A 576,716-nucleotide genomic window follows, 5' to 3' on the forward strand; every position below is an offset into this window, starting at 1 on the left:
AGGGTGGGGTGAGTTATGGGTCGGTGGCTGGTGAGATGTTGTATTCTCTTCACTTATTATTTCCTTTATCATTATTATTATTATTGGTAGTAGCAGTAGTGATTTGTGTTATACCTTAGTTATTAAACTGTTCTTATCTCAACCCATGGGAGCTACATTCTTTGGATTCTCCTTCCCAACTCTCCGGGGGTTGGGAGAGAAAGGGGGGGAGTGAGTGAACAAGCTGTGGGGCTTGGTTTAAACCACGACACCATGAAATGTTAGTGGTATGGTAAGCCAATCAATCAACCAACTAACAAAGCAAATTAGTAAGATTTGCCAGGATGTAAACCAATAGAGCTGTTTTTTATAGTCAACACTAAATGGGTCCAGTTAATCCAAAAGGTGAATTTGTCTAACCTTTAAAAAATATTTTGGTTATTCTGGACTTAGAAAACAGAACACAATGGGTTTTCCTTTATCTGATCCTATTCTATTTCTTTTGCCCTGCAAGAAAGGAAATTAAGGATGGAAAGTTTTCAGTAACCATTTTTAATCAGAATAAGCTCCAATCACATAATCCTTGTGAGAGTTTCTCATGTATGATAAAGGCAGGAAGGAATATTGTTAGAGTATGCTGAAGTTCAGTAATTTTTACCTGCCAGATGATCTGTGGAGCCTGGTGTTACCTGACTTGTTCAGAAACGTGTCTTAATTTATTGCAACTTGAGCCAGTAACTAGAAGAGAGTCACAGCCCAAATACTTCCCTGTTGGTCCTCTATAGTACCTGTCAGAAACTTAGCATAGGAGCTAATCTTTCCTAGGTAAATTTAGTAGTTTCTTGATTTTCCAAGTGCTTTTTGCCATCAAATATTCCACTGAGCTTACAGTATTTCCATTATAGGTATCTAAATGTAAAATATGTTTGCTTTAGTTGTGTTACCAGAGAATAAGAAAAGAAAATTGAAACATAATTATTTCATCATTTAATAAGAAAAGAATATATATTCAAATCTATTCTTAATGAAACTTCTGTAGCACTGCATTCTTAATGAATACTGTAGACATAAATAGAGAAGTTGTACAAATTGCTTGCAGGAACTAATTTGATGGCGATATTCTCTCTCTGATGGAGCAGACACAGGTAGTGAAATCATTATTGGTTGCCTAATGAGAAGATCCTACTGTGAAAATAAACAGCTGTCCACTATAGAGAAATTGTTTACAAGAAACCATTACATGTGAGACACTTTATTCCCTTGAGAAAGGAGTGAAGGCATCGAACACTGAGCAGCTGGAAATTTTTTTTTGTGATGTTTATTTCAAACAAATATGTTTGGATGTTTTTTCATAACTTTAGTTTTAGACTCTACAAGCAGCATCCTTATTGTGTTACCACTTTATTTGGCTTGGAAGACTAACTACTTTTAGGTTTTGGTTTTGGTTTTTGAGATTTCTGCATATTACAGATGTTCCCTAGCTGGTTATAACTGTATGCACACACTGTAGCTGGAGAAGTTTTTAGTAGCCCTGTCTAGTGGGGCATATAACAGCCCTGCCTGCTTTCAAGAATATCTTCCAATAAATTTTCATTCCAAGAATGCCACTACTAGTCAGTTTGATGCTTCACTGGTGGGGCTGTACCTAAGAGCAAAACGTAATGTTCTATGACCTATCATTGAGAAGCGTCAACAAGAAGTCTTTCCTATGGGAGGACCAAAGTCCTGCTCATATAACTTGATTGCTCTGTTACTCTCTTCCACATGTTTAAAGTGTGGGTAAACTAAGATGAGAAGAATACCAACAAGGCATTGAAATGGAATGAAATGGTGGGCAGAAAACTTACCATCAGCCCCAGTCTGTATTTCTCACTATCTGCTCTTTAAGTTACTCCTGCATTTGTAAGACTTCCTGATTTCACTTGCAAGGCTTTCAAGTGCTAAATAGCTGAAGAGCAACTGGGCTTAAACACAGCCACACAGGCTTCACAGTGGAAGAACGTCAACAGAAAGGCAGAGACTGATGAAATATCAGGGAGTTTGTTTCCTCTGTTAGGTTTAGCTGTTTGTCAGAGACAATTGTTCTGTTTGTTTCTCACACCAGTAAATAAATAACTGCTCTAAGTACACTTAGCTAGACTCATGTGGAACATTTCTCCCTTTAGAACTTATTTCTTAGCTTCCTAGATGATGCCTATATTACTACCTGTATTACGACATGTCTCAGCAGTATTATAGTCCCTAGTTTGGTGTCTCCACAAACAGAGTACGGAGCTCTCTCAAAGCAAGCCTCTGATTCCTCAGTCAGGGGTGTTCATTGATAATTATCTATTGATGAATCTGTCCACAGAATAAAATAAGGTAATATTTCATATTCTGGACTAAAAGAGTATGAGACTCAGCTCCTATCACTCATATTTAGCCTTCATCCCCACTCTGAACAGTGTTACAGGTAGACACCAGTTCAGACAGGGAAGCATGAGACATTTAAGTTCTTCTGTGTCAGGGATGTTATTATGACGATTCACCTGAAGTTCCTTTCTAAGGCTATATAAAAAATTGTTTGATTCATCGTATTAACAAACATGTATTACTTTCTGAAAGATACGAATTCAGATCTGGTATTTCTCTGCACACTTGTGATGATTCAGGAAGAGCACATCTCTGTGTTAAAACTCCAGACCTAAAGGACTGGCAGTTTTGATGACATATTTTTCCAAAAATTTGGAATTGTTTCTGAAACAGGGAGGGTTCACTCTGTCAGATGTTAGGTAACACCTGAGGTTATCTATGTCTGTCAAGCTGCCGTATGAACTTCTGTTTACATTTTCACTAAGTTTTTAACAGCATTGCTGAAACATTCCATCCTGATACTTGCCTTAGAAGAACAGTTTGCTGATCTGTATTTGAATAGAAGTTACAACCTCATCCAGATATGTAGTGTTTCTACAGGGAGTATTTCTCAGACTCATCCACGCAATGAAAATATCTGTTACGTTGGAAAGGCCATAAGTTTACATTCTTACAACAATTCATCTTTATCCTATGTTATCTACATTAATTGTAATTGGGCATTTCCTTCCCTTTGATACCTGTTACATTTCCAATAATTCTTTCAGGCTAATAGGACCAAGGAGGAGAAGCTTCTAGTATTACTTACACAAGAGACATTTGTGACTTTTGCATATGAAGGACCTTGTGTTCCTGCAGAAGCCGGTTAGGCAAAACTTCTCCAGCTTATAGCACTGGAGTTGCTTTTGTCTATTCTGAGTTTGGGTTTTTCTAGAGTGGATTTGCCCACAGAGTGAAAGCATGTGTTGGAGATCCATCTCAATTACAAATAAATATGCTTTCTTTTGTGAACTCTGCAGGCTGTCAGTTTTGTCCCACAGACACAAGATGAGAATGTAATCATTGTCTGAATACAGAGCTGCAGGTATTACAGCATACTTAGGAATGTGATCCATAAAAAAAGGTACACACAGGCAATGACATTTTCCCCAGAATCAGAACTAAAGCATTTCTTTGATAACACAATTCAAAAGGCAGGAAGTAATGTGGAGCTTTTGGCCTCCTGATAAGTCATTCTGGTGCTTGTTTTCCATCACAACTGGGTAGTTATGCCTTATTTCATAGACCTCTCTATCCTCTGACCTGATTTTCACTAATTTAAGTTTATATTGTTCTAACAACATTAAAGGCATTTAGAGAAGGTAAGAATGGTATTTTAAATCCCTTTAATTGTCCTTCACAGTGCCATAAAGTGGCAAGTGCATCACAAATTTTGTCCAAACAGCAGTTTCCTATGTACATGTAGGTATGTAGATATTTTTAAGCAAGCTCTAGGTTATCTAGCTGAGATACTGCTAGAAAAGCAGCTACTGCAGTGCAGAGCTGTGTGGAGGATGTGAATTTCATCTGAGAAGCTGAGTATATTTTCATGTAATTGATCTTTGCTAATCAGTTATATGGCTCCCAGTATCCAGGAAAGTTGATAGTGATGGTTAGCGTGCTCTAAGTCAACTGTGTGTTTATATAACTTGTTGAACTGTGTTGTATGTGTTAGGATTTTCCAGGATGAGGTGTGAGGCGCGTTATAAAGCTCCCTTTCAAATCACCCCTGCTATAGTGATAGTACTTGGATTGGCAATCCGTAATTCAGGTTAATGAAAGTAAAAGATATGTGTTTGGTTTGTGCCTCATTTTATTTACGTATTAAGAGAGTGCTGTATCCTGCCTTAACATAGAGTGAATGTATAAGCTGACAAAGTAAGTGTAGGTATACCATATATTCCTCATCAGATACATTTAAATTATAATAGGTTTTGTAAGTTGAAAGTGTTCTGAGTAGTGTTCTGTTTTCAAAATATTTTTTTTCTTATTTTTAAATGTATGAAGTATTTGTAAGTTCACATAAATGCTATTTTTATTCACAGATAATGCACCTCAGGTAGCAATTACTGCACCAGGATCTGGTAACCATAGAAACAGCTCTACAGGCCCAACACCTGACTGCTCTCCTCCATCACCAGACACTGCACTTGAAAACATAGTAAAAGTTATACGTCCTCAGGTAGGTGCTCATCATAAGCATCATCTTATTAGTTCTGTTTTTCATTTTAGAAGGAGGCTATCGTGCATGTGTTCTAAGAGGACATTATCACTATGCGCATTTGAATAGGTCAGAGGCAGATAAACAGAACACAAATTATGTTTTTTGTACTTGGGATGCAGTCTTGATAGCAGTAGACTATTTTATGAACAAGCCCAGCAATGTACAGCTATGAGTACATGTTTCATACTAGCCCAGCAATGTACAGCTACCAGTACATGTTTCATATAGCACTAACACATTAAGTCTTTATGTAATATTTTGTATTTTTTTATGTACTATTAGTTTTCTCCTGAGTTTATATTTGTATTTATCAGTATTAATTCCCTGTTACTTTTTTGGCTTCTCCTTCCTTTTTCTGTATCTCCATTTACATGGCCCCATAATGTTTCATATCTTCTTTAGTTACCTTATGGTATAGTTTCTCAACTTTTATCCTTCCTACCTACATCTTTTTCTAATAATGTTTGGTGAACAAGATACTTAATATATGTAAAATTTGAGTGCCCTTTTTTATTCTTTAAGAAGTACAGCCTTTTAAAATAAAAGCTGTAAAGTAAATAAATCTTAGAATTCAAGTTAGTGGTGAAAGTAGAGGTAATCAGCATAGAGGAGTTTATTTTGGGGTCATAGGGCAACATAGGTCAGAAGAAGTCTCAGAAGTTCCCCACTTAAAAAGGCATGACATTAGGTGTGTTAAAGCTAGCTGACAACTACACACAGAACTGACTGTGAGACTTTTCTGTGTGAACCGGCAGAAATCCTGTTCCTCTCCTACCAATTATTGGGTTCAAATGCAGCCATCTATTCTTCATTGCTGAGCTGATCTCTGCCACTGAGTCACTTTGGTGCTAGTGGATGCAGGTTTTGTATCATCAGTAGGTTGCTGGCATTTGTTTTGCTTGACAAGTAAGCTGATGGATACATGGTATTTTGGTAAGATTTCTATAGGACAGATTGTATTGGTGCCATGCTTGTGAGCATGTCACAGTGATAAAAGTGAATCTTCCTTTCAGAACTCATTGGAGCACACATTTTAGGAGGTCTTGCAGACTTAAAGGTAATTTCTAGGGGCCCCTGCCATTTTTATCAAGGAGCCACTGGTTTCCTATGGCTAACACTGTCAATGCACGATAATGCTAATGACTGGCTGCAAACCATCCCTCTGACACTACAGTACCTTGGGTTCCATATCCTTGTTTAAATCTAGATTGCAGAAAGTCTAAAATAACTACTTTGTCTCTTTTTGTCTTTTTATAGTTGTTTCTCATTTTGCCAGTTCCTGTAGTCTCTGTCCCTCCTACCCTACATTAGTATAGTACTGAAATGCCTCTTTCCCTCTAAGCTGTTTTTTTATAGTAGGTGGTAAGCAAACAGAAAGGTATTGGAATATTGTTGGGAACAAGCTGTTGTGTGATAGCTTATTGAAAATAGCATTTAAAAAGCCGTTTCCATGATGATATTGCCAACAGATGGGCTCAGTACACTGAATGGTGATGTTCTCCTGCTAGTTAACTCTGAATGGATTCAGCAGATTCTGGGGAACTATTTTCAAATTTAAATCATACCATTTACTGACTCCCAGTATTCTCATCATTCTGCAGAACTAAAGCTAGTTGTGTGATATATATGGTCAGAACTTTACCACATTTGCTAAAATGTCTCTCATGTGGCCCTACATGTGGCATACTTCCTATGCAGAAAATAACAGCAGAAAGGCACATGTAGGCTTATGCTTAACATATGTTGTAAATCTATGCACTAATACATGAAAACTTGAATATGCTATAGCATTCAGATCCCATTATGCTTCTTTCTCCATGTGTCTTATGCACATTCCTTCAATGTTCTTCCTTTTCTTTGTTTTTCTTGCTTACCTAATCACCTACCCCCAAGATCTTAACCCAAGAATTTAGGCAACAAAGCTGTATATATTTGTAATATAATGTTAGCAAATCATTAATGTTAATTCTGCCTGCATATTTAATTCCTTTATCTAATGCCTGCTGCATTCAATTACATGGCAAGCTCTTTGAAGGTGAACACAATGGGATTCTATTCTTGACTGACCTCTTACCACTCATGTAAAACTAATGAATAGTGTTATACAATGCATGTAAAATAATTAATTATCTCTTGTCTTCCAGGGCCTCTTCACACTTTTCTAGCAAAATAAACAGATTTTAAACAGATAGAAGGCAGGGATCATATAAATTTCCAAACTAGCTGTCATTCCTCTTTTTATGCATCTTGTGCATGTAGCACAGAAAGGTGCCAGTAAAAGGCAGAATGGGGAATTTTCAGCAGGTGGTTTTGCATTAGACAGGCTCTGGTAACTTGGATGAAACTGCCAGGGAAGGCTGGCCTTTCAACTCATGTTGTTATTTCCATTTATAGCCTTCCTTATCTTTCCTGGAGGGTTGTGCATATAACAGTTCACCTGCAGTAAGGAGAAACACTGTATTTCTGTATAAGCAGCAGCAGAAGGGATCAAAGATTCCTTTCTCTCACCAGTCTGGTGAGAGCAGGCAGTGCAGAGAGTGGAAAAGGAGAACCCTGGTGAGCTGTTAGAAGGCAGAGGTGGGAGTCATTCCTCCTGTTTTATTTGGCCTTTTCTTTTGGAGACTGCATGTCAGCTCACATGGTGGCAGTGCATATACATGCTTCAACACCCAACAGATTTTTAAGATGTTTGTATGAATGTGAGGTTAAGCACAGCACAGTGGCCTTTCCCCTGTTCCAGAGGCTCCCATATCAAATGCAGCTGGTGGGGAAACCTGTCGCCTACACCTGCTACATGGGGTTCCTGAAGAGGAGAGAGGCTGTGATGCTGCACTGCCAGCACACAGGGTGAAAGTACCACAGCTGGCAAGTATGAGACAGGAACAATCTCATACACAATGTGAATCCTGAGGGGACTGGCATGGTCAGTTAAGAGATTGGTTCCTCAGAGTACATTCAAAACTTGCTTTTTCCTTCTGTCTCTTAATCTGGTCCTAATTATTCTCCATCTTATATTAAAAACATGCCATCATAAAACCTGGCTAGGATTATGTATTTCCCCACCAAACTTTCACTCACATTTCTGGAAATTCATCTTTTGTTCAATGACGAATTTTGAAGTGATAAACCTTAAGGTTGTTGACCTAATGCTCGTCTCTTATGAGATGCTCTCTAAAATCTACCTAAACTTGTCTTTGGATGTGTCTCAACTATTCCATTCAGTGTACTGTTACTAAAGCTAAAGCCTATTTTAACTGAAATGATGTATCTCCCTGGCACAGTGCATCACTCTGGAGAGATGCTAACTCAGATCTCAGAAGTAGTACTAAGTTCAGTGCCACAGTGCCACCCACCTCTAGTGCTTCCAGCACTGAAGTGAGCACACTTAACAGTAATTCAGGGATCTGTATGCTTTTTTATCTGTTCATCTTAGCTATGATCTAGCATTTTGCAAATACATGAGTTGTTTTCAGATTTTCACAGGGCCAACCTCTGAAAAAGAGGGATTATTGAGAAGTTGTATATATGCCGATAAGAAACAAATAGAGTTGAATTTAGTTCACGGTTTGAATCACTTATCTTTTTTTTTTCTGGATTGTCAGACAAGTCTTAGTAAGTTTTTAATTCATGAATTGCAAATTCATGAAGACTTTAAGAAAGTGGTACTGCTTCAACTTAAAGACATACGCCTCTGTGAAGTATGGTAACAGCACATAGAAGAAAAAATGAGGTGTTGTAGAAGACCAAGTAGATTAATGAGTTAAGTGAAGTCCTCTGAAATGTTAGTCTCTCTTTCAAATTTTACCTAGTTACATTAGTACATGTAGTAAAATATAACTTACCTTATCAGACTTGAATTTTAGAAAGTGGTAGTAAAATTGAGCTTGTTCTACGACAATTCCTATAGCTCTCTTTCTAGATGAAACTTAGACAAAAATGAGCTGCATGTGATGTTTCATGTATATTTTTGTATTAGCCACTCAATTTAATAAGAATCTTTACTTTTTTTGTTCAGGTCTGCTTCAAAAAAATGAACTATATACATAGAGGGAGAAGGTGCACCTTTTTATCCTAAGAGACTGATTCTTTTGCCAGTGCTATTCACTGGTTGGTGAATTGGGGGGTCTAATTGTCATAAAATTGAATTCTGACTTCTCACCTTTTAAATTCTTTATGAAATGTAATCTAGCATTTGCGTATTCTCTTGTCGTCTTTTTAAGATATGTTTCAAATGGCTCACTATAGGTACAACTTTTCATGTCTAAGTGTGGGTTATTTAAAAGTAACTTTGATTGTATCTAGCATGAATTAGTATTTTCTCCATTTTATGTGAATAACCCAACTCACTAAGAGTGTTGTTTCAGTGATATAAAGAGGGCTTCTGACAGAAGGACAAAGGAAGAGAGAAATTCAGTATGTCTGACATAATAAAATCTCATAATCTTCCTGGTTTTATTACTAAGATCTGCAATAATCTATTCATTATAATACCCTTTTATTTTTCTTATGAGTTTGGACATGTTGTCTTTACATTAGTCAACATTTTTTTCTGTTTATCTTTTTTAACCTCTTTAAACAAAGTTACAATTTACAAAGTTCATTATTCCTCTGGCTAAGACATTTATCAATATAATAGAAGGTAATAGTTTAAACATTAGAGGACAAAAGAAATTGTCTCATTTTTCTGCAAGCAGTAATAGAATGCTGTAGGACATCTATAGCCTCTGTTAGGCTCTGCTGCACTTCTTTTGGGCTACCAGGTGTGCCTTGCGTAAGGTAGAATGACTTTCTGCACATACAGTGAGCCTGGCATACCAATGCAGATGTAGTTCATCTAGGCATAAGGAGGGACAGGGACCATGACATTTCATCTCCTGTAATAGCCTGGGCATTAATGGACAGAGTGACTGTAGGAGATACATGCTGCAGAATCTCTCACATTGACCTAAAACATGATAGTAACTGACATTCAAGGAAATTATACCTCATCCTTTTTTGCAGTTAGGTGCAGGTATTACATTGAACAAAACCAAACAAAATCATCTTAGAAGCAGCTCTGAAAAATCACAGTTCCAGAAAATAAACTTTCAGAATCAATTGTTCCATAAACAGGATTTTTAAGTGGATTAATATCACTAATTTCCCATGATGAAATAATGCTAGTTCCTTCCCTGTGCCACCACCCTCTGCAGTACCCTTAGCTCTTCCCAAATGAAACGCATCTCATGTCACAGTTAGCTGGAGTTGGCATATGACTGTTTCTGCAAACTTAGTGAAACCTTCACTGCAGGTTGTCATACCAGTGCATGAATGCACAAGGCACTCTGTAAGGCATCTACTAAGCTTGTTTTGCAACACAAAAAATCTGCTTTATTACATTTTTTTGTCATGAAAAGGAGTGCCGAAAAACACTGTTATGCAATAAATTCTCACCACTCTCTTTCTGAATGAGGTCACAGGACAACTGGAGTGTAAAGACCTTCTTTCTCCCATGAACTGCTTTCTGTGGTCAGCTCAAGTTACAACATGCTCAGTCAGGAAAGGAGTAACTAGGAAAATCCCCATGGGGAACTACTGTGCAGGCACCCTATGCTTCCTACTCAGTTACACACTTCTTTTTCTGGTATTTTTTGGTGCTAGACTTTGTGCAACTCTGTGCAGTGTCCATGCTTAGCACAAGAGGCAAATAAAATTTATTATGATATGATTATGAGTTATGATTCTGTGGGAGATCAAACCCATCATGTCCAAGGTAAAAGCTACCATTGTGTACATGATTTTATGAAGTTCTGGAAGGTGCAGAGCATTTGAAAGGTGCTGAGCATTCCTAAAGCCTGCTAAAATAAGGATGTATTCTGTGGTCCACAGATGATTAGATTTAGTTCTCATCGTCAGTGTGCTGGTTCTGGATTGTTCCTCTGCATTATGTAGTGTTTCCAAGGTTGCATTAGGGCTGAAAGAACTTTAAGGAAGTTGATAGCAGTCAGTGATCTTGATTCTGGGTATGAAGATATATTTCAGAAAATTTTCTATAGATTTTCTTTGTAAACCTTTAAAGCATCTATGCAAATCTACTGCTCACAGTTTGATACCTTCTCATTCTAATGATGTTGAAATGAACAAACAAATAAATAAATGGACAAACAAAGGTCCTAACTAGGACTTTAAAAAAAATAAAACAAATAATTAAATGATATACTGTCAGTGTCATTAAGAGGCGGTTATCAGTTCATCAATGCATGACTTGAAAATAGGACAGATATTATGAAAATCTGTTGTTCTGAAATACTGAGTACGAATTACAAGAAAAAAGGTCTATGATTGGAATTGTCTCACAGGACAGGTTTCTTTTTCTGCCCTGTATTGCCACAGAATTAATGGTAGGAGACCTGTAACAAGTCCAGAGGAGGATCTTTAAAAAAAGAAATTTCCTTAGAGTATAATGGATGCTCTGTGAATACTTAATAGCAACATTAACCAAAATATTTTTATAGAGATGCATTGTAAAAGATCTCCTTTGACAAGTAACTATAAAACATAGTTCTATTTAGATTATTTTAAATAGAGCTAATATGAAAACATAAACACATCTACCCAATACACAGTACTAATGAAAACAGCAAACAGTATATGTGAGTGCATTTAATTATAATTCAACAGGATGCTAAAGCAAAAGTGCAAGTTAAAGCGGAACACTTTTTATTGTCAAGAGTGTTTTGTTTTAGAATATTACTTCTACATGCATCTTTTTTGCTTGGTTGAAGTTGGTTGCTTAGCTGGAGAGATTCTCTAGCTTGTGTTTCCTGATTCAATATAAGCACAAATTTTACAGAAAGAATAGAATATTTTTAATATCTGAACTTGTTACAGCCTGTCGTGGTTTAAACCAAGTCCCCCAACTCCCGGAGAGTTAGGAAGGAGAATCCAAAGAATGTAGCCCCCACGGATTGAGATAAGAACGGTTTAATTGCTAAGGCATAACACAAAACCCCTACTGCCATTCACTACTACAAATAATAATGATACAGCAAACAGCAAGTGAAAAGAATACAACACCCCACCAGCCACCCACCCATAACTCACTCCACCCTGCCCGGCCGAGCACCATGTGCTCCTTCCTCCATTTTCCTCCACAGCTCTCTCCCTCCCGCTTTCTTTTTCCCAGTATGCATCCTGGGCATCACGTGCTATGGTATGGAATACCTCATTGACTAGCCTGGGTCAGGTGTCCTGTCTCTCCTTCCTCCCGGACTCCCCCTGGCTGGAAAAAACCTTGAACAAAAACACCCTCAAAACATGCTCAAACCATGACACAGCCCAAATTGTTGAAATACTGAGCATAAAGATAATTCAGACACTGAAAGGTAGGCATGTACATCTACACTAGCAAAACAAGCTTCTGAGCACTGAAAGGTTGCATTTATACTGTTGAATTTTTAACACAGTCCTGGGTATAATTTTGGTCCTATACTATTCTCTCTCTCCGGAAGTATCCACTGTCAGGCCTGATTTGGAATTTAGATGGGCCAGGGATCATTCCTGGTAGGTAATTCTGCTTTGAATACCCGGCTCTGAAGACTAATGAAGTTTAATAGTAGGGGCGTGAACCAATCCATGACAACTGCCCTACCCTAGGATATATAATGCTTGGAAACAGCAACACACTGAGAATATGGAAGATTAAAGCTTTTCTGTAGTGCTTTGATGGGTATCTCACCCAATTCCTTGCATTTTCCTTTGTTTCTATGTAGCACTCAATGGTTTTGAGCTCCTCAGGTACTGAGTAATCCTGTATCATCATCCAAAAATGCATCATCATCCAAAAATGCACCAAATTTTCATACATTCATACATGCAGCATAGAAATCAGTCATCACCTTGACCCTTCAAAATTGGTAATATATAAATGTAATGATATGAGCAATTTTCATAATCTGTAGGTCAAAATGGGATGTTGCTAACAGTTGGAAGATGAGATTTTTTTTTTCAAGAAAATAGCCTTACATCCATTTTCCAACTGTTTCAGTGAAAATAACACTGTTTTTTAATATTTGATAGTTAGATTTTTTTTTATAGCTAAGGTATAAGACATTCCTCTTATTTATCAAATTTATCTCTTGCAATTTGAAGCTCATTTCAAGCAATGTTTTCCCAGGACAGGAATAATGGTGTATCTTCAAAATCTAGTCACATCTGTCAAAGAGGAAAACTGCTTCAAAGTTATTACATTTTTTAGCATTCAGAACTGCTATACTTCACAACCCACAGCTGCCTTATTGTTCCAATTAAAGTGAAAGTAGAAACCAAGGAAAATGGAAACTGGACGATCTCTTTTTTCCCCCCTTATTTATTTCCAGTCTGGTTTGCCATCTGAGACAAGACCAGAGGTGGAAGATGGAAGGGGGCAGCAACCTCTGACCTTTAATTACATATTCCAATGGAGGACTTGTAAAGGAGAAGTTAATATAACACGCACAGAGGAAAACAGAACCACAGGAACAGAAAGTACTGTGGCTATATGGTACCTAGAATCACACTGTGTGACTTCCTGACCATAGGCTACAGGAAAGAATGATCTATCTGTGCCATCCTTGAGCATGTCACTGGCAGTGAAGTGATCGAAGTATGCCAGTGTGCCATGAGATTACTGTGAAGAAGTAGGAACTTGCTGCTCATGCAGGATGCAAGATATGTCTTTCTTTAAATTAAAGATCCGTCAAACAGAAATTTCGAGGCTGTTGGCACTATGATGTCATTTTTTTTTTAAAATGCACTATGCTTTTAGTAATGAAAAGTATATACAGTTAAAAACCAGATAAACCATTATATATATATATATATATATATATTTGTTTACTTATTAAATTTCCATGATCTTGTAAGGTCTCTGTTGTGGCTGCTTGGGCTGTATTTGTTGCCAGCCACTGTGTAATATCTGCCTTCTGCTTTTAAATTAAATTAAGATGCTGGGAAGTAAAAACAAGAATGTCAAGATGAGTGCTGAAACTGCCTCTATTTTATTTTTTATTGTAGTCATAATTTAAGTATCTATAAAATGAAAAAAAGAAAATTGTATTACCTTATTAAGACACAACATCTCTTCAACTCATGTAACATGGAATTTTGAGGCTTGACAGAATAATTAATTCAGGAGTCTAGTAATAGTTCAGTGCAGTCTTTCACTTCTAGGTAACATAGATGAATCAAACCTATATCCGGTGTAATCTCCAGGTTTTGCAGTTTCAAGGCTACTTGATCATCTTAGTTCAAATCCTTTTATTTGGATAACTTCTGGCAGCAGCATTGACTAACGAAAATGTATCAGGCCTGCTGCTTTCTGCAAAACAAACCTGAGGTACTGGATAGAAGAGTAAGTGAAGAAGCCTGTTTTTTTACAGGCTGTGTTTTACCAAGGAAATTATGAATGTTATGGGATTTTATATAAGTGCACATGAGCAAAAGAGACAAAGATAGAGATGGTATGTTGGAATGTTGAGGCAGAGGATAGAAGATTGCGAAACCATAAAAGTGATGTGAAAGTTGTTTGAAAGGCATGACAGAGGTTAAAATCAAATTCATTAAAGGACAATGAGAGGGTTGTAGTGACTGATAAAGCTGGTGGGAGATAAGACTGTTACGGAGTACGTTTGAGAGACCGTGATGACAAAACCACAGAGAAAGCAGAGAAACAAGTTTTGGAAGAAGTGGAATCAGCTAGGATACTATCAGGAGTGGTTTAGAGTGTAAAACAAGTTGTTTTCAAGGGAATATAACAATACATAGGAGAAAACTGAGAAAAAGCAAGAGGTAGAAGGGAAAATGAGTATGTACAATTAGAATGGGATCTTAAGAAAGAAGGAAGCTGGAGAAAGGAAAATTTCTGAAGTAGGAGTGAATTGATCAGGGAATGAGAAGAATGGATTCATCTGGGCTGGTACCAAAATGAGGGATTTATGCGGGCACATGGCTATACCCATATGATGTTGTATATGTGAGGTGAGCCTGAGAAAGGGGCTACAGAATTTTACTTTCTTTGTTTAATCTGCATTTTATGTAATAGCTAGAATTTGAGATTGCGAGTTCAGTTCTTAATACGATTGTACATTTTCTGCATGGTATGACACAGCTGAAACCAGTTTTTATGTTATGCAGGATAGCTGGGATTTGTCAGGATTTACCAAAATGCAGAATTTCCTCAGGCTCATTGGGTCTTAGTGGTTTAATGAGCCACATATCTGTCCATTGGGAGAGCTCTATACCCTAGTTCAGCATCTCTGTAAAATGGGGCTAATAGTTCTGCCATAATACAGAGGAGTGTTGTGAGAATTAATTCTTTAAAGACTGTGATGGTGCTGTGTACATAAATCCCAAAGATAAATGAAGGCAGAGTCACAAGCTTATATTGCAGTACTTCAAAGCTGGAAAAATATCTTTAAGTTAACTGAAGAAAAGAATTTTGCCCTACGGCCTCTGCTATATGTTATGAGAAATATTTCAATAGTCCCATGTGTGCTTGCAGTGTTACATGGGAGTCACGGTAGCATTACAGAATTTACGTGTAACTTCCATTCATGGGAACACTGTAAGTCATTACTTGCCTCTGACAGTGTGTGCATTTTGATGCCTTTCCTGTTTTGCAGTATTCAAAGTGGTATCTTTCATTGATATATGTTCATTACTGATTTAACATGCAAACATTTTTATTAGATATTATTTGAAAGTTATTTAAAATGTGTTATGACAATATCTTTCAAAATTTTTCTTGGTATATTTTTGCTTTTGCATTGAAATGTTTCTTCATTAGCCTGATTCGGTATGCTGGTTTAGTGTTTTTCTGGGTCAGTATTATGACAAGTGAATAGTCATGAAGAAACATTTTAAGCAAAATCAGTCATTAAGGAGGTTCTCACATAACAAGTAAATTAAATACATGAATGTAATGAATAAAGCATATCTACTTAAAGAAAAATCTGCATGTGCCTATGTAGCATATACGTACTGGGGTGAAATTAAGCCATAAAAATGCTACAGTTGCACAAGGGTTGTCTAAGTGTGTTCAGGTGTTTTGGTTAGTACAAGGAAGACATGTAGCGGACAAAGCTGGTTTTGGTATAAAGAATGAAAGAAACATCATCTCTTTGGGACAGAGTTTTGTGTTTATACAATCTCCACAGCTATAGAACCCTGGCTACGTTTCCTGGACATTACAGTATTCCATATAGTAAATAATCTTAGAATTATTCAGGACCTATCAGGAGTGATCTTAGTCAATGTAATTTAGAAATGGCTTTGGCAGGTACAATTCAGGAACCAAGGTATGGGACTCCAGGAAATGACTTGTTAATTACTGGCTGCACATTCTGCCAATAAGGCTGGAATTTGACTCCATATTCTAATACATGAAGTGTTAGAGTGTGTCTGTGTGTGAGCTACAGGTGGGATTCAGTCTGGGACTGAAACACGTATGCTTTTGACTCTGTATATAAGAATCTCTGTCTAATTTGCATTATAAGCTCCCATCATGCTCAGGAGAGATGTAAGATTCAATTTTCCCCCCAAAATGGCAGCTGGAGGCCAGGTGGGGTGCCCCAGGGATTCTTCAGTGATGGCAGATACCTGAGCTAAGGGCAGTGAACTGATACCAAGGTGACTAGGGTGAGGTGAGCTGTTCTCTGGACTCTATTGACTGTATTGACTAGATTTCAATTGACTGTAATGGAAGCTTAAATATTTAGTGGAGATGTAAATAGCTATGCTGTAAATTTAGTTGTTTAAATCCGGAACTGAATTTAATCCTAACTACAGAAAAAGATCTCTTTTTTCTACAGTTTTTGTGTAAACTGTACTTTAGAGAGACACGAGCAGAGGGATGCAGTCAACACAAACTGGTTTACTGCATCTCTTTTAGCATATATTATGTGAACAATTAACATACTTTAACAACATAACATTTTACAGGACCAAGCAAAGGTGCAAAAGGCTTCTTTGCTATCTACAAAAGCTCAGATGCTAGATTCTTGTGTAGTTATGTGGAAAAATTATTGGCACATGTTGACAGATGGACCTTGTTAACTCCAGAGAATGCAGCAGAAGTGTTTTGCTGTAGAGTACTACAGGCTGCGTGAGGTTCTGTACAGAATCATTAGATTGGAAAGACACGAAACTGAGATATGCTTCTCTGAATTAATAATGTCAAAGCCCAAAATAATATAGGAAGTATTTTATATCACCCAGGTCAGCAGATGGTTGCATATTATCATGAACAAACAGAAAACATGTTTCTAGCTTTCCATAATCAGGTTTGAAAACCACTTTAGGCTTATTTTATATCACTGACCCATGTCATCAGAACAAATTGTAGCTATTTATTGATGGACACATTTTTGGAATCCGTGAGCATTTGTAAACTAAACTGATCTGTAAAAGAAGCTTCAGAACAGTCTGAGGTGGGGTTTTTTTGATTGTTTTTCCCTTCATCCTCCTTCCCAAGACCTTGCAGACGGCTTTATGAAAGTAGCTTTGTGATATAGCCGGTGACCTTTAAGTTAGTAAAAGGCTATATGATGTATCAGATACTTCTGGGCCATCCCAGCTGCCTTTTGTGATAGAGAGTGTCTCAATTTAAGAATAACTGGAGATTTCACACATTGTGTTACTTTAAGTGTCACCTTTTCAACTCAGAAGCTGAAGTCCTGCAAAACCACAAAAAAAAACATTGCTTGGGAAAGGGGCCAGAAACATGTTTCTAAAAGAGTGGAGTTCTTTTCCAGTTTTAGAAATAATTAGGTCATTGATTAATTTGTTGTCCAGCAAAAACATGCAGTTTAGGTTTAATTAATACACATGAATATTTTTGGTCTGACGAGAGAGTTATTTTGGCTCAGGTCCCAACCAATGGCTTTTAACCAAACTGCTTGATGTTGGAGTCTGTCCCTTTTTATTGAACTCTCCTGTGAAATCACTAGACCTAGGAATCAGTCTTTCAAAGCAGAAGCTTCTTTTAGTTATTAAAGTAAGTAAATCCCCTCAATAGACCATAGATGAGTTCCAGATGAATGCTTGAATTTACTCTTCACAATTTTTCTTAGTTTTAACAGGACATGGTTAAATCACTTGATGCCCAACACAACCTTAACAAACAGCCAACATTATACAGACCTAAACCTATTCATTTTTTTGTTTGACATTCCATTAAAAAGAGTGAGAGCAGTCTGGTTCTGTATTTTTAACACAAACATTATGGACTCATAGCATAAGGACTCAAAACCTAAAAATGAAATAGACCACAAACAAAATTGAAAATCACTCCACTGGGATAGATTGTATTTTAACAGGTAGTTCTAAGTAAGGGATGGTGAACAGTTTCATGGTCCAAAGAAGATCTCATTGCTCCCAAGACAACAATTTGACACTAATTATGCTAATAAGTAGCAAATTCTTGACCTTCATAAATATTCTGACCTGTTAGGCCTGGCATGCTAATAAGAGTTAAAGCACCCTTTACTCTCTTTTTCTATTTACTTTTCCTACCTTTATTTATATAAGACAGTCATTCCTGAGATGTTTATCACTGTCATGACATAAAAATACTGACAGCTATAAACGTGGAAGCAGGGCCTATTTTGGAGGAGATATTTATTGTTTTAGGTCATTAGTGTTGAACCATTAAGGAGTATGGTTGGTGTTAGGATATTCTGAGTATGGAACTATATGGCTCCTGCAACAGACTAGCATGACATTGCAAACTTTCAGTGGTCTGTGTCTTATAGTCCATGACATCAAACACTAAGGTTATGCCTGTATTAATAAGTAGTGCAGTGCAATAGGAACAGATTTATGTAGTGAAAAACATTGTTGCTGACCTGACGGTTACGCTATATAGATTTAATTGGTTTTTGATTTGGACTAGCTTTAGTGTGATCCTATGGTCAAAAAACCATGAAGACTTGGAGCACATTTTGTACAATCCTGGAAAGTACTTTGGAATGGACTTCTCATGCTCTGAAGCTGCTCTGCAGTCCAAAACAGTCATTCAGTGGGGTCAATTCGGAGGTTCACTTTGAAAGTGAATAATACAAATTTTGAAAGTGAATAATACAATTGATACAAGCTATTACAAAGTTTTTCATTATTCCATGAAAACTCATGAAGAAACTTTGATTTTCATGTATGTTTTTAAAGCTGACATTTTTCCCCTCAGCTTTTAGAAATTTCAGTCTTTGAATATTTAAGGAAGCCCTTTGTAAACAGATTAAACAACAGAAAGCTTTCAAGAGATGAGTGCTTGTTATTATTTTGTAAATTCCATTAAACAGGCATCAGCGGTCTAATTGTTTTGCAAGATGTGCCCAGCAATGCAGCTGGTGAAGAGCTCCCTTTCTTATCGAAAGATTACAATTATTATATGCAAGGCTGTAAAACACCACTTTATTTTGAACTAAATTGATTAGAATGGAGACCTGCATTTTTTCTGACAAAGATTAACCCAGATTTTTGAAGGAAATGATCTCTCTACATCACAGCTTGGCATATGAAATGATTTTTGCAAGTATAACCTTTGAACCAAATAAAAACAGTAACAGGAGAGAAACCCTAGTTAAATTTATTACCTGTCAAGTAATGAAAACTATGCAAGAAGTCTGTATTTTTCACTTTTTACTTCTGTTTTTCTTGTAGCCCAAGCAGCGCACATCAATAGTATCTTCTCTGGAATTTCACCGAACGAATCACAGCCACAATTATTTTGAAATCAACACATCCATTGGCTGTACAAGTTTTATTTCTACTCCTGCAATCAGTCCAGCTAATTATTCCTTTGGATCTTTGGAATGCAGTGTTGAAGAGAAAGAACTTCCAGGTATAGAAAAAAAAGCTTACTTTGCCTGTCAGCAAGGCTTTGCAAAACTATAGATATTTGAGCTTATGCTGGAATTACTGTTGTCTTTGGTAGTGAAATACATTTATCATAAATACACAAAGTTATTCCTTATATTTTTCCTGCTGCTTAACAAAGATTCTCATATTCTGTGACCAATGTTATTAAAATATACTTTTCCCTGAATATCTTGAATAAACCAAACTTTGTTCCACAGAAATGCCATGAACTTAGGTATTGTAGTTTTTGAAATTACAATGATTCAGGTAGATATCTACTGTCATCATTGTGTGGCCAGCATAATTGAATATGAATTTCAAGTTGAGAAAATATAATTAGAAATCATGATGTAACTATCAGTAAAGATTAGGAAGGGAAGATTTCTAAGTAACCTGACATTGTTCCTGCAAGTAGTAATTATTGAATAGTTAGGGACATGCTTCAGTAAAGCAGAACTTTGATATATTTACTCTGATGATGAGTATAATAATAGTGTGATTGTAACTGTGAAGGTTTTATCCATATATAGAAGTTTACATAATGAAAATGCTTTAAAAAAGGATTCGAATAGTTTATTCTTCACAGACCAAAACTTCAAGAGCAAGGAATTGTTTGTAAACTATGCATTTAGCTACTTCTTTGCCTTCAAATTTCATATGCAAGTTTATTTAGGCTAAACTTGTAGCAGAAGAGTGTAGTATTTGAGAAAGCTGATGTATGGAAACAAATGTCTTTTGGTAGCTAGTTTATGTAATCTGCAGACAGAATTATTTCTTTTAAAGGTACACTGTATTTAAGGAATAAATAGATTAATATAAAAATAGAAATATTGAAATTCAGTGCATACTTATCAACTGGCTTCTGGAGCGTTGGTACTTAAATGAGATGAATCCTCTACATTCCTGGTTGGTAGGCTTTGAAAATTCTGAAAACTGTTGTTTTTAAAGGATAAAAAAAATGTAGTTTCCTAGCTACATCAAAGGAAAACTATATCGTTAAAGAACTTTCATGAAAGAAGTTGTGTGAGAAATCCTGTTATTGTGAAGAAAAATTTAAAATTATCAACAATTATTCATATTATTTTTCTTGGCCTTTTTGTTGGATTTTTCTTGTCTTTGAAACTAAAGAATGTGCTTATATTCATGGATATAGCAAATCTTTTCAAGTCTAACTGGAAATAATTAATTTGAATGATATCTTTTATTCCTAGGTCAGGTGTAATTTTATTTTTCAGGGTTTTGGGTGGGTTTGTTATTGTTTTTTCTACTGTAAATTCTATGCAGAACAATATCACAATTTTATTCTGAGTAGTTGAATGACACTGAATATGTCTTGATATTTAAAAGAAAATATAAGAAAACAGAAAGAACATTCACTGGAGTTATATAATGAAATTCTCAAGACTTCTGATGTTGCATGGTTCTGGTTAAATTCTGCATAATATCTGGATTTGTTTTACTTTTATCTTTGGTTAAATTTACAACAGACTGCACTCAGTAACTTTTAATAACTGCATTGGATTTGGTCCGAAATCGGAACTATAATCTTACGCTTACTAGAACTGTACATTTTTAACTTGTGGATGATTTGATTTATTGATATAGGGGAAGCTCAATTTCCTCTTGTCTCTGCCTAGAAAGCTAAGAAAAAATAACAAAGGCAAAATGACTGAAGTTCTAGTCATCTTCTACAAGTTTTTCAAGAGTATGGCTTACCAGAAGTAAATTGTTAGTTTGCTATCTTTAAGTGACATAATTATAATAGAAGTGGAAACTGGTTTCTACCCTAGAATTATTTAAGTAAAATATAGGATCACAGATGAGACACAATCTGAGACTGAATAAAAAAAAAAATCATTTTATTTTTCTCATTAAGGTCCTTTTGACTCCTTAAAAAAGGTTGGTGAGTTGTAGTTCTGCAAGGGACAAAGAATACTAATGTGTAAAGAGAAGAGCAAAATCCAAACAGAACAGATCAAAACTGACTTTTCTTTAAAACGTCTCTGATTCTTGTTGCTTACCTGGATTGTTAAAAGCTGAATTTTCAATAGTAAAGGTGAGCAAGGAGTAGCAGAAGCAGTGTTCTGCTACAGCTTTTTTTCTGCTTTAGCTAGCTGTTGTTTCACTGAAAGGTTCCTTGTTCCTTTTGCAGATCTACGGTGAAAACAAATACAATTCATCATATATCTTGATTATAATCCTCTGAATTGCCAACTTGTTCTGAAAATTCAGGGAAGGCCTGCACCTTAGAAGAATGTCTAATTCATTTATAATTGAGGATCTTAAGGTCCTTTCCAACCCTAACTATTCTATGATTAGCAGAGGGATTGGACTAGGTGATTTCCAGCAGTCCCTTACAAATCTGATGATTCTGTGATTTGTGTGAATTTGAGTGTTTCATGTTATATTTTATTCTTTGACATTTAAGTGTCTCATGTTTATTTTAAAAGCTGTCATCAGCAAAAAGCAATTACTTATTTTGTCATGCCTATTTAGATCAAGGGTCTTCTGGTTGACCAGAAAGAAATAATATACAGAAAGAGCCCCTTTTCATCGTAACTGCAGCTAGTAGTTTTCTGTTGCCTTCTTTGAAACAATCAAAATGAATTTACAGGATTTCTAAATCAGGAACTGCCATCTAAATAAGGCATTAGTATTTCCCTACTCAATTTCAGTGTTTTTCATGTTTTCTTTTGGGAAACTTGTAATGATTCATTGTCATTTACGCAAGAGTGGGAGATGAATACAGCAAAATAATTATTCTGATTCTAAAAATCTTCGTAATTCTACCTCTACCTCAAAAGTCTGCTACCAAAGAAGAATCAATCTCTTGTAACTCTCGGTGGATTAGAGAAAACTCCTTTTTATATTTGGGGATCACAGTTCTACTCTTAGTGTTTGCTAACTCCCTACATTCCCTGATTTGAAACAGGGATCCTGATTTTCAAGGAGTGTATTTCTGTCAAGTAGAAAAACACTGACCTCTGCCACAGTGCTATATTATCTGACTGACAGCATATGACAACATTTTCTGATTAATTAGCTGCAGAGCTGTCCACATACAATGGTAAGTACGTGCTTTAGCTTTGGCATTGGATGGCCTTGCTATGTAAACAAAACTACGTGTGTTGCTTGCATGGATAGTAGAAAGCATCTTAGTATCAGGTTGCCTGCAAGCAAAATATAGACTGTGTTAGTTTTGAACTTTAACTGGTGGGAGAACCAGCAAGTTGATGGAAACTCTTCTCTCACTCTAGTATACGCAGGGCAGACTGTGAATGCAGCTTTGGTGTGGCCTATTTTCACAGCTTTATTTGAAGCAAGAACATGGACTTCATAGAAGTATTCTCAAATTCAGAGTGAAAGATTATCCTTTTATAGCATTGTATTTGAAGTCAAGTTGGAGATCGGTGGATCCAAATAATAACAGCTGCTACCATTAAACTTTCTATACTAAAAATGAATCCATTCCATAGGACAGGGAAATCATTACTGAGTGTAAGTCTGTCATGGCAAGATGGTAGTAATTTTCTTGGTCATCTGAATGCATGTTTAGTAGGTGGTTTTTGTGATAACAAAAATGAAAAATTAAAAACCTCATAATCAGTTGATGGTTTCGTATGTGAGATGCTCCTCATATAACTTTGACCATGACCAGTAGATGTGCAAGATCATTAACTCCAGAAGAGGGCAGTCTGGGCTTTCAGGAAGATGCCTCTTTAATATCACAGCTCTATGCCTTGTTATAAACATCCCTGAAGTTTTTTTGAAACTGTAAATTTCAAAGATTAAAGGCAGCAAAATTGTGGCCATCTTGGTAACATCAGCTTGGCACAATCAACACTTGCAGTTGAAATTGTCATTCTGGATTATGTTATTTTTCATTTCTGCATGATCAATCAGAATAATGGATCTTTCTCTAACCCATATTAACTTCATTATGTCTTGTTGTACTGAGTATAATTGGGCTGTGATAATGAAAAGACATTTCCGTGGGTATTCTTGTTCTGTTTCAGGTCAGGAAATAGATCTGTACTCAGATGAATATATGCAGCAAAAATGACAGTTGTCTGTAGGTAATCTCATTGCAATCTTTACTTTCAGTACATTAATATCTTTGAATTTTCACTAAATTCTGTATGCCATTAATTTTAAGAGAGAATACTGGTACCTAAAAGTATTTACTGAGTTTATTGCTTAGTTATAAAGTCTGTAGGACCTTAATGGAGCTCTTAATCTCTTTACATGTCTTCTTTTCTTACTATGAGTGAAAGCTATATCATTCCTTAAAACAACACAGAATGTACAATAATTCTGTCTTTCATATATGGACTTTTTTTCAATATTTCAGTCACACCTTAGGATTGTTCTAGAGGTGTCTTCAGATCTTTCTTTAAAGTAAATATTTGATCAAATTACTTTGTCTCACAAGCCATATTTTTCCAATTTTTCTTAAGCAAAAGCAGCCCTACACTTAAAGATAAGCTTGCAGTTTTATCTGTTCTGAGAGGATCAATATATTCAGCATATTAGAATTAGACACTTTGTTCAGAGGTTCCTGGCTAGGCAGAATTCCTAGATAGGGTTGAAATTTATTCAGCTTCAGGAGCATTCCTTTATGTGACGTTAGTGAAGCTGAAGTAGGTCACATATTTGTCAACATTACTTTCTTATACAAATATCTCATTTATTAAGATCTGATGTGAAAAGATCAAACTGTGATGTTTACGTAGACTCTTCAAGTCTTGTTTCTTCAATTATAAAAAGTTTTGAAATTAATAGAAATGAAATACAAAATGAGAAGAATGCAAAGAGAAAATGTCTTTTTTTGCTAGAGGGTATTCTTAGATGTGTGATCTGTTCATAGTAGACTTTATCTGTTAATAATTCTTTACCAACTGCCAAAAGAACACATGGTTTTCCAGTGACAGAGAAAGGAGAAAAGACTGGCATTTAATTAAATAAGTATAATTAACAATGGTAAATAAAGCATTCCTATCTCCTGCATATGGATACCTAGACCTCCAGTGAGGGACTATCTAAAAAAGTGGTTCTAAGCCTATGCCAGCCTATCAGTGACTGAGAAATCTATACCACATGAAATGTCTGAGAAGGTCAAATTAAAGCCTTGTTTTCTCTGTTTTTAATTTTCTTCATCTTCTTCACAACAACACAAGGCATTCTTTAAATCAGGTTCATTTGAGCCTTTTCATTTTGAAGATTATCTGGTTTTTCCCTTCAATTTATAGTCAAGTTCAGCTGAGTACAGTTAGTAAGATGTAGTCAAGCTATTCCAGGAACTGCTACTGGGGACCATACTCAGCACTGTCTCAAACAATTTCTTTTTTGTTCTAATTAAGTTGTCCAGCAGATGTAGCATGCTAAGGTCTCCTTATGTTGCTCTTCTTTTTGCTGCTTCTAATTTCAGCCTTTGCACAGTTATCCAAGGTAAAGATACAGTCTGTCCCAAAGGAACAGAGAAATTTAGGGTTAGTTAATATTATAAACTTCAGTTTCCTAACTGCTATTGTCTTAACATCTTCCAGTTTAAAATAACATACTTCATGAAGCTCATTGTAATTATGTCTCACTGTTACAAATATGTCAACATGCAGTGTATAAACACTGTCCAAAAATCTGACAGCAGAAAGATCAAGTGAGGTGATGCCTGGAAAGCTGTAGATGAAACTCATTCCTGTGCTTCCTTTCAAAAGCAACATATCTTTTTGCAAGAAACTGATCTTCTGTACTAGTGCTTTCATAAAATATTACCTGTGGTAAACCCTAAATCCCATGCCACCTGAATTTAAAAGTAGTCTTGTTGGAGATAGTTATATTTTTTTCCAACCTCATGACAGTGTTACCTAGCTCTTCAGTAATGCCTATATATTGTTATATTTCAGTCTTTTCTCAGGCTTAAATGAATTATCTGGACTAAACTCACTTAGTAGCTGTTAGTATGAACCTGCTTTCCAAACACACTATCTCACATGTCACTAACTGTGGATATTCTGAGTGCTAAGTCAATAGTAAATATGAAAATAAACCAATTTGAAGCATTTTTCTGCATATTGAAAGAGTAGAACTGCACATGGGTCTCTATTCCTGCTGTCAGATGTAGCATTGGATGTGTTAATAAAACAAGAAGTGACATGAACAGCTAATCTCTTTTCAAATTAAATTCTGAATCATCTGACCACATGTGGATAGGCATGTGTTGAGCAATGTGCTAGCTATCTTTTATTCAGATGGCTTTTCTTGAGGATTTACTGTTTTCCTCCATATTACTTGCTTACTCTGAATCAATGAGTAATTGTTGACAATACAGTGGAAAAAAAAAAATCCCATGTAATACATAAAATGCATTCACTATTTTTGAAAGCCTGTATTCTTAGCCCTCCGTCTAAGGCAAGCAGGAAGTTAGGAAATAGAGTAATCCTGTGATGATGCTGGAGATGAGAATTTTTTAGAGACTTCCCTTTTGGATTTCCCTTAGAGGGATCCTTAGGAATACTACACCTTACATTACAATCAGCTCCAGGTATTAGCTATTTCTTTGACATTTTTTTCCACTTGAAGTAAACACAAAGTCAGGTATGCATGTTTGTATACATGTCTATTTGCACTATTAAAATCTGTTAAGCTTCATTTAGTTGCCCGGTCCTCCTATTTGTGAGATAATGGAAAAGATACGTAACAGTGGTTCATCACACTGTAAAATGTTTTCCTGAAGGAACATCAGATATTACAACAGTAATCCTATAAAGATATGTAAAGAGCTGCTTTGGAAGAGCAGGTTACAAATGCAATTGTTAGAAGCAATATAATTGACGGTTTTAATTACATATATCTGATGTGCATTTTTCCAGTTACAATAATTATCCTGACAAGGTCAAAAGAAAAAGTATTTTCTGTAATGTTGAATTTACAATTCCTGGCTATTTCTAGAAGCACAGTAACTACAGGAAATACTAATTTATCTGCGTGTCATCTTAGTCAATTCTTTGCTTTGCTGTTTTTTGTTTGTTTTCAGTTGGTTTTTTCTTTTTTTTTTTTTACCAAACTGCAAATAAAGTAAGTTCTTAACTTGTAGTAGGACCATTTGCAGAGACAGATCATTTTAGTCTTTAGACTGTCGGGATGTCTTGTTTTGTTCCCTTATATTGCTTTGGACATTTTCTAAATATGTGAACAGACCAAGCTGTGGAGGGGTTCTCATGAAAACTTCAGTCTGAATTATCATTGCAAGATGAAGGCCATTACAAAGAAACATTAGGATGTTTCAGTTTATATAGCATTGTTTGTGGTACAGTTTTCTTTCACTTTGTAAATGCATTTGAACTGATTGTAGCATTATTCAGAATATTCAGTCTTACATTTCAATCTACTTTTCTTTTCTTGTTATCATGTCCTGTTATTCTTATTTAATTAGTTTTCTTCTTCTTCTCCTTACCAGGATGTATGTATCTTTTAGAAAAGTTTCCAGTTACCAGCTAGATTTGTAGGTCCTATGTAGGAGTATTAGAACTGAAGGAAATGGTAGAAAATGCCTGTTTTTTAAAAAAGAACTTACAGTCTTCAGAGCATACTTAGTGCCCTCCAGTTAAGAAACAGCCAACCAACCATCCAAACAAACAAAACCTCTCTGTATTACATACCAACAAATAACAAAGAATTTTATCTGTTTTCCTTTCACCCAAGGTCATCCTAAAATAAAAACAATTTTTATTTCTTTCCTATTCTTTTTGCATGTAAATAAACAACATCTTTCTCTGCTGTTCTTTGCTGTCATATTGTAATGCTACTGTCATTTGCTGTAATAAATCTCTCTTTTTATGTTGTTCTACACTGTATAACAAAAATGGCCTATATGGGTCTGAAAACAAGTCTTCTGTGCCTTTGGTGAATATCTACCACTAGGGAAGAGTCAGTCTTACTCATTAGCTAATTAACTAGGTATTTTATAACCAGCTTTAATTGAACAATGTAGAAGATACCTATCAGAATACACTGGAGGTGGTAGTATCATTGCAGAAAAAGGAAGTTTGATGCCATTTAGTGAAAGGAGAAAACTGAACCCAGATCTCCCCTATTCTGGAATAGCCACTATAATTTTGTCTAAAATGGAGATGATGCCATGTTTTCCATAATTTTAATTCTAGCCATGAGCACTTTTTTTTTCAGCAGTAATTATTCAAGAAATCTGAGACACTTTCACAAATGGTTTGAGAGTGACTAAACAGACCTTATTATAAAGCAAGTTGAAATACTTAAGTCCTCTAAAACCATTTAACTCTGATTCTTCTTTTTTTTCTATGTTATTGAATAATTTTTATACAATAGCTAGTTTGGTAGTTTGTAATTAGATAAGGATTCAAAATGGTACTGGCAAGTTTGTAAAAAAATTAAAAATATTCCTTTCAGGAGCATTTCTATGCTTTGGTAGAGAAAAATAATTGCACAGCATAGAATAAATAATATAAGTTGAAAATGTGAAGAGGTTTCTTTGAAAATCTGTAGAAATACTCAATGTTATACCTAATTTGGTCTTGGTCATACGTGTTCTGTATATGAGTGGTCACTCTGTAGCTCTAATTGTAAAGTTGTGTAAAGTAAAATGATTATTTCCCCCCTCCCCCATTTCTAAGTTTTAGAGTGAGAGACTCATCTTCTTAGAGTTATGCAGAGGATTCATTAAGAGTTTAGACTGACTTAGATGAAGAAGATAGAGGCAGATGGCCATGTCTGGGGAAGACACAAAGCTCTACTCTGAAAATACGTCAGAACTGTCAGAGACCCAAAATTAATAAATTCTCAAAAGTTTAACAAGACCAGAATAATATAAAATAAAAAGCATTAGAAAGTTTGTCCTGAGTAAGAGTGAAGTTTTATCTACCCTGTATCATATTTGACAATGAACAAATATGAATGCCTTTGGGAAGTGTGTAATTGAAAGAAAGAAAAAATAAACCAAAACATTGTTGCACCTCTTCAGAATGTTATTACAGCCTTCACCTAGTTGCAAGCCAAGGTCCTCCTAAGCCCAGGGTCCTCCTGGATATTTCCCATGTGTCCTGAAACCTTAGCAGATTTATGTTCTATGGATTTATCCATTCTTCTTTAAGCCCACATAATTTTTGTACCCACAAAATATTTTCACCATTAGTTCCACACTTAGCCAAATATCTAAGGCCCATGAGGAGGTTGCACCTTTTGTTCCAGTCATATAAAATTCAAGAGGCTGTAAAGAGGGTCTGTGCTTATGTTTTAGAGCTTTCATTCTTGTGACTTGCACTCAACAGACTATGACACCAGCTGATGCAATTTTTCTGTATTTCAGCAGCACTATTCGTAAAATTAAGATTCTTAGTTCCTGAAACATAGAATAATTTTCTTTTGAATCATGGCTTTTTTTTTTATAGTTACAGATATTTTATATCAAGAGAAGACCTTTGTTGAATCATTTGAAAGAAAAGTCTTATTCCCAGTGTTGCCGGTGTTTCATAGAGCTCATTAGTGGCTGTTTACTATTTGTACATTTACAGGACTGAAAGTATTGAAGACTTAGCAGCAGCATTATTTATGTATGTTATTAATATTTAATTCATACTGAAGTATCCTGTTAAGAAAAAACTCTCAGTTGATCTTGTACCGCTCACAAGCAATAATATTACTCATCTCCTGTATTTTTTATTTTTTTTAAGAAATCATTTAGGCATTGCTGTCTCCAGACATATCTCATAGGAATGCCAGTATTCCCTGTAATCCTTCATCTCCACAATCTATATTTGCAACAGTAGAAGCAGCACACATCACGTGTCATCTTCTATATGGTCTTACCAAGCAGTTTATGTCATACTTGTAGTGATCAATAATTCACAATGCTATCTGCAGTCTCTTTCTTAATGTATCAAGTAGATTGTAGCTTGGATAATAAGATCCATGCTTCTGGTATCAGTGAGGCTTTACATGGCCACAGACAATTATGCCCTTGCACAAATATTTGCAAGATTCTTACTTGTGAAGAAAGAAAAATCCCCACGCAAAACCTCAAGCTATATGTGAAAACCCAAACACATGCAAAACCAATTTCATCGTAGTATTTTCAGTACCATTTTAATTAAAATCTAGTTTAGTTTAAATTCACCTTAGTTGAATTCTCAGGGGCCCAGTATGCTTGCTTTTTTAAAATTTCAATTTAAATTTTTCTTAGAATATAATACTCCCTAGCAGCTTTTCATTTGTCAAGCTATCAAGGTGTCAGATATATATACATATTTTTATGCTTAAGACCTTATTGCTGTTATGTTTAGCTTACAAGAGCTGTAATCAGGAGAAAGGCAGATGTAGGTATATTCAGTTTTAATGTTCACTGGATTCCACAGAATACTATAACTCAATACCATAATTTAAGAATAATTCAATAACAAATGATTTCAAGTTATTTTGCTTTCTGTTACTAGCTTTGGTGTCTCCAATAGCAGGATAGTGAGTTTGTTGTTGGGGACTTTTATTTGTGACAAATGGATTTAAATTATAAAAAGTCTACATTTACCCATGCAACAGGCCACTAGGAGACAGTTTAATATTGTTCTTACTAAGGTAGAAGTATAAACCAGGTATCCTTCAGATGTATCCTGTATATCATATACTTCCTGGATCTTAAATTATTGTCTTAAAATGTTTAGTGGCACCTTAAAAATGGTGGAAGAACAAATAATGTGTATTTTCTATTAAAAAGTCAGCAAAATTATAGCACTCATATTGAAACCCATCTTCCCATTTAATTTCGTTGGGAAGGAATACAGTTCATGCACTCTGAGATTGCTCCAGGATGTTAACCAAAACACCATAAATGGGAACTGTCAAGAGATTTCACAGCCAGACTATAAAACTAATGGTAGCTGTAAGCCTTCAGTATAAATCAGCTCCTATTAACTGTAAAAGAATCAGAAGAAAGAAAACAATGAGAAGGGAGAGATTTTGTATAAATCAGCTCCTATTAACCATGAAAGAAGCAGAAGAAATTGGACAATGAGAAAGGAGAGATTTTTAATAGGTTGGTTATAGAAAATGGTCCAATTTTCCTTTTACTGTGTCAGATATCAGAAAGAGTTATGACATAAAAAGAAACTTATTGTTTTGTTTTTTTGAGACAAATTCCATGAAAGCGAATTGTTAAAACCATGAATATTCAATTATTTGAATCACTTGCTGTTTATTCAAGTAACTCAAATAACCCTTTCCTGCTTGCTAGATTGCTTGCATCCATCTGAAAAAGTGAGATGACACTCATAAATGTTCATCTCTCTCCTCCTGTAGAAGGTGTCCTATGACATCTTCATAGGCAAGAAAAAGGCGGCAATGAAAGAGAAAGAAATTGGATAACAAAAGAAAAAAATCTACTAAAAATAAAGGTTGAGGGAATGGGCAAGACTCTTCCCCCTGTATTACAAAGGTGAAAACATATATTATTTCTCTTGATCAACATGAACTGCAGGGGCTATAATACCTCCAGCTTTTTCACAGCTTAGGAAGTAGGTTTGTATCATGACCACAGAATAATGTTCACAATTTGTTTTTTTTTATATTATAAAATTATATATTGTCTGTCTATCTGTTCTTTTCCTTTTTGAATAATGTACCTCCTTCAGAGCTTACCGAACTGTAATAACTCCTATAGGCAAAAAAAGCCTCTGATGATACCATTTAAAGCCAGTGGACTTGATAACCCATATCTGCTTACATGGAGTGTCTTAATGTTGTCAGAGGAAGTTCTCCTTGGACAGTACAGCTCTTATTCAGAAGTACTCAGAGAATTTAGGCAAGCAGCTATATTTGGTGGTTTAACAAGTATCTGATCCTTACCTCATCTGCTGTAACCTCACATCTTTACTTGACAGTAAATGTTGAATTAATCCACTTCACAGTTAAAGCTGGAGCACAGTACCTTACCATCCATGCAGGAGCGCTAAGAGTGAATTTGTGGCCAGTTACTACAAAAGCATTGATGATCAAGTGACACATTGCCCTTTATCATGTAACCATACTTCGAAAAAGAATGGAGAAATGTAAATATCATTAATCTCAGTTAAAGATAAGGTGAGCAGCATCAAAGTACCAAGTACCTTGCTTAATTTTGAAGAAAAAAATTGGAATAGACCTTTTTCAAGTTCCAGTCAAGTGTCATAATCAAATTTAGGATTATTTCAGGATTTCAGAAAATTCTGAACTGGTAGACTTTTTCTCTCAAAGGCATTCTTCCACAGTATAGCAGCAATTGAAACATCGCCTATAGCAACAGTAGCCATGGGGAAACATTTTTTTCTCCAGCAGTGAAAAAGCAAGCCACTGTATGCACGCTTAGGACTTAGAAACCAAGCCTGATTACTGGATATGCACATTCCTTCTGTTCTGTTCTTTTGCATCGCAAACAGTAAGACCACCCATGCTACTAAACACTATATTCATATACTGGTACTGAGCTACAATAATTTTGACAAACAAACATCAGTCAATGTATAATTAAGTGCTGCTTCAACAAATCTTGTATGATTAGCATCCTATCTCTAAGCAGATTAAGCTTAAAGAATTGATTACTAAGTGCAGTCATTAAAGTAAGATAAATACTAGGAAAATACACAAAATAGTAAAAGGAAATTACTTATATTTCACAGCTGTTAGTCGTCTTAGTCATAAATCTGATAACCTAAGGATAATACTGATAAAACAGAAAAAAAGAAATGTTTCTGAGCAAATAATTTTTTATATTATAGAAATGTATTTCTTAGCATTCATTGTACCCCTCATTTATTCCCTGGAAACTTGTGGGCTAAGCTTGAAATAAACTAATGATATGGCAGGAAATCCAGTGATTCTCCTAAGTAAATGTCAGTGATGTGATTATAGTAAATCTGATGAGAAATCAAAAAGTATTTTGTATCCTGATTTAGGAATACTGTCATCTGTCAAAAATGTGTGAGGAACAGAATAAGAAAAATTAGATGGGTTAAAAAAAGAAAAGAGAAAGCTAGGATAGGATAGGTTAGGATAGCAACAGCTTGGTTGAGATATTTATCTGTGCTTTAAAATACTTCTTTCAACTACATGGGCTCATCAGGAATTCAAACCTTTGTCTTCCATATCACAAATTAATAACTCAAATTCCTGGTATTGTGGGTTTATACAGTCTCTAGTTTCATCTATGCTTTCTTTTCTGGAGCTGAGAAACCTTTTGCCAGAAAAACATTAAGGAAACCCACAACTACAGTTCATTAATCTTATATTAGATAATTTAACGTTTTCCACCAAGAAGAGAGGGAAAATATGTAGAAAAGTACTAAATTGTCCTTTTCTGTAAAATCAAATAAATGCATGTGCATTATCTTATATGTACCTAATAAGTAATAATAATTTAATAATGATTTAAAATAATAAAAAATAATTATTTATTACAGGTAAAATAAGCTGCAACTTTTTTTATAAATATAGCGTATTGTTCTACATGCTACTACTTATTCATTCACAATCTGAAAAACAATTTAATTTTTTTAAAAGGAATTTTAATGACATACCGTAGTTATATGTTCAATAATATCCTTTTAAGTCACTGTATAGAGCAAAAAGTGCAAACAGACTTTGCAAAATAGAATATTTGGTAAGATATCTATGGTTATGACTATCTTCAGAAGGTGTCATAGAATATTTGATACTGACAATATATGCAGTTCAGTAAGAAAATGCCTTTAAAATGCTTGATTACTAGTTAAAATTCTCTAGTGGCCTGATCCAAAGCTTATTGGTATTAGTGGAAATATTCATACTGAGTTCTGCAGATTTCAGATAGAATCAGACTCCAACATATTAAAAATTACCAGTGTGGAAGAGCTTTTTCTTTCTAAAAACACTGGAGGCAGATATGTTGTTCAAAACCAGTGGGATACCATTCCAAACTGAAATCTATAATTCCAAAGTAGAATAAGTGCATGATTGGTCTGAACAGTGATTTAAAACAGATTTGAGTTAGCCTGGCACACTTAACTGACAAGATTTGGGATTATTCTGTGCTCTAAAAAAGCGTTTGAATCTGCATGCTTCCTGTTTTTCTGAGGCTAGAGATCAATTCGGGGCATTTTAGCACAGTACATCACTTATTTCTGTTTCAGATTCTAAAAATTGCTTTGAAGTATATGCCAGAAGCAAAATTATTTCTGCCCATATATGAAAGAACTTATTCTCTGTGGCTTCCTCAGACGTGGAGTCAATTTCTGCTAAGGAAAAATATCATTTTTAAAAATAGAATAAAATGTAACTCGTAATTTCAAGTTTAGCATTAGAAAACATTATGGGCTAAATTGTCACAAGCTCTTCTGACAGAGGTACATCAAAGATGATCTGTTTCATTTGGGTACAGTCATCTCTGGGAAATAAGAGAAAGAGGAGGGTTTTTTGTCCATTGCATGTTATGCCAATGAAGAAATTTACTTGAATCCTTCTGGATAGGTGGTTATTAAAAAATCATGGGGGTGTTAGAGAAATGTGTTCCATTTTCAGTATTTTTGACCCTTTCTTAAGAGTGCAAGTTTATGCAAAATTGTTTGAGCCTGTTACCTCTTTCCCTGGAATTCTCAGTTATGTAATGTACAATGTGTCAAAAGAAAAGAGGATTGGTTTATCCCTTCAGTCAGCATGAAAAATGTTCAAGGAGAGTTGCTGTCTGCTATTCTTGAACAGCTGTCTTGCTAGCTGATGTAAGGTCTTATGGCAGGATTTCACACATACACAGAGCAATACACAGTCTGGCCCTGTGTAGATTCAGAGCAATATATAAATAGACAATTTAGAGTTATGTTGCATTTGAAGGAGACATGCAGTTCAGACCATCACATCTATTATCATGTTACTACTATCTGGTTTTCAGAACATTTTGTTAACAAATTTCTGCATAACTCTGAATTCCAAAGTATTACATTACAATGAAACATCATGTCACTATGTCTGTTGCTGAGACTCAGGGTCAATTATATCTCCCTATGATAGTACGGACTATAAGGAGTTTTCATATGAAGTGAAGGCAGAACACGTTATCACTAAGGATAGGATCTGTGAATCATGTTGCACACAGTTGTAGAGTTGTCCAGGTTACCAAAAGGATTTAATCAGTGGCTGAAGTGGATCTTTGAAGATCTTAATTTTGCTACCATCTTTTCACAACCTTTCTGGATCACACAGTTCCTTCCTGGCTTGAGGTTGGGAGGACATATTTTCTTTTAATGACCTATCATTGGAGAATTTCTCTGCATAAAACATTAGTGAATTTGGTTTTTGATACAAAATCTTAAGTACAGCTGATAATAAACATATTAAACATGTGGAAATTAATCTGACATTCTCTCCTAAGAATCCAGATTTCTGGAATAAGTGAGCTGGATGTACTGATAAATGCTTTAGAATACCATGTATGAGAGCGTTGTTGTCGTGGTTTAAACCAAGTCCCCTAACTCCCGGAGAGTTAGGAAGGAGAATCCAAAGAATGTAGCCCCCACGGATTGAGATAAGAACGGTTTAATTGCTAAGGCATAACACAAAACCCCTACTGCCATTTACTACTACAAATAATAATGATACAGCAAACAGCAAGTGAAAAGAATACAACACCCCACCAGCCACCGACCCATAACTCACTCCACCCTGCCCGGCCGAGCACCATGTGCTCCCTCCTCCATTTTCCTCTCCAGCTCCAGCACTCCAGCTTTCTCTTTCCCAGTATGCATCCTGGGCATCACGTGCTATGGTATGGAATACCTCTTTGGCTAGCCTGGGTCAGGTGTCCTGTCTCTCCTTCCTCCCGGCCTCCCCTCCTCCACCTGGCTGGAAAAAACCTTGAACAAAAAACACCCTCAGAACATGCTCAAACCATGACAGTTGTTAATAAGGTAGAAGATGATTAATCAAAATTAGAAAGGTGTTTGCATTTTTGAATGGTATGCGGTGTAATGTTTGCAAAATAAAAGCATATAGAATATTATTTTATGATATTATCTTCTGGTGATTTTGAAACTTTGTCCAGGCCCAGAAATGCATAATAAATGTGAAGGCTCTTTTGGAAAGTGCACTTAACAATAGAAATTTACCTTTCCAATGAGGTATTTACTAAATCTGTTTGAAGCTCAAAGCCTGAATAAGCAAAACAGTCACAAAAGTTGTCCCATTTACAGTTGAAGTGTGATTCTGCATATTTTCTTTATAATTAGATAGCATATTGGAATTATAGGATTGTGATAAAGAAAGATTTGGTGAAAACTGTGCTGCCCTGATATTTTGCAAAGAGTTACTGAAAATAAGTTAAGTGTGAAGCATTTCCCAGATGGTAAAAATTCACTCCAATGAATTTAAATTGATACTCAAAATGTTGCTGTGTTCTTTAAGCTCCTTTTGCATCTTTAAAAAGAAAATTGCAATGCACTCTAATCACTGCCAATTGCACTGTAATTTATTACAGGGAAAATTAAATGAACACAGAAATTGCAGGTAGAAATCTGATTTCTTCCTGCACTAAAATGTTGCAGTATAGCATCCTCATCTTTCAAGTTTTGACCTATTTTTGCTATATTATCATGAAACTGAGCTTTCTTCAGGGAAATATCAGTAAAGCATCATGCCCTTATGAGACAGCTGTCAGTGTTTATTTAGTTACAGAAACATTTCCTTCAGTGTAAGATTTCTTGCAATCTCTTTACATAGTTTCTAAAAAATACCTTTAATCAAAGATTTCATTATTGTGTTTGAAGTATTTGAGTCTGTTTAGGATAACAATGTAATATCAACCTTACTTCAAATTACTTAACATTGCAGTAGTCTTTCTGGTTTAAATTGGTTTCCTGTCTTAAATGCTGAATTTTCTTTTTTCAAAATTATGCATATAATTTTGTTATCTAACATTTGATATGTGCTTTATGTAAACAGTATCAATGCAAGTAATGTTTACTTGATTAAAGAACAGAAACATACAGATTTAATTTGGCGTTATCAGCATAATAATCAGATCTAATTCATATAATAAATGACACATTCTTTGTCAAATGTGACTTACATTGATAAAACAAAATTATGTACCTCCAAAGCATAAATATCTATAAAGTCAATGCAGAGAAATACTCTTCTAAGTTAAGAAAGTACTTGTATGTGCTCCTGCATAAACATGTTTTCTCGGGATTTCCAACACAGATCTTAAGTGGTTCATGAAAAACAAAGAGCAAAAGGACTTCAGCTGTGACAGATCCTAATTCTGTCTTTGCTCATGCATCATTCAGAAGCAGATCACAGGTTCACCCATCTAGGTCACAATAGTTTGTCTATCTAACATGCTAAACAAGGGAAGTATATTTTTTCATTTCTGTAGCAGAAAAATACATGATGCTGCTCATAAATCTGCTGAATAGTTTCTATTGTGTTCTTCACAGGTTAGTGGTAGTTACAGCTAGGTAGGTAGCCTGTTAGTGGTAGTTACAACATGTTTCATATTTGGATCAAAGCAGTTGCATGAGTGACTGTGCATCTACTTATTAATTTATCTCTGTACATTTTGCAAGGAGAATTACTGCATACATTTCCATGTAGAGATAGTACAGCAATATAAGCCTTTCAGTTTGCAATACTGATAAATGAAGGTGCTTGTTTAAGATTGTTCTGAGTTTGCTTTTTTCAAGTTGATTGTAAAATACTAAAGGAAAACCTGAAAAATTGAGAGATCAATCCAATTCATTTTATAAAGCAACCAAATGAGGTTCTCAGAGTAACCATATTTTTAAATAAAAAATAATAATGCACAAGCTTTAATTTCTATTTCTCTTAAAAGCCATAATAGGGATCCAGACTTCTTGAGCATTTATACTAAAAGCAAGACAGGTATATATGCAACAGTAGATAAATATATCTGCCTGTAAATAAACTTTGACACACCAGTAGACTAATAATTGTTTCCTCTTTAAAGAGGCATAAACTCAAAAGCTCCATAAAATATGAAATGCAGCCACTATATTAGGTGACATATTTATTGTAAGATTTCTTATTAGTGGAAATCATACATATAAAATGAAGTATGTATCTTTAGCATGTAGCTGAGAAACTGGGTTAAATGCCAATTCTTAGGATTTTACATTTAAACTAAGATATGAAAAGAACAGCTTCAATATCTAATATTTGCCTCTTTGCTGTGATTTAGATTCTTCTGTGTTTGATGTTTTGGAAATGATTTATTCTAAGACATAGTTGCTGGGGATTAATCACTGTTTTTCTGACATCTTTATCACTGATCTTTTTGTCTTTAGATGGAATCTCTCCCTTTCTAAAGCACAAGGAACAACCATGCATCTGCTATTTTTCTAATTCAACTGGACATGCTAAATTCTGAGCTCTTCGCTATGAACCTGCATTGACTCTTTGTCATGGGTTCAGCTGTGGCAGTCATGTTTCTCCTTCTTGTAGCTGGTGCAGTGCTGTGTTTTGACTTCTGGGCTGGGAGTGGTTGCTTGGTGGTGGGCATGTTTTGGGGGTGTTTTTGTTCAGGGCCTTTTCTGAGCATGTGCTCCAGCCAGGTGGAGGAGGGGAGGCTGGGAGGAAGGAGAGACAGGACACCTGACCCAGGCTAGCCAATGGGGTATTCCATACCATAGCACGTGATGCCCAGGAGGCATACTGGGAAAGAGAAAGCTGGAGTGCTGGAGCTGGAGAGGAAAATGGAGGAGAGAGCGCATGGTGCTCGGCCGGGCAGGGTGGAGTGAGTTATGGGTCGGTGGCTGGTGGGGTGTTGTATTCTTTTCGCTTGTTATTGGCTGTATCATTATTATTGTGTTATGCCTTAGCAATTAAACCGTTCTTATGTCAATCCGTGGGGGCTACATTCCTTGGATTCTCCTTCCTAACTCTCCAGGAGTTGGGGGAGTTGGTTTAAACCACGACACTCTTCAATTGCTTGTATTATCTTTCTAGCTTAACATGCGCTGACTGTATTTCCTTCTGTGTTAAATGATATTAATTTACTCAAATGATATTCGGAGTATCTAAGACTACACTCTCTACTCTTTCAGATACAGCTATAGAATGATTGCTAAAATTAGAGCTAGCTTTATTGTAAATAGTACTTTTAGAATACTATGGGGAAGTAATATTTATGCTACAGTTAATATTCTGTTACTAATGCATATTTAAATAGTGCAAGCATAGACTTCTAGAAATCTTTTTGGTGACACATCATCAGAACCACATCAGCAAAAATGAAAGGTGGTACCAGGACACTGCTATGACTAGTCCAGTAGTACTGGTGTTTAGGTTGCAATGATTTTATAAAGCCTATGCTTTGTTGCTCAGGACATCAGCTGGGTAATTTAGCTCGAGAAGAGCTTATCCTTTATGTCTTACTGACATAAAGCTTGTGAAATTAGTAAGAGGATGGCTTCCAGGAATCTTTCATATATGTCATAGAAACTAATCCAGAATATTTTAATACTTTGCCTATTAAGATGATGTTGCTAAATATGAGGGAATATTTTTGTCTGAACAGTGAGTTTAAAATTCAGCTTCCTTAATGGTTCAGTGCATTTTGGAAATAATGTAAGTTGTTGATATCAGTTCTTTTCCAATTTTGCTGGTGTAAATATGCTTCAAAACCAGACAGTTTTGTAAAAGTGTTCTACTTCATAAACTGGATACTGATTCTGAATTGAGTGGATTCCCATTCAGTGCAATTACTTTTTCCACGTTTCATTTCATTGCAGCGGCGCTGGGTTGCCTAAGCAACCAGTAAAATACCAGGACCATGATGTGGCTGATGCTTTCTTCCTTGCTTCTAGCCTGAATAGAGTCAGTGCTGTGCAGAGCTCCCAGTCTTGTGTGCCCATGTAAAGAGCACTGCTCATCACACTTTACAAAGCATGAAGTGAATAAACTGCCCTGGGCTAGACAAAACCTGTTCTGTTTCATAGTGAGGGCTCTCCTAGGAAATATGAAGCTGGAGCTGTTGCATTGGATGAGGTCAGTTCTCATAGCTATGTTTTCATAGGGGAAGATATCAAGGAGAAAGCAAAAGTACCAAGAAGTGGGGAGACACACACAGAATATGTAAAACGAAGAGATGTACAGACAATCACAAACTCTTGTTAGAGCTTCATGTTCTCTGCATGCACATCAAGTCTTTCCCAAAAATATGTGTAAATCTTCAAAGCAGTGTTCCTGGGTAGGACATTTTTAGGAGTCCCGTTGGTCATCTTCGCATTTTGGCTATTGTGGATGAAGAGACTCTTAGCTTCTCCTTGTTTGGGATTAAACAGAAAGTGAAGTATTAAACAAGACTCCAACAAAATTTGTTTTGCTGCAAATTGAAAATATCAGATGGTTTGAAGTAAGTCTCCTACCTCTGTTTAATTTGCAGCAAAATTTCGTTGGTAGATTATATTGAAAAATGTGGAAAATCAGAAATAGCTATGATTAACATAACACGCAAAAACATGATTAACATAACCAAGTTAACATTCTTAACTTGTTCTTAAATATATTGATTAGACTGAGTACTCTTCAGATCAGATGCTGTAATATGAAAACCAGGGAAATGATGTATCAAAAGATTTGAGGGTTCTGAGTTTATTCAATGAGAAAAGTTGAAATTCTTACTAAAGTTGCCTTTCCTGGCTTTAAGTACTTGATATCTCACATCTATTTTTTAAGCAATTTTTGTCATGCAATTTTATTTTTTTAAGTGTTTCTTAATATTTTCCACAGAGATGAAATATCAGATGTTCTGTACTTCTTTTTCAGTAAAAAGTGAGGCAATGAGAAGGTATTTTAGGAAGATGCTTTTATACAGTGAAAGGAAAATTGAAAACTTTTATTCCTTTTTTATTCCTTTTAGTTTTGAAGAAAATAAAACATGAATTTAGCAGAAATTAATGGAGCGCAACTTCCCTGCCCATGTGGATGATGAACTCTGATGCTTTTAGCTCAGTTCTTTGGGTGCATTGTTCTGGTACCTGGAGGGAGAGATGATGGGTTTGGGGGCTCCATTTTTCCTTTCCTTGTGTTCCATAAGCAATGAATCATAATAATCCATAGTGTAAAAGAGAGGATTTTGCTGGCCCTAAAGCATTAAAAAACTGTGAGAGGGGCTCTTGACAAGTTTTTCTTAGGCTGGGTGTGAGTCTGAAAAAGCTATGTCTCTGTTCAACATAACTCTGTTACCAAAGAAAACTGTGTACAAAGATGATTTATTATTTGAAAACAGCCTTTTTGCTAAAGTAGGTGATGATTTTGCCTTTTGCTTGTATAAACTGTCTCTTCTTTATGGATGGGTGAGGGAATGTCTTATAAAATACTTAAAGCTGAACTGAAAATCCAAACCTGTGGCTATTTAAGTATCAGGAAAGACTCTAGAGAGACACCAATCCATGTAACAGTTCCATATAGAGATGGCTTTGCTCTCATACATGTAAGTTGAAATCAGCTGGTCAGCTCAAATGAATGATGTTATGAAGAAGGCATGCTTAGGTATAAACCTGGTCTTTTTCAAGAAAAAAATTCAAAATACTTTGCTTTTCTTGGGGAAGAAAAAAAAATTTCCACAATTTATTTTTTTAAACCACTACCAGTTAACATAAGAAAAGTCCAGCCTGTTTAATTCGTAACTGCCAGGATATAGAATTGACAGCAAAATTAGTTCTCTTAGTAGTTTATCATATTATTAGCCATATCTACATTCAGATTGAATAGATCTGTTTTATGCTCCTGATTGCTGATGCTGATTAATCACTTAGAATAGAATCATAGAATAGTTTGGGTTGGAAAGGACCTCAAGATCATCTAGTTCCAACCCCCCTGCCATGGGCAGGGACACCTCACACTAAACCATGTCACCCAAGTCTCTGTCCAACCTGGCCTTGAACACTGCCAGGGATGGAGCATTCACAACTTCCCCGGGCAACCCATTCCAGTGCCTCACCACCCTTATAATAAAGAATATCTTCCTTATATCCAATCTAAACCTCTGCTGTTTAAGTTTCAACCCCTTACCGTATCACTACAGTCCCTAATGAATAGCCCCTCACCAGCATCCCTGTAGTCCCCCTTCAGATACTGGAAGGCTGCTCTGAGGTCTCCACGCAGCCTTCTCCTCTCCAGGCTGAACAGCCCCAACTTTCTCAGCCTGTCTTCATATGGGAGATGCTCCAGTCCCCTGATCATCCTCGTGGCCCTCCTCTGGACTTGTTCCAACAGTTCCAGACCCCTCTGAAAAAGAAATCTCTACTCAAATGTAAATGCCAAACCAAATTGGGTTTGTGGCTTTATTTAGTTTTCAACATTTGAAAGCTTAGTAAAACGCATTTAAGCCATGTACATGTATGTATTCTGTTTCTGAACAGTTTCATTATACAGTTTGGTTTTGAAAGGCTTGTGTATCTTCACAGTATGACATAAGTAAACGTAATAAATAAACAGCTTTGCATCCTGGTAAAACTCTACATATTAGCAATGTGAACACAATAGAAAAACGCAGCTTAATATAATACTAGGATTCCAAAATAAAGAGTTAGATTGCTACACATCCATTGCTGAAAAATGCCAGAGAATTTTGTCAATTACAGTTGGTTATTGCTAGGAAAAAATGTGTTGCTTTTAAAAGTACTTTGAAAACCTATTTTATTTACTAGCTGTTCATTAAAGACACAAATTTTAATTGTAATAAAAATTACTAGAACTAAAACATAAAAAACCCATAAATCAAATGTTTATATTAAGAAGTACAGTTCTTAAATTTGTTCTGAGGCAACATCATATATTCATTTACTTCAGTAGGTGTTGCACAAGGCCTCACATGCTGAAGGTAATGGCAGTTTATCACCATTTTAGGTTTTCTCAGAAGCAGAATTATCACTAAATAAAATCACTATTTTTTTAGCCATTCATGCTATCTGTGAAAAATTTTGTGAGAATCTGTGAGAAATGTGAGAAAGTGACAGATGTTAATACAATATGGGTTAGTCAAGAGCTATTGTAACAGGTTCATGAATGATAGATATATCAGAGGATCCTCTGGATCTTTTCACCCAAGGGATTCTGTGGGGAAGAAAGAGCCAATAGCATCTGAAGTATTCTTGATCTCTCTTGCCAGTCACTGCAGTGTAAGCTCTGGATTTTGTATTGTGTGTGTTAAATTCTTTTGAGAAGCTGTTTTGGGACCTGTAGTTCATGGCATGTCTGCAAATGGTCTCTGAACTCTTCAGTACTGATGTTCTGCAGCACCAGTGCCTGTTCTTACAAATGGATAGATTCAGTGACCCTATGCTGGGTTCGTTTGTGCAGCCTTTAATTATAGTATTCCTCCATCAGTGTCACATCATCCTCTTGGAATTGAAGTTAGTGGATGGTAGTTAATACAAATGATACGTTTGTCAAAAGCACAAACATCTTATCTGTGAAGTTTTAGATGCTATTGGGATAAGGAAAAATGAGTCCAGGAAACCCAGAAGACAAAGACCTGCAAATAAAGTGCCATCACTCTGAGTTAATGTAAACGTCCTTTTCCTCTTGATCCAAAGACAGACAGATGGTGCTTAGTAAAGAAAGGGCTTGTAAGATAGTTTTATAATCTTTAACACTAATGCTAGTAGTAAAGCAATATCTAGTTCTTAGACATGTATTTGTATTAATTATTTCTTATATTAAATATTTCTTATACCATCTTACAAGGGTCAGTATTGTCTCCATTTTACAATATTTCTGTATTGGAGGGATGAGGGAAGACTGCACAGCGCAGGGTTGATACCGAGTTTGGGAAGCTGGAACTGTGCAGTGCAATGATTAAGAACAGTGTTTTAGATGGAAGCTTCACAGATGCATTGATAATGTCTTGACTCTCATATATTTTAAGGTTGGCTCTCATAACAAAGGCGAGTATAAATTCTCAAGTGATGTGACTTTTCATATGGAATTAAATTCTTTAGGTCCTTCATGTGACCTTACATTGCATCAGGCTCTAGGCAACAAGCTGAGTTACTGCTTAGTTGCCTAGACATGTATATAAAGGATTCTAATGTTGTAAGATAGCTTCTCAAAGATGTCTCTTCTAAGTAAATACTGCTTTGTTTTTTAGAAAGCTGTCTTGTCAGTACTCAGCTTTGTCATAGCTCATTAGTGAGCCAGCCACAGCTTCTGAAATAAGGTCATATCTGCTGACATAATTTGGGGATTTTCAGGAGGACTCGGTTGCCAGCATTAAAGATGAATACTGTTTTTATTAGAAAAAAAAGATGATGAATAGAAGTCTAAAAGCTAAATGGATTGCTGTGGGAAAGATCATAAATGGGTCAGGCATTTAATTGAACTCGGCAATTGTGACAGCATTGCAGGCTCCTGATACACTTTTTCTGTATGTGGCTGCTGCAAGCACAGTATATAAATTTTTAAATGAAAACTGTATTTCTAGTTTCCCTTCCAGTAAAAAATGCTTTCAAGGATCCTAGAGAGCCTGTTTGTCTTAAACAGACCAAAACAGTGGATTATCAGATATACCAGTCTTCTCAGTTGTAAGAATACTAGGTACCATCTGCCTTATTTAAATTTGTTGTATCATGCTGTGTGAGAAGTCATGTCTTGCAAAATAATATTTAATAATTTAAATCTTTTAAATCTTTCTAATTAATTCCATTAGAATTAAAACATAATCCTGAAACCTCACATTTTCTTTTGAAGTATATGTGGCAAGAAGTAGCACATTATTATTATAGCCAGAGGGCTTTAATAAAACATTCCTATTTCTTCAATTTGCTATAGACATAATAACACTTTGTATACTCTGTAGTTTAATTTGTCTTCTCATGTATTCAGTTCCTTTCGTGTTACAGAAGGCTCCTAAAAACGTTAGCAGAGATGTATAAAAATACAGTACAAGAATTTTTAAAGGACTTCTGAAAATTTCAGGATTTGTGGTGAAGTCCTTTAAATATCTTAAAAGATGCTGATAGTATTTAGCTCATATATAACATTTTTTTTTCATTTGCAGGTCTAAAAGCCCTTTGAAAGGACTGGTATAATTGCAGCCAAGGAAATTCAGGCAAACTTAATACCAAACTGTTTTTCCCAAGTCACCTGGTAAACTGAAAAGACTAGGAGTGACTCCTGAGTCACAGTATATCAGTTTTTACTTCAGACTACAGTGTCTTCTTCTGCATTTTCATTTGCTTTAGTTAGACAGTATTCTGTTAAGGGAAGCAGATTGCTTTTAATAATTTCTAACATTGTTCTTGTGGATTTTTAGATATAAAATAAGAAGCCTGGTATTTTTCAAAGAATCTGAGCAAGCTAGGCAAATTGAGGCAAAAACAAACTCACTTTTTCTTGGCAACAACAGTATTTTACTTAAATTGTAGAGGATATTAAAAAAAAAAACTAGCGATTTTTATGCCATCTTTAAACTGCCTCGAGCTTGAGAGTTGTATTAAAATATAGCATAGGATAGGTTAATTTGCTCTGGGGTTTGGAGCAAGCCTGTTCTGTGCACTGCAATGATACGAAGAGATTCCTGTTACTATGTAGGGGTTTTTTTAGAGCTGTCTTGGTTTGTACAGTGTACTGTAGTTACTGTTGTGGATGCAGTGTGGCCACATCTCCTATCCCCTTAAGCAGTTTTTGATTCTTTTCCTTTCTGCTGATTTTTCATGTCACCTGTTTCTTTTCTCCCCTCATGATTCAGCTGCGATGTTAAATAGTAATGAGAGAACTTGATACAAACAAAGGTGTTCATTTGAAGTTACAATAAAGTGATTTTTCTAGATTTTCTGTAGGCATGCAGGTGTGCAGCCATTAAACAAGAAAGTGTTGAAGTATTTATGCCTGCAGAGTTTATTTCTAGTGTACGCTTGTATAAATACTTAGAACAGAGGGACATTTTACAGAAGTTCAATACATGCTCCTATTTACATCAAATTAGTTTTCATCCCTTTCACTTTTTCCACCACCTAGAGAGTCTTTCAGACAAGACATAAATTTGACATTAAACTAGGTAATGAAAACATTGTGTATCATAAACAAGGTTTTGTATCTTCTTTTGTATTTGGAAAGAGTTATGTGGAACCTTATTTTCCCTTAGTGGAAGGGAAATTGCTACTTCAGGTAGCTCAGATTTTTCACTGGATACCATAACTTCCATTTGGAAAGGTCACTCTCTTAACAGAATACTTTCCATGAACAGCTGGTGCACAGTAACATTTTATATCATTACAGCTGTCTTCAAAGTGATTTTTCAAATCAGCTTTAGCTGATACCAAGACTAGAAGCTGAAATTATGTTCAATTTTTCTCCCTTCATACTTCAAAAAATGTTTTCTTCAGAAATAAATGACCTATATCTTAATCTCTTGATTTACATAATTCTTGACAGTGTGTAAAATTCTAATAAATAGTTGCTCTCTTTCAAGAAAATCAATTCCTCTCCAGTGGCATATGTAAAAATCAAGCTTTTTTCTAAACATATAAAATCTTTATTCAAGTGTTGATTTGGTAGGTTTTGGATATTTTACTGTGAAAAAAAATCAACTGGACAGTATCTTTATTCCAAACCAAAAGGACTTTATATTGATGAATATAGTGCCATTATTCTTGTTGTTACTGTTATTATACAGCTAATCAGTGTCATATGTGCAAAGATATCTTTCAGGAAAACAGAGACATCTAATGTCAATATCTTGATCAAATGAGCTTCCTGATAGGAGGCACAGATGTAGCAAGAAGATCAAAAGCACTTACAGAGTAGGGCAGTTCTGTTAAGATGCAATAGTTCCCTGGAATTATAATTCAGATTTTCCCTTAGCTTCCACTTCTGTGTTTTCCCACTCTCCTTTTCTGATTCACTACTCTTGATTTTTTTTTTTTTTAATTTCTCAGGCATTTTAGCTTTTCTTTAAGCGCTTTCTTGTTTTTCTTTTTTTTCCCCAAAAAATCTTCAATCAGCTTTTTTGCATATTTCACTTAGAAGGCAGTGTGAAATAGAAATTAGATGAGATCATAGGGGCTTTGCCTTTTACAAAAACTTCAATAAACATAAATTTATGAAAGACTGATCCTACGATTAAAACTGAAAAAATATTTACATATTTAGTGTCCTTGGAGTGAGGTCACTAACTGATCTGTACTATGCCTAAGAACTGGGTTCATCGTCTTTATGAACTCCTTTGGGTCTGCTGTTGGGTGTGCATATTGTTCAAGGAGATCAAAATCCTTATTCTATTGTCTCCTATGCAGGACAGGTACAAATGGTACTTTCTGACCTTAATTTTATAATTTTGTGTGTATATTAATTTTTGAGACATTGTACCTTCAGGAGAAGATGGGCTACCATTGCATTAAACTCTAGTCCACTTTAACCAGCCAAGAGCCTTTGTCTGATGCCTACCTTTAAAATCCATAGTCATAGAATGTTTTGGGTTAGAAGGGATCTTTAAAGGCCATCTAGTCCAACCCCACAGCAATGAGCAGGGACATCTTCAACTAGGTCGGGTTGCTCAGAACCACATGCATTCTGACATCGAACATTTTCAGGGATGGGGTATCTATAACCTCTCTGGGAAACCTGTGCCAGTGTTTCACCACCCTCATAATAAAAAATTTCTTCCTTATATCCAGTCTGATTTATTTATTTATTTATCTTTTTTTTTGTTTGTTTCAAAATAGTACTCCTTATCCTATTGCAATAGGCCCTACTAAGACGTCTGTTCCTATCTGCCCCGCTGTGTTGAAAGGCTGCAATAACGTCTCCCCAGATCCTTTTTTTCTTCACACTAAACAACTCCAACTCTCACAGCCTTTCCTCGTAGAAGTGCTCCATTCATCTGATCATTTTTGTGGCCCTCCTGTGGACCCTCTCCAAGGGGACCATATCTTTCCTATAGTGAGGATCCAGAGCAGTACTCCAAGTGGGCTCTCACCAGAGTGGAGTACAGGGGCAGAATCACCTCCCCACTATACACCTCTCACATCTTGGTGTACCATGGTACTTCCACACCCACAATAAAGACAAAATACTTTTACTTGCTCTGAGTCAGTCTCTCTAACTGTCAAGATAAATTAAGGAGAACTCATACCATGAAAGGCTTAGAGTTCTTACTTTTCAATGGGAATTCTTAGAGGGTTATTCATGTAGGAAAAAAATAGTACTGCTCTACAACTCTTCACTTGAGAATTGCAAAGTAAAGTTGTACAAGTGTGATAGTTTTTCTTTTATAATAGTCTTTATCAAAAGCTGGCAAAAAATATCAGACCTTAGAAATTACTGATTTATGCTCAATATTTGTCTTTCATGTGGTAAAAACATTGCTGTTTGCTTTAGTATAAACTATGGTTTAGCTGAAATGGAAGATGCCAGTTTTAAGAAGCAGGCAGTTAATTTGATTCAGACTTGTGTACTTCTCTATGGTGATTACTGCATGCCTTGGGCTGCTATAAAATGACAAAACCAATAAAACTTCAGATTAGAAATATTTTGAAGGCACTTGCAATTAGAGATTTTAGAATTTATATTGATAGAATGACTCTGAGGTTAGGTGCACTTAAATGAAGTTTCACTTAAAATTTCCTTTTAAACTTCATCAGTTGTCAGATCTGTGGTGTTAATTTTGGTTTGAAAACACATAACATATTTCTTCATATATTTTTAGGTGGTTGTTTTAAAAAAGGTTGACAAACTTTATATATATATTTATATATTTATAATAAATATCCACAAGGAAGGCTGGAAGAAAGAAAGGCTTTCAAAAAAAGAGCCTGTATGTATCTTCTCTCTGCATATTCATTCTTTGTTTACCAGTACTGTAGCTATCCCAGTTACTCTGAATTTTGGCTCACCCTTTATTCTCTGGAATGAATTCTGTTGTCATTCTCCTTGGAAATACTTTATGTGTGCACATAGGCAGAATAATTAAATAACATAAGCTGGAGTGCTAATGATACTATAATCTTCAAGATAACCTATTCTGGAAGTGACCATCTCAACTCTTTTTGACTGTGTTTCTTTACACTAGGTGTTTACATAAAAATGCTTTCAAGATACATGTGTTGGCTAAATAGTTGGCATTTCATCCTTGTTTCTGCATGAGATTTTTGAAAACTAATTAAAAAATCATAACAGCACTTTGCACATTAAAAAGTCCTTTTCAGGACCAATTGTAATTTAAAAATCTCATCAGAAGTGTCTCGGTTTAGAATCTTTGGTCTTCAGGATGCTCCTTTCTTTTCCTGTTACTATCTTCTCTCTTCCTTCTCCCTTTTTTCTTTCCTAGTATTACAATAGGAGAGCAATATCATATTTGCCCACTTTTAAACAGAAAAATGATAAAAATGTTTTCATTGTCGTTTCTCATTATTTTAAAAATAAAGGTGGTTTTGGTTGTTTTTTTTTTAAAAAAAGAAGGAAAAGAAAACATCTGGCAGGTTTTTGTTCTGGTATCTGTTACAGTGCTGTTTGATATGTTGAACTGCTAGTGATGCTTGTTTGCTTATTTGAAGAGAACAAAAAGTGACTTGTGTGAGTTTCTCAGGAGACTGTGATCATTTGATTTCCAGTTTATTCCAAATGAGGAATATGCTAATTAAAACAATTGTAATATTGTTTCTGCAATTATTTGTTAATTATGATTGACTTAATGAACTACTTCTGCATACTCAGTTCTCTTCAGTGGTTTTGGTAGGTCAGACAATTTGCCGAAGCAGAACTTCATCAAAGAAAACACTGGAAGAATCAGTGTTACTTCAAAGCAAGTCAATTCTGAACCTATACCAGTCTGTGTAGCATGAGCAGCAGTGGGCTTGAGGCAGTGCCAAGAACCATCTTTTTCAGAAACATAAGGTATACCAATGTTAATTTTTTTACAGCTGTCAATGTGGTTGAAATATACTACATTGTATATTTCAATGGGATTTTATACAATCCCTTTGAATCATGAAATATTAGAACAATTAAATTCTTCTATGTGACTTCTCAGCAGATATAAGAATAGTGCAACAGTAATAATGGGGCTTTGCTAGCACATGAAAACCAGGAATTGATTATTTGATGACTTTGAAGATTTATTAAGACAAAAATTGCATGCCAAAAATTGCCTTAAAATTAACAGCGAGAGCGCAAGCATGTAACATGCTCAGCACAATGGACCAAGAAGGTGACTTTTGTAGAAGAGTTCTTGAATGGGTCAAAAGCAGGGGCCTGAAGTTCAATAAATACAAGAGAATGGCTTGAGTAACAACTTTAAGCTGAACAGGTAGAGGGCATGTTTTAGAAATACAGGGAGAAGTGTTGAGGCTTAAACAGTATGAAATCTATGGAAGTAAGAGACAACTTAGCACCCAAGTTACAGAACAATATATGTGAGAAAATAGTAGGTTTGGTCTTTCTTCATGTGTTTGTATGTCAGACTGATGAAGGACTTAGCCACTCTGTCAGTTTTAATAACTTCTCTATTCGTAGGGTGTAAGAGAAGGGGGGGAGTGAGTGGAGAGGTGGAAGAAAGGAGTGTGTGTAAAAAAGCTGAGTCCAAGAGCTCAGACCTTTCTTCTGTAGTGACTGAAAACAAATATAGAGTACACAGTTTGAAGCAAGCCACTCTTACCCAATTTAATATATACATGCTGAAAGTGAGTCCTTTTCCAAGGCTGAAACAGAAAGAGATATCCTGAAACCTCAAAGGACAAATATGAAGTGTTTGGCATCCAATACTGAAGAAGTGTTTAAAATCATCATCTGGGAGATACTTCTATTATGAAAACTACTGAGGTTTGGAAGTTTCTTGTCATGTGAAATAAAAAGTAATGTTTCTAAGTATTCCGTGAGAAATGCTGAAAGAAATGTAGCACATTCTTTCACCTTACCCATTCAAAGCTTACCGTCAGGAACCATCTATTTCCTGACTGACCACAGTGACCAGACCCAGAAGAATGGGGGACTGTTATACCTCAAAGAGAAATAGTGGCTCGGATACTTTCATAGGCAGCATTTGACATGTACATAACTGGTGTGGCCAATAGACAAATCTGTTGCTGTAAGCAAAACTTCATTGCTTGTTGTTTTCAGTACAAAGGAAGTCCAGGAATCTCCCATAGACCTCCCACTACAGGAAGGTCTTAATGATCCACTGGATTAGGAATAAAATGATGGGTCCAAAGAGGTCAAATAGATTGTGTTCTATCCCATAAAAAACAAACAAAACAAAACAAAAAAAAAAAACAACGTTTCTGGCATTTTCACTCTCAGGTCCCCAATCTTTCAAGGAAACAGGTGAGCTAACCTCATAGTTTAAATGTAAGCCTTCTAACTGTTGGTTTATTCCACAAAGATTTTGAAGGGATTCTTCTAAAGGAGATAAAAAAGTTAGATGATAGTGATCCTCTAATTTCTCTGTGTTCATACAAGCATCCACTTCATAGTATCCTGCCTGAGTAGCATTTATTGCTGTACAAAGTTTTTAGGAAATCTGTACTACTTTTCTACTTTTTTGACTCTCCTCTGTCTCTGCCATCTTAGATATACATATACGATACGAAGATTAGATGTGACTGATCTGAATCCTTAGTTTACAGGTAAACATAATAGTTGATGTTTGTTCATCAGTGTTCCTCATACTGAGTGAAATATAAGTAGGAGCAGAACAAAGCAGAACAAAGCAACTAGGCCTGTCTTGCTTCAGATATTTCTGGTTTAAGGACCTGAGGAACTTGTTATAACCCTTTATTTTACATTATTACTTACAAAAACATTGATTCCATTCTTGCTGGCTTTGAAACATAAGATGAAACAGAACATAAATGAGCTTGTGTGTAGAATAAGGAGAGGCAAACTACCTTGAATCACATCTAAAGTATCTTAGAAATACTGGTCGGATCAGAAATATGTTCTTTACCAAGGTTAGAAAAGACAGAGATGTGTGATCAGTGCAAATGTCAAAATATATATTTTGTATACTTTCTGCTTTTGTCTCATGCTTGGGGAAATTCAATTGTTACTTAGACAAATTTTTCCTTCTAAATACAAGTGTTGAAATTGATGAGAAATACCTCTTTTTAGAAACATCATTCTAAAACTCATACATTATTTTTCTGGTCTCTTTTGCCTTGACAGTTAATATGTTTTGTTCCCAGTTGGTGGAGGACTTTGTCATTCCTACTTTGCATTTGAGGTGTGAAATATCAGAAGTGGAACAATTAACAAGGTTTCACTGAAGTCATCAACAAAACAATATGGTTTCAAGATTTCATCTGTCATATTCCTATTGCTTTGCACTGATTTTGGATATTAAGTGCCACCAAATTTTTCTCTTCTATTACTCTTCCTGCTGTACTACATTTTCAAATTAACATGTACTTTCTGATCACAGCCACAGCCCACTCAACTGCTAGCTTTCTCCTGCAAGAGACTACGTATTCTCAATTCAATTTCTCAATGCAATTATAGGTGAACTTTCTGCAAAATTACCTTTTGCATCAATTTCCATTCATTTCTCAGAATTTCTTATGAAAGATTGCTTGAATGTTACAAAGATACTTTTTTTTTTTTTGGCTGCATAGTAACATTGGAATTTTCTTGCAAAATTTTAACTTAAACACATGTGTGTAGAATTAGTCCAGTGTTTCACCTGGGAGATGCTGAACATTATCTGCCTGAAATTTTTAGTCCATAAACATGTTGACATGTTAGTTTTCTGAAGGATTCTTATTTTGATGAGCACATATAAGGCAGATTCTCGTGCTGTGAAATGTGATGGTTCATGAGAGGCTGACTGTCATTAAGACGTCTAGGAACCATGCCTTATATAGTCACACAGAAAGAAATTCTCATGGAAACGGCATGGAGGTGGCAGCTGCAGCTCTATATTTTTTTCTAGGTTTAATTTTGCAGTTAAAGATTAACCCTTTATGATCTCTATAAAAATTACATTTATGTCCCCCTGAAAAACAGAATATATGACTATCAAAACAAATTTCTGAAAATGTACAGGAGAGTCGCTACATCTCTGTGGAACTTAGAATTAATTCTGTTTGCACCAGATTACACTGCTATTGTTGAAATTTTGGGCAAGAACTATATTTGTGTATTGCAATGTGGCTAGAATTATCATTAATTACCAACTAATATTTTTTCTCACTGAAAGCTTTTTTCTTCATTAGGGGCTGGCAAGCAATGTTCAGAAAACTCTATACAGAGCTATCCCCCACTATCTTGCTCATATTTCACAGTTCATGATGGGACATTGTGAAACAGATGGGTAAAATGTGGACAGTGAAACTACCAAGGTAGCAATAGTGAGGCATTAAAATAGTACATAGTCAAGTGGAGACTGTGATGTCAAGTGGTTGAATTGGCTGTTATAAGTAAGAACAAACACACAATCCACAGAGACTTTTAATTTGATTTCTAAGGCACTGTATGACTTTGAGAAGCTGGTAATGTTGGAAACTGAGCACAAAGCCTGAAGACTGCAAACACTAACCTTGCAAGCCACCTTCTTGTGGTTTCTTTAGATTTAGGAACAGCAATCTGTCTGGAGACTGTTGCTGCTTTTCTGTGTTCTTGCTGGTGACAGTAGCCCACATTCTCCATTAGTTGCTTAGTAATTGTGTTGTTATATCTCCCACACAGGTCCATGGTACCTTGCTATAACATTTACTAGAGTGAGAAAAATACTGCATTGCCTCATCAAAGATATCTGCAGCTAACATGCTCCCATCAGAGAGCTGGAGCTTCATCAGAGCACCTTGATATGTGCTGTGTGAGATAATAGCTTCCTGAGTATTGCTCCTTAAGTTTTTAAATACTATTAATTTTCTGTCTTACATCTCTTTTTGCTCATAATCCCATTTTATGATATAACTTTGGCAATACAACCAATAATGTAGCAATACCATTCAAAGTTGACTTCTAAAAGAAGGTACTCTCCAAATACTATTCAGCTGTGACTGATAGTTTTATCTATCAACAGTGTGTGTGGAGAAGGGAGTTGAGAATATAGTTTGGGGCAGATATAACATGTGCAGAGTGTGCAGCTGAAAACACCTTTCTGTATCAAATGAAAACAGAACTTCAATGGATTAATTATGCGGGTGTCACAATACAATTGTTACCATAGCTATAGAACAGATTTCTAGTGGATTTTTATTTTACATTAGAAACTTGTGCCATGGCAACAGCAGTGCCTTTTAAAGATGTGATTCTGTCATAATTTATCTATTACAGCTCTTTTCATTATTACTAACAGCTGTTATTCTTCTGAATGTGCTTTAGTTTTAAACATGGAATCTTGTGAGATATAAATGTCTATAAACTGATTTCAAACTTTACATAAGTGCAAAATTAACAGTATTTAGTATGCTTCTGGTTTTCTTAAGATGCTCTGCAGTCCTGGAGTCACATTCAGAAAATAAATATGTGAGTTTGATGAGGCATCTGTAAATTATAACTCAAATACTAAAAGTGAGAAATGGTATTCCACAGAGTTCTATATATGTATCACAAGCAACTGTGCTGGGGTGCACCAGTGTTTAAATAAATAGCTCATTGAATTGCAGTCTGCTGTCTAAATACCAGTTTGGTTTTATATAAACTGGTGATAATAGCAATATGTATTTGTGGCTTTGAGATTATGGCAGAATTTAATTTATTTGTAGTTCCAAATATAAACGTTTTCCGTGCAACACAGATATGGCAGTATTGCAGCTATTTTCAGAAGTAATCCACTCGGGTAAGCTGTACGTGCACTTGTAATAACACTAATAATTGGTAGAAATGACATGTGTTTATGTTTTGGTATTCAGGATACTATTTGCAAGTAAAAAGATAAGATGGTAAGAAAGGTAATATCTGGTGAGGAAGTAAGATCTATGTTGGTTTGTTTTTTTTTAAAGATTACTAAAATAAATTTAAAAAAAATATTATCATAAGCAGAAAACTTTTCTCTATTGGGATTTAATTAAAGATCTTGAACTTCTCCACCTATTATTCTTTCTCTTTGGTATTCCCATGCTCTTTCTGCTCAGAAGACTTCACACAAGCCTATGAGAAAGAAAACCTAGTATTGACTTGCTGTTCACTGAGTATAGACCTATGCAATATAATTGTGTATCATACCATTTCTTAGTCCCAGTTAAGCTGGTTGAAAAAATAAATATAAAGCATCTAGTAAAAAGGCTCAAAAGTATATGATAAAGTTAGGGGGTAGAACACAGTAGAAATGGAGAGTGAATTTTTCAGAAATATCAGTAGATTTAAGATTAGTTCTAATCACACAGAGTATCAATCATTAGTATAGACATCTCTATTAAAGGATTTTTTTTCAATACACAGCAGTATTCAAAAGAACAAGAATAATTTTGATCTGTTTAAAACCAGACAGAAAATAATACATAAAACACATCACCACTAAGCCTCAGAAGAAATACTGAATTCAGTATTAGTTGTCTTAAAATTAATGGCAGAAATATGCAACAATAAAAAACACAAATCTTGCATATGGGTAATTATTAAAAGCTCAGGAAGACTTTTTGTTGTTTTTTATTTTCTTCAATAAAGTTACCAATTTTAGCAAGGATACAGTAGAAATATTGTACGATCCTGTCTGGACTTTCTCATACTTCAAGTTCTTGAGACTGAGATGTTGGGAATTTACATAAGCAATGAAGACAAGTAGTTTCAGTGCTAGATATGGTGGAGTTTGAAAAGGTTATTCGATATCTCTCATGCTTCAGGACTTAGGTCAAAAAATACTCTTGAAATAAGACAGAAAGCGAGTAGTTTTATCACTGTCTATTTCATGGATTATTTCTTTCCTCCTGTGGTTTCTTTGGAACAATACAGTGATTAGTAGGCTACTATACTATTTAGAGCACAGATTTGGTCCATCTCTGTACTCTCACTATTCCCAGGACATTAAAGTATTAAGCAGTAACAGCATTATGAAGCTAAAATAATAACACAAATCTATGTTAAAAGAGCATTAGATTTTTTTTTTCCTGACAAATCCAGTCTTTTTCATTGTTCATCATAGATGTGGTTTGCATTGCTCAAAATCATGTGGGGAAGAAGGCATAGCTATGACATCTTTGCTTCCTTTGCCTTAAAATTAACAAAGCTCTTAGTTAAAGCAAAAAGTAAAAAAGTATCAAGGAAAAGAACTGACAGCTAAGGTAGCTGACCACCACAGAAAGAATGCTCAATCTCTGACAGAGCTTTTGTTATGCTGATCAAGACAGACCAAACTTTATCCAGATAGTCATTAAAAGTATTCCTTTGGGTTTTGGCAGCTGAATTTGAGACATTAGGTGTCTGACTTACCTACTGAGGTCAATAGTAATTGTGCTATGTTCAGTGTTCTACAATGTTAATTACTCTGAACAAGACAAATTGAAAACTCAGATTGAATGCCCCAAATTTGTAGACATTTTCAGCATTATATCCTTGTTCCTTATTTCCCATTTATGAAACTAGGATGTTATCACGCTACAACCGTAACCTGTAAAGATATAAGTTCATAATTGTGAACCCATTGGATAATGGGCATCACAACAAATCTAAGGAATTTGATATTCAAAGAAGAATTTGAATGTTGTGCAATAAATAGGCAACAGGACCATCCTTTTTGAACAAAGAGAATATAAAGTATTGAAGTGATTCTCCATCACTGAGAGAACTTCATTTTGAACACAAAATGGGCAGTTGGTTTGCTGGTTTTTTTTTTTAAGTAGTAGGTGATGATATAAGAAGTGAAGTACAGCGCTGCTAGTGCATAAGAAAACCAGAGGTTACACAGACAACCTTCATTTTCATCTTTCCTGACTTTCTTAAAGTGCTTATATGTGTATTTTAAAGATGAAAGTTATACCTACAGTAGCATATGTATATACTTACATGCGCACAATAAAATAACTGTACTGGTCTGCCACAACGTATGGTGAGTAGCTTTACTCTCTAGGATCCTTTGGCTATCAATCTGATCTCTGGTGAGAGTTTACTTACTTCTTATCCATGTAGACATGTAAAATAAGGTACATCAATCTGGAGCAGGATCCCAGCTACTGAGTTTTTCATGTGAAGGAAAAACACCAAAGTCAATCATTATTTGCATAATTTATTTTTAATTTTAAGTTCACCTTCAAAATTGCAGACATACAATTAATTAAGCAACTTTCAGAAATCGAAGAAAGTGGGAATGTCCCATGTCCTTTCCCCCAAAAAGAGCTTTTCTGGCATTATTGGTTCCTTAAGCTCTATCAAGTTCCCCATACAAACTTTTGCCATAACAGCCCACATCATTTTAGTTGCTAAATTTCTTAAGACTATATTCTAGTCAGTTTTTTCCCAAAGAAAAGTAGGTTTTCTTAGGTTGCACTCATAATCTTGGTTAGAATTTTATCAGGATATTTTACCAAATAAGAAAAACTAATGTTACGTTTTTAAGCAGTTGACTAGTAAAAGAGCTGATGATGTTTTGAAGTACACACCAAAATCTTTCTTTCAGTCATGTAATCAAATACTGCCTTCTTTTAGAAGATTTTGAGATTTTGGGCATTTGGTTTTGGTTTGGAATTTTTTTTTTTTTTGCAAGCAGGTATTTCAGCAAATAAGAGAAAACTGCTTCATTTCTTTGCAAATTATTGCATAATGCTATGTTTGATTTCTTCTCATAGCTAGTGCTATGCATACAGTCCTACAGTTAGAATCTACATATGTGCATACAAGTTCTAGGAAGAATAAGATGAATGTATTTATCTGATGCAACTGTTAGTAGGGACACAGTTATTCTGAATAGAATATGTTAATGCCATGTGGATAGAGTTACGTTATCCATACCAGTACTGTAAATGAGGTAGTACAGACCGAAAAAGGTCTCTTTTACCCCCCCCTTTTTTTTTCTCCTCCTAGTCCTTACAGCAACAGGCATAAAAAGAGCTATAAATCTTTAATAATCCACTCTGTGCCAAAAAGTGCATTTTTCTGTAGTTTATTTTATGTATTTGTACTAAATTGCATATAAAACTTGATTCAGAAAGACTTGATTTCCTGGTTTGTTTTTTTTAATGGTTATTATTACTCTGAGTCTATTTGCAAAAGTTCCCAGAAATAAAAACAACACTCAGATCTATTCTTTAGAGACCGGCAGTAAAAAGGCATCATAGTGTAAATTCACTATTATTCTAATGACTATAAGAACTAAAATTACTAACAATACTCCTGACAATAATGGTTCTTGATGTGTTTTACTACCTACAAACTAACTAGCTAATTCATAATAATAAACTGTATAATTTCTGCACATTTCAACTTAATAACAAATTAAATGAGGCAACCATTAGCTTGATGCCATAGCAATGGAATTTTGTCTTATAAATTTGTTTTTACATGGAATGTATGTGTAGCACTGACTGGTTTTGGCTGGTTTTCAGACAAGATAAAATAGTTAAGTCTAAGGAGAGAATTGTTTTTTTAAGAGACTAATAAATCAATTCATGGCATAAGTATCTTTTGTTTCTGTACATAAGAAATAACCAAGCAGCACACAAAAGTCACTTTGCAGAGAGTAAGGGTTTTGTTGTTTGCAGTATTTTAGCACCCTGTTTTTTTACAAGGTAATCTCTCATTTCAGAGCGTCTTTGCCAGGGAGAAGCATCCGCTGAAAGTGAGCTTCCTGAAGGACACCCCGCTGAACAGTTTGCAGGTTTACTCCATGGATCATCGCCTGCCTGTGACCCACCTGATAATCCATTCCAGCTGTACAGCAAAGTAAACCAGTGCAGTGGTCCACTAGAGAAAAGCATTTTGAGCAAGAGCACAGTTCAGCAAATACAGCTGCAGAAAGCAAGCAACACTGATCCACCTGTTAAGAAAAAAAAGCCACCAGTTGTTAACAGAACCATATTTCATACTAAAACGAAACCAGTAGAAAATCATACGTTGGTTGGCACATCAACCAGGATAAGCGAACAATGGGTTATCACCACTGGGGGATTTGTTGAGCGAGCATGCACGCTCGGGAGAATACGATCTTTTCCAAAGACTTTGCTTGAAATGCATTTGTGCAAAAACGTGTCAAAATCTGATTCTAATCTTATCACCAATCCACCAAATGACAAAAAAGCAAGAAGCAACTGGAGTGAACCCACACCAAACCAGCAATGCTCCAAAGGGAATTCAGAGAGAACACCTTCCTTCACATCAGAATGGGAAGAAGTAAGTTATATTTACTTCTAAGAACAAGAAAATATATGGTATTGTGAAAATGCTGTTATTGTTTGAAATAAAAAATCATCCTCCACACTGCAAATCTTTAGAGACTATGTCTTAGTGTAGTTCATAGTAGTTTGACAGCTGTAACAAAATGCAGTGCATTTCTGTTCAAGTGCTGCACTCTTAATGAAGAATATTGTGTCCATGGGGAATGAAGTTAACCAGAAGTAATTCTACAATTCATTGTGACATTGAAATTATTTTCTACTAAAGCCTCACCACCAATGCTAATTAAATTAGTGAAGTTCTTTGTAGCTATGTCCATATTTAGATACTTGATAATTATTTCCCACTGTGGCAATGGCCACCAGCAAGAGACAAGAGAAGATGACAGGAATGGAACTAAGACTAAGATTTTTAGGTTGATTATACTTTCTACAAACTCTCCCTATATATCATGTTATCTAACTAGTATGTAATCTGTACAGAATGCTTGGCAAATGCCTTACTCTTTTGTGAATTGGGAATACACGTATGGCTATGGTGAATTCAGGACTGTTAAAAGAAATGTCTACACTGAGTTTGTAGTGCACATGCTTGCTCCTACGAGAGTGTTTATTTTAGTTTTATAACTAGATTTAAAACAAATTTTAAACACTTCTTTTTTCCTCCTGTGTTAAATTTCAAGGATGCAAATGGTTCTTCATAGACACAAAACTTTCCATCTTACTGAGGTAAATTAAAAGTGGGAAACATTTAAAACTTACTGCTATTACAGAGAAGCAATCTTTTCTCTTTGAAATGACTGCTACAGAAAATCTATATATCTCCAGAGTGCTATTTTATTTCAGAAAGAACCCAGAGCTTGTGTTTGGCTATTTTTCTAGAAAAAAAGGTTTCCAGCTCATCTAAATGTCTGTTTTGAGAGGGCATCTGAAGGTAGTTTTTGTTGTAAAAGAACTACTTTCTCAATGACATGTTCTTAAGATCAGGTTTTGATCTTAATAATTTGGATACATTGTTATGAAATCCTGATATGAGTCAGGCCCAAGTTTACCTTTTTAGGGAGACATCAAGTTTTGTTTGTTCTTAAGAGTAAGAAAAAATGTAGTTTATTTTAAAAACAAAAGGTATGAATTCTAAACCTGCAGATTCTGACATAATTTCCAGATTGTCCTGATTTCTCATATCACCAGTGACAAATACATAGTTTTTTAAATGGAGGATAATGTTTTTCTAATAGTCCTAATATTAATCTTAGTAAAACCTCATACTCTGTGTCTGCCTTCTTAGACAACACCAGCTTTTGATTCACTTTTTGTTTTGTCTTGTTCTTAAAGAAAAAAAAGTAGGTATAATATTTTTGACATAGTAAGTTCAGTGTGATTTAGAAATGCACAAATGAGTTTTGGGATCAGTGTAAGGCTGTTTCATGAACAATATCATTCTGTGGTATGGGGGGACACATCTATGTTTCATGCCTATTTGTGGCTTTGGGGCAGATGGAAAAAAGGAGCATAGGAAATTATCTGGAAATCTTCAATGAACAATTGCTTTAGTACTTCATAACACACAAAACAATATTCTTATGCATTAATATTACTGCTTAAATAGATTTCTGCTGGGTATGCCAACATGACCATAATCATAAGTATGAACTGTAGAAAAAGAAATACTAGTCTTAAGCTTTAGCTTTTGCTAGTTTACAAATGTTGCAAAATAAAAATCAAGGTGGAGAAATTGTCTACCTTTGATTTTTTGCATATTGCAATCTTGATTGTTGTTTAACTATGTAACAGTGCCAGAAATTTATGCATGAAAAATCAAAATGAAGTGACAAAGATGGGGCCCATCAATTGTTTTCCCTGTTTTCTCTTTTGTAGATTGATAAAATCATGAGTTCTATAGATGCTGGAATTAATACTGGACTGGGGGAGATGAGTGATCACACTACAAGTAAGGAAAAACAACTGTGTTTCATTTTGACTTAACCGTCAATAGGAAAACCATGGATGAGATATTGCTAAATAACCCACTGTGTTGAAATCATTTGTAGGTATTTGAATAACCATGAACAGAATCAGTGTTGTTTACTGTTGGAGGTGCATTAGGTCCAGTATCCTGGAGCTGATACTTTAAATAGCACATTGGAGTCATTAATGTCGTTTTGAAATCTTACCAGAAAAAAATATTCCATTAGTGTCTACTTACTGAGGCCTTCCTGCTAGGGGGATATTTTCCAATCCTTTTCAGCTGAGTTTTTGTTTGGAACAATGGCACCCTGGGTATATCTAATACAATTGCTGCTGACGCTTTTTAAATCATCATGCTACCTAATACCGCTTCGATCAAATATTTGGCACAGGGCTGAAAATGTTGCTGACAGCCAGTGACTAGCGTTAGCAATGTAGGGAAAATTTACAAACCTTTCCTATCATGGTGACTTCTAAGAACTCTGCGTCATGCCTAGCCTTCTGGTGTGTCAGTATAAACCTGTGCAACAGTACTGATAAGAATTTGAAAGTATTTTACTATATCCTTCCTAACTCATGGAAAGAAAACTGACTTGTACGTCTGAATAATTTGGTCTTCAGGCAAAGCTATGTTAATTCACCTGTACTGGTACATTCCTGTTAGCAATTCCAATTACTGGGTTTATCTATTGGACAGGAGACTATGTACCTTATTGCTTAAAATTAAAAAAAAAAAAAAAGAAAGGAAAAGTATATTTAAGAACAGTCAGTTTCATAGAGCATTATATCTATACAGGATAAAACTGTGTCATCAATTAAATAGACGTGACACAGCTATTTTAACAGCAGCTGAACAGTGAGAAGGAAATCTAAGAAAAAGAGAAAAAACTGATTTGAATACAAATGTAATTGCAGATAAAACAAGCAAATTCAGATTATGATTGTTCTAAAAGAGTAAGGGGCAATGTCATGAAAAGTGGTAGGCATGTTGTCCTGGCAGGCTGTTTTTGATTCCTGAAACTTGCAGTGTTGGAAGGGAGAATTATTCATAGAGAAACTCTTGGTTAGGAGATAATTAATAATTTCTGAATTTGCTAAAAGCAATTCAGGATTTGCTGAATTTGACATGGAGTTAATTTCCTCCATAGCACCCTTCATAGTCCTGTGCTTTGTACTGGTAGCTGGAAAGGTGTTGGTAACACCACCAGTGTTTTAGCTACTGCCGAGCAGTTCTCATGTGGCACCAAGGCTGTCTCTCCAACATCCCCCTTTACCAGTAGTCTGTGTGGGCAAGATGTTGGGAGGGAATATATCTAGGGCAGCTAACCAAAACTGACCAAAGGGACATTCCAAGCTGTATCACATCTGCTCAGATTTACTAGGCATGAAGAGCTTTTTATACTGCACAGTATCTCATTCTCAGGGAAAAATATTTGAGAGGAAATGTGTCATACACTGATAATTTAATAGCTATATTTAAATTAGACAATGATGACATCTTGTGATGAAATCCTTGAATGGATTTGCAGGAACCTTGGACTATATTTTCCTACTAGTGAAATCTGGAAAGACTTAATTTAGCTCTCAAGGCGAATCTCTTAAGAAGTGATTAGAGGAGCAATGAAAGGGAAAAATCAAAACTGGCTTATGTGGTCATGAGGACTTCATCCACAGCGTGCATTCAGAAACAAAAATATTAAAGCAGAGATTTCAGTTTGGTAGTGGTAGAGGTAATGGAGGAGTAAACTAGAAACTGTGGAGGGAGAGATGGCTGCTGGTGTCCTTTAAGGGCATGGGACATTCAACATCTGAATAGCTTACCACTGACAAAACCAGGAGTGCTGACTAGAGAGCAAGAGCTAATCTCAGCGATAACAGACAAGAAAAACACTATCCCAAGCAGTACTAAACCCCTACTGTTGAGTGAAAATAAAAGAATGTGCTGGCTACTGACTCCACTCATGATAGTGTGGAGACATCTGTAACACCGGGCATTTATGGCTGTTGTATTTCTTTACCAGAGTCCGAATTTGCCAGGTTGCAAAAGATTCTTCCAATCACTAGCATGTGATGAAGAATACTCATGATCCTCCCAGGAATGATCAAAATTGAAAGTGATTATAAGGCTTTGTGGCAATGAATAAAAACGACGATTCAAGTGATATTATTGTATCTCCTCTCACATCTAAGTCAAGCATCAATTAGATACACCCTAAATATAATTACAGGGCTTCTATTCTGAGAGAACTTTAAATTAAGAGCCATATGGCGAGGACACAAATCTCCATCTTAAATAATTGAAATTTGACATAGGTGAACCCCTGAGAAAGACAGGATTACTTAAAACAAGATTAAAGAATTGACTAGAAAAAGTCATGGGTCACTTTGCCAGCTGTTTGCATGCTAATGGTAGAAGAAAGGGGAACAGAGAAGAATTAACTGAGGAATTAATGAGCAATAGACAAGAATAAATTGAAGATTATGGCAAAATTGGCATTGTAGAGAATTTGTCATATATATTACAGTGGTAGTGTAGAGGGAAGAAGAAATGTTGGCTTGTCTTTCAAAAATATTATGGACTTGATAGTAATGGGAGATTTTTGTTGCCACAGCACTTGTTGGGAAAGAATTTTCATTGACAGAATGCCCAGGTAAAAAGTCTCAAGGAGGCAAACACCAATACATTCAGCCAATTTATTTTAAAAAATCACTAGGGTTCAAGTTAAATAGAAATCTGTGGGCTCTTCAACAGAATACTGCTAAAGGCCATAATACAAGCTTCACCAATATGAAGGAAAGAAAGTGTAAAAGACCAGCTTAGACAAATTGTCATTTTTCTTTCACTTTAGATAAAATGGAGAAAAAGTCTCTCTTTACTGACCTTTGTAGAATAGTGCATGCAGGTAGAGACAAATCAGAAGTGCCAAAGCACTCAGTGAGATGCAACTAGCAAGAGAAACGAAGATTTAATATAACATAATTACATTAGTGCATTAATGGGGAGAAGAATAAAGAAATCTTTGGCACGTAATAGAGGTACTGCAGGAAAGGAAAAGCTGCTCATAGTAGGTGCAGAGAAGGTAAAAACATACAATGAGTTTTTACTGAAAAGGTCATTGTGGAGCATATGACATACACATCTATCCTTAGAGTGTAACCTCAATTGTAAGTAAGGAAATAGGTTATATAGGGTAGGTATCTTAAAATTGATTTAATGAACTTCATTTTGTGCTACATAACTGTCTGAAAAACTTAAACCTGTTAGTGGGTTTTTGTGAGAATTCTTGGAGAATGGATGAGGTACCAACACACTATAAGAGAATGATGTAGAGTTTATCTTTAAAAAAAGGAAAGAAAGGAGAATCTTTTCAATTCATAGAAAAGTCAATTAACAGATAAACTACTTAAAATAGCTAAAAAAATAATGAAGAAATAAGTAAGAGGCAACATAGATTTGCCAAGAACAAACCTATTAAAGCAATCTAATTCCCTACTAGGAGCAGATATCAGATTTTTGTAGGTGAGGGAAGAGCAGTAGATGCCCGGTATTTGGACTTCAGTTAAGTTTTTGACATTGTGTTTTTCTAGTTAGCAAATTAAGGAAACATGGGCTTAATTAAAATAATGGTAGGTCAGATGGAAGAAGCTTACTCTTAATGTCAAAATTCAGACTAAATTCAGCATGGACTGCATTGAGTACATCCAAGCCACAGAGTTAGATAAGCAGGCACTTCTTTGGTATTGTTCATTACATTTAAGTGGCACTAAAAATACCTACAAAGATAGCCTAGAGGACATTCTCAGATGTAGTGGTCTAAAACTAGCTTACACGAATCTCCCCCTTCTCTCCCCATAACAAAATTAAAAAGACAATATACTGAAGCATCCAAATATATTATTAGCGAGATTATAACCTCTGCAACATTCAGCAACACCTTCAAGACTTCTGGATATTTACTAGAGTTAAAAAGGATAATGGTTGGAGTATACCTGATTTTGGCTTGTCAGTTGAATAGATCAGATTACTGTTTTAAATTACTTTGAGTCTATGCTGAAATGATTCTGTGACTACTGGAATAACATGATTTAGATGGAACCTGTCTACAAGGTAAAGTAAAATGAAGAAATACTTCGATTTCTATTTTTTTATTTGCCTGTTTTTCAAGGCACGCATAGTAGTATTTCTGTGTTAGTTGAAGCCCAATAGCTGTTCAGAGATGTGTGGTTCACAGTTTACTTACATTTGCAAGTCACTTGAAAGGAGATAATGAAGAAATAATCTACTTCAGAAAAAAAGTTGGTTTTTTTAACATGGGTAATTGGGTATCATGTCATCATCATGATTAAAACAAGGGTTGTTTCAAGTCAAAGCAATTAAAATAATGACAAGGAAAATAATTGTTAAAGGTCATTCAATATCAAAATAATCTACAATCAGTTTAGGATTGTGCTGGGCTTTTGAGAAAACCCCTTCTGTCAAATATGTTCTAGCACATAGCAGGTTATATACAATTTTATAATTCTGCTGATCATGAATTCTTTTTTGGGTGCTAGCCAAAACTTTGCTATCCTGTTGCTATGTTCATGCAAGTACACTGTAGTAAGGATTTCTTTGGTTAGCTGAGCAAGTGCCCTGATTGTTCCACCTAGATGCATACAGAGTGCAGTTTACCAAATTATCTTCAGTTTCATGATCTACAATTTGAGCTTGGAACATAAGTTACTGGCAAGCCTTTTCTTACAACTGAAATAAGCAAATTTCTTACTACATTTAGCAAGTTTGGGTTTTACAAAGCTTATTTGTTGCCCTTTTCTGAGAATAGCGGCTAGGCTTGAACATAATCCTAGCATCACATTCAGCATCTATATCTAAACATCAGTATCAAAGCTCCAAACTTTGCTCAGTGAGGCTTTCTGAGTGAGTGCCTTTCAAGGATTAATGTGATTTGTTACTAGAAGAGGTGTATGTATGCAACAGAATTTTACCAAATTGAAAAAAAAAAAAAAATTAAAAATTCAGGACGTTAGCAAATCTCCTAAAATACTTACTTTAGCAGTGTGTATTAGCATGTCAACAACCAGACCCATGAGTTGACTCTTCTAGAACTACTTTGTAACCAGCTCACTCTGGAACACTGGCAGCTATGCCTGAGTTGACTCCCTATGAGCTGTACATCCTTTGAATGTAGCAGAGCTGCAGTGGGTCGTGCTGTATTCAGAATAAACCCTACAGCTCCACTTTACATGAAGTTTTTCCACAAACAAGACTTTAATGGTTCTGGATATGCCTACTACATGTGTGTGTTTCTGTCATGTAATACATATTTAATGCCAGTAGTAGGTCATGGAACACTGTATTAAAATGCATTTTGTGTTTAAGGAATGAATGAACATACACAGCCAGAAAAGCAGAATGAGAGGAGTAAGAATTCACATTGTGCACCTGTCATTACAGTACCGCTGTAATGTAAGTGGAATTGTGCAGACCTTTGACTACCAGGAGATACATGCCCAGTTTCCTCTTTCTTCCATCTGTTCCACTGCCACTATGCAGACATGAGGCCTTCATCCTCTATACTATAGTTCTGCCTGTGAAAGCAAAAATTTCACTCCGAAGTAGTCAAACTTTCTTCTAACAAATGAGGCCTTGCTAGGCTGGCCCTTTTTCTGTTTGCTGCCATATGGTTGTGATTTTGGCAAAATGGTCTTCCTCCAAAGCTGTTAATATCCTCCCTCCTCCAAGGGCAGAAAACACATAAAATATAAGTATTTAATTAAGGCAGAATTTTAATAAGATATGTGTAGGCATGTTGGCATAAGGCAGTTTTTTCAGTGGTAAATTACATACTTGAAAGTATGTACTTTAATTGTTATTTAGTGTCTGTTTTGCAGCAGTTACTTCCCCTTTTTAAATCTCTGTGTTGGTTAAACTAAGCACTTTGATGAAGTGGATTTAATTCATAGATTTTAATAAATGGAGCCATGCACCCTCTCACAAAGTGGGAGACCTTTGAAGCTCACAATTTTGAACGGTCAACTCTAATTTTGCAACAGCCAACACCACCAGACTGTAAAATAAGAATACCATCACTTCCCTCCTAACTCCACTTTCCCATCGAAGCTGATACACTGTGCAAAAAGACCAAAATATCTGTAGCATCATAAAGTGAAAAAAAAAAAGAAAAGGCAGAGGGAACATGGCTCTGTAACTGGTAGAAGAGGGACCCAATGATAGGAGACAGCTCCAGCAGCTGTTCTCTGCTCCCAGTGCTGTTTGATGACTCCTTAATAGGAAATGAATATGCAGTTTGAGATTTTTAAACTGCATCTATGAACTCTTTAGCATCAAATATAGGACAGCACTGCAGGGAAGAAGGCCACACAATTGGGTTTGATTCTGCACTTGTATTTTATTAACAACTGTAAAGCAAATGTGGAATTTTAAATGGCAGTGGCAGAATTGCTGGAGCAAATTTGTCTAAGCCAAGCCAGTATGAGATGTTATGGAAGGCAAAGCTGGTTCTTGTTTCAGGCAAAACCGGTTTTAGTCATTCATTTTCTCTTATGAATGTCACTCACTCTCACACTCTTTACCCAGAAAATAAGCATGCATGCATAGCCAAGTTGCCTGTTCATGGCCACTTGTGTGTAATAACAGCAAACTATTTTTTCTGATAGATCTTTAGAAGTCAACAGTTCCTATGGTGTGGTCCTCTTGATCCGAAATTTTGTATACTTGAGTGGTTCTCACTGTTTTGGCTTTCTTATCTTGGATATTTTAGGGCTAGAATCTATCTTGCTTTTGGAATTACAGGAAAGTGAATGTCACATACAATGTGCTATGAGGTTGTTGCTGTCCTCTTGTGTAGTGTGTATTGTAGAGTCTTCTGCTGACAAATGATCTATGCTGTTCCTTTATCGGAGCAAGCTTCTTGTCTTGACAGAAACAAATTCCCAAGTGTTTTACTGCTGTCAGCTGAGCCCTTGGTTATCAATACAGACTATACCTTTAACCCTTTGTAGCACTGTTTCCTCTCATGCTTACACACATGCATTTCTACTGATGTATTATTCATACGAGTCTTCATATTTATTATAAAAATCTCTGGAATTATTTGAATGGAAATTTCAGTGTATGTAATCGCCTAGATTATAGAACAGTGGAGAACAGAAGCCATATTGCTGTAAAATAAATGGAAGAAATTTTGGACATTTATTTACTGGGAACATGTTAGTCAGAATGCATCGCATGCTACTGGGCTTACCCAAAGATCACATAAATTCTCCAAAGAAATAACAAATAATTGGATTAATATTTTGTTGACTTCTACTTTGTAAAAACCTAAACAAGAGATAAGGATGCATCTGTTTTAATCATCCACTGAATCCCAAAACAAACCTTACAGAAGACTTGGCAAACTACAGGATAATTGTAGAGCTTTTAGCTATGTTTTAAAATAAACACAATGGCAGCTGGATACAAGAAGCAGCAAGCATTTCTTTTATTTTCTGTTATCCATGTATTCATATTTTATTGGCAATTTTGACCTGTAGTGTCATAAATGTAATATTTGTCTGTATGCTCTTCATACATCAATTAATTACAGCTGTTTGAAACAGCTTGCTAAAAATGAAGGCAGACTAAATTGAAAATACAGTAAAAATGTAAGTCATCACACCATATTTACCCATGTAGTCTCTAACTGATGCGTTTTCTATTTGCATGTGCACTCTCTCTACAAGTGTCTATCAGCATATACCTTTTATTTGTGTCAGTGCTTTTTGTGTCCTAAGTTAGGCTTCTTTTTTCAAAACTGTTTGCACAGCAATTCAATCATTATATTCACAGACTTGAATAAGTGTTTTCTGGCATATGTCTTCTGGAAGGAATAGAGATGATTGACAGCAAACAGAGAAACTGAAGAAAATGGGGCTATAATATCATAAATCTTGACATTCATCACTGAGTAAATAACCTAATTTTTGTTGATTTTATTTGTAGTCTACTTGTGACCGTCAGATCTTGACATGTTAAATTTAGATACTGTGCAACAGGACTCCCTGAGCAAAGGAATCTTCTACAAAATCTTTTAATTGGAGGATTAACATCTAATTTTGACTGACTGATGTACTGAGACTTTTGAGTGGTATTTTCCCACATTGGGTGTAAGGTTTTAGTGAAATAGCAGAGGTTCAGACCCCATTCTGGTGTTTGTATTTTCTCCATTGGAAAAACTTTAAACCTTGGCACTCTGGGCAGTTGTAGCATTATTTATGAGTAACCAAACATTTATTTTATTTTTTTTTTCCTTCTCACAAAATTAATGCAAAGGATGTATTCTTCCTTAGAGAACATATACTAAAATATTTGCAGGCATAAAGAAATCTCTTTTTTATTTTGTAGAAAAAGACTTAATCTCAGAAAGAAGAGTAATGCAAACTGCATTCCTACCATCTCTTACTTCATTTTTTTATTAACCTAATATCTGTTCCTTACATTCTACTGTTAAATTTGGTTAGAATACAAGTCTATGTGACCACAAACACGAGCAATTTATGTGCAGTGTGAATATACTACTCAAACCTATGAAAAGTCAGTGTACTTACCACTGTTCTTAGAGCTTTGTTCAGTATTTTTAAAATCATCTCACATTAAATAGTTCCCCTTTAGAAGAAGTGAGAGATATTGAGTTATAAAGACATGCATGTTGATAGGCAAAAATGGAATGAAGTGATCCTACACCATATTCATATACACCCATAATATTTGTTTTGAGAGGGTTCAGAATGGTATGAATACACAGATTGCAAAACTCATAAAAGTAGATTTTCATTGACTTGCAAGGGCATGAGGTTAGAAATACTGACAAATAATAGTAAAATGAAGAGTTAAGTAATATGATGTTTAACAATTTCTGGAGACAATGTTAACAAGTGTATACATTACTGTACAGAAAATTAAATTAAGTAAATAAAAGTTATTCTGACTTTAAAATTTTGGATATACCTGTCTATGGCCTAGCCTTACAAAATTGTGCTGATACAAACAAAACCAGCCAGAGCTCAAATAATTGGTTGTGAAAGGTGCTTCAAAAATAATGTTACTCACATTACTTCCTGGATTCTGTTGGTAGTAAATAAGACCCTAATTCTAAAGTGGATTTGAAAACATTTCTGCGGATGATAATGTTACTGCTGCAATCTACTCTCCTTGGTCGGTTCTCTCCTCTGTCAGACTTCCTGTGAAATCACTGAGCCCTACATACTGTAGCTTTTTACACTATGGGGCTGAATATTGCTGAGCTATGTCCATCTAGGTAGGTGATAAAAGGACAAAAAAAAGGTAGATTGCAGACTTCAGAACTTGAAAAAGTGTATGAAGACATTTTTCAAAGTTATTGCCAGTAGAACTGAGGTCTTGCCTGTTTCTTCACTGGACCATGGCAATCCAGGGGGAGCACTATTAATCTGTGTCATCTCCTCAAGGACAGTTTAGCTGGATTTCACAAAGTTAATGGCAGAGTGTTTGTTGGTGTGCCTAAAAAGTGACAAGGTAATGGTGCCCTCATTCTATAATGCTCCCATAATCATCCTGCTGTAATTCCAGAGGTTAAGACATATTTTCTTCAAGCCATGATAAATGACATGAAAAGAATGAGCAGATTACTCAAAAATTTTACAGGTCACTTGCTTAGGTTAGGCTTTATCCTTGCAGTTTAATCTGAAATTTGCAACTGTGTAATCATTTACATCCATATATATTAATAATATACTCAATTGATGTCACTGAATTGAACAGCATTTATTCTTTGAAGCAGAATCAAGTTCAACACCAGGATAAAAAATGTTTGCAGAATAGGAATTAAAACGTCAGTGGAGTTAAAAGTATCTGATGAAAGCTGAGGCTTTCACAACCTGTGGCTAGGAAATACATCAAAGACAATAGAATATTTTTAACTTCTAAAATAGACTGTATGGAAACCACAAAGTGATTAGTGAGGGCAAATATGTAAAACTTGGTTCAATATTCTTTGGTGGTCTTTTGAATGAGATGACATGAGTATTACTCTTCTAAATGTGTTAGGCTATCTTTCAAGTTTATATTTCATAAATTATAGACAGATCTAAGTCTACTAAGACTGAATTAATAAGTTTCTTGAAAGTTCAGGTGATTCACTGTTTGCTTCTTAATCTAGAAGTCTTTAGATTGAAATAAATATGAATTCTTGGAAGCTCGCATTTCTAGTAATCACAAGAACATCACAGGCTTAGTTAAAAATCTTTGGCTTCTAATAGAATTTACAGCACACAGAATTGTTTCTAGTTTTAGTTCCACCTACAGAAAATGAAGTGATATAGAATATTGAACTAACTAAAGTGTATTCATTTGCTTTCTAAGCCAGACCTTTAACTTGAGTTCAAGATCATAACACTAGAACCAGTATTTTCTTGTTTCATGGCCCTGTATTTGGGACGATATTGTACTTGAACACTTTCAAATCCTTCCAAAATTATTTGCTATTTACTATTTACCACCCCTACTTCATAAACAATGATACCAGGAACTTCCCAAAACTTTTTTTCTACTTTTATACACAGCTGCCTTTAGCTGAGGTTAAATTGATGACTGCTAATAGAAATTTACATTAACTGTTTATAATAGCACTTGTTGTAAAGTTATTAATTGTTCTTGTATCTATTCCTGAAGTATATTGATTATTCATTACTTCATGCATGACTTCAGATAAAGAAATTTTTATGAACTCTGCAATTTGGCTGTTTTTCTATTTGTTGGATGAGAGGGACCATCTCAGTTACTTAGTGCTATTCTGTGTTCTGGTAGGCTATTTGAAATGTTTTACAGAGCATAATTCCAAAGAATGAATTATCTCGTCAGTACACAAAATCCCCTATTTGCATACGAATATGGAGTTCACGTAGAGACTGGCCATTCTCAAATTTATGCAAGACAAAATCCATGAAATTTTCAGTTGGATAGCAAGGAATATGGTTAAACAGCCCTAGACCAGAATTTAAGAGAATAACTGCAGGTATTGATTTTGCTTATTAAATCAGCTCTCCTTTTGATCTTGTTTGTAGTATGGGAAATAATCATTATCTCACTAACATTATATCTCACACAACATTAATGATGCTAGTGAAACTAGTCTGACATGTTTTCAGCTAACCTCTAGAACCATTTGACCTCTTCCTGAGATCCATTAATCTTGACAAAGGAATGGTGGAAGGAATGGTGCCCAGAGTACAGTTTGTCAGTTTTGTCTGGAAAATTACATTTTTATCACTCCAGTTCCTAGAGCAAAAAGGCATGCAGGACTACAATGGCATGAGAGCTGTTTGCACTGTCTGTAAGCATCAGCACAGATCTCTGAAGCAGGATCCTAGGCTCCATCTGTGGGTAGGTGAGGGGCCAGATCAGAGTTCCTACTCCAGAGGTGGGAGAGTGAGAGTCGAGCAGTCAGCATGAGGGAGCTCACAGACAGGATGAATGCGGTTTATATAACCTCATCCATATGCAAACAGTCCAGTGAGTTGCCAGAGCAGTGCCAGCATGCCACCCACTCAAGTAACATCTTCATTATTCATTGAAAGGTGCCGCAGTTTTCTTCTTTGTGTTTGCACAGACTGTGTTAGTAGAGGATAAATATTACAGAAGGTGGTTATAGAGTTTTTATGTAATAAAGCAAGTTTCTATTGAGAACCTGCCTTTTTTGTAAGGGAACAGAGACAGTTGTTCCCTAGCAGCAGTGAGCTGTGCCCTCACCCATGGGGTGCCAGGAGGTTACCAGGTACTGGTAACATGCTCCACTTACTACCCCAGACAGGACCCTAAGAGATGACTCAGGTTCATGGTCTGTCAAGGGAGCCTCACCAAGAGTAAAAGAAGATGAGCTCAGAGATAAGAATGGAGGAAAGCTCTAAAATGGGTTCATAGTCTATGCAGGAGTCAGGGCTGAAGACAGGACTGCAAAAAAGTCAGTATAGATGTCTGAGGGGTCCATCGAGGAGACAAACTACCTACACTGTAGGTCCAGAATCCATCCAGTAGTTAGGACCAGAGGCAGGCCCAGAGACTGGCACTGTTGCAGCATTATTGGGGCAGGGACTGACAGTCCCAGCCTGATCTCAAATGGGATCCTGGGCCATAGGCAGGGTGAGGGAGGCTGGGGAGATGCTGGGTGTGAACAGCAAGGCCCACTGGTGCCCTCAGAACCCTGACACCTCTGGTTTTATTCTGTGTTTCCACAGACCCTTGCAGCAGTTACCGAATCTATGAAATTACTGTTGCCATTTATTTAATGGCTGTATTTAGCTTCTTGAGTTATCTCTGTTCCGTGAGTGTTCTTTCAAACCTTTTGTGAACAGTTTCTTCAAATATTTTTGTTACCCACTCCTGCTTGATTTGCTCAAATTTGAAATGACATATATTTGTTTTCATGCTGCCAGGAATTATAGCATAAAAGTTTGGGCTTATATAGCATTTTTAGCAAGACTACATAGTATGCCTTTTTTATAGATACAGCCTTAGTATATTAGCTTTTAAGAGTAGTCTAAAATCTTTACATCAGTTAAAGTATTTCAATTGGTCATGGTGTCATGTAAATTTTCAAGTTTGGTGGGGTTTTTTTCTTGCAGATGATAAGAGTGAAAATGATTACTCATAGGTGGTGAATGTAGTGTTACTATTATCCTGTAAAAGTTCCTGAAGCAAGCACAGAAACTGCTCTAAGAAAATAACTCATTTTTTACAGAAAATGTTACTAAGTTTCACTGAAGCCAGAATAAGGATGTACACGTTTACCCCTTGCATGTGAATATGATTCCTGCAAAAAATGCCAGGCAACTGAAAGCTCCTTGTCCTACCAAAGGAATTTGCATAAGGTAGAATAACTTCATAAAATAGTGTGACCCCTGAGATCTGCATTCATACCACCTGCTCAGCACTGCCTCCAGCAGTAGGAGCTCCTCCAGTGTCTGTGAAAAGGGGAAAAAAAAGCAGCTGAATTCTAATTGCATCTTAACTGTATCTTTCCTAAATGCAATACAAAGAGACAGTAACCTCTTACCCTTTTGGTGACATCTATAATCTAAAGAGACATTCCCTCCATTTCCCATAGAAAAGAGTTACAGAAGGAGGGTAGAAGACAAATCCAGTTCTCCCTGCAACCCTCTTTCTCCCAGCATATTTCATCAACAACCAAATTGACAGGCACTATTTCAGGAAGGCATTGAGCTACAAATTGCTGGATACTGGGAAAATGCTAGGAAAGGATCACTGTATGTCCATCTGACACTTTCTTATACTAGCCACTGAATGAAGCTGGTGAATGGCTAAAGCTAGGTGAAGCTAGGTTAAGCTGTGGTGTGATCCAGTGCAGCTCCTCCTGTGGTCTCAAAGTGAAACATCCATCTGTTCTTAACTAATTCTTGCAATTCAGTAGGTTGCATCTAGTATATCTGTTCTATAGGCCAAGGAAATCTTGGCTATTGCATTTCTACATAATATAGTTTGATTTTTCTGTTGTCTTTAACCATAAATTATCCTTAAAATTTATTCATTTAAAATAGGAAATCAGAATCTCAAAAGACTAACTTTAGCTCAAGAAATCTTGCTGCATAGTGATATATGTTATCATACACCATATATATTGCTCAGCATCATAGTAGTGGCAGTCCTGAATAGAACAAGTTGTCCTGAGACCTAGTCTGGTGGCTGTGCTCTAGAAAACAGGTCTTTGATTTTTCTAGCAAGAACTGTCCCTTATTCACTGAACAGGATGGGTTCTGAAGGAGACTAAATTGAAGTTGCCAAAGCAATTGACTATATACAAAAAATACCCTAACTTTGAAGTGTCATAAGAACCATGAAGAGCCCTGGTTTCCCAGTGCTGCAATAAAGCACCTCATATAACCATTCCGGTGGTTATGTGTGCATTCTTACGCTAACAATGGGGATGATTTTCCTAGCCAGTGAAGGTTGTTCCATTAGCTTGCACTAGCTGTGGTCTGAGAGTTATTTTTATGTGTTCTGGGCCCACACATAAGCAATGGAATGTAACCTTTAGATTATAGATACTAGACAGTGTTATTTATATTCAAGCTGTTTCTATTGATTTTGGTTTGGTTTTGCATATGCCAGTAAAACTGTCTCTAAAAGTACTTAAAGGCACATATTCAGCATCACCAAACATGATCGTACAAAGTGGCATTGTCATCCAAAGAGCTGGGCTGCTGACAGAAATTACAGATTTTATGTAAGGCATCCAGGTTTTTCAGAGTTTTATGAAAAAGATAATTTCAAATCTAGTCATTTTGAGTAGCCTAGTAATATAGCTGAAATGCATGAAGTAAAGCAGAGCCTTGCATACACTTCTTGGAAACTACTATATTTCTTTCATAATAAACTTTTTTTAATGGTATTTGTCTGCTAGATGTTAGACATAGTTTTTCTCATACAACATACTGTTCCTACCTATTCTTGTCACCTCTCCAGGAATACGTTTAGATTAGTTTATTCCCTAGAATGTGCAGTCATTCTAACTCTGCTTCTCAAGTTCTCTCACAGTGTTGAGATAACTTTTTTATCTGGATGAAATTGTAAGTACAAAGAGGAAAATTATATTCCATTTAGTGCTGGACAAAGCTGAAAACTTTAATTAAAGAAAAATGTTTATAGTACTCTAGCATCAATTTCTTCAGCTCTGCTAAACTTGATGCCAGTGTACTTAAAAGATTCTTTTCATATTGTGCTATAGTCTCTACTCAGAAATGTATTTGTCAATAGCTACAAAAATTCTTTCATGTTTGACTCCTTAACATCAGAAGTGTTTAGCGATGTTTGACACGTATTGACCTATCTAAGAAATTGGTTTATAATAAGTTTTTCACGATGACTGGGGGAACACCTCCTCTACAAAAAAAAAAAAAAAATCACTGCATTTCTTTCTTTCCCTCACTTGAAAACTAAACAAAAAAAAATCCACATTATTAACAGACAGTAAAATAAAGTTCTTAAATTCCTTATCATTTAGAACAAATCTGCCTTTCAACATGTTTGAAATCATGAGATCTTTGATGTCACAGATTCAGTCATTTCCAAACCCCACAATATTCTGAATCTCACTGGGAATGAGACATCTTGTAGAATTTACCATATAGCATACCAGATGGCATTTTTCTTGGAGACATTAATTCTATGTGCTGCTTCTTTTGCCTTGGAGAAGCAAGAACCAAGTATCCCTGCTATCCTTGACTTATGTGTCAATTTTCCCATGCAAGAATAAGTGCAGCTTTTTTTATTATGGTATTGGTATAATAGAAGGATTATAATGGGATTTATGTTCTTTGAAATCATAGGAAAGCACAGGAATATATGAATATGTTGCAGGTGAGAACATCTTACACAGCCTGCACAACGTTTTTCAGTATCAGGACCGTTTTTAGGCATAGCCAAAGTAGGTACTGCCTGCAGCAGCACACTGGTGGGGCTGGCACTGAATCATAGACTGGCAAAATGAGGAGATAGCCTTCTAGTCTCAAAGCAACAGCATCTACTTCAGTTTCTGCTTGAACTGGCTCATAAAAACTGTCCTGGACTGGCAAAGAAGAAGGAGATATGAAGAGCTGCATTTTCCCATGATGAAAGATTTGTCTCTAATCTAATCTAGATTAATCTACTCTAAGTCTCTGTGCCTTCCTTTGTCTTTGCCTTACTAGTACCTTTGGTAGAACAAGGAGGGAAAAAAAGTCTTGCAGGTAACAGGATACTTTAGCAATGACATGGCAGTCAAGGATGAGGACAAGGCAGCAAGTTGACTGTGTTTCTCCTTGTTTTCTTTCCCCTTTCTGAGCAACCTTATGTTGTCTTGATGGGTTCAGACATGTAGTTATACTGGCAGAGGACAGAATTGGAGGAGAGTATGCTGTGGGCCCAGCAGTGCTATAATAATCCAGTGCTGGGGCCATGGATAGAGAGAGATGCAGTACCAACAGCTACATGAGGAAATGTGTCTGGGGAGCCACTCAAAAACTGAATTTTGCCTACACTGTTGCTAGGCATTGAGCCAAACACTTCGCATTACTGGCAGCATAACTTCCATGCTGTTTATAGTAAGGTAAGGATGAAGCATTTGACCATGAAACTGGTATATTGAATATTGGCTGTGTCTTGTGAGCAGAACATTTTTGTGGATTGGGAACACAAGATGCAGAGACATTTGTGTCTATACATGCAGGGGAAATAAAGTGCCTATCATGCATAATTCTTTCAAAGAGCAGGATTATGTTTCATTGGGTTTCTTTCCAATATCAATTCTTCTGCTTAAGGGGGAAAGAGGAAGAGAAATCCAGGCATCTTTTTCAAAGAAATTAATGATTTCTCAGCCAACTAAGAAAAATCAACAAAGATTTAATTCTCAGTTTAAGATAATTTTGTTCTCAATTTGTTCCCTGAAGACCTTGCCCAGCCTTTCAAATTTGCTTACTTAAGGGAAGTCCACTCTATTTCATCACAACATAGCCTACCCTCCTCCTTACAGCCTTGCTACATACTGGGCTCAACCCTGAAGGGATTATGCTCCATCTGTGTACAAATATATGACTCACAGTGAAAAAAACTCTGCAAAATAGGGAAGATTTACAGACATATGTGAACAAATACATTTGTATCTCCATGAGACCTAGATTTCTATCAATTTGGTATAGCTCCTTTCTCTGAGAAAAAAATGAATTATCCATTAATCTGTTTGAAATACATTTAGCTATTTGTGCAAGATGTAGACAAATGGTCTATATTGCATATATTCACATGATAATGTTATTAAATACTTGAGAAAACTCCTAAATGCCTCTTAAGTAACTACAGGTTTACCTGTGCCAGAGAAGCCTTCAGCATTTTTTTGATAGGCCTAATGAACCTTTCACATTTCATGTGGTAATGTAGCAAATGAATAAGAACTGGAGTAATGTAAGATATCCTATAGATCTATCTTGGGCAACTTTCCAACCTCATGAAAGAATTTTTATGGCTCAACCAAAATTATTCTACAAATTCATTATGGACCTCAGAAATGCTCTACAAATCCAAGCAACAATACCAGAACAAAAGATTACTAGTCAGGCTGGAGTTGAAACTCTTTTAATATTGTTAATTTTAAATATCCAGCCAAGTTTAAAGTCTGTTCTGCAACTGCTTAGGGAGCCTCTGCATATCACTTGCAAAGACTTTGCATTATACCTTATCAGTCAGGCTGTAGGTCTGGATTTCAGTGAAAGAGTTTTCTGCCATAGTATCATCAATCCCAAATGATGTCCTTGACAGGTATCTATAGTTTCCTTATGCCTGGAATTCAGTGCACAATGGACCCTGAATATATCAATTTTCTGCCTTATTTTTTTTTTCAAGTCCTTTAATCCAGTTATGAAAAGCAAAAGTTTACTAAACATTCCCCTTAGAACAAAGGTGTAAAGTATTTCCAGCCTTAGACAAACTGCCTAAAAAATGTAGCGTTGATAGAGAATACATTGTGAGGTATTTGGCTTCTTGTGCAGAAAATGAACTTCACTTTCATTTTATTTCTTTTCCTGTTATAGTTGATAAAATATGCTTCCTCCCCAGAAATCATGCAAATCTTATATGTCTGCCTACTATCATTCACATTTTTGTATGAAAATTCCATAAACTTAAAATTTTATTTAGTAAAAATATTCTAGTTATTCATTTGAAATTGTGACCTTTTCAAATTGAATTATGGTATGTTGGCTTGAAGGTTTTCATATTTTATGGTTGAAGAAATCATGCAGATAATCTAATTACTTTGACTAAAATTGTTGTGCCGTTTATGTCTTTTGCTGTACTATAGGAGAGAAGCTGTGAAATGTATTCATTATCGATTCATCAAAAGGGGTTTGCTATTACATAAACAGAGAAGCAGACCACTACCTATCTTGTATTAAAAGGGGGAAGGGGAAGGCATAGTAAACCACGCCATTGGCTATGATTTATGTATTGCAGTTCTTAATGTCTTGTAAAACGTAAAAATCTACAACAAACAGATATGTAAAGCGTAACTGGTAATGAAAATTCTATTCAGATTTAAGTGCTCTAGGTTGCTTTTGAGACTCGCTATTTTCTGCATTTGTTTTGACTGCTCTCATCATTCAAGATTGACGCTTGGATGGGTGTGTAGGAGGAAGCAGCAGCAGCAGGCTTACAGCTTGCAGACAAAAAAAAAATCTGCCTTATCTGATGGCTATTATTGAAAATGCGAGGTGTAGCCTAGGCTGGGTAATGATGGGGAGTGAGCGAGGGGGAGCAAGAATCATGGAGCTGCATACTGATGAGTGTAGGAGTACTTGATAAAAAGAATTCTTGCTGCTGGCAGTGCATTGCTCATTGTGGAGTATTGCAACAATCACATATAACGGAGAACAGCTTCGCTGACAGCTTGATGTGCCTTTTTTTTTTTTTTTCTTTCCTGCTGTATGACGTACTGGTCTGTAGTAAAGATTAATAACTAAGAAATGTAGAGCTAGGATCAGATCTTATGCTATATACTGCCCTGTAAACTATGTTTTACTTCTGACTTTTCTGCTTGCTGAAAACGTTAATCTGTCAAGCTGGCGGGCTCCTTTGATACCAACTTTTCCAGGAACACGATGTGGCAATGCCACCTCTCAGCCCAGGACTACCGCTATTATCCAGTGGATGGTTATTCATTGCTTAAACGCCTCCCTCTTCACCCTCCTACAGGACCCCGATGCCCTGTCCAGACAGTGGGACAATGGTTGGAAAATATTGGGCTACCTCAGTATGAAAACCACTTGCTGGCTAATGGATTTGACAATGTGCAATTTATGGTAAGAAATTGTCTGTGCATATCTGTGTATATACACTGTAGCTGCCTTTTTTGTCTGTGTCTTGTGTGCTCATAAAAACCTTAAGAGTCATTCTGCATTGCACTAGGAAGATCTGTATAGTGTTTCACTTTTCTATGTCTAGCTAAATTAATAATATATAGACTGTCCTTGTATAAACTTCCTAATTGTAGATGTTACAAAATATTCTATCCAGAAATATGGTAAAAGAAAAACTGCATATTAAGGTTTTTTTCTCCCTCTCACCAATTTTCAGATTAAAAAAAAAAAATACACAGTTCTTTTAATCTATTGCAGGATTTTCACAGCATGTAAAATCTGTAAACACCCCTATCTTTAATACATCACAGTTCTACTTTTATTTAAACATTAAGATCATTGTAATAATAATAAAGTAACATGCAATGCTGTTCTTGCATTGAGAGGTAGTTAGATAATAGAAATTTAATGAAGTGAGCTGTCTATGCAAGTGATTCTTGATGTCTTAGCTAAATGTTTTTTCATCTTCAAAAATCAGGCTATGGGATTCACTTGTTGAAACTTATGCCCTGTGTGGAAAAGTAGTGCATTCCTTTTAATAGCTCCATTCTCATGTTTTAACTCTAGACATTTATCAGGAACATATGAATGAAATAAAATTTTATGTACTTCAGGATATACAGTATTACCATGTGGTGCAAAGTAACAGACCTGTCATGCACAAACTTCCCATTGAAATTAATATTGACAGTAGAGAAACTCACTTGTATGGTTGTTATATAATCACTTTTCTACCTGCTTCATTACTCCTAGTACTTGAACCTCTTGCAAAAATCCTGACTCCATTTCCTATAAAGTATCAGAGCTTTAAATAATATTAATGAGTCCCTTTTAAGATATTTTTAGTAACCTTGTATATCTTGGAGCAGTTCTAACTCTGCATAACTTACACCTAGCATATAAGAAATAAGTGAAATAGCGAGAATATTACAACTGTAAAATCATCATGAGTTGTGTTTTCCTATTTAATTTCTTTGGCCAACATCATTATGTGCCTTTGAGTTACTGATCGGAAAATTAAGGCACAGATCTCTGCCATTTCCACATTATAATAGTGTAGAGGTTTCTTCCTGTTTTTACATGGCTGCCATGTGATCTTCTGCTTATATCAGTAAAAGTCAACAGAATCTTCACCTTTAAATAGTCTTGAAAGCAAAGCTGGAAGGGTGTGCTGTCAGTGCAGCAGTGTAAAAAATAAAAACCAAAATGTCTTTCAAGCTGCAGTTTTCCAAATTGGAACTACAGATTCTTATATGTGTTGTAGCATTAGTTACATAAGCAGATGACCATTTAGTCTTAAAAAGATTACAGAAGGAAATTGTTCACAAGAGGCTGTAGGTGGCATAACAAATGCAGAGGGGTACACCTACCACAGGTAAATTATGAGCACCAGAGGAGCCAAATAAACTGCCCTAGGGAGGGCTTTATTGTTGTCCCCTGGCTCTGGAGGAGCCTGAACCATGTTGCAGGGGAATTGATAAGACTTTAATTTCCTGTGTCTCTTATTGGCATACTTATGTAAACATACAAATTATATACGAGATTCTGTGACATAGTACCCAGATCAAACTTTTCAGGTATGAGACAGATTTAGTTATGCCTGCATACATGTGTGTTAGATGTTTTCTGCTTTTTTTTAATTTAAGCCTTTTCTGAAGTGCTTGGTTTTCAAAAATATATTGCAGGTAAAATACAGAATAAATTTTAATACTAGTTGGGGTAGTGTACACCTGTGAGTGGAAGGTTAGACTCTTACATCCAATGATTAAGTAAAAAGCTGGAAAAACCCTAAAAATAAAATGTTTATATTTTCAGTATGTAATAATTCCTGATTTATTGATGTCAAGCTGTTCATCTTGCTGTTATATATTTCAAGTTTTGTTTGTATCAGAATTAGAATAGTTCTCATATTTTATTAGAAACAAAAATGATCAGAGATCATCAACTTTTTAAAATAATATTCTTTTGAATGTAACAGCATTATGTAAGGAAAGCTTCTTCTGAAAATTTAAATTAGTGTTTTTTGAAAGTATTTTCCATTCTAGCCAAAATGTTGAAGAGAAAATTAAACTTGCAAAGTATATAGGAAAATGACAGAATAAAGACCTGCTATGCTAGGATTAAAAATCAGATTATTCCAAACTTAAATGTGTTGTAGCCTTCCTTAATATGAGAAAACTGCTTTGCCTTTATTAAAGTGGTTTGTATATTAAGTTATATTTTGCAATCTTATTAAGTGTTTCAGATAGGTTAGCTACTTCACACTGAAGAACTCTTAATACTTCAATGCAGTAAAAATCATTTAGACATATTTCTTCTATATTCAGAACCATATTCCTGCTTTTGTTTTTCTGGAAGCACATTCTGACCTGCATTTATTCATTCTGTTGCCTAAGCAACAACCATCACACTCCTTTTAAGTATGATTTAGTAGTACATGTCTTACTAGATGTTCAGAACAGGAGAGAGAATATCACAATGTTATAATTAATGTATATCACAATGTTATAATTAATGTCTATGGAATAATATACATATGAGAACAAATATAGCCTATTTATACTACTCTCAAAGCAAAATACTATTAATTAAATTAGCATTCTAATAAAAAGGAGGTTTTCAGATAAAAAGATTTAATGGTTAGTCATTCATTAGATCATAGAAATTAACTCTTTATTTTTAGTCCCTCTTGGGCATTAGGAAAGTTATTCACTAGACTGGAAAGTTATTCACTAAACTGTACTTTGAAATAGGATAGGAAGGTTTGTTTGTTAACTGAAGTGTGTGGACTTTATAGTAAGAAACAGCCTGTTTCTTTATCCTTGCAGTATAAATATTTTTCCATTGTTCATCAGTATATATGTTTTTAAAATATCTTGAAATACAGTATTACCAATTAAGTTGTGTTTTCACAAACTATTTCTACACATATTTGCCACATAGCAAGTGCAATTCCTTCCTACTATTAGTGATGTGCATGAATAACACTTGCACAACATTTAGTAGGCCCAAGACAGATTCAATCCCAAAACTTGGTTCATGTGTGCTTGAAGGAGTAGAATGATACCTGAATGTATATATATAAGCAGTCATTATTAACTGATAATTTGTTGTGTAATAGGCTGCAGAGTCCTTCAAATGTAAACATTTGCAGTGACTTTGTGCAGAGATTTTCTATATTTGAAGATGCAGATGATATTGCAGTTTCATAATATGAAGGCAGTTTTGCAGTCAAATTAATTCTAAAGCACAAGAAACAATTAAGTCAGTCGTAAGTTGCAGTACATAAGCTACATATAAAAAATAAGGAAACCTAATGAATCAGTGAACATCTTTTTGATGCGTAGGTCCCATGGATATCTCTGGGATAAGGCATAATCTTTATGCAGACTCTCAGGCCTACATAACTTAGTATGGCTGAGAAAAGAAGTTAAATTGCAGAGAAATATGAAAATATACAAGTGTATGAGGTTGCTAGATACTTGCATGCAGCTTTATACAACTCTGGAGCTTCATCAAAGACTCCATTCTGGATTCACAAAGATAAAAGAAGTTCAATCAAATCACTGCCCAGTGGGGACTAGTTCTGATTAAGGGCATCATATTTATAGGTTGTTCTAATCATTTAAGATTATTCTGAAATTTTATCACTTGCTTAATATTGCAATTTAGTGAAGATAATATCTCTTTAAAAGATTCATAAAACACTGTATGAAAGAAATAGGGACCAAGCAACTGAAATGACTAAACAGAAAAATATGACGCATTTTATTATAATTTTTGACATTCCAAAATATTGTTCATTAATGACAGTTAATAACTTGAATTGGCTTAAGACATTTGACTTTCATGGCAGCTATGAATTTAGACATGCACCTGTACCCCTTCAAGTAGTCAGATGGCTTGTATTGCCTGATGATGTAAGCATTGCCTAAGTATTTTTCCAAATTCTTTTTTTTTCACTGTTGGGAAACTGAGGGATAGAGTGACTGCAGCATGGAATTCGAAGCTGCCTATACATTTGAGATAAATGGCACTAGTTCCTACAATATCTACTAACCTACTGTTTAGCAGATTAATTACTTACTTAAACGTAAGTATCTAGTACCAATTGAGATACTGGATACTGGAGTACCAATTGTATAGGAAATACAGAAGATCCAGACAGGGCTGACAGATATTACTGAAGACCAGAGAAAGTCAAACACTTCAGGATCAGCAGCTGACAGTCAGACACTTCACGATCAGCAACCAGAGTCCAGGTGGGATGCCGCTGAGCACCTCAGATGGCTCTAGGGTCCTCATGCTTACGCAGCTGAAATGAATCTTAAATGTTGTAGGTCCTGCAGAGCTTGAGAATATATATGACTTGAGTTTCCACCTGCTGTCTTAGTTGCATATGCATTCTTATCCTTCTAATAATTTTCTGTAATTCCTGTGAACTTACCTGCACAAGTGTTTACCTGGTTTCACAGTGCTAGACATGGCTACCTTCTCAACTCCCTTTAGCTGCTTGTTTTGGATTTAGTTTGAGTTAACTTTGACTTTTCTTTCTCCTTTCCTCTCTCTCTTTCTTTTTTTGTTTCTTTCCATTCATTTTTTTCACTAGATCTGGAGGTTTATTAAATCAACTGAAGTTTATCTGGAGACTGTCCTCTCTCAGGTGTCATTCCTGGGATTTACTGTCCTGGAATACCCAGTAATTCTTCTTGCCTTTAATCTCTCTGGAAGATCTTAAACTCTGCATCAAGTACAAAGGACAGAAACAATTTTGCTTCTTTAGAGTGAAATGCACCTGAAAGAGTTTCTCTGTGTGCATTAGCTTCAAGTCCTGAAGTTGCAGAGACCACTTTTATCCAAAATAATCCACTTTTATCCAAAAATACCTGGTGCAGAGAAAGGCGATTTGGACATCAGATGAAAGCACGAAAGAGCAAGTCAGTCTGCCAACACCTTTCTTAAATAGGCCATGCTGCAAATGATGAAAAGGAAGACAGTGTTTGACAAGGGTTCTAGTCTGTAGTGACTTTAGTGACTTTCAGAAACCAACACCTAATATGCTTAAAGCATACTAGAGAAAACCATTTAACACAACCTTAAAACTGTTTGCGAGTAATATCCAGGTCCCACTGATGCTGGAATAAACTGTGGTTTAAGATTTTCTGTACCTCAAGTAAAATCTTAGAATATATGCCTAGAACTATTGAGTTTCAACCCACTTATCTGAACATCACTGTCAAACCCCAGAACTTGCTTGTAGTTTTGTTGCAGATATGCAAAACTTGACACTAAAACTGTGGAACTCTTCTCAGTGCCTGTGCAGCTGTGGCTTTGTCCCTGAGAAAAACGGCTCTTTGTTACTCTTTGTTGCTCTTCCGAGCCTTCCTGTCCTTCACCGCAGTAAACCTTTGCAGCTCCTGAGGCAGGCTGATTCTTGCAATAGTCCAGCATGTTAGCAGATCATAGAGTGGGGGAGAATTAAAGTTAAAATGTGTACCAGGCTGTAGATCTTTAGGACTCATTTCAGTTGTCCACATATTGGAAATCACTTTATATGTCTGAGACATCTGTGTAGGCCTATAATATAGGATACGGGATCCATGGAAAACCCATACCCATCTGGAGCTTTAGCTGGATTCCAGGCAATGTACATTTGCACATCCCAAATGACTAAATTAGTATCTGTGGGCAACTAGGTGAAGCACCTTACCAGCCATTAAAGCAAATGGAGCGTAGGATGCAATTTAGCTGACTGGTGAAGTAACTGTTAGGGTACCTATTTAGGATAAATTAAAGTAGATTCATCTGGTCAGCTGAATCATTGTCTAGGCTGTATTGCTTTTTTTACTAGGTCTCCTTAAGCTCTCATGTAGACACAAAAATTTTGATGCCTCAACTTGGGCTAGAATACATCCAGGTTTCACCAAAAGGAAGCACAAAGTATTTTTATTAAAGCTATTTCTCCTCTCTCAGAATATCCAGCTCTGAGGCTTCAAGATCTTTCTCATTCTAGTAAGGATTCTTAGTATAAAATCTGAGATAGGCTTGTCTACCTGTCTGCTAGGTTCTGCTAAGTTAGCCTTTAGGTGAGGGTTTCTCTAGTTCTTCTGGAATATTTGGTCATCTCTATTTAAATGCCTCATACAAGGTTGTACATGCAAAGCACACAGACAGGACTTCCAGGCTGTACATTTGGTAGACAATCCAAGTGCCTGTATATGCAGTGGAATGTCCTTCCACTTACCTCTGCTATTCATGTTAGTGACATCTAGAGTATATGGGCCTCTTTGGGAAGCTCACTCTGCAGTAGTCTGAGAGGAAGAGCTTGTCCAATGTACATATCAAGGTACTGGGCTCAGTCTTACACTCACTAAGAACAGAGGGCCATATCCAGATGTTGAAAACCATCGCATGTACAATCACCACTAGATTTCATGGTACATATCTGTGAGTATGATACTTGAGGACTGGAATTAGTCCCATCTGTTCTATAAATATGTTAAATGTTAACGTTCAGTGTTGTGCTTGACCTAAAAGCCTGCTTAGCTCTTTGAAAATCTGACATGTAAAGGTCATTAAAAATCACAGAAACTTTAAAGGTTAGGGAAGGCAAAAGTTATGAAAGTTTTTACTCCTCAGAGTGAAAAACTGAAGATGCAAAGGACAATCAATTGATAATTCTGTCTACATTGTGGGTAAATAAGGGAAAGCTTTGCAATGGAAGGCAATGGTAGACTTGAAACTAGTGGCCTGGATGTAATAGAAGGTTGCAGCTTATTTTTAGTTATTTCATATGGGAATATTTCTTAATAAAAAAAAATCATAAAAGGATTTTAAAAGGAACACAGTATATAGTTGTTTCTATTACTGTTTTAGAACAACACTGTCTGACAAGAAGCAATTAAATGAAATGTGGTAAATTAATCTCAAACAATGACAGACTTCCCTGACTAAGTTAAAGATGTTTGAAGGGCAAAGCAGTAGAGAGGAGCTTGATTACAGATAATTACAGTGTGGGATTCTGAAGGAGTTATCAGGTAAAGATTATGGGTACTAAGAGATAACTGGAAATAAACATAAGATTCTTGAACATGTTACCTTTTATGAAGGAAGACTGGGCGATGTAAGAGAAACTTGGGTAGATATATGAAAAAGTATTAATGCAGATTAAAAAACATTGAAAAAATATAAAATAGAGAATACATCATGAAAGAATAGATAAATAACCAAAATTGAGGCAGGAAAAAGAACTGGAGAAAAATGACATTTCATTAAGTATGTGAGCAAAATACACAGAAGAAAGGTTTTGTCAGTATGCTGTAGCTAAAGAGGATATTAAGAAAGTTATGACCACTACTAGAAGACAGAGAAAACTCAGTTTTAGCATAAGGAACAAAGTACAAGAATTAGTGAAATGCTGTGTTAAATGAAGGCCACTGAGATATTGGGAGGGGGTGGGGGAAGAGAAACTGCTATCAGGCTGCAAGCAGATAAAAGAGTACTTGGTTAATTACAGTATCTGAATCATCTAGGTTAGGTGATGTTTGATGAAGAGTCTTAAGAAACTGAAGAGGAAATATGAGATCCTTTAGCAATCATCTTTGAGAACTCCTGGAGAATTAATAAATTATTAGAAGACAAATAAAATACAAATATACTACCAATATATATTTCCAATTACAGGATTGATCCTCAGCATAGATTTCCAGTGTCCTGACCAGCCTTTCACCTTAGAACTGATGCCTTATTCAAAAAGGAAACGGATGGTGTTGCTGGTAGCAACAGATAGTTACTGTCACCAGTACTGAGTCTGGTGGGGAGAAGATGGGGGAGTGAAGAGAATGTCACAATGGAAAGTAATGGGAAGAGAATAAAGCTAAATGAAGTAACTGCATTTCAGTATTTAAGAAAAACCAGTAAAGAAACAGATGTATTATAAAACACATTGTGCCTCTCATCACGTAGATGAGAAGCTTTCCTTCCATCAAAAGCAATTAAGTTTCAACAAGGGAGACAAGCTTAATTTTGCTGGTAAAACTGCAGCTACCTTTTAATACCAGAACTGCCATGCAAGTAAACCATTTCTGGTACAGAATGTTTGACTACCTCTAAATTTCCTCAGCAGTTCAACTTTCCTTCTGTTTCGAGATTTTATTTCCTACATGTTGGGGAAAAAGTTTCCTTCTCCCATACAACATGCCAATACATTTTTGTGGTACCAACACCCCAGCATCAGTTTTAACCTTTGTAATAAAAAAGCTTTGAAATCCATAAGGCTTTTATCCATATGATGTCCATTCTGCTTGCCCATCACAACATGCTGTCCATTCTGCCTACTCGTGTGCACAAGCATACACAAATTCCACAAAAAAGAAATTCATCAAGATGGTCAGAAGAATTGGAGAGTTACAGTACCTGCAAAACCTCAGTTCATCTCTCACATTCATATGCATTATGATACAGTCTTTAATCACAGGTTTCTATCCTAATTTTTTCCCTCCAAATCCTTCCTCATTCAGTGTACTGAGATCTGAGTGTGCAGAAGCACATACTTCAAAGAACTAGCAGTTAAAATAAGACTTTATTTTTCTAAAGTTACATTGCTTGATGATTTTACAACCTTAGCCCAATGGTTATTTAAAACAGTTGTGGGACCTCTAATCTCTTCTCATTCAGCAGTAATTCACAGTTGTCTAGTATTGTTAATCTGGAATATTAGAATTGTCTTATCACTCTAAAGGATTTATACATCCAAACAGGCTTCTTGTTTGCATTTGGATTTTAGAAACTGAGTTATAAAGAGTTTGTTAGAAAAGATAAAAGAATAACGCTTCAGATGATAACTTTAGATAATTAAAAATTAATATATTCTGTTAGAAACTCTTTTCTCATAATTCTTTAGCTGAACACTGTGCATCAGTGGTCACCCCCAAAAACTTTGCCTGAGTGTTTTACATGGGTCTAAGCACAGATTCAGTTCTAAGAAAGTCTGATGTTCTTGACTTTCAACGGGAAAAAAAAAAAGATACATTCTTCAACTGCTGAAAATAGTAAAGGCCCAATGCAGACAAGTAAACTACCTTGTCTTAACTATGATTTTATTCCAAATAAGAATAACTAATTGAATTAACATAAGCTTTTATTAATTGTAAATCCTGTGTCACACAAAAAAAATTCACACCTGGTCTCTAGTCTTGTTCCTAGTCCTCTCCTGACTGAAATATATTTTCAGGAAAACAGGTAATACAAATACTACTTTACTCCCCAATTAATTAACTTCTGTAGATTTTAAAACACTACATTAAACATTTCAAACATTTTACTCACTATGGAACGTATTATATTCTGTATCTTTTGCTGTCCCTCATTAAGCTCCAATTACTGTGTATATGGGATAAAATCTCCATGCAACAATGCACTATATTTGTTTTAGGCTGGTTAGTAGTGATGAAACTGAGGGTATATACACATGTTGTGCATACAGTGCATGACTTAGCTGAAATCTCATGTTTCAGATGGTTATTAGTGTTATACAGTGTTTTTTTTAATTAATTGAAACTGAATTATTTAATAACTTTGCTGGTGGGAACAGCAATAAGTTAAATTTGTGAGATGTACCATCCCTGCTCTAGTTTGTGTTGAATGTCTTTGAGTGTATGATAATTCTTTGAAAACTTTGTGATCCAAAGACTAGATCTAGATGGTAGTTTTGAAACATAAAAGCCAAAGTATTTGCCCAGGTGGGAGATGTGGAGGGATAAGGTTACTGTGGATACAAATGCTAACATTCAGTTTAAATGTTAAAACCTGTAATATCATGAATAAAAGTATACTGGATGAACACCTATCAAATGACCTTTCCAATATAATTCCTAAACAGTATTTTTTCTGACTGGCTTGTTAGCAGCCATGAATTGGTAGAGTGGTCCTCTGTGCACAACTCCCTTTTGTAATTACTGAGGGTTGGAAAAATCTGCATCTTATTCACTGGAATCTTGCAGTTCATGCTAAAAACAAATACATGTACAGCTGGTTACAGCTCTTAAAATCTCACAAATGATTGATAAAGTCAGTAGTCACACTATTTAACAGCTTTTACAGTGCTTCAGGTCTGATCTCTCCAAACAGCTCCCCTTTTAATCACATAGAAAGCCCAATTCTTGAAGTAAGTTAAGATGACGTTTATAGAGTAATAATAATTCTTAGCTGCTCTACTTCATTAAGATAAAAGATTGCACAATACTGAGTTAGTTTTTAGCCTTGGTCCATTTTTAAATATAGTATGAATATTATAGCTCTGTTAGCTTCTCTGAACTCCCTAGGCATCCCTCTTGTTGCCAGAAAGGAATTATAAATTGACAATGCAAGTTATTTTATTTCATTTTCCATCTCTCTTGGAATTTGAAAATGTGTCTTTTCTGTCCGTGAGCTTTTTATTTCTTGATGTTCTGATTTTTAAGTACTTGTTTTATTGCCGTTAGAAATAGTAGATCTTCACTTTCTGTCCAGAAAAATAACTTCATGCAGCAAGAGTGGAATATTATGCTAAAGAACCCAGATACAGACAAATCTTTGGTTCCTTGTAACGTCAGGCTTTTTGTCAGCAAATTCTGTTGTTCCTACTTGTATTGTTTGATTGTCTCTTATCTCTTCTATGTATATAATAGCATTTTCCTTCATACATGTATATGTTTAAAACACATGCTGATTTCCTTCCTTCTTGAACAATAAAAAATGGAGAGCTGGGAAAGGAGAAAATAAACACTTGCTAGCATGTGCAGAAGAAACCAGGTCTATGGAGAATGCGCAGGACAATGTATCTAAGGGTCTTTTCTGAGGTTAGCCATTGATTTGGATTATGAGCTTGGGGAAAAACTCTGTTCACTTAATTATCTGGCTAGGAGCTTATCACAGAATCCCAAGGGTTGGAAGGGACCTTGAAAGATCATCTAGTCCAACCCCCCTGCAAGAGCAGGGTAGCCTAGAGTACATCACACAGGAACTTGTCCAGGCGGGCCTTGAATATCTCCAACATAGGAGACTCCACAACCTCCCTGGGCAACCTGTTCCAGTGCTCTGTCACTTTTACAGTAAAGAAGTTCTTCCTGATGTTAACATGGAACCTCCTATGCTCCAGTTTACACCCATTGTCCCTTGTCCTGTCACTGGATATCACTGAAAAAAGCCTAGCTCCATCATCCTGACACCCACCCTTTACATATTTGTAAACACTGATGAGGTCACCCCTCAGTCTCCTCCAAGCTAAAGAGACCCAGCTCCCTCAGCCTCTCCTCATAAGGGAGGTGTTCCACTCCCTTCATCATCTTTGTGGCTCTGCGCTGGACTCTTTCAAGCATTTCCCTGTCCTTCTTGAACTGGGGGGCCCAGAACTGGACACAATATTCCAGATGCAGCCTCACCAAGGCAGAGTTGAGGGGGAGAAGAACCTCTCTTGCCCTACTAACCACACCCTTTCTAATGCATCCTAGGATGCCATTTGCCTTCTTGGCCACAAGGGCACACTGCTGGCTCATGGTCATCCTCCCATCCACCAGGACCCCCAGGTCCCTTTCCCCTTCACTCCTTTCCAGCAGGTCAACCCCCAACCTGTACTGGTACATGGGGTTGTTCTTCCCCAGGTGCAAGACTCTACACTTGCCCTTGTTGAATTTCATCAAGTTTCTCCCAGCCCAACTCTCCAGCCTGTCCAGGTCTCGCTGAATGGCAACACAGCCTTCTGGTGTGTCAGCCACTCCTCCCAATTTAGTGTCATCAGCGAACTTGCTGAGGGTACACTCAGTTCCCTCATCCAGGTCGTTGATGAAAATATTAAACAGCACTGGTCCCAGCACTGACCCCTGAGGAGCTCCACTAGTCACAGACCTCCAGCTAGATTCTGCCCCATTGACCACAACTCTCTGCCTTCTTCCTTTCAACCAGTTCTTGATCTGATGTATATTCCTGACCCACATACATGAAATCAAGAGAGGATCCTGGAATAAGAATATTTGTGTATTAAGAGATATCTTGTGGCCAATTATCTGCTTGTGTCTATTCTTTGATAATACAGGTTTCTAAGTACCTGTAGCTGGAAAGCACAGTTTCTCATCTGGGAGTCAAGAGGTAGCCAGATTGCTTGAGGAATCCATTGGGTATCTTCTGTTAATTTCTGAATAAATTCAGTGGCAAGGATTGAACCTAAGCTAAAAATAGTGCAGAAAACCAAAACAAGTATTTAATACTCATTAATATTTTTATGTCCCAAACCAAATGAATCAGGAACATTTTCTATGTATGAGCTAGCTATATGTAATTTATTGTTACTTTGATCTTCAAATCATGCATTTTATTACTTCTCATGGCAGAAACTGTTTCTTAGGATTCCTCTTGTCTCTCCTGTATCTACTCAGGTACCACTATTCCTTTCTTTTTAGTCCTGAGATTCAATGTGACTGTCTGTCTTCCCTCAAATGCATTTGTGTTTCTGAGCTCTCTCGATGCCTCACCATCCCTGCAGGCTGGCCTTTTCTTCTGTTCTCCATGTCTCCTTTTCTCCATTTACTATTTCCTCAGTGTACTGTCTTAAAACATTTTAGGGAGTCCTAAAAAAAGCAGAGAGACATTTAACATGGTAGTCTTCACAAAGATATTCTTATCACTCTTTGGGAGGCAGCTCTGGCCTAACAGAGCTGGTGCCAAGTGAGAGCTAGTTTGCTTGGCTGAGCTTAAGCTGACTTCTTGCAGAAAGCTATCTCTCTGGTATGCTTTGCAGTACTATATTATTCAGATTTTTCTATTTTCCAGTGTGTCTCAGGCTTTTGATTTACCTGGACAGCTAGCTACAAGTTGCCACATTTTTTTCTGATGAAAGTGATGCACTGAAAACCCTTTGATACACATGTGCAAGAAAAGGACAGAACTGGATTTGCTGAAGTGTGAGTGCTCACAGCTGAAACAGAATTTGACTACAGTTTTCCTTTGAATACATATGTACATAGATACAAAGTGCTTATTGAAATGGAAGAGAACAATCACTGCATTTAGGCACTGAGAACTAATAGATTTTCTTATTATTATTCTAATTAGTCCTACTTTAACTCTTTATCAGTACAATGGGTATAAAAATGCCACCTTGCCTTGAAGAAATTTTATAAAACATATTAATTCCTGTTTTGGAGATGTCTAATATTATTTCACATCTAAAAAAAGTCTGAAATGAGTCATTCTTACTGGTGAGGTCTTCAATGGGAAACTATATATAAGACATGGACCTACACAGAGCATGATAAAGACTAAAAAAAGAAATACCAGATATCTTATTTTGTAAGCACCATCCATCCTGCTGCACTGAAATAATGAATTATTCAGAAATGTAATTATACTGCACGTATGATGCCATGTAGAATATGGATCCTGGGTTGTAGGGTGGTTAGCCAGTGCTGAGCAGTCTTCATTCTGGTATTTTGTAGCTTTGTGACTTTGCAACATTCCTTTAACATGTAATGGGGATCAACAGCTCATATTTTCGCTGGTTTTTTCATTTCAGTAACTTTTCCTTTTAAGAATGTGTACCAAAATCTAGAAATTATATCATAGAATTATAGAATCAATTAGGTTGAAAAAGACCTTTAAGATCAAGTTCAACCATTACCCCAGTACTGCCACTGAACCATGTTACTAAGGGCCTCACCTACACATTTTTGAACAGTCTCCTACAATCTTGTGTCACTGGATCAGGAGCATAGTTTTATTAGCTGATTTGTTTGGACCTGATATTAGAGGCAGGAGAGACTCACAATTGTTCACCAGGACCCTCAAGAAAATTTATCACAAAGTTAATTTAGAAAAAGCATGCTCACAAGAAATCTGCAAAGTATCAGTAAAAGAACTGCTTGAATTTGGACAGAGGGAGGCTGCTAAATGTTACTTGTCAAGCAGAGTATCCTTGTATAGCAAAAGGATTAGTGGTAAAACTCATTACAGTAGCATCAGGAAAAAGGGTGCCAGGTGACAAGGTGGACTGATTTGCATGAAGTCTTCCCTGTGACTGAGGGAAATGGTGTACTAGAGTGTCAGCTTACTGGACTCTGACAGTACATATCCCAACATGCATACTTGGAATATCAACTGTCTAGCAAAAATGCAGAATCCTACCATAGTGTTTTGGGACTGGATCAGTCTGCATATGGGCAGTGCTACCTTAAGAATATATCAACTTGTCCTCTCTTTAATTTTGATCTTGTTAATTCAGATTGTTAAGAAAATGCATTATGTTTATGGGGATAATCAGCACCTCAGACAAAAAAACAAGTTTATCTTTATACAGGAGATTATTGAAACCATATCCTGTTTACTTGGCAAGATGCATAGTTCAAAGTGCTATATAAGTATGCTAGAACTGCCTGTATGAGACCAATACATGACTTTAAATTTCACAGTTAATACTTGTTTTGGCTGCAGACAAGTTACATAGTTCAGTTTTTGAGAACACCCTTCTTCAAATGCATGGATTTTTTTTCTTATATTCACTGGTAATAAAAGATTATGCCTGCCATTATGTATGCAAGTGATTTATGAATTGGTATAAAAATGCCATCTTGTATGAGTATTTGTAACATCTAAAAAGTCAGTTATGGGTAGAAAATACAGAATTATGATGGACTAATTACTGCTTTTGTGTTGTATCCAAGATAAATGATAAAAGAATATTTGCAAAAGAATAAAAAATGTCTAAATAAAGCAGAGAATGTGAACAAAAACAAAGGTCACAATATTAGAACTGTATCTGAATAAAATATGGGGATTTGGAATAAGTTTCACAGGGAGAAAAAACAGAGACGAAGAGAAGAAGGGAACAGAAAGTAGTTTACTATCTGGCTTAAACAGCCAGGAATCTGATTTTGCATTTGTTTATTTATTTATTGGATGTGTTTGTTTATTTTTACACTTCACTATAAATATTGTTGCTTAATGACAAGATACTTAAAAATTGTAAGCAAATTATTTTGATATCTATGGTAATTAATATTTTTTATGAGATCCAGTCGATAGCTACACACGTCATTTTAATACATTCTGGTTGACAGTTACTGTATTATTGGTGACATAGCTAGACTATGCTACATGAAATGCTGCTGTTTAGTATTAAAAATATGTTGTCGTAGCTTGAGAATGTGTTGTTTAAAAATGCAGTGATCAGTGAATCACTCCACAGTGCATTTCTTGGGTATCAGTGGCTACCCAGTTGTTTTCCAAGATGGAACCTTCAATTTTTAGATAAAGTTAGCAGAAACTGAATGGTTTTCCCTCTTTTTCGTCTTTGGACTCATTGGTCATTTACATGTTGTTGAAGTGTTCTAGGGATCAGTAAAGGACAGTGAAGCATCCCTTTTATGCATAGAAGGGATGCCACCCAGAGGGACCTTGACAAGCTTGAGAAGTGGGCACGTGTGAACCTCATGCAGTTCAACAAGGCCAATTGTAAGGTCCTGCGCCTGCGTCAAGGCAATCTCCAATATCAGTACAGACTTGATAATGAAATTATTAGGAGCAGCCCTGCAGAGGACTTGGGGACACTGGTGAATGCACCAGCAATGTACACTGCAGCCCAGAAGACAGTCATACCCTAAAGCATTAAAAGAAATGTTGCCAGCAGGTCAAGGGAAGTGATTCTCCCCCTTTACTGCACTCTGGTGAGACCCCACCTTGGGTATCACATATAGCTGTGGGGACACCAGCACAAAGGAAGACATGGACTTCTCAGAGCAGAAGATGACCATAAAAATGGCTGTAACATCTCTCCTATTAGGAAAAGCTGAGAGAATTTGGGATGTTCAAGCTGGAGAAAAGAAGGCTGCAATGAGACCTTATTGCAGCCTTCCCATATATATAAAGGGGTCTTATCGGAAAGAGGAGAGAGATTTTTTACCAAGGTACATTGTGACAGTACAAGGGGCAGTGGCTTTAAATTAAAACAGGGTAAATTCATAATGGACATAGGGGAGAACTTTTTGTATGACGAGGGTGGTGGGACACTGAACAGGGCTGCCCAAAGAAGTTGTAGATGATATCCCTGGAAGTGTTCAAGGCCAAGTCTGATGGGTTTTGAGCAACATAAATGATGTCCCTGCCTATGACAGGGAGGTTGGGCTAGATATTCTTTGAAGATCCCTTCTGATCCAAACCATTCTGTCATTCTGATTCTATAGAATTATTTAGGTTGGAAAAGATCTTTAAGATTATTGAGTCCAACCTTTAACCTACCACTGCCAAGTCCACTACTGAACTGTACCAGTGCTGAGTACAGTGCTGTGTCCCTAAGTGCCACATCTGCATGTCTTTTAAATACCTCCAGGAATAGTGATTCAACCGCTTTCCTGTTCCAGTGCTTTCCAACCTATTCAGTGAATAAATTTTTCCTAATATTCTGTCTAAACTTCCCCTGGTGCAACTTGTGGACATTTCTTCTTGTCCTATTGCTTATTATTTGGGAAAAGAGATCAATACCCACCTGTCTATAGCTTCCTTTCAGGCAGCGGTAGAGAGCGATAAGGTCCCCCCAAGCCTTCTCTTCTCCAGACTAAACAACCCCAGTTCCATCAGCTGTTCCTCATCAGACTTGTGCTCCAGCCCCTTCACCAGCTTTGTTGCCCTTGTCTGGACCCTCTCCAGCAACTCAATGTCTTTCTGGTAGTGAGGGGCCCAGAACTGAACACGGGATTCAAGGTGCCACCTCACCAGTGCTGAGTACAGGGGGATGATTCTAAGGTATCCTTTCTTCCATCTGCTCTGCAGGTTTGGGCCTGTCATCATAATACAGTTTTGAAGGGACTGTTCTTATTTTGATTCTTGTGGAGTATATCATCCCAAAGTTAATTTGCAAGAAGTCTTCTCCCTTCTCTGCAACAAACGAAAAGAAATAAGCTCTGCAGTGCAGGGATGATTTGCTGCAATCTAGAAAACGGATGGTGAATTAGCTTACTCTAAATGCTAAAGATCAGCTGAGTCTTATGTATCCACTGAAATCTATGGTGGATTTGTGTTTAGCAAAATCAGGTCTTCTGCCTGCTGTACATCCAGCACTCAGTCTGTAGTGTAGTTAAATGCCCATCTGTGTCACTTTAAATTAGAGCAAAGGTGAGAATGAAAAAATTATGTAAGAATAATTATTTATATATTTTGCTTTTCTGGGCAGTTTTAACTGCTAGCAGAGACACTATAAACCAATGAGTTAGAGAAACCTTTGATCTCACCTAATATGATCATACCAATGATTCTTTTGAACTACAGCCTTGATTTGGATTCTCTGGCATGTTTTGAAGAGCAGTGTTTGCTTAGTGCTGAACATAGGCTTCATGGTGCAGACCAAACATTCTTAAAGTCACTACATGTGAAGTGAAATGCATCCTGATATGATGCTGTTGTCCACGCATGACACACAGGATGACCAATGGAACAATAATTAATCCTGCTTTATGAGAATAGGGAAACACATCTCCCCCATCGTTACTGAAGAACAATAGCACCATGTAGTGACATAAAGCACATGGGATCACATCACAGCGATATGCTGGTTGCCGTGGTGACGGGAGTGGGCCCGCAAAGCCAGGCGCCTGGCTGCTGAATTGGAAGGGATAAGAAAAACACAGCCCACTTCCCCTGCAAAATGAATTACAAGAACAAGCAAAGGAAGAAAAGAAAATTGTCAACCCTTAATCAAATGTTCTCTTATTTTTAGAAAGGGTTTGAATAAAATGGAGGCCATCTCCGTTTACCTCTTGGGCTTCAGGGATCTGGCTAGTAATATCTCTGTATATACTGTGAAAATAAATGACACAGTTTGTGCAAGACAAGTCACATGTAACAGAAATCTCATCTATGTGCAGTGGGCGATGACAATACCATATTCAACCCTGCTATTCATTGTGCCTGCCTTAGGAAACAAAATCTGTAGGAATATGTTAAAATTGGTCTCACCAAACCAACTGTATTTAGCAGGCAAGCCTGACTATATATTTTCCCTGCACCCTTTTAATTTTCACCTAGAGGAAGTTAGTATGTAACAGTTCCTTATTAACTTGCAGAGCTCTCTTGCCTTTTACCCTTGCTTCTGCAGAACAGGTCAAAAGCAGCATGGTGGAAAGTGAAACGAATTTAAACATAGCAAATCGGTGACGCATAAAAAACACTGTTATTTCCTGTATCTGTTATTTTCAGGAGCTGTCTTATATTTCATTCCATTTAGCAGTATTAAGCAAAACAGCAAGTTCAGTTGACCTAACAGCCTCCAATTAGTAGCAGCTAGGTTCTGAAAATCGTTTGGGCACCTGAAATTTAGGCAGTGTCTTCATTTTGCAGCACACAGAGTGGACTCCGAACAGCCAGGTGGGGCCTCCAAGATCACATTAAAAATGCAGTTAGGTGAAGAAATGGTGAGCATCAAGCCATGTTTGACTCCACAGCTCCTGTGTCTGGGAGTGGGATCGCTACAATTGAATTAGGCACACAAAGCTTAATAGGAAGAGAAAGGCAGTTAAGAAGGGGGTTTGCAATGCTAAACAGAGGAGCATGTAGGATGCTTCAAAGCAGGAGTTACATCTGAAGGTTATGCATCCCTTTGCAGCCCTGCATTAGACACCATTTGGAGGCTGGATTTCTTGTGCTACTCACTGAGTCTTGATGTGCAAGTCATCCCTTTGGATGAGGACAGCTGGCTCACTGTTTTCTTCCAAATTACAGTATGCACCGGTAGCATGAGTCTGTAGCTCACAAGTTAGGATACTTGGCTGAAACAAACAGAAAGTCCTGAATTTTTAGCTTTTTATCTGCTTTTATATTTAGCAAAATAAACCAGAAACATTTCTAGGAACAGCACAAGATTAATTTACCACAGCCAGCTGTCACTGGTCTAAAGGGTACTATCCCTTTCTGGCTTGCTCACTAAACTTCACAGCAATTTAGTTTCAGCAGGACAAGTGAAAGACTCCTTCTCAGTCCCAGAGTGTCCTTTCCTATCAGTTGTTGCATAGCTTGTGCTCTTAGGAAACCCAGGTTAGAGAAAGACACATATATTTGGTCTCCTGCCTTCTGTAAGAATACATTGATAGCTGGGCTGTGCTATGTTTTTTAAGAAAGAAAGCAGCTGCCAGTTCATACTGTTGCTCCTGTGTTTCTGCCTTGAGCATGCTCTGAGACTCTACCAGATCAAGCTCTGATGGTATCTAAGAGGAGATGCCAGTTTTCTAGACTCAGCTGGAAGGACTGACGTGGTTTCCAGGTCTGCTTAGAACAGAGAGACTGAACACCAGGCAGCTTAAAGGTAAAGCTGCTGGTGTAAGTGGGGTTCAACACCAGACAGGAGATGAGCAAGTGCTTCCAAGACCTCAGTCATAACGTTAGGGTCTAAATGTGTGAAAGCTTACATATTTTCTTGAGTATCTGCTTTCCCTGCTGCTATTTTACAGAACATTCCTGTGAATAACCTGTTTTTAAGACATAGATACTGCCCAGAATTTTACAGTCAAAACCTCTGCATTTTGTACTCTCCAGGCTGATTTGGGTAGCTCAAATGTTAAGCATGGCTAAGATTGATAAAAATGTGAGGAAGGAAATATTCCTGTGAGGGAGATAAATTGAGTTTTTACATTTGTTACAAAACCACCAGTGGTACCTCCAAGGTTAAACAAGTACTCTGTGTTACATGCAGAACAGGTATTCAGCATTTCTGTTATGCCTGAAAATACCATGTTTGCCACTTCCTGCACTCCCTACATTTGCACACTTATTGGAGAAAGGAATATTTTTCTGAGAATTTACAAGTCTGTTAATTAGCTCACAGTAATATTGTTTTAAAGTGGGTCCTCTGAAAAATTTAGCATCTAGGCTAACTAGCATTTATCTCAAGTAATCTGAATAATGGTACAATATAGACTCTGGAATTTTCATTACTCAAAGTGAAATTATCTTCACAATATATGTTCAAGACGTTAGGATGTCATTAGGTAAGTATTAATAATTATTTTATTGAATTGTTATGACTATATAGGCAGACAGAGTTGGGTCAACTGTGTGAGTAATTAAGTGGGCCAAGTGCAACATCAAAGGTAATATTTTAAATTGCCACCTTATCTGTACAGGTAATTCACATGTGATGGTTGTATTGGTTGTAATGAATCAGTGTTAGAAGGAGAAGGGGGTAAAAATAGCAGAAATTCTTCTTACAAGAATCCTTGTCCCAGCTATTGGCATTGTGTAATTATCATTAACTATTACTGTTGTGTGAAAGGTCTGTGACTATATGCTCATGTAATATGAATATTTGAAAAGCTTTTGATGGCACTGTTACTTCAGGTTCACTTCGGGAAGAGATGAATGTGAACCAAAGAGAGGTTTTTCTTTAAAACTTAGGTAAAGTGGGACTCGGATCTGTTGAGACATCACCTTCTATCTTTATGCATAGTTTGCAAATAAGGCTCTGAATTGCTATCACCACACTCATTATCAATAAGTGAAATGGCCTTTTTTAGTTAACATTTCAGTAGTAGTTTATTATTACTTGCTGACAAAATTACAGCAGTATGGAAAACTGTCTTCCAGTTTTTCTTTTTGTGGGGGTTTTTATTACTAAGAAATTAATAAATAAAGAGACTAACAATAGAGCAACTTGAGGATTGAGAAGGAGTATCAGTAATTTAAAAGCAAATTAATTTTGGAAGAAAGTTATCAAAAATTGTTTTGCAACATGCTCAGTCCTTTATTCCTAACATTTCATAATCAATCTCTTTCCCTCAAGGCAAAATTTCATGCTTTTGCAGGGGGATTTCTAAGATATTCCTGTCAGGTTTTAGGTGAAATAACAATTTCTGCAGTATCTCCAGGAATCTGATAATTTTTTTCTGACCTGAAAGTACAAGTTAGGCATTTCACTCAATAATCATTCCTACAGATCTTGTTTTCATGTTAGCAGTGGCAATTCTAGTGAGAGGCAACCTTTTCACTCATGGTGAAGCCTGCTAAATTCTTTTTGCCAGTTCTTGTCTGGAAATAAAACATGACACATTGCCTGAAATTTTTGCACTAGCAGGAGGCAGTTTTCATTTCTGCTAGTAATTTCTTGCAAATCTCTAAGAAATAAACTCTTTTACCTTGTTGAAAAGATGTGTTGTGATGAAAATGTATAAATCTTCTGACATGATTTAGACAATGAAAAAGAAAAGTCCTGGATATTCAGTGTGTCCATAACTACATTGTGAGATGTCACTAATTTGTTCCCAGCCAGAGGACAGTTTAGATACCAGCTTTTTCAAAGGGATGTTGTTTGGAAGAATATGAGGATTAGGCGGGTAAGAAGCAAAGCAATTCAGACAGAGGAGGAAACTGTTTTTCAGCAAGCTGTTGAGGATGTGCTTCACAACATTCCCTCTTCCTGTTGGTACCAGATGCTGGCTCCCTTCCTTTGCAGTTATGCAATTGGGGTGGAAGGGGTAAAAAGGCATACAGCTCTTTAGTGCGATTGGTCTCAGTTTTCTATCTCTGACTTCAGTCTCCAAGCATGTATAATGGAAGAATTCCCATCTGCTCCTGTCCTGCTCCCACCTCTCTTATCTGAGTGGCAGGAATGAAGATGCTCTTTGATACTTCAGCTAAGTGTGCCACCTCCCATATTATCTTTTTTCCTTTCTGTGGCAAATCATATTTCCAAAGCCCTGTAAGCTCAAGTATGAGGACTGTTGCCCCCACTCCATTCAGCCCCCCATTCTGTGCAGCGTCAAGTCCTGGTGACCTCAGGTAAGATTCAGTGCAGTACGCATTGGTAGAGAAATTAGCAAGGCACTTTTACTTTTAACACCTACCAGGCCTTGCCTGTAATATGGATACACCACGATCTTACCCATTGCTATGCGTTAGGTGCCATCTGTACCAGCTCTTCAGAGTTCCTGCTGATCTTATCTTATTATGTTGATGGTGCAGCCCACTACTACATGGGTGGCGGGAGACGGCAAAGGAGAGCATTGAGTGCTTTGCACTTGATGGGAGTGATGCAAGCATCAGTGCTGTCCCATCAACAGTGTACTAAGAAGTCGTCTTTCACTAACCCACACCAACCGTGTTCTTGGGCAAACCAATTTCCAGTACACCAAAAGCATAGAAAAGTTATGGAATTTGCTGCCATTTCCAGTAACACTTGTCACCTCCAGCTGAACTTGGTCTCAGTAATGGCTACACAGCAAATGAATTCCACTCAGCCTCATAAGTAGCAGCTCTTACACAGCTTCAGCACCAGATCTGCTACTTTTCCTCTTCTAGCTGATATAGCTGAGCATAGAAAAAGCTGGTTTAGTTGGCATTGCCAGCCTATAGTCAGAACTCTTCTAAATCTTGCACAACAGGTTTTTCTTTTGTAAGCAGGAAAAAAGCCTTAAAATCAAAATTAACTTGTTCTTTCTCTTTTCTTTTTTCCATCAGTTTTTACTTCATTTACATAAAGTAGTGCATATGCATTTACCGACCCATTGAGGTTTTTCCCAGAACTTTACAACGAAAATCTATGAAATGTGTCTCTCACCTTTATCAGGTTGTCAACCCATCAGCCAAAGTGAAGCGCAATAAGACCAAAAAGCATATTCAGGTAGTTTGCTCCCTGCAGCCCACCCCTTCCAACTTCAGTATCTGAATTTTCAGATAGGTGCAGTCTATCTGCCACCTGTTTTAAAGCCCCTGTACCATTTTACTTAGGCAGCAGAACCAGACACCTGAAAATATGTGAAGAGTGAAAACAGAGGTACAAAAGAAGAGTAATGAGAAACATCCAATCATGCCTTCCATCCCAATACGTTCTTCTAATAACCATGTTTTATTACCTTCAGGGACAAAGTGCTTCTGTTCATGCAGGATATAAAATAGGTATTGGTATTTTTATTTTTTTTTTAAGAATCTTGAAAGTTGTTCTCTTTTGACAGTAAATGAAGTTGCCTACAAGTTTATAAATCTTTTAAATTGGATTTTAGAGACTCTTTGAGCTGATTAATATATTGGAGTTGTTCTGGTTTTAATAAAAACAGTAATTTTTGTTTTGTTATAAATCTGACATATTCCAATTTAAATTATTTTCTAAAGATTATTTACAGAAATATCTGTACTTACATACATTTGGAATATGACATAAAGGTCTAATCCAGCATTTTGAGGAAAGTCCGTATTAACTTCATCTCTTCAGTGCCAGAGATGATTTTGTGTGGAACAACCCAAATAAATGCCAGTAAAATCTTTATCTCATAGTGTACCATTATGTATTTTGTTCTGAACTTATTTATAGGAACTATCTCAGATTTTGGCAAAATTTCTTAGGTTTTTAAACTGTGTTGTTTTTCATATGCCTCCAGTCTCCCATATGCAGAGTCGTTTTTCCTTCCTTCTTGAGCCCAACTGTTCTGTGAAACCACTGCCTTCTTACTCAGAAGATTGGCTTCCTCTATGTGCTTACAGGGAAAAAGATGATATTCCTGAGAGCTGTGCAGATCCTGGGGTGCGGGGGGACGGAGGTGGGCAGTCAGATATACTCTTTCCTAACTGGAACTTTAGAATCAGGATCCTTCCAATTCATAAGTAAGACTAAATGTTATGCATTAACAGGACAGGAATTCCAACAGTGTAAGCTGAAGGGAATGAGATCTGAATCTGTCCTAGTATAAGAAATTTTGATATATTCTTATTGTTTTAATTCTGAGAAGTTTTCCTTCCAAATTTTCCTATAGACTTAAGAAACTGCAATATCACAAAGCTTCTTATACTTTTATTACATAATAAAAGCATAATAACCCTAGTAGAGATTGCTGTCCTGTATTTCCTGTTATAAGAACCTGTTTTGTATATAAGCATATCAAAGTTAAATCTTTGGATTCAGATTCTCTAGGTGTCTTCCAGAATAATTTTTTTTTTGGTGAATGTTTCAGCTAATGTAGCTCAGCTATTTTTAAGGCTAAAATGATGTGAAAAGACACTCTTGCATTCATATTCATTTGAATTCCACTTACCATGTCATCTCTGTAAAGTTAATAAAGGTTAAATTAGAACCAGTTTATAATAAATGTGTGCCTGGCGGCTAAGAACAGGGAGAGAATTTCTCCTCTCGTCTCTCATCTGCCACATAAGGAAGTTAGGTTTTCCTCACTCTTAACATAGGAGACTATGGAAGGAGACTGGAGGAGTGCAAGAGTAATCAGGCAAAAAAAAAGAAAGCTCTGGCATTAAGGAGAGAATGGGAGTAGACAACAGGGAAAAAGAAATATGGGGCACTGTTTTTTACTCTTCACAGGCATATCTGCAAAGCAGACAGCAGCTTTCTACTACTGTCAGTTTAGTCCTGTGTGTTAAGCAGTAGTGGATAATTCTGAGTATGTAAAGTTTCCTGGTTTGCTGTTGTGGAAAGATGAAAATCTGGTTTGGCTCCATGGCAGGATACAATGAAGTCTAATTCTACAGGACAGATGAGTGTCTGCTACTGTTGACACTAATGGTCATACACAACAGAAGCTCCAGAACCTGAACACATTGAAAGATGAGGTTGTTGCCTTCTTAGACTGAGGACAAGGAGGCCACATGAATTCCAGGCTTTTTACAGTTTTAAATATTCGATTTTGTTGTATTGAAATGCTTTAAAAATATATATATATAATACCAGCTGGAAAGAAATAAAAGGTACAAACTAACATATATGGAAAAATAATAATAATGAATTAATAAAATACTGCTTTCTCTGCTATGCAGTATCTATGTGTGAATAGATGGGTTTTTTTCTGTGCCTAAGTATTAGTTGGATTAAGTTTTAAACATTGCAGGATTTGAAGCTGGATGACAAGGTTGCTGACACACAGTAAATAGTGTGTAGTAGCTCAGTGATGAGTACTCCATGATTGTACGTAAACATCATACAGCAATGACAGGTGAAATATGAAAAACAGTGAAATGAAGTGAAAGCAATAGCTGTAAACAAAATATCTGCATTTATTGAAATGAATGAAAATGCACAGCCTTTGTTTTGAACTGGATCCTCAGTTGGCTCAGTTTCTTAAAGCCATTTATGCTATCTCCAGCAGCTGGAGAATCCAGCCCACCAAAATGGAAGTTTTCTTCCCCACTTCTTCCCATGAGTTTGGAGCCTCCTTCAGGTTTCTCCTGAAGGAGAAAGGAAGAAAGGGGAAATTATATTTTGTATGTGTTTACCACAGAGATGGAGGGGATGTTAACCCCACCTCATCACTATTGCTGTTTGCACAGCCTGTGCTGCATGTACTCTGTCGCCATGTGATCTACTTAAATCTGCATGATTTCAGAGTTTCTCCCTTTAAGAGCAGGTCTCTGTCTGCTTCTGTTCTGAATGCTGCACACAAAGTTTTTCAGGATATGATTTGCAGACTTGAGTCTTAAATCATACCACTTACTGTGAAATATAATTTTAAATGTAATAGCTTTGCAAAGTTTCCATGATTGCCTTAAAAAGTCATCCCCTGGTTTTTGCAGGATACTCTGCAGAGTAGCACTTGAGAGTCCTCAAGAGTACATCTGTAAACTAATCAGTCCGTTTGAAAAGGGTGAAGATTTAGCAGCTGAACAGGGTGAAGTATTGTGTATTCTAGTGTGCTTTTTGAAATAAAGTCATGTAGCTGTGGGACATGAGATTTGATATTCAGAAAGAATTCATATCCGTTATTAAGCCCTGATTCAGCAAAGTATTTAAGCATGTTCTGTTATGCACCTTTTAGCTTTTCATTTTTGCTGCTGCTTAAGAGTCCTACTGAGTCAGAAGCAGCAAGTCTAATGGAAAGGTAGAGATGAAGTTTTTATGGTTTTGCTCACATAAATCCTGTTTCATGATGTTAAATGAGTACAAATAATAATTCTTGTTTCTAACAAATTGGTGTCATAAGACTCCGACAGGGGTAGGAGTTCAAGACAAGTTCTCTCTTTTATTGCAGGTTTTGTTTTCAACTTCAATAGTTAGAAGCTTTTAAAAATAAAATACATGTTTTTAAAAGCTGAAGTTTAGTCTGAACTGAGGTAGTCTAAAAAAAGGAATACAAGATTGCCGGCCTACTTCAAACAATCTTGATTTTATCCCTGGCTGCAGTTCTCTTTTTTGAGCTACCGTTTTGACTCCTGTGATTCCAAATAGTCACTGCCAGCTGATCAAATACCTTAACCTTCAAATGCTCAACTGACTATCTAGGTGGTGTCACACTCTTTGAACGTAGGATATTATCCTGTCTGTGTAGCTATAGGTCCTCTCCCTAGTGCTAGCAACTCCTAAGAATAAAAGCTTGAGTTATGGAGGCTTATTTTATGGACTTCTGGGGCAATTATTTTATGTATTCTTTGAACAGATAAACTGTTTCAGCTGTTTGCATGTTAGGAATTATTTGATCTGCCCGCAAGCAGGGTGAGAAGAACAGTGACAGGTAAAGCTAGGATTGCACTAGGACAGTGAAATTTGGAGAATAGAGACTGTATGGGGTGTGTTGATACCACTCTCTTCACTATTTTTCTAACGAGGAGTTTTATCCTCATCCACTCTGCTCATTTTATTCTGTGTTAATTATTTTCCAGTCTGGAGAAATATTACCATCATGTATAGCTGGATGAGAAAGGAGGGGAATTGAAAAATAGTGAATTTCTGAACTTTTCTGTAGTCATGTCCTTGGTTCTAGTCAAACGAAAGAAGATTTGCATCTGGTATATGGCTGGAGTGAAAGCTACAATTTCTCCACTGCAATGCTGCCAGCACTGAAGTAATTGTCCATGAGTTCAAGCACCTTCCACCATACTTTTGTCATTGTGAAAATGAATGCAGTGATCAGTAATTTATGATTCTTGTCAGATACTGTAAGTTAAGCAAAGTGTTCTTTCTCAAATGAAACAGAAGGGCTTGTTTCAGGCTACTGAAGACATCTGTTGTTTTTTCACTTGTATTCCACCTTTTTTTTTCTTTTTCCCCCCCATTTTTAGGGAAGCAACGTAATGGAGGACCAGGATCTCTTGGAAATAGGAATCCTTAACTCTGGGCACAGACAGAGAATACTCCAAGCAATCCAGCTTCTCCCAAAGGTATAGTTACTGTTATTATCCAAGTGAGGAACCTAACACCTACAGCTTTCACATTATTTAAAACACTTTTTCGAACAGAGATAAAGATAATGCTCTACTGCTTTTATAGACATGATTTTGCATATGCAAACATGGCATAAAGTAATGTCTTTGCATTGGGCTCACTTTGTACAGATATAATTGGCAAACAAAGCAAAGGAGAATAAAATCTGTAATTTGAAGTGATGACTATTTAGAATTTATTTTATTTATTTTTGCCTTTTCAGTCTGTTTATGGACTGTCATTACGTATGTGCAAATAAACCTGTCAATCTTTACATAGCAGTTGGCCTTGAAATACTGTGCCCCTTAAGTATACTTAAAAGCCATGTATGAAACCTTATTTTCCTAATATCTGCCTTTCCTGTATGCTGTGGAGACTTCCTGGAGGCTTCATATTTGATTTTCTGCTGTATACATGAATTTTGCTTCTTGGCTGTGGACAGAATGGCATGCAGTCTTTTTACCAATTATTTTTGGTGCTAGCTGATTTAAACTATAGATTTTAAAATCTGCGATAGAAAGAGATTGCTCTTATATTTTGTATGCCAAAATATGTCAGTGGAGGCTTTTACTACCATTCTAAACAAGAGAGATAGTGCACCTAGCATGGTAACTTACTATTCGATTTTAGAAATCTGTATAAGAAGGATGAATTAGGAGATGTAGACCCCAGTAAGTGTCAGAAGTCTTCCATATGTGATGCAGATACTTGGTATAAAATACTAGGACTAGAATAAAACATAGTGTAATGTGCGTGGAGTGTTCTGGGAGCAGCATGTGTAGAATAATTGAGGTAAAAAGAGATTAGTCTGCTTGCAATTTAGTACTAGCAGAGAATGAGGAGTTGTTAAAGGACTTTTTAGTCTAGACAAGAGTTTGACATTGCTGGAATAGGCTTTTTGATGCATCAGGGCTTACTAGATGAATCACTTGTAAAAGAGACAAGAGCTTCTTTTGTATGGGAAAAATTAGAAGTTGTGAACAATTTCTGTATCTGAATGTATTAGTCAAGCCATATATACTACAACATGGGCCTGTGCACTGAAACATCAAAGATTATTAAAGGAAATAGTATTCCACATATAGTGTTAGACAAATGAATTAAATGATACAAATACTAAGGTGTAGAAAAGTAGCATTTGATTACTTAAAATAGATATTTAAGGTTTAACTATTAATTTGTGAATTTTTCAGCAATGCTATCATTCAAACAAAATTTTGTAATCTTAATCCTTTCTCTTAACTGATTATCTATTTTTTCTGGTTTTCATACTTCTTAGCAAGATCAGCTTTCTTGTATTATTGTTGAAAGTTTTTGAAACTGATGAGTGGATTATTAATATATGATAATTTTAGTGCTCTCTGCACTAAGTAACCCATGTTCATGAAGACATTGTTAATACTGTCTGCTTTTGGAAAGTATTATAGTGCCGAGACCAGATTCTGTCATAAAACTCCAAACTGAGGTCTTTTTAAAATATGCTTAATGTGAGAAAGGAGGACAGAGTCAAGATCTAGAGATATTCTGGAAACCAACTGAGAACAAGATGGTTATGCAGTTACGTGGAAGAATTAACATCTTCTGAACCAAAGATAATTGAGAGAATGTCTTGAAGCATGGACTGAATAATGGGAGAGGTAGATTTTAGCAGCTTCCCTGTTGAGCCGTGGTTTTAGTATCTTTGCTGCAAGAATGTTACACCAAACCACAGTCAAACGCTGAAGCTGTGCATCAGATGTCTTCACTTAAGTGACTCAACAATACAAGAGAGCTTAGTAAAAATACATCATTTCCAATTCAAAACTGGGTTCTTTTGAAGGCACAGCTGTCAGAATAGCCATGGGGCCCAAAAACTGGGATCATGCTAAGTTTTATCTGATGTAACCCACCCTTGCTGCATTCATAACAGCATGCTAAAGGTTTTTTAAAATATCATATTCTGCAAGGAACTTTGAAATATTTCAGTATATCTGTTTGTTTGTTGATAAGTTCAGCTCTGTCATCATGCATTCAAAATAGTGCATACCATCTAAATATTTTAAGATCTCAAGCCATAATTGAAGCTTCACTAATTTGAATCTCATTAGATAAAAATTCTTTTAGTTTGTTTGTTTTGAAAATGTACCTCTTTTCTGTTCCTCATTTAATTTAAAACTTGATGACTCCTTGTGTTTTAGTACTTAATGACATTGCTGATGATGATATTTTTAGATTTACTATTAATGTTTCATGTCTTGTGATACTTTTTAACTCAAATTTTGAGGTGGATGTTAAGTGCTTTAAAAACCATCTGAAACAGGACTGCATATACACAGGCAGTATTGAATAAGCTTAGAGGGTAAAAATCAAGCAAAAAAGCTATTGTCAAGGTTTTAAAATACTCCTTTTTAAAGCTCTTTTTGTTATTCTCTTCTCATCAATATTAATCTCTGCAGTCTGAAAATGCAACAGGCATTTAATGACTGAAAAGAAAGACTGTCTTTTTACTCATAATTCCTGGCTTCCTAAGTAGTGATGAATTTCTACACTTCAAACACCAGTAGCCTGTTTAGAAACCACCTTCTAGAGTTTAAAGTGGTTTTAAATGAGAAAAAATCCCCACATATCTGTACAAAAATAGATGACTTAATTATTGTAGGTTTTTATGCAGTGTTTAACCAGTATAAAAAGGTATGCTTACCCAGATTTCTCAAAATATTTTTCTCTGCTCATTTGTATTTGGTATGGTTGTAATAGGTAGAGTTGAAATCTTTCAGTTAGATTTCTGATTTTCAAAATACCTTTTATTTTTGTTGGATTAGAGCTAGTAGCCCAGCATTTCCTCTCACACTTAAGTTATTCAAGTTTCACATTAATAATAACTAGATCTCTTTATGGCTTATTATTATTAAATAAGGTTATGACACTCCAGTAAAACTCTGATTTGTAAAGTTAATTCCTGAAATGGAAATATTTTATACCTGACATCAGTCTTAAAGCAAATTTCGCAGCAGAGTTTGATACTGCATTTAATATTGCTTCTTTTAAAAAGAATGAAATCAAGAAATATTTGGAGAATGATTTTAGAGGTAGAAGATTTTAGGTAGAAATAATATCCAAAAAGATACTTGTCCTGGTTTGAGCAGTAGCAGTCATTTTTCTCCTTCTTGGTAGCTGGTGCACTGCTGTGTTTTGACTTTCGGGCTGAGAACAGTTGCTGATAGCATGTATGTTTTGAGTTACTGCTCAAATGTTTGGTTTTATCCAAGGCCTTTTCTGAGCTCATGCTCTGCCAGGGAGGAGGGGAGGCCAGGAGGAAGGAGAGACAGGACACCTGACCCAGGCTAGCCAAAGAGGTATTCCATACCATAGCACGTCATAACCAGGAGGTAACCGGGAGAAACCCGGAAGGGCTGGAGCTCTGGGGGGATGGAGGAGGTATCGCTCGGTGCTTGGTTGGGCAGGGTGGGGTGAGTTATGGGTCGGTGGCTGGTGAGGTGTTTTATTCTCTTCACTTGTTATTGGCTGTATCATTATTATTTGTAGTAGTAATGGCAGTAGTGATTTGTGTTATAGCTATTAAACCATTCTTATCTCTATCTGTTGGGGCTACATTCTTTGGATTCTCCTTCCTAACTCTCCGGGAGTTGGGGGAGCAAGGGGGGGAGTGAGTGAGCGAACTGTGCGGATTTGGTTTAAACCACGACAATACTGAAGCTGCAAGTACAGGACTTGAGAAAAATAAAATAAAACTGGGAAATAAACCATGTGCAGGATATGCCTAATTGACTAAGAAAATCGCAGCAGTCATGGGAAACTAAAGAGCATTCTCAGGTTATTTCAGCATTCCAAACCTATGTGCAAGTGACTTCTCAATAGGTTCCTCAAAAGATAAAAATGTTTTTGAAAATAAGAATTATCCTAGCTTATCTGAGAACTTAGATAAGGAGAAGGATTGTTTTTGTGTGGGATGCTCAGTGTATGGCTCCTTCTCCTAGTGTGTAATGGGAACACATTCTCTCATTTGACAGATGGAAGAAAGATGTTAGCTGAAAGCAGCTTTCTCCTGGCTTCAGAGTTATTCTTAAAGTATGCAGCTTGTTCTTTCCTGTACAGAGTGGTCTCAGCACAAAGCAAGTTTGGAAATCTTGAAGCAGGCAGCCAGCCTCTTTTCTGGGTGCTTTGCAGAACCAGACAAGAAGTAGGATATGAGCACATGAGCAGTAAAGCTATGCTTCCAAAAAAATGCTGGATCTATTACTCATATGTAACATTCTTTTGTGCAAGCATAGTAAGTCTGTCATTTAGGAAAACAGAATTTCTGTGCATTTGCACATTAACTATGTTGTGTATGTAACAGGAAAAGACCACATCGTACGTTTGAACTGCTATATTGCTATTGGCTTTGACATCCCAGAGTTTAGCAAGCTGATTTAATCCTGGAGATTAATTCTCTTCCATTTAGCACAGCTAAAAAGTAGATCATTACAATTTCCATTCCTAAAGACAGTGCTCAAACTAGGAGATGCTGCAAGTGGTGCCATAGCGTTTATGACCTTTCTGGCCATGACTCCTTGCTTCTGGTCTTGTGGAAGTGAAGATGAAAAACATGATTCAAAGAAAGTGCTTTCTACCCTGATGTTTTTCCTCTTTCTAATGCCTCTGAGAATTTCTTTTCCAGCTAAAAACAGGAAGAGCTACAACTCTATGCACTAACGTACCAATAAATATCCACAGGACTGCTCTTAGAAATTATACTCATAGATACTCATGAGATCAAAGGCCATAGATTCCTCCTACTCCACAATTTCCAGATTTAGGTCCTCTTAAGATTAATATGCAACAACAAGCTCCTACACTGTTGTGTGTATCATCCTCAATAGCGCTGAATGAGACTGATCTTCCCTTGTCCCAGACATAGTGTCTGATGAAGAGCTAGAAAGTCTTTTCAATCTTCTGGATGTGGACCTGTCTGAATTTGCCATTGGGGCAGGATCCTGAATTAGGCAGCACTGTGAAATGAACAAGCCTGTACCCTTTTTATAGTAAGTTCCACGGGAAGATGGAAGGCTTTCAGTTTGCAGAAAGGGAAGTCAAACGTTAATAGAACACAGGTTTGGACAGTTAATTTTTTAAACATATGTCAAAGTAGACAGACTAGAAAACCAATAGGTTTATACACAGCTTTTCCTCACACACTAGATCTTTGCAGGCAGGTCCCTGTTTTCACTCAGTGCCTTTCTCAACAGCTGCAAATGCAGTCTTCTCAGGTCCTGACTGCAGGCTCAACTTCTGCAGAGGCACCAGCTCCATGTGGTAGCCCTGTGCCATCCACACCCTTTGGTCTTTAGAAATATCACTCTCGCAAGCCTTTACTTTCACTCCTCTAGAGGAGGAATGATCTCTTCTTCCAACATGAGTTCAACTGATTGTGTTTGTAAAGAACGTAATGCATGCTAAGTATCTCATGCAAACAGGAGAAAAAAAGAGCTGATGCTTCCTCCATTTCTATCAGCTAGAATTACTAAGATTTGTAGTTGATAGTTTCATAAAAGTTCCCAAAAGTGCGTATGTGATTACTTTGAAGCTCTTTTTATTTGGCTATGCTTCAGAGGCAAAAACTCAGGTACCTCCTATCCTAATGATAAATACTCTATAGATTTAGCAGTGATGCACCTGTAAAAAGTCTGATGTACACCGGTCTCTTGTAAAGGATTTCTCAACCCACTAGGATGCTACTTAACATTACTATTTTATTCTGAGTAACAGCTCTTTCTGACTTCTGCTTTCTATTCATTTCAAGGAAGCAATACCAGTGGTAGATCAATATGACCTGGGAGAGAAATCTCCTGTGGTTTGTGTCTTCCATGCTTTGTTTATATGATATTTTCTTATTTTTTTTATTTTTTTCTTTACTCTAAATCCTAGGGGCTTATTTCTAGCCTTTTCAATAGTTGGCATGCTAAAATCATCTGCAGTGAAACAGCTAACAGAGATACTGTTCTTTAAAAATAACAACTGAATGAGCAAGTAGCACTGTCTGCAGAAGAACAATACTGCCCCTTTTCATGAGCAGTTAATATTTGAAAGGCTTTCATGCCTTGAAGCTTAAAGGTTTTATATTGCTCTGAGTCAAGAAGTATGCACATAACTGCTTAGATGTTTGACACCACTGGTGCATGTGTTGTAGCTGGTGTGAAATGATTGAAATAGTATACATGGAAATATAGTCAGTAGATAGGAGGAGTTTCTTCTTTCAGAAACAGAAATCAGTCAGCAAATGGCATCAGCAAGGAAGTGCATGATCGGTGAAAGGACTCTTAAGATCATGGTGCAGTATAGGAAAAAATATAAACAGTCCAAGAGCCATGACCTGTTAATTAGCACTGGGATAAGATGCAGCTAAACTGGAGCTCTAATAAAGAAAGGGGGCAGCTCTTCCAGGCAGATATTTCCAAGTGTTTTTTTAAAGCTACATAACATTTTATAAGAAAAGCAGATGCTATTAATGATACTGTCACATCTAGATAACTGATCTGTCTGTCAATGTGAAAGGCAAACATTCAGCCTGCTATGTATGACAGTTAATAAGCTGGTTGTTGTTATTGACAGAACAGAACTTTCCATACAAGAGGACAGATACTGAAATTTTATTGATATTCATGTATTAGGCACATTTTAGAAAATCTGTTTTAGATAAGGAAGTAGTTCTTGGTTCATGACAAAACAAAATACTGTTTTTGTGTGGAAACTGCTAGCAAATATTCTAGTTCTGAGGTTTACTTTCTGCAGTAAGAGCAGCAGTAGGGGCCTGTCCTGCCAGGGCAGGTGCACTGGGAGCAGAGAGGGGACAGTGGGCAGGCAGGGAGCACTGGCAGAGGGGCAGGGATGATAACAGTGACCATGAACAGTCACCTTCCAGGGCAAATCCATAGGGATGAGGATGGGACAAGGTCGATTTAGGAGGGGAAGGATCAGCAAGGTGTATGGCAGGGCACAGATGTGCCTAAGGCATAGCCTGGGTGAATGTCAGGGATGTGGACCAGAGCTCAGATGCAGCTCCTGCAGAAGGTGGGCTGGCTCCAACAAGGCCTCTCACTGCTTTTTCTCTCATGGGTCTGATCCAAGGTTATTCAGTGGCACTATCCCCTATATGACCTTGAACACAGGCAGCCAAATCTCTGGGACAGGGAGAAAGAAAATGTTCGCAGAGCCTGCTGCTGCTCAGTGTATTTTCATGTAGGCTGTTGAGTGACCCAGTGACGATTTTATCTGTTGACACCAAGTCCAGAGAATGAAATTGTCACATTTCAGTTGTTCTCAACCTCTTGCTTATTGGATTGTTCACCTGTTTTTGCTTGCCTGCAGTTTTTTGCAACACACCATAGTAGAGTGATATCTATTTTAACAACCCTTTTGATCACCAGTGGGAATTGAGAATTCAAGAAACTTCCCATGCTGTTTGCTTTTCATAGAGGCTGATGGGTTACCAGAATTATGGACCAGACTGCATGAGGTTTCTCAATAAGCAGGTCAGAAAAAAAAAAAGGAAACCAAAACCAGAAAAACCCCAACTTGCTAAAATCAGGATTTATTAAACATGCAGATCAAACAGTAATAAAAAAAAAAGGTTTAATTCGCATAACATGCCCCATCTGGATATGTTGAAAATTGTTTCAAAGGTGCTTCACTTTTCTTTGTTACAGAAAGGAAACAAATACTTTTTAAGTTTCAAAAGTCATGTGCTCCCTGTACATCTTCTTTATGTCTTCTCTTGTATTAGATTTTTCTTCCTCAAGTGTCAGTTTTTTAAGAATACCTTTTTTCAAATTTTGAAATAAGCTTCCCAGGAGTCAGAGTTCCTGGGATCCTCCAATGTTTCTGCAGTCTGCTAGATCATCAGTCTAAGATTTGAAGGGAGTCTGAATGACAGTAAAAGAAGAATTTGCCATGCTTTTGACATCTAAGAATTTAATTATAAATTAGGATGACGCTAAATTCCAAAATGTCAAGTTCAACAGCAAAACTGAACTCTGAATTCCTAACAACTTGTTAAAGAAGTGACCTGAAAGGCTGATACCCATTGTCAATTTATGTGATTTCTTGTCTCTCTTTTATGATTTAACATAATGATTTCACTACATCATTTAAATACTTCCATTAATATGTTATATCCAACTTCTGTAACAAAGACCAAAGAGTAAACTATCATATCCATTGATGCAGTCTGCCTGCATCACTCTTCTCTGGTGCTACAGGAAACTAAGATCAAGATCATGACATGCTGGCTTTCTGCATTTGAACAAATAGATTGATGAACACTACCATGGCTTTCAGATGCAGATACTAATTTTTTTCTGCTTTGAATTCAAATTGTATTTCAAATAAACTGGGGGAAATAAGTTGGTTCAGGCAAGATACTAAGATCAGAATTTTCTCCTTGTTAAATTACTTTGTCACTCACTTCAAAATTAAGCTCAAAGCATTATGTTTCTGTCACATTTCCCCTGTTTCTTAGAAAGTAGGAATATACATAAGCAGGCAGAAATGGGAAACTGTCTCTCACCGTGCAGTGTAACCCTTGCATAGTCAGGAGAACTTATGCAAAGCACAAGGTTTCAAAACATCTAAAGCTTCTTAGCAGTTTACCATTTCAGTGTATCATCATGTTAGCAATAGTTACACTTCTATAGAAAGATGATATGCATATAATACTGTAGAAAATTGATGCTATTGCACATTTTCTTTCTACTTCATTCTACCTCTGACACTATGGCAAATTACTTTAAAGTTCATAAAACAATATAGCATAACAAGCTGCACAGGTAGAGGCTTTATATGTTTTTACCTTTAATGGCTAGCTTGAAAATCTTGACTTGTGTCACTGAGAGGCAATTGTGAAGGCAGAAATGCAGCTTTTTGCTTTCTAGTAGCTCAACAGTCTTCAAAAAAATAAAAGGCCAGTGGTATTTCTTTGTTATGAAAATAAGATTTATGTGATTATGCTTCCTGTGACTGTGTTGCTATATGGTGTGCTTCTGTGTGTGTTATTCTCTCAGTTCCATTCCAGTAATACTTGTTTCAATTGTCCAATCTCAAGCAACTTTACAGACAGAGAGAGCTATCTAAAATATGTTAAATTCCCAGAAGTTCCATGAAAAATTGACCAGGTAGAGGAAAGAATCTCTTTTAAACCTCCCCCGAGGGTGGAAAAATACAGTGTGTCTTCAACCATTATAAAATATTAGATAAACTAGTAGGAAAGATAAGTTAACAATAATATAACCAAAGCAGAATGTTTCATTTGCAGTGTGATACCAAATATTCCTCGGAATTATTTCTTTCCCTTCTATGAAATCTTAGGTGCAAATCTGACATTTTTGTCAAGTCAGGATATTAATAATTTCTCTTTCACCTTTTTGCCTTCTCTCACTTGTGTGTTCTATTGTATCTACTAAGAACTGAACTCCAGCTCCAGTCTTGGTATAGTCTGGTTTAAAAGGCAAACCATTATAAGATAAAGATACATTGAAAACCAAGGTTTTTTAGTGCTTTTGCTCACAAAATTGTTTCACGTTGTACTAATCATTAAAAAAATGCTGATCGAAGAATAAGGTAACTCTGTGAGGAAACTAATACACATAAACTGCTGTTCTGAAAGATGTTTAATGAATATCATCAGTAATTCTTACTCATTCTTGGTTTTCAGATGAAGCAGATTGGTCATGATGGCTACAACCCCGCCTCTGTAGCTGAATGGCTGGATTCCATTGAACTGGGTGACTATACCAAATCCTTTCTAATTAATGGCTATACATCGATGGACCTTGTGAAAAAAATCTGGGATATTGAATTAATTAATGTAAGTTGATCAATTTATAGCAGTAATAGTTCCTCCTAAATACGTTATAATGCTTGTCTTATTTACCAAAGAGAAAGCACAGAAGCAAATTGCACTACAAATACTGCCATCAAGTACTGTTAATGATTATAGATTTCGTGCCTATACCTGAGTTGACTGTACCCTTTGCTTCCATTTGCTTTGCCATTTTCTTTCACATGGTGTTCAGTCAGTATGGTTGTGTCTGCTTTCAGGATACTGAATGACATTTAAAAATATATTTTGGTAGTTTATAGCTACAAAGCATAAGGCTTTTCTTTTAGAGTGCCTAGCAACAGTGCTTCCTGTAAAGATGGTTAGAGTTTAATTTTTCCATGTGCTCTGGCTAAATTAAACATAAAATAAGGAAACCTTAAACATAGCAAATATGTTATGCTAAAGGAAAAAATATTTTATTTAATTATCGCTTTCATTTGAAACTTTATTTACATGAGTCAGTTAAATTAGATACCCATAGATAGGCAACCATGAACTTTAATTTGGACTGCACTGCAAAGTAATTGAAATGAGATGAAACTTACACAGCGGAGACATTGGCAATAGAGCTTTGCCAATGAAATTTTCATGTAAGTTATGTGACTGAAACTGAGTTTTATTCCTTTTATAAAAGACATGATTATAGCTTTGGATTCACTATGGCTTTTGAAATCAACTGTATTGTCAGTTTATCTGAACTTTAGCGCAATCTCAGCATGGAGAAAAAACCCGAGATAGTATTTTAGTGGCTCTTCAAAAACAAAAGACCATGCTCTTCCTTCCAATATAGAAGATACTGCATCTCTGCCCCTAATCCAATAAACATAGGCAATCAAGCATAAGACAAAGCAGCTGTAAAGCCATGTTTCAACATAGTAACTGGTGCATGAGCCACAAGCAGATACAGTCCAAGACCAGCATCTAAAGAAAAGAAAAGGAATAAAAAAAAAAGAAAGAAAAAAAGAGGTATTTTATTAACTGAAAGACAAAGCCATTGCATGTTATTTTTTTTTTTTCTTGCTGTCACATTACAGTTAATATTAGCTAGCACAAAAACGTAGCGTAAGAGTATGGACCAAACTCTTTCTAACATGGTATGGCTGTTGCATTCTATGTATGTTCTAGGTGTATAATTGAAGTCAGGGTATGATTGATGCTATTATGGGTGTCTGCTGCTAAGCTGTTTATAATTGTTATTCTTTTTTGTATATGTGGCTTTAATTTTAATAAGAGCTGGGGACCCTTTGTTCCAGAAGATAATATAGATTAACAGCCAGCACTGAGTTCAAGGAAGTGGATGACTCTGCTCTTAATTTTGCATTCCAAACATTTAGCCATAATCAGTTTGGAAACAAATTACCCTTTAGCTCCCCCAAGTGGATCATTAAAACCTCATTAAAGGCTTGTGGTTTGGTTCCAAACTTGTTTTAAATGATTGAAAGGGAAGTACCTGCACTGAAATTAATATGAATACATTCCTGTAAAATTATTATAAACCAGACCAGTATATATCCCTCTAATTTTAAAGGTTAACATCATGCTCTTTTTGAAGGCCTGCAGTTCTTGGGCAAACACTCCCTTTTGCCATGAGTTGCAAGAAACAGCTGTTAAACTGTTGTTTAAGTGTTTGTATAGATGCGGATACCTACAGAGATAAATATTTCTCCCACCTGATATGAGATTAGATTGTGTTGTTCAGGAGCATAGTAAATAAAACAGTTCTACATTCTCAAAACTTCAGGTTTAGTCCAGTCAGTATATATTTGATTCCCACCCATCAGTAGTAGCTAACTATAATGATAGGGTGTTCACTAAGAAAATCTGTAGCTTAGAAAAGTTGTTACTATTATTTTTCTGTTTCAATTGAGGGGAATCTTTCAGAAATGGACAAGAAATTGGCTTCAAGCATTGTGCAGTCTGGCAGAACAAGATATTTATCTCTGACCAGCAGGCCTGCTGTCTGAAATTGAATTCAAAGGTCCCACTTCCCATTCAGGCAAAGGCAAACAAGAGCTTGTAACATAAAGATTTTCATAAAGGAATGTATAAAGGTCAAAGCCACTAACTCTGGAATAGGACTCCTGATATGAGTAGGTTAGAATCCAGACACTTGAAAAATTTGAGAAAAAAAGAGAGTCTTGAAAATAACTGAGTACCATTGGTTTGGTGGCTTTTGGTGCTCAGGCTGTAGATGGAGCAAGAAGCTTCATCTGCATTTATGCTACATAAGTGATAAAGATGTATTGAGGACTACAGATACAATTATTTCTTAATTTTAGCCATCAGTTTAAACAGTTGCAGTGCCTGAATTTGACATAAACCCCATTTTTAATTTGGTGCAATGAATCCCTTAGTTCATACTTGGGAAGCCACTGGGAAATGCTCCATGACTTCTGGTGGTGTAGAAACAGATTTGAACATAGAGATAATATCATCTGCTAGGTAAACTAGCATAGTTGAAAGAACAGAGGAGAGAATGGGAGTGAATGGGACATTTAATTTTTCACAAGCCCTTCTTTACATCTTAAAATAAAAGAGAAAAAATAAGTTTTTATTACTTTCTTTCTACACTTTTTGTGATCATGAATTCACATGTCTATGAGTGAAGTTCATTAAGTTTTAGTTCCTAGATTTTTGAAGATTGCAACCCCATGCAACGCTACAGGCTTGGGGAAGAGTGGCTGGAAAGCTGCCCAGCAGAAAAGGACCTGGGAGTGTCAGTCAACAGCCAGCTGAACATGAGCCAGTTTGTGCCCAGGCAGCCAAGAACGCCAAGAGTATCCTAGCTTGTATCAGACTTAGCATGGCCAGCAGAACCAGGGCAGTGATCACCCCTGTGTACTCAGCACTGGTGAGACTGCACCTCAAGCATTGTGCTCAGTTCTGGCCCCTCACTAGGAGAAAGACACTGAGGTGCTGGAGTGGGTCCAAAGAACAGCAATAAGGCTGGTAAAGGGTCCAGAGACCAAGATCTGTGAGGAGTGGCTGAAGGAACTGGGGTTGTTTAGCTTAGAGGAAAGGAAGCTCAGGGGATATCTTATCACTCTCTACAGCTACCTGAAAGAAGGTTGTAGTGAGACAAGTGGCAATCTCTTCTCCCAAGTAACAAGTGGTAGGGTAAGAGGAAACAGACTCAAGCTGTGCCAAGGGAGCTTTAGACTGGATATTAGGAAAAGTTTCTTCACCACAAAAGGTTGTCAACCATTGGAACAGGCTGCCCAGACAAGTGGTTGAGTCACCATCCCTGGAGGTATGTAAAACATGTAGTCATGACATGTAGAGCTTTGTTTAGTGGTGGACTTAGCAGTGTTAGTTTTATGGTTGGGCTTGATGACCTTAAGGTTTTTTCCAATCTAAATGATTCTATGATTCTATGATTAAAGTTAACCTTTGTGAGTTACCCCTTACTCCCATAAAATGCTGGAATGATCAGAGCTTTGAATCTTGTTATCTTCCTAAAAATAACAGTTCTTGCTCTATTTCGAACATTGTCTTATCATCCTTGGAATTTGCCATCTAGACAAGTACATTTAAAAAAAAATCTGAGAGGAGAATGCCAAGCATATGAGAGAGGTACAAGGTCTGAGACACCACTGGTAAAGGCCATTTTCGCTCAGCTTCTCTGGTCCTCCAACTTCCTCACTGGCATTAAGACACAAATCTAATATGCAGCTTCCTACACTTTATTGCAAGTTAATGTCTGCTCTAACCCAAGTGCTGGTTTCTTTCAGGCTTTTATATTATACATACATAGTGCGTGTGTTTCTTCAGGCAGTCAAGCAGCAATTACTTAAAGCATTTAAATCAAAAGAATAATTTAAAGTTATTTATTTGTGGTTTTTGTGAGCTCCCTCCAGCATTCTGTTCTTTTTCAACAAGCCAGACTTTGAAATTTAGAATCTGTTTTACTAATTTACTTGTCATTTAGATCAAGAGTTTTCCCAGGTCTGTTTGCTTCATTATTTTTCTCAGGTATGTGCTTCCTGGGAAGCATTGTTCTAATTTTCTCATCGTGGGATTGGAAGTATTCAGAACGCCTTCTCCCAGCACTAGCTTTCCCAGCACTTCTGGTTTTGTCTCCCAGGTTTCTTGGCTCATTACAGAGATCAGGTTCTGTACCCAGATTCAGTTATAATTTATTTGATGCTGTAGCTACATGGATCTTTTCTGAAATTTTCATTGGCTGAAAAAATAGTCCAGTATGTTCTGAAATCCCCTAACCCATCTAAACTGTGCACCTGTGCTTTAAAGTATAAATGCTCTTCAACATGACTAATCATATTATTCTTGTCTGTTATTCTGGATTAGTTACGTAACCCTCCCCCTCAGGGAGTCACTCTCTTCAGGGAACTTTTACCAAAGAGATTCTTCAGGCAGGGTATAAACAGCTTAAAAGCATAAAGCAAGTTATTTATTGTCTAGCACACATGATGCATTTTAGGACTAACGAACTAGGCCCCACGAACGAACTAGGACTAATGAAATCAGCCCCACCACATGAGTCACTAAGTCTAATGGGCAAGTAATCATTACTCAGGTAGGGGAGGGGTGGCCTCTTTTGCTCCCTGGAACAGGCTGGTCTATGATGCTGAGTTGTTGTCTCCTGATTTTCCTTTTTTATCTCAGGATTTTATACCTTTCATGTGAGTGGTGTTGTGCTTGAACCCTTGAAGTTTCCCCTGTCCTAACAATCTTATTATGTCTGCAACTTTACCTTTCTACTCTTGCATGCTTCAGCCTGTGCACTCCCTCAGAGCTCCTTCTCACACCCTAGCAATTTTCTCAGAAGAAAACTGAGAACTGTTGCAGAACTGTGCTGTAGTGAAAGTAGGCCCTGGATCACAGCTAGCTGAACTTCTGGGAGGAGGGTTACATGTAAGTGACCTGGTTTACATTTCTTCTCAATTAGTTTATCCTGCACTATAAGCTTCTATTTTCATACATGCGTCTTTCACATGGATGATTCAGTCTTTGTCTTCTGTAAAATTAATGTTTTCCAAGTGGTTTCCTAAACTCAATTCCTGTCCAGATTTTGAGCTTTTGGGGAACTGTTATTGATGATCCTCTCTCATGAACTGCGTTCCTGTTTTACATTAGGTATAATGATTACTGTTGAGGATCAGATCAAAGATACTAGAGAGAGGAAATAGTTACCAATGAACTGCTCTCCATTAGCTAAATATCTTGGACCCTCCACAGCATCAGCAACACGTTCCAAAATTTAATTTTATTTTGTACTGTGTAAAAAGGTGATTCTTTAGCATTATCTAAAGCTGTTACATGATCATTTCATTGCAGCCCACTAAGTTTTGTATTGTAGGAATGAAAAACCATGAAAATGGCCATACTGAAACAGATCAGAGGCTCTACCTAAACTAATGTTCTGTCTATAAAAATGTCCATAAACAAATGACCAGGGAAGCCTACTTGAATAGGACAAGCACATTATAAATTATCTGCACAGTTGCCTTCTTCATCATTAATAATTTTCAGTTCATGGACTTCTGGAATTGGGCTAGTTCTTCCCAACTGGTCCTTGTCTTTTTTATCTTGAATGAGTTATCATCATCATTAAGTTTCATGATCTTACTTCTAGTCTTCTTTCCTATGGAATTTATAAATACTTTGTACAGCAATGTCACGGATTTCTGCAGTAATTCACTAAGAACCTTCTTCCACTCTGAAAACTGAATTTTGTGCTACTGTTTCTTGGTTTAACCAGTTATTTATCTATGAAATAACCTCTTACAGGTTAATGCCATGACTGGTTTGTTGTGTTGGGGTTTTTCTGATTTTTTTTCTTAGAAGTTTTTTAAGAGTGGTTTCATCAAAAGACTAGAAATCCAGACAAACAAAAGATCATCAACTTTCTTTCTATTATTTTTGACTGTTTAAAAGAATACCAAATAGACTTCTGAAGTAAGAGGTGCCTTTACATGCAGTCACTTTAACTCTTCATGGTTATATACTTCCATGTGTCCACTACTAGTATGCATTACTAAAATCCTACTGATTGACCTGGGTAAGGCTTAGAAGACAGTACTTCCATGAATTTTTTGTGACACTCTTCAAAAATTGGCATCAATATCTAAGGATATCCAGACCTCAGATAACAAGAAGGTTTTAAGGGAAAATTTGCACATCATTGCTAAAAAATCAGCCAGTTCATCCTTGAATTCCCCCTCTATTCATGTTTTCTATGCTGTAGTTCATTTTATGCACTTCTATAATTTCTCCTATGCAGACTAACTAACCTTAGTCCATTTAGTCTTTCCATACTTCCAGAAATCCTTGTTCTGTATCTTTCTAGTGCTTTTCTGTACACCTCAAATAGGCAGACTGCCAGGTATACCTTTCTGTTTTCAAAGTGAGAATTACTTTATATGTATTTACTTGAGCCTATAGCTCAAAGTAATAGAAACCACTGTACTGAACTCAGTTCTCAAAGCTTTCATGCGGCCTTTGCCAATAAATGCACCTACAATGTCAGTACAACTTATAGTCTCTGCTTAAAGACCTTAAAAATGGACCACATACTGCATTCAGGTTCTTTGACCAGGCTAGTGTCTTGCTTAGCAGCCTGCCTGTCTACTCCAGCAAAGCAGACTCCACAGCTTGGCTGGGTAATATACACCAAATGGATAGATGTTTGTACAGTCCTCACTTGACAGCTTAATTTCCCATGCTCTATAGCATAAAAAGGTGCCTTTTTCTTAGGAGGACTGTTTTTCAGACTTTGTTTGGTAAGTTACTCTGTGGTTCTTCTCTTGTTACTCATTTCCCATGTGTGCCACTTCTTTTTGTACAAGTACACGGTTTTTGAAGAGGAATGAAACATTACATCTCAATAGTATATTCTCAGACATTGTAATGGCAGTTTACAAATCCTCTTCCTTTTTCTCTCTACCTCGGAGCCCTGTGGTAGATTTCAGATAACTGAAAAGAATCACGAGTGCTTGGAACCAAAGTCTTTTCTGATCTGCCAGAGACACTGCTGATAAAGATGCTCGTAGCTCTTCCTATGGTTGCTTTCTAACTGGCTCCAACAATTTGATAATAGGAAAAGTTTTCAAAACTATGAATCTGCCTTAGCAGTAGGCTGTGGGATATCAAGTTTTTAGGTATTTTGTTATTAAAAATAACTTCTGTGATTGATGAGTTTAGAAAATTCTCTGTATGACTTTTTTGTTGTTTTCTCAAACATTCAGGAGCATATTGCTGGTGTACTTGCTTAAGAAAATACTTTAAATTAATCTATGTGAACCAGTAATTTTAAAAAAGCTATGCACAGACACATATATGTGTGTGTGTTTATATATAAATGCATATAGTTGAAAGAATTCTCCAGCAAGCTAAATGATGGAGTATCACAGTTCAAATGGAAATGCTGCTTCTGTAGAGACAGCCATGTTTGATATACTGGTGTAAAATCAGATGCCTTGTATTTTAAAGTTTCTACGTAGCATAAAATGCTTGAGAATGTCTCTGACATCCTGAAAAAACAAACGGGCCTGTTATACTGAGGAACAGATATTTCTAGCCTTTAAAAATTTATGGGAATCTTTAAAATTCTTTGCCAGGCAGATGGAACTTTGGGTTTTCTCATACATAGTAGACTATGTATAAGATGAATTAAAATATTTAATAAAACATTTTCTACTACATTTGTGGTGGTTTTAATGTTAAATAACTACTAATATGAAGGAAACTTTCTATATCCATTCAAATTCTTTGGCTCTTCTGTTTGTAAAACTGTCCTAATTAGTATCAATAATAGGACTAAATGTTAAGCATTTTTTGACAACAGGATAGTTGCATATATTTCAAATCAAATACTCTGAAGATAGGTTTGGAACTGAATAGCTTTCAATGTGATGCATTATTTCTTTATGAGGGAAGACATGTATGTGGATTTGCTCAGTTGCTCCAACATTAGTAGAACAATGCTACAAATGAGATTACATTAATGTGTTAGCTGCTACAGTTGTAAATCCAGAGGATAACTGTATAAATTACTCTCTTTGAAATTGGACCGGTACATTCATTTAATGTACAAAAAATGTTATGAGATACTATACAAATAGTATTTTTTTCATCCATACAAAATAGGTGTGCTGATTTGATCCATCCAGGACACCAGCAGAGGTTTCAAAAGCGTTTTAATAATGCACATCTTTGTTTCTTTAGCAAGAATGAAATATTTTCCAATCACAATCATATAGTAAATTTGTTCAGCTGGATCTTACATTTGAAAATGATTCTTTCTGCAGTCAGATTTCATCTGCTTTAAATACTAGTAGCAGCTCCATCAATTATTTCCTAAATGCCTGTGGATGTTACTGATCATTTAGAAATTATTATGTTGTAGTATTGCAGTGGCTGTTTCTAGAAATTTAGCTGGAAGCTCTTTATCAACAAATCCATGTGGTAGTATTGTAACTTCATGGCATGCTTAATTTTTATGTACAGTTTCTGCATGTAACATTTTGCATAGGCAGTGATCTCATAGCCTTTGATGTGAAAACTTCTATCTAATCCTCATGGTGATGCAAACATTTTGAAATACATTATCCTCTTTCTTCTTACTTGCAAAAGATCAGGAGATGAAATAAACCTTGGCAATTTCTTCAAACCATGCACTGTTTACCTCTTCCCACTACCACCTTGGATCATATCATTGCTCAGGAGAAGTGGGAGGAAAAGCATTTCTTTTAGTTCTAATGCAGTGCTTTATTCAGTTTACAACACGGTAAAGGAAGAAGGAGAAAGCATTTGCACTGTGAACATTTCCACAGCATTTTTTTTTTGGTAGTGTAAGGATTCTTTTGTAATTCATCTGGTGTCATTTTGCACTAGAGGTATTTAAGTAGAAGGCAATATAAATATTGTTTTCTGATTAAAAAGTAACAGTAAAATAACCATATTTGATCAGTGAATCTAGCCATTGATATTTGCAGATTTTTTAAATGTTCTCCAGTTCCTGCATTTATTTTTAAATATAAGGATTTTATTCATATCAAAATAGTATAATTTTTTTATTAATCACATTTTACCTCTTATCTGAGGTAAATCTTTGTTCCTATATTGGAATTCTTTAAGTTAGAGCTTTTTTTCCCTTTTGTTCTCTTTTTCTTCCTCTCTTCCACGCTCTCTTCAAAACAAATTATAATCAGGTAGTGATTGGCAGCAATTTTTAGCAGTAATAATCAAAGCTGAGCAATTTTAGTACCTATTGTGTTCCACCTGCAGGATCATTTTCTTGTCCTGTAATACACTAGGTAGCACAAATGATTGATTTAATAAAAAAATTATTGTGCATTATGAAGTAACCTACTCTGCTTAGTGCCAGAGGGGGTACCATCTCTAAAGAATCCTAACAAAATCTCCCTCCATTCAGACAACAAATAAATTGCCTTATCAACTGATTTTCTGTCTAAAATCTTAGAAATCTGTAAGAAGATTTATATTTCAAGTTTCAGAATGTAACCTCCTTTCCAGGGATTACAGCAGAAGCAGCCCAACCCAAGACTTCTTATTCCATTTTAAAAAGCTAGAAAACAAGCTCTCTTCCCAGCCCACAAGTTCTCTATAAAAACAGATAAAGTAAATCGTCACTAAATATTTTGTTGTCCTAGGCAACAACTTGTTCTGCCTTCAGCAGCTTAGAAGAGCCTTGGATAGGGTTATATTTTACAGCCTTAACCTTTTCAGTGTTGTTTCAGGAAGAAAATTGGATTTCTATTTTGAAATAATGTCCTTTTCAGATCCTTTAATCTAATACAAATTTAGAAATTGTAGACACATCCTATTTTGAATTTGTTCTGCCAAACATGCAGCCTTAGGATAGCATCCTTCATTACAATAATTGTAAATTGTAGTAAAAGGTGGTTCCTCTAAAGTAATTTCTTTATGAGTATTCATTTTTTCCTTTCTAGACAATATTTGTGCTCATTTTGCCAGAATTGCTTGTCCTAAATGTTTTAATTTGCTGCCCCCAAAATCTACCTCTCATAGTCCTAGTTTATAGCATTTTGAAGCAAATTGTTTTTACTGGAGGTGAGTAGAAAATACTTGAAGTTAGCGGTAGATAAAAGCAAACAAGAACACAAGGTTGTTGATGTTGTAAAGCAATATTTCTGCCTTTATAGAAATTCAGAGTGATAAGAATCATGAACAAGTATCCCCTGTTTGCAAAGAAATAAATCTGCAGAATTCATTACATAATGATTTCAAGGACTGCAGTACTATTTTGATGCTTAAAGAAGAATACTGTGGGGTTTGTAACTCTACTGTTCAGCAGTGTGCAAAGAAGAAATGATTCCTCTTTGAAATATTTTTTAAACTTTCTTTTCTGCTTCTTCATTGCTTTGTAGGATATTATGAGGAGTTGATATTTACAATAAGAATTCTCAAGAGAGTATCAGATCTTGCCTAGCATCATTTGTCTTCTGTTCATGACTGGTATTAATGATTAAAGGTAAAGAACACTGAATGGCAGTCCTATTAGCTGTAAGGAAGCTGAAGATCAGCAACATTTTAGAAACATTTTCCTTGTACAGCAGGTTTTGTTAACATACTCAGGTGTAAAAGCAAATGCTGTGCTGTGCCATATAGACCTATCAGCGTGATTAATGTGCCACAAATAGGACAGCAGCATTATCCCTAGTCTTCTGCTTGATTCTGCCTTTTCACATTGTTCAGAGATGGCTTGGACAATCCACTGTATTAGTATCATACAGACACAGTCATGGCCTTCAAAAAAGATTGAAAAATGTTTTACCAAGATTATTAATAGAAGTAAGGTCAGAATTTTTCAACACAATAAGGATGACGGGAAGGAAAGTATTCACTTAGCTATAAAAAGTTCTATTGCAGCCTACAGACAAGAAGGTTTGATTCCTTAAAGTCATCTTCAAGGATTTTGTCCTTCATTGTTTTAACTTTCAAGGGAATAAGGTTTCAGTCACCTTCCATAATAGACAATTCCAAATTCTAATAGCTGGTGGTGCCAAGAAACCTTTTATATTTTCTGTATTATTTCAAAATTACATACCATTATCTCCAGTTATCAAAAGCAGGATTTCCTACATCTGTAGAAAACTGGATTTTTTGACAGCCCCAGCTTTTATCACCCTGAAAATAAAATAATTCACTGACAGGTTATTTGTGACCCTTTTCATAATGATCAGGTCATTGCAAGGTTACATAAATTTGACTTCTGATTAATGTTCCTACTTCAGTTTGTACTTTTTCTTATTCATCACTTATCATCTTATTCATCACTTCTTCATATCATATAGAGATCTTAAAACTGCAGTATTCACCCAAAAGTAGCATACAAGGTTGATCAGGGGACTGGAGCACCTCCCGTACGAAGACAGGCTGAGAAAGTTGGGGCTGTTCAGCCTGGAGAAGAGAAGGCTGCGTGGAGACCTCATAACAGCCTTCCAGTATCTGAAGGGGGGCTATAGGGATGCTGGTGAGGGACTCTTCATTAGGGACTGTAGAGATAGGACAAGGGGTAACAGGTTCAAACTTACACAGGGAAAGTTTAGGTTAGATATAACGAAGAAATTCTTTACTGTGAGGTTGGTGAAGCACTGGGAATGGGTTGCCTGAGGAAGTTGTGAATGCTCCATCCCTGTTGGTGTTCAAGGCCAGGTTGGACAGAGCCTTGGGTGATATGGTTTAGTGTGAGGTGTCCCTGCCCATGGCAGGAAGGTTGCAACTTGATGATCTTAAGGTCCTCTCCAATCCTAACTGTTCTATGATTCTATTATTGTATGGATTTTAATTCACTGCCATAATTTGAAAAAAATTTTGAGGAAATGCAGTTAAGCATGCTTTTAAGTGCAATAATATTCAAAATGGTATTCTGATAACAAATTACAATATAGCTGTTGCGAATCTGTTACTCTGCTAACATAAAATGAGAGATCTTTCTAGTTCTGTTCGGTTCAAAACAGTTTCAAAATCTTTTACAGTGCTTTACTTGTGTTTTTCATCAATGAATTAAGCACCTGGTTCAGGTGCACTAATGACAGAAGCTACTGGGAAAAAGAAAAAGATATAGTTGGACCTTACTTAACACTTTAGTCAGAGTGAGAGTCTGGTTATGTAAAAACACTCATCAGGAGAGGGCATACATCAGTTTTCCAAATAGCAATTTTTATAATTCTGGATGAGTAAGCCCAAGCTCCTGACCACCCTGATTTTTTCAGGGTCTAGACTCCATGCTGTCATTTCAAGGAACAAATTCAATAATAATGACAGGTAGTTGTAGATGAGCTACTAATGATGATTTGCAGTTTCTGTCATCAAAAAGGTTTTCTCATCAACCCCATCTCCCACATGTATCATCTACTTGAAGATGGAAAACACAGTCATAATGCCTTCCTTTAAAATACCCCTCCAGTAAGCCATAAAGAAATGCATATGCACTCACGTGCACACATAAAGCAAAAGAACAAGTATTATGCAGAGCTAAGTATTTTAAACATTTGTGTTCCCCCATGCAATATGTTTCTCCTGTGCTTTCAGTGAACATAACCAAACACAAGGTAGTTTGTGGTTCCTGTCTTATGAGTTAAATTTATATAAGATTTATATAAATGATAGGTAAGCATCAAAGCCGGGGAGGATAGATGGCAAAACCCTGGTATAGTTCATAAATTTACATTACTAAAAGGTAGTGATAGATCCATGCTGCTGCTTCTGATGAAGCTGAGCAACAACTTGCAAGCACAAATAATTATTCTTACCTGCTTTTAATGGAAAAGTATACAGTAGCACTAGTACATGACATCCACCAGGAAAACTCATTATCTTGGGTTATCTGCTCTGATCTGTGAACATTTTTTTTACTTAATTTGTGCCTCTCTGGGAAGCAAAAGCATAAGATGTGACTTAATGTGAGAGGAAAAGAAATGACATGAGTTTAATTTGCCTCTAAGCCTATGGAGTGGTTGGCTTTGGAAATTCACTCGAACTGAGGCATGGGGAAAAAGAAACTGAGAATTGAGGAGAGTTAGTAGTACATGAGGGAGTTATATGCAAGGATGAGACATCAAGAGTGAGAAACAACTACATTAGATGCTAATAGGCTTAGCAAGAAAGACTAGAAAAATAGCATACACAGACCATATTAAGTATCATATAAACCAGACACAGATTAACTTAAAGTCCTTACTTTATGTCTACCTAAAATGTAAACAAAGGACTAGACAGATACAGAAAGAGTTTCAAATATTCAAAATTATTTTCACAATTGGTTTTCTGTTTTCCCTTACTCTTCAGATTAGCTTGCATGCTCTTTGGGGCAGGGAATCATCTTCACGCACTGACAGTGAGTTCCTAGAACGTTCTCTACAATATGAACTAAAATTTCTCACAGTACTTTTACTACTCTATTAATAAACAATTGCAGGATATCAAAATCATGATTTACAGAAAATGTGAAATATGACCATGTTATTATAGAAGGAAAAAAAAAACATTAGCTACTGTTTCAGATCAGATTTGTGTCAAGAATACCTTGATGTGAGAGAGTTTAAAAAAAATTCTTTGATAAACTTTAATTTAAGCTAAGGTTCTGGGCAAGATATTTTCCGGTGGATTTTGGTATAACGTTCTTTAGCTATTCACCATAAGATTTCTAGTGATCTCTGGAGTTCAGATAAGGAAGAGAAGCAAACTGGCTGATATCTTTTCTGCATTTCCCTGGGGATTTAGCACACATTTTTCCAATGTGTCAAGGATAAAACCACCTCACTGTTTTGCAGGAGGTGCTGTTAAACAAAATGGTTGAGATTTTGTGTTTATTGCTGACAATTTGTTGTATTTCCATAAGCAACAGCATTTTAGCACTCTGCTTGTTTTTGTTCTAATACATACATATTTATGTGTAAGTATACAATGAGGTACTGTATTTTTTCTTCTGAGAATGAAGGAAGATATTCCTTATAATTCAATACAGATGCATTAATAGGGCGGTGAAGAATCTGGTCCTGAAACTCACTTATTTCTTTTGATTGTTCATATAACAACTACCAAGACAGTAAATATACTTAGAGGGTCTGAAATATAAATCTTCTGATGGGAAAATGTCAAGGTAAGTTTAAATGAATTACAGAGTCAGAAATGTGTTTACTGATACTGAAAGAATCTGTCATCAGAATCACAACAGACATAATTCTGAGTATTGGAAAACCTGTACTGAGATTAAATTTTTGTCATGTCCTACTGGTATCTTGAAAATTGCAAAGTTATTAAAAAATAATTCCCAATTATCTGTCAAAATGAGTATAGGATGATGTGGCAAAGGAGCTATCTCTATATAACATCATTTTACTGAATTGTAAATGAGATGAGTATTACTGATAATACCCAGTCAGAATTTACCTGCAAGTAGTAAAATAATGATAAGAATGTAGCATGTCTTCTTTATTTCAGAAGCTAGCTGATACTTGGCTTTGAAACATACTATGTGGAATCACTTCTTTTTATTGTTGCTTGTTTTGTTTTCTGCTTCATCTTTTTTATCTCAAGGGCAATTTCCATGAAAATGTTTTGGAGCTTTGTTGGCTCTCACTGTGAGTTTCCCACCTGAGTTGCTAATCCTGTTTAGCTGACATGCTGAAAGTTGTCACAGTACATAAAAAACAAACACTGGTCAGTACAATGTACATTCTGGTATGTACTGGAGGTTTTGTACCTCTGACAATCTCATCAAAGCAGTCTTGCAAGCAGCTGAAAACTTGGCTTGACAGGACATATGTCATGGTGCATGTGTGCCTGTGTGTATGTGAAGTTCTGGAGTTCTTCCGTATTTCCTATTAAGATTTATTGACATTTTAGTATCCCAGCCTGTTTATTCAGTGTATTGTTTACCATGAGGCTCTTGAGAATATTTAATGTATGGGCTGAAGTGATTTTTGCAGTAAAGTACCGTGAAGTGTTTAGATGATACGTAATGCTGTATACACAGTACTATAAAAAAAGAAGCATTTTACAATCCTTTATTAGGGTGATATAATTTAATATATACTTATCCAGTCTGTTTCTTGTGTTATGTTTAACTTGCTTATGTCCTCCATCCCCTGGCTTTTCTTTTTAAGACTTTTTCTTTGCCAGCCTTCAGACTGTATGATAGCACAAACAATAAAAAGAAAGACCAATAATATTCTCAGAGTGTTTTGACCCAACCAGTCTCTCTCTTCTCATGGATGAAGAGAAGGAACCTCAGTTGTGGTGTTCACTAGTTTTGAGTGCATCATCTAATCAGCCATTATCATAATGCTTCATGTTTCAAAAAAGGGATTTAAAGAACATCTTCACTGAATTACGTCCAAAAAAGCCAATGTTAGACAAAATTCATAACTGTCTTTCATTTGTATGTTGTATTAATTAGTCATTGTACATATTCCACTCGTCAAGTGGGTGGAAGTGTAGCAAGCATTGTTGGAAAAGCCTATGCTTTTCATATACATGTATTGCTTTTAAAGTTTCTTGCAATGGTTGGTGCTACATTACTCAATCATGGACATACCAGAAACTTTCCAGATGATTTTATTTCTGCTAAAACAAATTGGCTTAAGAAACAGTGATTTTCATAATGGTATCACAGTTCTGGAAAGAAAATTTTGAAATTTATTCTTGAATTTTTTTTTAATTTAGAAAATTAACATATACAGATTTTTTTAAATTACATTTGAAAATCTAAAGTGTAAAAAATATCATCTTGAAAACATATTTCATGTAGGTTGGTGATTACTTGACATTTCAGACAATTTGAAAGAAGTTATTAGTTTGGGGGTTTTTACCTGTATTGAACATGCCGTGTCATGTTTTACTTTAAGCAAAAGAGGGGCTTATGAAGGGATAAAATTATGGTTGCTAGCTATATCAGTGAAATTCATATTTACGACTCATATATAGCCATAGGAGTTACATGTCTAGTTTCTTGCTATAATCATTGAAGATATGCAGCCTGATATGATTCATCTAGTCCAAAAGCAAATGCTTAAGTTACATCAAATGAGTCATTCCTTAAAGATGACTATTTGTCTCTGTTAATTAAAGGGACCCTTATCAAGTCTCTATTGTGTATATTTTACTTTCTATGACATGAGTACTGTTCTTATTTTGAATATGGCTTCATACACAAGAAAATACAATAGAAATTATTGACTAAAAATGTGATGTCCAGAAAATAAGCTATAGTAAAAAAAAAATAGTCCCAGTATTGAAACTTCTGAGATGAAAGCTGTTTCCCCTAGAAACCTGTTTCTTAATTGTGGAAACATACTGGGAAGTCTTGTCATGTTCTGAGAAAGCTGTTGTAGCACACCATCACATACCAAAACATTTTCTCATTACCAACCCCTGGATGTACCAGACTGCTAAATAATGCCTACATATTAGGAACGTTGTATATCTCACATCTGCTTTTTTTGTTTGTATTTTTTCAATCCTGCCACTGTATACCTCATTTACTTCTATGACATTTGTATTAGAAAACAGCACATTTACCATATTTTTTTAAACCCACACTTTTAGTTCTACATTGAAAAAGTAGCCAAAGTAAATAATCTTGGTTTTCTGACATGACTTTTTTTCTGAAAAAAAAAATCTATAATAATCCCATATAAATCAGATTTTCAGATTCTGTTTTTAAATTCCTATGTTTTATCCAGGACCTGTGTTTCTTATTCAGGCAAGAAAAATACCATTCAAATAGTGCTGACCCTGACTTTCTATGGGCTGTGCTCTTCACAGCTATGCCTACAGATTTGAACCTCTGTGTACTTCCTACAAGAATAAGTTTTATGTAAGATAATACTTCGTAAACTTCATTGCAAGATAATAAAAATCCATTCTGTGTTTGGCAGTTAAATCAAGCTCTGGCTGATAGCTGTATAGCTCTGAATGTCTCCCAGGTTCAACCAATATACCTGCTTTACATTTGAGATGTAGAAAACTTTTTCAAACATTTCCCTAGTGTTCTGTTAGAAAGTGTGTGTATATATATGGCAAAGAAGGAATTAAATTCGAGTATGCTTTCCTACTCAGTGAAAACATGCAGAATCACCAGCTCCAGCCCATATTCCTTAGAATGGTTTAGAATACAAAAAAGTTTGAGTATCTTCTTACAGCTATAGAAAGACATGTTACAAAAACATATTTTAAATTGCACTTGATATCTGTGTGCATCACTTTTGTACAGATTTGCATATATCAGAAGCAAGATGCTTAAGATATGCTTCTGGGAATTGAGAGAAGAATCAAAAAGCTCATCAGATAGTTGTCAAAGCAAAGTTAGAAGATAGAGTAAAAGAATTTAATACAACACTGATTCTGAGCACAGAATCTTTATATGTGTCAGATCTTTATATGTTTGAAGTGTAAAACCAGAATTAAAATAGAGTTTAAATAAAAAAAAATAGATAACAAAACCCCTTTAAAATGAATTTAAGGAGAAAAATGCTTATGACGTCTGAAAAGTTAGGAAACTGCCTCTTGGAATGGGCAGTGTAGACATTACCCTTTGATACATTTAAAGTAGGTGAAAAACAGTAAGTAATAGCCCTGTATGACAGGAAGACAGGTCAGAAGCCTGTAGGAGTCTCTGCAGCCCTCACTTCTGTGATTCAGTGGTAATACCGCCTATCAGCTTCCCGGTAGAGAAGCACTTATTGCTATACTGCTTAGACGACGGCATTGTAGAATCATTGTAATAAATGAAAATTCCACTAGGTGGTTCTGGTGCTCTGCTAACAAGGACTGAGAATGTTGGTGTGCCGCAGTTCTGTTCTTTTTTTTTTTTGCTGTATTGTTTTCCTACCCTGAGTATGTCAGCGCCGAAACATTTAGTCGTATTCTGAATAATAGTATTACTAATACATTTCTTGATTATAGATAAAATACTCTTGGTCAATAAAGGCCAACATATGAGACTTTAATAATGTGAAATTACACTGGTAAGTGGTTAATATTTGTCAGTGGTGCGTGACAACGGAACACGAACCGTGCAATCATGGGAGCTTTCTTTTTGTATGGGCCATTGCTTAAGGTAGGATATTGATTTATATACACCCCTGCTTTAGAGCTCTGCTATAGCCCTGTGCAGCCAGTCTTGCGTTTTTATTAAAATCAGCTTCTACTTACCAACTTTTCCCTTTGCAATTCCTCTGTTTCACAAATACCAACTACTTTATCTCTCAGATGGCCTGAGATATGCAACTTGAGATACGCAGCTTGCATATTCTCAGCTTCTATTCATCTTTAAAGGCTGCTGTTTCTATTTTAGACCTGAAGAAAGGCCTTTGTGCCCAAATGCCTCTATCTCCCAAATGTGTCAGTCTGGGCTAGTACAAATCTTGCCCTTTTGAGTAGGTTTAGAGTGTGTTGCTGGTTCTACAAAAGGGTATGAAACGTTTTCCTGTCTTTTTTTACCATTTTTGGTCTTACACAGTAGCTATTTTTGCTACAGTGGTACAAGTTATTAATATTAGGTAACTACTCCAAATATTTCCACAAAAAGAATACAGAACTCAGTTTTCTTTAGTTGTGTTTGCATTTTCTTAGTATATTAATGAATGGGTTTCATAGTGTTCATGGGAGAAGTTTACAGAATACAGAACAGATATGATAAATTCCAAGTCTGCACACCAGAAAACCAATTCTGATAATTAATGAGTTTTAAACTACTTCAGTATATGTCTTTTTTTTTTTTTTTTTTTTTCTGGTGGACATGTAGGCCTATATGCAGCAAATAAAAGCTTATTGATGGTAGCTGTGCTGAGCCACCAGAAATCACTGACAGACCCACAGAACTCCACTATAAGCTCCCATCAGGCCAGAAAGGAGAGCTCATATCATGTACTACAGTTACAATACATCTGCCATTAGTCTTCCAATTTACATATTGAGTACTCAAAATAATTATTTCAGAAAGCCCCTGGATCAGATTTCACAAAAAGTAGAAAGCAAAAGACATTTCATAAATTCTTTCCGTTCTTCTGCCCTTTCCGTGTCTTGAACCTAACTTTAGGAAGGGATTGTCCATTTTACAAACAGTTTGCGTAACACAGTCACTGCTAGTTTGTGCTTGGGCCATGCTTTTCTGAGGTCATGTTTGTGCTGGTTTGTATTTAGGGTTTAATAGCACTCCTGTAATCAACATGATAAGAATCTCTAGAACTTGTGTGTACTTTCTACAGGTGATGTTTTTATTTCTTTAACCCACTGTAAAGAAAGCTGTTAAAATCAGGCTGTGCATTTGCTATGAAACATAAAACTTTCAGAACATCTACTCATCCTCTGTATTCATCTGATGCCATGCCATGCAACTTATGCAGAGAATTTAAACTGGATTGGTACCCCACTTTATCAGAATAACCTCCTTCTTTTCTGTGGTAGATGTAGAACGGAGATCAGTCATGGAACAAGACTAGAACTAGATGTATTTCCCTGTACACAAGGGTTTCAAAAGATTACAACAGCAAACACATCCAAAAAACTTCCATCAGGAAGAGTAAGCCAGCCTGAAAGGTATTATGTATGACATCTTTGAAAACACTCTGCTTTGGCTGATAGACACAGAATACTCCATCTTTCTATACAAAGGGAGAAGTCATCTTAGGAAAATAACAGAAAAAGTGCATGTTCATTCTTTCATCTTGCTATGGCCGACCATCCAAATCAGAAAGATTTTAAAGCTTGTAAATGCTTTCTAAGCTCTAGAAAACTCACCTAAAAATGCCACAGGAATAAAAGATCAAATGTGCAACAGATTCTAATTTATATGTTGAAATACCTTTGTGACCTGTGTTATTCTAGAAAGACCTAAGACCACTTGGAACTAAATATTACAACACAGAAATGCATAGATGGAGAGAAATTAATTCTCTTTATTAGACAAGCGTTTAGTGTAATGTTATTTAGCACTCAGTAGCTAGTCTGGGTGCAGAAATGTGTGGATTTGCAACATTTATTTCTGCCAGAGTTTGTTAGTGAAGTTTTAACAGACATGCCTTTGAAATACAAAAAAAAAAACCAAACAAAGACTTAGTTTTATGATTAAAACTCAGAATCTCATGACTTAACAGAGAGTGGGGGTTTACTTTTCAAATATTTTGTCTACTGTTTCTTGACCTATCCAGGTACTATCCCGGTAACCAATACTTACACATTTGTGGGTGTGAAGAACTAGCAAAGAGTATTCAGGGTTTTGGTTGGGTTTTTTTTCAAAGCAGTACAATAGGTGAAGCAACAGTACCATACTTCAGTGCTGTCCACAAGCCCTACCTTAAACAAAGGAATGTCGTTATTCATGATCTATAAAATTTATGTGTTACATGAAAACAAAATCATTTTCTGGCAACTTTTGGACATTTCGAGTGTGCCTTACTCCTCAAGATAAAAAACACAGAGGTGAGTTATGTTGGCATGAACAGCATTTTTGTGTGGTTCGTAATTGATATTGCCAGAATTGACCACAAGCTCAGAAGAAACTGTATTTCTTTTCTCTTATTTCAAAATGAGATTTCTATTTTATCTTAAATGGAGTTTGTCACTGTGTGCTTTATTTCTAGAGCTGCATCTTATGGTACATTGTTTCTCGGAACACATAAAATGGCACAGAACAGCCTGGCAGATTTTAAATTGTCATGGTGGTTTGTAACACACCAAGATATCTTAACACACCACTAGAGTCAGAAAACATTGAAGAATGGTTTGTGTTTTTTTTAGAATTCTGATTTTGAGCATGTTTTGCTAAGCCATGATTGCATGCATTTCCATCAGGACTACCCAGAATATGTATGCTTCTGTTATTCCTAATGGATTTGTATTTGCTGCAGCAACAAGCAAGCAACATAGCCTTTCTGGCCTATGATACATTACCAAATTAGTTGTGACTTTAGAACAATTAATTCCCCAGTAATGCCTGTATTAGTAAACTAAATGATGTTCAGAAAGCTTCTCCAGGCACTAGAGCACACATTCAGAAGGCTCCAGGTATCTTTTTGGTATATACCAACTACCATTCTCCCCAGAAATTCCCAGACACAGATCTGGAGCTAGGATGTTTTAGAGGCCATACCCAACAGGCATGCTATGCTGTCCCTCAGCTTTGCAGAGTCAGAGTTTACTAATACAAGTGCAAACCATTTCATAGAATCATAGAATAGTTAGGATTGGAAAGGACCTCAAGATCATCTAGTTCCAACCCCCCTGCCATGGGCAGGGACACCTCACACTACACCATATCACCCAAGGCTTCATCCAACCTGGCCTTGAACACTGCCAGGGATGGAGCATTCACTACCTCCCTGGGCAACCCATTCCAGTACCTCACCACCCTAACAGTAAAGAATTTCTTCCTTATATCCAGTCTAAACCTCTGCTGTTTAAGTTTCAACCTGTTACCCCTTGTCCTATCACTATAGTCCCTAATGAATAGTCCCTCCCCAGCATCACTGTAGGCCCCCTTCAATTTCAAACGATTTTGCCTTAAGGCCCAGGAATGTTCTTGGGCAGCACATTTATTGCTATGGCTATAGATCTATACTTCAAACTCAGAGAATATCTCAACTCTGACAATATTACAAACTTACATAGGCACTATCAACCTGATAATTACATTTTCCAATATTGTCCTTTTTTAGTTTATTTGACTGTAATTTTTTATTCTCATGCTATCTCATTTTGTAACAGTTTGCTAAATTTTCTTAGACCACCATAGAGACCCCAAAATAAACAAGTGCCAGTAATTTATTAGAAAAAGTCAACAATGATACGTAAGAACTGCACTTTTTACAGTCCTTTCACGTCTACTTCTGAGAATATTTTTAAGAAGACCTGCTTGAAAAAATTAGGATCCTTTTTTGCTTCTTCCTCTATTTTTCCACTTATAGCATTGTATCCTAGGATTCCAGAAAAGACAGAAGCATTTGTGCCCTAAGTATGATTTTTATCCTGGTATCATAAACTATATACAGACGTTGAACCACCTTAAAAATCTCCTGTGCGATCTACAGTGGCAAACATATGTATTTACCTCCCAGTCTTTTTTGTCTCAGTTGTTCCAAAACTCATCTTTATCACTGTCTTGCTATAATAACACTTTATGTGAAATTCTAACAACTTGAATCTCAACAGGGAGTTTTAATTAGTGCCAATAGTATTCCATTTCTATCTTTCTCACAATACTGTCATACAAACAGCAGATGAAAGATTTAAACTTTAATGTGTACTCCAGCATACCCCTTTGATTTGCACTGTAAAATACTGTTTGACAGCCTGCACTTATTAGAGTGTTTTACTTTATTACTCCACATAATTTTTAAAAAATATTTCAGAAGTTGATGCAAAGTATGAGCGAATAGTCTAGGTATTGGCTGTGATACATCTTCCATTATCATCTTGCTTCTTTCCAACAGTTTTGCTCTGTTTTTCAGCAAGTCCACATTCTACGATACCCAGGGTTTTGAATTGCTTTCTAACTTTGACATCACCTGTAAATTAGAGCCTTTTAGTCTTTCCATTGCTCTCTCTATAGACATTAATACATTAACATGGTAATGGTGTTAACTCAGAGAAATCTGCACAGGACTTATCACAGTGACTTCCTGACTCATGATCAGTGTTTCTGTCCACTTTAGGAGAAGAAAAAGTAGCTATATCTGTATTTTATTACAAGTGATTTAAACTTTATTTCCATTTGATCAGGTAAAAAGCAAGCGAACCAGACTGTTCCTGCCATCCTGCATCAACAGGGTGCCTCTGAATACACTGCAGTGTGAAGGTGTGATTTCAGAGGTCTTGTACATCCTGGCTTACCCAGCAGAACTGATTGATCCTTTACAACTGAATTGTTCAGTCCCAAGAGGATATCCCCCTGGGGACTATCTGTTGAAATCCATGGTACCATGGGTGCTGTGCTGTCAGTAGCGACACTGCCTGGGTATGTCAGCATAGGCTGAGGTCACACATCTGTGTAGCAGTTAAGTTGGTGCTTACATATGTCTCAGCCCATGACTCGCTTCCTCCAGGAATATTTTGCCATCTCATGGAACGGCAAAAATGGCACTGGAGGAGCCTGATGCTGTGTTGACTGTGCCTCAGCATGTCAACAGTCAGTTGTGCCTCACAGGTGGGGTGGTGTGGGTGCAGACAACACCCCTTTGCAGCTGCAGCTGCAGCATCTTTCCCTACCACTGGCAGCACCTGAGCCACAAATTACTCAACTTTAAGATAATGACAGAAGTCACGAGCACTGCTACTTAAAATCGTAGTATTTCAAAGTTGAACTAAGCTGTCTATAACACATGCCACAGAGATCCATAGTCTGGTGTTTGGAGTCATTTTGCAGAAGATTTAAAGCAATGTTTTACCATCAATGATGAAAAGGAAAGAGCGTATTTTGAGACTAGAGGGAGGAGCAGCAAGATTCAGCAAGAGTCCAGAAGTGTCAGAGTCCACAAGGCCAGGGGCTCACTGGGGCAGCAGTGCAGGACCTGGTAGCCCAGGCTGGTCCCACCACCCCAACCAGGAGCAGGGCAGTCAGGAGGGACTAGGGCAGCCTCAGGCATCAGACATCTGCCTGGACACAGGGATAGGCTGATACTATATTGGGATGTCAGCCCATGGGTGACTGTCAGGATTATACACAGTGGGAGAACTGCGGTCAGACACGGCTCTACGATGGTTGTGCTGGGTCTCCCCGCAGTGCTATCTGGGAGGCCTCCATGGGACCATGGACAATAGAAGGGATGTGGTGTGGCCCTTATCAGAAGTGTAAAGGTAGTGGAATGACACATAAGGATAGTGACTCCTTTTGTTGCTTCAGTTTGTCAAATCCTCCAGAATGTAATAACCTTGCTGCTTATATAGTTTGCAATATATAAATATTTTTTATTGGTGATTCCAGACGGTTTAGTTCTTTCAGGAAGTTCATAGATTTGGATGCAGTGGTGTACCTGCTTATCCTTTCTGAAAAAATGTGGGTGTAACAGCTCACTTTACTGAGGATCTATTGAGAAACTCTAGGCTATAGGTAATGATACAGGAACGTTTTAAGTGTTTCTACTCAAGAGTAATTTCTAGGATATCTGATAAATTCAACTGAGTTGTATAGAAAGCATGGTGATTTTGTTCTTGTCTGTTTTCTCAATGTTTCTGTAAATTAATGTTAAACAGTCATAGTTTTAAATTAATGTCTTATTAGTTAATAAATTTTAAGTAAGTTGATAGTACTATGCTTGCTGATAGAAAGATGATACTTTTCAGAAAATATCACCTCCTTATTGTTTAGTTCCTTTTCAGTTTCAAGGATGAGAAAATAGGTCATGTTAGATGAAATTCTGTGTTTATTGTTAACAAAGACAATATTTTTTAGTTACTGTGATAGGTAAGTTCATGAAAATGTAGATAGATCGGAGAGACATCAATTTGATAAGTGGATCACTCTGTGGATAAAGAACTGGTTGGATGGCTGCACACAAAGAGTTGTCAACGGTTCAATGTCCAGCTGGAGACCAGTAACGAGTGGTGTCCCTCAGGGATCAGTGTTGGGACCAGTCTTGTTCAACATCTTTGTCAGTGACATGGACAATGGAACTGAGTGTGCCCTCAGCAAGTTTGCCAATGACACCAAGCTGTGTGGTTCGGTTGATACACTGGAGGGAAGGAATGCCATCCAGAGGGACCTTGACACACTTGTGAGGTGGGCTGATGCCAACCTCATGAAGTTTAACCATGACAAGTGCAAGGTCCTACACCTGGGTCAGAGCAATCCCAGGCACAGCCACAGGTTGGGCAGAGAAGAGATTCAGAGCAGCCCCGTGGAGAAGGACTTGGGGGTGTTGGTCAATGAGCAAATGAACATGAGCCAGCTGCAGTGTGTGCTTGCAGCCCAGAAAGCCAACCGTATCCTGGGCTGCATCAAAAGCAGCATGACCAGAAGGTCAAAGGAGGTGATCCTGCCCCTCTACTCTGCTCTCGTGAGACCTCTTGGAGTATTGTGTGCAGTTCTGGTGTCCTCAACATAAAAAGGGCATGGAACTGTTGGAACAAGTCCAGAGGAGGCCATGAGGATGATCAGGGGACTGGAGCACCTCCCATACGAAGACAGGCTGAGAAAGTTGGGGCTGTTCAGCCTGGAGAAGAGAAGGCTGTGTGGAGACCTCATAGCAGCCTTCCAGTATCTGAAGGGGGCCTATAGGAATGCTGGGGAGGGATTCTTCACTACGGACTGTAGTGGTAGGACAAGGGGTAACAGGTTGAAACTTAAACAGGGGAAGTTTAGACTGGAGATAAGGAAGAACTTCTTTACTGTAAGCGTGTTGAGGCACTGGAATGGGTTGCCTGAGGAAGTTGTGAATGCTCCATCCCTGTCAGTGTTCAAGGCCAGGCTGGACAGAGCCTTGGGTGATACGGTTTAGTGTGAGGTGTCCCTGCCCACGGCAGGGGGTTGGAACTTGATGATCTTAAGGTCCTTTCCAATCTAAACCATTCTATTATTCTATAATAGATGATGTGGCAATTCTACTCTTATAACTGTATTAGTTTATTATCCTTGCCACTTTATAGGCTCTCTCAAAGGTCAGTAGAGGGAAACAGGTACCTCTCATTATTGATTATCCTATGCTAAACTGTTGAGATTGTGCTTTTGACCTGTCCTGTTCAAAGGCCACCTTATGATGGGGAATAAAACGCATGCTACTAAACTACCCAGATTCAGTGTTACTGAGCTCTGTCCTGATGAAAAATTACCTGGTTACCTCTGGATAGTGATCTCTTCTGCAGTGAGATAAAAGCAGTGATTGTATCATAGCAATGACTGAGTGTTGAGTAATATGCCAGAAAACTTCTGAGCTTTACGAGTCACCCAATCTGAGGTGGTGTGGCAATCCTCTGGGCTGATTTGGAGGAGAGAGCAGGAAGCATTTCAGAGCATTTCTGATCACTTCTATAATCATCTTCAAGAGACCCAGGAGATCTTTGTAATCAAGTTTCTACTACATCAAAAACATTATTTGTGTTGAGCAAAGAAATGTTCTTACACACTAACAGAAGCAGGCAACAGCCAGAAGAGTCAGAATCTATCTGCTTTGGAGGTTAAGTTTTACAAAGATTTTTATTTGAGGGGATAATTTTGAGGGCAGAAGTTGCTTAGAAAGTTTCTTTTTCACAAATTTTCTTCTAAACAGATTTGAAAACAGTGTATCTTATTTCTGAAAACTTCCACTAAGGAATAGGTCATGTATACTATATTTCTGAATTTGAAAGTTAATACATAATCCAAAAAAGCTCAGGACTGTTTAATATTTTTGCAGCTCTCATGCTGACAGCATGTAACAGGTTTGTGGAAATCTTCTGGTCAACACTTCTTGTTATCAAGTAGCATTTACAGCTTTGAAGCTTAAATTTTCTTCCTTCCTATTTTCGGCTGCCCTGAGAACACTGACAAACTAGCAGAGTGCATGAGGTTTTTAAGTATTTAAGGAGAACGGTTAAGTCCTGTATATGATTAAGCAGTGTCTAGGTATTAGAAAGCAGTGAAGGCTGTTCTTGGCTGATGGACTTAAGCAGGGTATGGTAGGTACTGGTAAGATTAGAGATTATTTAAAGGAAGTTCTTTGAGAAGGCTAGTGATACAGAGGCTGAGTTAGATTGCTACCAAAACATGGTTAGGAACTGTTTGTGGGCTCTGAAACAAAGCAGCATGAGCTGTTTAGAAAAAACTTGCCCGATCCTCCCGCCCAGGTGATCATTCCTCAGCTAACTACAGAGCATGTTCCCTGGAGCAGGCTGTCCTGTGAACTGTGCATCAGAGAGTGCTAATTTTCCATCCCAAGAAGGCTATCAGTTAATTAGCAGGGATGATGAGCAGTGTGGTGCCTGGGATCACTCCTTGGCTCCATTCCACTGAACAGTTTAGCCAGAAACAGAAGTATCCTTTCTGGAGTGAGCAGCTTTTCTCTGCAGGTTTCAGACTCACTAATGGGCATTGTTGAGTGATCCAAAGGCAAGTTGTGATTTAGTCTCATTCAGTGGGTTGTCTGCTCCTCTTGCTTTGCTTTATAACACAAATTGATGGGAGCCCCTCTGCTGGAGCATTGACAGAACTTGATGCCTCAGATGTCAGGTAAAACACCAGCTTATATCTCATTTTCTTTCACATAGTTTTACTGAATATTTTTATAAGATAGACACAACTTCTGAGCAACCTAGCCGAATAATCTGGTTCTGTGTGTACAGAAAAAAATGCCCTGGCACAAAGTCGCAAGTAACATTCAACAGGAAGAAATAAATAAATAAACAAATAAATAAACTTGAATATATATACAGCAGCTTATCAAATCCAGATCTCTTATCTTTTTCTCTTGGGTGCCATGGGTGAATTAGATTTGCAGCAGTCTGCATTTGTTTGTATGAGGACTATAATTCTTTCTTTCACTGCTGCACAAAAAGGACTATTTTCCCAGAAGAGCTTAGATGAAAATACAAAGCTATAGTCACAGACTTTAGCTTTTGCTCATATTCTGTCCCAGTTCACTCTCCTGTACGACAGTAATAATTTCAAGATGATATGACTCTTCTTGCATCTGGATGGTTTACAGCAACAAGTCTTTTCTGAGCCAGGAGGCAGCAAATGCTTACCTCTGGAGTCTTAATGAACTCATTCTAATAACCCAAAGACCTATTTACATGTCAGTAATGTCTATATAAGCTGGGTTTACTAAAATCCTCAGCCAACTAGAAGATGCACTGGCTCTCGCATCTTGGAGGAATATTAACAAACACTTGCAACTTCTAATCTTGATTATTCCAAGTATTCATCAGGTATCATTCAGAAGTTGGTCACAGCAACAAGGAGTGATGGGCCTGAATACTAAACCCTGTCTTTCTAAGTTTGGAAAGCAAATGAATCTGTATGGCAAGGTGATACATCTGCTTCTTCCTAAATGATTTGGAATAGATTGTGAAGTTTTTTGCATTTGCAGAGCCTACCATGTTATTGAACAGCACCAAAGGACAATCTCCTGTATGATGTGGGGAGGGCAGGTATTACAGAAAGCATACAAAAAGGTCATCAGGAAAAAAGCACAGCTGTTTGGAAGGGAAGGCACCTCGCTGGACCTGCAGGAGAGCTTACTATAAGAAGTGAAACAGAGAGCTATCAAAAGAAATGAAGCCACCAGCCAAGGTATTTTGCTTTTTAATGTCACAGCTCTTATGTGTGTGTGGTTTTTGTGTGAATAGATGCCATATTTTATAACTTCAGCAGACAGCATCCAGGACACAATATGTTATTTCATTAATGCCTCTGCCCCACCTGCATAAGACAATCATAATATCATTTATAGACCATTTCTTAGCTTTACATTTCTCTTTAAGAAGCTGCTGGTTTTTCAATACGCACATCTGATGTAAGATGTGCGCTGGCCCCCAGAGTGAAAATCAAATCTCATTATTACTGTAAAAGATATGTACCTTGCAGAATACAAGTATTCCAGAGAAGAAATAGAAAACATTAAGTCTATTTACTAGACAGTAAGTACTTAGTCTACTTAGCTGTTTGCAGCCTGTCAACTATTTACTATTAACAAATTGACCAACATATTTAGATGACTGCACTGGGGTAGCTGCCTATCCATTTTTCAATCCCTAATTGCTTAGTTGGCTGCTTCACATTATGTAGATTTTTTTTTCACTGTGCTGTTTAGTAAGTTTGACATTTGTTTACTGAATTTTTTACTAATACTGAAAGCTAAAGCTTGCAAGGACATGAGGTCTCCCACATCTTCTACAACTGTTGCTAACTAGTGCAAACAGGACCTTCTGGATTAGGAGTGAGTGTGCAGGTCTGCAGTATCTACTGCTCTAAAAAGGAGCATTTCCACAGGTGTGATTTATCAATATTAAGGTTGAGGTCCTCAGAGCATCTGAATTAATATTGCTTCACTGCTAACTTATCTTTCACATATTGCATATCTAAAACTTCTAAAAAAGAAATGGAGTTCACATTATCACTGCTAACCCCTCATACTTCTTTTTTTTTCCCCTCCCCTCCCCCACCCCAAGATGTTGCAGATGAGAGTGAGAAGACATTACTTACATATGGTCATACAACAACAGAAAGAGGCCAGAGGAGAGGTCACCTACATAGCAACTGAACTTTTGGAAGAACAGAAGACTGAGGGACCATGTCTTCCACCTTTTATGCAAGGATTCATAAAGATAGCCTGAATTGGAAAAGCCCAGGAGAATAAGGAAGGGGAAGAGAATAAACAAGAATAGGATTGTGGACCCCTTTGACTTTCCACAAAGAGTGTATGCGCAGCATATTACTAAAAACTAGTGGGTCAATAGCAAAAAAAAAAGTACTGCAGAAGAAAGTAAGATAGAAAGAGGAAATTATCTCCTAGGATTGGCTTTTTGAAGAATGAAGACATTTAGCAAAATGCTTGGTCAAGTTGTGAACCTTCTTGTATTGTCAATGTCCCTGGTCAAGTGTGTTTTTTATCAAATCTGAATTTGCAGAGAAGTGGAGCACTTCTGTTCTCTGTAAGGAAGGGGAGGGGGGGGGGAAGAAGGGAGAATAAAACAAAACACCAAACAAAGGTGGAAAAATATTTTCTTTAAAATCAAACTGCCACTTATCCAACAAAATATGCAAAAAAAAGCCCCGTGCATAATATCCTTTCTTCTGCAATGTGTTACATTCATGAGTATTCTTAAAAGACGAAAAAGCTGAGAACGTTCTGGAAGTGTCTGTGCTTTCCAGAAGGCCCAGTCCTCCAAATTCCTGTAACATTTTCTTATTGGCTTCTCTCATTAGAAACAAACAAAAAAAAATCCAAACAAACCAAAAAACAAAACCAACAAAAAGCACAAAGAAAAAAAAAGCCACAAACCTCTCTTTCTTTCCTGCTGTCATACAGTCATAGGTGTCTGTATTTTAAGACAATTCAAGTTGCTGTAATGTATCTAGCTTTTTGCTTTTTAAAGAATTATATCCATGTTTGTCCCCACACTCTGCTTTTCTGCCAGCATGCCAGTCTGAAGTGGCATATGCCTGCCTGTTTACCATGTAAACATCATAGTGTGGCTGCCCTTCAGGGAATAAAAGTAATTCTTTCAAGATAATCTGAACTTTCAGTTCTTGGTAACCCCATTCTCCTATGACTGTAGGAAAGTTAAGCATAGACTCACTGTTTTTGTCTGAGTTATGGCAGGACTGTAAGAAAACATGAAGAAGGTGTCACAGTTTTGCTGCTTGTGAGCAAAGACTAGGTTTTCTCTGAAACCATTTCTTTATTTCCATAGGCTATTTGCCTTTCATGTTATCTCTCTTCTTATGGAGAAGTAAGGGTGAATAAGGAGAAGCAACCTACTGACAAATTTTCATGTTATCGTTTATGTCCATTGGTGAATCATGAGACTGAATTACAGGACATCCCTGAATTATAGAAATAATAAATTTTTACATTTTGCTAAGATTAGGATCTGTTTTAATAATTTCGTCCATAAATAAGTGCTGTCTTTGCAGTCCATTGCACTGCCCACTCTCTTTCTCTCTTTACCTTTTACTCCAAAATGTCCTGTCTGTATGACATGTCTGATTTCCTATCTCTTCTTCTTCCTGCACTACCGTGTCTCTCAGGCCATCCTCAGAGTCATCTACTTACATCCTCAAAGTCATCTTCAGTTAACAGAGAGTTTGTGGCTCAGGGTTAAAGGAAGAACAGCAATGGAGAGCATTACTGTGGGGATCTGTTACACACCACCTGATCAAGAGGACTCTGTGGATGAAGTGCTCTATAAAAAGATAGGAAAAGCCTCACACTGTCAGGCCCTTGTCTTTATGGGGGACTTCAACCACCCTGACATCTGTTGGAGCGATGGTACAGCCTGGCACAAGCAATCCAGGAGATTTCTCGATTGTGTGGAAGACAACTTCTTCCTGCAACTAATAGAGGAGCCAACAAGGAGAGGTGCCAGGCTTGACCTTGTGCTCACCAACAGGGAAGGGCTGGTTGGAAAGGTGATGGTCCAAGGCAGCCTTGGTTGCAGCTATCATGAGATGGCTGAGTTCAAGATCCTCAGGACAGTGAGAAGAGCGTGCAGTAAGCTCACTGCCCTGGACTTCAAGAGAGCAGACTTTGGCCTCTTCAGGAATCTGCATAGTAAGGTTCCATAGGATATAGCCCTAGAGGACAGGGGGACCCAAGACTGTTGGTTGATATTCAAGGATTACCAACTGCAAGCTCAGGAGTTTTGCATCCTGACTAGAAGGAAGTGCAGCAGGAGGGCCAGGAGACCCCCTTGGGTGGATAAGGAGTTGCTGAGGAAACTTCGAGGGAAAAAAGAGGCTTATGAAAGCTGGAAGCAAGGACGGGTGGCCTGGGAAGTATACAGGGATGTTGTCCAGGAAGCTAGAGATCAGGTTAGAAAAGCTAAGGCCCACTTAGAATTAAACTTCACTAGGGATATGAAATATAACAGGAAGGGATTCCATAGGTACATAGTGAATAAAAGACAGACTAGGGACAACGTAGGCACCCTCCGGAAGCTATCAGGAGAACTGGATATCCTGGATTTGGAGAAGACTGAGGTTCTGAATGACTTCTTTGCCTCAGTCTTCACTGGCAAATGCTCTGACCACAGCACCCAAGTCTTGGAAGGCAAATGCAGGGACTGTAAGAATGAAGACCTTGGGCCCACTGTACGAGAGACCATCTTAAGAACCTGAACATGCACAAGTCCATGAGACCTGATGAAATCCATCTGCGGGTCCTGAAGGAGCTGGTGAATTAAGTTGCTAAGCCACTGTCCCATCATATTTGAAAAATCATGGCAGACAGGTGAAGTTCCTGATGACTGGAAAAAGGGAAATATAACCCCCATTTTTAAGAAGGGGAAAATGGATGACCCAGGGAATTACAGACCAGTCAGTCTCACCTCTGTGCCTGGCAAAATCTGGGAGCAGATTCTCCTGGAAGGCATGCTAGGGCACATGAAAAACAACAAGGTGCTTGGTGACAGCCAGCATGGCTCCACTAAGGGGAAATCCTGCCTGACCAATTTGGTGACCTTCTATGATGGGGCTACAGAACTGATGGACAGGGGTAGAACAGTTGATGTCATCTACTGGACTTGTGCAAAGCATTCAACACTGTCCCACAAGACATCCTTGTCTCTAAATTGGAGAGACATCAATTTGATAGGTGGACCACTCTGTAGATAAAGAAGTGGCTGGATGGCTGCACACAAAGAGTTGTGGTCAATGGCTCAATGTCCAGCTGGAGACCAGTAACGAGTGGTGTCCCTCAGGGGTTGGTGTTGGGACTGGTCTTGTTCAACATCTTTGTCAGTGACATGGACAGTGGGATTGAGTGCGCCCTCAGCAAGTTTGACAATGACACCAAGCTGTGTGGGTCAGTCGATACTCTGGAGGGAAGGAATGCCATCCAGAGGGACCTTGACACACTTGTGAGGTGGGCTGATGCCAACCTCATGAAGTTTAACCATGACAAGTGCAAGGTCCTACACCTGGGTCAGAGCAATCCCAGGCACAGCTACAGGTTGGGCAGAGAAGAGATTCAGAGCAGCCCCGTGGAGAAGGACTTGGGGGTGTTGGTCAATGAGCAAATGAACATGAGCCAGCTGCAGTGTGTGCTTGCAGCCCAGAAAGCCAACCGTATCCTGGGCTGCATCAAAAGAAGCGTGACCAGCAGGTCGAAGGAGGTGATCCTGCCCCTCTACTCTGCTCTTGTGAGACCTCACTTGGAGTATTGTGTGCAGTTCTGGTGTCCTCAACATAAAAAGGGCATGGAACTGTTGGAACAAGTCCAGAGGAGGGCCACGAGGATGATCAGGGGACTGGAGCACCTCCCATACGAAGACAGGCTGAGAAAGTTGGGGCTGTTCAGCCTGGAGAAGAGAAGGCTGCGTGGAGACCTCATAGCAGCCTTCCAGTATCTGAAGGGGGCCTATAGGAATGCTGGGGAGGGATTCTTCACTACGGACTGTAGTGGTAGGACAAGGGGTAACAGGTTGAAACTTAAACAGGGGAAGTTTAGACTGGAGATAAGGAAGAACTTCTTTACTGTAAGCGTGTTGAGGCACTGGAATGGGTTGCCTGAGGAAGTTGTGAATGCTCCATCCCTGTCAGTGTTCAAGGCCAGGTTGGACAGAGCTTGGGTGACATGGTCTAGTGTGAGGTGTCCTGGCCCATGGCAGGGGGTTGGAACTAGATGATCTTGAGGTCCTTTCCAACCCTAACTATTCTATGATTCTATGATACTTGAATTATGAATATGAATTTTAAAATTGCAAGTAATGAAGAAAAGATTACTCAAATAAATTGTTTTCAATGATTACTAATCCAGCTGTTCCACCTTATAACTCTATGTACTTGTTTTTTAGACTTGACAGAGAATGTTCTCCTCATGGTTTCTTGGGTAGAGAGAGAAAACATTCAAAAGCTATCATCTCTAAAGTTTGAACTGAGGTCCTGGCTCTTAGAACAACTTTTTGCCTTCCTCTTTAGCATATCTTAAATAGATTTCTTCTGGGGAATTCACAGCTTCTTCTTGTAGCACTATCACATCAGCCACTTGTTATTGATTAGGTGCAGAAATATTAGCACATCTCCAGTTTAAAGGTTGATTTTCTCCCATGGATTTCTTTCTGTCTCTAGTGACTACCCAGCAATAAGGAGCAGTTTTAGTGGATGTTAAGTGATCTGTGCCTGGACCACTTCACTGATTGTAGGTCTAAAGCCACACTGTTGTGTTGATGGAGCATATCTGCTTCAGCTTATGCTATGATTTAAGGCTTCATGGTAAATTAACAGTTTGAAAGGTTACAAGTAATCTTCCTGCACATGACCAAATGCAACAAATTAAGTCTTTCTTTCACTGCTTCGTTGTCTGTTTGCATAGAGGTCTGTGACCCTATTGTTTATCTAAATACATAGTGCATAATAATTTTATGCAAATAATTAATCACTTCATCTTTTAATTTTACAAGAAATTGCCATAAAGCTAAAGCAAAAACATTCTTACACTAAAGTCATTGGCACAAAGTTAATTTTTTTTTGTGTTTGTACTGTAAGTCATGTAGCATGCTTCCAGCAGTTGTAAAAATGCTGAACTCTTTGAGAAAAACTTAATAAAAACAGAAGACTATATAAAAATGACTGATTGTACTCTCTCATACCTAAAAATACATGCAAATAATATAATCATAAGGAGAGTTGTGAACATTGGCTGTTATGAATGATACTATTCTTGCTTTAAAGTATTTTTACTCTTGTTTTACAAGTTTTGTACCTGATATTGGTGATTACTAGAAGTTTCAAATAATGTGGCAAATAATAGATTTAATTAGTTTTAGCTCTCTTTCTGTATGCGATTTTGTCATCAACATCTTATCATTTTCTCAAATATATTCAAGAGATAATTTCTCTGATTAAGTTTTAGTGTGTGTGTTTTTTCACAACTGCAAATATTTGAAATTCAATATCTAAGATGTTTTAAAGAGCTTTGATTGGATGTATGAGTCATACAGTATTTTTCTGTTCCAGGACTGGTTAAAAGAACTTATAAATTTTCATGACTACTCACATTTACAAGTTCAAAATTTGCTATGTTCTTATTTTCTACCATTAATTTTAAAAGGTCGTTTTCTGTGAACTATTCTGCTACTTGACTCATTTGCCTGAAAAGGCACACAAAACTAGTCTAAAAGTTAGTCCACATACAACCACAGTAGAGTCAGCATTTTAAATATTTCTGGAAGTTCTACTCAGGTAGACATATGTGTCATCAACTGGCCATTTCAAATGTGGTTTGAAAACCTTTGTTTGAAGTGACTTATTACTAGAGTATTTAGATCTTGAAAACTGGGGGGAGGAGGGAGGGTAGAAAAGATCATTTGTAATTTTTAGGTATTTTGTGCTGTGGTTGAGGAAAGGCGTTTAATGTTCCTCAGGTGTCTGAATTCATAAAATCAGCACTGAATACTAGCTCAAAATGTCTGGATGGAACTGTATACTCATTTTTACGTTCATAGTTTGCCTACTCTGATAGCACTGAAGGAACTAGCCCTTCAACTAACATGTGATTCTAGGATAGGGTTAAGAGGTATATATGTTTTTATAAGTTCTATAGAACTTATAGAACTCTTAAGTTCTATAACTAAATCAAAAGTGTATTTATTTCTGACATATGATTAATTATATGTAGTGATTAAGAATTAAAGCTCTGAGCCATTAATATCCCAAGGCAGGTGCTCTGTTTTGCTGATACGTCATGCTGAATTAAGCTTGTCACTTTTGGCCAGCTCACATAATTTGCATAGTCCTTAATAAAATTAAATACTTTTTTACACTTTGGTTGACCTGCCTTTTCTCTCTAATAATTTGTGGGAGAGATAGGAACAACAACAACAAAAAAAAATCTACTGACTACGTACTCCACAGTTCTGTAGTGGTCAGTATCATTTAAAATCAAAGTTATGCATGAGAATATGTTCATTAGTATAAACTCATACCCCTGAAGTCATTAGGGTCACATCCAGAATAGCATTTAGCCTAATGTGCTTTAACCATAAATAATTAAATTTATAAAAAAAGTGTCAGTGGGACTAATGAAAAGTTAAGAATATGCTTCAACCCTTTGTAGACTTGAAACGTATAGGAATTGTGAATACTCTGTGATTTCCACTGTGGCTCCTCCTGCTCTGTGGTAACTAAATATGTGTTAGTCTAAGCAGAGGAAATAACATATTTTACAACAAGCTTTAAGTGTTCTACTGAGTTCTATCCAATCAAATATTCTGCACATCTGCTACATCAGAAACATATATTCATACATCTTAATTGCCAATGATCTTTTGGCAAGACTCTTTTCAATAGCAATTCTAGGGCTTGTTATCAGCAAGAAAATTAGCCAAGAGGTATTCTAAGTATTAGTCAGGTTTATTAGTATATTTTAACCTCCATTTTCATTCACTTCTGTAATCTCAGGTAGAAAGTAACACTGTTTCCAAAACAGATAGCAAATATTGTTTTCAGTTATGTATTCTTATTTCAAAGTAACTATTAACTTTCTGAAGAGTTATTCTGGAACTGTAGAAAGGTAACTGGGGGTGGAGTATGGCCGGTTTCCAAAAACTACTGACGCTCTCCTATCTGTATATCTTAATTTCCTGGGTTTTATTTCAGGGTAGCTAGGAGATGCTCCTTCTAGCAAACTTATACAACACTAAGAAGCTATTCCCAGTAAATACACTATTGCCTTAAATATCCAATAGACACAGTTAAATGCATGTTATTTTTCCAGAGCTATTCCACTACTTAAAACCAGGTAACACTCTGACAACAAATACTACCTTTAGAGCAAGATGAACTTTCATATTTTGCCCTTTGTAGAGATGTGCTTGAAAAATCAGCAACATTATCTAGCAATCAAAAGGAGTAATTTTAGCTTTCTCCTTCTCTAAGTATGTAAATTCATTTAACAAAATAAACACAAGGATATCCCTTATGTTTTATGATGGCTTGTTCTTCTGCCTTTTTTTCACGCAGAGGGACAACCATACCTTACATAGGATCCCAGCAGAAAAAACCCTAGAAATTCCTGGAAGCCCTGCCATCTGTTGGAGCATAGCAGAATGGGAGCTCTCAGATATATAGGATGTTTTGGTCCACCACCTCTTCTACACTTTCTGTAAAGAACAGAAGATAACAAACAGCCCTCCATTTGAATTTTGGGTAAGCCCCTTTAACATAATTCTTATACTAGGATGTTTCTGGCTTACCTGAGGCCCTCTGAGATCACAATTTTGTGATCATTATTTTATTATATTGAGTAAAAAATGAAGTAATGAAGATCTAGCAAACTAATCAGCACCAAATGAACATAGGGTTTGCAATTTTTTTTCGTGTATGAGCTTCATATCCTCAGACAGTAGATAAAGATCTTTGTTATTTATCAGTATGCAAATTTGGTAGCACAAAAGGAATATAAAGGTTATTTATTCGGAGATCTTATTCCGCTGACAGTCCTTTAAAAAATAGAGCAGCTTTATCCAATATTCTTGGCCTTCCACAAAAATACCTGAGATCTGCTTCTTTTCTCCCTTTTTAAAAACAAAGGTGGAACAAATAGAAGAGGCAGAACTAAATGGTATAATAGTATTTCCTGTACAGTCCCTTTCAGTGTAGTACTTCGAACAGATTATCATAGATATCAAGATAACTAGCCTCTTTTTCAGTCTATACAAAGAGAGTGATAAGGCATATTTATTATGGAGGAACACACAGATCAAACTAATCTGGCAAACAGCACGGGGAAGTAAGAGCAGAAAGGTCACATTAGACAGCATCTGGGTAGATTGTGACAAGGAAGAAATGGAGATGAATGACTAGTCTTAAAGTTTCCCTAAAGTGTCTTACAGTAGAGTAATCATCATTGCAAAGGTGATTAAAATAGCACTCTTAGTCATGTTGTATCCACTAATCTGGAGATAGAACATTATTGTACAGCATTTATTCATATATGTAGTGCATGAAGGCAGAATTTTAAAATGGTATATCCCATTCGGCTTATGAGTCAAGCGAAGATTATGGAACACCCATTTAATTGCCTCTGTAATGCCACAGCTGCAGTGTGTGTATTTCTGCATTCCAATACTAGAAGTTACTTTCCTAGCTATTTTAGCTTATTTTACCTTCATTCTTTTCACTTTCCTGCTAAATCAGCTGCCCAAGGTCTACAGTGAAAAATGGCTTTCTGCAGTCTTCCAGAGGAAGGTGCCTTCTGCACCCAGCTGGTCTGCAGTAAATCAGAAACCTCCAACATTTCTTCGCAAAAGGGAAAAATCTTCAGTACTTTGCTGAAGGAAACATTGCTGACATTCTTAACAGACCAACAGACACCAATCTGCTCATGAAATCTTCCTAAATTTTTTTCAACAAATTCTACTTAGCAGTTATGATATCTATCCAGCCATCTCTTCTAATTCATGGAACTAATTCCTCTGATTCTTAAGTAGATATGTGATCTGAAAATTCCTGAATGCAGCCTGCATGCTGGAAATTTTAGACTACCATGTTGTTGCATTAATTGTGGTTTATCTTTTTTCACATCAGTTTTAGAAAGATTTTTCATTCATGATAGTTCCTGCTCTCAGGGCTTCTAGCCTGCTTTTTGTCTTTGTAAAGGCAAGGTGACCCTGAATATCCTTCAGCCTCTGAGAAACATAAGAAAATAGTTAAGTATTAAAAGAGATCTTGTCCAAATGTCTCCAAGGTGGATAAACTATCCCAGATGCTCCTTTCTTATCCATTTTATGCTCATATTCTATTGTGCACATGGAGACTGATTAAGAAAGACAAAATATTCATATAATTGAAAATACCTTATTTTGAATTTGAGCATGAGAATGTAAACCATACCAAGACTATCTTATCTTTGATACTTTAAATTTGTGAATTGACAATTATCTCAAAACTGGAAGAAAATAATTGACATCACTATTGCAAAAATATCTATTAAAATAGCATAATTACATAGAAAAATTTGTGCATTTTCAAAAGTTCAATACTTCTGTTTCTTGATTAATCAAGGTAATAGTTAAACATCGAACATAATCATAGAGGGAACTGCAGTCCCTGGTGAGGATGGCTTTGGGAAGCTCTAACCTCTAGGGTACATGCAAGAGACACTGTCAACTTAGTAAGAAGCAATATTGTTTATTTATTGCACTCTGCTTCCTTATTTTGTTCTGTCAAGAAGCTGTATATGTTGAACAAGGCACATGCCTCCCTGGTGTGACTGATGCTGCTAGTAACCGATCTGTGTGCTGAACTGTGCTGCATAGCCATAACTGAAAAGGTTTCTTCTTGGATAGAAAAGTAAAGATAAGCAGTTATAAAAGATTTTCTTCCTTCCCACATACTTATTCTGAATGATATTACCTGTTCCCCATTCTAGTCTTCTTTTTATCTCACATAGAGAAAATGCTGGTGTAGTGCCTGGGAAAATGATGTCAGGTGTCACCACTCTCAAATACCCTGTGATACTCAGAAGATTTTTCAAGATTATCTTGTATAATTTTACTAATAAGGGACAGATGTCTTCAGAATACAACTGTAAAAATTTGTCCTAATTAGCTCTAGTCTATATATTTCTAATACATTTAAAGCAGTCTTTTCATTGCTCCAGTTTGGAATATAGGCATTGATTACAAATTCAAATAAATTATGGGACAGGCTCAGATAGGACTTTGTCCCTTTGACCAAAGAAATAAAACTATTACTGATATTTGCTGGCTCAGAGATGCCAGCCCACTGCAGGGAGCTATGCCAAACTGCTTTCCTCAGCTGATAACATCCAGGGTAAATAGGCAAGATCTTTTTCTCTCTTCTTCCTCCTCTTCATCTGTGAAATGTGTTCAACTCATAGAGATTGGCCTCTTCCCAGGGGATCCAGAACTTCATATCCCTAGAAGCTAATATTCTGCTCTGTTCTGCAGCAGTATCATGAATAATATTCAAGAGTCAAGATACTGTCTGTTCTGCCAGAGAAAAGAAGACTTTTGCCAGATTTTAATCATGAACTGTATAACCTAATAGCCTATGTTTAGAAACTTGTCTTCCAGATGGTGCACATTTCCTTTTTTCATCTTAGGATTTATTCTACTCAGTTGGACTATTTATGTTATGCCTTCCTGTTTTTTCCCCCTCAAATAATACTCAGAATTAGTCAATACTGTAAAAATTTAAAATCATTCTCAAACTAAAAGTCTCTCATTTGCAATAGGTAGTCTGCCTCAGGGTAAAAATCATTATTTTTAGATACCATAGTGCAGATTTTTCCAGATGACTCCAAAAATATATCTGAATTTATTTTATAAGTACTCTGAATGTTCTGTCATTTCCTTTTATTCGAGGTTGCAGTAATTTTAACAGATTCACATTGCAAGGTTACATTTTAGACTTCCTTGCACTGATAGAAAACAGTAAAGTTTTGAAAATTAGGAGTTTGAAAAGGACTGTTCCTTACAGATTGGACCAGCAAGAAAAGAAAACATAAAACACTGTTGTGTAATTGTAGGGGCACATCAGGAAAAAAAAAAAAAGTTTAATAGAACTCCAAGCTTAGTAAAAAATGTTTGTTAGAAAGGAAGGAAAGAGCATTTCTGGGTTGGTTTTTTTTTTTTGTTCGTTTGTTTTCATGGGAGAAATACAATCATTCGCTTTCTTTCAAGGGTATAGAATTTTACTGGTGAAAAAAAAATACCCAAGGAGCAGGGAAATGAGAATAAATACTGTCAAGTACAAAGTGAGGTGCATGTTTTATTCTCTCAGGTGAGATAACCCACCTCAGACTTTTAAAAGTGCACTTGATGTCATGGTAGCAGTGCTATGACAGGGATGAGAGCCTTTCTTTGTTGCTGTCTCTTTGCAAAAGAAGAAGTGCTGTTGTACAGAAGGACAGCCCAAATAGCTTCACTTTTGCTGTCATTCTAAAAGCTGTGGAACGGTGGTACACTGAACATCTAAGAAGTAAGAGTGAAAAGTAAAAATAGATACAAAGATAAGCAAAAGATTTCAAGAGAGAGAGGAGAAGTGGCAGTAGGAATCAGCATGAAGTCCAAGAAAACATCCTTGGTGAAACCTCCCTTTTTTCCATTGCTTAGGCACTGACACTGCATGTACTTATAAAAGTAAAAGAGTATTGCTTAATATTAGAGTGTTATTCCTTTTTCTCTTTTTAATGCTTAGGACTTCTAGCAAGAAGGTTGTGGAAAATGGCTCATGGGGCACAGCACAGTAGATAAGCATTAGTATCTTAGAAGGGCATTGGTGGATTAGTAACAAACTAAATAACTTGATGCTGCCTTGATAATGATGCTAAGAAATATTAATCATGGAAGCCTTAGTTATGACTGTTCTATTAAATCTTTGGACAGAGAGTCACCAAGGTTTCAGGGGCCATAAGTGGGATTTTTCTCTCTCTGTCTCCTACAGTATGATCTCAGCGGACTAAGATCATGGAGAAATTCTACCATATGGTGAAGGCTGAAATTAGTGATGTTTCTATGCTGTCATATTACTCTCCTCCTAGACTCCATCCCCATGACATGGGCTTCTGACTGTTTTTCACTCACTGTCTTCCAGGGCTATATGATGCCAAGTCACTGTTATTGCCTGCTTCAGTGAGGGAGAGGGAGGAACAGTGCAGGCTGTGGGGAATGTTTCAGGCATTTACATCCCCTCTACAGTGTAACTATGGAGGCTACATATGGAGCTTTTCCTGAAAGCTCCCCAGCTTTCAGGAAAAATTGTATTAGGAGGTCAAGGGAGCAAAAGCAGATGAACAATATTCAACCAGGGAGTACTGTACAGAACCAAGAGTAAGATTCATGTTGTGGTGATCATGATGCTACAGTAATATCAGTGCCTAATAATTCTGGTACTTAGTATTGCATAATTTTAAAATCTCAGTGTTGTTAATTGTGTGGTATGGTAATACATGGCAATATTATTATGTCTACACTGATGAGGATATTGGAGGTTTTGAGTCACAAAGAAGAATGAACTCTTTCAGGTCATACATAAACATTCACATTTTTTTGCAGTTAGGTAAACTGAAGGATTAGGAGCATCATACAGGGCCTGGTTTTCTTTTTGGATCATCCAAGGCTGACACAAGCTGTTAATGCTGAGTTGTTAATACTGCCATTTGTTGACTCTGGAGTGGACTATGTGAAATGTATTTCATGGCTACCATTCTAGATTCCATATATATCAGAATTTGTCAGTGTTGTTGGTTAAAGATTACGTGTATTCAAAGGCAAAATTATTCACGTCTGTGGAACTGATGCTTCCCAAAATTATTTGAGGAATGCTGGCAGGGAAGTTTGCAATGGGAATTGATATACTTTTCTAGTGGGAGAATGTGAGGTTGAAAAAATGAGCAAAATGACCAAAAAAGGTTTGAAGAAATACATAGACAGTTGGAAGCAGTTAAAAGTGAAAAGCTGAGTTAAGTGTGAACATGAACAGAAAAAGAAAATATAATAATAAACTGAATAATAATTACTATAGGAAAAATTAGAAAGAACAATTCATAGAACAATGAGTAACAAATAGGATCAAAAGAGGAAAAAATCTCAAAATTACTATATATTCAAATGTTATATACAGCCCTGAAAGAAAATTACTTTTAACTCTTTTTTTTTTCCTCTAAGCTAGTTACTGACTGTATGGCTGGATCATTTTTTACATTTTTATAATATCTGGAAAAATATATTTCAAGTATATTGTAAGTATTAAAGGTATTTTTTTTCACTTGCCAATTATTATTTATTTGATAAATATTATTTTCAAAAAAAATTTAAAGGCCACAGAAGACTGGTCATATATTTTTGAATCCCATTAATAAGGTGATAGCAGTGAAGTGACAGCTGGTGATAAGATCTTAGTATGGGACATTACTTTTCTATTATTAAAAGTAGACTAAGTTTCATATTATAAAAAACATTGTCATGTATTCATAAACTCACACTTAAAATCAGAGAAAGTTGATTACAATCCATCAAAATTACTTTTTTCTTTCTAATTTTTAATCTTAAAGAACCCATTTTACCTTGTTTCAACTCTAGCAGGTATTTCTTTTCCCCTCCTCTTATTAGAAATTATGATGTTAGGAAGCTGATACCGCTTGAAGAGTGACTTTAAGAACAATTACATAATATTCTGGACAGATATTGACACATTAAGGGATTCTTCTATGAATAGATTAGCTTCAGCTGGTGGGACAGGACTATATTTTTAACGCTTCAGAACACAGGACACAGGCCTGGCAACCTTGGTGAAGCTGTAGCTTGAGCTGTAATAGGAGTATCTTTTGCATCTTAAGTATGAAAAGTGTATAGCTACTGCTGTCTGGAAACCTGTTTCTTTTCCAGTTGCATCAGCCTTTAGTCAGCCATTTTAATGGTAAATCAACCACTGAAGGTGTTTTAATAAGGGCAGGTACTCTAGTAAGTCAAAATATGCCTGCACTGGCCATAAAACTTGAGTAAAAAAGAGGAATCTCAGGTTTTAGTCTCTAAATTATATAGTCGTACATAGCTAATATTTGTCCTTCAACTACTGGGCAAAAGACATTGCAAGTTGCAGCTGATGAGGTATGATTGATCCATTAACATTAATAAATATCTGAAAAGGTCCATTGTACCATGACATTCTGAAATTTCACCCTGCTCCACATCATGAAAAATGAAAGTCTTGCCTGATACAGATGTTAATGATGTTATAATTCCAGACCTTATTCTAAAAGATCCACCTTGTCTCATGCTTCCCTGTTTCACAAAAATTATTGCTGTTTGTATGCTGAAAGATGTTACTTGTATCCAAATTAGAGACTGATATTCATTTCATATGATAGGTGTTTGTAGTATTTGCTCATGAGAAAGACGTTTACACAGAGATGATAGATGGGAACGAGATACAAGAGTCTCTTGGAATGCTCTCAGTAGGTTGCAAAGCTGTTTCTTCAAATGTTCTCTTGGACTTCAGGGTGATAACCAATTAACTACTGTGCTTTCTTTGTAATGCAGATTTTATGTTGTGAATGGCTAATGTTGTGTATTAAATTATTACACACTACAGTACATACTTTGATTTTGTTAGCAAGATGTATTATTAGGGAGATGTGAAACTTAATGGCTTTTTTCAGTTAAATGCAATTCTGGAGTAATAAAACTATAGCTTTGATGTGTGATGACATAGTGGACTGGAAAACTGAAGTAACATATAAACAGTCAATGTGCAGGATGAATGTATATTTGTACAACTGTGGACCACAACAATTTGTAAGGGGGGACCATACCTATTCTTGTAATTCTTAAAATGGAGACAGTCTGTCCATTCCATGCAACTAGAAGAATGAAAGGGCTGTGTTCTTAATAGGCTTCAGTACAAGCTGAAGAAGCCTGTCATGAAGTTATAGTAGGCTTCAGGATTATTTTTTTGTCAATCACTGTTCTTCACTGAGCTCACCTCTTTTGTGTCATACCCAGCACATATTCCTGAAAACACCTTTTTGTGTCCAGTCTTCCTTTTCTTGTCTATTATTTCTGGCATTTTTCTAGTTCTTCTCCCTCATTCTTTTCTTCTAATATAAGTCTTCTTTTCTACTATTGTTCAGCTTCTGACTTAGAGGAATAGCTGGGTTTTGTTAAAGCAACACTATTCTCCTTCATTTCCTTTCTCCCCAGCTTAGAGATGTAGCAAGGTATTAACTACTGATTAACTACTCAGTTTTTTACCCTCATGTTGTGCTCTGATTGGTGCTAAAAAAGGAAACTTTCTTAAATTTCCCTTCTTTTGTGTGTTTTCCAGGAAGTAGGGAAGTAAAGTAAGATTTTTAAGCGGGTTGGAGTTTTTTTCATTCTTGTATGTTTTCTCTCCAATACAGTCTAACAACAGCCTTTCAATAATTACCACACTGCTTCTTAAGCAGAAGCAAAGGGCTCAAAAGTACTAAGACTAGTAACTTCATTTTAACCCATCCAAGACAGGGTCTCCTTACATTGAAGACAGTACCTGCCAGCTTACCTCCAGAATTAATGTGTGTTCTTAATCAGAAGAAAGCAAAAATTGGAAAGATGCATTTGAACTGTTTGAGTGTCATATGCACAATAATGATCATGGGATGCACCATCAGAAAATTACTCTATTAGTTCCTATGAACTTTCCTTTCCAGCTCTTCTTTAAAGTTCCTCAGTGTCCTGAAAACAAGGGTTTGGCAAATGGCATAAAACTTGAGAATGACCAATGACCATTAAACAACATTTTCCTGCTTTTTATAGACAAGTATAATGACATAGAGGATCAAGTCAGCAGGGAATAACATATATGCGTGAATAGGCTCAAAGAGATCTAGTTCAATGAGATATATTTAACCTTTTCTTCAGCCCAAAGCTGCCACAGATAAGCTGCATTATCAGATTCTTCTGAACTAAGGGAAAAATATGTTGCACTGGAGAAATGCTCTTTCCTTTAAAGACATGACTAAGATATAACTTACAGTATTACTAATTGATTCTTTATGAAGAAGATAAGAGATATGTGAATTTATTTCTCCAGCAGTGTTCTTCTAATGATACAAGATGTAGTTCATAAACAGGACAAGAAAATTTCTCACCCAGGCTCTCTTATTATACCAGGGATAAAGAATTTAAATGGTCCTTGAAAAACCTTCTTCTTTGAGACACAGAATGATTAATTCCAGGAAGCTAAATGTTTAACCTAGACCCTGACCAGCATCTCGATCCCATGTGAATGACAGTACAATGCATTTCTACATATTTACTCTATTTAAAGGGTCTAGACAAATTTCTGTCTTCTCTCAGAATATCACTAAGCAGCTGCAGCACATTATATCCCTGCGGACAATAAGCTTGCTTTTGCACATGATATATTTTTAAAATGTATGAAAGGTCTTGTTAATTTGTACTCACCAGTAAAAGATGAAGTTCTGTCATGGGAGCTTAATTTGGCAAGGATATAGCCCAGCTCCATTTGAAAATATGGGGATTATTTTTTATTTCATTTCTCTATTTTTCAACAGCTTTTATAAGGCTCATGACATCTGCAAGGTTAATGGAATCTGCTAGCTATGGGGGCAGCTGGTCTTCTTCAGAAAGTTAACCTCCCCTAGAATCCTTCTGCTAAGACTGGCTCTGACTATCATATTAGTCTAATCAGTTTATTTCCAGTTTATAGTTCTGTGACTGCATATTCATAAAGGAGAATATACATACACATTTCAGGTTAATCAATAACTGATTTACAATATGAATAAGAGAAATTTCTAAAACAACCTAGATTTGTCTTTCTTACGATTATGTTTTATCTCCTATTTTTGACCACTATAGAAAGATATTATTTCTCAGTCATTATATAGGTGGATTAGTCAGGATATAGAAAAGGAGTGTTGGGCAGTGTCACTTCTTCCTTCTTTAAGAATCTGGATTAAATTGATGACAGCAGCAGCGGACATATAGTTAGCACGTCTTTGACATATCCCTATTCTTGAAGGATCTGTGTCCATACTATACAAAACAGTATTAATTACATCTGGCTTCTAGGTCAGCTGCTTAGGTTGGCAAAACTATTTCAATACCAGTTTAACAATGATTGAAATATACTGTGACTCCTGAAGAAGGAATGAATGTTACATATTCATGTACTTGCAGGTTCCACTCAGTTATCTTTTTTGGGTGGGAGGGAAAAGGATCCTGGCCAGAATATTAATATGCTCAAAAGTTTCTCTACCACAACTTGGCAGAGAAAAAAGAGCTGAGTCACTGGAAATACCATGGTCTTCCTTTAGTGGCCTGGCTTTCAAGATAAGCATGAATTCAGAGGGGAGGGCTAGTAAGGGCATATAAATCTGTTAAAAGGAAGTCCTGGGGTATGAAATAGTCCTCTCTCTTAACTATGATTTAACTCTGCAGAAGCAACCTCCATTTCCACAAGATGGTGATGAAGTAGGAGAAGACTACTTATGTAGCATGCAGCCAAATCTCTAGATCTCTTTGCATGAACTTTTCTTTATAAACCCAGCTCCAAAACAAAATGAAGTAGTAATTGTTTAGTTATCATGATGTATATATCCTGGCACAAATTTAAGTGTTTACAAACAAGTTAATGTTTGTTGAATAAATACTTATAATCCTTGCTATAATAATACCTTAAAGCATTTCCATGGTTTTTAAAAGAAAGCTTAAAATAATTTAACCTCAGGTGTGCAGTTTAAATTCATTTTATATATAAGAAAATCTTACTATCTCTAAAAGTTCAGGACAGCACCAAATTTGTGACCTTATATAAATTTTCTGCTGATATATTTCTTGGACTTTTTTGCTTTAATATATGGCCATGGTTCAAGGGCATTCATATTTATTTCTGAATGGGTTAGTCTACTTTGCCAAGTGGCAAGGTGAGGATCAAAAGCCGTTATAAAATAGGAAATAGAACTGTTGGAACAAGTCCAGAGGAGGGCCATGAGGATGATCAGGGGACTGGAGCACCTCCCATATGAAGACAGGCTGAGAAAGTTGGGGCTGTTCAGCCTGGAGAAGAGAAGGCTGCGTGGAGACCTCATAGCAGCCTTCCAGTATCTGAAGGGGGCCTATAGGGATGCTGGTGAGGGACTATTCATTAGGGACTGTAGTGATAGGACAAGGGGTAACAGGTTGAAACTTAAACAGGGGAAGTTTAGATTGGATATAAGGAAGAAGTTGTTTACTGTATGGGTGGTGAGGTACTGGAATGGGTTGCCCAGGGAGGCTGTGAATGCTCCATCCCTGTCAGTGTTCAAGGCCAGGTTGGACAAAGCCTTGGGTGACATGGTTTAGTGTGAGGTATCTCTGCCCATGGCAGGGGGTTGGAACTAGATGATCTTAAGGTCCTTTCCAGCCCTAACTATTCTATGATTCTATGATTCCATAAATGGTAAAGCAAATCAGAAAAGGAAGGAAAAGTAGTAAATTTTTATTTACAGATAAAGCATTAAAATAAGTGGGGAGAGTAGGGGATGTTGCCATTTTTACTGCTATTTTCTTGCTTGAGTGATACTTTGAATGTGCTTTAGCATTAGAAAAAATCCCCAAAATTAAGCAGCTGGAGGACTTAAGGGTATTGGAGTCTTGGATGTATGTGTATTCTTTCTAGTCATTACTTACAAAACATGGAGGTAGAACAGAAGTTTTCAAACCCTATTCAACAAGCACTAATGGGAGATGTAATTATTTTAATGCACTTTGTACCTACTGGATTAAAGACTTTCTGCAGTATTTCTATTTGGCTTTCTCAAAGACTGATGTTGGGACTCCCTCTGCATAGATAACATGCAGAAGACAGCTGAAAGCAGATATTTCTCTTGACTTACATCTCTGATGGCTTACACAGTCTTAGAGAAATGCCTGATGTATTACAGGTCAGACCCAAAATATTCAATGCACATCATGGTTCTGTGATGACTGCCAAGTAAAAATCTGGTCCCACTTCTCATGCAGTGCATATGGAAATACACTGGTGCACTGAGAAAGATTATTTTGGTTTTGGTGTTTGATAATTCACCCTGACAAGAAACCTAGGCTTTGGAAACAGGATTTTTTTTTTCATTAGCTGTAATGTGGTAGGACATACATGAAACAGAGTTAAGATGCATCTCTTCTCAAAGGCATGAAACCTTATGATCTTGTGTCAGGGCTATTCAGAGGCACAGGCCTTCCGCATGCAGCCAATTTGCTGTCAAAGACCTTGTCATGAGCTAGAATTACCAGCTGTCAAATTTTGAATATGTCTATGTTTAAATAAATGCTGTGTGACATAGGATGAAGAGGGTCATGGAATGGGAGAGAATGCATAGTTCTCTAAGCAGACCAGCTGTGGGGCAATGCAGTCTGTGGTAACAGTAGTGAGGACTACTAGAAGAGATAATTGAAATAGTTACAATCACCTAACTCAGGACAAATCAGACCAATGTGGGACACAATTTTACATAAGGTAAAAATGATCACTTCTTTTCATTAAAATCTTCTATGTCTAGAGAAGACCTGCATTATGATAGAAAAGACTCCATTTCCCAAAAGGCTTATTTTAACTTTTCAAATACATATATTGAATTTTTATGCATATGCTGGTTTTGGCTGAGGCAGACTTAGTTCTGGCTGGGCTTAAGTCACAGCAGACTTCAGCTTCTCTTAAAACTTCTCAATTTGGTATGATTGTTCAGGAAGGGCCAGAAGAAGCACTTTCACACTAACTTCAAAAGTCTCTTAAACCTGGAGGAACTGGTTTTCAAAGAGTATCAGCCAAAGTACTAACATATTACTGTCAATTGAAATCATGATACAAATAGAAAAAAATGTTTTACTTCAGAACACTTTAAAATAGTTCCTGCTTCCTCACACACTGGATATGTTATAGCAGAAAACTGTTAACAGTACAGTTCTTAATTCCAGTAGTTAATCAAATAATATTAAAAATTCTAGCAATAAGTATCACTGTTGTGTTTTTTAGAATTCAGTATGAGTATCATCCAAATCTCATGGCAACAGGAAGGAAAAGTATTGCTATCTTCCTGAAACCCATCATCTCATTATGGAATTAGTCTCCCTGGAGATGACATCTGAACTGCTTTCTACAGAGTTTTCTATTGCAAGCATGAAGTGAGGGTGATAATAAATGCAGCTGTTAAAGTAATTGGTCTGCTTTATCAAATACAAGTTTGTTTACTTTGAATTAGAAAAAGTTTTCTGTAGAAAAGAAAGTCTGGTTATTTTTTGTACCTCATCCATTTCTTGTAGATTAGTTTCTGTTAGTGTGCTCAGTCTAGTTTCTTAACTGACTTTTTCATGCTAGCAGCTGAGTGCTTCTTTTTGGAGACATTCTTTATCACTGAAATTTCTGAAAGGAAGAATGGTAGTATCTATTTTATTGTGAAAAGCTGCCATGCCTGGACCTTGAGCAAACAGCTGAAATGATTGAAGTCCTTTCCAGTGACATTCTGTCCAGTACGTGCCCTGGAACATTTTCTGGAATTAGAAAATGACCCACTGAAATATTACTGTTATTCTAAATCCATTAAAAACACAGTTCTTTAAAATCATCATTAAATAGGAAAAAAAAAACAGAAAAAAAATCCCAACCCACCTGATTATGAACTGAACAGTCAAATAAAGAATTCTTCTTCCTGCATTAGTAACTTTTCTTCTTATTTTTTAGGTTATTGTTTTCCTCCTTCAGGACAGTTCTCCCCTCCCCTTAATGTGCCAGAACTTTAGGGCTTAGTCATCTCTTCCCCTTCTATCTGTCCCCCAGTGACAGAACTTTTCATTTATGATTTCGTTCTTTGAAAAAGCTAAAGCAACATTTGTGTTCTCATGATTTATCTGTAATCCCCTAAAGATCAAGGAAAAGTTGAGCAGAGTATTTTTCAGAATATATGGCTAATAAAATGTGCCTCAGAAGAGTTTCCCAGATTCCCAATGTAAAAATCTTGCTTTGCTCTTTCTTTTGTTGTGGACAAGACCTTAAATATCATTTTAATATTAATCACTAACTCCTGATCTAGGATAACAGGATTCTCTTGAGAGTCTTTTAACACCATCCAGTTACCCAGAAGAATAAGTGCCAGGCAATATGAACGCATCCTCACCTGTAGGGATTAAACATTTGGCAGCTGAAGGCCCATTCCATTCTAAATTGAGAAACCTGGGCATGAGAGTGGTGCTAAATCTTCTTCATGATAAGGCAAGGAAAGTAATTATCAGTGGGCCATGGGAGCAACTGTCAACTTTATTTTTCTTAATGGCATGTGAATGGTTTCAGGTAAAAGCAAATAGTAGTTTGGAAATTTTCATTTGTTAAAAAATGTTACCACACTAAAGTCATTGATCTTATATTTTAGGATGCTGCTGCTCAATTTAAAATACTTCAGAGGAGCTTTGTTCTTGGGATGTCAGATCTAGATATAAACAAGTGTCATTAAAACATAATGAATTAGAACTCACTGGCTATCCTTTTAAAAGCAGTACATCTATTATGGTCCAAGAATATGGTAGAATATGATCCAAAAAGGAAAAATTCAGGGTCACTGGCTTCTCCACAGATGTTGATGGTAGGGGGACTGGATCTTGCATTCTGGTCTGCTGGGATGTTGATCACTTAAGCATTTAAATCACTGTTTTCCCACAAAATATTCCTGTTTTCCTCTGACAGTTGTATAATGATAAACATCTCCTATAGTAAAATGAGAGAATGTGGTAGAAATTCAAAATCCAGGTACAACAAAAAACAGTCAAAACCAGATTGATTTCAATTAAGTATGCCATGTATCACTGTTGGCAACACAGATGTACTATGGAGGGATGATGACCCTGTCAGTGTCTTCACACTGTCAGAGTGGTCGACTGGGATCCCTTTAATAATTTCAGTTCAGCAAAGTGCTGAGCAATTTCCCAAATACCTGTGGCTCCGACTGGTCTGCTTTCAGTCACCAAATTCAGAGGCATAGAGTCCCAGAGATTGGGATTCTGAAAGACAGATAGTAAGAACAAGAGACTACTAAATGGAATGTGGAAAGAAACTGATAATGCTTTCTATTGTAGGAAATTACCTGGGTTACTTGCTATGTTTTATCTTTGCTATGCATCCTGATGTTTTCTCTGCTTCGCTTTTCTCAGATGTATTTGGTTTGTGAAGGACGTTGGTTACTCCCTACATGTTTGGAAGCATAAATGCCAGATGTTTCCTATTTTATGTAGGTTACCATTGATTAATACATTCACTGAAGGATCAAATAGTAATACTTTTCATATAGTAATTTACAAAAACAATCATTGTGGCATGCTACTGGACACATCAGAAGTAACTTCTAGCATCCTTTAAATTTGCGTTTCACATACCTTGTCAATTTGTGCCACTGGACACACTGGCCTTTTTCAGCTTGATTTTAAGGTATTTATAGTCATTGGCTAGATTAGTATTTCTTCTGGACAGCTCTTCTTTTCCATAATTTGAATTCTATTTCAAAAACAAAAAAAAAGCCAAAACCACAAAACAAAAAAACAGAAAACAATCCCCCCTCCCCCCATCAAAAAAAAAAAACAAAACCAAACAAGAAACAAACAACTAAAAGTTGTATTGAAGATCTTGTGAAATAGAAGAACAATGCAAGTACATATTTGCACAGATTACTTAAAATAAGTTCTTAATTTTAAGAGTTTTTAAGAATTACAAATAGCAGTTTATCTCAATATTTAACTCCATCAAATGAAGACAAAGGGAAGTAAAATCTGAAGGTTACAGATCTGATCTTGAGCAGCAGCTCATTGTTGGTACAGGCATTTGGACTTCGGAATTACTTCTGCTTTTTACTCTCACTCAAAAGAAATGAAATCCAGCAAATCATTTGAGCTTTACTGGGGAAAAGGTAGAGTAGTGCTAATTGGCAGAGGACAGAGAACACACATGAACATCATTTAAGAGTAGCTTCTGCTGAAAGTATCCTATTACTTTGCTTCCCTGTGGATAGAGACTGGAAGAGTCAAGGTATTTTTCCCAAATTTTTTTACTGCCAAGAAACTATTTTGAATTTCTGGTAGAATTACCACAATGAATTTGATATGAAATCTATACATTACTGAAATTAGAAAAAAATAAAGTGAGTTATCTATTCAGATAGGAGCATTTGGCCTTTAATGATTTATTCTGATGTATCCAGGACTTGGCTAAAGGTCACCTGCAAGGGCAAATCCCTTGGATTTTAGGGGTTTGTTGTGTTGAACATGAGGAGTTTTCATTCTGTAACAGATCTGGACATATTAGATCCAAAAATACTGCCTGCAGTTTGGGAATGAGTTGAGTCCTTGAGGCATATCTGCCTTAATGCCTCAGGTCAAGTAATACACACAGCAGAATTTTCACAAGATGAAATGTGCTGGTTAGAAATATGATGTAGCCATTCTCAGAGTGATTTATAGTGAAAGGATGTGTTACATTAATTTCTGGTAATTATCATGCAATAACAATTCAATGCGGCAAATATCTTGCCATTTAACTAGGGTACTTGTTAGTGCATATTACAGTTTGCTTGAGATTTTGTATAACTTACAGACAGGAAAACCTTCACATGTTCATGTAGAAATTACAATATAATAAACATAAATATATACTGTATAATACATCTAATTGCAAATATTATGAGGAAGAGCAATGTGGAATAACATAATTGCTAATTGTCAAATAGACTTTTCCATGAAGTTAAAAAGAACATTACTTTTTTTAACTATAATTTTTTCTGTTTTGAAAAGCCTTTCAAAGTTACCTTCTGCCTTTCTTGGCTATGGTGAGCTTTCTCTTTAAATGTAATGTTACTGAAATCCTTCTAAGTATATGTATCAGAGTCTAACCCAAAATCATTTACTTACTCAAAGACTCTATAAATATTTGAGAATGAATTGGCCCAGCGTCACTCCACATTTACTAAACAAATTTATATACTGCTTAAACAAGTTCCAGTGTCTGAGGGAGTCAGTGAGAAGGTACCTGGGGGTAACTGAGAGCAGAACTTCGTTCAGATAAGTTCATCATTCAAATAGAGACATTATTCTAAATACCAGCTGAGAGCACTGAAGCTAGTTTATTTTTAACATATAATTAACACCAAAATATCTCACAGGTCTTGCTTCCTTTGACTCCCAAGAGGCCTTGCCTTATTCATAGGATCACAAGTAATTTAAGTTGGAAGAGACCTCTGGAAGCCAGCTGAGCCAAATGACTGCTCAAAGCATAGCCAAGTTAGATCAGCTTGCTCAGAACCTCATTCAGTCAAGTATAAATATCGCCAAGGCTGGAGATTCAACAGCTTCTCTGGGTAACCATTCCAGTAGTTCTCTACTTTCATCATGAACATTTTTTTCTGCTGTCTAGTATTTCCAGTGTTGTGACCTGTGTCTGTGTGCACCTCCAAGAAGAGTCAGGCAACATCTGCTCTATGCACTCCCATTAGGTTGCTAAAGATAGTAATTGCATCCTCACTTACCCTTCTCTTCCCAGAACTGAACAAGCACAGCATCCTCAGCCTCTGAGGGTTGATGTGCAAGTGTAACTGCTTGGAGCTTACATGCAGCTTTACCAACAACTCAAAAGAGTGTACACTGTCCTTCTCCCTACTTCTAAATTATGTTGGTTGAGAGGCCTGGTAGGAAACAGGAAAAGAAAAATATGTTTTCAAATACTACAGACCTCAGATACAACTGGGAATATACATTAGAACCCAAAGTTTTATGTGTCACGGCACCATTTATATTCAGTTGTATACACTTATATTTAACTGTGTACTACTTTCACTATAAAATAACCTTTTCCCATTAAAAGAGATTACTTATTTCATTAAAAAAAAGCCTTTTTTGATCCAGTGTACTGTTTCACAAGCACATCAGAATTTTCCTAAGCATTTAAAAAGCACTGCATTACTATGCTATTCATGCACTAGCAAAAAGAGATGTAACTGAATTTAAAAGCTTAAGATGAGCAGTTTGTGTGCTTGGGTAGTAAAACTCTTCTCAGCAATGTCTCCTGCAGCTAAGTAGCTCTGCTGCCTGGTCAGAAATCTACAAATGTCTTCTGGAGGATATTGATCCTGCTCAGCTTTCTTTGGTTAGTTTTGTACTACCATAAAAGTCTGCATTCATGGGTGGCTTGCGTAGTTGTCTGACCCCATTACAGAGGGAACACATACAGTACTCCAAATGTGGTATTGGAAGCAGTTCTGCTCCAACGACAATAAATTTTCTTTACTTTAATCTTTCCAATGACTTCAACAAATGCTGAAGGAAAACTTTCTCCTAGTGCTTTTATTTCTCCTAGACCTTAATAAGTCTCTTGAGAAAAGAATTAAGTTTTCAGTCAAGATTTGTCCTACGAAAAAAAACAGGATCCTTTCTCTGACAATTCCCTCACAAGTCTAGCCTGCAACTTTTTGGGTTACTACTTCCGGGACTTTGTCTTTTTGTCTCAGCTTCAATTTGGGAAAAATCCCAAGTGTTTTTCTTCAATATGACAGACAGGTGAATATCATTCCTTCCTTTCTGTAGTGAGCATAGAGAGTGAAGTGACTTACTTAGATTGCAAAGTCTCTGGCAGAGAAGTTTTAAAGTATAAAAACATCTCAGAAAGTTACAAGACTTGTCAAAAGTGGCTGCACCATTTGGTGTTATCAAACAATAGCTTCTGCCATAAGTAGCACATGATTCCTCCCTGGTCTGGCAGGAAATAAACTTGGGGTGCTAATTAAGCACCCGAAAGTAGCAAATTGATAGGTCTGCACTTCCTTCCTCATTTGCTTTTACTCAACTCTCCACTATATGTCAAAAATAACTATCACTTTCATACTAGTCTTCTAGCCCTCATTATTATAGAACCACAGAATCAGAATAGTTAGGATTGGAAAGAACCTTAAGATCATCAAGATCCAGCCCCCTGCCATGGGCAGGGACAACTCACACTAAACCATATCACCCAAGGATATGTCCAACCTGGCCTTGAACACTGACAGGGATGGAGCATTCACAACTTCTTTGGGCAACCCATAGCAGTGCCTCACCACCCTTACAGTAAAGAATTTCTTCCTTATATCCAATCTAAACGTCCCCTGTTTAAGTCTGAGCCCTTCTTAACCCTTGCTTGAACCCTTAAGTTTGAACCTTGTCCTATCATTATAGTCCCTAATGAAGAGGCCCTCCCCAGCATCCTTATAGGTCCCTTTCAGATACTGGAAGGCTGCTATGAGGTCTCCACGCAGCCTTCTCTTCTCCAGGCTGAACAGCCCCAACTTTCTCAGCCTGTCTTCATATGGGAGGTGCTCCAGTCCGCTGATCATCCTCGTGGCCTCCTCTGGACTTGTTCCAACAGTTCCATGTTCTTTTTATGTTGAGGCCACCAGAACTGCACACAATACTCCCAAGTGAGGTCTCACAAGAGCAGAGTAGAGGGGCAGCATCACCTCCTTTAACCTGATGGTCATGCTGCTTTTGACGCAGCCCAGCATACAGTTGGCTTTCTGGCCTGCAAGCACACACTGAAGCCGGCTCGTATTCATTTTCTCATCAACCAATATGGGATGGAATGATGCCCCCCTCCCCCAACACATCTAGTTTAAAGCTTTCTTGACCAGCCTGGCAAACCTCCTACCAAAACAGCTCTTTCCCTTCATTGTCAAATCAGCTCCACCAGCCTTCAGTAGACTGGCCTCCTAAATTGAGTCCCTTGTCCTAAATACCCAAAACCCTGACTATCGCAACACTGTTTTAACCATTTATTAACCTACCAAATCTGCCTGGCCTTTTTAAGGTCCTCCCCTTTATCCTAGAGAATTGATGAAAAGACTGTCTGAGCTCCAGAGCCCCTAACCACCTCTCCCAGGGCTCTGTAGTCTTCCTTAATGTTCTCTGGGCTACTGCTATCTATATCACTAGCACCCACATGGACAACTAGAAATAGATAATAGTCAGTGGGACTTACTAGACCAGGCAGCCTCTCTGCAGCACCCCTGATACAAGCCCCTGGTAGGCAACACACCTCCCTGAAGACTGGGTCAGGCTGACAGATTGAGTGCCTCTGTGCCTTAATTATTACTATACTATTAGTATCCTAGCTAGCTAATTTGTGCAAATTTTCTTCCTTGTCTTCTTTTTCAGAACACTAAAACCACCCCATTTCACAATGGCATGGATTTTCTGCTTTGCCTTTGTGAAATCAGAGTTTAACCTGGGCAAAGAGAATCTCTTCACTCACAAGCAAAATGCTTGTGGGGAAGGGGAAGAAAAATAGGGAAGAGGAAATGGATATAGGACAGGGAAGGGTACACATAAATGAATATGAGACTTTATGGAGAAAATCATGAAAGGGTTCAGCCTTCTTTGTTCAGAGAACCCTCAACAAATAGTGTGCAATGTGATTTTATTTAAATATCTGCTTTTCCTACTGCAGAGATTAATATCAGGAATTAATATGATCCTAGTGTGTATAGCATGCTCATTAGGGCTTACTGTCAACGTCTTTCTTTCTTCCTGCTTCAGATCTAACTTACTTATTTGTATTGGAAGCATCTGGTTATATTCACTTTTTAGTCTATTTTCAGCTATAGCTCTTTTGCAAAGTCTTCAGTAGTAATTCTCAGTGGCTAGGTGTTGGGTTTTGGCCTTTGTTCCTTACATGTTGAGCAATCTGATAAAACAGTAGTTTCACTCAGCTTTATAAATGCTTTATTTAAATCAAACCAAAAATTCTGTTAGACTCTAGGATGGCCCCATCTTACTTTGAACCATCTCTATAGAAGTGGGATGCAAAAATAATACCAAGCTTTATTATGAGAGCAACATTGTCAGAGAAATAACAAATACTACAGTGATGCAAATAAACCTTGGGCTTGAGAGACTAAATAAAAAATTATAAAGAGTTAAATAGATCTGGGTCAAATAAGGGCAAAGATTTTAGGAATATTTGTGTAAATTTTCATACATAAGCAGTTACATAGTATTCTTCAAATGACTGAAATGCCAAAGAAGGAGAATTTTATTAACAAAAGAATAAATTGCAGCAAAGGCATCAGATTAGTAAAAGAAAGAAAAAAAAGTAAAACATGAGAGTTCAGTATCAGGTAAAGTTTTATTGAGATACAGTGTATAAGACTGTTGTGGAAGTAGTCAAAACTTTCTTATTTGGGAAATTTTAATCTAGACTGGAAAAAAAACCCAGAAGATATAGGGAATAGCCTTGTATTTGCAGAGATTTCATGGGACAGAAGGAAAGATAGCTTTCTTTTCAGCTCTAACTTCCACGGATTGGTTTCATGCAGGATAGGCCAAAATGCTGATGTCAAAGACAGAAACCCAAAAAAGAGATTATGCTTCAGAGGGTCACAGGTACAGACACTGGTCGTAAAAAAAAGTTAAAATGTTGATGTTAGGTAGAAACTTAAAGCCATTGATGCACCATCTTGTAGTGGTTAGGAAAGGACAATTGCAGGGCGGTGTTAAGCAGAGCAGAAGAACAATAACCACAAGAAAGTACTGCACAGAGATCCAGTGAGACAATCCTAAAGTACTTTCCTTGACCAGGGACACTAACCATAGACAGAAGTCAGGCTTGTAATGATGAGCAAGCCCTCCTCTATGAGGAAAGATGGTTATGCTGATCTTCCTTAGAAAGAAAATAATAAGATTTCCTTTTAAAAGATTTTTACACGAAAAATAGAAGCAGGATCGGTACCAATTTGCAAAACTTGTCTCTTAAGTCTCTTAGTTGGAAAGTCTAGTCTTCATTTGGGACGCTCATTTATGGTCCACAAATGTCTGCCGTTTGGGCTTACTTGACCATCACCTTTTTAGAGTTCTTATTGTGAAATTGAGGACAGTAAATGACTGTATCTTGCATGTAGAAGCATCTTGGATGACAAACTTCCTCACTGTTAGCAAACTTCATATTCCCAATTTTTACCAAATCTTGAGATACTGTTCCAAAGGTGATGTTACAGTAATTCTTGGTCATATTTACCATGATTGCTCTTTTATTCCAACTCCCCTTTTTAATTCTTTGTTTTGTAATACAATTTGTCTTGCTTATTTCAGCCATTTAAAAAGTGTGGTCTGTTGTAACTTTTACTGTATACTATCATGTTTTTAATAACAAACAGAAACTCTACATTGTCAGGGGACTTCTCATTTGGCAGTTAAATTATTTTTATCATAAAGTGGATATTATCAGGCTCTTTGAGAGGAAGCATTAGACTGAAATAATGGGGCAAAGATCAAAGCCAACAGCTACAAATTGTTTCTTGAGAAGAAACCCTGGCTGAAAAAGAGAAGTTGGCTGGCAGCATTTTTTTCTTACAACTAATGAAAATTTCCCAAGAGGTTGAGCTGTTTAATAGTTTGGAAGGTGTGATAAAAGCTGATTTCAGACTAATACAGAGTTCCCAACAATATTTCATATGTATTCAGTTTTCCCTTTCTTGCTGGTACTTTTTCATCACCTTAAGCTTCTGTTCTGCAACCCTTCAACCACACACGGAATAGGTCTTGTTTATTTCAGTGCTTATTCCCAGAAAAAAATAAATTGTAAAGGAGGGTCTCATTGCTGCTGATTTGACTCCAACCTTTTCTCTTTAGATGCTCTGCTCTTTTTAGCAGTATTTTTGTATTTTATCAATATCAAAATTGAATCTCAGACTCTCTGAATAACATGATAGAATAACTGCCTTTGAGTGTCCATAGTCCTTTACTAAAATGCTTCTAGATAAATGTAATAATTAAAATTCTAGTTAGTTAGTAGAACCAGTAAAATATTAGTACATTTTTACTAAACTTCTTAATATCTCACTAGGAACTTTCATAAATTACAATTTGTAATTAAGATCATGTTTTTAATTCTTACATTGAATGAGTTTATTCCAGATAATTGTAATTTTTTTATTGAAATAACCTTTTTAAAGAAGCTTTAAGTGCAGATCATAGAATGCAAGATGCAGAAAATAAATGTGGAAAATATGCAGAAAAAGAGGGGTAGTACAGAAAAAAACTGATATTGATCAAAAAGTTGGTGATGTATCAAATGAAGAAACTATGAGAATTACAAAATTTTGATAATTTATTGAATAAAGTAAAGCAAATTATCCAAAATAAGCCAGTCTGCAAAATATGTCTGTTTCCTGGGAACCTTTTAGAAAGTATTTTTTCCCTTATAGACTGTAAGTAATTAGGTACAATGTTTATATAATATGGCCTGTGGTTTGTTCTAATTTGTTATTTACTCACAAGGAAGAACACCATTTATTAAACAGACAGAAGCATTTTGTGCTGTGTTATGGGTTTTCCTTGCAGGATATCCATCACAATAAAGAGGACTGCAATTATTAAGACCTGACAACTTACACAATCCAAGTGATAAATTTAAAGGCTGTTTAACTACAATTCCAGCAGACTGTAACCTGCAGTGATCTCTAACAATATAAAGCACTTCAGCATTTACCTGTATGGTCAGTTCTGAACGCATGTGGATTTTCAGAAAGTTTTAGAGGCCTATCAGGAAGGTAAATATTACTCAGAAGACATGGGATACATGTCTCAGTTTCCTGGGTTTTTCTGAGTATAGAAAGGGAAGGCTGCTGCTTAAAGGAGGGGAACCAAAGGAGAATAATATAATATAGAAAAAGAAAATTTTTGCTCTGAACTCTGAAATCTCCTCACTCATGCTGCAGCAGTTATAGGCTGCCAGCATGGAAATTCTTGGCACCCTTTTCCCTGATTTTCAGAAGAAAGGTCCCATAAAAGCTGAGGTAGTATATTTTAAAAGTCTGTCATATATGAAGGTGGCACTAACTCTTTTCTAACTACTTCAATACTTGTGGTTTTGTTGGGGGTTGGTGTCATTAAATCAATGCTTCATAGCCCTAAGAAATATGTGTGGCCTCAGATTAAGTCACCATTTCTGGGACCAATAATCTTCAGATACTTACAAGTCAAGTGACATTTTCAGCACAGACAGGCAGAAGTGTTGGACAGTTGAGTGGACTGTAAGAAAAGGATGTTCACTCAACACTCATTTAGATGCGTGAGGGAGGTCCTTGTCATTTAACACACACAAAATGTCTTATGGTAGTATTTAAGCTATTTTACTGATTAGCCCTCCCATCAGGATCAGGAACTACTTTTTCAGGGAAAACATTTACTGGAAGTTCATTCTCCATGGAAGATTTTCTTCCTTTTTTATCTCAAACCTGGCCTTCATTGAAGAACCGTAAAAGGAATTAGTTAACTGATCTGAAGCAATTTTCCTCAACAGTTTTGCCTGGAGAATAAATACAGTAAATGTTTCTTGTGATTTACTTTGTTTATCCAAACCTGATAAACCAAAGTATTTCCATGAAAATGAATCATCCAGTTTCTGTCTCTAACTGAATTATTTTCTCCTGGAAAGGCTGTCTTCTGCTTCATGAAGACCACCTTGGCCCCAGCCTGGATTTTGTGCTCTTAGCAGCTCTTTGGACAGATCTTAGAGTCAGGCAATGTTACTAGCCTTTCCTGCAGCTGCTGTCATTGCTTAAGACCTAATTTAAAGTATCCCTTGCTGACCACACATTTTTTGTTAAGACAGAATCTTAGCCTGATGCTTTCATCCTTTTTTTATTTCTTATTTGTCCAATACATTCGATACAAATGAAGCTGTAAATATACTTGTAGTGTCACTGAAATCCACCAGGCTCCTTCGTTTGGTTACAGGTTTGGGGGAGGGGGGAATTTGTGTGTCTGGCAATAGGCCTAGCTAGAGAAATACGTGAAATGGCACACCAGACAGTACTATAATGCAGGTAATGAAGAATACAGAGAAAGGTGAAAAAGGAACTTAATTATTGTCCTGTAATATGAAAAATATGAAGCAGCAAAGGTTTCCATTCTGCTAAAAGAGATAAGGAAATAGACTTGATTTTATCTTATCTTTCTAAAATATCAGCAAAAATTAGTTTTTCATGAGGATTGTAATCCTCGAAACCATCTAGTATATCTGAACATAGCAGCATCAGAAGTTAACATAAATTTTAACCTAGTAATATATATGATATTTCATTCCACTAATCACTAAATCAGCTGCTTTTAACATAGAGCAGAGAATATTTAGAGATGTTGATTTATCCACAGATAATTATGGAACAGCAGATAGCAAAAAGTAATTACAGATAGTGCTATTTTTATAAAATAATTTACAGAAATAGTAAGGCTGAATTAATTTCTGCATAAATCCCAAGAGAGAAGTACCTACTATAGCAAAGCCAAAATGAAAATAAGTAGTTCTGCAGGAACAAATTTTTTTCACCTTAATTGTCTACCAAAACCAGATTAAGATTAGCATATTTTGCCCTATATTTTTGTCCAGGAGGGCTTTATTCCTCTCTGGACTCAGACATTTTTGCTTTTGTATAGTTTTAGTTGTGGTAAATTGCTCCAGTAGCAGGGCCCACTTGCTTTAATCACAATACCACACCCCAGACTGGTAATATGTAATTTTATTCCATTCTGTAATTCCATTATTCTTTATGTGCTAAGACCTGGTAGTGATACGCATGTGGCAAGAGAAAAAGTAAAAAAATTTGTTCCAAATTTGAAAGTAATACAATGTCATTAAGATTTTCTATTTGACCTCAGTATACTTATTTAAGAATATCTTTTGTTAGGTTATTTTAGCAGAAGTAAATACACTGTTACAATGGATTTCAGGTTATAATTGTCTTTTCTGATTCGGCCTCTATAAGATGTCATTTATTTCATAAGACGTAGTGCTTTACTTAAGTAAATACCAGTTGATATATCCATTATTTAAATGCTTCAAAAGGCTATACACATTTATTTATCAACAACAAAACTGCCTGTATCAATGGTAAAAAGAAGCAGCCTGATTTCATGCTGCAGATTGGAAAACAACTTAAAAATGCTGATTATCCGAGAGATACCTTTTCTGACACCCTGAAAGCTGTTGTTTCATTATCACCACCTGCCATTGCTATTATAGGTAGCAATTTGGAGGTGAACATGAAAATTGTAACCACTGAAATTTCCACTTTCTGATGAAAAAAATAACTATCAAAATCATGCAATACTGAAGAAAAAAGGAAAAAAATAGCAAAAGAAAAGGGTTTCTTTCCAGCATACACAGGTTCTGCTGAGTACAACAAAAGCAGTATCCATTTAGAAACAGCCCCAAGCATCAAGCTTGCTGATATTTTGCCCCATTCTGCCTGAAACAACATGTAAGCAAAAGAACAGCTGAGAACAACTTGTACAAAAGGAACTCAGACCTCTTTGACTACTGCAGTTGAGACTGTATTGGACAGCAAAGGTGTGGGAAGACTTAACCTGAAAGTAGACCAAAAATCTTTGGGACTAAACTGCCTAGAAAAATAGATTAGTAAAGTTATTTCTGCAATACTTATACATGGAGTTTGCAGTTTGTTATGTTTTCATATCATTAATATAGATACTGGTCCCATTAAAAACTGACGTAAAACACATGAGTAAAGTTCAGGTATAGAGACAGATGAACTCCTCTCTAGTTTCTAATTGTGGAGAGAATAGTTTATACTCTAGCAGAATTTGGATAAAAAACAGCTAAACGGACCTGGCTGCCTTCCCTGTTTATCCTCCCAAACAATCAAATCTCTTTTCTAAAAACTCCACCCTCCGATATGTCAATTTCACCAATGAAAAATGAATGGAAGAATGCTGAAATCAGGCAGATCTTCCCTGCCATAACGGTTCAAGAATCTCGGTTCAGGTTATCCTCCTCCCTGAGCTTCTGAACCTCTGAAAGCGCCCTTTTCTCACCATCTTGACAGAAAACCTTAGTCCTTTCTTGAGACATGGTAATTGTTACACACTTGCTTCCTTCGTGCAGAGCTGCTATAGTCTGCAATATGCTGCAGGCAGTGGAAGTCATGAAGTTTATGGCAGGTATAGGAAAACGGCTGGCAGTGCTACATGCTGTGCCAGCATCACACAGGATTCATGCCTGACATCCGTAGCTTGTTCGTCGTCCGGTTTAGCAATCCCATTCAAACATTGCTCCTTACCGGGGCGGGGCGGGCGGGGGGGGGGTGGGGGGGGGGGGGGCGGGTGGCGGGGCGGTGCGGGGCCGGGTGTTTAAAGGCAGCCGGCAGCCACCGCCCCCTGGTGGCCGAGCGGTGCGGGTAAGACCGCAGCGCAGTCTGGGCCCGTAGGGCGGAGGCTGCCGCTGTGAGTCCCGGGTTCGAATCCCGCTGAGGAGCCGGGGTTCCAACCTGCGCCGCAATGCCGCCGGCCACCACTTTTTCCCTGCCGCCTCAGCAAAAGCACTAGGCCTTCTTTGCTGATGCCTCCTGCCGCATTGTGGCCATTGCTGCTTCCCTGGTACAATTCTCACCTGCCACGCTCCCCTGGCAATGCCAGCCAGGCATGATCCCTCCCGCACGGAAATCCCATACGCTGGCCCGTGGGAACAGGGAATAGCCTTGTCTTTGCAGAGATTTCATGGGACAGAAGGGAAGATAGCTTTCTTTTCAGCTCTAACTTCCACGGATTGGTTTCATGCAGGATAGGCCAAAATGCTGATGTCAAAGACAGAAAACCAAAAAGGAGATTATGCTTCAAAGGGTCACAGGTACAGACACTGGTCGTAAAAAAAAGTTAAAATGTTGATGTTAGGTAGAAACTTAAAGCCATTGATGCACCATCTTGTAGTGGTTAGGAAAGGACAATTGCAGGGCGGTGTTAAGCAGAGCAGAAGAACAATAACCACAAGAAAGTACTGCACAGAGATCCAGTGAGACAATCCTAAAGTACTTTCCTTGACCAGGGACACTAACCATAGACAGAAGTCAGGCTTGTAATGATGAGCAAGCCCTCCTCTATGAGGAAAGATGGTTATGCTGATCTTCCTTAGAAAGAAAATAATAAGATTTCTTTTTAAAAGATTTTTACACGAAAAATAGAAGCAGGATCGGTACCAATTTGCAAAACTTGTCTCTTAAGTCTCTTAGTTGGAAAGCCTAGTCTTCATTTGGGACGCTCGTTTGTAATAACATTGCTTGTCAGTAGGAAAAATACCTGTTAGGGAACAATTTGTTAAAAATTTAGATCCATCTTGACTTGTTCATCCAAGAGCAGTGTGATGATACCTGTGGCTTGAGCCTGGGAAAGCTGGGATGTGTGTGATAACATAGATACACAAACTGGGGGTGGGGAGTGGGAGGAGAGGGTGGTGTTTATTATTATTATTATACACACTTGCTTCCTTCGTGCAGAGCTGCTATAGTCTGCAATATGCTGCAGGCAGTGGAAGTCATGAAGTTTATGGCAGGTATAGGAAAACGGCTGGCAGTGCTACATGCTGTGCCAGCATCACACAGGATTCATGCCTGACATCCGTAGCTTGTTCGTCGTCCGGTTTAGCAATCCCATTCAAACATTGCTCCTTACCGGGGCGGTGCGGGGGGGGTGGAGGGGGGTGGCGGGGCGGTGCGGGGCCGGGTGTTTAAAGGCAGCCGGCAGCCACCGCCCCCTGGTGGCCGAGCGGTGCGGGTAAGACCGCAGCGCAGTCTGGGCCCGTAGGGCGGAGGCTGCCGCTGTGAGTCCCGGGTTCGAATCCCGCTGAGGAGCCGGGGTTCCAACCTGCGCCGCAATGCCGCCGGCCACCACTTTTTCCCTGCCGCCTCAGCAAAAGCACTAGGCCTTCTTTGCTGATGCCTCCTGCCGCATTGTGGCCATTGCTGCTTCCCTGGTACAATTCTCACCTGCCACGCTCCCCTGGCAATGCCAGCCAGGCATGATCCCTCCCGCACGGAAATCCCATACGCTGGCCCGTGGGAACAGGGAATAGCCTTGTCTTTGCAGAGATTTCATGGGACAGAAGGGAAGATAGCTTTCTTTTCAGCTCTTAACTTCCACGGATTGGTTTCATGCAGGATAGGCCAAAATGCTGATGTCAAAGACAGAAAACCAAAAAGGAGATTATGCTTCAAAGGGTCACAGGTACAGACACTGGTCGTAAAAAAAAGTTAAAATGTTGATGTTAGGTAGAAACTTAAAGCCATTGATGCACCATCTTGTAGTGGTTAGGAAAGGACAATTGCAGGGCGGTGTTAAGCAGAGCAGAAGAACAATAACCACAAGAAAGTACTGCACAGAGATCCAGTGAGACAATCCTAAAGTACTTTCCTTGACCAGGGACACTAACCATAGACAGAAGTCAGGCTTGTAATGATGAGCAAGCCCTCCTCTATGAGGAAAGATGGTTATGCTGATCTTCCTTAGAAAGAAAATAATAAGATTTCTTTTTAAAAGATTTTTACACGAAAAATAGAAGCAGGATCGGTACCAATTTGCAAAACTTGTCTCTTAAGTCTCTTAGTTGGAAAGCCTAGTCTTCATTTGGGACGCTCGTTTGTAATAACATTGCTTGTCAGTAGGAAAAATACCTGTTAGGGAACAATTTGTTAAAAATTTAGATCCATCTTGACTTGTTCATCCAAGAGCAGTGTGATGATACCTGTGACTTGAGCCTGGGAAAGCTGGGATGTGTGTGATAACATAGATACACAAACTGGGGGTGGGGAGTGGGAGGAGAGGGTGGTGTTTATTATTATTATTATTATACACACTTGCTTCCTTCGTGCAGAGCTGCTATAGTCTGCAATATGCTGCAGGCAGTGGAAGTCATGAAGTTTATGGCAGGTATAGGAAAACGGCTGGCAGTGCTACATGCTGTGCCAGCATCACACAGGATTCATGCCTGACATCCGTAGCTTGTTCGTCGTCCGGTTTAGCAATCCCATTCAAACATTGCTCCTTACCGGGGCGGGGCGGGCGGGGGGGGTGTGCGGGGGGGGGGGCGGGTGGCGGGGCGGTGCGGGGCCGGGTGTTTAAAGGCAGCCGGCAGCCACCGCCCCCTGGTGGCCGAGCGGTGCGGGTAAGACCGCAGCGCAGTCTGGGCCCGTAGGGCGGAGGCTGCCGCTGTGAGTCCCGGGTTCGAATCCCGCTGAGGAGCCGGGGTTCCAACCTGCGCCGCAATGCCGCCGGCCACCACTTTTTCCCTGCCGCCTCAGCAAAAGCACTAGGCCTTCTTTGCTGATGCCTCCTGCCGCATTGTGGCCATTGCTGCTTCCCTGGTACAATTCTCACCTGCCACGCTCCCCTGGCAATGCCAGCCAGGCATGATCCCTCCCGCACGGAAATCCCATACGCTGGCCCGTGGGAACAGGGAATAGCCTTGTCTTTGCAGAGATTTCATGGGACAGAAGGGAAGATAGCTTTCTTTTCAGCTCTAACTTCCACGGATTGGTTTCATGCAGGATAGGCCAAAATGCTGATGTCAAAGACAGAAAACCAAAAAGGAGATTATGCTTCAAAGGGTCACAGGTACAGACACTGGTCGTAAAAAAAAGTTAAAATGTTGATGTTAGGTAGAAACTTAAAGCCATTGATGCACCATCTTGTAGTGGTTAGGAAAGGACAATTGCAGGGCGGTGTTAAGCAGAGCAGAAGAACAATAACCACAAGAAAGTACTGCACAGAGATCCAGTGAGACAATCCTAAAGTACTTTCCTTGACCAGGGACACTAACCATAGACAGAAGTCAGGCTTGTAATGATGAGCAAGCCCTCCTCTATGAGGAAAGATGGTTATGCTGATCTTCCTTAGAAAGAAAATAATAAGATTTCTTTTTAAAAGATTTTTACACGAAAAATAGAAGCAGGATCAGTACCAATTTGCAAAACTTGTCTCTTAAGTCTCTTAGTTGGAAAGCCTAGTCTTCATTTGGGACGCTCGTTTGTAATAACATTGCTTGTCAGTAGGAAAAATACCTGTTAGGGAACAATTTGTTAAAAATTTAGATCCATCTTGACTTGTTCATCCAAGAGCAGTGTGATGATACCTGTGGCTTGAGCCTGGGAAAGCTGGGATGTGTGTGATAACATAGATACACAAACTGGGGGTGGGGAGTGGGAGGAGAGGGTGGTGTTTATTATTATTATTATACACACTTGCTTCCTTCGTGCAGAGCTGCTATAGTCTGCAATATGCTGCAGGCAGTGGAAGTCATGAAGTTTATGGCAGGTATAGGAAAACGGCTGGCAGTGCTACATGCTGTGCCAGCATCACACAGGATTCATGCCTGACATCCGTAGCTTGTTCGTCGTCCGGTTTAGCAATCCCATTCAAACATTGCTCCTTACCGGGGCGGGGCGGGCAGGGGGGGGTGTGCGGGGGGGGGGGCGGGTGGCGGGGCGGTGCGGGGCCGGGTGTTTAAAGGCAGCCGGCAGCCACCGCCCCCTGGTGGCCGAGCGGTGCGGGTAAGACCGCAGCGCAGTCTGGGCCCGTAGGGCGGAGGCTGCCGCTGTGAGTCCCGGGTTCGAATCCCGCTGAGGAGCCGGGGTTCCAACCTGCGCCGCAATGCCGCCGGCCACCACTTTTTCCCTGCCGCCTCAGCAAAAGCACTAGGCCTTCTTTGCTGATGCCTCCTGCCGCATTGTGGCCATTGCTGCTTCCCTGGTACAATTCTCACCTGCCACGCTCCCCTGGCAATGCCAGCCAGGCATGATCCCTCCCGCACGGAAATCCCATACGCTGGCCCGTGGGAACAGGGAATAGCCTTGTCTTTGCAGAGATTTCATGGGACAGAAGGGAAGATAGCTTTCTTTTCAGCTCTAACTTCCACGGATTGGTTTCATGCAGGATAGGCCAAAATGCTGATGTCAAAGACAGAAAACCAAAAAGGAGATTATGCTTCAAAGGGTCACAGGTACAGACACTGGTCGTAAAAAAAAGTTAAAATGTTGATGTTAGGTAGAAACTTAAAGCCATTGATGCACCATCTTGTAGTGGTTAGGAAAGGACAATTGCAGGGCGGTGTTAAGCAGAGCAGAAGAACAATAACCACAAGAAAGTACTGCACAGAGATCCAGTGAGACAATCCTAAAGTACTTTCCTTGACCAGGGACACTAACCATAGACAGAAGTCAGGCTTGTAATGATGAGCAAGCCCTCCTCTATGAGGAAAGATGGTTATGCTGATCTTCCTTAGAAAGAAAATAATAAGATTTCTTTTTAAAAGATTTTTACACGAAAAATAGAAGCAGGATCGGTACCAATTTGCAAAACTTGTCTCTTAAGTCTCTTAGTTGGAAAGCCTAGTCTTCATTTGGGACGCTCGTTTGTAATAACATTGCTTGTCAGTAGGAAAAATACCTGTTAGGGAACAATTTGTTAAAAATTTAGATCCATCTTGACTTGTTCATCCAAGAGCAGTGTGATGATACCTGTGGCTTGAGCCTGGGAAAGCTGGGATGTGTGTGATAACATAGATACACAAACTGGGGGTGGGGAGTGGGAGGAGAGGGTGGTGTTTATTATTATTATTATACACACTTGCTTCCTTCGTGCAGAGCTGCTATAGTCTGCAATATGCTGCAGGCAGTGGAAGTCATGAAGTTTATGGCAGGTATAGGAAAACGGCTGGCAGTGCTACATGCTGTGCCAGCATCACACAGGATTCATGCCTGACATCCGTAGCTTGTTCGTCGTCCGGTTTAGCAATCCCATTCAAACATTGCTCCTTACCGGGGCGGTGCGGGGGGGTGGAGGGGGGTGGCGGGGCGGTGCGGGGCCGGGTGTTTAAAGGCAGCCGGCAGCCACCGCCCCCTGGTGGCCGAGCGGTGCGGGTAAGACCGCAGCGCAGTCTGGGCCCGTAGGGCGGAGGCTGCCGCTGTGAGTCCCGGGTTCGAATCCCGCTGAGGAGCCGGGGTTCCAACCTGCGCCGCAATGCCGCCGGCCACCACTTTTTCCCTGCCGCCTCAGCAAAAGCACTAGGCCTTCTTTGCTGATGCCTCCTGCCGCATTGTGGCCATTGCTGCTTCCCTGGTACAATTCTCACCTGCCACGCTCCCCTGGCAATGCCAGCCAGGCATGATCCCTCCCGCACGGAAATCCCATACGCTGGCCCGTGGGAACAGGGAATAGCCTTGTCTTTGCAGAGATTTCATGGGACAGAAGGGAAGATAGCTTTCTTTTCAGCTCTTAACTTCCACGGATTGGTTTCATGCAGGATAGGCCAAAATGCTGATGTCAAAGACAGAAAACCAAAAAGGAGATTATGCTTCAAAGGGTCACAGGTACAGACACTGGTCGTAAAAAAAAGTTAAAATGTTGATGTTAGGTAGAAACTTAAAGCCATTGATGCACCATCTTGTAGTGGTTAGGAAAGGACAATTGCAGGGCGGTGTTAAGCAGAGCAGAAGAACAATAACCACAAGAAAGTACTGCACAGAGATCCAGTGAGACAATCCTAAAGTACTTTCCTTGACCAGGGACACTAACCATAGACAGAAGTCAGGCTTGTAATGATGAGCAAGCCCTCCTCTATGAGGAAAGATGGTTATGCTGATCTTCCTTAGAAAGAAAATAATAAGATTTCTTTTTAAAAGATTTTTACACGAAAAATAGAAGCAGGATCAGTACCAATTTGCAAAACTTGTCTCTTAAGTCTCTTAGTTGGAAAGCCTAGTCTTCATTTGGGACGCTCGTTTGTAATAACATTGCTTGTCAGTAGGAAAAATACCTGTTAGGGAACAATTTGTTAAAAATTTAGATCCATCTTGACTTGTTCATCCAAGAGCAGTGTGATGATACCTGTGGCTTGAGCCTGGGAAAGCTGGGATGTGTGTGATAACATAGATACACAAACTGGGGGTGGGGAGTGGGAGGAGAGGGTGGTGTTTATTATTATTATTATACACACTTGCTTCCTTCGTGCAGAGCTGCTATAGTCTGCAATATGCTGCAGGCAGTGGAAGTCATGAAGTTTATGGCAGGTATAGGAAAACGGCTGGCAGTGCTACATGCTGTGCCAGCATCACACAGGATTCATGCCTGACATCCGTAGCTTGTTCGTCGTCCGGTTTAGCAATCCCATTCAAACATTGCTCCTTACCGGGGCGGGGCGGGCAGGGGGGGGTGTGCGGGGGGGGGGGGCGGGTGGCGGGGCGGTGCGGGGCCGGGTGTTTAAAGGCAGCCGGCAGCCACCGCCCCCTGGTGGCCGAGCGGTGCGGGTAAGACCGCAGCGCAGTCTGGGCCCGTAGGGCGGAGGCTGCCGCTGTGAGTCCCGGGTTCGAATCCCGCTGAGGAGCCGGGGTTCCAACCTGCGCCGCAATGCCGCCGGCCACCACTTTTTCCCTGCCGCCTCAGCAAAAGCACTAGGCCTTCTTTGCTGATGCCTCCTGCCGCATTGTGGCCATTGCTGCTTCCCTGGTACAATTCTCACCTGCCACGCTCCCCTGGCAATGCCAGCCAGGCATGATCCCTCCCGCACGGAAATCCCATACGCTGGCCCGTGGGAACAGGGAATAGCCTTGTCTTTGCAGAGATTTCATGGGACAGAAGGGAAGATAGCTTTCTTTTCAGCTCTAACTTCCACGGATTGGTTTCATGCAGGATAGGCCAAAATGCTGATGTCAAAGACAGAAAACCAAAAAGGAGATTATGCTTCAAAGGGTCACAGGTACAGACACTGGTCGTAAAAAAAAGTTAAAATGTTGATGTTAGGTAGAAACTTAAAGCCATTGATGCACCATCTTGTAGTGGTTAGGAAAGGACAATTGCAGGGCGGTGTTAAGCAGAGCAGAAGAACAATAACCACAAGAAAGTACTGCACAGAGATCCAGTGAGACAATCCTAAAGTACTTTCCTTGACCAGGGACACTAACCATAGACAGAAGTCAGGCTTGTAATGATGAGCAAGCCCTCCTCTATGAGGAAAGATGGTTATGCTGATCTTCCTTAGAAAGAAAATAATAAGATTTCTTTTTAAAAGATTTTTACACGAAAAATAGAAGCAGGATCGGTACCAATTTGCAAAACTTGTCTCTTAAGTCTCTTAGTTGGAAAGCCTAGTCTTCATTTGGGACGCTCGTTTGTAATAACATTGCTTGTCAGTAGGAAAAATACCTGTTAGGGAACAATTTGTTAAAAATTTAGATCCATCTTGACTTGTTCATCCAAGAGCAGTGTGATGATACCTGTGGCTTGAGCCTGGGAAAGCTGGGATGTGTGTGATAACATAGATACACAAACTGGGGGTGGGGAGTGGGAGGAGAGGGTGGTGTTTATTATTATTATTATACACACTTGCTTCCTTCGTGCAGAGCTGCTATAGTCTGCAATATGCTGCAGGCAGTGGAAGTCATGAAGTTTATGGCAGGTATAGGAAAACGGCTGGCAGTGCTACATGCTGTGCCAGCATCACACAGGATTCATGCCTGACATCCGTAGCTTGTTCGTCGTCCGGTTTAGCAATCCCATTCAAACATTGCTCCTTACCGGGGCGGTGCGGGGGGGTGGAGGGGGGTGGCGGGGCGGTGCGGGGCCGGGTGTTTAAAGGCAGCCGGCAGCCACCGCCCCCTGGTGGCCGAGCGGTGCGGGTAAGACCGCAGCGCAGTCTGGGCCCGTAGGGCGGAGGCTGCCGCTGTGAGTCCCGGGTTCGAATCCCGCTGAGGAGCCGGGGTTCCAACCTGCGCCGCAATGCCGCCGGCCACCACTTTTTCCCTGCCGCCTCAGCAAAAGCACTAGGCCTTCTTTGCTGATGCCTCCTGCCGCATTGTGGCCATTGCTGCTTCCCTGGTACAATTCTCACCTGCCACGCTCCCCTGGCAATGCCAGCCAGGCATGATCCCTCCCGCACGGAAATCCCATACGCTGGCCCGTGGGAACAGGGAATAGCCTTGTCTTTGCAGAGATTTCATGGGACAGAAGGGAAGATAGCTTTCTTTTCAGCTCTAACTTCCACGGATTGGTTTCATGCAGGATAGGCCAAAATGCTGATGTCAAAGACAGAAAACCAAAAAGGAGATTATGCTTCAAAGGGTCACAGGTACAGACACTGGTCGTAAAAAAAAGTTAAAATGTTGATGTTAGGTAGAAACTTAAAGCCATTGATGCACCATCTTGTAGTGGTTAGGAAAGGACAATTGCAGGGCGGTGTTAAGCAGAGCAGAAGAACAATAACCACAAGAAAGTACTGCACAGAGATCCAGTGAGACAATCCTAAAGTACTTTCCTTGACCAGGGACACTAACCATAGACAGAAGTCAGGCTTGTAATGATGAGCAAGCCCTCCTCTATGAGGAAAGATGGTTATGCTGATCTTCCTTAGAAAGAAAATAATAAGATTTCTTTTTAAAAGATTTTTACACGAAAAATAGAAGCAGGATCGGTACCAATTTGCAAAACTCGTCTCTTAAGTCTCTTAGTTGGAAAGCCTAGTCTTCATTTGGGACGCTCGTTTGTAATAACATTGCTTGTCAGTAGGAAAAATACCTGTTAGGGAACAATTTGTTAAAAATTTAGATCCATCTTGACTTGTTCATCCAAGAGCAGTGTGATGATACCTGTGGCTTGAGCCTGGGAAAGCTGGGATGTGTGTGATAACATAGATACACAAACTGGGGGTGGGGAGAGGTAGGAGAGGGTGGTGTTTATTATTATTATTATTATACACACTTGCTTCCTTCGTGCAGAGCTGCTATAGTCTGCAATATGCTGCAGGCAGTGGAAGTCATGAAGTTTATGGCAGGTATAGGAAAACGGCTGGCAGTGCTACATGCTGTGCCAGCATCACACAGGATTCATGCCTGACATCCGTAGCTTGTTCGTCGTCCGGTTTAGCAATCCCATTCAAACATTGCTCCTTACCGGGGCGGGGCGGGCGGGGGGGGGTGTGCGGGGGGGGGGGCGGGTGGCGGGGCGGTGCGGGGCCGGGTGTTTAAAGGCAGCCGGCAGCCACCGCCCCCTGGTGGCCGAGCGGTGCGGGTAAGACCGCAGCGCAGTCTGGGCCCGTAGGGCGGAGGCTGCCGCTGTGAGTCCCGGGTTCGAATCCCGCTGAGGAGCCGGGGTTCCAACCTGCGCCGCAATGCCGCCGGCCACCACTTTTTCCCTGCCGCCTCAGCAAAAGCACTAGGCCTTCTTTGCTGATGCCTCCTGCCGCATTGTGGCCATTGCTGCTTCCCTGGTACAATTCTCACCTGCCACGCTCCCCTGGCAATGCCAGCCAGGCATGATCCCTCCCGCACGGAAATCCCATACGCTGGCCCGTGGGAACAGGGAATAGCCTTGTCTTTGCAGAGATTTCATGGGACAGAAGGGAAGATAGCTTTCTTTTCAGCTCTAACTTCCACGGATTGGTTTCATGCAGGATAGGCCAAAATGCTGATGTCAAAGACAGAAAACCAAAAAGGAGATTATGCTTCAAAGGGTCACAGGTACAGACACTGGTCGTAAAAAAAAGTTAAAATGTTGATGTTAGGTAGAAACTTAAAGCCATTGATGCACCATCTTGTAGTGGTTAGGAAAGGACAATTGCAGGGCGGTGTTAAGCAGAGCAGAAGAACAATAACCACAAGAAAGTACTGCACAGAGATCCAGTGAGACAATCCTAAAGTACTTTCCTTGACCAGGGACACTAACCATAGACAGAAGTCAGGCTTGTAATGATGAGCAAGCCCTCCTCTATGAGGAAAGATGGTTATGCTGATCTTCCTTAGAAAGAAAATAATAAGATTTCTTTTTAAAAGATTTTTACACGAAAAATAGAAGCAGGATCAGTACCAATTTGCAAAACTTGTCTCTTAAGTCTCTTAGTTGGAAAGCCTAGTCTTCATTTGGGACGCTCGTTTGTAATAACATTGCTTGTCAGTAGGAAAAATACCTGTTAGGGAACAATTTGTTAAAAATTTAGATCCATCTTGACTTGTTCATCCAAGAGCAGTGTGATGATACCTGTGGCTTGAGCCTGGGAAAGCTGGGATGTGTGTGATAACATAGATACACAAACTGGGGGTGGGGAGTGGGAGGAGAGGGTGGTGTTTATTATTATTATTATACACACTTGCTTCCTTCGTGCAGAGCTGCTATAGTCTGCAATATGCTGCAGGCAGTGGAAGTCATGAAGTTTATGGCAGGTATAGGAAAACGGCTGGCAGTGCTACATGCTGTGCCAGCATCACACAGGATTCATGCCTGACATCCGTAGCTTGTTCGTCGTCCGGTTTAGCAATCCCATTCAAACATTGCTCCTTACCGGGGCGGTGCGGGGGGGTGGAGGGGGGGGGGGGGGGCGGTGCGGGGCCGGGTGTTTAAAGGCAGCCGGCAGCCACCGCCCCCTGGTGGCCGAGCGGTGCGGGTAAGACCGCAGCGCAGTCTGGGCCCGTAGGGCGGAGGCTGCCGCTGTGAGTCCCGGGTTCGAATCCCGCTGAGGAGCCGGGGTTCCAACCTGCGCCGCAATGCCGCCGGCCACCACTTTTTCCCTGCCGCCTCAGCAAAAGCACTAGGCCTTCTTTGCTGATGCCTCCTGCCGCATTGTGGCCATTGCTGCTTCCCTGGTACAATTCTCACCTGCCACGCTCCCCTGGCAATGCCAGCCAGGCATGATCCCTCCCGCACGGAAATCCCATACGCTGGCCCGTGGGAACAGGGAATAGCCTTGTCTTTGCAGAGATTTCATGGGACAGAAGGGAAGATAGCTTTCTTTTCAGCTCTTAACTTCCACGGATTGGTTTCATGCAGGATAGGCCAAAATGCTGATGTCAAAGACAGAAAACCAAAAAGGAGATTATGCTTCAAAGGGTCACAGGTACAGACACTGGTCGTAAAAAAAAGTTAAAATGTTGATGTTAGGTAGAAACTTAAAGCCATTGATGCACCATCTTGTAGTGGTTAGGAAAGGACAATTGCAGGGCGGTGTTAAGCAGAGCAGAAGAACAATAACCACAAGAAAGTACTGCACAGAGATCCAGTGAGACAATCCTAAAGTACTTTCCTTGACCAGGGACACTAACCATAGACAGAAGTCAGGCTTGTAATGATGAGCAAGCCCTCCTCTATGAGGAAAGATGGTTATGCTGATCTTCCTTAGAAAGAAAATAATAAGATTTCTTTTTAAAAGATTTTTACACGAAAAATAGAAGCAGGATCGGTACCAATTTGCAAAACTCGTCTCTTAAGTCTCTTAGTTGGAAAGCCTAGTCTTCATTTGGGACGCTCGTTTGTAATAACATTGCTTGTCAGTAGGAAAAATACCTGTTAGGGAACAATTTGTTAAAAATTTAGATCCATCTTGACTTGTTCATCCAAGAGCAGTGTGATGATACCTGTGGCTTGAGCCTGGGAAAGCTGGGATGTGTGTGATAACATAGATACACAAACTGGGGGTGGGGAGAGGTAGGAGAGGGTGGTGTTTATTATTATTATTATTATACACACTTGCTTCCTTCGTGCAGAGCTGCTATAGTCTGCAATATGCTGCAGGCAGTGGAAGTCATGAAGTTTATGGCAGGTATAGGAAAACGGCTGGCAGTGCTACATGCTGTGCCAGCATCACACAGGATTCATGCCTGACATCCGTAGCTTGTTCGTCGTCCGGTTTAGCAATCCCATTCAAACATTGCTCCTTACCGGGGCGGTGCGGGGGGGTGGAGGGGGGGTGGCGGGGCGGTGCGGGGCCGGGTGTTTAAAGGCAGCCGGCAGCCACCGCCCCCTGGTGGCCGAGCGGTGCGGGTAAGACCGCAGCGCAGTCTGGGCCCGTAGGGCGGAGGCTGCCGCTGTGAGTCCCGGGTTCGAATCCCGCTGAGGAGCCGGGGTTCCAACCTGCGCCGCAATGCCGCCGGCCACCACTTTTTCCCTGCCGCCTCAGCAAAAGCACTAGGCCTTCTTTGCTGATGCCTCCTGCCGCATTGTGGCCATTGCTGCTTCCCTGGTACAATTCTCACCTGCCACGCTCCCCTGGCAATGCCAGCCAGGCATGATCCCTCCCGCACGGAAATCCCATACGCTGGCCCGTGGGAACAGGGAATAGCCTTGTCTTTGCAGAGATTTCATGGGACAGAAGGGAAGATAGCTTTCTTTTCAGCTCTTAACTTCCACGGATTGGTTTCATGCAGGATAGGCCAAAATGCTGATGTCAAAGACAGAAAACCAAAAAGGAGATTATGCTTCAAAGGGTCACAGGTACAGACACTGGTCGTAAAAAAAAGTTAAAATGTTGATGTTAGGTAGAAACTTAAAGCCATTGATGCACCATCTTGTAGTGGTTAGGAAAGGACAATTGCAGGGCGGTGTTAAGCAGAGCAGAAGAACAATAACCACAAGAAAGTACTGCACAGAGATCCAGTGAGACAATCCTAAAGTACTTTCCTTGACCAGGGACACTAACCATAGACAGAAGTCAGGCTTGTAATGATGAGCAAGCCCTCCTCTATGAGGAAAGATGGTTATGCTGATCTTCCTTAGAAAGAAAATAATAAGATTTCTTTTTAAAAGATTTTTACACGAAAAATAGAAGCAGGATCGGTACCAATTTGCAAAACTCGTCTCTTAAGTCTCTTAGTTGGAAAGCCTAGTCTTCATTTGGGACGCTCGTTTGTAATAACATTGCTTGTCAGTAGGAAAAATACCTGTTAGGGAACAATTTGTTAAAAATTTAGATCCATCTTGACTTGTTCATCCAAGAGCAGTGTGATGATACCTGTGGCTTGAGCCTGGGAAAGCTGGGATGTGTGTGATAACATAGATACACAAACTGGGGGTGGGGAGAGGTAGGAGAGGGTGGTGTTTATTATTATTATTATTATACACACTTGCTTCCTTCGTGCAGAGCTGCTATAGTCTGCAATATGCTGCAGGCAGTGGAAGTCATGAAGTTTATGGCAGGTATAGGAAAACGGCTGGCAGTGCTACATGCTGTGCCAGCATCACACAGGATTCATGCCTGACATCCGTAGCTTGTTCGTCGTCCGGTTTAGCAATCCCATTCAAACATTGCTCCTTACCGGGGCGGGGCGGGCGGGGGGGGTGTGCGGGGGGGGGGGCGGGTGGCGGGGCGGTGCGGGGCCGGGTGTTTAAAGGCAGCCGGCAGCCACCGCCCCCTGGTGGCCGAGCGGTGCGGGTAAGACCGCAGCGCAGTCTGGGCCCGTAGGGCGGAGGCTGCCGCTGTGAGTCCCGGGTTCGAATCCCGCTGAGGAGCCGGGGTTCCAACCTGCGCCGCAATGCCGCCGGCCACCACTTTTTCCCTGCCGCCTCAGCAAAAGCACTAGGCCTTCTTTGCTGATGCCTCCTGCCGCATTGTGGCCATTGCTGCTTCCCTGGTACAATTCTCACCTGCCACGCTCCCCTGGCAATGCCAGCCAGGCATGATCCCTCCCGCACGGAAATCCCATACGCTGGCCCGTGGGAACAGGGAATAGCCTTGTCTTTGCAGAGATTTCATGGGACAGAAGGGAAGATAGCTTTCTTTTCAGCTCTAACTTCCACGGATTGGTTTCATGCAGGATAGGCCAAAATGCTGATGTCAAAGACAGAAAACCAAAAAGGAGATTATGCTTCAAAGGGTCACAGGTACAGACACTGGTCGTAAAAAAAAGTTAAAATGTTGATGTTAGGTAGAAACTTAAAGCCATTGATGCACCATCTTGTAGTGGTTAGGAAAGGACAATTGCAGGGCGGTGTTAAGCAGAGCAGAAGAACAATAACCACAAGAAAGTACTGCACAGAGATCCAGTGAGACAATCCTAAAGTACTTTCCTTGACCAGGGACACTAACCATAGACAGAAGTCAGGCTTGTAATGATGAGCAAGCCCTCCTCTATGAGGAAAGATGGTTATGCTGATCTTCCTTAGAAAGAAAATAATAAGATTTCTTTTTAAAAGATTTTTACACGAAAAATAGAAGCAGGATCGGTACCAATTTGCAAAACTTGTCTCTTAAGTCTCTTAGTTGGAAAGCCTAGTCTTCATTTGGGACGCTCGTTTGTAATAACATTGCTTGTCAGTAGGAAAAATACCTGTTAGGGAACAATTTGTTAAAAATTTAGATCCATCTTGACTTGTTCATCCAAGAGCAGTGTGATGATACCTGTGGCTTGAGCCTGGGAAAGCTGGGATGTGTGTGATAACATAGATACACAAACTGGGGGTGGGGAGTGGGAGGAGAGGGTGGTGTTTATTATTATTATTATACACACTTGCTTCCTTCGTGCAGAGCTGCTATAGTCTGCAATATGCTGCAGGAAGTGGAAGTCATGAAGTTTATGGCAGGTATAGGAAAACGGCTGGCAGTGCTACATGCTGTGCCAGCATCACACAGGATTCATGCCTGACATCCGTAGCTTGTTCGTCGTCCGGTTTAGCAATCCCATTCAAACATTGCTCCTTACCGGGGCGGGGCGGGCGGGGGGGGTGTGCGGGGGGGGGGCGGGTGGCGGGGCGGTGCGGGGCCGGGTGTTTAAAGGCAGCCGGCAGCCACCGCCCCCTGGTGGCCGAGCGGTGCGGGTAAGACCGCAGCGCAGTCTGGGCCCGTAGGGCGGAGGCTGCCGCTGTGAGTCCCGGGTTCGAATCCCGCTGAGGAGCCGGGGTTCCAACCTGCGCCGCAATGCCGCCGGCCACCACTTTTTCCCTGCCGCCTCAGCAAAAGCACTAGGCCTTCTTTGCTGATGCCTCCTGCCGCATTGTGGCCATTGCTGCTTCCCTGGTACAATTCTCACCTGCCACGCTCCCCTGGCAATGCCAGCCAGGCATGATCCCTCCCGCACGGAAATCCCATACGCTGGCCCGTGGGAACAGGGAATAGCCTTGTCTTTGCAGAGATTTCATGGGACAGAAGGGAAGATAGCTTTCTTTTCAGCTCTAACTTCCACGGATTGGTTTCATGCAGGATAGGCCAAAATGCTGATGTCAAAGACAGAAAACCAAAAAGGAGATTATGCTTCAAAGGGTCACAGGTACAGACACTGGTCGTAAAAAAAAGTTAAAATGTTGATGTTAGGTAGAAACTTAAAGCCATTGATGCACCATCTTGTAGTGGTTAGGAAAGGACAATTGCAGGGCGGTGTTAAGCAGAGCAGAAGAACAATAACCACAAGAAAGTACTGCACAGAGATCCAGTGAGACAATCCTAAAGTACTTTCCTTGACCAGGGACACTAACCATAGACAGAAGTCAGGCTTGTAATGATGAGCAAGCCCTCCTCTATGAGGAAAGATGGTTATGCTGATCTTCCTTAGAAAGAAAATAATAAGATTTCTTTTTAAAAGATTTTTACACGAAAAATAGAAGCAGGATCGGTACCAATTTGCAAAACTCGTCTCTTAAGTCTCTTAGTTGGAAAGCCTAGTCTTCATTTGGGACGCTCGTTTGTAATAACATTGCTTGTCAGTAGGAAAAATACCTGTTAGGGAACAATTTGTTAAAAATTTAGATCCATCTTGACTTGTTCATCCAAGAGCAGTGTGATGATACCTGTGGCTTGAGCCTGGGAAAGCTGGGATGTGTGTGATAACATAGATACACAAACTGGGGGTGGGGAGTGGGAGGAGAGGGTGGTGTTTATTATTATTATTATACACACTTGCTTCCTTCGTGCAGAGCTGCTATAGTCTGCAATATGCTGCAGGCAGTGGAAGTCATGAAGTTTATGGCAGGTATAGGAAAACGGCTGGCAGTGCTACATGCTGTGCCAGCATCACACAGGATTCATGCCTGACATCCGTAGCTTGTTCGTCGTCCGGTTTAGCAATCCCATTCAAACATTGCTCCTTACCGGGGCGGGGCGGGCGGGGGGGGTGTGCGGGGGGGGGGGGCGGGTGGCGGGGCGGTGCGGGGCCGGGTGTTTAAAGGCAGCCGGCAGCCACCGCCCCCTGGTGGCCGAGCGGTGCGGGTAAGACCGCAGCGCAGTCTGGGCCCGTAGGGCGGAGGCTGCCGCTGTGAGTCCCGGGTTCGAATCCCGCTGAGGAGCCGGGGTTCCAACCTGCGCCGCAATGCCGCCGGCCACCACTTTTTCCCTGCCGCCTCAGCAAAAGCACTAGGCCTTCTTTGCTGATGCCTCCTGCCGCATTGTGGCCATTGCTGCTTCCCTGGTACAATTCTCACCTGCCACGCTCCCCTGGCAATGCCAGCCAGGCATGATCCCTCCCGCACGGAAATCCCATACGCTGGCCCGTGGGAACAGGGAATAGCCTTGTCTTTGCAGAGATTTCATGGGACAGAAGGGAAGATAGCTTTCTTTTCAGCTCTAACTTCCACGGATTGGTTTCATGCAGGATAGGCCAAAATGCTGATGTCAAAGACAGAAAACCAAAAAGGAGATTATGCTTCAAAGGGTCACAGGTACAGACACTGGTCGTAAAAAAAAGTTAAAATGTTGATGTTAGGTAGAAACTTAAAGCCATTGATGCACCATCTTGTAGTGGTTAGGAAAGGACAATTGCAGGGCGGTGTTAAGCAGAGCAGAAGAACAATAACCACAAGAAAGTACTGCACAGAGATCCAGTGAGACAATCCTAAAGTACTTTCCTTGACCAGGGACACTAACCATAGACAGAAGTCAGGCTTGTAATGATGAGCAAGCCCTCCTCTATGAGGAAAGATGGTTATGCTGATCTTCCTTAGAAAGAAAATAATAAGATTTCTTTTTAAAAGATTTTTACACGAAAAATAGAAGCAGGATCGGTACCAATTTGCAAAACTCGTCTCTTAAGTCTCTTAGTTGGAAAGCCTAGTCTTCATTTGGGACGCTCGTTTGTAATAACATTGCTTGTCAGTAGGAAAAATACCTGTTAGGGAACAATTTGTTAAAAATTTAGATCCATCTTGACTTGTTCATCCAAGAGCAGTGTGATGATACCTGTGGCTTGAGCCTGGGAAAGCTGGGATGTGTGTGATAACATAGATACACAAACTGGGGGTGGGGAGTGGGAGGAGAGGGTGGTGTTTATTATTATTATTATACACACTTGCTTCCTTCGTGCAGAGCTGCTATAGTCTGCAATATGCTGCAGGCAGTGGAAGTCATGAAGTTTATGGCAGGTATAGGAAAACGGCTGGCAGTGCTACATGCTGTGCCAGCATCTCACAGGATTCATGCCTGACATCCGTAGCTTGTTCGTCGTCCGGTTTAGCAATCCCATTCAAACATTGCTCCTTACCGGGGCGGGGCGGGCGGGGGGGGGTGTGCGGGGGGGGGGGGCGGGTGGCGGGGCGGTGCGGGGCCGGGTGTTTAAAGGCAGCCGGCAGCCACCGCCCCCTGGTGGCCGAGCGGTGCGGGTAAGACCGCAGCGCAGTCTGGGCCCGTAGGGCGGAGGCTGCCGCTGTGAGTCCCGGGTTCGAATCCCGCTGAGGAGCCGGGGTTCCAACCTGCGCCGCAATGCCGCCGGCCACCACTTTTTCCCTGCCGCCTCAGCAAAAGCACTAGGCCTTCTTTGCTGATGCCTCCTGCCGCATTGTGGCCATTGCTGCTTCCCTGGTACAATTCTCACCTGCCACGCTCCCCTGGCAATGCCAGCCAGGCATGATCCCTCCCGCACGGAAATCCCATACGCTGGCCCGTGGGAACAGGGAATAGCCTTGTCTTTGCAGAGATTTCATGGGACAGAAGGGAAGATAGCTTTCTTTTCAGCTCTTAACTTCCACGGATTGGTTTCATGCAGGATAGGCCAAAATGCTGATGTCAAAGACAGAAAACCAAAAAGGAGATTATGCTTCAAAGGGTCACAGGTACAGACACTGGTCGTAAAAAAAAGTTAAAATGTTGATGTTAGGTAGAAACTTAAAGCCATTGATGCACCATCTTGTAGTGGTTAGGAAAGGACAATTGCAGGGCGGTGTTAAGCAGAGCAGAAGAACAATAACCACAAGAAAGTACTGCACAGAGATCCAGTGAGACAATCCTAAAGTACTTTCCTTGACCAGGGACACTAACCATAGACAGAAGTCAGGCTTGTAATGATGAGCAAGCCCTCCTCTATGAGGAAAGATGGTTATGCTGATCTTCCTTAGAAAGAAAATAATAAGATTTCTTTTTAAAAGATTTTTACACGAAAAATAGAAGCAGGATCGGTACCAATTTGCAAAACTCGTCTCTTAAGTCTCTTAGTTGGAAAGCCTAGTCTTCATTTGGGACGCTCGTTTGTAATAACATTGCTTGTCAGTAGGAAAAATACCTGTTAGGGAACAATTTGTTAAAAATTTAGATCCATCTTGACTTGTTCATCCAAGAGCAGTGTGATGATACCTGTGGCTTGAGCCTGGGAAAGCTGGGATGTGTGTGATAACATAGATACACAAACTGGGGGTGGGGAGTGGGAGGAGAGGGTGGTGTTTATTATTATTATTATTATACACACTTGCTTCCTTCGTGCAGAGCTGCTATAGTCTGCAATATGCTGCAGGCAGTGGAAGTCATGAAGTTTATGGCAGGTATAGGAAAACGGCTGGCAGTGCTACATGCTGTGCCAGCATCACACAGGATTCATGCCTGACATCCGTAGCTTGTTCGTCGTCCGGTTTAGCAATCCCATTCAAACATTGCTCCTTACCGGGGCGGGGCGGGCGGGGGGGGTGTGCGGGGGGGGGGGGCGGGTGGCGGGGCGGTGCGGGGCCGGGTGTTTAAAGGCAGCCGGCAGCCACCGCCCCCTGGTGGCCGAGCGGTGCGGGTAAGACCGCAGCGCAGTCTGGGCCCGTAGGGCGGAGGCTGCCGCTGTGAGTCCCGGGTTCGAATCCCGCTGAGGAGCCGGGGTTCCAACCTGCGCCGCAATGCCGCCGGCCACCACTTTTTCCCTGCCGCCTCAGCAAAAGCACTAGGCCTTCTTTGCTGATGCCTCCTGCCGCATTGTGGCCATTGCTGCTTCCCTGGTACAATTCTCACCTGCCACGCTCCCCTGGCAATGCCAGCCAGGCATGATCCCTCCCGCACGGAAATCCCATACGCTGGCCCGTGGGAACAGGGAATAGCCTTGTCTTTGCAGAGATTTCATGGGACAGAAGGGAAGATAGCTTTCTTTTCAGCTCTAACTTCCACGGATTGGTTTCATGCAGGATAGGCCAAAATGCTGATGTCAAAGACAGAAAACCAAAAAGGAGATTATGCTTCAAAGGGTCACAGGTACAGACACTGGTCGTAAAAAAAAGTTAAAATGTTGATGTTAGGTAGAAACTTAAAGCCATTGATGCACCATCTTGTAGTGGTTAGGAAAGGACAATTGCAGGGCGGTGTTAAGCAGAGCAGAAGAACAATAACCACAAGAAAGTACTGCACAGAGATCCAGTGAGACAATCCTAAAGTACTTTCCTTGACCAGGGACACTAACCATAGACAGAAGTCAGGCTTGTAATGATGAGCAAGCCCTCCTCTATGAGGAAAGATGGTTATGCTGATCTTCCTTAGAAAGAAAATAATAAGATTTCTTTTTAAAAGATTTTTACACGAAAAATAGAAGCAGGATCGGTACCAATTTGCAAAACTCGTCTCTTAAGTCTCTTAGTTGGAAAGCCTAGTCTTCATTTGGGACGCTCGTTTGTAATAACATTGCTTGTCAGTAGGAAAAATACCTGTTAGGGAACAATTTGTTAAAAATTTAGATCCATCTTGACTTGTTCATCCAAGAGCAGTGTGATGATACCTGTGGCTTGAGCCTGGGAAAGCTGGGATGTGTGTGATAACATAGATACACAAACTGGGGGTGGGGAGTGGGAGGAGAGGGTGGTGTTTATTATTATTATTATACACACTTGCTTCCTTCGTGCAGAGCTGCTATAGTCTGCAATATGCTGCAGGCAGTGGAAGTCATGAAGTTTATGGCAGGTATAGGAAAACGGCTGGCAGTGCTACATGCTGTGCCAGCATCACACAGGATTCATGCCTGACATCCGTAGCTTGTTCGTCGTCCGGTTTAGCAATCCCATTCAAACATTGCTCCTTACCGGGGCGGGGCGGGCGGGGGGGGTGTGGGGGGGGGGGGGGCGGGTGGCGGGGCGGTGCGGGGCCGGGTGTTTAAAGGCAGCCGGCAGCCACCGCCCCCTGGTGGCCGAGCGGTGCGGGTAAGACCGCAGCGCAGTCTGGGCCCGTAGGGCGGAGGCTGCCGCTGTGAGTCCCGGGTTCGAATCCCGCTGAGGAGCCGGGGTTCCAACCTGCGCCGCAATGCCGCCGGCCACCACTTTTTCCCTGCCGCCTCAGCAAAAGCACTAGGCCTTCTTTGCTGATGCCTCCTGCCGCATTGTGGCCATTGCTGCTTCCCTGGTACAATTCTCACCTGCCACGCTCCCCTGGCAATGCCAGCCAGGCATGATCCCTCCCGCACGGAAATCCCATACGCTGGCCCGTGGGAACAGGGAATAGCCTTGTCTTTGCAGAGATTTCATGGGACAGAAGGGAAGATAGCTTTCTTTTCAGCTCTAACTTCCACGGATTGGTTTCATGCAGGATAGGCCAAAATGCTGATGTCAAAGACAGAAAACCAAAAAGGAGATTATGCTTCAAAGGGTCACAGGTACAGACACTGGTCGTAAAAAAAAGTTAAAATGTTGATGTTAGGTAGAAACTTAAAGCCATTGATGCACCATCTTGTAGTGGTTAGGAAAGGACAATTGCAGGGCGGTGTTAAGCAGAGCAGAAGAACAATAACCACAAGAAAGTACTGCACAGAGATCCAGTGAGACAATCCTAAAGTACTTTCCTTGACCAGGGACACTAACCATAGACAGAAGTCAGGCTTGTAATGATGAGCAAGCCCTCCTCTATGAGGAAAGATGGTTATGCTGATCTTCCTTAGAAAGAAAATAATAAGATTTCTTTTTAAAAGATTTTTACACGAAAAATAGAAGCAGGATCGGTACCAATTTGCAAAACTCGTCTCTTAAGTCTCTTAGTTGGAAAGCCTAGTCTTCATTTGGGACGCTCGTTTGTAATAACATTGCTTGTCAGTAGGAAAAATACCTGTTAGGGAACAATTTGTTAAAAATTTAGATCCATCTTGACTTGTTCATCCAAGAGCAGTGTGATGATACCTGTGGCTTGAGCCTGGGAAAGCTGGGATGTGTGTGATAACATAGATACACAAACTGGGGGTGGGGAGTGGGAGGAGAGGGTGGTGTTTATTATTATTATTATACACACTTGCTTCCTTCGTGCAGAGCTGCTATAGTCTGCAATATGCTGCAGGCAGTGGAAGTCATGAAGTTTATGGCAGGTATAGGAAAACGGCTGGCAGTGCTACATGCTGTGCCAGCATCACACAGGATTCATGCCTGACATCCGTAGCTTGTTCGTCGTCCGGTTTAGCAATCCCATTCAAACATTGCTCCTTACCGGGGCGGGGCGGGCGGGGGGGGTGTGCGGGGGGGGGGGGGGGGTGGCGGGGCGGTGCGGGGCCGGGTGTTTAAAGGCAGCCGGCAGCCACCGCCCCCTGGTGGCCGAGCGGTGCGGGTAAGACCGCAGCGCAGTCTGGGCCCGTAGGGCGGAGGCTGCCGCTGTGAGTCCCGGGTTCGAATCCCGCTGAGGAGCCGGGGTTCCAACCTGCGCCGCAATGCCGCCGGCCACCACTTTTTCCCTGCCGCCTCAGCAAAAGCACTAGGCCTTCTTTGCTGATGCCTCCTGCCGCATTGTGGCCATTGCTGCTTCCCTGGTACAATTCTCACCTGCCACGCTCCCCTGGCAATGCCAGCCAGGCATGATCCCTCCCGCACGGAAATCCCATACGCTGGCCCGTGGGAACAGGGAATAGCCTTGTCTTTGCAGAGATTTCATGGGACAGAAGGGAAGATAGCTTTCTTTTCAGCTCTTAACTTCCACGGATTGGTTTCATGCAGGATAGGCCAAAATGCTGATGTCAAAGACAGAAAACCAAAAAGGAGATTATGCTTCAAAGGGTCACAGGTACAGACACTGGTCGTAAAAAAAAGTTAAAATGTTGATGTTAGGTAGAAACTTAAAGCCATTGATGCACCATCTTGTAGTGGTTAGGAAAGGACAATTGCAGGGCGGTGTTAAGCAGAGCAGAAGAACAATAACCACAAGAAAGTACTGCACAGAGATCCAGTGAGACAATCCTAAAGTACTTTCCTTGACCAGGGACACTAACCATAGACAGAAGTCAGGCTTGTAATGATGAGCAAGCCCTCCTCTATGAGGAAAGATGGTTATGCTGATCTTCCTTAGAAAGAAAATAATAAGATTTCTTTTTAAAAGATTTTTACACGAAAAATAGAAGCAGGATCGGTACCAATTTGCAAAACTCGTCTCTTAAGTCTCTTAGTTGGAAAGCCTAGTCTTCATTTGGGACGCTCGTTTGTAATAACATTGCTTGTCAGTAGGAAAAATACCTGTTAGGGAACAATTTGTTAAAAATTTAGATCCATCTTGACTTGTTCATCCAAGAGCAGTGTGATGATACCTGTGGCTTGAGCCTGGGAAAGCTGGGATGTGTGTGATAACATAGATACACAAACTGGGGGTGGGGAGTGGGAGGAGAGGGTGGTGTTTATTATTATTATTATACACACTTGCTTCCTTCGTGCAGAGCTGCTATAGTCTGCAATATGCTGCAGGCAGTGGAAGTCATGAAGTTTATGGCAGGTATAGGAAAACGGCTGGCAGTGCTACATGCTGTGCCAGCATCACACAGGATTCATGCCTGACATCCGTAGCTTGTTCGTCGTCCGGTTTAGCAATCCCATTCAAACATTGCTCCTTACCGGGGCGGGGCGGGCGGGGGGGGTGTGCGGGGGGGGGGGCGGGTGGCGGGGCGGTGCGGGGCCGGGTGTTTAAAGGCAGCCGGCAGCCACCGCCCCCTGGTGGCCGAGCGGTGCGGGTAAGACCGCAGCGCAGTCTGGGCCCGTAGGGCGGAGGCTGCCGCTGTGAGTCCCGGGTTCGAATCCCGCTGAGGAGCCGGGGTTCCAACCTGCGCCGCAATGCCGCCGGCCACCACTTTTTCCCTGCCGCCTCAGCAAAAGCACTAGGCCTTCTTTGCTGATGCCTCCTGCCGCATTGTGGCCATTGCTGCTTCCCTGGTACAATTCTCACCTGCCACGCTCCCCTGGCAATGCCAGCCAGGCATGATCCCTCCCGCACGGAAATCCCATACGCTGGCCCGTGGGAACAGGGAATAGCCTTGTCTTTGCAGAGATTTCATGGGACAGAAGGGAAGATAGCTTTCTTTTCAGCTCTAACTTCCACGGATTGGTTTCATGCAGGATAGGCCAAAATGCTGATGTCAAAGACAGAAAACCAAAAAGGAGATTATGCTTCAAAGGGTCACAGGTACAGACACTGGTCGTAAAAAAAAGTTAAAATGTTGATGTTAGGTAGAAACTTAAAGCCATTGATGCACCATCTTGTAGTGGTTAGGAAAGGACAATTGCAGGGCGGTGTTAAGCAGAGCAGAAGAACAATAACCACAAGAAAGTACTGCACAGAGATCCAGTGAGACAATCCTAAAGTACTTTCCTTGACCAGGGACACTAACCATAGACAGAAGTCAGGCTTGTAATGATGAGCAAGCCCTCCTCTATGAGGAAAGATGGTTATGCTGATCTTCCTTAGAAAGAAAATAATAAGATTTCTTTTTAAAAGATTTTTACACGAAAAATAGAAGCAGGATCGGTACCAATTTGCAAAACTCGTCTCTTAAGTCTCTTAGTTGGAAAGCCTAGTCTTCATTTGGGACGCTCGTTTGTAATAACATTGCTTGTCAGTAGGAAAAATACCTGTTAGGGAACAATTTGTTAAAAATTTAGATCCATCTTGACTTGTTCATCCAAGAGCAGTGTGATGATACCTGTGGCTTGAGCCTGGGAAAGCTGGGATGTGTGTGATAACATAGATACACAAACTGGGGGTGGGGAGTGGGAGGAGAGGGTGGTGTTTATTATTATTATTATTATACACACTTGCTTCCTTCGTGCAGAGCTGCTATAGTCTGCAATATGCTGCAGGCAGTGGAAGTCATGAAGTTTATGGCAGGTATAGGAAAACGGCTGGCAGTGCTACATGCTGTGCCAGCATCACACAGGATTCATGCCTGACATCCGTAGCTTGTTCGTCGTCCGGTTTAGCAATCCCATTCAAACATTGCTCCTTACCGGGGCGGGGCGGGCGGGGGGGGTGTGCGGGGGGGGGGGGCGGGGGGCGGGGCGGTGCGGGGCCGGGTGTTTAAAGGCAGCCGGCAGCCACCGCCCCCTGGTGGCCGAGCGGTGCGGGTAAGACCGCAGCGCAGTCTGGGCCCGTAGGGCGGAGGCTGCCGCTGTGAGTCCCGGGTTCGAATCCCGCTGAGGAGCCGGGGTTCCAACCTGCGCCGCAATGCCGCCGGCCACCACTTTTTCCCTGCCGCCTCAGCAAAAGCACTAGGCCTTCTTTGCTGATGCCTCCTGCCGCATTGTGGCCATTGCTGCTTCCCTGGTACAATTCTCACCTGCCACGCTCCCCTGGCAATGCCAGCCAGGCATGATCCCTCCCGCACGGAAATCCCATACGCTGGCCCGTGGGAACAGGGAATAGCCTTGTCTTTGCAGAGATTTCATGGGACAGAAGGGAAGATAGCTTTCTTTTCAGCTCTTAACTTCCACGGATTGGTTTCATGCAGGATAGGCCAAAATGCTGATGTCAAAGACAGAAAACCAAAAAGGAGATTATGCTTCAAAGGGTCACAGGTACAGACACTGGTCGTAAAAAAAAGTTAAAATGTTGATGTTAGGTAGAAACTTAAAGCCATTGATGCACCATCTTGTAGTGGTTAGGAAAGGACAATTGCAGGGCGGTGTTAAGCAGAGCAGAAGAACAATAACCACAAGAAAGTACTGCACAGAGATCCAGTGAGACAATCCTAAAGTACTTTCCTTGACCAGGGACACTAACCATAGACAGAAGTCAGGCTTGTAATGATGAGCAAGCCCTCCTCTATGAGGAAAGATGGTTATGCTGATCTTCCTTAGAAAGAAAATAATAAGATTTCTTTTTAAAAGATTTTTACACGAAAAATAGAAGCAGGATCGGTACCAATTTGCAAAACTCGTCTCTTAAGTCTCTTAGTTGGAAAGCCTAGTCTTCATTTGGGACGCTCGTTTGTAATAACATTGCTTGTCAGTAGGAAAAATACCTGTTAGGGAACAATTTGTTAAAAATTTAGATCCATCTTGACTTGTTCATCCAAGAGCAGTGTGATGATACCTGTGGCTTGAGCCTGGGAAAGCTGGGATGTGTGTGATAACATAGATACACAAACTGGGGGTGGGGAGTGGGAGGAGAGGGTGGTGTTTATTATTATTATTATTATACACACTTGCTTCCTTCGTGCAGAGCTGCTATAGTCTGCAATATGCTGCAGGCAGTGGAAGTCATGAAGTTTATGGCAGGTATAGGAAAACGGCTGGCAGTGCTACATGCTGTGCCAGCATCACACAGGATTCATGCCTGACATCCGTAGCTTGTTCGTCGTCCGGTTTAGCAATCCCATTCAAACATTGCTCCTTACCGGGGCGGGGCGGGCGGGGGGGGTGTGCGGGGGGGGGGGGCGGGTGGCGGGGCGGTGCGGGGCCGGGTGTTTAAAGGCAGCCGGCAGCCACCGCCCCCTGGTGGCCGAGCGGTGCGGGTAAGACCGCAGCGCAGTCTGGGCCCGTAGGGCGGAGGCTGCCGCTGTGAGTCCCGGGTTCGAATCCCGCTGAGGAGCCGGGGTTCCAACCTGCGCCGCAATGCCGCCGGCCACCACTTTTTCCCTGCCGCCTCAGCAAAAGCACTAGGCCTTCTTTGCTGATGCCTCCTGCCGCATTGTGGCCATTGCTGCTTCCCTGGTACAATTCTCACCTGCCACGCTCCCCTGGCAATGCCAGCCAGGCATGATCCCTCCCGCACGGAAATCCCATACGCTGGCCCGTGGGAACAGGGAATAGCCTTGTCTTTGCAGAGATTTCATGGGACAGAAGGGAAGATAGCTTTCTTTTCAGCTCTAACTTCCACGGATTGGTTTCATGCAGGATAGGCCAAAATGCTGATGTCAAAGACAGAAAACCAAAAAGGAGATTATGCTTCAAAGGGTCACAGGTACAGACACTGGTCGTAAAAAAAAGTTAAAATGTTGATGTTAGGTAGAAACTTAAAGCCATTGATGCACCATCTTGTAGTGGTTAGGAAAGGACAATTGCAGGGCGGTGTTAAGCAGAGCAGAAGAACAATAACCACAAGAAAGTACTGCACAGAGATCCAGTGAGACAATCCTAAAGTACTTTCCTTGACCAGGGACACTAACCATAGACAGAAGTCAGGCTTGTAATGATGAGCAAGCCCTCCTCTATGAGGAAAGATGGTTATGCTGATCTTCCTTAGAAAGAAAATAATAAGATTTCTTTTTAAAAGATTTTTACACGAAAAATAGAAGCAGGATCGGTACCAATTTGCAAAACTCGTCTCTTAAGTCTCTTAGTTGGAAAGCCTAGTCTTCATTTGGGACGCTCGTTTGTAATAACATTGCTTGTCAGTAGGAAAAATACCTGTTAGGGAACAATTTGTTAAAAATTTAGATCCATCTTGACTTGTTCATCCAAGAGCAGTGTGATGATACCTGTGGCTTGAGCCTGGGAAAGCTGGGATGTGTGTGATAACATAGATACACAAACTGGGGGTGGGGAGTGGGAGGAGAGGGTGGTGTTTATTATTATTATTATTATACACACTTGCTTCCTTCGTGCAGAGCTGCTATAGTCTGCAATATGCTGCAGGCAGTGGAAGTCATGAAGTTTATGGCAGGTATAGGAAAACGGCTGGCAGTGCTACATGCTGTGCCAGCATCACACAGGATTCATGCCTGACATCCGTAGCTTGTTCGTCGTCCGGTTTAGCAATCCCATTCAAACATTGCTCCTTACCGGGGCGGGGCGGGCGGGGGGGGGTGTGCGGGGGGGGGGGGGCGGGTGGCGGGGCGGTGCGGGGCCGGGTGTTTAAAGGCAGCCGGCAGCCACCGCCCCCTGGTGGCCGAGCGGTGCGGGTAAGACCGCAGCGCAGTCTGGGCCCGTAGGGCGGAGGCTGCCGCTGTGAGTCCCGGGTTCGAATCCCGCTGAGGAGCCGGGGTTCCAACCTGCGCCGCAATGCCGCCGGCCACCACTTTTTCCCTGCCGCCTCAGCAAAAGCACTAGGCCTTCTTTGCTGATGCCTCCTGCCGCATTGTGGCCATTGCTGCTTCCCTGGTACAATTCTCACCTGCCACGCTCCCCTGGCAATGCCAGCCAGGCATGATCCCTCCCGCACGGAAATCCCATACGCTGGCCCGTGGGAACAGGGAATAGCCTTGTCTTTGCAGAGATTTCATGGGACAGAAGGGAAGATAGCTTTCTTTTCAGCTCTAACTTCCACGGATTGGTTTCATGCAGGATAGGCCAAAATGCTGATGTCAAAGACAGAAAACCAAAAAGGAGATTATGCTTCAAAGGGTCACAGGTACAGACACTGGTCGTAAAAAAAAGTTAAAATGTTGATGTTAGGTAGAAACTTAAAGCCATTGATGCACCATCTTGTAGTGGTTAGGAAAGGACAATTGCAGGGCGGTGTTAAGCAGAGCAGAAGAACAATAACCACAAGAAAGTACTGCACAGAGATCCAGTGAGACAATCCTAAAGTACTTTCCTTGACCAGGGACACTAACCATAGACAGAAGTCAGGCTTGTAATGATGAGCAAGCCCTCCTCTATGAGGAAAGATGGTTATGCTGATCTTCCTTAGAAAGAAAATAATAAGATTTCTTTTTAAAAGATTTTTACACGAAAAATAGAAGCAGGATCGGTACCAATTTGCAAAACTCGTCTCTTAAGTCTCTTAGTTGGAAAGCCTAGTCTTCATTTGGGACGCTCGTTTGTAATAACATTGCTTGTCAGTAGGAAAAATACCTGTTAGGGAACAATTTGTTAAAAATTTAGATCCATCTTGACTTGTTCATCCAAGAGCAGTGTGATGATACCTGTGGCTTGAGCCTGGGAAAGCTGGGATGTGTGTGATAACATAGATACACAAACTGGGGGTGGGGAGTGGGAGGAGAGGGTGGTGTTTATTATTATTATTATTATACACACTTGCTTCCTTCGTGCAGAGCTGCTATAGTCTGCAATATGCTGCAGGCAGTGGAAGTCATGAAGTTTATGGCAGGTATAGGAAAACGGCTGGCAGTGCTACATGCTGTGCCAGCATCACACAGGATTCATGCCTGACATCCGTAGCTTGTTCGTCGTCCGGTTTAGCAATCCCATTCAAACATTGCTCCTTACCGGGGCGGGGCGGGCGGGGGGGGTGTGCGGGGGGGGGGGGCGGGTGGCGGGGCGGTGCGGGGCCGGGTGTTTAAAGGCAGCCGGCAGCCACCGCCCCCTGGTGGCCGAGCGGTGCGGGTAAGACCGCAGCGCAGTCTGGGCCCGTAGGGCGGAGGCTGCCGCTGTGAGTCCCGGGTTCGAATCCCGCTGAGGAGCCGGGGTTCCAACCTGCGCCGCAATGCCGCCGGCCACCACTTTTTCCCTGCCGCCTCAGCAAAAGCACTAGGCCTTCTTTGCTGATGCCTCCTGCCGCATTGTGGCCATTGCTGCTTCCCTGGTACAATTCTCACCTGCCACGCTCCCCTGGCAATGCCAGCCAGGCATGATCCCTCCCGCACGGAAATCCCATACGCTGGCCCGTGGGAACAGGGAATAGCCTTGTCTTTGCAGAGATTTCATGGGACAGAAGGGAAGATAGCTTTCTTTTCAGCTCTTAACTTCCACGGATTGGTTTCATGCAGGATAGGCCAAAATGCTGATGTCAAAGACAGAAAACCAAAAAGGAGATTATGCTTCAAAGGGTCACAGGTACAGACACTGGTCGTAAAAAAAAGTTAAAATGTTGATGTTAGGTAGAAACTTAAAGCCATTGATGCACCATCTTGTAGTGGTTAGGAAAGGACAATTGCAGGGCGGTGTTAAGCAGAGCAGAAGAACAATAACCACAAGAAAGTACTGCACAGAGATCCAGTGAGACAATCCTAAAGTACTTTCCTTGACCAGGGACACTAACCATAGACAGAAGTCAGGCTTGTAATGATGAGCAAGCCCTCCTCTATGAGGAAAGATGGTTATGCTGATCTTCCTTAGAAAGAAAATAATAAGATTTCTTTTTAAAAGATTTTTACACGAAAAATAGAAGCAGGATCGGTACCAATTTGCAAAACTCGTCTCTTAAGTCTCTTAGTTGGAAAGCCTAGTCTTCATTTGGGACGCTCGTTTGTAATAACATTGCTTGTCAGTAGGAAAAATACCTGTTAGGGAACAATTTGTTAAAAATTTAGATCCATCTTGACTTGTTCATCCAAGAGCAGTGTGATGATACCTGTGGCTTGAGCCTGGGAAAGCTGGGATGTGTGTGATAACATAGATACACAAACTGGGGGTGGGGAGTGGGAGGAGAGGGTGGTGTTTATTATTATTATTATTATACACACTTGCTTCCTTCGTGCAGAGCTGCTATAGTCTGCAATATGCTGCAGGCAGTGGAAGTCATGAAGTTTATGGCAGGTATAGGAAAACGGCTGGCAGTGCTACATGCTGTGCCAGCATCACACAGGATTCATGCCTGACATCCGTAGCTTGTTCGTCGTCCGGTTTAGCAATCCCATTCAAACATTGCTCCTTACCGGGGCGGGGCGGGCGGGGGGGGTGTGCGGGGGGGGGGGGCGGGTGGCGGGGCGGTGCGGGGCCGGGTGTTTAAAGGCAGCCGGCAGCCACCGCCCCCTGGTGGCCGAGCGGTGCGGGTAAGACCGCAGCGCAGTCTGGGCCCGTAGGGCGGAGGCTGCCGCTGTGAGTCCCGGGTTCGAATCCCGCTGAGGAGCCGGGGTTCCAACCTGCGCCGCAATGCCGCCGGCCACCACTTTTTCCCTGCCGCCTCAGCAAAAGCACTAGGCCTTCTTTGCTGATGCCTCCTGCCGCATTGTGGCCATTGCTGCTTCCCTGGTACAATTCTCACCTGCCACGCTCCCCTGGCAATGCCAGCCAGGCATGATCCCTCCCGCACGGAAATCCCATACGCTGGCCCGTGGGAACAGGGAATAGCCTTGTCTTTGCAGAGATTTCATGGGACAGAAGGGAAGATAGCTTTCTTTTCAGCTCTTAACTTCCACGGATTGGTTTCATGCAGGATAGGCCAAAATGCTGATGTCAAAGACAGAAAACCAAAAAGGAGATTATGCTTCAAAGGGTCACAGGTACAGACACTGGTCGTAAAAAAAAGTTAAAATGTTGATGTTAGGTAGAAACTTAAAGCCATTGATGCACCATCTTGTAGTGGTTAGGAAAGGACAATTGCAGGGCGGTGTTAAGCAGAGCAGAAGAACAATAACCACAAGAAAGTACTGCACAGAGATCCAGTGAGACAATCCTAAAGTACTTTCCTTGACCAGGGACACTAACCATAGACAGAAGTCAGGCTTGTAATGATGAGCAAGCCCTCCTCTATGAGGAAAGATGGTTATGCTGATCTTCCTTAGAAAGAAAATAATAAGATTTCTTTTTAAAAGATTTTTACACGAAAAATAGAAGCAGGATCGGTACCAATTTGCAAAACTCGTCTCTTAAGTCTCTTAGTTGGAAAGCCTAGTCTTCATTTGGGACGCTCGTTTGTAATAACATTGCTTGTCAGTAGGAAAAATACCTGTTAGGGAACAATTTGTTAAAAATTTAGATCCATCTTGACTTGTTCATCCAAGAGCAGTGTGATGATACCTGTGGCTTGAGCCTGGGAAAGCTGGGATGTGTGTGATAACATAGATACACAAACTGGGGGTGGGGAGTGGGAGGAGAGGGTGGTGTTTATTATTATTATTATTATACACACTTGCTTCCTTCGTGCAGAGCTGCTATAGTCTGCAATATGCTGCAGGCAGTGGAAGTCATGAAGTTTATGGCAGGTATAGGAAAACGGCTGGCAGTGCTACATGCTGTGCCAGCATCACACAGGATTCATGCCTGACATCCGTAGCTTGTTCGTCGTCCGGTTTAGCAATCCCATTCAAACATTGCTCCTTACCGGGGCGGGGCGGGCGGGGGGGGGGGGGGGGGGGGGGGGGGGGGGGGGGGGGCGGTGCGGGGCCGGGTGTTTAAAGGCAGCCGGCAGCCACCGCCCCCTGGTGGCCGAGCGGTGCGGGTAAGACCGCAGCGCAGTCTGGGCCCGTAGGGCGGAGGCTGCCGCTGTGAGTCCCGGGTTCGAATCCCGCTGAGGAGCCGGGGTTCCAACCTGCGCCGCAATGCCGCCGGCCACCACTTTTTCCCTGCCGCCTCAGCAAAAGCACTAGGCCTTCTTTGCTGATGCCTCCTGCCGCATTGTGGCCATTGCTGCTTCCCTGGTACAATTCTCACCTGCCACGCTCCCCTGGCAATGCCAGCCAGGCATGATCCCTCCCGCACGGAAATCCCATACGCTGGCCCGTGGGAACAGGGAATAGCCTTGTCTTTGCAGAGATTTCATGGGACAGAAGGGAAGATAGCTTTCTTTTCAGCTCTTAACTTCCACGGATTGGTTTCATGCAGGATAGGCCAAAATGCTGATGTCAAAGACAGAAAACCAAAAAGGAGATTATGCTTCAAAGGGTCACAGGTACAGACACTGGTCGTAAAAAAAAGTTAAAATGTTGATGTTAGGTAGAAACTTAAAGCCATTGATGCACCATCTTGTAGTGGTTAGGAAAGGACAATTGCAGGGCGGTGTTAAGCAGAGCAGAAGAACAATAACCACAAGAAAGTACTGCACAGAGATCCAGTGAGACAATCCTAAAGTACTTTCCTTGACCAGGGACACTAACCATAGACAGAAGTCAGGCTTGTAATGATGAGCAAGCCCTCCTCTATGAGGAAAGATGGTTATGCTGATCTTCCTTAGAAAGAAAATAATAAGATTTCTTTTTAAAAGATTTTTACACGAAAAAGAGAAGCAGGATCGGTACCAATTTGCAAAACTCGTCTCTTAAGTCTCTTAGTTGGAAAGCCAAGTCTTCATTTGGGACGCTCATTTGTAATAACAAATATAACATGAGACAGGCATCATCCCGTAGTTAAATCACATAGACTTTTGCATTTGGCTCAGTACTTCGTCATATGGGCTACTTGAATTCTGTATAAACACCTGACTGCATCTCTAAGATTTAATGTAAAAAAAAAGAAAAAAATAGCTATGCTATGAAGCACACAGTATTCCTTTAAAATCAAAACTTTTTATATCTCATTCTTTTTGTATTTTATATGCTTTTAAAGTTATGCTTAGGGATCCCCAGTATTAATTTGGCAGGATTAATTTACGAAGATCAGTTAAAAAAGCCTGTATCCCTAGGACGTTGCATTATCCTTTAAGTGTTCCTTTCATCTCTCAAATAATCAACCGTTCTCAGAATCATAGAATAGCAGGTTGGAAGGGACCTCAAGGATTATATGGTACAACTTTTCTAGGTAAGTATGACTTAAACTAGATGTCCCAAAACACCGTCCAGTTGAATTTTACAAGTATCCGAAATCGGGGAATCCATCACTTCCCTAGGGAGATATTCCAATGATAGAGAATTATGTCACATCTTTATTACCTGGCAAATTTTTTTCTTTGAAGCTCTTTCTACATTGCTATTGCTTTGTGCATCTTGGAACTGTATTCATAAGAGCTATCAGACCTTCAGATTTCAGTAACAGCTAATTAGCAACCGTTTTGACTTTTCTACTAAATATTATGCTGAATTCAAGAAACAATTTGGGTCATTAATTAGGAATGTTATTTAAAAATAATGAGTTGAAGCATCTAGAAGTTTTTACTTTGATAAAAGTGTGATTGCTAAAATTTTCACTGACTAATACATATTTGGGAGGAGCACACAGCATTTAAAAAGAGAAGTGCCTTCCCTGACTCCTCAGAACCTCATTAGAAATGAGAAAGAAATACAGATCTCAAAGGAAAGTATATGAAATGGAAAAGGCATGTGTGTGTGTGTGAAGTAATTTCTTAGAAATTCTTTTTTAATGGAGAAAAGTATGCAACATCCAGTGCCAGTTGCCAGGGACTGAGCTTTGCAGCACAATGAGGGTGATTGTCTCACCACAACACTGATTACAAGACTGGGGACTAAGGAGTCACTGTCATGCACCATTCAATGTTATAGAACTTTATATTTAACTTTCACAGCCTTTCAAATGTTCTTATTTACAAAACCAAATGTATTCTTTCATAATTTGGTGTTTCAGTCTGCTTCTCATTCACACATGCCCATAAGAAACCATTTTCTACTTATATTATAAGGTTACCCTAAGGTCCTTAATGCAACAGTGTTTGAAGCAAAACATTTATGAAAATGAATGGGTTTGCATAAAATAGTGGTAAACGTCTAAAGTGCCTAAAGGGTAGGTAAAATACAGTATAATTGTATACAACACAGGTGTAAATCAGTCTCATATTTTTATTGCCTTTTAACAAAAACCAGAGGTTATTGCAGCTACAGGATTGATTGGGCTTGAGAGAACCTATAGGGGTCACCTGATACTTTCTCTTCTAAAGCACAGGGTTTCATTATTTCTAATTCACCCCAAGAAATTAGAGTTCTTAAACAGTTTTTTTACTTTAAACTATTGATGGCACACTGTTTTGTATATGAGCTCATACTTGTTCAGATATTACACAGTCTTTCCTAAAGTGTAACCTAAATTTTCCCTACTACATTTTAAATTAATTCCTCGATCTTCTTTGATTAATCAAAAAAATGGCCTACTTTATGACATGCCTTTAATTATTTGTAGACAGTTCCTGTTGCGCCATTTTCCTCCGGATGGCACTTGCTTAACTCTATAATTCCATGTGGATCTTGTTTCCCAAACAGCTCCATTCAGCCACAGTCTATCCAGCTTCTTTGGCTGGAGCTCATCCTTTTAAATGCTGTGTCCCTGGACAATAGTTCGATCTTTAATCACTGTCTGGTACTGCATAGCCATAGCCTAAAGGGAACCCTACAAACAAGGAGGAGGAAAAGGACAATTTAAGGGGAAAATTAAGAGTGATGTTAAGAGAGGCAGCAGTTGGGGAGTCCTGAAATTCTCTCTCCTGTTTTACTTGTGTCAGTTAGGTGTCACCACACAACAGCAAGAGCTAGTGCTGTTCTGACTGAGCCTACAAGGGGTGTGGATAATATTCGCCTTCTTGCATATAAGTGTTCCCATGATCAGGAGCAGGTTCCTTAGATCAACCTCTTTGCCATAAATTGTCTTATGGTATGACATTCCAGTATCTTAATGCAGAAAAATAACACATTTTCTCTCCTTTGCAGTGGTGTGAAATATTAACATAGGATCAATTTATATTTGATCCTGGGGAGAGAATTAAAGGTCATTGTACCTTTGCATTGCATTCGTTATGTAGCAATTCCTTCTTGCCCTAAAAGATAGGAATTTTCTGAATCATTAACGTGACCCGGTATTTTTACAGTGTATGTTTTGTCTTTGATTACTCCATAAAATTTGAATTGATTTTTTTCTTTAAATGATAAAAAAAAGATTTTTTTTTTAATCCAGTTGCTATTCTATAACTTTAAGATTTCTTTTAGCTCTGATTCATTACAAGAAAATTTAATCACAAAATATTTAATGGAGAAAAATTTATTAAAATTTTAATTTGGACATTGCCAGGTGTTTGGTTTGAATTTTCAGTCAACACAAATAGTAGCATTGTAGTTTAAGAGTATATTGCTGCCATTTTCAAGAAGGATCAGCCTTCATAGACACGTTTCAATAGTACATAGTCTAGTGACTCCTCTGATCCACCATGGTACTTGTTCAGACAGAATCTCATAATGTACTGAAATACTGACCTTGAGGGACTCTACCCTTCTGGGAGAATGTAGAAATCTTAATTTAGATACTGTGAGAAAGTCACTGATTTGGAAAGATAAACAATGCTTTTTTTAACTTGGGGGGGGAGGGGGAATAAAAAAAAGAATATTCCATTTTGTTTTACTTATCCAAAACATGCCATTCTGGGAAGAAATGCTTCAACTAGATTTTTCAAATGAAAATTCAGTGTTTTTAATGTAACATGTTAATTATGAAGAAACTACATCAATCTGTTAATAATATCTTGACAATTTTTACACTGCAGAGTCTCAGAAATAGAACGTTTGTGTCTAATATGTGAATAATGTAAGTATATTAGGGCCACCGTTATAATACAATAATTATTTACAACATGGCCTTTGACAACAATATACAGCATTTAGAATTAACATGCATATGCATTTTCCAGTGCCATTAAATATACATTGGAAGCCACATATTTAATGTTGATATACAGCTGTATGTATATGCATGCATTTTTAAAGTCAAGGAAAATTTCCTTTCTCTTGAAAGCTGATCTATCTCATGGTATTTTCAGACTTACTATACTGTCCAGCTCAAAATCATTTTCTCAACTAGCCTTCTCTCTCTAATACTCTGTGAACCATTTATTCCTTCCTTTGCGACTTACAAGTTTTAAACATATATTTATGGGAAAAATAATAAGAAAAAATACCAACTTTTATGATTTTATGCTTTCTTTTCCTACACAAAGACCACCAATCATCTGGTCAAGTCACCTCCTTACTTCAGTTCAATATGCCATTATTGCTTCCCTTCTCCCAGTAAAAACATGCACACTAATACACATTCACTTCAAGGGTCCCTATTTAGTTGTCTGTTATGAGGAAGCAAATATTCTGCTTTATACACCAAGGAATGTATAAAGTGGGATTTTACCTCAGAATATAATCCTTAGTCAGAATTAACAGCAGATTTTCACTCTTTTTCATTGCTTTGCTTTCTGATCACACATTACATCATGCCTGTTCACTCCTCTTTATTTCCCTTTCTAGTTAGACAAAGCTAGAATAACCTCTATTGTTATTGTGGTCACAAGAATAAAACATATCTATGTACTCTTTCTAAATATATTTCTTTTAAAGAATTCAAGAATTATTAACCTACTTGAAAACAGATTGTACTTTATACTCTTATGGATAGTCCATATGGAATATTAGATGCTTCAAGCTAGATTCTGTACAGTCTTTTAGAAACCATTTTTGTATCTTTTTTGCATTAATTTGTGTTGCAATGCCTCTTCACTTCAGGGGTCCTTCTAGTGAAATAAACAAAACCAAAAAGCCTCAAACCTGTACTATCTCAGGAACTCTCTTGTGCTGTCTTCTTGTGTCAGAAAAACTGTCTTTACAAATGTTCCATGTTTATAACCACCCCTACCATCAGTAATTGTCCAGCTCATTTCTTGGTGCCTTATTCAAAGACAGGTGAAGGTGGTTTGTAGTTCATTCCTGAGCTAGGCACTCAAGTACTAACTAGTTCTCAGCAAGAAAGGGCCAGATGTTGTATAAGCCTGAATGAGACATTGCTATTTGCCTATTTAGGTGAAACTTAAGATATTAAATTTCTTCTTTGACTGATGTTTAATCATTTTCTATAGACCCATGAGATTGTCCTGGGGGAAAAAATAAAATTAAAAAAAAAAACAACAAAAAAAAGCATAATTTTTGTTTCCAGTGAGAATTCTCCTGCAGAAGCCCCAGCGGTTCCATAAAACAGCTCCAGTTATTTCTATACATTCCACAACAGCTGCATGCCCACACACCTTTATTTGTTCTTGCTATTTCCAAAGAGACTGTATAGCCCAAATTTATCAGTTTCTTTGGACTTCTCTCCAACACTGGACAATTTTAAGATTAAAAATCAAAATTAATTCTGAATTAACGTGAAACACAGGCACTTGAGCTTCTGAGATTGGAATTAAAATAAATGTATAAAGACAACTCTGGTTTTAGTAACACATATGTATTTCCTTCTAGTTCTTAACTTTTCTTCTCTAGGATATTTAAGTTATCAGAGGTGTTTGTTCTATACAGCAAGATCCCATCCTTTGAGTGCTGACCTAGAGCTGAAAATAAAGCTAGCTTGCAGGACTGGCAGCAAATTCCCCATGAGACTTCCCTGCTTAGAACAGCACTCCGTTAACTTTCTGTGTCCAAAAGATGACAACTTTCTTTCTCTTCCCTGCTTTAAACTTAAGTCCTTGCTTCTCACGCATGCAAACACAGCGTCTTCATCTGTCTTAAGTTAGTGTATTCCTTTGTCCTGATTTCTTACAGCACTCTTGGAAACATTAGTCTCTGTCGAGCTACAGATCATGAGAATTATGTACATATATTCCAGCAAGTGCATAGTCTTCATTGCGTGGTTAACTTCTTTAAGGGCCGTATATAGCATGTAACTGCAATAGCAGACTACTGTGACTCTTGTTTGCAGCTTTCCCCCTCCCATGTCCTTTCTCACCTGTACACTCACCCTTAACCAGCTACAGAATCTTTTGGCATCTCATTTTGGCAAATATAATTTACCAGTAAGAATTTATAATACAGGTTTTTGTTTGTTTTTTTTTTGTTTTTGTTTTATCTATTGGTTTCACAATATGATTTTGCTTGCTCAGTAAACAGAGCTAAGCAATTATATTACCTCAATATCTGAATATTATTATATGTGTCCTTATAATAACCTATAGCAAAGAGTCAATCTGCTTAGTCTCTATTTGGGAAATTCAAAATCAATGTATTTGGCTCTGAGAAAGGATTGTAGAAGCAGGCCTGTTAAATACTTTGAATCATTTTATCTTGCTTTTTTTATTAAACATTACTTTCCTACTCGCAAACAAGAATTAATTTTATCTTGCTCTGACTTGATAGAGCATCAACCAGTAAGGGTAAGGATATCAGGAAAGCAGTTCAAATTAGGAAATACTTATCTCTAATAAAGAATCAACCTGTTATAACACAGAGTTTTTCAGCTCTGTTGAAAGAAAAAAATTACACCAAACTTTTGAAGAAGTTATCTGAACAATTACGTTATTTTTAAATTTTACTAAAAAGACGTTGCTTCAGCTTATTTTCAGAAATAAACTTTATTGCTAAAGGTCATTAATTTTCAATGACTACAAATCTGCAGTATGAAGCTAAATAAGTGTTTATTAACAATGAATTTTAAGTAAAAAACTAATTACCTCCCTTTGTTCCAACAGATTTCATTTTTTATGAAAGTATGGGTAACATTGCTTGTCAGTAGGAAAAATACCTGTTAGGGAACAATTTGTTAAAAATTTAGATCCATCTTGACTTGTTCATCCAAGAGCAGTGTGATGATACCCGTGGCTTGAGCCTGGGAAAGCTGGGATGTGTGTGATAACATAGATACACAAACTGGGGGTGGGGAGTGGGAGGAGAGGGTGGTGTTTATTATTATTATTATTATTATTATTATTTAAAATGGACTTTCATGCTATGGATTGTGATGATCATTTTCCAGAAGTAATCTGACCCTCCAAATTCTGAAATGTCATCTGTATGAGATATTTCTGTTACTTACACGCGGAGGTGAGTTAGGTTTAGAATCTGCGGTCATGAATATTTCTGACTACGAGTGGTTTCCACAATAACAAGAAGTGCCCCAGAGTACCTGACTTAAGGAGAGATGCAAACAGAAGAGTAGGAAACCAGATGCAGTTCTAGGCATTCTGTAGGAACAGAGACTTCCTCCTCATACTATCCTACTGGTTAGAGAGTTTGGATTCAGACAAAGACGATAATGGGAGTCTTTTCCCCTGAGGCCAGTTAACAACTAGCCCTTCTCGTCTGAAATTACTCAACACACCCTAGGTGGACTGCTCCTGCTCCGCATAAGCCACTGCCAGGCTAGGAGAATCATATGATACCTGCTGTTCTCCAGCTTCTAGGACTGACGAGTTTCCCTCTAGAATCACATCAGTCAAGAGAACTAGGGCCACAAATCAGCTGCCACGGGTGAAGCGTGCAGGAATGTGTGAGGCCACCAGAGAAGCTCTCCATAGTCACGTACAGATAAATGAAGTGTTGTACCAACCTTTGATCACTGTGATCGGTACATCCTCATACTTTGCTGGTCAGTCCTATGGAAAACAGGGGGATTTTTTCTAAAAAAAAGAAAATTCTATTTCAGATGTGATCAGATCCACCCATACCGTCCCTGACAGACTTTAGCCTCAACACACTCATCTAAGATTTTGGAGCTTTGAAAAATATTTGCTAAAACTCTCTGAACGGATCCCTGTCCCTTCTAACTAGATCCTCATTACTAAAATAAATGGTCACTCTGCCTGCAGGAAAAGACATTCAGCACACTTGCTGAAACACACAGTAACCCACAGAGCCCCTAGACCGGAACTGCAGCCTCTCAGCAGCCACCACTCACTTCTCACACCCCACGTCTGCCCAACATCTAACATCCGCAGGAGCATTAACTGAAGAACCAGCCCATTCGTGGCTAAGAGGGAGGCAATTTTTTTCTCTTTCTAGTAACAGATCTCCCTGACAGAACAGACTGGGAAGTGTCCTAACAGACAGTCCTGCTGTGACAGATATGAACGGTCCAGCACTTCATTTACTTTTATCTTTACGTATCTGGTGGTCCTCTCAGGATCCAGGGTAGCCAGCCTTCTCTTCAATTCAAAGAGGAGCAGGGTGAGAGCATCAGGTAAATCTGTCTTGGCTAATGACAGCATGCAGGTACAGATATGTCTCACTCACTGCTGACATAGCCATGACACCTACTCAGCTACAAGTGTTCAGACCTTAAAGACCTGTTAGCTAGAAAGGCATCCAGGTAAGGTGAGAGCGGCTGACGGGGAGATGTACTTTGTGCTGAAATCAGGCAGATCTTCCCTGTCATAACGGTTCAAGAATCTGGGTTCAGGTTTGCCTCCTCCCTGAGCTTCTGAACCTCTAAAAGCGCCCTTTTCTCACCATCTTGACGGAAAACCTTCGTCCTTTTTTGGGACTTGGTAATTGTTACACACTTGCTTCCTTCGTGCAGAGCTGCTATAGTCTGCAATATGCTGCAGGCAGTGGAAGTCATGGAATTTATGGCAGGTATAGGAAAACGGCTGGCAGTGCTACATGCTGTGCCAGCATCACACAGGATTCATGCCTGACATCCGTAGCTTGTTCGTCGTCCGGTTTAGCAATCCCATTCAAACATTGCTCCTTACCGGGGCGGGGCGGGCGGGTGGGGGTTGGGGGGGGGGTGGGGGGGTGGCGGGGCGGTGCGGGGCCGGGTGTTTAAAGCCAGCCGGCAGCCACCGCCCCCTGGTGGCCGAGCGGTGCGGGTAAGACCGCAGCGCAGTCTGGGCCCGTAGGGCGGAGGCTGCCGCTGTGAGTCCCGGGTTCGAATCCCGCTGAGGAGCCGGGGTTCCAACCTGCGCCGCAATGCCGCCGGCCACCACTTTTTCCCTGCCGCCTCAGCAAAAGCACTAGGCCTTCTTTGCTGATGCCTCCTGCCGCATTGTGGCCATTGCTGCTTCCCTGGTACAATTCTCACCTGCCACGCTCCCCTGGCAATGCCAGCCAGGCATGATCCCTCCCGCACGGAAATCCCATACGCTGGCCTGTGGCTTGCTGGTGGGATTCAAGCCCTTAAGCTTCGAATGACTCCCATAAACGCATGCTGCAAGTCCTGTGGGCTATCCGTTGGGTCACAGAGCCATCAAAGATGTACAGTACACACACGTGTATACTAGGCAAGCAATTCAGAGAAGTTCATCTCTTGCTGGCGGTGCTGCCTCCTTCCGGGTCATTGATGCCTAGGAGTGGGCATGTGATTATGGTGCACTCCAGCTGAACCCAGAATGCTGACTCAGAAAGCTGTTAATGGATCACATCTCACCTATGCTGAAGATCTGATTTCGATTTACAGATGTAGATCTCAGAAAATCCAGGACAAAGTGAGTTGGAGGTGTGCAGAAAGTCTTGTTAGGAGGAGGGATGGAGATGTGGAGATACAAGGTATTGGAAAAGTTTAGACAAATTCATAAACATAAGTTGACATTTTAAGGAAATAATGCCAAAATGTCTACTTTGAAAAGGCCTGTTCCTCTCAGAACAAAACTGATACTGAATATTTAGATGTAATATTTTAAACTGCATTAGCATCTCTCGAAATGGTCATTTTTATATTTACAGTCTAAATCTTTGGAATTCTATTCAGGAAACATTGCAAAATGTTTATGTTTTCTTCTGATTCAAGGTGAAACTTGACTTTTGTATTTGGCTCAGTCCTTCCCCATATGGGCTACTTCAAATCTATACAGACACCAGACTGCACCTATAAAATTTATTGGGGGGGGAAAAAAAGAGCTATGCAAAGAAGCAGAGAGTATTCCGTGAAAATCAAAACTTTTCATATCTCATCCTTTTTATTTTTATATGCTTTTAAAGTAATGCTTAGGGTCCTCCAACATTAATTTTGCAGGATTAATTAAATAAAATAAGGTTAAAAAAGCCTGTATCCCTAGGAGGTTGCATTATCCTTTAAGTGTTCCTTTCATCTCTCAAATAATCAACCGTTCACAGAATCATAGAATAGCAGGTTGGAAGGGACCTCAAGGATCATATGGTACAACTTTTCTAGGTAAGTATGACTTAAACTAGATGTCCCAGAACACCGTCCAGTTGAATTTTACAAGTATTCAAAGCTGGGGAATCCACCACTTCCCTAAGGAGACGTTCCAATGGCTGATCATTCTCATTGTGAAGTTTTTTCCTCTTCTATCCAATCCATCAATAATTAGTGCCTGTTACCCCTTGTCTTGTCCACATGACTCGTTGTAAAAAGGGAGTCTCCATCTTCTTTGTAGCCAGCCTTTAAATACTGGAACATGGTGATGAGGTCTCCCCTGAGCTTTCTTTTCTCAAGTTTGAGCAAACACAGTTCTCTCAACCTTTCCTTTTACGGCAGGCTACCCAGTCCTTGGATCATTTTTGTGGCCCTTCTCTGGCCCCTCTCCACTTTTCCACATCTTTTTTTGTAGAGTGGGGACCAAAACTGAACACAGTATTCCAGTTTTTGCCTGATAATCACTGAGTGAGACAGTGACATCTTTATCTGTGCTGGTGATGCCCTTGTTGATGTAACCCAGCATTCTGTTGGCTTCACTTGCCACAGCAGCACACTGTTCACCTACATGGAGCTTGTTGTCCACCCTGACCCCCTGGTCCTTTTCCACAGAGCTGTTCCTCAGCCATGTAGATCCCAGCCTGTGCTGCACTCTGGGTTTGTTTTTACTCAGGTGCAAGACCTTACACTTGCCCTTGTTGAACTTTGTGAGGTTCTTGTTAGCCCATTCTTCCAGCCTATCCAGTTTATCCTGAATATCCTGAATAACCCTTCCAAAGTGTCCCCTTCCCAACTCATCAGCAAACTTCATCAGGGTACATTTGATCCTGTCATCTGGGTTATTTATGAAGATGCTGAACAGTCTTTCAATGCTGATCCAACTAGCAACAGGTCCCCAGCTGGAAAAGGAGCTGTTCACCACCACCCTCTTGGTGCAGCCAGCCAGTTCTCCAAGAGCACTAGGTTGTTCTTAGTGACTTATAGAACTTACTCTACTGCCTTTACTCACATGTGTACTAGTGCATTCGAAGTCTACAGTGTTGTGGTTGAGTCAAGTCAATCCAGCTGACCCATTCATTAATTGTGCTGAGCTCAGTGGCCATGTGTGTGCCACAGCAAAACTTTTTGTAGAGAACAGGTGTTCCTGACACTGTTTGTAACCAAGAGAATCGCTTCTGGATAGGATCATTGTTTTCTTGAAAGATTTGCTTTTGAAAAAAATGCAGCTAAGCACTAGTTTCAGGCATAATTAATGCTCTGAGGGACATAAATTCAGAGCCTCAAATAGGGCTTATTTTGGTGCTCAACACCATTTATGTTTGAAGTTCTATATGGGCACATACAGTTGGCCATGTGAAACAGAAGAGCCTGTGAATTACATTTCTACATTTAATCAGTGTGAGGTCTCTGAGAAGTTTGACTCTGGACATGTGCATGTGTTTGGAAAGTTTGCCTTGCTGGTACAGCGCCTGTGTCTTCTACATCATTTGTCCATATTCCTCCTCCTGAGGAGGCTGTGGATTTCTGCACTATGAACTAGCTGTGTAAAACCATGTCCAGAGAGTGACATTTATGTTGTCTTTTATTTTTTATTAAGACTTTCATTTCATGGAAAAGCCAGTTTTCCTTGAGGCTTGGTAGCTTTGGAGGCAGGACAGGGGCCTGGGGCAAGTGACTGGCTGGCTTCTTGGAGAGATCTGCTGTAAGCAAGCCAGGGAAATGCAGCCTGCGTTAGAAACCGAACACTTTACCTGCCATAAATAAGTAAAATTTTTATACTTGGTAAAACGTTTCTTGCAGGGTCTGCTGGCTGAGCTTGTCACATAATGCACTCAGCCATCAAGTGTGTGACTTCCTTGGGGAAGCAGAGCAGGAGATAAGAACTGCCATGGGGGACCGAAAGTGCAACTCTGTCCTCTGGCCTTTTGTAAAGTTAAAATACAGGGGCGTCACCTTCTGTGGTTTATTTCTCTTATTAGACAGCGGAGATGCTGCTTAATGGGATGCAGTTACCGGAGTAAACAATCCTGCAGGATGCTTATTTGGTCATATTAACATAGGAAGGAGAGAGCTCGACCAGGATTTATTTAGACGCTAGCGTTAAAAATAAAAATCAACCAAAAAGTGTCTCTGCCGAGGGAGCAGGGGAAGGTGCCCGCCAGCTGCCGCTGGGCACAGAGTTTGGCTGCCGGCTCCCACAGCGCCCGAGCCCGCACGCCATCCCCCACCAGGCCCGGGGCAGCGGCTCCCTGCGGGAGCGCCCAGCCGCGCCGCAAGGCACCGCGCCGCCGGCCGCCTGTGCGGGCGGGCGCGGAGGAGAGGCCGGGCCCATATCCATAGTAACGGCGGGGGCAGAGGGGAGGCGCCGCGGCAGCTCCCGCCCGCTGCAGCCCGCGCGGCGCCGGCACCGCACCGAGCTGCGGTGAGCGCGCGCGCGCGCGTCCGCGCCGCTCCGCGCTTTCCCGTGTCCCGCCCCTCATACCCCTTACCTTACCCACATCCCACATCTCCCCCCCCGCGTGCAGCGCGGACCAGTACGCGCGCGCGCGCACCCGCGGAAGGCGGGGGGTGGGAAGCGGGGAGCTGGCGGGGGCGCGCGCGGCAGCGCCTGGACGGGGAGGGCGGCGGGGGCTCCGGTGTGCGCGGCTCCGCGGCGCTCGCCCTGCCTGACTCACCGCGGGGCGCGGGGAAGATGCTCAGCGCGGAGGGATAGCAGCTGCGGAGCAGACGTCGGGCCCTCCCCCGCCGCTCCCCGCCCCCGCCAGGCTCGGCAGCTCATCCCACCGCCGCCGCTCCTAGGTGAGACCGGGGGGCACGGGAGGGCTGGCCGAGCATGGGGGGCCGGGCACGGGGCCATCGGGCGCCGCCCCCGCCCCGCCGTGGTGCCCGGAGCGGGGGGCTGGGGACCGGGACCCGGCCCGGGCACCCCGGGGAAGGGGGAGCGCTGGCAGCAGACCTCGGGAGGGAGAGAGCCAGCGGCGCCTGCGGTTGCCGCTTTTGCAGGATTATGTCAGCCCTTGCCTCGCCGGTGCCCCTCCACTGGCTCTGGGGCAGGCGGCGACGGCGGCTCCCGCCCGGCGGCGCTGCGGGGTGCCGCGCTCCTGGGGCAGGCAGGGGGCGGCGGGGAGGCGGTGGCTGTGGGCAGCGGGATGGCTGGAGTTTCAGCCGCCTGACGGAGACGGTGCTGTGAGCTGGTGAGTTTCCACCGGGCCGGAGCGGTAGGGGGAAGAAGGCGCCCAGGGCACCCCTGCCTGCTCCGGCGTGCTCCCTCCGTTCGTGTCCGAGCCAGGATTCCTTTCGGAGATGGAGGAGAAAGTGGGCATTCACCTGGTGTGCTGCGCCCGGGGGAGCGGTACCACGGCGCACCGAGCCTGCAGCTGCCGTTTTCGGTGGGGGCTGTGTCAGTATTGCAAACCTCCGTGTTCCTAGGTCTTGTAACTTGATTGGGATTGTGCCCTGATCTGAAACTTGTCGAAAGAGCTCTCGGCTTCAAGGCATCGCTGTTTGTCCTTTCGGTTATTTAAGGAACGCTAACTGGGCGAAGTGCTACGGTTATTCTATGGGGGGGGGGGGGGGGGGGGGGGGGGAAGGTTGATGGAAAGGAGAAGTGTGTAGAGATCAGAATGATGGTTTATGCTTCGGTATCTACGAAAAAGGCTCATACTGAAAAATACATCGTAACGAGTAGTTATTTTACCTAATGGCAAGAAGGCAGTTTTGGTATTGGGAGGGAAAAAATGATACCTGAGAATTTCAGCTGGAACTCAATTTGCTGCACACGTGCATGTGTGCCACATTTTGGCATGTGGACTGATGCATGTTGCCATGTGCCTTGAAAAATTCTTTCTGCTCTGTGAGCAGTGGCAATGTGTGCCCGCATGCATGAAATCAAGGTGTGCTCCGTACTGTTCTCAACTGCAACAACGTTAATAAGGAAAAATAATAGTGTCCATCCATAGCAGGATTACTGATAATAATGTATTGTAATGGTTCTGTAAAGAGCATTTTAACTTATAACTAGTGTTAAAGTAGACCCTGACACGATGGATAGTAACTTCTCATCTGAATGAACGCTAAAAACCAATTTGTATCATCTTTTTTTGTATATGCCAAAATATAAAATATAATAATCTGCTAAAAAAAACCCAAACCCTCAGTGGAAGGTTGTTACATGATAATGGGGCATTTTTTCTTGACTAAATATGAATACAAATTGTAAGCATTCATGTAAAGTTGATACTTGTTTGCCGAGTACAAAGACTTAATCCTACGGTGTGTAATTACCGTAACGAATTAAAACTCCATTCTCATGGCATCCTAAAAAATCTCAGTGATACTCTGAAAAGAATGGCGAGTAAGTGATTTTAGCTGGTGAATTTGGTCTGGCAACAGTAGTTTGCTAAGAGATCGATTCTTTTAGATGTGTGTATATAACTCATACAAGCTATGGTCATGCGGTCACTCACAGACTCTCTTAACTTTACACACCTATGAAGTTCCATTTCAAGAATTTGTACAAATGGTTGACAAGTGAGAATTGGAAGAATTTGCTGATGTATTCAAAGTAAGCTCTGCTTTCTGAAATACTGGTGAGCTCCTTTATATTTTATATATATATATATATTCTTTTTTTTACAGATCAGGAAAATGTGATAGTCGGGAAGAGATAAATTTATCCAGTAAGAAGGCAAATCGAAATATACTATACATATTCATTCTACTTAGAAGACATCAAATGCAGTACCCCAAAATTAATTCAGAAAGCTAAGGGCCCAATGCTTTTCCTCTTAACATTTTACTTTGGGGGGGAGGGGAGTAACACCTCTAACTGGAAGTGGGCACATGGAGTTAAAAAGGGAGGGTAGAGAATGTGAGAATTAGGAACAGAGCTGTCTCCATCGGAGAAGGCTGCACTGAACTAACTAAAGCAGATCAACTCTAGGTAAGAGTTTTGCTATTGAGGAACTTGGTGAGGGAGCTGTGATCCAGGTTAGTTGGGATTGACTTAAGATTCCGAGAGCAAGACATTTTAATGTCAGATGAATCTGAATTCCATGTTGGAAATGCTCATTTTAATTTATTTCCATCAATCAGGAAAATGCACATTTTGCTCTAACATTGAACAGCTGGCATTTTGGCAAGGATCTATATATTTATTTGTTAAATGTTAGTGATAGGCATAATGAATAATGTTCTTCACAAATAGTAAACTTCCAGCTTGCTTTGAGCAGACTGAGAAACTGCCAAGCCTTGAACATAAGATCTCTTGGCTCTTGGTCCTGAGACACCTGCTATCTGTGCAGACGGAGAGTTAAAGGAGAGATGAGAGTGAATGGTATCAATCCAGGTCCAATCTTACTCATTTGCCAAATATCAAGAATTACTACATTACATTTCTAAGACTGGACTTCTTTTCCTGGTGGTTCTATTGTCACAATGCTTTGATTGTGAAATCTTGAAAATCTACCCTAGTCTTCCAAATCAACAATCATTGTGATGATTTGGCCAGTTTTTACTTGGAGAGATGTGATTTGGGGTTGTTTTCACGTTTGGGAACATGTTGGTTTATGCTAGTTCACATTTTCAATGTTGTCTTCACAGTTGTATGAGCGACAAGCTTATTTTTAAGAAATCACAGTCAGATTCCAGAGAATAACACCTTCAGAAAATTCTACCAGCCTAGCAATGTAATTTCTCCCTTTGTGTAGGCTATAACGGAGGGCTGCTTGTACTTGATCTTTTAGTCCATGTGCCAACTATGCCAGCTTGTCTACAAGACAGTACTCATGGTTCCAAGTATTGAAGGGTTATGCTTTAGATAAACCTGGCTTCAACAATGTAATCAAGCTAGTGAAAGCACATTGTTGTCACAGTTTGATTGCTGTCTCTAGCCATAGGCTTTCTGTATTTTTCGCCTTTGAGAAGAAAAGCTTTGAAAATCTGATGATTTTAGTCGAGTGTTTGAGCGTGTTAAAATGAGTATTTTGGGCACTGAGATACAAAGATACAGGTCTTCACAAACTGGATTCTCAACAATTTAGCTCTATAACTTACCAGTCTGCTCCTATGCTTAAATTGCTCTTGGAAGTGGTCTTCATTTACAGATTATACATAAAGATTGCAGGATGTTTTTGGAGAGTTTCAGTAGTCATATTGGTTTTGACATAGAGTTATATACTGTTCAGTATTCTAGGAGAAAAAAAATGAGTTGCCTGATGTTGGTTTGTTTTTCTTTTTTCCCTGCCTGTCTGTTTATGTAGTCTTGAGCAACAGAATTTTTCTAAAGGCCCTTCAGTCAACTAAGAAACATTTCGTCCTCTCTCCAAAGATTCTTTGTTTAAAAACCCCTCATGTTTGGCCTGGATTCACTCTCACAGGCTTGAGCACAGGAAAAGATCTTGTTGACATTGCCACCCCCCAGTGAATTTCTGTGGAATACCTTGGGAGTATTGCAAGTAACATTCGGGCCTATCTTCATCTTAGCTGCAGATAGCAATCATTATGTCTAGTGTAAGGGAGTGATGATACTAGTGTTGAGCAAACCTTAACCATGGCAGAATCATTGGAGATATAGCCTTCCTTCACTGGTGAAAGAGTAGTGATTCTGTTTTGAGACGTGCTGGCAGACCTCCTGGAGACTATCTCTTGTTCTTGGATCACAGAATGAAACAGGTCCTTATTGTCACAAAAATGTTCAAGCACAAAGGAGAAAATCCAGGATCATCTCTGGTCTTCCTCTATTCCTTACTGCCTTCAGCCTTTTGCTAGTGGGATATTTCCAACTGATTTGACTGAGGAACATCTTCAGGAGTTTTGCAATGCCTTTCTTTAAGACAGATGATATTTGCATAGTCCTTACTTGGCTCATTCCTGTGGGGTTGGATGATGTCTTTGTGGTACATCTAGAGAAATCACAAAAACATGCAGGTTGCAGTGTAACAATGATACCAAACATTTGCCTCTTTTTCATTAGGCCTCAAATCCCCATATATCTGCGCACAAAGAATTGAGATTGGGTTAAGTCAAATGGCTGAAATGCAGCTTGATCAAGAGAAGAGGTACTGAGCAAGGACAGTGTATCTAAGGATATTATAAAATCCCTCACTGTTTGTCACTTGAGGGCACTTGTTCAGCATCATAATCATCTTCAACACTGGGACATACTTACTCTGTGGATGGTTAAGATTTGTACTTTTTTTTCCCTTGTGAGTATTCATATCTTCACTTGTTTCCAAGACTTGCAGGATCCCTCCTAAGCAACCAAAAAGGACAGTTTTCCTTTAGAAAAACCAAATGAAAATTCTACCTGGTCCAGAACTAAGTATTTGTAACCATCTTATTTTTATTAAATGTACCACACATGCTCCATGCTTAACAGCAGTGCCTGAATTGGGGGAAATAAAGGCCTTAAGAAGCTTGAGATGGAACTTCTTACTCCCAGGCCTGTGCAGCTGGAGTGTCCTCTTTCTAGAAACACAAAACTATGATGTGTTCAGGAAAGATATGTATCTTTGCTTATGTTTTTCCAGCTTTTTCATGCAGAAAATCCAAGGTGATTTGTATGAGCTTTGCTACATGTAATTGGTTTGTTCTGCATTCTGTCCCTGGTTTCTGTAGTCAGCAAACTTCCAAAAGAGGTTTTCCTGTTGTTTACAGTATCTTAAGTTCTGATGCTGTAAAAATGGTAAATTTAATAGTAACTGTGGTAATGGCAGATGAAGTCAGCAGGGAGTTTTGCCTGTTTGACAGCCAATTTTAGCCCACTGTTTAATTTCTGAAGTACTTTTTTCCAGAGAGTGTTACCCTGCAGAGGAGAATTAACATTTAGTTTTTCAGTACATTAAAACATCGTGAAACCTGAAGGTAGTAAACACTTGTTTTGCTTGTCAAGCTGTGGATGGTCATCTAAACTCTTCATTTAGTTGACTGGTCCTGCAGACTGCAGAGTGGAGTCAGACCTTCTGGGTATTTGCATGTATGCCGTCTTGACTGGTTCTGTAAACCTTACAGCAAAGCTTTTGCAAAAGTATCAGTGAGGATATATGTCTATTTTACCAAGGTTATACTGAAGATAAATTCTTTCTTCTTTGTGTATCTGTTCAGTGAAGAAAACTATCACACGTAATATCTGTATTTCTAAGTATTGTGAATGACAGTAAAAGCCACGGTGGTAAATTGGTAAGCTAAAAAAATGGTTGGATGCAATTATTCTGAATATAGGAAAATGCAAAGTCAATTGCGGTGTTCATCAATATTTATTATGTAATACTAAAATGTATGTATATGTACCACCCTTACAGGAAAAAATTTTTTACATGAGGGTGGTAAAACGCTGACACAGATTGCCCGGAGAGGTGGTGGTTGCACCATGCCTGAAGACATTCAAGGCCAGGCTGGATGTTGTTCTGGGCAACCTTATCACGTTGAAGATGTTCTGACTCATTGCAGAGGGGTTGGACTAGGTGATCTTTGAAGGTCCCTTCCAACCCAAACTATTCTATGATTGCATGTATATATACATGCATAATAGGAATGCATAATTATCTGACCGTTTTTAGGCTTCATCTTACCCCATTAAATTGATACTAATTCTGTCATAATTTTGAGTATCTGGCCATATGTATTAGGTCCATACACAGTGCTTGTAAAAATAATCTAGCAACTTTTTACTGTTTTATAAAGTCTTAGATACTGTCACTTATTGCATGAATAAGTATGCTGGCTAAATGTAATTTTCGAAATAGTTAAAATGCTTAAAATATCAGATAACTTAGAACTGTCTAAGTATCTTCTTCAGGGTCCCTTAATCAAAGAGCCGTTATACCATTGTCATGCTTTGTTAATGCCTTTATTTTCCATGCATGTATTCAGAGGTAATGCTGGAATCTAGGAAAAGTGTTACTTTGATAATAGTGCAGTCACCTGGAAAGCTCACTATTAATGAGTACGCAATTGGTTAGTGAAACACCTGCACTATTAATATATGATGAAAATACATAGAACTTCAACATTCTGTACTAATATTTATAAACCATCACAGGGATAAGTTGATATTAGAGTGAATTGTCACAGAGCAAAATGATTTAGCAAAATCTAAGAGAAGTATTGTATGACTCATTTGTCTTTTTACTGAAGCCATTACAAGACTGAATGCAAGTTATTATTTTTCTTTTAAAAATATGGTTGTGGTGGTTTTTCTGCTCTTAGCACTAGCAAGAAGCGATTGGAGGATTTTCATAAACCTTGTGAGTATTTCTCAGTCCTAATCCATGTTATGCCCAGCTCAAGTATCTCAGAAGCAAAAACTGTCTCTACAGAAAGCACATTATAATAAGACTTCCAAATTTCATCTTCATTTAAAAACTCGTAGTAAAATTAAGTTTAACAGGTGCTCACAGGTTTAAAAATCTGTCGCACTAACCTTTTCCTAGGGGTTTCACTGATGCTTATTTTAATTAATTGATTGTCCATGTGATTTTTATGTACCTGTGCAAAATGGCTATCAATCTTTATTATTTGTAGAGTGATAGCATTATAAAATGGTTTGGGTTGGAAGGAACCTTAAAGGTCATGTAGTTCTAAGCCCCTTGCCATGAGCAAGTGACATCTTCCACTAGACCAGATTGCTCAAAGCTCCATGGATTTATCTTGCACTTCTTTAAGTATGAAAGTATGGGAAAAGCACTAAATATTATAATTTTCTGTTTGGATTCTAATGATTCTAATTTTTGTTATTTGAAGGAGTGTCTTTCTGATCTGCATGAAAGATTAAAAGGCCTTTTGCCATAGCACTAGACACTGGTTTTGGTGTCATCATATGGTGCTATGATCTGAGTGCTTCTAAACCGCTGCCTGCACCCAGCCATCTTGGCACACCACCAAACAGCTTCATACTTGTCCTTTGTGTATGTGTTAGTCATGATTACATCATAGTAATAACAAGTGTTTTATTTAGTGCTGTCTGCATCCACCAACCACTACAGGATAATCTTCAGGGTTAACCTGGATGAAAAATGCGCTTTCCACCTCTTAGTGGTTGGCTGTGCCCATTCCTGCTCCATCTGTAAGGCTTCCTGGCAGTATTTTTGTTCTTTATAGATTTGTCAGGGACTAGCAGTAGCTCCTCAGTGATGATACACATAAGGAAGCATAGGCCAGAAAAAGAAAGTGTCACATACCCCAAGGAGATTTTGAACAAGGTTCTCAGCTGGTGTAAATTGTCATAGCACCATTGATTTCACTGCACAGACTGAAGATATGTCTCATGTACTTTGTCAGGAGTAACCTTGGGTACTAGGAAGATAGAAAAGCAATAGAGGACATTCAGTTATAACTTCAGGGAAGCAGTATTTGGGCAGCTCCTGACACATCTTTCTGAGGGTAGTAAGCATTCACCTATTGCTATCACTGTCATGAGAGCCCAAACACTGATGGAAGCCCCATGTACTTTTGCTAAAGAAGCCATCTTCTAATGTGGTTTTATTCTTGATACATTTTCACTGACCATTTAGTTGGCCAAAACTTCAGAAAAAATGTAATGTTGAAGGGAAAGGTCAAGGCCAGTATTTTCCATTTTTGTGGCCTAAAAATTAGGCTCTAAACTTTCAAATTCATTGTGGTTTTCAAAAAGAAAGGTGCCTTTAGAGGAACTACTAGTTGATAATCTCTGTAAATGTCCAGTTGTGGAAGCTTACCTTAGGCAGTCCTGATCTGGAAAGTGTGGCTGTATAGGGTTAAGTTTCCCTTTAAACTCTATTTAATTAAGTATGCCATACTCTATTGTATATACAAGCAGGTGACCTTCCTCGGTTGAAAATTTTGTTGAAATCCTTTGGCCTTCTTATTTAAGGATAGTACTGCAGGACTATTGTAATGAGAGTATAGGTAATATGCATATAAAATAAATGCAGTTTAAAACATAAGCTAAAGAGCAAGTAATATTAAAAAAAAAGTTTTTTTCCCTATTTAAATAACTGTATTGAGATTATATTTTCTTTTTTATGATGTATATCAAATATCACTCCAGCCATAGAAAGTTGGGAAGCTTCTTTCTGTTTGAACAATTTTCTAATTATTTTCACAAGTTGCAGCATTGTACCTGCATGGTACCTGGGGACTTCCTAAAGCCCTCCGTTGGTCAGACCATATCAGCTGAGGACAGTAGCTTAGTCAGACTGGGAAGTGATTTCCCAGCTTGCTGCTCTTTAGTGTCTGAGATTGGTAATCCGTGATGGAACCTTTGCAAGAGAAGAATCCCTTTTTATCTGCAGAGCAGAATTTGTTTTTAAAAATATCTTTCTTGTCTGATGGTGTAAGAACTTAGCCTTGGTGCAAGAAACTTTCTTTTGCAAAAGCAGTTTAGAAGTACTGGAAAAGAAACAATCAGAATTAGAAGTGGTGAATAAATAGAAAACAGCAGTCATCTTCCTATGCTGTTCTTGCATTGGCATGCACCCTAGTTTGAGTTATGTAACTTAAGTAATACTGTTGTGACTTGACCTTCATAATCTCATTGTATCACTGGAGGTACAAATACTCATGTATAATAAAATGTCTTCTTTTCTAACCAATCTTCACTTTTAGTTATCTGTATGTGATGATGATTTTATACTTTAATGCAAAACTGTTGATTCATGGCAGTAATCCTGTGTTCATGCATTATACAGAAGCTGTATCTGGTATTGTTGCTATTGCTAGGGGTTGATGTGTCACGCATTTATAAATCTTATTTTTAGAATATCTTATTTCAGCCGCCACAACCTGCTCTGGTTAAAACTCTGTTTTGTTGATCCTGATGCAGTGATGACATAACAAAGAGGGTGAGTGGGCTAGTTGAAAACTAGTAACACCCCTGAAGTATTACCTCAATTTGTTAGAAACATCTGACTTGTAAAGATTTTCTACATTCCTAAAGAGGTGGTAATAGCAAGAAAATGGTCAATTCAAACATGTAAATTAAATGGAATTTAGCACTCTTGTTTTATCTCAGCCACTCACCTCCTCCCTGGTTCTTTAGTCTGAAGTTTATACTTTTCATTGTACATCTTATACAATTATTCACATCTACTATTAAAAAAAAACCCCTAAAATCCTAACCTTTTGCCCTGGTGTCTTTGTGCTACTCAGTGGGAAATGGAGAATTGGAGCTGCCCTACTGGAGCGTGTGTGGAGAATCCACACTGGTGCTCTCCAAGGTGGATCTCACCATCTAGCTTCCCCCCATTCCTTCTGTTCATTCTCTCCCATCCCAGCACAGGGTCCTGCTGAAGAGGATGGAACGATGGTCTGGCTCTCCCTGCCTGTGGGAGGGAGCTGGTGGTTGAAGCTTAGCTCAGCCTTGAGGCATCCCCACATCCTACAGGTTCAAACTGAGGATTAGGGGATCATTGTATAACTTCAGGTCACTCTTTGTCACACACTGCTCTGTTGAGCAGAGGATCTGGTCCAGCAGTATGAAAACCGACATGACTGAGTTCAGTCTGAAGGTTTTCATGATGCTGCATTCATGTATAAAGCAGTCTAAGTTTGGCACAAACTTTAATGATGTGTGTGAGTCTGTGTAATCAAATTTGAAAGTATTTACATAATTACTGGATTATCAGAAGTATTAGGAGAGCTGTCATGCATTATTATGCTATAAAACCTGATGCCTTTTGTAGACTATGACACATGGAGTGTTTTTGTTTATAATTTCGACATATTACAAAAGATTGTGTGATGCATTTGGAAATTACATTGATACTATGGCAGTCTCTGTCTCCCTTTTCTATATGGCAGTTCCATAAAAAGATGAATGTCAGTCATGGTTTTCTGTGAACTGAAAAGGGATAAAAGTTGAGATAGTTAATCATAAATAATAAATAATAAAAAAAATATTTTTTTCTGTTTCTTGAAGCTCTGACAAAGTGAGCTCCCTCCTGACTCTACAGCACATTTTCAGGCTGTGAAACTTGGAAGTTGGGAACAGCAAACTTGTTAAATTGTGGATAGTAGTTAAAAACAAGCAATTTTAATGATTTCTGTTTGTATTCTGGAAAAGATACTTATGGTAGAAGAGAATTGAAACTTCAGGTCTGCAGGAGAGATTCTAGATGCTGTAGTAATTGGACTGCAATCAAGGTTTAAATGATTACAGCTTTAATTTTATTCTGGTATCTTCTTCTGCAGGGATATTCTAGTTTAGGTTTTGTAACCCTGGGTTTTGGTTGTGCTGCTTTGAAATATTGTATTGCCTATTAAGGGTGGGGTGGGTTTTTTCTTACTTTTTGGAATACAAGACTAACCCAGTTGTATTTGTGAGGATTCTTCAAAGGTATTATCTCCTTTACTCCATGTGTTGCCCAGAGAGCTTGCATAATCGAAGGACTCCAAATGGAGCTTCAGTCCACCCTCCCTAATATATCTGGGAGATATTTTTATACCGATGTATGTTTATCTTGGGTATGTAAGATACTTCTACATAACAGGGAATATGCATGCTGAAGCAGACGACCTGTTAGTTTCTTTAGAGTGCATCCTGTCTGTTTCCTGACATCAACATGAAACTACAATATACCTGTTATTTAGCTGAATGTCCACAAATTTCTAGAACTGATGTATTTTGTATTGCCTAAGTGCCTGTAGCATTGCAGTGATTGGTCAAAGAGAACATTCTGATAGATGCCATGTGGTAGAAAACTCTTGCCCAAGTGGCACAAAGTATGAGTGGCTGAAGGCAAGTGAGAAACATAGCCCATCACTAGCCTGTGTTGCCGCAGAAGACATTGCAAAGCCACATCTGTTGTTTCAGCAGTAGGAAATGGGAGATCAAGGTGTCCGAGCGTGTGCTCGACGAAAACAAGCACCCCTTTACGAAATCACTCTGGCTGCTTTCTATAGAAGATTAGAAAAGATTGTGCTAGTCTGCTACAAATAGCCCCAGTATCTGTCCGTGAGTTTTGATTTTGCAGAGTAGTGATTCAAATGCTGCTGCTCACTGTAGTGAATCATCCGTCTGAGGCAAGGATGTTTTCTACCAACCAGACCAAGGCTCTGTCAGTGATAGGGTTGATTGCTCCTCCAAAGTACAACAAATCCCACTGGAAAGCAAGAATACTTTCATCAGGAGCACTTGGTCCATGATGAAAGTGGAAATGGTTTTCTGGATGAAGTAGATAAGAAATTGAGTGATGCTCATTTCAAACACTTTTATCCTAAACTATTGGCCTCTTCTTAAGTAGTCCTGAATTTCTGTCAGCTCAGTAAGAACCCAGGACTTTCATCTGTCTGTTTAGGATAATGCAAAGTGTGTGATTATTCTACAGTTAAGAAGTTTTTGAGGGATTTATTCCCTGTGTTTGCCCTGCTGCCTGAACCGTACCTATCCTAGGAGTTGATTGCAGTATTTATCAAAGCTATGGAGCCCCCATTTGAGCCATCTGTAGGTAGTGGTTGTGCCATCTGTCACTAAAGACTGCATTCCAGAGGGAGAAACAATATGCACAGACTTCGTCATGCAAAGCCTGTAGGGGATGGTCTCTGATGTTTGCTTTATCCTTGTAAGATGTGTAAGATGTAGAAGTTGTAGTGTTTCACTAACTTCTGAAATTTTTATTGCAAGAGGCTTCTGAATGCCATGGTAGCCAATACTTCGTGCTCACCCATCTCTATGCATTAGTATTTTACTGGGCTCCACACATTCCTCTGGGATGTGAACTGTGGTACCTAGCTGTTAAAGGCTGCAAGAATGTTAAATAAAATGGGCAAAACCAAGGCACAAAAGATTTCAAACTAGTATATAGCACTTGGAGATAATGGCGAGAGCCATACACAATGAGATGCCTTTGGGTGCTAGCATATAATTTCCTGGATATTTCTGCAATGAATGATCACGGATTACAGCAGCAGCAGATGTTTGAGGCAGCATGATATAGATTGTGTATACTTTTGTGTTATGATTAACTGAGCCAATATCCTTGCATACTGAGAGATAGGTGACTTCAGAAAGTTTCAAGAGAACATTAACAGTATGTTTCAGGAATACTTTCACTGCAGTTTTGTTACTAAGAGCAGCATTCAATGTTTTTGCATGGTGTGTAGTGATCACCTAATTTATGATTAGCAGTAGTGATTTTTGTTGGGCCACTTGAAGTGGAATTTGCGTTGTCTTCAGATGTATTTCACATTGGATCTGGGGGCAGGGTGATGACCTAGACAAAGCTAAACGTGAGCACAATTACCTACTAATGAAACTGTGGGTTTTCAAAACAGCAATTTTCATGACTTCATATCCTCTCTATTGTACAAGTTCATTGGCAGTCCTTGTCACAGTGAAGGATATGTCTTCATACTGTGCGGTCATGGGGCCACGAATCCTGCTGCCTTTTCAACTTGGAGTACAGCATGGGCTAGACACATGCTGGTAACCAGAGGTACCAGAAGCTGCTGCTGAGTTTGTGTGTTCTGTGGGACAGTAGCTTGTCCACACAAGTAGGACTTGTGAGCTACCATTGTACATTTTTGACCCACATGGTGTTGGCAATCTGTCAGAAACAGACAAGACATGTGAAGCAATGAAGTGGCAGGGCTTGTAGTACATACTTTTTTTTTAATATAACACAAGGAATAATTTGTACAAATGACAACCCTAAAAGGAGACACTGTATCAGTAAGAGGTTAATGCTGTGCATTGCTGTGTTAAATGGGAAAGGAACTGATTTAGCGTAAGCAAATGAACTTTTAAAAAGCCGTGTAATAGCTATTCCTATATAACACAGATAAGATGTAGCATTAAGGGCCTGTCATGACTTACATGTGTAAAGCCTGTGTACTTATATGTGCATTAATAAAATATTCCGAGAAATGCATAGCAAGGACATTATATCCAGTAAGAGGTAATCCATGTTTAATCTAGACCTAGCTTCTGAAAATACTTATGAAACATGGAGGATCAAACATTTTATTTAAATACTGAATTTAAGGGCATTTGAGTGGATTATTCTTTGTACTTTATGTATGTTTTCTCACCATGAAACCAAGGGGATATATAAATATATAAATTCCCTTTTTTTCTTTTTTCTTTTTTTTTTTGTTTTTGCAGTGTAGCAGGGACTTGCTCAGTTGCTAGGTAACAAGGTATTGCTTTATTTGCAGGAGCAGTAGCTGAGTTGATAGTAGAGGCAATGATTTATTCAAAATGTATTAATATATACTGTAGCAGTAATAATGATTATTGAATTGCTTTTTTTTATGTGTTCTGTGTCATGGAAAAAAAACATATATAATCAGTTCATTAGAATATTTCCTTCTGCTGAATATAGAAAAAACTGCTTAATTACTAAGAATGTCTAGTTATTTAGCGAAGCAGCAGAATCTGTATCATTTATTTAGTGTTTTAAAATGAGTTATTTCAAAAACAAAACGAGGATTAACATGTTAAGAAGAAAAGGCGATTTATAATGAGGAGTAATTTCCCTAAATTGTCCATTCATATCTTTTTTTTGGCCTTTCACACAGGCTTGCTTTCCCAGCAGCAATACGTTTTCCTCCGGGGATCAGGAAAACCTGTCAGTCACCAGGGCAGAAGTTGGCTGCTTCCTAGTGGCAGGCTGCCGCCTCTGTTCTGCCTCCAAGAAGACCAGAAGGTGGTCTGCAGGCCACCCCACTGCCTGCTTTCTCATACAAGTCTGTAAATTCAGAATGTCAGGGCTGCCTTTAGGGCACATGCTAATGCCACCTGCTTCCACTGCTGGCACACTGGCTACTGACTGGCTAGGTGGTGCTGGATGCTGTATCCCTGGCCAAAAATGTTATTGCCATTCATCTTGTTCAGTTTTGCCATTATCTGGGAAAGAGATTCATAGAATCATAGAATAGTTAGGGTTGGAAAGGATCTTAAGATCATCTAGTTGCAACCCCCCTGCCATGGGCAGGGACACCTCACACTAAACCATATCACCATATCGCCTCTGTCCAACCTGGCCTTGAACACTGCCAGGGATGGAGCATTCACAACCTCCCTGGGCAACCCATTCCAGTACCTCACCACTCTAACAGTAAAGAATTTCTTCCTTATATCCAATCTAAACCTCTGCTGCTTAAGTTTCAACCTGTTACCCCTTGTCCTATCACTACAGTCCCTAATGAATAGTCCCTCACCAGCAACTTTGTAGGCCCCCTTCAAATACTGGAAGGTTGCTATGAGGTCTCCACGCAGCCTTCTCTTCTCCAGGCTGAACAGCCCCAACTTTCTCAGCCTGTCTTCATATGGGAGGTGCTCCAGTCCCCTGATCATCCTCGTGGCCTCCTCTGGACTTGTTCTAACAGTTCCATGTCCTTTTTATGTTGAGGGCACCAGAACTGCACACAATGCTCCAAGTGAGGTCTCAGGAGAGCAGAGTAGAGGGGCAGTATATAGAGTCCTAGTGGATTCCCCATTGTCTTGATGCTCCTCTTAGCCAGGTAACACCTTCACTCCTGTCTGTTAGTGAGATGTATTAACCGGGTCTCACTGCTCTTTGTGGACCCAGGAAGACTTTGTCTAAGTGGATGGAGTACGCTCTCTGTAGTCACACTAAAGAACAGTTATTCTTTCAGGATGATGGAAGCTGTATTGACTTAAAAGAAAGTTGTTTTCAGAATTAGCCAGATTAGTGAATGAGCATTATGGCTGAGCATTGTTAGCATGATTCAAGTCACCCTTGACTAAATTCTTGACACCTTTTCTCCTTGCACGGACTTGCTAATACATCAGATGTATAATTCTGGCATTTTTAGAGCAAACATTGAACTTTCCCCCACATCGATCAGTTTTTAGCAGTTTCATATCTTTTTAACCTGCAAGCTCACCTCTTGGACTCTGAACTTGATTCTTGGACATTCACACACTGCTTCAGAAAGCTACAGTTTACCTCCACTCAGAAGTTATTCATCATACTGGTTTTCTCATCCTGGTGGATTTACCTTCCAACAGGCTGTTACCTGTAATCCTGATTGTTCGGCTGTTTTTTCGTTTGGTTTGGTTTTGTTTTTTAACAAAATTCAAGCAGAATTAAAATGGTGTTTATCAGTCTGTGATGGAGGGCAAGGTTAGTCTACAAGTGACTGCTGATGGGAAAGCAAGAACAGGATAGTATAGATGGCAAAGTTGATTTCCCTGTACTAATGAACATTTGCAGCACTGGGTAACACGTTATGTTGCTGCTAGAAAACCTGTTTGTATCTTTTATATTCTATCGTACATGACGTTATCCCTTAGACCTCTAATGACATCTAACAGAGTCATTCACAATCAGTTAATAAATAAATAGCTGCAGGCTTGAACAGCGTATTAAGAACTAAAGTATTCCCGATCCTTTGACTTTCATTTCAGCAAAAGAAATTAGTAGATTAAATAATTAAGAGGTAAAATGGTACTCTCACAGTATCTGCCTTCCTGAAAAGCTACAGAAAAGAGCCAAAGCACAAGAGAGTTAAAAAGAATGTAAGTTAGAAAGCTATTCCTGTACCTATAAATTTAGAAGACCAAAAGAAATAAAGGGAAAACAGAAAGGATGGATGAGAGAAAATGGGTGCAGCAATAAGAAAAGAGCATCAATTATACTTCAGCATGAGTCAAAAGGACACATGAGGATGGTACTCTTTTGTGAATCATCAAAAGGAAGGTATTTGGAGCCGTTGCAGCATAAGGCCTTCAGAAGATACAATTCTGTTGTCTAGAAGTTAGAGGAAAAATTTTAATATATATGTATTTTTTTATGTACTATCAGCTGAAAGCTGTACATCCAGGGTCAGCCACTACCTGTCTGCTCATTCTTGCCTCCAGTTTCAGAAGTTTTACCTCTTATGCCAGCATCCGGCTGCAGCTTGCTGGTGCTTGGTGTGCAGCTACCCTGGGTGCTTTATCTTGGCAGCAAGAGGATCTAGATAGTCCTTGGATCATTATCATCACACAGAGAATACTAACCTGAACTATAGGAGTCCCTTAACTACCCAGATTTAGTGAGCTTTGTGTAATTCATTGCACTGCTGTTTAAAATTCCCCAGTTGTAATAACCAGGCTCTGACAGAGGACAACATTTGCCCACTTGATGGTTTTGGTATTTGAGCAGTCATGTTCACAAATTGGTTCTTCCCTGAGCAGAAGATTGTGTGTATGGCTGTTTTGATAAAAATGTTTTCCTTAGTGGACAAATAATCAAAGTACTGGATTGTTTCTAATTTCAAAATGCTTTAATATGATTATATGGGTGTGTTATAAGCTTAGAAATCAATCTGATGCTTGCTTGTCTTATGCAGCAGACCTCTCTTTCCAGTCTCAGTCAAAAGAATCCTGCATAGAAATTCTGGATGTTTAAGACCAGGTGTGAGAAATCACTGAAGACAGTTGCTTAATTAATCACTGTTCTGACATATGTGTGGAATGGCATTCGCTCTGCATGAACGTCATGTCATTTATGTAGACGTGAATGCACAGCCTATATTTGTTTTACTGAGAAGTGGTTTTCACTGCTGAAGGACAGAATTGGGTCTAAATTTAGTGTGCTTTAACTTTCCTGATTGTAGCAAAAAAGTATCATGCTCCTTTTATTTTATAAGGAACAGTGATTAAATAGCGGCAGTTTTGTTAAAGTTAGGTAAGAAATAATATTTGAGGTTCTTGCTCTGAGCTATAATTATTATTAACAGACATGCATTTTAGAATTTTTGGTCACTGATTTTCTCCATTAAACTTTCCTTTTGGGGAGCACTTTTTAACTTAATGGAGTATGTTTTTGCAATTATGCTGTCAGCCTTCTGAACTTGATTGGGCATTTGAGCTGAAAGAATGGTTTATTTCAGAGGTATTGAGTTCACACAACTGTCATGAAAATAAGTAGAGGAAACCCTTTCAATACCCTTAGTCTGGCACAGATACTGTGGCTTGCAGTGCTGGAGCTGGGAAAAATTGCAGATAAGGAATAGAAGAGCTATGATGGGAAGCTGAAATTACTACAAGGACTGGGGAAGCTGGAAGTAATATGGAGGAGAAAATGGTAAAGAAAAAGGAAGTGTTCTGAGTCAAGGGAAGGATTGTAGAGATGTAAGTGAAAATCCCGAGGAAAACATACTGCTGTTTATGCTTCTGGTGGCACATGTCAATCACGAGGTGCCTCTTTAAGATAAGTCCCTGTGTAATACATGACATATTGGTTTAAGTAAAAGCATATGATTGTTTGCAGGTAGCTTCTCATATTGTTCTCTTCATTATGCTGAATGCCCTCTGGTAGCACAGCATGACTGGTAAGGGCCATGAGTACCTAGCACTCTAGTCTTCTGCCTGGGGGAAAAGCGTATTCCACAGGATAGCTGGATTTAGCAGAACATTAGTTCGTGGGAAAGGGTTCCTCAGTGTACGTGTTGCTGTGTAGTGGGTAGGGAAAGCAAAAGCAGAAAATCCGCTTTCCACTCAGAATGGAAGGTGGTAGAATGCCGTGATAGATGGCTGTGTTAAAAATTCGCTTTTGCTTTCTCTTCTCCTTTTAATCAGGTATTTTGCTGTTTTACAAGGATCAGGGCTTGCTAATACTTGGTTAGGCAGGCGGTACGTATTTTTATAACATTTTTTTCCTTTCTATTTGTGATCAGTAAATGCACTGTCACTTATGTAATCAACCATTTTTCACTTGAACTAGCAGTCTGTGAGGAAGAGTGTTGTGATTTTCATTAATATCATTAGTTTATGAGAACAAAGAGTAGCAGAAGAAAACAATGTTGTACATTTGATTTTAGGCAGAGAGTGAAGACTGTGGACCACTTCTTAGCGTGCTTGGCCAGACTGCACATAGGGTGAATGTTTTTTATAGCTCTTATTTTCATCCATTCTGACTGTGTGGATACAGCAAGTAAAACCAGGATCATTTTGTGAGTAAAGCATGTCATTACTATTTAGGAGATGGGGTTTTCATTTGTATTAGTATGCCAAGTTTTATCTACAGACTTAAGTTTATCAGTTAATCACTTGTGCTTCAGGTGTTAATTTGTTAAAAGAAAATAGGAAACAGAAATGAAGTTAGGTTTTTGGTGGTTTTTTTTTTCTCCTCTGCATTGATAGAAACACACACTTATATTGTTCAGTGGCTCAAGAGCCACATTTTGTCAGCAGTACAGAGTGAAGTGACCACATTGCAACACGGAAAGTTGACTCTGTAAAAATTAAAATCAATGCATTAAAAAATAGGTTCATAATCTGATGTTTATACAATGTAAGACTGACTAGAGAACAATAAATCTTGATCATATGCAATGTAGTATAGTGGATTAAATTTTGTAATTGCTAATAATAAGTAATCCTTCTGTCTCCAGGGTATATAGAAGGTTGAAATGCAGCCAGTGCATTTTCATTGTGTCAGTCTCCTTGGCAGTTCTCTGTGGAAGCATGCTGATGGGCGGGAGGGAGGCTGGGAAGAGCCTGTGGGTACGTATGGTGTTGCTGACAGGTACATAAATTACACAGGTCTGCTGAAAAGTGGGTGCACAGTAGCACATGTTGTATATCTTCCTGTGACACTCCAGTGTAGCATCCTTCTGGCTCAGGGGATTCAGTGCTCTCTTCCTCTTTCATTTTGGATTGTGAGCTCATTTCACAGGAGTCTATTCTACTCTTAATGCTTCTACATAATTTTCCTGAATACTGGAAGTATATAAAGGAATGAGAAGAGAATAGACCCCTGAGCTTGGACTGTGTTTTCACTGTGCTAAATTCCTGTTTTAGCATTCATAAGCTCTCACTCTACAAAACCTGTGCTGTTGCTCTAAGATAAAATGTGTAGGATTGGATTTCATTTTTCTAAGAAGCTGGATAATAGATGTAGAAGCGATGCATACAGCAGCATATCAGAAGGGTTCTGTGCTATATTGCTGTATTTGAAAGTGAAGGTAAAAGAGCAAGTCTTTTACTCTTCTTCACGTTTCTTTAATCATTTTTTAGCATGCTGTGAAGTAAAGCATACTGTGTCATATAATTTTATTCTTAAATCACATTGCTCAACTCTGTTCTCATTTATCTAAGTGAAGCAGGAGACCATGTCTGAGCACATATACTTTGTTCCCTGTTCTCTCCAGTTCCAAACTAATTTGATGTTCAGTTTTTCATTTCATTGTGAGGGGCTGTGTCTTCTCTCATACTTTGCCATAGAGTGATGGAAGTCCTGGATGCCTGAAATGCAAGGACAAATATTACCAAATTGGACATATCCAGTTCCTTTCATTTCACCTTGGGCATTCTTCTTGAGACCAGGGCTGCCTTAGCACTGTGTAGACTTCTGCTGTAGTAAAACACAGGTGTTACCAAAGCAGGCTGGAAAGATTGAGAGCTGACATTACAGGATCAAGAGCAGCTGTTAGGAAAAGTTGCTATAATCTACATCTTACTAGTATATCACTAATGTTGTGACTGGGATGAGCTGGTCTGTGGCTGTTTCTTATCACTGACATCAACAGCCTGGGAGAGGTTCCTGTAAGGTCAAGAGGAAGGAGAGACATGCCAAAACTACAGGTTGTCCCCAGCTTGTCTCAGATCTGCCTCAGTTTTAAATGCTGTGTCAGTGGGTTGGGAGGAGAGGATTAGCACTAACAACAGTGACCTGAGTCTCAACAAAGCCCTTTACGGAGCACAGCCAGGGAGAAATATTGCCATACAACTTCTCTCATTCATCTTTGCATGTGGTTTTGCAGTTTAGTAGTTTGATTACACTTGGGTTGTGTCATAATTGTGTAATTGAGAGATTATCAATTGCTTTTACCTAAGTGAAAGAACGTTTCATAACCCAACACTGTAAAAAGCCAAGGATTTATTGAAGGGTAGCCGTGTTTGTTTTGTCTTAGGGACTACAAGGTAAAAATTGTCAAGTTTGGAAATAAAAGGTTAAAGTAACTACAGTATGCTTGTTGCCTGCAAGTCTAATTTGGTGTCTGAAAGGCTGTCTTTCTTGCTTTTATATTGTAATAGGATTCTGCAAGCAGTATTTAGAGTAGGGCTGCTGCAGGCTGTGGAGGCTGTTCCCATGTATAGAATTTGTAAGTTCAGTTGTCGTTTAACTAGAAGTTATATAGATGATGAAGAGCTAGTCAACCTCAGGGCTTCAAATATCATAGGAAAATTGAGATGGGGAGTGTCCCCCTGACCTTCCCAATATGGTAATTCAGAGCTTTCTATGCAGTCATGGGACGTGTGCATTTGCCTTCCTAACAAAAGCCGAGATTCAAAAGTTTGTGGTTTCGGGAGGAAGTTGTATTTTCATCATGAGTCTCACCAAATTCTAAGAGTGAGAGACAATATAAACAGTATCTACTTACTCTCACCATAAATATGCCATCTCTGAAATGGAAATGAAAAGTAATCCTAGGTTTTTTTTTTCTAGCCATGAGTATAAGCAGCTATGAGACTGAATATATTTGTAGAGTAGGTTTGCTGAATAAGAAAACACTATTTTTACACAGTCAGCTCTCATTCTAGCATTTCATTTTAACTGTACCCATCCTTTTCAGTTCTGCAATGCAGTAATCCCTATTTTATTGGAATACAGCGTGTCCAAATGAGACACTGGCTTCATTGCAGTCAGTGGTATTTTGCCACTGAAATCAAGAAAACCAGGTTCTCATCCTTGCAACCAGTAAGTGGTGTTTGAAACAGACTTTCACTGGCATTAGATCATTGCATCAGGTAATTTTTAAACATATGGAAAATATTTTAGATACTGTAAAAGTCCTAATGTATGTATACTTGATTAAGTTATTAAACAGCTGATATTCAGTGTACATTGAGGAATTAAAGCAAATCAAATGTTCCTTTGGCAACAAGGCACCTTGGCCCAAGAGCATAAGCGTAAATCTAGACAACAGATAAAGTGTTAGCTAGGAACTAAATGTGAGCAATTTCAGAAGGGAATGTAGGTCGTGCAGCCCCAGATGTCTAGCACTCTAGTACTTGTGGCAAGCTGAGAATGGATTCTCCTGCCCTGGACAAGTACATAGGTCCTCAGGCAAGGACAAACAAGCAAACAAACAAAAAAGCATTTTTACTCTGCTTGGAGGATTTTGTTATTAATATTTAAGTAAATGAAATGTGTGACCTATTGAATTATTTTCCTAACCGTTTATCTAACTTCAAATTGCATGAAAAATTCAATACCACTAACATAGCAAAAATGCTTTGAATGTTCTGTATTCACTGAGTGCATACTAATCTGCAGCGTATAGATAACTTTTCAGTTTTCTGCACAGAGAGTTAGCTGTGCAACTTTGAGCTAAGTTAAAATAATGTTATACATTTTCCCATTTAATTTTAGATACTATTTTTCAGTATGTGGGTCAGCTCCTTAATTCAGACCTGTATTAGTCTTGTTACACAAAGCAGGTTTAGAACTAGGATCAGGTCTTCCATGTTCTCATTTCTTTAAAATAGTGAACTGTAAATGAGATGTTTATATCTAGAAATGTAGATGTGTCAAATGCCAGTTGCTGTCTTCTTGCAATCTGCACAACAATGAAAGTTATATTTACCCTCTGAAACAATTTATTTTTTTGTAGTAGTGACTCTTATTTAAACCCCGTATTCATGCTTCCATGTACTTGCACACCAAATACTTGGAATCAGCTCAATGAATCATACCAATTCAAGTTTTGTTATTCTCTCCATTTTATGCCTTAAAACTCACATTTACAAGGAGGTTGGGCTGGAAGATTTTTTAACACAGGTCACTGGAAGGTGTCACTGAGGAATACCAGGCTAGGTCTTGTCCATAGAGCACTCTAAATATAGAGTTACTGTACTATTCATATACGGAAGTTCCTCTTGCTCTCAGTTTATCTTTGATGCAGGATTTGTTAACATACATTTTATTACTCCAATCACAGAATAAAATTGTGGTTGAAGTTACAAGAATGAGTGATTGCCCTTGCACTAATAGAAGTCTATATAATATATTCTAGGTATACATCACATGGCCTTCAATCTTAACAGGTGGTATGAAGTGGTGAGCTGATAGGAAAATATTACCCTAATTTTCAGAGATACATGTAGGGGAAAAAAAAAAGGTAGTGTAGGCTTTTGGATTTTTAGTGTCTATTGAAGAGTAATTCCATGCAGATCTTACGGTAGACACACTTCATTGTGCTGTCAATTGTTTCACAGCTTTACACATATTTTAAATGAGATAGCTGGACTATGCTGCTCTAGCATTTAAATGAAGCCAAATTAGTATTCTGTCAGCAAGCAGAAGCGGTGTTTTATACTAGAAAGGTGTAGGAGGGAGATGGATAATGACGAGTGAAACTTGCTGATACAAACATATGCCATGTTTTCTTAAAAAATATGAAATTCTAAACCACCGAAACTTGTAAATTGTTAAAACTGACCTTATGTGATTTTAACATATATGCCAGTTCCTGGGGGCATACAAAAATTATTAGCAAAATAATACAATAGTAACATAAAGAAGTAAATTTTGATATTTTCTAAGTACTTTTCACTTCATGACACTGCAATCATTTTCAATTTAGACAGTAAGAAAAAGTATCCAATGAAAAGGTGTCATGAGATTTTAAATAGCTAAAAATTAGATGCACATTTTTTAAGAAAACCATAGCAGGCACCCATGTTCACAAAATCCCTTCTTTCTTCAAAACATTATTGAATAGCCATTCTGAAAAATGCTTCCTATTGGTAAAACATTTTCATGATAAACAAAAAAACTTCTCTATATGTTTTATCTCAATATAGAATTAAACCATCATACTATGCCTGGTAGTATACTAAGTCGTGCTAGGTCACAGCTGATGAAGCAAGCTGATTGCAGTGCTCCTAGCAGCACCACTTGTGCAGAAGACTCACTGTACAGACTACGAAAGAATAGAAATGTATGTGGGTGTTTGTTCTCTTCATTTCAACGATATCCTAGAGGTGCAACATAAGGACAGAGATTGCTGAAGAATGAGGCGGTCTTCTTCTGCAAGCTTGGGTGGTTATAGCATAAATGACATGTATAATAGACATTGTACATACATTAAAAAATGTTTGTTACACTGTTATTTCAGTGCTTATGGAGGAAAGCAGGTGCCATGAAATCAAATCTGATTTTATTATTAATCCAACAGCTTCCTTTCAGTTTTTCCATGGGCTTTTTACCTTTCTTGTTCAGCAGCTTTAGCTTGTTCCTTTTTTGTTTCTCCCTGACACTGCTGTAGCGGTCTGCTGGACAAGGTTGGCATATGCTTGCAAATGCAGATTAAATTGCTGAGCTGAGTGAGGGGGCAATAAAGAAATGCAGGGGAGCTGGAGCAACACTACAAGGGGAAAAGGAATTTGGGGTCTGTTGAACTGAGAATAAGATATAAGAGAGAGGGAGAAGGTTGACAAATGAGAAGAAGGAAGTAGAGTTTGTAAAGAAGAAAATAGGAAAGTTATCCGAACAACCAGAACAGACAAATAGTATTATCTACTTCGGTTTACCACAAATGCCTTACGGATGTCACCTACTGATATTTTTCAAATAGTTAGCCTTTAATTTTATTATAAAATGTAAATCCTTCCATTAGCTATTTCTCATTTTATTACTATAATGACCCATTTTCTGTTCTTCTTTGTTCTCATGTTCTTCTCTTGTTTTATTCATCCTTTTCAAATTTCTGGCACTCATTTTCTCACTCATGGGTTCCAAATTCCCATTTTGCCTTTTTTTTTCCAGTGTGCGTTGGTTGTATCTGCAATTATGAAGTTGATTAATAAAATTTAACATTTGCATTTTAAGTTCTCAACAGATACAATTCTTTGTACAGTTAGGACTTAACTGTATCTCATGGTGCTTCTCACTGTCTTTTGACTGATGATTTACACATAGTGTTTTGTCATTTATTTGCTTTCTCCGTTACTCCCTGACCCTAGAGGAATCCCTGGCCTGTCTGAGGTCTTAGTTTACATTGATCTGTAACACAAATGTAGATTGTAATACTATATAGTTGGAGCTGTCTCTAAAGGTGTTTGTTGCTACCTGTGTCCGTCCTAGCAACGAAGCATAACCCTGAGCAGCACTGGCTTGCAGCAGTTGACTGCAGGATGGCTGCAGAGCATCCCCAAGTGGGAAGGGCGCACCCTGATGGTGGCAGGGAAATAAGTGTATTAAAGCATCCTGCTGTGCTTCAAACTCCTTCATCACATGGTCACTCAGCAGGCCAGTTTTGAACTGATGCTTCTGTGTCAATCCCCAGAGGGCTTTGCCAGCAGAGAGGTGTTTTCTGAGAACACATTTCATAATTTCAGCATGCTAGTGGGTGCACCATGCTCTGCTCCCTCTCTCTTCAGAACTGAAATACATAATCTTATCTTCTGTGCAGCTCTGAAATGCCAGTATCTTTAGTGTTTTCTTTCAAAATGTTTTGTTAACTTTACATATAACTCTAAATCTTCAAGAGTGAAGAATCTAGGTAATTTTCCCTAGCCCATCCTTGCTGCTCTTTGATGGGAAAACCGGGATGCACTGCTCTCATGCTAGTTCTGTCCTCTGGGCTCACGGCCAGGGAGGGCATTCAAGTCCCAGGGGGCTCAGTGGGAACATCAGCACTTCATAAATTCCTTGTGATAGGTGTTAATTCAGAAAAGATCAGCTGTACCTATCTTGGACCAAATCAGGATGAAATGCAGAATGATTTCCTGAAGATTAAGATATTGCCTGAAGCTGAGTAAGCCCATTGTATGTGATACAGAAACATAACATTTCAAAAGCATATTTTAACCTTTTCCATAAGTATTCTTCATTTCTACTACTAAAGTAACACAGTAATTTACTTTCAATTCTGTGCAAAAATTTTGTTTACTTACACTGTTAAGTATCTCTGAGAAATCTGTTTGATAAGAAAATATGAACACAAATCATGAAAAGAAAATGTTTTATAATTTAAAAGTTCATATTAGAGCAGAAACAAGTAAGCTTAAATGTCAGAGTTCTTAAAATGAGAAAAGCCTTACACTTTTCTGCATTCAGATCTGGATTACAGATACAGGAAGAACTGAAAAACCCCACATGTACTTGAATAATAGTTTCTAAAACGATACTTACTTAACAGTGACCAAATTTAGGCTTACTTATTAATTTGAAAACCCCCAAACTTTATTTGTTAGTACAGAAATACATTTTAAGTCTAAGTTATATGAAGATAACTCAAGTGGTTACATATGAGAACATAGCAAATATGTAATATGTTACATTATCATCTAATCATCCATAAGAGAGTTTTTTTCTCTTGCAATTCATGTAAATCTACTCTTCTGATTCATTATTATTCATAGTTCATGTGGTGATTTGGTGTAAAATGTTCATGTCAAGATTTCTTATGTTACAGTGAGTTAATGTGATCCGTACTGCTGTGCATGTTTGTGACAGGACAATGTAGAAACTTGCTTGGCTTCACAAAAATAATGCTAGCTATACATTATAGTATTATACCTAATACTATATATTAATAGATATAGATATAAAAATACATGTAAAATAATCTCTTTCTGGTTTAACATTTGAAGCTCTAGTAAAATTAAAGGTCTACAAACTTGTTCTCCAAAACATGTGTTTTTTCATGGCATTAGTTCTGATCTGAAGGGTGATTATTTAATTTCATAGTAACATTTGTAAAATAGGATTAAAGAGAGTATGATCTTTGTAATGCATAAATGGGCAGTATCAGTTATATAAGATTTAATTGAAGAAATGTGAAAGATTTATTTTGGGAGTACAGATCAAATGAGAGAATATAACAAACTGGGTATTCTATTGGACAGCAGTACTAGGGAATAATCTGAGCAGGAGTATTAGAGCTACTGGGTATTAGACTGAACATCAGTCAACAGCATAGCACAAAAAAAGGGCAATGATATAGGAATGTTGTGCATACTAACAAGAGGAGTGTTTATGAAAGCTTGCAGATTTCTGTCGCAGGGAGTGGTTTCCTATGTGTTTCAGCGGGGATAATGGGTTTATATGCTGGATTCTTTATGACCAGGTAAAACAAATTTAAGAGCAAGAGTTGTTCTTGGTAGAAGAATTTTTGCAAAATTGCATGTATGTTAAGATCAATATCTTGCAAAAGAAAAGAAAACTGTTCTTTGGTTTTTTGTTTTGTTTTTTTTTTAAGCAAAAGTTTTACATGTTTATATTGCTTTTTAGATTAGGTGCAGAGGAATTGTTTCTGCACATTATATGTTAAAAATAATAGCTAGTGTAACAGGAGTGTTTCTTCTAGGGGGAACAAGACTGAGGGCAAACGTAAGTTTCTGCCAACATGTAAGTAGATGTTAGAAAGGAGATAATTGTGAATTATTTTCATAGCTCCTTGAGAACAGCATTGCTAGAGAAGAGAAAATTCAGGTTGGATACTAACAAAAAAAATTCAAAAATCATTCGATTAAGGATATTTGCTAAATAACAATATTTAGAATTATAAAAGTCATGACTAGACACTGGGGAGATGAGATTCTTGGAACATTGAGTGGTTTGGGAATCATAGACAAGATTTGGGGGCTCTGACTTCTTGCAATATGGGACTGCTGCCCTGCAGTTAGCAGCATTCGTGGTTCTGCTGCGTCATCTTTGTGACTAGCCCCCTCATGTAGCACTCTGCAAAACAAGAACTGCCAGTGTTACTACTACTGATGGGAAGAGTGGGTAATGAACTCCTTGGCGCTGCCTTTCTTTCAACTTTGTTGCATGGGTTGGATGGGCCTGAGATAAAAAATAAGAAAAGCAAAGCCAGACTGGAGATCAGGTTTATCCTCTTTTTGATACTCCCTTTTGCAGGAACTTTTGATAAGGCTGAAGAAAAGGAGAGAAAGAGTAGAGGTGAAGAAAGCACACTACACTACACAGTACAAGGAGTCCTGTGCAGCCCTTCTCACTGAGAAAATTCAAATAGAATTCATAGCAAGAAAGCCTTTCCCATCATAACCCATTCATTGGTGGGTTTTGCCAGAGTTCTTCATTAAAAATGTATCTGCCCAAACCGTGGAATTCAAAAAGATACACTCATCTATATTCTTTTTAATTTATAATACAACTTTAAGGGCAACACATTTGAGATGACCAAAGCTTTGCTGTTTTTCACTGTTAACATGAAGTTCAGTTTGTCTTTTTTTCAGCTGTAGTACAAAATCAGCCGCTTGTTTGGAGAGCTCTTCAGTACAATTTGCCCACTCGCTTTGTTCTAATTTGGTTATGTACAAAAATGCTTCTTCCTTAAGCCAGACTAATGTTGAATGTTTAATGAAGGAGTCTGCATAAGAAGATGTGTATGATCTGAACGGCCTTGCAAATTCAGTTTCTCTCAAATCATGCACACAGTAATGTTTTCCATTGGAATTTGTTGTTGCTCAGAGCCACAAGGGAAGAACCTGCTTGGGCTATTGACAGATGAATATTTTTGCCACTTTATTTGTATCTTTTTGTACCCCCACTTTTTGATGGTGTTCCTTCCTGCTCTTACCTCAAGGCATGAAAGAAAAAGATATTTTGAGAAATGTTTTTGCTGTCCCCTTGCTGCCCCTGGCAGAGTTAATCCAGCCATCATGCTGTGCTTATAGAGCCTGTTCTCTCCCACCCACAGTGCTTCCTCCTCACAGATTAAGAGTCAAAGTACAGCATGATGTCTGCTCTGCCTGTGATGTATGATTCTGCTCTGCCATGGTCACCATTGCTTTTTTTTTAAGGTAATAGCTTTGCTACTGTTATGATAGCATAAAGGGTATGAATGAAGCAAGGATATAAGGAAGAACTAATAGGGTTTTTTAAGCCATACCAAGTAGCTGGAAAGTGGACAAGATTTGGGGTTCAGAATCTGACAAGCATCCTCGCAATCCGAACTGAATGTTGGTTAGACAAAATTGCCCTTAATTTATTTTAGATAGCTGAAAGAAACAGGAGATTACTATAGCTTCAGCTGAGATTAATTAGTATCTTTTACACATATGATAGCTTCTTCCAGCTGTTGTTAAAGGATGAGATTGATGAAGGGGGAAGAGGGGCTGAAACTTGAGGAGAGGGACTGGTGCCATTTGTTTCAAACCGTGATTTTTTTTTTTTCCCCAGAACCTGTAGTAATTGTTTCAATGAGTTTAATTGCATAGTTGTTTAACGAGCAAAGATTGCAAGCCAGGATAGTATAAGACAACTGGGAAAACAAATGGATGGAGAAGTTTTATTTATTATTTTTATACTAAGGTTGTGTATCATGCCATATACTATACTGAGATTGTCAGTCATTCAAAATTTATTCTTTTGTGGGGTGTCATTGCTGAAAGAAAAGTAATGGAATTGGTCAGCTGGCTGTTGCTGCAGAGCAGGTAGAGTGGTAATCGAAGACCCACTTTACATCATGTCATATATGTAGGTGTTTATTTCCTGTAAGTAATGAAATTACAGTCTTGATAGAGGTGACACCCATGGACCGCATAACACATGGTACCCAGAATAGAGTCAACGGCACCTATACTAGCACATCACAAAATGCGTTTTGCTTCATGCAGTGTGTCAAATGCTGTCAAAGAAAAAGACATGGCTGAGGCTAAGTAGCCACTCTGCAGTAGTGTCATGGTTTACCCCCAGCTGGCAACTAAGTACCACACAGGAACTTGCACACTCCCTTCGTTCCCTCCTCCAGTGGGATGGGGAGGAGAGTTGGAAAAAGGTAAAACCCATGGGTTATGATAAGAGCATTTTACATAACTGAAATAAAGTCAAATATAATAATAATAGAGAAAAGAGGGAGAAGAATAAAACTCAAGAAACACAAGTGATGCACAAGTCCTGAGGAGTGATGAGCAGCATCCAGCCAACATCCCACCAGCTGATATACTGGACAGGATGTTCTGTGGTATGGAATATCCCTTTGGCTAGTTCAGGTCAGCTGTCTTGGCTATGCTCCCTCCCAGCTTCTTTGGAAGTCCCTCACTGGCAGAGTATAAGAAACTGAAAAGTCCTTGATTTAGGGTAATCTCAATTTAGTAACAACTAAAACATCCCTGTGCTCTTAACATTATTCTCAGACTAAAGCCAAAACACAGCACTGTACAAGCTACTAGGAAGAAAATTAACTCTATCCCAACTGAAACCAGGGCAAGTAGGGTGATTCCACACTGATTACTGGTGAGACAGAAACAGTTGTGATAAAAAAAAATTTTCATTAAATGGCTACCCTATCTCTGCAAAGTTTGCTCCAGTCCTTGGGGAGAAAATGGTAGACACCTGACAGACAAACTAGAAAACTAGTAACTGCTGAATACTAAAAAACAGGCCCAAAGACCATAGTTTCTCTTTAAATGTTGGTGTTCTGGTTCTTTACAGATTTCTTTTTTTACGCCCTCTTCTTTTGGGCATCCAGTGTAAAAGGAGTTGCAGTTTCAGCGGTGGATGCATCTCCTGTTTGGTTTGCAGTGCTGTAAGCACAAGCAGCTGCTAAAAATGAGATTTCTACCCCTTCCTCTTTCCCCCATCATTCGTCGTACTTTGCTGCCCATTTACTTATGACAGTATTAGCTATTCTGTGGTCAAGTAAGGAAACAGATGAGGAGCTTCCTTACATAGGCCCTACAGAGATCTGCTCCCTGCCCTCCTCTCAGGTCTCTTTTTAAGGTGGATGGGATCCCTGGAGCAAGATCCTTCGGAGGTTGCTCTGCCGCAGCTGTTCCTGCCGTGCAGCCCAGCACCCCTTCTGTTGGACTGAATCCTGATGTTTTCTTCTGCAGATCGTCTTCTAAGGAAGCATTTCCACGCAGTTTTCACAAGACTTAAGAGACAATTAACTTGTACTTTGGCAGTGAATTGGGATGGGTTGTGTCCTTAGATCAAGCTATCAGTTCATACTAGTATAGTATTTACATTGCCAGTGATGGCTTTCGTAGCAAAGGCTACAAATACTTTTCACATTCACATTTATGATAGTTTTACAGTTCTTCCCTTAAAACAGAGGATAAATATTAATGCTAGCAGTAGAATAGTAATACATGATCAAGTTTGTAACTCTGGAATGTTTAATACTTTAGGGGATAAGGGTATTTTGGAATGCTGTGTGTGGTGTCCCGTGCCAATCATTCCATAGCACAGCCTGAATGCAAGCTGTAGTTAGCTTCTGGGCATAGAACTGGCTTGAACTAGATATTCAAGGGTGGAGTCCATGCTTTTAATGTGAATGTTTTATAATGCAGAAAAATAATTTTACTAAACTGAAAGTACTTTAGTGCAATAATAATTAAGTCTTCGTGCATAAGGCTAGTAACTTGGAAATATACTAAGAAACTGAATGTGTTCAGACTAACATCTCTTGATAACATTTGTTCTGATCCTTGGTCCAGGTTCTCCTGTCCCATATTTGGCTTTACTTTCTCTATTTTTTCTGCAGTCATTATGTATTTAAAAAATGTTGACAATTTAAAAAAACGCATAGAAGGACCTCCGTTAAATTCTAGTATTAGAAGGAGATATTTAATGCCACCCTAGGTTTTTAATTATTTTTACTGTCTTTTTTATCAGACTATATAATTACATGATATAGGAATAATTCTGAATCCTAATATATTAATATCTGTATAATTAACTGATCTTATTCTCATATGACAGAGCTTACCTTTTAATGACTGCGTTGGTTATAACTGTGGGTTACATTAATCTGCATTTTTACTCCAAGCAATGAATGGCTGTTTGCTTCTTCTGATACGAAATCATTCGTTATAGTATGGTATTAGAAGGCTTTAGAAAAAAAAAAAGAAAAAGCTATTTATTTAGTAGACAAATGTCCCAGTCATTAAAAGGCCTTGAACATTGTTTATTTTTTCCCTTTTCCTTGGAATTAAATCTGTGATGAAGTTTAATCAAGACCTGAAAAAGGATCAATGTTAGAGCTGTTGAATTTTCTATGGAGATTTGTATCTCCTATTGTTACACAAGCTGTACTTCACACTTGTATACAGATTAATGTGCTTTGCTGATAATTGTGTATTAAAAAGAGATAAATAAATGATTAGCTCATTATGAAATGTTTTGTAGTACCAGAAACTTTAATTAAAATTCATCTGCTGTGTATGTAATCCTGCAAAATGCTGTGGGATAACATATTGCCAGTGCTATTGCTCTCTCATAGTGCTGTATGATTAACATAGAAGAAGTCACAAAGGTTGGCCAGGAATAATACTCCTGGTGTCTATGACCACACGTTTCCAAACCTGGTCTGAACCAGTGACTAAATCTGTCATTAACTCAACACACAAGTGAAAATGTGTGTCAGCAGTGGAAGGAACAGTCTAAAAAGTCTATCCACTAGGATTCAACTTGGAAATGTATTCCACGTTTCAAAATGCCCAACATTTTCTCCACTTGCTGCCTGTGAAAACAGAAGGAATGTTTTCACTTGATGTGTAGACCTGCTTAGTGCTTGGTATTTTTCACATAGGTAATGTTTTCAACCTTGTATCTCAGAATACATAAACATTATTGTAATAATTTTTGATCTTGTATGTATAACAGACTTTTAGGATTTCTGATTTATGGGGCATTGAGCCTTGTGTAATAAAAATGCACATACGTAATATTTGTCATTACATCTGAGGCTTGCAAAATTATTAAACTGTGATTTATTTCTTTAATTTGTTTTTAAAGGCCACGGGTTTAACTTCTTTTTTTTATTAAAAATCTGTTTTTAAATAGCAGTTCAGCACATAGCCTGTGACACATCCTCAGAAGGTAATGTGGGCAGGTCTTATTTCATTGGGTTTTCCTGATTTTACTTAATGAAAAATTAAATTAAGATTTCTCTACTGAGATATTGAGGGATATCAATTACAAGCACAAAATTAGCATTACATTTTTTTTCCTCTTTAGTGGAGCTAAAAGTACTAGCAGCTGATATTTTCAGTCCGACAATTCTTAAATTAATGAGAAATTGGAAAACAATTTCTTTTTTTGTTTTGGAAAACAAAACATGATAAAAATAAGAACTTCTGCAAAAAATAATAAATCCTAACCCACTTGAATCTGACCTGGGGTGGTAATGGCTGAACAGCATTGTAACACCACTGGTGTGACAGCATGTAATATGCAGCAGTGCAGCTCAGGGTGTAACAACCTGGGATTAAAATTTACTCTTACTTGGAGAATACTCTTGCCTTTAACTTCCTGGTACCATTAAACTGGAGATCTGGAACTAAATTATACATCTGGTGAGGCGGAACACACCAAACAAACATCAATTCCTCATGATAATGTATAGAAATGGGACTTACCAGGCAGCCATCTGTTTGCGAAATGCTATTATCAAGACAACAGATATGTTTGCAGTTCACTAATTAGTTCAGGGCAATAATGGTGTGTATTTCATATCATTATGATATGAAATTGTAAATCTCTTGCAAGACTCTTTGTAGGCATAAGAAACAATTGGTTCCACTGCAGTTGTGGAAAACGGAAGCTTGCATCTAGTTGGAGCAAGTCTCTGACCTGCAGGGTCTTTTGGAGCCTCTCTGTTTTCCTGTGCCTGTGCTTTGCTGCGAAGTCAGGGCTCTATAGAAAATCCCTGGCCCGATAAAAATGGCAACTGTTTGTCATAATTTAAGGTTGAAAGGAATCTGTAGCTGCAGTCAGGATGAGAAAGAGCATAAAGTATCCGTATGTGAAAAATTCAACAGATGTTTAATATGGTTTGGACTGGATTTGGCTGTGTCTGGTAAGCTACTGGGCATTTAATATCACAGCTGATTCAGGCATATTTGTCTTTCAAAATATCCCAATTATTACGGTATGTAATCTCGGTCAGTATGTGGGGCATAGGGGTTTTTTTCCTTGCTTTGCTCAGTAGTTTTTTTTTTTATTATTTTAATTGTTAATCACTGACAGCGGTTCTATGGATAGGATTTGTAAACATTTTGAACAGTTGTCCATGCTGGGAATTTATATAACAAGCGTATTTAATCCATTTTCAGATTTTTCAGTTACACCCACTCTGATGATCAGGTGAGCTGCACTGGTTGGTCTGAGCTCACTTTCTGTGTATTTTGCACAGTGCTGTGCTTTAGGATAAAGCTCTGTGGGGTATCATTGTGGCAGCAAAGTAGGACTAATCAATGTATCCTTCACCCACAGTTCCAAATAGCCTGGAATTTATTCCTGTATGACCAGCAGTAAAATGATTAATAAAATTGAATTTAGCTAGCATTTTGGGTTCTTTGCTTGGAAATAGGAAGATCACATCTCGTTGGCACTTATTTGCTATTTTTTCCTTCTTAAATTCTGAATTGTCTGATGCTGCTACCAAAGAATCACTAGTACTATTCTGATCCCTCTCTAGTTTGTGGCTAGTTCCCAGTGTCTGATGGCTGCTACACGTTTAGTCCAGACCAATTGCACTATTATGTTTCTCCTGTTAGCCCATACAGTTAACTTTTCAGGTTATCCCAAAAGAAAGAAAATTTATAACTTGAATTTCAGTAATCTTTAGAATACTGATTTTAAAGGGGGGAAGGCAGTAGAAAAATTATAAAAATACAGTATTGGATCATACTGTTCAATCATAAGAAAAGATCAGGCAGAAGAATGTTGCAGAAATAATGCTTAGTTCTAGGTGGAATAACTTGTTAATTCCAGCATCTGCACATACGCAGTCATCAGGGACTTACAGGACTACATGTGTTTGTTTTTTAAAACATCTGTCAACTAAGTCAGAAATCTAAATGCAAAGTGTGGATTCCTTACATTTCCTAGTGGAATTTCCTTTTGTATGCTAATAATTGGAGAATATGGATGTAAAAATATTTTTAGGTTTGTGAACATGTGTCATTTCTTTGGACAAATGACTTCCCTATTCTCCTTTAATTGTATTACAGCATCAAATGTAAGCAAATATATGTGATGGAGTTGTATTATTTTTGTCTCAGGTATCCTACCGTTGGTGTGGAAAGTGGCATGCCATGTAAATGCCTTTTTTTTTTTTTTTTTTTGTCCCAGTAACAGAATCACAGGTTGTGGAGGGCCTGAGGCTACACTGAATAGTTTCTTGACATGTTGTAGCTGATTCCTGCAACACCACTGCAAAGCTCATTTCACTGTCATATACTGGGTTGGCTACAACCCATTTGACAAAATGCTTCACTACAAAGCACATGTGCACTGTATTGGCTGCCACTATAGTTCAGTGTTAACTGTGTTCACTGTTAACCAGGTATGTAGAAAATATTCCTGGGGAAGTAACTTGTGGGCTAAAGAAGTGCAAGACTTCTAATAGTTACCTGATACACAGCATCATGATATTTCCAAGATACTGCTTTAGGCAACTTTACCATTGCACTCTGTTGACCTATATTTGTGATATTTGACATTTTGCATAAATACTGTCAAGGGTAATTCATCGTGGAACAAGTTTTCAGAGTTTCAGGGTGTTTGTTAAACTCTGATAACTAAAATATAGAAGTGTTTCAGAAAACAGTATTTTATCTTTGTAAGTTGTGAAAGAGGTTTTCTAGGTAAGAAAATTACTAGGGTGTCCATTTCCAGAAGAATACAGCCGTTCTCAGTTAACAAGAGTATGTGGTACAGATGGGACTTGGCTACAGCTGCCTTTTGGCTGAGGACCATATGTTTCTGTAGGTTGCATCTTTAAATCCCTACCACTTCAGATTTGGGGTGACCACTATTTTAATGGAAAAACTAAATGTTGAATAAGCTTAGCAGTGCTTATGGTGTTTAAAGATCTGTATTGCTTTCAAATTGCTGAGCACAGTTTTTGAAATAATATAGTCATTTAGACCCATCTGCTGACCTCTTATGTGTGAAGTCCCTCAATACTTCTGTCCTTTTCTCTCCTGTTCAACAGCTCTGTTAAGTCAAAGAGAATTGCTTTGTGTGGTTTGACACAACTAATAAGGCAGTCAGAGCACCAAGGGGCTTGAAACAACATGAGAGCTGTAGCTTGGCTTAAAAATCTCTGGATAAATGTTCTTGATGATGGGGAAGGACTGACAAATAAGCAAGTTCATTGAAGCATTACCTGAGTAATGCTTAAAGCGGCTGTAGTTCATTCCCATGTTTCATGTAGTTAAATATGTGGACAAACTGTGCACCCTTATGTTTAACATTCAATGTAACACGAATACATTAACTGTCTCCTGCATGCCTCTGGCATTTTTGTGTGTGCTGCACTATCTCAGCTTCACTTGGGCTTCTCCAGATTTAGACTAATAAGGAAGCACACAGCAGGCTTATGGGACTCTGTGGCTTGGGTCTGCAACAACCCAGTAAGCTGCCTTTCCAAGGAACACCTCAATCTCTTTCATGTCATAGCCCATTACTTAATGGATGCGGGCAGACAAGATGTTCTTTATGTTCAACAATATCAGATAGTACAGAAGCATCCAACAGAGGAAGTGTGGACCAATTCATATGCCTATGGATTGGCAGGAGTTCACGCACTGTAATAATGACAGCATGTTACTCCACTGTATCCTGAGACAGTGGATCTAAGAGATGATGCAGAGGAGTTGTTGGGGTTTGGGTTCTGTTTATTCTCATGAATGGTAGCTCTTGAGATCATTGTTCACTTAAAGAGCATTTTCAGGGCTTTTTGAAGAATATTACTCTTTCTAGGTTGAGTGAGAAATTCCTCTCTACTGAAGGGTGTTGACACATGGTGGTCCTAAATATAGTGGGAAGTACTGTCTTCTGAGTGGGAATGGAGGCAGATCTGGTGTATGAAACCATATATACAGTCTGGAAGTGTTACATGAGGACACGACTGCAGAGCAGAGGTTTGCTTCTACAATTAAGGCATTGTAACCATGAAAGAATAGCAACAAAATATGATGGGTTTTTTTCCCATTAATGTTTGATTTTCCAACTTGCTGCTTCTGCCCTCTGTTTTCCTGAGAGCAGTTGTGGGGTTGTATGTGGCAGGAACACAGAGAGATACAAGTGAGGAGTGGCTGCAGTAAATTCAGTACACCTTTTTGTCAGTGTTCTTGGAGTTTGGACAAGCACAATGTATTTGAATCTGTCCACTGACAGTCACATTTGTGTGCAACAGAGATGTTTTTCATTGCATCTGATAAAAGTAATACACCTCCAGGATGAAGTTTGTACATCCTGTGTTTCTTATGCAAGGATGAGTCTACATGATAATTCAAACTGTATGTGTCATTCAGAGATTACCTGTGAAAGGCACGGTGAATTGAATTAAAAGTGCTAACGTTTATTCACTGTGAGTTTCCTTTTCTCCCTTCTTGCCTTCTCTAAGCATTTGCTGGCTGTTACTCACTCCCTTTCTCATCTATCCTGTGAATCCTCTTAATCTTCATCATTCACTGTTTGCCTGCACCTCTGCAATTCCTTCTCCCGTCTCTTTCTCCCTCTCCCTTGTTTCTGCTCCATCTCTGCTGCCTTCTCTTCCTGATTCATTTTCCTTTCCTCCTTATTAATTTTTGATTTATTTTTTTCCCCCAGTTTTCCACATCTATACTTGCTTTGGCTTCTTCCTTAATTCTGCAGGGTTTTTCCTCTGACCTTGCCTCTCGTTTTCTCGGCTGACTGCCTTGCCCTGCTCTCTCTCTGCTTAGCCTGTGTAGTGGACTAACTTGTTAAAAGGGTTAAGAGGAAAATGGCTTTACTCTGAATAGGTCTTCATTTAATGATTGTAGTGTGTTCTTTTCAACAAGGTATTTTTTGTTATGATTTCAGGTCTTAAAAATCAGCTTGATTGGCCACCGGAAGCGCGTTCTGGCATCTCTGGGAGACAGGCTTCACGAAGATCCTCCTCAGAAACCACCTCGGTCAATAACCCTCAGGGTGAGTCCCCTGAAAAATCTGTTTGCATTTCTCAAAAAGTCAGCAAGCGTTTCACAACTCACGTGAAAACAACAGCTGCTTTGAGTGGGGTTCAACTTACTTCATCTCAGAAGCTACAGTGTAGACACCCTAGGCTGACCTGCTCAGTCGCGGCATATAGCCAGCAGAGATAAATTGTCTTTTGTACAGTGTGATTCATCTGACCTATTTCAGATGTCTACCTTAGGATGAAATAAGTAGTGTCTTAGAAGTACCAACTTACCTTTTTTGCTTAAGAAACTACCTCAGGACTAGGTGTGTGCAAGCTGCACATCTACATTTGCCCCCAGGCATCCCAGCCCACTCGATCAATGTTGCAGGAGGAGAGTTACCATTTTCCTTTAATGTTTTCAAATGTTTACACTTACTTTTCAGATGTACAGTTTATGCTTTCTTTAAGGAGAGCCTCTTGAAGTTGCTGAGATACAAATGTCATTAAGATGTTTCTGTGTATCAAGTTTCATGTTGTTTTTAATTTTCAGTTGTATTCCCTCTTTTAGAAATGTTGTTGCAATATCCCTGTGATTTTTCCACAGTTGACCAGATTTAATTTTCTCTTGTTACACCACATTCACTGTGTTTCTCCTATCCAATGCCTTTGCCTCCTTACTGTCTGTTACCTTTATCGAGTTGTGTTCTGATGACCCTGTGTTCTCGCCAAGGGAGTTCATATCATCAGTTTTTATTTTGATAATTTAGGTCACACCTTTTGCCTTTGATTGGATCTGATTATTTTCATGGAGCTGCCATTTCTGATTGGAATCTCATTTGGGACTAAATTTCAAAATGTCAGAGTGTCCATGCTCCCAAGTAATATTTCCTGGTATAAAGAGAAAGAGAGAAAGACAGAATGAGGGCTTATTTTTACATACACTTATAATTTCTGTGACCAGATTGCTTTCACCCTGCGTATTCTGAGGTGTCACATAGAGATGTTTTAGATTCCCTGCCCCATATTCAACCTATTCCTAATGCCATTTTGAAAAAGGTCTCGCAAAACTGTAACACTCTGCTCTCAGGCACTTTGCACAAATGTGAATATTTTTCTTGTATTTTATGTATTATGTGAATTATTCCTGATGCATGGCAGGTGTTAAAACACTCTCAGGAAAGAGAAATAATTTTAATATTGCACATTTTTGCTCAGTACTTTCAGTGCTTTGCACTGGGGAATTAGTTCCTCTTCAGCAGGTGGGAAAGTTTCCACAGCTCATGCTACTATTGGTTGGCACTGTATATTATCAGCTAATAGTGAAAAGGAAACTGAATTTCCTCCATCTGTAGTCAAAAAGATTAAAAGTATTCTGCTGCTCCACTGCTAGAGCTACTGATACAGGCAAGTGCTAAGTGTCATTCATCACCTCATGGTATTTGAGTCTTTACAGAGAATCCTAAAGAGGAGGATATAGGTTTGGATTAAGGTTTTCTTTCCCATCAACTGCTACTTTGCCATTTCAGACAAAACAAGGCAATAGTATTTAATCTGTAGTTTGCAATAATTTTTAGCTTGAAAATTGGTTTAAATAAACTGTCTGATGCTTCAAATAGAAGATTGTTTTATAATAAATCATAGAATGGTTTGGATTGAAAGAGATCTTAAAGATCATCTAGGTCCTATTCCAGTGCCATGGGCAGGAACAACTTTCACTAGAGCAGTTGCTCTAGATCAGTAGAAGAAGATCATTTGTTGTTTAAAATGTCTACTTTTAAGGTCCCAAGATCAACCTAAAGCGTGGGTGACACTTCATCTTTTTTGACTCTTTAAAATATTTTAAAGAAAAAAATATCAAATATTGAGGAAAAGCAAAGATTATAAATATCCACAAAATATGTTATTCCCATAACTGTATACTAAATAAAAGTTATTTTTATTTCAAAGTCATATACTCAAAGTTAGAAAATGTTGGGTCTCGGGTTACGTATACAATCTTGCAGCCTGGGGATTTCTTAAGCTCCCTTCCAGTCTTGACCTATGTAGTTCCAGCTTTACATGATTAGCAGGACTGAGAGGTGAAAATGAAGCAGGTTTAACAGTTAAATATATGATCAGGCATCCTGCAGAGCATGTGTCTGTGCATTAGCAACAGGGTGGAAGCATGATATGACTGTCTGGTGACTAACAGTAGGACGGTACTGAGGCCATGATAGAACCTGCACTGGCATTCCTGGTCTGCTGATTCGTTAAGGAGATGAGAAAGTGGGCATGGAGTGAGGAAGTGGAATGAGGGAAGAATGGGAGACAGACTCATGATTAAAGGAATAGTTGTACCTGTGAAAATACAGATTTACACCTGCTCTTGCTACGAAGCCCCTGGATAACACTCAGTAAGTTATTTAGATAATTGCCTCATAAACAGTCACTAATTGTACATTACCAACATTCTACTTATTTGACTGGAGTCTAGAGTCTGATTTATGCAAGTGCTGAGCACACAGTGCTGCAAATTAGGTCAATAGAAGCAGAGTTTTGAATACAAGCACTTGGAAAACCAGGCAATAGATATTGTGCTCAGGCATCCAAAGTGACTTATATTTTTTAACCTTTATCTGTGTGTCTCAGGTCCCCCACACAAAAATGGTAATTAGAAATGCCAGAAGTCAGAGGGTGCGGTGGAAATAAATTGACGTTTGTAAAGCAGTATGAGTATCACGAAAATGATGATATTAGTCATGCTATCTTCAGAGCAGGGTTTGAATAAAGTTTAGGGAAGGGGCTTGGGGCCATGGAAAGAGGTGAGAATAAAATACTGACTACACAATAACTAATGATAATACTGTGCTGACTATATGACAACGTGCTGCACATTGAGGATCCATCTGTGCTGTGAAGGATGACTTTGAGAAAATAGCATAAAATCATAAAATTACATACTGTTCCATAATGCAGAGGCACTGTAATTCTTTTATTTTTTGACTTTGTAATTCTTGTCTGTATTGCCTTGCCAGCAATTTTCCAATATAGATATCTGAGTTTCCTCTTTATATGCAGTTTGATAAAATATGAAAAGCTCGATGAGAGCTGGAACCTGTATGTCCATTCATTGCATGGTCATTTGTAACTTTGATGTGTTGGTGGCTCTGTCAGTCTACTCATAGTGGGTGAATTGTGATTCAGAGCAGAGAGAGGGGTTACCTACCTGGTTGGAGCAGTAGGTAACAGTCATTATAAAAGATCTCAATTGGAGCCTCTGTACTCAGGTTATTTTCAGGGCAGAAGCATATGCACCATCTACTCAGGCCAGTGGAGGGTAGGTTTTAGATGTTGTGCCTCACCAAACCTGCTGAGCGTGTGCGGATGACAGCTTTCCAGAAGCTTTTAACTGGGCCAAATGTAGGTGGATTTTTGTGAAGGAGGGAAAAAGATTATTCCTAAGAGGAAAACACTCCTTTTTTTTGCTCTGGGAAATGTCAGGTGCTTCTCTCTCATTATACAAAAGCTAGAGAATTTAGAAATTAAAAACAAAACAAAACCCCAACACAACAAAAAAACACCCACAACAGTTAATTGAAAGTTGCTAAACAACTATATATCCCTGATCTTAGTTAACCAAATGGTAAATTCAGATCCATTACTGTGATTGTAAGGAATAATGTCATGTAGACTCCTACACTTCAAATACTAACATCAGATGTTACTATCACTTGAACACATGCAACAAACTGCAACTTCCCTTTCCATTTGAAAGACATCACAGCTCTTTGGTTTCTTACACCAGATCTTGTTTCTTAACAGCATGGAGTAAAGTATCTTGATGCTTTTCACAGTTAGGTTTGCTCCAAGGTAATAATGCATTAAATATCCACTTTAATTCTTTCTTTAAAGGCAAGTCTTTATACCCTCCGTGCACACTGGAGCAGGTCTTTTCGTACTCTAGTATCTTCAGGTCCTTTCTTGTTGTTCAGTGTTGAAATACAGTATTACAGCAGTAGGTAATTTATGCAAGTTCTGCACTTTGCAAACACACTCCTGGGTGCATTCTGCCTCCAAAGAGCTTACTATCGGAGAAATCTTGTGTCAGATAAATTGAGCCCAGTGGGATTAGAACTAGATGATCCTAAGGTCCTTTCCAGCTTTAATCATTCCGTGGTTCTATGAGAGAAGACTGTGTTTCCCTGTGCAGTTGCTATGACAGTGTTTTACAGTCTGCACTGGGGTGGCGTGCATGCAGACTGCCTGGCCAGCTCACCATAGCTCTGCTCCTGCTGATTGCAGTCTCCAAGACAGTGTTGAACAGTGGAGCTGGGCACCAATGTTTGTAATTGGTGTTTGAACAAGTGATGTGATGTGCATGAGAACAGGTGTTGCCAAACATATATACCATGGCTGGCTGTGAGCGGAGTGGTGGCAGGTCCTCATAAAAGGTATGATCAGGAGGACATGTTTAGCTGTTTATTAGGTAGAATTCATGTATCATTTCAGTGTGGTATTTGCACACTGACTGATAGAAGGTCACAGTTCAGCACAGATTACAAGAAAAGCCTTGTAAAATATTTGTACTCTGCAGCTTTCATGCATTCTAGGAATCGTTATTTAGCTTGTTTCTGATACCCAGTACTTCAAGTTAAATGAGTGTTCTGCAAGACCTACGAAAATTGCAAACAAAGTCTCTCTATTTTGTAAACATTCGTGCATTGCTTTTTTCCAGCCAGAAATGTTGCTAGAGTTCAAATCACTTTCAAATAACTTTCAACGCTCAGAGTAGCTACTCAAAAGTGGTGAGAATGTATTTCATCTTACAAATAACTAGTGCTAAATCAAGGCTTTATTTGGGCCTTGACAAAGAGTAACTCACTGTTTTATCTATCTAGCAGTCCTAGAAGGGAGAATGTATTACACAGGGAGGCATTAGAGAGGAAATTTGCCACTAGTTGATGTAAATAGTGAATTATTTTCCCTTCCACATGGGCTCTGCACATTAGGTAGCGAAACTCAGAAGTCCATCCACAGTAACCTCTATTTCTGGAATTGTTCCTTAATTTTTTAGTAAGAACTATTCAAATAAATACACTTTTAAATGTGTTGTTTGAAGTCAGCAGTATGCTGTTCTTACACTGCATTTTTCTCCTCTCTGCCCAGGAACCCAGTGGTAACCACACTCCTCCTCAGTTGTCTCCATCACTTAGCCAAAGCACGTTCACTACTGGTGGCTCCCTGGACGTTCCCCACATTATCATGCAGGGTGATGCAAGGAGAAGAAGAAATGAAAACTATTTTGATGATATTCCCCGGTCAAAGCTGGAGAGGCAGATGGCACAGGTAGGATTAAAACGATGCCATTAAAAGGCTGCACCTAGCTGCAATTGCTTACAACTAAACCTAACCCTAGCTGTGGGTCATATATGAAGGGTGAATTGTAAACTACAGAGATTAACAATTTTTCCAAGCTGTCTATTCCAGTTCTCTGTATTTCAAATAGTGTAAATTGGTGTGTGGTTTCTCCTGAGAGGCAGAGTTTTGGGGGTGTTTAGATGGAGGCTGAGATGAAGGTGCCTTCAGCGCACCAGAGCATGCAGATTCCCACCAGCACTGACTCTGCCTCTCATTTCTGTAAGAAGGTGCAGATTCCTCAATTTCTGAGCAACCTAGATAAAAATAAGCTGACATCAGTTCACTGCCAGAAACTCAGAGGACTTGGAGGACAGTAACTGCTGTATTTTTTAATGGAGAGGGTCAGCATTCTGCTAAACTTTGTGATCTGGGGATATATCTCGAGTGTTTAAAAAAAGATTTAACAATGCAACTATTTAGTTCAGCATCGCAACAGCACTAGACTCAACTGAATGCTAAATCAAGCTGTTCATAAAAGAAAGCCTCCATCTCTAATAGTTTTCACCCCAACAGAAAAAGAGTGCTGTTAATTTCAAGTCAGGCATACATTGGCAAGCATGATGTCTTGAACTGTTCTAAATGGCAGTAAAGTTAAGCTTGGACAGCCTGTTGCTGAAAATGCTTAAGGATGAACTCAGCTGTTTTTTGGTGGTGCACATGATGAAAGACAGGTCTTAAGCCAAGCTGTGCTTTGCAGTGGTTGTTGGAAATAAGGCTTTGATTTACTGTCAGAAGCAGATGGGCAGGCAGTGCGGTTCCTGGAGCGACTCACTCCACGAGGGAGCAGGTTGCTGCATGCTGCCCTGCGAGGCTTCCCAATGGTTCTCTGCCTGCCACAGCCCAAAATAGAGTCTCTATCAAAAATTCAGCCTCAAAATGGAAAACACTATGCAAATAACTGTGTTATAATGAACAAAGGCTGCATTCTGTTAGCTAATTGCATGAACAAGAAGAAGTAATTAAATAAACAGCAAAACAAGGTGCTGCTGTTACCTGGGAACACAGAAACAAATTGAATTCCATTTGTTCAGAGGATATTTCTGGGGAGCTGAAATTGCATTTGGTTGGGTGGGATTATTTCCATGTCTTTCCTTAATCTCCTGATTTTCTGCTGAATAATCTTATTGTACAAAATTAAGGGGAAAGTTGCCTAGTGAGTGATCTTGTTTTCAAACTGAAGTCTGTTTGGCTTTTGTGGCAAGAACACAAAAGTCCAACAGGGAAAAGCCCAGTTCTTAGCATGAAAATATTTCTTTGAAAGTCATGAAATTTAGGTGTTTGAGCATGAAATACACACTTCCTTCTGGCTGAGTAGACTGCTTCATGTACTTAGTTCATTTTATCACTTGGTTCACAAATCCCTATTCTCACTTCCTCTATTAGTCACTAACATTGAATTCTTCCTGTCTCCTTTTCACTCTTTTATTTTCATGTTGGAAGTCCTGATATTCCCAAGAGGTATGATACACTCTCATGTATGGCACTTGGAGATTTTCTTTGGGTTTTTAAAAATTGCTTTTCTGGAAGGACTGTGATATGTTGCATACCCAAAGAGAAAACCGAGCAGTTAGTATTTGCACCACTCCAAACCACTTTAAAATCAATTAAGTGCTGGGATTTTTGTTTGGTTTTTGTTGGTTTTTTTAATCTTTTTTTTTGTTTGTTTTGTGGGAGTGTGTACCCACTGAATGAATTACTTCAGTGCCTTCTCTCTGACTTTCACAGTGGAATATAGCAGCCATCCTTTGGGACTCCAAAGGGGAAAATTGGTTCAGATGAAATCCAGAAAATGGTGTTTTGTGTTAGTCCCTGAACTCCAATCTGTTTGGAGTCTTTCTCAGCTCTGCCCCCAAATTCTACACTCCTGATATATGTAAAATTCCATTTGACTTTAATGGGAAAGTCAATGACTCCCTCTGGTGATCATTCTCACTAAATTGGACTCACCCCATTAAGAGGCTAATCAGGGATTTATTCAACCATTCTAGGCCAAAAATAGAGTTTTAAATTTATTTTTTACAATATATGCTTTGGTAAAATGAACTATATTTCCTTCAATCTTTTCCCCCAAAGACCCTTTGAAATTAAAGGTAAAATAATGGTTTCTGGAAAATAAAGGAGATCCAACTGATTGTTATCGTGAGCCTTCAGTTCAATGGGATTTTTATCTAGCAACTTCTTCCTTGCAGTTTGCAGGTTCCTTTGGCTTATGTCAGATCAGCCGTAACTTCTGAGGAGATACTAGTCCAGCTTTCCGGTAGAATACATCTCACAAACAGAATGAGCTAAAGGGATTATTGGAATTGCTTTGAAATTATTCTTTGTCCTAACCATTTCTTTGCTAGGCTGTTTGCATGCTGCTGTCTGAATCTGCATGTTTACTGGATGCTATAGTAGAGAAACGTGCATAAAGATACTTTTGATGCTGTGATTTTCTCAAAGGGTCTTAGTTGTGTTCTTAATGACGATATTACTGGGTATTGTTATAGCCTTGAAGAGAGAGGCAACACCGTATCGAGAGTTTATTCATGGTATTGCTTTCAATACTATTTTAGCCTCAATTTAAAATCTAAAATCTGAAGATATTTTGATAAAATGGTGAGATCTGATGTTTCTGTCTTTACTACGGCCTGTGTTTTCACTAAGCTTTTTACGTGGAAGTCATCAAGCATGTTGATCTTTGTATCAGATACCAACTAGTGTTTGCTACAGCAAGAGCATATCAGTTTAAATCTGTTTTCCTCTGATTTGCTAGATGGGTTTAAACAGTTCTCTTAACCATAATAAAATCTGCTTGTAAGTAATACAACACTTGGTTTCCTGGAGGAAGCACTGATTTAAATTTACTTAATGTGGGTGGTTTTGTCTCAAGGCTAGCATGTACCTTCATTCACTGGCAGTCTGTTTGTGACCTAAGAGGGGAAAGCCCTAATGTAAACAATGCATGTAACCAGTTTAGTTTCCCCACTGAAATAGGTTTGGCCATCCAATTCTCCAGTTGGTCATACAACTTTGAAAGTCTCTGACGTCTGGTTGGATAAATCAGAACTGCCAAAAAAGTAATAAAGAAGGCTGTGAAAGGGTTTGTTTTCCAAAAGAGAAAGAAGAAATCCAGAAAGGATTGAGTAATCTGAGTCATCTTTGACTGTAGATGTTCAATTCTGAACCTCTAAACCATAGAATAATATGATTAAATTAGCATAGTTTAAAATAGCAGAAGTAATTCTTAAGACTACCTAAACCCTTTAAATAGAACTGAAATCATACAGGCAAAGGCTGAGGACTTTGAAGCCAAAATCAATAGGAGGAGTCCCACTGAAGGTATTGGGTTCTTCATTTACCCCTGAAACCATGGAAGGTGGGGGAAATATATTTGTGGGGAAAAGCTTTGGAGGTTAAAAGGAAGCATAAATAAGTTCATTAAAATACATCAATAAAAAAATTAAAATGTCAAGTCTTTAGGATTTGTAATTCTCCAGCCAGTAGAGAAACTTTAGGTACTAGCAGCAAGCATATCCCAGACTGCCAGCCCTGAGGCTGTTGCTGTTTATTGTCTCAGCCAGTGATCTAAGGTGCCTGTAGCTACTGTGATCCATAAAGTCTATTGCTGTGGTGTTCGGAGCACTGCACCCCTACCAGGAGCAAGGGACAGAAGCATCCTCTCTGTGGCTGGTGAGCAGAGAGATGCAGGAAACACCTCTGCCCACGCTGGTCAGTGCAGGAGCAGAGCTGGGTTAGGCATCACCCCGATGCTGACACATGCTCTCCCCATGCGCCTCTTTAGGGCTCTGGGGAAAGCTCCAGGCTGTGCCTGCCTGTGGGAGAAAACACTGGTTATGAGTCAGAGTAAGCTGTCTGGTAGGATAAACCTAGTCATGGCCCATATGGGGAGCACCCTAGTGGGCTGTGACGGAAGGAAGAGATCCTCTAAGATGTCAGAGAGCTGGAGAAGTTATTCACAAAGGCTGGCAAGAGGAGTTCTTTCCCAGAGATGCTGAACCCAGACTTAATTTTGAAAGCCTTTCTGGGTTCTTTGGTCCCTTGGTCTGAGGCTCTCACTGCTGGTTTTTCTTTTTTTTCTTCTTTTTTTTTTTTTTTTTTCTTGCAACACAAGATAGCTTAAATGTAAGGTCATTTTAATGACTGGGTAGTAAGTGTGAAGTAAAGCTATCCTGATTGTTTGTATTCTGCCTTGTAACATTATTTCATAAGATAATTTTTCATTGCAGGATTAGGATCGATATGCAGGAGACAGTCGTTTAAATGAGTTAGTACTAGAGGATAGAGATCTTTATCTATAATAGAGGAAAAGTATAATAAAAGCAAGAGACAGAATTAGCAAAGGCTGATTCATTAAAAAAATTAAATAATTTTGATGCTTTCTGAAGTAATACCTTCAACTCATTAATATCTTCCATATACTTCACAGACACTAAAGCATTCATATTTCCAGTGCAGTGTGGGGCTATATGATTTAAAATCATGTTTTCCATTTTGCAGTTAAGAAAACTGAGGTACAGGGATGTTCCAGGCTGGCTGAAATGTCACTAAAAGGTTGATGTAGCCAAAACTGAAACTCCTGTCTCCTAAGACCCACCTTGAGTTCTTTTAACTTTTAACCACAGTATGACATTTTTTTTTATTTGCTTGTTTCCTGTTTGGATATTTTTTTTGTCTCCTTCTCTGCTTTGGAAGGATTTAAAGATCACAGTGAATGAAGGAAAATATGACCCAGAGAATATTGGTATGTAAAATGAGATTATCTAAGAAGCAATGAAGAATGGGTTTTATCAAGGGTTGAAATTAGCAGTGAAATAACAGAATCCTTTACTAGCAGATTTAAGAAGCAATAAATGCAAAAATACAGTTTTCTAAATTATTTTCTAAGGTTTCTTACTTCCATGTTTTAGAAGTATAAAGCGGTATCTATTGTGAGGATGAAGAGACAGCCCTCTTAAAGACAAGTTCGTAAAACCCAGACAAAATCCTCTAAGGTTCATATTTTTATGTGCTTTTTTTTAATACAGAAAGATGACTGAACTATGACAACCTTTAATTTAACATCAAAAGAAAAGCACGTAACTCACTCTATTGCATAGTATAGATGTTACTGACAGTTGTCTTATTAATTCATATAGATATTAGTGCCATAGAGGGCTGTATCTTGAATTGTAAATTTCAGCAAACTTTCATCTGTAAAACCCTTGGGTACTGTGTATTTAATGGATAAGTAAACTGATAAAGACACTGTGAAAAATCTAAGTAATTTCTGTCTGAACAGAAAGATAATTTTTTTTTAGAATGTTATAGAAGCTAGCATTTAGAGATAAAGTTTTGTGATGTTAATCATACCTACATGCTGCTTCAGCATATGGAACTAAGGGAGCCGCTTCTATATTTGGTATTAATGATCCAAACTGAAGCCATAAATACTACACCAAGAAGAGAACAGATGTTCCTTCAAGATGAAGACAGATGTTCTTTATTAATTTACTGTTTTTCACACTCAGTCTTGTGAACAAGAAGCCCTACATTGGAAAGATTGTATGAAAGCTGAATTTTAATATCTATCATTGATATTTTTTGCTGCTGGAAAAAAGTACTTAGACTTTAGTGTGCTCTTCTGAATAAGCCAAATATTTTGTTGCTGTGGGGGCTTGGGGAGCTAAAATGTAGGTGCCTTACCTAATATTCAGGGCCCAAAGTCTCATCATCTTTACTGGTGGCATTTGTCCAGAAGTTTGTATTGTCTGTCCAAGGCTAAAAGCCTGGGGTGCACTTGTAGCGCCAGCAGAAGGGGTGATGTCCATCAGAAGCAGCTTGGCTGCTCAGCAGGGGACATGGGACCAGAGCTGCAGCTGTAAACAGCACCTGCAGGAGCTGGGCAGGGCAGCTGTAGCCTCAGCAAGCCACTTGGAAGACCCTTAGTCCATCCTCCCCAGGGGGAACCCAGCTCCTGGTTGCCGAATCAAAATCAAATGAGAGCTGCCTGCCTATAGGAAAAGATGGCCATTGCATTAAGGAAGGTGTCAACTAGTTGAGAGAGAAGCACAGCTGTATTTTTAATCTTTTCAGAGAAAAATGTGCAAATCATGGCCCTGCGTGGAGCATGAGGTGGAGGTGCGTGGGACCTTGAGCACTGACGCTGGTGTGGGGTGAGGCTTTGCTTCTTGCCCTGCCATGGGCTGGAAGAGACAGTCTTTGCAGGCTCACTGTGGTCCTGGGCCAGTCATCTCCTTTCATGGGGTGTGCTTGCCATGGCACGCACCTTCTTGTGAAACCTCGCTGGATGTATTGCCATGGAGTGAGGTGTCACTGCTCACTCCACTGCCTGCCTGCAACGAAGCCATTCCAAGATGGACAGTGATTTTCTGGAAATCTTCATGTAAAATATTTTCAGGAGAAGCGAAGAAATATACCAATGAAAACCATATGTACTTATTCTAATAAGAAATGGTATTTCTGGTTTCTGCTTTTCTAAAGGAAATACTGATTTCAAATTTCACTCTTTGTCTCTGAGGATCTTGTTTTCAAAAGAGGATCTGTGATCATTCCTGCTGGTAAGACAAGCTCTCCCCAGAGCTTTGGGAACATTCAGGGAAGCAGCAGACATTGAGACAGCACAACTGCTCTCCCACAGTCCTGAAACATTTGGAGTGACGATTACAGAAGGGGCCAGACAGCCCCATTCATCCGGTTTTCATTTGTTTCTTTCAGCTGTTACACCTTTAAAGATTGTTCAGCATGCCAAGAGTGATTTTTCTGGGATTTGATCCAAATTTCTGGAGCTAGACTGAATTACAGCTAGCTAGTTAGATAATGTACATCAGAGGGAGTGGGGTTTGCTGCTATTTCTTTCCCTTCTGTGCCTTGCTGGAGATGCAGCACCAGGAGATGGGAGCAATTTCCCAAGGCTCAGCCCTGTGGTGAGACACAGAAGATGAGGCAGTGGAGGAATAAGTCAAGTGGTTATGTTCAGCAGCTCCTCTTCTCCCTGTGCACTAGCTCTGCAATGTGGAAATGCAAGAGAGGGCAGCCTTGCTAAGGAGAGGTGGAGAAAGCAACAGAAGTCGCCAACAGTGTCTAGTCAGACCAGCTGAGGGGTGAACAGACCACTGGGACCCTGTAACCAGCTCCAAGCCCTGGTGTTTTCTAGGCTTCTGGTTATTGTTACTCCCTCCTGGATTCCCTCAGTCTGCCTCCATCCTTTTTGCAGTGCAGTTGCTAATACTGGATGCCGCCCTGTATGAGACCTCACTGGTAGCTGCCCCATATGGCAGAAAGGTTCCTTCCCATGTGTGAGAGTATGCTGCTTTTATTTAATAACTGGGAATTTTTAGTTAGGAGAGGGCAACTCAGCAAAAGGCCACCCAAGATGGCTGGGAGCTGGATCAGCTGCCCTCTAAGGAGAGGCTGGGTGACCAGGGCTGGCAAGAGAAGAGGCATCTTTGCATACTGAACTGAAAGAGGAGAGGCACTGACTTGATGCCAAGAGAAACTTCTTCCCCAGGAGGACAGGCAAGCAGCAGAACAGGTTGCTCACAGAGGCTGTCCAGTCTCTGTTCTTGGAGGTTTTCAAGGTCTGACTGGCTAAAGCCCTGAGCAACCTGATCCCATCTCACAGCTGCTCCTGCTCTGAGCTGGGGTTGGAATGGAGACTTCATGAGCTCCCTTGCAGCCTGAATTATCCTGTGATTTATTTACTTGCCCTTTTGCAGAACTGCTGTGTTCAATTTGAAGTATACTAAAACTTCCAGATCTTCTTGTGTCCTCTCCCCACCTCCCTCTTAAATTGTTCTGCTAATTTATTTGCTACTTTACTTGTGTACTTAATCTCACATTTCCAAGGAATACTCTCAGATTACTGAATTTCGTCTGACTGGTTTCTGTAGTTCACCAAGTCCATTTTCAGTTCTTGACCCATTCTTCAAAATCTCTCACTTCTGGATCCTGCCTAGAGAGCCTGAGCATTCCTCCAAGCCATGGAATGGAGCAGGTCATTTCAGATCGCCTCTGCTTGTTTCAGTCCAGGTGTGCTTAAATACTGATAATTATTCTCTAACTGTGCACTTCAACTTCTTGTGCATTTTGATTCAGGGTAGTTTGTATATGGGGCATGCACTGTGTTGCTGCATCAGGAGTCACATAGTCAGTGTTCAAGTCCTGCTGTGCTTCTCCTTGCTGCTGCTGATTTAGTCAGCCAGTTTTCCAACAAAGGAAGGAAATTCAATCTGAGATGATTCATACTGAACAACCTCATTATGAACATCTTGAATTTCCCTTGGCCCATAGAAGCTGTCTCAGTTAACACGTTAGGCAATATTATGCTTTTTCTTTGTAATTCTCAGAAAGATATACATAGGTACAGATATACACACACATGCACGTATTCCTAAGTGTTTATTTCAGGTGTCCAATGTCAGAAGGCTTCATAGGCCACAAGGACCAGGGGATGGTGACTGAGTTTCTAAATATTTTTAATAATTTGCTGCTCCCTGTTGTTAGGCTGGCTATAACCTTCTGAATCTTGCTTTTCTCCCATCTTAAAACATTCTTTTAGGTCTTCTTTGGTCCTTTCTTTATGTTCTGTGACTTTCTGAGGATAATTGCTCCTAGTTTAGGTGAATCTTTAACACCTCCTGAAGTGCCAATGAATTCATTGAGCTGTGCTGAATACATCAGGACTGCCTTTCACCCAGATCCTTCTGCATATGCTGTCCAGGTATTGCTTTCCTCTCCCTAGAAAATATGTAATTTCCATGATTACTTTTACTGGTTTGTGATCACTTTCAGTACAGTTATTCTGTCTTCAGATTATGAACCAAGTCTTCCCTGATTCACTTTATGAAACACTAGGTTGTCTCCAACATAGCCTACCACCTTGAAGACCTGTATATGTACTGTTCTACAGCTTTTCCAGTAAACATGTGAGTGATTAGAAAGACTTGAAGCAGATGGAAATGTGCAAACACTTTGTAACATGATTGGCTACTGACTTTACTATAAGTGTCTGAAGTAATTAAACCATATTGTCTTCTGTCATGATGGAAATTAGCCAGAACAGTAAGAAATATTCTTACATGAATGTTTTATTGAAATCAAGTAGGTTAAGTTAAATAAACAGGAGAAGTGTAAATGTCTTTAAGCAATTCCTTTTAAAGACAGTCATAAAGTGATTAGGAGACCATGTCAGAATGGTGGGAAGGGAAGTGAGATGGATGAGAGGAGAGCAGGTAATACGGAGCTTCACCTCTCTCCCTCTCACACTGTTAACCACCCACCTGTATCACAGGCAGCAGATGGCAGGAGTTGTGCACTGCAAGCCATTCCTTTTCCCCTTTCTTTGCCCCTCCTGCCCATCAGAGTTGTGTCCCATGGTGACCAAGTAGGGGAATCGTAGAATCATAGAATGGTTGAGGTTGGAAGGGACCTTAAAGAACATCCAGTTCCAACCCCCCTGTCATGGGCAGAGACACCCTCCACTAGACCAGGTTGCTCAAATCCCATCCAACCTGTCCTTGAATGCTTCCTGGGATGTGGCAGCCAGAGCTTCTCTGGGCAACCTGTGCCAGTGTCTCATCACCCTCACAGTAAACAATTTTTTCCTAATGTTTAAATCTACACTCTGTCAGTTTAAAGCCATCAAAATCCTTCATACATGGGAAATCTGTAGTTATCACAGGAACAGTATTATGATAGCAGGATCTTGCTGCGATATTACTTGCAAGCATTTATCTTTTGGGAAGAATAAGTGCATGTTTGATACTAATCAGGCAATAGCTGATGCCATTTTTTTGATGCTATTTACCATAATACCTGGGAAAATGCTTTTTGTTAAACTTTTTGTCATAGAACCTCTGTGTCACTTAATACCAAGTGCCCAAGTGTATTTGTGTTTATTATGGTGGAAATGCAGGCAGATTGAATTCTTTTCCTTTTCTTTGAGGGCATATGTTTTGAGAGCTGAATATTATGAGTGTTTGAAGCCTAATCCCCATTCTCCCTCCTACTGCCTATTTACTGGCCTCAGATACTCACTTAACCTTTTTTCTTTCCCTGGTTCCTTCCTCTTCAGCACATGGGTATGCAACTTTAAGTAATTCTCCTGAGGATTTCATAATTCATTAAAAAATGTTAGCACTTTGAAGACATAAAATATGTATCTAGTAAATGCAAAATATTTTTACAGTGGTGCACGGAAAAGGTTGGTTTCTGAATTTGAGTTCATTACCTTCTATAAAATTAATGTTCCTTCTGTATTGCATTTCAGTACCTTAGTCATTCAAACATTAATGAGTGCAGAACTGAGTAATGAGTTTTGCACTGCTGCCCTTGTGACTGGGCGCTCATACAGTTGGAAGAAATTCTCAGTCTCTGCTGGTTCAGTTGATTTATTATTGATTTAATAAATCAAGTCACCTATATTTAAGGACGATTTAGCTTAAGCCTTGATCCTCCAAATAACTCTGGAGGTAGGCCTGTGTGATGGGGGCAGTTCACTTGAACAGTCCTTGGAGCAGACACCTGGAACCAGAACTTGTCTCTCACAGCTGAGTACTCCAAACATCTGCTTTTATGCACTCATCTTTCTCCAAAGAATTAAATATAAAAATTAGGACTTCATTTATAAAAGGAGTTGAAGACAGCCTGTCTTCATTTGCTTTTATCCTGTGAAAGAGGAGGGTGAAATAGCTATGAATTCCCTCAGTCAAAGGCCATTGAGACCTCACAGGTTTTGGGTGAGTGTGCTAGCCCCTGAGTTTATGTTTAGGAGAAGATGAGTTGGGGGGGCAGGGACAGTGTAGGTACCATTAGCATATATGAGGAAAGATTGTTTCCCTGCACTCTTTTTAAATGAAGCAACTTAAAGCTTACACACGTTTACTGCAGTGTCACCTAACCTGTTCCTGAGTTAGCACCAAAGCAGCTGACCAATGTATCCAGTGTATTTATACGTTAGGTGGTGCAGTGTGGTAGTGCTGCTGTTGCAGCATCGCTGTCAGCAGCAGCAGCCCTGGCACTCTGCTAGGAGAGCCCTGCACACCTCTGCTGTGCTGGGACAGGCATTGTTTCTCAGCTGTCATTGTTTAAACCCAGCTGACAACTCAGTACCACACAGTCATTTGCCCACCCCCTCTCCTTTCCCCCTAGGTGGGATGAGATGGAGAACTGAAGAATGTAAACCTTGTGGTTTAGGATTAGAACAGTTTCATAATTAAAACAAATTAAAATGTAGTGATATTTGAAATAATACCACTAACAGCAATACTGGTAATAATAATAGGGAACAACAAAGAAAAATAAAAATTAAGAAAACCCAAGTTATGCACAATACAGTCACTCACCACATGCTGACTGATATCCAGCCTGACCCGAGCAGCAATCTGGCCCTTCCGAGTAACTCTACCTAGTTTATATATTGAGCATGACATGCTGTGGTATGGAAAATCCCTTTAGCTAGTTCAGGTTGGGTGTCCTGGCTGTGCTCCCTCCCAGCTTCTCGTGTGCCCCTCCTCACTGGCAGAGCATAAGACTAAAAAGTCCTTGATCAGAGTAAATGCTATTTAGCAACAACTAAAACATCAGTGTGTTATCAACATTTTTCTCAGACTAAAGCCAAAACACAGCACTGCACCAGCTACTAGGAAGAAAAATAACTCTGTTCCACCCAAAACCAGGACACCAGCTGATCCACCTGAGGCACCACACCAGTCCCTAAAGGCTGGTCCTTGGAAGGGGCAGGATTTAAGGATACACCTTTTTCTCCAGAATATCAAGATGGTGAGCACCAGCTGTACAACATGATGGCATTACAGCAACTGTGTGCCAGCACTGGGGAGAAATAAAATATCTGTAACACAAGTTATCATGCTGCCTTAGCTTACTCCTTTTGCGACCACAGCAAGTGTGTCCAAATAGCGCTACATTATGTTTTCTTGGGAATGCTGCACCTGGCATGGAAATTCGTTCTCTTTTACTCTTCTCTTGAAAAGCAGAGGCACAATCTCCTGCCATGGACTCTCATTCAGAAATCCCCCCCCAGGCAAACAAACATAGGCATCACAGCCATGGGCATGATCAGAACATCCAGAAGTCAGTTTGCTTGACATACAGAAAAAAGGGTCATTAGTGCCAGCTAGTGCAATGTTCTAATAATGGCACAGCAGAGGAGTGGTGTTTGCTACTGGTCTTGCACTGAGAGTAGGTGTTCGTCACATGGAGGAGGAGGACTGTTTTGTAGCAAGTTGCAGAGGATGAGATAGAAGACTGTGAGACAAAGTCAAAGTTTGTTAGCTAATGCTATCAAAATGAGCCCTGCACATCATAAAGAAGCAAATAACTTCAAAAACAAGATGAAGGAGAACACATGGGAAAGTGTAAGAGTTAACTGAAGCTGTAGGAATGGATGCATGCTCATCCATTTCAGATCGAGAAGGAAATACAGGACGATTAACAGCATTAGGCTGCCACCAGCCTGCCTGGCAGAGCTCAGTAGTCAGTCCAGAGGATGCCAACCTGCCCTGACAGTAACAAGGTGATAACCTAGTCTGTCAGGCAGCTAGGTTTCAGGCTACAAAAGGTAAGAGCAAGAGGCATATTTCTAAAAAGAGGTGCACTTCCTTGAGCATCAGTGCTAAAATCCTGCTGCTGCTGCTGTTAAGAACTGGCAATGCACATTCTTGCTGTTGTTAATTAACTGATATATTAATTGCTATCTATTCTGGATGCTGCAGTTGCATTTTTCCAGCGTGTTTATTGCCTTTGGTTGCTGCCTGACGAAGATACTGTGGGCAGATCCTACATCTGATGCTTTGTTTTAGTTGCCTGGCTACTGTAAAATGTTAGCTTTTGCTGAGGTGTCACAGATGCTTTCTTGATGAGTGCTCAAACAAGGAAATATGTAAAAGATGCTGGCAAATACTGTGCTTGCCTAGTTCTGTTGCTTTTGCTAGAGATGCTACAGTATGCTTGTTTGGCTTCGCTACTACAGACTATCTGTACTATAATGTAGAATGTGGACTGAAAACTTTCCTTTATACAGCAGGGTGATGGTCAGTGCCAAAGGTAATACTAATCTGTATCTCTGTATGCAAAGGAACTGTTGTTGGAAGGAGATGCAGGGCAACTGCTTCACTTAACTGCAAAGTGTTCTTTTCTGGTAATTGCTACAAAGAAAACTTGTTTTTCCTGTTGACCGTATTGCCAAATTTTTCTCTTCCTCTCTCCCTGTGACAGTCTCCAACAGAGAGAGACTCAGATCTCAAAACTTAATTGGGATGTTAACTTCAAACTTCTTCCCTGCCAAAACCTCAAAGTAACCAGTATTTCTTCTGCACTCTGCATTTTCTGTTTATGCCTACATAACTTTATCTCTTTACATCACCAGCACTTCTGACTAAATTGTTTTCTTGTACTCACAGTCTGAAACCTCTTCTAAAGTCTGAATAAGCTTTGTTTCCTTCCAGTCAGTCCAAAAATATTTTGTCATCAAATAAATAAAAAACTACTTTTAACAGCTGTTTTATTTCCTTCCTTAATATTGTTGCAAGCCTTTTCTTAATTATTCTTGCCTTTTGGCAGTTGCAGTGCATTAATATTTACAAGATGAGATATAGTTTTCTGTTTATATTAGCAGTCCTCGGTCTGTGAGATCTGGACCAACCAGAATGCAGGATATCCTTTCTCATCGATTCATCAGGTTCATAATGTAAGATACAGTGATAAATGGCTATGTTGTCACTCTATGGATGTACAGTCTGTTGCCGTGGTGTTATCTACGGGTGTCATGTCACTGAAATGACAAAAAAAGTTCGTAACTTGTCCGCTCTCTTTTGGGATTATGTGTGCGTGCATTCGTGTATCATGCCATGTGGCTAGCATATGTTGGCTGTATGGTGTATATACAGGATGGGGGGATTGCTAGCAGCAGTCTTGCTCAGGGGGAGCTTTGACTTCTCTTCACAATATTTCATTTGCTCACTTTTCCAAAGCGAGAAACTGTGTAAACAGCTCAGTTTGCACAGTTTCACCCCCACAATGTGTTGTGCTGCCCTTTCTGTGTTAACCTATAGGCTTTGCCTAGCTGGGGAACACACCATGTTTGCAGAGGCACTTTTGGGGAATTAGAGGGAATGCTGATGCTGCTCTGAATTTTCATCACTTCTGTGACAGTCACATGTGCTGTGCACGTGAGTGCAAACCTGGTGATCTGTGCTGCAGTGTGGTAAGGGTGACAGCCTGTCATTCAGCAGAGTATATCAGAGGAACTCTAGATTTCTCCTAATTTGTGCCATATGACTGCCTCCTTGGAGTTTCTCTGCCAGAGAGGGGCTGTTTTGGCTACTGAGCTTTAGAAGCTTTTAAAATGTAAGTACGCCATGAACCTGCTTCCATTATTTCAAAAGCCAAAGATACAAGGAGCTAAAAAAAGTTTCGCTCTAGGAATTAAAATGTACGCAAATAAAGAGGATTTGGCTGGTCCACAGAACATTTACAATTCTTACAGGGAGAAAATTACTGATTTTTCAGCCAGAAGCGTTGTATCTATGTGTGCTCCAATTTATTGTTGTCATGGTGACTAATGCATGTTACCATAACTAGGCATGAGGCCTTAACAGGTGAAAAGTTAGATGATGTGGTCCTTCTTAAAAATGACTGTATTCAACCTCTCAAAACCAGGCCTTTTTTTTTTTCTTCTTTTTTCCTGCAGCATGGAGGGTTTTTAACTTGACATTTTTATAAGAAGATGAGGCAGGTGTTAGATTTTATAAAAGTTGATTTGAGATTACTTCTTTACATATTAAAGATACCTCTTTGTCCTTGTCTTTGCTATGAGCCAAATCCAATTGTCAGAGAATGGGATGAGAGAGAAAAATGTGCAACAATTGTAAAAAATTACCTAATAGCAACAATCCACTTCTGTAGTTCATTTGACACCAAGCATCTGAGCCTTTCTAGAGCACTGAGAAGTGCACATCTGCCCGTTTTCAGTGTTATGAAGGACTGCAAGAGCATGAGATACTGGATTTTAAGGCTATGACCTTTATGGTTAAAAGTTGTCACTGTAAAATAATTGAATCTTTATCACTCTGGCACCTGAGACCATTTTGTGACTGTTAATTCTTTATCTGCAAAATGTAGAACAAAAAAAATCTTCTTTCTCAAGCTGACTGAAGTCAAAGAGAGGAAAGGTAGTGGTTAAAGTCATGGGGAGGTTAGAATACTAAAACACAGGCAGTACAGCAAAAGGCACATGATAAATTGCACAGCTGTCTGATGAGCTGCAAAGTTAGATGTGGAATAAATTATCTCTTGCCTTTCTTCTTCATCAGGGAGATAAAAATCTTCATACATATATTGTGTCATAAAAAATACATAAACTTAAATGTTTGATTATTTCTTATAATTGCAAATTAAATATTCAAACCAGAAAATCCTAATCTTATCATACCTATTTTTAAAAATCAAATCAAACATTATAGTTAGTTCTGCACAGTAATTTGTGAAAATTTCTGTACTGCTTTAAAGTGTTTTAGGTGCTTAGGAAGGTCCTGAATCTCAGTATGTCACCCATGAATTGTACCAAACAAATTCCTCATATTTAGAATTGCTAGTATTTCATGTTTTTCTACCCCAGACTTGAGACTTGCTGTTTCAAGTCTTCTGGAGGTCAAAGATATTCCTACTTTATATTTTACCTGAAGTTAATTGCCATCATCACATCCTAAATCGAGAAATTACAGTATCTGACATGAGTCAGTCCACCGAGGAACAATGTTTTTGCCTGTACAGGTTTTTAGTTTCAGATTTATTAAAGCAGTTTTCTCCCTAAATCTTTTCTAAAAGCCTTTTTTCCCTTAAAAAAAATATGTGGAGAGTACACAGTAAGAATTAAATTTCTAACCATCTTCATGGATCTGGGCTTTAAAGACTACTCTGGTCTATCTCATTCTAAGTAGGTAATGAATACTAGCAATAGTTTGGTTTAAAAATTTGAGGAGTTTGGTAAGAAACAAAAGGAAAAGAGACCAAAAGCCACTTCCACTGAATATTAAAAAACACTTCTGATACAGTTAAAAAAAATTTATGTCTAACATGTCTTCTTCATCTATCATTATAACCCGCACCTATGATGTTTAATTTTATGCAGCATTTCTTAATAGCTGCTCCCTCTACAAGTCACACTGAAATGCACAAAAGGTCTCTCGGTGCAGAAATCCTATATCTCTGCATTGCCTTAACCCCAGCTGTATTGTGTGTTTAGATCATCCACTTGTATAGCAGTCTTATAAATTCTGTCTTGTCTAATTTAAAAAGAGTAGGTACCAGCATGACTGTATATATTTATAGAGCAAATACAAACAAATACACAAACAAATACAAACAAATGGTCTCCAAACAGTCCCTCTCTAAGTGACTCATACACTCCTTTTATTAGCCTACTAGAAGATTATTTCTCATTTTTTCATGATTATTGCTTCCTAGCTCTTTTATAAAATTGAACCAATTTGAGAGGTAATCAGGGAACCTCTTTTTACTGCCCTTTATTGACAGAAAGAAACAATGCAGTTCTTCATGCTTTTAATATCTTCCATGCAAAAGCGGATCAAACTGTAAAATGATGTACTCATTTTATTCCTTATGTACCCTGCTTAATTTGTCAGTACTGTCCATTTTCTGCGTGCAAGGACAGTCACCTGCACAGCAGTGCAACAAAAAAAGGGTTTGAATCACCACTCAGGGTCAGTACTACCCAAAATCACTTGTTCTGTAGAAATTCTAATCCTACTTGTGGCCATCCCCACGTTTCCTTGGTGGAAAGACCAGTGGTTAAAAGATACACTTTTATAGCTTTTCTGTCCTGGAGTTACTCGTGTTCCATCACAATAACCTTTTGCTAAATAGATAGATAGGATATACCTCCTGCTTCCTCACACAGAACATGTAGGAGTGTTTCTTTATTAGGAAAAAGAAAGGGGGTATATCAAATGGTCTGTTAGCTATAGCCTTGAACAGTTCATGAAAAACATTTGAGCACACTGTGAGAATGTATCATGGGTTCAATCCATATTGTAGTCAAATACAAACTCCACTAACAAGGATGCAGATGCTTGCCCATTGTAAAATGATGGAAACCTTATTTTATAAGGAGAACTGCTTCTTAAAGAAATGAAATATCCACTTCAGATTAAATATGATAGGATAGAAGGTGGTCAGAAGGATTAATTTCTATGGATACAGAATGCCACAAATAGGAGCAATTGCTCCTGCTGCTTTCCTTTAAAAATTTGGGATTGAAGTCATATCCATAGCATATAGGCAACTTAACTAGGTAAAATAGAAATTATAGTACTGTATATTTTGTAGCTGTGCTAATAGTGCCAACATTAACTGGATTTGACTTGTTTTATGATGTTCCCTTGCTTGAAGTTACCATATTGGCAGGGTAATGTTAATGTTTCCAGATTTATCTCTTGCTTTTCATTGCAGAGTTGTGCAAATGCGTGTCATTTCATTATTTTGTGACACATGAAAATGATGTACTTGTTTTGTTTACACTGTCCTGATTTGATTAGTAGGATGTGATAGTGTGCCAGACTTCTGAATGTCTTCAATAAGTTGTTTTTCATAGGTTTTTGATGCTTAACTTCTTTTTGCTTTAAAAGTCTTAACTTCTAGTCATATTCTGTGTGAAATGCTGATGACAATTCTTTGCCAGCTTTAACACATATTTTAACAACATAGCATGCATAGAAAATACACAGAGATAAGTGCAGGTAAAGAAAGAAGTAGCATGATCCAAATTGAAGTAATCATATAGAACACGGTAAAAGAGTTTGAGAGAAAACAGGCAGAGGAGGAAGGCTAAGGAGGGAGAAATCTGATCCCCAAAAGACAGATAGGAAGGACAGGGGAATTCAGAGACAGACAGGAACAGACCAGACAGGATAGGGCAGAAGTGAGGCCAGTGGCAAAGGGAAGGAGACTTGGGAAGAGGAGAATTCCATCCACAGGTCATTTTCTCTTAAAGTGAGCTGATGCTGATTTTGCAGCATCCCTGTTGAAGAGAGAGCATGGGCACATGTGAACCAAAAGTAGGAGAGATCGCAGTTAAAAAATAAATACAAAATCTCAAAATAATATCTTTTTTTGCAAGGGCCTTCAAGGTGGAAGGAGTCCCCAAGGGTCCAGTGGTCAGCCCAGGTCCAATAAAGCCATGTCCAAAAATACACAATGGCAGGCAAGACCCAGACCAGCACAACCGTGCTGGAGATATTCCTGTACCAATGCCTGTATTGGCTTTCTTTGGAAGAGAGAAGAGTGTCCTGCAAAGGGATTTGGTAAACTGCAGTCCTACCCTTGTTCTCTTAGAGCTTTGAGGAAAGAGGGAAGATGACAGCTCAGGAAGGCAATCAATCACCTGTATCAATGAGAATGATGGATACAGAAGGACAATGGTAGTAACTCTACAATGAGACATCAAGAGAAGGTGTTCAAAGAAAATATTTGTAAAGAGATTAAAAAATACCTGTGTTGGAAGAATGTGCATTAAGTTTTCAGACCAAAAGTAAAGTCTAAGTTATTTAGTTATTTAGTAAAGTTAATTACTGATTATATGTGCTGGGGTAATGGAACACTTTTTAACAATGTAGAAAAGCTTGTAAAATGTATAGCGGAATTTGTGAATGGCATTTTTGTGCATCTCATTGCTTTCATCCTCATATATGTATTGTAAACGGTTATTTTTAAAGAACGCTTCCAGAGCCTAATGATTTTATTCTCGAAGCAAATAGATTTAATTAAAGCCTTATTAAACACTACAGTAGATGAGTTTGGATAATAAATTAAATCATGCACAATGTTGTAGGAGTTGTGTTCCCTTATTTTAGTAATATGGCTCTATGTGTATAAAATAAATTATTGTTAACTGAGCACAACAATGGAGGGTGACTGTATAGTGAATTTTCCTGCAACTTCTCTTATATCTTGAACAACTGTGATTTTCAGACAGGAGACTGGGGAGAGCCTTCCATTACCTTGAGACCTCCAAATGAAGCCACAGCATCAACGCCTGTACAATATTGGCAACATCATCCAGAGAAACTCATTTTCCAGTCATGTGATTATAAAGCATTTGTAAGTGTTTATAAATTTAGTGGTTTGACTTGGGATATATATATTTACCTTAGATTTTGATGGACTGAGTTTTTTTCATTTGTAATATTTTTTCAGTCACTTTTAATGAGATAAACCACTTTTTCTGAAATAGTGTAATTGTATTTAATGAGAAACAAGAATGCACAGTACTTTTTGCTATGAATTTTGTGATATATTGCAATCCATGTAGCAATAGCCTTAAAGAAATGCTCTATGAATAAGTGGCTAAGTATCGTAGAAGTGACAGTGAGAGCAAACACCCCTATTTGTAATCTGCCACAAATCCCTTTCTGTGGTTGTCCCTGGACAGTAACTAGCACCATTTCCTTCCTCAGCAAGTCACAGTCAAGGTCCAGTCCATCTGCTCTGTTTTGCTCTCCTCCTGTGAAGCACTTCAAATTGAAAAGGAAACTCAGTGATTTATAGTTCCTTAAACATTTTACATAGTTCACAGTAAAATGCACAAGTTTGTCTCATGTGTGCCTCTTACCTCATTGTTTGATCCAGCAGTAAATTCACAATCAGATGTAACCTTTGTAGTAGATTGGAAGGTGTGTGGATGAGAGAAAGAGTTGGGATGATCAGGAATATTCAGGTTACTGGTGATGAAGGAAACACCTTCCTTTCTTAAGGAGCATGTACCAGTGTATTGTCTCAGCTTCCTGAGCTGTACTGACCTCAGCTTTAAAACCCTGGCTTGGAAGTTATAATGAAGGCAGATTTCACTATATGCCGCATCACTCAGTTAAACTGTTGGATGCCCTCTGCCTTGCTCCCACATACTCTGGGTCTTTCAGAAGGAACATTTCCAAAAGCACAGCAAGTCAAAAGAAAGCAAAATTCCTAGAATTCACTATTTTTCTGGTAACTAAATTGGGCAGTACTTCTATGATTTGTTTGTCTGTTACACAGTCCAACCTGAGAAGCATTTCTGAATGCTTGCAGCTGAGGCAGGGACTGGACCTGCCAGTCTCTTCCTGTTGTTCTGCCATGAGCTTTTTTGCCCTGGTGCCTGACCAGCTGTTAGTTTTCAAGGAAATACCAATTTGCTGTAGTCCATTAAAAAAGAAAATATAGAAATTGAGTCCTTCCCAGAGAAGACTGAGGCTGCCAAAGGTGGTAGACAGCAGGATCCAGAGAAATATATAGTCCAATTCAATATACTTTTATTTAATTTTTTATTTTCAGAGCATGCTTTAAATTCATTTCTCTTCTCCAAGGGCAATACTAAGCCATCCCATCAGATTAATGCCCAAAGCCCTATTCATGTCACTGCTGGGCCCCCAGATGGACTTGCAGCTGCTTAGTTTATGAATCTTCATAGGAATAACCTTCATTCCTTTCTGCTTGTGCATACCTGGTAATGCTGGTGTTGCTTACACTTACATTTATAATGCCCTGTAAAGTTTCTCACCATTACCATCAATTACCATGATGGCTGCTGTCTACGTTGAAATATTTATGCATTTTCTTGCAGGTCAGAGACCCCTGCGGTACTCAGTGTGAACTGAAGGCTTTAAAGAAAATATCTCAGTTTAGGTCAGGAGACCAGAGATGAACCAGTATACTTTCTGTTTTGTCCCAGCTTGCATTCAGCTGTAACTGAAGTTATTTTTTATAAGTTCTTGTTTAAGATGAAGCTGGTTCACAACCTGGATGGGTCAGCTTAGTCTGTTTCCAAGGGGAGTCAGTGTGGTGGAAGGAGAGGGATCAAGCAGTGGTGGTGGTCTGCAGCATCCTCTGGGAAGAGGCTCCTGCCCTTGGCACTTTCCCTCCTCCTGCAGTTTACCTACTCCATTCTCACCAAAGGCAGGACTTCTCTTCAGCTGCTGTGTTGCTCACCTGGGACTGAAGACTTGAGAGAAGCCAATGGCATTGCACTGCAGTGAGAATGAAAAAAGACTTCTCTGTGCCTGGGGAGAAGACAATGGGTGGCTTGCTGTCCCCTTTCTCCAGTTAAGCCAGAGTTGCATGAGACAGAAACATAGAAATATCCTATTTGCTCAGAGCTATATGAACATGGAGAAATGCAAGCATGGTTCTCACACAGCCCTGTTCGCATCCACAAGACCACCCAAGAACAGCAGGGATGATGCAGCCAGCTCTATCCATGAAGGAGCAGTGCCGTTCAAACATGGTGTAGAGAGGACCTGAGACCTCAAAGGAATAAATCCAGAGAGGGCCCACTGTCAGGATGCAGGAGGGCTCAAACTGTACATGTCACTTGCTGAAGGGACAGAGTGAGGAAGAGACAGGTAGGAAAAGTGGATGTGTCAGTGAGGCACTCACTACACCTTGTGTACCTCCAGAGATGAGCAGGCTTCTTGAAGAGCACAGTGGCTTTCATCAAGCTGAGCCAGGACCAGTACCAGCACCCTGCTGCTTCCTCTCACCCAGCCCTCACTCAGATCAGTGAAGGCTTCCAAATAATAGTTCAGGGTCAGCCTTTTCATAGGAAGAAATAATGGCTTAAACTAGTTTTCAGTTCAGATTTATTTCCTCTGTTTGTTGACATCAGACTCTGCTATTTGCACATAAATTAGTTACAGATTGAGTACACAGAAGTTAACATTGCTGCTGCCCTTCACATCCATGTGACTGCACACATAGCAATATGAGTTTGGCAGATGGAAGCTAAAAAAAGCAAATTCTCAATTTTTTACTCAAACGCCTTTTTTTTTAAGATGGGATCTGTAGTATTTCCTTGTTGTTTGAGTGACTAAGGTGATAAGCTAGATATAGTTTTAAAGGGCTCCATCTGATTCACTACACTTGTTGCTGTGCATTCCTGTTTCATAGGCTGATTAACACACTGGTTTAAATGATTTATCAGAGAACTGCAAAGTAAAAATATCTATAGCAATATATTCATTTGCTGCTACCACTGTGATTTTTAGGCATTTTTAGTGCATTTGTGCAGATGTTTGTTTGTTCTGGAATTCTAAATTAAGTTTAATGGATTTTTATCTTAGTATTTAGGTTCTATGCTGGTAAAAGAGTTAAGAGGCACAGAGTCAACACAGGATGCCTGTGCAAAGATGAGGGTAAGTTAGTAAACCTACTCCTTTCTTTATCATAATGTTAAATACTATAAACTTGTGATTATATGTACTGTGCCATTTTTGCTTTTATAATGTTCTGTTGCCCATTTGTTTCTCCTTGCCCTCGCATTTACTTTGGTGTTCAGTAGGAAGTCTCCTCTGCCTTTTATCAAGTAGTACCGAAATTTAAAGGCAGATTTTTATATTTTTATTTTTATTTTGCATTTTGTATGTCAGAGAAAACCCTACTGTGTGCATTATGTTTTCTCTTGAATCTTAAAGTATGTTTCCAGCATGCTTTAAGTTAAAGTATGTTTAAAGTATGCTTTAAATGTGCCCCTATCATATTACTTTTACAAAAAGAATTTGTAGCTCACATATAATAACTACATTGAATTTATTATGTGAAAATATGTACTAGTAAATATATTAGTTTGTTACCAAAGCTATTGTTTTTTACATATGGTCTACTCCTACAGTCACGTAATCCTATGGATGCTTGTACTCACATGTGTATTCCCACTAATTATGAGTTACATGCTTATTGATTGAAGGATGAAAAGAGATCTAATTCAGTTTCACCTGATGGTGGAAAAGCATTTAGGTTTCCTTCAAACTGGTAAAATGTTTTTCTATGGCTCTGGTTCATAGAAAATTCCAATGAGGCTTAGTCTGTCTCCAAGAAACATACTGCTGGTGTAAACTCAGAGCAAGCCACAGGCTAGCTACACAATTTACTCCCAACTGTAGCTGTAATAACAATGCACCTGTTCATGGAGACAGTGAACATATTATGATCTATCATGATTAATTAATGAAGAATATAATTGTTTGGTAATCTACCAAAGGTATAAAATTACATAGATGAATGAGTGAAATTCTTTCTTCTGTGGATCATAAATCTTTTATGCAAGATGCCTCTGAGCATTAGACATAGCATTCAGATCAATTAGAAAGTTGAAAGATGTGTAAAATTTATGCAATCAGACAACCATTTCCTACTGGTTACATATCTGCAGCATACAGACTTTTGTGTAAGCTGTTCTAGCTAAAGGCTGGCTGTAATTCACATTTACTAGATTGTCTGAGATCTGTAGCTTTTCAGTTAATTACATGCTAATCATTCCTCACCTGGGCTTAAACTCCCCCCAAAAAAACCCAACAGCTTGACACAGAAGTACCTGCAGTCACGTATGTGTGTTCTGGGGCATTAATTGAGGCTGCAAGCACACCACCTTCCAATCCAGCTTTCAAACTGTCAGCCTTAGCAGTTCAATTTTTCAGGCATACGCCTATGCAGATCTTAGGGCAGAATTTGACACCACAGTAGCATATGACAACTTCAGTAAGTTTTCTGACTGCACTAGGAAGCTTAACATCAAAAAAGTCTAAATAATTTATAGCCATTTTAAGATATTTTTAAAGCAATACATTTGGCAAGTTTAAATTATGTACCTGAAGAAATAAGTGTTTGAAAACAAATTTAAAATACATTTTTTCTATAAAAATAATGGAGTTGCATAGTAATCTTTAGTGCTGTACATATTATACAGTGATGGGGTTTATATACATTTACTTTTTACATTCTCTTTTGAAACCGTTGTGCTGTGAGAATGTTTATTTTTCTAGTTTGAGGGGAGTTCATTGCAAAGAGATTTTAATAAAACAGGTTTTTAATCAGGATTTAATCTATTCTTTCTATGTAGTCATTTTAGTCACATTCCTATTCAAGTCAGAAACAAAAAACATTGACTTAATGGGAACAGATTATTATTTTAACATAAGTTTCCCAGCGAGAAAAATGTGTCTTTTTTCAAAACTTTCTCCATATGGTTGTGTTCTGAAAATTGGTGTGTATCAATTGGGATTTCAGGTTGTCCTAAGTAATCCTGAAGTTTTCCTGTGATGTGCTTAATTGTATTTAAATACCAGTGGGTTGTCTTTGAAAATGTGGCTTCTTTTATAGTTACATTTTACTTTAAATGTACTGAAAGAAACATTTCACACAATGAATAAAAGTGAAAAACTAGCTGTATTATTCGACTGCTTCTCAGGTACTGAATTTTGTCCACTTGTCCAGTATCTTTAGAGGTAGTAAAACTTTTACATAGACGTAGTAAGATTTTTACATAGGGTTGTAATAACATGATGGAACATTTTTTAATTTTAGTATTTTACTTGGTTTTCCATTTATCTATTTCAAATCCATAGCATGCTGTAATCTGAAACATGTTGGGAGAGAGTATGTTGCATATAACTTTGTACCACATTCAGATTTTTTAATCTTTCTGGAGCCAGCTACATAACAGTTCTTAAGGAGAAGGTATTAAAATTAGGTACCTAAGTTTTCTGTCAATGTGGATTTAGCTTCTCCATCTTTAACCTAGAGCTGCTCAAAAAAGGGTTTATATTCACTGGATGCCTTCCAGTCAACAGATGCACGAGGACAAAAGAAGTCTATCAGTGAAAAAAAGTATCTTGATATTCCCTAATCATTCAGATACAGAAAAACAACAAAATGACATATTTGCTGACTGCAGATCCCTCATTGTTAGTTGTAGAAGCTTCCTGTGCTTTCAGTTACTGCAATTGATGGTTTTGGTTCTCAAGGGAAGTGTCATGTGGATACCCCTCACATCTCCACAGCGGGCTTGCAGCAGCTTCCTTATCTTATAACTTAAGAGTGAAGGAAAATCCTAAATCTCCTATAATTAAAAAAAACCCAAAACCCCAACATAAAAAGGAAACAAAAAACCCACCAAACCTGGGAAGTTCTGTCTTAATAACTCTTCTTGGCTATCCACTCTGGTTCTCAGCATTGTGCAGCAGTGTGCTCCAGCAGGGCAGATGATGAATTTGTTTGGAGAAAATCGTGCAGATGCAATAGATTGAGCTCAGCACGGTGGTCAAGGTTACACATTCTTTTTTGTTCCCACCCAAATTACAGATTTTTGCAGCCATCCAAAGTTATGGATATTTGGCAAGAACCGTGTCTATTAGAAGGATTATACTTTGGTTTTCCATTCACATATTTGTGCTCCAAAGATGGATTTATATTTTATGGTTTCCTATTTGTTTCCAGCTATTTTCTCTCACAAACTCCCTCCACAGTTGACAGCAGTGTCTCCTTATCTCAGTTCCCACCTGCCGTAAACTGACCTTTGCTACTTGGAGATTAAATCTTGCTGTCCTGGCCAGTATAGATTTATTAATTATGTTTGAGAGATACCTTCAGAAACTTAAGAGCTTTCAACTTTCTCAGCGCGGAACAGGAAATATTATAAATTTTGTTTTCAGTCAGATTACTGCCTTCACTTCAAATCACCATAGGAACACAAAGTGAAAATAAATGTGTTTGCATCAAAATAAAGAAAAGGAATAAAGTTTAATTGAAACTAGGAAGAGACTTGTTCACTACAGTCGATTCCATCTGGCATTTACATATCTGAATGTCTTGACCAGAAATGAAGGGGACAGTTTTACACTTACTGGAATGAGTACAGCAGCAAGGTGGACTCTTTCCTTGCAGTAATATTAAATCACTAATGTTGCATACACCAATTACACAGTCTGAACCAATCGGATATATACTGCAGCAGTACGGAACATAGGTTTTGCTCTTGGAGCCTGATGCCTTCCTGAATATTATGTATCTTTCTTAAAGGTTTTCTTATTAGAATAAAGGTTCTTACATTTCAAGTCAAAGTTCGGGGAAGCCAGCAACATAATTCTGTTCATAAAGCAGGTGTTTAAATATCTTGCTGACTTAAGACTGAAAGTTGGAATTGTTACAAAATCTGCAGATAAAGCAGAGGTGACCCCTTCACTGCAAATAGGCAGGGTCTGAGGCATTAATTTCTCATTTCTTCTTATATAAAGAAGGATGATCTGGATATAGATGTCAGTCTCCTTGTTTCTGCTAATCCCTTTCTACTTTTCAATCTCCATTTCGTTTCTCCCCCCAGAAGCAGAAGTGTCCTGCTCAAATACTCTATTTGAGAATTCAGATTCTTCAGTCTCTGTTCTCATGAGACTTGTAGCTCTGTCTCACTCATGTGGCCAGTGCTTCTGGGGAACCAGCAGTGGAACAGGCACATGGATATTATTCAAAAGGAAAAGAGAACTGGTGGGACATCTAGAAGATGTTCAGTCCTTATGCACATCCACATCATGCCATCCCAAGTTCTTCAGAGGATTGTAAGTCCTTGAGCTCTGTGGCTAAAAGGAATCCAAGGTGCAGGAGGGATGTGCTGCCTTTTCAGCAGCAGATAAGTGCATACAGATACGGCAAAAGCAAAAACTTCTTTCTCAAATAGATGAGTTGCAGGTGTATCCCCAGTGCAATGCTTATCTTGATGATGTAGCTTGGAGGCATTTACTAATTGTAGGGAAGTAAACAGTCTTGTACCACAGGGGCTACAGATGCTATCTTATTCCAAGAGGTATTAATTTATGTCAGTGATGCATTTTTAAGACTTTTGGACTGAGAGAAGTTTGCAAGTGTTACAAGTCAGATAAAAAATAGCTTCAAAACTAACTGGTCAAATGTGAATTTTGATTTTTTATTTCAATTTCATTTAATGCATGATCTTGTCAGAGTGATTCACTCCAACAGAACTGTTTATTGAGGCTTCATAAGCTCTAAATAAATAACAGACTTATGGGCAGATAATAGTAGGTGACAGCAATATGTATTTTGAAATGTGCAGTCTGATGCTATTTAGAATTAATAGTTGCTACCGGTATGGTAAAATGTTCAGATTCTCATAGTGAAGTGGATTCCAGTACATAATTGAATAGAAAAATTACCAGTTACAGTCTTCAGATAGCTATTAAAAAGCAATGTAAGACAGCATTAGTGATTAATTTGCAAAGGTAAAAAGCCGAGATGAAAACTTAAGATATTACAGGCTTATAAACTTGTACCCAGAAGTTATGTATGGAATTGTTAGTGACTTGGCATAGTTGAATAATGTTTTTTTACTGTGTATGGCAAGATGAAGTATAATCACATATTCAGTAAAACCTAAAAATTAACATGGGTTCATTTTTGACACTATATGAAAGCTGAGTAGTCCAGTTATAAATGTATATATAAGTACATAAAAGTGGTCAGCATGGCAAAGTAGTGCAACAATATGTCAGGTATGTCAAGTGAATGTGTGAGCATCTTACCTGGACACCATTCTATGTGTGTTCCTGAATTTCTTATACAGCTGCTTTGTATGTGTGTGTGTCTGCACTGTGTTTTGTACACTAGAGGAGTATTTAAAAGTGTTGGATTAGTGCTCTCAGTTGTGCACAGACCAAGGTATTGCAGTACAATCTTGTCTTGAAAGGTTTGAAGGTCCTTTAGAGTTGTATTTGCATGTATTTGCTTTTTAAAAATAAAAATAAAGCTAGTTTATATTGCTTTATTCATAGAACAAAGTTCTCTGCTTCTTAAGCTATTGTTGATTACCTTGATTTGTTAGGCACGCTGGCTGGGTGGATCTCAAATTAGTTGGATTTTAGTTTGTATTCCAAATAAGTTTGGCACAGCCGAAAATACAGGTGGAAATGCTTTACCCACTTAAGACTATACTGCGAAAATCTGTTTAGAGTCTGCTTGCAGGTGGAGTAGGATTTTTCAGTGAAACTAAATTGATAAAGATGATGAGAAGCAAGCACTTGCTCTTTCTGTGGCACCATTGTGCTCTTACATACCTTTAGGCTAGTTTCAAAAGGAGGAATTGGGAGCAGCCCTGTCCAATGCTATTCAGGGTTTTGGCACTGTCCTAATGGTAGCAGTGGGTTTAGATGCAAACTCAGAAGGGAATTAAATCCAGACTTTTATTACAAAATCAAACACTGTAATAACTAGACAACTACATAGCAGACACCTTTCACCTCCTTCCACTGGATGGGTCTTCATTCTGGGTGCTGAGGAGATGAAGCAGCTTCATCACAGCAGCTGTATTAAAGTACAGGCAAGCCTGTTATTCCTGTTGTTCTTTATTCTGTAGAATCATAGAATAGTTAGGATTGGAAAGGACCTCAAGATCATCTAGTTCCAACCCCCTGCCACGGGCAGGGACACCTCACACTAAACCATATCACCCAAGGCTTCATCCAACCTGGCCTTGAACACTGCCAGGGATGGAGCATTCACCACCTCCCTGGGCAACCCATTCCAGTACCTCACCACCCTAACAGTAAAGAATTTCTTCCTTATATCCAATCTAAACCTCCCCTGTTTAAGTTTCAACCCGTTACCCCTTGTCCTATCACTACAGTCCCTAATGAATAGTCCCTCACCAGCATCCCTTTGGGCCCCCTTCAGATACTGGAAGGCTGCTATGAGGTCTCCATGCAGCCTTCTCTTCTCCAGGCTGAACAGCCCCAACTTTCTCAGCCTGTCTTTGGGGGGGGATCTGGGAAGTTGAACGTAAGTCACATTAGATTTAGGATGGTGATGCTTTCTTCCATCTTCCTGTGTCTGAAGTCAAGCCTGCTTTGTGGTTCTTGAGTTACACAGGGCCTACTTTCACACAGTCATCTACCTGTCTGGTAGGAAGTGTTTCAGAAGTAGGACCACAGCTCAGTCTCTCTGGCATTACACTGTGCAGCATTATGACTCCTCACTGCAGGAGCATTGTACCTGAGGAGACAGGGCATGCACATCTGTCCTTGTGTAGGCACTGGCAATGAGCCTAGAGAATGCTTGCTGTTCAACCAAATGATTCTCCTAAAGAAGTGTCCTTAAAAAAAGAGACAAAGTTATGGTCATAAATGATGGAGTTCAGAGGAACTATTACCAGTTCCAGGCTAGTGAGCACTTGCCCAAAGACAGGGCCTTGTCACTGTGATTGCTTCTACATGAGATAAAATCTAATTCTGCTGCTATGGTATGAACATGCCTTGGAGCGTTAGACCATATGTCAGCATGCACATGACATCCAATGCCAGCTTTCAACTGTGGCTCCTATAACTTTGGCTCAAGTCCACATGCTTCCCACAGAGGCACCAGATGGACAAGAATGTTTTGTCATCTCATCATGTCCTCACAGAATTGATATGGTGGCTAGGACCTGAAAAGCCCATGGAAAGGGAATACTGACTCCTGTGTCCCACCTTGTTCTCAGATTCTGGTCACAGGCACAGGCAGAGATGCCCACTTGGCCTGCACAGAGGTGTGAAATGTCTGACCATGAAAGCTGTGGTACTTCATCTCAGCATCCTAGAATTTAGAGCCAAAGCACTTACAGTGCCTGAGCAAATGGTTTTCATATTGTATCTCTGAAAACTCACTTTACATGTTCTGGCAGCCACCTCCTCCTTTAAAAAGAAAAGAACAACAAGCAAATAGGATGAGCTCACCAAGACAACTCAGAATTGTTCAAGTCTGGAAACTGCTTGGAAATAATAATTATATGGTGGACTTCAGTTACTGTATCACTCAGAATCGAGCAGGGGGAATAGAGCTGTTTGTTTTTCATGATAGCACTGTCATTATAACAAAGGATGTTACTGCACTGCCCAACTGTTTTTTTTGTTATGGGGGTACAACTGTAGAGTTGTTTCCTAAGATCATATTTCTATACTGGACTACAGTCTTCCAGAACACCTTTGCACAAATCCTGGGGTTTGTATGGTTTGCCAGCTGATAAGGAACATTGCTCTTCACCATCTGAGACAGTTTGGCTTAATAAATCACAAATGTCCATCAGCGTCTGATTCGTTTCCTAATTTGCCAGGTAAAATTTAATAGTATCTTGATGAGCTATTTCACTCAGATACAGTCTTCTAGCAGTTCACAACCTCAATTAAATACTAAAGATCAGGTCTGCTCTAGATAAACCCAGGTGAATGTGGAGCAGACAAGGAAGATGATTCAATTACAAACCTACTGGTCTAGAGGAAAGAGGACTCCCAGATGGTCAGTACAATGTGGCCTTGCAACAGGAAGCTTCGCCTTTATGGCGAATGGAAGATAGAGCAAATTAGACCAAAAAGCGATAATAGATTAACTTAGTAGCCATGTTTGTATAGCATGTTGGAGGAGAAGAGGAATTTTGCTGCTAAGGAGGCAAGGAAGAAGATAATTACAATAATCAAAATAGGAGACAAAGAGCTCCTGAGTGTAGCTGTCGGGATAGAAAGAAAGGACAAAAGTTGGATGATTGCTGGGTTGCCAGATGATTAAAGTGATGTTGACATATTTGCGAATATTTTGTCTGGTTATGAGCATATGCGGGGTATATTGCTTGTTATTCTGATAGATGTGTGTACTGCAGCTTCTGTAGAGTTACTGTGGTGCTTTCTGTGCATTGAATTTTGTGAAAAGGCTCATTTAAGATCTATTATAGACACACACACACACACACAGAGGTATGTACTTGCTGTGCTTTTGGCAGGGATACCATTTCTTCTTCCATGCAGTTCAGAGTCATGCAAATTAGATTAATGTCTTCCTTCTGATTTTGTCAAGATTCTCCAAGATGTTTTACCATTTAAGCTTTCATTTTTTGAACAGTGCCTACTGTACTGAGTGAAAGAAGCTTTCTCTGGGATAAACTGACGCTTGTTGTCTTGAGTCACTTGTCATTTGATCCTGAGAGATGCAACAGTCCTCTCTGTTGCATGGATGCGTGGGGCTCTCCTTGAAACATTAATTAGAGGTTTTAGCCTTCATGGCATGGACACTAATTGCAGAATGTAGCTGGATCTGTAGCTTTGAATTTTATGCTGGCAAAATTGGAGTCTCATTTGATTCTGGAAGGAATGAGAGCTGATAAGGGGACTTTATTACAGGTTTTTTTTCCTTTAGGCTTTTGTTTGTTTTGCTCCCTAGCGTTGACATCACCTGTTTTTCAAACTTTTCTTTTTTTTTTTTCCTCAGAAACAGACTGCATTTTTAAGCTTATATCTGTGCTGTTTCCTTTTCCTTGAAGAATACAACCCCTCCGCTGCTCATTTTGTTTAGCTGCTCTAATGATCTTTCTGGGTGCCAGTTCTAGACCTTTCGGTGTGTTTACACTCTCATTCTGTGGGCTGATATTTATTCATATTTAGCTGTAACTGACCTCTCGCTTTCCTCTCAAGAAAATGTTTGATTGGCCTCTGTAATTGTTTGCAGATACTCCCATGAGTGAGCGCTATTGGAATGTTACCTATCTACTTTATTTATCTACAGTAGTTTTGTACAGAATAGTCTGGTCATTGCCCTCCACCTTAAAGAAATTCAAATCAGCTGTAAGCTATTATGCCTATATTTGTTTTGTTGGTTGGTTGGTTTTGGGGTTAGTTTAGTAAATCTGATCTGTAAACTAATCAACAGATTTTTCTGCAGAGAACTTAAATCTATCCCAAATATTTGCCCAGTCTGCTCAGCAGGAAATATTGTTGCTGTGTGCATCATGTTGAAGGCACACAGAAATAGATTAGCATAAGAGAAAAAATAGCCATATAGGAAGACATGAACTGTAGGCAGGAGAACCTGGCACTGAGAGAATGCAGAGTAAGCTTCAGTGCTAATTCATGGGTAAACCAGCTTTCAGTAGCAGCTGCACTCAAGAAACTGCAGATGGCCAGTGGACAGGATACAGTGTTGGACTGATAGATTGACTGACAGGGATATCTTGTGTCACAAATACAACTGCAAGAAGGCAAGAGAGTGAAATATTTCTAAATGACAAGTAATTGCTGCAAAGAAACAATACAGCAAGAAGTACCGCAGTATTGGTTTTTACATCTAGGAAGAGCAGGAAAAGGAGAGGGGAGGCAGGGATGATCTTAAACAGGTGAATTTTGGGAAACTCCTGATTGCATTACTGGTCTTTTTAAGCCTGGCAAATTTATTTCATTCTCTTCCCATTGTGCTAAATGTGAATTTTACCATCCTTCAATAAACTGTAAAGATCTTAGTCTTGTAACTACAAAGCAGCTATTTTGAAAGCCCAGAGCACAGCCAGCTCAAGAAACAGTCAAATATTTTGATAAGTACCTTTTGTTTAACTTCCTTATTTTGACAGAAGAAGAGAAAGAGCATTGGTCTTGAAATGCAGCACAACTCTAACAACATCTTCATTTTGATTCCAGAAGTCTACAGAACAAATGAAGAAAGTACCAACTATTGTCCTGTCTGTCTCTTACAAAGGAGTCAAATTTATTGATGCAACAAATAAGGTATGTGTAATTATTCAATATTGGCTTCTATTTCTCTCAAATGGGAATATGAGACTGGCTCTCTAAGAGCACCAGTACAGAGAGTGAACAGAGTTGCACTTTGTGTTTTCCTCTCTTTTTCATCTTCTTTCTGAAATGCATATAATGTCATTGTCATTCTCCAGAAACTCATTCTGGAGGATGAGTGAGGCAGCTTTAATGGCTCATTTAATGAACAGTGTCCAACCTTCTGCCATTAAAAAGCAAGCTTATCACAAAAGACATTTGGCAGTGAGCCTCTGTTGAATCCTTTATCATATTCTTCCCTATACAGTTCCTTAAATATACAGAAAATATATGCATATTTGTTCAATAATATAATTGGGGTGAGGGGAGAAGGGGGAGCAAAGATGGCTCCATGAATAATAAAGATGCAAAGTTTTATACAGGGCGAGCCTTTGTAAAAATAAGACACATGGGCCTTGAATGTTCTTTTCAAATGTCAGAGCCTCTCTGAGAGCTGGTTTCCTGGTATGAGCCAGTTGACACCCTGAACTGCAGCAGCTTCTTAACGGTTGTTATTCCATATTTTTTTCATCTTCCTGTGTGGCAATGCCCCTGTGCTTTGTTTCTTAAATTTTAAAATGCATCCAGCTCATTTAAAAATGAAAAAAGGGAGAATTGAGAGATCAGAGAACTCAGTGATGGATACAGCAGTGAGTTATTGCTTAGCCAAAGTAAAATGTACAAGCTCTATATACAGGTGTAAAGTAATGCATTAATTTCTCTTCTTCGGATGTGTAAAATGGCAAGAAAATGCAATCTGTGCTGATGCTTGCATATGAATAGAAGAAAAATTACCTTTTCTATTATGTGACTAAAACTCACTAAAAGCAATATGAAAAATAAATCTGACAACCCAGCTACTTGACCAGGTTAATAATGTATATAACTGCTTTGTATTGCTGAACATTTAGACCACATGATACATCTAATCCAGTATCCATCCAGCTTACCAAATAGGTCAATTTTTAAAGGTGTTTAACTAGAACTGAGTTGTAAGTGAAGGAACAAAAGCAGACTTTTGAGCTTCTGGTAGAATTTGGAAGCCCTTTCTAGGGTTAGAAGATGGCATGAAAGAAAAAGAGAGGTGAAATCACTATTATGTCAGGTATTGGCATATTTGCCAGAGGAGAGAGGCCAGGGATTCCTGTCAGCTACTTTTTCTTCCATTGATTCAAAACTGAGCTTCTACAACCCTCATTTCCTTTATGTTCTCTGATGTGCAGGGCACAAATCAGGACATTGCAATGCTGTTAACTCTAAGTTGAATAAAGCTGTTTTCAGCTCTTAAATCTCTGTGGTATAAAGGATGTAACTTCAGTGTCCATAGCTTTAAAAAAAAGAATACATCAGGAGAACAAAAGGAACTTCCAGTATCTCTTTGCACAGTTCATATAACCCTATATAAGATGGAAACTTGAAAGAAGTTTGGCAAATTGCATTAGCTTTAGATCAGTCCCACTGAAATCCTATGCCTAATAGTGCAATAGATGTATTTGATGGAGGTAAATAATGCCACGGTGTTTTTTCTCAAGTGGTAGATTGCTTTCTCTCCAGTTCAAAATCTGCACTGCCTTTCCCTTCTGTAAAAACCAGGTAATAGCCTGCAACTCTCCACGAAGCATTGTTATCATCCTTGTCCACAGTGTGCTGTACCCAATTCCTTCAAGACCCAAAACAGATTAGCACTAAGGTGAGATCCTATTCAGACTTGTACTGCTTCCATATGAGCTTATAGTTGACAGCGCTGGGCACCACTTAGCAATAAACGCATACTTTTTAATGACAAAAAATAGCTAGCAGTTATGTGCTTGAAAACTCAGCTCTCATGGCTGTTCATCCTTTTCCTTTATGCCACCAAGCTAAGACTTTATATTCTGAGTCGGAGCAGGCAAAGCTTCAGGTGACAAAGGGGCCCTGACCTCATTCCACGACAGCTATTTCAGTGGCGCCTTGAAGCTTGGCATGACACCACTCTGACATGACACCATTTCTTTGCAAGTGAGGCCAGAAAGAAATTGCTGCTTAGGAAAAAGCAGACTTACAGAATTTTCTCATGGATCATAGCTAACCCTAACTTCTGGGTGATTTCTGCCAGGAGGGACATTGGCTGACACAAGATAGGCAAGCAAAAGCAAGGCTGCTTAGCAAAACACTGATCTCTCCAAGGTATTTCCTTGGCAGAACCAGACTAGACTTTCAGCTTCCCTGCTTTTTGAGAAGCGCCTGAGGTTTCTCTTGCCAAACTGAGTGACAATTTTTAGGATGACGGCTGTACAGTGACAGTCAATGCCTGAGGAGTGTTCCCAGAACAGTGAGCTGGTTTACAGCCTTGTAATTTCACAGAGTAAGACTGTGGGTCTACAGGAGTAATGACCCTAGGAAACAGTAAGCGCATACACTGAAGACATGTTTAGTTTTGAAAGGAGATCACAGAGGGTATCCTATGAAAGCTAGGGAAAAGCGCAGTTTCACTACTCATTTTCTTCCAGAAGATTTAGTTTAGGTATACTTTATTTTATTCACAACAAACTTGATTTGGGTATGTTTCCAAACTCCACTTGGTTTAAAGTGAAAACATTAAAATAGTCTCTGAGAGTTTTGACTCAAGTGCAAAGCCCTGTATCAACCCCAGGTCACTTAGGGAAAATTTCAGCATAGCGTAGCAGAACTCCATTCACATATACTGCATAAATTCAAGTGATTACTTTGTGGCTCATGATTTGGCATAAATACTTATCGTGATTTTAAGACTTTCCAAGCTTTAATTATTTCTGCTTTCTAAACTACAGTGTTCCCAATACAACATCAGTGACTGTATTATAGCTATATCTGTGGTTATCTAAATCCCTGGGCTTGGTTTAATTGTAATTCACATAAAAATCTTTATTCAGGGTAAAAGTTATCAATTTTAGAACAAAGAAAATAAAATGCTTAACGTAACATAAAAAGCCAGTGATTGTTAAGCAGAGATTATAGGTGTCATTATAAATTAGCATATATTGAAACATAAGTACTCTTTGTCATTTCAGTGAATAATGCATTAAACAGAAATAATCAAGTATGTTGCAACAATTTAAGATTAATAGGATTATTTAATTTCCTCAGTAACAGTTTCCTTGTCTCATTTTTTTCCTGTAATTTGGAATGCTTTTTATTAAGATTTTTCCTAAAACATGTTTTCCTTCAGTAAATACATTGGTATGTCTTTTCAAAACCTTGACACCTATATGCAAGGGGGAAAGTTGCCACTTAGCAAATGAAAGAAGATATGGCAAAGCATCTTAACTGACTTAGTTTTATACAGTTCCTGTTCCTTACAATTTAAAAAAAAGAGAGAGAGAGAGAAGGTGGCAAGAAAGTGAGAAAGGAAAGAGAGGGGTGAGGGAGAGCCAGAGATTGTTTTAACTTGGACAGATGCCACTAAGTCAGCAGCAAACAGTGGCTCTGGGAGGGACTGGGACATGACAGAGGTCACATGTTCTGCGGTGCGATAGTGATGTCGTGCTGCAGGAGGCTTGTTCATTTTGGGGTTTTGTGGAAAAGTTACAGCCAGCAAGGCCACAATTCAGAAAAGCTCATATAAACTAAGTGCTAAGTAAATTCATATCCAGTGAATCATTCTGTTTAAACAAATCATTTGAAATGGGTGTGTTGCTGAAGCAAGGCCTAATCATAAGCCACTCTGCAGTATCTTCTTCTCTGGCTTCATGGTTCCTTCGGCCTGAACACAGTAATTACATATGAGCAATTTATGTAATGAATATTCATAATTTTCTCCAAAGCTTTAAGACAGCTTTTTTTTTTATTTCATCAGACAGACATGCCCCACCTGTATCTCAGTAGTGTGCTATAGCTTACATTGGCTGTTGCAAGTAGTGTTGCTCGGTGCATGAATGGTTTAATTTTTCTACATCTTTCTTGCAGGATGCTGTTGGGAGTAAGTGGAGAAAAGTTGCCAGATCCTTTCTGTAGTTATCTTTTTACTAAACAGAAACCTTTTGAGAGCTCTGGGTTTCAATTCTGTAAATCTTTGGTGGTTTTATCTCTTGGAAAAGTATAGCTGAAATTTGTCAAACAGCATGTGCAAAAAACGGGATTATTGAGCCTGTTGGGTTTCACCAGATTCTGTCTGTCAGTGGACTGAAACAATGTCATGGAGTGATCATTATACAGAAAACTAGTAGTATCATAAGATGCTCATATAGTGCTTTGAAACTGCTTTTACAGTGATGTGCCAGAAAAGATGTCTATTTGTCAGAGGATCCTGAATAAACTGCACAAAACTCAACCATATTTGTAGGGAGATTGTAGAATGTAATTGTTTCCTACCAGATTATTGGCACTTCTAGATATCATTGGAGAGAGTCAAAATTCCAATGATCTATGTAAGATCACACATGGGGTGTGTTAAATCTCTTCTTACTAAGAAAGTTTCAAAATGCTTCAGTAAAGCAGTTGAACATAAATGTAAATCTAAACCCGCACCTTTTACAACTCTTTTAAGTTTAATTCCTAAATTGATTGAAAATATTTTTTTTAAACAGAATATTATTGCTGAGCATGAAATCCGTAACATTTCCTGTGCTGCACAAGACCCTGAAGACCTTTCTACATTTGCGTACATAACTAAAGACTTGAAGACTAATCACCACTACTGCCATGTATTCACTGCATTTGATGTGGTCAGTTTATAGAAGATACTTAATTTAATAATTCTTTGTAATAGTATTTTAATTCTATTGAAACGTTTTCAGGTATATGGGGGTTAATGGAAGGTGTCATTCATGTACTGCGTGAAAAGGCTTATATATACTGTGGGGTAGTAAAGACATCTCTGGAGAAAATATTTTCTTTGATACTGTCTCATTTCCCATCTGAAATAACTCACCTCTGTAAATTCAGCTGTTGACTGTAAACTTGGCAAGTAGTATTTCATACATTTTGATGTACAGTTCTTCTAACCTAAGCTGTAACCTTCCAAGAAATTTGTAACAAGCAGGATTGGCCACCCATTCTGATATCTGAGTGCAAACCAAATAAACAAATCTGAACTGGATCAATGTGCATTATATACAGTGTTCAATCTTGCTAACAGGTAGGTTCAAGAACTAGCTTGAATTATGTGTGCAGGCAGTCATGTGTTTTTAACTGCCTTGTACTCCTGGTGGTGGTAACATTCCACCTCCACAAAACAGACGTGGGCTGCTTTTTTGGGAACAGAGGTGAGATGTTACCACCATAAGTGATTCCTTCAGATTTCTTACCTTGCTGTACTGACTTCTAGTGTTTCAGTGTTAAGCTGGATCAGTCCCAGAAACTCAAAACATCTCTCTAAATATTGTTTAGAATTTTTGACAATATATTGGATGAACTGTAAAACTGCAGCTTCCTCTGCAAATGTGCAGAGGATGTATGACAAGTTTTCCATTTGCTTTAACCAGAGAACCAAAACACAGATCTGACAGAGACCACACAAGTAGCTAATTACATATCTCAAGATTTCATAGGAATATTTGGCTACCCCACTGAAACATTTGAAACATCTGTGATAACAGAGATCTGTGTATTTGCCTTTTTGTGTTCTTATGTGAGTTTACCCCTGTAACTATGAACAGATTATTTGTTGTTATTATTATAGGGTCCCTCTGTTCTGCTCTGCTCTCCTCTCCATTATGTCAGTTGGACTTTTAGCTTAACAAATAACGCAGATACAGAATCTGGGAAAAACTTATTTTAGCAGCACCTTACCTTTGCAAAAAGATTGCATTTGTTTTGAAAATAGCAAATTAATGCTTTAATCCTTTACTTCCTGGTTCAAATCTTCTTGTCTAAAAATCTCAAAAATATTATTTCAGCAGAAGTCCTTACAGCTCCTGATATTTTGATGGAAAATGACTAAGTTCTTCCTACATTTATGCTTCTCAGGTGGTGATGCACAGGCTGATACTGTTTCAAGAAATCATAAACACGTATCAGTTGTTAGTCACTCTTGCTGTTCCAGATAAATTTGATGAAATAAGTAGTGGCTCTGATTTTTTAGGACTAAGAGGACTTATTGTCCAAAACTTTCAGGAACTCTTGCCCTCTGAGTTAAGCACAAGATAAATTCAAGATGCTATTAAAACTTTAAAATCATTCAATAAATTTAAAATCTTTCAATAGAAAAACGTTTTAATATAGTATAATGCGTATGAAGTCTTGAAACGTGCTTAGAGGAATATAAATGCACTAAATCAAAGAGATTAGAGATATCTGAACTGAGGGGCTTTGTTTGGGACTGGGGAAATAGTCAACACTGCAGAGTGACTGCTCTGGGAGAGTTTAAACAGTAAGATGTACAGAAAGGTAGGTTTGAAGGAATTTTAGCATTGTGGTTCAGTGCTTTTGTTCTTTAAATTCTCTGCTGACATTTTAGTGTCCACAGAGAGTAGAAAGAACTTCAAAATTTTGTTAAAAATAGAGATTGTGGCCAGTAAGATGTTACATTATATAGCTTTTAGCCATAAGTGAATCAGCTGAAATTAGACTGATGGAGGTTATTATTTCTCCTGATCTATTTAAGTACTTGTTAATGCTTTCAATTTACTGCTGTTTCATTTATAGGATTAATAATCAAGCACAAATATAGACCCAGATATAGTAGATGAAATTCATTTTCTTCTTGCTTGGCAAGGAAAGAATAGCTATCCAGGAATAATTACAACATTTTGTTCACTTCCTGTACCTTAGCAGGAACATTTAATACCCCAAGGACTTTAGCTATTTTAAGCAATATGGAAACTTTAATGTCTAACTGTGTTGACTTAGTTTTCTCTTGCACCCTTAGTTGGGTGTTGCCTATTCAGGTGCTCTTTGTGTATTGTTTTATTTATCAGGATCTAGCACTTTTGATGCAAATACAAGCCCCAAAACCACCAGCTAGATATGTCAAATGCAAGCATACAGTACATTACATTTGCTGTTTAAAGACTAAAACTGATCTTCCTGTTAGCTAATAGAAACAATCCTACATGTTAGTCAATACAGAGAAGTCATATTGAGAAAAATAAGGTTTGAAATGGCAGAAATACACAATAAAGTGTAAAAAAGATTAATCTTAAATCATATATATTATGGTAATACAGTGTATGCAATGGTACAAATAGATTTTACTCTTTTAAGTCCTTCAGTTCCTCAGGAAACGTGGGCAAGAACAATTTTATTTTGCAGATAGGAAAGCATTTTGTCATAGCGACATGTCAACCACCGATACATACAATTTGGGAGTGACTGTACATGTAACTTGTCTACTCAGTGTTAGAATTCTATAATCAAAATTGAAAAAAAGTCAGAAAATTAAAGAATATTGAAGAGGACAAGGCTTGGGTGAAGAAGAGGATTTATTGTTCAATATTTGAAATCTGATTGTCTCATTCTTTTATAAAGCAGCCCTAAACTGTAAGTGAAGGGATTCCCTCTGGAGAAACAAACCATTGTCACAGTTCCGATACTGAATCCTGGTTCTCAGAGGGGAGACATCCAGAGTAATTTCCATCAGAGGTTCCTGTGTTGCCCAGTGCACCTATGAATAGAACACAGCCAGCAGTAAAAAAGTCAGCTAAGATGTAAGAAAGCAATTGGGCATTGGAATAGGTTGTCTGAGATAACATAGCTGAAGAATCCTGATTCAGACTTGTACTAGGGCACTATTCTAGCGTTACATGGCAAACAAGGCAGTTGACCTCAGTTTCTCATCTCCCAGAAATTGTTGCTGAAGGGTGTTAGCTCACTCACTCTCCTTCTCTGCTGAGCTGATCATGGAGCAGGATTGCAGCATTCTCAGTAGCACTGTGGTCCTAAAAGTTTTGCCTCCTTTCTAAGGAGCCTGGTGGAGTGCTGTAAAGGTCAATGTCTTCCTCATTCAGACCAGCGAGGTCTACAACTTCTGTACTAAGTGTCTTTCAGGGAGGCAGATCTGCTTCCTTACTTTTGTACCACATGTAAAAAAGTCAAATAGTCTCCTCACTCTATCAGAATTTCCACAGTCGATTTTGTGGTTTGGTTTTCCACCCGCATCCCCAAGGGACTCCTGCTCTTATCTCTCCAATACAGCACCTGCAGGAATCCATACCAACTGTAATCCTCATACTCCTGTCCCAGTACTTCAGGTGAGAAATTCCTCAAACCAAACTTATTTACTTCTGGGAGTTTTCAAAATACAATTTTTCAGATTGTTCTTTTTTTTTTTTTTAAATTTTACAAGGGACAATTTTAAAGCCCTCCTTGCCTCCACTTGCAGATTTCTCTTCATCAAGGCTCTACTGCAGTACACAATATATGAAATCCATGTACAAGTTCAGTTTACATTTCAAATATTGAACAGAACACTGGCTGTTCTATTTTATTTGCTATATTTCAAATATTTATTAACCACAGAAACAGTTCCATGTTTCCTGTGTCTTTCAGGCTCCAGGCAGGCCTGTTTTTTCATTTTACAGATTACAAAAAGAAAACAAATCATAGTGGCTTCAGACAAGATGTGGGACCCAGACTGGATTTATGGCTCAGCATAGCAAACTATCTGCTTGTCTCCACTCTTATCTCAAGAGCTTTCCAGGCCTGTGTCTCAGTGACATTTTTGTATGCCACACTGGATGGTTCATTTTCTCAGTCCCAGTAGTACTGCAGTCTGCATTTTCTCCAAGCCATTACTACACCCTGTCCTGTTGATGTATTCTTTAGCAATAGTAATAGCCACTGTAGACAATATATATTGTATAAGTGATAACTTATACTGCCTTACTGTCATGACAGCTGATTAAGATGTCTTTAGAATAATATCTTTGTCCTACTAATAGATGTGCTCCATTTCAAATAATATTATTCTATACATTTTTAACAATTACACTCTGTTGGTCTTAATTCCATAGCCAGCATTCTGCTAATAGGCAGGGCACTTCATAATGGTCTCTTTAATCTTTCATTTGTTGCTCCACTGGCAAACTGCATCTTCAGTGTTTCAAAATCCTGGCTGGTCTCCATAATTTAAAGAGGAGACAATGCAGAGACTACTGATATCAAATTAGACAGGCATTTTTATTTGGAAAGCTATGAAACTTTGGTTAGCTTGCTGTTGCGACCACAGTCATAGCAACTGAGAGTATATCCCAATGGAGGAGTATAACTTTCTGTCTGATCTAACAAAGCCCAGAGCTGGCACCTTCATTATAAGCTCGTACAATGAGCTAAATATGCTGAATTTAGCATCTGCTATCTCAGTATACATGTGTGGTAACAAAAGAATGTAATTTCTTCACTATTACTGTGAAATTGGAGTAGGACATGAAATAAAATGTCCTACATTTTACATTAACACATTAACTGTGTTTTGACAACTTAAGGGCAGAGAGTGTGCTTCCAAGTGTCTTGTATTGCCTTCTGGCTTGTCGCAAACTCAACAGCTAGACTTGACTAGATAAACAGATACCTCATTTAAAATTATATCACAAATGTGGGAATTATAAGGGATTACCTAGTTTCAAAGCAATGCAGGATTGCTTCCAACTATGGACTACAGAGGTTGAGGAAGGAGAAGATAACTTCTGAACTGCATCGAAGATGTATGAATTATTCTAAGGAGACCATAGGACACAAAGTAGCAAGCCTGAAAGCTTGTATTTGCTTTGCAGGGGTTCAAAACTTTGTTGCAAATTGAGTAGCCTAAAATAGGCTCTAGTAGGAGCCTAGAAATATATGTACCAAAACAGACCCACAAACCTGAAAAAAAATTACCACAAAAATTCACTTGCAGTTCAGGTTAAGATCAGATTTGAAACTCACAGCTGCTCTTTCATTGATGTAAAACTGTGCTGAAAAACTATTTGTACCAACCCTTGATTCCTTATTCATGCTTTATAAACCTTCCAACAGGTTTTGTTCCACATGAGAACTTAAAAGTATTCCATCGATACCACTAAACTTGTCTTGGTCTCGGGAGCCTGACTTCTTTGGTCATACACAGTAACGTACATGCACACTTACCAAGAGTATTCTGACATACCAGCTTGAGCTCAAACATTTTTACTCCAGGGGAGAAAAAAACCAAACAACTACCATGCCCCCCAAAAAAGAAACAAAACAAAACAAAACTCGCCCCCCCCCCCCCCCCCGAAAAAAACAACAACTCCAAAAACATGAGAAGGTTTCCCCAGCACTTGAAGCATGCATCTGACATACAGCACTGCCTTTCATGCGTGCATCTGTGGAGCACAGGGGGTTGGACTAGCTGACCTTTGAAGCTCCTTTCCAACCCAAACCCTTCTATGATGCTATGTCATTTGCTTTTTGTCCTTTTGGAAGAACTACATAAATGCTGCATCCTCTTCCCATGCTGTTCAGTGAGAGTGCAGCACATCCCGAGGCAGGTGCCCAGGGAAGCAGCACATCAGGCTGCTGATTCTGGAGGACAGGTCAGCAGAGGAGTTCTGAAATAGAGCAAGGCTGAATGTCGAATAGATGCAGTAGTGCAAGATGGGTGGGATCTTGAGAGCAGCAAATACAGTGTGAGCTGAAAAGGTGGGGATGAATGTACTTGTTCTAAAAAGAGATGACACACACTCACCCAATCCTGTTTTCATGCATAGTGAGACAAGGTTTTCAAGGTTTTTAGAAGTAATTACTTTCAGTACAATAAATTACATTTAGTTTGGTTTTAATCAATGAGAAATCAAATGACAGACATAAATATTAGCAAGACTAAGGAAGTCATTAGCAGCATGATTTTAATTATTTACATTACAAATCACTTCCTGTAGACAGTATTACTCCACTTCATGTATCTGATGGTAATTCAGCCTCACTCTAATTTTAACTAGCTGTTTTTGTCTTGTTTCAGAATTTAGCTTACGAAATCATCCTTACATTAGGACAAGCATTTGAAGTGGCCTATCAGCTTGCACTACAAGCACGAAAAGGGGGCCATTCTTCAACCCTCCCAGAAAGCTTTGAAAATAAACCCTCCAAACCTATTCCCAAACCACGTGTTAGTATTCGGAAGTCAGTGGTAAGTAAAAGGTAGTTGTGCATGCAAAAATAACAAAATTCAGCTATACAGTTAAGAGTTGATATACTAAAAGCTGTAAAAATAAATATACCTGTTGAATGAGAAATGCTGCATGTTTCAGTTGTGCCTCCTCTGCTCATCAGCTGGTGGGGTTGTGTCACTACAGCACAGGTAGCCAATTCAAACAACTGCCCGTTTCAGATCCTTCCAGATGTGGCATGGCTCTTTTAGTAATTACAGAGCTTTAACTGATTCGGTCTACTTCCACTGTATTGTGACTTTTTAAAGTGCTAAGGGTCAACTGCCAATGCATACCTCTAAAGCTCTGCTGTTCCATGGGCTTTCCTGATCTCCTGTCGAGAAATAAAACCTGCACCAAACTTGATTGGTACACAGTCACTGCATATGTATCCTAACCAAATTACAAATCCAAATCAATTTACAATTATCAATCAGACCAAGCAACTTCTTTTCTTACCTTTTTTGTTTAATTTTTGCCCCTTGGCTGACCTTCCTATTCCAAAACTGGGATTTAATAGACTTTCAGTAGTTTCTCCAGAATCTGAAGCTCCTAAGAATCCAAGTTTATTGCAGCCTACGTATTAATTGCCTTTAAAGTGCCCTCCTGAAGTGTATAGATGACAGAGAAAAATGCTTTTATGGTAGAGTTTAAAAACAATTATGAAATACATTACAAATCATGAATACAGGCATAAGGTGATTTGGGAGGGAAATGGCAAAAAATGACTGCACACTGTATCATATTCACTGGCTATAAAATGAGAACCACACTCTCTGATGTTTAATGATTGCTTGAGAGGAAAGGGAAAATAAGTGTGACTGTAAACTTTGTCACCCATTACCACAGAAACTTCCTCCATAAAATTTTAAGATAGAACATTTCCTGATATCATCAACTGTCTCAGTAGCAAAAGCACTTTCCAGAATCAAGCATGGCTTTAATAAACTATGATGCCCTATAGCTTAGAGGTAGATATACCTCTGATTTAAATAGGAAAAAGAGGGCAACTGTGGGTACATGAGAGTGGAGACCACCACACGTGCTGCTGGAGGACATTGTTGATACAGGATTTGTTCTGTGTTCTATTAGTCCAAAGAAAAAACTTTGCCAGAAATGCTGTGCACAGAGATGGTAACCCTGTATGTTTGCATTTAAAGCAGATAGATCCATCCGAACAAAAGACTCTTGCGAATCTACCATGGATTGTTGAACCTGGACAAGAGGCCAAAAGAGGCATTAATACCAAGTATGAAACTACAATTTTCTGATACAAAACTGTCCCCCCTTCCTTGTTGTGCCTTGCACGCCAAGCAGTCACAGCACAGCCTTTCCTTTATGGCAACGTTTCAATCCAGCAGAGAGGAAGACTGCACTGTATGAGTGGCCTTGTAACTAACAAAAAAGGCTGACAGTCATTTCTGGTGATGTTCTTCTTCCTGCAGCACTGACAGAAGAATGACACTATATGAAGACTTTTAAAATTACAGTCCACAAGAGGAGTGAGAAACCTTATTTTTCACGCAGTTCTCCCTTGTGACGCTGCCACAGTGCTTTCTTTGGTTTCTTGTTTTAGAATTCTACTTTTTAAGAAATGAAAAAACAAAAGGTCTCTAACACTAATGCTGCCTATGAGTAGAATATTTGATTGGTTTTTTATTTAAATCTTGGCAGTTTTTAATTGAAATAGAACCAGAATTAATAAATAGAGTATCTGTGAAACCACTGAATTCATTATTAATTACTGTGTTGAATAAAGAACTTATTCAAGTGACAAGAAATTAGGCACCCTGATTTCTGTATGCGCTGGTTTTATATGTAATCATTGGTGTCCTTTGATCCTCTACAGAAATAGGAACTTCTTGCATTGTAACAAAGGATCAGAGTTTTATGAATGGTTAGAAAAAGGTATTAATAATGCACAGAAAACATTTATTAGATATTTTTATGGAAGAGAAGTACTATAGGAAAACATATGAATATTTATGGAAGGAAGCCAGATTAATTATGACAAATATTGTTTATTTTAAAGTTAACCACTGCTATTGCAGCACTATGAAAAATGTAAGAGTTGTAGCATCAGTGGACTGGATGTTCCATGTGATCAGTCTGGAATGAAAGTGGAATGGTCATTCTACTACACCTACATATAGTTTATGCAGTTTAACATTGCTATAGCCATGAATTCTGCTAGTATTTTTAAAAAATAATCTCAGTGGTTCTAAATAAAGTCAAAACCATGGATTTTTGCTATCAAGATTTCTGTCACAGAAAGCTTGTTCAGAAGTGTGTTGATAAAATTCTACTGCAAAAACATTTTCTAAGTAAAAATAATGAGAAAAAGAAAAAAATTCCAAAGTAATAAAAATGTTTTCATGGAACAAAACAGTTAAGCATTTGCTTAATATTTGATTAAATAAGATTTACTTACCTTTTCTTTGAAGTGTTTTAAGTTTTTTAATGTCTGTGGAGTATTTGTATAATACCATGATGTATATTTATGTAGAACTGAAATTATAACAGTACAAATATCACTATAGGAGAAAAATGACATTTTAACGTATACTGTTCTATCCAGTCAAATTGTGAATCATTTTGAAGTTCATTATAGAGATATTGATAAATTGTGTGGTTGTCTTACTGTTTTTTTAATTATTATTTCATATCCAGCTGAGGTTTTCAGTTAGAATCATCAGTTGGTAAATTCCAAAAAATGGATAATTGAACTTGGTTTAAACCTGATCATTGTATATGGTTTAGTTAAACCTAATCATAGCGCTGAGTGATGACATACTTTTAATACATTATTCAATTTACTTGAACAAAATAGTTCCATGTACATATTTTTGCCTATTCACTGTTGATATGTACGTAGTCAACTGACAGTAAAAAAATAACACTAAAAATATGGTACCAAAAGGAAAATTGTATAGGAGAACAGTAAATAGTAGCCTCACTGCAACAAATACTTATGTAAATATGCTTGGGCTTCCAGTTATAAATTTTGTAATTTTGTCATTTATTTATATCCTATAAAAGCACACAAAATAAAATGAAGTTGTACAGTCCCAGTGCTTTGTGCATCATTTCTTCATTGCTAAAGGAAATAAGGGGCCTGATCTAAAGGATACTGACATCAGTGAAAGGTCCTCCCCTCTCATTTCCCTGATTTCACTGGGCTGGATCTTGTCCTGTGAAAACCGAGGCATTGCTATGGAGACAGTTTTGGTTTAGAATATAGATTTTGTTTACAGATGGCAAATACTTCATACTTTAAAGTCCTTAATTAACTAACTGGGTCTTTGGTACACTACTGAACTGCTGACTTACCATGTTTAATCACACCCTATAAAGACTCACATAAGGAGTTATGTTAAAACACGTTCACTTTAGGCACCAAAAGTACAAAGTCGCCAGATTTTCAGGCTATGAAACTGGGGCACCTCTTATGTAGCTGAGTGACCCCTAAAGCTAAAGGATGGACAGGAGATGCAGCACAACTCTAAGTAGATGTAAGGGAAAGGAGTGAAACAACAGGAAGAACTGGCAACTTGCAGGAATTCGATCAAGGCCCATCAAAGAGATGTCAAGCAGGTAAGGTGGCACAGTAAGCAGCTGAACTTGTTTGGGAGAGAGAATTGTGGCAAAAGAGACTGAGGGTGGCTAGCAAGCCTGATGAAAGATGAGACAGATGACAGACTGGTGGGGCAGGGAATAAATGTGAAGAGAAAATTCTGGGGACACAGTGAGGCAGTGAACAATTGAATCACCCACAGAAGGCATAAATTGAGACTGTAATTAACAGTTACAAGCCACTTTTGTACTTGCAGAAACCTAAGATTTTAGAGGCAAGCATTTCCCTCACCAACTGACACCACTGCAAGCCAGATGAAGTCCATGGGGTCCTCTCTGACATGGGCAGTGATTTCTTCAGATGCAAAGAAACTCCTACAAACCTGCACTAACCCAGAGCAGTTACCACTTGATCTTTACTCTTTTTTGGCCAAGGTGACTTTCCATTCAATTTCCTATTATGCTGGAAGTGTATAGTAAGGGGGCAATGATCAGTCTAAGAGTGAAGGTATGGAAAAACCCAGGCATCTCCAAAAAAATCAGAAAATGAGGAAATTTGCTATTTTTGACCTCTGCATTCAAGAGAGAAGCAGAGGCAGTCAAGGAGAGTATGTGAAGAAAGGGAGCATTTGGATGTTGCAAGACCAGGAATTAATTGCAACAACTGCCTTACAGTGGGGGGGGGGGGGGGGTGGTGGAAAACAGGCAAGAGAGATTATACAGAATTAGGTTGCATTTGACATTGAGAAGATAAGGAAGATGGAATCTAAGTGAGGTAAGTGTGGGTAACAAAGGATTTTGAGAATTATTTGGATAGTGAGGTCTCTAATATGCAAGGTAGAAAAGCTGCTGGAAAAAAGCTTAAAGACTGGATAAACTCCAGTGGGAATTTTGTGTGGTGGACATGGAGGGTTTCCTAAAGCAGATGTTGCATTTCAGATTTGACATAGTGACTACTCCATCCTGGTCTGGAGTTTATTAATAGCCAGAAGAACTACAGCTTACAGCTGGTAGGAAAAGACGCTCAGCATATCTGGTTCTGGTATTCCGACAGTAAGTTTATGAGAGGATGCCTCTCCTGCAGAACAACAGTGTTACACGTGCCTTGCAGTTTGAAGCCAACACCTCGGCATCAAAAAATGGCAAGGCCATAAAATGACAGTTGAGAAGAGAACTATCAGGTCACGAAAAAGGTTGTGCCCATCCTTTTGAAAAGAAAGCAGTATACTAGACAACTAATAATAAACTTTCACATCCAACTGTGATAGTTTATAGCTTTCATCCTAGGTTAAAATAGGCAGTTTGTGCCATGTGCAGAACTGTCATTTAATTTTGCCCTAGATTTCCTTCAGTATGTGTTGTTTAGCTGTCCTGCTTCACACTTCACTGGAAGATGATGTCTTAAGTTGTCATCAAGACAACAGTCTAGAAATAGTAACTTCAACTGTGCCCAAACTTCCAGCCCAGAGAACAATTGACTCTATGGAGGAGCTGTGTGGCAGTAACAAGCATGTATGTGAAAGACATGGCTTAAGAATTAGAGACACTAGATGGTGGGCACATACCAACCCCCTTAGTAGGGATATCCATTATCTCATATAAAAAAGACCAGCTGAGGGGAGTCAGAGAAAAAGGACTCTTAGCTTGCTGGATTTTCAGTTCACTGGAAGGCACAAGGGGATAATGCTCAAGACTCCTACTGAAAAGCTCCACAACTGTTTAGTTCTCTACAGCTTCTTTAAGTGAACCAAATTCTTTACTGAACTAGCAAACTGACCATACTATTATAAAGTCCATTTTTGAATACATTGGTTCTAGTTAATTTTCACACCTGTGAACTGATAACCCAAGCTAGACAGTGGCCGATCACAAGCTCAGCTAACTCAAACAAACACACAAGATTGATTTGCAGCCAGAGTTCACACTAGGGCATTGATTTAGTGGATGATATCCATCCTACTGACTGGACAGTCACACTCATCCTCATTACAAATCTGAATGCAACCAGCCCAAACACTGCTTTTCTACTAAAAAGGCAGAAAATGCAAGGAAAAGGCCTGTGGCTTTCATCTTTCAGGAAAGATGTGCTGCAAATGCGGGAATGGGAAATGGCACCTCCTTGCTTGGCTCCTGCTCTTATACAATACCATAAGGAAATTTCTCTTCAGTCCTACTTTATATGCATTTGCTAGTAGCACATCTTTTACCCTTCCACTGTGGAAGTCAGGTACGTAAATATCTTTGAGAATGTGGGTCTGGGTAAAGTGGACACAACTAGACAGATGAAAATGCCATCAGGTATGTAAATGAAACAAAATTCTCTCTACTCTTGACACCAAGAGCTTGGAAAAGAAAACTATCTTTGTATCAATCTAAAAAGCTGAATTCAAAACACTTTACAAAAGCTTTACATAAAAAGCAAAGCTTAGACAGAAACTGGGGGCCTTAGTCTTCTTCCAAATACATAGAAAATACATAATAGATTTAACATCATAAGCTCACTTAATTGTAAGATACAAACCTTTTTATGATTTTTGTAGAACATGGCAATTCCTATCTTCAAGTCATTACAAGAGCTGCTCAAATTCTCCAGATCCTCTTCCAAAGCTAAATGTATTAAAATCCTATTAAAAACCAAAAATTCACACAGTGTTAAAGATGGGTCAGTGCTTGAGAGAACATGTCCAAATTTCAAGGCAGTATATTCATTATTATCTTTTCTAAACAATATAATAAACCATTATTATCTTTTCTAAATAATAAAGAATACAGAAAGTCAGAGTGAGACAAAGGGAATGGAAATATGCTCAGAACAGAGAATACATAAAGAGCATTAACTTTATCCTGTAGTGACACCATGAGGAAAAAAGAAATAGACTACGCTAATTTCACAAATGCATTAGATGCAGTGCAGCCTTCATTCTTCTGCTTGTAATTGATGGATAATGATAATTGCCAGGCTGCAGAATTAAGGGCTTGAGCATGTCTCTAAGCAAAAATATCCTAATTAATATAATTGAGGGTAGCACTACTTATTTCTTTAGTTTATGCTGCAAAGATTAGTAGTATTTTTTTAAGTTACCTGTATATACTTACACTATTTTATACAGTCTGGAATATATCAGTGATGAATTAGGTGAAAATTCTTTATTGGATCTGAATGAACCTACTGAGGTCTCCAAGTATCTGGGAATGAGCAGAGGTTAATATGAAAAGATGTTAGATCAATCATCGTGGCCGTGTCTCTGTCACGGCCATTACATTTCACTCAGCTACACTTACGTAAAGCTTCAAGAATTACCTAGGCTAAATACCTCAAAAACCTGGAAAATTACAATGATTCTTACAAGAAGTAGTAAAGAAAAGAGAGTACAAAAGTGCCATCAGCATCCCCAGCCTCTGATGTGGCTGGAAAGCCCTCAGGTGAAAAGTATGCAAGTAATTCCACCTGGTGATACACACAGTCTGTCCTCCTATACTACAGAAACAGATGGAGTAAAACATCCCTGCCAATCTGACTTTGGGCAAACCTATTTCCCAGACAGAAGTCTAGTCACTATATGACACAATCTACAAGGAAACTGCACTAGGAAAACAAAACATGTTTCACCTGAAGGTATAGATCACCTGTGTGCAGTGCTGCACTTCCTAAAGCAGCCAATCTCATAGATTCATAGAACAGTTAGGGTTGGAAGGGACTTGAAAGCTCATCCAGTTCCAATTCCCCACCATAAGCAGGAACACCTTCCACTAGAGCAGGCTGCTCAAAGCCCCATCCAACCTGGCCTTGAACACTGCCAGGGATGGAGCAGCCACAGCTTCTCTGGGTAACCTGTGCCAGTCAGTGTCTCACCACAAAGAACATAAACCCACAACAATCAGTAACACCTAGAAACATTCTGTGATGTTCAGGGTAGACTCTCCCATATAACCTTAAATCTGCCATTCCACTGTTTTAGTCAGGACTGACTTCAGACCAATAGTTGCCTTGGCCACCTCTTTCAAAACACCAGAATTATCATATTCACAATCCTTTAGAAATCTGTCATTTTTTCAAGGTGTGATTCAGAGGACACTTCATCTTATTCGTCTCGGACATTTGGCTATTTATTGTTTGGACTTGCTGATTCAAAATTCTTTAGTTTGAAAAAAATGCATACTTGTCCCTGTTAAGATTATAAATTTCCTATCCCTGTGATTAATATATTCCAAATATATTGTCTTTCCAACATCATATTTCGTAACTGTGTCACTATGATCAATGAAATAAGCTGCTTTGTGTTAAATACGTAGGTTTAATACAAATGACCTCTCATTTACTTTGCTTACTGATATTTCACGCATTGGTGTACAAATCCCTATCAGTTGTTTTTATACTTTACTTTCCAATCTGCAATCTAAAATATCATAACCATCCCCTAACATCCCCCATAACCACCTATGTTTCACTGCATCTTCCACACCTCTTTTTAATGGACGTCATGTAAGATAGCATCTTATTCAGCAGGTTTAGGGGGGTTCATGTCTTCAGCAAGAAGAGAGGTTCGTATCAGTGGAACTGTAACTCCTTGGACCCTTTTCAATGATTTCCAGCTTGAACACATCCTACATTACATCTATGTTCCCACCTATGCCAAAAATAGTTTCGCTGGAATGATTCCAAATCTGCAACTCTCTCATCAAGGTGATACCCTGTTATACGAGGAATAGTCAGGCCATGTACACATCAGTGACACTTGAAAAACTGCTAATCTTTACACCTTGAATTTAATTTCATAATTTGATTTCATAATCAAAATTTCATAAAGGTTTGCTTTTCAAGAATGTCTCCACTGATCCAAAGCCAAATGTGTGGGTGTTTTTCATCTCGCTGTAGTTGATTTAACTTGTAAAAAGGAGACTTAACTTCCTTTCTATAGTTTCTTTCAATTACATAAACATTCCTGTGAGCAACTCAGTAAGAATTTATGACAGATTTAGAGCTGCCTGGTGATAATTTATGAGTACTTTATGTTAGCCTGATTACTGAAATGTTTGTTATATGGCTTCACTTGTTTAATGTAGCAAGAATCTGTCAAGGAAAAACAACTCTGAAAAGGAAAGATAGATTAAAGTACAAAGTTCTTAAGGAAAAATACCAGAATTATTTGAATATCCTATTCAAAATAGACTCTAAAACTGGCTTAGAGGAAGAAAAAGCAAAGTAGCAAAGTCCAAGAATCTGCAAGAGCAGAATTTCTATTTCAAATGGAAATCAAAAAGTGCTTAACTGTTAAAAATAAGTAGCTTCCATCAGTCACTATACAACCATTACAGTTACATCTTTAACATGCCACTGCTACTGGAATATCTGTGCTCCTGATCTCTGACTGCAGCCACTTAAATTGTCTTTACTTCCCCTGGGGGAGAAGTTTTGCAGTCCCTCTGTTTGGACCAAGTCCTTGAGATACAACACCCAATTGAGCTGTTCTCACTTTGAAATTTTGGCTGTGTTTCCAATTTTTCCCTTCAACGAATCTCAGCAGCCATGAAATTACTTAGAAATAGGAAAAAATATCTCAGTCTGGTCATTTCAATAGGAAAATCACTTTCTTAGAATTCAAAGGTTGCACAGAACACATTCAAAACAGAAGACACCCAAGTTCAAAGCTGCTCACTAATTTCAACATCCAAACCTTGTTTTTGTGAGAAAGAAGAGTATATCAAAGTTAAGACCACTTTTATCTTCTGCTAAATTCTCAGAGTATTCACTGTGATCCAATTCTCATTTGTCAGATAGACTCCTGCTTAACAAAATGAACACATGGACAGGTACGTATTATTATCTTTGAATAGTTTCTAGCCCATGACAGAACCCAAATGAGGAGCAAAGTAAGTGATGCAAACTGGAGGTACAAGCTGTGCGAGCACTGTGGTTTAATTTTTGAAAAGCAGATCTAATTTGTAGAAAACTGAAATATATATAGGAAAATCATTTTTAGATATTACCTTTATTCCCTAGACTCACATTTTAGCATAAAAAAAACAAATATAATGCAAAATACACTTGTGTAACAGCTTGTTGGACATCATTATTTTTTTCACTAATACACACTGAAGAAACCAGAGATCCAGAACACAAATTGAGAAAATACTTCATTCCACAAGGCCACTCTGGATAAAAGAAAGGATAGTGAAGTACAACTTTGTTCCATCAAGTCTTCCCCCAACATTACCAATATTAGAACCCTTAACAGTGGAAAACCCTTTTGAAAGCAGGTAGGCAGTAGTAACAAAGGACTAAATACGAGATGTAATAAAGGGTAAAGCAGCTCGAGAAACTGCAAAGTATAAAAAGCTGCAGAGGTAATAGAAGTTTAAAAGGAAAAATAGACCATAATTTCAAGGACAGACTTTTTGCCATGTCTACCAGAACTGATATTTTAACCCTTTGAACAAAGATATTTTTTGAAAAAGGAGATAAACCAATCAAATTAGCTTTTAGCTTATTGCCATCTATTGTGGTTAACATATTTTTAACCAAATTTAAATGCTTGAGATAAACTGTGAAGAAAATTACAGGCCACATGTAGTTCAATTGAATTGTACCTGTCTCTGGCAGGAATTCACTTGCAATCTTGCAGTGAAAAACACACTCTTCTTCCACAGATTCAGTTTGGCCACTTAACCATCCTTGTTTCAAATGAACATGCACTCAGAAGACCTACCTCAATCCCCATGCTTCAAGACTATGAAAAAAACCAACTGCTGAGTCAGAGCAGCAATTTAATAGCTGCATCCTTGATACTGTAGAAAGAAGAAAGATTAGTATCTGCTCCATAATTTTTAGAGTGGACAAAAGCCACAACTGTTTGGCTTTGAGAAACTGAGAGTGCAACTTCTGCATGATGTTAAAAATATCTATATAAATATTTTGAAAATTCACACACACTCAAGTGACCTTTTTTCATGCTATTGATAAACATATATTCAAATAAAGGTAAAATTTAATCAACAAATAATATGTTAAACTCTTTGAAACTCCTCATCCTCACATTTCCCAGTTTTCAAGTTCAAGTCCACATATTTCCTCCAATCTCTCATTTTTACACAGCAGGAAATATAAAATGTGTAATTGCTATATGGTAATGAATATAAGTAAACTCCACAGCACTTGGTAAGAAAACACACAAATACACTGCAAAAATTAGGAGCTACCAACTTGCATAAGTATATCTACACTATTGCCCAGATGCTGAGTGCTCAACACCAAGACATGACTATTGGCTTCAGAGTGAATTCTTTAAATCAAATGTTTGATTTGTATTTAAAGACTGATTTCCCCTGGCCTACACCTATGTCTGTTCATTCATCTATTCTCTACTAAAAAAAAAAAAACCCAACCAATGAACCAACTGAAAAACAAGACCAAAACAAAAAACCCACAAAACCAAACCAAAACAAAAAAGGAACAAAATCCCACATCACAAATGAAACACCTGTTAAAAAGACAAAACTCTAAGCATCTCCAAATCTTGCATTAAAAATATGCCACTCTTCTCATGCATTGTTGCAGCACTGTTAAAAGCATATTTTTCAGTGTTTCCTTAATCTTTTCTTCCTACACTACTTCTGCCAAGTGGCTTATAAACAACATCCAATACTCATCATAGTATTAAAAGATGAATTTAAATGGCTCTAAATGGGAAGCACAGAAAGAAACATCCTTGTCATTGTGTCTCTTGGACTGGAAAACTTGCTTTCCAGTCACTGCAAGACTATTTCTTAGCACTGGAGGAGTTTGAACCAGCAGGCTACAATGGCTTAGCACACATAAACCTGAGTATTAACTCTAGTGAGGAAGATAAATATGGGCCAGTTATTATATTCTTTGGAGACAAATAATGTGATTTTCAGAACTACAGGAAATACCTGTTCACATGTGCTTTCTAGTACTGGTTAAGTATATAAATGAAATTTGCTATACAAATAGTACAGAACAATTAAAAGAGTCTACTGCTTTAGAAAAGAGAGAAATGTAAAATACAATTTTTAAAAAGCATTTTAAATATTAAGCAGACTTCGTGTTAATTTATGCATTAGAAATAACACATACTTTTATCTAAGTGGCATCGTATCTACTCCTACACAGCTGGATTGGGTAAATTTGTCTCTGCTTCATTTTGTGTCATTTTAAACACCATGATTTTCAAAATTCATGTAGTTCATTATTAGAGAACCTGGACAAAGCTAAAAAAATGAAATAATTAAAAAAGGATACAAATAAATTGAAAGTAGATACAAGATGAAAAATACTACATAAACACAGAGTCTAATTGTGGTATCCTGGGTACTCAGATGATCCCTCTTGAGTACAGAACAAGAATCCGCTGTAGCCTTAAGGACTTGAATCTAACCATTCTCAGAGCACTTGTCATGCATACAGTGTGTGGTTTGTTAAATGGAAACAAGCACAGGAATCTAATTTGTTCTGCGAACAGTCGTGCCCCAAGAGAGAAACGAAAATACCTATTGAAACACTTAGATACTTTCTGAATAAACATACACAGCACTTAAATAGTTCAGCTAGTCCAACTATCACACAGTTGTGCTATATCATGCAGACAGATGGGACAGGAAGTGTTGAAATTGTCAGTCACACACACAGACTGAAAATATTACTCCTTTATTCACTGGATTGTCTAGGATGCACCTTAACAGCCACAAAAAAAGACTAGTCTCAATATCTCATTGCACATTGTTAAAGCCAGTGATTGTGTTCCATTCCTAGCTTGAAAAAGCAAAGTGAAATTGAGCACAAAAATCACACTAGTGTTCCAAGTCTCTGGTACACTCCCTGTTCTCCCGAAAGTAAGGTTCATTTGACTTCCGTTCTTGAAATCACAACAGAAGTGAGGCATCCCAAGTTCTCAGAGCTTTTGGGCATCATCATCACTATCTATGAGCCTGAATAAATTTGTCTTTACAGTAGATGAAGGAGGAAAGCAAAATGTGGACAAATATACCCAGGTGTGTGCTGTCAGAGGGAAATACCAGAAAGCATCCCTCAGCTGCAAGGCTGACCTTTGCACTCCTTGGCATTGCCACCACATCTCTTCTCACTATGTAGGAGAAAAGGCAACCAAACAGTTGTGTATGGGGTTCATGTTCTACTGGCAATTGCAAGAACATACCTAAATTCTCAATGACCTGCTGGTAATCTGGATTCACTGGCTTTCTGAAGATGGGGTGGAGTGACCTCCCTGCAATATTTTGCTCTAGGAGGGCAGAAGAAACCACCCAAGTCAGACTGCTTTCTCAGCCTCTTTCCCCCTGAAACTTGCAAAGCCATTAAGTTCTGTAAAACACCTTGGAAAGCAGAGACAAGGACACAGAATCTGCCATAGCTAGATACAACCTGGGTAACTGAGTCCCATACAGAGACTTCACTAGATAAAAAAAACTGAGAGAGGTCAGCATAATAATATACAGAATAATTTTGGGGTGGAGGATGTTCCTCTACTGTCAACAGGTTAACCAGTTCCAGCTCTACCTACACACTACATCCAGCTCTACCACACACCTCCAACAAGAGATCTATAAACCTTTACATGGAAAATCCTCAGGCAGTAAGTGCATTTCCAGTTGCAGTTCCATTCCAAATGACTATGTAAGATAAGAGAGGGGGAAGGGGAATAATACAGCTAAAAGGATTACTACAATTCAAGGCAATATAAAGCATCCTCTTGAGCAGCTGTGTCACATATGGATAAAATTCCTCCTTAATAAACAAAAGAGAAAAGATTTGTGAAGGCACTGCAGCTCTACTTGCCAAACTGAAGAGACTCAAAACTTCTGCAGAAGCTGATAGGCATCATGAATAGGAAATGTTTACACAAAAACATATTATAATTTCAGTTAAAGAACTAGATAAAATTGGCAATGCTCATTAGCTATATTTTAACACCGTCTGATTCAATTTTATCTGGCATTACAAGAGATAATGGAAGCACTAATGTTCCAGCTACATAAAAATTGCTTCTGGCCAAACTTTGTTTCCTTCAAAATACACTTACCATCAAAGGGAACAACTAAATCAGATGACACAGCAGGACTTATTGCGGTAAACTGCCTTAACCTTCTTCAATATTTTAAAGAAGTGGCAGCCTTGGTTGGCCCTTATTTTAACAATTTTCCATTTAAATTGTCATCATATCTTGCAAATCGGATCTGTTCTTTGGCTCTTCAGACTCTCTCATCACTATTTCTCTTCTTCCACCTCAGCTAAAAAAGGCCTACAGCCAGCTTCATACATTTGCACATGAATGCAACCATCCTGACTGTATTAAAACCACCTTTTATGAAGCACTCCTCAGTTTCAGCAATGTGCTGTTTTTCTTGCAGAGTAATTGAATAATTCACTATTTATCTCACACTTCAAGCTTTGTGCTGCTTGCTTCCTACTCACTTCAAAATTGAAATCATCTATGAACTCTGCCCATCTACCATTCACTTTCTTCATTAAAACATGTTCAGTTTTTCCTGTCATCAGAGTTTCATTAGCATTGTCACAAAAGGCAACTATCAGCCCTGATTCCTAACATGAAACATTTATCCTTATCTTTTTACACAGTTGGGTCTCTAAGTTCAGACCAACATGGTCCCATGCAATAAGAACAGCACAGTCAAGGGACATTGGCAGAGAGGAGATTCCTGTTCCTTGAATCTTCAGCTATTCAGAGAGGGATGATAAGGTCTGTACAAACTAGACAGAAGCAACTCTGTCCTGAACATTGCAGGACATATTCCAAGACTTCAGTTTCCCTTTGTTGGTTTATACTTTCATCCTTATATTTAATACCATTGGTTACCTGTCAAAGCACTTTTGATGTAGTTTGCAAGTCAGCATTATGTTTAAATTGAAAATAAAACCACAACAGAGGATAATTAAAAAAGTAGCACTCTCCCTCCCTCTTACCCTTTAAACAAAAAAACCCAAAACAAACAAAAAGCCCCAAACAAAACAAAATAAAACAAAACACAAAAAATCCATACAGACACTCAAGGATTCAAATTCATTTACAGCTTTGGCCAGTACTGCCTGGATTATCTTTATTGAATGCTGCACATACTCAGAATGCAAAACATCATATTTTTTCTATTGAATTCCTTCTCTTTAGATTTCTGCCAGCAGTACTTTGATTACACTGACCCGTATTAAATAGCACCTTAGAAATGGTGGAATTTCAAGTTAAAAGAAGAGGAAAAGACACAATCGTCAAACCAGGAAAGTACCAAGAACATATATTAAATCTTTTGAAATGCACACACACACACACAAAAACCCCCTAGAACTGAGAACTTAATTATTCAGTATCAGTTGAGACACTTATAATGTATTTCTTACAATCAAGTACTTAGATGGAGTGTTCTACTGCCAAGTATAAAAATATGAAAATCATTATATTAATCCTTGTGCAGTTGCTCATAGCAGTTGAGAGGCAATTTGCTAGAATAAAACAGGGTATCTAAGAAAATTTGTTATCTAATTATTCACAAAGGATATGTCAAGTATAATTAGTACAAAACATTTCTACCCCATGTTGAATCTATAAATAGACTATAAAAATTACAATAAAAAAAATAATCACATATTATCAGGCGAGAGATCCCTGTGCATAGAATCCCATGTAAACAAAGCTGATGAAAGTAAAATGCAACCATTGTATAAACTGAATGCAAATTCCAAATGGAAAATAACTAAAATTCACATAGTCTTATATTTTTCAATATATACCTTTTAAATATTTTCCACTCTTAGTTTAGCTAGTTACCTGTATCCATCTTTTGACTGGAAATATGGTACAATCTCTTCCACTTCAATTGCAAAATCCTTTCAGATTTTGCCTTGAGAAAACAAGAGTCGAGATGTTCTCCTTAATAGGAATAGCTCATATATGTTACAATGCACTTTATCTCCACAAGGTTAGAAGCATGAAAGTCCTTATTGCAAATGGGAAGCACTATAAATCAGCTACTTGATTTGTTCTGAACATCAAGCACCGAGATAACTAGTTTAATTTTTCAAATGAAGGATGTCCCTGATTCTTTCCATTCTGTACCAAATGAAAATTCTTGTATCACAGAAAAAAATTTTTTTTGCATCTTACATAGTTCTGTTCATGGCTAGAGAACATTTAGCCATTAGTCATAGCATAAATCAACATTTCAAAGTATTAAATTCCTACTATTTCTTCACTATTATTAATTTTAACTGATTTGAATAAATCTTATATAATTTCCTTACAAAATTTGAAGCAACATACTTAATAAGCAAATCAAGATTTAAGGATTATAATAATGCTTAATAAAACCACAATTACATGCAAGTTCATTTGAAAAAACATGCATAAATGTACATAAATATACATGAAGATATCATGAATAGAACAATGAAATATAATTCACAGCTTAATGAGTATCAAACATTTAGCACAATTTTATTTCCATCTTAAAAAAATTAATTATCTTTGCAGTGTTCAGCACATTAATCACATCTTTTGTAATACATAGAGAATACCAAGATTATCAACTGTCACATACACTTTGAAATTAGGGGACACATGTATTGACTTGAGGTTTGTTCCGTTTGTGTAGAAGGTCTGTAAGGATTCTCCAGTATTTACATTCCACCACTATAAAAAAATAAAAGAAAGAACACACTTTCAGTTTGTTGAAGGATGCTTGGAATAAATTCTATCAACAGGCAGCCCAGATGACTGATTTTCCCAAAAAGATAGAATTAGAAATTAAACCCAAGCAATCTTCAGTGGAAAACATTTAGGAACAGTTAGTAGAGGTGTAAGACTTTCAGATAAAAATAAATTTCAAAAAGATCGAAGCTGTTCAATTTCAAGAAAGCATAAAAACCAATAAATTCAGGTACTGCCTCTTGCCTTACCACAAAATGAAAACAATAGACTTAAGCTATTTACAATAGACTTAAACTATACCATGCCCAAAATTTAAAAATTATGCGTTTTCATATAACCAAATGAATACATGAAACACATTGCCAGCCAATATAACTGAAACATTTGGTTGGATAGAGGAACTTGGCTGGATTCACAAGAGGACCAATCATGTATACATTTGAAATCATTTACAATTTTGTTAGCAAGACAGGCTTTTTTTTCAGTGATATCTGAATTTTTTTTAAATTTTTTTTAGGATCTACAATAAACACCAATAAAAGAAGATACAGAGAAACCTTTCACCATCAGTTTGCTCCATGAATGTAGACTGAAATCTGAAATTTAAAATATCTTGAAAAAACTGTAAACCAGTGCAAAATGGAACCAAACCTAATCCAGCACAATGCTTTTACTTGACTGTTCCAGTGCCCTCTATTCTTGCAAAATTTGAGTGCAGTAGCAAAATAAAAACAGATTACCTTCAGCTTTGATCATCCATGAAAGCAGGTGGTCTTATTACTTATTAGTTTACTCACCTCATGAAATATGTAACACTATAGTTGTGTGTATTCAGATATACAACTACACAATGATAATAATATAAAAATAACATAAAAATCTGAAGCTAATAAGAATTGAATATATGGAGTTCAAAACCAAACTCCAAGTCTAAGTCTAAATCTAAATTTGTATGAGAACTTTTCAGGGCTGTTTCAGATTTCAGAAGAAAAGTGAAAAGAGCTTAACAGTCATGAAAACTGTAACAGCTTTGTGTTAAGTAAAACATCTCAGGTTTCTTTCTTTGAATTAGTCTGCATTTTCATTTAGAATTATCAGAATATTGCCATTTAATTAGGCATGTTTGAATATTTCATTATTTAAAGGCTTACCTTAAGATAGCCTCCAGAGGACACAAGTATTTTACTGTCAGGTGAAAATGAGAGGTCTGTTACCCAACCGCCATGTGTTGGTTCTCCTTCGTCAACAGTAACTGGGGAGCAGGAATGAACCAATGCACCCGTTAACATGTCCCAGATCTAAAAGAGAGGGAAGATTATGGGTATAAGTAAACGTAAGTGGGAAGAAAGGGGGAAATCTCAAGTATGGAAAGCTGAAATGTATTGAAATGTATTTTTTTATATTAGAGAACAAACCATTGCAAATAAGCATTCTACTTGAAGTGACAAATAACCAAAATAAATTAATTCTCCTCTTAGAAGTGTAATGTATATGGAGAATTTGATCATGCATGCAATTCACAGTAGAATTATTAGTAAATTATGTGAATCAGTTCCTCAGCATTCACAGAACATAAACCTATCAATACGGTTACAGACTAGTATCTCATGTGGCAAACTTTGCTATTTTTAACTCCCCAGTGTTCACTACAATGCTAACAAATTAGACAAACTATGAAAACTTTTCTGCCTGAACTATCAATTGAATTGCAAAATAAACAGCAAGATTGAAGCAATACCCTTATTTCTCCTTTGTCATCTCCAGTGGCCAATAATGTGTTATTACGAGAGAAGGTACAGCACCGCACACAGGCTTCATGACCCTTCAGCTCATGAAGAACAGATGGACTTTGAAAGCTCCATATCTAAATGGAAAATATTACAAAAAAAGTGAAAAAGATAGCTCAAAACCATTAGTATTCAATTGTATTTAAGATTTTTATATATGTGCATACATGTGTATGCATTTATGTATGTATTATATTGTAGTCTTTTTATCATCTGAATCTCACAGGAAGGCATTCACTACCAATTACTGAGCCACATGCAAGTGTATTTTTTAACCTTGGAATATACTCTTTAATCAAACTGAGTCATTTACAAGAAAGTTTCAAGCTGTTCATAGAAAAAGCATTCATCAATCAGTTTAAAGCTAGATTTTAGAAAATATAACAGGACACTTTAAAATTCTAATGGGGCAGCCCCAGAATATTAAACAGTTCACTTTTTGCAACTTGCTTCCAAACAGGAATACCAGAACCTATGGACAGCACTTTCACTGGAAGTTCCAGAAATTTTTCTTAGTTTAGGTTTCCAAATTAAGAATGTTACGCTATTAATAAATCAATACAGAGAACTAAACAAAGTGTTCTCCACAAACTTGTGCACTAAATATGCATTTTATTTGTACAAAAGTCACCAGGACAGCCTTAAGTTATATCCAAGATTAATACTGAAATGACAGTAATAGCTTTAGAAACATTTCCACAGATGCAGGAAATTTAATACTAAAAATACAACAGGATAGCTTAAATAATCACTAGTCCCCTCAGAATAAAAGAAAATACAACATATATTTCAGGACAAATAAACTATCATTTTTATCTGTGTACAGAAAGTAACCAACCTTTGCAGTTTTGTCAGCAGAAGTAGATGAAAATTTACTACCATCAGGTGAAACAGCACAGGAAAGAACAGTACCTCCATGGCAAGCAAAATCTTTTTCTATGTTGCCAGTAGTGATATTCCAAACCTAACAAATATACAGGAAAGCAGGTTACTTCTATAACACTGTAAAAAGGTTAACATACCTGCATCTTACACAAAAATATATAAGAGATAATCTCAACTACATAGTTCTAATATGGCAAATATTTTGTTCTACTTATTGGTATAGTTACAATAAAAGACTGCAAACCTTACCAGAAACAGAAAATGCCAAACTGTGTCTTAAAAAGTCACCTCAGACTTTAGAATCAATTCAGTAAGATGTGTGGCAACACAAAGTGCAAAAATACCAAATGTTAGAAAAGACAGTGAAATGCATTGTATGTGATTTGTCAATTCACAGCCTTTTATTTACCTTAACGGTTCCATCAAATGACCAAGAAAGGAGTTTTGAATTTTCCAGAAGTCTAAAATCCTTGATTACTTCCTTGTGCCCTCTTAGAAACACACATTCATCCAACTGCCAATTCCATACCTAATCATAAAGACGGAATACTTTAAAAAAAAAATCGCCAAAATTTTAATAGCAAAGATGAGAAGAATTAACTAATTGACTTTAAAGTCACAGGAATAGTAACAAGTTCTTATGGAGACAGCAACTAATTAAAAGGTTCGATATTGAAGATATCCATAGGAGAGATGCTGAAGACTGAATATTAAATACTATGGCATACTCAATCTATGAGAAAGTTCCCTATAATAAACACAGTCTGATTCTTTAAAGTGAATTTGATGCTTAAAATTTACTGGCAATTTAAAAATTAATAGGAAACTGATAATTTTTTAGGCATTCCAGAAGTTTGGGATTTTAAACCTTTGATTATGGTAACAGACTTCCATCATCTGGCAAACCTCAGATTTTCCATACTTAAATTAACTTTATTCTATATTTTTAAATAATATTTTTAATGAAATGCCATTTTGCTTTGCATTTCTGTAATAAACTGGCAGATTTTTAATCCAACTATTCACTGAAAACTGAATAAATTCTTGAAGTTTATTTTACAGAAGCTATTAAGCATCAATTTAAATACCAATGATTTTACAGTTTTCAAATTAATGGGTTTTCTGTATCAAAGTTCAGAAAGCAGAGGTGTTCAGACAATCCTGGAGGTTTAACTGAGGCGCTGTCCACTAGAGGGAGTGGACGACCCAGGGAGAAAGCAACTTGAAAAGAAGGATCCCAAAGCCAATAAACTGATGAGCGGTCTGTACTGCTTAATTGACCACAGCGAGGGCACTCAAGCTAGCTTCAGATCGGAAGCTGCTTCGGTTGCATGTATATCAGCAAGAAGGTAAAACACTGATATTGGAACGGATTTGGTGAGCAAAACAGTGCTGAGAACCACCACTCCCATGTGTTTTGGAGGCTTTACTTAAAACAGCTCAAATTTGGCTGTGTGCACCAAATTCTCATTAGCATCTGGAGCATATGTTCTAGGTTTAGGAATTCTTTCAGTATGCCTGTAAGTGCTCTGAAGTGCAAACTAAAGCACAGTACGCGTGAATGACCAGAACACTCATTTCAGAAGTGAATCCCCAGAGGTGAGCTAAAATGCTAATATAGACACACCAGAAGGCTTCACCAGTGCCTATCTACCCTGCTGAGAGGCAGAGCTGATTAATTTGAGATTGCATTAGTGCAACCACTCTGTTTCTAGCCAGTATCTGTATTCAGCTCTGGATGGGACTAGGTGCACAGGAGCAGGTGGACACCTGCTCACAGACAGGTCATCATACCTCCTTCAGTGTAAGCTAGCCTAATGAGAGATCTACCATGTATGGCCAGTTCTGGGTCTCATCCAGATGCTTTACTCATGCAACCAGAACTGTGTTGAGTAACCTTTGTAAACTAATGTTCCTTTCCCTATCTTATAGGAGTTGGTGCCTTTCTGTCATCCACAGCATTAAAAATAGATATTGTGTGATACTCATTATTACATAAAGTATAAATAGAGGCTATAGTTTCTACAGTCTCTTGCTGCAAGATGAAGCAATAGAGAATACAGTAGTCCTTTACTAACTTTACATTATCTATAGTGTAAAAGATCTTTTAAAATAAACTGTAAATTATAACTTTATCTTTTTAAGTATCTTCCAAACCTGTATAACTGAATCATGAGCACTTGAAATGAGAGTCTGATAATCAGATGTAAATTGACAATGCTGCACTGATGTCTTGTAGGCCTCCCGGGACTTCAGCACTTTCCCATCCAACAACTGTAATACCTTTAGAATGAAGAATGAAATAATTATATTTATCTTACATACTTGAGGAAAAGGAAGAAAAGAACATCAAATTATTTTTTAAATAACACAGGATTGTGAAGATGTGATTCTCAGTCAAGGGTTTGGACCAATAAAAAATTTATATTAGCTTAGTCCTTGGTAAAATGAAATTCAGAGCTACAGTATTATCACTACCTTTAAATTACCTTTACATAGTTTTTACATTTGTGATTGATGTCTTACGTTTAAGAATATTATTGTACAAAGTTATTTAAGTGGTATTTCTTTAAAAAAGAAAAAGCACCAAGAAGGGTGTTCTCCTTTTTAAAATTAGTTTAGGATGTAATACCTTTATTGTTCCACTCTCCTGTCCAAAAGCTGCATATTTAAGATCTTCACTTAAGCAACAGCAGGAAATGGGGGATTCTTGAGCTTCTGTCTGCATAACAACACTATCTGTATTTCCATTGATAAGCTGCAAAATAGGAAGTTATTACAATATCTTTAAATTCAAACTTAAATAAAATATAGAGCTAAGAATATTAAAGAGAACAGTGTGCCAATTTCAAACTTTGAATTATAAAGACCAGTTATTTTCATAAACCAATTGCTTCAAAGGTTAGTGCGACTAGCTTCTTAGAATGCTCCCTGAACTGGTCAAGTTTGCAAGAGGAAATACATCTCAATATTAGAAGGTGTTTTAAAGCTTGTCTGACTACAGGAAACAAAATACTACTCCCAAATTTCAAAAGCCATATAGTGAGCTCCACACTCAAATTTATTTACCTTGCCAGCCAGATTATACAACACATGCCAAATGGAGCATAAAATCCTTTAAGTGCATCCGCTAAGCATGACTTTAAATTTACTAGCACATATAATACACCAAAACTCAACTCAGTATCACTCTCAAATCAATTCCCAATGGGGGAAGGAGGAAGAAGTCTTTAGAATACAATGATTTCCAAAGGTTAAGTTTTGAAATCTACCAGGGTGAAGTGTTTAAAAACTAACATACTGTAAATTGAAAGGTGACTAGAACCACAATTCTGAGAGATTAAAAATTACAAAGGGTAAAACACCACAATTGCAAGAAAAAATGCTTTTAGAGATGTGATAGCAGAGAAATGTTGTTAAACTACAGGACACATGCTTAACCGCAATTTGTCTTTTCAGTCAATTTCTTTTCTTGTGCAAGGGTAACAGAAAATCTATTTTCTTTCTAGAGTGGAGTCTTCTCTCATTACTACATTGCTACAGGATGTCGGAATATTGTATTTAGGGTAGAAAATCTAAACACTCTTTCCTCTAGGAAATAATTCAAGTAAAGTTACAACAGAAATACACTAATCACAAACAAACATCAGGTCTACTCATTCAAATGAGAGCCAGACTAGAGCATTATGTAGTAGTTGCTACAAATTTTACAATTCAGGACTCAAAGCTCTCCTAAAGCTACTGGCAGACTTGGGCTCACACCTTTCATTCCCCCAATTTGAGATGATTTATTCAGCTATTACACAGTCATTCCGAGCATCAAGTACATGTGCTGCGTAACACCTGGTCTATACATGCTGCACACATTACATATTGCTGTGCACATCTGAACCACCCGGAGGTACTACAGCTTCCCCAGTCATGAAAACAGATCTGTTCCTCTGCATCCAGCTTCAGTTTTGACACCTGTGTGGAAATTTCCCCTCAAACTTCATTTATTGCTTACTAAACTAGGCAGTTTCTAGATATAAAAATGCTATCATACATCAGGAATTATTTACTACAAATTCAAGTGTTGACAGCCATGAACAAGCAAGCAGTACTTGCAGTGCTTCCTCCATTTCCTGACATTCGCAGATAAAATTTAAAATGTATCAACATACTGAGAAATACAGCTTACTTGTAAATGCTTCTGATTGTAAATTGCCAAAATCATCACTTCATCATTGTGAAATACAACATCTAGTTCACTTTTTAGCACAGCATCAGAAGATTTGCACACCTTCTTTGTTTCCCAAATCTGTTGAAGAAAAAGTATTTTATTAATTTTATTAAAGGACAAAATACAAAACTGGCTGTGTAAGACTACTTGTAAGCCAAAACACTTATAAACTTACAAACAAACACTTATAAACTTACAAGTAACACTGATTTTAAAAATTAGTGAAAATTATAGTTCTGCTATTTTCATTTACTAGGGAAGGTTGTGCAATTACTATGGTGATTCCAATGGATGAAACAACTAATTTTTTCCAGGATGACTAGCTGACTCCTGTGTTTCGCGTCTATAAAGTCTACAATTTTCTAATCCAAAGCAGAATGTTACGATTCAATTACAAAAAATACCAAGTAGAGGTTTCTATACTTCAACTGCTTTCAAAATTTAAAGAATATAAATGCTCAATTGGGAGAAAAAGAAAGGTTACTTTTGTAAGCTGTATTTCTGCTTTCAAGGGTTTTAATGAGGCATTACGATTATAGAAAACTATCCTGACTATTAACATGCAAATATATTTAACAATGAAGGCAACTTCAAGTCTGCTAGGATCCTTAAAAAACTTCACAATTTCTTATTCAAATAATGTCTAAAACAAAATGGAAAGTTACAATTACTCCTGAATGGCTACTGGACTTAACAAATCCCATAGATATACAGTAAATTTAGATAAATAGCAAACAAAGTAAAAAAACAAATTCATTTTACTGTATATCTAAATAATTTTATAACAAATATCTAAATATATATTGGCTTTAAGTGAACATAAATACTAAATACATCATAGAATCATAGAATAGTTAGGGTTGGAAAGGACCGTAAGATCATCTAGCTCCAATCCCCCTGCCATCATATCAATATATTATGTATACATTATATGTAACATTTTCATAAAAAACAACTCTGTAAATGAGTAATTTGATAGTATAAATTCACATTTTTCAGAATAGAAAGATGACACCTTACACGTATTGTCTGGTCATCAGATGATGTCAGAAATAAAGATCCATCTGGAGAAAATGTCACACAATGAACCCAGCTCATGTGTCCCCTGCAATATGCCACTTTTGATAAAGATTTAATATTCCAGAGCTACAATAAAAATATGAAAGAAGAATTTAAATGGATTTAGAATGCAAATTACAGGGAAACAATGCAAAACAAGAAGCAGTATAATTAATTACTATTTTCTAGTATTTTCTTACTTCTTATTCTGAAATCAGATGTAATGAACTATGCCTGCTTATCACATTTCGGTTGACAGGGAAATTGAATCAGCAGCCTCTATAACTGCTATAATTTTAAAGGGGGGAGGGGGAAGAAAAAAAAAAATCACGGTGTAAAAAATTCAAGTTCAACTTGACCACAGAGATTGCAAACCCAAAAAAACCCCAAGCAGCCAAGCAACAAAAAGAAAAAAGAACCCCAACCCCAAAACTAATAGTTGTACAGGCTTGCTGAAGCCATGCTAGTCCCAGAGTTACTCTAGATATTTCATTCCTTTTTAGTGAGTTTCCACATTCTTGTGGAAATATGGTAGAGCTTGGTTTGTTCTAAGGAATACTCCTTAGAGTGACAATAGTAACTTCAAATAAATTCAGTGGACTGTTTTAGTACAAACATGAGTTCTGTTGCCCAAAATGACATATAACTTTAAATCATTATTTCCCAACTTATATTTTACATACCACAAGAGAATTAAAATTAGATGTAATGAAGTACATTGAAAGCCTGCTAAAATAGCTACATTTGTTTCACTTCTGCATATAAGAAACTATTAGGACAAACGTAACAATTTATGTTACAAATAGTCTTTCCAGGTGTACTGTAGCAAAAACACTTACCTCAACAGAACAGTGAGACAAAGCAACTGCTACTAACTCATCATCAGGACAAAAATCACAGTATTGGATTGTACTATGATGACTCATGATGATTTGTGTTAACAAATCCCATGTTTTAACACAAAAAAGCTGTGAACACAGAATCACAGTAGTTAGCACCCAGTTTGAATAACTTCACTAGCAACAAATAGCTTGTATGTTCAACAGTGCTCATTCTTGAATTTAGAAGGTATTCCTCTCAGTCAACAAGTTTGCTGGCCATGTATTTTTACTTTACACACATTTAAAACCATGCATCCTATATGTGAAACATCTTAATGGACTAGAATTTTATCTTAAATCATAATTTCTACCTAATTGAAACATACTACCAATATCTAATTGAAATATACTACTTTCAAAAAAGTTATTCAAGTGAGGTACTTACCAAAAGCTTATTTTTGGCTACCACCAGAATCATGTCACCATTTCTGGACCAAGAGCAACATTTTACTAAAACTTCCATATCATCTGATTGCTCATCCACATTCTTGAAGAAATCTTTTATCTCAATACTTTTTAGTTCATTTGCTGAGCGCACTCCCCAGAGCTGCAGTAAAAAGTAAAGGAAATACACAAAACCTCTTTTCACCAATGTGCATACAGAATTCAACAGGGAAGAGCTAACTCCCAATCACTTTTAAGAAAGAAGAGGGGTGGGGGTTAAAATATGAAAAAGAAAGCCTTTGCTATCTTCCCTGATCAAGAAATAGCATTAGAATATTCACAAACCCAGAAAGCTTAGACAAAAAGAACTAACAAAAACACCAACTGGAAAAAATAAACAAACCCCCAACAACAACAAAGTCTTACACTGCCCTTTCCCTGTATTCCCTCATTCCAGCTGCAATCCCATCTCAATATCTACTTAAGAATAAAACAAAAAAATAATACCTGCTCTGCAACTCTTTATTAAAAGTCCACTCACCATAAGAAATGTGGTATACATTTAGCTTTGCACCTTAATTTCATCAAGGGACTGCCAAAAATCTACTATTTCTGTTCTCTCCTCTACAATTTTCCTTCTGAACAACAACAGCTAAAGCAACTCTTCTTTCCCGATTTAGCAACAATATAGAAAAGTAACAAGTGTTTTAAGAACTGCAATTCTGAAATAGCATAGTTCTGTTGCAACCAAAGGCAATAAAAATACTTACATCCTAAGGAAAAATACATAAACCCCTCAAGTCTCCTCTTGTACATACATGAAAAATAGCACATAGAAATTGTTTTTATGTTTACAGATGATCCATTGACAGAGATAACAGAACTTTCAATTAACCTGAAAACTTACTAATTTAAAACAAACAAGGTTCACACACACATCCAGTTTTCTTAACAAAGTACATTAGAGGAAACAAGGTAAAATGGGAAAAAGTAAAGGATTCAAACTGAGACTAGCTAGAATTTATTTACAGCTACAAGCACCCAACTGTTTTGCTGGTATTGGACAAGCCATCTCAAATTCTTGCACTGAAATGGGACCAATAATCAAATGTCTCAGGATTTAATTCATTAAAGCTGATCATGCAGACACAAAGTTTTCTCATACATATTTTCTTATACATTTTATACCAAAAAGAAACCCCAAAGCCACCATCAAAACAAACACTTGATTTTAAAATACACTCTGTACCTTTACTGTTCCATCTGTTGAACAGCTAGCAACATATTCATCATCTGGTGAAAATCTACAGTGATTGACAGAATTTTCATGACTCATCATTGTATTTCTACAATACCTTTTGTTCAAATCCCAAATCTGCATGAGAAATAAACATATAAATATCATCATATTAAAGAATTAGGCTGTTCATGCTCTTCTCAAAATCATTCACTAACAACCAAAATTTCAATTATTTTTTTCTTAGTTTTACCCACATCCTCATGGATTTGATGTTATGCTCTGCGCTACCCCACAATTTAACTCCATCTGCTAATGTGCATGAAACTATTAACACCAGAATTACATACAACTAGTTAAACTTCCTGTACTCTGTGGACAGACCCTGAACAGCAGAAAGTTACTGGAAGTTTCCTCAAACTGAGGAAGAAGCTTCCTCTTTCCTCTTTCCCTTTCAACTTTAAAGTTCAGAATTCTGTAGCTTACACATAATATCAAAGATTAAATCTCTTTGGTTAGTCTTAGCCAGTCTGAATATCATCCTTGCCACATCCATACTAACAAAGTTAGAAGAATCCTAGAATGATAGCATGGCTTAGGGTTGGAATCAGCCTTAAAGATCATCTAGCTCTAACCCCTCCTGCCATGGACAGGGATACCTTCCACTATATGAAGTTGTTCCCAAGTCCCATCCATAGCCTTGAACACTTCCATGTGTTTTTTTGTTTAGAGCTCATTCTCACCACCCCTCTCACACACACAGTTTCATATGTCTACACCCCAGGCTTCCTTTCTTCATGCCCAAATTCCTTCCCTTTTTCCTATATAAATAAAAATAATTTAAAGAAATCGTACATTTGAGAGTTCAAGTGAGAACTCAAAACAAGAACAGTCACTTATGTGGTGTTCTCTAAAAGCAAACAAACAAAAAAAATCAGGCCCTTTTGATTATTGTGCATTGTCGGTTCTGACATTCAATACAAATGAAAAGTGTCTAAAATCCTAAAATCTCTGTTCCTCGTAGCTACAGCTGGAAATGACAGCTGTCTCACTAACAATTTCACTCTTTTCTGTCTACTCCCAGCAGTTCTCTTGCACTGGAACTGGGCAATCAAGCCACTACAGGGAAAAGCAGAAAACTGATCCCACCACAGAGGTATCTGCAGAGCTGGCTCCTTGAGCCATACTACTGCAGATCAGCACATGCATTGCAACGAAGACAAGCATTTTATTTACAGCCAGGACATCTTCAGTGCCAGTTAGCTATACGATTCACTTAGTTGTACTGTAAAATTGCACTCTGATTTGCCACAGTCTAGGTCTTACTTGATTCTTCTGGTTTCCCCCTTCACTCAGATGCAGCCTCCCAGACTGAACAGTGCCAGATGGTTAATGACAAACCCCTTGCTTTGAATACTGTTATTTTGCTGGCTTTCACCTTCATTTCTTTACTATGTCAAATCAATTTCATAAATAAATGTAGCTGCTACACTTCCATAATACTTTTCCCCCCACCCAATCTTTCAGCATCCAGTTTTTACATTATTCATGTTTTCAATCCTAAATTTCTGTCTTCATTTTTCTTACACTCTTTTTAATCAGGTATTTCATTCCTATGTTCTCCCATTCCCATACCACCATCTAAAGGTCTTGCTAAAGCCTTCACCTTCATGCCCTACCAGTAGAGGAATTACCTGTTCTCCCTTGCTGAGCACAAACACACCTTCTGTTCTGCCTCACAGAAATACGATTACAGAGCTGTCATCAGTACACTCAACCTGTTGCTATCTCTCTTCTACCAGGCTCATTTAAAAAAAATAATTCATAGTGTTTAAATATACATTATAATGTTATAATAAGCAGCATGAGAACAATCTCAACTTTTCCACTTACTTTGATGAAAGTGTCATTTGAGCAGGTGGCTAAAAGATACTGACCACTTCTGTTATTGAACTGGCAGCAATTGACCTGCTCTGAGTGCTCTTCATAAACACGCTTACATTGGCCTGTTCTTGAATTCCAGATCTAGACAAAATTGAAGGATGAAAAAGACTTTTACATATGTTTAAAGTACTTTATTGAAAAAAAAAAAAAAAAATCTAAACTATGCTGAAATACAGCAATGTTTTGAAAATAAAAGGAAAGCATATATATTTACACTTAGGAAAAATAAGTTACAAGGGGAAAAGGCATAACTCAGATTAGAGCCTTATAAATACTGGCATTTCATAAAGGTTTTGCTACAATAGGAAATAAAATTCCTACAAATAGGAATTAAAAATTGTAAACAATTCAAATGTAACAAAAAATATGGAAAAAGAATTTTGGATACAGTCACCTCATGCTATGGATAGGATTGGACTCACATCATATTCTATTTAGAAAAAACCATCTAATAGAAGTAAAATAAGTTGTAATGCTGTATGATGTAAACATTAAGCATCTTTTTTGTTTTGTAACAAATGGGGCTTTAGTATTTGTTAACAGTGAATTATCCACATAAGATTTAAGACTGTTAAAAACTCCTTTAGTCCTCAGAATCTGTTCTGCCTGGTTTGGTTAAAACTGAAATTAAAATTCTTAATTTGAAAAAAATTGTCTGCTCTGAATTTCCTTACCTTCACTTTTTTGTCAGCAGAACAAGTTGCTACAAATTCACCATCTGCAGAGAAAGAGCAGCAAAGTATTTCATCATCATGGGCACTTATCTCCAGAAGTCTCTCTCCACTCTCTGCTTTAAACACCTAAAACAATAGACAATAAATCTTACAACTTGCATAATTGTAAAATACAGGCACAAGTCCGTTTTCTCTTAAACAGCCCTTTTTTAAAAGCTTTCCATAAATTGGGGGTTTTGAAAGTATTTATAATTTTAGGGAAATTAACATATTAATTATAAAAATATTTAATTTGAGCTTCAATTTTGTAAGGGTGATAGAAATTATTAGAGAGAAAAAGTAAAAACTGTTTTTTAAAAATACTGTGTATGAAATGTTTCATTAATGATTTTTCCTACACTTAGTCATGAAGCATAATCCATGTCCTTTCTTAGTACTTGCTAATAGTATCTGCAAAACACTGTATCTATTAACAAAATCTAAACTATTCTTCAAAATATAAAATCCAGGTGTATATATAGGTAATATGCTTTAGTGGAAAGTACAACTTCTGCAGAAATTGATGATTTGGGGAAGAAACAAGGAAAAAGTTACGAAAAATTGTAAAGGATGACGCAAGTCTCAGTCTTGAGCTAGTCATAGGCAATAGAAGGACAGCTGGAGAGAAGTGTCACATCTTAATCAAAATCCCAACATTCTGGATCTGACTTTGCAATGGCGGGGGGAGGGGGTGGAGGGCTGGGGAGGGAAATCAGGTCACCCTTTCCTCCTTAGATTACATATTCATCACTATTAAAAGAAATCATAAGGTGTTCTCGACAGCAGCCTCCAGCATACCACAATTGTGAAGCCCCTGCTTTTTTCCTTTATTTTTTCCATAGAACAGGAATATCAGTGATAATGAAATGGTTAGTATTTATTCAAATAAGAACACAAATACTGAAGTAACAGGAAATGTACATTTACAGTAAATTCTGCAGAACACATGCTCTTAACATAGGAATTTTTTTATTTTACACAAAAAGTAGGAAAAGCTTGAAAACTGAAAAGCTTAGGCTGCTATTAGAAAAAACAATAACTTCAAAGTTTAAGAATTAAAAAAGTATTATTGCTAGTTTTGCTATTACTTCATCAACAAAGGTTTAGTTCATATGCAATCCACAGATTTTACTTTCTTGGGCAGAAAATGAAGGTAAAAATAAGCAATCTTCTCTCAGTAATGAGGACATTTAGTACAGAAGCCCAGCACAGTAACTTCAGCAGAGCATAAAATCAGTACACATCTATCAGGCAGCTCCTTAAGTGGATGCCATGATCATAATATTGTAGAAGCCAGCAAATAAAAAAAAAAAATAAAACCACAGTAACAATACATTAAGTAGCCAAATGAACAGCAACTAAGCACCACTAATGTTATTACTTTAGTACTCAACTTATCAAGCATCCGAAACAACACCAAAGGCTTGCAGAAGAGCTGTTCTTTTCCCTTACCTTTGGCTGTCTGGAACATGGATGCTTTACCAGGTTACTAGCTGATTGCTAGTTTTCTTGAGAGCTGGCTTCCACTCCAGGCAGACTGCTGGCAAATTTGTATTAGTCACTTTCCTCTCTGTCTCCCTGAATCCACTTCCTAAGCACTTCAGGCCTATTTCCAATCTAATACTGTCCTCAGCTTCAGTATTTAATTTTTCTCCCCAGATTTCTCTCTTTTGCATAAGACAATTTACTAATTAAGCACTGAAGTTACATAATGTTCATTACTATCCCACAGAAATAGCAGACCAGTAACTAAAAGTCTTGGTGTTTCTCAGTTCTATAAAGGTTTACTGTGATTGGAAATAACATTTTTGTAAGCAAATATTAAACATGCTGCGGTGTATTACTTAGGCTCACGTTCATATATTCTCTGAAATCAGAGTTTAGCTTTCAAACTAGAAGATGATGTTTACTATTCTAATAATACAACTCGATACTTACGCAATAAAACATAATTCTAGATCCTTAATATCTCCACATAACAGCGACAGAAAAGTGACAGGACTATTAACAAATGTTAACAAATTGGCATACAGCATGTCTTTTCACTCACACATAGGTATCTTACCTGAAGTGTTTTATCAGCTCCACATGATGCTATTCTTTGTCTGTCTTTAGAAAAGCAGGCATGGTAAACTGCATCTCTATGTGGACGAACAACCAAACGGTAGAGGTTTTTCAAGGATGTTTTATTTCTACAGGGTAAGACAGTTGATTTTAGACAAGTAGTGCCTTTTTCACATCTTGAGCAGTAAGCTTTACACCAAACCAACCATCCCACTGTATCTTACCTCTCAGCCTTTATGAGGAAGTAGTACGGGTAAAAACAAAAAAATCTGAGTTATTATCACCCTCCAACAGTCACAGCTTAGAGGTCAAGACGGATAATACGTGCACAAGAAAGCAACATGTACTTTATGGGCAAAGCTGATGCAGTGCAAGACACAGCCTTCCTAATGATATTTTTATGATCTGGTATGTGCTGTTTCCAAATATAAATTTCTTCATGAGAGTTCTTGCTTCCTGCAGGTTCCTTTTCAATCTTATTCAAAAACATTCATAAATTTGTTTAGATCTTAATAAACTTAATTTTCATATCAATGACTGAATTCTTATCACTAGATACTTAACATGACACCTACATCTGGGTCGGAGCAATCCCAGACACAGCAGGTTGGGCAAAGAAGAAATTCAGAGCAGCCCTGCAGAGAAAGACTTGGGGGTGTTGCTCAATGAGAAAATTAATACGAGCTGGCTTCAGTGTGAGCCTGCAGCCCAGAAAGCCAACCGTATTCCGGGCTGCATCAAAAGCAGCATGACCAGCAGGTCAAAGTAGGTGATCCTGCCCCTCTATTCTACTCTCCTGAGACCTCACTTGGAGTATTGTGTGCAGTTCTGGTGTCCTCAACATAAAAAGGACATGGAACTGTTGGAACAAGTCCAGAGGAGGGCCACGAGGATGATCAGGGGACTGGAGCACCTCCCGTATGAAGACGGGCTGAGAAAGTTGGGGCTGTTCAGCCTGGAGAAGAGAAGGCTGTGTGGAGACCTCATAGCAGCCTTCCAGTATCTGAAGGGGGCCTACAAGCATGCTGGTGAGGGACTATTCATTAGAGACTGTAGTGATAGGACAAGGGGTAACTGGTTAAAACTTAAACAGCAGAAGTTTAGATTGTGTATATGGAAGAAGTTCTTTACTGCAAGGGTGGTGAGGCACTGGAATGGGTTGCCCAGGGAGGTTGTGAATGCTCCATCCCTGGCAGTGTTCAAGGCCAGGCTGGACGAAGCCTTGCGTGGCATGCTTTAGTGTGATGTGTCCCTGCCCATGGCAGAGGGGTTGGAACTTGATGATCTTAAGGTCCTTTCCAACCCTGACTATTCTATGATTCTGTGACTGTAACTGAATTTCAGTTGGAGATTAAGTACATGATCTAGCACACCTGAAATGAGTCTTGCCTCACTTAAACAAAAAATTAGAATTAGTAGCGATCATAATCATCCTGTTTAGCCAGGTCTTAATATAAAAAGTCACTGTAATAAGATGATTTTGGTGATGAATAGATTGTTACAAGATTGTTTTTTTTTACTAGAGTCAGAATGAATCTATGCACTTTAAGTTTTTATTGTTATCAGTTTCAAACTTCAGGCTTGGCATTTAAATATTGGATAAAACATCTCAAAGAAAGTAGCTGCACTGTAGAATCAAAGCAATTTTTCACTCACCTAAGCCAACTATTTATTTTTCTTTTGCATATTTTAAGAAACCCAAAATTGATGGTCAAAAGAGCAGAACATTCACCTACATATCCTACAAACCGTTTTTGAAACCTTGCCCTAGGGTGGGAGACAGAAGCATCTGTCTCTGTTGTGCTTATTTCAGTCTTGTTCTTCAGCATAAATTTCCCACACCCAAGGTAAAAACCCTGAACTACCTAAAGATTTACTCCTCTGAACTGTGCAATTTCCAGGAGTTTTTGTTAGAATTCTGTTAGCTATGCAAAACAAAACAACCAAGTATTCAGAGAGAAGACCCGAAATTCAAGTATGCCTGGATTAACCTACCTAGTTATTACCGTATGCCCTGGTTTCAGCTGGGATAGAGTAAATTTTCTTCCTACAGGCTGGTAGAATGCTGTGTTTTGGCTTTAGTCTGAGAACAATGTTGATAACACACTGATGTTTTAGTTGTTGCTCAGTAATGCTTACCCTGATCAAAGACCTTTCAGTCTCATGCTCTGCCAGTGAGGAGGGGCACAAGAAGTAGAGAGGAAGCAGAGACAGGACACCTCACCCAAACTAGCCAAGGGTATTCCATACCACATCATGACCAGTATATAAACTGAAGGGAGTCACCCGGAAGGCCCAGATTGCTGCTCAGGTTGGGCTGGGTATCGGTCAGCAGATGGTGAGCAATTGTATTGGGCATCACTTGTTTATTCCTTCCTCCCTCTATTTTCTATTATTATTATTATTGTTGTTGTTGTATTAGTATATTTTACTTTAATTTCAATTCTTTAAGATTTATTTAAATAGAAATTTCAAGATTGGATAGAGATAGTATTTTCCATCTCACTACTTTCAAAAACTTTGCAAGTTAACACAAATGCTCTCTTTTTTAAAGTGTACATTTTACTAGAAAACCCAAAAGCATACTGTAACATAAAGCTTGCACTACAATTCTAATTTTAAAAAAAGTATTTAGAGAAATTCCAATGCTTTTTATGAAATTATTTTCATCTTTGTATAGTTATTTACAAATATTTAAATAGGAACAATCATTGAATGCAGAAGTAAATATATTTCTCTATTTTTACATAATTATTACTAATCTGTGGCACTACATACCCAGAGTTCCACTCCTCCAACAAGTTCTTTAAAATTATTTCAATTTTTTTTCCCAGAAAAAAAAAAAAGCAAACAACATAGCAGTTCTTAAGAAGGTGCTTATATTAGCCATACATTGTGTTGTACATTAAATGATTTTCTTGCATCAAAAGATCAGCATATAAGCAGGTGGACTGCAGCTACTTACATCCATTCCAAATAAAATGTTCCTGTTTCTCTTTGAGCATGTAGCTTGGCTTGTTGATACACCTCTGATGTCTGTGGTTGGCAAAGACCCAGCTGTATAATGTCAGGAAATGGCTGCCGTCCAAGGAGATGCCCATTTAAGGACAGAAATTCCTGGAAGTTCTCACGTACTCTGCTATCCTATGTACAGAGCAGATAATATCTGATATCACAGAAGAGGATTTATTTCCTAAGTCCTCTTTGCTTTTTTCATTTTCTATACAGCTAATATTCTTACAGAAGCACTTAATTCTATTTTTCTATTTAGTTTTATTAGCAAGTACATATGACAGACTGAAATATTTTATTATGCTGTTCAGGAAAGCATATTGTCCTTATTTTTCAAACAAAGAATATTGGTGACAGTGATTTACTCAATAAGTAGTCAATATAACAGACTGTTCCGAGCAGCCAACAAAATTCTACATCTCAAAAGCAGACTGCTATATGTACCCACCATTAGGCATTGTTCTCCACCTTAGTTACTAAGTTCCATGGTCAATTACTTGGGCACACACTGAAGTTACAACTAAAACTGAGAACTAAGTTTTCTTAATTTTTCTCTTCTCCAAGTTACAGTTTAACTTAGTACTGGTGTTATGTTTCAGTTTTTTAAGCTTTCTACATATCTGTCATATATACATATAACAAAATGCAACTATAAAATAAATTAAAAAAAAGTATTTGTAACAGACTGACCATTTACCTTTTAGTATCATACCTTTTGATCCAGGATTGAACTATATTCGACATATTCATGAATCAGATGAGCAGGCCCTACCAATTCAGTTTTAGCTTTAATCCAATCTAAAGAAAACATAAGATCACGGAGTTCCTACAAGAAATAAAAATTCAAGTTCAGAGCATAAGTTTCACAACAGGATCTACTTAAGGCAAAAAAGAAAAGCACAGGAAATACATTAGGTATTTAATATGCTTCAGTTCAACTGTCCCTAGTTAATAACTTAGGCAATTTCCTTCTTTCATGCATCTTAGTCAGGTACGGAAGTTCTGGGTATAAAAGAATAAGCTTGTTATTTAAGGACTGCTCTTTGATACAGCTAGTTGGAGAAGGCATGGGGGTACAAAGCAAAACTTGACTTGCAGCACACAAGACCTGGTTTATGATAAAACTCTGAAAAAACTTCTAGTTCAGACTAGCAAAGATCACTCTGCTAATACTGACCTGTTGTTCTTCCTAACAGATACTGAATTTGGATTTAACGAAAAAAAAAATCTGTTATAGTTGCATTTAACTTAGAAAGAAAAGGTTATTTAAAAGGCAATCTGAAACTGCAAACAGAATTATGACAATAGAACATTTCATTTGGAAGAGACCTACAATGATCATCTAGTCCAACTGCCTGGCCAGTTCAGGGCTGACCGAAAGCTAAAGCATCTTCTTAAGCGCATTGCTCAAACACTTCTTAAAACAGGCTTGGGGCATTGAACATCCCTCTAGGAAGCCTGTTCGAGCATTGAACCATCCTCTCAGTAGAGAGATGCTTCCTAATGTCCAGGCTAAACCTCCCCTGGTGCAGCTTTTAAGCATTTTCATGTGTCCTATCCCAAGGAGAAGAGATCAGAACCTCCCTCTCCACTTTCCCTCCTCAGTAAGCTGTAGAGAGCAATGACGTCAGCCCTCATCCTTTTTCTTCAAACCAGACATTTCCAAATTCCTCAGCTACTCCTCAAAGAACATTCTTTCCACCCCCCTCACCAACTTTGTTGCCCTCTTCTGCATGCATTCAAGGACCTTCATATCTTAAATTGTGGGGCCCAGAACTGCACACTGTACTTGAAGTGAGGCTGCACCAATGCTGAATACAGCAAGATAATCACTTCTCTTGAGCAGCTGGTTTTACTTTGATGCACCCCAGGATGCAGTTTGCCCTCTGGGCTGCCAGGACACACTGCTGACTCCTGTTGAGCCTGCTATCAAACAGATCCCTTTCTGCAGGGCTGCTCTCCAACCATTCCTCTCCCAGTTTATACTTGTGATCATCCTAGGTATAGAATCCAACATTAGGACTTCTTAATATTCATCCCATTAATCACTGTCCAATCCTCTAATCTATCTAGGTCCCTCTGGAAGGCCTCTTGTCCCTCAAGAGAGTCAACAGCACCTCCCAGTTTTGTACCATCATCAAACTTGCTAACGGTGCATTCAACTCAAAATCATTGACAAAAATATTGAAAAGGGCTGGCCCTTAAATTGAAACCTGAGGAACACCAGTGTATCCTCTCATCTCACAGTTGGATGACTTACCCAGAAGGATGCTGTGGGGGACAGTACCAAAAGCCTTATCAAAATCCATTAAAAAGCTACATCTACTGTAGTTAAGCCTGGGTTTTCAAGAAGGGTTAGAGATTTCTTAGCAAAGCTTCTTAAAAAGGAAAAGAAAAATGCAAGCCATTATAATACAAAATACAAAAACTTAAGAACTTGTTGAAAAAGGTAAGACACAAAAGGTAGAAATACAGTAGCTTTCCTAACATACAGTGAATATCAGTGAGAGTGCCTAAAGGACTTTATGTTGAGTGTTTACCTATCTGCTCCAAAGCCTGGGAGAAGAAAGGTTCAAGTGAGAAAAAGCCTGGGGAGAAAGGTTAGGTGGGTCAAGAAGGGAAACAGAGGGCACAAGTCAGAGCTCACCTTCTGCATGTTGGCACCAGCCATATGGTATGCTAGGAAGTTGTACCAGTACATGCAACCCTCTTGAGATGGAACAGGTGTATTAAGTTTGTAATATTTCTTGTACTGATTTACAATGTTTTTATGTAGCTCCTGCAATGTGAATCAAAACACTTAACTATCAGTTAACACTATACCAAGGTATGGATTAATTTCAGTATTGAGAAAGTATTAATTAATATTATACTGTATATAGTTTTGAGGAATTATATTACTATTATTTCTCAACTGTAGTACATCAACTAATAAAACAAGAAAAGCTTACTTTCCAAAACTGTACACTTTACCTAATTTATCATTTAAAACTTCTCCAGAAACATTCTCTGGATATCAAAAGACAGAAGAGCAAGCTGTTAACTTTCCTTCTCAGGCTGAGAACAGCTATCAAATCACACTACACATTAAATGTGGATAGCTGACAAAAAAGACCCTTACATATATAAATCTAAAGCAAGTGTAATAACTTGTCTTTTCTTCATATCTACTCTTTTTGCACTGTCCTTCAGAACAAATAAGTTTATTTGGTACAAGTTATAGGTCCTTTCTCTGCTAGTATTGCCTTAAATTGAAAATAGCATTTCTCTGTATTGAAGAAGAAACTTGTTATTCTGGTAGGGTCTTAATGCATTTGGAATTATCAGTGGGACATTCCATCCCCTGCTGCAAATGTCTTGACAGAAAAATTATGGATATAGAATCTTCTCTCAGTTTAGTTTCTTAGCTCCAAATGGAACCATCAGGAAATCAACCCACAGTTTCAAGTTGAAAATAAATTGTTTTAATTAGCCAGCATTAAATTTAACTGCATTGTGGACCTATTCTATGAACCTACTCTGGAGACCATTTAACAAAGCAACATTTTCTGAAGAATACCTAGTTTTGGAGAGTAAAGTGAATAGATCAGTCAATACCCTACCTGAAGCTGATTGCGATTCTTCTCTGTAAGAAAGTCAAGCTGAAGATCATGTAAATAATAACGAAATGACTTCCCATTACGATCACAGAACAACAGCGATTTGTTAACAAATTCCTGTAGTATATCTTCAACTTCTTCAGTTTCCATTTCCCAAAGAATACAGAGAACCTAAAAAAAGCACATTAAGACAGAAAAGAATCAGAACTAAGGGGAAATATGACATGCGTGAATATCATAACAGGCTACCAATTAGCTGACAACAAAACACATGCTAACAGGTATAGATATATTACCATTTGTAATATATTCAGTAACTTACCAATTGTTCCATACCAAACTACAGAACAGATAATACAAGTTAACCCATCTGTTGTCTATTTGTGCTGATTTATGGTGATCCTATCTTTTTGTTAAATAAGACAAATTTCACAAAGCAGTTTTTAAGTCTTTAGAGAGCTCAATTACAATCTAATTTACAAGCTGTATATGGAATGCACATTAAACTTCAACATTACGAATACATTCGGTCAGTTGCAATTTTTTTGTTTCACTACTGACAATAAAAGTCATGATGCAATAATGGACCTGACCTACCCCATCTAGCAATTACTATTAAGTTACATACAGTTACATAAGTTATACACAACAATTACAAATTATACAGATTCTTTAAAGTTATTTTTTGTACCTCACTAAAAATGCTGAGATTTTTACATAGCTGTTATTACCTTGGTAGGTACTTTAACATCTTTTGGGAGGATAGAGAGGTCTTTATAGTAGTCCTTGTAATTGTCATTCAGTTGCTCAACACTTATGGACATTGCTTCATCAAGGGCTTCATAATCGTAAGAAGAAGATTTTCTTATTCTTTTAAACTGCTTATTCTGCAGCTGTTTGAGATAGTACTCCCAGCGACTAGGAAAGTCTCTTAACAATGCACCTATCAAGGATATCACAAGAGGAGAACCTGAAGGAAAAGATTAAATTAATCTTAGAGGTTTCCAGGAACACAATCCCATGGTTAGTCAAGAGGCTGAATAAATCAGGTAATTTTCCCAATATGTTGATTAAGTTCTTGAGATGTAGAGAACAGAAAAACAAAACACGACATCTGAAAAGTCACCAAAATCAAGTGTAATAGGGGATCAGGGAGAAGGTACTCTGAAAAAAACTGCTTGAAAATGAATATGAAACACTCCTATTCAGTTAAAAAGTATTTACACAACATTTCTGTTTTACTTAAGGTGCACAGTATTAAAGCATGTTCACTCCTCCATTTTTAAGTCAACACCTAGTAGAAAAACATACATTCAGTGCTAAATGATATGTTTAAGAGTGGTAAGTATACCTTTGCATTCTCTTACAAGGCAGTTAGCTTGTTCTGGCAATTCTGATATTTTCATATTCACAAACAGGGATAAAATCTCCAGTCCTTTCTCATGTGCTAATCCACTTTCCACATGAACCTCGTATTTATTGCCTAGACATAGAAACATGGAAAACTTAAAAAAAAAAAAAACAAACCATAAAAAATCCAATGAAATTGAGAGTATTTTCCAAGCAAAATCTGGCACAAAGGACCTAGCTCATAATTTTTTGCAGTTTTTTTGTATGTTTAGTACTAAGAAGACTATAAATTCCACTATCAGAATCAAGTTTGCCTTATAGAGACAAAAAATTTAGACTATAATTAGAAATGCATTATGGGCACATTGTAGCACTGACTACTTAATAGTATAATCACCCTATAGCAGCAGTGTTGCAGAGGTTAATTTATCCTGTTGAGAATCATTGCACTCTTTAGTGTAGACATACAACTTTCAAGGTAACATATAACATTTTCTTCACAAAGAGCATAAAGTCTTACAGGGCAGAATTTCAAAACTTGTGCACAAGTTGACAGACAGATTCTATCAGAGTCTTTAAAAAAAAATTAACAGGATCAAATTGCAAACATATACACACAAAACCCGTGGTGCAGGACAGAAAGCTGTTCCTTACCTGCCACAGCATCTGTCACGCTCCTGTCCCTGCTGGTGATAAGAACCTGACATTGATTATCAAATGCTTTTAATACCCAGGAATCCCAAACGTCATCCAGGATCAAAAGAGATCTAATGCAAGAATAAATATTGCAGATTTCAGATCAGCTATTAGTGCTACAATACAGTACTACATCTTAATAATGAAAGAAAAATTTCAGAATTTACAATGCATCACTGAATAATTTTTTTTATATAAATATGTACATTATCTTATTCCTCTTATGAAGGAATTGTCTTGGATGCTGAGGTTCTTTTTACATAAGCAACATTTTATAGTGACTACCTATTCAAATCCTATGGATAGTCACATTTCTAGGTTACTATACAGAATCTCACTAGAATAATGTACCTGCCTGTATCTGACAGAAAAGTTACTCAAAACTGGTTTTAAAATGTTCCAAGGGAGTTAAGAAGTCAGAAGTATTGACTAGCAAGTAGATTTATGAAATGAAACAGCAGTTATTTGCATTCTGTGTGTCTTGTGGAGGAAAGTAAAGTTATTGAAACCAAATCTTACAACTTGTTTACATGTACTGCCCTTTTTTGGTCTCAAGGAATTTTCAAGCTACACCAGTCTCTAGTTAAATTGTCCAATTGTCACTGAAGCATGCCAAGACATTTTTCTTCAGCTAAATGATGCCCATGACATCAATGATTATAAATTAGGATTTTATTCTTTATGAAGGATACACATTATGCCACATTTTCAAAGTTGCATATGTCTTGGATACGCGTATCTCATTTTTGTACAGTTTCTCTATTAACACTTTTTGATAAATCAGAGGGTTTACAAGAATACTACCACAGCCATAACTGACTCAGTTTGTGGGACACAAATACAGTACTGTACTATACATCTACCACTAGCATCTATTTACCTTTCGATTTTTGCACACTTATCTGAACTTACTTATTCTTTTATCATATGTAAGTCAGTAATTTTGAAAATTTTAACAGGAATACCTATTAAAGAATTAAATTTCTAGAACTATTCATAGCTTCACCCTGAATAACACTTCCTAGTTATTTACAACAAAACAGGAAAAGGGGAAGCAAAAAGAGTTAGGAAGTTGGTATTAAAAACAAAAATACACACCAGAGAGACATGTAAGCACAACACAGACACCTTGGATGATTAGACCAAAGATAATCTGCGAAGTTTTATCAGTTAAAAAAATAGTGTTTTATTCCACTGACATCACCTGTGATATTTGCGTAGCATCAGCAAACGAAGACGATCTTTAGCCTCCTCAATGTTATGTGGTGGTCTTTGTGAAAGAGTGGAGTCATGTTCTAATCTACTGCAGAGATTCTGAAGTTTTATTAGGAGTCCCGCTTTGTCCTGTTTTCCAACAGAAACCCAGTGAACTCCTCCTGGAAAATAGCCTAACAAGAAAAGCAATATTAATCATGGTATACACTTAATATCAGAAATATTTAATAGCAGCTTACTATAGCAATCACTAACTCAATTTCAATTAAAATATCAAAGTTTACAGCCTATTGGAAACCAGCCTTACAACTTCACCATTAACACAGAAGGATGGTTCTACAAGACCACTATTTTTTAAAGAACAGGTTCTATAGGACAAGTTCCCACAGAGAATTCACACCATCACTGATGCTGTCACCCCTCCTCCCTATATGCCTTCCTGCCTATCCCTTTACAATCCCTGCCGCATCCACCTTCTAGTAGTCAGACTTAATGTTTACTTTTACAACTCTCTGCTACTGCAGGAGCTCAGAGTTTGATATGTGAATATTATCCCAAAACACTGAACAAAAAGGCATCTAGAAGAGTCAGCTGCAGCAGAGGATGCTGTCATCTCTACCCCTAGAGCAAGTTTTCTAATACTCAAGTCCCTCTTTCTCCTCAGTGTCCTATGGTGGGGGGAGAATAATCGTTAAGTGGTTTCATTTCTGATCTGCTTTAAGCTAAAGAGATACTAGTGTAATCAATCCACAAATGCTTGCCATTATAGGAATATATGCAAAAGTAAGAGAAAGATTTTTTAAACTCATGTAACAAGGAGAACAGTCTAAGGACTTAATGGGCAATGCCCAAAATTAGATGTGATGCTTCTACTCTCATAAGCCAAAGCAGATTTCAAAGTAAAGAGCTATTCCGAATCTTTTCTCATAAATTAATAAAAGACTTAGTGACCTAGAGCACTGAATGGTTATGAAAGCTGTAAGTTGCAAGGAAACATTTCAGAAGCACCTAAGGAATTTAGAAACCTAATTCCTAAATTACTTTCAAGATTACATATGATACTTCACTATGTATGTCCAACACACATACACCTGTAGCCATTTTTATAAAAAAATATACACGTTTTTCTAAAAGTACCTTCCAAGAGATGATGATCCCTTAAAGCTTCTGCTGTTAAGACAGTCTTCCCACAACCTGCCATTCCATAAACTGTGACCCAGCCCGGATCACTTCCCAAGCAGCACAGTTTCTGTTTAATAGCATCTACCAGTTCTGGCCGAGTGACAAAGACAACAGGTCTCTGTGGTACACCTCCTTCACAGAGAACTGTCTTAACTGAAATTAAAAAACAAGAAACATGAAAATATGAAGTAACTTCGAAACGTGATGCCTCTTCAAACCAAACCGAACAAATTCCCACCCCAACAACTCTATCCCCACCTCATGGCCCATACAAATGTTCTAAAAACTATTTGACTCACAGCACCAAATACTGAAAAAATACTGGTTTTTAGAAATAAATAACTCAACAGGCAACTAACCTCCCACTTACAGTAGTGTTCCAATTACTAACTACATGCAAGCCAAGCTAGTTACATCAATCCCTAGAAGTGAAAAGATAATTAACAACTCCAGTAGAAACTGTGGTAAACACAAGAGCTCTGCTATACCCCAAAACCAAGTCACTTTCTCAGCCAGAAGTTACTGACAATGGATGCAGCAGAAAAGAAAGCATGCTTTGTAAGGCTTTTACTTAGTCATTAACAACAGCACAGCATTGTGGTTTAAGCAAGACTTCCTTTCATTTAAGCTAAGATAGCACGACTTGCAACGGAGCAGGTAAAGCATAGCAGGAAAGAAAATGTGCACTTTATCACAAAGTGGCCATATGCAGTGCTGTATTATACTGATAAACTCTGGTACTTCTTACTTGGGTAATCAAAATTCCACATGCTTATGACACTTCTTAAAATGTAGCATGCCAGTAAATATGAGAGTTACTCATATGCAATTAGACAGCTCTTCCCACTAGAAACCACTAATTTAGTTCATGTCAGTCAAAGATGATACAGATGACAAAATAGGTAAAAGCTGGGAATTTATGTAGGGTAACTAAAACATCTGGTGGAGAGAATTAACAACCTAATAACTAGATCAGCTATTGGAATGAAGGCTGAGAGACTACAAACTATTCTTCAAGATAAGCGTCAAAATTTTGGAGGCTACAACTTTTTATGTTAAATTCAACTTTAATATATACGGTAAATCTTTCTTTCACATACAACAAAAATGTTACAATTTAGAGAAAATTGCAAAAGCTTCAGGTTTCCCTCTTTTAAAAAACACATTAATTATATTAACATTTTCCAGATAACCTACAAAAGTTATAACTGTTGTTAACTTGCCTGCCATATTAAATATATGAAATACAGAAAATATTACTACCACTACAACTACTATAACACCAAAACAAGTGAACACACCAACTACTCCTTTTTCATTGGAACAGGTATTACAGTCACTTAGCAAGGAATAAAAAAGGCAACTTGTCTTTACTTTCATGCACAGGGGTTGCTGTAGTTACACTGACCGTGTGAAGTCATTCCATCCATTGAACTCTTTCTGTTACCAGATGAGACGGCAGGGATGCCGTCCTGAAGAAGTGCAGCAAGATCACTGTATCCTTCATGAAGTAGTGCATTATAGAATGATCTATATGAATTATTATCTTTTGTAAGAATAATGTTTATTAGCATTGCTGCTCGCTCCTTCTGTGTATTCTAGGGAATAAAAAAAAAACACCCCCAAAAACAACAAAACATTAAAAGAGCTGTTATATAGAAATGAGAGACCTTAGAACTTGTCTAATCTATCACTGTCAATTATAGACTGTTCATAGTTCCAGAAACAGCCTTCAACTTGACCAAGCCCTTAACTCAGTACTATGAAGTGCAATAAAAACTGTATGCTAAGGATATGTTTAAGAATTTCCTGAATCCAGAAATGAGACAGGCAGAAATTACTATTTTTAGAACAATGATATAACACGTGAGTAGACTAGGAAGACAAAAAAAAATGGTGAGAGACAGTTCTACCTGTTGTTTTACTCTCTCCTCCTCCTGTAATGTTAGCACTTCGTCAGAAATCATATGATCCATAATATAGGAAGTCTTGATGTCTTTTTCCAATGCTTGGCGATTCATAAGTAAATAATTTTTACTCTTGATATCCATATTTCTTCAGTGTGAAAAAGAGAAAGGGAGGAAGTCAAGTTGGAAGCAGAACATAATTTACAAGTACAAGGAAAAAAAGTTTTAAAACAGCTATGAGTTCTCGTTTTGAACTCATAAAAAGTAGCACAGCATCTGCATTACTGGAAGACAGAGTAAATCTTCAGGCAAGCTCATTACAGACTGCAGAAAGCTAAAAAATTCAATTGTTTTTTTACCTTCTGCCTTGACAAAGAGACTTGTTTACCTGTTACATGAATTTAATCATACTGTTTATGACTCTGTATCTAGGTCAGCTAAACAGTACAGTAGCATCATTAAAACACTGGGAAAATCTAATACTCTTTTTCAACAGAATAAAAAAGGTGTATTAAAAGTTAAGTTGTAATAGCTCGCAAGCTACTGTGGATATTAACAGTATTCTTGAAACACTGTTTAGATGCCATATGCTATCATGTTTAATAAAACTATACAGCTTAGTGTTGCTGCAATTAATCTGGCTACAATATTTCTCTGCTCCATTTGGAGGCATATAAAGTGGGTATAAAAAGCATTTCAATCTTTAACCATTATTACACTCATAGTAAAACTTCTGTGCTCACCACATGAATGGCAGTTTTCATTAAAAAAGCAGATATGTTCTACTAATTCTGAAAAAAAGAAGAAAATCTGAGTCACTTTCCGCATTTCTGTAAGTTTACATTTATGAACACTTGCAGAACTAAAGAACGACAGCCTGTGCAGCCTAGTATTCTAGGAACTTCCTAAATGTCTCCATGAAAGAAATTTTCTCCCCACCCACTACATCCCTCAAATTTTTGAAGTCCTTGGATCATGTGAGTAAGACAACAGGATGAGAAAGATGACTGGTGTCATGGCTGACATCTCTGGGCAGAACTACAACAGAAAATAAAATTCCAGTAAACCAAATCCCATGAGATAAACTTGCTGTCTCCAAGTTCAGGACTTCATACAGGTACATTCACATCTTTACACATGATGGAAGATGAAGCACTAAACACTGACAGTGACTGAGCTACGCCTTCCTGGTCAGCGTTTCATGTATAACTATAAACTTGCAAAACTTGCATTCTTCCTCTCTGTCATTAAAAAACAAAAGTGCCTGAAGACAACAGGAGAAAACTATTGCCTACTACACAAAGGTCTCCTAGAAGTGATCAGCTGTGAGTCCCAAATGATCTTCCCGATCACACAATCCTGCACAATGACCAAAGGCTCCATAAGCAACTGCAAACTTCTCCACGGCGCAACTACAAAGCTGCCTGAAGAAGCGCTCACTTACTTCACTCCTTCCTTCAGCAGCCAGGTAGAACAGCTGCCTTTGGAGCAGCCCACGCCGGAGCGCCTTCTTTCGCCGTACTCATAGAATAATCTATTTTCACTGAGAATGATGTGATTAGGAAAGTCTTACACCCTCCCCTGGCCCCACCACACCGCTCAGGAGCGGGGACGGGGATGCTTCCCAGTCGAAAAAATGTCCAGGTTAAAAATAAATAACTACATGATAATTAAGCCACCAGTGAGGCAAATACAGAACGAAAGCACCACGTGAACAAAAACAAAGGCTTACCTCAGACCCAGACACGCCTCGCCATTACCAGCCGCAGGGAGAATGAAACAGAAACCAGAAAGCCCAAACCAACGCCCCGCCGGGACACGGAGCTCTGCCCGGCCGCTACCACAACCTGCCCCCGGGTCAGCCGTCTAAGGCACACAGCTCGGGGCCACAGGATGCAGGCAGCCTCAGTCCCACCCTACCTTGCTCGTCCCCTTACCCTCTCCGCAGACTCACCGAGCTGGCAGCGCAGCCGTCAGGACCCGCCAGCAACAACTTCTCGCCCCACAGCTGGGAAACAGCTCTCCCCGACTACTTCCTCCTTCCGGGCCCAGGGGTGGGATAAGGGCTGACTCGGCCCACTCACCTCCTAGGCGGTCGCCAGTAGCGCGGCCCCCGTCCCGCTCTGCGCGCCGGCGCAGAGCCTCGTCTGCTTCGACCGGCAGCGGGAGCGCGCCTGACGTGGCGAGAGTGGCTGGTCCGAACGGGTGAGGCTACAAGTGCTGGCCCGGGACAGAGGTGTGGCCGCGGAGTGTGCGAACTCGGTCACGGCAGGGTAGAACGGCCTCCTCCGCCCTGCAACTGGGGCCGGAGGAAGCCTCCAGGGTCCGGAGGGTGTCCGCGGTGGGCCAGGGTGCCCGGCTGCTGCGGGAGGGGGACGGCAGCTCGGAGCGCTGCAAGGCGGTGGTGCCGTGGGAAGAATGGTGGTACCGGGTTTTCTGCAGGTCTGCTCCTGGGCTGTGGGGCTTTCCTGGAGGGCTGGGGCAGAGGCAAAGCGGCAGTCAGTCTATTTCGGTGTCCTGGGCCGGGCGCAGGGAGGGCAAGAGGAGTATGGGAGACTGGGGAACGTTTGTGGGGAGCTCGTCCGTCCCCACTGCGCAGGGCTGCGCTCTGAAGTTGTCTTTAAGACTGCTGTGTTGGTCCTGTGTTAAACTGTTTCCCTATCTACCATTCAGATCTCTTTTAAATTTTAACTTCGTAATACGTGCTCTCAATCCCAAAGGTGTTTTAAATGTTATAAAACAATATTTTTGTTTGTTGTTTTCTTGGGGGGGCGAATGGAGAGAGCTAGAGGTGGTTTATTTCCTACAGTTCAAGCTCAGAGCACGCTTCCGAGTACTGTGACTTGCAAACAGCTCTAAGCTTCTTGCCCTGTGGCAAATTATATTTTAAACAATGCCTTTTACGCGTGTGTGTGATTATGTAAGTATCTCTAATGTTTACATAGTCGTATGTTGACAAGTGACAAAGTGGTGGCAGAAAGAAGCACAACGTTTTTGTTTCAGATTGTGCTAAGCCGAATCCACCAAGGTTCTGGTCTATTTTGAGCAGCATGGTGGAAGAATTAGACTTAAAAATTCATCTTCTGTATTTTTCTATTAACTGAAGTCTGGGGCTTTATGGATGACATGAAATCATTACAACAGATTTCAAAGTTAAAGTTTGATTTGCAATTCCATTTTTTTAAATGAGAAAGTTCATTTTCCCATTTAAAGTGGAGTAGGTAATAATTTTTTAAAATCTACAAGTAAAACAGGATAGTGAAATTGCTGATGAAATAGTGATGAAATTGTGACAGTAATCAACTATTAAAAAATATTCTTTCAGTCCTTGTGATTTTTAAATATATCTTGAAGACGGCTTACTGTACAATAGGTGACATTTCTGGAAAGGTAAAAATAGCTAATGTTTGAGAAGGCAGCTCAGTTTGAGAAAATATGGAAATGGTGCTATGTAGTATAGAAAACACTTCCACGGTGTCTTACGAAAGTATTATGACACTTCATAAAAGTTAATATAACTAGAAAACATAGTAAATACTGCAGAAAAAACTTTTTGGGGTGTATTTCCGTAACTAAAGGGCAAAATGTTATATTTGAGGATATTAAATAGTCCTCTTTGGTTTTGTTTTTTCCCTAGAACTCTTTTGCTTCTGCTTGTTTTAAAACACAAAATGTCTGAAGTTAAGCAAAGGAATAGAAATATTTCTTCATCCAAGAAAAATGAAAGGTCACAAAAGGCTGAGATGCAAAGTAACTTTGGGAAGCTGGTAAGTCCCAGGACCAGCAATACTTGGAGTTCCTTTTGGATGGACGCACAGACAAGCTTGAGCATGATTTCCCTTGCTGTCTGCCTGGTGCTGACCTGGTAGGTAACCTTCTAAATTGGATTTTAATGTTTTCTTTTGTATTCCATACTATTAAATCATGGGCAATTTGATTGGTTACATTTCTTAAAGTTAGAAAGATCAAGGAAGGAATGGCAGTATTCCCAAGTGTGGAAGCATCAGTGTATAGGAAGAAAGTATAGAAGCTCTATTTGTTCCATCATGTTGAAAGTTTAAAAGTTGTCTTGCTCATGAATTCTGAATACCTGCTTTGGAGACTACATCTAACTGTGAAGAGCAACTTAATCTGACAATAAGTACAACAAGGCTCATTTGGCAGGTATTAAATAATTCAACAGCAGAAGTGAACTATGGTTTTATGTAAATAATTTGCTCAGTAGGATGGTAAATTGTTCATCAGGTGGAGTCTTCAAATAAAAGTCAAATATCTTTGTAAAGGAGGTTTTAGAAGATCTTAGCAGCATCAGTACCTTAGTTCCATCAGAAACTGAGCTTCATACAGAAATGATGAAATTCTCAGAATTCTAGTGCAAGAAATTAGTCCCAATTATACATCATCTTCATTTTCAAATTGACATCTAAAATTTGTTCTTATTTTCTGCTTATATCTGATTTGCATGCATCTAACTATCGTTAACATTTTAGCTTTTACTAACTTAATCTGTATAGAATATTTTAGATCTTTTGAAGCTTTTAATTACTATTCAGCATACTAATAAATGCCAACATATGAAAGCACAAGTAATTTAAATAAACTCTATTGTTCTAGGTAAAATTGTTATTATGACTGTGAGGACCCCTCCATAGTCTACAATAAACCTTGTTTTGGGATTAACAACCCTCTAGCAAAATTCAGGGTTCTAGCATGTTTGTCTCACTTCTTTTTTAACTGGACAAAGTACTTTCATTTACTGTGAATTTAGGAACTTTCTAAGCTGTATCTAGAGTGTATATAAGGGACAGGATTGAGGTCTTTGCTGTCTTCAAAGCTAGCATCATCATAACAGTAGCTATACAAGCTTTGCTGCAGTGCACCTTATGGTCTTGGATGGTTGCAGTTAAATAACATTAGAGTTAACCAGCCTTTCTCAATCCAAAGGCTTCTGTGCGTGATTTTATGATGCTTTGCAAGAAAGTCCAAATTAACTTTTTGTATTTTATATCCATGTTAGATTAGGTTAAATAGCACTTTATCAATAACATGTATTGTAAGATAATGCATTATGAGCATGTAATGCCCTTCCTATGCCAGCGGTCTTATTGGACATTTTTCCTGTTTGAATGGCATACAGTATAAGAACAAAGCACATCTATGGCTGTTGCCTTATTTTTCTACTCCTATGGGGAGTGTGTGTGTGTGTGTGTATTGAAGACAGATGAACTTCATTAAATCCTACTTTGCTTTTTTCCACTCATGTATTGATCTAGCAAATTCTGTGAACACAAATCCCTGCAGTAAGAGATTGCTGTGAATCAGGTCCTAGAACACTTAATATATGCTACTTCTGTAATTCTCTTTACTATTTGTTTACTTACACTTTGCAGGTTCCTGTTTCAGCAGTCAGGTCAATTTGCTGGTATGGAAAAAAAGTATAATTTCTTACAGCAAGAAGCTGAAAAATTCCTGGATGTGGAAAATAAAGTTAACTTAATTTCTGGAAAGGTAAGCATTAACAACTTAATTGGATAACCTCTGGATAACAATATGCTATAGTTTTACTTATTTTTATTTAGGTAAACTTAAGTGACTGTCTTTAAATAAATTTTCATAATGTATTCTACTTAACTGTGAATAGGCCTTAGAGAGTATTTCATGTGACTAAATGTGTCAATCTATACCATTGTTCAAGTATGTGAATATAGTGGTTGTATCTCAGTGTTGAGACACTAAACTATTTTCAAAAACTTCATTTATGCACATACTTCATTCTACCAGTACTGTTCTGTGTGTAATTCTAAGATACACAGTTTTGAAGAAAATGTATAGGAATTTTTATGTAGTAGACCTTCATAATAACATGACGACATAATGAAGTGATAGAAATAATTTGTATTTCTATTTTATTTTCTTATCTGCTTACCACATTAGCAAGTGGAAAACTTGGGCTGGCTGCTGAATTATTTCGCAGATAATGATGGGAGAACAGCGTGCCTTATGCCAGTGAAGTTGTTTTAGTTACTGAGCTTGTAGTGATATCATTTATACATGATATGATCTGGTTAGGTTATTTATATACTATATTTCACATTGCATGATGTTGTGTGGTATTTACATAATATATTTTACAAAACGATAACAAAAAAAACCCATGGAAAAATAAGGGATTGACAACAAAGAAAATGGTGTGTATTTTATAGAAATTTAACAACAAACATACTTTTCTGTAACTTCTTCATGCAATTAATCAGCAGTATTTCAAAGTTGAAGCATGAAAACAAATCACATAGGAACTTTGTAACAAGTAACGTGACTTCTAAGGGTCTTTATTCTCTGTTAAATGCAAATGGTTTTCTATCTTACTTTCATGCAGTAGACATGGACATTGTTTTCTGTTACAAATGCAGCTTGAGTCTTCTGAAAGTATCATACGAGCAGCTGCCTTGCCTGTCTCTGTGAGGACTGAGTTTGAGCAGGAAATATCTTCTCTTCATAACATCATAAATGATATTCAGAACAATGAGCAGACTCTCTCTCTGAAGCTGCAGAATATTAATGAAAAGTTCCAAAATGTTACAAATTCCTGGAGAAGAAGCTTGAATCAAATGAACACTAACACCAGTGGCTTAAAATCAGAAGTGAAATCCATACATACAGGAGTTACTTCCCAAATTAATGAAGTTGACCAAAGAATTAAATCCCTTTCAGAAAGAGTAAGAGATTTGGAAGACAGTACAGCCAGAAATATGAAAACACTAAAAAGGCAAGAAGATGATGAATTCTCTAGAGTTGAGCAAAAGTTGGACTCGCATGCAGAGGCAGTTGAAAAACTAGAACAACAACAGAATAGTCTGACAGCCAAGGGCAGAGACCTGCATCAGAAACTTGCAAGCTATGAACCTAAAATTGAAGAGTGCAAGACCCATCTGCCAGCAATTGAAAATGCTATTCACTCTATTCTTAGATTATCAAGTGAACTGCTAAGTATGGAGAAAAAGATACGTGACTTGACAATACAGCTATATACTGTGGAAAAGGATGTGTTGAAATCCATTTCTGATACGGTGGCCATGCAAAAGGTTCTTGAAGGCATACAGTACAATAACAGCATATTGAAAATGCAGGGTAAAATACTGGGTTTAGAAGAAGTCATGCATGACATAAAAGTGTCTTCAAAAGAAATAACTTTGGAAAGGTGTAACTTAGAAAATGACCAGAATGGGGATAAGTGAATTGGGATTTAAGGCCTTCATTGCTGAAAAAGCACTTTATAATAAATAATGTGACTCCAACATATGTTAAGGATAGCTGAAATATTGTCATTAATTTAAATAGGCATTAGATTAGATTGAAAGGCAAACTTTTTATAAAGAGCGAGAAATATTTTTTTTAAGGAGAAAGGTGTTTCATCTTAAGGATTATTTTAGTTTATTTATTAAATGTTCGTTTTTATTACAAAGGAATTAGAAGCAAAATATTTAGTGATAAAGGGGGAGAAAGAAGTCAAAACTGAATACATCCGATTACAATTTATGTTCAGTTTTCACTGCTTATTTTTTTATATTGTTACTTTTTGTATTATATTCCATGGACAATTATATTACCATGAACAATTAAGTTCTTATTTCTAGTCAGATATATATGAACTTTGTTTTTAATGTATTATATGCCATAATGTTTTTGTGCTTATAATACAGACTTCTCAATGTCAGAGTTGTTACTGGGATCCACATATTTTGTTATGTGGAGGAATGCACCAAGTACATTTCTAACAGCTACAGCTTAGATACAACAGTATGACAGAAAGCAAGCACCCCTTATGGAGAAATTTGTCTTCTACTGGTATTTATAAGCACAGGGTTACATAGCAGCTGGTGTTATCATTCATTTCTTTCACCCTTTGCAAATACCCTCCTCAGACCTCATTTCCATCTTTTTCAGACTTCCTGAAATCACTGGCATACTTCTGTTCTGCCACTGAAGTAGTTGAACTGCATGTAAACTGAAGTTCTTATTTACAGATCTTCCTGTTAGGTGGTTCTTCCAGCATTTAATTGGAAAGTTTGGTGTGATCAGTCACTGAGTTTGTTGGGGCTTTTTGCTTGTTTGTTTGGTATTTGTGAATTAAGATTGTTTTTTCTGGTACTGTTAGAAACAACTTGTAACTTTTGCAGAATGGTCTCTGTTAGACATTATGTGACATGTCTGGTATTGCTTTGCATTTCAAAGGGGAAAAAAACCTCAACAGTGTCACTGACAATGGTTCCCAGAGTTTGGTGAACCAAGGGCTGCAGGAGCAATTAATGAAAGCCATAGAGTTATGTATTTTGGGGCTGGCAGTATCTAATTTATCCACAGACCTATTACATCTGCTTACACAGGACACAATACTATCTAATGTGCCTGATAGCTGTTCACTGAAACTTAGATCTCAAGACCAGCTTGAAATTGTGTCTACAGATATCTGGCTTGATAATTTCATACTTCTGAACTCAGGAAAGTAGATTCCTTAGTAGACAGTATGAACACACATTATTTGAATTAAGTAGGCTAAAGTTAAATTATTCTGGCTTTGTACATTCATCTATCCAAACCCTATTGAAATCTTCACTACAGTTAATGTTGCCCACTCCGGAGACTATTAAGCCAGAACTTCTCAATGTTATAAAATCTATTAGTTTCACATACTTATTACTTATGTACAGATTTGTTTCTGTTTATAGTCGTATTCAAATAAAATATATTGCAGTTAATCACCCTGTCCTTGTGCATAATCTAATTCAGTATAAATTGTTTCTTTTTCAAATTCTACAGACTTATTGGGGATTGAACAGGAGTGTGTCACTCGGGTATTTTCCTTTCTTCCTCTCAAATTTGAAACCAGTAGTTAAAAAAATCACAAATAAGTGAAGTAGAAAATGCTGCTAAAAATCCAGCTATGAGTATCCCCTCCTTATCACAGCTTTCATGGAGGGTTTTTCTATGAAGTATTTTTGTGTCTTATTTTAGACAAAAGAGAACCATGGCTAATTCCTTCAGCTTTTCCTTCTGTGACCACCATGTTCAAAATAAATATAATGATTACAAAAATAAAACCACATCAATTAATTATGGTCCATGATTTTTGGATAAAAGAATTTTAAAGTAGTCATCTTTCCGAAATGTTTCTGAACTATCTTTCTATGTGTGTCTTTCTAGATCACAGTTGTCACAGGCTTAATACAAAAGATATCCATAAATCAGAAGATTGCATTTGATGATCTGTGATTTCAGAGGTCATGCTGGAAAGTCATATAGTGCCTTCCTCTAATGGTTGTTGTAATAGAAAAAGTAATAACATCTGCATTTGTTATGTATACTGAAAAAAAAACTTTTTTTTTGTGTTGCAATGTTAAGTTTCCCACAGATGGGGTTTGCATTCAGCTTCAATATCAGATTAGTAAAATACTGTATTAGATACAGCTTCAATTTTGATATAGGTTAAGCTACAAATCTTGTAAAATATTTTTGCTTGTATTCCTTTAGTGTGAAAAGACTTGGAACCTAATGGAACACCTGGAAGATCTTCAAGTAATTTCTCACATTAAGCATCTGCAGGAAGATATTTATACAATGAAAATATGGTCTAACAGCATAATTAAAAAACAAGAAGAACTGCAGAAGAATTTAACAGCCCTTTTTCATGCAATTTCAAGTGTTGAAGAGAACGCAGCTTCTGTAACAAAAAACCTAACTTTGACCATTGTGGCGGTAAAAACTGACATAAGGCGCATTTCAGGCCTAGTTTCAGATACTACTGCACTGACAGAATCTTTGCAAACACTAGAAGATAAAGTAGAAAAAGGTGAAAAGAAGACAGTAAAGAACATAGGGGACCTGCTTAGCAGTAGCATTGACCGAAGTACTAACCTACAAAGCTTGGCATCCAGTAACGCAAGAAGAATTGAGCAAATTCAGACAGTGCTGTCTGACTTAAGGAGTGATTTTAACAAGCATTCAGACAGACTTCTGAATCTCGAAGCTGACAGAGCAAAAGTTCTGAAGACAGTTACTTTTGCAAATGATTTAAAACCCAAGATGTACAAACTTAAAAAGGATTTTCCCATCTTGGAGCAGTTCATAAATGACCTAACGCTGAGAATAGGAAGATTAGTGGAGGATGTGTTAAGGCGGGGGAAGGAAATTGCTTTACTGAATGAGAAACTGGCCAATCTAACAGGAGTTCAAACAGAGATCAAAGTTATAAAAGGTGATATAACCAAGATTTCAGACATGAATTGATCACAGTGAAATGCAGCTGTCTAAAGAATAGCAGTTTGAGGAATGTTTGCTCCATCTTGTGTAGTACTTGGAAGACAGTGTTTAAAGGCTTCATTTAGAAGCACACCAAAACTGAACTAAAGATTTGTCCTCTTCCTCTGAAAAGGACAGTCATACTGATTTCAAGGGATAAACTATAATGTGAGCAAAAGCCACATGTTTCTGTACATGTATTTGTCTTTCTGAAGGGTGTCAGGTGCTACATTTAATAAAATGCTTGTTTTGTACAATAAAATAATTTAAAAGTATAAAATCTTGTTCTTAAAGAGCTTTCTTTCATGAAGAAAGCAGGACCCAAACCAAGCAAATCTTCAGCTTTCCTTTCTTGCTCCAAAGGAATTAATAAAAATGTGGTTTCCATATGGAGTTAGTCAAATTGCAGTAGCAATTTAAAAGTTGTCCTCTGTTATGCCTTTAAAATGCAAGTTTCTGGGGGGATGCTTTGAAAGACCTACTAGTGCTTTTTCCCACTGTTAAGGTTTCTGTTCAGGAATCCTAATGTTAATTATGCACTGTTTCTTAGCCTGTGAAATACTATAGCAAGCAGCAGAATTAGCAAAGAGAAACTACCGTCTCAAAAGGTTAGACTGATCTGAGCTATGGGCAGTGTTCCTGTGATGAAGAGCAAGAGTTTAAGAGATCCGAGTCATTTGAAAATGTGGTAGGCTGTAGACTGAAGTAACAAGATAATGGGAATGGATTTAGCAGAGAAAAGGGAGAAAGGTGGATTGAACAGGAATAAAAGTAATTATAACAATTAGAAGTACAGCAATTCAGAAAATCCCTATAAATTATATCAGTAAGTACAAGCATACAGTACAGCTTTTGTAATTTCTCACCAGTTGGTCATACCTGAGCATTGTGCAGCTACTAGACTCCTGATTGTACAGAAGCTACAACCATTCCTCTTCCTCACTACTATTCTTAGAAGGCAGGTGGTTAGTAATTTCCCATAATCTGCACAGGTATTACAAAACTCTATTTGCCCTTCAAGCACACACCTCCAGTGTTCTAAAAAACAAGTTTCAGAGTAGCTTTGTTAATTATACAGGTCTAAGGATGAAGGCAAAGCTCTTTCTATGGCAGAAAACATGAGGCAGAGTGTTATGTATTTTACTATTACATTTAAAGCAGGCTGCTCACCTTGCCTCCTTGGTTTAGCATTGTCAGTGGCAGGGAAGAGCATCAGCTCAGTAGAGTTGCAACCCCTTACTCAGTTCATGTCTAGGGGCGCAATTTTATTAAGTGATTAGTAAAACATGATTTTCTTCAGTGATTAAGAGATTCAGACAATAATGGAAATTACAGCTATGACACTTAAAACGTTTCACCCCATGCAGCCGAACCTGTTGTGATACTCAGGACATCTTTTGCTTTCTAACTTGGTATGCAGGTATAGAACTGGCCAATAACAGCCTTGCCAGCAACTCACAAAGGGAACAAACAAAATAATCACCCCAGCAACAGCAATTAGGTGATCAGTGCTGAAAAACAATATGAGCAAAGTAATCCAAACACATTCAAATCTACTTTTAAACACCAGAACATCAGCTCAGCCAAGAAGTTTTCTACTAGCAACATCCTCCTCCCACATCACTCGGAGTTACAGAAATCATATCCTGTAACAAGGCCATATAGCTACTAAACTTAACTACTCAAGGTACTTGGATTTGCTATAAAAAAGCAGGATGTTTATTGTTTTCACTGTGAACTACATAATTTCTGTGTAGAAATGTAAGTGAATTACAACTCTTTGTATTATTACAGCCTGTTTTAAAATGATATGCAACAAACATTTCAGCAGGTATCAGAACATTTGATCTGTAATACAACCTGGTACAGACAGGGAGATGGAGTTGTTACTCCAAATTTATATAAACATTATGCTTTAAACCAGAAAGCTGATCTCAGCTCCAGTAATAGCAAGAAAGGATGTTTTGATGTTTTCTCCTTCATACAACAATATACACAAGCAGCATATACATAAGCCATGTTTTACAAAGCACTTTGGGATGTGACTGGTCTGGAGTTTTCCAAAATCAAAATGGAGTGCTCCTCAATACAGAACTTCCCCTGCAATGTCCACCAAAAGCACCACAGCTCCCACACCCCACCTGCTCAACTTTCAGAAGACACACCGTGCATTTTGTATAAAGCAGTTATAAAGTTGACCTTTTAAATGCATTTTAATACTGCAGTTTTCCCACTGAAGCTTTTTTAAAATACCGGTGGGTTGACCCTCTAGGTGATAAAGTGTATGTTAAACCTCTTCATCACCAGCATCCAAACAAGCCCATGGCTGAACATCAATGAAGTCAGAGAATTTCCTTGCAGCTGCTTTCTCTTTTGTGTTTTCCATGTAACTCAGCATTAAAAGTAGCATTATTTTCCCTTTCTCAGTTACAGAAGGGGAACAGCCAGCTGCCCCTTGTACTCTTATCTCAGATTTACCTTGATAAAATTATCTGAGCAGCTTTGAAAAGATAGTTTCAGGTCTACCCTCAAGCAATGAGTAAATGGATTTCAGATTCTCCAATTACTTCATACTTACTGCACATTACTGTATTTAAAATGGACGCACAAAAGATCCAATTCTAGAGAAAAACTGCACGATTTCACTCCAGAATGACAAGGCTTGAGAAATGTAGATTTATCATTGAATTACCTGACAATCAGACTACTGCAGCTGCATGAACCAAGTTCATCTCTGTTCTCTGCCAGCCTTAAAGTTTGACAGAAGTATTTCACTTTCCCAGGAATAAAAGAAACTTGAGATGATTTCCAGAAAAAAAAAAAGCCGCACAGGATAAAACACTCCTTTAAAGAAACTCTGATATTTGGCACACAAAAACAATACTGTTTTTTTTCTACCAAGTTAAACTAAATATGAAAGTTAACTTCAAAAGCTGATTTAATACCAATGGGCTTGACTGATACAAGGTCAAGTCATAGTTACCACACTTCTCCAAGGAAGCTTTTATGTAACAGACTATTAAATGCTCCTAACTTCAAAGCTTCCCACCCTCAATGAGGCTGAGATGTACATACTTGTATCATGAAATACATTTAATTCAGCACCAAACTTCTTGTACAAATGGTTAATTTCAATTTACAAGATTTGACTTTGCTGTTTAATGCAGTTAGATACCAACCACTCTAATAAAGTGTCTAGTATTATGGTGACAAGGAAATAGAGCAGTTTTAGGCTTTTTTCAGTATTTTGCAAGGTAGTAATTCAAAATAAGGCTCAACTTGCTTATTTAGCATTAACCATCCAAAATCTTGGAAGTTGGAGGGATTTCCCAGAGGGTAAGAAGCTCAACACTAGGTAAAACAGTAGCAGGAATACCAGATTCCAGCTAGATGCAACGGTCAATACTCACGCTACTCCAGTGTCACCTGCTTTAATTGTTCTTTTGACTCTGAAAGATACAAGAAGCAGCAGCAGTGCAACGCACATGAATGTCAAGCTCAGTAGCGTCAGCTCACGTGCCGAAAGGCAGCATATCCAAGTTTTGCACAAAAGACACTTGAGCTCCAGCTCTACCAAGCAAACAAAGTAGTGCTGGTTATGGTGAACCCTTTATATACTATTAGGCATTTCCTGGATTTTTCTCAATGTGATTATCATCTGTGTGTTTAATAGCCACAAGGCAGAAGGCAGCATGCTCACTTTTCTGCAGAATGCTGAGAAAAAATTCACTGCCTTAACAGAACACTGCGTGAGTGCTTCTTCTTCATGCCTAGGAGCCTAGACTTCCTCTTGTTAAAGCTATATAAAAAAAATATGGCTTCTTGGACTGCATTAGGGCATTGTTCAAACAAAATTTCACATTAAACTATTTGAGGGGAAAAAATATATATATAAAAAAATGTATCAAACTCCAGGAGTACCAGGTATAGGGAAAAGCTGGCTAGTGTAGAATTTGACAAAGAGGCAAGTAAGTTTCCTGTAAAGCTGTAGTAAGCTTTTAGTGGTCAGGTATCTTTGAGAATCTTTATTAACATCAGCTTTTCTTTTATTAAGGTAGCAGCTACAGTTCAATTCCACAGTACAACCAAAAGCACTGAGTTCTTTGGTGTGGTTCAAAGCCAACAGAAGCAGAAATTTAAGTTAGCCTAGGTTAGTGTTGTGGTTTAAACTAAATCTGCACAGTTCCCCCTTTGTTTCCCCTCCCCCCTCACTTTCCCACTCCTGGAGGGATGGGAAGGAGAGCTGGAGGAATACAACTCCCACAGATTGAGGTAAAATCAGTCCAGCAACCAAAGTATAACACAAATCACCACCGCTACCAATAACAAATCAATGTTAGAGGAGACAAACAAGGAGAGAGAATACGATACCACCCGCCGCCACGAGGCCAGCCCAGAAGAGAGAGCTAACCCCTCCCCTCCTGGCCAGCTTCCAGTCCCCTCCCCGAGCAGGATGTGCTGTGGTATGGAATACCTCCCTGACTAGCCCAGACCAGGCGCCCTATCTCTCCCTCCCCCCTGGCAGAGCATGAGCTACTGCTGAACCCATGACAGTTAAGTTATATTGGGATGACCACCCCAAAGCAGAAACAGCTCTATTACATATAAGACTCCTTTTATCTCTGCAGAGAACACCCATACCATGACCAACAGGCCATGTCAGACTCAGTCGCATCTCAACCATTCAGCTATTCTACAGTAGCAGCTCATTACAGGCAAATCCAATGTTAGACTCAAAGTGCATAGAACTGCAGTTAAGCTTCTGCAGTTATGCAAGGAGAGATTCTTGGCACTTCTCTAGAAACAGTGAAAGCCTATTTCTGTTACAATTGTTTCACAATTTGCTAGTTCCTGAAGTGCAGATTACTATTTTTATTATTATTTGGGGAGGATGAGGTGGGAAGCAGTATTTGAGGTATTTGCTGCTACGAAATGGAGGTTACAGATGCAGTAGTAAAGAGACACTAAGCACTATCTTTCTCATTTATTTCAGGCAATGACAGTGGTAGAATTTAAACCCTCATGGGGGATGAGGGCACAGCCAATAGTAGTATCATATACAGTTTGTTTTCTACATAGTCAAATATATAAAAGTTTCATGAAACTCATCACTGGGAGGGCCAGTACAGTCAGTCCATGAGTTGTCTACTCGGTCAGACCAAGCTTCTTCTTCAGAGATTCTGGCATTTCTGGTGGAGGTGGACGAGGAAGTCTGAAATAAACCTTCACAGAATCATAGATGAACCACTGTAGTGCAGTCAGGGTACCAATCATAATGATACGGGCAAACAGACCCTTCCATACACCTGCAGAGCAAAACAAAAAGCATGAGAGGTGTAAGACAACAGGAAAAAAAAAGAAATCCCCCACAAAACACAACATGCCACAAACACTTGATCCAAAATACATGAAAGGAAGGATGTACCTTTGAATCCAAGCCTCTGAAGAACCTGTGAAGCAGAACTGCCCTTTTCTTTGTTCAACACAGACACTACAGAGTCAGCAGGATGGGACACAATAGCACAGAACACACCAGCTGAAAGAACAATTTGACATTAGTTCTGTGGTATTTTACCTGTACCATAACTATGTACATGAAGTACAACTATCTGAAACACTTTCTAATAAATTGCTAATAATCGCACAGAAGCTATGTCAAGCCTATTAGTATCCTAAAACTGCAATTTCTAAACCTGGACATTAATATTGGTAATATATAGGAAAAATTAAGAGTATTGTCCTACTACAGACCCATTTGCCACTTATAGATTAGCACTTGTTTTTTCCCCTGCACATTTAAAGTTATATGTAATTTCTCTCATTCTAGTCACATCTATGTGATATTCTGAAAAGGAACAGGTTCACAGAATTGCAGTAGTCCATTAATGAAGACTTAAAAAGATTCCTTACCAATATAGCCTGCCACAAATGTGACTACCAGTTGTTCTCCTTTTGTACATTCATTTCGTGGCTTGGGAACGACATACTTGTAGAGAGCTTCGACAGTACGTTCAAAGCAGGCGAATTTCATCATTGTGTATGGAATCTGTCTCATCCATAATGGAGCAACACCTTTATAGAAACTTAACCAGAGAAGAGCCAAATTCAGTTTGATTTTCTCCAGCACCTAAGGTACATTTCTAACTTGGTGCATGTATTAGCTTACTGTTGCTATCAAGAATGTAACTTCTAAATACTGACACTGTAAGGCTTAAGTGGCTCAATACATACAGAACAGAAATTAAAGTTTTATTAGTTCCCAAGTATTAACTTACAACAGCAACATGAATTAGAATGTACCTGATCCCTATGCTGCATAGCTGTTTCTGTGGTCACTTCAGATCCCAAAACACTGCACTAATGCAGTACTGATACTACAAGTGCAGTAAGGTTTATGTCCGCATACCAGCCAAGTCCTGATAGCAATAAATGACTTGTATATTTACAGCCACTTCTATCAGAACAGAAAGCTAACATGCAGTTATATTACTCTTACATGCCAATGACTCAAGCATCTTTGACTGTACAACCAAAAAGTTGCTGAATATCTCTGACTGGAACTGCTAGAAACTGAAGTTATCCAGCAGAACTCAGCACAAAAATATTCACAAAGATGGATCTAAGGAGCATGTGGAATTAACAGTCAGTATTATACACTAAAGCCACAATTAGTTTTAGCAACAGTTCTTCATTAGGAAAAAAAATACTCAACATCAAGATCCTGAATAAAAAATAAAAATTAATATCGAGAGATACTCACGCCCAGATGCCTTCTTCTCCAAACATTTTAGGTACAGCCTCCCGCAGAGTGTTAGCATATCCAGGCTGTGTTTGAATTCGAACTTTTGCAGCTTCCATTGGAGCCAGAGCAATGTCCGCAAAAAATTCTGCACTGGCAGATGCGGCTAAATATAGTGAAGTACGCCACAAGTATGCATTTTCCTGAAGTGAGTTTAAACACACGGTTTTGTTAATGAATTATGCTTTTGTAAATACTCTGTGTTACTAATACTACAATAAATATACTCTCATGTAAACCACTTAAGGCTTACCTCTCCCAGCATGTTGCCATACAGGATTTTGAAAACTTCATAGAAACCAAATTTACAAAGCCCCTGCATGGAATATCCAAAAAAGGTTGGAGCCCAACCCTTAGCCAAGCCACGAACACCATCTTCCTTGATTGTCACCGAAAATCCATTGAAGATGCTCTTGTATTTTTGTGGATCAACCTAAACAGAACAGGCAGTTAACTGCTTGATATAGCTTACTATTTCCCTCTCAGCCCTCCACCATCTGAAACATAAAATTCTTATAAATTCCACATACAGCTGGCTTCCTAAGGTCCCCTGACAAATAATGTACTTACAAGGTTACACTAGCAAACAACCATTACAGCTGCATTAGTTTCAAACCCTTACTTTAACAGCCAGTATGTTCCTCAATAACCGGGAACAAACAAACCACGTGAATCTTGCTTTACATTTATTCTCCAAATCACAATATGACTTTCTGTAACAAAAAGATCTACTGAAATCACTATTGTAACTCTGTCAGTAGTATAGTTACATAATACTTTTTAGATCAGATTCTTTCAAAATTTGATAGCTTCCGTCAGCAATTTCAATCACTTTACACACCTATCAACACCCATGTGTTGCCACAAACCAAGCCTGATAATTCACCTGATTCTTAGTCAGAAAAGGTTAGTATGATCCCTCTACCCAATCGAATACAGACAGATATAGCAAAGCAGATCAAAGAGTACTCAGGAACTTCTATACTTGCACTTTGACTTCAAAGTAAACAGTACATACAAACTATTTTCTGCACACAAAACTTTTGAGATTTCATTAATAACTCATTAGAAATTTTTAAAAGGACCAATCTGAATAAGTACGTCATTCTGACAAATTTTAAATCACATCACAATGTTAATCTTCATATATGAAATCATCTAATGTTTCCTCAGAGAATAAGGAAGGTATCAAGTAAGAAGTCAACTAACAATTTCAGAAAGAGCTATGGAACATGCATGCTAACCTGTAGCGACTGTTATTTTGTCTTGCAGTCTGGCAAGAACTTACTTAAGACCTAGCTCACCTAAACATCCAGAATTTCATAATACTGGGTATTTAATTGGGTACTGTAAAATGAGACTATGTTTGTATCATAATCATGCTTAATTATCATCTACATAAAAGGTGACCTCTTCTTAAAAAAACCTAAGAGCAAGCAAAGGGTTCCTGCCTGGAGCATCTAGGAAGGATCAGTAACTTCCTCTGTACTAGATCTGTATAGAGATACATGCTGACAGATTTTACAATGCAACAGCAGAAATCCACACCTTCCTCTAAGTGCTGGAGAAGAAAGAAGTGTCACTACCCTTGCCATGTAGAGGAGAGCAGGACTAGCAGCCCAAACTGAGCACACCAACCACATAGCTGAAGTCTGGAAAGCATAAGGCCTCGCTTCCAGTTGTAAATGCAGCACTGTGTCTCTCAAGACTTCTGCCTGTTAACCCAATCTGGGGTCAGATTAACAGCTGTTTGAGATGCTATATCCTCTCTACCTATGATTAATCAATCTCAGGAAACTCAACCTTAGGCATGGGTAGTCAAGGTACCAATCTTGTAATCTGACGTCCATAACAATGAAAGAGTGCAGTTAAGCTACATTTTCAATAAAACACATACAGAGCTACAACTATAGCTATTCCCCACTAGCAGAAACAGAGAATTCTTACAGTTAACCTGGTCTTGATGCAAATGTTGTAGAAAGTAGGATGTGCCCTCAACCAAGGTACCCTGTTTTACAGCATTACTAGTTTGCGACCAGAACTTCAGGTGCTCTCAAGTATGTGAAAAAGGTGCTCTTACAAAGAATGCTAAATAAAGGCCTTCCAGAATAAGACCACCACACGCCGTATTCCTAATGTCACTAACAGGTCTTGTTAATAAATTAATTTTTCCCTCCTAATCTTAGTTCTATCATTACAAAATTGCCACTTTAATAGTCAGCCTATGCAAAAGGGAAGTCATGAACTACTGTATTTCCAGACATTTATAAGTTTGCTTAATTTGTTTTTCTTGAGGCGCAGATTTGCCTGAATAAATACAGTAGTACATTTCTATATACAGCTGTTCAGTAGATGATTTTACTGTGGAAACTAATACTGCAAATTAAGTGTGATGTGATGATACCCCTTTCAATTATATCAAGAACCACTTCAAGAGCAGCCACAAGCACCGATGGCTTTATCAATACCATATTAAGTTTTGTCCATTCCATTCAAAGTGGCATCATCATAAAGTATCCAATCCATAAACCATGCATGGATAATCCACAATGTTAATGGATCAAATTATACATGCATGTCACTTCAAGCTAAAAACCCACAGATCTTCAGGACAGCAAAGATACTATTTTCTTTCTCCAACAGCACATAGACAGTGCTAAAGAGCCTACCAGCCAGCAAAAAGGATATCATGGTAGGGAACTTTCAGCAAAGTCAGTCAACTGTGCTTTCAATGCAGTCAAAAATAATTCACCCAGATTATCTTAAATGCCTCTGCTTCTCTTGAAAGCAGTACTTTGTTAGGCTCACAACAGTAGTTAAGAAAGCCCCATTCATGTTTACTCATTTCCTATCCTCCAGAAAAAATAGTGTCTCTACTGTAAACACTTAATGTGCTGGGTACATAGAGAAAAAGCTTAAGAAATGTTTAAGTTAATACAAACCTGCATACGACATTTCACTAAATCCAGAGGTACAACAGCAGTGTGCGTCAGGCCACAACTTAGGACCCCACCAACGCCACAGAGAGCATAAAACTTGAGCGAGCCATATTCACAACTGTATTCTGCAGCAAAAAATAAAAGACACACCATGCTTTTGCATAAACTCCATGCACTGTTAGACAATGATGTTCAGGGGATGGCTTATGTCTCCAGTTCATTAGTAGATTAAATATACCACACTAAACACACTTTGTCAATGCTACCGCATACTGACATGCAGCACAAACCTGCATTCTGCATTTAACCAGGTCTAGAGGAACCAGGGCTGTATGTGTCGTTCCACAGCTAATAATCCCACCAAGGCCACAAAGCAAAAAGAATCTGTTCGAGCCATATGCACAGCTGTATTCTAGTTAATTGAAAAAAAAAAGAAATTATATCTATAGGATCAATCATAAATGGCAACAAAGCTCAGAAAATAAATAAAATTGACTGAGCTACCTTCTTAAAAGTATTACACCAATCTCCCATGCTGTATTATGCAGCTGTAGTGCTATACTCAAAAATAATTCCCTTGCTTTGAATTAGCACCTCTTGGACTGACAAGATTTGGTTCTAAGCCTTTGAAATTGAGTTTGTTCCTTAAAAAAAAAATATTAAAAAAATAGCAATGGATGAAACAGTCAAGTTTTAGCACTCAGCACACTTAAACCATAGAAATTAATCTCAGAAGCTGCTAAAAGAAATTATGACTCAGCTGCAATGTCCAACCCTTTCTTACACCAAGCAATTAAGCAAGAATAGTATTTTTCTAATATTACAGTTTCTTTGGTTAAATATTCTATGATAGTACAACTTCTGCATTTAATAGAAACCATACAGATCTACAAGATCAGCACTGGATTTTTTTCTTTATGCAGATACATTTTCAGGTATTTTACAGATTTTTATATAGATTTTATTTCTTTTCAGTCTAAAACAGACTCTCAGATTTATACAGCTTCTGTTTAGTGAAACCACGTTATTATTATCACATTCAATGCCTATAAAAAAAGCTCATTAAAGAATCTTCCCCATCATGTTTAATCAAGGATATTTCATTTGCACTGCTCCATATGGTACTATGTATAAAACCATCCAGTCTGAAAAGAACAGGTTATTATTTTCATAAATTCCAATGAGGTAAAGTTACTCACGCTAGAAAAAAAAAAAAAAAGGATCAGTTCCCCTCTTCCATTTTTGAAGAAGCTACAGAGGGTATGATTAGGGGTAACCAAGAAACAAATTTTTTATTTGTAATTTTTACAATTAACAGTATGAAACAAGCATGAGGTAGCAACATCATTCTGCTATTATACTTAGCATTTAAAATACATAAGCAAAATCAATATACTAAATAAGCATATAGAAAACAATATATCATATAGAAAATATTCCCCACAGTAGAAATGGACAACCTAGATTCTTTTGCTGTTAAATCTAGTGGTGTTACTTCAATATACTGGAACAGACATTAGTGTTACAGAAACTTAATTAAGAAATATCCTCACAAAAACACTAATGAAAATCAAAAGTCAGCAAAACCCTATCTTATTCAGAGCTTCTAAGAACTTCTTTGGGCTTTTTTTTGCTTCTGTAATGAATTCCTCTCTGAACATCAACAAAAATTTACAACTACATTCAACAGCACCAACAGAGCACCAATTAACACTAGCAAGTTTTTCCAGCTTCTATCTTTGCTTGAGGGAAGGGAACTTCCCTCAACTGCTGCAGGCTGTGTATTGCCTGTTATGTTCATGTTTCTCACCTTACTCTTCATAATTAATCAACAAGGCAATAAAAGTGTCACTTTTTCTCTACTTTAAAATAACAAATACTGAAACAGACACTATATTAAGCCTATCCTTGAAGGATGAAATCAGTTAACAATCAGAATAATGCATAACCTATGAGTATTTTCTTTTTTAACTGAGATACTGCTCAATACTGTAAATATGATGGTCCAGGACTTACACATGCCTCTAAAAAAGGTTCGTTATGCTAGCAGACTTGCAGGCAGTAGTAATATCCTGCTTACAATTTGCTAGTATGACTCGTTAAACACTCACATAGTTTTCTATGAAGATGTAATCAGAGAACAGATCCTTGAGTCTGTATTTCAGGGCAGCTCTGTCTAGCTGAATCTTTGGCCTGCTGCACAAGTACTGCAGCAGTTACCATGATGCCCAGACACCAGAAGTGCTCATTCACATTCCCTTTTTCACAATAATTTACTGTTACAAGTGATACTCCTCAACTGACAGACAATTGTAGAACTCACAAAAAAATAGAGCTTTATGTACCTGCTTTATTATAATGCTATTATTCAGACTTACCTACTGGCCAGGTGTTCAAAAACAAGTAATTAGGAAAAGCAAGCCAGTATTGATTAGGCTTCAGCTCTTTACAGGTACCTAAGTTTGTAATTGTATAGCATATTAAGTAAAAAAAGCCATACTACATACCAGGCTTCCTATTTTAAAATAATCAAATTTCCTAAAGACTGTTACATGAAAAGAAAACTGGATAAATTTGTAGTACAGAGGGCAAGAAAATTATGCTGACATACCTAGAAGCTGACTTATGACAAACACCCTGATGCTACTCAAACATAAACATACAGCCCAAAAACTTGTCTACCTATTAAGATAGCTGCATCATAATTATTTGATTTCTCTGCTTCTGATCTGACACCTTAACAAGGGCAAATTCCAAGAGCTGATCATAAAACACTTTGCCTCTGAACTATGCTGCAGTTAATGCTCTGACATGAACTCAAAAGACCTTGTGGTTTGTACTGACTTTGTATGACCTTGTGTAAGCTCAGATACCTTCTGAAATGTGTGAACCTCCAACACAAAGGCCAGAGAACCAACTGGTCCATGAAAGAATGAACGCAGTAGAAAAAAACTATAAAGAATAAGAAATTGGTCACCTCTGACAGCATATGCTTTCAAACAGGATGAAGATTAAGCTTCACACTTTCAAGAAATAAGTGCACCCACTGAATATCAAAGAGCAATTTATGGCTTTAGCTAGCAAGCAACAAGATACCATACTGAAAGCCATAAGTACTTTCCTGAAAATGTAATAAAATCCAACAAGTTCTAGCTCCCTTTCACATATCACATGAATGGGCATGCAAGAACATTAACGTACTTCAGTAACCATGGTACTTCAGATGAGTATCTTGCCGAAAGTACTACTGCAATTTTTCTTTTTTAATTAAAAGTAGAGAAAAACTTTCAAGTTATCAATAGCTTAAAATAATTAGAATTTTAACGTCTACCTCCACTATTAGTAGTATCATCAACGTTTGACCTTTAGAAGTCACAAATGCAATAAGAAAACACTTGCACTTAAAATCTAAAATGCATCACTGTATCTTAAAGACAGCAGAGCCGTCTGGTGCATGCCCCCCAATTACAAAAGGCACCTCTAATGTGTCTGGGTGTTCAGATGTCCAGCTCTGAATAAACATGGGGAAAAATAAGAGGAATGGCAAAAAAAAAGTTAAAAAAGAAAAGTCTTTCAAATCCATGCAGATGCACATGCTACTCCAGGGAATAAAAAAGTGTAGGTCTGAAGTCCCAGCCCTCGAGGCTGCAGGCCCAGAAGAGCCAGCAAACGCACTCTTGTCCCCGAAACAGACTTCATCAGCTATCTCTCTCATTATTCCAAACCAGCACCTTCCCGTCCTTCTCCAGTAACGTCGGATCCCCGCTGTCACTTAGCATACACCGCACGGGGAGCGGAAGCTGCCACCAGCGCCTCCCCCGCCCGTGCCCTTCCTCGTCCTCCAAGCGAGCGCGTAGGCCCAGCGCCCGCTACAGAGCCGCTCCTCCCCGCCCCGGCAGAGTCCCGTAAAGCTTTAACCCTTCTCCGCCACTCCGGCTGCCGCAAGCCCGCGAGAGCTGGGGTCGCGCTAGCAAGGGCGCCTTCCCCGCCGCGGGCCTCGCCACGGTCTCCATCCCTCCCACCCGCTCTCACCTTCACCGGCGGATGCGGCCGCCAAGCTCCGCCGCGTGGTGGGCGCCTCGGTGGGCTCCGCTCGCTTCCTCACCCCATCCTGGATCGGCTGGAAATGCGGCGCGTAGAAGGGGTTGAGCCGGGCGAGCGGCGCGATGGAGGAGAACATGGCGACCTGAAGCAGGCGAGAAGAGCAGAGCGGAGTGGGACTGCGGGGCCAGCGACGGGTCCGAACGGCTAGTCCAACACCCACGATGCAGCCCGTCGCCCCGGGCCGAGTAGCGGACCCCGTCGAGCGGGCAGCCGCACGCTGTCCTGACTCACCTGCTAAGATGGCGGCAGCTCGCGCAGAGGCTGACCGCGGGCCCGGCTCCGTCACTTTGTCCTTCGCCGGCGCAAGGGGCGGAGTCACAGCCCAAGAAGCTGCTGAGCCATTGGCGGAGACGCCCTGCCAAACTGCACTACCGCGCACGCGCAGGCGCTACCAACGCCCTTCGTCATTCCCCTTCCCTCCCTTCACGGCTGCGCTCCGGGCCGGGGGAGGTGAGGGGTAGGGTCAGCCCTTATCCCGGGGTTACTGGGCTGCGCCCCTTGGAGCGGCTGGCGACGAGGCACTGGCTGCGCCCCACAGCTGCCGATCGGTTCATGGGCCGGTCGGCTGCCCCGTGCCCTTGCCTAGGTCAGGCGAGCGCCGCAGCTGTGACAGGCCTGAGGAAGGCCGTGACTTGTTGGGTAGCTCGGAAGGGAGGTATTGGTGTACCCTCCCTGTTAAACTCTGCCTGAACTTCTGAACCTTCCCGTATCTGGGCACTTGCCAGCCAGTCCGCAGAGCTACAGCCCGGGGCAATGTCAAACCGGAGACACTCCCATACTCCTGCTACAACAGCCTGCTTCTAGCACTAGCAAGCTGTTCTTGGTTCACAGTGCAGGCGCCAATCACACCCAAAGTTTAAGATGAGTTTAAAGAAGTCCAGTTCTGTTTACTCACAGCTAGTGATACTTCTTGGCAAAGCTGCAAGAAGCAATTCCTTCCACAAAAGCCGCACCCATCTGACCAGGCCCCTGATGCAGCACCATGCCGAATCCAGCACAGACAAGAGAGAAGCCACCAAACACTCTGCCCACAGCCTCTACAACTGCATTCCTCTTTCCAATGGCAAGCCTGCAAGCTAGCAAGGGCCTGTGCTACAAGAGCTACAGCTGCTGCCAGATAATGGTGAGATAGTTTTGTTACAAGTGGACTGTTCTTTAACAGAACACCCAAGCTTAGCCTTAACTACCTTAAACTACACTTTCTTGTAACTGATTTCACTCATTTTAGTGGATTTACACAGTCCAAACCAGTGCAACACAGTTCAGCTGATTATTGAGAGATAAGAACTCCCAAGTTCTCACTATCTCATTCATACCCCTTCCATTAGAGTGCTCCATAACACAAGCACAGCAGACAGCACAGCAGGAGGCACACACTGAACATCCCAGCTATTGCTCCTGGGCAGGGAGCCATACTGACAGCACACCTGCAGGAACACCCCTTTGGCAACTCAGCAGCTCCTATTGAACCAAACTTCCCTAGAGGATGACAAGCTACAGTGGTGTGAGGACTTGGCTCTAATTGCTAACAGTTGATTCAGGCAGTCTTACACAGGCAAAAATGACATATGCTTCCTAGCATTGTCATAAAGAGGTTAAATCCCTCTTGGGTAAACTTGACTCCAACTGCTACGTAGGAAAAGGCCAACTGAACTTGATTCTTTCATTTGGCAACCAGATGAGAGCTTGAAGTGCTGCTCACCTCCCTGCCACTGGCAGCAATGGAGACAGGCCGGAATTGTTCATTTTTGCTACTGTTCTGCTGTACTCACCTGCATTTAAACAATTGTTGGTAGCAATGTTTTCTAAAAGCCAAATTTCACAAAACAAAGTACATTTAAATGATTGAAATTATTGCAGAACATAGAGATAACCTCTGTTCCAATTATGAAGGATGAACATGTGACTATACATACATCTAATGGCAATTTTTATGCACAACTAGTACTGACACTTGATAGTCTGTGGAACCATCAGTTTCTTTGGGTTTACTGCCAATTAACTTCTAACAGCTGTACTGTTAACAAGTACTGTTAAACAGCAGTCTAACATAACCCTGTGAAAATACCAAAATAATGTGTTTCTGCTAAATGCATACCATTTCCCACCTGTGAAAGAATAAAATAGCAACAGCATGCAATTCAAACTATCTAGATTAATCTGATTTTCTGACACATACCAAAATTTGTAATAGATGAAGACTTGAAAGATGTGGACACCAAAAGGTAACCTCTGTCAGATTCATAGTAAAAAGAGCTATTGTAAATAAAATTGATTTAAAAAAATTACATTTCAAATTTGTGGAATTTAGGAAAATGACAGTTTGGCAACTCCAAAGTTTAATTAGTTACATCTATCCTTCTGTTACTAACACCCACCATACACCCCCCTCTATCTCCCCCCGGCCCCTAAGCAGTGCACAATCAACAAACTGCAGACTAGTTTTTGTCCTACAGTAACTCCTCGTAGTTCTAACATTTTGGTGAAGCCTCCAAGTAAAATCAAAGCACTCATAAACTTGCTCTCCAGATGACATACTGCTTTTAAAAATACACAATGAGATGGCGAAACAGCCAACCACACCTTTGATAATCAAGTTAGCACAAGTAGCATCTGCTGTCATAAGCGTGTATTTTACTTATTTATTCTATCAACACCAGAACTACTAGACCATGATTCTAAAGAATCAGTAACAGATCAATTCAAGCTGTAAGTTTCACAGCCAAAGGGAAGCCTTAACAGGATCCAAACTAGCTGGGTTGAACAAGTCACATCATCTGAATGCAGGAACTAACAAAATCTCTAAATGCCCCAAGAGTCCTCTCCTCATCTGATGATCTTTTTAATCTAAATTCTCCCCAATGTACCAAGGCTGACAAAGAATTTCAAAGTGAGGTGTGAGAGAGAATCTGAGGAATTACTTTTCAATATCAAACAATACATAGTACTTAGAGGTATACATGCCACCTTAGGACTACAAGTTAAATTAACTTGTAGGCCCTATGTTGTATGAACACATACATGTATGTATACATCTGTGATAGCCTGCTGTTACACTGGTACAAAGCAGCCTGGTATACTCCCCAAGGAAAAAAAGCTTAAGACATAGGAAAAGTTTTAGATAAAATCAGGTAGACTTACTAAACATACAGTAAAAGCTATATTAACTGACAATAAAGGATGTGCTGGAATGCCTGTCTGTAAACACAAGATTTAAAATTATACATCACAATCCATCCCCATTTTTTTTAAAAAGCTTATCAGCCCAATATGAAACTTCAAAGCAAGCCAAAAATATACTATGCACAAGACATGCCACATAACTTCACAAGCTTTATTTGTAATTATACTTTTCAGCTAAACAGCCTCTTTTTGGAGCTTGTATTAATTAAAGGCATTCTTTTGGTACTCAGCTTTACTTCAACTCTGTACAAATCAGTTAATGCCCTTTAAAAAAAAACCCAAACAAAAAAAACACCACCCCCAAAACACAAACCCACAACAAACAGTATTTTGTCCACAGAACCATGTGAGAAGGTAATTAATAGGAACTGCAGATTTTAATACCATGAGGGGTTTTCCTAAGTTGTGCCACAAGAAACAAACTGAAACATACATAGATCAAGTCTATCAGGGACCTGAAAGCTTCTGTAGGGCAGTACAGAGCATGGTGCTAGAAAGTCTAGTTGGAGAACAAAGAGTTTCCTACTTACAAATCAGTTTCAAAACACACATAGAATTTAAGATCTTGTCTCAGACAGTAGGTAAGCTGTCACAGCCTCACCATGGATCAGGTGCCACAGTAAGTCTCAACACTACAAGTGATACCTCCTAGCCATTCACAGCCTGATACCAGGCTCCATACGCTACAAGATTAATGCACAATTTAAAGCGAAAAGCATGAGCTCTGTTAGCTGTAACTCAAGACAAGCAAATCAAGGTACATAATGTTTTCAGCACAGTATTCTAAGCACTATGACCAATCATGAGAATAAAATTCACCAACCCCCCCAATATTGTCATGCCTATTAACTTACACAGCCATTTTTCCAGTCTTTTTGTAGCTCTTGCAAAGGGACTTAAGCAATTTTTACCACATCAGAACTCAACTAATTTTTGCATCTGGAATTTGTATACTAATACCAGTCTGTAAAATGGCTCTATTCTGTGATTGGTTGTGAAAGGTTAACCTGCCTCTGTCTAGAAGCCAAGATAAACTGATGGAACAAAAGTCAATTATTAAAAAAAAAAAAAAAAAGACCACCAGTTCCCATTGCTTCTACACTTTGATACAAAGACTACAGTATACTTCAGTGTAACTTACTTAGCGATATTTAGGCAGCTTTATGCACATGCAACTGTTCAAGCTAGTAGCATTATTACTACATCTGTTTTTCTTATAAACTACATCAATAGCTTTAGTAATGCTAGTAAATCTGTACTTGGGGCTGGCAGAGGAAGGAAAAGAGGGAATAAAGAAGGAAGATATTATTTGCAGAGCTATCTCACACCATTAAATGCCTCAAGTACAAGAAGCTTCCAACATCTTCCAACTACAACTGAGCTACATGTAAGTTACTTTGGGAACTTATGTAGAAAAGTCTTTACCTTCTGTGAAGTAACACTGAAGTTGAGAGGATTCTCCAAAACACTGCATAAATGAAAGAATGATGACATTTGATTGCATTGCAGTTCAGTTTGGGGTGTGTTTGGGTTTGTTTTGGTTTTTTTTGACGCTAACAGTATCCCTGAAGGAAGTCAACTGAAATTATTTCATGTAACTAAAAGGGAAAAACATATTTCATGTTAAAATACATAGACAAGTAGGGTGAAAAATAATTTAAAGTGAGAAGGAAGTTCCTTAAGTACTGAAAAGCAAATGAAGACTAGCTATTCCCCCCATCCAAATTAAAGGCCTAACATAGGCTAAAAGATTATGGTTCAAATACTATTATTATAGTGCAAGTTTAATGAGTATACCTCCCACTGAATGCTGACATGAACTGCTCTGGTTTTACTATCGGATTTTTATTTTTTTTTAAAGATGGATGACTTCAGCAGCACAAAATGACACCTCTGATACATCAGCTGTCTTGCTGCTTTTCAGCAATGAATTTATTTTGATAAGGAAAATCCACACACATTAAAATCATTTTTATTTTTCTGCATTTTGACACCAGAAGTGAATGTCTTATGTTACAATTTTCTATAGGATGGACACAAGTTTAGCTATTTGGATTATTAGAAAGGCAGATTAAAAGGAAAAACAAAAACTAATCTTAACAGAAATAAACCCCCAAAACTATTGCTTTGCTACAAATTACCATGTTTGTCCCAAAGTTCACAGAAAGTAAAGCTTCTCCATAGCTATAGCCTATGCAATAACTGTACCTAGAGTAAAAAGATAATGACTATTAACTAATGTTCTCAGCATTTTATAAGTAGCACTTCAAGAATTAGTATGATTTATTGCGATTTTGTACCAAGCAGTAAGACTGAACATCTGGATGCTGCAGATTTTAAGCACACCAAAATGTATACATTCACTTTGAAAAATTGTTGCTTATCACTCTTCATTGGTAGTAGTGAAGTCAGCTGCCCGATCAACTAAGTTACACAATATAGAGTGTTTCAGCATGCTTCCACTGAGAAAAATATTCAATTGCATGAAAGTAGTAAATCTCACCTCAGAAGATGAAATTGTAGCAGAAAATGCAGCAATGCCCTCTTCATACAAGAATAAAACTTCATATGGAATTTTCACACTTTGAGAATGCTTTTCTACATGAATATTCAAAAGCTGTGTTGGAAAGACCTCACTTAAAATAAAATAAAAAATACCACTGCTAACGTCAAAATTTAGACTACTTCAGATAACAACTCTGACCCAAAGAAGTATTTTAGTAGTAAATTATATTGATGCAAATTTTATTTTCCACACATATTACTAATAAATAAGTTCCTCTAAGACATCTCTTGCCAATTAGGTTTGTATTCAGCTCCTACAACACTGTAAGCACTAAAACAAAGTGATACATTTAAATGAAGTTACACTTAAACGGAGTTACTAATATGATACCAAGACTTTTACAGAAATGCAAACAGGTTTACAGTTACATTTACTAAAAAATTACAGTAATCTACAGAAAAGGTTGTCATACTCTCCCTACATCCTAGAAGACATCAAATTCAGTTACATGGTTACTGAAAGAAATGCATTCAAAAAAGCATTTCCCTTTATCACCTGTGTTAAAATCCTCCTCCACAATAATCTATATAGAGACAGAAGTACAACCTCTTTTCTGTACAAAGGAAAAGCTTTAAAAACACAGCTTCACATTTTACTACGTTTTTGCCCTTCTCAGCTTCCAAGTTCTTGCAAAAACAAATATACATTTTCTCAAAAAATGAATTTAAAGGATGTCCACATTAAAAAAATAAAGCCTACAAAAAGTTCAAAGATTTAAAAAAATGTTACTCCTATGGCAGTGATCTCCTACTAGTCCAAATCCAGAAAGTGACTGATGTCCATTTAGTATTATCTTTCTTCCTTTATCCAATTTATCATGTTCCAATCACATTATTTGTAAGAAGTCCTTGAGCCGATGAGAGGGCAGAAGAGTTCTCTACAATTAAAAACAGGAGATCAAATTGCGTGTGCCTTTCAGAAGGTACTCACTTGGTACCACCCTGATGGATAATACTCAGATACTCAGAGAAAGGATTTCCTTGATTAGTTTCCATTGACTGATAAACTGAAAACAAGAAGACTGAAATGACAACAAAGAGAAGAACTTTTATCCACAGGGGAATGGAGCGTTTTTTTGTTGGTGGTTTCTCCAACTTGATGTCAGTTGAGGTACCGTATTTTGGAGCATACTTAGAGAAACATTCCTCCATTCTGAAGTCACTGTGCTCTATAGGCCGGCTAGCAGCTCCTTTGATGGGTTTACGGCAGCTAGCACTGTTAATAGAAAAAAAATCCCCAACCATAAAATATTACATATTTCAAAGAGTAAGCTAAGATAAACGCAAGTTTTACTATAATGAAAGAACTAAAAATTATTCCTAGTGAATGCAGTACCTGAAACATTTGTTGCAAACTAACATATCTATCATTACTATGATGAACACTGACTGACTAGCCTAGTCATTCAGTGTTTAAATACAGATCCCTTAAAAAAAATGTCACTTCCTCCTGTCCACATAATCAATGGATCATAACTGGCAATAAAGCTCTAGGAAGTGTGCCTTTCCTTTTACGTCTTTAATGATCACTTACGCAGCCCCATTAGAATTTCTAAATCCAAGATTGCCTTGGCCTTTAACATATGTATCACAGGGCCAGAAGACAAAGCAGTAAGGGTTAAAAAAATCCACCTACACTGCCATGTCATAGAATAGTTAGGGTTGGAAAGGACCTTAAGATCATCTAGTTCCAACTCCCCCTGCCATGGGCAGGACTGCCTCACCCTACATGCACAGCATACAATGCATGATTTTTATTAAGTGGCATAGATTTAACACAACTGACAGACCTCAAAACGAGAGCAAAGCTGAGTGATGAGAGAATACACCACAGCAGTAGCAGCTGTTACCATATATTCTCCTTATGGTAGGACTTTATGCAATTGCAGTTTAAATTGAAGCTATAATTAATGTATTGGAAACACAAGAGTTGACTTCACATCTTAACGTTGGGAAATTTTCTCATTCTCTAACAGGACAAAGTTTGGTGAATTGCTTAATTATCCAGAAGGTTGTTTAAATTTTTAGTTAAATATGAAGTTGCCAAGAAAAATGTAACAGCCCTTCTTAGATGCTATCCTTATTCATGCTAAGTTTAATCTCTGACAAGAACAGGACTGCTAATTAGAGGAAAAAAATAGGGTATCCGAAAATTCTTTTTGGCTTTCAAAAAGAAAGCTCAAATATATGCTGGGAAATCTTTCATTTAACAGCAGGCCTAAAGCAGCTGTATCTAACAGAAAGCTTAAATATTTTAAGCTACACAGATAAGCCCCTTCTATCTAACTTGCAGCATCCGGAAGTTCCAATAATAATTCCTACTATAATATTACCCTATTCTCCCACCCTCAATTTAAATAAAGAAATTGAAGTTTAGCCTAACAAAACTATGTATATAGAACAGAAGAGCTGGTCATCTCAACTGTTCTTGGGACAGCACAAAAAGTGTTGTTCCTCAGAAACCTAGCAATTTAACCTGAAGACACTCATCAGCTTAAATTGGATAACAAAACTGAGAAACAAGCTCCACAAAAACCTTAGAAATACCTAATTCCTGTAGGTGTTGATACTTCATAAGGGAACATTTCCTTGAGAATATCCCTTTCTACTCTTCGTTCTTCTGTATGAGTTCTCTCCAGCACCTAGGAAATCAAAAACAGTTATAAACCTAGTAAGACTGCAAAGCAAAAAGCTCCTGCATAGCTATCTCAGTGACCATAATCATGTGCAATTTTTAAGACTGAGTCACCCAGTGGCATTCAAAAAATTTACTTCTTGGGTTCTAGAAATCAGTTTAACCTTTGTTAGTGGCAGCTGTCTGGTCACTTTTGGTGTCTTAAAGCGTTCAGTCCTCTCCTCAGTTTCCTTTATGATAAAAAATATGCCATATAAATACAATACACCTGTCAGCCAGTGATGTAGATGATCAAAAAAATTTAACCATCACCTCTATCATGGCTGTGTTGAGCAGATCACAGGATTGGTTGTGGCCAACATGATTAAAAAAGTACTGAGGTAGGCAATCTGTCTCTTCTTGCTGTAATAAACAATGCCACAGTATATTAAAATACTAACTGAAGAGAAAAAAAACCCAACAAACCTTAAGCTTTAAATAGAACATCCAGTTTTCCCACAAGCTTCTATTTGGCAACTAATTCTATATTCCAGTTACACTACAAATAAAGCAGCCCCATTTCATAAATTCCAGACCCATTAAGAATAGGCTTCACAAATGTTAACACAAGTTTTATCTGCAGTAACTACATGAAGCAATGAACTCCATTTAATTTCAGCCAAACATTATCTTGCAATGTAAAAGTACACAATATTACAGTACTAGGTTAATACAGTTACATATACTTGCAAGTGCTTTAGACAGTTCTCCAAGAACATAATTTTGACAGATTTACAGTTAACCTAGTCAAAAGAACTATTTTCTTTCTTGATAACTGATAGGAATCTACAGATGCTTTTTAAATCTTGGCTTTTGGTCTGAAGTAATCCTACTATTTGAGGCCCTAAATTAAAGCACATTAAGGCTTTTCAGTATAGGCTGATTAACAAGATCAAAAGTAGATAATCCAATACTGCTCTATCTTTGAGCTATACAAAGGATTTAAGAAAAAAAAAACCTACATTTTTATCAGAATAGCAGTACAAGAAGAAATAACACACCAGAACATATTTGGCTTAGGAAAAAAAAGTAGTATTTACACATACACACACACACACACACACCTACACCCCCAAATCTGCAAAGGGAAGATAAAAGAGAGAATATACACTTATTTTTATGCCATGTGACACTACTATTTTGACTAGTAACATCTGGACAATGATGTCCTCTACCCCTTCTGTACTACGTAAGCACATACACACAAGAATCTTGATCACAGAGAGTAAGCGAGAGCAATCTAAGTTTTAATTTATTTACTTCAGCTGTCATCAATGGTTTCTTTGGTGTTCTTCTGGGCATGTCTGAGAGTTCACTGACTGACAGCGTAGGAACTGCATGCTTGTAATTTCCAGTCACCCTACTGCCAACCTGCCAAGATTCAAAATTGTTCAAACTCAGAATCAGCCAAAATACAAAATAAAAGAGGGGGGAAAGGTGGCAGAACCAAGCAATAAAACCTTTATGTGCATTAAATATATGCATGTTAGCAGTTATCTCAAGAAGGTTATGTAAACAAATACTTTGAAATAAGCACAGGAAACACATTGCTTATCATTCCAAGTACTTTCTTTTAAGCCATTTAGAAACAAAGCTATTTAGTTCACAAGAAAAGCCAAATTTAAAAGCTGGTATTCTTCATGTACTTAAAAGATCTAAGCTTTGAAAGTGGCTCTTCTCAACCCTCCCCACAAAAAGACATTAGGTAGGATCTAGGCATTTACCCAGTCCCATCTCAAAGTGAACAGGACAGGTACTAAGACACTGAATATGGTTTCAAAGAACATAGTCTTTGAATAGTCTTCCCTTGAAACAGCCTCTCTGTTCAAAACAGAATGATTCCATCAGTAAAGATATATTACAGAAGAATACCACTTGCATAATTTATTGAACATATTTACTAAGCATATTTACTAGGGTCTCGTTGCTTGCAGTCAGTATAGTTTCAGCTATGGGAGTACTCTCTGATATTACAGCATCATCTACAGTCAACTGTGCTGTAGCTTCCACCTGTTTGTTTAAAGCAAACAAAAAAACACAATTGAATAAAATAACCACCGAGACCCTAAAAGTGAGAAAAAAAAAGCTTGTCTATTATAAAAAGCCTATCATCACCCTTTTCCTTGGTGTTCTTCTTGATACTCTTGTAGACTCCCTAGAAAATGCCTGCAGAGGTCCACTTTTTGAAGATCCACTTGTCCAGACAGTCTCAGTAACTCCATCTTGAGAATAGGTCTATTCAAGCATCAAACACATGATCAAATACATGAATGCCATCTCTTAACATTGGATACCCAAAACCAAAAGCCAGAATAGCATGCATACTCCATAAGCAGTGTCTACAGTCCAAAACCTATCTGGATCCTAATATATTCAGTAATTATAATCTAGCTAGACTAGTAGTATTGACCACAATACCTACATTAGAGCACATTGTTGAAATACAGAACTGACAAGATATTGCCTGACAGTAAAAAATTTACTTACTACAATAGAGAGTGAACTACTGCTACCTACAAGTAGTTACATCAAGTCATGGACTAAAAGTATGCCAGCTTTAAATGACCACTGCATTACCTGCCTACACAAAAAAAAATAAAATCTATGAGCATAAGTAGAAAGCATCACCATGTTCTCTACCCACATAGGGGTCTATTCTCTCAAACAGACGTGGGAATGGCCTAGGAACAGCCACCCACATATCAATTTTCATGTAGCAGTAGGTTTAAACAATCCAGCCTGACACAGATCTTTACCAATCTAAGCAAGAACATGAAGTGCCGAACTTCTATAGCCATTAAGAAACACAGATCATTCCCTATGCCATAATGCGAGTTTTACGCTTAAAGGAAAAAAGAAATTCTAAACATAGCCCTGGAGGGAATGGGAGAAAAGGGCCTGATGCTTCTAAACTATACACCAGACTTCCCTTTGTATTTGGTTAAGTTTAAAAAAAATAATAATATAAAAAACTCACTTTGCTCATCCAAAATATTTGCTCATTAACACCTCATGCATTGATGTTCTACCACGTTTTTAGAAGTTACATCCAGCGCTGATGGGAGTTATACAGACCGGTGCAACTGTCAATCACAGTTCTAAAAAGCAAGTATCACTGGAACACTAGCCCCAAAATAAAAAATCCAAGAGCAGGCTGAAAAGGATTTACTGAAGGGGGGAGGGGAGGAAAAAAAGCCAAAAAACCCAAAACCACAACAACAAAACACAACACAAGAAGTTAACAACATCCCCCATCCATTCACCACTTCTATCTTCAGAGTTACTACAATGAAATTAGAAGCTGAGAAGCTTTACGAGTCTCAAGTTCTGTACTACAGCTGCTACATATCCAGCAGAGGGAGCACAAGTGCTACACTTTACTCCAGTCACCAAAATACTTTGAAAGCCAAATGAGCAAGTCCAAACAGATTCAGATGTTTCACACAGAACTGTAAATTTCAACCTAAGTCTCTGATATTCTTTTCAATTTAAGCAGGATCTTCCAACCGCTCTTTATACAGTCAACAGACACTGGCTTCACTTCCCCATTAAGAAAAGCTTAGCCTACAGCCTTCAGTCATGGCTCCCCACCTCACTCCCATACACCTTCTGAGAGGCATTCTTCTTGAAAAGCCTAAAGAAAAACATTAATTTGAGAGTAGTTCCACTCACACACATTCTAGTTAATAAAGCAATACAGCAATTCCCTCTTACTACTAATGGAGAGGTCCCCTGGTCCAGGCTGTCTGACAAGAAACTAGTTTTCTTCTAGTGGAAGTTGGAAGCACTTCAGTAAATAAATGCTTCTCCTTAGTTCTTCAGATTGTTATCAATCATGTGTTTTAAGTACCAAATTTCAAGGTCTTTTTCTCTTACATGAAAAGTCTAAGGGAAAAAGAAAATTCTACTGCATAAACCCCATCCAGACTTTAGCAGAGCATATTCAACAGACAATTTAAAAAAGTTGTTGCCTACAGTTATATTTATCCTCAGTGTCAATTGAGTAGGCCTAATCTGCTTATTCTACAAATATCTGAACTAAATAAACCCTATTAGAATATAACATTTGTGTTTAGGTACACCAACACTCTATGTATAACCATAGAAAATTACAATGATGTGGTACACAAGTACTATTCAGCCTGCGCTTTTAACTGTTGCATTACTTAAGCAGCGAAGCTACAGATGAGTTTAGCTCAGTTATCACAGCAGCTGCAATGCTGCTTATTTTTAAGAAGCACAGATATATAGAAAGTAAAAAACTCAAGGGAGGAGTAGGGGAACACAACACTACAAAGTGTCACTACACTAACTCTGAAGGAGAAAGACTAGTTCTACACTAGGACTTCATAACATATTAGGACTTTGTAACATACACATTATTTACCCTGTCTCTTTCTGTCCAGTGCACAACCTATGAGGCCTTCGGCTCACTCTGGAACTCTAAATCTATGTTCACCTACCCAAGTGGAAATGGGTATTCAAATAAGGGTTTTCTTCCAACTTTTTCAGTTTACCATGAGGATGCAACTACACACAAACAGCCAAGCTCAGATTCATCTAGCCTTCCACTGTTAACTAAGTGATAGGACCCATAAGCTTGCTAACCTCCTCACCCCATTTATTTTGCAACAGCTGACTTAAGGACTACCTATTTGCACTTTTTTCTCAAGTGAACGGCAACATCCACCCATGCCAAATGACAACCTTTTCAGGTCTGTACATCCAAACTAAGGCTAGTGCTGCACAGGACCTAGAAGAAGCGACCAACAAGTCTGCTCACACACTACCCACCAATTCAGCCCCATCGCCCTTCAGAGCTTCATAATCTTTGAGCCAATGCCACACAGACCATGACAGCTGCATATAATTCTGCAGAGTAAGTATGGTCACTTGACACAATCTCAGACTAGGAAAAAAAGCCACAAACAAACAAAAGAAGCAAACCAAACCTTCCACTGTCATTCTAAGCATAACGTATCAGAATCACAGAATAGTTAGGGTTGGAAAGGATCTCAACATCATCTAGTTCCAAACCCCTGCCATGGGCAAGGACACCTCACACTAAACCATGTCACCTAAGGCTTTGTCCAACCCGGCCTTGAACACGGAAAGGGAATGGAGCATTCACAGCTTCCTTGGGCAACCCATTCTAGTGCCTCACCACTCTTACAGAAAAGAACTTCCTCCTTATATCTAATCTAAACTTCCCCTGTTTAAGTTTTAACCCATCACCCCTTGTCCTGTCACTACAGTCCCTAATGAGGAGTCCCTCCCCAGCATCCCTATAGGCCCCCTTCAGATACTGGAAGGCTGCTATGAGGTCTCCATGCAGCCTTCTCTTCTCCAGGCTGAACAGCCCCAACTTTCTCAGCCTGTCTTCATATGGGAGGTGCTCCAGTCCCCTGATCGTCCTCGTGGCCCTCCTCTGGACTTGTTCCAACAGTTCCATGTCCTTTTTATGATGAGGACACCAGAATTGTATGTACACAGTACTCCTAGTGAAGTCGCAGGAGAGCAGAGGGGCAGGATCACCTCCTTTGACCTGCTAGTCATGCTCCTTTTGGTGCAGCCCAGGATATGGTTGCCCAACCTGTAGCTGTGCTTGGGATTGCTCCGACCCAGGTGTAGGACCTTGCACTTGTCATGGTTAAGCTTCATGAGGTTGGCATCAGCCCACCTCACAAGCGTGTCAAGGTCCCTCTGGATGGCATTCCTTCCCTCCAGCGTTATCAACAGAACCACACAGCTTGGTGTCATTGGCAAACTTGCTGAGGGTGCACTCAATCCCACTGTCCATGTCAGTGACAAAGATGTTGAACAAGACTGGTCCCAACACCGATCCCTGAGGGAGACCACTCATTACTGGTATCCAGCTGCACATCTGCTACCCAAAAGCAGTAAGTTGTTCTTGGCTTCAGGCAAATGTAAAGCTTTGTTAGTCATTTTTATTTTGTTGTTTGTTTGGTTTGCTGAAAGGTAAAGGGTAACAAGCTACAGTTAAGAGTTTCTGCAGAATCTGGCATAATTGTGAAGTTTTATTCTTTTTTCTAATTAAATGATACTCCTCCTATTAACTCCTGGTAATTAAAATATTGCACATGTAATAAATTGCAGGATAAAACATACTAATGACCTCATGTTATTACAGTGAAATTAGATGACAAAAACTTAAGTAGGCACTCCTTTTAAAGTTCCACAAAAATACATCACTATCTCTTCCCTTTTATTCTGTAAGTGTGTTCCTGAAGACTAGGAAGCTGGCTTTGTTGACCGCTGAATTAAATACCTGTTACACTGAGGCTGGCAGGGACTTCTGGGTGAACAGAGATTTAGAAGAGTAATCCTTAAAATACAAGATTCAGATGCCTATTCTAAAGGCAGAAATTGCCTGAATAAATTAAGGAATATTTTGTGTGCTGAACTATGTGTGTGCTTTGATTTGTAGAGGTAAGATCTGTTCAGCTTGTACCCTAAAAATCCAATTAATAATAATGAGAAATAGCTACAGATCTCTGTAACTGCACTCCGTTACCCAAGCTCACACCACAACATATTACTGGCTTTAAGAGACATCCATAGCAAAAGCATGCTTATACATACAAACACAATATCTAAAAAGGAAGCATCTGGTATTTAGAATAAAGTAGTGACGAAAGTCACTGATCTGCTAAAATACATCAAGCTATTAACAGATAAGATTTTGAGTCACTATATGTTTTCTGTACAAGTCCTCTACTGTAGCACAACTCCACTACTTACTGGTCAGGTAAGTAAAACTGTAAAGATCCTAGGTAACCTAAGTTGGGGAACAGGGTATTTCTATCACAAGAACACATCAGTCACCAACTACCAGATCCAGTATTCAGCCAACAGTTTGAAAACCTGAGGTGCTTCTGTAAAATTCCTCTTTCACCATAACAGAACTAGTATTATTCATAAAGATAGCTGGTACATACAATGAGGTTTAAACTTGTTGTTCATTACTATTCTTCTCAAGAGAAGCTTTCCAACATATTAATGTCTACACTAGTACTGCTGCCACAAGCACAGCAGAGGAAAAAGAAAAAACAGATAGCTAATGCATGTGTATACTCACACACATGCTTCTATATATAGGCATATACAGAAGTACATTACTTCATGTATTAAAAACATTAAACAGATGTATTTAAAATGCATACATGTATTTATAGATATCAAACCAGATGGATATAAATGATGTTTTAAAATACATATACATACATTTCTTAAAAAAAAAAAAAAGCCCGAACTAACCTTTTTCTAAACTTTTGGTTTTGCATGTTACGGTTGCCTATTATTTTTTTCAAAGAGGTTTGTCTGACTGGGCAGCTATGGTAGCACAGCTTTTGCAGAACATAATTTTGAACATTACTGGACAAGTTAAATCCAGCAGCCAAAGTTAATTCACAAGATTTTCATGCTGCACTAGAACAGGCTTTCTGGAAGAACTTTCAAAAAACAGCAGAGCTCACTAAGTCAAATGTGATTATGTTAAAAGCATTAAGGTGTTTAGTGAGCACATCACCTGCAGGTAGTAGACACCACTAAATTAAACATACCTGGTTGTGGTCAACAGCTCTTCTTTGTCTGAGTGCTACTGGAGTCTTTGTCCTGGCTTTCAATGGTTCTCTCTTCTCAAGCCTCAGTTCAGTCTTCGGATCTGTAATCAATTTTAATATAACTAGTTTCTATAATACTACTGGTTGTTGTACTAGTTTAAACCAATTTTATTTCAATAAAATAAATTTTTAAGAAGCAACATAACTCTTTTATAAGTTACCACTTTCCTAAAAAGCTTGAGAAAGAGGTTTCTCCACTGAATGTAAAAGAGACGTTTGAAAAATAACCTTAAAATATTTTAAAACACTGACCCAAGTATTTCAGTTTTGTTATAAACCCTTACATTTCAGATAAGCTTTGGCCAATCCAGCAGTTCCATTTACAAACCAGTATCACGCTGCAAACACTTTAACCAAAATACCATTATACTATTAATTGTAGTAAGGGTATTGAAGCTTTTCAACATTGTTTAGGTTGGTAGTTTTATTTCCTTTAAAACAGGTCCTTTTATACAAAGCTCATTTTTGATGCAGAAGGGCAAGTGGTTATCAGTCAACTTACCAGTAACAGGATGTATTATTACCACCCCTTTCTAAAATCCTAATATACCAACATATCTAGAGTCTATTTATAGAAAAGTTCTGTTTAATTTTTGACAGGGAGGAAGTGTTTGGTTTTGGCTTAGGGTTTTTTGTGTCTATGTCCTGTTCCCCTCAACCCTCTCCCCAGTGTTTGAACTTGGTAATTAGATAAAGCATGTGTAAGCAGAAGGCTGTCAGCTGTGCTAAAAATAAATAAATATATAAATCTTTAACATCTCTCCCTGCTTTGAAAGGGCAAAGGCTTTAAGTTCAAAACCAAGACAAAATACACAAGAGAAATCCACTGATTTCCTAGCTGTATTTCTACCCCTTCTGTCCTATCTCCATAGAAGTTCTGTAGAAACAACAAAAAAACCAACACCCCCAAAACCAAACCACACAAAATAAGCATCATCTAACATTCCATTCAATACACTCTTTAAAACCTACACTGCTTTTATATAAGAAGCATGATGGTGTGGTTTAAGTTTCATTTCCCCCACCCCTATACCTTTTTGATATAAACTTAGTATTAAAACCACAAAAACCACATCCAAGACCAACCAACCCACTATAAACTAAGCCCATAACAAACAGAGCACAAAAGGGATTGAGTCATACATGACAGACATTAAACCAAAAAAGTACAGAAGTTTAATAAACATTCATACACTATCCAATAGCAAATAACTACTGAGAGCACCTTAAGACAAAACTGCACATAAAGATGAAGTACAAAGGACACTAGAACAATTAATATGCAGTTCTCCTACCCATCAGATTTACAGGCTCCAATCCGGGGAAAATGGACAAATGGGAACAGTTTAGTAGAGGAAGTTTCCTTTCCCAGAACTTGATCACTGTGCTAGTACTGCATGATTGATTACTTGACTCAAGTGGTCTACAGCAATAAGCCTCACCTAACAGGAAGGTCGTGCCCTCTTTAGGTATTTCTTCTACTGCATATATCATTGATGTATAATTTGAACAGTTCACATGCAAGTTCCACTTAAATCTTACCTTCTTCAGTGTCACTGTACTGGTCAGAATCATTACTTCCATTCTGCCTTGTGTTATCTGTAGCTGAAGAAATCACTGGGAGAGGCACGGGTGCCTTTGGTTCTGGGCCTTGCTCCATCAGTTTCAATAGTTTTTTCTCATAAAGTTTCCTAGTAGTAGCTATAAACAAGAAAGGATATATGTTGAAGATGAAAACTATCTTTCCTGACTTGACTACAAGAACCTGGGTGTTATAGATTCCTTTGGGATCTTTGAAAGCATGGGGTTTTGTATTTTTGATCAGTCTGTATGGCCCAAAGCATATACGCTACCTCTAAAGCTTCTAAGTTTTTGGTTTAAGAGAATTCTTAAGATAAACTTACACCTGTTAGTACACTGAAAGTTACAAGCATTTACCTACATAAAGGGAACTTACCTGCTCCTTAGATATTTTATTTCATATGTTGTAATACACAAGTGGTTATGATCTCACAAAAAAAAAAGTGGGACTGATACTGCAAGGGCAACAGTTTCCACGCATATTTCACTATTAGCCTCCTAATCCCTTTACTCTGTAATTAATGTCCCTTTCCCCTTAGTTTAACCTTTTCCTTTTGCTAAATTAAGCCAAGTAAGCACCAAAGATGATGCAAGTAACAGCAACAGAACTACCTGTTTGCTGCATCTAGCCATCAGGTTGGATCATTTGATCTGAGAGCTGTTTAAGACCAAAAGGTATCAAGTTTAGCACATAATTCTATGTCAGGACCATGCTGGCAAAAATCTATAAAGGTGACTCCTGCCTGAGGTGTTAGCTGAAGGAAAGCCTAACAGAGGAAGACTTCAGGCAAGAGGCAAACTACAAGAAACAGAATCCATGCCCTCTAAGAACAAAGCTTTTACTTAAAATTTGAACATCTTTCCAGTGGACTCCATATGTACTCAAATTTTCAGAAGATTTGAATGCTATCCAAGAGGAATAAACTGAATGGGAAAGCATGCAGTAACAGCTAACACAGTATTATGCATAAGACTTCAAATACACACAGGATTCCAGGCTCTATCACTGTCATTTCCATTCACCCAAGATCCCAAGAACATCCACAGGAGGCTCAGCACGCTACAGCAGCCTTTACTTTTTTTCTTTTTTTTTTTTTTTAAGGGTTGTGGAATTCCCTTGCCATTAAGTTAGTGAACAATCTGAAAGGCAAGGAGCTTTGATCCCACATCACAGATGAGTGCCCAAGGCAGGAGATTAAGCTGGGATAAGAACTTCTGATGTAGGTTATCATGCAAGAAGGAACATTAGTTTAAAGGAGCTGGGGGAGGGAGGGGAAGGAGGGCACAGAAATAGAAAAAAAAAAAAAAGAGAAAAAATAGCAGAAGAAAACATTATTGCACAATGCAGGTAAGTAGGAAATGTTCGAGGGATGAGAAAGTTCCACATTCTCATTCTGCTCTCAATGCTATTAGGTTATTATGTAAGATTTATTTTCTTTTTTAGCAGGCCCCAGATTTCCACCTCTGTTATCAGAAAAAGTTCAGCACTGGGGTCATCAGGTTAACTAATAGTTACACAGCTTTGGAACAGAAGTTGGAATATCTCCAGCTGGCTTAGAGCACAAGAGGAATGAACTGCAGACTTGCCTACAATGAAATATTTCAAGTCTTCTCAATGTAAATAGTTCAATGAAAATATCTTAAGTGGAAAGCAGGACTGCAACAGTATTGGTATTAAACTTAAGTAACTGTATCAAATAAGCTTAGAAGACACAGAACTGAGGTTTATTGGGAAATACGTTGAACAGATCAATATTTGCTAGCATCACTTGACCTACCTACAATTGGACCAGGATTTAGTCCATACTTCATAAGTTGCTCTTGAAGATCTTCATTACTCATCTCTGTTATGTCTAGGTCATCCTTCTCCTCTGGTCTGGGTTTGTCAGTTTTCTTTGTGGCCTTCTGTGAGTGTGCAAGGAAGAAACAAGAGAGAGTGTTTCCAGCTAATACAGGACACATTGTTTTCTTGTAAGGGAAGAGGAAGATAGGAGAGTCCTAGATATATAAAACCTGAAAAAGTAATTATATTAACCACTACCAAACCCTATGTGAAATACTTTAAACACACCTACTAAACAAACATGCACAAGCTTCCTACTTATATAAGGACATACCTATCATAAGCCTCCTCTACAGTTTGAAAAACAAAAAAAACACACACAAAAAAAATAATCCCAAAACAAACAAAAAAACCCAACATACAACCCCTTACTCATTATTCCAATCCTGCATTTTAATTTGAAGTTCAAGTATACAACAGGAGAGGATTTCTTTCCTATGACTGGAGAGGTAAGCTAGCTTCTACCTTCACAACACTTAGCTACAGTTATGTTCCACTGGCATTTCTTCGCATTCTTCTACCTCACAGGTCAACACTTGTTTCTTCAATGGCATGGAAAAAGCAGCTACGCTCTCTCGACCAAGTTCCTATAATCCTCATTCCCATTTATCCTGGTATTCTCTGTAAGATTACATGATGGGGTTACAAAGGAAGTACAGGAAAGGCAAAACCAGAAACACCCTCAAATTTTCAAAATCCTGTCTCCCTAGGCCTCTGCTACTGTAGCTCTAGCAGATCCTAAACCCAACTCTGGCAACACTACTTGAACAGTTGGCAACACACCACCACCACATACAGATGGTTATCAAAATAATCTGCCAAAATGTTACTCCTAAATTAGCAGTTTCCTCTATATTCAAACAGAGTGTTCATAATATTTGTTCAACTTGGGAAGCCTTTGTTCCTACAAGAGGTATTTCAAGTTCCAAGACCTGCAAGAGAGTGAGAAGAAAAAATATGCTTAGGATCTACTTGCTCACAACTAAAAAGAGCTGTGATATTGCTTCGAAATAAGTCGTATTTTTGTCTCAAAGTCATAGGATATAAACAGATATAACTTATTCACTTAATATTTTTCTCACCTTGGTTGCCTAGATGACCTATCTGGGCTTTATGGTACTTACAGAGTAAAATTCCAGATACAAATATGTTGTAATAGTCACTATTAACAGAGTTCTGTTGTATTTCATAAGATAACGCCATAAGGTTGTAAAATGACTGACACAGGTCACCCATACTTGCTAGCCATTGATGCCAGTTCAATACTGGCTTGAATGCAAGCTTGTTCTTGCCTCAACTGTCTTGATATTTTACAGAAATCTTAACTACCAGAAACCTTAATCCAATAATGAGCAACACAGTCCTTTAACATAAATAGACTCACATCTCTCATAGCATTTTTGGGTACTTTATTGTTTTCTTACAAGATTAATTTAACTTTTTCTTGCAGCATTACCACACATTGAGACTATCAGAATAGTCAGTTTCAGCAGAGAAAAAGGGCAGGGAGGGGATGAAAGCTGAAGATAATCTGTGTTCTTCAATAATATAGCCAGATAAATCAACTACTTGTGCTATGTGAGGCCTTCAGCTTTTACTTTGTATACCTATTCTCCATTAAGCAGAAAAAAATTACTTCAGCTGTACAAGCAGAAAGCTGCCATTTTAACCACTCACTGTATCATAAGGTCAGTTTCTAGAAACCTAAGGCAGAAGAATCCCTCTCATGCCTTGGTTGCGGTATGATAGCATTAACCTCACAACATCAGCTTTAATTACCACTACTGTGGTAAAAAGCACCACCACACTTTCTGTTCATCATCACAACTTATTCATGAGACTACCTGGTGAGACAGATTATAAGAAGTAGCTTTAAGATTTACCATTGCAAATAAAAAGGCAAGGAAAAACAAAAAACAACAAAAAAAAACCCAAACCCCAGAAAACAGAACAAGCAAACAAACAAACAAAAAAAAAAAACAACCCACAACCAAAATCAAAACCACCAATCAACACAAAACCACCAAAACAAACCCACACAAAAAGAAACAACCCACACCACCAACACCCCACATTTTCCTGGTCTGGTGATCACAAGTAAAAATAAAGTTGCCTTACTGTGTTGCAGAGGTGAAGTGCTTAAAATGAAATTGTGGCAACCACCAGACTTTGCCAAAGCGAGGCAAGGCAGCTGACCACTTTGCATGCAATGTAAATATTCCTGCAACACTATGCCCAGACCAATAAATCCTCATCTGAAGATCTTCTAATTCCAACCAGAGCTAGCAGCATTAAAACAAACAACAACAACTAGAAAATATTTCCAACCATTACCATCTTCCAGAAAACAGAAGATGGAAGAGGAGCTACATAGTTCACTTGAGATTTGTTCACATCAAAGACACACCACCACCAAATTGCCATCTATCAGGCTCAGTTCCAGAGTTCCTCAGTTCCAACCCTTCAAACAAGTACCAAAGTGAGTTACAAGCATGGGGCTTCCACACAGCATTCTCAGTTCTAGGGCCACAGGAAAACAAGAGCATAAGAGAAGTTCATCCTCTCAGTGTCATAACAGCAAAAAGTTTTAATCTTCTTACACTAATAAAAGGAGAAGAAGGTGCAAGCAATAAGAATTCAGACTTGGAAGCTATCCCTTACCTTATCTTTTGTATTCCTGCTGAATAGAAACCCAACAGCCACAGACTAATTTATCCAGCATAATATACAGGTACCTTTACTAGGTTCTAACACTACTCCACCAAAGACAAGCATTGAGTAACATCTTAAAGAAGCCATTAAATAATATAACGGACAAATATGGGATGCAGCATTTTCAAATCCTGAATTAAATGGCACCTACTTTAAAATAACCAAGGATTTTAATCCCAAACAGGTGCAGCTTCTTCACTAGAAGCAGAAAGGTTCAGGGCTTCTTTACTATTTCTCCAAAAGAGGTTAAGACAGGCTAAGACAGTGCAGTGGTTTAAGCACAGTCAGCCATGCAGCTCGCTCACTCACTCCGACAACCCCACCCCCCATTACTTCTATCTGCTCTGGGAGGAATGGGGAGGAGAAATGAAACAATGCAACTCCCACATGTTGAAAGAAAAGCAGTCCAGTAACTAAGATATAACACAAAACCGCTGCTGCTACCACCAATAATGATAAGGAAAATAACAAGGGAAAAGAATACAATCGCTCACCACCCACCGACTGATACCCAGCCGGACCCGACCAGTGATCTAACCCTTCCGGGTAACTGCCCCCAGTTTATATAGTGGGCATGATTCCCTGTGGTATGGAATACCTCCTTGGTTAGTTTGGGTCAGGTGTCCTGTCTCTACTTCCTCTCAGCTTCTCCTCCTCCCTGGCAAAGCATGAGACTGAGAAAGTCCTTGGTCAGAGCAAACATTACTGAACAGCAACTAAAAACACTGGTGTTACCAGCACTGTTCCCAGGCCAAAAGTCAAAACCACAGCACTGTACCAGATAATGAAGAGGAGAAAAATGACTGCTACTGCTGAACCCAGGACAGACAGCCCAAATCACACCAATAGAATGCTTTATAATTTTCCAGTTCATACAGCATCCTTTCTGGTAATAAATAGCTGTATTCCTCTTAGGGGAGTGGAAGACAAGGAACTGCACATGCTAAGTCTCAAAAATAAGGCTTATACTTAAAACATGTGAAACACAGGGATGCTGGAGAGGGACTCTTCAATAGGGATTGTAGTGATAGTACAAGGGATAAGAGGTTTAAACTTAAAGAGGAAGGTTAGGTTAGATACAAAGCTCTTTTACCATGAGGGTGGTGAGGCACTGGAACAGGTTGCCAAAGGATGTTGTGAATACTCCATCCCTGGCAACGTCCTTGCTGAACACCAAACATGCACTACTAGATAAAAATTTCTTCAGTGGGATTTTGTTGCTTCAATATAAACACCACTACTACACTAGATGTCTAACAAGCACATCTCCCTAGTTAATGATTTCAGAACTGCAGAGACCTTGAAGGTGCATAGCAGCACGGCAAGACTTCTCTCTGGGAACTACTCAGCCACCTCACCCCTATTGCTCACAGCTGTCACTCAGACAACAGAGGAGCACCATTTAAAAGGCCACAAAAGTGTTAATCTGTATTCTGGGTCACATTTGTACAGCACATCATTAATTAAAAGATACAGCCACACAGGAAACACTGAATAGATTCTCTTTCTTCACAAAATAGCATATATGCTTTACAAGTCTCTCCTCTACCCAAACACAGAGATTCCTTTTCCATGCTCACTATCTTCATAAACCACCAGTTTTTCCATTTGTTTCCCTTTTCCAATAGGGAAGGGGTTGAAACTAGTTACCTCAGCTACAGATATTATCACTACCACACCATTCTGACCTCAAAGAGTTGAGGCTACTTGATTAAAACAAGTGATTAAAAAAACAAACAAACAAAAACACAACATAATAACAAAACCACAAACCCCAAAACTCCAAACCCACAAGACCCAAGCAAATATAGCAAACAAAAAATCTTTCCCTGATATAATCTTTCAAACAGGTCCTTCACATCCAGATGCTCCCATTATACTTTCATTAACAGAAGTGAGAAGGAGACATCCAACTGGTATTTTTAAAATCATCACTTTAAAAGTCAAAAATATCACTCAAGACTGTTTCAGAAGAGATTCTTCCGAGACATTAAATGCAACAATAAGACAAGTCATAAAAACCTACACATTTTAAGTTCTCCTGTCTGGCAACAGTGTCAAGGTATTTTTGACATGGGCTTTAAAGCAATGCTTGTAAGGAGACAAAAATGCCTTTTCATAGTTACTTTTTCTGAGCTATGTACCCTCATATTCACCCCATAGCATCCAGGACGAGGATTATCCAGATGCAGATAGTTCTCCCACACACACACAAAAAAAAGTGTCTCACACCAGCCACTGTTCTCACATACCACTACGCTAAATAGGCTTAGGAAAAAGAAGTTGCTCAAAAATGTGAAGGAGCTGGCTCCTCCAGAGAGTACTGTCAGACTGAGGCCCAAATATGCATTATTTTAAAAGCTTTTCTTCTCCTCGTAAGAGTATGTAGGCAGTGAACTCGCTCTCTCCTTTCCAAAGAGTACTCCATCTAAAGAAATGGTCATATTTAAAACTATACTTTCAGATATCTCACAGGACAGCTCTTTTTATATATATATATATATACACACATATATACGCACACATATACAAACTATATGTAGGTTAACATTTAATCTTAATTTTAGTAATTTTCTTTTTTATATTTGAAGTCATCTTCTACAAAGCAAACTGCACTTTATGCAACAGGAGGGGATTTTGCTGCATCGCATTATGAATTATAAAAACGGTTGCTTCCTACAGTAAAATAGTCTGATTTTTAACTTTAGATGCCAAAAAAATGCTCATTTCCAAACAAGTTTGTTTGTCTAAAGCATGAGTTTCAGGGCCTGAAAACAACATGGTCTGAACAAAACCCCTATAAGCTTTGATCTACTTATATATGCGTGTTAGGAGTCTGTACATTCTCTACTGGACCAAAATAAAACACAGGTCAAAATAAACTCATATTAATAGTACGAAATATGAATAAATTAAACAACAGCACTATACACAATACATCAACTTTAAACCACTAGCATATTAAGGCTAGATGCAGTATTGATAGAGCTATGTTAGAAGACTGATGGATTTAAAAGACAGTCTGTAGTCAAAACTATGGGGTTTTGTCTCATTGCTGTAGTTTTTATCAACAGAAAATGTGCAACTAAATGCATTATCAAATGGCTAGAACTTAGAAAAAAAGAACACTAAAATGACAACAAAGACAGTTTAAAATTACTAATGACTATGGCAATGTCAAACCATTAACTGTAAATATCAATAGACCTGGGTCAGCTTTACTGTCTCTTTAGTGAGTGTAACACATATATTCAGAGCACTCCTTTGAACTTTTTTCTCATATTCATTTGAAGAACAGAAGTGCTTCCTTTCTTCCCCCCCAGCATCTGTAAACTAGTTTAGAGCTCAAGTTAGGTATTGGTATGAACTGAAACACCACAGGGGTACCCGCCCTCTCCACTTTAACCCCCATACCCAGAGGATGCTATGGGGAGGCAGCCGCGGAACAGGAGGCCAGCCCCATCCCTCACCCCAGCAACAGGCTGCACCTGCTCTCCACACCGCTCTCATCACCCCTACACAGACACAAGCACTGCAACCCCAACTGATTGCCGGCTCACAGAGGGTTGTAACTCTGCACTTGCTAAAGGGAATTCCGAGCTGACCTAGAGAAAGACAGAGATGGCTCAGCTGCCGCTAAACTCTCCAATGACTGACAAGCCAAGATCACCCTTATTCAGGCCAATATGGCATCCCCATTATATTTTTCACATTAAAAGCCTAATGAACAATGTATTTTGTACATCTTTGATACCTGTGCCCATAAAGTAAGGACAGAGTACTTTTTGACTGTGATCCCAACACCTTCCAAGGACTTGAGCAAGAGAGGATTGCTCACTCAAAGCATCTGCAAGCAAGCATGCACACACACAGGAAGTTAAACCCTCACACCTATTGCCTTAGTATAAGCACAAACCTATTATGCATCTCACTTGAGTTGGTCTTCTCTACTCAAAAGTACCCACTTCTCTGCTCCAAAAGTGATTCTGGCCCTTTAATGCCTCTCCCTCTACATATCCAGCACTCGTTCATTCCACCAGTGAGAGCGAGTCTTTATTCCCAAATCAGTTCCTTTGGGTTGGGTATTTTGGGTTTTTTAAATTGTTTGTTGCTTTTTAAGGATTGTAGAATATTAAGCTATATCCAAAGAAATACAAAAACATAAGGAATAGCAGAAAGCACAGTGAGACAGAAGCCTCCAAAATGCAAACCTATGTAAGTGCTCTTTCAAATGCTTATACAAGTTAATGCTAGCCTTGACTGGGTCACTGGGATTGAAGAGGCTTTTTCTATTTTCAGGTTAAGCAACAGCCAAATTTTTAGAGATCACAGGTAACACTGAATAGAGCAGTCCAAATTTTTTAATTCCATAGCAGATATCTTTGTAACATAGTCAAGTATTTTGATGTTCCAGAAACATACTAAATAGCAATTCACCTGTAAGTTTGAAAGAGCTAGTTTACAAGCTCCCCGCCAAAACCAACATACACACACCAATACTACAATTTCTAAAACCTGTAATACACATAAAAATTGAACTAATAAAGCATTGCAGTTTTGTTACTCAATTCTGAACCTAGTAACAGAAAAGAGACATGTTATTACTCTAGCGTATGTCACAAAGTACTTTTATTTCCTTAGGCATCCAGTGCAAATTGTTTTCTGCTCCTTTCAAATATACACATAAAAGCAATACCTAAGATAAACCAATTAAGTTGCACTGAGGAGTAAGAGACAGAGGCTGCCAAATCCACTTCTTTCTGGAACCTACTAAGTGACTTACAGGAAACATGGAATTCCTTTATTTTATTTCTCCTTTCCATAAGGCCCTGCAGCCCCAGCTCCCTCCCTTTGCCCCTTCCAGTTTCTCTTCTTTCAGAGGTCTGAGCACTTTCCCTCCTATCAATCTATTCCACTTTGTTCTGGTACCAGAATCCCATGCCCTGGACATCAGAATTCCTTCACTTTGATTCTCCTCCCTCCCTTCTAACAGCTTTGGGGACAAGTTACCCTGGAGACCTGTATATCACATCACTTTTCTGGAAGAAGAACCAATTAGAGAAGCATCTTTGCACCAGGAGGCATTAACAGGGACAACAGCTACTCAAGCTACAGAGTTTCACAACTACCTAAATTGTACAAAGCAAAGAGCAGGCATTTTTGCCTCCCTAACCACCAGCTTTTCTTGGGGAGATAAAAGTGGAGAAATGGGTAGGGGGAATGGCAAGACAGGCCCAAATCCAAACAACTGCTGCTAGCATATTCACAGATGTTTCAGAAGTTATGATGATACAGTGCTCTAATATCAACACACAAGACTAGCAGAGATGGCACAGCACCTTTCAGACACTGTTAACAGAAGTAGTACCACCCGTTCTGTAAACAACAAAAAGTCACCTGGAGTTGTTTAAGCTTAAACACTGTGAAAGAAAAAAGTAAGGAAAAGATCTAAGAACTTCAGCAGTTATGAAACTTTCCTTCTACAAGTGTGAAGCACATCAGGTTCAAGCTCATCCTACTTTACTCAACAGCACCTCACAAATGCTACAGGCAAACCACTAAGTCAGATCACTAAAGTTTCTCCAATGAATGCTAGTTAATTATACGAATTGGACAAATGTTAAAGATAAGCACATAATGTGGTTGGAAAGCTCTTCCTCTTTTAGTTGCGGTTTTCAGTTTCTTAATTCAAGAACTCTTTGTTATGTTTTTTAAAGGTTTAAGTATGAAACACCTTCAAAGAAATCTGTTTCTCCGCATTCTCTTTACAATTGAGCTTTGAAACACGGTATTTCAGATCCAACTAAGTACTTGCAATATCACACACATTACAGCTCCAGTAGCTGCCAATCGTTATAACGAGCCTCTACCTGACAGCTTAGACTTATGAATTAAGAGTACGTGTTCAATATATTCAAATTTACAGATCACTTATTAAGCAGGGAATCACATTTTCCCAAAGGAAAAAATTCGAAATGGCATCAGCTCCCTCCCTCTTCCCTTACATGATAAAGTTTGTCTAGGAAAGTCTAAGAAATCAAGTAACAGCGGACCAACTGGAAGTGTAGAAGAGGCACTCTGCTATAAAACATATGCTTAGATCTACGAGACAGCAACATTAAGCAAACCCTCTTTACACTAAACATCCCACTTCATTAAATAAAACAAGCTGTGAAGGAACAGCTTCACCCTTTCATCTGGAGGTATTAATACGGAGTAGCGTTGCTCCAGTACAACCGAGACAGCTGCCGGGGATCACCTTTCTAAAGTAAGCTGCAGCTCCGTGCAGTTTCTCCTGCTCTATTTCTCCAAGACCCAAGCATTTTACTCTCGAGACGGCCCGTCAAACCCCAGTAAAGGATTCCCAAGACATAGTCCGGGTTTGTCTCACGCTCCACGCCCGATCGGCCTGCCCCTTCTCCGGCTGGAGGGGCCCCCCGCACGGCGCGCCCTGCGGCCACCGGGGACCAACCCCTCCGAAGCTGCTGCCGGCGAAGAGTGTACACACTGCTCGAGACGCGGAGGCGAAGCCGACCCCAGCCCCGCGGGTCCCAACTGGGCTCCTGGTAACGCGCGCCTGCCCCTCCAACCCCGCTCCCGCCGGGCACGATCGCACCCTCAGCCAAGCCGCGCCTCGAGTGAGGCGAGGCGGAGCCGGCCCTACACCGAAGAACGCGCGGGGAGCCGCGGCCGACAGGCGGTGTGGGGGGTAGGCCCGTTCGGGCGGGAAAGCGGGCCCGAGGCTGCCAAAAAGCCGAGGGAGCACGGGTGGGGGTCAAGACCCCGGCGCAGGGTCGGGACGGCGCTACTCACCCGCCCAGGGGCAGCGCCGCGGTTCCTGGCGCCTAGAGGCGTGGGCTCCCGCTCTTCGTCGCTGGAGAAGTCGGGCTGCACGGCGGCGGGCGGGTTGCGGGCGGTGAGATGCTGCAGGTAGAGCTGCACATACACGTCCTTGCGCTGCTCGCCGCCCGGCAGGCTCACATTGTTCGCGATTAGCTCGCTCTTCAGCTTCTCCTTGGTCAGCACCGACGGATCCGCCAGGAACTCAGGCATCGCCGCCGGCCACCACCGCCGCCACCACCACTACCACCCTCCCGGGAAAGGCACCAACAAAGCGCGGGGAAAGGGAAAAGGGGCGGAGGGGAAATGAGAGGGAGGAGAGAGCGGAGGAGGAGGAGGAGGAGGACTCGCCGCCCCGCGCCAGGAGCCCAGCAACCTAACGGGCAGGCGCGCGCACGGAGAACTGCTTTCAGCCAGCAACAAACCGCGCCCTGATTGGCAGGAAGGAGAACGAAGCCGCCCTATTATTGGCTGCCAGGAGGAATAGGAAAGAGGCGCGCGAGACCCACCGGCGTTAGTGCTTTGCGCGCGCGGGGGATAGTAACGCAGTTTAAATTCGGCTCGGGCGGGAGGCGGGAGTTGCGCGTGCGCCCCCGCTTTGGGGAGGTGGCGATCAGCGGTGCGGAGGTTCATTCTAATCCGTATGCGTCTGTCCGGCTGCCCCGCGTCGCCCTGCATCGGCCGCGCAGGCTGTTTTCCTCTGCTAAGGGAAGGGACGTGAGGGCGGTTCAGGCCCGCCGTGAAGGAGAGCCCTGTACCCTGCTGTGGCGCCTCCTCCTCGGCACCTGCTTTACTTTCGTATGCTGAGGCGGCTGCCCCACGGATACCCGGGTTGTCTGCCGGGGTAACAGGACGTGCTGCTCTTGCTAGCCAAGCGCTTAGCTTCGCCTAGCGCGTTAGCTGTCCGGCTGCAGAAAAAATCCAACTGGGAAGCCGGTAGCTAAGCTGTCAGTGTAACTGATGCCGTTGTGATGACTTGCATGTTAAACAACTAATAACAAAAAAAATTGCTTCTGTAGCATCGCAAGATTTGAAAGTTGCACAGAGTTTTAAGGCTGTATGGTGTTTAAATAAGGCAGTCAAACCGGTGTTTACATAGTGCTGGCTGGGAACATACACTGCTATCAATTTTCCTGTATTTTATGATGGGAACAGTTTAGTATTTAGATCTGACTACATATCCTATGCTTTTGAGAGCTACCTTAAAGTATCAGAGATAAGAATTGAAGTGTATTTACATTTGCCTATCAATCATTGACATACAACAGGAATGTTAGTGTTTATGCCTGCTCCTCTTTATGTTTCAAAAAGTGTTTTACACTGCTGTCGACGAAAGTGATTCCTGCAGTTTAGGTTTGCTCCATCACGAAGTATGGTGGCTGACATTTCTGTTTACCTGTCCAGTGAGATGAAGGTGCTGAGGGTTATTTTTGTGGAAGGTAATTTCGAGGTAAATCAAAGACCCAGCACAAGAAGCCTGATGCTTCCAATGGAGGAATTAGTGTGGCATAACAAAGGAATTAAGGGAGACGCTTGGCTTGGCAGGTTTAGTGTACCTTGTAGTGCAAATAGCCAGCATCTGCAGTTCATTATACATTATACCTGAAAGTATTTGGTTCCTGGTGTTGCATATACTTTACCTGTTCAGTTTGTTAGACAACAAGGCTGAATGGTGGGTTGAAACATCTTCCTTCCATTGATAGAATACATGCATACACAGCAAATACTCATGTATCAGTGTGGATTGATTACTATCACTTACTTTTAAACCTGAATCAAACAAATTATGTGGTTCTGTTTATTTTTCAGGATATCTTACACGTTTTTCCTGGAACATGGGTATCATGTGACAAATGTTTTGGGAATGCTTAAAGAAAATCAAATTCATTTCCATATTTGAGGGTAATAATTTAGTGTAAATAGAGTAGATAGTATGTTTCACCTTCTTGGTGACTTTAAAATAGATCTTTCCCCCACCTTTAAGAATTTACATCTTGCTCAGATATGAAACCAGTTGCAGACTGACATGGCATTTAAATAGTTTAAACTATAAACAGGTAAAACTACCTTTCAGTTTAAACTATAAACAGGTTTTTATATAAACATACTTTAAATAGCTTAAACGTAGCTAAAAATAGTTTAAAAATTCAAAATTTGGAGTTTAAACTTCATTATTTTAAATATATATTGTGAACAATAACAGAGAAATGGGAGATTATTAATAAGGTGCATAGGTGTACAGGGAAAATACAGCAGTCCATAAATATAGTTAAGAACTCAGTTGTACAGTAAAAAGAAAGGGTATAAAATGTAGATGACTAAAGCAACATGTGTGCAGAGGAATAATAATCTACCATGAATTAAAATATGCAAGTATTGGGGACTAAATTGCTTTAAATACTCTTGAAAGTTGCTTTTACTACTATAGTAGTAAATTACTAAACTGCTTTTACTACTTTAGAAAGCAGCAGAGATTCTTCAGCTATCACACTAATGTGAAAAATAATAACCTCAATTCATAGAATTTTATCACAGAATCACAGAATGGTTTGGGTTGGAAGGGACCTTAAAGCTCATCCACTTCCAAAACCCTGCCATGGGCAGGGACACCTTCCACTAGATCAGGTTGCTCAAAGCCCCATCCAACCTGGCCTTGAAAACTGCCAAAGGGACCACAGCTTCTCTGGGCAACCTGTTCCAGTGTCCCACCACCCTCACAGTACAGAATTTCTTCCTAATGTCTAATCTGAATCTCCCCTCTATCAGTTTAAAGCAATTCTCCCTTGTCCTGTCACTACATGCCTTTGTAAAAAATCCCTCTCCAGCTTTCTTGTAGGCCTACCTTAGGTACGGGAAGATTGCTACAAGATCTCCCTGGAGCCTTCTCTTCACCAGACTGAACAACCCCATTAAGTCCATAACAAACCCTCAATACAAAATAGTCCTTTATTCCCTGATTCTACCCCTTTTGTTCTCACTCCTTGGGGACAACAGGCTTTCACCAGGCAAGAAAGTACCAAAATGTTCATGTACATAAATAGCCATTAACACTGCAACCGGCAGTTATCACCAGATAAAGTTAAACCTTAGACAATTAGCTGAGGATTTACACCTTTATTGTTTGCTTTGAAGTAAAGAAAGGTTGCATTTTGTAGCATAAGGCAGCAGTCAAAGGGGATAAGGGAGTGAGCTCCTTATGAACAACCTTGAAAGATCTTTCATTTATTTTACCAAAAAACCCTAAATCCATGAGGTGGTCCATATGCCAATATGATGATTAGTGCCTTAGAAGTTTTGCTGTGCCTTCCGTGAAGCATTCCAGTATTTAAATGTTTATTCCTAACAACAAGTTTTGGTTTTCAAAGACCAGAATACCATCCTTTACCTGAGAAACAGGTAGTCATATTTTACCTTGTCAGTAAAAATGGTGACAAAAGGAAAGTTTAGGAAAAAAGTGGAAATAGTGTTCAACTATGCCTGTTTTCAGTGACAGAAAAACTGCCATAAGCTTGCCTGAAAATATGAAATATGCTGAAGTTTGAAGCTAAAAATCCTTCCTTTTTAGGGCCCTCCCAAATGTCTGGTATTTGTTCGCTTTTCTGAGCATGAGAAAGAGATTTTCAGTTGTAGAGTCTTCTTTTTCAGGAAAACACTGAATGTCTTCTGAACTATCTCAGTTGTCTAGATTTGGCTTCCCCCAAGTTTATGATTCCTAACTTCTAATGCCACCCAGAAAAATTAGACAGGTAGTTTATGTTGTGCCACATTGAAAAAAATTAATTTTCTCTTCTTCTGTGTTCAAAAATTATCCTAAATTCCATGGAGGGTTTAGAGAAAATTAGGTGGCTTTTTAATAACTCTTTCTTATCCAGAACATCTTTTTTGGAGTATAATCCAAATAGAAATAGCAAAGAAGTAAGAAAAAAGCATGTCTTACTCCAGTGGAGCGTATCACTTCTAGAGCAATTCCCTTAGACAATATGTTTCATCTCCCAGTGGATATACTGGGGAATAGCGATGTATCAGGGGAACAGGCCAGGTAGCCTGCTGAGGGATGCTGTTGGATCTGTGTCACCCGACATGGTAAAGACAGGTGATTGCCCTTGATGTGGACACAGGGTGCCCAGTGCTGCAGGTGGTCTGCACAACTGTCCCCACAGGGGCAGGGAGCTAAGGTGTATTTAATTCTTTCTTTTAGTTTTGAAATGTCACTAGGTTATTTCAATTTAGGGACTGTAGGCTCTCCCTCCAAAGAACTGACAAAAATGTTAACTGAATGGTGGTGGTAGTCATGGTGGTTGCCAAATCCTGCTCTCCCTCCTGTCCCAGGCCACGCACCCCTGATGCTCTCCTTGTGCTGGATTGCCTAGTTGTATCACGGGATCTGCATGCTGAACCAGCAGCTGCCGCTGCACAGTTGCACGGCATGATCCAAGCGGAGTGGGGGAAGCAGGCAGGCAGGCAGGGACAGGCAGGGCTGAGCCAGACCAACTGCTTCATGACACCCCGCACCTGCATTACCCAAGGTCTGTTGGTGTGAAACCACACCCTGAGAACTGTTCTGTATTATCAGGAGATGGACCCTCACGGCAAGCCTGGCAGCAATCTGGAATGCTCAAGCCACACACCTGTTCTGGCTGCAGACAGGAGTGTAAGCAGATTGCCACCTATTCGTACATCCAGCTCTCTGAGGGACCACAGGGCACAGGCATCAGGTATTCTGTGGGACCAGGGAAACATCTAATGGATTATCCATCCAGTACAAAATGCATCCATCTAACAGATCCTGCATCAGAAAAAAACAAGGACTGCCCACAGAAATAGGAGTCCTGTCAGTGTAGCATGTCAGGCAGTCCTCTGCTTCTTTTCAGACCTGGTAAAACCTGAGTCAGCTGAAATACTGTGACTAGCTCTGGGTACTTAAAAATGCAACACATTTGGAAAGACTCCAGAGGCAAGTAACACAAATCATCAGAGGCCCAGCAAACACGGTCTGTTACCCTAGAGCAGCTGTGGAGAGGCATAGCAAATTTCAAATATGTAAGAAGTACCTATAAAAAGGAAAGGAATAAACTCCTACAGTGCAATAGCACAAGGGCTGGATTTAAGTTACATTGAAAGAGACATCAGGACTAAAATACACATAGCTACTTCCTAACAGGACAGCAAAACACTGGAACAGAGCACTTAAGGAAGATACAGAATTTCTATATTTGAGAAGTTTTACAGGTATATGGAACAAATATTAGCCTGTAAATCCCAAAGTCTTTATCTTGAAAAACCCACATAATTGGATGACTCTGCTGAGTCTGGTTTCCAGGACTTCTGTATTCTCTTCATTTTCTGCCATGGTTTACAACATTAACAATCAATTCTCCAAATTTAGAATTATATCTCTGGAGCGTTTCTCTCCGTGAGAGAAATTCAGGCCTTTTGACAAACTGTTCTGTTTCCTTCCTAATTCAATTTCACTAAGTGTAAAACTTCCCAGTCCATCCAAATCACCAAAGTATTACTTCTAGAACTCGCTGTCATCTCTAGATCAAAATTCAGTAGTTTCTGTGCCTTTCTGCTTTTGGCACCTCAGCATGTGGGAATGGCTACTCTGAGAAAACGCCTGTGTTTCACAGCCTCAACCCATTACCCCCCAAAGAGCGTCCCCTGGCACTCAATCCCTCTGCTTCCTGACAGGACTTGACCTCCCCGACCACCTGTTTCCAGTGCCTTTATTCCACCCCTCTTCATGTGCACTGAAAACAGGTGCTCGGGGAGGTCAAGCCACTGAAAACCCCTGCCGTTTTGGGGTTCCCATTTAAAATTTAAAGTTGCTATTTTCATGCATCTTTCTGATCTGTCCTCATAATTTTCACACAGTGGATTGTTTTGTAGAACTTTGATCTTTGACATATTCTCTGCCTTCCATGTTTAAGTGTGATATTAGAAAACAACCCCACCCCAGGATCCCCACCCCGCTTCCCGTCTCCAGCCGGGGAGAGGGCCTCGGGCCGCGCTGCGGGCAGCTAAGCACTGTACCCTGTTTCCGTTCCTCTCCAGGCATTGCTTCCCCCTCGGCACGTCCCCTGACCCGCTGCTGCCGAAATGTGAGTGTCAGGCACTTTCCGAACACCTGTTTCTGGCGTTTCTGTCCGCAGGCTACCTCGTCCGGGACACCGTTCAGGCGACCTCGATTTGTACTTCTGCCTCCTCCTCAGAGTCAAGCAAAAAGAGATGGACCCCGAGCTTTAAGGGAAAACATAACGTCTCTCCGTTTCCTCCGAGATGAACCCGGCAGCAGGAATGAAAAATGAATTGACCCCGACGTGATTCGAACACGCAGCCTTCTGATCTGGAGTCAGACGCGCTACCGTTGCGCCACGAGGTCCTGCTGGGCAGGTATACGCCGGGTTATAGAACTCGCCCACTATTGGCAGTCCCCGCCTTTGGAGGGACTAGCACTGGTAGCCAGATGGGGACAGAGGGGTGGGGAGCGGACAAAGACCCTCCTCACTCGCTATGGTAACGGTACGGATTAAACGCGCAATTCTGCACCGGCCACTCTCCTCCAACACGGCTTCGTTTATCTCCTTCCCGCGCCAGTACGTTAACTCCACCCGCCTGCACACCCGCTACCGGTCCCTCGCAGCAGCGACCTGTCGGCTTCGCAACACCGCCTCCTTAAACAGTCTTGTGGATACCGGTTCCCACTGCTCAGAGACCGCCCCTTCTATCACCCCCCATCCTTTGTCATTGCTCCCTAACAGGAGGGGAAATAAGGATGCACTACCAGATAAAGGATCCCTCCGTGAAAGCGTAGCAAAACAGCTCCTCGTTAGTATAGTGGTGAGTATCCCCGCCTGTCACGCGGGAGACCGGGGTTCGATTCCCCGACGGGGAGGTTGTTGTATGTTTTCCGCCCTGCTACTTGTTTTCCTGGCTGGTGCCAGCGGCAGGGCGCAGTGCGGTGGCCACCGAACAAAGGACCTGGAAACAAAAAACGCGCTGGAGCGCGGCTCTCCCCGTCGGGGAATCGAACCCTGGTGTCCCCCGTGACAGGCGGGGATACTCACCACTGTACTAACGAGGAGCCGCAGGGGGGGCCCGGGGGCATGCACAGCCGCTCCACGCGGAGTGGGGCATACGGCCAAGGCCGAAGCACCTCCTGCGCTGACGGCCGAAGGCTTTTGGCGGGCACTGCAATCCCCCTTGCCCTCCCTCCGTCCCGTTCGCTAGTCTCGGGAAGGCTCTGGCGGGTCCCGAGCGCTCGGGCGGTGTGCGTTAGCGTCAAGACGTGCATTGTGTCGTACAGGCCCGGGGAAGGAAAGGGGCTGTGCCGGTAGCTGATGACGTCCCACAGCTTGTCCCGCAGAGGGAGACGGTGGGGAGAGGGCGAAGGAAGGGGAAAGGCTCCGCCATGGCTCGTGTTTGTTGTGGTTCTCCCCGGTGGGAAGCGGCATGCTGTCCCCTCTCTCCCGCCCGCCCCACTGCGGAGCGCAGCGGGAGCGCCCGAGGGCAGGCGGCGGGCAGCAGAGCAGGAGCTCGGGTGTCTTGGCGTTTGTATTTTTGCCTGTTCACGCAATTTCTCTTTACGGGAACCCGAGAAGCCTTGGAGTCAGCAGTCCTTGGGGTGAAGAGACTCTAGCACCTGCTTCTTACCTACCTAAAAAGGGGATGAGAGAAATGGAAACCGGTGACTTTGGGATTTGAGACTAAAAGGCAGAGGACATACACTGACCATATGGCATCATACCAACTCGGTCAGCAGTAACATGGTTGTAAGTCTGTAATATTTCTTTGGGTAAAAGCACCCCAGTGTAGCTTTTTCAGACAAGCATAGCTAAAGAACAAAGAGCAATCTGTATGTAGACATCTAAATAGCCGTGACCTAGAAATAAAGCTTTTCTAAATACTGACCTGCTTGTCTAAGCACGTAAACATGTGTTTCCCAGTGGATGCAACAGGTTCAAATTTTGTCCTGACAAGTGAAAAATAATAATTAAAGTCTCATAATAATGTCGTTACTTTAGAGGTAGTGCAATGAGATGAACTGGTAGGTCTGTGATCAGGTCATAGCCTTAAACCTTGTTGTTAGGCTGGTCTAAATTTGCTGTGTGGGGTCAAGTTTTATTCAGCAGATAAGACGGTTTACTTTCAGCTGGGAAACTGGTGAATCAAACACTGCCTGTTTGCATTTTGTGACACCACTCACACTTAACTCTAGTTCAGACTTTTTTAGCAGTCCCTTCTGAATTCCTTCTGTTCCTTGATCCCTGGTGTCAGGTATCAGAGATGTGACCACTTGTGTAAGTAGTGGTGCTTGCTGCAGCCAGACCTTCCCTAGCTTCCACTATTTACCTTAGGGCTGTTTTTGCCTAAGGTTCCTGTACAGACCTCCCCTTGGGCTGTCTTCTCTTGGAACATGATTTCTGCTGTCTCCATACCATCTCTTGCAAAGTTTTGGCATTGCTAAGCACTTTGACACAACTGGAGCCAGGCTCGCAACAAGTTGTGTAGACATTTTGTGTGGTGTGTTAGGGGTTCAAACTGAGGAAAAATGGGAAAAGCTACAGAAGTGGTTTTGCCTCTTCTACATTTTATTGAGTGATCTGGAAAGCATCAGTAGGGGGAATGTGTTAAGCATAGGGCAAAATGTTGTTAGGGCAACTCTTTGCACCAGCTTTTTCCTCCTTGGTGTAGTTGCCACAATGATCCTGATGGCCTGAAAGAAATGAGAGCAGTCCTTAGAACCAGCAGTTACTGACAGGTAAGGTTTGTGAGCAGTATGTCAGGCCCTTGTCTTATTGCCAGTCTGTAAAATGACACAAGTCATTTCAACCAGTGACTGTAATTTTATATTCGGAGAGGGGTGTTAGGTGGGGGAAGAGCCTTCTATAGCTGCAGAAATTAATGCTTCTGAGTCAGTGTAAAACCACAAGCCCTAGATGAGAAACGAAGTAACTTCACTGCTATGGCTTTTAGGATGCCCCAGCCCAGAAGAGCTGCTGCAATTGAATATATTTTATTCTGATTACTCTTTATAGCTATTTCCTACACTCTTATTGCTGCCTATTCACACATATCCTACATTGTGTGCTCTGTGCCCTGTTTTCCATGTAATTTTTGTCTGTACTTTCACCCTGTGGAGTTCACAGCACAGGATTTAGTAAACCTTGTAAGTAAGAATGTATGAGTTATCAGGTGGCATATTTAATTACAGTACTTCTTTCTGGGTGAGTTTTGGTCTAACACAGTTCCTGTCCAGTGTGATGGATTTGTTGCATGGTCTGTATGACTCAGTTATCCCTTTCTGTGCTAATGTGTTATAGTCAAGCTAAACCAAAGTTTTAGAAGTTACTAGAAAAATCAATTGACATCACTTGACAGAATGAATGATCAGACATCCCATGTAAAATCAACAGCTGAAGAAATTCAAGGGAAAGGGGACTGTGACATTCCCTGTCATGGCCTGGTGGACTAGTGGGAGAAGGGACCTAAGGGGCTTTTTCTCCTATTAACATTCTTGGTATAGTTTACTAAATGCAGCCACACAGCTGGGCAGCTTCCTCTCCATGTTGCATCATGTGAACTGTTTAATAAATGGAACCTTTTAAAAACCTGTTGGAGTCTCAGGGGTTGAAAGCTTATGTCCTAAGAATTGTGAAATAAAATAGAGAAGTGCCTATGCAGAACCCCATTTCTGTTTAGGTAAAAAGCACTCTGATGGAAAAGTTGAATAATTGAATATAACCATTTCTATTCCTATATCATGGTTTAAAACCAATGGATACTCTAAGAATAAATGCCTTCTCAGAGGGAATCTACATTCTGATCACTTTTCCCTTCAAAAGGGATTGCCAAGCAAATGTACGTGGAGAGATACCATGAAAAACAGGAAAATTCAAACCAGGAAAAGTGGACGCTGGCTGGTTTTAAGGAAAAATTTCACCTTTAGAATAGCAAAATCTGAGAGATGTCCTGCCTAAAATTCAGAGGACAGGACCCAATACTTAAAAGGAAGAAGACTGATCAAGTTGGTATGCAGAATACACTTCTCTTGTTTATGAGGTGTATTGGTTTTCAGTAACCCCAAAAGAGTGTTTGTGCATCAAAGCCTTTAGAGACATATTGGGACACTCCAAAACCCCAACAAGTTGTATACTAATGTAAGTATTCCTGTGTAATGCAGTTCTGGATACTAGAATGTGCCTACCATATGACTACTAGAATGGTCATTACTCTCTGGCTGTGGTGAAAAATTGCGGTGGACCCAAACAATTTCACCATTGGTCTGATTTGGTCTGAAATATGGAATTTCTTAGAATCTCGACATTGTCAATAATTTGATTCAAGCCAGACCAATCATGTAGTGTCTAAGAAGGAAAATTGTAGGGACAAACATGAAAAAAAACCCCAAATACCGTCATATACAGCTATAACCATAAGGTCTGATTCTTGCATCATATCAATTCTAGGCTTAAACAGTTGTCATTCAAAAAAAAAGGAATCATGAACCTACTAAAGGAAAATGATGTGTAGGGAGAGGAAAACATGGGATAGCAAAACCCACAGAAAGTAATACAGGAAAAAGCACCATAGACTGAAGTTAGGTATCCAAAACAAAGATGTCATGAGATAAAGGCATCACACAAAGAAATTAGGTAAAGATATCTCCCCACGTAAAGAGCATGGGGAGATATTTAAAGGTACAGTACAAAACTATAAAGGAGGGAATATGCAGTTTATATAACTTCATCTTAGAAGGCTGATCATCACAAACTTTTACGCATTCCAGTGCTCACTCAATATAGATGTTGTGGACAAGTGCAGGCCAGGTAATTATGATGGGGAAACCGGACAATGAGACCAAAGATGAGCATAGAGAAGTGCCATTAAAACCAAAACCTATGTGCTTGCTTAAGGTATGAAATTAGAAATACACAAAAGATCCTGCAAACAAAAAATCTTTGGAAAAAAAAAGCTCAGAAAGTTTTATGCTCCCATGTCAGAACTCACTAGTGTCCCAGACCTTGAATAATACTTGCTGTTCTCTAAGTTTGCTAGAATGTACTGCTGTAGTACTGAAAAATCAGCGGGCAAAAAGAGAAGTCAGTGTGCTGAGCCAACAATGAATAAAAGTCAGTTTAGTCTCTATCTGGTAGTTAACACAAGGGAAACCGACCTTACTTTGAAAGCACTATCAGAACATGTCATGGAAGTATAAAGGGAAATTTATGATGTTTTGCTGGTTTTGTAAAGGTTTTGGGAAGTTTCAGCCAGATATACACCACTGAAAAATGCATTATGACTCAAAAAATCCAGAGTTTAGACAACACTGCAGCTGAGAGATAAAGCAACATTGTAATCTGATATTCAAACATCATAGTATATCATCAAGGTACATTTTGTCTGAGAAAGCATTTGGTATTTAGTAGAAAACACAGCAAATGACAGTTTGGAATCTTCTAAATGGCATCTGGGTTAATGGAGGTTGTATGAACAATGTGATGTCTGTTAGCAATCTTTCTCTAAAAGTTTAATTAGAGAAAATCTTCAGAGCTTGATGAATGTTAAAAATAAAAATGATAAATGTTAAAGAAAAAAACAAAAGTGCTAAAAATAGTGTCAGCAACAAAGTTGACAACTCATTTATTTTAACAACCAACCACTAGAACAAAGCTACCAGCACTGTATCAGTTTGTTGTAATGCTGGCTTCACTCATGCTCCTGGTTCTCCAGTCCCCACCATTTACTAGGTTTTTGTGTTGCACATGGGAACCAGAAGAATAGCCTCCTTTCTAGATAAACTGTGGCTTGATGGGGTAATAGTTTACTCTTATCTCCTTTACTTACAATAAAAGAGCCACCTGCCATGGAAACCACATTTTTCTTTTCCTTACTCAGGGAAGTACTCCACTGATTGCAGTAATCCAGTGTGCACAGGGAAACCTTGAGAAACCCTATGGGGTCCTCATAGCTAACAAAACCCAGTAATGCTTAATTTCTCTTTAAGTAGTCATGTTTTATCCTTGCCATGTGTTGTACTATTACACCTGCATTTGGCTTCTCCACTCTGCAGTCTTTTTCTCTTCCTCTTCACTATTCTTCCTTCCTCTCCCCCTCCCTTTACTTTTTTGTTTTATTTTCCTCTTTCTCCTGAAGAAAACAGAATGCCCATGTCTTATCCAAGTCATGGGAGTGCAAAAGAGCGAGCTGAAGGCTAGAGGAAACTGCTGATCCTGTTCATCTGTGTCAGGAGAAGCTCCTGAGATTGGTTCCTTTGCTTCTGACACAATTTTCAGTGGATGCACAAGCAATAGAAGGGAAGTAGATAGGTTTTTATATTTAGCAGATGGAAGAAGGAAGATGATATAAAATAAAACATTAAAAAACCCTTACAGAAATTAATTGCCATTTCCGGTATTATTCATGATAGAGAAAAGCGAATGTGCGCACCCATCAGAGATTGTTCAAGATGTGATGGATGGTTAACCATCTTGCTCAACTGTAAAAGCCTGACACTTAAAAAAAGTTGCAGAAATGAATCACAGTGCACTTTAAAATTGAAAGAAGAGATGAATATTTAAAGTCAGTTGAATAGCCAAAACCACAAATGAGGAACTGTTGAGAATGATGTGCTCAGAGCACAGCTGCTTGAAGTAAGAGCTGAACAATACAGTGTATCTGCAATACATTGGCTGACAATCACCATATTACGCTTGATTCTAGTAAAATCGAAGTAAAAGGAGTAAGACAGAAAGTATCAGATGCATTGCTAGGTAGAGTCAGATTCAGTGAACACAGCATCTGTTCCTGGGAGAAAAAAAAAAAGAGAGTTTGTTGTTTGCTTTTTGTTTGTTTTTCATTCACATTGATGATTCTCATTATGTGTAATTGGAATGTGGAGTTTCTTCTTTCGAAAGGCACAAACACCTTGCTTCAGAACCATAAATTTGTTCTTTGCTGTTTGTTATTTTGCAGGATAATGACCATTACAGAAAGTTGTAGGGGGTTTTTTTTGTTCGTTGGTTTGATTTGTTGTTTGCTGTTTTTTTTTACTCTCTTCCCAAGAGAACTAGACTTTCAGGTTTGCAATTGCGTTGGCTCCATCTGGTGGCATTCTGAAATGCTCTAGTTTTTAGTCCAGTAAAATTCGTTTGATAGCAGTTTGGGGTTACTATTTTATGTAATTATTATGTTAAGAATTGGACAAACAAATAGTCATATCTCTTAAATCCGATTCAGCTTACACAAAATCAGCTCATAAAATGAAATTCTATCAATCTGGGTCAAAATGGCTGGAAAAAAATAATTAATTTCCCTTCCCTCACATTTTCTTAACTGAATTCATGAATGGCATTTTGCTATTTGCTGTGTGTTTGGAGAGAAGTTACAACGGTGTCTTAACTATGGGACTGGCCTGTTTAGTTTTGCAGCAAAAATCAATCAGTCTCTTACAGAAAGTTTTAATATGAGAATTTCCAGTTTGAAATTAAGGCACTTGGCAGCTGTTGCCACTTGCATCCTGACAGCTTTTGCCAGAGCTGAACCAGATGTGCAGTTAACACCTGTTTTTATCCATCTGTTTTTAATATTGAATATAGAAAAGAAAAGAAAGAAAAGATAAAGAGGAGCAGGAAATGCAGAAGCCGTTCCATTATTTCCTCTGTTCAGGCATGTGGGAAGAACCTGCATTTGGGGAATTTTGCAGAAGATGAAACTAAGCCTTTTCCTAGAGTTGGGTAGTTCTGCAGTTGCCATTTTCAGTGTAGCAAGACTGAGAGGAAGAAAATTATTAAAGCTGCATCATCAAGGCATTCCAGTCCCCTATCTGTGCAGTGTAAGGCCTCATTTAGCAAACATGGTAGGTTTTCCAATTGAATGAATGCACCAGTCCCTTCTTTTACATAATAATAATTGAGAGTTCAAGAACTACTGCCTGGTATTTCTTGGTCAGCGTCACTCTGCTCTATGAACATTCTTGGGTTGATATACTGATATACTTTTAATTATGGCACTTCAGAAACTACGAAAAGAAGAAGACAGGAAAAAGTCCAGTCTTTGTGTAGATTAACTGCTCACATTGGAAGAAATTGTGTAGGATCTTCTGTTTAAATGGATGGAGAGCCCACAATCTTTTCTGACATAGTTTAAGTAAAAAGGGAAATGCTAAAGATAAGATAATTTTTAGAAACACTGTTTTCTACATGGCATGAAGACTAAGCTTTTTGTAAGGATTTCAGTGCTAAATATCAATAATATTTTGCACTTCTGACAAAATTCAACTGAAGATATAATTTTTTTTTGCCCAGTTTGAAATCCTCATCCTACAAACTCTTCTTAAGCAAAAGAATTTAATCAGACTTACAAGCTAACCTTTTAATGAACTTGTTGGTCTACTCAGTCTGAAATTCCAGCTTTTCAGAATTATTTCAGACAGGCTCTCCCAGGTTTTTAAAAACCCTCACAACTAGTAATACTATGAGTGAAAGCTGTACATCTGTGAATAGTGTGTGTATATGTATATATACACTACACATAGTAGTACCTTATATAGTAGTACAATATATTCACGTATTTGTCTACCGCAGAATTAAGAATTTACCACGATTCATCTACCAGTATATTTAAGCAGAATAACTAGGCATACTTAAGGCCTTTTTACATAATTCTGTACACTTGCAAGTTCTCAAAACATTTATTTAACCTGTAAGACACACATCATCAGATAAGTGTGTGTGTCAGCATGTTAATTCTAAAACATTTAATATGAACTTTCGCATTACTAAATCTTCTTTCTTCATACGAGCAAGTTCTGTATTATTCAGAAAGTCATTTGCCTGGCATTTTCACAATGTGTGCTTGTTTTATATCTACAAAACCCACTGGTTCTGGACAATGCTTTTTTGTTTTTAAGATCAACTGAAGCAGTGATAAATTACCAATTTTTAAATAAAGCGAGCTTCTGAGCCAAGAAAGAATATAAGAAATTACAGCCGTGTTTAAAAGGCAAAAATGATTGTGCGTTAAGAAGGGAAAGTCATTCATAACTCAGCATCACATGTTTAAAAGCTGAGCTTAACTATTTATAGCTAAGCACTGTCAAGAGCAATATGTGTTGATGAGGGAATTTGACTGTTAGTACATTCCCAGATTAGGTGCATGTTAACAAGGGCTATACAGTGTTAAAAAAAGAATGAAGAATGAAGGTAATATTTAGAACCTGGAAAATATGTTTAACTTGCTTAGTTGCACAAAGATGTAAAGTCAGAAGCAAAAGGAGTTAAAGTAGGTAAAATTCTTTCTATTGGTAAAGCAGCTCTGCTTCCTACAGAGACTTAAAAAGGTAGACTAATAATGCTTGAAACATTTACTTCTAACAAAAAATTATATTAACATTTTAAATAGTACTTAATGTTAATAAATACCCCCCCTTAAATGGATAATGATTAATGCATTTAGAGTGTGTATTTTCCTGAAGGTAATTTTTAAACAAAGGAGCGAAAGCACACGCTTTGCAGAGGGGCTCCATTCCAATATAATGCTGAAGCCAAGCTTTTTCGGTTTACTTCTGTCTTAACCTGGGTTATATGAAGGATAATTTCAGGTTAAGGGGCAGCACCAAGGCATTGGATTCTTTGTGGTGTAACAATCCTTAAACCTGAATAAGAATCACTTTTACAGTGTGTATCATCTGATACAGTTTCCTAGAAGATTTTGAAGTTGATGGGATGCAGCTTTGTGGAACTATTAGATCGGTCTGGGAATCTGACCAAAAGATATATATTCAGGGCTGAAGATATGTCAGAAGGTAAATCAATGGATTAATCAATCAATCTTTTGGTCATCACTTTTATTCAGAAAAAAGTCCTTAACATGCATCTGGCTGTCCATGTCCCTGTGTATTTTCATAGGATGGAAGATTAAAATACCAAAATGACACATTTTTTAAGGTAAATTAATTGTGGATATCCTGTTACAATAGGCATTCTTATCTTACACTACCTCCTGTAACTGCAGAGTGTAGCAATCTGTTTTCTCTGTCTAGAAGTGAAAGAACAACTGTACACAGAAATGGGCATTGCAAGGCCAGTTAATAATATCCATGTTCTCTTAACTAGAAACATGCTTGTGTGTAAAGTTTAGATCTAGTTCTAAATTTGTCTACAGTTTCGGGAGGGATGGAAGAGCATTGCAGTTTTGCAGACCGGACGCAGAACTTCAGCTAAGATATTTGGGAGAAGGAAGTTGTGGATAGATATGTATCTCAGATTCTAATGCCTTTGTGTTTCAGGATGCATTCAGAATTCGAGTGTTGTTTTGAGCTAGTTCCATATTTAAACTTCCTCTGTGGTAAAACAATTACTTAGGTTGAGATTTTAGTGAGTGAAATAAAGAGAATTTGTGGCTTTTGAAAAGACAAGGTAATGAAAGCTATGTTTATGGAGAAGAAAATATGCACAGATGTCATGGAAAGAGAATATGAAATTTGGAAGGCTGGGACTATAGTTTCTGCAGCCCATAAACCACAGCATTTCCTTCATGTGTTCAGATGATATAGCCAAAAGACAGTCATTGTGCGGTGTGCCCTTTCCCTTTGGCAGGTTACTTTCTGAAATGGAAAACAACATGAAGTCACACATCAAGAACAACAGTTTCATGGCTAGTCCTAAATGGTTGGATATAGTACTAAGAAAGAATGGGGATGGGTAATGGTATCAGGGCAGTCCAACAACAGCAGGCATGCCATACACACTGTCAAAAGTTCACTGGTCAGGTATCTCAGCAGCTCAGCAGGTTCTTGTGCCTACATTCATCTTCTCACTCTGCATGCACATGACGGTGATGCCCAAATTGACACCAGTTATCTCCTAGCTCCTACCTGCAGTACTTAATGAAAATACTGTGAACACTCCCTCCCTATGTAGTCAGTTGTACTGGTTTTGGTTGGGGTAAAGTTAATTTTCTTCATAGCAGCTAGGATGGGCTTTGTTTTGGATTTTTACTGAAAACAGTGTTGATAATTCAGGGATGTTTTAATTGCTGCTTAGCAGTGCTCACACAGGGTCAAGGCCTTTTCTGCCTTTCACACCACCCTACCAGTGAGTAGGCTTGGGGTGCACAAGAGGTTGGGAGGGAACACAGCCAGGACAGCTGACCCCACATGACCAAAGGGATATTCCATACCACATGGCATTATGCTCATCAATATAAAAGCTGAGGGGAGAAGGAGGAAAGGAGGGATGTTTGAAGTGATGCCATTTGTCATCCCAAGTAACAGTTACACATAACAAAGCCCTGCTGTCCTGCAGATGGCTGGACATCTGCCTGTTCACCTGAACACCTGAAGAATGAATTCGTTGTTTTGCTTTGCTTGTGTGCACAGCTTCTGCTTTACCTATCAAATTGTCTTTATCTTAACCCATGAGTTTTCTCACTTTTACTCTTTTGATTCCCCCATCCCACTGTGGTGGAATGAGGAAGTGGCTGTGTGGTGCTTAGTTGCCAGCTGGGGTTAAACCACAACAGAGAGACAGAGACAGCAGTTCAGTGTTAGGCTAGAGCAGGTTTTATTCTGAACTTCCTACCATGTCCAAGGGGACGTGGGATAAAGGTAGGCATATTTGATTAGGAAATTTTTATTTCTGCTTGTTCATATCCCCCTCCTTGTTCCAACAAGTTATTTTCTAAAGTTCTTCATTATTTGAGCAACACAGAAATACTATCTACTTTGACCCATTTTTTCTTTCATTGTCTACAGGAAGATGGACATACATAAGAGCCTTAATTTATATTCTTTGTGTATTATCATTAAAGAGATGGTTACACTTGGAATTAGGATTGGTTTATATTGAAATGTGTTTCATCAGGTAATTTAATTGATAGGTTTGATGCTACCAGATGGCAAGAAAAGCATATATTTTAACTTAATATACTGTGTCTAAACACCTTTCAAGCCTGTGTGATAATTGCTTATCATTATGTCTGAAGCAGTAGTCTTTTGGCAGAAACTTAATGGCTGTTATTCCATTGGGCAAGGTAAAGCTCTGGTATTCACTTACTGAGTTATTGTCTTAATTCTTTGTGTCTGGATGATTACAGAGAATGTTATTAATAATAGATTTGAAATGAAGGATAAGAGAGGCTATTCATCAAAGACCTTATCCAAAGGACATATGAACTCTAGCTTGCTGGACTGGTTGTTTTATGCAAGTGATAGTGTCATTTGTACAGCAGATGCCTAATAGCAGCTGCTGAATAGTCACTGAACTGCATTGTTCTCAAAAAGATGTACGCATCTTACCATATTTGCAAATTATAAAAATAAATCTATACATTACAAACACATTGCCATAGATGAGACTACTTTCAAGCAACTAAAGATGTGGTATGACTCAATTTCTTTACATGACTATGTATTCCTTACTTTCTAAATAAACTAGAATAGAGAAAAAGTTTGTAGCAGAACATAACATGAGAAGAAAAACTCTAAAAGGTCTTGGAAGTATTTGTATTATGAAGAGTTCTTCTAGCATACATCTAGCTATGGTTCCTAGATTTTTCTGAAGAGGAGATACTTTTTGTCATCTTTTGATGTGCCTTAAAATATTTGACCTTTTATATACCTACTCTTTGTTTTTCTCCAGCCTGCAATAGCAGATTTTTTGCTGTTCTGCAAATAGCATAATTTTTTCCTAGATATAGCCATTTATGATGAACTCACAGGAGTAGTACATCTTGGAGGAGGCATTTGGAGAAGGCATGGGAAAATCAGCAGCTGGCATCCAGCAAAAGCACCACAATTACAACATTTCTTTAAGTAGTAGTCCTACAAATAATTTTTCCTTTTCCTGGAGACTCAATGTGCTAAACTCCATGTCAGTGTGGAATGGAATACAGAAGGTGGCAGAAGATGGAGAGCTCAGGGATGTAAAAACATGGCAGCGGGCATTTGCTGAGTGTATTGGTCATTTTACTGAGGAAGAGCTCAGATGGTGCATTTGCCAGTGCTTGTCAGAGCCTAATTTCAGTGCAGGGACAAAGAAGATAAGAGCTACAATGCAATACTGTTGCTTTTTTTTTTCTTTCCAGGACCCTGGGCCTGAAATAGAGCTCATACAAAGATCACCAAGGAACTGTGTTTATCTACATGAGTCCAGAAGGTGAGAGAGGTTGTAGCATTGTATTGACAGTGAAAATCAGGCACCACAGTAAGTTCTACCAATACCTCACACGAATATTTAACGGTTCTACTGTTCAGTTTCAAGAACATTTCAAGAGCTTTTCATATGATTAGGCTCCACAGGGTACTCCTTAGGCAGGAACACCTTCCACTAGACAAGGTTGCTCCAGGCCACATCCAATGTGGCCTTGAAGACTGCCAGGGATGGGACAGCCACAGCGTCTCTGGGCAACCTGTGCCAGTGCCTCATCAGCCTTGCAGTAAAGAACTTCTTCCTTATAGCTACTGTAAATCTACCCTCTTTCAGTTTAAAGCCATTCCCCCTTGTCCTATCATTGCTTGCTCCTATAAAAAGTCCCTCCACAACTTTCTTGTATGCCTTCTTGAGGTACTGGAAAGCTGCCCTAAGGTCTTTCAGAGACTTCTCCAGGCTGAACAACCCCACCTCTCTCAGCCTGTCTTCACAGGAGAGGTTATCACAGGATTTATAATAAGTGATCGTGGGAACCATATCCTGCAGCAGGGTCATGAAGACTGTATAAAAGCTGCAGGGCAGGTGAGGAGATGTTGTCAGCTGGGTCCATTGTGCTAGCACAAAGACAAGACATGTTTCCAGGTCATAAGTATATGTTTGTAACTCATCCATTTCTGCAGCTCAGACATCTGAAATGAAGAGTTTCTGTTAGTCTTGTTTCAGCCACTGAAGGAGAAAATACCAAGGCTAAAAAGAGTCATGACATCTGCTGAAACTAGCAGTGTTAGTCAATGGCTCAGAGTGGGCAAAAAGTTCAGAGAAACCAAGGATGTCAGGACAGGGGTCTAACATATACTGCTAGTCAAATTATCCAGCCACTCCCCTTGGGTGAATAATGCTGGGTCTGAATGATTATGAGGTTTTTGGCTGTAGATTCCTGGTGTTCAAATATAATCGATGACATTCTTTTCATAGGAAAGAGAGATGAAGAAAGGAGTGATTTAAGAACACGACAGTGAGCTTCAATTATTTCTAAGCAGTGCTATTGCAGAATGTTCACTTGAAACAGAGACTGAGGAAATCTGAGGCCTGAGTGTCAGAAGTCAGAGACGTGAATGAAATACACTCAACTTGTCATTAAATATGAATACCTCCATCAGACAGCACCAGGTTTCTTCTGCCAATGCAATTTCAGACCAAAAGAAAGGCTTATGTTGTCTAAAAATGTTTCTTTTTTCCCAGCTATATAAATGGAAAATACAAAAATGTTATCTATATCATTACAAAGCATGACACCTTGAGGCCTCATAAGAAAATTCTCCATGACTGAAATATTGTTTAAGTACATTTTGTGAAATTTGTTCTCTTGCTATGCTGATTTTTAATTGTATTGCTACAGTACTTCTAAAATGAAAACAGTAGGGAGATTTCTGTAAATATGCATTTCAGCTCCCAAAATCTTCTGCATCATCTTCCTGACATACTTGGGATAGGCTAAACTGGTGGTTAATATTAAAAAAGAGGTGTATGAATCAGAGTGTTAACAAAAATAATTGAAAATGGCTTCTAGTCAGAGCTCCTGAGGTGTCTCAGTACTAGTGTTAGTCCACAGTACTGAAATAAACATCATGAGACTGAAGTGATCAGAAAATACAGAGTCTTACTTGTTTCTTCAAGGAAAATGAACTCAGTGTCTCCTCAAGTGATTTTACTGATTTCTTGAGACAAAACAGTTCTTGGTGTAGGATTCCACCTACCTACAATGTTACGTATCTTCAGAAAACGTACCAAAATGTCTCAATCGTCAGAAAAACAGCTGCATCGTCATTGCCCACTTGTACATGTAGCCCTTAGGATTCCCAGACATAATAATCAGATAACATCTCCAAGTCAAGAATACTCTCCCAGTCCCATGGCTTTTCATCACAGTGGCATTTCCCAGCAGTATATTTCCATATTCATTTCCAGCCATGTCCTCGGATTGTGTTTCTAGAGTTGTAGACTGCATCCTTATCAAGTTTGCAGGTCATACCAGATGGAGGGGGCTGTTTGATATACATGAGGGCTGGGCTGCTGCCCTGATAGGCTGGAGTGGTGGAGCAACAGGAACCTTATGAACCTCAACAAGGACAAGTGTGAAGTCCTATATTTAGGAAGGACAAATCACTGGCAGTGATACAGGCTGGGAACTAATGGGCTGGAAAGAGCTCTGTGCTGAAGGACCTGAAGGTACTGGCAGTCAGAAAGCTGAACATGAGCAAACCCTAGCAGCAGAGAAAGCTGAAAACAGGAGCACAGCTTGTAGACTGAAGAAAGCATTTATCTTCTTCTACCAGTATTCATTACATCATAACTAGATAGTACATATTTTGGGCTCCTCAAAACTAAAGACATTGATAAACTGCAGCAAGTTCAGCAAAATGTCGCCATGGCAGTGAGGCTGGAGGACCTGCCCTGCAAGTGGAAGCTGAAGGAATGGGGTTTGTTTAGTCTGGAGAAGAGATGGCTTCAAGGGACCTAAAAGTAGCCTTCCCATACTTACAAGGAGATGACTGAGAGGTGGGGCCAGGATATTCATATTTCCCATGAAGACAGCCAAGAAGTGAGACAGGATCCCAAAGAGCAGTGCAGTCATCATCCTTGAGGGTTTTCAAGATCTGCCTGAATAAATCTCTGAGAAATCTGGTCCTGTTTGATCAGGTTGGACTAGAGAGCTTATAAACATCCCTTCCAACCTGCATTAGCTTCTGATTGTATGAAATTATTTCTGAAACTTTTCCTCTTCCCTTCCCAACTTGGGTGATTTGATAAGGGTTTAAGGGGGGGGTGTGTGTGAGAAGAGAGGTATGGCATAGAAAGGAACAAATGTTTTATTTCATTAAATTACATTAAAATCTTATTATTTGGAAAACAGAGGTGGAATTAGCAAAAACAACAAGAAGAAAAGCATGGGGCAAAGTATTTTGGAACAGAGTCTGTAAAGAGTTATTCATGTGAGCAAGAACTGCTAGCCAGCCCTGATTAGTGTACAATTACAATGGGACTTCATGCTCTACAAGATCAAAATAGTAAAGTGCTCCATTATGGCAATTTTCTATCAAAGGGTGAAAGCACAATAGGTGAAGTTGCTAAAATACTTCTATGTTCATTAGTTTCACTGTGTTACAAATGTGTTATAGGGCACTATATGCTACTACTTTATCTGACAAACAGAAAACGTTAATGGAAATGATAGAAAGACAAATTATAAGGAAACCAGTCCATGTTTAGCCATTAGAAATCCAAGTACATGTTCAGCCTACAAATGCGTACAGGTGGGTGTGTGGTCAACTTCCAAAATCCTTTCATCTGATCCAAGTTATGAAGGGATTGAGGTCATGCAGCATCCTTTTTGTGACATGATAGATCAATAATATGCTACTCAGAGCTAAGACTGAACAATTTTAATTTCTAACTTAGGGAAACAGCTCTTCATTTGACCTTGAAGATTATTGGCAGGCAAATAAATGACTGACCATTATTAAGCATTCTTTGGTGAAAGCTCTTTGTAATCAAGATTTGTAACTGTAAGACCCAAATAATTTGGATTTAATTAAACTGCAGCTTTTTAACAAGGAAATTTTATGTCACCTATTTGGGATATGGCTGGGCCCCTGCTTTCTACCATAAATAAAGATGTCTTAAGGATTCAAATCTATTTTTATATATTATATTTTTCCATAATATTTTATTGAAGTAATTAGTTTTGATTCTGGTCAGTAAAAAAGCCTTTAACTCATCAGGTATCAGTGGATTCAGACATGTTTTAAGAATTTGAACATTCACCTGTGTGGCTGATTCAGGATTTTAATATTCACCTATGTGTTTGAAGAGAACAGAAGGCATGATCTTTGCCAACATGGCATACATTCCCTGCATAGTGGTACTAGTTAAGAAGTTACAGGAAGGAATAACTATTCCCCCACTCTTTCTTAAATCCTTCCAGGCAACTGCTTCCAAAGCTCTGAAAAGTCCTTTAGCACTTAACATTTGGAAGATCTAAGGGTTCTAATTACAACCAGTTCTTCACCACTGACACAGTTGATGATAAGGAGAAAATGAGATCTCAGTGTGTTCCTTCTGTTTTTTATTCGCCTCCAGTGAGTTAAAGAGAGATAAACTAGCTTCTATTGATTGCATACGGCACCACTGTCTCAGGATACTAAGAAAAAGTTATATGAACAGCTGATTTGTGTAACTGTTTTATTCTAACTTTGGTGCTCATTTTTAAATTAGTAGCTCAGAACACAGATCTGTATGTACAAACTCTCTGGAGTTATTACATTTATGTCAAGAATCAAGCCCATATAATGCTGGTGCTCAGGAAGAAATATACAGTAGCTGGAGAAGAATAAAAACACAACAGGATAAAAGTGCATAATAACAGAAAAAAATGAAGATGTAAAAAGGGATTAGTTGGTTTTGAGGTTAATGAGGCACTATGATTAAACACAGCTGGTCTGGAGGAAGAGAAAAATAGGGTAAATAAAAATATGCATGAAAGAAGCATTGCTAATTAAGTTTTTATATGATTTGGGCAAGAAAGTAGCAACATTTAATAAGAATCTAATTAAACTTGAGTGTATTAACTGGCAGGGTCAAAGATATGTAAGTGGGGAGTTCTTAAATAACTAGTGCATCTATTTGCTGTTCTCAACAGCGCATTTTCTCTAAGGAGAATTTCAAAATATAACACTATTTCCAACAGTTCTCCCATTTTCTGGACCAGATTTTCTTCCCCTTTTGGGTCTCTGCATGCTTTAACAGCTTCAAAAATGTGCAGAGGGAGAATTAAACTGTTCAGTAGTTACACTTGTAGACAGTAGTTAGGAGAGATTTGCAAGCTGGGATAAAGAAAAATAAATTTCTGAATAAAAATAAAATAATAGCAACAGAGATCAAAGTATGCTTTGGAGCAAGCTGTTCTTTATGACTGCAGTGGGTGCAGCAAATGATGTAGATTTGCTGTGCAATGAGGATAAGAGTCTATTCTGCCTGTGCCAGAGAGCCTTGGCATGCGAGTGTCACCTAAGCATTATACACAGTCTTGCCATAACTTACACGGGTTGGAGAAAGATAGTCTTGTGACAAACTTGAGGATGATGGGAGCTGGAAAGGCTTACGAAATTCCCTTGAGATTTTTCTAAAGAAATAAAGTTACCAAAGTGTCTCCTCCAGTGCATCTTCTGTGTGAAGGCTGATCTACAGGATGCTTTGGGACAGAAAATTTCTCATTCTGTCCTTTGCCTAGAGTTCAGCTGGGAAATTGCACATTAGGACTGGCACTGGCTTAAGCTCCTAAAATTCTCATAATACATATTCTCTGTCCAGAATGCCCCAGTATGATTTTTGAGTCTTGTATAGCTCATGAACTCCTGAAGTGAAGTTGCTCTGCTGCTGCTATGTCACGTGGTGAATTAAGGGCTAGCATTGGCAATGAGTCTGTGCGGTGTTCTCAGCCTTCATTCACTGAAGCAATGTGGTGGGACAGACAATTCTGGGCCACAGAAAAAGTCAGCTGTCCATCTGAGCAGCCTCAACTGGGAAAGGGAAGAGGGGAGATCTTGTGGATCTATTGTAACCACCCATTGTGGACCGGTGCTGGATGCCCATTCTTTTCAGCTGTCAAGGGGTTTGCTCTCTGCAATATGGGAATTTTGCTATGCTGCTTGTTGGCACTGAAAGATAATGCATATTGAATACTGTATATAACTGGCACTGAATTTTATTAAGAAAACCCTATATGATATTGCAAAATTCAATTTTGATTGCATGCTTTTTGGAAACAGTTGAAAATATTAGATGATTAGGATGCATGTTGTACAAAAAAGTTTTGCATATTATCAAAGCAGAAAATGCTAAAATTGTCACATGTAGCTGTGCAACTCCCAGTTATGGGATCAGAGCAGCTCACAGAAATATTTCAGAGTTTATAAATCTATATTTCAGCTACTCTTCTAGCAACACTTGTTATGTACTCACAGTCATAGGACCATATATGCCCAACCGACACTTTTTGAGCCAATATGATGCCAGTGCAGATTTACATACTCTGAGCACTGGTGTCTTTTGGAGCCAAGGGCTGCAGTGGCTTTGACTGTGCTCCCTGTCTTGTGCAGAACTGCACAAAACTGGGAGGAATCAGCATCAGATATTCAGCTGCTCTATGCATTTCCCTACCTTACATTTATGATGTAAAGAATATAATCCACATGGTGGCCAGGTGGCATGAGCATTAAACCTTCCAGATGTTGTTTAGCTGCTTCTAAGACAAATAACTTGTCACTGTTTCCCTTAAAACTTATGCTCAAAGAAGCCATAAAAAGAAACTCCTTTAGTTGAAACAGAAGAGAAAGTTAACTATGAATTTTAGAGTTCACTTTTAGGAGTCAAAATACTGTTATAAAAGCATTAAGAATGTAATCTATGATGTGAACTCAAGCCAAAGTGCATTCTTTGGGAAACAAGACAAAATACTGCTCTAGTTTATTATTCAGGACAGACTACTACGTGTTTTTATTGTGACTGTAGCAGATTCTTTGTCCTCAGCAGACACATGTGCAGAGTATGAACACCTTGTCCTGGAAGATAATTAACTGGAACAGAAGACAACAGACCAAAAGCTGGTCCTTCTCTGCAATATTGTATCATTCCTTCTGTGAGGCGTAGGATGAAGTAATATCAACAAGTATTAAGCTAGGGCTTAATCTCAAGCCTCAGGCTCTTCAGCTCCTGCATTACTCTCTAAATCATCCCTTCTTCTTAGCTGAGCTTGATTGGGTATTAAGAATGTGTTTGTATCTAAGCTTCAAACTCAGCACTTGCTGATACAATTAACTAATCCACATCTCTCAAAGTTAAAGCTAGCTGTTTATTTTTAGGTAGAACTATTTTTCATCTGAAAGTGCTTATTTATCAAAACTGAAGTGTTCTGTGGGAAGATGTTATAGCAAGAATTGAATAGAGCTATCTGCTGAAGAGGCATGTGTAGGAACCTGCCATTTTGACTAAGGAAGGGACAATGGCAAGTTGAGATCATGAAGCCCTGGAGCCAGCCATGTGACTCCTTGCAAGCTCAGCTTCTCTGCTCTCAGTTTTTAAGTATCCCACCTCAGGGCTGTCAGGACTGAGCTGCCCAGCCACCCCAAACCCTGTGTAGCAAGGTTTGGAGAACACGAGGGAACTCTGTGGAAAGGTAAAAACATGAAGAGATTTGGACTTTTGAAAATTGCAATTTCAGAATTTCTTTGCTGTGACAACTTGAATTTTAAATCTGAAAGAGGCTTTTCTACGTTCTCTCAGCAGAAAAAATCCAATCTCTAGACAATAATATCTACAAATGTATGTATACAGCATTAGCTTCCCATTTCCTAAGCTGTCTCCACAGGGCTTCTTAAACCTTATTTGTTTCAAACATGGAAATACAGGTTCTGAGACACACAACAGCAGTCACCAAAGGAAAATGCTAAGACAGCAGCATAGCTAGGCAAATAGCAATTCCACATTGCAGTTACACTGCTTTATGAAAGGAGTCTAAGAATGCATGCACTAGTAAATGCCACTCTCAGGAATTTTGGGTTACATGCCCATCTCCCACTCTCTCCAGCTCTGGGTTGCTGCATTTAAGACTTGCAGTTTTACCTTGTTGTATTTGCCTTTAGACAAAGCACAAACAGAGCATCTGCTCTGTTCTTCTGAACAGTGACTCTAAAGATCTAGGGTCAGAAGCTGTGAAATAACTATTCTCAATTCCCTGAACAAGCTTGCTATTGAACTGACTCTTTTGTTCTTACCCAGGGAGAGTACTCATCTCTTTAATTTGCTTGGCAGCCAAACCACAACCTCCTGCTATTCAGCATACTCTGAAACTAGAAAGCATCGGTTTGAATAGTGTTTTACAGTGAGGAGTTACATAAGAGAGACACTGACAAAGGCAAACTTAGAACTTGTCTGCGTAATTAAGCTAGTATAATTATGCAGCTAAGATAATACTTGTATAGCTTACCCAGGATGAGGGTTGGTTGTTTTTTTTTTAGCCTGCAGCTCTGTATCTCTTTTAAAGCAATATGATGATGTAAGTCTTGGCTAGACTACAGTATTGTGTTTGCTAGGACTTGAAACTGTCAGTATTTAGGTACTCTGATAGGTAAAGAATAAAAATGGATGGATCAGTGCCTCCTCACTGACTTGTCAAGCACTTTCCAGGACATTCAGCCCAGTCTGCTGTCTTGGTATCCATATTCTACATGCTTCAGGACCTGGCCTGAGCTTATGGAGAACATCCTATAAAGTGCCAGGAGGAAGACTGCAGTGGGTAACATCAGGAGAGGAGTAACAAGTGTCAAAAGGGAACTGCTCGCTTTCCTGCGACTGCTATTGGTTTACTCTAACTTCATATTCCCTGCCCATGGCAGGGGGGTTGGAACTAGATGATCTTAAGGTCCTTTCCAGCCCTACCTATTCTACGGTTCTATGATTCTATATTGCTTTCCCAGTTATCACACAGTCGTCCTGAAAAGCCTGCCATGATTATCACCCATGCCTTGAGGTATGCTGGCAATAACATACGAATTTTCATTCTTGATTGGCCAAAATATGCTAGTTTGTACAGTGGCTAATTGGGAAGGAATGTGAGAAAGGTGCATGTGAGAAATTGTAGTTCCCAGTACATGGTCCTGGTTTCTGATAATCTGAAATTTAAGGATGTCTAAAGACAGAGTTTGTATGGTATTGGTGCTTAAAATGAGCAGTATTCCTAGCTTTTTGTAAATGTTTGGAGAAGCAGAAGAGTACATATGGGTTCTTCAATTCTGGTCAAGATTTTGCTTCTTTAATAGGAATAGAAATTTCCATAATCTATATGAGGCCATGAGGTTCTTCTCTCAACCAGGATTTTGGAAAGTACTTATTCAGGGAATATATTATGGTCCTTAAAGGTTAATTATATGTGGAATCTAACATTGGCATAGCAGGAGCTAAAATGAACCCCTTCAAAGTTCAGAGGTGAATTTTAGATGTTACAACTCCCCTTTATATCTTTCTAGTAATAAAATGATTCAGTTCCATATTACCATGACTCTTACATCTGTGCAAGTGTTGTCACTACTGGGCTTTTATGGCTGAAATATTATTAGTTATATTCAAATTTGTATTTAAATTTGGGATAATGAAGCTATGTTTCTGCATTTTCCTCAATAGTGAAGGATATTTGGCTCCCAAATTATAAACCAGTTGGGTATATTTTGCTATTTTAGAATAACCTATATTTCTTTTTCTATCCTTGAATGCAAATAAGTTTTTTTAAGAAAGCCAGTGCTGTGAATGTCATGTAATGACATATGAACTTTGCACTAGAACTAAATCTAATTTCCATAGCTGTGGGAGAATCATCTAAAAAGATTAGCCAGAAATACCTTTTTTTGTGTGTGTGGTGTGAATACATAAAATAGATCAGTTTGCTGTCAGTGAGCATCATCCATTTTGGGCTTGGACTCACTGGACCACATTCAAATATAACTGATGTATTTTCCTCCACCTACTTGTATTTGCCTGTGGGGACAGACAAATCTGGTTGCTGAGTACAGAAACCAAGCAGGAAACTTAAAACAGGAATTTAAAGCAGAAGGTGGCCTACGCTTTTGCTGACCTTCAGCACTCTTTCAGTACTTGCTTGTCACCCTTTCACGGTGGTTGTGATATGACCCAATGTACAGAACAGTTGTTTCTTTGTTTCGTACTGTCACCCCTGCCCATCATATGTTGTCATAGGATCACAGAACGGTTTGGGTTGGAAAGGACCTTAAAGCTCATCCAGTTCCAGCCCCCCTGCCATGGGCAGGGACACCTTGCACTAGATCAGGTTGTCTCTGGTTTTATATTTAAATTATAATCTCTGTGACTAGGGCCAGAGCTGTAGGTCAGTGTGGAGGAAGGGGAAGTGAGATGGTCTGAATTGTGCCTACCAGCCTTATCAGTGAATTCTGGGTGTGAGTGGAAATCAGGTTTAATTAATGACACAGCTGACATTTCGGCAAAATGTTAGTACTGCATCTACTCTATTTTCCCTCTGTTTATAATTTTTAGTATAAAGTCTTCCTTTTACCTGATTATATGTTTGAAGCCATGCAGCACTGTGAGTGACAGCAGCTGAGTTACCCCAGGGATTGTGCAGTCCCGGCCACCAGGCCTGCAACCTGCTAGTTACAGGATGCCTGTGTTTTCAGCATACGAAAGCCTAAGCTGGATCACAATGGGGGAAAACAAGTAATCACGGATATTGAATTGAGTAGTTACTCTAGCTCTAAGGCAATTTTTAGAGCCTTTCATGCTGGTGTTTCTGCGCGGCGTTGCAGGGCTTGTGTTTGGGGTAGGGAGGACATCTTGTGGTCAGTGTGGAAAACTCGCCCTCTCCCAGCGGGCTGGCACCCCGCAGCTTCCTCCTGGGAGCGGCACACTCGCTGGAGCCCTACATGGCGATTTTGAACGCTCCAAAAAGTGCTCAGCCACATTTGACAGGGAGGAGTGGCCTCCCAGACCCTGCTAGTGCGTGTTTGGTGAAGTGTGGCTGGCAGGGAAGCGAGCTGGGAATCCATCTTTTCCCAGCTGAGGTCAAGGAGCTGCTGGAATTCAGGGCTCATGAAAAGCTACGTTTCTGCAATCACTATTTGTTGATGGGGATTTATTCTCTCCTTGGCATACACCTGGGAGCTGCAGCTATCAGCACCACCACAGAGCTGCTGCATATGGAGGGTGTTTTGTGTCAGCAGGGAAGCACAAAACTGCAGCTCGCATCAGGACATAGGGATAAAGTACGACTGTGAAAACGTAACTGAAGCAGGGGAGTGAAATAAAGCTTCTAAGGCAGAATGCTGTTAGCATTCAATAACCATAATCTGATTAGTGGGATTATGGCTCTGAACAGAGAGTGGGACCTGCACCATGGTCCCATAGGCTTTACCCAGGATGGCCATGCTGACACTGCACCGAACGGGGCCAGGCCAGGAGGATGAGGTTGAACCAGCATCAGGAGGCATCTGGAGCATGCAGAAAGCAGTGCTGTTTTTTGCCCTAGCTGAGGAGGGCTGAGTAGTGAGTCCCTGGGCTGCCTGCTTGCTAAGTCCAATCAGAGCTGGTGTCACCAGCCTTCTGTGTTCATCCTAATGTCTTCATATCGACATGCATGGGACATCTGGCAGTGTCAGGAACAGGAAGAAAAGAGCAATAATTTGTCAGAGACAGGTCTGCCATGTGTTTGCCTGGTGTGTCCTCTGCAGAAAGAGCAGGTACTGTTGGTACTCAGGTCAGACACACTGAATATGTGCTGTATGGACGTTGCACAGGGACCTGCACAGTGCACTATTACTATGGGAAATCACTAAGATTTCTTCTCACATCTTTCCTTTTGGACTATGTGCAGCAGTGTGCCACCAAGTTTGCCTATCCAGACACATGGAAGTTCCAAACAAACATAGCAAATCCTCAAAATCCACTGGGTAAATGTATCCAAAGGGAAAAGGAGAATCTGGGGAAACACAGGTGTCTGTGAGTTTTAATCAGGTCTATGGGAGGATGGAGAAAAAGAGCAAAGTGAAGGGACAGCAGTGAAAAGCATGCTGGGCTTTTCTCAAAGCAGGTAATAAAAAGGCCTTCTTTTGTGCTTTAAAAGATATTATCTAAACCTGCATTTAAATGTCTGTGTGCTTTTCCCCCAGTCTTAATATGCCCTTTGGGGTCAATGAGTATCTGCATTGTGTTAGTGCAAAGTCTATCACAATTTTCATCAGTTTTATATCTACTTCTAAAAATAGATTAAGAATGATCACCTGCCACATTTTGACACTCTGGTGTAGAAAAGTGAGATCAGCCATGTGAAGGACCTGCTGACTGAACTTGGAAAAGTTTGCTTTTTATGGATCTGACAAAAACACACATGGACAAAATGCAGAGCCTTGTGATTTATCTCAATTTAATTCAGTATATGGGGTAAGCAGATGCACACTTGTCTGTTTAAATCACTGCAGTCAAACATTTATTTTGATATATCAGCTTACTATAGCAGAGATAAGTCTGTTGGGATGATGTTATATTAGATCTTTTGTTGTCCCAAGGTATTTTATTTAAACTGCTATCCCACAATCCTGTCTTCTTTGCTGCAAATCCCAAGTTTGGTCAGATATCCACTGTACTGTGCACACCTTTTATTTCAGTGAGTGCTAGCATTTAACCATTCACTTCCCTGTATTAACATTATGTAAGCATTTGACCATCTGATTTTCATATTCTTATACAGTACCTAATGCAATGAGGTCCCAAGGCCAAAGGCATTACCACAGCAGGGCAGAAGTAATTACAGTAACACCAGTAATATACTTAGTGGCCATGAATTTTGCTGACATGATGTGCCCTTAGCAGCACATCCAGCTTCTGCTACATTGTGCAGCTGAAAATTGTGGACAGAAATCAGAAGCCAGTCTTCTGACGGAGATTGCTGCTGCCTAAGAGGCCACCTTGAAATTTTCATCCTTGCAACCTGAAATAGCCTAAACATTTCTTTGAGAATTCTGGGCAGATGTAACTCAGCTGCTGAAGAAGTAGGAGCTGTTATTAATCTGTCTGGAAAAATATGCACAATAATACCAATGAATAGATTTCTGCTCAGCCTACTTGCACCTAGGATTCAGTTTCAGTGAGTAGAGCTAGCTTAAGAAAGACAAGCAACATTTGTATTTGCCTCTGATACAGGTACGCACACAAGAGCATGGTCATTTTTTTTTTGTTTTATTTTCTGTTTACTTTCTGTATATTATACCAGTTTTTTACTGTTAGAACTCCTTATACGATGCTGAAATACAACATTTTCTTGGTTTGTCTTTGATCTTTGAATAGTAAGGCTTAAGTTGTGTTTTTCAAATTAAAATACATTTGCTTATTTTGCAGGTAGAAAGACTATCCCACTAACAAGCCTTTGGCCTTAATTCAGTTTTAGTACTCTATGCTTGTCATTCAGTCAGTACCTCCAAACCATGTGGTTTTATCCATGATCAGAAACAATTTGAATTCCAGGACTGTTTTTAGTTTCTTCTTCCAGTGTCTCTTTTTTAGAGTCTGTCGTGGTTTAAACCAAATCCGCACAGTTTGCTCACTCACTCCCCCCTTTGCTCCCCCAACTCCTGGAGAGTTAGGAAGGAGAATCCAAAGAATGTAGCCCCCACGGGTTGAGATAAGCACAGTTTAATAGCTAGGGTATAACACAAATCACTACTGCTACTACTACTACAAACAAAAATGATAAAGCCAATAACAAGTGAAGAGAATACAACTGTGGAGAGAGTGTTCTCACAGGAGAATGAGTATTTGGTACATGAGCTCTGAATAACTCCAAGGGATACAGCAAGGCCGTGGGAGGCCCGAGGAAGCCTAAGCAAGCAAGATAAGAAGAAGCTGGGATTCACTGAGTTATGAGAACTGTGGACTGTTGCAAGTGTTCGAGGTCAAGTTCTCACACCTGTGTTTAACCAATTATATGTTAGTCACTAAGGGTCTTCAAGACAAGTATCCAATCATGATATGCCAAATTGCTGTAGGTGTGTGTAAGCAATAGTATATAAGGAGTTAATGCTTTGCAATAAAGGGCTTTTTGTCTGATCATATTGGTCTCTGACTGAGTCCGTTCGGCGGCATACAACACCTCACCAGCCACCGACCCATAACTCACCCCACCCTGCCCGACCGAGCACCGAGCGATACCTCCTCCATCCCCCCAGAGCTCCAGCCCTTCCGGCTCTCTCCCGGTTACATCCTTGGTATGACGTGCTATGGTATGGAATACCTCTTTGGCTAGCCTGGGTCAGGTGTCCTGTCTCTGCTTCCTCCCGGCCTCCCCTCCTCCCTGGCAGAGCATGAGCTCAGAAAAAGGCCTTGAACAAACCAAACACCTGAGCAGTAACTCAAAACATGCTTGCTATCAGCAACCGTTCTCAGCCCGAAAGTCAAAACACAGCACTGCACCAGCTACAAGAAGGAGAAAAAAATGACTTCTACGGCTCAAACCAGGACAGAATCATAGAATCATGGGATAGTTAGGGTTGGAAAGGACCTTAAGATCATCCAGTTCCAAACCCCTTGCCATGGGCAGGGATGCCTCACACTTAGACCATGTCACCCAAGACTTTGTCCAGCCTGGCCTTGAACACTGCCATGGATGGAGCATTTATCACTTCTTTGGGCAACCTGTTCTAGTGCCTCACCACCCTCACAGTAAAGAAATTCTTCCTTATATCCAATCTAAACTTCCTCTGTTTAAGTTTAAAACCATTACCCCTTGTCCTATCTCTAGGGTCCCTGATGAAGAGTCCCTCTCCAGTGTCCTTGTAGGTCCCCTTCAGATACTGGAAGGCTGCTATGAGGTCTCCATGCAGCCTTCTCTTCCTCAGGCTGAAAAGCCCCAGCCTTCTCAGCCTGTCTTCATACGGGAGGTGCTCCAGCCCCCTCATCATCCTCGTGGCCCAGGGTAGCCAGTTCTCCCATTAGCTTTTGGAGAGGTCCTACCCTTATCCTTAGTCTGTTTTTTGTTTGCGACATACCTATGGAAGCCCTTCCTGTTGCCTTTCACATCCCTGGCCAGATTCAGTTCTAACTGGACCTTAGCTTTCCTGACCTGATCCCTGTCTTCCGAGATAATGTCCTTGTATTCTTCCTAGTCCGCCTGTCCTTGCTTCCACCTTCTATAATCTTCCTTTTTCCTTCTAAGTTTTCTCAGCAGCTCCTTATCCATGTGTGGAGGCCTCCTAACTTTCATGACACATTTCCTTCTTGCTAGGAATGCAGCGTTCCTGAGCTTGTAGCAATGATCCTTAAATGTCAAGAGCAGTCTTGGGCTCCTTTGCTTTATCCCATGGAACCTTACTGAACAAGTTCCTGAAGAGGCCAAAGTCTAGCCTTTTGAAGTCCAGGACAGTGAGCTTGCTGTATGCCCTAAAAAACCATTTTGTTTCAGTCTACACAGTTTGCTTCTAGAGCAGGTTGTATACCTTTCTTTCCTCAGAGTGAGATGTTGTATATTTCATTATGAAACAAAATAAGAGTAATTGGCAGGTGATCTTGGGCAAGCTCGTAGAAGCTAGAAAAGCAAATGTGAAACCAGACCAAACTGAAATGAAACAGGATTTCCTCCAGTTGCAGAGAACTGTAGCTTCTCTGATCATCTGTTATTGCCTGGCTTATTAACATACAGAGCGTATCTACCAGTATCCACATATTCAACACATGTCTAATCACCTTTGAAACTGAAAATAGACTGATTTTGTAGTCGTGGCCCAAATGTATCTTTAGGTTTATCTTATGCCCCATTAAGTTCATGAATGACTTTCTTTGTGTCTTTATACTTTTATACTAAAAGGAACTTTTGACATTTGGCAGTTCTGTCTTAAGTTTTGTGTAACAGATTTTTTTTGTATTTTTAAATATACTTGCCCTATAAATCAAAACTAGACAGCATTCCAATGTCTGCAGCATGCAATTGTGTGTAGTTTGAGTCTCTGTGCTTTCACAGGAAAAATAGTTTTTCATACTATATTGCTAATGCCCTACAGGCAGGGAAATAACTACATTGATTTATCTCACCTTTAATCTGACTTCCCTTATGTCCATTCTGCAGCTTCTGCCACCCCTTACCACCATAATAGAGATGCAGAGCCATCACACAGCTGTTTTTGTTGCCTCACCTGTGGGCAAGAATCTCCTGGAAACTTATGGGACAGAGATCTGTGAGAATAAAACTCCCCATATATTGCAAATCTGAGCCCTTTGGCATATTTGAACCTGCACAATGATTCTTCAGAAAATGTTTACCATCTCTGCTGGTCTTGGAGTACTGCCTGCATAGGTACTGATAGCTGGAGTGGACCACTGACCAGACTCTTCCCTTGGTGGTGTTAATCATATGTCATCAAAACTGTCTGAGACTGTTTTGTAACAAGTCACTGCACTTTAATACATTTATTTTATTTCTCTGCATAAAAAAATTGATTTTTGAAATCAAAGCTTACAGCTTATTCCCCCATGATGTAAATGAATCACTTTGGTATTCCTTTTCAGATGGATACAGCAGTTGTGATAATGACATTTTGAAAGTGGCTGCTGCCTAATGCTATGTAATTATTTTTAATAATGATTGATCCATAAAATAAAATTCATACCATTCTTGATACACATTCTAACTAGAAGCAGTGATGGTGTGTGTGCAGAGCATGCATACCAAGAAGTGTCTGAGTCCTTGTTTCACGAGTAATATCAAGCCCCTGGCTCGTGCAAAAGTAGGTATTCTCCTTTGGCTGTGCAGGAATTTCAGTTGCTATTAGCTGCAGAGAATTCAGCCTATGATCCAAACAAGAGTCAGACTCCAAGGCATGCTACAGAAAATTAGAAGTAGAACAGTATTATATGTGGGTACTTTACTGTCTAGCCTAGACAGTGGATGAAAGGAAGTCACAAAGAACAGAGTTATTATAGGTAATCCCCAGTTTATACCAGGGATGTTCTCTGTGATAAAGTAAAATGCAGTTCTGGATAGTTTTTCGCTTGTAGGATTTTAGGCAAGTGCAACACAATCCAAAAAGACTGAATTATAGCACGTCTTATAAGTGAAAGATATGCATAACTTTTTATTTATAAATTGTCTTCATAAAATGAGTTCTTTGCCCACTTGGTCAAATACATTTGGTGCAAGTACTTGTGTACAGTATATGCCTGAAGGTAGTTCTTATTAAAGACAATATAAGGAGGTTAGGATGAGTCAGAACAGGAAGCAGGCTTCTCTTAAGTCTTGAGTGAGCATAGTTCAAATGTAATAAGTACCTAAGTAGGCAGTATCTTTATCTTTTTTTTTTCTTTTTTTGCATTGTGGGGTGGAGAAAGTGAACATTCCTTGCAGCACTTACATATAGTTACATCATAAGTATATGATGTAAGTATATGATGAGATACTTGCATCATCTGCTATGACATGGGATCTATGCAGGCATTTTATTAAGCAGCATCACTTGGCCACTGGGGCAGTAAACTAGGCTGATTCCTGCCTATTACTGTAATATTATTTAATTTGTGTCTTTTCACAAAGTCCAAGAATAACTTTAGTCTCTTGTTGCTCTTTGATGGAAGCTCTATTCTCCTAGAATCGAAAGATCGGTTGAACACAGGCATTAGTATTATTTTTAATATATGCATCTGCTGGCTTACACCTTTTTAAAAAGCATTGTACATTAATTTGATATCTATAGGTCTCAACAGCAGTTGTATTTTAAAAGCAGCCCATTCTACTCATGAGTAATAAAGTGTTCTTTCAAGAGCTGATAGGTGCATTAAGCTAGAAGACTTTCTTGGACTATGACATTCTCTTGCATTAGCATGTGAACTGCTTTCAGAAGGCTGCCAGTTAAAATGGATCAGTTCAGCTGTGACCTGCTGAGCATGCATGGGACCCAGCCCTTTGTCTGTAGGCAGGCAGATACTAATATCTGGAAGACCAAAGCAGTTGAGGGACATTACCAGCAGAGGAAGAAGGTGGGGGGTTTCTTCTGCTGCTAGAGGTACAGCAAAAGGAAACTAATATAGTGGTGGAAAGTGTTCCGTTTCCAATATTACTGCTATTTCTCCTCTGCATGCTTCTGGAGTCTTCCTTAATGACGGATCCTAGTCATGGAGAACCCTGCTGGGACACTGCTGACCAGCAGAATCTGTACAGGTAAGAACAGTGTCTATGACTGTAATTGTTGGCTTTGTATAAATTGGAGAGCCAGTCTGAGTGGAGAAACTCAGGATCTAAAGTCAACAAATGGAAATTTGGTAGAAGTAAATTCAGAAGGTGATAATAAGACGCAAAAAAAAGCACAAAATGGCTCATGCTTGGTGAGATAGCAAAGCGATTGAAGCTTATACTGGATCACAGACTGAAAAAAAGTCAGTTAGTGAGATACTGTTAAAAGAAAATCGATCTCCCTCTGGGATGTATTAGCAAGAGTGTCACTGAGCTGAGCAGAATTTACTCTTTGCAGTGCTGCTGTGACATCATTTGGAGAGGTCAAAGCACCACACATTCCCCAAAAGAGCAATGAGAATAGTTGGAGGTGTTTAACAAACATTATCTGTGAGAAATGAAGGAGGAAGGATTTTGTTGCTTTCAGAAAAGACATAACTGTAACTGGGGAGAGGAAATACTGATAACCTTTTAACATTGTAAAATTTAAAAGGTTATTATAAGGAGGACAGTGATCAATTTTCCTCTCTACTAATCAGCACAGAGCAAGGTTGCTAAAGTTTCAGCAAACCCTACTTTGGCTAAATATTAGGAAAAAAATCCATTTATAAATGTGTTAATGTTCTGGTTGGCTATTGAGGGATGTTACGTCTTCTACCAAAATTTCTCAAAGTAGGCTGTATAAATGCCCCCTCTTCCTAACAGACGGCTGTACTGAGGGTCATCAGATCCTTTCCAAGCCTACAGTAGGAGCTTCAGTGAGAACTGCAGGGTTACCCCTGTGACAAAAGCTTCTTCAAACTGTGAAGCTGCATCAGTACATGATGTTATCAGGTCATCATCTTGAGATGGGCCATTGCACTGTGTGCAGGAATACCTTCATGCTATCAAGTTTTAACACCCTTGGAAGTTTTGAAGGTTTTTCAAACTACTGAGCCAGTTCCAGTGATAAGCACAACCTACAAAGATCTGCTTGCATGACACCTCGCTTCACTCTGAGACACAGTAATAACTCCCCTGTATCCTTTTTCATAAGATCAGGACATGGACTTGCAGGAACAATCTGTGAAAATTGGGATTGCCATTGAATGTAACCATTGTTTTCCCAGTTTGCCTGCAGCCTGACTCCTTTTTGAAAGCCTGCATCTATTTTCCTACCTCTTGAAGTAAATAGAGTTGAGCTGAAAGACTTAATGCTGGCAGGCTGGAAGGCAAATAATTCTGTGCCTGGGACTGTAACCAGGCAGCTTAGTCAATATCAACTTTAGTAAATCAGTAACTCACTGCTGCTCTCAGCAAAAGCAACTTATTTTTCTAAAAGAGCACATTCTTGGAAAATTACACTCAAAAACCTATTTAAGAATTTTCCAGACAATTAATTTACATCTCTCTGGCTTTTAGCCACCTCCCCCTGCAACTGGTTACAACTTGAGTTGCTCAAAAAGCTCCTGTAGCAATCACAGCAGGAAAGCTCAACACCACTAGAAATCTGTGCATAGCTCTTTTTGAATTAATATGCTCTTGTTAGTGTTTGGGTTTTTCCTTTTTTTTGCGATGAGGACAGAAGAATATGCAGTTGTTTTGATGGGACGTAGTATATATGATAATAAATTTATGTAATGACAAACAGGCTCTCAGATCTGTTATTATTCCTGTTTCTTTAGAGGCATAAAACATGTGGCGTGCTGTACAAGCAAGGAAGAGGTTCAGATGCATAGACTAAATGGTGTGTTGGATATAGCGGAAAAGTCTTGGTACTGCAGGGTGTGCAGGTGAAAGATGACTTTTTAAAAGTCATTGTCCACACTTCTGCTGTCACCTGGGGATCCCAGGGCAAGTAGACTCTATAATCTCTGACTGACTCTTTAAAAGATATCGCTAGAAACTGAAACACACTATTTCATGCCGGAAAGATTTCCTACATTTTGGATTTAGAGAGTATGATTGCTGAAATGCTGGTTTCATACAGCTTTCTCTTCTAAAAATTGGTTTTCCCAAAATGATCCCAAACTCTCTGAAATAACCTGACAAATCCTAATTCCTGTGGAACTTTTTTTTCATTTTTGGTGTTATCATTGGTAAACACACCTCTAGGCTGGTATTAAGTGACAAACTTTTGATGCACTTCTAATAACTTCAGCACCTTCCTTTTTTTCACAGCAGAGTAAATCCTACTGAAAAATATTTATAGGGGTCATCATTTCAGATGTCTTCACAGTAAGTCCAGAGGACTGAAGAAACAATGTTGATCTATAGTGATCATCATTTCAGATGCCTTTACAATAAGTCTAGAGGACTTAAGAAAAAGTGTTGGTCTTCTCTGTGGGCCTCCATAACTGCAGTGGGCCTGACTGCAATAAGTCACAGCTCCCAACAGGGCTTTGATTATGTGGAGTCAAATGCAGAAAGAGCAAAGATAAGCCCAGGAGCTAAAAAGCACTGAATCCTGCCTTAAAATTAACAATCACAAAAGCTGTGTCTATTTAGAGCTTTGATTTGACTAAGTCTCTCAAAGCACAGATCAATCATAGGCATGGTAACGAAGCCAATCACCATAACGTCTAAGTGAGGATGGTTATCCCAGTCTCATTGTCCCCTGCATTAGTCTAGAGATATGGTAGGATCAAGCTCTCTTATTAGACTCTAAGACATTCCTCCCTTTGTATCTACAAATGAGAGACAAGGGACAGAAACAGATACGTCTTGCAGTCCACAACAGCATATCAATATCCCAGTCTGCATAGCACACAACAGGGGTCACCTTGCAGATGGATTAGTGTGCCAGCTCCCTGTTGCAGCTAGGTAATACAGTGAGTTACATAAAAGTTAATTAGCAAAGTAAAGAAAGCAGAGAACTAGAAAGGCTCTGATGATTTGTTTAAATACTATAATCCTCTGATGCTCTGCAGATTTACAGCAAGACTTGTGGATACCTCTTCTTTATGGCAGAATTTAGGTGATGGGTTAGTGCTTGGTGAATTTGACCCTTTAGATACATAGCTGAATAATCTATAAGGCATACTTATAAGAAAGGTTAATATTCATGTGTCAGTCACAGAGTTACATGTTATTTAGTGTTCTTTTGATTTATCTTGTCAAGGTAACTTTTAATAGGACTGTCCGACTACACCTGAGTTTAGCTAGCCAGGGCAAATCTCCAAAAGGAAAGACTTGAAACAATTTGGGAGTACAAGCCTATTTCAAGGTTTTAAATTTCTTTATTTTACTTGCCTGAGTATTGCAATCTTATAGTTACTTTTAACAAAATAAACTACATTTTTGTACTAACCCTTTTATCTTTAGTAGTAAGCATGACCTTTAACTTAGCTGTCATATACAATCCAGCCTGATACCACAAGCAGAGCAAATATTTACCCTCAATGGTCTTGAGTCCTTTGTGTGCATGCCATTCAGTCAAATTCTACAACTCTATAGAGCTGAGGGACAAGTTTTAATATTATGCTGCAAGGACTGCTTTGCAGTTTGGTGAGATGATGGTTGTACTTGTGGGCATGAGTTTCCTTTAATAGGAACCAGAACTTCCTTGTCATGGGATTCCAAGCATAGCAACTGTCTGTATAGGATAAGAAAACAGTTCTACACAACCTGGTGAAGATCAGGTGAACATGTAGATAAGAAGAAAGTAGAACCAAGTGGTTTATGAGCCTGAGAGAGGAGCAGAGCTTCTTATTTTCACAGAATCACAACGTGGTTGAGGCTGGAAGGGTCCAATGGAGGTCATCTGGTCCAACCTCACTTCTCAAGGAGGGTCACCTGTACCACATTACTCGGGATTGTGTTCAGATGGTTCTTGAATATCTTCAGGGAAGAAGACTCTACAGCTTCTCTGGGCAACCCATTCCAATGCTCAGTCACCCTCACAGCAAAGTTCTTTCTCATGTTTAGGTAGAACTTCCTGTATTTCAGTTTGTGCCTGTTGCCTCTCATCTTATTGCCTGGCATCACCAAGCAGAGTCTGGCCCTGTCCTCTGGATGCCCTTCCTTCAGATTAATCAAATCCTTCCTGAGCCTTCTCTTCTCTAGACTGAACTGGCCCAGCTCCCTCAGCCTTTCCTCATATCAGAGGTACTTCAGACCCTCTACTCTTTCTAGTAGCCCTTTGCTGGACTTGCTTCAGGAGCTCCATGCCTCTCTTGTACTGGAGTGTCCAGAACTGCGCACAGTATTCCAGGAGGTGAGGCCTCACCAATACTGAGTAGAGGGAGGGTCACTTCCCTCAAACTACTGGCAACGATCTTCTTAATGCACCCCAGGATACCATTGGCTTTCCTGGTTGCAGGGGCACATTGCTGGCTCATGGACAGCTTGTTGTCCACTAATACCCTCAGGTCCTTTCAGTAGAGCTACTTTCCAGCAGGTCAGCCCCCAGCCTGTACTGGAACATGGGGCTATTCCTCTCCAGGTGTAGGACCCTGCACTTGCCTTTGTTGAATTTAAAAAGGTTCCTTTCTGTCCATCTTTTCAACCTGTCTAGATCCTTCTGAATACAGCAAAGCACTGCGGGCTATCAGCCACTCACACAGTTTTGTATCACTGACAGACTTGTTGAGGAGTCAGTCTATACCTTCATCCAAGTTATTGATGTAGTTGAACAAGACTGACCCCAGTATTGACCCTTGGGGGACACCGCTAGTTAGAGGTTTCCACCTACACTCTGTACCACTGACTACAACCTGACATTAGTTTTGATACTAGGAAAAATTTCTTCACCAAGAGGATGATCAGGCATTGGAACAGGCTGCCCAGGGAAGTGGTGGAATCACTGTCTCTGAAAGCGTTCAAAAAACATGTAGACAAGGCCTTTAGTGACATGGTTTAGTTTTTAGTTTTAGACTTGGCAGTCCTGGGGTAACAGTTGGACTTGATCTTAAAGGTCTTCTCCAACCTAGCTGATTTTATGATTCTATGATTCAGTCAGTTCTCAATCCATGTCACCATCCACTCACCCAGCCCCCACTTCCTGAGCTTGTCTAGGAGGATGTCATTTCCACTCAATGTGGGCCATGACTCAAAGGAACTGAGTCATAGTAATAACGAATGCAGCTATTCACAATCTCATTTTCTATGGATTAACACTTCCACTGTGAAAATTTTAACACCAAGCAGTGTTCTCCACAGAAATTAAGCCCTCAGTTGAATTCCTGCAGCTGCCCCTCTAGTGCCCTCTGGGCATCTGAAAAGCTCCACAGAGTGACAGAGGACTTATTAGACAGGAAGACCAAATGTGGTCCTTCCAGATCAGTGTGGGTGACACCAAGATGGCAGAAGGAAAGCCAATATCTGCCCATGCTCTACATGTCCTTTGGTAAAGCAGAAGACTTAGTTCCCAGGAGAAGCATGTGGAGCCTTCAAAATTTCAGTCCCCTGTAAGAGGGAAAAATCAGTGGTGGAGCTTTCAGGAAGGAGAAAACTCCAGGGGATCCAAGCTTCGGAGTGGAAGGATGGGTTAAAGGGATGTAAGCAATGACATTCAGATAGAAAAACGATGTTTCATTGTGATTTCAGGGTCTGGGCTTCATGGTCTGAGGCTGGCCACTTCACTCCTTTAGGTTTTCACCCCTCAGCTGCAGCCTTCTCTTTTGAGGGGACACACCACAGATGCATTAAGTGTTGTTTGTTTTTTTTTTTTTCTGAGACCTATATGTCAATATAAGGCATTGCTATAAGAAGCAAATATTTATTTAAAAAGTGCACAGGTTGAAAGATCTGCAGACCCTTGGTATTTGAACTTTTCTCCTAGAATCGTGGTGCTAATGCAGAGACCACTGTGGTTTCATGAAAGAGGAGGGATGCCGTAACCCGTAACATTTCTCTCCTGCAAGTCTTTGTAGGACGGTTGGAAACTGTAGAAGCAGCCACTGGATGGCAATGTTTCACACACAATTTCAGTTTCAACAGTTTAATAAGACTTGGAGTGCAGGTGCTCATCTGATTAAAACTTTCATCCAAATCCTAGTCTAACACTTATTTCAATTCCATGTTTATATTGCTGACAAAAATTGAACTGACAGTTGTATTATGGAGAGGCTATTGGCTCTGCATAGCTAAGGTCAAAACTTGTTTTCCATTATAAACTCAATCTTGACCTCACCTGTGAAATTCTCAGTAAAGACCATTCCTCTTTCACACACTGGGCCCACAATGAGTAGCAAAGTATCATTCTATGATTCTATAATTCTATCATTCTATGATTCTATGTTTTGTTTACATTTCAAATAAGTTAGGCAAAGTATTAATTTCTTTCAGGTCCATGGACACCTGGGTATTAAAATATGTTGTAAGCTTTTTTTGCCACACTTAGCAATATCCCCTCTGTGAAACTTCCTATGAAATTCAAGACCCCAAGGACATCATGTGCTGGGCTGAAAGGTTCACTGGGTAAAATGGGAAGTTATTCCAGCTGAATTCACCCTTCCTTCCTTATGTTTTGCTGCAGTGCAAATTCACCTAACATTTCTGAACATTTTCAGAAAATGAAAGCCTAGTGACAAGTAACACAGTGACAGGTGCAGGTATTCTCAGGAAGCAATTTTTTACACTCATCTGTCACTATTCATGCTGGGAGCGCTCACACCTGGATTCAGCTAGAAAACAAGGACACCGCAAATCAGGTGACTTGGCTGGCAAATTACAGCTGACGAACATGGCTCAAAAAGAAAATGCTGAATGCTTTAGAGAACTAAGGTGGCATATCTATCTACCTTTTTCATCTTTTAAAAAGAAAAATGTACCTCTTTGTGAGGCAATATGAAACAAGAAAGTTGAAGAATCCTCATTGTTTGAAGAATTTATTGTGAAAAAGCAGAACACTGAAAATCACTGATGATATTATTTACTTTGCTTCACTTAGCATGTTACAAAAGCCTCCTTTCTCTCTATACACCTGCTTTTGTTATCTATTTCTGATCAGCACATACCTGACAGGTATGCCACATATGAGGCAAGAAAACAGAAAATTACTGTTCAAAGGAAATTATTCGCAATCTTTGTTTCTTGTTTCAGTAATAATTGTGGCAATCATGTTCACAGCACATTCCTTCCTGCCTGGGCCAATTTAATGTGATGTTTACAGGGTCTTAGGAAACCAACTGCTTTGGAGGAGGGTTGTCTTTTGAGATATTTCTTGATGATGCAATCATCCAAGAATGGATATACTTTTTACTCTGCCACTGATATTGAGCAGCAAGCTTTGCATACCTGCTCTCAGAGAATTTGGAATTGCTCTGTATGGGAAAAATCCAATCTCATTCCTATATTGGCACAGTCTTTGAATCCTCTGCTTTACTTCTAAGGATCACGGAGAATGCTCCTAGCAGATTCTGTGTAACAGATAAAAAGAGGAGGTCTGAAAGCCTGATATTGCATGGAAGAGAGCTAAGGTTAGAGCTAAGGTTAGAACTAAGCTCTGACAATCATTTCCACTTTCAAGCTTTCTCAGTATAGTCTTACAATGTGTTCCCTAACTTTGTAATGGCTCTCTTAAGGAATTAAAGTACTCTTATATTTTACTTCTCTGACACTGACAGGCACTCTGACACTGTATACAAGCTTGTGCCTTGGAGGTACATAACTTCTTTGCTGCTGTGTATAGCTAAATTCAGAAGGTGAATCTGGATTTGATTAAGCCATTTCAAACTTGGTACTTCCACATTTTTGACCATGAATGATGACATTCCACAAAGGTACATAAACTGATATAACACAAAACTGAGGTACAGCCAAGCAGTAAGGCAGAAGATAAATTAGACTTACATTGCTTAGGCATTGCTGAGAAAATGATGTAACCTAGTCCTAGCAGTAGCATAGTGATACCATTTGCGTCACTGAAAATCATTAATAAGGTCATAATTTCTCTAAGGAGCTATTGCTTCAGGTGTTACTAACTTGAATGTGGATATTTGTTTTGACAGGACTTTCATCAGTTTGCACAGATTCAAGTCAATTATTTAATAATGGATATCTTTTAAAAATAATTAGAAGTTTTCATGCAATTAAAGCAGATTGTTAAAACCCTGAACACATTGCCAAATATGTTTTACAGGGTAAATCATAAAGCAGTTTATGTAAACAAGCATCTGTTGACGGCGTAGGAGCTCAGGTTCTTGGCTGATGCAGAAAGGGTAAGTCTCAACAGCACTTAACAGCCGTTTGCATAACCTGCTCTAAATACCCAGGGCCTGACTTTTTTAAGTGTATGATTTTATTGAAATGAGTGAGTTCAAGCTATGCATGCAGATCTGGCCCCAGGAATTCACATTAATCATTCTGTGTATGTGGAACATGCCAATAATTATCACCTATTAACACTTTAGTCTAAATCCTCAGCCCAAAATCAGGTAGGACCTTTGTGGAAGGGACAAGGGAATACTCTGTGCTGCTAAAATAATAAATGATTTAACTGCCTTTTTCCTTTTACAAAACCATCAGCGTTTTCCTCTCTGGATCAAAATGTAATATTTTATTTTGGTATCTTAAATCAGGACAGACTGCATATTGACACATGTGTGTACAAATCGCAGTAAGAGTTGTCTTGGTTTATCCCTTCAAGTATTGAAATTCCTGAATTAACTATGCATATGCTTGAAGCTAATCATGCAGATTTAAGTCTTTGGCATCGAGTTTATGTGTCAACACTGGAGATCCTTCAGGATGTTGTGGTGAGGTGGAGTCAGATTAAGCAGACTTCCGAAATACAGTACCTTCAATTGTACATTTTAGCAAGCCTCTTACGGAAGTCATTAGGCCTTTTCCTGAATAAAGAGTGCAAATTTTCCACCACTATTTGTGCAAACTAGTAATTTTCTCCTGTCCTCAAAGAATTCATTTCTAAAATACTCTCCCTGCAGAAGTACACAACCAGATTTCAGCAAGAAAATGAAATTAAGGAAACAGAGAAGAATGAAGAACAATACTTCTACAAGTAAAATTTGGGGGTGACTTAAGGACAGAATGAAGGAGGGCACTTAAAGTAACATATCTGGAAAACATTTCTATTCAAGAGAAGCTTCTGGATATGAGCACTGTATTTCTGCTGGAATAGAATTACAAAATTACAAAATTTAAAACAGTCTTGGGAAATTGATGTCCCAGTATAAATATTGTAAGAGGCAGTAGTGAGAGGTTTTTAGAGGGAAACCTTCTGTAGTACATCATTGCCAAACACAGAAGTAGTCCAGATACACGGTGAAACAGTATGTAAAATGAAACTGGAATTTTTCAGTGTGGTAACATTATTGTTCTATGAGGCCAATTAGATAAGAGAATAGATTGATTTGATAATGCAGTTAAATCATCATATAAATTGTCACAATTAACATTTTTTGCAAATATTAATGACATTAAAAAGACTTGAGGGATTGCATTCATTTCCTGTTGAATACGACAATATCCTGATACTTTCTCCATATCAGTTTTGTTAATTTTCAGTGTAGTGATATCTGTTTAAGGATAATATTTGTCAAATCCAGGAGCTTATTAAATAATGGGAAAAGGAAAAGGAAGAACAAGACTGCATGGGAGGATATGTAAGACCTAAGATACTGTTTAATGCTGTGTGCTTGTAGAGCTGGGTGGATAGAAGGACTGCCAGGATGGAGACTCAACTGGTCCAGGACCTGACAGCTATTCCATGCCTGAAGCTTTGAGGGAGGCTTCAAGAAGTGTGACAATCAGCAAACAATTGACCTTTTAGACAAATGTCTTCTCTTGCTTCATCAGGTGTTGGCTTGTCAACTCTGCACACAGATTGAGATTAGAAAACAGCTATCCTCTTTAATGCAGGACTGGTGTTTTACCCCCAAGTTGCTTTAGAAAAATAGTGCTTCTGTCCTTAAAGTGACACCTCTGGGTGCCAGGGATGTTGACACCAGCATTTTCTACAAAGATCTTTTAATGGAAGAGCTCACTGAAGTGTCACTAGTGAATACCAGCCCAGCCTTCTTGCTTCGAGGCTGAGCAAGGGCTGGAAGATATCAGCAGGAAAGTCCTTCAAAGATGGGAAGCAGTGTCTCCTCCACTGGTCCCCCCGGTCTGCCCCACACCTTCATCCCATGTGTGATGCTACCTATCACAAAACACTGTGCTCCGTCCACCACTCAGTGTCTTACTGATGCAGACAGGCAAGTGCTTCGCAGCTTTTCTTCTTTAACAGAAAGGGAGGCTGTAGGCAATGAGGGCACGTCAGGAATACCTGCCTTGTGACAGCTGTGAGAGGAACAAGAAGACCACCTTGCAAGGAGATGGGGAGGTCAAACCTCTCTGTGAACAGAGGAGCAAAAGAGATGGAATGTGAAAGCTGAGGTCAGAGGAAGATTTCCCGTGAGGCTAGTCCTTCTGCAGCAAGAACAGGAGGCAGAGAGAGGCAGAAGCTTTAAAGTGTTCACAAGAAAGCTGCCTTTTTGTTTTGTTCCCACTAAATGTGGGAAACATAAAATATTTTATGCCTTGACAGAAGGTTTTTCCCCATAGGAAATTAAAAAAGAGAAGCATTCCTTAGAAAACTTTTAAGATGGAGAAGATGTTTTTGGTTTTCGTAAGCCAAAGAACAAATGTTTTGAAGGCTGAAAGGGAATATTTTCAGATTTGGTTATTTTGTCAGCAGCAACTGTGTGTTTTACTAGAAAATAAAAGCCTTCACAGCTATTTTATGCACCTTTATTTCCTAGCAAAATGCTTTCATCCATTTCTTTTCCCATCCTTGCAACAGCTCCATTAAACTCTGCTTTATTTTGCCATTTCTTGCTTTTGTTATTTTGGTCCACACACAGTTTTGCGAAATAGACCTAAAGGTTTTTTTTTTTTTTTGTTTTTTTTTTTGGCAGAGAACTTCTGTCAGGTTTATAAAGAGAATGTGGCTCTAAAGTATCAGAGAATCAAACACTAAATTGTGTGTCTCCTCTCTCACTGCTGCTCTCAGAGATTTTGTATTCTCATCCATTTTTCAGAGTAGACAAGATTTCTGATTGCGATCTGATTTTGCTATAGCATATCTCCAGCAGTGGTATAATCTCTAGCTGTGATACCACTTAGCAGTTCATATTTTTTAAAAACAATCCCTTAAATTTTAATCCAATAAAGAGCATCTCTTAAACACCCAGTCGAATTGTACTGTTTTTTAGCTTTGTTTGATGACAAAGCCCTTTAACTGTAAATATACAAAGAAAGCCTGATTTCCACCTTTTAAAGAGAAGACAGTATACCTATTTTACTGATATATGAAAAAGACTTGAAGAAGGTAACCGTTGCAGAAACTGATTCCTAATGCTCACCAACTTTCAAAGTAAGTAGGAGGTTTAAAATCACCAGCTTCAGAATTTTCAGAATCTAAAAATTTGTTGTGAAAGTGAAAAACATCTTCCAGTCTGAAGCTACAGGGAACAGCATCATTACATTACGACTTATGAATGATGATAAGTAGAGAAAGAGCAAGCAAAGAGTTTCATATATTTAAGAGAGATTTATTTTGGATCTGAGGAACTACTTCGCATATGAAAGAAGGGAAAATTACTATATTGTGTCCGAGAAATGCGTTTGCTATAACATTTTACATAACTAACACCTAGTTATTTTCATACCAGAATAGTCAGTTTGTTGTTTTTTGTGTTTTTGTTTTTCTTAAACCAAAGATGATACACTCTTTGGAGAACCTAGTGTTAGACATATTCAGTGTAGAGTATCACAGCCTGGTTTCTGATGCTTAAGTGGTAACAGAATTTGAACTGATGCTTGGGAGAGGCAGAGGATAGTGCTCCAGTGGTTCCTGAAAGCTCCATGAGCAGGAATCTTGATCTTTTGATTATATTTTTCTTTTCTTTGAGGTGCCAGATGCCTGTTGTGCTGCATAAATAAACTAAATGCCTTTACTGATCAGGACAGTGAGGAAAAAATGCATGTTAACATTCAAATGCTGGAATGCATTTTCTTCTGCATTACTGGCATTAGCCTGTCTGTGGAGTGGTCTGAAGCAAAGGATTGAGAGCTTCTGTTGATTAGTCCTACTCTGTGTAAGGAATTTGCATCTTGGTTCTTGATAGCAATTTGTACAAAATTATGCTGATGATGGGTTTGCCAACAGGTCTGTTGAAGCCACTGCGGTCTGCCTGAATAACTCTCTAGGACAGCTAGGTAATTGTATTTGTGGAGATACGGGATTGTTAGAGAAATGTAATTCGAAAATATAATTTAAAAATGAGATAATTCTAGGCAGGAAAAGGACAATTTTGTTCATTGAGTCCACACCTCTACGACATCTTGCATTTTCTGTATTTCTGAGTTTTTCATTCAAACTCCACTGTTTATTGCCACCATTATTTTTAGTATTTGCTTAATTTGTACACTGGAAACTGGGAAAGGGGATCAGTGAGTGTCTTATTGTTCCACTAAAATATTGCCTTTATACCAGCTTGTCTGGAGTTTGTTGGGTCTGGGGAAGGTTGATCATCACACATTTGCACTTGTTAGCAGTTCTGAAAGAGCCTCACAGGAGAATGAAATGGTTTTAAGGTATTTTGCAAGAGAAAATTATTGTGACTACAATCACAGCTAAGGTGCTCAAAAAACAGTTCACTTCTGAGATCAGCATTGGTCCATGATGGCTTTGCATGACAATCCTTTGATGCTTGTAATTAATAGCTGTCCTTTACAGAAAAAGGTTGGAGTGACATTCACCCACCAACACCAGAGAGAGGATAGGTGGAAACTACTTATACATAGCACCTTTCCCTTTCACCAACTTTTGTTTTCATTCAAAACTACCAGCTGAAATACAGCCATACACTCTGTAGCCTGTAGGATTGCTTTGCCAAGGGACACTCTTGTTTGCATAATGGGACCAGCTGGTCATGGCAAGTTATGTGGTGCTGGCAGCTGCCTCTTTTCAAGCAGCTTTAGTGGCTCCTAGCCCCTGCCAATTGCAAGGTTGAAACACAGGATCCTTTGGGAGCTCAGTCTTTATTAAGCAACATGGAGAAACCCTGTTGTTTTAGAAATTTGAAGGAAATTAGAAGGGTGATTGACTACTTTGTGGCTAGCTCTACCAGCATTTCTGCTAATCCACAGGAAGATTGATGAACAAAAGGGAGTAAGTGGGGTCTACTTTTCATATATTAGAATTTTCTTCCCAAAATCTTTTCTGTGTTGGACTAGCTCACAAAGAGGTGTTGCAAACATTTCCTACTTTCCAGCCTGGTTTTAATCATGTAAGTCTTATGCATTGTTTCTGCTCTCTGATTGAATGACTTAGGTAATCACCTGTGTCAATGAAAATTATAACAACCAGACTTAAATGTGTTTTTTTTCTGGTTGTTGTTGTTTTCTGAATATCTTAGAATTCAAAGGTGAAAATCAATGTTTCAAACATCTGTGGAAGTGAAGCTTGACTGCATGAATATTTACTGACAGCAAATATGTCAGACTGGCAAATCATATGAATCAAATTTAGGTTTGCTTGTTGCTATTGTTAATAATAACTGGTTGTGTGACAGTAATACTTAATATCTTTTCAGTGTTCAAAATATGGTGAAAGCATGCAACTAAGTGATAGTCTGAACTTCAAAGAAGTTTTACTCTAAGCGTAAAACACAGGGGTGTTACTGACTTTGAAAAAAATATTTGGAGTATTTCCCTCTTTTCTCATTCGCTCCTGTCTCTCTCACACACAAATACAGTCTTTTCCCAATTACAAGAACCACTATGAAAAAACTGGTTTAATGTTATCAGTATGTATTCTCCAAGATAGGGCTTCATAAAGCTCTTAGTTTCTCTAACTTCTACAAGTGCTTTGTTTTAGACAGAAGAATCAAATCACACCGATCACATTTCTGTAATGTCAAAAGATTCAGTTATATTTCTGAGGCACTTATATAATTCATGTTGCAGAGGAATCTGTTGCAAAAAAATGTCTTCTGTCCTCTTTCTTAGAGCCAGCATAGAAATCTCTAATAGTGGTTTTGGTACTTTAGATAGCTAAGACGGATTGGTTAATGTCCCTAAAACTTTTCTATGTATATTAACAACCTTGCTATTTGACTCTTTAAACTCTGTGTAAAACTTCCAGCCAGAATAATAATTCAAGATTGTACCTTTGGTCACTGAACTTTCTGTCAAGATTGCTTACTGAAAGCTCATATTTTAAGTCAATTTTAATAAATTGATTATTAGATTCACAACTAAAAAAAATATTTTAAAAGTGAGCTTTTAAATTTGGAATACTAATCTAAGAGTTATAACATGTAATCAGAGCATAAAGACATGCCAAGAAAATTATATGCTCAATCCAGAGAGTTCAAACATGATATTTCAAACTGTGAATCCCTCCTATGGATTACTAAAGCATAAACTGCAGACAGGGAATTATTTTTGAGGAAGTATTCAACATAGTGTTTGAACTAATGCACGCATTCAAGAAATCTGTAGTCAAATAATAACAAGGGAAAAAGTAGAAAATACTTGCAAGTATTCTCTACTTGCAAGAACAGTTTAGCACTCAGAGGAAGGACTACCAGCTTCAGGACTACCAGCAATGTGAAAGAAAGCGTCAACAGCTTTAACTGGCAGTAAATAGCAAAATGCACACTCCTACATTATCTGCATTACTTGTGGTTGCAGTATCTTCCATTTAAGCTGGGGTTGTTTCCATGCATGCAAGGATCAGTTACTACTTTTTTTTTTTATCTAGTAGTTGAAGACTCTTATAACACAGGAGTGCACTAACTGCAATACTAGAAAAGAGTGAAGTTCATAACCCCTAGCAAGATTACAGTAATGAACCGTATGAAGTCAGAGTGAGAAGAGAGAGATGATACAGAGACTGATCAAAAGCCAAAGGAAATCAATGGCAGATCATCTGCAGGCTTCAGTGGGGTGGGACTGAAACCAGGGCATCTAAACTCAATTCTGGTCCCTACTTTGTAAATTTGGGTAAGTTATTTCTGCTTTGCAGCCTTCATTTAATTCTGGAATGGTTGTGAGGCTTCAGTTAGTGTATCAGAAGAGTGTCAAAACCTTACATGAAAATAAGAACAATTACAGAAATATGAACCACTACCAACAACACAAAAATATGGGAGTTTTATCCTAATCGAAAGCAAGTAGCAACATGATGATACATTTAGCCATACTAAATGTGACTTAAACTTCTGACTTAAAGATTCAATTAGAGAGATATTTCAGGAGTATAGATGAAATATGTAAGAGTGCTGAAGAAAAGCAATAACACATCCAAACCCCCCAGATGCATGCCGTATGAAAACTTTCCCCCACATATACAGAAACCCCACAGGTACTGAATATATTGGCAAAACAAAGGGAGAAGCATATTTAAAAGCAAGCAGGTGCTTGCAAAAATAAAACCATTCAGGGAATCTCAATGAATAATAATATGGCTACTTATCACTTACATAATGAAGGAAACAGTTTTGCCAAAGGCTCAGAACTAGTGCAACTTAGCAAAATTGTGACTGAAGAAAAAGGAACATTGTCAACGTGCATATAAAAATATTATTGGATTTCATATTAGGATATTAAAAACTTCCCTTTCTGGGTCTGAATCATCCATATTTCTGACTCCACAGCAGTACTCTACTAACAGTTAATTATTCATTCAAATTTTTCAAATATATGTAGATATATAGCTGCACATTTTTGCATTATTTTAGCCATATTTGCAAATGCGGAATCATTTTCTCAGATGTATTAAGCCAAAAGGACATTTTCATTGAATTGGTATGATTGATTGGTATGAATTGGTATTTTACTGTATTACTGTATTGTACCAATATTAGGCAAAGCATTGCTCTACAGTTAGAGAAAATTCTGTGTTATCCAGTAATGATCTTATACCCTGAAATGACAGCTTTCTTTAAGTTTAATGTGTTCTTGAACCACCTCTTTTGGGACATTTTTTAGGTGCTCTCATTGTCTTTTATTTGCTCCATGCAAAATATTATTGGGCCACTATTCTTGGGACAATATGCTTTTGTCCACTAACTGCAGTACTATAAAAATTCAAAGCTATTTTTACATAGAACAATTCTCCTTCTATATTGATAACTGATATTTTAAAAATTAATTTTAAAAATACAAGTTATATATAATAAAAAGAGGTATAATGTGAAATAGGTCTAAAAGCTACACTGATGTGAACTAAAGCCACTGTGGTACTTTACTAACATTCTCTGACAGCTACATAATGAAAAGTATGTACAACAATAACATTTAATTTCTTAAAAGGGTGGAATTCTATATATGTTAATGAACTTCTGAAAAATGTGACTGATTTATTTAAATTTCACATGAAGAGAGGCTGGTTTATCTGTGATAACGTTGTATAACCCAAAAGGAACCCATCTGACAGCTGCTGAATAGCATACGTTAAAGATGGAATGTGGGAGCAGCCAAGTCCATTATAACATATATTGATGTCTCCCTTTGGCAATTTTACTATAGAAATCAAGACTTAGTGTGCCTGAAAATAATTACCTTCTCCTCACAAAAGACAGTCCTTCTGTACTGGGATAATGCTATGTGGACAATAGCTATGGGACTGCTTTTGTCATGCTCTTCATGCAATCTCTATTTGCCTGACAAACAAAGAATTTCAAGGGCAGAAGTTCAGGTCCTTACAAGTGCTAGTTATAAACCCACAAGGTAAAAACCTCTTCTCATATGTGTCAAGATACTCTGTTCTCCCTCATGTATGGGGCATGGCAGAAGCTGGGTAGCAGAGAATAATGGCTATGAGAGCAGTGATGTGGCTTTGAGATGAGACTTTTGCTGTGAGAACACTCAGTTCATTTAAAAAGAAGAGGACTCATTATCCTGCCATCTGTGACGAAACTTTAAAGGCTAATTTCATTTCAGTCCTTTTGTCTGCCTGTGGAAGAGTAACCATTCTAATACCTGTTTGCTGTCATTTGCCTGAGCAGGGTAATTCCAGGCTCTCTGTTTCCTGATTTTAACAACAATTAGACCTTTGGGCATTGCTGAAGTGGCTTGGATTTTTTACAGGTAAACCTTCATACTTGAAGGGCTGCAGAAGCCTACAGATGTAAAAACTATCCAGCTTCTTCTCCCATGAGGGGTATTGCTTAGCTTACTGCTGTTACAACACTCCCTTGCCCTGGTGCACATGCTCTAGAACTGCTTTTTCTCCTGACAGGAGAGGCTGTGAGAGGGAGCTTGTCAGGAAAATGTAGGACTCAGAAGCCCAGTGTGTGATTTGAAGTTGCCTGCAGACACACACAGAGTGGGCTCTTTGCCTCCCCTGTGCTCCATAAACCTTCTTCAATACTCTATATCAAATTTCAGTAGAAAGAGGAGAAACCTCAGAAGCTTTGCCCGTGGAAGGGAGTGGGTGCATAAGCACGGCCTTGCATTTTTCCAAAACCAAGGAGTTTGTCAGGCAAGAATGTCTCAATGGCCCTGAAAGAGGTCTGTCCCCAGCAGTACCAAGGGAAATACAGAATAAAATATGTTGTTATATCTCCATACCACTTTGTCTCTCCCCGACTTCAGACTGACACACTCCCATAATCTTTTTAAATGCAGTAATCTCATTTGGCTCCCAGTAGACACAAACACCAGCACTTCTTAACAGACAGACTTGGGACTGAGCAACTGAGGATGGTGAAGGGAGCTCTCATTGGGGAGAGGTGCGGGTGTTGGAGCTGATGTCATGTTCTTGCTGGGATGTGGGAGTGAGATCAGGTACAAGTTATGCTAGTTTAGATGCTCTCTGGCCTAAAGTCATATCCTCTAGGGTCATATTTTCGGAAATGCTTAACACCTGTCACTGGGACGGGGATTTTAGATGTGCTGCCAGTTAAACACTGAAATAAGCAAGCAGATTTCAAAAAAGCTCAAACACTTAGGCTGAATTCTTCTGAAATTCTGGCTGCATTTGTGGGTGGCATGTATTTGCAGATCTTGCTCTGAATATTTTTGAAAAATGACTTTGACTCTTGCTGTAGAATAAGAATTACAGCTGAGTTCCATTTTTGCACATCTTAAGAATTGTACAGGCAGGTATTGCCTGAATTCTTACTTTTCTCATCCTATTGATGCCTTGACTCTAAAGTAATATGAAAGTTTGTCTACCTGTGGCTTATTTCATCCATTAAAGTAAGCCAGATCTAAGATGGTCTGCTCAGATAGGATCTGAGCCATTAGTGCAAAGCCACTTGGGAACATATGTGCCATTTTTATTCTGTTCTGTAAACAAATGCATAAGAAAGCTCTGGGAAGAGTAACTTGTTAGCTACACATTAATTGTCATTTTGGTCTTGTCTGGATCAATAAAAAACTTCTGAGAGATCTGCTAATATGCTGCAAAACCTGTTCGTTGAAGATAGTAATTCTGGAGTGTCCCCTCTGGGTACTCTTCTGGTTCTTGGAAAGAAGGGGATCATTCACACAGGAAGATATTAACAAAAATGAGAGACCAATAAATGCATCTGTCAGTGTTCAGCAACAGCTAAAATTAATTCACAAATCCAAACAATCTGTAGAAAACTGAACACAATTATATAAGAAATTAAGTTATACAGTTGCCATGACCTTTAATCAATCATTCCAGCTGTTAATGTTAATTTTGTGATCTGAAAATCATAGTTCTATTTGCATTTTAATGGCTGTTAAATGAGAGTCATCAGGAAGAAATAGTGGCAGCTTGGCCTTTTGATACTAAGTTCTTATTTCTTAATGTGATTTGGAAAATTTGGAATTTCTGTTCAGAAGGGGGTTTGTTTCAAACTGCAGCAGGCGTAGGAAACCAATTCTGCAGAGGGAAAACAGCCAATTCAAAGCAAAATCCCTTTTAATCCAACAGTAGTTATGAAGAGATCATAAAAAAAAACAGGTAAAAAAGCTATAACAACAACTTCATAACCCTCATGCTAACAAGAACTCTACCACATTTTAAAACCCTTTTCAAAGATATATGCTATTTTAATATTTTTTCCATCAGCAGGATCTTTACATTTAACAGAAATTTTTGTCAAATGGAAAATGAAATAAACTCCAGTAAATGTAATAAAACCACTAAATAGGATTTTTAGGTTTAGTTCAATTAGTTTATTTTGTATTTACCTAGCCAAAGTGTTGCATAAAAGATTGTCTTATAAGTACTAGTCATTGGCTTATTTTTGCAGATAAAGATGTTAGTGGTATTGCTTTAGATCAAAACTCTATTTAAATCAGATTTCCACTCTGGTATAACTGTGAACTTGTTGATTGCTTCAATTTTTAATAAGGTCTAAATGTCTGCCAGACAATAGTGCTAGTGTTTTCCATTTAACATTAATACATTTTCTTATTAATAAAAAGATCTTCATTGTTACATGACAATTTATTTGTATGCAAAGTGCAAAAATCTGATTAAAATGTGGTGTTCTGCTTTAATCTTCATCTAATCTCCTAGGAGACAGTCCCCAGGTGAATCTTCTTTGGTTAAAAAAGGAGGTCTTAGAACTACATGTTCAGAAAGGAAAGCAGTGAGCTGCAGATTTCAGCAATTGGAAAGCAAAGTCAGTATTAACAATGAAAGAAGAAAATGGCTTAGCTCTATCCAAAGTCCTTTTTTTATTGAAAACAGGCAAATTGTAAGATGAAGAGTTTCAGCAGATGTTTTCAGGCTGAGTTTTATGAAGGACTGAATAGCAATAGGAAAGAGGAACATTGATAAATGCCCTGCCTTTTATCACACAAGTAGGACTTCTGTCCATAAAGGCAGTCTAATTTGAATGCATTGAACAGCACACCCTCTTCCCAAGTAGAGAACCTGTGCATTTTCTACTTCTACAAATAAAACATGTACAGGTGGTATGCATGCTAATGAGGTTGATCTCTGAAGTTAGACCACTGACTGATGCAGGAAACCGTAGCAGGGCAGAAGGACTCCCATCCTCACTGTGGTTTAACCCCAGCCAGCAGCTAAGCACCACACGCTGCTTGCTCATTCCCCATAGAGGGATGGGGAAGAGAACTGGAGGGGTAAAAGTGAAAAACACGTGACTGAATTAAAGACAGTTTAATAGGCAAAGCAAAAGCTGTGTGTGCAAGTAAAGTAAACCAAGGAATTCATTCACCAGTTCCCTTTGGCAGGCAGGTGTTCAGCCATCTCCAGGAAAGCAGGACCCAATCGCGTGTAACAATTACTTGAGAAGACAAACACCCTCACTACAAATGTCCCACCCTTCCTTCTTCTTCCCACAAGGTTTAAATTGCTAAGCACGATGCCATGTGGTATGGAATATCCCTTTGGTCAGCTACGGTGAGCTGTCTCATCTGTGTTCCCTCCCAATTCCTTGTGCACCCCCAGCTTGCTCACTGGAGGTGTGAGAGGTAAAAAAGGCCTTGACTGTGTGAGCACTGCTCAGCAATAACAAAAAACACCCCTGTATTACCAACACTGTTTTCATCACAAATCAGAAATAGCATCACACTACGTACTATGAAAAAAAAGAAACTCTAGCCCAGCCAAAACCAGCATACTGTGTCAAGCCCTGCACTTGGCTCTTACACAGGCATACTGTTGCCGTTTAAGCTTCCCATTTTAAAAGCTAACCAGGAAGCAAGGCAGATCCTAACTTTGGCTGAAACACAAGTCCATAGCAATAGTGTCAGGATGCCAATATTTTGATTTTACTGGACTTCAGGAAATTTGCTGCCTTAGAAACTCAATGATTTTTCTCTTTTGACAGTAATATTCCAGTACAGCTTTATAAGAAGTCAGTGCAGTCATGTGTGCATGTGTGGAAATGTAAGTAAGCAGCAGTATGCTGTGCATAAATGGTGATAGAGAACCCTAGTCTGAAATTCTGGCTCCACAGAAGTCAGCAAGAGCTTTCCCACCAGGTTCGATGAAAGCAGGCAGTCACCCTGCAGTCTGAAGTCCTTTAGTCCATACTAAGGATGGCTTAAGTGCAGGGGTTTGAGGGTATCTCCACACTGGGCAGACTTAAGAATGCTTGGTGTGGAATGTCTTTCCATTACAGGTTTTGTCATATTTAAATAAGAATAGACAAATCTTCAAAGCTTTGGAGGTGGATTTGGCTAGGTGTTCTGAAGGTCTGTGACTAATTCTAATTCTTTTCCCTGGACCTCTTCAGTTAAGACATCAGTCCACAGATCTCCTGACTACAAGCTTTCTCATAGCATTACTAGTAATTCCAATTCCAATCAAGTTAGAAATAAGAACCTTTTTTATTCCCCAGGTACTTTAAGATTTCTATGCATATCGAGTAAATGGATATTAAACATTCTTCAGGAAAAATGGTATGTGGAAAGGATTCACCTAGATTTTTTGCTAAAGAATCAGGTTTCTCCTTTTTTTTGTTCAACCATACACATCTGTCCTCAATTTTCAATGCTGGATTAAAGGTATTAAAGAAATCCCAACAGAGTGATATCTTAACTTATTATTTTCCACCTGTTGATAATCCTTGGCTTTTAAAATGTCACTATTTTATTTCTGAGGCAGAGCTTTCTCAGAAAACTCTCTATGTGGCGTTTATCATGCAATACATACAATGTTCTTCAACAAACTTCAGGAATCAAGCCAGCAGATTAGCTCCAGGCGAACAGACAAATCTCAGAGGTATCTTTATAGCTATATTGCAGGTCAAAAGCTCAATGCAAATGGGACCTATTTTGTTGCTCACAAATTGCTGAATTGCAGGAAATGTCTACATTAATATCCTAAACAAATATATTCTTCCTGTTATTCTTGATCATATCTTATTTGTATTGCCTTTTTAAAATCTAGATAATTTAGTGTTAAACTGAAATGGTTTCAACAAATCAGACCCTGGAGTACTATTGGGTTGTTAAGATTCTTTTTTTTCTTTTTTTTTTTTCTTCAGGTAATCAGGGTTTTGCTCCCTGATTTCTCCATTTCTTCTGCACCCATCAGAATTGCTGCCTGCCCCTTTTAGACATATTAAAGTTTAGAAAAATTGAAGATTTTTCAGATATTTTTATGCTGATTTAAGGCATTTATAACACTTGATAATTCAGGGTTTTTTGCGATGATCTAGGCTGGGGACTAATGCACGATGCTGGCTGAAAAATCTTCATGCAAAAGTAAGCTAATTTTCAATTTTCTTTCTGAAAGTGTACCAAAAGCAATGAGAGATGGTGGACTGTCTGGGTGTCATGTACCTTCCTCCTCTTCATGAATATGCTCTTTGTTTCTTCAGAAAACTCTGACCAACCTTGTTCCATCTGATCGGATATGATACTTAGAAGCCTTACATCATTAAAATGCACTGTTAGGAGTTGTGAAAAGAAATTTATTTTCTGCCCATTTCCCCAGATTGTTGGCAGCACTGCTAAAATACACAAAAAGGCCATCTGGCCCATGGAAGATAGTTTCCATACAAATAGATTTATGCCAAAATATTTGTTCATACAAAGGTAAGTAAGAAGTTTGCTGAGAGTGAAGAAGACTCTTGATGAAATATTGACTCCTGGAGGCTTTATTGTGATAGCAGAACTGAGTTTCTTCATACCTTCTTTGGGAAGGCAGGCTGGTTGGAGTCTTGAGTCCTTGGTGTTCTAAAGGAAAAAGAGAAGAGATCTGGGGATGGCCATCTTCCTGCTCAGGCAGGAACTGGAGAATGGTGATGGGAGAGATTGAACAGAGCCTCCCACTTGTACTCTTGCAGCAAAGAGTGAAATCATGGTCAGAACCTGAGGGCAGCATTGCTGAGACAGCTGACCCTACATCCAGATGTGAGACAGGAACTGGCCTTTTTGGTGATGGGCAGCTCTGTTGCAAAATCCTGGCTGGACTCATTGCCCTCAACCTCTCACCCTCCTCACTTTACCCAAGAGGTCCTCTTGGACCTCTTACATAATGGGTACCTCACCTGCTATGGTAATCATGAAAAAATGGGTAGATGTTTAACCTGAACCATGCTACCAGATTCCCCAAAACGGAGGTAAACATTTCATTAGCCACTTGGTGGAAGGGTTTATCACATCTTATTCAGGTGGTTAAGAAAACTGCATTTAATGATTTAAGATGCAGATGATTTCAGCTGGATATAAATTTTAAATAGCCTTCCTGATTTTAGTTTTAGGCTAATGACAGGAACGTATCACAGATTTGTAATAACTATAACTCTGCATTATATGAAGCAGTATTACTAAGTTGCTTCTAGTGACAATATTATTGCTCCTTATATGTGAAAACTGCAAGTGTCACAGGTAATTTCTGAAAAAATGTTAAGACTATTTACTGATAAACCTGGTATGATTATTGTTTTGGATGGGAAATATCAGAAATAGTCCCTCTTCTGTATCTTCTATGACTGTTTATAAAGTGGCTAACAGAAATTCTCCATCACTGCAGAAATATTTACAGCAAGATGCAGCTTTATCAGCACAAGGTGAAATAAAATTAATGTTAAACTAAACTAACATACAGCATCTGAGTATTCCAGCTTTGGAAACTTTTGCAGTGCTATGACTCTTCTGTTGCAGAGTCTGGAACATAAATTGACAGCATTAGGAGGAGCTTCTCATTCATTGGCATAATGGTTCAACATGTTACGGAAATAACTTAGATTCATTTATATTCAAGGTCTTTAGAGGGACTTTTATGTAGAATGGTGCTCAAATGTAAATTTCCAACATATCCAAATTCACTTGACATATTTTTCTCTTAAAATGAATTATCAAACACTAGGATAATATTATGGGAAAAAAGTAGCAGACATCTTACTGTAGAGTTGGTATTCATATACTTCCTGTTATGGTGAAAATGACAGAAATGTTCTCTATTTATTTTGCATATACCCAAGGATACGTGTGTGTTTTGTTGTACTTTCATTATTTAAAGGTTTAGTCCTGCATCAGGGAAGTAGCAGACAGCTCAACACTTAAATCTGAAAGCAGCCTGTTAACAGAGAACTTCTGAAAGTGATCTGAAATCCAAATGCTTACTTAGACCACCCTGAGAGCTGCTTCATCTCATGAGGATGTGGGGCAGAGTTCAGCATTCAAAGCAGAAGTCATAAGATAGGCTGATATGTGTTGGAGTGACAGTACAGCCTGGTGCAAACAATCCAGGAGGTTCCTCGATTGTGGAAGACTGCTTCCTTCTGCAAGTAACAGAGGAGCCGACAAGGAGAGGTGCCCTGCTTGACCTCGTGCTCACCAGCAGGGAAGGGCTGGTTGGAAATGTGATGGTCCAAGGCAGCCTTGGTTGCAGTGATCACGAGATGGTCAAATTCGAGATCCTCAGGACAGTGAGAAGAGTGTGCAGTAAGCTCACTGCCCTGGGCTTCAAGAGAGCAGACTTTGGCCTCTACAGAAACCTGCTTAGTAAGGTTCCATGGGATATAGCCCTAGAGGGCAGGGGGGCCCAAGGCTGTTGGTTGATATTCAAGGATCATCTACTACAAGCTCAGGAGTGTTGCATCCCAACTAGAAGGAAGTGCAGCAGGAGGGCCAGGAGACCTCCTTGGATGGATAAGGAACTGCTGAGGAAACTTTGAAGGAAAAAAGAAGCTTATAAAAGGTGGAGGCAAGAATGGGTGGCCTGGGAAGAATACAGGGATGTTGTCTGGGAAGCCAGGGACCAGGTTAGGAAAGCCAAGGCCCACTTAGAATTAAACTTGGCTAGGGATGTTAAGGATAATAGGAAGGGATTCTATAGGTGTGTAGTGAATAAAAGACAGACTAAGGACAACGTAGGCACCCTCCAGAAGCTATCAGGAGAACTGGCTACACAGGACTTGGAGAAGGCTGAGGTTCTGAATGACTTCTTTACCTCAGTCTTCACTGGCAAAGTCTGTGACGACATCACCCAAGTCTTGGAAGGCAGATGCAGGGACTATGAGAATGAAGACCTTAGGCCCACTGTAGGAGAGGGTCTGTTTTGAGACCATCTTAAGAACATGAACGTACACAAGTCCATGGGACCCGATGAAATTCATCCGTAGGTCCCGAAGGAGCTGACGAATAAAGTTGCTAAGCAACTGTCCATCATATTTGAAAAATCATGGCAGACAGGTGAAGTTCCTGACGACTGGAAAAAGGGAAATATAACCCCCATTTTCAAGAAGGGGAAAATGGATGACCCGGGGAATTACAGACCAGTCAGTCTCACCTCTGTGCCTGGCAAAATCTGGGAGCAGATTCTCCTGGAAGGCATGCTACGGCACATGAAAAACAACAAGGTGCTTGGTGACAGCCAACATGGCTTCACTAAGGGGCAATCTTGCCTGACCAATTTGGTGGCCTTCTATGATGGGGCTACAGAACTGATGGACAGGGGTAGAGCAGTTGATGCCATCTACCTGGACTTGTGCAAAGTGTTCGACACTGTCCCACACAACATCCTTGTCTATAAATTGGAGAGACATCAGTTTGATAGGTGGATCACTCGGTGGATAAAGAACTGTCTGAATGGCTGCATGCAAAGAGTTGTGGTCAATGGCTCAATATCCAGCTGGAGACCAGAAACGAGCGGTGTCCCTCTGGGATTGGTGTTGGGACCGGTCTTGTTCATCATCTTCGCTGGTGACATGGACAGTGGGATTGAGTGTGCCCTCAGCAACTTTGCCGGACACCAAGCTGTGTAGTTCATTTGATACGCTGGAGGGGAGGAATCCCATCCAGAGGGACCTTGACACACTTGTGAGGTGGGCTGATGCCAATCTCATGAAGTTTAACCATGCCAAGTGCAAGGTCCTACACCTGGGTTGGAGCAATCCCAGGCACAGCTACAGGTTGGGCAGAGAAGAGATTCAGAGCAGCCCTGTGGAGAAGGACTTGGGGGTGTTGGTTGATGAGAAACTTTACATGAGCCGGCTTCAGTGTGCTCTTGCAGCCCAGAAAGCCAACCGTATCCTGGGCTGCATCAAAAGGAGCATGACCATCAGGTTAAAGGAGGTGATCCTGCCCCTCTACTCTGCTTTTGTGAGATGTCACCTGGAGTATCGTGTGCAGTTCTGGTGTCCTCAACATAAAAAGGACACGGAACTGTTGGAACAAGTCCAGAGGAGGCCATGAGGATGATCAGGGGACTGGAGCACCTCCTGTGTGAAGACAGGCTGAGAAAGTTGGGGCTGTTCAGCCTGGAGAAGAGAAGGCTGTGTGGAGACCTCATAGCAACCTTCCAGTATCTAAAGGGGGCCTACAGGGATGCTGGAGAAGGACTCTTCACTACGGACTGTAGTGGTAGGACAAGAGGTAATGGGTTAAAACTTAAGGGAAGTTTAGATTGGAAATGAGGAAGAAATTCTTTACTGTAAGGGTGGTGAAGCACTGGAATGGGTTGCCCAGGGGAGCTGTGAATGCTCCATCCCTGGCGGTGTTCAAGGCCAGGTTGGACAGAGCCTTGGGTGACATGCTTTAGTGTGAGGTGTCCTTGCCCATGGCAGGGGGGTTGGAACTAGGTGATCTTAAGGTCCTTTCCAAACCTAACTATTGATTCTATGATTCTATGAAGAGGCTGATTCGCTGGAAGATGAGTGGGTGTTAATTAACTTGTCCTCTGAGGTGTTTTTATTATTGTCATTATCTGATGCCCAGAAAAGGATGGTGGCCAGCTACGGGATCACTCAAATCACCAGATACAGACTGTTGTCAGATGTAAAAATTAATTGTAATGTTGATTCCCTGTTTGTTTCCTATGCTTCACCACAATCAGGATCAGTGGAGCTTAGGAGTCCTAGCTCTCAGTCTCTGTTGTTATAAAGTCATGCTTTCATCCATTCAGAAATCTTAAGACATTAACCACTGAAGTCCTCTTGGTTCTTCCAAGTCAGAGACCATAGAAAACAACAGCTGGATAAACAAAACTGCCTGTAGAGAATGATAGGGCTTTCATTTGCTTCACTGGGAAGTTTTCAAGAAGTACTGACACATGCACCAAATGAAGATATCTTCTTTTCTTAATAACAAGCTTCTGGTCACACAGAACATCAGAAACTCAAACCATCATAGGATACAAAACAATTTGATGGTAGGCTGGAGGATTTACTACACCACAAACTGTAGTGCATCAATCCATCACAGCCTCAAATCCACGGTCTGGATTATCCAAATTGGCCTCTATTAATTTCTCTTGGAGATTTGTGAGGGGTTACTAGATATCACCGCTTGTGTACATTTGTGGGAGACTCCCGTATTTCTGTGATGCTAATTAAAGGCAAATGGAGTTCTATTTAAAGAAGTCAAAAATTTAAATGTGAAGTTGCTTCAGTCAAGAGACCACAGAGAAGAGGGGAGGGAAAAGTAATAAGGCTCTGAAAATCCCACTGCGGAAGACCTGACTTACTGCCAGGCCAGGGGAAATTAATGAATTCTGAATGATTTTTTCCTGCATGCTGAAGTATTTTCAATATGAATCTAAAATAAACCTTTAAACTAAATTTTAAAATATCACTGAACAGTTCAAGGAAGTTTCTGTGAATATAATAGACCATAGTGGGGATCCAAAGTGTCAAATTTAATCCAGGAGTTCATGCTTACCACCACTGCAGCTCAAACAGTAATACCCCTCAGGCGCTAGCTGTGTCTTGGTTATACTCTACCTATTGAGTACCAACTGCCCAAAGCCAACATATAGATGGCCAGGGAAACAGGCACAGGTATAATTTTGAAGAATTGCCTTCTTAAGGGCACAATAGCCTACCCAGGAACCTCCAAAATACCATTTTCTGGGGTTCTCAGCAGGACTCAGATTTCTAGGAAGTCAGCAGCACAGAAGCTGTGTGTAGAGACACTTGAGCTGTCACCTGACACGTTTATTCTTACTCTGTTTTCACTGCTCAGACTAAAGGTCAATCATCCTTTGGAATACACAGACTGGAAGATTGTCCTGGGTTCAGCAGTAGCAGTTATTTTTCTCCTTCTTAGCAGCTGGTGCAGTGCTGTGTTTTTGACTTTCCGCCTGGGAACAGCACTGATAACACCGATGTTTTTAGTTGTTGCTCAGTAATGTTTATTCTGACCAAGGACTTTCTGAGTCTCATGCTCTGCCAGGGAGAAGGGGAAGTCAAGAGGAAGCTGAGACAGGAAACCTGACCCAAACTAACTAAAGAAGTATTCCATACCACAGCATGTCATGCCCAGTATATAAACTGAGGGCAGTTACCCAGAAGGGCTAGATCACTGCTTTGGTTGGGCTGTGTATCGGTCGGCGGGCGGTGAGCAGTTGTATTCTTTTTCCTTGTTATTTTCCTTATCATTATTATTATTGGTGGTAGCAGCAGCAGTGGTTTGTGTTATACCTTACTTATTGGTCTGTTCTTATCTCAACCCGTGGGAGTTACATTCTTTCAATTCTCCTCCCCATCCCTCCGGGAGTGGGGGGAGGAAGGCAGGGAGTGAACGAGCGGCTGCGTGGTTCTGGGTTGTCGTCTGGGCTTAAACCACGATGGTTCTTTTTGGCACCCAATGTGGGGCCTGAAGGGTTGGGATAACGACAGATCTGACCAGAGTGTGTCTAATCGTCCTTGTGATAAGCATTTATTGTTTCAGATTAATAGTCACTCATCACAATGCTGATTTATTGACTCTTGAAGTTGTTGCTCTTGATCTCAGAGTTTCATTGTACATTACTTACAGCCGGTATTTGCTGTTTTAGTGTTTATCTGTTGGGGGGCCTGGGCTAAGGTTCTTGTTTCACTGTACTTTATGGTAATGACTTGTAATACAATAGAATCATTGATCATGAAACTGATCTGGCTTGCGTTCCCAGTGTGGTCACCACCTCTGTACTTTGGGAAATATATAATAGAAGTGTATAGCAATTACACATCTTATTTCCCCTCCTCGGGTGGTCAACCTATGAAGGAGACATTCTCTTACCTTCCCAGCCCCCCTCCTCCCCCCCGACTATTTACAGCATCATTTGAGAGTTCTGAAGGTTTTGAATGGCCTTTAGGTACCCTTGAGACCTGGCTGCTGACTGTGATGGGGATCACTGTGTTGGCACACATACAGCGTGTGTTTTATCCATGACCATTTCGTCTGATCTTGAAAGTTAAGCAGGGTCAGGTTTGGGTCTTGTCTACAGTTAGACAATGATATAGGAGGACCAAGAGATTTTCCCGAGGCTGGACAGTCATGAGTGGCAGGGTGTTAATTGCCGTAGTTTTGGTGTGGTTCTGCTGAGGAGGCAGCTGTTGTGCTCTCTTTTGTGCAGGGAGCAGTAGATGTGGCAAGAAGGGGAGGAAAAGAAAGCCCTTTTCTCCCAAAAAGGGGTTGATCAACTGAATCCCAGGGTCTTCCTCACAGGTCTGTCCCACCATTTTTCCCTTCCCATGGTTAGTCCCTGCTTCCTCTCTACACAGCTGCCTTCAGGCTCCCTACAAGCTCCTGCATCTCCTGCTTATGCAGGATATAAGGCATTACACACTTTCCACAGTTTCTCTTCTAACCAGAAGTGCTTTATAGTTGAATGTATATTTGCAAATTGATAATTTTGCATCATGTTGCAAGAGTCTGCTTAGCCCTGGGCACTACTGTGTTAGGAATGCTGTTAATTCTCCCATTGGCTCCTGAGCAGACACTATACAAAGACTGGAAATAGAGCAGAGAGCTGGTATTGGCAACCTCAGAGGTTGCAGCTGACAGCCCAGAGTGGCAGAGCAGGACTGGAGGTCCTGTGGACCTGTGGATGAGCTGCTGCAGCCAGCCGAGACATTCCCTTTCTTCCCATGCACTGCCTAACAAAAGCAAGAGTCTGATTTCTGGAACTGGAACCTTTCCTTAGAACACAGATAACCACACTGCATTGTTACAGCTTTACCCTCAGTGGAGTAGTCCAGCACAACCTGTGTGCCATGCACAACATTCAGCCTCAGCAGAAAAGCACAGCTATCAGCTCTGCCCTATGCTGGCAGAGTATTCACTAACTTTGCTGTCAGGTAACCTCCCAAACACAGGTAGGCACACAGGGACAAGGGCAGCTCTTCCCTGACAGCTACAGATCTGCTTTCCTACAGCAGCTACTATGCCTCCAGGCTGCAGTGCTACTTTTCCCCCAGAGACAAGAAAATATAGCAAGAAAGGGGAAATGGTATTCTAATCAGGAAAGCAACTAGGAGGACATGAAAGATGAAGGATACTAGGAAGGAAAATGTAGTTCAGTCTTAGGAAGTCACGTTTGTATTGAACAGTGCTGGAGCTGGCTGGGAAGGGAAGAAATTGAATAGTTCATGCATTAATACTAGCTGGATAGTTATAGTGCAAAAGGGCTTGGAAATTCTCACTGATGAGAGGAGGTCTGATGTGTCAATGCAGAGCATTAGCAGGGTGATTCATGTAAGTGATATCTTCAAAACCAGGGTGTCATTCTTGTAGGAAGGACTGAGGGGGGAGGGTTGGCATCCTGCATTACCCCCTTTAAAGTGATCAGTGATCAGTAGCTGGAGGACTGTGAAAATATGCAAACAATAAACTCCAGAAGGGGTGCTGAAAGAGTGAGTGTCTGCTACAAAACACTGAATCAAACCAGAAAGTAGGATGAATTAGTCCTAAAGCATCTACTATATGGAACTTAAGTTTGAAAGATCTCAGGCAGTTGGTAGGAAAACATTATGACTTTCAGAGATTTAACTTGACAGCTATCTATTTGGAGACTCATTCTAACAGATAATAATACATTAGTTCTAGGATTACAGGTTGTTTATAGCTTAAGGCTTATAGGGTCTGGTTACATTTGTTACGAACAAAGGGCAGTCGTAATTAGTAATATTTTTATTTGGAACTTCACAGTACTAAACCTCTCATTATTAATGAATATTATGAGATTTCTACCAGAGTTGAATGTGTCCACATACAAGGAAGAAAAAAAAGCTTGAAAAATCAGGAGCTGTTTAAGAAGTTTGCTAAATGGGCAAAAAGCCATGGCCTAGAGTCAAGAACAAGGATAACTTTGGCAGAAAGCTCAGGGTAGTTGAGAAAGGAAGCCCATGACAACAGGTTTCTGAAGCACAAAGAGCTATAAAGAAGTGAACTGTTGCATGAGACAACCACAGCATATGGCTTCTGGCACAGCACATGGCTGTCCTTGGATTTTGGCAATTTTTCCACAGGCCATCAGGCCTTTCAGGGAGATGTGCTGAAGAAGTCCATCCTCTAGGAGGATGACCCTGGCTGAATGACAGGGGTAACCCATGCAACATCAGCATAGGGCTGCCTTCAGAAAGTTAACAGTTACTTTCAGCCTTCCATCCAAATTGTGACACTTGGATAAAAAGTATTTTCTTTGGTGTCCCTTGAGAAACTGCACCTTCTCCTTTGCAAATTATGAGCCTGTGTTTGAAACAAAACAATCTTTAACAGAGGGAGGAAAGGAACATTAATTTAGGGGAAAAGAAAACCCAACAGCAGCAACAAATCAATTGTTCAGCTGTGCAAATAACATGTGGAACATCTGCCTACACACTAATCTCCAGTGGTCTTTCATCTCCCTCTTCTCAGCTGTCTGATTGACCAAAAAAAGAATGTCCTTTCACAGGATGCTTTCCTCCCACACTTTGCTTTTTGATGTCCCAGTCTCAGTCTAACATCATTAGCTGGTAAAGTCCAGTGTCTGGACTCAGGCAGGTTCATCTGCCCTGAGGAGAAACGGTATTGTGTTTCTGTGACAGGGCTCCTATGCTATTTGTCCCTGAATCATGATTTTCCAGGTGATGGTTACAGCAGAAGGTGCTCTCTGCCAGGCTGGTCCAATCCTACACAGCAACTGCCACCTGTAGTTGTGATAATCTGCACGAAGCATAAAAAAGGGGAAGACACAACAGTTCTGCAGGGTTTCACAGCACTCATCATGCCTGATTGTTTCCATCCAGCTCCCAGAGGTGGGATGAGCTGCTCAGGACTCAATATGATCAGGTTATTAGGTTGCACGATAGGACCCCAGTTTCCCAAAACCATCTCCACTCTCTTTGCAAAAACTGTATATTTAGAATTACCTTCTAGTCTAGCAAACATACAAACCAGGTTAGTTATTTAATTTCCTTTTGGAGTAAAGGTTATGATGACCATATGAGGTTTTCATTCAGAAAAGATTGATGTGGGACTGTGCACAGCTGGCAGTTAAAAACCCGTTAATTACCCCAAACTGTAAACAGCAATGCAAGCAAAACTACAAAGCCTAAAAAGCTTGAAACTGTTTCTGTGTTGTCTTCCCACTGCAAAAAGCCTAGAGGGCCTGAGAAACCTTGGCTGAATCTGTTGGAGCCCAGCCCTACTCTCCTGCAAGGAAAAGGGAAATCAGCTTTGATATCATCCTAATTAGTATGGGTGCCATGAGCCTCAGAGCTGGTGGGGCCTGGTGGGAGCACTGCTTCAGCAGCCAGTCACAGCATGGGCTGAGCAGTGCCTTTGCCATACCTTTGAAAGGGAAAAATGGAAGCAAAGTCCCCATATAACCAAAACATCTTGCTAATGTAAGGCGATGACCCTCATCCCCATAAAGCCCAACTCCCTTTCTGATCCTCAGTGGGTAACCTGGCACATCCCCGATGTTCCTCCTCCGAAGCTGGGGAGTTGTACATGGAAAAGACACAGGTATGCTCTGTGTGGGATTTAGGGATTGGTATTTTTACAGTACTGTTTTGCAAGATGTTTCACTTCACATCAGCTTGTACTCACACCAGTTTCTCTTGTGTGATTGCTGCCAAGTTGGACTAAAAGTTCGCAAACATGCATGTTCACTGGGATTTCAGCTATGTCCAGACCAGAGCCATAATTCTCTCCACCTCTTAGGTAAGGGTTTGATCAGGCAATTAAGATATGGGGACTCTTCACACCCAACTCTGCCCTTTTTGATGAAAACTACTAGGTTTGGTTTATGTGAACTTCTTTATGCTCATGAACAATTCACCTTATAAATACTCATTTCTGAAAGAGTTAAAGAGGAAATTGTTATTCTTCATACAGGGATTTTTTCAGAAACTTATTTAATCTAGAATTCTGAGACTGTGAATGTGTACAATGATGTGAATAAGTTGGCTTTTTTTAGTAGAGGTGAAAAACTCAGCAAATTCCATTAGCATGCATTTGTTTCAGATGTGCTTGGTACCTTTTTATTTTCCTTGTTTGAATACTTTATGATACATATTAGCTAGCAAGAACGATAGGTGGAACAGGTGACATTTTGAATGATTATGAGAGAATTCTCATCAAAAGTAAGTTTGGAATTAAAAAGAATTAGAGTTGGCATTGGAAAACTCTTACTATAAGAATGTCATCTAATCAGGGAACAGAAAGCTATCATTTGATATGCACTATCAATCAACAGTAATCAATACAGCTCAACAAAGAGTGTGGAATGCTGCTGTAAATTTCTCTTGAGCAAACTATAAATCAAGAATATATGCTTAAATTATATAACAAATTCTAGCAGTGAATTGCATTGAGGTGAAAAACTTTTATATTGTTTGCCAACAATTCACAAAACAAGAGCTAAAGCATTGTAATCATTGTGGAAAATAAACCCAGTTCTAATTTTTTTGTAAATAGCTTTGCAATTGCAATTACACTTTCTGAAACATAGTATCCATTTTTGCAGATAAGTAATTTTGATTCAATGAGATTCAAGCTAAAAACCCTCCATTCTTTTGCAAATGATTGCTCTGTGCATGGCAATGTTACAGAGCTCAGATAACTGCCTTGTTGAATGCATATTGCATAAATATTAATCTAACAATATGCACTGATGGACACGGGGCTGTAGAAATTATCACCTTCTCATATAGACAGGAAAAATAAAATACAAAAATGACATGCAGTGTTTGCTGATGTTCTGAAAGCCATAAAAACAGACACAACATCACCAAGCTTTCAAAATGCTATAAGAAGTTCTTCCGGTGCCAGGAGGCATGCCTGGATATCACAGCCTTGCTCTGAGTCATCTTGTAGCATCCTCAGCATCTCTGTTAGACTGCTTATACAGCACATGAACAGAAGTGCTTGCCTCAAGATGGACTCCAACAAGCTGCTGTGCTGTGAGAAGATGAAGACAGGCAACAGTAAACACTAGCAAAAAGTGCACATGTATAAAGCCTATTCTTTCTTTGGACTAGAGCACTCAGGAAGGCTCTTCCTTTCTGGAGATAGGCTGTTGAGTCTCCCTTGTTTGTGAAAGCCACGTTCAAGCTTCTGAATAGCAGAATGCTCTGGGTAGCTTCCTCCCATGCTTTTTGTGGATGCTGCCTATTAAATACATCATGAATAACTGGGACCTTAGACCACACCTTTTCTACTTTCTGGAGAGCTGAAGCACGCAAAGGGAGCATCAGGTGCCACTTTTCCCTCTCCCATTTGATGCCTGAATCCCTGAAATGAGGCACTGGTGCTGATAGAAAAAGCACCCTGGGGAACCTCCACTGCAGCAAGTCCTGCAGAAAAGCACAGCCGCTAGTTTGGGGATCCAACTGGGGCTGGGAGAGAGGCTTCTCTGGGATGATGCAGAAACAGATACCAGACTAGAAAAAGGTCATGTTTGTACCATAAAAGTTACAGCTTTCAGGTGCTTACAGAGTAAATAGAATGGGGCTTATGAAGACCTGAGTTTTGGAAGTAGCATTTCAATGCTTGTGTGGATCTAGCCATCTGCTTTCTAGAAAATAAAAGGATTTTTTTTTTGTTTGAATCCAGGAGTAACTCATTAATAGAAAGATAAACTTGATCTTACAACTTCAAGGGAAGAAGAAAAAGTTTGCTGGTGAGGAGTCCCATTATACCTGGCTCACTACCATTCAGGGCAGCTGTTCCCACACCTCAGGCAAGATGAGAAAAGTTCATAGAGAATGGCCTAAACTTTTTTAACCGTCACTGAGTCGGTAAAAAGGTTTAACAGAGGGATACAATCTGAGTATGTTAAGTTCTTTGTTCAGTCCTAGTTTATTCCCTCAAAAAATGTCTACATAGCAGTCAGAGGTGACTTCTTTCCTCCCTCCTTTGGCTGAACTGAATTGCCTTAGGGTCTATCAGTGTTGTTGTTCCTGATAGCTCTGCTGGAGGTATGTGTGCTTGCCATTAATGTGAAGTACCTAGTATGTAAAGATTTCCTTAGCTAAATGAAACAAACTTCTCACAGAAAAAAGCTTTTTAAAAGGTTTTTATCTTCATGACAGAGCCTCTTTAATAGTATTTCCAAAGCAGAACCAATAATTTAAAAGTACTTTTGAGATACCAAGTTAAATGTTTTTCCAGCACAAGTGCTTTAATGAGCATACAAATAGTGATGGGACAGCCCTTTAATATTTTATAGAATTGCAGTTCATGGAAGTTTTAACCTGAGCAGTATGGGGAAAAAAAGGCACAGAAGAAATTTTAGCTTACACTGAGAAAGAAATAACGTATCTCTTCCTCTGTTGTGTGGGCCCCTCATATCAAGGTATCTTTTCCTGAGATTTTGCTCCAGATTGCTGCTATGTGTCAGCTATCCCTGCTGGTCTGACATGAGGAATCCTCTTCACTGCTTCCAGGACTGACCCAAGGTCTCTCTGCTTGAAGGAAAAGCCGAAGAGGAAACCGATTTGAGGTTATCCAAGTAAAAAAATAATTCCAAGGCTATTCCACATACCTGATTTAGGACATCAGTGCCCTGAGAGCTAAAGGGTGAATTAAATCCTCACCCTACAGGCTTCAGTGAATTAGGTCATATCCAAAATTGCAGAAATTATTTAAAATACAAATATAGAATCTAAAATACAGCATTGAAAATAGAACAATAGGTATCTGTCCAGGACAATCTGGTTTTCTGTACACACACATGGCAAATGCAGAGTTTTAAAATATAAATGTGGTTCAAATGAATGTTTTCAATGTATTTTAACTAGATTTGCTCAAGAAAACATTTGGTGTTGAGACAACAGAGGAGACACTGCCCCTCACTTAATGAGTATATTGTGACAGCTTCAATTCTGAAGCAAAATTGTATCAATTTAAAAAGAGCTTTTTAAAAAAGGGAATGAAAGCCATAACAGTGAGCAGCTATTAGCTCTCTAGACAAGGGCTTCAACACTGGTGACATTTTACCTTTGCAACTGAAAACAACGTTGACAAGTGCTAAGGGTATGTTGATGTGCACATCCTTTTCTTCTTGGCCCTCTCCACATCTGCGGGGGAAGGAGCAGTGGAGTTTTCAAGAGCCTGGCAGTCTCCACCGCATTGTCTGAGTGAACCCAGACAGTGCTGATTGTTTTAGACATGTCAGCTTTCTGTGTAGGAGTTATCACTGAGGTCATTTACAGCTCTTATGTCATTAGACACCATCAGCATGATGGGAGAGTCTCCTTTATGACTGCTGGTGGGTTTACATTAGACTTGTTAAGCATGCAGGTCCCCTGTGTGATTATTCAGATGAGCAACTAGGTAATTCATTCCTGTTTTAAACATCTAGATATGGAGCAGAGCATTCAGACTATTGCTGATATTTGTATTTGCAGCTGCTTGTAATGGGCTCACTCATTACTGCTCATGCAGTGCCATTAGTGGGTAAAGTGTATTACTGACGCAAAGGCACACTTGCCCTGAGGAGCCTACAGTCAAAAGCTGACACCAGGATACTGAAAGCTATGGATATTCAAAAAGCACATAAATGAGAGAATGAGGGCTATAACACAGAAAGATTATGAGGTATGTTTGTTATGTTCACCTCTTGCTAGCACCTTGTTTTTTCAGTCTCTGCTGACACCTAACCTGAACAATCTTGTGAAAGAATCATGTTCTGAATTCATATAGCTCCTTCTGATAAGTTGTTGATGTGCTAGTGGTATTTTTAAGATGCAGAGGAGACATGTCAGAGAAATAGGAGCCCAATTGCACTACAGACAGAATATTCTAATCAGTGAGCAGCTTATCACCACACTTACGGGCAGCAAATGCTTCACAAATCCCAGGGGATGCCAGATGAAAATCCCCATCATTACAGACATAACTTTCTTGATAAGCCTCCTCAACAACATGAGCTATTGTTTATACTGAGAAGCATGCTGAGGTTCAGTGGAAAGGTGTGCAGAGCTTTTTCCTCCAAACAAATGAAGCGCTGGATTTGTGGGCGAGGTGCAGACCTGCTGGCATTCACAGCTCTTATTCTATTCAATAGTCACAGCAAATGATACCCTTTCATTTTCCCTTCCTCCACTTCATAATACAAAAGAAAAACTTAAACCTAAACCAGATATTTTTATTTTGATTAAATCTTTCTTTCCCCTCTCCAGATGTTACATGCCAGGGCATGACATTAACCCAAAACAAAAGGGAGCAACCAGAAGCAAGTGCACCATTAGTTCAGCTCAGTGTCCGATGTGTTTATTTTCAGTGGATCTGTGAAGCAGGCAGACAAGCAGAATCTTTTTCTTCACATACAACTTGCAGAGCTCCAGTGAGCAGATACCATATGAAACAGCCAGTGAAAACAACTTCAGCAAGGAATGCTGCATTTTTTTCTTTATAGGCACAGGTACAGTTGATCAAAACCTCAGTCGATGAAAGAGACTCATCAGAGACAAAATTAAGATAATTGCATTGTAACTACAAATTGTCAAAAGAGATGTTTTATAACACAATTTAGATGAATTAGATACTATTGACCTCAGAGTGGTTTACCAAGGAAGGAGATATAAATTAAGATATATGAGCACACTGAAAACAAATGGCGAGCTGCGTTTTCCAAATTCTTTTCAACTCCTTCAAGATCAGGTGAGATTCTTTGTTTCACAGTTACCAAAATGAAAAGTTCAGACTTTTCAACTCTGTCATGTATGAACACAGCAGAGCCAGAAGCTTCACAGAGTGGTACTGTGTGGCTTTGTTCATGCCAGTGGCCCAGGCCAAGGCATGGGTCTGTGTGTTTGCCTGGGATCCTGCATCCGTACTGGAATTTCCATAGCAAGGTCCCTGAGAGGGTTTTGGCCTGTGCTGGTTAGCAGTCCTCCCAGGTTTCAGACAAAGCCTGAAGGTTAGTGAAGGTGAAGGACATGCAAAATACAGACCAGCTGTGGCCAATGTTTTGAAAAGGAGTTTAGCCATATGGGTGAGAGCAGTGCTGTGTCAGTGGACCTCAGGGCCAGTGAACAATCCCTATTCACTAGTATGGATGTGCTTTGCAATATCAGACAGAGAAAGGGCAACAAACTGTGTTCTGTTCCAAAACAGAAGTTCCAGTAAACAGCAGTAGTAACTGGAGTCTGGCTATTTTATTGTGGCTATGTTACAGTGCTCCACTTTGGTAAAACATCTCAGCAACTAGTGTGGAAATACTGGCTTCCTCTGGGCTAGTTCCTGGATGTGCAGAAGGATGTTGCATGGAGATGCCACATGGATGTGGCACACTCATCGGATACGAGTCAGCTTTCACCCAGAGGAGATGTAGCTCATCCATGGTGCTGCAGCTCATGGGAAAAACCTTAGATGGTAAATACTAACAGCATCCCTATTGGCTTGGTCTCTGCTAGCTGGGGGGAAAATGACCATGTGGTCCAGTGCCCCACCATCATGTCCAGGCTTTTGTGTTAGCGGGGAGGTGACTTAGGCATTTGCACACTGAAAAGTACTGGGTCTAAAGGGGGCTGACCAAAGGGCTAACCTGCTATTGAAGCACAAATGATAGACAACAGGAATCATTAACAATGAAAATTAACTGAGCATCAATCAACATGAAAGTCCAACTCAGCTTGAAACAATGCCTCAAACACAGGCAAAACTGAGATGTTCTCTGCCACCTATAACTTCATTAAACCAGTGAGGTTTTCCACTGAGTGTACTTGTCAAATACACAACAAACCCTTACTGAGTTCTATCCTGCTTTCAATAAGTGGCACCTCTTGGGACCTGGAATCTGCTGACACAGATGTTATAAAAGACTTTTTGTAGGATTGACAGCAAATAAAATATTCTGCTGCTTATTGCAAGCCTTTTGACGGCATAATTATGGGTATCCTTGCTCCAGGCTTCCTGTCTGATTCTCACCTGACAGACAGCCTCAGAGATTTTATGCATTCAACAAATGCATTGGCACTCTACCCCATATTTCAGCATAAATCCAGGAATGAAACAGGCATCAGGTGACTGTCTATTCTGAATCTGTTGTACAGCTTTTAACATTCCTGTCTTTTCTGTGTTGTTACAGAAAGTCTCACTTTTGCCTCTCAGCTTTTTGAAACAGAAATAAAGGGCTGTATCACAAGCATCAGAAACAAGAGATAAAGATCATGACTGAACCAGGGTGCTCTGTGTGTACATTAGTGTGAGCAACTCAACATTATGTTTTTATTAAAGGTAGCTTAAAAGGTGGTGAAGAGAAATTAGAAAACCAAAGATTTCTCTTCACAGGTGTTGAACACCTAAAACTAAAGCTTTAGGTTGAACACTAAAACACCTAAGGCTTTATAAGGCCTTCCATTTCTTTTAGGTTCAAGGTGCTCTGAGAATAAAAGGCACTTACGAGAAATACACTGCTTTTTAAATGGTAGTGGCCAATGACAGACAATAACAATTTAAGGAAGGACAAAGAGTGCTCTTCTGTGAAAAGACAAGAACACCTCTGAAAAAAAACAGGACAATCTGATTTCTGTGTGCTTATTTCAGCAGAATGTTCCAGTGTTAAAAATCTCCACTAAATTTCCATGGAGGATTGATACCATTTATGGTCATGGACACCATCCTTAGCTTTGACTTGAAGCACACTGAGCTACTTTTGCCTTATCCTTTGTAACATTAATTGTGCAGTGAAGTATTCTTAGCCTCCTCTTAGCTAGCACTATTCTAGCAGTCAGCTTTCTCCTATGTATCTCTCTTACCACATCCTCAGTTTTTTTTTTACCTTTCTACAGCTTTTGCATCTTGATACCCCTCTCATTTGTTGTAACCTCTAGCTTAGCTTTCAAAAATCCCTCTCTTTTCAAAAGAAGCTTTCTACCTTGTCTAATCATCACTTCCCACAGGCAACTTTTAGTGCAACAAATTTCAGTGCTGATGTGCAAAGCAAAATACTCAGCTTCCTGTTACACTTGCACAACCTGTTGAGATCCGAGGAAGCTTTACTGGTGTAACAAAGGTGAGTTCAGCTCTTTATATTTGCAGTCCCAAACCCTTCCTTGATATTTCTCTGAAGTGTATATCGTCAGACATCTTTCTTGCTCCCACATGCCATGGAGCCCTAGGGAGCAATCCCTTAGCATGGGTGTTGCTTAAAGTCAGCAGCTAAGAATGCAGTGCAAAGGCTTTGCTTCTTCTGATCGTGTCCCTAATAAAACTCATATCTCTGCATTTGTAGTTACTTTCTCGTGGGTAATGTAAAAGCCTGATAACTGAGACTGTAGTCCTGACACCTTCTAGTAGAAGGTTTCAAAAATAGTGCCATTACACCAATGTTACTTTTAATGTAAGTGGCATATAAAAGACAAAATATTGTAATTTTGCATCCTAAGCCTGCAGAGAACAGGGATTATATCCCCTCAAATCACACTGAAATCTGTAGTATTACTGTAAAAGGGGTATAAAAAAATCCAGCTTAATTTTGACCTTTCAGAAACCAATGGATAAGCTAAAGAGCTGCCTGAATATGTGGTCTGGAAGTGACAAGTAACATGTAATTCACAGTTCCCAGTTTATTTATTTCCCCTGTACTATATAGTACTTGCTAATGTAGACAACAACTTTTCTAAATAATAGGAACATTATTTAGGAGAACTGATGTACAAGCATGGTTCAGGAAGCCCTGAACTCATTACTATCTACATCTGTGGGAAAGGGCTTTACCCATGCTATTCCTGTGTATGCTTGTGCAAATGAAGGCAATAACAATCCCTCACCTTCATCATGAGGGAACATATCACTCCATGAGGGTGAAAAGGGACAAGCTATTATTTGAGATTTCCTAGCTCTGAAAAATCCCAAATGAAACCTACATTTCTGCGTTTTAAAGAACACTGCAATACCTCCATGTAAATAGCGCTGCTATGCAATAAGTAAAAGGTGGGGTGAAAGGATAATATCTTCGGTGTTTCTTTCAAGTGATGAAGTACCTCACATGCTTCATCCTATGTAAGCATGTTAGGCTGAGAAGGACAACTGAGCATCAACTAACAAACATGTTGGACTTACAGTGAATGAAATAAGGACCAAATGAACAGAATAAAAGTTAGTCACAGAGGACTAAGGTGCTTTACCAGACTGTAGTTATCACCAATATGGCACCGGGTTGTAGTCCAGTAGGTAGAGCAAGCAATAGTAATTTTGCCAGTCATCACTGCTTGGTATAATGCCATGAGGAATGACCAGCAGTACAGGGGTTTTTAAGGCATCAAAGTACATTTGTACAGCAGGGATACAGTGCAACATCTCTCAAGAAGTACCACCACAGGGGCTATCATAAGCAGGCTCCCTCACAAAGAAAGCATCCCGGTGCTGCAGTGAGAAACCCCAAAACTACATCATTGTCTCCATGGGAGTCCTAGGCCTGGAAAGACTCCACTGCAGAGGTCCTCCGATGTGAAACCCCAGTGCTGACGGCTACCAGGCCCAGCAGGTATTTGCCACAAACAGGGGGTCTCTTGGGTGGAGAGTCACAATTAAAAGGCAAAACAAATATCTGTGTGTTCAGCCTCCCAGAAACATTAGCACTTCTCGAAACAGACAAGACAAGGAGGCAGCACAGAAAAACAAGTGTAAATGAATTTTGTTTTAGAGGGAAGCAGCAATGGCCAGAACACAGTTGCTAGCCCTGAAATCTTCTTTCAAAAGCGGAAAGACCTGCTGAAGAGTAAAATCACAAATGTCCAATCCTGTTAAGTGAGCTCACAGCAGGAGTAATTTTTAAAGTGAAAAGCATGCCCACTGTTCAGAGATACAAGCGCGAGAATGGCAGGGGAATCTACAAAAAGAGAGAGGTGATGAAGAGAGACAGCGGGAAATCAGCCTCCACTCAGAACAGCAACCTGCAAAGTTCCAGGGCAGTCCAGCCTGCAAAATAACAAATAAACTTCCCCAGGATGAATAAACCGCTAAATGTACTGGTAGGAAAAGAATGAGTTGTATCTACAGGTAGCTTATGGCCACTTTAAATGGTAGCGGTTAGAAGTCTGGATGTGAATACAATAATTGGTTTCTTTCTCTAATTCATATTATATATGCTTTTGTAATAGCAACATATGGAACAAAGAATTTGGCTGCTCAGGAAAATCACTATATTTCAAATAACCTACATCACCAACATAGTGTTTTCATTTTCTGCTAATATATTAATCCTTCGCTGGAGTGGGTATCAATTATAGACCCAAATAACTGCAAATCAGACACCCTTGCATTACATTTATACTTATGTATAGTAAGTGAAGCCAAAAATTATTGTAATTTCTCTTAGTCAGAAGATGTCTGTTTAAGAATATATTTTTAATTTGTAGGTGTTCTCACTGCCCACTTTCATTACTTATGTGTAAAAATTGCTTCATTGCTTTCGCATGGAATATTAGCAATGAGTTGCCTATATTTTAGCTTTGAAATATCTGTGACATTCATTTTAAGAGTATCAAGAATTGTTTCAGACAGATGAAATAAGCATATTTATTTTAGATTTGTTTTTCAACTTTATTGCCTTCACCAGGTTCAGAGGTAGCTACTGTACTATTTTTCAAAATTTGAGATCGTCTAAACTTATTAGAGATAGGAGCTTTGACTGGTCAGGCATGGCACATGGCCGTAAGGACTCAATTAGGAATTTAAAGCCGCTGCTCAGAACAAGAAAGGTGGGTTGATTTCATTAGTATTGGCAGGCAGTTCACTGAGAAGTTCACCACAGGAAGAAGTCATTTAGGTAATAAATCCTCACTGGTGTTTACTAGGTAAGCTTTAATTCCTGTCCAAAAGAAAAAGGAAAGATTTATTCTTTTTCCAGTAGTGAAGGTGGCTTTTAGGATTTAATGCAACCATATTTGGATTATAGGATGGTCAGCAGTTTCACTGGGAAACTTTGGACAAACCTACCTAGACAGTAACTTTCAGTAAGTACAGCACTGCCATGTCACGTCTGCTTCAAGTGCTCATTTCAGTAGTGGATGAAACATCAGGATTGCAAGGCAGGTATGTGCTTGCTATGGGTATTTGTGAATTCTTCTAAAGGCTTGTCTTGATTCTATGGTAGAGAACTGCATTTAACTTACTGCTTCCAATTAACTTGTGCAAATTGCTTAGTAATCCAAAATCATTAAAATGTTCAAAATAATGACTGAATTTTTATTTTGGGCCATTTTATTTACAGCCAGCTAGAGAATAATTCTGGCAGGGAAAAAATTGTGTGATGGTATTTTCTCTGTTCTCACAGGTGTGGTACTTTAGGTCAGTGTTTGTCTCTAGATGTCCTCTTCCACAAATACACTGTGGGCAGCAGACCAAGCATGTCCCCACAGTGTCTGGCGTGGTCACTAGCAAGATACTTAGCAGTCTGTTAACCAGGATTCTATGGAGTTGACAGAAGTGGGGTCAAGTCAAGAATAAATCTCTCCTGTAGTGAAACCCAGCAAAGCCACTGTGGCCATGACTGTGAGTAGCAAATGCTTTACTGATTTTTAGTCAGTGAAGCTACATATTTCAGGACACCTGCAGGCACACTTGGACTCTTCCTTCTAACTGTTCCCTTTCGTGTCACTGCTGCCTTAGCTACAATAGCTGTCAATTTTCTGCTGCAGATGGCTAATCTGCTACTGCTGCCCTGCAGCAAAACTCAGAGAAGAGCTGAATTTTTCCCGAGTGATTTTCCAAGTAGCTAAAACAAGCACCCCAATTTGGGAAATTTTTAGGAGGGTTGCAAGAACAGTCTGTTGAGGTGGTTTCACCTGCACAGGATGAACTGTCTCTACGGATGAAAGTGGTTGTCTCAGTGGTCTTCAGTGTACTGAAATTAAAGATGTGCTGAACTTTGAAAATACTGACATAAGCAATGGTGCACCCAAGGCTATTCATGACCATTGCACCAATTTAGTGTGTGATCAAGATTCCGAGATTGCTATGATAATCAGGTTGGTAAGGATATGCCCAGGCACGTAGTATGTCTGGCTTTGGAAATAGGCTGAACATGCAAATAAGCACACTTGTAAATCCATTGCTTTGTTTAAAGCACTGGAGATAACTACATGTACTGGTCACTTTAATAGGTCAAGTAGTGCTCCTTCCTTCCTTCCTTCCTTCCTTCCTTCCTTCCTTCCTTCCTTCCTTCCTTCCTTCCTTCCTTCCTTCCTTCCTTCCTTCCTGCCTTCCTTCCTCCCTCTCTCCCTCCCTCTCTTCCTTCCTTCCTTCCTCCCTCCCTCCCTCCCTCCCTCCCTGCTAGCCTCCCTCCTGCCTTCCTACCTGCCTGCTTGCCTCCCTCCCTCCCTTCTGGCCTCCCGGCCTCCCTGCTTTCCTGCCTTCCTGCCTCCCTGCCTTCTTGCCTCCCTTCCTTCCAGCCTCACTTCCTCCCTTCTTTCCCCTCTTTCTCCCTCTCTTTTTCTTGCCTGACTGCCTTCCCTTATTCCTTTTCTCATTCTTTCCTTCCTAGAATAAATTGTAGGCACCAATTTTTACCAGAATGAGGTGAAAGACAAATCAGGGATGTAAGTATGCATGCATACCTGTATTTGTACACACCAGAACACATATACATATATCATATTAAGAAATACACATTGAAATGATATGATTGTTTACAAAAGCACACCCTTAAAACTTAGGAAATGTTAGAATCAAGTTTGCCTTTGCATGTTTAATTGAATTCTGTTCTGGTTTTGCATTACAATGCGTGCTTGATTTTATGGCTACATGGTTTTTACCCACAGGTGCCTGGGATGGATTAGGATCACTTGCTGGGCAGCTTTTCAATATTCTGTTTTATCTTGATAGTTCAGCACGTGGCCCATGGCTTGGGTATTGCTCTCTGTTCAAGCTGTGTTCTGATACATAATTATTAATTTTATCAGCAGCTTTTTAGTGACAGTCACTGCTATTGTTTTCAAGTGGCTGGTGAACAGTGGTGAGTTTTGCTTTCCCTGTCTAAGATGAGGGACTTTGTTATCTTTATTTTCCAGGTGGAACAAAAATACACAGAAAGATTACAGTTCAGAGGTTCCACTACTTTCATCCACCAAAGATCTTTGCTAAATACCTTTGTGGAAAGCTATTAGCATTAGCAACAGCCTTTATGTGGTCCAGTGCTAACAAAGTCCCTCCAGCAACCATCATATCTATTTGCTAACAGTGGAGATGCTGGAGCCCTTTGGGCATCTCCCTTTGAGCAAACGAGCCACAGGCAGACACAGACCCATTTGCTCATCCCCTCCGCAGCAGATGATTTGTGGACAGCTAGTTCCCCACTCCCCATCCTTGCCTCCCCCTAGAGAGGGCAGTTTCATGCCCATGTCAGCGAGAGCAAGGCAATCGGGGGCTGTGCTGTGAACCTTGGTGACCATCCCCAGATGCGATAGCTGCTGGGCAATGCTGAGCACCACAGTGGGGACAGTGCTCAGAAAGCATAGGCTTTCTGGGGAATTTGACTGCTTTCCTCTGAGAAGTGTGCTTAGACTTGATCTTGGGAAGGTGTGCAACGTGGGCCAGTTTGGGTTGATTTACACAGGAGTAGCAAAAGGTCTGCTAACCTTTCAAGAAGACAAGACCAGAGTATATTTTTTCTGTAAACTTGTTCTTAGAAAAAAAAAAAGTAAGAACAGTCTGGTGTTGGATACAGCTTGCAGAAAAATCTTCCTAGAATACTCCAGCCCACCATGTTAAGGTCGAGCAAAACTGTTAGCAGATGAAGCAGGGAAATCCTGTATGACTTCACTATTGAGGAGTTGCAGTGGCCTTGCTGCTAATAAGGCGTATACACGCATGTATGCACACACACACACACACTATGTGTGCATACACAAGAACAATAATTAGCAGGACTGGATGCCCTCTCCTTTATTTTACTTGCTCTTTACTGTAGAGCTTAATCTTGCAGACAGCTCACTTTAATCCTGAGTGGATGGAAACGGCAGGAGTTTGTATAAAATTGCTGTAAGTTTTCAGCCACTGAGAGCAAAACCCATCAGAAAGCAATGCTGAATAAATCCGGAGGAATACTATGGCATTAATTGTGCACCCTGCTGAGCATACCTGCTGCAGCAGAAGGTGACTCCAACCCCAGTGATGGATGAGATCCTGAATGAACTAGGACCTCCTCATGTTTCACCAATGCAGAACTGTTAAAGCTTCATGTCGTGGCCTAATTCAAATTAATTGAATTCAAATGATAAACACAGAATCATGCAAACAACTGGAGTACAAAGGGAACAAAGCAGTGCAGTCATTTCTGTTTGGAAATGTGATAACACCTTCAGAGGAAAAATAATGAGACATGGAGGAGAAAAGTCATTTACTTATAGAAAAAAAAAGTCTTTTTAAAAAAGTGACCTGCTGAATGTTGTGTATATTAATGATATCTTTATACATAAACTAAGGGGGTAATGCATGTATCAGTAAGGATTCAAATCCAGGAGTATGATACAATAATTTAATCCTCCCAAGATATGTTGCCAATGTCAGTCCTGTGCTTTTTATACACATGTAAAATTCACTGGAAACCACTTTAACTAGTTTCCTTCTTATTAAACAGCCTTCCAAAATCTATAATTCAGTGAGACATTAAGCAGTTGGCATTTGTTGCTATACAATCCTGCTCCACAAACCCCACTGTGAATTCAGCAGGGCATTCAGCACTAGCCAGTCTTTGTTATCAGTAACTCTACATGAAAGAACTTGCATTTTCTTGCTAATGAAACAATCCGACGAATAATAAGTTGTTCAGGATTTTAAAACCTGAGTTTGGATTCAGCTCTGAGATTTCAGGGCAGAGAACTGTTGAGATACTCTCAAATCCAGTGCCTTTCACTGCTAAATGCCTGTAAATGCTTCTATCTCCTGCAGATGGACATATACAATTTATAACATTTAGACATTAATAGAGTAACTAAATTCTGATACGGGACATCAAATATTAAATGAGCTGTCTATATATTAGGGAATTACAAATTCAAAGGCAGACTAGACCCTTGGGTCTGAAGATGGTGAGCAGTATAGGCTGCAAATGCAACGTAGAAAGATTGGATTTTCTTTGAACATCTCCCCTTATTTTCTTAGTACGATCATTGCTTTTTAGAACCCTTATTTTTTGGCAAATGAGAACATGTTTTTCTCCTCATGCGGTTTACTGACTGGTAAGTCTGTCAGAGGTACTCTGATCACAGGCACTGACTTCAAAAGCCTCTTTGGACTTACTGTGCATCAAAGTCTCAACAGCTCCTTTAAGCCTCCACGTGAGTTTGCTTGGTGCCTGCCACCACTTCCCAGGTTTTGTCCAGTGAAGTGGCTAGCCTTGCTTCTAGGATGACCAAAGTATGATGGATATAAGTTGCTTTGGGGTGAAATGTCTGAACTGGATGTGGTGACGTGGGGCTGCAGCGCTCAGGAGCTCCTGGCACAGCAAGGACCATACTGGGCTGTCACTGGAGCATCCCAGGCAAGTCCCTCTGGTTTCTGGAAAGATCAAAATGAGTATGATAAGAAGATGAGTCAAAGCTATTTTAAACTGTGTCTTCTGGCCTGTGCATAATTCTTCCCTGTGCTTCTGAGGCCATCCCCGTACTGTCACTGTGCCCAAGGTGAGTCTCTCTTCATGCACTTTTTTCCTTTCCGATTATTTGCCTGAAGAACAGGGTATTTACCTTCTGCTATGACATGTAACACCCAGTTTGTTTCTCAGATTATCATTAAGCAAAGGGGTACAACATAGATTTTGGAAAACCACAGTCCTAACCCACTGCCTTGTATTTCATTGTCCATCTGCCTCTATCTTCTATCTTCTTCTGCCAAAGAAGGGGATTAACAGGATCTCTCAGCATTGTGAGAGTAACATGCAGTGCCACATTAAGCTGGAGAAATTCTTTCAAATGGGAGAAATTTCAATTTAGCAGATAAAATACCATTTTGGGGAAGAAAGTGCTCTGAGTTTGGACTCTGCCAGTGGAGGAGAGGTTGTATCCCACAGTCAGTACTATTAGGGTGAGCTGGCACTGTTGCAACCAAGATGAGTTTTGCTGCTTATCTATAAATGGGCAGGCCAGAGACTTTTACTTTTCTGTGCTTGTATTTTTCAGCTTTTTTTGACTAGACAAATTATTGCCAGAAAAAATATTGCTGAAATCATTGTCAAGAAACAGCTGCAAGTATCTGCCTTTTACGGAAAATACTTCACCCCAGTCTCTACTCCACACAAAAATATAAGATATCTGATCTGCTCTTCCTTTTGGGGGACATCACATCAGAGCTAGAAACACAGTTTTATGGGGGGAAGGAAAGAAAAGGCAGCAAAGTTACAAAAGCTGTTGCATTGGGGTTTGTTTTGCCCAGCATAACACTTTGCCAGCAGAAGGTTTCCAGGCTATGCAAAAATATGCACCATGTTAATGATCCTGATTTCTAATGCCTTTTAAAATGAATTTATGCTAGTGCAATCAGTTTTGTTAACTGCTGAGCAACAGTATTTTTGTTCACAGTTAGTTGTGGAAGTACAACGGCAGGCATACAGGTAGAAGCTGGATTTAAACCAGCATGTTCCAATTAAATACATGGCTGATAACTACATAACTGGAGACTTGTAACATCGTCATTGTCAGAAAAGATCAGACAGGTGTTTGAAGACATGGCACGAAGGCAAATTGAGGGTTGAAATTCTGTACTCTGTGATGTCTGTGAGGAGAGCTGAATCTTTTCACTGCAAAAAAAAATAGTCTGTGAGGGTGAATGGGAAGCAAGGAAAAAGGCCACAGACTTCTGACAGTGAAGGGTTGCAAGGACTCTAAATACACCAGGACAGCAAGGTCTCAAGGCTTCAGTTTTGTCCCTTGGTCTAGAAAAAGAAGTTTTGTTCCCATTATGGAATACTGTGGAGACAGGCAGTCAACCCCTGTGTGCAATAATTGCAACTTCAAACTATCTTGTTCAACTAAGAGTCCTTAGGAAGCAAGTTGCTAAGTGTATGGATTGCTCCTGCTGAGAACAAAGAAGAGTGCTGTATTTTAGGAGATGTTCCTACATATTAGGGCATAGGAAGGTGACATCTTTTACCTCAGAGAACAACTCAGGATCACTGTGGCATTATCTGAATTACATTTTTTCTATGTCAATTCATGGAGTGAATTGTTCATTTGTGAGAACTCTTTTGCCAATTGCTTTCTGTAGATCATTTGATAAAATGTAGATAAGGTGTGTGCAAAACATCCCACCAGTCTGTCTGCTGTGGTGTGGGCTAATGTGCAGTTGTCAGTCAGGAGACCCATCTCTGTGGTATCCTTCAGGAAGAGTAGTGGCTTTGAATAACCTCCAGCCATGTTATTGTTGTTATTGTTGTTGTTGTGTGCTGGAGAAGAGTTTCCAAGCTTCCCGAATTTACAGATACGTGGGACAAGCGGTTCACAACATGGGAACTGTAGGCACCCCACAGAGATCCTCCTTTTCCCTTTCCTTCATTCTTTTGGCCATGAGCAAGGCAATGTATGAGGACCACTAAGTCACTTACCAGCTCACGTTCTGAGTCACTTCCCAAGTTTCTGCCATTGCAGAAGGGGAATCAGAAACTACTTTTCAGCAACAAGTCCTTGTTGCTGAAAGCCAATCTTGACTTCCCTAGGTCGCTGAGTTTGAAGGCTTTCATTACCATGAAGAATTCCCACTGAGAATGATATGTCATTCCCATGAGAATAATCTTATTTCCTAGCCAATGAGGTAGAAAGAGTTTCTTAAGTTTATTATAAATCTTGGGAAAAGAGTGGAGAGAGAGATTTGGAGATGGAGGGAGAGCAAGGAGCCCTTCAGCCTATTCCTTCAACCCGGGAATCCATACAGCAAGCATGGACATTGCACAACAGTGGGAGATACCAAAGTCAGAGAAAATACTGGCCAAATCTTTTCATGTCTGTGTATGTTTTTATCGGCATGTAGCCAGCTGAAGACACAAAAACCAGCTGGTTTATTATTTCCTCAAAGAAATTCCTATTTCTTGGCAGGGAAAAAACATGCTGACACAGTAAGACACACTCCACACATGCCAGGAGCAGCAAGGAAATGGGCTTGGAGCAACGTCTGTCTCCAGCAGTGAACACCTGTACTAGCCATTGGTGCTGCAGGGATGCGAGGGTAAGTGGGTGAGCAACCCATAGGCTTCGAACTGGGCAGGACACCTGCTGTCTACTGCCTGTCCATAGTCAGTGCCCCAGTCAGCCCAGTTGTGCTCCCAGGGTGCACAGAGACCGCAAAGGGGTATTGTCCTCTATTCTCCTTTGAAACAGGGATTATCAGCACTAAAGATGCATGGCTGTTCTTTGAGACAGCTTCAGCGTTCCCATTTTATTGTCTCTCTGTGGAGGAGGCTGCCCAGCCCTGACACAGTTGCTGGACTAACAGCAGTGGACTAACTAGCTAATTTTACCAAGGGCTAAAGAGAGATTGATCAGGAGGAGTTAAGTCACTTGGCTGTTGATACAGACTGGATGGCATGGAAATGGTGTGGTGTGAACAGAACAGAATATATTTTTAAAGCTGATGGCAATAGCTTCATTATCTTATTCCCTTGGCCTCCTGATGTTGAGGCCGACCCCTGTGTCGTGGCAGAAAGAGCAAGAGAGGTTAACTGTGGAATTAACCACTCTTCATTCAGCCAGCACAGTTTCTGCACCAGAGAGACATAAACAGCAAAATGAGTGATTTTCAAGGAAAAGTGCTAGAGTGCATTCCTGTCAGGGTGAGGGAAATAAACGGATTTTAGTCCCCTTAGACTTTGGGCTGCAGTTAAAGTGACTTTGAGGCACTTAGTCTGTGCAAGTGACTTAACAGGGGAAGCTCAGGAAATATTATTTATATGTCAGGGTTACATGACAATTAAATAGTTAATTTTTCATCTACAAAAAGCTGCCCTGATTTTTAGAGCATCCCCTGTCTCAGGTGGTTAGCCAAAGGGCCCTCTTCTTATGGAGCTTGTAAATGCATTGTGGAAACTTATTTGTCAGATAATTGCATAACCAACAAAGGTATCACAATAGCCAGACTTCTACAGTGGTTTGAGGTCCTCTCTGAGGATCCTGCTGCAGGGCAGAGGGGGAGTTGCTGAGGAAAGTTGCCCATTCTTGTGAAATTTTCTGTGGTTTGGAAATTTTACTGCTGAATTAAAAATGGACCAAGACAGAACTAAACTTGTTCTATATATGCGAGGCTGTAAAAATAGCTCTGTATTCGCTCTGCATTGGCTGTCCTCCAGCCCCCTTCCCCCCCCCCCCCCCACTTTGTAATTCAAAATATGCTCATAGGAAACTTCAAGAGACGCTGTCAACAACATTATCAACATCAGGAGAGACAGACAAACCAATGACATAGGACATAAATGGAAGGATACCACTGAGAAAAGCTACACAGATGGTTTTATAGATTAAAAAAGCTGACATATCTAAAGCTCAGGATTGTTAAAAAAAGAGACAGATAGAGGGGGAGAGGGTGAGAGAGAGGAGTTACTTACTTCTTCAATCCTTCTGGTCTGATACTTCTGTAGGCCCCATCTGTACTTTGCGAGAATGGGTTTGTGCTTTTGGTTGCACTCCCAGCTTGTTCTTCTTGGTGTTTATAGACTATCCCAGATGTCAAATTGTTCTCTGCAAAGCAAGTTGATAGCTCCTCACAGCAAGAATTGTTCTGTTCTAGGGCTGTGCTGAGGCATTTTGCATTTATAAAGTGATTTACAGTCCAGAGAAGTCCTGTGAGGAATGACTTTGCTGTTCTTAGGGCAGAGAAGAAGTAGGTCTCTCTCTTGGGCTGCCTGCCTATTAACTGGAACAACCTCTTAGTAATATTTGTTCACTCATTCTCTCTTTGCCTAAAATTAGATCACTTATTCTAGTAGTTCCCAAATCACAGTCTCTTGTACGACATCAAACAGTGCTTTCTAGGGTGCTTTTCACTGAACACTTCAGGAAGGAAATGTTTTCTGGGAAATTCTGGTAGTGTTATATTTGAAGAAAAGTTTTGGAAGAACAAAATGACTTTGTCTCTTTCACAGGATTTCTGGTATTACCAGAGATTTCAACACACAGATAAAAATGGAAGGAAATACTCCAAGAGCCTCCTAGAATATTTGCCCAAAGTTGCAAGATTTTGGCAGTTCTGACTTCCGAACAGACTACCTCAACAGAGTCATCTCCTTCCTGCTGAGTAACTTAAATGGGTGCTACTTCTGGGCACTCAGTCCATGCCTCCTGGAACCATCTGACAACCTGGCTCTCCTGCCAGGTGCTGCGCCCAAGCATCCCGCAGCTTCTCCTAGTGTCTTGCCCACAGTTCCACACAACAGAAAGGCAATAAAGAGATCCAGAAATATTTTCTTTTATGCCAGTCTGCTCCCTACTTTGGCATGTGCTGAAATTTCACTTTTCTGTCTGCAACATTCATGAAAGTAATACAATTGCTGCTGACTCTGGAGGTCTCAGGGAGTCACTGCAAGCACAAGCTGTCCTTACAGCATCTTGTATGGAAAACGGGCTATTCCAGGCAGCTTTTCATGGCACTCCATTTCATAACCCAAATTTAAGTAATGCTGCGTCTTTGTCAGTGTCTCTGTTTAAATGGTTGAGACTGGCAAGTGTTTGATGCAAAAAATACTTCTGCGTGAACAAATGTTATTTTCTTTATGAGGACTAGACTGACATGAGCTTCTGAGAAGTAAACAGACAGAGAGAAATGTATAGACAGACAAATGGGCGGATGATAAAATTGGTCCTTTACTCTGAACTGTTTCTAACATAATTCAAAATAGCAGCTTTGGAAGATGGAACTTCCTTTTATAGTTCCTTTTCAGAAATAATAAGAGCAGTTTGCTAGAATCTTGTTCTAACTGTTTAATCACCACATTACCTTTAAGAGAAGATTTGCCTCCCATCATTAAGTAATTCACTCAAGGTAACAAGTGAAATAAAGTCAGAGGGATATAGTAGTCTCAGATGTAAGCCTTATTTTACAATAAAGAACGGTGTGGTTAGTCTTCCTCCGGAGGGTTGTTTTTTTTTTTTTTTGGTGCTTTCTTGCTTTGTTACAGCTTGCAGAAAGTGGAGATTACAATATGTATCTGCTAATCAATATTAAACTAGTAGAGTAAAATGTCAGGGAGGAAAAATATTGAAATCATACTACATTTCAACACCAACAGAGAAAATCCCAGCATTGTTAAATGGCAGCAATAAAACTAGCAATTGTTATTTAGTTTTAAGTAATGAACCAAATAAAAAATACAGAACTTGCTACATTGCCTTCCAAATGGAGCTTATTACACTGCTGCTTGAATGTTTGTACAATCTTTAATTTAAACATTTTCTCTTCAGGTCTTAATAATAGGCATGGGTAGTTGTAATTTATTCCCTCTTCAAAGTGAAAAAATGAAAAACAAAATGCTTTAACAACTCACATGTGAGCAGAAGTAGCTCATTCAGCCAGAGGAGGCTGGTAGGGCTCAAAGTCAGAGAATTTCACCCCTCGATTTATCTTTCAGCCAGGTAAGGGCAGGATTAGCATGTGGGCTCCCCAAAGCTGCTCCCCCAGTGAGAAGGAAGAGCCATTCATCACTATTTACTGGGCCTTTGTTCTGCTGTAAACCATTGCAAAGAAGAAAAAAAAAGAGTAATTTGTATTTCTCAAAAGGGTACCAACACACAACCTCATAGATGCTTCAAGGATTTTTTTTTATTATTATATTTCAATATATAAGCAACCAAGGAAATTATTTAGAGGTGAATGTTAATATATTCCACTCCTCATGGCCCACAGGATTCTCTATTCTCAGTTCAGTTTTTTCATTATGCATCCTTTGTTTCTGGAATTACTGTGATAGTTTACTGGCTTGAAGGATTTTACAGTTGCAGTCATAAATAGAGGCAAATCTTAACCTTGAAACTTGAATGACAAAATAATCCTATTCGAAACAACTCCTGAGTGGCACATGGAGGGGAAAGAAAGAAATTAATTCCTTTTTTTCCTGTACATGACTACCTTGAGCTCAAGCTGCTTTTTAAAATTGATCATCTGATAAAATACCAAATTTTAAAATCCTTGGTTGATTTTTTAATGAAAGAACAGAGGTGGGTTAGGGTATTTATTCCTGGGCTTGGGACTTGTGATTGCATGACCTTCTGTTTCCCCTCTCCTTTGGGGCACTGGTGCCTGCATGCCAGCAGAAATCTTTCTGAAAAGCTTGGATTCAGATGCTCACCTGCAAGGTAAATAAGGACATTTTCCTCTTGGGCTCTATTTGATTTCTTGAAGCATTTTTATTCTTTGGTTTCTGATGTGCTCTTGCAGTGAAGCATAGCTTGTTATTCACCCTTCTGCACTGGAGGCAGGACACAAATGGAGGGGCTGCTGCTTTGCAGGGCACACAGCCTCTGTCTGGACTCCTGCCCACTTGTCTGGGTGGCTGCATGGCCAGGTCAAGTTTGGGAAGTACTATTTTGGGAAGGCTGGAGGAGCAGAGGAACCCCATTTGCAGCCTGGGACTGGGCTCAGCCATGGCTGCAAGGGCTTTTTGCTGAATCTAGCTCTTGTCAGTCTTGGGTAGCCAGGAGATCTCAGCCTTTTTCTTCTGTGACTCACATCTTGGCTTTCTGTGGGATATGTAAAGCTAGAATGACATTTAATAGGTCACAACATACAGAAGGACAGATTAGTGAGTATCATACAACATTTAGAGTTAATTTTTATCATACCTACTACCTTTATCCTTCCTTGTAGGAAACTCCCCTGATCCCATCTGTACTAAAAATAGAATAAAAGAAGAATGTCGTTAACACAGTAAAATAAATCAGGCAGCACAATACAATGCCTTGAAAGAAGATGTTCAAATAATGAGGCCCTGACTGGCTGCAACTCAGCAGCCTTTAGAGAAGCTGAGACCTGGCACGCCCTTCTGTGGGGCAGCTGAGGACACCCTGCATAAACCCGATGGCCCTTGGGCTGAGATCCTGATACATGCCCCCAGGTATTTACATATGCATTAAGGGGTCCTCTGGAGCACCCTGATATCTTTTTCCAGGTGAGCAGAAACCTTCAGAACAGGACAGATTTCTGTGACAGCTGATATTAAAAACCAGGAGCATGTGACAGTGACATTTGAAAAATGCATCTTGATGCTTTTGCAAGGGAAGCTGTGTTTAGTAGCAAGATATTATGGAAAGGAGTCTATTAGAGGTCTAGCACAGTTACCTCTTACCTGAGGTAAGATAACATTGCTGGAATGTTATCAGTACTTGCACCTAAATGTTTTTTATCCTCTAGGATCTGTTTTGGATAGTCTCATACAACCACTTTAAAACATATTGACATTATACTTTTTTCCAGGTTAATCTAGGAAACAGCTGAAAACACAGTATTAATTTCTGTCTTCCTTATTTGTTGCTCATTCAAACTATTGGTAAACCAGTAATCCATAAGATTGAAGAGGCTGGTTATAAGAAATTAAGATAGGAAATTGTTTTCCAAACTATGCTGCAGACTTTCTCCTCAATCAAAGTTAGTTAAAGGAAAAGAACAATTAGATATTATTTCAGCCTGAGTGTATATAAGGCCAAGAGGCAGTTATTGCTGCCAGCAAGAAGACTCCTGGGATCTATCAAATATTGAATGTTGAAGGCAAACCCTTTAAAATCTAGGAGCAATTAAATATCCAGACTATAATTTAGAAGAGACTAGAAATTTCAATTATGTATTAACATTTGAGGAAGGTTGCCTATAGTTATGAGGGATGGAAACACTAAAAAAACAATGCCAAGTGGTATGGGAGATCGAGAAAAGTGAATCCTAAATCTAACTGGTTACCTAATGAAATTCAAAAGTACTTTGTGACTGTAGATAGTCAGAAGAGAGCGTTGTAAGAAAACTAAACATCAGGTGTTTACTGTTCCGAAAGATAATCTAGCTTAGGGAAAAATACACACACACATGTACTTTTAAATAACTACACAAAACACAGGAAGCTTTAATGATAATCTATCATCAGCACTAATGGGGAAGACTTGCAGCCACATCAGGTAACTAGGAGTGTGTGGGCCACAGCTGGAGGTACTAAACCAGGCTGCAATCATCATAATTTTCCTAGTAAATTCATTAGTGCTTTGTAATCAAGGACTATTGTGTTGTCCAGGCCAAAACCAGGACATAAGCCAAGGAATTTCAGACAGTGCTTCCTACATCTTAGGATCCTTCATCCTTGCTGTAGAGCAGGGGGTATTCCTGGGACCTCCAGCAAACCAAGTAGGCACTCAGCTATGCAATCATTTCACAATGATTTCAGGAGATGTTAACACATTTCCCTAAAGGGAAAGTTAATCTTATTATTAACAACATAAAAAAATAATATGAGAGTTTCAATATAGCTGGCAAAATTTAAGAGTCTTCTGCTTTTTGGAAAGCGTTTTTGAGCCTGGCTCAGATTAACCATGATCAAAATGCATTTTGTCCTCAGAAGGCAGAAGAATTCTTTTGTCTCAGGCCTTTGCTCGATGACAAAGGTCAGGTTTTTGCATCTACAGAGCTGACCTGTGGCTGCAGAAGTGCTCAAACAAGAGAATGAGGAAAGCAAGGAGGAATTATCTGCAGCTAAAAGGCAAGCCTCTCAACACAGGTTAAAGCATTTTTCCTTTCAGCTGCTGCCTCTCATCTCATGTTTTCTGATCTAGCATCTAGCTGACTGTCAGAGTCACCCTGCAAAATGAGGCATAACAAAGCCAGGAGACAGAAGGAAATCACTTCCCTCTACATTAGTGGCTTATGCTCAGTGCCAGGGAGGAGAGGAAGGCATTGGCTTGTGGTCTGAAGGCTTTGCCCCTTGCTAGGTGAAAGAAGAGCCTGAAGGTGAGAGCCTTGAGAAAAAGTCTGTTCTTTATAGGGGCCACAGAATAGGAAGAACAATTGCATATCATGTTTGGATCCTGTTTGATCCAGGAGGCAGGCAGAAATGTAATCTTGAATGAAGGCTTTCCTTGGAAGGAAAATGCAGAAGAGTCTGGTGTTCCTGGTTAGAAGACCAAAAGGAAAGACAAGACCAAGAAAGAGTTGCTCGGTTAGGTAGGGAAAAACAATCATAGTGGTAGAAATGATGTAGTTTGCACCATGAGAACAAGCACTAAATGTAGAAGGTGAATGAAAGTCTTTAAGAGAGACAGTGAGACTCAGTGCTTGTTAGAGCTAATGCCAAAAAATATTAATTTACTCCACCAGATATTAGTGAATATTAATATAATGTTGTTAGCAAGCTTTCAGTACCACTGGCAGGATGTTATGCCTTTTCTGGGGTGAAATAAAAGAACTCAGTTTCTAGCCCTATTAATTTTGTATCTTTTATGAGCAACACATTTTTTTAAAAAATAAAATACAGCATGTAAAAGTAGTAATTTACAGCTAAAGCAACTATTTTCTGGTATTCTCATTAAGCCTATTTTATGCACCTGTCTTGTATTCACTCTTTTGAAATTGTAGACCACAAATAAGAGTACTGGGAGTGAGTAATTAGCCATAATTATTGTTTCTTCGTAATATTTTAGGATGTTGAGAAGATTTCTTACATGAGGATGTCCTTTGTGAGGAAGGAAATATTCATAGTGATGCTGAAGCTTATGACTTGAACCTGCATGTCGACAGCAACCTGCAGTGAGGAGGGCAAGAAAGAATTAAAGGGAGGTGCTAACCACAGCAGATTTCATCAAGGATAAATCCTAATATGGTTTAATCACTGCTCAGTTTAAAATACTTTTCATGAAATATTTGCATTTTTATGTCTGTTAAAGGCTTCAGTAGTTACTACGTCTCTGATTTCCCAAATTTGCTATAATGGTGTTATGTTTAAATACATCTGTATGTATAATGATCTTTAACATTGCTGATCCTCTGTGTAATGACTTAGACTTTTCACTGTTGTAAATAGGACTGATGCGAGATTAATAAACCAAGCCAAAGAGTATTGATACGTGGAATTGATGTAAAGCAGGTTAGAGGAGAAGCTAATTAACATGCTTGAATGATCTACAGTCTAATCCTATACAAAACATTAGAAACCAAACTTGTGAGTACCGAAAAAATGAATCCCAGCTGATGTATTAAAAGCAATGCTTCCAATTCTGCCACGGTTTGTCCCCTCAACTCCTCTTAATATTACAATAGGTATGATTTTTCAGACTAAATGTAAGCTTTGGTATTTATTTTAAAATTGGATTTAATATGAAATCTGTTTTTCACAAGGATTTTTTAAAAGAAATGAGTGGATTTCTTCATCTATTTGCAAATCTAAACTATTCAATTCAAACAGTAACTGCAACAGTGTGAAAAGCTATTTACAGGACTGCAGCCATCTCTGGTTTCATCAATTTGTTTTTCAGTCTTTGTTGTTATTTCTTGTTTCTTATGGATCTCCTGGGACAGCTTCTTGCTTGAGGAGAGAATGTCAATAGCTCACTCGTCCTCCAGGATGTTTCCTCGCAACAATGAGCTTACTCCCCACATTTAATCTAGTTCTTTGCCTCTTTTTTGTAAAATCAAAGAAAATAAGAAAAGTTGTTTTATGAAACATGAACATCATCTGAATAAGTCTGCTATGTAATAACAACCTGGTTTTGCTTGGTTTCTATAAAGGGATATTAAAAGAGATTATAACTTTAAAAAATCCATTAGTGAAATTCCAGACCATTTTAGACATTAAGTTCACAGTACTGTAGATGCTAGACAAAGTTAATCTGAGAAGAGCTTTTTGCTTTGTTCTGTTTTTTAATCCACCAACATGTTCATCGAACTTGTAATTAAATCTTGTGTATCTGTAGGTTAATCTGCTGGAACGCTTGTTTAAGAACTTGTTTCCATTTATTTTCCTGGGGTCATAAGATATTTCTTAGCCCATGCAATATGAGGATGCACTATGGTGTTTATAGTACTGTATTAAAACAAAGGTAAGGAAGTATGAGCATGAGTGCAGAAAAGAATTTTCATTCTAGATGAGTTCCAGAGAGGAATAAACTTGCATTAAGTGGAGAGTTTAATTTTTCTATTATATAATATATGGGAAAGACATCAGTTCTTTCTCTCTTTACCTGCAATTTAGAAGAAAAGATAGTTTCTTTTGTTTGGGGTATGTCTACCAGGGGAAATTAACTATGATAGCTCTTCTGGATTAATTCTCGACACAGTTAATATCAAACAGAAAAAGGACATTCTTATTCCAGAATTAGAGTGTATACATAAGGGAAATAGTCTTGTAAGATTGTTCCACATTCTATTCATGCCTGAATTTAATCTGCATTCATTTCCTTTCAGGCATCCTGGAAAAATCTGTTCTTTTTGTTTACAGGAAAAGGGCTTAGAATCTCGGAATGGTTTGTGTTGGAAGGGGTTTAGAGATTATTTAGTTCCAACCTCCTGCTATGGACAGGGACACATTTCACCATTAGACCAGGTTGCTCAAAACCCCATCCAAACTGGCCTTGAGCACTGCCAGGGATGGGGCAGCCACAGCTTCTCTGGGCAAACTGTTCCAGTGTCTCACCAACCCCTCAGTACAGAATTTCTTCCTAATGTCTAATCTGAATCTCCCCTCTTTCAGTTTAAAGCAATTCCCCCTTGTCCTGTCACTACATGCCTTTGTAAAAAATCCCTCTCCAGCTTTCTTGTAGGCCCTCTTTAGGCACTGGAAGCTTGCTCAAATGTTTCCCCAAAGCCTTCTTTTCTCAAGGCTAAAGAACTCCAAGTCCTTTTGCCTGTCTTCTGCCTGTGCAGGACCTTGCACTTGGTCTTTTTGGACTTAATGAGATTTGCAATTGCCAATCTCTTGAGCATCTCAAGGTCCCTCTGGATGACATCCCTTCCCTCCAGAGTGTTGACTGCACCACACAGCTTGGTGTTGTCAGCAAACTTGCTGAAGTTGCACTCAATCCCACTGTTTATGCCATTGACAAAGATGTTAAAAAGCTCTGGTTCCAGTAAAGACAGTTTTCAGGAGGATCCATTCCATTATATTGCTGAGCAAAGAGGTGACACTGATTGGCCTTTAGTTCCCTGGGTCTTTTGTCCCTTTTTAAAAATGGGGGTTATATTTCTGCTTTTCCAGTCACAAAGAGCTTCACCACACTCCCACAACTTCTCAAGTATGACGGATAGTAGCATACCCACTTCATCTGCTAGTTCCCTCAGGACCTGTGGATGCATCTCATCAGGTCCCATGGACTTGTACCTCTTCAGGTTCCTTAGAAAGTCTTGAACCTAATCTCCTACAGCAAGCAGTTCTTCATTCTCCCAGTGTCTGCCTTTGCCTTCTGTGACCTGCGAAGTGTGGCTGGAGCACTTGCTGTTGACTGTGGCAAAAAAGTTATTGACTACCTCAGCTTTCTCCATATCACAGGTAACGAGGTCTCCTGTTTTCTTCCAAGAGGGCCCACATTTTCCCTATTCTTCCTTTTATCACTGATATACCTATAGAAGCTTTTCTTGTTGCCCTTGACATGCCTGGCCAGATTTAATATTATCATTAGGGCTTTGTCTTTCCTAAGGTGATCCCTGCAGCTTCGACAATTTCTCTGTATTCCTCCAAGGGTACCTCTCCCTACCTCCACCTGTGTAGTCTTCCTTCTTGTGTCTGAGTTTGTCTAGGAGCTCCTGTTCACCCACTCAGGCTTCCTGTTATTCTTGCCTGAATTACTCTTCGTTAGGAAGCATCACTCCTGAAATTTGAAGAGGTGATCCGAGGACATTAACCAGTTTTCCTGGGCCCCTTTTCCCTCCAGCATTTTATCCCATGGTATGCTACCACACATATCCCTGAAGAGGCCAAAATCCACTCTCCTAAAGTCCAGGGTAGCAAACTTGATGTGAGCCCTCCTTGTCATCCTATAAGGCTGCACTATCTGCTTCTAGAGGACCTCATCCACTAGTTTTACTCTTTGGGTGGCCTGTAGCAGACCCCCACTGTAATCACCTGTGCCTGCCCTCCCAGTAATCCTGACCCGTAAGCTCTCGGCTCATCCATCCTCAGGCAGAGGTCCATGCACTCCAGCATAACATAGAGAATGATAGCCCCTCCTTATGTCCCCTGCCTGTCCTTCCTGAAGAGCCTGTATCCTTCCATTCCAACAGTCCAGCCACAGGAGCCATCCCACCACATCTCAGTGATGCCGTAAGATCCTAGCCTTGCAGGCATGTGCATGCCTCTAATCTGTCTTGTTTATTCTGCATGCTTCATGCATTTGCATAAATGAAGCTGACTTGCTGGCTGGAGTGGCTTAAATCTTTGTGCTGCTCTTCAGGTGCTCCTACTTCAGGTGCTGACCTGCCATCCCCCTCCAGGCTCTGGGCATCTCTTGCTGGCACTGCTATCAAACTAGTGGGAGTAGGATTAAGGTTTCCTTCACCCGTCAACTTTAGTTTAAAGCCTCTTTCACCAGCTTTTTAGTAGTTTCTCTGAACCTGGGTCTGAACAGTGAGAAAAGGAAAATCACCTGTCTATTAATTTAAACTTTCCTTGTACTTACTACTACAGTTCCTATCTGGTTATACTTCTGGAGTTATTTGGCATCAGGATGCTTGGAGCTGCATACAAAAGACATAAGGTCTGCTGCGCACCCACAGAAAAAAAAAGTGAAAATTACGTTCCCTGCAACAGATATATAATAAAAAATATTAAAATCGTAGCTGAAGTTTGATGTGATAGTAACGTAGAGCAGCTGAAAGTGTGACTTTCCTGTTCGCATCTGTACATATCTGTAAAATCTGTGTAATTGCTGAACCTTTTATCTTCCAGAATCTGACAGGCTCTTTCTCTCTTTGTTACCATAAATGACTACTTGGAGGGGGCACCAGATTCTGATATTAGTTACATGATTATTGTCTAGCAGATTATAGCTTAACCCAACTTTCCCTTCCCCTTTCCTTGCAAACAAAAAGCCTCTAAAAACCTATGGGAAATCAGGTGAGAAACTATATTAAAGAAAATCAGTTCATATATATACAGACTAACAACCTTTTGACCTTTCTTGCCAGAATACACACGATAAGGGTAATTGCCAGCTCTGTTATTTGTTCTCATTTTATTAAGTCTGTTTTTACAATAGCTGTTAGAGATAAGTACTCTGGTGGCTATTTTTCCAGTTGTCTGGCTTAAATGTACCATAAAACATACTAGATGGTGTATTCATTAATACCATATAGTGCCGAGAATACCAGATTAACGTTAACCACTGTGTTAAATGAGAAGATGTTTCTAAATTGTGTTTGTTTGGGTTAGTCACAGCAACTGGAAATAGTTAAAACTGAAAGCATTAACGTAAGATTTCCTTTTATACTGGTTTATTTTTTTTTCCTTTTCTTATTTTTTTTCTTTTTTTTTTATTTTTTTTTATTTCCAGGGAGCTTTCAGAATTAGAATTATCAGGTTTGGTATTTCTGGTGTTATGCATTGGAGTGCATATGTTTGTGCTTCCAGAGTTGGAAAGGAAGCATAGATTTTCTGCCTCTCTGCTCTCCGTACTCCCTCATTATGCACAGACATTCTCTGCCCTTGCACATTGGGTAATTATATACACAAGGTAAATGCTCAGAGTCATGATGGGTGCACACAGTTGTTAAAAAGACAAGAGTTTTTCTGTGTTTTCAGGATTGCTGCTTGAAATTTTAACTTTTGAAAGTCCCATGTATCCCAAAAATAACTGTTGGACCTACACTGCGGAGAAACAACTCAGACTTTTAGCCACTGGAAAGACTCAGTAGTCTTTAATTCTAAGAACTCATGATGCTTTTTACAAAGCACACTTTTATATGTTCTTGCAAACATTACCTGTCCTCTTTTGCTCCCCCCAAATATCACTGAACACTTCATACTTTTTGTATGCATTGCTTTATTGCCAGTACCATCATCTTGGTTATGCCTTTCAGCTTTGGTGTTCTGCTCTGCCTTTTTCTATAACTCCTAAACAATAGTCTCCAGCTATTTATTCCATTCCTTTTTTTCTTTTTACCCCTTTCTTGTATTTCTCCTTTCTATCTTTCCACCAAGTATTTTGCAACAACAACAGTATCTGATTAGTCCCTGTGATTTCCTTTCCTAGTAACTTGTATAGAGAAAACATACTTTGACAGATACTTCAGGCAGATAATGAGGATTTTGGAGATGGGTGGTCATGTGGTGCTTGAAATCCCTGCTGTAATGAATAACAGCCTTTCTCCAACTGGATGTGTTCCATTTCACTTTGTTTAACTGTCTGGCTCAGCTTTGCAGACTATAGAGTAGGACTGAGTTCCTTTGAAAGGTTTTCAATTAGCACCGTGCTCCCAAACCAGCAAAGCAAAAATGTATCAGAAGGGGGGTGAGGGGAGCAAACAATTAATTTTATTTCAAAAGCCTTAAAACACTTTGGTTGCTTAGCATAGCAAGAAACATCATTTGAATGGAGCCTAATGAACTAATTTTGACAATCCTGTGCTTGTCAAGCATTGTTCCCCCCCCCCAAATCGATACAACACATTGCTTTTATTTCTAAGCAGTGAGCAGAAAAAAGTGAAACATTTTAATTGAAAACTGAGCTTGTATATTCAGCATGAGGAAAAAAAACCCAAATCAAGCAGCAGAAAATGTTTCCTTTGCATCAGCAGATGATGAAAAGCTTTGTCCTCTTCTGTGAGAGCATGACTAGATTTTCGTGCCTTGGTGTCAGTCTTTTACATCCACTTACAATCCTCCAGAAATAATTTTTTTCTCACCTTTGGATGATTACCTTCCTTTTAAACCTCAGGGCATGGGATGGCAGCACAACACTTGCCACATAGGAGGCTGGCCCCTGGATTTAAACTACTCAATGAAGTGGGAGCTCCTGGCATAAGAAGGGTAATTACATTGATCGAAACACAGCCCTGTGAGACTAGATGACTGAAAGCTGCCTGTCTGCAGCTTTAAGAGATGGCCTTCTGCAGTGTCCCATCAGGTGGGAGTGGATGTTGCTTTACTGAAAGGATTGACTCCAAGAGATTAATATCCTAGTACCCACATAAAGAGATTTGGTAAAAGGCTCTTGTCATCTCAACTGGTAAATGAAAACCTTTGGGGCTGATGCCCAAGTCAGTCAGCACCCTTTTTCAGCCATGCTCTTCAGCAGGAAAGAGGTATATGATGGGTAAAAAAGGGCTCTCGAGCTCTATGGAGGTGATCTTTTTTTTCTATCTTCTTGTGCCTCCTTCCAAACCTGGGTCTGGGATACTGGCTGAGGCTACTTTTCTCTGCAGAGTGGTCATTTGTCATCATCTTGAAAAGCTTCCTGGCAGACAGGAATTTGGAGAGATGATCCAAGTTTGACACTGCTTCCTTCTTTCTTGACAGCTCATTGGCCTAACCCCTAATGTTTATATTTCAACACAGTGAAAAGCTATGGCACAAGATTTTCTTTAATGGATTTTGCTGCTGTGATGAGTGGGGCTTATTTTCACTTGTAATAGCCTAGGCATCTCCTGAAACTGGAATGTTTTCTTGTCAGCTCAGACATTAAGGTAGGTAGCACTGGTGAGCAACTGTCTTGCACTCAGCTAACCTTTTCAGCAAAGTTAGCTGATTAAAAACCGGAATTATCACAGCTGACACCTGAATCTGAGATCTGAAGAAGGCAAGCAGGGCTTGTTACCAGCTGACTTCTAAAATCGATATGAAGTTGCTAATTCCAGTGCTTATGTGCTTCAGCTTCCTTCAATGAGTGGTGTCCATCTGTGCCCCTGGTGGACATGTGCTGAGAGACTAGAGGAGCTACAAAAGGCATGAAAGGAGCTTGAACACCCCAGGTCCCATGGGTTTATGATAATAAAAGACGGTGAGTGAATGAAGGTGCACTCAAGTGGAACAGCAGGAAGCAAAAAGAGAATGAAGGAACAGTTATAGTAAGACAAAGAGGAGTGGATGAAATTATTGTGCAATGAAGTGGGAACTGGAGACATAAAACCGGAGCAGGCAATGGGAAAAGATGGAAATCCCTCCATCCTATTCTGTGACTGCCAAGAACACTGCTGTGTCTGCAGTGACAGGGAAAGCTGCAGTTACACATCCAAACTGTGTTGTAGGGACTGAGGAAGGCCATTTCTTGCCATAATTACCCATTTAATATAGAAGCTAAATTTATGCAGGATTTTAGAGGATGATACTGTTATGCTCAACAACTTGCCTTTAAAATCTTCTTTTAAAATGGTGCAAATTTTACCTGGTCACAGTAATATAAAAACATAGTCTGAAAAGTCAAGCATTTGATGCACTGAAAAATTAGGTGATCAAATTTTTTCAGGCACAGTGATGAATATAATGCACTCCATTTATAGCAGTTATGTTTATAATAGATATGTCCTCAGAATAAGAAAACAGGTTTATTAGATAAAGTTACATTCTGTCCATTTTTTTGCTGGTGATAAGTTGTTAGTGCTGGTGACCAGTTGTTTCTTGATCTTTTTTAGAATTTCTTTGTAACTAACACTCCTCACAAAGTTCTTTGTACTCTGAAAATGTGATTAATACAAGCATTTTAAAACAGGTATGTTTAATCTTCTGGATAGAAAACAGCAACAGGGAGCAATATTGGAGAATAAATACAGAAACCAGGCCAGCCTTCGAATTTTCTAAGACATAACTGAATAAATCTTTTCCATGTAAACCAATTCTGTAGAAGAAAGATTTCACAGTGTTGCTGGACACAGCAGTGATAGCTACATCTTTCCTCTGTCTTGAAGTCTCAACATCTGGCAGGTTTATCTTGACTTCAGCAATATGTTTCTTTCAAATAAATCTGTTTCCCTGGGTACAAATGGGTGTTCATCAAACACAAACACAAAGTCGAAACCCAAACTCATGAACAAACAGTAGTTGCCTGTTTCGTAAATGCTGTGACTGTGTTTTAAAAGTATGTGACAACATACTGGTTTTGTCCTGGCTTGATGGTATTGAAAGCTTATAACAGGAACTGGGAAAGTTTTGAAATACTGCCCCTAGATACAACTTTTTATTAAAGCAACATATTAACGCTCAATAAGAAATTCATCTATTGAACTCTTCTGCTATTAGTTCCCCAGACCAATAAGTAGCAGCTGGACCTAACATGGGCCTTTCATATGTTGGAGAATATACCTGCTTTTACCCAGCCAGGAAGGGAGCATTAATACTCTGCAGCAGTCGGGAAAACACATGCGTGCTACCAATTAGAAAACCTTTCAAAGTGTGGCTTTGCAGCCCATATGTGATCTGGAGACCTCAGCTTGGGAACTATTATTCTCTACTAATGGCACCAGGGGAGCAGGGAGGATAGGAAACTGTGGGGTTTGAGGGAGCAGAGTCTATTAAATGCTATGGCAACAGGTAGCAAAACAGCATTTTCCTTTTCTCCCTTACTAATTAGTAGCTGTTAGCATCTGGAGTTTACTGTTGGTGGATGTGATTTGCTGCAGTCCATCTTGTGATGGTGCAAGGAAACTGAAGGACAATGCAAGGAGCAGCCAAGCCAAGAGGCAAAAGAAATATCAGGGATGAGCTCCTGTTTACTTCTTTTTCAATACAATGTTTAAAATAAAATCATGCTCCTGGAATTCTTGGAGTAATGTGCCTAACACAGCAATATTTTCTACCCTGTCTGAATTGTTTTGCTTACATTCTTTGCATTCTTTTGGCAGAAAATAGTCCAATACTGATCTTTTCACTTGTTTGAAATTCTGGGACAATGAAATTGCCAACTGAAAATAAAACTCCTATGGTAGGCCTGAGGAAAATATTTCTCTTTAACTATTGGTGATCCAAATCCTTTGGAAAGGAGAGGTTTCCAAGTAAGCTTAGGTCTGGTGGCATGCTGGTAGAGGGCCAGGGAAGGAGCCATAGGCATGGGGTTGTCCCTGTCCATAGGGAGAAATAGGTTCACTGCAGTCCTTCCCCAAATAGTCAATAGTGGATTCTTTCTGCTTACCGAGGCTGAATGTTTTGAGATTATCATCTTTCTATTAGATACGATTATTATAAAGTAAATAGGGCTTCTGGGTTTCAACATTTTTTTGCAGAGAGAGTAGGAAATGTGTCTGGAGATGTAGAGTATTTGCAGAAGTTTCATTTCCTGAAGAAATGAAGCTAAAAAGAATTTCAAACTTAAATATTGTGCATACTCAGTATGTTTGAAGGCAGGAGGAAAATTAGACATTTCCGTTCAATTGCATTGATATTTTATACTTGATTGTATTAATCTTTTTCATTCAGTCTTAATTACTACCAAGCTCAACAGAGTTTCCTCACTGACTGGCTTGAGAGGAAAAAGGAGCTGACACCAAGAGATGTCAAAGGAAAGAACTGTCAGCTGAAACTGTGCCCAGGACCTAATGCAATGTTTCGGGGATTCTATGCAAAAATAAGTGGGGAGGTTGCTTTTCATTAATTAAGTACCAGGGTTTGTAAGGTGCCATCCTGACATGCTACAAAAAGAGGAATAATTGCTGCAAAGGTCTGGTGGTCCAAAGCATGTTCAACATTCTGCCCACGTCAGTACCTGAGAGACTGCAGGGCAAGTTACTTATGTCCCTTCATAAAAGACTTTACAAAAATCTGTGCATTTCATGTGATCGTAATCTGCACAAATTTATTAATGTATTTGTTTCTATTGTTGTAGGAAGTTTCAGTTACTCATATGCATGTTTGTAGAATGTAGGCTGTTATCCTGGCTTCCATGAAGTGCAACCCTCCAGGTTACATCAGCTCTTTTTCATCAGCAGATGGACACTTTCTAAGGATGTAATAAGCCAGTTCTGATTACTCATGTGCTTACATTTTCTTTTGCTGCTTTATATGGGTTTGAGTTTGGATGAACAGTGCAGTAGCTCTGCAGGAAGTTGGATATTATGAGAAATGTTACAAAAATTGGTATACCTTCTAAAACCAGAAGTAGCAGATTATTTATCAGGTAAACAATATGGCTTAATAGAAGTAATGCATTTCCATTTTTAACCATGGCTAAATAGAACCTCCAAAGTTAAAATATAATAATCTTTGTAAAAATGGATTTTAATTTCTCCCTGTGTTTTTAATTTGTGTACCAGCTTGACCTTGAAGTCCTGCCAAAGAGATAAAACTATCTTCTGAAAATGCAGAAGGAATAATAATAGCTACGGGAGCTAGGTGATGGTGGGTATTCGAATATCCCACTAGATATCCATCTGTGGTTTTAGGCGCCTAAAATAAAAATCTATCTTCAAATCTGCAAAGCAATCAGTTGCTCATTGGGTTTCTGTGATGGCAGATTTAAAGATCTGTAGGTGTATTAATAAGAAATCAGCAGGATCTGAAGCAACACAAATAAACATGTTATACAAAAGAACTGAAACTATAAACTGGGATAGGCTGCAGGGATAACTCAAAGAGAAATCTCAAGGATGAAACTTGAGGAGCAGAAGCTCCATAGAGACTGTAGTGAAATATTTGATTAGAGGTGTTTTCACTGGTATCGTTAGTTTGGTTCATATGTTTTACACCACGACAACAGATAATGTTACTTTTTTTCTTTTCCAGACCCATATTCAGAACTTCAGTGGATGACAGTGGGTTAAGCCCTGTTGACACACATAATAAAGCAATACTGAAGTAACTGTGAGTTTTTTTGTTTCATTTATTTATTTTTGGTTTTAGCTGTCATGTTGAGATGAAAGGGGTTCAGACATTGTCTCTAAGACATGCAGATTATAGAGGGGACAAAAAAAAAATCTATCCAAACCATAAAAGAGCAGTCTTAATTACTACACTGTTGCGTAGTACCCAAGTCATTGAGAAGGATAAAGGCAGAGAAAGTGCAAACGGAAAGAACACAGAATTAATACTAATGTTTTCCCTTATCTCCCAGTCCTGCCTGTGGCTTCTCTACATTAAAAAAGATGTTTTTGATGTAGCATTTCATTCAATAGATGCATGATACCTCTATGAAACCTAGCCTAATACTTTGCAGGTCCAACTCAGATATTTCTAGCTGCAGGATTTTTTCTGAATGTGATAATGGAAATTAATTTGTACTGTATTTTTAGCTCAGTGGCACATTGAGCTTGCTCTGGTTTTTTAGCCTGCAAGAACAGTGACAATAATTTTATGAGAATGAGGTTGTAAATCACTTACCTTTTCAGTTCAATGTTTTCATTCAATGTTTTTCCCTGAGAGCACCTGAGAGAGATGGGCCCAGAGGACACTACTTCACCACTCAGTCCCTTCAAGTGCCACTGGTGTCTTCCTGGTTTTAATTCACCTACCTGTTTAAGATACTTATTCTGAGCTTATAGTCCCTTTGCAGTGATCATTAAAATATATGCAGAAATATATGTAAATATATTCTGATGTGGGTTTTAAAAATCATATTTAAAGAAAACCAGATTAGTAAAAACCAAGTAAAAGAGCTCAAAATCTGGCATGTATTTATGTTATCTGTGGAACAATTAAAAGCATTTTCCAGGAGGTACTGTTTTACAATATTCAATCTGTTAGTCATGCCAAACAGTGAAAGATGGTCAGAGAATGGCCCAAAGTGGAGCAAATTCAGTAATTACAGAACTATAAATGGCAAACTTCATTATTTTTAATTAAAAGCTGTTTAGATAATTATTTTTTGCTTCTTTGTTGAAGCTAAATACAAAAAAATTTAGCCATGTTGTTAATATGTTATTGCTTCCTATAGCTAGAATGTCTTTAACAGACAGCATTATACTACCTTCTGATTTGCCTTGTATGTTAATTTATAGATGGAAATGAGCAACCTTTGCTTTAATTTAACCAGAGAGGCACAGCAGTCTGACTATGGACTGAGTAGTCTGAATATATGATAAACTTTAAAAGAGGAATACACATATAGTCAGAATTTAGGATTAAATGGTGTGACAGTGGGACTGCTCATTTATTGCTGTTTTTGATTTACTGCACCATTATGATATATTCTGTACCGCAGTTGCAGGTAGATAAGCAAAAATGTGGTGAACTCCGATGCACAAAGACATGCGAGTTTCTTAAAATCTTAATATATTTACTGAGTACTAGAAAAGCAGAAATGGTAGATCTGTGGCAGGGCTCACTCAATCTGGAAAGTTAAGTTCTGCCTTTTTGGAGAATTGAACTGCATTATTTTACACTGCAGAGCCTTTTTTTCCCCATTTATATGATTTTATTTATTTCCTTAAAAAAAACCAAAACAGAAATGCTAAGAAACAGAGCTGCCATTGCTTTGTTTTATCATATGCTTTTAGCCATTTGTCTTCTTTGAGGATAGTTGTAAGAAATAGCTAAGCTGTCCCAGGGTATGAAAATACCATCAGCCTCTGCTGCCAACAAGAGCATGTGGCATCAGACAAAACAAAAACATGTAAACCAGTGCCTCGTGTCCAGTGAGAGAGATTTGCAGCCTTCCATGCTGCAACAACCTCTGGATAAGAAGCAGAGGAAGAAGAGAAAAGCAGTGATGAAGGAGAGAGAAGGAGCACCAAATGGACTGAATGAATCTTGAGTGCATAGACCCAAAACAAACTATCATAGGGAGCTTTTTAGCTGAATGGGAACAGAGATGGTTCCTAACATTCACTGAAGAGCATCACTCCGGGGGAGCAGTGCACAGCCTGGGCTCATGCTGAGGGGATCTCCCATGCTTTGGATTGGGAGTTGCCCAGCACTAACCCCTATGCCATAGGTGGTCACAGCAGTGAATTTAATTTAACTCACTAAGGTCCAAGTGAACCAGGAGTACTTAGCTGCTGGTTAACCTGCTGGGGCCTTCTTGAGGTGTAAGGCTAAGTTGTTTCAGAAGGGCAATGGACCTGAAATGGAGGTTTATTTCTCTTGACACATCAATTTTTAGTATGTTTGGGAACCTTTGCTTAGGCACTCAGGTAACTCTGACTTAAAATGGAGGCATCAGCAAGTTTTCAGCACTTTTGGGTATGTGGTGATGCTTTCAGGCAGGCAGTTTGGTGTGCTGGGTATCAGGGCACCTGTCAGATTGCTTTTGATGGCCAACACAGAGCACTGGAGACATTCAAGTTCTTACTGCAGGCCCTGCAGTGCCTCCAGGGCACCTTATTTGTATGTGTTCTGAAAGTGATCTGAGCTGCCAACAAGTCTGATATCTATCCCAGAAGCAATTACTGCTAGCAAGGACTTTCCTGCATTTGTCCTGTCTACAAGTGGTCTGCATCATGCTCACCTGTAACACTTTCATACATCCTGGGATGAATAGCTATGTTGCTTAATGAGATTGTGTCATGGGTTCAGCTGTAGCAGTCATTTTTCTCCTTCTTGTAGCTGGTGCAGTGCTGTGTTTTGACTTCTGGGCTGGGAACAGTTGCTTGATAGCGAGCATGTTTTGAGTTACTGCTCGGGTGTTTGGTTTGTTCAAGGCCTTTTTCTGAGCTCATGCTCTGCCAGGGAGGAGGGGAGGCCGGGAGGAAGGAGAGACAGGACACCTGACCCAGGCTAGCCAATGAGGTATTCCATACCACAGCACGTCATACCCAGGATGTAACTGGGAGAGACCGGGAAGGGCTGGAGCTCTGGGGAATGGGGAAGGTACCATGCGGTGCTCAGCCGGGCAGGGGGGAGTGAGTTATGGGTCAGTGGCTGGTGAGGTGTTGTATTCTCTTCGCTTGTTGTTTGCTTTATCATTATTATTTGTAGTAGTAGTAGCAGGAGTGATTTGTGTTATACCTTAGCAATTAAACCGTTCTTATCTCAATCCGTGGGGGCCACATTCTTTGGATTCTCCTTCCTAACTCTCCGGGAGTTGGGGGAGCAAGGGGGCGAGTGAGTGAGCAAACTGTGCGGATTTGGTTTTAAACCACGACAGGTTGTTAGTGTCCACACTGACTTCTGTACATCAGTGCAGATGAGCTGGCTGAGGCTTGCAAGACCAAAGGTGGAGGAATTACATGGAAGCAGGACAATCCATTGAGTTCACGGCAAGGGGTTGAATACGCCATTGCCAGAGTCAAACAGTTAGTTGATTTCAGGGGCTTTTCAACTGGTGCCAGCTACATCTTGCAGCTAGCTGTTTGAACACCCTTTATTGGGACCAAATCATTCTTCAGACTTGGGATGATGGACACTGAGGTGTTAATTGCAGAATGCAAAATAAAGCCAGATGGCTTCTGGATCAGGAGATACATTGCCTTCATTTCTGGTTCCCATCAAGATCTGGAACTGGGCATATATTCTCTCTGCAAGGTAGCCACATTAGACAATGGTTTGGCATCATAGCAGATGTCTGTAAACCTGTATGCCATCCTGCCTGCTCTCTTCAAAGTTTTTTGCTTTGATATGACTTTGGCAGCCAACCCAAACAGGAAATAGTCACTGGAATAAAAACTTCAATTTCTTGCCAGCAGACCACTGCTTGTTTAACCTTGAAACACTCAATGAAAGATTTCTACTCCGTTTCTAAGCAGTGTTGCTGCAGTATGGGGGGGTGTAACTTTGGGGTTTAACAGGTAGTGAGGGGGCAGTCATTTGTACCTGTTTCACTCTTGTGACACGAATGAGCAGATTCCTGCAGCCCTCAAACTGGAGGAGTAAGGGTGGACTTGGCAGGCCTGGGGTAAAGATCAGACTTGATGATCTTAAAGGTCTTTCCCAACCTAGTTGATTCTATGAAGCTATGAAAGCATATCACCAAGTCAACATGACAGAAAAGCAGTGGAGACAGAAACAGTGTTAATGAAGATAAATAAATTCCAGGTTCTTGCTATACCAGGGGTCTCTATATGCTAACATGGCTGCAATGATCCTCAGTTACATGTTACAGGTTTCTCCTTTTGACTGCCAGCTTTCTTAGCCTGAGCTGCAGTTCTCTTATAGAGTTTAGTTTAAAATAGAAGACAAACTGAATTATCAACTTTAAAATCCCAACAAACCCCTTTGTTCCTCTCCTTCCCAGATCCTAGTGCCACTGTTGGAGTTTACAAATTGTTGAAGAATGTAAATAAAAGTAGTTTGGCTTATAACAGAGAAACATTCTCACTTCTTCATGACAAAGCAATCTTTCATGTGTGCATGTGATAAACTTCTATGTTGTTGTCATGTGAATTGTCTCAGGGACTGTTTTTGCCATTCTTCAACAAAGGGTGTGGGTGGCATCAGAGGAGCCAGGATCTGGCTCTATGCTGCTTATGTTTAGCTGAAGATGTAAGCATACTCAGGAGTGATTTTTCAAATATTTATAGATTTTTCAAATATTTATAGATTTTTCACTCTTATTACTTAGTTTGTAGGAGCTTTGCTGTGCGAAATCAAGTCTCACGTATAGCAACAACAGTATTATTTTAGCTGTGAAACCAAATATGTTTAAACATCTTCACAAGCCAGTGAGACTCAAAATATAAAACTTATGTGTAAACATAAGGGAAAGAAAGCTGCAAAGGCAAATAAAAAGGGTCTCTGCAGAGTTTTCAGAAGCAGTCTGCCTAAGTAAGAGATGTTAGCATAGCAGTCTCTGCCATATCAATTTTTCAAAGTTTTATAGAAGATGTTTTTCAGCTTAGGATGTCTTAACTGGAAAATATTCTTTTGGGGAGAATAATTTTTGGCTTCTTGGTTGATGGTCAATTCTGTACTGCAACTTTTTAGAAAAAGAGATTTTCCTTTAATAGAGATAATTAATAGTATTCTGATCAAAGTAAATTGAAAGGAAAAAGAAAATTCTTAGTGTAGAATTTTTCTTGCTGAATGTCAGAGTTTCTCAAATTTAGAAGCCAAGAGAAAGATTCTTCTGAACACAGGTCCCATCTGACATTTTATCTCTTGCTTTTCACCCTACTGAGCTGATGTCTTTCTTACTTTTGCATGCCAAACATAAAACCTAGTAGGTGGTGGGTCTTCAAGGAACTGCCACTGTGATGCGCAGGAAGCTAAGCAAATGAAGAAGGCAGCCAGCATGGATGAGCAGGAACCTCCTGATTGAGCTCAAGTGCAGCAGATAAGGTCTTGGAAGGGGAGTGGGAACAGCTACCCAGTGGTAATACGGAGACCTTGCTTGAGTGTGAAGGGGTGAAATTAAGCAAGTTTGACTGGAGATGAAACCAGCAAGGGATGTGAAGAGCAGCAAGATTCATATTTGTAGCAGAAAGAAGAAAAGAAAAAAAAAAAAGCAAAGGAAATATGAGCCCCACAGCTTAGTGGGATGGGATGGAAACCCTGGTGACAGAGGACATGGTAAAGACTGAGGTGATGGATTCCCTTTTTGCCTCATTTTTTATTGGAAAGATTTGCCCTCACATGTTTCTGAGCTTACTAGCATGGGCTTTGTGAAAGAATCACTACTCACAGTAGAAGATTGAGTCAGGGATCACTTGAGTCAACCGGACACACAAATTCATGTAGCCAGATGCATAGAAAGGTGCCAAGAGGCCAGTCTGATGTCATTGCAAGGTTTTTATCACCTTAAAAGACTTTGATCAGGGGAGGTTCTTAATGACTGGATTAGCTGGGACAATGGACTGAGGGGAACCTCACGAAATTCAAAATAATTAAGTGTAAAGTCCTGCATCTGGCAGTGAATAATCTCTTGCACAAATCCAATACAAGCTGGGATGAAATGAACAGAAAGCAGCTTTGCAGGAATAGAGTTATGGGCTTTGCTGATCAAGAAGCCAGTGGTAAGCCCTCAAATGCTACTCACATACAGGCTGTACCAGCAACGGTGTAGGTAGCAGGACTAGAAAATGAAGCTACTCTCTTCCCATAGCTGGTACTGGTGAGACCATATCTGCAGTACTGGATCCAGTTTTGGAATCTCAGGTATGATAGGTACTTACAGATGACTGCCAGGATGACTGGGTAATGCAGCAGATGATGTATGAGGGACTAAGAGAAATGCATTTGGCAATTCTGAAGGTAAGAAGGCTACCTAGTGATCTCATTGCAGCTTTTATCCACCTAGGATAAATGTATAGAGTAGATGGACTAGATTTTTCAGACTAGATTTTTCAGAGGTGCTTAGTGGCAGGCAAGAAGCAACAGGAGTTGCCATAATGCCTATACTGACTGGATGTTAAGGAAAAGATCTACAGTTAGGATAATAAAACATGACAGATTGCTCAGAAAGCTGTGGAACATGCAGAAAGCTGGAGACATTGAAAACAACTGGACAAGACCTTCAGCTAACTTGAGTTAGATCTGCTTTGAATAATTGATTAGAATAGAATAGAATCTAAATTGTGCTGCAGTTCTGTGGTATTATTATTCTTACCCTGCAAATGGCTAAATGAGAAGAGACACAAATGAAGGAGCAGACTGGAGCAGCTATTCAAATAGCTATTCTAAGGTATGTTCTTTGAGTCAGAGGAAGAAGAGGATTGTAGAGAGAAGTAATACATTTTACTAGATCAGCTGATATAGCTGGAAGAGAAAAACAGCTATATCTTTTATTAGGTTTTGAAAGAGAAGCGGTGCTCTTCAAATCTGAAAACAAGTAAAGAACAATTTCTCTAAATTTTGTATTTATATTTAGCAGTGAAAAAAAGCAGTAGGTACTTTCAGAGCAATGAAGAATTCTAGACTAGCACAGGGAAACATCTATAGGACAGAAAATGCACTTCAACAGCAAGACCAGCTTATATATTTTACCCTTACTCCACCAAACTGCCTTCAATAAAAAACATTGCAGACATTTTCACAACTGGAAAAATAATGTGCTCCCACAAAATGCTGTAGGACTAACCATGAAAAAGAGATTCTAAATAATTACCAACAAACCTAAGAAAGCTTCATCACCTGGACTCAAAACCTAGAATCCCTATCGATTTCCACCACAGCTTCATTAATCACTTTCTGTTGTAGCACTAATTTCTTGGTCACAATCAGCAACATAAAGGATAGAACACATCCAGAACCAAGACCAGAGCATGTACTTCTGTGATCATTTAATCACCAATAAATCATTTAAAACAAAACAAAAAGGTTGGGGTGTGCACTCAGATCCTGAAACATGTGTGTATTAGCTTTGAGGAAATCTTGCAACATCCTTCCAAATCCCCCCCAGAACTACCAAAAAAGGGTCATCACTTGTGAGGCAATTATATGAAAATAGATCCCATCTTTAACCAAATCACCACAATTTACAAAGTCTTGTAATTTTAAAAGTCTCATCAGCTGGATGCAGCTGCCTGGCTAACACTGCAGCCTTGCAAATAATACTGAATTATCAACCATACTTGAAGAAAGTTGGAGTTTATTTACTTCCTTGGAAAATAAATTGGCAGCACATTGCCTCCCACCCCGTCTTGTCTCACTAAGTTCATTGCCCAGAGCAAGTTTCATAGAGATCAACGTGCACCACTTGTTCAAACCATTGTTCAGGAAGACTGGAATTTTGGAAGGAGGCCCACTTGGCTAAACAAGGAGCTTCTTAATGAACTAAAATGCAAAGCACATAAGAAGTGGGAAAAAGGGCAGACAACAAAGGAGAAGTACAAAAGTACTGCTCAGATATACTGGGACAAAACCAGAAAGACCAAAGGCCAGTTGGAGCTAAAACTGTAGAGGAACATAATAGCTAACAAGATGCAATATTACAAGCATGACAGAAGTGAAAAGAAACTCAGAGAAAATGTGCATTTCTCCCATTCTGCTTCTGAATGGGAGAAAACATAATGATGGACAGTATGGAAAAGGCTGAAGTACTCAATGACTTTTTGTTTCAGGGAAATCTGCTCACAGGTCTCTGCACATATCAGTGCTATATGAGAAGGAGCACAGCCAACAGTGTATTGGAATCCATAGGGCTAGAACGTACTCAAAAATGTGGCTGATATAGGTGTGAGGATGTTATCATTTTTGAAAAAAATCATGGTGCTTGGAAGGGAAGGATGAGTCCTTGGTGGCTGGGCTGATGCTACATCCAATTTTAAGAAAGGCCAGAAGGAGAATCTAGGGAAGTATAGGCTGAGCAGTGCCATTTCAGTCCTTATTAAAATAAGAGAGCAGATCTGTTTCTGATCACATGAAGGACTGGTAGCTATCAGAAGCAGTCAACAGATGTATCAAAGTGAATTCTGGTTACAGGGATGAAGTAGAACAGAGTTCTGGGTTGCATTAAAAGAATGCAGCCAGTAGGTTGAGGCAGGCTGATAATTATTTCCCTCTTTTTGACACGAGGTCACATCTACCACACCAGGCTGACCACTCCATTTCTTCCTATGTCCTCAGTATAAGGAAAATACTGACATATTAAAGTGAGTCCTGGGGAGGATCACCAGAATTACTGGGAGAAGCACAGCTTGTTCAACCTGGAGGAGGCTACAGGGAGGTCTGATTGTTGATTTCTTCCACCGAATGGGAAAGTATAGAGAAGGCAGAAGCAGATACTTCTTGAAGGTGCCCAGCAAAAGTATATGCTATAGAAAAGGAAATTTTAGTCAATATAATAATCAGAAATATTCAAAGCTCTGTTTGACAAGTCCCTGACCAATCTGATCTCAGTTTTGAAGTTAGCCTGCTTTGAGGGGAGAAAATAAGAGTAGCCTACAATAGCTTGAACAGGAGTTATAATGCCAACAGAACTACAGTCTTCTAGTAGACACCAGATGGCATAAAAATGTGCAATGCCCACAAATCACAGCTTTGTGGTTCAAAGTGGACATCAGGAATGACTTATTCACCAGGAGTGTAGGGTAACAGTGGAACAGGTTTCCCAGAGACGTGGTGAATCTCTGTCTTTTCAAGTTTTCAATAGTTTCTTGGCGAGTCAGAGCTATAAAATGTGGTTTGTGTTTGCCACAAACCTGCTTAAACAGGACTCTGGACTAAGTTAGAACTCTTCCAATCAAAATTTCAGTGGCTCTGTGAACCATACTGCATAGGAACATGTGTGAGACTTGCCAACATGTCTTCATGATCACCATGGCAAAGGCACCACTACAGATGCATCATAACCTTTGGCTCCTAGACAAGTACATCCCAGAACACACCATGCAATGGCCAGTAAGACAGATACAGTTTCCATGGCAGTAAAATAACAATAACCATGCACTGGAAAAACTCAGAGGGATCATCAGTAAAAGACAGAAGCTTCCAGTTAACAGGAGGACTTTGTTCACAAAATAACCCTGCCATCTGTGTCTGCTCAGGCCTAACCCTCCAGGGAGATGTAAAAAGCACCTTCAGAAGAGGAGTGTGGAAACTAAAGTGCACATCCCTGCTGGACACTAAAAATTACAGACTAAATAGAGATATTGGCTTTATGGTACATTGTAATTTCCTACCCAAGCTCCTCCATCTTTCACAGACAATGAATTACCAGTCTTTTTCTCTTTTTGCCCAATAGGAGTTAATGACCTTATCAACTTTTTCCTTGCTCACACCACTCTTAGGCTCCACAGGTATCAACCACTTCCTCACCCAGATAGTCTAACTATTTAATGTAATCAAGTTAAACTCAGACCAACTATTCAGTTGCCTTTAACACCAAAGATGCTGCTTTATTTCAGCCTTGAAAAACAGGTCTTGTAGTTGAAAGCCTGTCTTTTTTTCCAACAATTTGCTGGGTGTAAGAAAAGATTATCTCCCCCTACAAACCTTCATTTATATCTGTAGATTATCGCGCTAGAACAACATCACTTTTGTGAATTACATAATTTCAAAGAAGCATGTTTTCAGAGAAAAATGTATAATCCTCTCTTCCACTGCCACCCATTTCCCTGTATAAAGGCACATGCCTGTAAACTGAATTTTCTAGTGGAGTCAGATGATATGACAAAAGTTTAATTTACTCTAATTTGGAATGCTGCAGGTCTTAATCCTGATATAGGTCAAATCTGACTTCTTACAGTCTGCTGAAGGCTGATGTAAGTCAGCCATTGAAAGTTATCTGTCTTTATGAACTGCATCAATCTCAGACTCATCAGTACAAACACAAACAAGAATGTTGCTGCAGACTTCTGTGCCCCTCGAAATTGCAAAGCTAAGCTATTTATAATAGTCAGATGGTCTGTTAAGCCTGTTTTCTTTCAGGCTAGTGAACTTGGTTGACAAATAATCTTTTCAAACATTTAATTTTTAATCTTTTACTGGTCTTAAATCAGCCCAGTAGCTAGTTGCTGAAAATACAAGGGAAATTCTGAGGCCAAAAAAGAATCACAGTCCTCTCTTGATAGACTATATCCCATACCAGAGACATGAAATTTTAATGTAAGATTGATTTAAAGATGAAGACTTAGTAAAATTAAAATATTGCATTAAAAGAAGGACTACAGCAAGCAATAGTTATAGTACAGGAAATCCTGTAATTTTTGTAGTTGTTTATAACACTCTTGCTGGAAACCAGGACCACCACTGAAACTACTCTGGATTTTCACTTTCAACAGTTTCCCTATAGGTCAGAGTTCACTCTAAGCTGCTCCACTGTATAATGAACTAAGCCAGAGGGGTTAGCTTAGTAGTCTAAGTATCAACTTTGAAATATCCAGACATCCTGGAAACAAAGGTTTAAATCCCAGCAGGATTGACTCAACCCTTCCATTTTTTGAGACAGACAAATGGTGTGCAGTGCACTAGACTACCTATAGACCACTCTGATAAAGTGAGACCTGAAAAAGAGACATGTGATCTACTCTCGGCACACATTAAAGGGCTTATTGCCTTTTTCTTAAGGGTTAGTTTGTTTCAAGCTCTTGGCCAAAATTTTCAGCTCCAAGAGTTGTGTGGTTCAACCTCGTACCCATTGTCTGACTATTGCCTCCTATTTCAGAGACAGCAATGCTCCCATGAGACTGCCTGCACTTCAGCCTGATCTAAAGCCCATCAAAATTAAGGTTTTTCTCACAACCTCTGTATTGGTTTATTTTGGCGCAGCACCTTCCAAAAAACCTTAGATGTGACCCCTCACCAAACCCAGACATTACTAATGATCCCTGTAGTACAGTATATCAGAAGCAGAAATGTGTGTGTAATACCATGTATTTATGTCCTCTTAGATATGCATCCATGCACACACCTAATATGAAAATAAACAAATGTGACTCAGTCCTTCTAGATACCTCAGCCCACGTGTCCCAGTTGTGCAGCATATTAGCATTCATCTCACAGTGATTTGCCTACAGAAATTTTGCAACATGAAAGTTTGATGCGTAAGAAGAATCTCAGGACAGAGCGGTTCCCTTAGCAACCTTGCAGCCAGCTCCAGCAGCCCTGACCCAGCTACAAAGCCTTTCACAAGCCGAGGAGACACACTTTAATGACAGCTGGCTGAAATTTGAGAGTACTGATAAACGGCCTTCTTATCTGGAAATCACCTTTGAGGAATATTATCTTTATTGACTTACTTTAAAAAAAGCCCACAAACCGCTGCTACAAATTAGTACATAATAATAAGCAGCAATACCAATTTATTAGTGTGCCCTCCCTTTCCACCACTAAAGCACCTGGGGCATTGAATAACAGAGTAAAAATAAACACAGCATAATTAATTAACACTGATTACACTTCTTCCCCTCTGAACCATCTCAAATGTAGCTGCTTAGTCCTGTCTGGCTCACCTATGTCTCTCCCCACACCACCTCCACTGAGGAGTCCCTTGCCACATCCCCCAGCTATCCATTGTCCCTGCAAGCTCTGGTCTTGCCTCCGGTCTCAGTCAGTGTACAGCTTTGTCCTTTCTCTGTATTTGTCAGGTATACCCCTGCCTTCCATTCCCTTCCCCTGTTTTGTGAACAAAGGCCAGTTTTGTCTTTTGGAGTGGGGAGTAAATGATGAGTATGGCTGTATTGTGGTAGCAAGGAAATACACAGAGACTAAAGTGTAAATATTACCATGATTTCCCAGGTCTTTCTATCTGCAATGCTAGGACAAAGTATAATAAAAAGTTTGGTTTTTAATAGCATATTCACATGGTGTCTCTGAGCCAGCCTCAAGCCTTCTGGTTGACTAGCTTGTTATCCAAGGTAAGAAAAATCAAGCATCTCTCTACAGAGGGGTTGATGGCATTGGTGTCTCTACTCAGTTGCAAGGTACTGCCTCTGAGCAGAGTTTCAGCCTGAGTTTTGTAAACCTTTTCTACTTCACACTAGAGCTGATTTAAGGAAAAAGACAACATTTAGCTGGCAGGGATTGCAGCAGAAAATTTTTGGCGTGTTTGTGTGTACACGTTGAACACAGGGAAGGTGCGTTCATTCCCATTCTTCATGGGTTACCCATTGTCGAGGTAATACAAGATGAGAATATTAAACTCTTCTACGTCAGAAGAAAAAAAAAAGCCTTTAGCATCGTGACTTTCCCCAGTGTGCTGCTTCTGATGCTCAGCCCCTGTCACCACAAACTCCTGAGAACTGGATAACGCCTTCCAGCCTCTGAAAAATAAAAAGAGAAAAGCTATGGAGGTTATATGTTATAACAGTTATTGCATGCTGTAAACTGTTACATGTTGCAACAAGTTGGAGTGAATCTTGTAGCTACCTCCATTGCATTCATTTTACGATTAAGACAGAACAGTGATGATAAAATCCCAGCAAGATTTATGAAAATCTGATGGGGATGAACTTTGCGATCTCCAAGACAAAAGTTATCTACATAAACAGAAAATCTGCACGTCAAAAGAAGACATTCCCATTCACAGCTTGTGTTAGGCAGGAAATTGTAAAAGTTGTGGCTGAAAAATGAGCATGGTGTACCCACGCAAGGCTGTGGCTGGAGTTGTGACAATGCGTGTGACAGCAGCTTCAGCATTCATTTATGCTGGGTGAGCACGAACCTTCTTTCCACAAATTTACATTTTGAAGACATTGTTTGTGGGGAAGATGAGGTGTTTTAGGGCAAACACGCTCAGCCTAAACCACCACTCATTCTAAGCCTCAATTCTGCATCTGTAGCTATTCAGAAATAGATATAAGTAGGTTTACATTAAATGCTGCTAAATAAAAGATGCTTTCACATCTTGTGTAATTTAAAGTGATTTTCCTCAGCTCACTCACCAGTCTCCCAAATTAAAAAGTATCCATTATTACAAGTAGGTACACATACACAACTTATAGTTTTGAATCATCTTTTCACCTTGAGATCAGCTGGGCAAAGCGCAGGCACAGGCAGAGTAGGTAGCTGCCTTGAACAGCTATCTATCAGTGGCTGTATAATTACAATTGTCCCGGCTGCTGCAGCTTTGGCTCACTTGCCTACTTTTTCCTGTCCTTTCACCTGGAAGGGAAGAGGACTGGCCGAGCCACCCTAGCTGCCCTCAGAGCAGATGTCTCTGTCTCTTCCTACAAAGCTCAATGTGCCACTGCCCTGTGGTTGGGGTCAGGGAGTGGTGTTGAGGGGGGATTTCTCCAGGGTGGAAAAAGAGGGGCAGGCTTGTTGCACTGCTGATTTCCATGTCTTTACCTTCTCTCTTTCTTGTGCCATTTGTGTCAGGGTATAGATTCACAGGGACAAGGGAAGAAGATGGAGCAGACCTACACCATCACCCAGCACCACTGAAAATCTGTAGTCTCTCCAGACATCCCCAAAGCACTGAAGCTTTCCAGTTCTCCATACCATTCAGCTGTCTTCCTTCTTTCCCTTTTCCCCAGGCATTTCCCATTTCTGGTCCTCGATACCTCTCTTCCCCAACTGACACATGCCTTTCCCCACAATCCTTACACTGCACCTGGCTGTCCCTTTTCACTCTGGGTTTGGATTCCTCTGCCTGTGTATTTGACATAAACATTCCTGACCTCTGAACAAAGTACTCCTTTTTTCCCACTCCTGATGTCTTAGGTCTGTGTGTGCTGCCAGCCTGACCTCTCTGTGTGAGGCCATGGAGAGCAAACCAGAGCTGTCAGCTGTACACGAGCCCCACAGCACCGTGATGCCAGCTGTGCGAAGATGACAAAAGCTTTGGCCATGAAAGCTGCTGCAACAAAGAATTTACAGTCTCAGCAGACAGGACAAGCAGAGGCTTGTGAGAAGCGAAACAAGCAAGCAGAGAGAAGAAATATGACAGTCCAACACAGAGGACATGAGTAATTTTTTTCAGAGCTAGATGTGTTGAGACGGACCTTCATCTCAAAAAGAACAGTGAATGGTTGGGGGACCATGACTCACAGAGAGCAGGGTCAACAAGATTTTATGGTTGACCATGTGATCCTCAAAAATGTTGAATTTAACCTTCTAAACACCTAGCTCAGCCTGAATAAAGCAGTAAGACATATTGAATATCCACAGCGATCCCCTTCAAGTTTGTAAGCCACGACTACTGAAAATTTTAGACATTCAAAACAAAGAGAGATTGACTTCAGGGATGTATCACCTCTGAAGGAGACCAAAATTATGACAGAATTGGTGGTGAAATATATGGGATAGAAGAAAGGACATTCTTGCTAGTACACTGCTCTAAATTGGGTTTGACTGAAAAGATTTCAGAAAATTATCAGCAATTTTTCATGGAATGAAAATTAAAACAAAAAAAAGAAATGCATTTGCCTCAGATATCCCAGTTTTGTGTTGTTTTGCTGATTAGAAACAGCCCAATTTGTTTTATGATATCATTCGTTACTGTATCACAAGGTTCCAATAAACACTTTAATAAACATCACAGCCCAAGAACTCATCATCCCTGGTTATGTCTCCATAAAAATTTATGACAGCATCATTCTGCTGGGGCTTCTGACTGAAGAATTTAACTCATATGGTTATTTATGCTTTTTCTGGGGGGGGGTGACATATTTGTAGAACAGTACGATGCAGCCGGCAAATCACATCAGCCCCACACATCCATAGCAGCAGGGGCTTTTAGATATTTTGCCCCTCCTGTCTCACACAGTAGTTGGGTACAAAAAGAGATGAGCAGCAGAGTGGCTGCAAGCCTAAGCCTGAGCTGCAGCACAAGCCTGTGGATGGGACACTGGCAGTACCTTGACATTACCCTGCTGGCTACAGGTGCTGGCACTAGAGCTGGTGAGTGACTCTTTCTAGACTCTAGAAGTTGCACTACAGCCCAGGCCCCCTGCCTATTGCTTTAGATATATCTAGAACTTGCCTGATCTTTATATTTCAAACACTGATGAGAAAACACTTGAAGTGACTTTACCTCACAACCCTGTTCTGTTGTTTCTTCCCAGTTCATAGTTCCAGCTAATAGTTTTGCATCAGATCCTATAGAAACAGTGTGATTACTCTCATATGTATCTTAAGAATACTTACTGCTATCAAATGCTTAAAAATAAGCTCTGGTACAAAGAAAGACCTTCACAGACTGCAGGAGTGAAGGAGGAACTCCCTTAAGAGGAGAGGAAGCTAGAGCTGCCAATGGCTCTGGGCTTGGTGGGAGCCAACTGCAGCAATGGAGAAAATTCATGAGGAGGGACACAAAAGCACTAAGTGAGAAAGAAAACACGGACTTTCTGTTAGCACTTGTTCACATTTGTGTGGTGCATGAGAATGGGAGGCTGTACAAGCTCTCAGCACCATGCAGCACTCTTTCCTGGGAGCTGCTGCTCCAAGCCTCCCCTTTTTAACTTCTATTTTTCTTCAGTTTTAGTTGCAGCATGGAAAAGTGAGATAGAAGGGACAGATCTGATGCATGTAGAGATAGCTCTGCTTAATGGTGGCAACAATCTGCCAAATTCCCAATATTAATTGGCCATGTTTGCCTCCTCAGTTGAAAAGAGACTTTATCAGGTGTGTGATTTATATAAAAGATTGCTGGTCTTACACCTCTTTATACAAAGCAGGCAATTTTGTCATAAATCAGCATTAAAGCATTTAAACAGTAAGTTGTTAACGCATAAACCAGGAAGTCAGCTTCTAGCACAAGCCAAAATCAGTCTCTGTCAGGTTCTGCTCACTTGGTTGGAATCTCCAGGCAATCTTTCACATCTGTGCCTTAAAAATAGATTTATTGCAATGCATGGGGAATTTAGCTCAGTTCCTCATTGGAAAGATGTTCATTTCCAGGCCATTTTCATGGCAAAATCATAGATTCACACAGGTGTGGGGGTTTTTATTTGTCTATAAGCTTGCCTTTTTTGTTTTTTTTTCTTTTTAAAAAAAAGTCACTGTTTTATTTTTCATGAGTAGCGCACCACAGAGACCGAAAGTATATGGGCTTCACCACTGTGCCTTAATTTGTAGGTTCTCCTATGGCTCAGTATATGACTGCTCTTTACTACATCGGCTTATGTGGCTTTTTCCTTTTCAATTTTCTTTGCATTACTTCCCACTGTACAGCTCGAGACTAAAAATGAAGGATAAAATGACAATAAAAGTTCCCAGGGAAAAACAAAAGGGAGGAGACATGAAAAGGACTTGAGAAGAAAAGGGTACAAAAGCACAAAGTACAAAGGAACCTGGAGTTGAAAAGATTATAGAATTAAGGGGAAAACCGTGCTAATGTAATCTTTTTTTTAAAAAAAAGAAAAATAATTCAAATGAAAAGCCATCAAAAAGAAGATGAAAAAGATGAATTTTTTTTTTTTAAACAGGGAGATATTTTTAGATAGCCTGTTTAACCTGAGGGGACAGCCTCAGGAAAGCCAGATGTAGTTTACTGAAATTATTACCCTAATAAAACGTGTAACAGAACACAGAGCACCATAACAACACTTTCAATGGAGCACACAAACCCATGTTCTCCCTCTCCTTTCATAACACCTTTGTTTTGAGTAGATCATGAGTGCAACTTTCACAACAGATGCTGGCATTACCAGCTCGTTAATTCTTTGCTGAAATAATACTGATGTGGCTCGCCCTTATTTCCCTGTGATAAACATTGAAAACTCAGTTTTCCCTGCCTATAAAATAGGGATATTATTTCTGGACCTGTCCTGCCCTGAGGGAAGAGGATGTAGACTAAGGGCTAAAGGGGAGCAGTGCCCAAGTTCTCCCCATCTGAAGGAAACAAAAGGGATGCAGCCTGGCAGGGTGGGAGCAGTGTCCTCAGCCCTACCTGCCCATTTGTCCTTTCCTCAAGCTCATCCCAACAGGTAGCTTCAATTATTTATGTGATGTTCTTAGCAGGGTTAAAATCAAGTGGCCTCTTTGAGGGCAGAAGGGGAGAGTCAGTTCAGCTTGGTAAAACACAGTCATTAATTTTCTACATGATAATCTTTTTATTGCACTGCTATATTTAAAGCTATATACTTGAAGAAGTTTGTTTTTTCCCCCTCTTGTTCAAAGCCGTTATCTACAACAATTCCTACATTTCCTAAAATGCTACATTTTTGGCTGGGAATCATTGTTTCTTCTAATTTCAGTAATGCGTTACTCTGAAAAATTAAAAAAAAAAGAAAGTATGACACTTGTGTTTAAAAGATATCAATATAAATAAACAAGAGAGTGAGGATTCTCATTAGTAAAGACAGTCTTCATTTCCCATTTCATTTCATTGGGACCTGAGTACAAAACAGTTGAAAAGGCAGTTAGGTAAATTAGCAAAAGAAACATCCTTCAAAGACTATTAATCACAAAGGTGTAAAAAGTTTTTTAGCTTAGGAAGTCACTAAGCTAAGTAACTAAGCCTAGTGGAAAGGGAAATACCACTTGGTTCTCAACTTGATTTAACCTTGCTTTAGACCAGACAGAGCTAGTCTATATGCACCTTCAGGCAGCTTGGCATTTTAATGTTATAAAATCAGAGCACAAAGAACCAAAAGTAGCTTTATAACGTATTTGTCACAGGGATTTTGCTGGCACATATTGCATCAGAGGTGACAGATTGTCACTGCTAGACACACCTTTAAGGGCAGGGAGTATGAAGTCTATTTCACACTGCAACACACAGCCCATCTAGGTTAGAGAAAAAGATGGCTAATGGAGAAGCTTCTCATTAGGTCTGCATGCATGCAAGAGAAAGGCCTTTTCAAGTGAGTTAGAAGAGTTAAAAGGCCACAGATATATTCAGAAGCAGAGAGGGCAGTTCCCAATCAGGCTGGGTTGTTGTTTCTGATGTTATTAAAGCTTTCTCACCATGGGCTGCACATAGCCAAAACCTACAAATGGCTAACATAAACTTTGCTGGGATGGGGATAAGGGAGGGAAAGCAAGGCTGAAACCAAGGGAGCCTAAACAGCAGAGAAATTAAAGGTAAAAAATGCACAACTGCCAGGATGTGTTTGACACTTCCAAAGTGCAAACCCCTGGCAGTTTAGGACAGGTCTGCACAGTTGGGAACAAGTATAAAAACTCATTTCTGACCATGGTCTGGTGTGGAATGTCAGTTAGCTCTGTAATGAACCTAAGAAAATAAGCCATGGGAATGACATTGCCCTCTTCTAGGGATGCCCCCAACTGCCTGACTTTGTCTTAGTTCCCTTCTCATTGTTCCTACTGAAGAGAACAGCACTTTAGTAAGCCCAGAGGGATCTCCCAGCAATAGGAATCCCTTCATCTGTAGCTGTCTCTTTTTTCTTTTTTTTTTAATCACATTTTTATATTCATAATACATATGTTGTGGAAATGGAAGCGATAAGAAAGCAGGGCTAGCATAGGTGGAACTCTAATAATCCTTCACTGGTAAAAAAGCCCTCATCACCATTTTGCTTGTGCACAGGGCTTCCCTGGTTTGTCACATTTTGGTTTAGCTTACCAGGAATAAAATGCTCTGTCATGTGCAGCACCATACAACCAAGACATGCAGACAAAGTGGAGTGGTAATGAAGACAAATTGCACAACAGCAGCCTGCATAGCTCGTGAGCTGATGTGTGTTGGAGTAACAGCGCTTATCAAATCTGCTGGAGAAAATGAGGAGCAGTTTGTGAAATGTTCAGGAATAGAAAAACAGTCTGCTAGAGAAACTCATTGCTGATTGTAGATGGATCTTGGTGAACTGTTTGGCAATAAGTAAAATGGGACTGAATTGAATGCAGCAGGCAATTTCTCCCAGAAGGATGTGACTTTCGGCACGGAGTGGATGCAATCAGGAGTTGTTGGCTGGTTTACCAGTTCAGGCCCCTAAGCCTGGGACTCCACCTGGGCATGTTAGTCTCACAGCGTAGGACTGTGGCTCCCCCAGTTAAAAAAACGTAGTCCTATCTACTGGCATTAGTATAATGAACCTGTGGAAATGAAAACACATGCAGCATTTCCGAAATGGCCATGCATATGGTTATTCCCAACTTCAAAGCTGAGTGCATTACTACGACCTCTCCCCACGCACACACTCCCTTTTCCCAAGGAAAGAAATTTGTGTCTCCATTACTCTTGCACCTTCCTTTGAACACATCTTAATGTTCTTAGTTTTAACTCCATTCTTCTTCAACAACATATTTTCCTTTATATAAGAAGTCTGAAAGCTAACTCCCACATGAAGGGTGGTGTCAATATTCCCCTCCACAACTTCCTTGTCTTTAAACAGTGAATTTGTTGACACATAGCTCAGAATATGAATATTTGATCAAACAGAACCTTCCATGATTCCAGAAATTTCATGTCCCCAAGCGTCTTTTTGGCAGATGGCCAGTAATCATCTACATTTTTTTCCATTTGGATCCACCTTGTTTCAGGTTTAATGCCCTTAGAATAGAATAACCATTATGGAAATTAGTTAACAGCTGCTGTACATCAATGTTTAGAAAATTAATATTACCCACATTACACAGCACAGAAGCTGAATTTCAATGAAGCATGGAAACTATAAGCAAATTGACCTTTCACCTCATCAGAGGAATAGTCAAACACAACTTTGTCTGAAAAAACTTATAGTTTCCATGAGAATTATAATAACAAAAAATACAGTATTTTTGTTATAACAAAAGAAATTAAATGCTTCAGCAGACTAAAGATGACAATAGAATCCAAACTTATGTGCTCTTGCTGCAAAGCTTTAGAAATATTTTCTCTTAACGTATGACAGTGGAAATTCAAATGCTTTATAATAATAGATCTAACACATGAAGAGAAATGATCAGATATATGCTGAGAAAAAAACTGATCTAAGCAGTCAGCTAAGGTTTCCCCTGGCCTAGGAGCTGCTACCAGCCTGTACCAAGAAGGCAGCTGCAGCAGTCCTTTGCTGTCTTTTTCATTGCTGCTTCTTTGCTTTGCTGTCTTTCAACACCATTTTCTTTTCCTTTTTATTGAACTATCAGAAATGTTCAATTCTGACCTCTTTAATTTCAATAATGTATCTTCGTTTATATTCTAAGACAGTTATAACTAGATCACAGGAGAAACAGAAGGGGTAAATTTATTATACTCAGGCAATGTATCATGGACATTTTAATTCCAGCTAGAAGCATTTGGTTAATGTATTTTCTCTCCTTTAAAAAAAAAAGAATAATAATTTGCAAACCCCACTTAGCAAAACTTGCAGGGTGTCTTTCTGCAGAGACTTTATAAAATAATGTTGTAGCCTTATTAAAACACCCTCCTAGTGTGTGTTTCTGTGTATGTGCTCGTGGTGTTGTGCATTTTGTAAACATGTGTCAATACTGCCAGTATAAATTTACCTTCAGGGTACATTCATTCTATAAATGACAGCTAGTACAAGAAAGTCTTCTAATGGAAAATTATGCACTGTTTCTAGCAGATCTATTTGCTAGTGTTCAAAGTTAGAGGAACAGGTCTGAATGCTATAGTGGCCACATTTAGCTTTTATTCGCATTAATTTGGCAATACAAAAACTCTAAAAGTCTCAAAAGTTAACAAATTTTTGAAAAAAAAAGGAAGAAAAAGTCTTCAGGAGGACGTTACAAGACTCAAATAACTGTAAATTAAGCTGATTCACCTGACTGCAGCAGGAATCCTGCTCCGTGCATAGGGATTAAAATGAACAGAACTTTGGAGAAAGAAGAACATCTGCTTATCATTTCTCTCAGACACAATGCTGATTAGAAGACTGCAACAGAACCATAAAGTGCTATAAAATTAGTTAAAGGTCATCACATGTTGTAATAAACCATAACCTAATTCATTTTTTTTAATGCTGACATGAATCTGCTGACACTAGAAAAGCAGGTAACTTTTTCAATTAATGTCAAAATGTTCTGTTTGATTGTATAGGTTGTTTTACCCATTCTAAGTTAAAATGATGCTTTATTATGGCATCACTTTATGAGCCCAAAGAGACATTTTGACATTTAGCATAATCTTCCCGAAAATCAAAAGAGAAATGGTTACAAAAGATGTACTGAATAAAACACCCTGAAACAAAATGTGAGAAAGATTACGTTATAAGTAGGAGTGGTGATTAAAGTATTGTTTTTCCCCATTTCATATGTGGGGGCTCTGTTTCCCCCGCCTTCTTAACACTCTCCAGCACTGTCTGTGGAATAAAAGGTGAGCATCTTGCAAGAGAGACCTTTTAAAAGCAATAAAAATTCTTCTTCAGCCTTCGTTTTTGTCTCATTATTTTACCTGTAACCAGTTGATGTCGGTTTAGCGCAGAGGTATTATGGATTTAAACTGCAATTTATGGGCAGTCTTTGCTCCTTACTGGGGCACTGCAGGTGAAGAGACAAGATATAAAGGCTTGAATAGTCTCATTTAAAGAGCCTTTTTCTCCCAGCCCTCTCCACGGTGTGGCACTGGAGCACCCCCCCCATTCGCATCACCACAATGCAGCGGCAGAAGGATGCTGGTGCCCCCTCTTCAGCCACCAGCCTTTGTCCGTGCTTGCATCCCCCTGCCACTCAGTTTCAACTCAGTGCCACGGCTTGCAGGAAGAGGGAGATGATCTCCTCTGCTTTGGCTCCCCGGAGGAGGTGACTACATGTATCCCTACACTGATGCCCTCCCTGGCTCCTGGCAATGGCCACCAGCGCACTGGCCATATACCCCACACTAACTCTCTATATACAAGGGCTGTTATTGAAGCCTGATGCAGTAGCGAAAAGCAGAAAGCCAGTCCCTCCTAATTAAAAGCTTTCATTTACTTTCAAGCTGCACATTACGTCCCTGGAGCAGTCCCGGTTTTCTCTATGTGTCATCAGAAGGGCATTTCCCACTTTCCTGTCCCCACCACAGATCAGAGAGGTGGGAAGAAAGTCTGGGAAGATTGTCCTGCAGACAGAGGTTGGAGAAGCAGACAAAAAGCAGCAGCTGTGGCCTGGCAAGATGCCCAGGAATCAGGCTAAACCTGGTAAGTGCCTCACTGTCCATAGAGCTTCACATGTCCTCACTGGCAAGGAAAAAGGAGGTTATACTTCATTAAGTGCTAAATGCTGACATGGCATCTGGGGTCTCTCTGTTTTAACAGCAACTGCTTCTAGGGACCAGGTAGCAGCTCATCATTGCCTAAAAGCAAGCTTTAACTCTTAGCCACCAATGGTCATGAAGCATTTTAAAGCACAGGATGTCTGTGGGGAGGCAGCAGTCCCAAAGGGTGAGGGGAGAGGTATATGATAAGACCAGTGTCAGTCCTGCCTGGGGGACCAAAAATGTCTGCTCAGGGGCAGGGATGCCCTGTGCCATGTCTGGGAATAGGAAGAGATGGGAAGAGCAAGCCACGGAGGGCTGGACATACATGGGGATGCCATTAACACAACATGCAATCCATACACAACCAGTGTGCTGTCTGAGATCTCCAGACAAGCTCTGCAACATAGTGGAGTGTCTGGCTGCTGGGTGATCAAAATGGAGCAGGTTGGATCATTGTCATCTCCCCCTGCCAGCTGTGTTTTATTAGGGGTTTGGCATGGTGAGAGCACCTGGTACCTGCATGCTTGTCAAGCTGCTAGCAGCAATTTTCTGTGGGAATTTAAGCCCTGCCAGCTGACAGAGAGGGCAGTGAAATCTTCATCTTGGACAAAGAAATTTCACTGCAGTGAATTACTTGTGGCTTCCTTATAAATCCTGGGTATTTTCTGCTCTGATGGTGCTTACTGGAAAGAAATGGAAACACACTACTGCAACATAAGTTATAAAAAAAGAGGAAAGGAAAAAAGAGGAGGGCATGGCTGTTGCACAGCAAAAGGTGACTGTTAGAAGAGAGGGCATATAATTTGAGGCATAAGGCTGGAATCCCCATTGATCTAACAAGCCTCACAAGCTGCTTTCTCCCTGTGTGTTAAATCATCAGATCCCTTCCCCAGTACACCTTGCAACACACAACCAGCTGGTTTTCATCCTGAATGATATGCTTGAAAAATCTCCAGTAGGCCTCATTAGGAAGGAGCTGCTAGCATTTGCAGATGTATTGGATTTAACTTGTATATCATAGGCATGTTTTTAATGTCCTTGTTATGACTGCAACTACAATTTTGAAAGATTATATCAGCTCCAAATGACTGTAACTTCTGCTGCCCACAGGAAGAGGACCAGCCATCACACTGTTTGAGGTCACTCAGGAGACAGAGGCTATCTGCTCTCCTGTGTTAATCAGAAGGCAGAATTTGAAATGCCAATTTTGTAGAGAACTCTGTCCAGTTTTCTCCCAGCCCCAATGCTGAACTGTCTGATCAATATTAAATGTAATTTATAATGATGGCCCCTATGAAGCTTGCAAATGTTATGTCAACATATCTTAATAGCTTTGGATTCCTGAGTAGCCTTGTTAGCTGCAACCTTGTCTGCTTCTGCTACTCTCTAAACTATTTCCACCTATGGAGCCTCATCTGTAACAACGGTGACCACTTCTCCCATCCTTCTTGCTCTCTTCTACCAGTGGAAAAGAACCATGCTGATGGCTCCTGTCATGTGAGAGCTCTCCAACAAGCACAGGGAAGAAAAAAAGAAGAGGAAAGAAAACAAAATTAATTCCCCTGCCAATTCTCCGCCTCCCTGCAACTGATGAACCAAAGAAGGAAATAATTGCTACTCTCTTTTAATAACAGCACCGTTTACAGAAATTTCCATACAGATGATTCAGAAAGGAATCATGGATTTTTTCTCTGTGGGGTGTCCAAAATGGTTTGCATTGTTCTGTAATGTAATGTTATTAGTGCTCCATCTAATTTATATTTGCATTTCCCTGTCTCCAGGGCAAATTTTTACAACTCACTTGCAAAGTACTAAATGAAGAAGTGCTGCAGTGCTAAAGAACTACATTCTCTAGCAAGCTTTCAAGCCAGCCATTAATTGCCAAGGGGCCAAATCCGAAAGGCATTGAAGGACTCCAAAGAAACACTGAGTTATCTTCATCCTCCAGTGGAGAGCACACAGCACTTCATAAAGTTACTAAAGTGGTTGTAGCATGGAAACTGGAAATACACTTTGTGTCTGTGGTCTGTGTTTCCTATAAATGGAAAGAGTTGTCTCCCTACTTGCCATTAGAAGGGAGGTTGAAAGTGGAACAGAGGCAGATGAATGGTGAGTGACAGCTGGAGATTCACCATCTTTCTGAGGTGTCTGATTGTCAGAGCATGGGCCACATCCATGTGTGTTGCAGGATACTTTAGCCAAACCAGCTTTCACTAATTGGATATTTACAAACACTTAAGGAGCCCCAACTATAACAGGATTTCTTCTGCCAGTTACTGTGTAGGTGCAGATTCTCTATCCCAGTGGAATGATACAGATGAAGATAGAAAATACTGTTACTACTATTAATGACTTATTTTGAAGTAGGTGTAAAATCTCCTTTGTACATGCATTCGGAAACTGACACAAAGAGATGTAAATGACTTGCTCAAAAGAGAGATTAGAAATGAGTGGTGGTGGGGAGGAGGACACACAGATCCCCTGAGTCTCAGTCATATTCTTCACACTCAAACCATTTCTGATATTTAAGATGCCACTAGTAAAAAAACAGTATAAATATGTGTACATAAAACCCCTTCATAAATTAAACATCATCATCAGATTCTTGATTCAGAGAATGAGTGTATGGTATTTCTAGAATTTGCCCAGCATCTCAGGTCAAGCTAATTTGGGTGTAACAACACAAGCTGCAGACAAACCTGAATAGTCACCAAAGGACAATGGGTACTCTTTTCTTCCAGAAAATTGCTCAGGCTTCATAGCTCATTGAAAAAAAGCTGTATAAAAAACCTCTGGGAGAGAAAGAAATTTAATGTGATATTTCTTCTCTAAATACCTGATCAAGAGACAAGAAAAGTAAAAAGCAGCAGCTTCTAATCCTTCTGGGAAGCAGAAAGTTGTGATGATTTCTGTGCCTGTCATGCCAAGGTGGCTGCTTTGTTTTCTAATGAGACAGTATTATAGTCCAATTAAAACAGGATAAACTTACTCCACCTGCTTTTTAATGTCAATAACCCTAGGCTGAATTTTATAGCAAACTCTATCTACACAATGGGGAAGATGCACCTGCTCAAACATCAGGTCTTAATCTGGTCAAAAATCATTATGGATGCACCAGATTTTGTTTTCATAAGATGACTCTGCATACTTCACTGGGTGCTAACCTTTCAAACCTTGCAAAGCAGAAAAGTGTAATATTTCAAGTCTTAATCATGTGTCTTAGCAGCTCAAATCTTATGTTCCAACATTTTTAAAAACTCTTAATTAATTCAAGGTAAGGATCATGTAAGTTTTGTTTCTCAGCAGGGATTCAAAGAGTACATCCAGCTTTTGTTTGGCTCATCCTTTCCATTCTGGAGTAAAGGTGTGATCCACACAGCCCCTCTTCTTCAGCTCAGCAAATCTACAAACATTATGCTAAGTTAAAAACAGCAACAAGAACAAAACCTAATTTCCACTTCAGCAGCTTGAAGGTTATGTTGGAGGGGAAGCAATGCAGATACTTGTATTTATGAATATTGTATGAAATCTAACATGTAACAAAACTATATTTTAAAAATGAAGTGAATGCTGGTCAAGAGAATATCCTGCTATATAACTGTTTGGACTCAAAAAATAATGAGTGAATTTTTCGCAATGGAAAAGAGTAGCATCTATCTCGATGCTGACCTCTCTCTCTTCTTTTGTTCACTCCTCCATAGATCCATTTCTCTGTTCCTCTGGCTTTGGTAGTCAGCAAGCAATTTTCTCTTTGGCAGGAAGGTTTCTGAATGGCAGTGATAAACATCTCCTCACTCACATCAAGGAGATTCTTCATAAGGAAGAAAAACCTTATACACTGTCCTTACAAAGCCTCTTTCTATATACAGGAATCCTAAGGGCAATGGTAGTGGACGGAAACTATAAACATCCTCTCACGTTTTGGAGCAAGTACCTGTGATAAGAATTTAATAACTAGGCCATGTTTTCAAGGGAAAGACCAGAAACTCACCGTAAAACATGAAAACTGACCTTCAGCTCAACATTTACAGTTCCTACAAGCTGGGTACCTACAGGCTTTATGACTTTCAGGAGACCCAAATTCTGCCTCTGCATGAAGGATACCACAATGGATGCCTGAGGATAATGAACATTGCAAGAGAGAGCATCATGTGTGCTTTTTCAGAATCTCCTCCCCAGCTGCACATATGTGCACCCATATTCTTTAAGGGCTTTCCTTTCCCAAATATTTGGTTCAGGTACAGTCCTGTATTTCTGCCTCAGTTTTGCCAAGGTCTATGGATTTTACTAGGCTAATAAAACAGCCACCACACACAGACTTTTTTTGCTGGCTGAGTCATGTATGGTGGATGTCTGTGGGCCCTCATTTGCCTCTGCAACATCTGCTGGCTTAGTATGGACTGCATGTAGTGGTACCTCAAGTTGATGCTGCACTTGGAGAAAAATCCACTGACATTGTACATTCAGGAATGAGCAACTGGTGCCTGGTAGTACTGCCTGGTGCCCTCACAGCAACTGCTTCAGTGGCTGACAGTGGCCACAGATGTCTAAGAAGTTTTAGCTGTGTCAGATCAGTATCTGTTTAAAGGCAATCTGACTTAAAAGTGCCTGAACTTCTACACAGGTTAGAAAGGGTGAACAAACATTTGCAAAAGAACCCCCTACAGATCCTAGTCTAGACAAAACTGGTGAGAAGGAAGGGGTGTTTAAGCAAGACCTGGAGGATTTGGCAAGCAGCCAATCCCCTTCTTTGTATCAAGATCTGTTAAAAATAGGATAAGGTTCAGAAGGCTCAGATTTGCCCTTCAAAAAAATACAGATAATTAAAGAGTTTCTCTCACTGACACTTTTCTATTTCTGTTGTTGAAAGGAAAAACAACTAATAATGTTGGCATTTAATAACGGAATATCCCCGACACACAGAAGGTCCTTTAATTTTGATTGGGAGTATACAAGCTAGGCTGCTGTTACCTGTGCTTAGTACATAGAGCACAATAAAATCATAACTGAAGGACTGAGGTACAGGTCAGGCATGCCACAAATGACAAAAAGGGGGGGAGAGCTATGACATCTTTCATTTCTCTTTCACACCGCAGGGATTTAAGAGCAGTAGTAAGTAAATAGGTTTAAAGCTGTCCACTGTGAGGGTTCTTGTTCACTAATATACCTATATTTTACAGACCTGATATGTTTAGGATCAGGATATTTTAATGACTGGTCCAAATGTCAGCCTTAGTATCTCAACAGAAGTTCAAGATTACATTCTAAAACACCAAAACAAATGAAAGAGGTAAAAATATTCATTATGGGATCTGATTTGCTGCCTGGAATCCTTATTGTTGGTGGCAGTCAAAAACAACAATAAAAAAATACCCTTCTTAAAATGGCAGCCCAGTGTTATAAATAACCATTCCCTGAGAGACTTTTGAGAGATATGCTTTCAGTTTACTGAAAAATATATATTTTTCTTTCTGTCACCAGAGTAGAGGCAATATAGCTATACATGAATGTACTGCATTCTGTCTCAAACACGTCCTTGGAGAATTTCCAGTTAAGTTCTTATTCTACAATTTTTATAGTCAGCAATGATACATAAAGTACAGAAATAACACAGTTTAACTTGAAGCTACCAGGCTGAATCTCCACTCTTGATCAAAGAATCTTGAATTGACTTTAAAACCAAATGAATTTCATGTGGAATTTATGGTGCAGAAATATGTAGGGAATGTTTGGATGTCAGTTTTGTAAGCACACTTCTTACAGTAACTGAAGCTATAAATTGAATTATGGAATATGAAAGTCTGTAAGGTTTATAGCAGAATTTTTGACTGCTGAAATGAAGACAAAGAACTTGAGATAACATGTGTGTCAGCAGCACAGAGGCTAAATATGATCTGTTTTGATGTAAAATTCAAATATAGTATTTTCTGCAAATATTTGAATTCCACTGTAGGTAAGTGAATCCTGGGTTTGTATTAATTCAGACCAAAAAAAGATTATTGCTTTTTTGATGCTCAATAGACTATATTGCTCTATGAATTTTTAGTACGGTTATTTCTTTTGCTACTAATGTTTGTAGCATTTCATAGATATTATACCAACAAACTTCTTGGACTTGAATATACGTTCTCTCTCTTGATCCCACAGAATCTGTTTATATGTTTCACTCTCCTGAGTTCATTCGTTAGAGTGGTAATTACTTACAGGAGCAGAGCTTGCTTTCTTAGGTTCTAAAACATGCTACTCTACTCTAATTAGGTTCTTTGAAGCTAGCACATTCTGTAAATAATTTAAACATATCTGATTCATGAAAACACATCCAAAGTCCCTGTAGAAGCAATTTTATACAAAACGGAGATTGGGATACCAGTTCCTAGATTTCTGCCTTGTTTGAAGCATTGCAGCTGCAACAGGTATTGCTGCAGCCCTGGGAACTTCTGGTTTCAAGAAGTGTCCTGGTGGCCCAGGCACTTTTGTGCCAGTGTCAGGCAGGGTGCAATCTCTGCTTTGGCAGCAGCACAGCAACTCAGTATTAGTGCGGCTCAAACAATCTTTCAGTTCTAGCTCAAACCTCATACCTGTGTCTAACCATTACTAAAGGGAAAAGGATGTGTTTGTCAAGAGGCTTAGCTGAGGTTTTGCAAAAGGCTGAGATGTGCAGTGGCTATAAAGGAAAGAAATGAACCTTGGATGCTTAGAGAGGTGAGATCAAGGTAAGCATCTGCTGAATGCTAAGTATGAGGATGGCATAGCATTTAGTTACCACAGGAACAGGTACTTTTGAAATAAAAGGGAGAGATATTTGATGCTGATGACACGGTGCTTTTGAAAGACACCACAATGGAAACTCTGACTTTCCTTCTTCCCCTCCCGCCCCCTTACAGAACAAATGCACCAAAGCATATTGGTCAAATAAAGTGAACATAGCAGCCAGACCAACTCAGCAGTGTGCTTCCAGCTGACCTGGAACAACTCTGAAGGCGTAAAAGATGCTCATTCTATGGCCCACATAATCTTTGACTTTTGCAGTAAAAAGGTGCTAACTAATGCATATTGTGGTAGTGTTTTGGTTTGGGGGCTTAGGTTGTTTGGGTTTTTTTTGTTTTTGCAAGCCAATTCCTGCAAAACTATGAAGCAAGAAATCCCATTTCTGACATGCACTGTAATAGTCACAGAAAAATAATCTGTTGCTGACATCAATTTAGGCTACAGCTAAAAACCCAAACCTAACACCAGGTACTTCTGAACCAGCAAAGCTCCAAACTAAGCTTTAACCACACACATACTGTCTTTGGTGTTAATGGGACTGTTCATATGCTTTCAGCTATATGCATTTAAGTGTCTCAGTGTATCAGGACTTCATAGAGATCTCAGCCTTGAAGACTTTGTTTTCAAATCTGGCTTTCTCATTTTCTGCTATATGTTCTACAGCACCTCCTTGAGAAGGCAAAAAAGCCCAAGTTGGAATAATGTCTTCTACATATTAAAACTGAGTATAGAAAAGTAGCAAAAATATATTGTAAAGCAGAAGTTTAAAAAATTCTGATACATTGTTAATAATGAAAAGAAAAAGATGATAGTTTCAGATACCAGATGAAAATGTTTGCAAAAGCTGGATTGACGTACTTGCATTAAAAGGATAACTGGTTTTGATTCCCTTGACACGTTTGTATTATTTAGACATTTCTAAGCCTTTATCTCAGAAATATTTTATGGTCATGCCTTCTGAAACTACAATTACCCACCACAGTGCTAGTGCTAACACCTATTAGATGGTGGGGATATCTGCAGTAGTAGATATGTGTGATTGTGTGCATATGCTTTACACAATCAAAGTTTAGAGGAGTAAGATTGTACAAAACAACAATAGAGCTTTTCATTAGAAAAATAACCTTTACAAGACAAAAATGTTGAAAAACAGTTCAAATGTTCCTTTATATCCAAATAAAGACCCTTCTAACTTTCTTCTTTGACGTCTTTTCCAGCTCCAGCCACATTGCCACATGCCCATCTCTATGAGCTTGTGACAACAAAGAAAATCCCCTACCTACCAAACAAGCACACAAATGCACAAGAGCTCTGCAGTGCATTTATTGAACCTGTTTTCCAACACAATGCCAATCTACTTTGTTCAGCTTCACTGTAAAAGGGACAGATGAAGCACTCAGTTATACAAGAAATTCTTACCACTTACGTCATCAACAAAATCATAGGACACATGGGGGTTTTGCGACCTTCTAATTATATCCTAAAAACCTCTTTTCCTTCTGCTCAAGCTGCATTCATTGTTCATATCTGTGACCTTGGGAATAGCCAAGGAATTTGCAGCTACAGGTGTGCTTGCACTTCTGCTGTGTTGTGGGATGGATGCTGGTTTGTGCACCAGACGTGCTCACCACAAGGTGGGGAATAAAAAGGTTTTACAAAAGGTTATTGTGAGGATGTATCCTGTAATCTTGAAGGTAAGTGCTGCTCCTACTCCTCTACTGAAAGGATATTGGTTTGCAGAATTAGTAAAATCATCTAGAGAAAGAAAAGGTTGCAGTAGAATTAAACAGTCTAAGCATAATGTCTAGAAACTATGATATTATCTGTTTAAATTCAGCTATGTTTTGGGAGTCAATGACTTAACATCTTTTTAAAAAGAAGCTGACCTATAACTGCAGTATAACACTTTGCCATTTATCTTCAGCAAATAAAACCCAAGTACATAATCTTGCAAAATAGTGGGATATCAGAGTCTGTTGAATTATTATTAAATTATTAAATATAGCTTATCAGATAATAAAAAATAATACATGAATGATCTATATTTCAGAAGGTGAAACAGCCACGCTGTACTTCGTACCATTAGTTTTGCTGCTGTACTGTGCAGAATTTAGAAATTCACTTTAAAAGTGAACTTTCCAAGTGAATACTTTACAAAAGGCCATCCCGTTACACAGCCAGTTAAAACATTTGTTCATGATGACATCTAATGTAGAGATTTGTTTTCTTCCAATAGGTATCTTCTGCTAAGAAGCCAAATTGACACAACTTTATAATTGCAGTAGTTCCACTGGGAGCTACAAAGAAGTATGTGAAGCTGACAATCCTTTAGTGCAAATGAAATAACAATAAAGACAAGCTACTGATAAAATTTTCCACTGTGAAAATTCAGAAGCATTGTAGCATCCAAAGAAAATGTGTAAGATTACCCCCCCTTTTCTCCTGGATTTTATTATATTACCATCTTTATTGTATTACTTATAATACTTGTTATGTCATTACATTACTATACATAATATACTATCAGCTTTATAGTTGATACATAAAGTTTTTGTCAGAAGGATTTTAAGACCAACAATCCAATATTGCAAAACCTTTCCCAAGCAAGATACCAAAGAAGTTATGAAAGTTGTCACAGTGACAGAGTTTTGGCCTCTGTTGCCCAAATAAAACCACTAACAAGAAAGGCCAACCTGGGCTTAAAATTCAGTGACACATATGAACATGTTTTAAAATTGCAAGAAAAACCTGCAGAGCCTAATAGTCTTTGCTTGTAATAAATGTGAATAGAAATTTGCTATGAGACGCTCAGAGCAGTATGCACCCTACACAGTGTAGCCTGTTCATCAAAACTGCAGTATGTACAAACCCGTGGATTAAAGCACAAGACATAGAGAGAGAAGGAGAAAAGGGGATGGAGTTTTAAAAGAATTAAGTCTGAAACTGAACCTCAATGAGTGACTAAAAATTAAGATTTTCTTTAGTTCACAGTGGAGTTGACTTCGGCATGGAAGCTTAACTGACATTATTGTTTCAATAGAAGCATTCTTGAAGCACTCAGATATTTCTCTGTTCTAAAGTTTGTTTTCAATTTTTTGATGTGAGGGGAAAAAACGAGCAGAGTATACCATCAATATGGTCAGAGACAGGCCTGATATCCCAAAGCTGGTGGAGAAATTGATGGTCCTTGTTGCAGACCACATCATCACAGTGGGAATGCAGAGAAAGCCAGACACAAAAGACTTGCTGTCCTTCTGGGCATGGGTGACTCTGCGGCAGTGGCAGCAAACCACCTTACAGGTACTATGACTCTCACACAGATCTCAAGGGGATGAAAAAAGATGGGTGATATTGGCAGTGCTGGGGAGAGGACATGAGCCATAATGGTACTAACAAATTGTATTATGAGTGACCAGAAAAGCACACTGGTCTCTCCAGGGCAGTTAACATTTCAGGAGAAACAGAAGTAATTATTAGTACTGAAGAGAGAGGAAGCCATGCTCCCTTTCACCTTTTCTCCTTACCCCTGGCAATTGAGTCTGAAAGTGAGGGAGGTGAAGGAGGTCTCTGAGGGCTCTGGGGAAGTGCTGCCAGACACCGGGAAGCTAAGGAGAGCTCCAAGGGTGAAACATAGGATTCATCATAAGTAATCCAGTGTACCAAACCTGAGGGTTTTGTCCACGCTATGGTTTTAAGCAAAGAACTTTGTTATCTTTTCCTGGAGGCAAAAATTTGTTTTATACTATTTTCTTCAGTAGATTAAAATTAGGAGCCAAAATGTGATGTATGCTCAGATACTTCTAAAGGTAGGAATTTCTCTCAAGGCATCTAAATTGCCTCAAGCAGACCTTCTTTTATGGTCACTAGTTTGTGGAACTCGCATCTCCTTTGCCTTGTGACTTTATAATCTTTGAAGTCAAAGTAGCAGTCAAGCACCACCGAGACAGAAGTGTGCACTTTGGCTTGGTAGCTCTCCAAGGTGCAGAAGAAAACATGGTTTGTTACAGTATTTGAATTATCTTCCTTTGGCCATTAAATGCTGGTATGAAACATCATTATTATTTTTATTGTGAATAAAACTAGCATTTAAGCTTGTAAAATATATGGTAGCGGCTGATGATATAATAAAATGAAGTTTTGTAGTTGATGAATAGTTTATAGTCTGGATGCTCAAACAAGATAAAGAATGGAGTTAATGCTTGAAAAAAAAGAGCTGGATACATCTCATTAAGGGCTTACTGCTGTATTTGCATTTTTGTTTAATACTCAAATCCTGAAGCACTGCAAATGAGCTGTAACTTTGCAGTCTTTAAAAAATAAATAAAGATTAGATAGATGCAGATGCTATGCAAATAGTCGATCAGCAGCAGGCTACTGAGCAGCCATTAACAAGCGCTGGGAAGTTACACAGGTGATCATGAAAGACCTTTCCAGTAAGACTAAATGCCACAGTGATGTGTAAGTTCCTTCAGATTCTTCCCTTGAATTTGTCATATAGGCTATGGGAGGTAATCTGAAGTTGTGCCTTGTTAGGTAGGAAAAGATGATATATCTGTAGGTGGGAAAATACATGTAGAACTGCAATCATGTAAAGAAGAGACAAATAGTATAATTGCACAATTCCCGCATTATTGCAAGGGAAAAGAAATAACCTTTTCTATTATTTCTAGTTCTTCTTCATTATCAAATAATATATGAATATCTCCCGCATTCAGAATCATACACAGATCTTCTAAAAATGATTCATCCTAGATCAGATGAGACAGTTGCTCATTTATACCCCAGATTACAAAAGCATTTTAAAAATCATTCTTTCACTATCCATTTATTTGTCTTCCCCAGGCTTTCTTATTGGTTTTTCGTTATGAAAGAGATTTATAGTTTTAAACTCCATTTTATATATCCCCTTCCTTTTAATGAGTAACTATAAAATAAGCATCATTTTCCTAATATACATTTTGAGTGTCAGAAATAGGCAATTTAAATGTGAAGCTCCAAAACACTATTAATGCTGCAATTTAGTGACAAAATATCTCTCAGTTTTCAGAGCCTCTTGCCACATTTCTTCATTTCAGTGATTTATTGTATTATTTCTCTGCCTGTAATAGTTAGTGCCCTAAGTAGCTGGCTTATTTTTGTATTTCTTCACACATTCATACATTTCGGTAATGGCTGGATCTACCTTTGTTTGACAATCAGCAGAGAGGAACACGAAGTAAGCCCCCCATCGTGCCAGGTCCTTCTCGACACCTTTTTGCAGTCGTCTCTCCATTCACCAACTGTGTATGATTCCTGAATACTAACTTTGAAAAGCTCAGCCTGCCATAAATGGCTCCAGCCTCGCCAGAGAGCACCAACCACTGCTTTCTCCTCCTGATGACAAGGGGGGAAAGCTGTCACAATTTCTAACATGAAAACCTAAGTAATGATAGAGATTAGAGGGTTTCTTGATGATTAGCTCAGCTTCATCTGCTCCAAAGCCTTTAGAGAGGATGAACTCTGTCTCAAGAAAAGCACTGTTGTTCAGTGAGTTTAACAGACTCTCCTCTCCTCTCAAATATGCTACAAGCACAAGTAACTTCTTAGTACTCGGTGTGTGGCATGCACAGCTTCAGGGTGCTGGATTATATGCCTGCCTGCATGAGGCACAATGTAAATTATCCAGCATCCTGCTGCTATTTGAAGATATCAAAAGGCTGTTTTCAATTTTAAATATGCATTCAAATCCAGAGACTATACTGTAACCATGCTTGTGTTAGATATACACTTGTGCTGAAAATGTTTTTAGACAGCTTTATACAAATGGGTCATTTGTGAAAATACACTGTGGTGCTCTGAAAGCTGCATAAGGACAAATTGTGCATGACATAGTCCTCCCATGATCTTCTCATCCTAAACTTCAAAGCCTGTGAAAAACAGTATAGGTAGCCTAATCACACACATAATGTGGCTTAGAGTCGGTATTGCCATTTAGGGGTGAAGAAATAAACCCCAGAGATGTGAGGTACCTATCTTAGTGTTGTACAGCAGATCTATGGAACATTTTCTTGCTCTGTGCCCTAATCATACATTGCTATGCCTGACACAAATTCATTCCAGTGATGGTGTCTCCACAGACAGCTAAATCAAGTAGACAGCAAGACTTGCCACTGGAAAAATACCTGTTACCATGAGTTTGGTCCCAAACACAGGACTCCTGTGCCTCTTCAGATAGTAAGCCCCTTTTTGTTGAAATTTTATCCTGTAGTTAAAATGCTTGCAGAAATGCAAACTGCAGTTCAGGGGGACAAACACGGGGAAAGAATAGCCTCTTCCTCTGCCTGAGCATTCAAAAAGCCTGGAAGGTTATTTCTAGAGCAGGACAAAGCTAGACAGAGCTGACTACTTCTAATTAAAAAAAAAAAAAAGAAAAATTAAAAAAGATGGCCTGATTGGGAATCTGTGTGATTTATTGTTATTCAACAGCTCATTTTGGTGCCACAGGAACAAAGCACTTGAAATTTCCTTACAGCTTAGTGTTGCTCTTCCTTTGTGGAAGGAAAATGTCCCAGTGACTTAGCACATGTTTTTATCTTTGTTTCTATTTAGATGTTTATTTTTACAGTACTTAGCTTTGGAACACACCTTTTTTTTTTACCCTAAATTATAATTCTCCATGGAGAAGGAAGCCCATCACTTTAGCAGAAGCATCCACCAAGACAAACCATTCTGAGGTTCAGTGAAGACTGGCTGGACAGGAGGGTCATTAGCATAGCTTCCAGGCTATGGAATGGACAACCCCTTGGAGTAGGCCTTGTATGAATCTCCCAAAATTTCAAGATCCTGCACAAAACTTGTTGCACCCAAGAGTTGGAACACCCTTGCCTTCTCATTACATTACGCATGACCAGTTTTGTAAGACTGCATATGCCTGAGGTCCTGCCATTCGGTCTCACCTTCACAGTTTTACTGTAAGAGTTTGTATAGAGCCTGAAACAATAGCTTGAAAGACATATATTCTCCACCTGCAATAAAATAAAAAATACTGAAATTTTCTGAGAAGTATGAAATGTCATTTTACTGAATGAGTTCACCTGAAAGAACACATCAACCAGAAAATTGTTCTCTACATGCACCTGAATGCTCTTTGATTGCTGCAGTCAGTCATAGACCATCACATTAGTCTTTGAAAGACGAAACTGCAGACCAGCTGCAGAGACTTGAGGACATTAGGCCAGCAGAGCTTGGAGATACTCTGAAAGTTTCTCTCCCCAGTCATATGGTGCGGCACTGCTGAGCATTTTGCAGTTTAGCTGACCACAGATGAAACTGTCAACTATTTTTTCGAGCGCTAATCATGACACTTTTGTGGGAAATAAAAGGGACATAATAGGAACAAACCATGCCCTGGAACAAGAAGATGAAGCTGACCCATCTGAAAGCACCATTTCAGGCTCACATGCAAGTTCTGTGAGTGTAGGCTGCCCAGTCCTTCAGGCTAGTCCTGCAGCACAGCAGCCCTATCTCTTTTTGCATTTAATCTGAAACAGTCATTTATCTTTTACTTATTTTAATTATTGGGTAAATTGGCAATTTTCTTATTCTGGCATTTTAATTTTCTTTGAAGAGACAGATTTATTAAAGAAAAAGCTACCCAAATCATCATCTTGTATCAGTGCCCCTCTAGATGGTGTCTTGTCTTTTTGCCTTGGAGCAAAGTTTGCATATGTTCTGAAAAGAGAAAGGTCTGAATAACTCAATCTATTGTATCTAAAAAGCACATGTGATACACGGGTAACCAATGTACAGGGGGGTAATACAGAGAAATTGTACAAGGGAGTTAAAGGAATTCCTTTGCTTAAACAAAAGTATTGTCTGTCCTAAGTACCTGCCATTGCCACCTTGCCAAGGCATTGATTACTGCTGGAGGGGAAGAAGCAGATGCTAGTTCTACTGACAAAAGCAGATGAAAGGTCCTGCTGATAAACCGGGGAGAAGCTGACTGGGCGATCAAGCCTTAAGACCATGACAAAAACACAGATGTTTGTTCCTACTGATAAGCGGCAGGAGAAGCAGACTGGGCGCCAACTAACCCTAAGTCCATGTCTGAAGATTAAAAGGTGTAAAGGTTAAGAAGAGGAAAACTCATTTACTTCATCTTGAAGACCCCTACCCACAGGAGGAAGACTCATTTACTTCATCCTGAGACCCCTGCGCATGATCAGAAGGGGCACTGCGCAAGTGCAAAGGACCTTCCGGTTCATTATAATACGAAGCGGGGATAGATAATAAATATGTACAGGCGGATTGAGCAACCTCATGTCTATGTATACCTTAAGAGAATAAATGTAAAGGGACAACAACCCTGAGGTGTGCATGCTTTGCAGGAGCTATCCCCATGCACCTCAGCGCTGAATAAAAGCATACCTACTTTACAACTTTAACTAGTTGTGGAGTCTATCCGCGCATCACATGGGCTCTACAAAAAACATTTCACACTTTTACCACATTTTCCAGTAGAAAAAGAAAATCTGGAAATAAATGTGGAATGATGTGGTTCAGGTTTATTAAGTCTACTTGATCCTTATGTCACATACTGACATTTTAATTTTTCTGCCTGACATTTAACAAATCCTTAGTAATCCTGAAAAACTTAATGATTAAAAAAATTATTTCTGCATAGTTAACTTGAATATATGCAAATACAATAAAATAATTAGCAGCACTTTTTGTTTCATCACACAAAACTGTTCACTATGGTGAATTTTAATTGCATATTCAGCATGTATTTATCCACAGCCTTTTGACTAAGAGCTTGCCCAATTTATTTAAGTAGTGGTTGTTTCTTTAAGTAGCAATATTTATAAAAGTGTTGGGCAACAAGAAGGAGAGATTGTTATAATGATAACAATTTATAATATTCCTGACATTTGTCAGGCTTGTCCCTCCTTCACACAACTGACCTGGGGAGCCACTGTTACAGGAATGAAAGTACTACGATGCCTTTGCATACTTCCTACAATAGGATCATGTCCCTCCCAGCTATTTGCAAGAAGTCCTACAGGAACAATTATGAAATACTCTCATTCATTTGGCACAATGGCATATGGAAATTTCCTGCAACACTAATTACTATGGTTGCAATTTTTAGCCAAAAATGCCAGTGTCTGGGATTTAATTAGTCTGCAGCAGAATTTTAAAACTGACCTTCTAGTTTAGTTAATTAATTTGCCAGTTCTTTTTTTTAATTATTCTTTTTTTCCAGAGAGCCCTGTCACATCAGTTTTTAGGAGATTTTAATTAAAAAGAAGTCACTACTTCCGATGCCAGCAGAATATCTAAAAGCAGTTGTCAAACATTTTAGCAAATAAAGGCAGTGAGGTCAAGTTCCTATTGTCTCAAACTGCCCCCTTAACCATTGCCTGAGTGCTCTGATTGCTACCCAGGTATTTGTGAAAGGCAGTTTGCAAAATGTAAACGTGCAATTAAGTTTTTCCCCAATTAATTGTTCTTTCCAATGCTTGCATCAGCACTCTCTGCTGATAGTGATTTCTTTACAGGAATTTAATACAGTTTTAATTAGAGATCTGTTTGAATTAAAGTACTGGAAACCAACACACTGGAAGTCTCGGAAAGTTTCAATTGTCTCAATGTCTCCAACGAGTATCTGAGGCCTATTTCTCATTCAAACCAAAAATCTTGATATAATTCAGCTTCTGAGTTATAGACAGAACTGTGAAAAAGATTTTTTTTTGTTCAGTTTTATCTTGACATGAGCCAAAATATGCCTTTTATTCTATCCTCTTTCTTTGTGACAGTTACTCTACTGAGAAGTTACACATTACTCTTTCCTGTGGAGAAAATTAAAAACAAGCTATCTAGCAGTCCCAGCTCTGTGGCACATTCCAGCTACTGAACTGTGTCGTACTGTTTTAAAAGAAGAACTGTAGTACATCTTCTGAAATGGAAGCAGCTGTGACTTTTTAGGTGCAAAGGAATCAATAAAAGAATGAAAAGTACATGGACATGCCTGAGACTGCTCTTGACACACGCATCTGGGCACAATTACGAGCTGTAGTGTACTATAATGGTAGGGGTTTTACAGCTAAGATTTAATCATAAGCATGAGTGTTGCCAGCTAACCCATGCAAGTGAACTTGTGAATGCCAGTGCACTTACATGTGCAAAGCTGAAACCTTTGGCTGGAGATATTAATTTGCTTCTAGAAACCAAATTTTATTAAGCTGGGTGAAATATCTTAATAAAACATGACTCCTCTTGACTGGTTTTGTATCCAGCTTTGTCTTTGGTGTGCTATTTCTCTTTCCATACTTTCATACTGTCTTTCAGAGAGATTTAATTTGGATTTTTCATAATACTTTTCCTTACTGTTTTATTTTGCTTTATGTTTTTGCCAGAAAGGAGAAGAAAAGTCGGTGAATTCATCTGAGTCACTGAATCTGAGATACTACCTTTGAGATAGTCACCACATCCTGGGCACTTTTCAAAGACCATTTCTAAGGCCTACCTAGTATACTCCAAAGAGAAAGATAAGAAGCTCCATGTGTGACAAGGCATATCTACCTGTGGACAGATAAGATTGACCTGGCTTTTCAGAAGCACTTCAAAAGCTGAAGGGTCCCTGCTGGGCCCTACTGCATGCCATGTTATATTCACTCTTTGCAACTTTGCTAGATGAGCTGAGTTGTCCTAGTTCAATGGTTGCATGGGTGACTGAGCATCTTCCAGTAAGTCTCAAGAATTCAGTGATGGACTCCCAGGGAATTTCACTGCCACTATTACCAAGCCATCAAGTCTCAAACTCAGCTAAAGCTACAGTTAACATCAAGGGACTGCCCATTTGCAGAAAGGTGTTAACCTTTAATCTTCATGGCAATACTTATGGTGGATCTCTAGCCTTAGGTTAACCATGTTACCCCCATATCCTGAATGAGAAAAAAGACAAGTAGAAGAATGGCACCATTGTGATAAAGTCATCATCATGACAATGAGCCCCAGTTATACATAACCCCAAGGTTATCACCTGGGATAGCTCATCAAGTCACTAGGATGAGCAACAGCTTTATCTGTGAATGTCTGCAGCTCTGTCTGCCAGTATGTGTCACCTCTGTTGCAGGGAAATGTTTTCTTTACAACCACAAAATGCTGCTTAGAAACAGAAGACATGAGACTCCATTTTTTAAAGGCAACCAAGTTGCTGGAGATGCAATGAATGGAGAGGAGAAAAGAAGAGGAAAAAAAGAAGCAAGATTAGAGGGAGAGAACAAAATAAAATATCAGAGAAAATAATTTCAGGGAATGTGCCTATTTGAAGCTCAGAATAAAAGAATCACAGCTTCACAACACCTTCTCTGTTATTCATGATGCTGGTACAAGCCAGCAGTGTGTGCTTGCAGCCCGGAAATCTAACTGTACCCTGGTTTGCACCAAAAGAAGCATGGCCAGCAGGTAGAAGGAAGTGATTCTTCCCTGTTACTCTGCTCTTATGAGACCCTACTGGCATACTGTGTCCAGCTCTGGGGTCCCTAGCACAAGACAGACATAAATTTGTTAGAATGAATCCAGAGGAGGACCATGAAAATAATCAGAGGGCTGGAACATGTCTCTTGGGGTTGTTCAGCCTGGAGAAAAGTCCCTGGGGAAACCTTATAGCAGCCTTTCAATATATACAGGAGCGTACAGAAAGCGTGGAGAAAAATTTTGGCCAGGGCTTGTAGCAACAACACAAAGGGCAACAGTTTTAAACTGAAAGAGGGTAGAGGTAGATTAGATATAGGGAAGAAATGTTTTTGTGATGTGGATTGTGAGACACTGGAACTGGTTGCCCAGAGAGGTTGTGGATGCCCCATCTCTGGAAGTGTTCAAATCCAGGCTTTGAGCAACTTGACCTGGTGAAAGATGTCCCTGCCCATGGCAGGGGGTTGGACTAGGTGATCTTTGAACATCGCTTCCAGCACAAAAGTACAAATCATTCTGTAATTCTGATCTGCCAGCGAGCAAGTCTGATAACAAGCTGAGGGCCCACTAGCTTCAGTGTGTTTGCTCATTGCTCATTGCTGGTGAGTTATGAATATGGTGTCAACTCACTTCTTGTACAAAATCTCTCATGATTATCATGAAATCTCTAAAATGGAGAAGCCTGCATCAAGTGTTCCATAATTTCCCAGGAATCTGCTTTTGATGTTGTCCCATTATTCATTCATCAAAAGGGGCTCTCTGGACCGTTACAAACGGTACATGCCTGCTTTCATTTCTTGGCAAGGAGCTTGCCTGAAGACACAAATCCTTTTCAGACACAATTTTTCTTGTGTTGCTGGTTTCTTCTTGCATCATTGCATGATGCCAAGCTCCACTGCAAGGACTACCACAAATGAAATGAATTATCTCTCTTATTTTAACTGATTTTAATCACTGAGCACATCCTCTTGACAGCTGGAGAGGCTTTGTTTCACACATGACTGAAAAAGGCTGTGTGGTTGCAGTGTTTGTTGACTCTTTGTCCTCAGCAGGGAGGAAATTTCACAGCTCACACCTTTAGCTGAATGTTTCACAAGCAACAGCACTGAGGTAAAACCAAAGGATTTCTTTCTGTTTAAAAAGAAAATCACAGGGAAGTTATCACCTTTCAATTACATGGTTACTGTTGACCATTTAATAGTTCAAAGCAAGTTCTGAATAACAACAAATATAGATTTTGCATATTATTATACGCCGAATGAATGGGTGACTACTTCTGTCTGAGAACCAGAGAGCAGACTAGCAGTAATCACTTGTGAAATGAAATTAAGCTTACAGGCAGCTAGACTGAGCACTTCATTTCTACAGCACCATTAGGAATTTTGACTTTGCATTGTACAAAATGTATGTTCCAAGGGCAGAATTTCATTAACCTGAACATATTTTGGGCTCATCAATTTAAAAATCAAGCAAGCAAAAGAAAGAAGAGTCAGTGCACCTTTCATAATATTTCTACTCCAATATTTCTACTTGAAGCTTTCAGTAATTGCCTGAAATCATTAGCTGATTTACCCATTACCTTCACAGTCTGGAAGGAAAGTTCCCTTTCTATGAGCTTTGACTGTCTACAACTTTATCATAAAGAACCCAGTAGGCTTCCTGTACCAACAGTGACATTAATTTTCACTTTTCTTCAACATCTTGAGATACTTGTTCTGCCTTCAATAAAATCCCCCCTTACCAATCAATAAAAAACCCAGAGAATATGAATCTTTCAAAATCAATACAATGTACAACAATTACACAAGTATGCTAGTGACAGCCAGAGTGCCAAAGCAAATCCCAAGACCCATGATCTCAGAACCTCCAGAAACTAGCATAAAATGATGCAGTTTTATTCAACTGTACTTTTGTATGAGCTGGTGTCAAGATTAGATGGAGTGGGTGTATTATCTCCTCAGCCTATTCCCTCAGCTTTCACAAAACAGGTTCCACTTAAATGCAAGGATTTTCAGTTTGATCAAAAAATTTCTTCTGCTGTCTGCCCATTGAAATGGCAGAGTTCAATGAGGTGGCAAAGAACAAAACAGTGTATGTGAGTGCTAACCCCACACACTAGTCATTTATGTCATACAAAGAGGTTTCACGAGGCAGACTTACAGAAGGAAAAATAACAAGGCCTGTTAGATATGATGGCAACAATGCAAGCTGAAAACAGCTTGGAAAGTCCATGTTCAGCAAGGAGCTAGTCCCTTGGGTGAAGCGCTGGGATACTTCTTCACATTTTCCGTCACATGAAGAAGTTAGCTGGTACGTGCTCTGGGGAATGCACTGCTTCCTACATAACACATTGATGTCATGCATTTATAAGAAGCCTGTGTTCTTCAAATTTGAAGATATCAAATGATTTCCATGTAAGAGGACAACCTTTTCAAATAAGAGGCTTTTCTGAGTCATAACTGCTTGCAGGCTATGACGGGATTTCTTGAAGACTTTCTTAGCACTCCTTCTGAGCTTCACAATTCCATCCATTTGCTTTCCTACAAAGAAAGTACCAAGAGTTTGGCAATAGAAAATGAGAGATAAAGTGGCTTTTCACATTTGCCCACACTGTAGCAGCAGTGCTTATTCGAGTCTAGCCAGTTTCTGGTGATTTTACTTTCTGTCTGGTTAGTGAATAAAACTGAAAACCCAGGAACACAACCTTGACCTTCCTTGCTTTTGACCATTTCCTAAGTGTAGCACAATGGAGTAGACACCCTCCGCAATCAGTCCTTCATGTGCTGGTGAAACATAACTTAAAACAGACTTCTAAACTGTTCTGCAATTTTATCCCTCCAAGTATGCTCACATCCAGGAATATAAAAAGCACCTTATAAACAACCTTTTCCACCCACCAATCCTCTTCTTTTCCCCATCCCCCCCTTTTTTTCTTTTTCTTGGGAGTACAAATTTCTACTTACATCTTTATAGACTCACAAAAATGCGTGGATTACATTTAGCTATTTCAAACTGAACATGCAACCCAGAAAGTATGCTGAAAAATCCCTTCTGGGGAAGGTGGAAGAAGATTTACATAAACGGCAGCCACAGCTTGGCCATTGATATATGTTGTTGCCCAAAGCTGTTATGGAATAGAGGCAAAGTGGGAAATGGAATAAGAAAAGATTTTAAGAATAAAATAAATAAATAAGTTTTTTTTTAAAGTATGCCTGTATTGATGTTTCAAGGCCCTACATTAGAGCTCAGGTTTATCAGCAGGAAACTGGATACACTGATATCAAATCGCAGCTCTAGCCTGTCAGTCAAGAATTCAACCAATGCTTGTTTGTAAGAGTGTGCAGTTCTTAGAAATCCTTTGTGATAAAGTGAGCTAGGTTGTATCCTGCATTTCCTGTGTCCTTGGCCTCCAAGTAGAGAGATAAACTTGTGTGAAAGGAAACTTTCCAGAGTTGTAAACATCTGGCCTTTGAGCATATTTCTATACAATCAAGCCAGAGAAGCTATAAGTTGGATCAGACAACAGAACCGAACATGGGAATTGATTTGAAGATGTAAAAAATAAAAGGGAATAAAAAATAAATGTGATGACTACTTTATATTTTTAATTCATCCATGGTTTTCTCTTTAGTTGTTCTTAGGTGTTGTTTCCTACATTACCAAAGCCTCTGTTTGCATCTTCCTCATTTTTCCTTCTTGTGTTTTCCAGGTATTTTTAAGGGCTCTACCAACCTTTACAGTCAGGAAAGACTGGAAAAGCTACACTAGAGAAACCAGAGATATAAACCTTTTCTCAGCAAGAAGGAAGGTTTTTCTGAAAGTCTGAAAATCCAAATAAAACCTAACTCTTCTTCAGGGTTGGCCGTTTGCAATTGTCTTATTGTTTCAGGGCTTTATTCTCCTACTTGGGTTATTTTGTGAAGTGGCTTGCACCACAAAAAAAGCCAGGCAAGCAGCAATGAGTGTCCGCGGAGCTCTTTTGACATAAATGTGTTTCTCTCCCTGCCATGTTGGGGGTCCACTGTGAAAAGTTTCCCTATTCATTTCCACAGTAAGATTCAGGACCAGAGAATTCAACTTGTTAAAAGTTCTCAACTTCATGCAACCGCGGTTCTTAGGAGATATATATACACATACATGAATACATATATATATATGCACAGATTTGATGTATTTAGTTTCTTCTTCAGAGCTATAGAAAGAACAGACCTGAGCTTAAAGATGCAGACAAATAAACCCTGAACATGGAAAAAAAACTAAGAGAGGTCAAATCTTTGAGTACAGCTCCTTGTCAAAAAGATGCCATAGATGTTTTCAGGAAAAAAAAAAGAAAACATAGAAGCATGTGGAACTTTCTTTGTCTTGGTTTGGTTTGCCAGCTCACAGCATACTGACATATTGCCATGTAGAGAGAGAGTGGCAGATCTGCAGACCAGATAAGTAAGATTTGCAATTAAGTCCTCGCTGAAAAAAAAAAAAAAAGCCAAAATTCACCAACAGGACTTTGCAAAGAATTTAATCTTTTTTAACCAGTTCTAATAAATGAGGTGACAGATGGTCCCACATTCAGTACAAGGTTGCACTGGCTCAGGGGGTTTTGCTTTTTCACGGGTGGCAGCTGAACCCCAGGACTGGGCTGCACCCTGGGAGGTGCCTTTTGTTTTAATGGGTAATGCTTCCCAGTTTTGTTCCCCCCAGCCTCCCCTCCCCCCCCCCCCCCCCCCCCCCCCCCGCCTTTTTTTTTTTGTTAGATCCACACAATGGCTTGAAAATGATTCTTCGCTTAGTTTCCTTTTTTGTACCATTGGCAATCGTTTTGTCCTCCAGTTCATGAGGGAAAAGTCTTGCATAGCTTTTCCATAATGACCTCGTTATCTGTGCAGCCAGCAATAACGTTGGCAGTGCTGGTGATTGTATTTCCTAATTAAACTAGTGCTCCCTCTGTTGGCTGGGTGGCAGCACCCCAAAACAAGGACTTGCACAGCCAGGGACTGCAGTGATTTAAATGAAAAAAAAAACAAAGAAAAAAAAAAGTGATGCTTTAATAGAGCTAGAGCCTAGATAATATCCCAAATAGTGTTAAAATTTCCTTGAAAATGAAAATTAGGTCCTGAAAAAGCACCTTCACTGAGTGTAGCTTGTTCACATTACAAAAAAAAAGAGTTCTATAATTCTGAACTCTGCAAAATATGATTTCTCCTTTTTGAGTGTGCATGCCAAGACTGTTTCCTCTCCCCTTACATTCACGTCAGTCAGAAATAATTTAGAGCATTTGAAGTTTACCTGGCAAAGAGGAGAAATAATTCAGATCTAACATGTCCTGATGCTGTTGAATACTGAATGAAGGCTGAGAACTGAATTTACTCTATATCACTTTGGCCTGACCAAATTCAATTCAGGAAGGTTTCAGAGACAAAACTTAGCAATTATATTTTAGCTGGAGTACTGTCTTCCTTCCATGTAGGTCCACAATTGTAAAAACATGTGGATGAATGCACGCAAAAAAAGATTAAACAAGAAAAAAATTATTTTCTTCAAGTTGTCCAAGACATGCATTTTAAGGCTGCATAGCACTTGGTGAAAAAATATATACAGCCCTATTTGCTCAAGTTTGAGGGTTATACGGCCTCAGTGGTTTCTCTCTCACTTGCTGAAGAAGAATGAAGCACTTTCCACCAAAGAACTAAATTACACATCTGGAAAATGATGGAGTATTTTGGGCGCCTATGTTTATCTCGCTCACATTGATGGAAGGTGAGTCAAAAGAGTGTAATGAAGTTTTGCTCTTCTTGCTGTATTATGACACAGTGACAGAGAGCCTCATTATTACTCTATTCTGTTTATGAAGATGGGACTAGACTTTTGAAAAACTGTGATTAACCAGGCTTTCCACAGAATGCTGAATATCTTCACTAAATTACAAATCTTGTGTTTCAGAACGAATGCTGTTCTCCATTTCAAGAAAGCTGCATGTATCAACTTTTTAATTAATTACTTACCCGGTGCTCTCTTGCAAGATAATACACTTTGGGTTGTATTATTAGCAAACAACATTGTCCTGCATGCAGCCCCTTGGGTTGTCAAGAACCATTTGTGTTAGAGGAGAGTGTCTCCGCTTGTTTGGCACAATGGAGTTTAGGATAATTTGAACTTCATAAACTGAAGGGGATTCAAGACAAACTAAACAAAATCCCAAGATATATGTGCTTCAGCTAAGCTCAGGAATTCCTTTCATCCAACCTCTTTGTAGGACACTGCCACCTGCAGAGGTGTTTCTTGGCAGTGTTTTGGCACTGGCTACTTTCCTGAGCCTCTGACGCGTCAAAAGGGAGCTGTTGCACCTCATCTGATCTTGCAGGACATGAGCTATATTCCCAACTAAATCAATTCCTGAAGCTTGTTCAGCTAGCTAGCTGACTGAAATTATGTCCTTCCTCTTTAGAGACTCTTCTTTCCTTACTCCATATTTTATTCTATATTTCCTCTAGTAAAACTATTTATCATCAAATAGTCTCAATCTCAGACTATTTTATATTTGCTTGCTTTGTACAAGCATTTTCTTTATTTGCTGCTAAAGACATATGTTCTGCCAGTCCCTTCCCCTCCCCGCCACCTTCTTCGGTGTCAATCTTTCTCTCATTTCCCATTTCTGTTAGCTCAAATCTCACTGAAATAATTCCTTGCATTTCAGGTACCAGAGGGAAGATCAATACCAATTAGGAGTGTGTATTGTAATAAAGATGTATTAAAATTGTTTGTTCTTATAGGCCAATTTTATTCCCACTGAAGGGTAAAATAAGGCAACAATTTAGTGACAATTCCCTTTTCCTGAACAGGGCTATATATCAAGTTAGCTAAGAGCTTCGCAGGGCAGGCTACGTTTGCCTACAGCAAAAGTCTGATCCCTTCCTATAGAAACAGTTGCTCTTAGTTACTTTTGGATATAGAATAATGCATGAAACAGAGCTTGACTCTGACCTAAATGTAGGAAAGAGCTAATACATGACTTATAGCCCTGAAAATCACTGAGATATTATTTGTAATGAATGTCCTTAAGGTCTTTTTATTATCTTTATTGGGAAAATGGTACTGTTTTCTTCCTTCTAGGCAAATGCAGAAGCCCATTCAATTCTTTGGGGGTGCAAATCCTTGGCATAGGATTTGGCTCATATTGCTGTCAATATGGCCAGGGAAGGCAAGATACATAGTTACTAAGCTTTTAAGCTTGGATATGATTTCAGAAAAGCATCAAACTCCGTATCAAAATGCTCAGTCAACTCCTCATGGAAAGATATTTGCCGTTTCCGTTAGGGAAAGCATCTGTGGAGATTACATCAAAAAACGACAGGGAGACCGAGGAGCCTCTGTACGCCTTCCACCACCAGGAGGGGCCATAGCTGCAACCAAGAGCATGTCCTTGGCTGTACCACACCCCTGCCTTCCTACATCAGACCCCAAAATGTCTTAATTTCTTTGCCATGTCGTTGCCAAAACCCCCAACCCAATGAATTTGCCTGATCTCCCTCCACAAACTCTCTTTAACGGATAGTGTAAAGCACCCCACGCTATTCCTCTCCTATTGAGAGCAGCTCAGAAAGGAGAATAGTCATAGCACAAGGCAGAGAGGCTATGTTGTTTACTGCAAATGAAAGCAGGGGGGAGGGTGGTGGCTGGGCTGGGGGGGGGGTGTGAGCTTTTCACGGTCGTGTATTAAAAAGGTAACTGCCTGCATCTCTGATGATCTCAGGAAGAGCTATTCTCTAAAGAAAATGGATGCCTAACAGTGTTTCTAATAGTTTGAGTTTAAAGTAATGACCTCAGACTTTAGTCAAGCATTTAACAAACAGCAAATTAAGGTTTGCATTCTTGGAGAAATTACTGAACAAGCTTAATCTCTGGTCTGCCAGTCAGGCAGAGGAAAAACCTTAAAGGAATAATTTGTTGTCTCCAGTCCTTCTGCCTGCCTCCTGACAGGCAGACCCACCAGCCCAGAACGTGCTTTACCCAGGTTTGTCCTCCAAGATGTGCACTATTCCCTCAAAAAGACCATTCTTTTGCCACATGCGATAACAGTTGCAGGGGACAGTCTGGACATGAAGCGTTTCCTCTGTGTCTACACTAGCCCAGCAGGCCCCTTTCCCTCTGCTCCTTAGTCTGGAACATTGCTTAGATGCCTTTGCCATCACCAGTGCCTGCAACTACACCAGGCTAACAGAACAGAGACTTGGTTTGCTAAAATTTTCCAGGGTCCCTCTTGAAAATCAGTACTTCTCCCTTGCTTTTCTTTCTTTCTTGCTTCTTTTATTTTGTTTAAACAGCCTTGGCAGTAATTCTGTCAAGTCTTTTTCCTCAGTGCAACTTTTTTTATTGCGCCTTTTCCCTGTTGCCACAGTAGCAATGTGTTGCCCGTCTCAAACTATTGAAATGTGTCCATGTCACAGATCTCAAACTCTGTTCTCCAAAAAACTGCTGCTAAATTTCAACTGAAAATGTGCAGTAGGCAAGAAAAAAGCCTGGACTGCAGTGTCAGAAGGCTTGACTGCCTCATCACATTTTTGTTCCAGTTCATAAAGCTACTACTTTAGGGGGGGTAGGACTGGATGAAGTCTGAGCCTTAGAAAAGTGCAGTGCGACTGGTGCTAGACCAGTCCATCTGGTGGTTCAGCTTCTTTATGGCTTGCTGTGAAAGAATCGCACGGCTCCATTCACACATGAAAAAAAGCAGAAGACAGAGGGCTGCTGCTGTCATCTGAAACACGGTGCTGTCTGATGTCACTGACAATTTAAGTGTCACCACAACCAACCAGCACAAGAGGCAGAGAACAGCAAAAGAGGGGCAGCAAAACCTGGATGTGGGACACACAAGATTCCCAGTTGTCAGTGTTTGACACACAGCTGCTCTTCCCCTGAGATTAACAGTTGGGGTGCATTTACAAATAAAATAAATGGAAATGCTGACTCCTGCTTTGACTGCACTTGGCAACTCCCTGTCTTCTGATTCCTTGCTGGCCTCCCTCTGCACAGTTTCCCTTTGAGCTTCATAGAGGCAGGGACCCAGGCTGTGACTGCCATACTCCCAGGGACCAGTGACAGCCTCTTCCACTGCTTAACTTAAGATTTTACCAGTGTTCAAGCCTTGCAGGCTCTTTGATTTGCCATTTAATTCTCCACAAATATGCAAACATCAAGAAGTCCATTGGGCTTTGCAGAGGCTTCTAACCCCACTGCTCTTATACATCAAGACTGCACAAGAAATAAACAACATGCAAACAGTCAAACACCTACTTGCTTTTCCCTATCCAGTCTCCTTATCAATCTAAAGTGTCAGACTCTTTTCAGGCATTCAAGGGTCATCTTCTCGCCCATCCTTGCGGCTCCTCCTGTCACATTCTCTCCTTGGGCTGTGAAATAAACCTGTCCTTAATGGCTTCCTATTAAGTGTCTTTCATCCCTAGGAAGGTTCATTCAAATTCCCTACGATGTTAAGAGGCTGTAAATAGACTGGCCTTTTTAAGCTGGTTACCTTCTGACCAAGAATGCTTTAATATCAATAGAAAATTGCCAAAGTGTAACCTTTCTCCATAGTCAGACCCTTTGTCTCTGAAATGTTCCAAAGCTGAAGATGAAAACACACAGGAGAAGGTGAACAAGGTCCTGGCTCAAAACGTGAGCTGCATAGTGAGTATAGACTATATATAGAACTATATTACTGAGTTTGGGAGCACTTCTGACTCAGAAATATAACAGCAGGTATTACAAGAACAATAACAAAATAAGTGAATATGAAACATTTTTTTTAATATAGAACAAAAACGTAATATAAACTAAACCCAAATAATAATGGTTATGTTTCCAAATTTTCAATAGAAAAGGTTTATTAAAAATAGCACAGCTATTCATTTTAGTAAATTCTATTGATTATGAGGAATGAGTTTAATTTTTATTTAAAAGTCCTTATTTCTTAAAAAAAGGTGCCACCTTTATTTCTTGGCAAAGACTGTTTTGTTTTTTTTTTGTTAGAAATGTCTGACACTGATGGTCTTACTCAGCTAGAAACAAAACTGAAATAATTGTGGTAGGGCCAGAGATATGTTCTTGTTTGCGTATCTCAATTTTCTGTTAAGTGCACATGCTGTTTTCCAAGAGCACTGATATAAGGAGCAGAAATAGAGGCACCCCCAAAATATTAGTCTAACACTTCTGAATTAATCACTTCAGAAACAACAAGTCTGGATTTTACACAGAACTTTTAAAATCTATTCATTCATCGATGTCCTCCAGGGTCTGTGTTTTCAAACTGTGCAGTGACAGCAAGGTATAGTAGGAAGTAACTGTCATTCAAGGAGTGGTGGGTATAACGTTATGGAAACTGAAAGAATTTGAGAGCAGGAGGAGAGAAATACATCTAGGATCCCTGCCAAGGCTCCATGGAAAGTTTTGCACTGAGAGTGCGAAGGACCAAGGGGCCCTTTCGGGAGTACATTTGAAGGGAAGAGTCATTAACTGCCTGGTTACTGAAGAATCAACCAGGAAAGTGCAGAAAGACTGTCATTTGGCATCATGTAAGGAAGAATTTGTGTGGGAAAAGGCCTCTGAGAAGAGGGACAGAAGGAAAATAAGCAGCTACATCTCCTTTGGTCTATATAAGCTCTGTCGTATAGGCGGGGATGGACAAGCACATTCAAACCTCCTGTAAATCACCAGTTATGGAATTCACAGAGATGCATCTCTTTTCATTATGCAGCTCCCTCTTGGAGGTGTTCTGTGTGGTGTACATGAAGACTTCACAAATGCAGTGGCAAAAGAAAGGGTTTTCTGAACCAAATCTTGCCTCCCCATTCCTGTCCTTCACACAGTTTGAACCAGCTTTCTAAGGGGGATATTGCAATCAGCAGAAGAACAGTGCACTGTCTTCCTTCCTGCCCTTCTAAAATGACATGTTAGATAATGGGGGAATTAAAAAGATTAAAGCTCTGAAACTTTTCTACATGTAAATACTCTCCAAAATCTAGAATCCAAGAAAGGATTGAAGCATATTTTTCTTTTCTTATTTTGTGCCTGCCAAGTGGTGTCTCTCATTAATAGATCAAGTATAAATAGCATGCACAGTTGGCTCTGGTAATTTTGAAAATATGATATACATAAATTTAACTTTATAATCTCATGATAAGTATGACTGCATGAAGAAATAATAAATGATACACTCTCTAAGGCATCTTCAAATGCTGCTGAAATATTTTATTGCTGTAGCAAGATTCGTGCCATCTATCACATGAGGAGTAAGGGGAAGATGTTTTCTCTTCTCCTTCTGTGCCCTATAGAGAAGCCAGATCACTTGCGACAGTCCTTTGGAAGGTAGCTCAACTAATTTTTTTTGTCCACATTGGGGATTTAACACTTTAGTCTGAGTTCAGCCTGAAGAAGGTAGGGACAATTGCCAGGGACCAAATTTGGTTCCACGTGTCTACAACTTCTCAGAACCACCTGAGATAGAAGAGTATAAAATGTTATACCTAAAACTGAAAAAGTGTAACTCAGGGGGCTCAGTTTTTAAAAATAGAAGTTGGAAAGGAAGTGAAGGGGAAAACTGGCAGGGTAGGAGCAGAGGAGCAATGGGTATAGAGAAAGGATGTAGGAGATGAAAAGTTGCAGAGAAGTAAGCTAATCTTCACCCAAGTTTTCCACATTTCATGACCTTTTTGTTCATTAGCAGAACTGAAACCCCAAACCCCTTATGTATATATTTTCTTAGGATTGTTCTGCTCCACAGACACTGCTGTGACTACTGTCTACAGAGAAATGCTTGAACCTGTATTAAATGAGTTAGCTTGGGTAATACCATTTAACTGGGGCAGCACAAGCAGCACAGGCAGCAAAACAGCACAGACAATTAAACATTTGCAGAGACTTTCAGGCAGGACCTGCATCTCATGCAAAGCCCAGGCAAAGATCTATGTTGCCATGACTGCCCTTCCAGTAATTTCAAGCTACTTCTAGTGAACATCAGTGGGGCTAGCCCAGGCAGTCAGCCCTTAGGTTCAGCCCTGATAGCTGTGTGGAGTGCACTTGCCTGGCACTTCAAAGTACAGTCACACAGGTCTGTAATGGAAACCGTAATGCTCTAGACCTCTTGTCCTCATCCAGCATGGCTATTGAGTTTGGATTTTTTCATCCCTATCAACAATTTGGAGTGATATCTGGGTTAGGCTCTGCTGCTGTCTTCAGAGTTCAAACAGCCAAAGTCACAGGATTCTTGAGCAATGGGCATGAGGAGGCAAAGATTTCCTAATGGGATAAATGAAAGAAAAATGCTGATTTAATGAACAGCTTTCATGATAGAAAGTCACACATAATGGACTGCTTCCCTACTGTGTTCATATCTACATAAAATTGCATAAACATTACAGATATACTTGCTATCTGTATGATATTTTATGAACTATGTTTATATATATTCATCAAGTTGGGGCTGTTCAGCCTAGAGAAGAGAAGGCTGTACGGAGACCTCATAGCAGCCTTTCAATATCTGAAGGGGGGACCAACAGGGATGCTGGAGAGGGACTCTTCATCAGGGACTGTAGCGATAGGACAATGGGTAACAGGTTTAAACTTAAACAGGGAAAGTTTAGACTGGATATAAGGAAGAAATTCTTTACTGTTAGGGTGGTGAGGTACTGGAATGGGTTCCCCAGGGAAGTTGTGAATGCTCCAACCCTGGCGGTGTTCAAAGCCAGGTTGGACAGAGCCTTGGGTTACATGGTTTAGTGTGAGGTGCCTCTGCCCACAGCAAGGTGGGGTTTGGAACTAGATGATCTTAAGGTCCTTTACAACCCTAGCCTTTCTATGATTCTATGATTCCGTACACACTTACACATATGTATGCATACACACAGACAGATAGATAGATAGATAGATGTTAGATAAGAAAATATATGCTTGCATATGTCTTTCTCATTAAAGTGGTTAGAAGCAAGTAGTGGACAGATGAAGCAGCTGGCTCTTGATTAATCCAGGAAATGAGCAATATTTACAGCAATAAAAGATACTACACAAAATGTGCCAGACTCCTGACCTTTGTCAAATGTGTAATATCTTCAAGGTCTTATGGCATACCTGGAGGGAAGAAGAATGATGGGGACAGCCTTCTGTTGTCATTGTCTGACTGACATACTTTAATTTGCTTGTCCCCAGTAAGAATTACTCTATATCTATTTGCCTGCCCTGGGAGGGACCACAGATTCTTGCTCTGCCTGGATCTGAACACGACTATCTCAGATGGGTTGAGTCAAACAGCCCAGAAATTCAACCACCCATATGATCTACAAAGGGCCCAGTGAACACATCTCATCTATCTTTATAGATACACATTCCTTCCCACCAAGTTCAAAGGTCAAGTTCTGCTTAATGAAAAAAACTTCCAAAATCAGGACAGATACATCTAAGAAACATATCCACAAAGTTTCTCATCGATCACTAGAATTGTACCACTGAAAAGACATAAAGCAATGTAAATTGAGGACACAAGACTGTCTGGCCAAGCACTGGCTGTAGGACCTGCTTCTGAAAGAAATCGGACTGAGCTGTGCTGCATTTAAAGTTGACCTTTTTAATATACTCTTTTGTCAGTATTGGTAAATAAAGCAATCAATGCCCATGTAGGGGGAAGACAAAGGAGAAAAGAAGAGAGAGAGATTCGCAACAACTGGTAATTCTTGTGGTTTGTTTTCTTTTTTTTTCTAGTATCAGGAAATAACAGGGTTGTGTCATCATGGGAAAAGCTACCTGCCTCACAGTATGTATCTTAAGGCAGGGTTTGTTCCTTTTTATTGCTACACATCCCCTCCATTTCTCCACTTCTAGTAGTTAAGGTTTCTGCTTCATGTTGAGCCCATCCTTATTTTGTCACCTCAGAGCCATTTTGTAACATATGGTGTATTAGGTGTAGATGTGCAGCCGCTTATATAACTTAAGGCTTGCTGGAGTACAAAGACCAAAGTGTATATAACAGATGCACAAACGAACACGCAGACAAACGTGCTGTGGATGCAAAATGATGATGATACTGCTCAGAATCAAATTTATTCTGCTTCTCCTGTGGAGTACACCTGTCTTCTGCTGGCGATACCTGCGGCTCCAACCAGTGAGGCTTCCTCATCCAAAACTAAGCTTAGAGCTTTGTTCCCTCATTAGTGCACTGTGACTCCCCACTCCCACACCTCGTTTGCACAGGGCATCTAAGTGTTCGCCAAAGCATTTCATTAGCATATTCAAGACATACCCCCAGTAGACTCAAATGTGATGCAAACATATAAACCTAGACAAGCAAACAGAAGTATACCTTGTGGGTACACAACAGGTTTTAAACAAATTCCCAGAAAGGAGATTAAAAGTCATAACACCTTTACTTGTAAGAAAGTGAGTCATGTTTGTTACTTCCTTCTGGCAGTTCCCCATCCCCTTTAAAGCGTGCTGTGTTACTCATGCTATGAAAGGAGCTTAATGGCATGACTTTTCTGCCAGATGGAGCTATTCCAGAGGTCAGATATTAGCTCCTGGCTCCTTCTCCTTCACTCTGCTTGGGTAGTGCTAAGTCGATGGAGCTAGTCACATCCAGCTGGGAGTTATTTGGGGAGCCTTCATGTGGGATAATTCTGGTATGAATCAGTTTATACTGTCTGCTTTTCCCTCCAATGCAGCTATTTGGCATGTTTAAGGTAGTGCAGAACTTGGTATGTGGGTTCCAGCAGTCTGCAGCAGGATTTTTAGGGAACTGAAATTTATAGAAAGCCTTAGAGTAGCAGAGAAATGAAAATATACTATGAAGCAGATTGTCCAGGCAAGTAGATGCAAACCTCTCTTGATTACTTACTATAAAAAAAGAACATGTTTCATGGACTGGGAAGCCAAGAGAGCTTTCATGCCCTCAGGTAGCACTACAGCTTCAGGTTCCCTAGCAAGTCCCCCATAGTCCTCCCACCCCAGTACCCCACCACACACTACATATTGCACCTGCTCCTCCTCCAGTCCCATCCTTCACTCACTGGGGTCACATCTCATGTGTTTAGGATGCTTTTACATCACTGAGACTGAAATAGCTGTGTCAAAATTGGTTCACAAGTTGTCAGGGAGCAGGGGAATACAGACAATGCAAACACAAGAGCATGATTTCCTTGGGACTTCTTACCTGCATGAAAGCAGGGACCTTTTTCATTGTCTGCAGTAACCATGCAGATAGTGTGACAGAAGCAGGCTCTGAGGCATAGTGGGTCTTTTACTAGCAAATCTTTTCTGTTTAGCATCCTCAATGGCTTTGCTGCCAATAGTTTAATCACCTTAGAAAGCCATGGATCCCTCTGACAGTAAAGGATACTATCTAGAATTACCTCAGCTGCTTCTTCCTGTGGCTATATTGTCAGATATTATCAACAAATATTTGCTCGTTATAGACTGTCATTGGGGGAAAAAACATGCCAGTCTTCTTGCCTTCCAGGTAACTAATGCTTTGTTGTTTACCCAGTAAAGACCGTCTTGCTTGAATTGTTCTTTCTGTGTGTATTGCTCATCCAGACAGGCTGACAAGTGACAATCTGCACCCAAAAGCAGAAGTAATTCTGAGTATATAAAGGAGCAAAACCTTTGTATTTAAAATGGCATGAGTTTGTTTTTTCATTGTCCCCACCTGCTTCTTCCCAACTTCTATCTCATGGCTTATACAGAGGGTAGGGTGGTATGAATATTCCTGATAATGAAAAGCCTTATTGTTCCTACAAGGAAAGAAACTCTGCTGTATTAGAAAATGATGGATTTTGGAGCAGGAAAATTACATGCATTTCAATCACTATTTCCCAAGTTCAGTATAAAAAAAAAAGATTCTAGCTAATCTTTAAGCTTCTAGTGCAATTTCACTTTGAAAACATTAGGAAATATTCTAGAGTTTTGAGAAAACATCAGAACTTAAAACACACACATATCTCCTTTTTTATTTCCTTCTTTTGTACTGTGGTACAAAAAAGCCGAAGTCTTCATTTTATTTGGTTAAAGGTAAAGAGAAAGGTAGGAGTTCCATTTGAAATGCAGACACGACCTGACAACTTTCATGCCTCTCCTTTGAAAAGTACAGAGGGATCATAGGCTGAGACTGCCATGTAAAGTTGTAGCACAATGTTAAACACGTATTACTAAACTCAAGATCTCCAGTAATGTGTGTAATTACTGATTTTAAACATAATTGTGAACCATAATAACAATAAAACATATAAGAAGTACCAGTTCTTAATTAATGGCCTATTCATTTGGTAAAACTGCAGCTGCTTTCAACCTTAGGTGTATATAATTAAGTGCATCATAAAGTATGGTTACATTTGTCTAATAATTGAGCACTGTAAAGAAACTACCATGGCTAGGTGCTATTTTACTTTTGCTATTCAAATCTAGATTTTTTTTTTCAAGCTGCAGATTAACTAGGCTTGCTGTTAAACAATAGAACATTCTTTTAAACTCAGACATAAGAGACATAAACAAGGGAGAATTTTCAGTCTCTCCAACTACCAGTATTAACATATATCATGCAGAAAAGTGCCTGAGTCTATTACATACTCTTCCTCTAAACATTGACCGCATGTTAGAAAAGCATTTTCGACTGCTTTTTAACCTCAAAGGCATTTGCTGAAAGACAAATTATTTTGTTTTAGTCCTTAGAAACTGAGAACTAAAAATTTATTTGAAACTGTTTTGTGCTGTCTTAAGTACTAATGATACTTTCTCAAAAGCACAAAACTGCTTGTTGTGCCTCTCTCCCGTACAGGCTCGCCTTTCTCATGCTGTAATTCACTGCAACATATAAGCCTTTATTCCTTTTCCTATACATGGAGTCATGTAACTCAGAGTGTTTTCCTGTTGTGACTGAGAAGATGAAGAATTATAAAAGACTAACACTACAATTTAACGCTTCAGAGAAACAGTGTATATCATTACTCCTCTGTAGCCAAGCACACTAATTAATATTTATTGCACCTGTCAAACCAGTAGCCGTGGTCAATCCATTGCTGGAGCAGTTCAATGGGAGGCTGGGCACCATATTTCTCCTTGGCAGGCATGTTTAGGTCATCAACAAAGACAAAAGCCCTTTTCCCCAGTGGAGCACTGTAAACCCTCTTCTTTCTCCTACAAAATTAAACCATTAATTTTATTCATGTTAATTTTCATCTTACTTTGAAAAAGCAGAAAGAGAGAGAGCAGAGGAGAAGAAAAGAAGAGAAGAAAGAAGGAAGGGAAATCACACGCTTTCAGGGGAGCCTGCCTGACATTATTATTAGAAGCAGTTCTTTTGGAATCCATGACCTTTTATTTTTATCAGATGTGCTGTAAAGGTCACAGAAACATGGGGAGGACATAGTTATAAATCCACATGGAGTTTAATCAAAGGCGGCACGTTGTTCTGAAGTAAACAAGCTAATAAAACTGTTCTAGTTTAAACAAAAAAAAAAGAAAAAAAAGGGGGGGGACATCTTTGTTCAAGACTGTCAACAAAACTCTGATGAATGTGAGTGTATCAATGGAATTAATTAGGCAAGAGGGATTATAATAAGCAAATTTCCGTGTTGCACCTACAGTAGGCACTTTGGCACCCTGAGTGAAACGCTTTTATTTCCAGCCCTGTGCCTTGTTCCAAAGCATGTCACAGTGTGCAGTGTGCTGCTGGGGAGCCACATTCACTTCAGCTAATTACAAGACAATGAGAACTTGAGCTAAAGGCAACTACGGAGCAGATTGCTTCAGTTCTGCCAGCCTGTAACCTGATTACACCACGAACACTTGTGACAGTGTAAAATAACAGCACAAATGGAAGAGAGATGAGATATGACATCCTGCATTACAGCAGGTAGTATATGACAACAAAATTAGAGGCCTTGCAAGAATTTCCCCCAATTTTTTTGACCTCAGAAGTACCTGGTTGGGCTGTCATCAAAAGGATACTGTGCTCCTGTGTCGATATGAGGTAAACTAAGGACTCAAAAATAGGACTTTGGTTGTGTTTCTACTCAAGCTGGACTTGTGCTGTGTCCCAGGGAAATGTCTAACATACCTAAGAGATAGGAGAGTCAGGCAATGTAAGGACAGGAGGCAGTGTTGAAATATAAGCTACCAAGAGTGAAAGTGGTGAAATAACCCAAAAACCTACTGGCTAGCAGAGGAGTAAAGCATTTGCTTATTTTGGAGAAGATGTAACAAATCTTAGCAAAGCCCAGTTGTGCAAGAGTTCTTGCAAGCACTGAGTCAGATGCCAGTTCTTACAGAATGTATTATAACATGGTCAGTGAATAGGTATTTTAATGTTATAGAGGTATATGAAGAACATCATGCTTCTCCCCACAAAAGACCAAGGACTGGGTTTTCAGTAGATAGCTCAATACTCAGAGAAATAGATAAACACTTTTAAAATCTTTGTGGCTGCCTAGATAACCTTTGAAATAAGAATTGGCTTTCAAACCTACTAAGGTATGTTTGAAAATCGCTTTAGCAGTTACAGGTGTCTAAATACTTTAGGAAATACAATCCTTTATGCTTAGATATTGAAGGATAGATGTACACATGTTTTGTCCCTTATACTAAGGCTTGCTACTCAGATGGGTCTAGATCCACCCATAAAGGAATATTTAGGTCATGGCTCACATGGCTTTTAGCACCCTACCTTCTTAAGAAAACTGCAGCCCTAGGCTGGATGCTTAAGGTTTCTCCATACAGTGGAAAGCAGAACAGGTTCAGAGCCAACAACTGCCAATGCTACTGTCCAAGGACCTTATCCATCAGGGGACTGCAAATATCAGAGCAAGGTGAAATCCCCCTTTTTTAACGAGAGTTTAGGCACCCCTCTGTTCTCATTTCTCATCAGCCCATGTAATATCTCATTGTTTGATAAAAAAACAGGAATTGTGCCAACCCCAGGAAAATGCCTTGGGTAGGACAGCTCCTGAGAAATAACACCAAGCCCTGCCCAGGTAGAGGGGTGCCCTGAGCTCAGGTACCCAGTTTCTACCAGGGGAAGAGCAGGCAGCCAGGGAGCCTGAGGCAGAGCAGGGCAGAGGGACTGCAAACACCAGGGGGCTGAAACGAGCGCTAAGTACCGGTGTCCGTCCTGTGAGTCTAACCTATATTTCCTGGCACTTTAATTTGTCCACAGGGTTTATTACGTGAGGCTGATGAAATGTATCAAGGACTACACTGTGGGCTGAATATGAAAAGAAGCCATTTTCCCTGTGCAGATAATTGTAGAACTAATTCTCAGGTCTTTTGTCAGCCGTCTTGTCTCTGCCTTAAACACTGTTGGGTGGTTGTAGTGCCATAAAGCAGGTCCAAAATAATACTTGAAATTAATACAGCTTGATTTAGATGATAATTTATTTTATAACCCTAGTTAAAATGTCAGGGAGATTTAACAGAAGATAAACTTTGTATTTGGCCCCTTATGTTATGATAACTTTAGCAGCTCAATGCCTTGTTTCGAGGGCCTAGTGTTAACAGTGTTTTTCCTTATCCCTGACAAATGAACTGTTAGCTACTGTCAGATAGAGATGATATATCAGCCCATATTTTATATCAGAGAATCACAGGAATTAGATGCAGAAAAGGCTTCCTATGTCATTCATGTCCCTACCAATATGGACCTGTTTTGTATTTTATATTTTATAGTATCTTAGAATGGTCTGGGTTGGAAGGGACCTTATGGATCATCTAGCTCCAACCTCCTTGCCAAGACCTAAGAAATGCTGCTTTAATTTTTTCTCCTGGAGTCTATTCATTAGCAGGATTTTTTTTCTTAATATGCAGCTTAAACATTCATTACCTTATTATGCTTCACAATGAACTGAATTCAGTACTTCCAGCATGCAGTCATAATTTTTACCTATCAGCTGGAGGTGTGCTTTACTGTGTGAAAACGTCAGAATTATCACACAGCTACTGCATGATAAAACATTACTCAAATCCTGTAATGTTTTCAAATTTTGAGCTATTAATAATTTAACATAATTAATTCAAAACACTTCACTCAACGTGAACCAGAGAGAGACGATGTGGAAATGATGCATATTCCATCTTTCAAAGGTGGAATTAAATATGGAAACCCAGGGAAAGATAAAGAGCTGCCAACACATATTTGGAGTGTAATTCACCTGGTCTGAACTTGCTATAAAATTCACGTTTTTTAGACTTTCAACTAACTTCACAGGCATAAATAAAAAAAACCCCTTTCCCCTACCACAAGCAAACAATTTAACATGGTTAGAGCTGTTTGTCAGGCATAAGAAGAAAAGAAACAAATTAACAAATGGAGAAGATTTTTCTACAAAGGGAAGTAACAATTAAGCAAATGAACAGACTTGTAGAAAATCGTTTAAAATGCAGTACACAGATTCCTTCCTCTTTTTGCTAAAGCTTATCAGCAAGAAATATTGTATCAGTAACGCTTTTGTTTAATTAAACCTTCTTTAAAGGCAGCTTGTTGTTGCTCTTTTCATGATGGGGTTGCTTTTGTAATTTTATTTCTTTAAATTCAGGCTGGACCCAACCTTTGTTTTTCTGGTTGGAAATTCTTGCTCTTAGGAAGAACTGCAGGTGCTAAATTATGGCACAGTACATAGCAGCTGCAGAAGCGCACCTGGAAAAAATTAGGCTAGTAATGAAAATTTCACCTGAAAAGTGCCAAATTGGAAGTCTCAGAGATTGAATGCCTCCATTAAGCCACCACTCAGGAGCAAACCAAGTAATAAATATTCAAACTTTCTTTCTTCTTTGACCACAAAGACTTACTTCAGATGTGTTTTGCTTGATATTTGGGGAAAGAAGGGAAGAACACAGGGAGAGCATGTTCATCTCTCATCTCCATTAAATCCCTAGCCAACCTTTTCTGCCAATAGAGGTACCAATTAGTGCTAATTGTAGTAGACACTAATAGTGTAGACACCTGTCACCATCTATTGAGCTGGGACCATCAGTAAATTCACAAAGGCCACCAAAAAAAAGCATCCAGAATATTAATGATCATAATTTTGGTACTGACCCAGTCTTAATTAAACTGTTGATTCTAAGGTAAAAAGTTGAGAATTTTTTTTTAAGGTAGGATAATCTCATAAAAGTAATGCATATATATATATATATATATATATATATATATGTTTTTATTATAGAAACACAAAAAAATGATACAGGACTGGTTACCATAGCAACAGTGCTTCCTGCACTGCACGGACCAACAATCCTTACTATTTTGGAGCATTACAATGGATTCACGCCTTATGAAAAGAAGCTGAGTGGAAAAACCTAAATATCCCCCTAAGCAGTGGCAGGGCCTCTGTAGGGAGAGTGATGAAACCCAGCTGGTCCTGATTCCCTTTGCAGCTGATGTGTACATCATTCATACCCACACAGGCAACCTTCAGGTTCTACTATTTCATGTGTAATAATGTCATAATTTGGTATGTAATCTGTCACGATGCAATGAAAGGTAAACACCTTTCATTTTGACATAAAGCATACAGGGTCTGTCAGCTTCAGCACAACAAGGGCAGTTCAAGGGCCGATCCTGAGCATGTTTCCAGGCTACCTACTGATATGTGATATAAGTTATTCCATTAAATGCTCCCTTCCCTCAAAGTGGTTGTGTGTGAAAAGACAAAAAACCCTATGATGTGAATCATGCTAATGCAGCCATCCAGACACAGGACATGTGCTGCTTGGCTTGGGAATGGGAACCAGCACCTACTGGTTTGTGGGGAGCTCGTATTTCTGCAGTTATTTTGCAAGCACTCCAGGCACACTCTGCATCAGCTAGTAGAGTAATAGCAAGCCCATAAAACACTGAATGATAGACATTACATGTAAGCATGATAGAGAAAAATTAAATCCATTAAAAATCCCTGCCAGGCTGTGATTAGCTATTATTATTTTTTAATTCATTGTAATAAACACTGAGCATAAGGGAAAAACTAACAAACATAAATGAGAGGGAAGTTAACAAACAGATTAATTTCCATTTTAACTTAGGCC

General features: G+C 39.0%; 5 protein-coding genes and 4 non-coding genes across 28 annotated transcripts; 3 read left to right on the top strand and 6 right to left on the bottom strand.

The window, feature by feature from the left end:
- Window positions 1-79,362: 79,362 nt before the first annotated feature.
- Window positions 79,363-312,104, top strand: ANKS1B (ankyrin repeat and sterile alpha motif domain containing 1B). 14 transcript variants are annotated; one of them, XM_034062868.1, is made up of 13 exons: window positions 79,363-79,563; window positions 106,621-106,719; window positions 116,451-116,603; window positions 261,806-261,913; window positions 267,030-267,209; window positions 280,915-280,989; window positions 286,290-286,418; window positions 289,412-289,487; window positions 298,972-298,979; window positions 299,561-299,647; window positions 304,237-304,374; window positions 310,566-310,733; window positions 311,913-312,104. In XM_034062868.1, the coding sequence occupies exons 1-13, from the start codon at window positions 79,363-79,365 to the stop codon at window positions 312,021-312,023; spliced, it is 1,533 nt and encodes a 510-aa protein (XP_033918759.1). In that variant the 3' UTR covers window positions 312,024-312,104. The 14 variants fall into 14 exon arrangements, with proteins under 14 accessions (XP_033918759.1, XP_033918761.1, XP_033918760.1 ...); XM_034062870.1 differs by having other exon boundaries at window positions 311,916-312,104; XM_034062869.1 differs by having other exon boundaries at window positions 280,918-280,989.
- A 13,274-nt stretch (window positions 312,105-325,378) lies between these two features.
- On the bottom strand, window positions 325,379-355,298 carry APAF1 (apoptotic peptidase activating factor 1). 2 transcript variants are annotated; one of them, XM_034063233.1, is made up of 26 exons: window positions 355,161-355,298; window positions 354,656-354,845; window positions 353,203-353,400; window positions 352,055-352,238; window positions 350,809-350,921; window positions 350,156-350,287; window positions 349,536-349,774; window positions 348,808-348,975; window positions 347,853-347,984; window positions 345,918-346,031; window positions 345,159-345,337; window positions 342,195-342,321; window positions 340,091-340,216; window positions 339,366-339,497; window positions 337,485-337,610; window positions 336,237-336,398; window positions 335,810-335,938; window positions 334,932-335,057; window positions 333,870-333,989; window positions 332,322-332,447; window positions 331,847-331,972; window positions 330,099-330,218; window positions 329,643-329,768; window positions 328,756-328,881; window positions 328,169-328,315; window positions 325,379-326,999 (listed from the first exon to the last, which is right to left on the bottom strand). In XM_034063233.1, the coding sequence occupies exons 1-26, from the start codon at window positions 355,296-355,298 to the stop codon at window positions 326,856-326,858; spliced, it is 3,750 nt and encodes a 1,249-aa protein (XP_033919124.1). In that variant the 3' UTR covers window positions 325,379-326,855. The 2 variants fall into 2 exon arrangements, with proteins under 2 accessions (XP_033919124.1, XP_033919125.1); XM_034063234.1 differs by lacking the exons at window positions 325,379-326,999; window positions 328,169-328,315; window positions 328,756-328,881; ... (12 more) ...; window positions 345,159-345,337; window positions 345,918-346,031 and having other exon boundaries at window positions 347,905-348,004.
- Window positions 355,299-358,796: 3,498 nt separating this feature from the next.
- Window positions 358,797-365,715, top strand: IKBIP (IKBKB interacting protein). Of its 2 annotated transcripts, none has more exons than XM_034063214.1 (3): window positions 358,797-359,019; window positions 360,545-360,662; window positions 364,683-365,715. In XM_034063214.1, the coding sequence occupies exons 1-3, from the start codon at window positions 358,826-358,828 to the stop codon at window positions 365,436-365,438; spliced, it is 1,068 nt and encodes a 355-aa protein (XP_033919105.1). In that variant the 5' UTR covers window positions 358,797-358,825; the 3' UTR covers window positions 365,439-365,715. The 2 variants fall into 2 exon arrangements, with proteins under 2 accessions (XP_033919105.1, XP_033919104.1); XM_034063213.1 differs by lacking the exon at window positions 364,683-365,715 and adding an exon at window positions 361,565-363,910.
- Window positions 365,716-370,419: 4,704 nt separating this feature from the next.
- On the bottom strand, window positions 370,420-379,607 carry SLC25A3 (solute carrier family 25 member 3). Its single transcript, XM_005143128.2, has 8 exons — window positions 379,524-379,607; window positions 379,221-379,374; window positions 375,192-375,313; window positions 372,503-372,682; window positions 372,211-372,392; window positions 371,361-371,533; window positions 370,876-370,986; window positions 370,420-370,756 (listed from the first exon to the last, which is right to left on the bottom strand). The coding sequence occupies exons 2-8, from the start codon at window positions 379,366-379,368 to the stop codon at window positions 370,596-370,598; spliced, it is 1,077 nt and encodes a 358-aa protein (XP_005143185.1). The 5' UTR covers window positions 379,369-379,374; window positions 379,524-379,607; the 3' UTR covers window positions 370,420-370,595.
- Window positions 371,844-372,083, bottom strand: LOC115945505 (small nucleolar RNA SNORA53). Its single transcript, XR_004079828.1, has one exon. It is a non-coding gene; the product is annotated as a small nucleolar RNA SNORA53 (small nucleolar RNA).
- Window positions 379,608-384,381: 4,774 nt separating the features above from the next.
- On the bottom strand, window positions 384,382-408,749 carry TMPO (thymopoietin). 5 transcript variants are annotated; one of them, XM_031043715.2, is made up of 10 exons: window positions 408,307-408,749; window positions 398,717-398,843; window positions 396,900-397,058; window positions 395,298-395,398; window positions 389,830-389,949; window positions 389,629-389,724; window positions 388,975-389,085; window positions 387,988-388,077; window positions 387,588-387,682; window positions 384,382-386,256 (listed from the first exon to the last, which is right to left on the bottom strand). In XM_031043715.2, the coding sequence occupies exons 1-10, from the start codon at window positions 408,544-408,546 to the stop codon at window positions 385,968-385,970; spliced, it is 1,428 nt and encodes a 475-aa protein (XP_030899575.1). In that variant the 5' UTR covers window positions 408,547-408,749; the 3' UTR covers window positions 384,382-385,967. The 5 variants fall into 5 exon arrangements, with proteins under 5 accessions (XP_030899575.1, XP_030899576.1, XP_005143183.1 ...); XM_031043716.2 differs by lacking the exon at window positions 389,629-389,724; XM_005143126.3 differs by lacking the exon at window positions 387,988-388,077 and having other exon boundaries at window positions 408,307-408,747.
- A 5,894-nt stretch (window positions 408,750-414,643) lies between these two features.
- On the bottom strand, window positions 414,644-414,715 carry TRNAW-CCA (transfer RNA tryptophan (anticodon CCA)). Its single transcript has one exon. It is a non-coding gene; the product is annotated as a tRNA-Trp (tRNA).
- A 441-nt stretch (window positions 414,716-415,156) lies between these two features.
- On the top strand, window positions 415,157-415,228 carry TRNAD-GUC (transfer RNA aspartic acid (anticodon GUC)). Its single transcript has one exon. It is a non-coding gene; the product is annotated as a tRNA-Asp (tRNA).
- Window positions 415,229-415,345: 117 nt separating this feature from the next.
- Window positions 415,346-415,417, bottom strand: TRNAD-GUC (transfer RNA aspartic acid (anticodon GUC)). The gene has a single exon. It is a non-coding gene; the product is annotated as a tRNA-Asp (tRNA).
- Window positions 415,418-576,716: the final 161,299 nt, after the last annotated feature.

This window comes from Melopsittacus undulatus, chromosome 5, assembly GCF_012275295.1.
Source record: "Melopsittacus undulatus isolate bMelUnd1 chromosome 5, bMelUnd1.mat.Z, whole genome shotgun sequence".
NCBI lineage: Eukaryota > Metazoa > Chordata > Aves > Psittaciformes > Psittaculidae > Melopsittacus > Melopsittacus undulatus.

Excerpts from the sequence above, each read along its gene's own strand:
- ANKS1B (XM_034062868.1), top strand. The coding sequence starts at position 79,363 with ATGTGGCAATGCCACCTCTCAGCCCAGGACTACCGCTATTATCCAGTG. Across the intron at positions 280,990-286,289 it reads CGATTCATCAGGTTCATAAT|ACAGGAGACTGGGGAGAGCC; the intron begins GTAAGATACAGT and ends TGTGATTTTCAG. Across the intron at positions 286,419-289,411 it reads CATGTGATTATAAAGCATTT|TATTTAGGTTCTATGCTGGT; the intron begins GTAAGTGTTTAT and ends TTTTTATCTTAG.
- APAF1 (XM_034063233.1), bottom strand. The coding sequence starts at position 355,298 with ATGGATATCAAGAGTAAAAATTATTTACTTATGAATCGCCAAGCATTG. Across the intron at positions 342,322-345,158 it reads ACATTTTATTTGGAATGGAT|AAATAAAACATCCTTGAAAA; the intron begins GTAAGTAGCTGC and ends CTTACCCTGTAG. Across the intron at positions 337,611-339,365 it reads CAAATGACACTTTCATCAAA|ATTTGGGATTTGAACAAAAG; the intron begins GTAAGTGGAAAA and ends TTTCTCATGCAG.
- IKBIP (XM_034063213.1), top strand. The coding sequence starts at position 358,826 with ATGTCTGAAGTTAAGCAAAGGAATAGAAATATTTCTTCATCCAAGAAA. Across the intron at positions 359,020-360,544 it reads GTCTGCCTGGTGCTGACCTG|GTTCCTGTTTCAGCAGTCAG; the intron begins GTAGGTAACCTT and ends TACACTTTGCAG. Across the intron at positions 360,663-361,564 it reads TTAACTTAATTTCTGGAAAG|CTTGAGTCTTCTGAAAGTAT; the intron begins GTAAGCATTAAC and ends TTACAAATGCAG.
- SLC25A3 (XM_005143128.2), bottom strand. The coding sequence starts at position 379,368 with ATGTTCTCCTCCATCGCGCCGCTCGCCCGGCTCAACCCCTTCTACGCG. Across the intron at positions 372,683-375,191 it reads TAGTGAAATGTCGTATGCAG|GTTGATCCACAAAAATACAA; the intron begins GTTTGTATTAAC and ends TGTTCTGTTTAG. Across the intron at positions 372,393-372,502 it reads ATGGCAACATGCTGGGAGAG|GAAAATGCATACTTGTGGCG; the intron begins GTAAGCCTTAAG and ends AACTCACTTCAG.
- TMPO (XM_031043715.2), bottom strand. The coding sequence starts at position 408,546 with ATGCCTGAGTTCCTGGCGGATCCGTCGGTGCTGACCAAGGAGAAGCTG. Across the intron at positions 398,844-408,306 it reads GCGGCGCTGCCCCTGGGCGG|AAGGCCACAAAGAAAACTGA; the intron begins GTGAGTAGCGCC and ends GCACACTCACAG. Across the intron at positions 389,086-389,628 it reads CTGCAAGCAACGAGACCCTA|GTTGGCAGTAGGGTGACTGG; the intron begins GTAAATATGCTT and ends GAATCTTGGCAG.